The sequence below is a fragment of the Ziziphus jujuba genome, chromosome 10 (genome assembly GCF_031755915.1).
Source record: "Ziziphus jujuba cultivar Dongzao chromosome 10, ASM3175591v1".
Classification (NCBI taxonomy): Eukaryota; Viridiplantae; Streptophyta; class Magnoliopsida; order Rosales; family Rhamnaceae; genus Ziziphus; species Ziziphus jujuba.
Window position 1 is genome coordinate 25,435,639 of NC_083388.1, and position 574,562 is coordinate 26,010,200.

At 34.8% G+C, this 574,562-nt stretch overlaps 50 protein-coding genes, 5 long non-coding RNA genes and 8 pseudogenes across 97 annotated transcripts; 30 read left to right on the plus strand and 33 right to left on the minus strand.

Moving 5' to 3' along the window:
- Positions 1-1,389: 1,389 nt before the first annotated feature.
- On the plus strand, positions 1,390-4,081 carry LOC107412346 (subtilisin-like protease SBT3). The gene has a single exon (XM_048469293.2). It carries the CDS (start codon positions 1,695-1,697, stop codon positions 3,993-3,995), a length of 2,301 nt encoding a protein of 766 aa, XP_048325250.2. The 5' UTR covers positions 1,390-1,694; the 3' UTR covers positions 3,996-4,081.
- Positions 4,082-9,389: 5,308 nt separating this feature from the next.
- Positions 9,390-11,273, minus strand: LOC112489811 (uncharacterized). Its single transcript, XR_007239371.2, has 5 exons — positions 10,535-11,273; positions 10,271-10,400; positions 10,023-10,173; positions 9,672-9,833; positions 9,390-9,564 (listed from the first exon to the last, which is right to left on the minus strand). It is a non-coding gene; the product is annotated as an uncharacterized LOC112489811 (long non-coding RNA).
- A 6,378-nt stretch (positions 11,274-17,651) lies between these two features.
- Positions 17,652-25,383, plus strand: LOC107404849 (subtilisin-like protease SBT3; annotated as a pseudogene).
- Positions 25,384-30,449: 5,066 nt separating this feature from the next.
- On the plus strand, positions 30,450-31,818 carry LOC107416654 (uncharacterized). Its single transcript, XM_048468756.1, has 3 exons — positions 30,450-30,521; positions 31,034-31,181; positions 31,346-31,818. Exons 1-3 carry the CDS (start codon positions 30,450-30,452, stop codon positions 31,816-31,818), a joined length of 693 nt encoding a protein of 230 aa, XP_048324713.1.
- Positions 31,819-32,915: 1,097 nt separating this feature from the next.
- Positions 32,916-39,984, plus strand: LOC107404852 (subtilisin-like protease SBT3). The gene is made up of 3 exons (XM_048468757.2): positions 32,916-35,194; positions 37,585-38,687; positions 39,426-39,984. The coding sequence occupies exons 1-3, from the start codon at positions 32,916-32,918 to the stop codon at positions 39,878-39,880; spliced, it is 3,837 nt and encodes a 1,278-aa protein (XP_048324714.2). The 3' UTR covers positions 39,881-39,984.
- Positions 39,985-43,123: 3,139 nt separating this feature from the next.
- LOC107412349 (subtilisin-like protease SBT3) lies at positions 43,124-54,173 on the plus strand (annotated as a pseudogene).
- Positions 54,174-59,431: 5,258 nt separating this feature from the next.
- LOC107412375 (subtilisin-like protease SBT3) lies at positions 59,432-62,073 on the plus strand. Its single transcript, XM_016020144.4, has one exon. The coding sequence runs from the start codon at positions 59,505-59,507 to the stop codon at positions 61,740-61,742; it is 2,238 nt and encodes a 745-aa protein (XP_015875630.2). The 5' UTR covers positions 59,432-59,504; the 3' UTR covers positions 61,743-62,073.
- A 21,056-nt stretch (positions 62,074-83,129) lies between these two features.
- Positions 83,130-84,859, minus strand: LOC125420802 (uncharacterized). The gene is made up of 2 exons (XR_007239078.2): positions 84,265-84,859; positions 83,130-83,862 (listed from the first exon to the last, which is right to left on the minus strand). It is a non-coding gene; the product is annotated as an uncharacterized LOC125420802 (long non-coding RNA).
- A 1,970-nt stretch (positions 84,860-86,829) lies between these two features.
- Positions 86,830-93,137, plus strand: LOC107412367 (subtilisin-like protease SBT3). Its single transcript, XM_060812241.1, is given in 3 exon segments — positions 86,830-87,432; positions 87,435-88,109; positions 91,788-93,137. Coding segments are annotated over 3 exon segments (2,274 nt in total). The 5' UTR covers positions 86,830-86,913; the 3' UTR covers positions 92,868-93,137.
- Positions 93,138-93,961: 824 nt separating this feature from the next.
- LOC132799713 (subtilisin-like protease SBT3) lies at positions 93,962-101,787 on the plus strand (annotated as a pseudogene).
- A 2,758-nt stretch (positions 101,788-104,545) lies between these two features.
- On the plus strand, positions 104,546-106,935 carry LOC125421042 (subtilisin-like protease SBT3; annotated as a pseudogene).
- Positions 106,936-107,133: 198 nt separating this feature from the next.
- LOC107412368 (vacuolar protein sorting-associated protein 54, chloroplastic) lies at positions 107,134-115,842 on the minus strand. Of its 3 annotated transcripts, XR_001580939.4 has the most exons (19): positions 114,599-115,840; positions 113,948-114,010; positions 113,694-113,773; positions 113,405-113,522; positions 113,245-113,319; positions 112,949-113,105; positions 112,723-112,811; positions 112,054-112,301; positions 111,523-111,694; positions 111,353-111,436; positions 110,858-111,264; positions 110,419-110,572; positions 110,127-110,208; positions 109,740-109,819; positions 109,281-109,442; positions 109,113-109,180; positions 108,174-108,254; positions 107,783-108,044; positions 107,134-107,352 (listed from the first exon to the last, which is right to left on the minus strand). XR_001580939.4 is itself a non-coding variant. In XM_016020135.4 (18 exons), exons 1-18 carry the CDS (start codon positions 115,415-115,417, stop codon positions 107,909-107,911), a joined length of 3,075 nt encoding a protein of 1,024 aa, XP_015875621.2. In that variant the 5' UTR covers positions 115,418-115,840; the 3' UTR covers positions 107,398-107,908. The 3 variants fall into 3 exon arrangements, 1 of the variants encoding a protein (XP_015875621.2); XM_016020135.4 differs by lacking the exon at positions 107,134-107,352 and having other exon boundaries at positions 107,398-108,044; XR_007239372.2 differs by lacking the exons at positions 107,134-107,352; positions 107,783-108,044; positions 108,174-108,254 and having other exon boundaries at positions 109,740-109,812; positions 114,599-115,842.
- Positions 115,843-116,606: 764 nt separating this feature from the next.
- On the minus strand, positions 116,607-120,554 carry LOC107412359 (uncharacterized). 2 transcript variants are annotated; one of them, XM_016020121.4, is made up of 7 exons: positions 120,008-120,554; positions 119,141-119,254; positions 118,907-119,020; positions 118,653-118,811; positions 117,926-118,081; positions 117,703-117,819; positions 116,607-117,622 (listed from the first exon to the last, which is right to left on the minus strand). In XM_016020121.4, exons 1-7 carry the CDS (start codon positions 120,209-120,211, stop codon positions 117,524-117,526), a joined length of 963 nt encoding a protein of 320 aa, XP_015875607.2. In that variant the 5' UTR covers positions 120,212-120,554; the 3' UTR covers positions 116,607-117,523. The 2 variants fall into 2 exon arrangements, with proteins under 2 accessions (XP_015875607.2, XP_015875606.2); XM_016020120.4 differs by having other exon boundaries at positions 117,926-118,087; positions 120,008-120,548.
- Positions 120,555-121,681: 1,127 nt separating this feature from the next.
- On the plus strand, positions 121,682-122,903 carry LOC125421043 (protein LYK5-like; annotated as a pseudogene).
- Positions 122,904-123,337: 434 nt separating this feature from the next.
- Positions 123,338-124,660, plus strand: LOC107412354 (wall-associated receptor kinase-like 3; annotated as a pseudogene).
- Positions 124,661-125,388: 728 nt separating this feature from the next.
- Positions 125,389-127,628, plus strand: LOC107412355 (wall-associated receptor kinase-like 2; annotated as a pseudogene).
- Positions 127,629-134,124: 6,496 nt separating this feature from the next.
- On the plus strand, positions 134,125-136,550 carry LOC107412356 (wall-associated receptor kinase-like 1; annotated as a pseudogene).
- A 276-nt stretch (positions 136,551-136,826) lies between these two features.
- Positions 136,827-140,169, plus strand: LOC107412361 (wall-associated receptor kinase-like 22). Its single transcript, XM_016020123.4, has 2 exons — positions 136,827-138,249; positions 138,343-140,169. Exons 1-2 carry the CDS (start codon positions 137,397-137,399, stop codon positions 139,518-139,520), a joined length of 2,031 nt encoding a protein of 676 aa, XP_015875609.2. The 5' UTR covers positions 136,827-137,396; the 3' UTR covers positions 139,521-140,169.
- A 511-nt stretch (positions 140,170-140,680) lies between these two features.
- LOC107412371 (wall-associated receptor kinase-like 1) lies at positions 140,681-143,036 on the plus strand. The gene is made up of 2 exons (XM_016020140.4): positions 140,681-141,623; positions 141,732-143,036. The coding sequence occupies exons 1-2, from the start codon at positions 140,777-140,779 to the stop codon at positions 142,910-142,912; spliced, it is 2,028 nt and encodes a 675-aa protein (XP_015875626.3). The 5' UTR covers positions 140,681-140,776; the 3' UTR covers positions 142,913-143,036.
- Positions 143,037-143,220: 184 nt separating this feature from the next.
- LOC107412370 (uncharacterized) lies at positions 143,221-149,032 on the minus strand. Of its 4 annotated transcripts, none has more exons than XM_016020137.4 (7): positions 148,712-149,032; positions 147,166-147,481; positions 146,116-146,919; positions 145,822-145,874; positions 145,400-145,746; positions 144,979-145,292; positions 143,221-144,718 (listed from the first exon to the last, which is right to left on the minus strand). In XM_016020137.4, the coding sequence occupies exons 2-7, from the start codon at positions 147,349-147,351 to the stop codon at positions 143,423-143,425; spliced, it is 3,000 nt and encodes a 999-aa protein (XP_015875623.3). In that variant the 5' UTR covers positions 147,352-147,481; positions 148,712-149,032; the 3' UTR covers positions 143,221-143,422. The 4 variants fall into 4 exon arrangements, with proteins under 4 accessions (XP_015875623.3, XP_015875624.3, XP_015875622.3 ...); XM_016020138.4 differs by having other exon boundaries at positions 143,221-144,670; positions 144,979-145,295; XM_016020136.4 differs by having other exon boundaries at positions 144,979-145,295; positions 148,712-149,031.
- Positions 149,033-152,360: 3,328 nt separating this feature from the next.
- Positions 152,361-156,003, plus strand: LOC107412360 (uncharacterized). Its single transcript, XM_016020122.4, has 11 exons — positions 152,361-152,838; positions 153,153-153,240; positions 153,707-153,798; positions 153,936-154,054; positions 154,184-154,299; positions 154,372-154,499; positions 154,608-154,694; positions 154,793-154,853; positions 154,974-155,014; positions 155,100-155,220; positions 155,676-156,003. The coding sequence occupies exons 1-11, from the start codon at positions 152,483-152,485 to the stop codon at positions 155,733-155,735; spliced, it is 1,269 nt and encodes a 422-aa protein (XP_015875608.1). The 5' UTR covers positions 152,361-152,482; the 3' UTR covers positions 155,736-156,003.
- A 799-nt stretch (positions 156,004-156,802) lies between these two features.
- Positions 156,803-161,235, plus strand: LOC107412374 (ferrochelatase-2, chloroplastic). Of its 2 annotated transcripts, XM_016020143.4 has the most exons (10): positions 156,806-156,985; positions 157,076-157,394; positions 158,092-158,235; positions 158,535-158,636; positions 158,792-158,895; positions 158,982-159,108; positions 159,483-159,635; positions 159,944-160,044; positions 160,210-160,411; positions 160,664-161,235. In XM_016020143.4, exons 1-10 carry the CDS (start codon positions 156,918-156,920, stop codon positions 160,886-160,888), a joined length of 1,545 nt encoding a protein of 514 aa, XP_015875629.1. In that variant the 5' UTR covers positions 156,806-156,917; the 3' UTR covers positions 160,889-161,235. The 2 variants fall into 2 exon arrangements, with proteins under 2 accessions (XP_024926787.1, XP_015875629.1); XM_025071019.3 differs by lacking the exon at positions 159,483-159,635 and having other exon boundaries at positions 156,803-156,985.
- Positions 161,236-161,761: 526 nt separating this feature from the next.
- On the plus strand, positions 161,762-167,310 carry LOC107412372 (sterol 3-beta-glucosyltransferase UGT80A2-like). The gene is made up of 14 exons (XM_016020141.4): positions 161,762-162,161; positions 162,300-162,475; positions 162,943-163,185; positions 163,550-163,661; positions 164,275-164,445; positions 164,796-164,859; positions 165,129-165,186; positions 165,295-165,469; positions 165,766-165,896; positions 166,020-166,122; positions 166,221-166,297; positions 166,417-166,464; positions 166,557-166,706; positions 166,911-167,310. The coding sequence occupies exons 1-14, from the start codon at positions 162,059-162,061 to the stop codon at positions 167,088-167,090; spliced, it is 1,791 nt and encodes a 596-aa protein (XP_015875627.1). The 5' UTR covers positions 161,762-162,058; the 3' UTR covers positions 167,091-167,310.
- LOC107412373 (tRNA nucleotidyltransferase cca2) lies at positions 167,236-171,797 on the minus strand. 2 transcript variants are annotated; one of them, XM_016020142.4, is made up of 15 exons: positions 171,429-171,795; positions 171,215-171,345; positions 170,972-171,089; positions 170,808-170,863; positions 170,618-170,667; positions 170,451-170,549; positions 169,820-169,929; positions 169,528-169,655; positions 169,095-169,161; positions 168,873-168,956; positions 168,638-168,700; positions 168,343-168,487; positions 167,947-168,108; positions 167,705-167,802; positions 167,236-167,624 (listed from the first exon to the last, which is right to left on the minus strand). In XM_016020142.4, the coding sequence occupies exons 1-15, from the start codon at positions 171,744-171,746 to the stop codon at positions 167,520-167,522; spliced, it is 1,734 nt and encodes a 577-aa protein (XP_015875628.2). In that variant the 5' UTR covers positions 171,747-171,795; the 3' UTR covers positions 167,236-167,519. The 2 variants fall into 2 exon arrangements, with proteins under 2 accessions (XP_015875628.2, XP_048324968.2); XM_048469011.2 differs by lacking the exon at positions 167,236-167,624 and having other exon boundaries at positions 167,947-168,179; positions 171,429-171,797.
- Positions 171,798-174,705: 2,908 nt separating this feature from the next.
- On the minus strand, positions 174,706-179,701 carry LOC107412358 (protein LUTEIN DEFICIENT 5, chloroplastic). Its single transcript, XM_016020119.4, has 16 exons — positions 179,437-179,701; positions 179,166-179,328; positions 178,532-178,748; positions 178,360-178,431; positions 178,181-178,291; positions 177,365-177,556; positions 177,092-177,253; positions 176,733-176,828; positions 176,549-176,650; positions 176,421-176,453; positions 176,231-176,311; positions 176,059-176,141; positions 175,787-175,918; positions 175,593-175,653; positions 175,443-175,508; positions 174,706-175,336 (listed from the first exon to the last, which is right to left on the minus strand). Exons 1-16 carry the CDS (start codon positions 179,513-179,515, stop codon positions 175,178-175,180), a joined length of 1,809 nt encoding a protein of 602 aa, XP_015875605.2. The 5' UTR covers positions 179,516-179,701; the 3' UTR covers positions 174,706-175,177.
- A 935-nt stretch (positions 179,702-180,636) lies between these two features.
- Positions 180,637-183,718, minus strand: LOC112490671 (uncharacterized). Its single transcript, XM_025070896.3, has 11 exons — positions 183,572-183,718; positions 183,359-183,473; positions 183,078-183,277; positions 182,781-182,967; positions 182,522-182,628; positions 182,154-182,277; positions 181,996-182,067; positions 181,679-181,750; positions 181,430-181,551; positions 181,222-181,316; positions 180,637-181,132 (listed from the first exon to the last, which is right to left on the minus strand). Exons 1-11 carry the CDS (start codon positions 183,715-183,717, stop codon positions 181,116-181,118), a joined length of 1,257 nt encoding a protein of 418 aa, XP_024926664.3. The 5' UTR covers position 183,718; the 3' UTR covers positions 180,637-181,115.
- Positions 183,719-187,000: 3,282 nt separating this feature from the next.
- On the minus strand, positions 187,001-189,562 carry LOC107412364 (uncharacterized protein At4g13230). Its single transcript, XM_016020126.4, has 3 exons — positions 188,264-189,562; positions 187,987-188,112; positions 187,001-187,599 (listed from the first exon to the last, which is right to left on the minus strand). The coding sequence occupies exons 1-3, from the start codon at positions 188,384-188,386 to the stop codon at positions 187,393-187,395; spliced, it is 456 nt and encodes a 151-aa protein (XP_015875612.2). The 5' UTR covers positions 188,387-189,562; the 3' UTR covers positions 187,001-187,392.
- A 128-nt stretch (positions 189,563-189,690) lies between these two features.
- Positions 189,691-191,008, minus strand: LOC107412431 (probable UDP-arabinopyranose mutase 5). The gene has a single exon (XM_048468059.2). It carries the CDS (start codon positions 191,006-191,008, stop codon positions 189,959-189,961), a length of 1,050 nt encoding a protein of 349 aa, XP_048324016.2. The 3' UTR covers positions 189,691-189,958.
- Positions 190,998-193,116, minus strand: LOC107412376 (uncharacterized). The gene is made up of 3 exons (XM_016020145.4): positions 192,806-193,116; positions 191,223-191,352; positions 190,998-191,139 (listed from the first exon to the last, which is right to left on the minus strand). The coding sequence occupies exons 1-3, from the start codon at positions 192,917-192,919 to the stop codon at positions 191,120-191,122; spliced, it is 264 nt and encodes an 87-aa protein (XP_015875631.2). The 5' UTR covers positions 192,920-193,116; the 3' UTR covers positions 190,998-191,119.
- Positions 193,117-193,886: 770 nt separating this feature from the next.
- LOC107412426 (uncharacterized) lies at positions 193,887-198,247 on the minus strand. 3 transcript variants are annotated; one of them, XM_025070938.3, is made up of 5 exons: positions 198,066-198,247; positions 195,726-197,605; positions 195,491-195,582; positions 195,232-195,318; positions 194,181-194,320 (listed from the first exon to the last, which is right to left on the minus strand). In XM_025070938.3, exons 2-4 carry the CDS (start codon positions 197,602-197,604, stop codon positions 195,262-195,264), a joined length of 2,028 nt encoding a protein of 675 aa, XP_024926706.2. In that variant the 5' UTR covers position 197,605; positions 198,066-198,247; the 3' UTR covers positions 194,181-194,320; positions 195,232-195,261. The 3 variants fall into 3 exon arrangements, with proteins under 3 accessions (XP_048324015.1, XP_015875689.3, XP_024926706.2); XM_048468058.2 differs by lacking the exon at positions 195,232-195,318 and having other exon boundaries at positions 193,887-194,314; positions 198,066-198,245; XM_016020203.4 differs by lacking the exon at positions 195,232-195,318 and having other exon boundaries at positions 193,887-194,320; positions 198,066-198,243.
- Positions 198,248-198,611: 364 nt separating this feature from the next.
- On the plus strand, positions 198,612-204,520 carry LOC107412423 (protein PELOTA 1). Its single transcript, XM_016020201.4, has 16 exons — positions 198,612-198,769; positions 198,898-198,980; positions 199,437-199,515; positions 199,709-199,783; positions 199,945-200,001; positions 200,566-200,611; positions 200,961-201,036; positions 201,511-201,586; positions 201,720-201,752; positions 201,848-201,916; positions 202,084-202,190; positions 202,708-202,780; positions 202,989-203,027; positions 203,617-203,711; positions 204,121-204,227; positions 204,344-204,520. Exons 1-16 carry the CDS (start codon positions 198,719-198,721, stop codon positions 204,415-204,417), a joined length of 1,140 nt encoding a protein of 379 aa, XP_015875687.1. The 5' UTR covers positions 198,612-198,718; the 3' UTR covers positions 204,418-204,520.
- Positions 204,521-204,668: 148 nt separating this feature from the next.
- On the plus strand, positions 204,669-207,614 carry LOC107412418 (sugar transport protein 10). Its single transcript, XM_048468147.2, has 4 exons — positions 204,669-205,724; positions 205,874-206,199; positions 206,294-206,923; positions 207,097-207,614. The coding sequence occupies exons 1-4, from the start codon at positions 205,592-205,594 to the stop codon at positions 207,559-207,561; spliced, it is 1,554 nt and encodes a 517-aa protein (XP_048324104.1). The 5' UTR covers positions 204,669-205,591; the 3' UTR covers positions 207,562-207,614.
- A 557-nt stretch (positions 207,615-208,171) lies between these two features.
- Positions 208,172-213,979, plus strand: LOC107412419 (ALBINO3-like protein 2, chloroplastic). The gene is made up of 14 exons (XM_048468146.2): positions 208,172-208,637; positions 208,854-208,960; positions 209,090-209,217; positions 209,708-209,779; positions 210,097-210,198; positions 210,741-210,800; positions 211,066-211,131; positions 211,659-211,706; positions 212,076-212,252; positions 212,338-212,393; positions 212,493-212,610; positions 212,930-213,019; positions 213,247-213,356; positions 213,455-213,979. Exons 1-14 carry the CDS (start codon positions 208,252-208,254, stop codon positions 213,609-213,611), a joined length of 1,677 nt encoding a protein of 558 aa, XP_048324103.1. The 5' UTR covers positions 208,172-208,251; the 3' UTR covers positions 213,612-213,979.
- A 187-nt stretch (positions 213,980-214,166) lies between these two features.
- Positions 214,167-217,410, minus strand: LOC107412428 (receptor-like protein EIX1). Its single transcript, XM_016020205.4, has 2 exons — positions 214,545-217,410; positions 214,167-214,386 (listed from the first exon to the last, which is right to left on the minus strand). Exons 1-2 carry the CDS (start codon positions 217,372-217,374, stop codon positions 214,343-214,345), a joined length of 2,874 nt encoding a protein of 957 aa, XP_015875691.4. The 5' UTR covers positions 217,375-217,410; the 3' UTR covers positions 214,167-214,342.
- A 19,993-nt stretch (positions 217,411-237,403) lies between these two features.
- Positions 237,404-238,048, minus strand: LOC132799614 (uncharacterized). The gene is made up of 2 exons (XR_009634444.1): positions 237,910-238,048; positions 237,404-237,747 (listed from the first exon to the last, which is right to left on the minus strand). It is a non-coding gene; the product is annotated as an uncharacterized LOC132799614 (long non-coding RNA).
- LOC107412429 (uncharacterized) lies at positions 237,782-242,553 on the plus strand. The gene is made up of 9 exons (XM_016020208.4): positions 237,782-238,860; positions 239,130-239,221; positions 239,341-240,041; positions 240,471-240,541; positions 240,729-240,818; positions 240,957-241,154; positions 241,272-241,373; positions 241,657-241,789; positions 241,904-242,553. Exons 1-9 carry the CDS (start codon positions 238,492-238,494, stop codon positions 242,056-242,058), a joined length of 1,911 nt encoding a protein of 636 aa, XP_015875694.3. The 5' UTR covers positions 237,782-238,491; the 3' UTR covers positions 242,059-242,553.
- A 222-nt stretch (positions 242,554-242,775) lies between these two features.
- LOC107412430 (uncharacterized) lies at positions 242,776-246,228 on the minus strand. 3 transcript variants are annotated; one of them, XM_016020211.4, is made up of 7 exons: positions 246,027-246,228; positions 245,281-245,355; positions 245,097-245,197; positions 244,871-244,948; positions 244,640-244,711; positions 244,273-244,370; positions 242,776-243,885 (listed from the first exon to the last, which is right to left on the minus strand). In XM_016020211.4, exons 2-7 carry the CDS (start codon positions 245,284-245,286, stop codon positions 243,278-243,280), a joined length of 963 nt encoding a protein of 320 aa, XP_015875697.2. In that variant the 5' UTR covers positions 245,287-245,355; positions 246,027-246,228; the 3' UTR covers positions 242,776-243,277. The 3 variants fall into 3 exon arrangements, with proteins under 3 accessions (XP_015875697.2, XP_015875698.2, XP_015875696.2); XM_016020212.4 differs by having other exon boundaries at positions 245,281-245,358; XM_016020210.4 differs by lacking the exon at positions 245,281-245,355.
- Positions 246,229-253,042: 6,814 nt separating this feature from the next.
- On the minus strand, positions 253,043-255,657 carry LOC107412424 (uncharacterized). Its single transcript, XM_016020202.4, has 3 exons — positions 255,276-255,657; positions 254,388-254,657; positions 253,043-253,327 (listed from the first exon to the last, which is right to left on the minus strand). The coding sequence occupies exons 1-3, from the start codon at positions 255,496-255,498 to the stop codon at positions 253,272-253,274; spliced, it is 549 nt and encodes a 182-aa protein (XP_015875688.3). The 5' UTR covers positions 255,499-255,657; the 3' UTR covers positions 253,043-253,271.
- A 720-nt stretch (positions 255,658-256,377) lies between these two features.
- On the minus strand, positions 256,378-259,165 carry LOC107412421 (pentatricopeptide repeat-containing protein At4g19890). 2 transcript variants are annotated; one of them, XM_048469203.2, is made up of 2 exons: positions 258,817-258,957; positions 256,378-258,719 (listed from the first exon to the last, which is right to left on the minus strand). In XM_048469203.2, the coding sequence occupies exon 2, from the start codon at positions 258,675-258,677 to the stop codon at positions 256,893-256,895; it is 1,785 nt and encodes a 594-aa protein (XP_048325160.2). In that variant the 5' UTR covers positions 258,678-258,719; positions 258,817-258,957; the 3' UTR covers positions 256,378-256,892. The 2 variants fall into 2 exon arrangements, with proteins under 2 accessions (XP_048325160.2, XP_048325159.2); XM_048469202.2 differs by having other exon boundaries at positions 256,378-259,165.
- Positions 259,166-264,096: 4,931 nt separating this feature from the next.
- On the minus strand, positions 264,097-268,707 carry LOC107412427 (flavin mononucleotide hydrolase 1, chloroplatic). 7 transcript variants are annotated; one of them, XM_048468278.2, is made up of 10 exons: positions 268,346-268,707; positions 267,307-267,382; positions 267,087-267,182; positions 266,579-266,630; positions 266,002-266,116; positions 265,845-265,915; positions 265,397-265,484; positions 265,156-265,270; positions 264,474-264,517; positions 264,097-264,338 (listed from the first exon to the last, which is right to left on the minus strand). In XM_048468278.2, exons 1-10 carry the CDS (start codon positions 268,597-268,599, stop codon positions 264,317-264,319), a joined length of 933 nt encoding a protein of 310 aa, XP_048324235.2. In that variant the 5' UTR covers positions 268,600-268,707; the 3' UTR covers positions 264,097-264,316. The 7 variants fall into 7 exon arrangements, with proteins under 7 accessions (XP_048324235.2, XP_048324237.2, XP_048324242.2 ...); XM_048468280.2 differs by having other exon boundaries at positions 264,469-264,517; positions 268,346-268,701; XM_048468285.2 differs by having other exon boundaries at positions 267,307-267,410; positions 268,346-268,485.
- A 704-nt stretch (positions 268,708-269,411) lies between these two features.
- LOC107412432 (uncharacterized) lies at positions 269,412-278,487 on the minus strand. Its single transcript, XM_016020214.4, has 21 exons — positions 278,194-278,487; positions 277,141-277,239; positions 276,488-276,639; positions 275,924-275,996; positions 275,510-275,632; positions 275,219-275,327; positions 274,891-274,970; positions 274,597-274,678; positions 274,246-274,385; positions 274,040-274,150; positions 273,728-273,844; positions 273,512-273,601; positions 272,967-273,020; positions 272,685-272,759; positions 272,380-272,455; positions 272,077-272,176; positions 271,853-271,922; positions 271,082-271,155; positions 270,708-270,817; positions 270,033-270,290; positions 269,412-269,848 (listed from the first exon to the last, which is right to left on the minus strand). Exons 1-21 carry the CDS (start codon positions 278,317-278,319, stop codon positions 269,568-269,570), a joined length of 2,400 nt encoding a protein of 799 aa, XP_015875700.3. The 5' UTR covers positions 278,320-278,487; the 3' UTR covers positions 269,412-269,567.
- A 2,811-nt stretch (positions 278,488-281,298) lies between these two features.
- LOC107412422 (probable glycosyltransferase At5g20260) lies at positions 281,299-283,802 on the plus strand. The gene is made up of 4 exons (XM_016020200.4): positions 281,299-281,765; positions 281,856-282,007; positions 282,431-282,785; positions 282,958-283,802. The coding sequence occupies exons 1-4, from the start codon at positions 281,493-281,495 to the stop codon at positions 283,624-283,626; spliced, it is 1,449 nt and encodes a 482-aa protein (XP_015875686.3). The 5' UTR covers positions 281,299-281,492; the 3' UTR covers positions 283,627-283,802.
- Positions 283,803-283,918: 116 nt separating this feature from the next.
- On the minus strand, positions 283,919-296,816 carry LOC132799570 (uncharacterized). Of its 5 annotated transcripts, XR_009634359.1 has the most exons (3): positions 296,434-296,793; positions 291,001-291,037; positions 283,919-284,469 (listed from the first exon to the last, which is right to left on the minus strand). XR_009634359.1 is itself a non-coding variant. In XM_060811766.1 (2 exons), the coding sequence occupies exon 2, from the start codon at positions 289,477-289,479 to the stop codon at positions 288,097-288,099; it is 1,383 nt and encodes a 460-aa protein (XP_060667749.1). In that variant the 5' UTR covers positions 289,480-291,037; positions 296,434-296,816; the 3' UTR covers positions 286,937-288,096. The 5 variants fall into 5 exon arrangements, 1 of the variants encoding a protein (XP_060667749.1); XM_060811766.1 differs by lacking the exon at positions 283,919-284,469 and having other exon boundaries at positions 286,937-291,037; positions 296,434-296,816; XR_009634358.1 differs by lacking the exons at positions 283,919-284,469; positions 291,001-291,037 and adding an exon at positions 295,381-295,438 and having other exon boundaries at positions 296,434-296,816.
- On the plus strand, positions 294,417-309,878 carry LOC107412392 (probable glycosyltransferase At5g20260). 5 transcript variants are annotated; one of them, XM_048468129.2, is made up of 5 exons: positions 294,472-295,115; positions 295,173-295,200; positions 300,405-300,559; positions 300,985-301,339; positions 301,512-302,352. In XM_048468129.2, exons 1-5 carry the CDS (start codon positions 294,922-294,924, stop codon positions 302,178-302,180), a joined length of 1,401 nt encoding a protein of 466 aa, XP_048324086.1. In that variant the 5' UTR covers positions 294,472-294,921; the 3' UTR covers positions 302,181-302,352. The 5 variants fall into 5 exon arrangements, with proteins under 5 accessions (XP_048324085.2, XP_048324086.1, XP_015875649.2 ...); XM_048468128.2 differs by lacking the exons at positions 300,405-300,559; positions 300,985-301,339; positions 301,512-302,352 and adding exons at positions 306,953-307,110; positions 307,991-308,351; positions 308,763-309,878 and having other exon boundaries at positions 294,417-295,200; XM_016020163.4 differs by lacking the exons at positions 294,472-295,115; positions 295,173-295,200 and adding an exon at positions 299,806-300,340 and having other exon boundaries at positions 300,408-300,559.
- On the minus strand, positions 309,767-313,095 carry LOC107412395 (probable U3 small nucleolar RNA-associated protein 11). Of its 2 annotated transcripts, none has more exons than XM_016020165.4 (9): positions 312,940-313,095; positions 311,902-311,992; positions 311,728-311,818; positions 311,516-311,607; positions 311,333-311,426; positions 311,166-311,245; positions 310,879-310,962; positions 310,160-310,259; positions 309,767-310,069 (listed from the first exon to the last, which is right to left on the minus strand). In XM_016020165.4, the coding sequence occupies exons 2-9, from the start codon at positions 311,955-311,957 to the stop codon at positions 309,977-309,979; spliced, it is 690 nt and encodes a 229-aa protein (XP_015875651.1). In that variant the 5' UTR covers positions 311,958-311,992; positions 312,940-313,095; the 3' UTR covers positions 309,767-309,976. The 2 variants fall into 2 exon arrangements, with proteins under 2 accessions (XP_015875651.1, XP_048324092.1); XM_048468135.2 differs by having other exon boundaries at positions 311,902-312,059; positions 312,940-313,086.
- Positions 313,096-313,807: 712 nt separating this feature from the next.
- LOC107412398 (protein TRIGALACTOSYLDIACYLGLYCEROL 3, chloroplastic) lies at positions 313,808-317,389 on the plus strand. 4 transcript variants are annotated; one of them, XM_016020171.4, is made up of 10 exons: positions 313,808-313,997; positions 314,312-314,440; positions 314,813-314,908; positions 315,019-315,096; positions 315,197-315,258; positions 315,460-315,535; positions 316,140-316,247; positions 316,449-316,624; positions 316,703-316,787; positions 316,920-317,389. In XM_016020171.4, exons 1-10 carry the CDS (start codon positions 313,818-313,820, stop codon positions 316,956-316,958), a joined length of 1,029 nt encoding a protein of 342 aa, XP_015875657.1. In that variant the 5' UTR covers positions 313,808-313,817; the 3' UTR covers positions 316,959-317,389. The 4 variants fall into 4 exon arrangements, with proteins under 4 accessions (XP_015875657.1, XP_060667750.1, XP_060667751.1 ...); XM_060811767.1 differs by lacking the exon at positions 314,312-314,440; XM_060811768.1 differs by lacking the exon at positions 313,808-313,997 and having other exon boundaries at positions 314,797-314,908.
- A 193-nt stretch (positions 317,390-317,582) lies between these two features.
- LOC107412397 (receptor-like protein CLAVATA2) lies at positions 317,583-321,222 on the minus strand. 2 transcript variants are annotated; one of them, XM_025070939.3, is made up of 3 exons: positions 320,912-321,222; positions 318,403-320,642; positions 317,583-318,008 (listed from the first exon to the last, which is right to left on the minus strand). In XM_025070939.3, exon 2 carries the CDS (start codon positions 320,621-320,623, stop codon positions 318,428-318,430), a length of 2,196 nt encoding a protein of 731 aa, XP_024926707.1. In that variant the 5' UTR covers positions 320,624-320,642; positions 320,912-321,222; the 3' UTR covers positions 317,583-318,008; positions 318,403-318,427. The 2 variants fall into 2 exon arrangements, with proteins under 2 accessions (XP_024926707.1, XP_015875656.1); XM_016020170.4 differs by having other exon boundaries at positions 318,403-321,220.
- Positions 321,223-324,466: 3,244 nt separating this feature from the next.
- Positions 324,467-328,731, plus strand: LOC107412396 (CBS domain-containing protein CBSX6). Of its 2 annotated transcripts, XM_016020168.4 has the most exons (3): positions 324,468-325,270; positions 325,394-325,760; positions 327,611-328,731. In XM_016020168.4, exons 2-3 carry the CDS (start codon positions 325,417-325,419, stop codon positions 328,542-328,544), a joined length of 1,278 nt encoding a protein of 425 aa, XP_015875654.3. In that variant the 5' UTR covers positions 324,468-325,270; positions 325,394-325,416; the 3' UTR covers positions 328,545-328,731. The 2 variants fall into 2 exon arrangements, with proteins under 2 accessions (XP_015875653.3, XP_015875654.3); XM_016020167.4 differs by having other exon boundaries at positions 324,467-325,760.
- A 4,142-nt stretch (positions 328,732-332,873) lies between these two features.
- Positions 332,874-335,695, plus strand: LOC107412383 (auxin efflux carrier component 5). 2 transcript variants are annotated; one of them, XM_048469336.2, is made up of 5 exons: positions 332,874-333,702; positions 333,797-333,882; positions 334,184-334,347; positions 335,083-335,159; positions 335,431-335,695. In XM_048469336.2, exons 1-5 carry the CDS (start codon positions 333,017-333,019, stop codon positions 335,501-335,503), a joined length of 1,086 nt encoding a protein of 361 aa, XP_048325293.1. In that variant the 5' UTR covers positions 332,874-333,016; the 3' UTR covers positions 335,504-335,695. The 2 variants fall into 2 exon arrangements, with proteins under 2 accessions (XP_048325293.1, XP_015875637.2); XM_016020151.4 differs by having other exon boundaries at positions 332,877-333,702; positions 334,190-334,347.
- A 144-nt stretch (positions 335,696-335,839) lies between these two features.
- On the minus strand, positions 335,840-340,179 carry LOC107412380 (auxin efflux carrier component 5). The gene is given in 5 exon segments (XM_060812479.1): positions 335,840-337,477; positions 337,645-337,721; positions 338,841-338,998; positions 339,122-339,281; positions 339,284-340,179. Coding segments are annotated over 5 exon segments (1,188 nt in total). The 5' UTR covers positions 340,004-340,179; the 3' UTR covers positions 335,840-337,404.
- A 7,649-nt stretch (positions 340,180-347,828) lies between these two features.
- Positions 347,829-353,858, plus strand: LOC107412399 (uncharacterized). 8 transcript variants are annotated; one of them, XM_025070942.3, is made up of 15 exons: positions 347,829-348,561; positions 349,447-349,569; positions 349,674-349,733; positions 349,901-349,996; positions 350,440-350,523; positions 350,607-350,725; positions 350,823-350,924; positions 351,033-351,152; positions 351,712-351,780; positions 351,963-352,029; positions 352,109-352,162; positions 352,261-352,350; positions 353,139-353,195; positions 353,285-353,332; positions 353,481-353,858. In XM_025070942.3, the coding sequence occupies exons 1-15, from the start codon at positions 348,544-348,546 to the stop codon at positions 353,493-353,495; spliced, it is 1,122 nt and encodes a 373-aa protein (XP_024926710.1). In that variant the 5' UTR covers positions 347,829-348,543; the 3' UTR covers positions 353,496-353,858. The 8 variants fall into 8 exon arrangements, with proteins under 8 accessions (XP_024926710.1, XP_015875658.1, XP_015875660.1 ...); XM_016020172.4 differs by having other exon boundaries at positions 347,830-348,561; positions 353,476-353,858; XM_016020174.4 differs by having other exon boundaries at positions 347,830-348,561; positions 349,677-349,733; positions 353,476-353,858.
- Positions 353,859-358,062: 4,204 nt separating this feature from the next.
- LOC107412391 (uncharacterized) lies at positions 358,063-359,153 on the minus strand. The gene is made up of 2 exons (XM_016020161.4): positions 358,640-359,153; positions 358,063-358,480 (listed from the first exon to the last, which is right to left on the minus strand). Exons 1-2 carry the CDS (start codon positions 358,733-358,735, stop codon positions 358,208-358,210), a joined length of 369 nt encoding a protein of 122 aa, XP_015875647.1. The 5' UTR covers positions 358,736-359,153; the 3' UTR covers positions 358,063-358,207.
- Positions 359,154-361,450: 2,297 nt separating this feature from the next.
- On the minus strand, positions 361,451-366,772 carry LOC107412390 (zinc finger CCCH domain-containing protein ZFN-like). The gene is made up of 7 exons (XM_016020159.4): positions 366,303-366,772; positions 364,905-365,062; positions 364,411-364,473; positions 363,625-363,744; positions 363,008-363,298; positions 362,483-362,806; positions 361,451-362,041 (listed from the first exon to the last, which is right to left on the minus strand). The coding sequence occupies exons 1-7, from the start codon at positions 366,379-366,381 to the stop codon at positions 361,763-361,765; spliced, it is 1,314 nt and encodes a 437-aa protein (XP_015875645.2). The 5' UTR covers positions 366,382-366,772; the 3' UTR covers positions 361,451-361,762.
- Positions 366,773-369,792: 3,020 nt separating this feature from the next.
- On the plus strand, positions 369,793-372,962 carry LOC107412386 (GDT1-like protein 4). The gene is made up of 9 exons (XM_016020153.4): positions 369,793-370,198; positions 370,290-370,355; positions 370,689-370,829; positions 370,974-371,072; positions 371,282-371,354; positions 371,789-371,874; positions 372,003-372,086; positions 372,288-372,347; positions 372,518-372,962. The coding sequence occupies exons 1-9, from the start codon at positions 370,112-370,114 to the stop codon at positions 372,704-372,706; spliced, it is 885 nt and encodes a 294-aa protein (XP_015875639.2). The 5' UTR covers positions 369,793-370,111; the 3' UTR covers positions 372,707-372,962.
- Positions 372,775-376,191, minus strand: LOC132799640 (disease resistance protein RPP2B-like). Its single transcript, XM_060812005.1, has 2 exons — positions 375,104-376,191; positions 372,775-374,971 (listed from the first exon to the last, which is right to left on the minus strand). The coding sequence occupies exons 1-2, from the start codon at positions 375,548-375,550 to the stop codon at positions 374,567-374,569; spliced, it is 852 nt and encodes a 283-aa protein (XP_060667988.1). The 5' UTR covers positions 375,551-376,191; the 3' UTR covers positions 372,775-374,566.
- A 146-nt stretch (positions 376,192-376,337) lies between these two features.
- Positions 376,338-378,563, minus strand: LOC107412388 (disease resistance protein RPV1-like). Of its 2 annotated transcripts, XR_009634464.1 has the most exons (3): positions 377,827-378,563; positions 376,598-377,685; positions 376,338-376,507 (listed from the first exon to the last, which is right to left on the minus strand). XR_009634464.1 is itself a non-coding variant. In XM_016020155.4 (2 exons), exons 1-2 carry the CDS (start codon positions 378,285-378,287, stop codon positions 376,905-376,907), a joined length of 1,242 nt encoding a protein of 413 aa, XP_015875641.2. In that variant the 5' UTR covers positions 378,288-378,563; the 3' UTR covers positions 376,338-376,904. The 2 variants fall into 2 exon arrangements, 1 of the variants encoding a protein (XP_015875641.2); XM_016020155.4 differs by having other exon boundaries at positions 376,338-377,685.
- Positions 378,564-379,468: 905 nt separating this feature from the next.
- Positions 379,469-384,267, minus strand: LOC107412387 (disease resistance-like protein DSC1). Its single transcript, XM_016020154.4, has 5 exons — positions 383,550-384,267; positions 382,286-383,399; positions 381,880-382,185; positions 380,528-381,799; positions 379,469-380,409 (listed from the first exon to the last, which is right to left on the minus strand). The coding sequence occupies exons 1-5, from the start codon at positions 384,023-384,025 to the stop codon at positions 379,765-379,767; spliced, it is 3,813 nt and encodes a 1,270-aa protein (XP_015875640.3). The 5' UTR covers positions 384,026-384,267; the 3' UTR covers positions 379,469-379,764.
- A 2,628-nt stretch (positions 384,268-386,895) lies between these two features.
- Positions 386,896-390,986, minus strand: LOC112490673 (disease resistance-like protein DSC1). The gene is made up of 5 exons (XM_060811831.1): positions 390,415-390,986; positions 389,197-390,295; positions 388,782-389,093; positions 387,398-388,669; positions 386,896-387,318 (listed from the first exon to the last, which is right to left on the minus strand). Exons 1-5 carry the CDS (start codon positions 390,615-390,617, stop codon positions 386,899-386,901), a joined length of 3,306 nt encoding a protein of 1,101 aa, XP_060667814.1. The 5' UTR covers positions 390,618-390,986; the 3' UTR covers positions 386,896-386,898.
- A 105,782-nt stretch (positions 390,987-496,768) lies between these two features.
- Positions 496,769-497,724, minus strand: LOC132799714 (disease resistance-like protein CSA1). Its single transcript, XM_060812169.1, has 2 exons — positions 497,665-497,724; positions 496,769-497,293 (listed from the first exon to the last, which is right to left on the minus strand). Exons 1-2 carry the CDS (start codon positions 497,722-497,724, stop codon positions 496,769-496,771), a joined length of 585 nt encoding a protein of 194 aa, XP_060668152.1.
- Positions 497,725-498,022: 298 nt separating this feature from the next.
- LOC132799715 (disease resistance protein RUN1-like) lies at positions 498,023-499,620 on the minus strand. Its single transcript, XM_060812170.1, has 3 exons — positions 499,387-499,620; positions 498,895-499,095; positions 498,023-498,775 (listed from the first exon to the last, which is right to left on the minus strand). The coding sequence occupies exons 1-3, from the start codon at positions 499,618-499,620 to the stop codon at positions 498,023-498,025; spliced, it is 1,188 nt and encodes a 395-aa protein (XP_060668153.1).
- Positions 499,621-511,166: 11,546 nt separating this feature from the next.
- Positions 511,167-513,285, plus strand: LOC132799586 (uncharacterized). The gene is made up of 3 exons (XR_009634409.1): positions 511,167-511,606; positions 511,719-511,779; positions 512,874-513,285. It is a non-coding gene; the product is annotated as an uncharacterized LOC132799586 (long non-coding RNA).
- An 8,756-nt stretch (positions 513,286-522,041) lies between these two features.
- On the minus strand, positions 522,042-522,509 carry LOC125421080 (disease resistance protein RPV1-like). Its single transcript, XM_048468803.2, has one exon. The coding sequence runs from the start codon at positions 522,507-522,509 to the stop codon at positions 522,042-522,044; it is 468 nt and encodes a 155-aa protein (XP_048324760.2).
- Positions 522,510-542,289: 19,780 nt separating this feature from the next.
- On the minus strand, positions 542,290-545,292 carry LOC132799583 (uncharacterized). Its single transcript, XR_009634407.1, has 2 exons — positions 542,903-545,292; positions 542,290-542,761 (listed from the first exon to the last, which is right to left on the minus strand). It is a non-coding gene; the product is annotated as an uncharacterized LOC132799583 (long non-coding RNA).
- Positions 545,293-574,562: the final 29,270 nt, after the last annotated feature.

Genomic DNA, 574,562 nt, shown 5'->3' on the forward strand with positions numbered 1-574,562 from the left:
ACCACAGATTGAGAGTGAGCATAGGAGTTGTTGTTGTTTTATTTATTTATTTTTATTTTTTCCCTCGCTGCTGGTTTTTAAGATTTGATATTAGACCCAAATCCATACACAACACAAAACTTTGAAATTAACTAAAATATTTTGTAAAGAGCAGTTAGTCTATCCAAAAAACCAAAACAGAGGCATGAAGAAAAGGAGTTTTTTTTTTTTTTTTTTTTTTTTCGTTTGTAATTTTATAGAAAAATGCAGTGGGAATAGAAATTCCTCAGTGTTAAAAGAGCCTCCCTACCACGAAGTTTCATAATTCGGCCTTACAGGCGAGCCCAAATTGAACACGAGGTTGATGCCATAGTGGTTCCATACACAAACGGTAGAGAACTTTATACACCTCAAAGAGCACTAACCTTCACCATCATTGAGCCTGTCTCCTTCTGTTATTACCACTCACAAAAATAAAAAAATCAAAAAAACAAAAAAAGCAAAAAAGAGAAAAAAAAAAAAAAAATCGAGAACAAAAACAAAAACAAAATCAAGGAATATGTGTCTCTCTGGAAAACAATGATTTTGGTCAAAAATGATGGCTGAGACGCCCCAAATAATCGCTTGAGTCATGTTTCAAGTGGTTGTTATTTTACCTTGATTTCAGTTTCAGTGTAGAAATTGAAATTTCTCCCCTGAGTCACGTTTCCACTTGTTATTTCACGTTAGTTTACTTAAAGTATTCCCTTGGACTCATGGCTAGAAGACATGGAATTATTCAATTATTAGGTCCAATATTCAAGCTTTTGGCACATTGATCTTTCAAAATAGTCTAGTATGGTATAATCTCATGGATCCAATGCAAAATTGTCCTGAAAATCTCAACTTTGGAAATATTAATTAATCTACTATATTTTTTGGTCTCATGTCGGGAGCGTTACAATTACATTGACTAGGACTAAATAGGGAAAAAAAAAAAAAAAATACTCCCATAATGATGATGAGTTTGGTTGTTTTTCCAGCTAGCATAATCAGTTTGGTTGCAGAATCTTAGCAGAGTCACATTCCACACTGCCCAAATTAAATTAACTTTTACTTTATTTTATGATAAATAAAAATTTAATATCTGCATGGAGCACATTTTCATAAATTATAATCTTGGAGGATTTGCTTCATTACCTATCCATGTGTGACATTTTCTCTTCCGACTTGGATATAACTCCAAACAATTTTAAACCCAGCTAGCCTCCTATATAAATTCACTAAAAACCAAATGCAGTTTAACGGCATACAAATGAACTAAAACATTGTGCAAAGAGAAGTCAGTCTATCAAAACAATCAGAACAGAACCACAATATATAATAATGAGAAATTATTGCATTCCCTCTTACATTGAATTCTAGAAAGAAATTATAAGTTAAAGCATTAGCTTTTTAATCGCAGCAATTTACTTTTAACGGACCAGAGTTAACAACTTCGGTCACTTGGATGAAGCAGATTTGACTGTGTGTGAAAGCGTACAAAATAGACGAACGCAGAGCTTTTGAAATGGGCGAATTATACTAGCTTACACGTGGAGACTATGAACACCCCAAATAGACTTTTCGAATTAATAATTGCTAACCACATTTCTTAAGTTTCCCTTATATAACTACTATAGACTTGGAGTTTTTCATCACACCTTGCAAATTCAGTTTTGGTTTTAGAAGAAAAAATGGAGCTTAATCGTAGGCCAACTCTTCAATCCATATTCTTCATTACTGCAATATGCATTTTCTTGGGTCCGCTGGAAATAACAGTTTCAGCAGAAAGAGCAACTTATATTGTCCATATGGACAAGTCTTTCAAGCCCAGATCATCATCTACCCATAAACACTGGTACTCCTCCATTGTCAACAATCTCAACACCGACATTCACTCCTCATTCCATGAACAGAAATCATTCACCACTCCATCACTGCTTTACACCTATGACAATGCTATTCATGGCTTCAGTGCGAGTCTCTCTCCACAAGAATTGGAGAATTTAAAGAAATCCCCTGGCTTTGTCTCAGCTTACATTGACAAGACAGTCACCGTTGACACCACTCACACCACAGACTTCCTCTCCCTCAACCCCTCCACTGGTCTGTGGCCTGCTTCCAAATATGGTGAAGATGTCATCATTGGTGTCGTCGATTCAGGGGTCTGGCCAGAGAGTGACAGCTTCAAAGACCATGGCTTGAGTGCTAATATCCCAGCCAAGTGGAAGGGAAATTGCGAGGAAGGACAAGATTTCAACTCCTCATTGTGTAACGTCAAGCTCATAGGTGCTAGATACTTCAACAAAGGTGTGATTGCTGCCAATCCTAATATCACCGTCACTATGAACTCTGCCAGGGACACAGTGGGCCATGGTACTCACACATCATCCACAGCTGCTGGCAACTACGTTGAGGATGTTTCTTACTTTGGCTATGCAAGAGGGACGGCCAGAGGTGTGGCTCCACGCTCGAGAGTGGCCATGTACAAGGTCTTATGGGATGAAGGGCGCTATGCCTCTGATGTTCTGGCTGGCATCGACCAAGCTATTGCTGATGGGGTGGATGTCATTTCTATCTCAATGGGTTTCGATGGTGTACCTCTGTATAAGGATCCAATAGCAATAGCTTCTTTTGCTGCAATGGAGAAGGGTGTGGTGTTTTCTTCGTCAGCTGGAAATGCAGGTCCAGAGCTTGGGACCCTGCATAATGGAATCCCTTGGGTGTTGACTGTTGCAGCAGGGACAATAGACCGTTCGTTTGGGGGGACACTGACCTTTGGAAATGGACAAATCCTTGCAGGGTGGACGTTGTTCCCAGCAAATTCCATAGTGGAGAACATCCCATTAATATATAACAAAACCTTCTCGGCATGTAACTCATCAAAGTTGTTATTTGATTCTTCTCCTGAAGGGATCATCATCTGCGATGAAACATGGCCTGTGCGTGATCAAATGAGACACCTCACTGAAGCACAGTTGATCGGTGCCATATTCATCTCAAACTCTACTATAATATATGAATTAGGACAGGTTACATTCCCCGGCGTTATGATTAGCCCCAAAGATGGATACTCTGTGATCAAATATGCAGAAAGTAGTGAGAATCCCACAGTGAGCATCAAGTTCCAACAGACTTTTTTGGGAACAAAGCCTGCACCATTAGCCGCTGTATACACTTCAAGAGGTCCTTCAACAAGTTACCCAAACATCTTGAAGCCGGACATAATGGCACCTGGGAGTCGAGTTTTGGCTGCCTATATTCCAAATCGTCCATCTGGAGTAATTGGGTCAAATGTGTTTTTGCCTAGTAACTACAATATATTATCAGGGACATCAATGTCTTGTCCACATATTTCTGGTGTTGCAGCATTATTGAAAGGAGCACACCCAGAATGGAGTCCAGCTGCAATTAGATCTGCCATGATGACCACAGCCAACCCATTAGATAATACTCAGAACCCAATTCGTGACAATGGCAATCATTTGGAATTTGCTTCACCTTTAGCTATTGGTTCGGGTCAGGTGGATCCAAACAGAGCACTTGACCCAGGTCTCATATACGATTCAACCCCACAAGACTATGTCAATCTACTTTGTGCATTGAATTTCACCAAGAAACAAATCTTAGCCATCACTAGATCACAAGCCTATAACTTGTCCAATCCATCTTCTGATCTGAACTACCCATCCTTCATAGCCTTGTATGACAAGCGAACTACGTCAAGGATTGAGAAGTTTGAAAGAATTGTGACAAATGTGGGAGATGGTGTGGCAAAGTACAAGGTTTCAGTGACAGCTCCATATGGTTCTGAAGTTACTGTCTTTCCAGAGACATTGGTGTTTGGGAACAAGTATGAGAAGCAGAGCTACTCTCTTACCTTGAAGTATGGAAGGGATAAGAGAGGAAAAGTATCATTTGGTGAAATTGTTTGGATCGAAGAAAGTGGAAAGCATACAGTGAGGAGTCCAATTGTGGTATCACCTACAATTTGATTTCACTAGACTGGTGTATTTGCGATTTGCATTAAGTTTATCAGTAATAAAATTATTAAATATAATGCTTTTAATTTTAATTTTTATTTTTTGGTTTTTTTGGTGAATGATAGAATGCTTTTAAGTTTAATTTGTACATGTTCCTGGCATGACTTTTTATTTTCATTTTTGTTTTTGAAAAAATGGCTCTCATGCATTTTTTTTTTTCTATTTTTCTCTTGCTTTTAGGGTTTTTGTGTCAGGGGTGAATGATAAATATATTATAAGGTGTGGTGAGAGAGTGATACAGAGACTAGAGAGTAATAAAAAGTTCAATTTAGCAATTTACCCCTTTTTTTTTAACACTGTTTATCAAGTGGTTCTGAATTTTTACTTGCTTTGACAAGATGTGTCCCTTAAAATTGGGATGATAAAGAAAGAGCTTTATAGGTATGTCTGCCATGGGGCATGAAGTAACATAATTATAATATTAATTGTATTGAATTTGGGAATTTAATTTCAGAATACAAATTTCTTCAGCCCACTAAAAAGCAGCGAATCCCAAATTTTCCACTTTATGTCTTTTAAATTAAATAGTGGTTTTATTAGTTGTACAAGCGTCAGAAAACGTTAAAGATAAGGCAACATCTGGCCTTGATTAATCAGCCAGCTTGCATATGAAGAAATTTTAGAAAATTGTTTTTTTTCCAAATATCATCTACTATTCCTTGAAAAGAAAGGCACAAACCACATGCACCTAGTTTTTGAGGTATGTTTTTACTGAATTCGTTGACTTATCATAGACATTTCAAAAGTTTCATTTTTGGATTGTGAACACAGAACATATGGATATTTCATATGCTTTTCCATTGCACGGCTTTTGTTTAATTTACTTTGTCGGCCAATCTGGTTTTAATTTCCTTGAATACTTAATTTTGTCCTTTGCTATACCTTTTACATGTTTCCAAGACGATGATTTTGGCCAAAGATGATGGCTGATTTACCTCCCATCCGAGTGTATCACAGTCCAAACATAAAATATGGAAAGAGGTAAGGAAGTTAATCTCATTTGGAATTATTTTTTCGTTTTCCAAAAATGCCAAAGTTGGTCAGTCAATTGTTTTTTATTTTTATCCTTTGGTAAATGTCACTTGTTTTTTTATTGATATTTGGTATCTGATGAGAGAGAGAGAGATTGAAAAAAAAAGAGGATTTTATTAATAAAAAACTACAGACAACGTGCTGATAGTACTCTCACTTCATTACATTGAGAAAGATATGTCCCTTCTAATAATTGTGATTGATGGAGCAAAAAGAGCTTTTTATGTGAGTCGTGGAAAGAAAATGACTTTAACATATATAATATTAATTTTGTTGAATGCAAACGCTTTTCAGAAAGCAAATTTCTTCTTTAATCAATTAAACGCATATAATTACAAGGATCAGGAAATTTCGAAGATAGGGCAAACATCTTGACTGGAAAAAAGGTATGTTGGAAATTTATTTCTTTTTGAACTAATCAGCAATTTCATGTTTGAATAAAAAATGGCAAAGACAAGCTAGCCTTTTGATATTTTTGCTGTCAATTCAATGGCTAACTCTTTGCATATTACAAACATTATTGGTCTGGCAATTGATATGTTTTGCATGTTAGCTTAAATTGTCAACGATGTTTGGATCCATATACATATTAATTAACTTAAACATAAATATATAATTTTTTAAAAAAACAATTCTTTGGTGGAAAAAAAAAAAATTACAAATCTTAAACGTACAATCATATATACAACCTAGATCCATACTACCGATTGGCTGTTGTGCACCAACCAATATTGTTTTATTGCACCCTTCTTGGTAATGATGATGAAATTTTATTTTAGTAAATTTTTTTATACTTTATTGCACAGAAAATTAACAATTGTTATGTTGAAGTCAATAATTAACTACCATATAGCTAGGCACCAAGTCTTGCACCATGTGCTTGACAAGAATCAACATCCAAATTATTCATATGATCCAAGTTGTAATTACAACCAAATTTACCCAACAAGATTCCAAGACTAAATCATCATAATTTATATGTTACATTATATTGCAATCCTTATGCAATGTCTAAATTGTACAAGTACTTACAGTTTCTCTCATTCCATACAAACTTTATCAAGGTAGTTAAGTGGGCTGAAGAACGCAATGATCCTTACTAGTTTTCGACCTTCAGTGCGAGTTGCTTATTGCCGGATTGATTTGCCATTGATGGAATTGTTTGGGGTGTATAAAGCTTTCTTGAGTTGTATATAAATCGGAACCGGCCAAGATGTTAACTTCATTTTTCCAATTTGGGTTTGGTTTCAGGCCCAATTCTAAAGAGTTGGGACCCCCGAATTGGATCCGTCAGAGATCAATTAAATCGGATTGGATGGGCCGAGACTAACGACTAACTCTAACAACTAACATAAACTAAACAACCATTATAATCATCCATATCATATTAGTTTGTAGACCATTTTGGTGCATGTAACACTACCATTAGTTGTTTTGCAAATATTATTTATTGAAAAAATAAAATAAAACATAAAAACTCCTTTTGAAGTTTTTCAATATGTTTAAAAAATAATGATATTTTGTAAATATTAATGCTACTGGTATGGATTGGAAGAAGATTATTGGTCTTTTGCCTATTTCCTCTGCATTTTGGTCTGTGTTCTGACCCAATTATGTAATTTAATGTAAATAATATTTCTTAGTATTTTTTGTAAGCTAAGGTGCATTACATTTACATCCATCAATTTATAAAAATAAATTAACATCTTTAATGCCATTAAAATATGTTATTTCCTTTCTTCCAAAAGAAATCTAAATACCATTATTTTACATGTACTTATTTTTTAACCATTGTAATTTATTATATTGATATGATATAAAACAATAATGCAAATTTAAAATTTGTTTTAAACCATTAGTATAATATTTTCTTTTAAACCATAAAACAAAAATGAGTATTTGGAAGACAAAACAGACAAATTGATGTATGTTTCAATCTATTTTCTTTCAAACAAACAAACGGTCTTGCAAATCTAAGGGGTGGTGGCAAGGGATCATGTTGGAAGAGCAGTGCTGTTGGCCTTGGAAGATGCCCTTTCGATCATCTGCTGCGAAAGCGACACGAAAGCCGTCATCCAAAAGCTTAACAACCCGGACAAATGCTCTGTTCATTGGGCTACCACTGGCTTCATCAATGAGATTTTGGATCTTTGCCCTTTGTTTCAATCTATTTCTTCAGTATAATATTAATACTAATGACTACTTTCTCTTTCTTGACACTATGAATCATGATTGTGGTTTTTTCACTACAACCTGATCATTTAGACAGCATGCATAAACATGGTTAAAAAAAAATTGATATATGTTATTTATAAATCTAAAACAAATATATGGAAAGATAAACGTAGAAAAAGAGGAATGAGCTTAACACAGACAACAAACAATGAGCTTTACTGACTTTTTAAATAAGATTTACACAACTGAAACTTTGAAATTAGCTTTAAAATTACAAAAAAAATAAAATAAAAAAAATAAAAAAAATTCTCTCCTCTCCCTACTCTCTCTCTCTCCCCTCTATCTCTCCCCACCTTATTCCCTCTCCCTCATTTTTCTCATCTTTCTCTCTTTACTTCCTCCTGTCTTTTTCTCCTTTCTTTTCTCTATCTCCTCATTTTCCTTCCTCTTTACGCAATTGCCTCTTCTACATTCTCTACATTCCTCTCTCTCCAGCTTCTCTTTTTAATTTTCTTACTACACTCTCTCCACTTTTTCTTTAAGCATTCACTACTTTCATCTTAAGTTTACCTCATTTCACTTTCTATCTTATCTTCTTCTCTCTACAATTTCTTTATTACATTCTGTTCCAATTTTTCTCTTCAATAGTTTCCCTGCACGTCATAATAATTTCTCTCCGTTTGATACTATTGTAATAAGGGTAATTGATTTGTTCCACAAGCTATCAGTATCTAATTTTATAAAATCCCATTTATGTCCTAATGCCCTTTATTTATCAATCAATTATCAATTTGGTTACAAATTTTGCAATCACATTAACTTGCTTAGAAATTTGCAAATTTTTATGCCATGAATTAAATTCTAATTTAAAGGTAATTATTCTTTATTTTTACAATTTCTCTTTAGCACTAAATTTATGAGAAGTAAATATGATTTTATTTTTTTAAAAAATTATGTACAAAACAAAAGAGCTATTTTGTTAATTACTTTAATAATAATAATAATAATTTTTTTTCTATATAATAATAAAAATTAATTTTTTATTAAAATTAATTTTATTAAAATAACATGCAAATTAACTTTGTGTATATTGTTAATTTTACGTTGATTATTAGTTTCTTGTAGTTTTGTCTCTAAATTACATACATATATAATATACATATATATATATATAAAATATATATTTCATTCTCAATTTTGCATGTTTTAAAAGTAATTTTAATTGAAAAAAAGTCTTCTCTTTTTCGTTTTTTGTTTTTCTACTTAATTTTTAATTTTATATAGAAATAGAAAAATATAGTCATTTAATTGAATAAGAATAGAAACATTCTAGTGTTGTCCTATATAACTATTTATTGTTTCAATTTCTTTTGTTGAAAAGTAAATTTTCTAAAATTCATCTGTTTTTGTTTCTTTCCTTTTCTTCCGAATTTTAATTATATATAGTTTTTGTTTTCGTTTCTAAAAATCATCTGTTTTTGTTTCTTTCTTTTTCTCCCGAATTTTAATTACATATAGTAATTGAACAATATAGACATTTATGTAATAATAGACAGTTAGTTAAAAGTGTTCTTTTATTTTTTTTTTTCCGCATTTTGACTTTTTTAGACATAAATAGAATTTCATAGCCTATGGAACAAACCAAATACCCCAATTACAATAGCATCACTCCAAAAGCGAAGAGTGAAGAGAGAAACTAAAGGAAGTGCAAAGAAAAAATTAATGAGAGAAATAGAAAACAGAAAAGTAATAAAAGAAAGTGCAAAGAAAAAAAAAAAATACAGAAAGAAAGCAGAGCAGTAAACTACAGAGAAAAAGTAGAAAACGTTTGGGAAAGAAGTAGAGAAAAAAAAAAAAAGTATAGCTCAAATAAAAAAAGAGAGAGCAAAGAGATAAAATGAAGAAAATTGAAGAGAGAAAGTAGAGAGAGAAAAAATATAACAAGCAGACAGAGAAAGAGAAAAGAAAAACCACAGACAGAAATAAAGTAAAAAGAAATTGACAGAAAGAATGTAAAAGAGAGAAGAATTGGAGAGAAGAAAGAAAACAAGAGAGAGAGGGCGTACACCACACACCCTACAGTGGAGGGAAGAGCTCGGTCAATCACCAAATGGTCTCTTCCCCCGCAAAACCAAAAAAGTCTCAATTTTTTTTTATTAACAATTATTCCTTACAATGCCTTCTTTAATGGGGAATTTAAAAGATACAATATACTTCCAAGATATCAGAGGGTTGCTGTCTTTGTATGACTCCTCACTTGAGGCATCCAATCCCAAACTCAACAATTTCCTCATCAAAAGCTTGTTGTTTAGCCCTGAAAGTTTTCAGTAATACTAAATTAGCAGCATAAAAAAAAAAAAAAAAAAAAAAAAACAAAGGATGAAGAAAAATTACAGAAGGGAAAATGGAGTGTATAATAACCTTTTCAGGAAAATTCATAATCTTGTCGTACTAGGATCTAGGAAACAGAAAAGTTGAGTGAGCTCTCTTCATAATCTTGAATGGGTTTGCAGTAGATGGATCATCTGTATTTGCCAGTACTTGAAAGCAGCCAAACAGAAAGATGGCAATAGGTGGACCCATCTAAGAACAAGTAAGAATGAAATTCATCATTTTGTGTGAAAGTCTTAACAATCCAAGAATGGTGTCCAAAGAATATTACAATACCTCCTCCACATTCAGACAAATCAGAGTGTTTTAAAGAAGAATATAGTAATCTTTACAGCAACTAAAGTTAATGCATTTTATATTGAGTTTGCAGATATACATTACCTCCTTCATATTCAGCCAAATAAGTTTTGTTCGAGGAGGATTGAGGGATGTGATGTCCTACGTATTGCTACTTATGACTTCTGATTTTAGGTATTCCAAACTCTGCAATTGCTTCATTGTTTAGACCTGGAAAGTTTTCACTTTTCAACAACTGTAAAATTAACAGCATGAAATTAAAAGGATGATTTTTTTTTTTTCTGTTTTAAAAAATATATTTGTTTACAAATTGGGAAAATCGAGTGTATTACCTTTTTCAGAAGAATTCATAATCTTGTTATAGATAACAAAAAAGTTGATCACTAGGCAAAGCCAATTATTTATTTGCTGCTACTTTGAAGCAGCCTAACAGAAAGATGGCAATAATAGGAGGCACCCCATCTAACAAGTAAGAACGAAAAATTCATAATTCTGAGTTCAAAGTCTAAAAATCTTAAGAGTGGTACAAAATAGATTTGCGAACAGAAGCACCAACTGCGTTTTCTTGATCTTTTGGAAACAGATAAAAAATTTACCTGATCAGCTGCGATCCGAGTTGATGTTTTCCGGTGACATTGTGACTGTCCGAGGTCCTTCCATTGAAACTGAATGAAGAAGATCTCGCAGAAGCATAAACACGAACTTGGTTTCGGGAACCAAAAAAAAAAAAGAAATTCATTTGAAGACAATTGGACTGAATTCAAAAAAAAAAAACTACAAAGTAAAAAGGGGTACAACAATAGCTTATATAAAAGAATATGAATATATGACCGTTAGCAAGTGCGAACACAGCGGTACATCAAATACAACAACTAGCCGTTGGGAGATTGAAACATGACCGTTAGCGCATGTAAGACACATGGAAACTAGCCGTTAGCTGGGAATTGGATTAATGGGCCTTGGAGGATTGGATTGGTCCAGGTTAGGGCTTACTGGCCGAATCTCCTAAAACTCTCTCTCCGACTGCGATGGTTATTGTTGGTGGGTGGATGCGTAAATGGATTATGGCTCAGGTTCTCAATATTAGATTCCTAGATCCTTTTTGTTCATTAAAATAGAAGAAGAAGAAGAAGATTCATAAAGCAAGCAAATTCTAGAATCACCGCGCGCAAAGTCCATTGAATCGGTGTGCAAAACTTTGTTGAAAGAGATATAAGAAGAAGCTGAGATATAAAAGAGAAAGGAAAAACTAGGGTTCAGACTTCAGAGACACATAGAAAACAAAGAAAACCTAAGAAAGAGAGAGAGAGAGAGAGAGAGAGAGAGAGAGAGAGAGAGAGAGAGAGAGAGAGAGAGAGAGAGAGAGAGGATGGGAAAGGCATTTTAAAACTCGAATAAATGTATATATATATATATATATATATATTTGTTTTTTAGTAGTCGAATTTATTTAACCGTTGCCTAGTATTATTAGAGAGAGAGTTAAAAGGGTTTCTCCTAAATATTCGTGTATTTCCTTTGTGAGAAACATAGAGAGAGAGAAAGAGAGTATTAGAGAGAGAAAAAAAATCTTTCCTAAATACTTGTGTCTTTCCTTTATAGAGAGAGTGTGTTTTCTTCTATAATAAGAGAGAGGGTATTATCAATTGTGCTATCTTTATTTTAGAGAGGAATTGTTATATTCTTTTGCTATAATGAAGTCCTTCTACAATTACCAATTATTTTGTGTGTATTTTATTTGAATATTTTGCACACAACTTCTCATTTTTATCATTTCTACTTCAGCTGTAATTGTGAGTTTTATACCTCAATTTCCTACAGCGTCAGCAAGCTCTCCAGAAGAATCAACGATGATGTGGCATCGTAACTTGGCCACATGTCGGAATGAGGTTTGAAGATTCTTGCTGAACAAAAGCTTCTTCCAGGGCTCAAAAAGGTTTCATTACCATTTTGTGAGCATTGTGTTATTAGTAAGCAGCATAGATTAAAGTTTAGCAGTTCTAATGCTAGAAGCAAAGCTATCTTAGAGTTTATCCACTCCGATATTTGGTAAACACCTGTTCTGTCCCTAGGAGGTGCAAGATACTTTGTATCTTTTATTGATGATTACTGCAGGAGATGTTGGATGTATCCAATCAAAAGGAAAGCGGATGTATTTCCAATTTTCAAAATATTTAAAGCGTGGGTGGAACTTGAATCTGAGAAAAAGATCAAGTGTTTAAGGACGAACAATGGAGGAGAATATACCGGTGTAGAATTTGATAGCTTCTGTTAACAAAAAGGTATTAAGAGGCAGTTCACAGTGGAATACACTCCACAACAAAATGGAGTAGCAGAGCGGACGAACAAAACTTTGTTGGAACGGACAAGAGCAATGTTGAGAACTGCAGGGATGGCCAAGTCATTTTGGGCAGAAGCAGTCAAGACCGCCTGCTATGTGATCAATCGGTCACCATCAACCGCAATTGATCTAAAAATGCCAATGGAGATGTGGACTGGTAAGCCAACTATTTATTCTCACTTACATATATTTGGAAGTCCTGTTTATGTTATGTACAACGCCCAAGAAACATCAAAGCTGAATCCAAAATCTAGAAAATGTATTTTCTTAAGGTATGCTGATGGAGTTAAGGGGTACCGCCTGTGGAATCCCACTACCCACAAGGTAATAATTAGCAGAGATATGATATTTAAAGAAAATAAAATATAAGAAAATGAAAATGATAGCATGTCGAAAGAGAAACCAAAGACTACTATAGTTCAAGTCAGAGAAAGGGAAGAACAAAACGTTCTAGATTCTCCTGAAACGGCACCAGAGCACGAAGAACAAGAGCAAGCTAAATTTGCAACTCCATAAGTTTAACGCTCAACTAGGGAGAAAAGAGAACCAGCTTGGCACTCAGAATACATTATGGAGGGTAATGTTGCATATTGCCTTCTAACAGAGGAGGAAGAGCCATCAACATTCCAGGAGGCTACAAAAAGCCCAGAAGCTTTTATGTGGATGGAAACAATGCAAGAAGAAATTGAAGCTCTCCATAAAAACAAGACATGGGATCTTGTTCCACTACCACAGGGAAGAAAGGCTATCAGCAACAAATGGGTCTATAAGATCAAACAAGATAGCAATGACCAAGTGGAGCATTATTGTGCTAGATTGGTGGTGAAAGGATTTGCTCAGAAAGAAGGTATTGATTTCAATGGGATATTTTTTCCTGTTGTTTGACTTACAATAGTTTGTGTGGTCCTAGCGATGTGTGCTACATTTTACTTGTATTTAGAGCAGTTGGATGTCAAAACTGCATTTTTTCATGGAAAACTTGAAGAAGAGATTTATATGCTCCAACCAGAAGGTTTTGCAGAAAAAGGAAAAGAGAACTTGGTTTGAATAAATCTCTATATGGTCTCAAACAGGCGCCGAGATGTTGGTATAAGAGATTTGATTCCTTCATCATGAGCTTTGGATACAACAGACTTAGTTCAGATCCTTGTGCTTACCACAAGAGATTTGGTAATGGTGATTTTATTATTTTGCTGTTGAATGTTGATGATATGTTGGTAGCAGTCCCCGACAAAGATCGTATTAAAGATTTGAAGGCACAGTTGGCTAGGGAGTTTAAAATGAAGGACTTGGGAACGACAAACAAGATTCTAGGGATGCAAATTTACTGAGATAGAAATAATAGGAATATATGGCTTTCTCAGAAGAATTACGTTAAGAAAATTTTGCAGCGTTTCAACATGCAAAATTGTAAGTCAATTCTTACCCCTCTTCCTATTAATTTCAAGTTATCCTCAAGTATGAGTCCTAGCACCGAGAAAGAAAGGATGAAAATGTCTCAAGTACCGTATGCATCAGCAGTGGGTAGTTTAATGTTCGCCATAGTATGCACAAGACCAGACATTGCACAAGTAATGGGAGTGGTTAGTCGGTACATGGTGAATCCTAGTAGAGAGCATTGGAATACTGTAAAGAGGATCCTAAAATATGTGAAGGATACCTCAAATGCTGCATTATGTTATAGAGGATCAGACTTTACTATCAGAGGCTATGTGGATTCAAATTATATAGGTGATCTTGACAAAAGCAAGTCCACCACGGGCTATGTGTTTACTCTTGCTGGAGGAGCTGTAAGCTGGGTTTCAAAACTACAGTCTGTCGTGGCTACTTCTACAATGGAGGCAGAATATATTTCAGCTTCGCAAGCCAGCAAAGAGGCAATTTGGTTGCAAATGGTATTGGAGGAGCTTGAACACAAACAAGAGAAAATAACTCTGTTTTGTGATAGTCAAAGCACTTTGCATTTAGCAAAAGAATCCAGCATATCATTCAAAGATAAAACACATACGAGTTCCATTTCACTTTGTTCGTGAGAAGGTGGAGGAAGGAAGTGTGGATTTTCAAAAAATCCATACTAGAGCCAACCTGGCAGATTTTCTGACAAAGCCAATTAATATTGACAAGTTTGTGTTGTGCAGCACCTTCATTGGCCTAGCAGAAACATAAGCAAGCATGGGAATGAAATGGCAAAGTAGAAAGGATAGAAGGATTATAGCAAAAGTAGCTTTAAGTGGGAGATATGTGGCGGTAAAGCCACTTTTTGGCATAAGTAATGGTGACAAGTCAAAATTGGCAATGCATGGATTTATTGCATTCACATATAGGCGGCAACTTTCCTTCCTTTCACAAAGGCGGTAACAAAGAAATTTTTATCTTTTAAGCCAATTTATTTGACCAAGGAAGAAAGATGACAATAATTAATAAGCTGTCATGATGGAGTAAAAATTCAATTTTAATTTTACTAACTCCACCGCCTCTTTTAACCACCTCATACACCTTTATATATATGTGTTTTCCTTCCTTGAAAATGGTGATTCCATCTCATATAGAAGTGATTCCATTTTGGTGTGAGAAATACACATAGAAACAAAGAGAGAGAAAGAGAGTATTAGAGAGAAAATTAAGAAAGGATTTTTCCTAAATATTTTTGTCTTTCCTTTGTAAGAGAATGTGTGGATTTTCTCCTATTATAAGAAAGAGGATATTGTTATTTGTGCTTTCCTTATTTTAGAAGGAAATTATTTTTTATTCTTTTACTATAATAAAATTCTTCTACAATTGCCAATTATTTTGTGTGTATTTTATTTGAATATTTTGCACACAACTTCTCATTTTTATCATTTCTACTTCAGCTGCAATTGTGAGTTTTATACCTTAATTTCCTAACAGAAGATTCATAAAGCAAGCAAATTCTAGAATCACCGCCCGCAAAGTCCATCGGATCGGTGTGCAAAACTTTGTTGAGAGAGATATAAGAAGAAGCTGAGATATAAAAGAGAAAGGAAAAATTAGGGTTCAGACTTTAGAGACACAGAGAAAACCTAAGAGAGAGAGAGAGAGAGAGAGAGAGAGGATGGGAAAGACATTTTAAAACTCAAATAACAAATATATATATATATATATATATATTTTTTTTTTGAGTAGTCGAATTTATTTGACCGTTGCCTAGTATTATTATTTTTTAGCCTTTTTTTTTTAAATAAATATTTTTATTTAATACACTTAGGTGTCTAAGATTTAAAAAATCGAGACATCTTGGGTTAAAAAAAAAAAAAAAAAGCTCACTTCATTTCAGGGGATTTTTAGTGTTTATATTTATGTATAAAATAATTCTTTAATTCGATCTAGTTTGAACCATAAAATTTAAACATGGATTAAGATTCAATTGTCCACTAAGTAAATTTCATTCAAAGAAGGATCCACTTGTTTAATTGTTATTTTATTTCATCTTTCCAAAAAGAGATCAATATTCATACTTAACAAGCCAGTGTTGCAGCTAGTGAATTTTGCCACTGCCTAGACAGAGAAGTGAAACAATCCCAAAAACACTTTCAGAAAAAAAACATATAACTTTACTGAATTTGTTGGAATATATGAGTCTCTTTCTAGCTTTAGACACTTTAAGCTACTCTATTCTTCCTTTGCCTTTTCTCTAGCTTACCAGTTTTCATTTCAAATTGGCCTTTTTATATAGTTATTTGCAGAATGCAGTAAACTTTCATGCTTCAGAGAGAGAAAGTAAATGACAAATTATAAGTTGGACCATCCAATCTATGATCTTGCTTCCTATTGGGACTCTTCTACACCTTCAATGTTAAAATCCATTCAAAAATCACAAAAAGATGTCCACATTATTATCATAAATAGAGATGTCACTGCTGCTTTTAGATGGGTAGGTCATTGACTAACGCAAGTTTTGTATACATCTTTCTCATATACCAAACAGGCTCCACTCAGTTTCACCTCCAAGCCTCCTGGAACTTCAACTTCGAATGAAAACTCAACATGATTGAAAGTTTTCTGCCAAGTTGTACGAAAATAGAGGAGCCAAAAATGTTGGGACTCAACATTTAGAGTCAATATTTTCTAATTGTTCCTTAAACCAAAAGATAGGCGTTTGCGGAGCAAGTTTGTTCATCAACTTTTATATGACATCCAAGTTTATGTATCTAAGGACCAAAAAAGATGTTAGACAAAATTCTTTGGGCTAGATGTTCTTTAACCACAAAAAAATCCTGCAAACTTTGCTTCATGGAAATCTGGAGGTCGCAGTATAACTACACTAGACCTTGTACATTAGGTCTGACCCATCCTGGAATTTGATTTCCAGGATTAATGATATCAAATCTTGGTCGCTGATAAGACAGTCCCTGAAAGATAAAAACCATGCAGTTTCTCTAATTCCATACATACTTAGCTAGTTAGATTAGTGGGCTGAAGAACACAATGATTTGCCCTTTATGTAATTGTTCGAGGTGTATAAAGTTTTCGTCGGCGTATATAAGGACCGAACCTATATGTATAACAAACTTCATTTTTCGTATTGGGGTTTGCTTTTAGGCCCAATTCTAAATGTTGGGACCCCTATATCGGACCCTGCCGAGAACTAATTAAATTAGATTGGATGGGCCGAGTCTAACACCAAAAATACGTCATTTTCCAATTTTCCTTGTCAACAAAAAAAAAAAAAAAAGGGGGCAAAAAGAACAAAGCAAAACAACCATTATAATATCTTTTTGGGCGTAGACAAAATTTGGATTTGATCTTCCGTTTACAATAGATTTGTGTTTATATATAGATGCTTGCTGTCTGGCGGTTTATAGACCCGGTAAATTACATTGTACATGAAAATTTTAAGCAAATAAAAAAAAAAAAAAACATTGATACAACGTCTAGCTACAATCCAACAATAAAAAAATAAAGCCGAGGAATCCAATTATAATTAAGTATGTTTAATGCCTACTGGTGTAAATGGTCAAACAAATTAATCTAATCATGTATAGATCTCTTTTGAAGTACTCCAAGAAGGCGAGCTTAAAATTATATACAAAAATTACTACAACCGAAAAAGAATTAAAAGGAATCAAGTTTGAACAAAATTAATAAAAATAGATAATAATTAATTCACACTATTGACAAAATTAAAAATTAATTTTTAATTAAAAATTGTTGGCCAACGATGCATGACTTGCTCTCCATTCTCAAATGCATGCATGGTCTTGGTATATATAAGCACATATAACTGCTAGGATGTTTTCCATCAAAGCATTTCAGATTAAGTTAAACATGGAGCACAATCCTAGCCTTCCTCTTCCGTACATTTTCTTCGTTGTTGCATAGTTTCAGCAGAAAGGGAAACTTATATTGTTCATATGGACGAGTCTTTCAAGCCAGAATTCCACCCTACCCATCACCGTTGGTATTCCTCCATTGTTGACTCTCTCAACAATGACAATCCCTCCTCATTCACTACTCCATCATCACTTCTATACACGTATGACCATGCTTTTCAGGGCTTCAGTGCTAGTCTATCTCCACAAGAATTGGAGAATCTAAAGAAGTCCTCAGGATTCATCTCAGCTTACAGTGACAAGACTGTGATACTTGACACCACCTACAGCACTGCTTTTCTCTCCCTTAACCCTCCTCTGGTCTATGACCTGCTTCCAACTATGGAGAAGATATCATTATTGGTGTTATCGATTCTGGGGTATGGCCGGAGAGTGAGAGCTTCAAAGACCATGGAATGACTAAGAAAATTCCAGCTAAATGGAAAGGAATTTGTCAGGAAGGACAAGAGTTCAATTCCTCCATGTGTAACTACAAGCTCATAGGAGCTAGGTACTTCAAAAAGGGTGTGATTGCAGCGAACCCTAATATCAACATCTCTATGAACTCTACTAGGGACACTGATGGGCACGGAACCCACACAGCTTCCACAACTATTGGGAACTATGTTGAGGATGTTTCTTACTTTGGCTATGCTAAAGGGACCGCCAGAGGTGTTGTCCCTGGCTCAAGGTTGGCTGTTTACAAGGTAATTTGGGATGAAGGGCGATATGCTAGTGATGTTCTTGCAGCCATGGACCAAGCTATTGTGGATGGAGTGGATGTCATTTCAATCTACATGGGTTTCGATAGAGTGCCGCTGAATGAGGATCCTATAGCAATGGCTTCATTTGGTGCCATGGAAAAAAGTGTGTTTGTTTCTTCTGCCGCCGGAAATTCAGGTCCAGCGCTTGGGACTCTGCACAATGGCATCCCTTGGATGTTGACCGTTGCTGCTGGGACAATGGAGACATTGACCTTTGGAAATGGGCAAACAATTGTTGGGTGGACTTTATTCCCAGAAAATGCCATAGTAGAAGACTTTCCCTTGATATACAACAAAACCATCTCGTCCTGCAACTCATCGAAGTTGTTATCGAACTTCGTCAATGAAGGGATCATCATCTATGATGACACATTTCTTGTTCATGATCAAATCAAAAAAGTCACTACAACACAGTTGCTTGGTGCCATATTCATCTCAAACTCTACGGAAAGATTATTTGAATTGGGACAAATCACATGTCCTGGCGATGTGATAGGCCCCAAAGATGGATACTCAGTGATCAAATATGCAGAGAGTAGTAAAAATCCTACAGTGAGCATCAAGTTTAAACAGACCTTTCATGGGACAAAGCCTGCACCACTAGCAGCTGTTTACAGTTCAAGAGGTCCTTCATCACGTTTCCCGAACATCTTGAAGCCGGACATAATGGCACCTGGGACTCGAATTTTGGCTGTCTATATTCCAAACATAGATTCAGCTACAATTGGGTCCAATGTGTTTTTGTCTAGCAACTACAATATATTATCTGGGACATCAATGTCTTATCCACATGCTTCTGGTGTTGCAGCATTGTTGAAGAAGGCACACCCAGAATGTGTGAAGTCCAGCCGCACCACCACTGCACCGACAGTGTGAAGATTGCACAACCACCATCTTTGACAATAGCCATTGCTGCATTTAACACCGAAAATGGATTGCTCAACAATTGTGGGCTACTGTCAGAAGCTGTTGAAGATTGTGGCCATGCAACCGACTTTGTAAAGCCTATAAATAGGCTCCATCCCGTTGCATGCAAGCAAGCCAAGAGAGCAAGCTCAATATTATCCCAAGTGAGGAATATTGAGAGAAAACTCCGAGAGAGAGAGTGTTTAAGTTCCAGAGAGAGCTTGAGAGAAGAGTGAGAGAATTTGAGAGTGTAGAGAGAGATTCCACGTGAGAATCCAAGAGAGAAGTTTTTTTTTTGTATTTTTGTATTCTATTTCCAAGAGAGTAATAGAATTCTTTTTATTTTTCTTCTCATATTTCTTCTCTAAAGTGGTCGGAGAACCACAACAAGTGGTATCAGAGCTCCAGGTCGAGAGCTTGGGTTCAAAATTTGAAGAAACAGAGCCACTGTTCTTCAGGTTGGTGTTTCGAAAAGTTGCTCAAATAATTAATTTGACAATACCAGGTGAAAGTACCCGACGAGAAGAGAACAACGAAGTTCGCTGGAGAGAAACGCAGCGTTTCACGCGCCTGCACGCGCCGCCTGAAGTTTTCTGCAACAGTTCAAATGCCTCACGCGCCGCACGCGCCGTCTGGAGGTTGAAGACGACCATGTCAGCGCACCAGCCACGTCATCTGCCACGCGATCCGACACGTCGCCAGCCACGTCATCTGCCATGTCATCTGCCACGTGTGGACACGTCAACACAATCTGCCACGTCATCAGAAGTTTCTGAAATTACAGAAAAGCCCCTGAATTGTTTGAAATTACAGATTGACCCCTGTAGTTTCTGTATTTACAGGTTGACCCAGAAGTTTTGTAAAATTACATATTTGCCCCAAAATTTCTGGTAATTATATTTTGACCCCGGAAGAGTCAAGTCCACCATTTTCGGCCGTTCCGGACGCAACGGTTAACTCCGTTTTGCCAAATTCGGCTCCATTTTTGGTCAAGCCATAATGTCAATGGAAGAATCATCTTCGGGAGCTATGGTTAAGCTCACTGCCACAAATTATACACTTTGGAGACCTCGGATGGAAGATCTCCTCAATTGTAAGGATCTGTTTGATCCTATAGAAGCTAAAGGAGAAAACCCCGATCCCAGCAAAGAAGCAGAATGGAAGAAATTAAACAAGAAAACGATCGGTCAAATCAGGCAATGGATCGACCACAGTGTCTTCCATCATGTAGCGAAGGAAACGGATGCATATGCCCTCTGGACAAAATTGGAGGACATGTACCAGGCCAAGACTGCTCGGAACAAAGCCCTGTTGCTTAAGCGATTGGTAAATTTAAAATTACAGAGTGGAACTTCTGTAGCCGAACATACCAGTGAGTTCCAGAGCTTGGTAAATCAACTATCTGCTGTGGATTATCAACTAGGGGATGAGGATCAGGCCCTCCTACTTCTAAGCTCTCTTCCAGATAGTTGGGAGACATTGGTAGTCTCTCTCAGCAATTCGGCCCCGAATGGCAAACTTACTATGTCTATGGTTAAGGATGCCCTATTTAATGAAGAGGCCAGGAGAAAGGACATTGGCATGGATCAGTCACATGCCCTCGTCACAGAGAGAGGAAGACAGCAAAGAGGTGGTCGAGATAGGGGGAGAGGCAGGAGCAAGAGCAGAGGCAGATCTACAGACTGCAGAAAATCATCGTATAAGTGCTATCATTGTGGCCTGGAGGGTCATATGAAGAAGAACTGCAGAAAGTTGTTGAGAGAGCAGAGACTCCAAGGTAATCAGCCGAAGAAGGATGGAGAGACACTAGTCACTGTTACAGGAGAAGTGGCGCTCTGCTCCACCGAAGAAGAGACATGCCTTCATATATCAACCCAAGATGTTGAGTGGGTAGTCGATACTGCAGCATCCTACCATGTCACTCCACACAGAGATTTCTTCAAAACGTACAAAGCAGGAGACTTTGGTATGGTAAAGATGGAAAATTCCAGTTTCGCAAAGATTATGGGAACTGGTGATATTCAGATAAAAACGAATGTTGGTTGTACAATCACTTTGAAGGATGTCCATCATGTTCCATACCTTCGGCTTAATCTACTTTCGGGAGCAGCCTTAGACAAGCAAGGCTATGACAACTACTTCAGCAAAGGCACATGGAAAATGATGAAAGGTGCCATAGTTGTCTCCCGAGGACATATTTTTGGAATGCTGTACAAGACTCATGTGAAGATATGTGCAGATAGCCTCAATATTGCAGAAGGAGAGGCGTCTCAAAATCTGTGGCACCAGAGACTCGGTCACATGAGTGAAAAAGGATTGTCCACTTTGGCGAGGAAGAAGCTTATCACTGTTTGCAAGGATGCTGCACTAGATTCTTGTAGTCACTGCTTATTTGGTAAGCAACATAGAGTCTCCTTCAGTTCCTCTGCATTGAGAAGATCAGAGTTGCTTAGTCTGGTGCACTCTGATGTTTGTGGTCCCATGGAGGTGGAATCATTAGGTGGCAACAAGTATTTCCTGACCTTCATTGATGATGCTTCTCGGAAGGTGTGGGTATATTTCTTGAAGACAAAGGACCAGGTATTGGATTACTTCAAACTGTTTCATACCATGGTAGAGCGTGAAACAGGAAAGAAGCTGAAATGTCTCCGTTCAGATAATGGAGGCGAGTATACTTCCAAGGAGTTCGATGCCTACTGCAGAAGACACGGCATTCGACATGAGAAGACGGTCCCTCGCACCCCACAACATAATGGAATAGCCGAAAGAATGAACCGAACCATTATGGAAAAGGTCAGAAGTATGATAAGTATGGCTAAGCTGCCAAAGCCATTCTAGGGAGAAGCTGTTCGTGCCTCCTGCTATTTAATCAACAGATCACCGTCAGTACCGTTGAATTTTGAAATTCCGGAGAAAGTGTGGTCGGGTAAGATTCCCTCCTACTCTCATTTAAGAGTGTTTGGTTGTTTAGCTTATGTACATGTATCCAAGGAGCTCAGAAAGAAGCTCGATGCAAGATCTACTTCATGCATCTTTATAGGATATGGAGATGAAGAATTCGGATACAGGTTATGGGACCCGAAAATAAAGAAGGTTATTAGAAGCAGGGATGTAGTATTCCATGAAAACCAGAAAATGGAAGACATTGAAAAGCCCAGAATGTCTCCTAATTGTAGTTCTAGTGCCGAGAATTTTTGTCCTAATCCAGCACCAGCACAACTAGCCACAGAAGATAATGAGGTGCATGAAGATATACCAGAAGCAGACCAGGAGGAAGAAGGGGATATTGAGCAGGGGGAGACTCAATCCTCTCAAGCAGTTGCAGGGCCATCACAGCGGTCAGATGATGGTACACCTCCTGAAACCAGTGGTTTACAAGTTCGGAGATCTGAGCGAGGCCGAATTCCATCAAAGAGATTTCCAGAATCTGAGTATATTCTGCTTACTGAAGAGGGGGAGCCAGAGAGTTTCCAGGAAGCTGTTTCTCATCAAGAGAAGGAAAAGTGGCTGCAAGCAATGCAAGATGAGATGGAATCCTTGCAGAAAAATCATACTTATGAGTTGGTTGAGCTTCCAACAGGAAAGAAGACACTAAAGAATAAATGGGTATTCAAGCTCAAGAAAGATGGCAGCGGAAAGGTGGTGAAACACAAAGCCCGATTGGTGGTCAAAGGATTTCTTCAGAAGAAAGGAATTGACTTTGATGAGATTTTTTCACCAGTGGTAAAAATGACTTCAATTCGAGTCATTTTTGGTTTAGTAGCAAGTCTAAACCTAGAGCTTGAACAGATGGATGTGAAGACATTCTTCACGGTGATTTACATGAAGAAATCTACATGGAGCAGCCAGAAGGATTTGAGGTTTCAGGGAAAGAAAACCTCGTATGCAAGCTGAAGAAGAGCTTGTATGGCCTCAAGCAAGCACCAAGACAATGGTACAAGAAGTTTGACTTGTTTATGGTGAGTCAAGGCTATAAAAGGACTGCAGCAGACCATTGTGTTTATATTCAAAAATTTTCAGGTGGAAACTTCATTGCACTTTTGCTATATGTGGACGACATGTTGATCGTTGGACAAGATGCAATGAAGATTAGTCAGCTGAAGAAAGAATTGTCTAAGTCCTTTGATATGAAAGACTTAGGACCAGCTCAACAAATTTTGGGAATGCAAATAATCCGAGACAGGAAGAATAGAAGGTTATGGCTATCTCAAGAGAAGTATGTTGAACGGGTGATAAAGAGATTCAACATGGATAAAGCCAAACCGGTCAGCATTCCACTTGCAAATCATTTTAAGTTGAGTAAGAGATTGTGCCCCTCATCCAAAGAAGAGATAGAGGAGATGGCTTCAGTACCATATTCTTCAGCGGTAGGAAGTCTGATGTATGCAATGGTGTGTACCAGACCAGACATTGCTCACGCAGTAGGTGTTGTGAGCAGATTTCTTTCAAATCCTGGAAAGAAACACTGGGAAGCAGTCAAATGTATTCTCAGGTATCTTAAAGGTACATCGAAGCTGTGCTTGTGCTACGGGGGAGGTGATCCAATCTTATAAGGCTATACAGATGCAGATATGGCCGGAGACCCTGATAATAGAAAGTCTACATCAGGTTATCTCTACACTTTTGCGGGGGGAGCTGTGTCATGGCAGTCAAGATTGCAGAAGTGTGTTGGTTTATCCACTACTGAAGCAGAGTACATTGCCGCAGCGGAAGCGAGTAAGGAAATGTTGTGGTTAAAGCGTTTTCTCACAGAATTGGGCATCAGGCAAGAGGACTACAAGATACATTGTGATAACCAAAGTGCCATGGATTTGAGCAAAAACTCAATGTATCATTCCCATACAAAGCACATTGACATCCGCTATCATTGGATACGCGAAGTAATAGATCAACAGTTGCTGAAACTGATGAAGATCCACACAAAAGAGAATCCAGCAGATATGCTAACAAAAGTTGTTGTTCAAGAGAAGCTGAAGCTATGCAGAGACATAGCCGGAATGGATGGCAGATGACCATCAGTTTTAAATGCGGCTGGAGGGGGAGAATTGTGAAGTCCAGCCGCACCACCACTGCACCGACAGTGTGAAGACTGCACAACCACCATCTTTGACAATAGCCATTGCTGCATTTAACACCGAAAATGGATTGCTCAACAATTGTGGGCTACTGTCAAAAGCTGTTGAAGATTGTGGCCATGCAACCGACTTTGTAAGCCTATAAATAGGCTCCATCCCGTTGCATGCAAGCAAGCCAAGAGAGCAAGCTCAATATTATCCCAAGTGAGGAATATTGAGAGAAAACTCCGAGAGAGAGAGTGTTTAAGTTCCAGAGAGAGCTTGAGAGAAGAGTGAGAGAATTTGAGAGTGTAGGGAGAGATTCCACGTGAGAATCCAAGAGAGAAGTTTTTTTTGTATTTTTGTATTCTATTTCCAAGAGAGTAATAGAATTCTTTTTATTTTTCTTCTCATATTTCTTCTCTAAAGTGGTCAGAGAACCACAACAGAATGGATTCCAGCTGCAATTAGATCTGCAATGATACCGCAGCCAATCCATTAGACAATACTCGAAACCCAATTCTTGATAATGGCAATGATTTGGAATTCGCTTCGCCATTAGCTATTGGATCAGGGCAGATAGATCCAAACAGCGCACTTAACCCAGGTTTGATATATGATGCAACCCCACAAGATTATGTTAATCTCCTTTCCTCCATGAACTTTACCAGCGACCAAATCTTTGCTATTACTAGATCAAAAGCTTTTAACTTTTCCAACCCATCTTTCGATCTGAATTACCCATCGTTTATAGCATTTTATGATAACCAAACCGTTTCAAGGATTGAGAAGTTCGAAAGAACTGTTACAAATGTGGGAAATGGTATGGTGAAGTACAAGGCTATGGTGATAGCTCCAGCAAGTTCTGAGGTTACCGTGTCACCAGTGACATTGGTATTTGGGAAGAAGTATGAGAAGCAGAGCTATACTCTAACCATAAAGTATAGCATGGCTAAGAGAGGAAAAGTATCATTTGGAGAAATTGTTTGGGTTGAAGAAAATGGCAAGCACACTGTGAGGGGTTCGATTGCAGTTTCACCTGCTGTTTGAAATTTTCAATGATTTTATTCATGTGTATTATGTAATTAAGAGATAAAGTCTTGGCGTGATCGGGGAACCAGTTCACCTAGACTTGATTATTTATTAGAATAACAATGTTCCAAAATTGTCCAGCTTCCAGGCATAAATTTTCATTCTCATGATTTTGGTAGCAACAATGAGAAAAGGTGTAAGAAAAAAAGTTCGAATTCTACCTCTTTTTTTTTTTTTTTTTTTTTTGGCTTTGACAAGACATGTCCCTTGTAAATATTGCGCTGATGATTGAGCAAGAGCTTTAATGTGTTTCATGCAGCATGAAAATTACTATGTAGGAATGGCGCCTCTAGTTTTGTTGACTGTATGAGCTTTCATATAATGCAGATTTCTTCATTTTCCAAACAAAGAATGCAAATTTCTCTAATTAATTAATGATATGCTTTGTCTTAAGGGTCAGGAAATATGGAAGATAAAGCAAACACCTATCCTTGATAATCAGCCAGCATTGCCCCTAAGGGCCAATCTTTGGCTGAGAATTATATTTCTTGGAAAAATTCGTTTTTGCAATTATCGTTAACTATTATTCACCAAAGGAAAAAAAAAAAAAGTATCATCAAGTCAACTATTCTTTAAAAGGAATGGAAAAGAAGCTACTTTAACCTACATATCATCACTTTTAAAGGTATATATTATTGGTTTGGCAATTGGCAAAATGCTTTGTATGTGGGATTGTCCTTTACATATAGATATTCCATATCTATTTGTCTCATTGCGTTAAAGTACCTGTCGTATTGAAAAACATGTTTCTATAATAGGGTATTTGGTATAAGGAAAAGTATTGAAAGAAACTGATTTTTGGGAATCAGTTTGGGATTCAGTTTTCTGAAAATGAGTTTTGTTGGGATCTTTTTTATTGTGTTTGATTAATTATAAAGGAAAATAGAAATTACAAGTAAATAAATAAATTTATACATTAAAATTAAATGATAAAATTGTATTTAAAAAAATACGTAATATCAGTTTCTCAGAAAATTTTAGAATGACATCTATTTAGTAGGATCCACTTTCCCTGTTAGTTTTCCACATTACGAGATTTATTTTCCACTGGGATCCACAAATTCCTTTTCTTAAAAATTATTTCCTAGGAAATTTTAGATTCCTATTAATTTTACTACTACCTAAACACCCTATAAAAGTTTCAACTTTTTCTTTTTCTTTTTCTTTATGTAAAAATTGCCATTTTGGTGATGGAATGGTACCTTTTTCTCTACACGAAAAAAGGGGAAAAAATGATTTATTGTATAGATATTGAATTATTTTGAGAAGATAAGTACCTTTTAACCGTGCTGATAAGTCATAAATGTCTTGTAGCATGAAAATGACACAATATAATACTACATTCTGTTGACTCCATGAACTTTCAGAATTGAAATTTCTCCAATTCTGTAAATTTTAATTCATTAATGATATGATAATTCTTATAAGAACAGGGAAATATTGAAGACAAGGCAAAATCAGGATTCAGGACTAAATTAATTAATTACCCAGCATAGTGGTCTCCTAGCCAGCTCTTTCTGTAAAAGGTATGTATCTTGGAAAATTAATTTTGAATTATTTCATAAAATCTCTTCAAAATCTAGATTCTCTATTTTTTTTTTCTTGTATAAATCTTTTTTTTAAATATATTAAATGGCAAAGGAGATAGGTAGAAATTGTAGAGGGAGGGATTTGGCTAAATCATAGGATTAAAATTTTAGGGTTCATAGTATTTTAACCAAACAGACGTGGAAAGGTCAAGTAAATTCCTAAATATACCATAAAGAAATTGAAGAAGAAATCAAGCAACAGAAAAAAAATAATTATGAATTATGGTGGATCGTGTATATGAGTCAATGGCAGTCGGCCAGTGCAATTGTTTCAGGTTCCTACAGACCCAATTTCACAATTGGGCGTAAAAGCTAACCCAAATTGCAACATTGGGGTTGTTTACAAGAGTGTGCTACATCTATATACACAACAATACTTTTTTATACACTGAAACCTGCTATAGTAAGGTACCTGGGTTTAGGCACAAATTGCAGCATCAATTAGGACAGAGACAGTATAGAGCATAAGAGAGTGAGAGAGTGCAAAATGATGAAATTTTTGCACTCTACTTAGGTATTATCTTTGGTATAATTTGAGCTCTGTTTTAATTTGTCTTCTTTAAAAAGAAAATGAAAAAAACAAATTATGGGCCTATTTGGGCAGCTGTTTTTAGAACAGTTTTTTGTTCTTGAAAATAGAAAATTGTTTCTAAAACAACAATGTTGCTATTTAGCCATTTGTTTCTAAAAACAAATCTAGAAAACAAATAAAAAAAAAACAAACTTGGGAAAACATCAAAAAGATGTTTCCACCTGTTCTCTCACCTTCGCCGCTCGACCCGCTCCTTCACTGGTCTTGAAACTTTCACAGCTCTTCGACCCGCTCACACCAGCTAACCTTCATCGAACAGATCTCGAATAGCCATCCGTTCCTTCAACAAATTTCGAACAGATCTCTGCTCTTGAAGTTCACCAATCGAGGTTTTTCTTCTCTTCTCAAATCTCAAATTTTCATTCTCTGGTTTTGGGTATTTTTCTTCTGAGTATGTTCATTCTCTGGTTTTGGGTGTACCACTGAAAAATTTTAAATTTTTTTTTTTCTGTGTGTGAGAAAAATTAGAAGGTCTTTTTTTTGTTTTTTTTAGTGTTCTTAAGTTGGGTTTATTCGGAATTGATCTCCAAAATGAAGATTTTGGTTGGATTTTGTATTTCTGTTGATAAATTAAGTGCGTTTGTAGTTTTGTTGGATTTAGGTTTAATTGCTTATTATCGATTGTGAATTTTTCTTGGTTAACCTTTGAGTCTCATACCAATTGCACAATACTCTGCAACCTTTCTTTCTTCTTCTTCTTCTTCCTCTCGACGTCTTCGATGAAACTTCTTTGTCTTTTCCCTCAGTTGGGCTTGCCATTCCTAAAATAGAAAAAATAAATTTTTTTTTTTAAAAAAGAGCTCAAATTCAACCCAACTTTGCACATATACTAAATGGTATTCGAAACCAGTCAGAAAGTCACTTTACATCGAATACATGGTCAAAGATGAACTGGGTAATGGTGTGGGTGACATGCAAGTCAGCCTCAAAACCTTGCCTTCCATTTTCCTTTTTTTTTTCTTTTTTTTTTTTTTTTTGGTTTTTGCTTTGGGGTCTTTTCCTTCTTTATCAGATAACCCGTTACAGAAGGAGTGAGAGTGCGACTGAATAATTGTACTTGGGATAGACGGAGATAGATAAATAATCTTCAAACTAGATAGAATTTTTACGTACAGGATGTTTAGGTGCAATTTGTTTAGTTGTTTTGGTAGAGCTATCACCTTAAGCCAAGGTCAGTTTTATCTTTGGGTTAAGGGATCAAGGGGGAAGCAATAAATGTGAACCTATTGCAGACCACACAGAAATGGATAGGAAATAGGAGCTAGAGATATTAATGTAGATTAATATAGTTCCCTTTTTTTTGTGTTTTTTTTTATCAAACCCATTTTTGACAAATGGGCTCCGCTATGTTCTGTTTTTATTGAAGGATGAAGATTGGTATTTACACTATTTTTAATTTGGTCTTCCAGTTTCACGTTGATCATCTTTCTTGCCTTTTCATATAGCTCCTAATTGTTTTGTCTTTGTTTCGGCATGGAATTTGTCTTTCTCACTTTCTATGATGATTGCCTTTGCTGAAACTTTTAAATTCTTAGAAATGTTTATGATGATTGCTTCAATTCTGCTGTTTATTTTTTCTGTAGTATATTTTTATGATGTCCACTCTGGAAAATGATGGTGGTGATGATTCAATTCTATTGGGTGCTACCAATGAAAAGATTTATATAGATGTTATGGTAGATTTGATAAACAAAGGTGGTATGAAAGATGGTCAGTTCAGTTCAAAGGAATGGACTAATATGCTTGAAGCTCTGAATAATAAGTCTAAAAGACACTACAACATGAAGCAAATTAAGCAGAAATTCAATAGGCTTCGAAGTAAGCATCGTGAGTTTAGTGAGCTGTTGCAACAAATTGGATTTGGTTGGGATGCTGAAACTAATACTGTGAATGCTACAGAGGAAATGTGGCAAAAGTATATATGGATATATGTACTTTCATTTGAGGATATACAATATATTATTATTATTATTATTATTATACGTTGATGAATATATTATTTATTCTTTTAGGTGCATCCTAAAGCAACTCGATTTCGAAAGAAAGGATGTGAGCATTACAAGCTATTAGGAATTATATTTGACAAGTCAATTGCTACTGGAGTATTTCGTCATGCATCTACTAGTGATCCACCCAATACTGATGATGAGATGGAATTGGAGGCCGAGAGTGCACATGTTAGCACTAGTCGTGATGATCCTCTTTATACTCTCGATAAATTAACAAGCAATTTGAAAAAATGCACTGCATCATCAAGCTCAGAACGTAGAAGTAAAAAGGAAACTAGGTCACAACAATTGAGTGATGCAATCCAAGCATGGACTGAGACGGCAAAGGCAAAAATAGAAGTTGCTAAAGCAGAAAGATATAGAAGTTCCTTCAGCGTGGATGATAATAGTATTGTTCCATTGCTACATGTGTGAGCCTTCTTGAAGCAATAAATGGAGTTGACAATCCTACTTATTTTAAAGCCGTAGAATAGTTGATAGAGATAGATTGGAGAGAGATATTTATCCATATGTCTTTTTGCCTAGGAAGAAGGCTTGGTTAGATAGTCTTTAGCTAGATTATCATATATAATACTTATATCTTTAGTTGGATTTGATATATTAGGATTTAATTTTGTTGGTTTAATGTTTTTTGGATAATATGTTTGGATTTTTTTAGATTTTTGTATGTTTTATATGTTTGGATTTTTTAGACTTTATATGTTTAGATGATATGTTCAAATGAATGCTATAGTTGGATTTGTTTTCGAAGTTGAGATCTCTTAATTCTTTCGGCTTAATATATATTTATATTTTAATATTATATGCAAGAAGGACAATAGTTAAAACGCATCTATGGATGATATAGATAGAGCCTCTTCCTCTAGTTCAGAAGAAGATTTTCAAGATTTTATGACGTTTCTTAATGTATGTGAGTACACTGAACATTTTCTAGAAAAAATACCTTAGAGGACTTCAATGTTGAGTGGTCAAAATTTTATAACAGAATTGTTGAATGGGAATGAAAAAACATGTTATGAGTTGTTTCGAATGGACAAAAATACTTTTCTTTCTCTTTGTACTTGTTTGAAGCAACATGAATATTTGAAAGATACTAAAGAAGTTAGAATTGAAGAAGCACTTGCTATGCTTCTTATAATAATTGGTCACAATGTGGGAATGAGACTTATAGCGGATCGTTTTCAACATTCCTTTGAAACTATGGATAGACATTTCACTTTGACACTAAGAGCAATATGTAGACTTGGAAAAGAATTGATATGTCATACAAACTCTCCGTTGCCTTAGCATGTCATCAACAATCCAAAATATTTTCCATGGTTTGAGGTAAATACTTGTTTTTGTAAATATAATTTATGAATTTTGTTACTCTCAGTTATTTTTTAAAAACTAATATTAAAATATTTTGGTGTTTTCAGAAATGTATTGGTGCAATTGATGGCACACACATAAGCGCACATGTTCCTGCTGACAAGCAAGTTAGCTATAGAGTTAGAAAATCTATAGTGACTCAAAATGTTTTATGTGCATGCAATTTTGACATGATGTTTATTTTCGTTTATGCTGGTTGGGAGGGCACTGCAAATGATTGAAGAGTTTTTCTTGATGCAATTACAAGATTTGAGAATAAATTTCCATTACCTAAAGAAGGTAAAACATAAAAAAATTTATAGTATTATTTGATTTTTTTAGTTGTATAATACATGATTGCATTTTTACTATCTTTTTAGGTGAATATTATGTTGTTGATTCTGGATTTCCATGTACCGTGGGTTTTCTTCCTCCATTTCGAGGTGAAAGATATCATTTGCAAGAATACCATGGTAGAGGTCGCCAACCAAGAGGACCAAAAGAATTGTTTAATTATAGGCATTCTTCACTTAAAAATGTTATTGAACGTTGTTTTGGTGTATTGAAAGCGCGGTTTCGAATTTTAAAAATGATGCCACGTTATAAACAAAGTAGACAACCTTCGATAGTTATAGCTTGTTGTACACTACATAATTTCATTCGAAACTGGGCACAAAATGATGTTATGTTTAGACAATGGGAAGAAGAAGAACAAGAGATTGAAGATGAAGAGGCTGGTACAAGTGGATCAAATAATAGTATAGATTTGTCAGACGAAATAGCAACAACTATGGTAGTTTATCGAAATCAGCTTTCACAAGTAATGTGGCATGACTATGTTAGTAATATGTAAAAATTAGTAATTTAATGGATATTTATAGTTGGAGATTTTATATTAGACTTATCAAATTTAATTTCCTATTAGCAACAATTATTTTATTATATAATATCAATTACTTTAATAATTAATTAATAAAAAAATACTTGATTGCTAACGTGGCACACATGGAATGGAAAAAAATGAATATCAATGAATCAATAATAATAGAAGAAAAAAAATTCTACAGAAAAAAATGTTATCTTATATTTTAATATATATTTTATATTATATATATATATATATATATATGTATGTAATTCATTAATATATGAATGAATTAATATTATGTATATATATATATATAAAAATATTTTATAGCTATATATATTATACATAAAGTTCTTTGTATGAAAGAAGAAAAAAAGAAAAAAATCTTGTATGTACCCAAAAAAAAAAAAAAAAAAAAAACACCAAAAACTGTTTAAAAAAATTTTGAAAACTATTTAACGAAACATGTTTTCTGCTTTTTTGTGTTGAAAACTGGTTTCAAACATCAATGACCAAATGTTCTTTGTTTTCGTTAAATAAGAGAAAACGGTTTTCTATTTTCATTTCTAAAAACAATGTTTCAAAAACAGAAAACAGAAAACATGACCAGAAAAGGCCTATGTATTTATATATTTTCGTTTGCATGCACACAAGCAATTGGATTTTATGTGGATTGCATTAATATTCACTTTCTTTATTCGGAGTTTACAACTCTATTGAGTCATATGTACTGCTTTCTATCCGGCAGCTTGCGGACTATTTGTTGAACAAAGGCATGCATGAATTGAAAGCATCAAAAACAATGCGACCTCATAAAATACCAATCTAATTTATGTTTGTATAAAGCACCCTTGTGCTAATGATCTGTCAAACCAATCTTATAATATACTCCTAGCTAGTAGATATTATTGTCTTTCACATCATCACATTGTTGATAAACAGCAGACTTGGACAAAATTCCAAATTAGATTCCAAATATATCGATATTTTCAATTAAAATTGGTGCATCACTTATCTATAAGCTAGATAATAAATCGGGTCCAAACTAACTACCAAATTACGATTTGGTTTTAGAAGAAACAATGGTGCACGATCATAGGCTTCATCTTCTTTCCATTTTCTTCCTCATAGCATGCATTTTCTTAGGTCTCCTAGAAATTAGAGTTTCAGCGGAAAGGACTACTTATATTGTCCATATGAACAAGTCTTTCAAGCCCGATTTCCACCCTACCCACAACCATTGGTACTCCTCAACTGTTGACTCTCTCAACACTAAAAATCCCTCTTCATTTCATGCCAAAAGATCATCTACTCCATCATTACTTCTATACACTTATGACAATGCTTTTCATGGCTTCAGTGCAAGCCTATCTCCACAAGAACTGGAGAATCTAAAGAAGTCTCCAGGATTTGTCTCAGCTTTCAATGACAAGGTTGTCACCATTGACACCACCCACACCACTGACTTTCTCTCCCTTAACCCCTCCAGTGGTCTATGGCCTGCTTCAAACTATGGTGAAGATGTCATCATTGGTGTCATTGATACTGGGGTCTGGCCGGAGAGCGAGAGCTTCAAGGATGACGGTATGACTGCTAATATTCCAGCCAAGTGGAAGGGAATTTGTGAGGAAGGAGAACAGTTCAATTCGTCAATGTGTAACTTTAAGCTCATAGGAGCTAGATATTTCAACAAGGGTGTGATTGCAGCAAATCCTAATATTAACATCAGTATGAACTCTCCTAGGGACATTGAAGGGCATGGGACTCACACATCTTCCACGGCTGCTGGGAATTATGTAGAAGATGCATCTTATTTCGGCTATGCTAATGGGACAGCCAGAGGTGTGGCTCCACGCTCAAGGTTGGTGATTTACAAGGCTTTATGGGAGGAGGGATCATATGCCTCTGATGTTTTGGCGGGCATAGACCAGGCTATTGCAGATGGAGTGGATGTCATTTCAATCTCAATGGGTTTCGATAATGTGCAGCTGTATGAAGATCCCATAGCAATAGCTTCTTTTGCTGCCATGGAGAAGGGTGTGGTGCTTTCTGCTTCCGCAGGAAATGCAGGTCCACAACTTGGCAGTCTGCATAATGGCATCCCTTGGGTTTTGACTGTTGCAGCAGGCACAATAGATCGTTCATTTGGTGGGACTCTAACTTTTGGAAATGGACAAACACTTGTTGGGCAGACCTTGTTCCCAGCAAATGCCATTGTGGAAGACTTGCCTTTGATATACAATAAAAATTTCTCTTCATGTAACTCATCGAAATTGTTATTAGATTCTTCTCCCATTGGGGTTGTCGTCTGTGATGAAACTTGGCCACTACATGATCAAATTAGACAAGTCACAGAAGCACAGTTGCGAGGAGCCATATTCATCTCAAACTTTACTGCGGGAAGAGTGACATGTCCTGGCATTGTGATAAGCCCTGAAGATGCAAACTCTTTAATCAAATATGCAGAAAGCAATGAGAATCCTACCGTAAGCATCAAGTTCCAGCAAACCTTTGTTGGAACAAAGCCTGCACCAACAGCTGCTGGATACACTTCAAGAGGTCCTTCTCCAAGTTATCCAAACATTTTGAAGCCGGACATAATGGCACCTGGGACTCGAGTTTTGGCTGCCTTCGTTCCAACTAATGCAGCAGGATTAATTGGGTCTAATGTGTTTTTACCAAGCAACTACCATCTATTATCTGGGACATCAATGGCTTGCCCTCATGCTTCTGGTGTGGCAGCATTACTGAAAGGGGCACACCCGGAATGGAGTCCTGCCGCAATAAGATCTGCCATGATGACCACAGCCAATCCATTAGACAATACTCGAAACCCAATTCGTGAGAATGACAATGGTTTGGAATTTGCCTCACCTTTAGCTATTGGTTCAGGTCAGGTGGACCCGAATACAGCACTTGACCCAGGTTTGATATATGATGCAACCCCACAAGATTATGTTAACCTTCTTGTCTCCTTGAATTATACCAAGAACCAAATCTTAGCCATCACTAGATCAGAAGCATATAACTTTTCCAATCCATCTTTTGATCTAAATTACCCATCATTCATAGCTTTGTATGATAATGATGACAAACCAATAGTGGCAAAGTCCCGGACATTTGAAAGAGTTGTAACAAATGTGGGAGATGGTGCAGCAAAGTACGAGGCTTCAGTGAAAGAACCAGAGGGTTCTGTGGTGACTGTCTCACCAAAGATATTGGTGTTTGGAAATAAGTATGAGAAGCAAAGCTATACACTTACCATATACTATACCAACGGTAGGAAAGGAAGTGTATCATTTGGAGAAATTGTTTGGGTTGAAGAAAATGGAAACCACATTGTTAGGAGTCCTATTGTACTGTCACCTTCTATTTGAGTTCATTAGGCTGGCGTTTGAGACTTGGAAATGATAAGTTTATGAGCTATGATCTAATAAATTAGATTAGATATAAGAGAAATATGAGCATAAATGATTGTCGAACCAATCAGCTGCTTATGTTATGTAAAATGTTCTAAATTAAGCTGTCTCTATATACGGAGGCCAAATTTATTCTATTTCTTTTCATTTTTTTTAAATTTTTTTTAAATTTTTTATTTTTTTCCCACATGAAGTAAACTTCACTCTCTTCCTTTTAATGAATTAATCTCTTTTCCTCTTGCTTTTATGATATATATTTGGAAGAAAGAGGAGGAATGATGGAACCACAGCAACACTAAAATGTAAAGAAATCTGCATAACTCATCAGTTCACCATGGATTGCAGCCACAATTTATGCCAGCCTTACCATTTTACATGACTATAACCAAATTATAAAAGCGGCTTAAAGAATAATAGAATATATACATTGTAGAAAGAAAAAAAAAAAAAATTATATATCTATATATATATATAACTTGTTGCACCACAGAATGAGACTGAGCAATGTTTCTTCTTTTATATATATTTATATATATTTTCTCCTCATTGGTTATATAAACTCTTCAACCGTGACTCATTTTAATTACAGACCCAAATCCATACAAAAATAAACAGCTTCACATTTAGTAAAAGAAAAGCCATACATCGTATTCTCACTCCAGCAGCTACTATAAAATAAATAACAACATTAAAAAATTATGAATTATCCTTGTAACCTCACAGTATAATAAGAGTCTACTAATCTGCCGCAACAAAATTAATGTTACGTTTGCTTTATTTTTTCTTTATATAAAGAAAGAAAAATTACGTTTACTATACCTGCAGAGTAGGAAAACTTACATTTCCAATGCGATCTTCAGTAAGTGAAATTAGAAACTTCCGCAAACCTTAAAAGCCAACGTTTCAAATTGAATGCAGAAGCTTTTAGGTTAAAAGAAAAAATATGCATATAATCCAAAAAAAAAAAAAAAAAAAAAAAAAAAGGAAGAAGCAAAAGTATACTATTTTCCCGGAAAAAGGAAAATTGCAATGGCCTTTAACTGCTATAGCCCCTTAACCATTGTAGAATGCGGTAATCCCACGTTGGAAGAATAATACAGTGCTCTCATTCCATACGGCCACTTTAAGCCCAGAAAGTTTTCTTTTGTTTATTCGTGGAACCACTTCAAGTTGGGCTTGAGGTGTATAGGGTTTTCTTCAAGGGTAAATAGAACTACTTTTCTTGGGCTCCCCTGTTAAGCCCAAGACTGAAATTTTGGACTTGAACGAACCCAAACTGGATTCTTGGGACTTCCAAGTATAAATGAGAAGTAAAGAAGAATCCGTCTGCAAGTTCGCAATTTAAAAGACTATGTTTTTCCAAATTAGAATTTTAAAATCGAAAATTAATACATGATTAAATATTACCAATTAGCAATTACATAAAAATTATAATATTTTCTTGGAAAGGAAAATTGTGGAACTTACTCTCCTAATTGCAATAGATTAATGAGATCAATTTTTTATCATGAACTATTAGTACAATTTTTGACAAGTTGGGGAAACAAACTCTGATTAATAATGATTAATTGCTTATCAAAGTAATAATAAAAATAATAATAATAATGATAAATTAAACTTTGTATGGGCCAGATTTAACAAACTCTCATTGAATGCATGTGTCTTGGTAAACATATCAAATATAATCATTTAATCTACTGCAAATAGATCATTAATATATTGTAAAATACATCATGCACGAAAAGTGACAAAAAATAAAAATAAAAGAAAAGAGGAATTGGCTACCAAATCCCACAAAAAATAAAATAAAATTCAAGGGAAAAACTTGTATGATTTATGTCAGATTAAAAACTTGCATGATTTGTGTGATTAATACAAGTTGGTTAACTGATCTATATCAAATAATATAATTAGAGTACAGTTGCTTGTTTCTCTTTTTCTTTGATCGATGTCAAAGATTGAAAAAATTTAAACTAACTAGAAATTAATTCAATTCTATTTTTTTTTCTTTTTAATAAAAGTTCAGATTGTTGACATTATCTATCGATGTTAGTTAGAAGGAAAGATATTATCATTCGAACATATTGTTGACTAATTGGATAATACATGTTATTGATAATTCAAATTGAACTAGTATTCTCGCGTGGAGTGAAGGGGTGTCATCCATTCCCAAGACTTTTTCCTATTCAATTAATATTATAATTGATAACCAAATGCAAGACTTGGCTCTCCATTCTAATTAAATGCATATGCAAGGTCTTATATTATATAAAGACATAACTGCTGTAGGCTTTTCTATAAGCAAGCTTTCAAATTAAGTTTTTGTTTTTAGAAACAAAACAATGGAGCAGCTTAATCATAGCCTTCCTCTTCAATACTGCATTTTCATCCTTGTCGTATGCTTAGTTTCAGCAGAAAGGGAAACTTATATTGTTCATATGGACAAATCTTTCAAGCCTGAGTCACACCCTACTCACAACCATTGGTATTCCTCCATTGTTGACTCTCTCAACGCTAACAGTCGTTCCTTTTTCCATCCCAAAATACCATTCACTACTCCATCAATTCTATACACCTACGACAACGCTGTTCATGGGTTCAGTGCAAGTCTATCTCCGGAAGCATTAGAGAATCTAAAGGGATTCTCAGGATTTGTCGCAGCTTACAGGGACAGGGCCGTCAAGGTCCATACAACCCGCAGCACAGATTTTCTCTTCCTCAACCCTTCTACTGGTTTATGGCCTGCTTCCAACTATGGTGAAGATATCATTATTGGTGTCATCGACTCAGGGGTGTGGCCGGAGAGTGAGAGCTTCAAAGACCATGGAATGACCAAGAAAATTCCAGCTAAATGGAAAGGAATTTGCCAGGAAGGACAACAGTTCAATTCCTCCATGTGTAACTACAAGCTCATAGGAGCTAGGTACTTCAACAATGGTGTGACTGCAGCAAACCCAAATATCACTCTCTCTATGAACTCTGCTAGGGACACCTCCGGACATGGAACCCACACATCTTCTACAGCTGCTGGGAACTATGTCGACGATGTTTCTTACTTCGGCTATGCTAAAGGAACCGCCAAAGGTGTAGCGCCGCGCTCGAGGGTGGCCATTTACAAGGCCTTATGGGATGAAGGAGGTTTCGTCTCTGATATTCTGGCGGCCATAGACCAAGCTATTGTTGATGGGGTAGACATCATTTCACTTTCACTGAGCTCGGTTGATACTGTGCCACCGCTATATGAGGATCCCATAGCCATAGCTACTTTTGCTGCCATGGAGAAGGGTGTGGTGGTTTCTTCTTCGGCTGGAAACGAAGGTCCAGAGCTTGGGACTGTGAATAATGATATTCCATGGGTGTTGACTGTTGCAGCAGGGACGATGGACCGTTCGTTTGGTGGGACTGTAACCTTTGGAAACGGGCTAACACTTGTTGGTTGGACCTTGTTCCCAGCCAACGCAATTGTGGAGAACATGCCTTTGATATATAACACAACCTTCTCCTCATGCAACTCATCCAAGTTGTTGTTGGAATTTTCCCCTGAAGGGGTCATCATCTGTGATGAAACTTGGCCTGTTCGTGATCAAATCAGACAAGTCGCTGCAGCACAGTTGGTAGGAGCCGTATTCATTTCAAACTCTACTGAAATATTTGAATTGGGAAACTTTACATGTCCTGGAGTTGTGTTAGGCCCCAAAGACGGATACTCCGTGATCGAATATGCAGAAAGGAGTAAGGATCCTTCCGTGAGCATCAAATTCCAACAAACTTTTATCGGGACAAAACCTGCACCATTAGCTGCTATTTATAGCTCAAGAGGTCCTTCACTAAGATACCCAAACATCTTGAAGCCGGACTTGATGGCACCTGGGACTCGCGTTTTGGCTGCCTACGTACCAAATGTGGAATCAGGTGTAATTGGGTCAAATGTGTTTTTATCAAGCAACTATAATTTACAATCAGGGACATCAATGGCTTGTCCCCATGTTTCTGGTGTGGCAGCCTTGTTGAAAAGTGTACATTCAGAATGGAGTGCAGCTGCAATCAGATCTGCCCTCATGACGACAGCCAACCCATTAGACAATACGCAAAACCCAATTCGTGATAATGGCAATGATTTGGAATTCGCTTCACCTTTAGCTATTGGATCTGGTCACATAGATCCCAATAGAGCAGTTGACCCAGGTTTGATATATGATGCAACCCCACAAGACTATGTCAATCTCCTAGTCTCCATGAACTTTACCAGGAACCAAATCTTAGCCATCACTAGATCTGAAGCCTATGACTTCTCCAAACCATCATCTGATCTGAACTACCCATCGTTTATTGCTTTGTACGATAACCAAACAACATCAAGGCTAAAGAAGTTTGAACGAACTGTTACAAATGTGGGAGATGATGCGGCAAAGTTCACGGCTTCGGTGACTTCTCCACCACGTTCCCAAGTTTCTGTCTCACCAGAGACGCTGGTGTTCAAGAAGAAATATGAGAAGCAGAGCTATACTCTTACAATAAAATATGGAAGGGACGAGAGAAAAGAAGTATCATTTGGAGAAATTGTTTGGGTTGACGAAAACGGAAAGCACACTGTGAGGAGTCCGATTGTAGTTTCACCTGTCCTTTGATTTCACTGGATTGTCGTTGTATTTGAAGTTAATTTGCAAGAAGTTTATCAGTTATTAGTTAATTAAGATTAGAGAAGTCTAAATGAGAAAGTTGACAGCTAAAAATGGACGGTTGTATTGAATAAAATGTTCCTAAGTTGTCCATATTCTTAGCCTAGTATTTGTTTTTCTTCCTTTTTTTCCATTTTTTGGAAAGAAAAATGGTGTTCTCTTGCTTTCGATGGAATGGCCACTTTTTTGGCTTGCTTTTAGGATAACTGTTCGGTAAGATATAGATGAAAATTTTATTTATTTAATAAGTGTGAGAAGGGCATGAGAAGCAGAGCTATACACTTTAGCATTATATTACACAAACACGGTAGGAAAGGAAGTGTATCATTTGGAGAAATTATTTGGATTGAAGAAAACGGTAACCACAATTTTAGGAGTCCAATTGTATTATCATGCCTTCTATTTGAGTTCATTAGACTTGACTGTTGTTTTAGTCTTCGAACTGATCATGAGTTGATGAGTGTTATGATCTAATTAATTAGATTAGATAAAAAGAAATATGAGCATGCATACATTATATATAGTCGAACCAATCAGCTACTTATGCTATATAAATTTTCTAAAACTGTCTCTATGGAGGCCTAATTTATTCTCTTATTTTCCTTTTGTTTATTATTCTTATTATTATTTTTTCACCTAGAAAGAAAACTTCAATATCTTGCTTTTAATGAATTACTCTCTTTTCATCTTGCTTTTAGGATATATTTTGGAAGAAAGGAGGAACGCCGGAACCAAACATACAATAAGATATAAAAAAGGCTGCATTAACTTTACTATTTTACATTACTATATATAACCATAGAATTTGAACAAAACTCCAAGCAATTTTAAGACCACCAAATCAATTCACTTAAAAAACTAATGCTGTTACGGACTTCCATATGGACTAAAATATTTTGCAAGGAACAAAAGATAATAGCTTCTCAATTGGGTGGTAAAAGAAAAGGCATACTCACTCCAGTCGCCACTAGAAAACAAATAACCAGGCGTCAGGCCTTAAATATTTTATATGTTTTTTTTTTTTTAAATTTTTTTAGTAGTATATTTAAAATAGTTAAAGTTAATGCGCAGCCAACTAAAATAATAAATGAGCCTCTTTTATTATTTTAGGTTTTTTTTATTAATTAGCAATTAATATTTTTGAATGGTATTGTAATTTTTTAAAAAACAATTACAACCATAATTATCTTTTTTTTTTGTTTTTAATAGAGCTACAATTGTGGTATGGTTAATGTTTATTTCTTGAATATATGCAATACATAAACACATGCTACAACAACTTTTGTAATAGTTTAATTACTAATTTTGAATTTAAAAATACAAGAGTAAGTTTTAAATGAATTTTTGAAAGTGTTGGAATATTATTGCACTACAATTTTGAAGCCTTTTTATTTAATAAAAATTATTGTTTTTCATCATTTTATTTGTTATTTATTTTAAATATTTATTAAAAAATTAACCTAGCCCCCAAAATCCCAAGGCTGTCCTTGCAAATAACAAGATTAAAACATATGAACTATATCTTGGAAGCTCTCAATAAAGTATGGTGTACATAATGAAGTGTATACCACAATCTGCTGCAACAAAGCATAGTTCATACTTTCATATTATGTGTCCACCATATCAAGTAATGCGCAGCCAACTAAAATGCCAAAGCTTTGCCTTGCTGGTCATGAGGTGTTGTTGCTTTCATAACAGTTATATATGCAACTTCGAAGGCATCAAGAACTGAATTAACCAAATTTAAAGTACCAAATTCAGATTTTCTCTTCTGACTTGGACATCACTCCAAGCAATCCAACTCAGTCAATAAACTAATGCAATTATGGGCTTTTATATGGACTAAAAATATTTTGCAAAGAACACTGAGACAATCCAAAAGACCAAAACAGAGGCACAATAGGATAATCAGAAACTATTGCACTATTTCCTCAAAGAATGAATACTAGAAAGACACAAGCTTTGAGAAATTATAATCAATCGTTAGGCAAATATAAAGAGCAAACTAAAAATTGTTAAAAGCTTTGTGGTTTTATTTTCAAGTTAATAGTTCAGTAACCAATATGTTACATACTCATCAAAGAAATTCAGATCGGAGAAGATAAAAGTTGTTGTTGTGTCAAAAACCAATCTTTACACGGGGTTGGATGCCCGACTGACCTGCCTTTGATGAGTGTATATGAAAATAGAACGTCATTTCATTTTATAATTGGGCTCAGCTATTAGGCCCATATCTGAAATTTTGGAGTCGCTTGTAAACCCAAATCATAACCTCCGGACTTCAAAGAAAATCAGATTTGTGACTGACCGAGTCAAATAAATTGGAACACCACTTGAAATCAACCACAGCGTGTTTCGAATTTTTCCTCGCATATACGAGGAAACAAAATATTATTAGTTCTAGAAGGATAGGAAAAATAGGATTGTGCTCTACTGTTTGTGATATATTAATTAATGATTAACTTTTTTTGAAAACCAAAACAACTTAGATTAATAATAATCAAATACAATTTGTGCCGCCGAATTTAACAACTCTGATTGACACTCGCATATGTGCTCTGTGACTTGGTAAGGATATAGTTATTTATTTTATATGTAAATGACATCATGCATGTAAGTGTCTAGAAAAGAAGAAAGCCACCAAATCCCACAAAAAAAAGGAAAAAAATTATAAGGTGGGGAATGACTTGTAAATATAGTTTATGTCATTGTAGACGATCAATCAAATTATCTAATTATGTACAGTGTACTTGGTCATACCTGACCATTTCGTTTTTCTTTCATGTCAGAGATCGTGGGCTAGCTAATTAATTATATACAATAATAAATTAGTACTAGGTCATAATGAAACAAATTTAACTAAACAAAAAGATTAAGCGTACATATGGATTAATTCAGATTATATTGACAATATCAATTTAACTAGAAAAGAAATTGCCTCATGCATATTCATATCGTTGACAAATTTGGACATTACGGGTGTGGAAAATCAAAAGCTCGAAATGAACTAGTATTCACGGACGCGTGAAGGTGGAAGGGTTTACACAAATAGACTTTTTCATAGAATAACTAATAACCAAATAAATCCATATGCTTGTTCTCATTTGCATGGTCTTCTATATAAGCCACATAACAGCTTAGAGATTTTCTATAAGCACTCAGTTCAGTTTTTGGTTTTTAGAAAGAATAACAAACAATGGAGCATAATCGTAGCCTTCCTCTTCCATTCATTTTCTTCCTTGTTTCATGCTTTTTCTTGGGTCGGCTTGAAACTATAGTTTCAGCACAGAGGGAAACCTATATTGTTCACATGGACAAGTCTTTCAAACCAGAGTTCCACCCTACCCACCACCATTGGTACTCCTCCATTGTTGACGCTCTCAACAATGGCAATGATCCTTCCTCCTCCTCCTCATCATTACTTCTGTACACTTACGATACCGCTATTCACGGCTTCAGTGCAACTCTATCTCCACAAGAATTAGAGATTCTAAAGAAGTCCCCGGGATTCGTCTCAGCTTACAGTGACAAAATGGCCACGGCCCACACAACCCGCTCCATAGACTTCCTCTCCCTTAACCCCTCCACTGGTCTATGGCCTGCTTCAAACTACGGCGAAGATGTCATCATCGGTGTCATCGATTCCGGCGTCTTTCCGGAGAGTGAGAGCTTCAAAGACGATGGAATGACTGCAAAAATTCCAGCTAAATGGAAAGGAATTTGCCAGGAAGGGGAAGAGTTCAATTCATCCATGTGTAACAATAAGCTCATAGGAGCTAGATACTACAACAAGGCTGCCATTGCTCAAAATTTCACCATCACTATGAATTCTCCTCGGGACATTAACGGGCATGGGACTCACACAGCTTCCACAGCCGCTGGGAACTATGTGAAAGATGTTTCTTATTTCGGCTATGCTAAAGGGACTGCCAGAGGTGTTGCACCGCGCTCAAGGGTGGCCGTTTACAAGGCCTTGTGGGGTACTGGGAGAGGCAGAGGCTTTTCCGCTGATATTACAGCAGCCTTAGACCAAGCTATTGCTGATGGAGTGGATGTTATTTCAGTCTCGATCGGATTCGGTGATGCGCAACTATATGAGAATTCATTAGCAATAGCTTCTTTTGCTGCCATGGAGAAGGGTGTGGTGGTTTCTGTTTCTGCGGGAAATAATGGTCCAGATCTTGGGACTGTGACTAATGACATTCCATGGGCCTTGACTGTTGCTGCAGGGTCAGTAGACCGATCATTTGGTGGGACACTAACCTTTGGAAACGGACTGAATCTAGTCGGGTGGACCTTGTTTCCAGCAAATGCCATCGTTGAGAACTATCCTTTAATATATAACAAAACCTTCTCCGCATGCAACTCGTCCAAATTGTTATCGGATTCTGCCCCTGAAGGGATCATCATCTGTGATCAAACTTGGCCTGTTCTTGATCAAATCCGACATGTCACCACAGCACAGTTGTTTGGAGCAATATTCATCTCAAACTCTTCTGAAATATTATTTGAATTAGGACAAGTTACATGTCCCGGTGTTGTGCTAAGCCCACAGGATGCATATCCTGTGATCAAATATGCAGAAAGCAGTGAGAATCCTTCCGTCAGCATCAAGTTTCAACAGACCTTTATTGGGACAAAGCCTGCACCATTAGCCTCCATGTACAGTTCGAGAGGTCCTTCTCTAAATTCCCCACACATCTTGAAACCGGACATAATGGCGCCTGGGACTAGAATTTTGGCTGCCTATGTTCCAACTCAATCATCAGGAGTAATTGGATCAAATGTGTTTTTACCAAGCAACTACAACTTACAATCAGGGACATCAATGGCTTGTCCTCATGCTTCTGGTGTGGCAGCATTGCTAAAAGGTGTACATCCAGATTGGAGTCCGGCCGCAATCAGATCAGCCATGATGACCACCGCCAATCCATTAGACAATACTCAAAACCCAATTCGTGACAATGGAAATCGCTTGGAATTCGCTTCGCCTTTAGCTATTGGATCGGGCCACATTGATCCTAACAGAGCACTTGACCCAGGTTTGGTATACGATGCAACTCCACAAGACTATGTGAATCTGCTTTGCTCCATGAATTTTACCAGTAACCAAATCTTCACCATCACTAGATCGCAAGCCTATAATTGTTCCAACCCATCTTCTGATCTGAATTACCCATCTTTTATTGTTTATTATGATAACCAAACAATATCAAGCACTCAGAAGTTTGATAGGACTGTAACGAATGTGGGAGATGGTGCTGCAAATTACAAGGCTAAGGTGGCAGCTCCGGCGGGTTCTGAAGTTATTGTGTCACCAGACACATTGGTCTTTGGGAAGAAGAATGAGAAACAGAGGTACAGTCTCACAATAAAATATGGAAGCGATAAGCAAGGAAAAGAATCGTTTGGAGAAATTGTTTGGGTTGAAGAAAATGGGAACCGCACTGTGAGGAGCCCAATTGTTGTATCCCCTTTTATCTGATTTCGATAGAGATGAATTGTGTGTATCATTGAATTGATGAAAATTATTGTTACATTGTTTTGTTTAATTAATTAATTTTTTAATTATCCATATTCGATGCCTATATTTGTTTTTCTTTCTCCAAGATAAAATAAATAAATAAATAAATTCTCTCTCTTTACTTTTTGGAATGTGTAATTTTTTTTTCTTTTTTTGGTAATGATAGGATGTGTATTTGATAAAGTTAGTGAGATGTTTTGAATTCAAACAAAATCCTAAATCGGTTGAAAATACAAAAGATATATACCATATAATTCAAATAGGCCAATTCATCAACGACTAATAAGTTTCGGATTGAAATCTCACCTAACAGAATGGGGCCACTTGCACTCTCTATATAGTAGAAGGTGTTAAGAAAACTTAAATAAGATTTTAATTTTGAGTGTGGTTTTGATATTGCTAATTATTTTGACAAGATATATGTCCTTTATAATGATCGCGCAAGAGCTTGATTGGTGTCATGTGGCATGAAAATGACTTAATAACATTACATCTGTTGACTGTTTGAATTATCAGAATGCAAACTTGTCCAACTTTGTCTTATAAATTACTCAATGATATGATTTTTCTTACAAGGATCAGGAAGTATTGAAGATAAGGTAACCTATGGCCTTGATTATGATAAACGAACCAATCAGCTACTTATGCTAAAATAGGTAAACGAATCAATCAGCTACTTATGCTATATAAATTTCCTAAAGTTCTCTCCATGGTGGCCTTTATTATTATTATTATTATTATTATTATTATTGTTATTATATACATATTTTTTTCCTATCCTAAAAAGAAAGCTTCACTTTCTTGCTTTTAATGAATTTATAATCCCTTTTCTTCTTACTTTTATGACATATTTGGAAGAGAGAGAAGGGCAATGAGGGAATCATCTGCACTAAAAGATAAAGAAATTGAGCTGTATAACACCGTGTATTGCAGTCAATTTTTGCCAACTTAACTTACTATTTTACATAACTATTAACCATGTTATGAAAGCGGCCTAAAGAAGAAAAACATTTACAATTCATCAATAGAAATATCACTTGATTCACGCCAGAGATTGAGAATAAGCTGAGTTTTCTTCTTCTTCTTATTTTTCCCCCCATTGATTATATAAACACCTAAATTCTTCAAATTTTTCAACTGTAAAATAATTTTAAGATTAGATCCAAATCCTTAATAACAATAATAATAATAATAATATTAGCTTCTTAAATGCATACCCACTCCAGAAGCTACTAGAAAACAAATAACAAGATTAAAAACATATGAACTATATCTTGGAAGCTCACAAGCAATTATGGTTTAAAAAATTTATATTACAATCTGCCGCAACAATGCATAGTTCATATAATGTATTCAGCATATCAAGTAATGAGGAGCCAACTAAAATGCCAAAAGCTTTGCCGTGTTGGTCATGAGGTGGTGTTGCTTCCATAACAATTATACATGCAACTTCGGAGGCATCAATAACTGATTTAACCAAATTTAAGTTACCAAACTATATAGATTTTTCTCTTCTGATTTTCTACAAGCAATTTCAAGATCAATATTTATCAACTCGGTCAATAAACTAATGCAATCAAAGACTTTTCATATATATGAAGTATGGACTAGAATATTCTGCAAAGAACAGTCAATCTATGCAAAAGACCAAAACGGTGGCACAATAGAATAATAAGAAATTATTTCAATATCTCACACAATTATGAATACTAGAAAGATACAAGCTTTGAGAAACAAGCTTTGAGAAAATTAGAATCAATCATTTGGCGAATAGAAAAAGCAAACTAAATATTGTTAAAAGCATTTTTATTTTAATTTCAAGATAATAGTTCAGTAACCGATATGTTACATACCCATCAAAGAAATTCAGATCGGAGAAGATAAAAGTTGTTGTTGTGTCAAAAACCAATATTTAGGATTGATCTGGCCTTTGATCAAGTTATTGGTGGCTTCAGATGCATAAAGGTTTTCTATATTGTGCATATGGAAATGGAAATAGAACAACACCGATTTCATTTTCAAATTGGGCTCAACAGTTACGCCCAAGTCTGAAATTTAGGATTTGTTATAAACTCGAATTTTTTAACCTTGGGGACTCCAAAGTAGGGCGTTGTTTAGTACAGTTTTTTTGTTTTTGTTTTGACCTTTTATGAAAATGTTATTTTTTTATTGATTTTGATTATAAGTATTCTAAAAGGCTTGAATTATTTTCTTAATTTAGTTAAACACTTTCACAAGCAACAGTTTTTAAATTTTAAAATTGTTTTTAATTTATCAAAAGTTATGCTAAATAGGATTTAAATCAGATTTGATTAACCGAATCCAATAAATTAGAACAACACTTCAAATCGACCACTGTATATTTCCAATTTTTTCTTGCATATATGAAACAAAAGAATTATAATTTCTAAATGGATAGAAAAATTAGGATTGTATATTTATTAATGCTAACCTTTTTCTTTTTTAAACCTAAAAACTTAGATTAATAATAATTAAATAGATTTTTTGCGGACCCGCTCCATTTGAAACATGCATCTGTGACTTGGTAAGTACATTGTTAGTTTAATTTGTAAATGACATCATGCATGAAAACGACAGAAAATTCTAAACTACCAAATCCCAAAAAAATTAATAATAATAATAATAATAATAACTATAAACTGGGCCAGTGAATCTTGCATATTTATATCAGATTAATATAAACCCGGTGTAAACGATCTATCAAAATGGTCTAATTATATACAGTATACTTGCTATGTCACTATTAAAGGATCTTTATGATATTATTATGGCTGTATATTCTTCTGTTCGATCTATTTCCTTGTATTAATATTGTATTTAAATGTTTATAATTCTAGGTATGCAGATCAATCTTGACCTGTTGTTATCAGCGAACAACTTGTACGCCACTCATCAATGAGATATACAATATTTTGCAAAATCATCTATTTTTTTAACTATTTCCTTTCTATTTGATGTGAAGTATCGTAGACCGGCTAGCTAACTAATTATATATATATATATATATATATATATATATATATATATATATATATATATATAAATAAAAAAATTAATACTAAAAGGATATAATGAAACAATTTTATAACAAAGAAAGATATATTGTCAGGACCCGTCCAAGATTCCTCCCCGGAACCCTAGACAAGCCCTGATCCCAGGAAAATACCACCGAACCTTCCTACGGAAAATCCGGCAGCACCTCCCCTAAGGGTAGGACTAACCAAAAATTACCTGCACTGAAAACACACTTCTATAAACATCCCCTTATTCCTCCCACGTTACTACAAATTGATTCCACAAATTTCAGCACATAAAAAATAACGGCAACTCAGTGCATAAATAATAACTATACGTTCAATACAGTATACAGAGCATTATACAGATAAATATGGAATTTACACAATGACAGATAAGAAGTAATACAAGATGGAGAGGAAAAAGGGAAGAAATACTTCTTGAACTTTCGGCAACGAACTGAGACGTCGGGCTCGCCCCGGACGATCAACGTCTCCCAACCTGGACCTAGGGGAACGGAATTTAAAAACGTGAGATGCTAATTATCTCAGTGAGTGACCCTATCTACTGAACACCTTTAATATTAATAATATACCAAATAAAAAGGATTTAATTAATAAATACCGAACAATTAAATAAATAAACATTTGAAGTAATATTTTCTCTCAAAACCCTTACTATTCACTCCGTTGGAAATGTTCCCCTTTTAAAACATTTTCACAAAACCCGATAATCGTACTTCCCGAAAACCAAGGGATCAAATAATTTAATAAACAACAAATAAATAAATACCCCAAATATAAATAAAATGTAATAAATTATAATAAATAATTTTTGTACTCTTTGGGGTTTGAAATTTCTATCCGAAAAATTTGTACTTGACGCACCACACCATATACCAGTGATGCCCTCCGATATCCAGCGTCTCGAGCACCGACTGGCGGGGAGATTAAAGAGAGAAACTTGCAAACGGCACTTCGGCGTCCCAACAGTACCGCTGCTGAAACCGTCATCCTGGCCAAGGAGGGGGGCGGCTGTGTGCACTATATTAGACTTGCCTGCCCTCGGTCCAATGGCAACCCACGAGAGACATAATACTTGCGCGCTAACCACATATATACCAGAACACCAATACTGTGTGAATGCGTCTAAAATAATTATTAAATCAACCGTACCATTTTTCTAAAATTTACCGTGGGAAATATACCAATTTTCACATTTACCATCCCACATATTTTCATTCAACAAACCGGTACGAAAACATCAATAACAGTAAAACAATTTTTCTCGCAACACGCGGTTTAACAAATAATATACCACGGGCATAATTATGAAAATTAAACCACCAATTTAAACAAATATTTTCATAAAATATTCAAACCAATTATGCCCAAAAATAATATAAAATCCAGACACAACAAATTACTGAAAATACTTACTCATGTGTAATAAATACCATTAAATCACGATAAAATAATAATCGGGAAATTCTTAGTAACCCAAAATTCCGTTTAGTATCAATGGGTAAATATATATATATATATATAATAATATTTTGTTCCCAATTATATTTAAATTCCACCACATGAGCATAAATTACAGATATTAATTTAACACCACATAAATATAATTAATTGCCCAAAATAGTTTTCAAGGTGGGTCACTCACCTGGAGCACGCAATTAAACCACGATCCACCATGGGATCAATTCCACGACTCACCCATGCTCCTAGAACATAATTCACACACAGTTAAATAAATTAATATTTTATTTGGGTAAATAATACCCGGTACCCGGGGGGTTAAACACAAAGGTTATCCAAAATTGTCGAATAATATACCGAATTGAAGCTTGAGCGACAAGGATTACAAATCCGGTCTTACTTCTCGGAGATCGGACCGGTGGTGGCCGGAATCTCGCTGGAAAGCTTTCGGGATTCAACTCTTCGATTCTCTCAATTCATCGTGAATTGGTGGAAAAGGACCCCGGATTTGGATTCAGGGGGTCGGAATCAGTGGAGAGGGACCGGCGGTCCAACTGGGTACTCGCCGGAACAGTGACTTCCGGCGAGCCGCAGCGGTCACCGGCAACCGTCGCCGGCGGCGGCGCGTGCGGTGGCCGTTGGCTGAGATTTTTGGCGGTTTTGTAGAACAAGGGGAGAGGATTCCAACGGGACCGGCGGTGAGGCAAACGGGATCGGGATTTGAAGATTTTCGGCGCCTCGCCGGAAAACGCTCCGATCCCGGCACGTCGGAGGTCCGGTGGCCGGGAAATTTGGTGGGCTGGCCGGAAATGAGGAGGTGGTGAGGGGTGGCTAGCGCGTGTGGCCTGAAAATGGCCGGAAACTGGGCAAACGGCGGTGGCCGATGGTGGAGGGGAAAAATCACCGTCGAGCTTCGTCGTCTCGATCCGGGCGCGTCCGGCGACTGGGGGTAGTGAGATTCTGGGGTTTGGCCGAAAATGGGGAGGGGGTCCCGTCTGGCCGGCTCGTGTAGCCCTCCGATGGCCGGACGGTGGCCAACCGGTGGTGGCCGGTCGTTTCTCTCTCTTCCTCTCTCTCTCCTCTCTCTCTTTCTCTCTCTTCCCCTGCATTTTTGCCAAATAAAAGCCACCATGGGTGACACTGTTCATCCACGTGGACCAATCAGGTGACAACACGTGGTATTTCACTATTCATCGATTCAAAAATATTAAAATATTACGGTATCCGGCAAACTTCACGCGTCCATAACTTTTTAACCGTACGTCTAAATTAGGCGTGCCGCTAGTCTGTGAACTTGTATCGATGAGCACTTTACAACCATACCAAAGTCAAAGCAAAATTCTACAACCATAAAAAGTCAACTCCCGGCACCCTTGGACAGTTTGGACCTCAACTTGTTTTGCTCATAACTTTCAAACCGTAGCTCCGTTTTCAACGTGCTACTAGTCTACGAACTCGTGCCAACGTGTACTTCGTAACGGTACCTCAGTCAACCTAGAATTCCAACCGGAACAAAAAGTCAACTCTAACCCTTTAGGTCAACGGTCAAAGTCAACGGTCAACGGTCAACCTCCGTCAACGTGCACGAATTCCGATGTGATTTGGGACAGGGTGTCACATATTTGAAGGGTAGATACGTATTAATTAAGATTATGTTGTCAAGATCAACCTTACTAGAAAGAAACAATTGTCACATATTCATATTATGTTGACAAATTTGGACAATATGCTTTGGAAATTTGAAGTTCAAAATGAACTAGTATTCAAGCACGCGTGAGGGGTCAAAATTAATCCAAATACACATTTTCATATACTAAACCGAACAACCAAATCAATATATGCTTGCTCTCATTTGTACCGTCTTCTATATAAGCACATAATAGCTTGAGGTTTTCCACAAGCTTTCAAATTAAGTTTTTGTTTTAGAAAGAATAACAACAATGGAGCATAATAGTAACCTTCCTTTCGCAATCATTTTCCTCCTCGTTGCATGCTTTTCCATGGGCCTGCTTGAAATTATAGTTTCAGCATAAAGGGGAACCTATATTGTTCATATGGACAAGTCTTTCAAGCCTGATTTCCACCCTACCCACCACCATTGGTACTCCTCCATTGTTGATTCTCTCAACAATGACAGTCCCTCCTCCTCATCACTTCTATACACTTATGACAATGTTGTTCATGGCTTCAGTGCAGCTCTTTCTCCACAAGAGCTCGAGATTCTAAAGAAGTCCCCCGGCTTCGTCTCCGCTTACAGGGACAAAACTGCCATGGCCCACACCACCCGTTCCACAGACTTCCTCTCCTTCAACCCCTCCACTGGTCTATGGCCTGCTTCCAACTACGGCCCATATGTTATCATTGGTGTCATTGATTCTGGTGTCTGGCCTGAGAGCAAGAGCTTCAAAGACCATGAAATGACTGATAACATTCCAGCCAAGTGGAATGGAATTTGCGAAGAAGGACAGGAGTTCAACCATTCCATGTGTAACCACAAGCTCATAGGAGCTAGATACTTCAATAAGGGTGCGATTGCTAGTAATATCACTATCACTATGAACTCTCCTAGGGACACTGATGGGCATGGAACTCATTCATGTTCCACAGCTGGTGGGAACCATGTGGAAGATGTGTCTTATTTCGGCTACGCTAAAGGAACTGCCAGAGGTGTCGCCCCACACTTGAGGGTGGCAGTTTACAAGGTCCATTGGGGTATTGGGAGGCGTCAGAGCTATTCATCCGATGTTCTGGCGGCTGTAGACCAAGCTATTGCTGATGGGGTGGACATCATTTCAGTGTCGATAGGTTTTGGTAACGAGTCGTTGTATAAGGATCCCATAGCAATAGCTGCTTTCACTGCCATGGAGAAGGGTGTTTTGCTTTCTGCTTCTGTGGGAAATGATGGTCCGGCTATTAGGACTGTGAGTAATGTTATTCCTTGGGCCTTGACCGTTGCAGCAGGGTCCATTGACCGATCATTTGGTGGCACACTTACCTTTGGAAACGGACTAAATCTTGATGGGTGGACCTTGTGGAAAATTATCCCTTAATGTATAACAAAACCTTCTCGGCATGCAGTTTATCCAAGTTGTTATCGGATTCTGCCCCTCATGGGATCATCATCTGTGATCAAACTTGGCCTGTTCTTGATCAAATCAGACATGTCACGGCAGTACAGTTGTTTGGAGCAATGTTCATCTCAAGCTCTTCTCAAATATTTTTTGAATTAGGATAAGTTACATGTCCCGGTGTTGTGATAAGACCCCAAGATGCATACCCTGTGATGAAATATGCAGAAAGTAGTGGGAATCTTTCCGTCAGCATCAAGTTTCAGCAGACCTTTGTTGGGACAAAGCCTGCACCATTAGCCTCCATGTACAGTTCGAGAGGTCCTTCTCTAAATTCCCCACACATCTTGAAGCCGGACATAATGGCACCCGGGACTAGAACTTTGGCTGCCTATGTTCCAACTCAACTATCAGGAGTAATTGCATCCAATGTGCTTTTACCAAGCAACTACAATCTATTATATGGGACATCAATGACTTGTCCTCATGATTCTTATGTGGCAGCATTACTAAAAGGTGTACATCCAGATTGGAGTCCAGGCGCAATTATATCAGCCATGATGACTACAGCGAATCCATTAGACAATACTCGAATCCCAATTCGTGACAATGGAAATCGTTTGGAATTCGCTTCGCCTTTAGCTATTAGATCAAGTCACATTGATCCTAACAGAGCACTTGACCCAGGTTTGGCATACGATGCAACTCGACAAGACTATGTGAATCTGCTTTGCTCCATGAATTTTACCAGTAACCAAATCTTAACCATCACTAGATCACGTGCCTAAAATTTTTCCCACCCATCTTCTGATTTGAACTACCCATCTTTTATTGTTTATTATGATAACCAAACAATTTCAAACACTCAGAAGTTTGATAGAATAGTAATGAATGTGGGAGACGGTGCTGCACAGTACAAGGCTAAGGTGGCAGCTCCAGTGGGTTCTAAAGTAATTGTGTCACCAGACACATTAGTCTTTGGGAAGAAGAATGAGAAACAGAGGTATAGTCTTACAATAAAATATGGAAGCGATAAGCAAGGAAAAGAATCGTTTGTAGAAATTGTTTGGGTTGAAGAAAATGGAAACCGAACCGTGAGGAGTCCAATTGTTGTATCACCTTTTGTCTGAGTTCTTTAGACATGAGTGGTCTATCATTCAAAGTAAAATCACATTACATGCTTATATTGAATAAGTGATCTTTAGATAGTCCATATTGCAGAACTAATTTTTGCTTTTCTTTCTACAATAAAAAGGAAAAAATTGGACTCTTGCTTTTGACGGATTAAATGGTCTGTTTTTCACCCGCTTCTGGGATATATATTTGATAACATAAATGAATCATGTGACAAAAAGGGTGGGTCAAAGACAATAGCCGATGCCCCATAAATAATTTCCTCAGCATCATGTTTTAATTACTTCTCAATTTTATTTGTTATTTCACTTTAACGTCACTCAAATCATATTCCCTCAGTGAATTCATGATTAATAATATTCCTTCAGTGAATTCATGATTAGATAATATTACAGTATTTTCATGCACTAGGTCCAACATTCAAGTTTTAGCCACATTCAATTGTCCATTTGAAGTACATGTACCTTGCCTTCATACCATCTTACCTTGCCTTTATACCATCTTCCAGAAAAGAATATACAATATGTTGATGTCTCCAATTTATCATAACCTCTTGAATTGAATGCTAAATTATCCTTAAAAAAAAAAAAATTAATAATAATATTCCATGCGTATTGTTTACTTGTTCTATAACTTTTCTTCCATGTACAAAAAGAAATAAAACCCTTCTCTTCACTTGTTTACTTTTCTCATACTTTTGCCCTGTTGATTTCCTATGCTTACAAAAATCTCTGCTGTTATAAGACTCTGATTTTGGTCTATATATATGTATATAAAGCTGATGCCCCCCAAATGTCCCTCAGCTTCATGTTCAATTCCCTAATTTTATTTGTTATTTTAACTTAATGAATATGGTATGGTATTGTCTCCAATTCATCATAAATTTTTGAGTCCAATGCTAAAATCATCCTGGAATTATCAAATTTAAATTAGTATTAGTTCATCTGAATGTATTTTGATATTTTGTTGGAGCATTAAATCGTTTACCATCGATTACAAAGAAACAAGTGCTTAAAACTCTTTGACAGCTTGGTTTCAGAACCTTAACTGAGTCACTTTCCACACTGCCCAAATTAGCTTAATTTTCATATCTAAGCTCCAAATACAAATGTAATATTGGAGCCCATTCTTACAAACGTGGATTTCTTGCTTGATTAATTATCCATGTGTAAAATTTTCATAATTCATTCAGTCCATATTTGAAACAGATTTAAGTACTGGAGCGGTTTGGAAATTAATTCATTCAGTTCCTTTTTTTCTTTTTTCTTTCTTTTTTTTTTCCGGTTTTTTTTTTTTTTTTTTTTTTTTTTTTTTTTTTTTTTATGGCTTTGACAAGACATGTCCCTTGTAAATATTGCAATGATGGATGAGCAAGAGCTTTAATGTGTTTCATGCAGCATTTTCTACCAAACAAAAATGTGTTTTATGCAGCATTTTCTACCAAACAAAAATGTGTTTCATGCAGCATGAGAATGACTATATAGGACTGGCGCCTCTAGTTTTATTGACTGTATGAACTTTCATATAATGCAAATTTCTTCATTTTCCAAACAAAAAGAATGCAAATTTCTCACCTTTTGACTTTTTTTAATTAATTAATGATATGCTTTGTCTTAAGGATCAGGAAATATATAAGATAAGACAAACACCTGTCCTTGATAATCAGCCAGCATTGCCCCTAAGGGCCAATCTTTGGCTGAGAATTATATTTCTTGGAAAAATTTGCTTTGGCAAGTATAACTAACTATTATTCACCAAAAGAAAAAAAGAAAAAAACAGAAAAAGAAGTATCGTCAAGTCAACTATTCTTTAAAAAGAATGGAAAAGAAGCTACTTTAACCGACATATCATCATTTTTAAAGGATTACAATATTGATTTGACAATTGGCAAAATGCTTTGCATGTGGGATTATCCTTTACATATGGATATTTCATATCTATTTGTCTCATTGCGTTAAAGTTCCTGTCGTATTGAAAAACATGTTTCTATAATGGTTTCAACTTTTTCTTTTTCTTTACGTAAAAATTGCCATCTTGGTGATGGAATGGTACGTTTTTCTCTAAATGAAAAAAAAAAAAAAAAAAAAAGAACAAACAAACAAACAAATATTTATTGTGTAGATATTAAATTATTTTGAGAAGATCAGACATTTTTCTCTAGATGAAAAAAAAAAAAAAAAAACAAATATTTATTGTGTAGTTATTGAATTATTTTGAGAAGATAAGTCCCCTTTTAACTGGGCTGATGAGTATTATATGTCATGTGGCATGAAAATGACACAATATAATACTAAATTCCATTGACTTCATGAACCTTCAGAATTGAAATTTCTCCAGTTCTGTAAATTTTAATTCATTAATGATATGATAATTCTTATAAGGACAGGGACATATTGAAGACAAGGCAAAATCAGGATAAGGACTAAATTAACTAATTACCCAGCATAGTGGTCTCCTAGCCAGCTCTTTCTGTAAAAGGTATGTATCTTGAAAAATTAATTTTGAATTATTTTATAAAATCTCTTCAAAATCTAAATCCTCTATTTGTTTTTCTTGTATAAGTCTTTCTTTAAATATATTAAATGGCAAAGGAGGTAGGTAGAAATTGTAGAGGGAGAGACTTGGCTAAATCATCGGATTAAAATTTTAGGGTTCATAGTATTTTAACCAAACAGACATGTAAAAAGGTCAAGTAAATTCCTAAATATACCATAACGAAATTGAAGAAGAAATCAAGCAACAGAAAAAAAAAAAAAAAAAAAAAATTATGAACTATGGTGGACCGTGTATATGAGTCAACGGCCGGTCGGCCAGTACAGTTGTTTCAGATTCCTGTAGACCAAATTTCACAATCGGGCCTAAAACTGAACCCAAATTGCAACATGAGGTTATTGACAACGTGTTCTACATCTATGTACAGAACAATACTTTCTTTATACACTGAAACCCGATATATTATGTCCTTGATAATCAGCCAGCATTGCCCCTAAGGGCCAATCTTCGGCCGAGAATTATATTTCTTGTAAAAATGCGTTTTTGCAATTATCATTAACTATTCCTTAAATAGAACGGAAAAGAAGCTACTTTAACCTACATATCATCCTTTTTAAAGGATTACATTATAGGTTTGGCAATTGGCAAAATGCTTCGCGTGTGGGTGATGGAATTGCCATCTTTCTTTGTTTTTATTTATTTATGAAGAAATTGCCATGTAGGTGATGGAATGGTACGTTTTTCCGTAGACCAAAAAAGGGAAAAAACATAAAATAAAAATTATTGTGTAGATATTGAATTATTTTGAGAAGATAAGTCCCTTTTTAACTGTGCTATGAGTCTTATGTAGCATAAAAATGACACAATATAATACTAAATTCTGTTCACTCCATGAACCTTCAGAATTGAAATTTCTCCAATTCTGTAAACTTTAATCTCTTTCTGTAAAAGGTATGTATCTTGGCAAATTAATTTTGAATTATTTCATAAAATCTCTTCAAATTCTAGATTCTCTATTTGTTTTTTCTTGTATAAATCTTTCTTTAAATAGGTTAAATGGCAAAGGAGTTAGGTAGAAATTGTGTTAGGTAGAAATTGTAGCGGGAGGGACTTGGCTAAATCATCGGATTAAAGTTGGTAGAAATTGTAGAGGGAGGGACTTATCTAAATCATCGGATTGATTAATATTTCAGGATTCATAGTATTTTAACCAAAGAGACATATAAAAAGGTGACGTAAATTGAATTATGGCGGCCTGTCGGCCAGTACAATTGTTTGATTGTTTGAATTGTCAGAATGCAAACTTGTCCAACTTTTTCTTTTTGATTAATCAATGATATGATTTTTCTTGCAAGGATCAGAACGTACTGAAGATAAGATAACCTCTGGCCCTGATTAATCAGTCACGATAGGCCCCTCGGAAGAGCTTGTAAAATTGTTTAATTTTTTGCCAGTGTCGTCTGCTCTTTGAAAACAATGGCAGGCATATTCGTATTTTGTAATTTATTGAACTGAATTCAAACATTGTCAAGGCTTCATTTTTCGTTTTGGCAATTGGCATATGCTCTGCATGTCAAGTAAAATTAATTGTATACTTTTCTCTTACATTTTTCTTGTAGATTTCCTCCAGTAATAATAATAATAATAATAAATCTATGCCTGTTAGGATAACAGTGATTGATTGGTTGTTTATGAATATTATTTTTTGACTTTTCTCAATTACCTCTTAATTTTTTTGGTATTCTTTTGAATCAACAAGACAGATTCAATTGAAACCTCTGGCTATTCTATTTGTGTAATTGTTCTTTCTCATAACTTCCACATTTACATTACTGATTTTGTTTAAAGAAAATAACTGATGCCTCCAAATATAATCCCCATCATCTTGATTTAACTATTTGTTATTTTACCTTAATTTTACTCAAATCATGATATCCCGGTATGATTCAAAATTTTTGCCGCATATGATTGATCGTCCATTTCAAATTCATCTTCCAAAAAAGAATATAGTATGTTACCGCCGTCCATTCATCACAAACACTTTGAAGCCAAATGCCAAAATTATCCCAAAGTTGACGCCCAAAGTTGACGAGCAGTCAACAGTACTTATGTAAGTCATTTTCATGCCTTGGTAACGACATATTTTTTTTTTTTTTTTTTAGTTTTCTTTTTTACCATTATCACAATTATAAAAGGGACATATTTTCTCAATGCAATCAAATAACTGCATGTGCAATAATAAATATTTCTCAAATTAAAATTTCTCTCTTATCATTATTAAGCTTGTTTTAATTTATGTCTTTGTTTTGTCGGGGGGACAACTTGCATAATTTATGTCTCGCTGATAAAAAACAGTTTACATAATCTGATAATGCTAAAGCAAAATTAAATAAATAATAACCTTTAAAAAAACAAATAAATAATAATCTAATACTATAATACTTTTTTTTTTTTTTTTTTTTTGCCTTCCACTAATAATATAATACTTTGCCTATTCTTAAGTCCTTTGATACTACTCATCGTTGGTTATTACACGTCATTGACAGGGACCCATCGATCTTGATTATGTGATATAATGCAAGCCATTTGTAAAAATATACTGTTGATAAATTTGGAATACTTGGAAATTAAAAACTCAAAATGAACTAGTGCTCACGCGTCAATTCCAAATAAACTTTTCCAATAAGTAATCTAGTAACCAATTGCATGACTTGCTCTCCATTCTTTTTTATATATATATATATGCATGTATGGTGTTGTGTATAAGCACATAATAGCTGGGGGTTTTCCATAAGATCTTTCAAATTAAGTTTTGGTTCTAGAAAGAAACAACAATGGGGCTCAAACAAATTCTTATTTCTCTTCCACGCATTATCTTCTTTCTTGCATGCATTTTCTTGAGTTTTCTACAGACTACTTTAGTTTCAGCAGAAAGGGAAACTTATATTGTTCATATGGACAAGTCTTTCAAGCCAGAGTCCCACCCTACCCACCACCACTGGTACTCCTCCATTGTTGACTCTCTCAACAATGGCAATGATCCTTCCTCATCATCACTTCTATACACTTATGACAATGCTATTCATGGCTTCAGTGCAAGATTATCTCCTGAAGAAGTGGAGAATCTAAAGAAATCCCCAGGATTTGTCTCAGCTTACAGGGACAGGGCTGTCGAGGCCCACACAACCCACAGCACTGACTTTCTATCCCTCAACCCCACCACTGGTCTATGGCCTGCTTCCGACTACGGCGAAGATATCATCATTGGTGTCATCGACTCAGGAGTCTGGCCAGAGAGTAAGAGCTTCAAAGACCATGGAATGACAAATAAAATCCCGGCTAAATGGAAAGGAACTTGTGAGGAAGCTGGACAAGAATTCGATTCCTCCATGTGCAACTTCAAGCTAATAGGAGCTAGATACTTCAACAAGGGTGCTGCAGCAGATCCTAATATCACCATTTCAATGAACTCTGCTAGGGACACATACGGGCATGGAACCCACACAGCTTCCACGGCTGCTGGGAACTATGTTGAGGATGTTTCTTATTTTGGCTATGCTAAGGGGACTGCCAGAGGTGTTGCCCCGCGCTCGAGGGTGGCCATTTACAAGGTCTTATGGGATAAAGGTGCGGGAGCTAACAGTGATATTCTGGCAGGCATAGATCAAGCTCTTGCTGATGGAGTGGACGTCATTTCAATTTCAATCTCAATCAACTACAAGGGTATGCCACCACCACTGCATGAGGATCCCATAGCACAAGCTTCTTTCTCTGCCATGCAGAAGGGTGTGTTTTTTTCTTCTTCAGCGGGAAATGATGGTCCACATCTTGGCACTGTGAAAAATGATGTTCCTTGGGTCTTGACTGTTGCAGCAGGGGCAATGGACCGTTCTTATGGTGGGACACTCATCTTGGGAAATGGACAAACACTTGTTGGGTGGACCCATTTCCCAGCAAATGCCATCGTGGAAAATTTGACCTTGATATATAACAAAAACTTTTCATCATGCAGTTCCACCAAATTGTTATTGGATTTTTCCCCTCAGGGAATCATCATTTGTGATGAAACCTGGCCGGTTATTGATCAAATCCAACAAGTCACTGCAGCACAATTACCTGGAGCCATTTTCGTCTCAAACTCTAGTGTACAATTATTTGAGTTGGGAAAAATTTCATGTCCAGGCGTTGTGATAAGTCCCAAAGATGGATACCCTGTGATCGAATATGCACAAAGTAGTGAAAAACCTTTGGTGAGCATCAAGTTCCAGCAGACCTTTCTTGGGACACAACCTGCACCAGTAGCCTCTAACTACAGTTCCAGAGGTCCTTCACTAAAGATCCCAAACATCTTAAAGCCGGACTTAATGGCACCAGGGACTCGAATTTTGGCTGCCTATGTTCCAACTAGCCCAGCAGGTTTCATTGGGTCAAAGGTGGGTTTATCAAGCAACTACGATTTACAATCAGGGACATCAATGGCTTGTCCTCATGCCGCTGGTGTGGCAGCGATGTTGAAAAGTGTACACCCGGAATGGAGTCCAGCTGCAATCAGATCTGCCATGATGACCACAGCCAACCCATTAGACAATACTCAAAACCCAATTCGAGATAATGGCAATCGTTTGGAATTCGCTTCACCTTTAGCTATCGGATCAGGTCACATTGATCCTAACAGAGCACTCGACCCAGGTTTGGTATACGATGCTACTCCACAAGACTATGTGAATCTGCTTTGCTCCATGAATTTTACCAAAAATCACATCTTAGCCATCACTAGAACAGAAGCCTATAATTGCTCCAACCCATCTTCTGGTCTGAATTATCCATCGTTTATTGCTCTATATAATGGCCAAACAATATCAAGCACTCAGAAGTTTGATAGAATTGTAACGAATGTGGGAGATGGTGCTGCAACGTACAAGGCTTCTGTGATAGCTCCGGCAGGTTCTGAAGTTGTTGTGTCACCTGACTCATTGGTCTTTGGAAAGAAGTATGAGAAACAAAGATACAGTCTCACAATAAAATATGGAAGTAATAAGCAAGGAAAAGAATCATTTGGAGAAATTGTTTGAGAAACAAAGATACAGTCCAATTGTTGTATCACCTTTTGTCTGAGTTCTATAGTCATGAGTGGTGTATCTGTTGCAATAGTGCCTAAGTAGCTGCATATGGAGTTGCTGTCAGCTGACCAAGTCATTAGAATATTTGTTATGCTGTTAGCTTACCAAATCTTTAGGATATTTGTTATGATTTATGCTGTTATGCTGTTTTATTTGTTATGCTGGTTTCTTTGTGGCTAGAAATTAGGACGCTGTTAGTCATGCCTTATGTTTAGGAAATATTTTTGTTTGTCTGTTAAATGTTAGCTCTATATAAAGAGCAGTGCAGTGAATAAAAAATATATTCTGGTCTTCAATTTTATGGTGTCTTATAACAACAGTATCATTCAAAATAAGATTAGATTACATGGTTATATTGAACTAACGATCTTCAGATTGTCCATATTGCAAGCCTAATTTTTGCTTTTCTTTGTCCAATGAAAAGGAAAAAAATTGCTCTCTTGCTTTTGATGGAATAAATGGTCTGTTTTTCTCTTGCTTCTAGGATATATATTTGATAACATAAATGACTGTGACGAAAAGGGTGGGTGATTTCACCAAAAACGGAAAAAGGGGTGGGTGAAGCGTGGCATAAGTTATAGAGGGAAGTTTATTTTATTTGGTAAAGGGGAAAGGAAGTTTTATTTTGAGTGTGGTTTATTCACTTTTCGAAATCTGTCCCTTACAAATGTGATAAAAAGCTTAATTTATGAGCCATATAGTGGCATGAGAATGACTGAACTTTCAGAATCAAGACTTGTCCAACTTCATGTATTTGACAAATCAAATGGTAGATTTGTCTTACTAGGAACAGGAATTATTGAAGATAATGTAACATCTGGACCTTGATTAATCTGCTCTTTGAAAAGAACGGCAAAAGGAACTTGCATTAATATGATGTTTTTATTGAATTCGTACCAAACATTTTAAAGGTTACGTTATGGATTTGCCAATTGTCTTGTGCTTTGCATGCCAGTAAAATTGTATATTTGTTTACTTTTCTCATACCTTTTCGTTATAGATTTCCTCTGCTATAAAAATCTATGCCTATTTGGAAGAGACAGTGATTTTGGTCAAAGATAGTATTTGATGCCCCACAAATAATTTCCTCAGCATCATGTTTTAAGCCTTTTAAATAGTACCTAACAGGCAAACCTAACTGTCAAAAGAAAAAGGAAAAGAAAAAAAAAAACAAAAAAACAAAGAACAAAAAACAAAAAGCATACTCACTGACTTCTTATACTACGATGTAACTTAAATTTTGCTTACCCCTTTAGGTTATATATATGCATATATACAACAAACAAGCAAAGGGTCATCTTAAAAAAAAAAAAAAAAAAAAAAAATCTACTTTGCATTGCTTTTCATTCCCTCATTAACTCCTTGTGTATCTCCGCCTACATACTAGAGTAGTTTAATTTCCTCTTCCTTTTTTATATCAGTATCAATTCGTTCAATTTGTCTATCGCTTCTAAAATTTAATCATCATATATAAGTAGAGAAACAGATACACAATCTTTTAAGCCAAAGTTTAGCTACTAAATCAATGGGGTTTTACTTTTCCTCCACCATTCATGATACGAACCTAGGACACTCTGCGTCTAAATCCGTATTATATTAGTCAAGATCTAATTATGTTCAAGTTTTAATGGTCACCTCAACCTCTAACCAACCTGTGATTAGAAACTTTAGTATTTATGTGTTCAAAGAAAACAAAAAGAATTCAATCTCACAAATAATTTTTTGTATGAATAAGGTACTAAATATTATTGATAAAACAAGCCCTTAAATAGGCTAAAAAGTTACAAGATAAAACCCTAATTATCTAGGTAAAACCGGCCACCAAAGAATAGAAAACCTACCTTGGCCGAAATTCACCTCCTTTCCTAATCTAGTTTGGATTAATTAATTTCTTTATTTTGAATTAGGAATTAATTAATTTACAATGAAAATAATAAAATAATAACTTTCCTAAGTTGATTTGTCCAGCAAATAAATAAATAGAAACCAAATAAAAGACTGATTTCCTAAAACAAAAAGTCAAAATTAAATTAGGAAACTAGTTGACTAGTTTGACTACTAAGGTATTTTTGACCAATCTCCAGCTTGTTTGGGCTCCAAATCAGCTTGTTTGGGCTCCAAATCAGCTTTCATATGCCATGTAGGATGCCAAATATGATTAACAATAATTCTCACACCTTGCCCCTTGATTGAAATAAGTCAAACAAGAAGAAAAGTCAAAGCCAATGGCTAAATAGCACATTTTCGGCCAAATTGAGATGCTATCCGTACAAGTCCTTTTTAGATGCTTTTGATTCTGCCTTGGCTGGATTCCATGTCCTCTTAATGATATTCATTGAGTTCATAAAGTGTTGGAACCATTCCTTGCTGTCTGGAGTCCAAATTTGTAAGAAAAGAGTTACTCGGGTCCATATCGGCTTCCACCACTCGGATGCTTGGAACGCGCTTTGTATATTCAGGTATGGACAAGCTCTTTTGATAATTAACTACTCCCTTTATAAATGCTCCCAGGTTTTCCTTAAACATCTTGGCTTGAGCTCTAGTGATCGGCCCAGTCTTCATCCGTATTGGGTCGGCACCCCAGCGGGTTGTCTGTTGTGCAGCTTCGGATGGATTCGCATCAATTCATCTATGTTGTTCCATGCTATTTGCATTTATTTCATTGTTATCCATGCTAATTCAGAAAGACCAGTAGAGAGGTCCACATATTGTTCACACAGACAAGAAGTCCATTATGCCCAAAGCCTTCACAAATCATCACCATTGGTATTCCTCCATTTTTTATTCCCTAGGCTCTGCAAAATCATCTTCCTCATCACTGGATGAACAACAAAACTTTTCACCATATCTTGTATATTCCTATGATAATGCCCTTCATGGTTTTAGTGCATCTTTAACTTTAGACGAATTGGAGGAACTCAAAAATCTCCATGGTTCATCTCCTCTTATATATACCATGCTACCACCCTTGACACCACTCAGACGTACAAATTCCTATCTCTCAACCCTTCTTAAGGTCTATGGCCTGGTTCCAACTATGGTGAAGATATCACTGTCAGGGTTATAGATAATGGGGTTTGGCCTGAGAGTGAGAGCTTTCAAGACCACGGTATGACATCCCAAATTCCATCAAAGTGGAAAGGAAAATGTGATGTAGGACAGGATTTCAATTCCTCCTTGTGCAACTCCAAGCTCATAGGAGTCAGATATTTCAACCAGGGTTTGACAGCTTCATGACCCGATGTTAATATAAGCATGAAATCTGCTAGGGATACAATGTTGAAATATAAACTTGATTTTTTGGGTTATTATTTTGTGGGCCTTGGTTACTTAGGATCCAAGTTCTCTTAGAGTCCAAGTTTTCGAAACTTCTTTTAGGGTAATTTTATGGTGTTTTATGTAGGTAGGGTTAATTATTAGAATAAATATTGTTATGTTTTTTTTCTTGTGTGTGCTAAAAGCCAAAAACGGTTGAGAACCATTTAATAAACTAGTAGCAATTTTTTTTTTCTTTCTTCTGGTGTTTACATTCTGTTTTGCTGCTCTGTTTTTATTTTTTGCTTCTGGTTTTTGTTTTCATCCAACGAAGTGGTATCAGAGCTGGTATCTGTATGAACAGTGCATGCGTGAACAGTGTCTGCATGAACAGTCACGTAAACAGTGTCTGCATGAACAGTTACATTAACAGTAGCTGCATAAACAGTATCCGAGATTAAAAAAATGGCCAATAATGATATGGTTCCCTTACAAGTTCTAACACTCAATAAGAATAACTATGATAATTGGAGTATAAAGAGCAAAGCTTTGCTTGGCACTCAAGACGTGTGGGAGACAGTGGAGAAAGGCTACATCGAATTAGAGAATGAAGGTGGTCTAACTCAAAACCAAAGAAACAATTTGAGAGACTCAAGAAAGAGAGACAAGAAGGTTCTCTATCTAATCTATCAAGGATTAGATGATGATGCGTTTGAGAAGATCTCGGAAGCCAAGTCTGCTAAAGAAGCATGGGAGAAGCTTCAATTCTCCTACAAGGGAGCCGATCCAGTCAAGAAAGTTCAGCTTCAAACCTTAAGAGCCGAGTTTGAAACGCTGCATATGAAGTAAGGAGAAGTCATATCTGATTATTTTTCTAGAGTCTTGATGGTGACCAATCAATTAGAAAGGAATGGTAAAAAATTGAACGATGTTAAGATCATGAAGAAAATTCTTAAATCATTAGATTCAAAGTTTGATCATATTGTTTCCATTATCGAAGAAATAGAAGACTTGGAAGCTATGTCATTGGAGCAGCTCTTGGGTTTGTTGCAAGCTTATGAAGAAAAGAAAAAGAAGAAGGAAGGAATAGCGGAACTATTGTTCAAGACCCAAATTGATGCAACTAAAGAAGAAACCAGCAGTGGTCACAATGATCGAAGCCAACAAGGACGAGGCCGTGCACGAGGATGTGGCCGTGGGCAAGGACCTAGACGGGGCTGGAAGTTTGGTGATGATCACAACAGTAACTTTCAAAGAGGAAGAGGATCAACAAGAGGCCATGGGAAAGGTTTTTTAGCACCAAGGTATGATAATAAGTCCCATGTTAAATGTTACAAATGTGGAAAATTCGGTCATTATGCTTCCAAATGTAGAACCTTTGGCTACAATAAGATTGAAGAGAAGGTGAACTATGTTGAAGAAAGAAGTCAAGAAGATGGTACCTCGCTGTTGGCTTACAAAGATAAGGAAAAAAGTGACGACAATACATGGTATTTGGACACCGGTGCAAGCAATCACATGTGTGGAAGAAGAGGCATGTTTATGGAGCTTGATGAATCTGTGAAAGGCAATGTATCTTTTGGGGATGAGTTCAAGGTAGCGGTAAAAGGAAAAGGTAGCATCCTCATTCGGTTAAGGAGTGGAAAACACCAGTTCATATCAAATGTATATTGTGTGCCGAGTATGAAGAGAAACATCTTGAGTCTTGGACAACTTTTGGAGAAAGGTTATGATATTCATCTAAGAGACAACCATTTTTATATAAGGGAAAATGCAAGCAACTTAATTGCCAAGGTACCGATGTCAAGAAATAGGATGTTCATGTTCAACATTCAAAATGATGCTACCAAGTGTCTCAAGGCTTGCTACAAAGATGGGTCTTGGCTTTGGCATCTTAGATTCAGGCATTTAAATTTTGGAGGTTTAGAGTTGCTATCCAAAAGGGAAATGGTGAGAGGACTACCTAGTATTCGCAATCTAGATCAAGTATGCAAAAGGTGCTTACTTGGAAAACAATTTAAGAAAAGTTTTCCAAAGGAGACAAATTCAAGAGCTCGAAGGCCATTGGAGCTCATTCATGCGGATGTGTGTGGTCCTTTGAAGCCAAGCTCACTTGGTAAGAGTAAGTATTTTCTTCTTTTTATTGATGATTTTTCAAGAAAGACATGGCTGTATTTTTTTAAGGAAAAATCAGAGGTGTTTGAAAAATTTAAAAAGTTTAAAGCTCTTGTTGAGAAGGAAAGTGGTCTTTTGATCAAATCCATGAGATCTGACTGTGGAGGAGAGTTTACATCAAATGAATTCCAAAAATATTGTGAAGATCATGGAATTTGAAGGTTTCTAACAGTGCCAAGATCCCCCCAATAGAATGGTGTGGTAGAAAGGAAAAATAGAACAATCCTCGATATGGTGAGAAGCATGCTTAAAAGCAAGAGATTGCCGAAAAAGTTTTGGGCAGAGGCGGTTGCATGTGCTGTCTACCTATCTAACCGATCTCCAACAAGAAGTGTGCGGGGAAAAACACCTCAAAAAGCTTGGAGTGGAAGGAAGCCCACTATTTCACACCTAAGAGTGTTTGGAAGAATAGCTTATGCACATGTATCTTATGAGAAAAGAAGCAAATTGGATGATAAAAGTGAGACGTATGTCTTCATCAGCTGTGCATAAACTACAAAGGGTACAGGCTCTACAATCCTAAGAGTGGGAAAACAATAATCAGCCGGGATGTTATATTTAATGAAGAAGAAGAGTGGAATTGGGAATCACATGATGAAAGCTATAATTTTTTCCATATCTTGAAGAGGAAGAAGTGGAACAGCCAGGAATGGAGCTAATGAGAGAGGAGCCGATCACCCCACCAGCTTCACCAACCACAGGTCTTCATGAATGTGGAAGTTCAAGTGAAAGGGCCCCACGGTTTAGGAGTTTACAAGAAATATATGAGTAACCAAAAACCAAGATGATCTCACCTTGTTTTATTTTTTTGCTGATTGTGAACCCGTGAACTTCCAAGAGGCAATGGAAGACAAGAATTGGAAGAATGTCATGGATGAGGAGATAAAAGCAATCAAGAAGAACGAAACAGGGGAACCAACTTTACTTCCATAAAGATCCAAGGCTAATGGCGTGAAGTGGGTGTATAAAGCCAAGAAGAATGCCAAAGGAGAGATTGAAAGGTACAAGGCAATATTAGTAGCAAAAGGCTACAGTCAAAGAGCTGGAATAAACTATGATGAATTATTTGCTCCCGTTGCTTGACGAGAAATGGTAAGATTGATTATTTCTTTGGCAGCTCAACATGGTTGGAAGATACATCAAATGGATGTAAAATCTGCCTTTCTAAATGGGTTTCTTAAAGAAGAGGTTTATATTGAGCAATCATAAGGATATGAAATCAAGGGACAAGAAGAAGAAGTTTTAAGGTTGAAGAAAGCACTTTATGGGTTGAAGCAAGCACCAAGAGCTTGGAATGCTAGAATTGACAAGTATCTCCAAGAAAGGAATTTTATCAAGTGTCCATATGAGAATGCACTTTACATTAAAATTAAAAGAGATGATATATTGATTGTGGGCTTGTATGTAGACGACTTAATTTTCACGGGTAGCAATCCAAGTATGTTTGCCGAGTTTAAGGAGGAGATGACGAGAGAGTTTGAGATGACCGATATTGGGCTTATGTCTTACTATCTCGGCACTGAAGTAAAGCAAGGAGGTGAAGGCATTCTAATTACTCAAGAAGGGTATGCTAAGGAGGTACTTAAGAAGTTTAAGATGGATAATGTAAATCCGGTTGGCACACCAATGGAATGTGGAGTCAAGTTATCGAAGCATGAGGAAAGAGAAAAAGTGGATCCAACATTTTTTTTAGAGCTTGGTTGGAAGCTTAAGATATTTGACGTGTACAAGGCCGCACATTCTCTATGCAGTAGGAGTTATAAGTCATTACATGGAGAATCCAACAATAACTCATTTGAAGGTTGCAAAAAGAATTCTTAGATACCTAAAAGGTACAACAAGTTTTGGTTTGTATTATTCAACTTCCAATGATTATAAGCTTGCTGGATATAGTAATAGTGATTGGGGTGGAGACATAGATGATCGTAAAAGCACAAGTGGCTTTGTGTTTTATTTGGGAGATACGACTTTTACATGGATGTCAAAGAAGCAGCAAATTGTTACTCTTTCAACATGTGAAACGGAGTATGTAGCTGCCACCTCATGTGTTTGTCATGCAAAGGAAGTTGGGTTGTCCACAAGAAGAACCAACCAAGATATATGTGGATAATAAATCAACAATTGCCTTGTCCAAGAATCTTGTTTTTCATTATCAAAGTAAACACATTGATACACGTTATCTTTATATTAGAGAGTGCATTGTCAAAGGAGATACAGCTGGAGTAAGTGAAGTCTCAAGATCAAGCAATCGATATTTTTTCCAAGCCTCTCAAGCATGAAGTCTTTGTTACTTGGGGTCCAAGTTTTCTTAGAGTCCAAGTTTTAGAAACTTCTTTTAGGGTAATTTTATGATGTTTTATGTAGGTAAGGTTAATTATTAGTATAAATATTGTTATGTTTTTTTTCTTGTATGTGCTGAAAGCCAAAAACAGTTGAGAACCATTGAATAAACTAGTACCAATTTTTTTTTTCTTTCTTCTGGTGTTTGCATTCTGTTTTACTGCTCTATTTTTATTTTTTGCTTCTAGTTTTTGTTTTCATCCAACATACAATTGGCCATAGATGGTGCATATTATTTTGGTTATGCAAAAGGAATGGCCAGAGGTATAATACCACGCTTTAGATTGGTTGCATACAAGGTCGTCGGGGGAAAAGGTAGCCAAACCTCTGATGTTCTTGCTGGTATGGACCAAGCAATTGAAGATTGTGTGGTGTGATTTCTATCTCCATAGGCAACGATGGTGTACCTCTGTATGAAGACCCAGTAGCAATAGCTTCTTTTGCTGCAATGGAGAAAGGTGTTTTTGTTTTATCATCAGCAGAAAATGCAGGTCCAGATCCTCATACCTTGCATAATGGGATTCCATGGACCTTGACCGTTGCAGCAAGCACTATAAACCATTCATTTGGAAGAAGTTTGACATTCAGAGACAATTTCACCATCAGTGGCTGACAATGTTCCCTGCAAATGCCGTGGTTGAGAAAGCTCCACTTTATTACAACAAAAAAATAACGAGATTTGACTCAACTAAGAATCTATCAAGAGTGCATACAGCATCGCCTTGTGCGAGGATATAGGTTCTATAGCAACTCATATGAGAGAAATAACCTTATCGCAAACATTTGGAGCCATTATATCAGTAATGATAATGAAATCTCAGATATAATAGGTTAATTGTCCATGCATTTTGATCATCTTGAAAAAGGCATTGGCTGTGATCAATTGCGCAAGAAGTATTGAAATGCTTTTTGTCAGCATGAAATTATAGCAGACCATTATAGGGACTAAAACTGCACCACCTGTGGCTTTCTACAGTTCCAAAGGCCCTTTACGAAGCTTTCCTGGAATCTTCAAACCAGACATAATGGCACCAGGTTCTCAAGTTTTGGCTTCTTTGATTCCACGATAAGTGGCAGCCCAAATTGATTCCAATATTTACTTGTCCAGTGAAGGTTGTATGATAAGTGGGACATCCATACTCATAATCCAATTCGAGACCATGGTGAAAGGTTTCAAATTGCTTCTCCATTAGCCATGGGAGCTAGACAGATTGATCCAAATCGAGCTTTCGATCCCTGTTGGATTTATGATGCTACTCTGCAAGATTATGTTAATCTTTTCTGCTCCATGAATTTCACTACGAAGCAAATCTTGGCCAAAACTAGATCTAGACCAAAACAGTTTTTGAAAGTTTCAAAGGGTTGTAACCAACTTGGGAGAGGTAGGTTTTGGTATTTGAAAAGAAGTACAGCGTTGCCATAAGCATAAAGAGCTAAAGAAACAGCAAGGTGTCTTGGTGAAATCGTTTGGGTTGAAGAAAATGGAAATCACATTATGAGGAGTCCTATAGTAGTCTCACTTGTTTGGAACGGTCCACTTTAAGCTTGCTATTTTACAATTTCTGCTTTATTTTACAATTTATGTTGTTCATATTATGATTGCATCATTGTTATTATTATTTTTATTTTTATTTTCCCTTTTTTATTTTTATTTTACATCTTTATAGGGCTAGAAACCTTGACTACTCTCCTCAGATTGACAATTAAACAATGAGAACGTCCGGTTTCAATCACTAATGAAGTTTGGTTTCCACTGTCCATCCATAATTAATAACTTCTAAGAAATTATAAAAAAAAACATTAATCCACCATTACTTGGCTAATTTAACTAATAATTTCATGGGGCAGCATCTAAATATAGATTTGAAATTATAATGAGATTTTTTTTCTTTTTTTCTTTTTTTTCCCGTGCTAAGGTAAGTTACAATATGAGATACCAACCCTATACGATGCTCAGAAGGCTATATCAAATTTTTTATTTTATTTTATTTTATTTATACTGTATTTTATCTCCTCACTTTCAAAAGTTCAATTGATTCTTTCTGCATTATTTTCCATATCAAATTCAATCATTCCTTTGCATTTTTTTAAGAGTAATTCAAATTTTTATGCTTTTCAAAGGAAAAACAATTGTTTGATATAATAAATGAAAACAAATACAAAAGGTACAATATTTGATATGCAATTTTTTTGGGACCTTCTTTTTGCCTTAGCGGCCTTAATTTTCTACCGGCCCCGCTTCTAGTCACAATATTGAAAGTAAAACGGGACTTTATACATCTAATGCAAAATAAATGCAAAACCTAGGAAAAATAAAAATATTCAAGTCATTAGCAAGCAGTAAAAAATAGATAAAAATAAAACGTTCATTAACATTAACTGTGTAAAATAAATTATAGCATATGCATGGAAAAAAAGAACAGGTTTTTATTTTCTTTTTTCCCCTTAAAAACAAATTTAGTACATTTGAGATCCAATTAGGCTATTAAGGCTTAGTTGGATTATAAATGGGCTGAAGAAAATAGAAAAAGAAGACCTAGCAATTAGTTTCCATTATGATACTACATTGCAGGAACAGGTGTTATAATATTTAGCAAAAGAACAAACCTCTCATAAGTTAGGAAACCACACTTGTGGGGGTCTAGCCTTTTACCTCCTAAAGCCCAAGCCCATTAGGGTTTCAACCCTAGAAACCCTAGAGAGAGCATTATAAATAGATGCTCATTTTCATTCTTGTATCACATAACACACAGTATAAACAATACAGATTTTGAGAGATGCTGAGAGAAGTTTTTTTTGTGTATAAGTTTCATAGTAAATAATACATCTTTTTCTTCTCAATTTTCGTGTTTTTGTCTCTCTTTATTTTTCTATATTAGTTTTATGTGTTTTGGCGACAAGTGTAACAGCCCAGACCACCCGCATGAGATATTGTCCGCTTTGGGCTCAGCCCGCACGGTTTTGCTCTGCGATCCCGTTACACTATGGGTCCACAAAACGCGTCTTAAGGGAAAGGTATCCACACCACCTTATAAGGCGTGCTTCGTTCCCCTTTCCAACCGATATGGGATGTTACAATCCTCCCCCCTTGGGGCCCAGCGTCCTCACTGGCACACCGATCCGGGTACTGGCTCTGATACCACTGTAACAGCCCAGACCACCCGCATGAGATATTGTCCGCTTTGGGCCCAGCCCGCATGGTTTTGCTTTGTTATCCCGTTACACTGTGGGTCCACAAAATGCGTCTCAAGGGAAAGGTCTCCACACCATCTTATAAGGCGTGCTTCATTCCCCTTTCCAACCGATGTGAGATGTTACATAAGGATCACAACAAGTCGTATCAGAGCCAAGATCCAGGTATAGGGTTCATTGTCAAAGCACTCAAACAAAATATTTGACAATACCATAAGGTAGATCTCACCGAGACGAAGAGAACGAACCCAATCGGACCTCCATCCATCGTCGTACGCGCCCCCACGCGTGGGTAAAATTTTCTGTGTAGGTTTTCACACGCCGATCAACCAACGCGTGCCCTAGCCGAATCGAGCCAAGAGACGAGCTGTTGAGCCGAGTTTGGAGCGTAGCCATGCCATGTCATCCTGCCACGTCTTCCACCAGCTCTCTGCCACATGTCGCCATGTCATCTGGTCTGCCACATCATCATCCACACCAGCACCGGTCTAGTCTTTTTCAAAATTGCATAAATATCCCTATATTTTTTTGTATTTGCAGGTTTTCCCAGAAGTTTTGATATTTGTAGATTGGTCTAGAATTTTTGAAAATTGCATTTTGACCCCAAAATTTTGAAGATTCAGATTTTGGCTTAAGAAGAGTCAAACCCAACATTTTTGGCCATTCTAGACGCATTGGTGGACTCTGTTTTGCCAAATTCAACTTAAAGTTTTTACAGGATAAGATGTAAATGGAAGAATCATTTTCAAGAGCTATGATCAAGCTTACTGCCACCAACTATGCACTTTGGAGACCTCAGATGGAAGATCTTCTAAACTGTAAAAACTTGTTTGACCTCTTAGATGCTGAAAGAAAGAATCTCGATCCCACCAAAGAAGCAGAATGGAAGAAGATGAACAAGAAAACGATCGGTCAAATCCTACAATGGATCGACCACAATGTCTTCCATCATGTTGCACAGGAGATGGACATATACACCCTCTGGAAGAAATTGGAGGACATGTACCAAGCCAAGACTGCTCAGAATAAAGCCTTATTGATGAGGCGTTTGGTGAATTTGAAGTTGAAGAATGGAACTTCTGTAGCCGAGCATACCAGTATGTTTCAGAACTTGGTAAACCAATTGTCTGCGGTGGAGTTACAACTAGGGGATGAAGAATAGGCTCTTTTACTTCTTAGCTCTCTTCCAGATAGCTAGGAGACACTAGTTGTCTCTCTCAGCAATTCGGCCCTGAATGGAAAACTTACCATGGCTATGGTGACTGATGCCCTTTGTAACGAGGAGGCCAGGAGAAAAGACATTGGCAATGATCAAACACATGCCCTTGTCATAAGAAAACGAGGGAGACAACAAGAAGGTACTCATGACAGGGGGAGAGATAGGAGTCAAAGTAGAGGCAGTGGCAGATACATAGATGGAAAGAGGCCAACATACAAATGTTATTATTGTGGCCGAGAAGGACACTTAAAGAAGTACTGCAGGAAGATGTTACAAGAGCAGGGGCAGAAAAGCAATCAGTCGAAGAAGGATGGTGAAACGTTAGTCATTGTCAGAGGAGAAGTGACATATTGTTTCACACATGAAGAATCATGCCTTCACACTTCAAGCCAAGAAGTTGAGTGGGTAGTTAATATTGCAGCATCCTACCATGTTACTCCACACATAGAGTTTTTCAAGACATACAAAGCAGGAGACTTTGGCACAAAGAAGATGGGAAATAACAGTTTTGCTAAGATCGCTGAAACTGGTGATATTCATATAAAGACCAGTGTTGGACATATAATTACTTTGAAGGATGTCCGACATGTTCCAGACCTTTGGCTCAATCTGCTCTCAGGAATAGCTTTTGACAAGGAAGGTTTCAGCAACCATTTTTACAACAGCACATGGAAAATGACAAAAGTTGCTATGGTTGTCGCTCGAGGATATATTTGTGGAACACTTTATAAGACTCATATGAAGATTTGTGCAGATGGCCTCAATATTACGGAAGGAGAGGTATCTCAAAATCTGTGGCACCAGAGACTCGATCACATGAGTGAGAAATGATTATCTACCTTGATGAATAAGAAGCTTATTGCTATTTCCAAGGATGCTATGCTAGATCTTTGCAGTCATTGTTTGTATGGTAAGCAACACAGAGTCTCATTTAAGTCCTTTTCAATAGCAATATCAGAATTGCTTAGTCTGGTGCATTCTAATGTTTGTGGACCTTTGGAAGAGGAATCTATAGGTGGCAACAGATATTTCCTGATCTTTATAGATGATGCTTCTCGGAAGGTGTGGGTTTATTTTTTGAAGATGAAATATCAAGTTTTAGATCACTTCAAATAATTCCATGCCATGGTAGAGCGTGAGACAGGAAAGAAGCTGAAATGTCTCCGCTCAAACAATGGAGGTGAGTATACCTCCCGAGAGTTTGATGCCTACTGTAGAGGACATGGCATTCGGCATGAGAAGACTGTCCCTCACACCCCAAAACACAATGGTGTAGCCGAGAGAATGAATCAGACGATTATGGAAAACGTCAGATGTATGATCAATACGACAAAGTCATTCTGGGGAGAAGTTGTTCATGCCACCTGCTATTTAATTAACAGATCGCCATCAGTACCACTAAATTTTGAAATTCCGGAGAAAGTGTGTCTGGTAAGAATTCCTCATACTCTCATTTAAGAGTATTTGGATGTTTAGCCTTTGCACATGTATCCAAGGAGCTTAGACAAAAGCTTGATACAAGAACTACTCCATACATCTTTATTGGATATGGAGACCAAGAATTCGGATACAGATTATGGGATCCTAAGGTAAAAAAGGTTATCAGAAGCAGAGATGTAGTATTCCAAGAGAATTAGACTATAGAAGACATTGAGAAGTCAATGAAATCTTCTAATACCAGTGCTCATGATTTTGGTCCTGATCTAGTACCAGCACAACCCGCCACAGATGACAGCAAGGTGCATGGAGAATTACCAGAAGCAGAATAGGAGAAAGAAGATGATGTTGAGCAGGGAGATGCTTAAGTTACAGGACCATCATAGCAAACAAATGATGGTACACCTTTCTGAAGATTTGAACGAAGCCGAGTTCCATCAAAGAGATATCCATAATCTCAATATATTCTGCTTACTAAAGAGGGGGAGCCAGAGAGCTTTCAGGAAGCTAATTCCCATCAAGACAGAGAAAAATGGATGGATGCAATGCAAGATGAGATGGAATCTTTACAGAAGAACCATACCTATGAGTTGGTTGAGCTTCCAGAGGGAAACAAGGCACTGAAGAACAAATGGGTATTCAAGCTCAAGAAAGATGGCAACGGACAGGTGGTGAAGCATAAAGCCAGATTGATCATCAAAGGTTTCCTTCAAAAGAAAGGAATTGACTTTGATGAGATTTTCTCACCAGTGGTGAAGATGACTTCGATACAAGTTAATCTCAGTTTAATAGCCTGTCTAAACCTAGAGCTTGAGCAGATGGATGTGAAAACAACATTCCTTCATGGTGATCTACATGAAGAGATTTATGTGGAGCATCCAGAAGGTTTTGAGGTTTTAGGGAAGGAGAACCTCATTTGCAAGCTAAAGAAGAGCTTGTATGGCCTCAAGCAAGCACCTAGACAATGGTACAAGAAGTTTGACTCTTTTATGGTGAGTCAAGGATATAAGAAGAATGATGCAGACCAGTGTGTCTATATTCGGAGATTTTCAGATGGAAACTTCATTGCACTTTTGCTGTATGTCGACGACATATTGATTGTCGGACAAGATGCAATGAAAATTAGACAGCTGAAGAAGGAACTTTCCCAGTCATTTGATATGAAGGACTTGGTACCAGCTCAACAAATTTTAGGAATTCAAATAATCTGAGATAAGAAGAATCATAAGTTGTGGCTATCTCAAGAGAAGTATGTCAAAATAGTGATAAAGAGATTTGGCATGGAGAAGGCCAAACCAGTCAGCATTCCATTAGCCAACCATTTCAAGTTGAGCAAGAGATCGTGCCCTTTATCCAAAGTTGAGATAGAGGAAATGGCTTCAGAGCTTTATTCTTCAGCTGTGGGAAGTCTAATGTATACAATGGTGTGTACTAGACAGGACATTGCTCATACAGTTGGTATCGTGAGCAGATTCCTTTCAAATCTTGGAAAGGAACACTAGGAAGCAGTCAAGTGGATTCTCAGGTATTTTAAGGATACATCCAAAGTATGCTTATGTTACGGGGGAGGTGATCCAATTCTACAAGGCTACATAGATGCAGATATGGCTGGAGACCTTGATGGTAGGAAATCTACTTCAGGTTATATTTACATTTTTGCTGGAGGAGCTGTGTCATGGCAGGCAAGATTGCAAAAGTGTGTAGCTTTATCCATGACAGAAGCAGAGTACATTGCCGCAGTGGAAGCCAAGAAGGAGATGATGTGGTTAAATCATTTACTTCATGAACTGGGCACCAAGCAGAACGACTATAAGATACATTGTGACAGCCAGAGTGCTATGGATTTAAGCAAGAACTCAATGTCTCATTCTTGAATAAAGCATATTGATATCCGCTATCATTGGATACGCAATATAACTGAACATAAATTGTTCAGGTTGGTGAAGATTCACACAAAGGAGAATCCAGCTGATATGTTTACAAAGGCTGTTGTGCCAGAGAAGTTGAAGCTGTGTAGAGACATAGCTGGTTTAGATGGTGAGTGACCATTAAGTTTTTTTTTAAATGCGGCTAGAGGGAGAGAACTGTGGGGGTCCAGCCTTTTACCTCCTAAAGCCCAAGCCCATTAGGGTTTCAACCCTAGAAACCTTAGAGAGAGCATTATAAATAGATGCTCATTTTCATTCTTGTATCACATAACACAGTATAGACAATATAGGTTTTGATAGAGGCTGAGAGAAGTTTTTTTTGTGTATAAGTTTCATAGTAAATAATACATCTTTTTCTTCTCAATTTTTGTGCTTTTGTCTCTCTTTATTTTTCTCTATTAGTTTTATATGTTTTTGGTGATCAAAGGATCACAACAACAATACCGTGGAGAATTTGACTACACTAATGTATTCCATAGTTTCAATTCTTTTCGCTTATTATTATTTTTTTTCTGTAAATCATTTGTTACCTTTCATGGATATCACAAAATACAAATGAAAAAAAGTTTTAATTAAAAATTGTCCACAACTTTTTTACCTCAATTTTAATTGTACAAGGAAAATGCGTAGGCCAAAATCTTGTTGTGATGTCCCAAAGTTGTCCTCAAAACTGACTAGCCTTCTCCGAAGATGGAACAAACTACTGTCATACATAAAAACTTGTTTAACCAACTTCAGCCCCTAATCTTTGCACAAAGAACTCATCCAGCTGCCCTTAGTTTGGAGTATCAGAACTACTCAAATTATCCATAGGTAATGATCGAATGCATCCAAGAATCTATTTAGCATCCCACTGCAGCCTGAATAGAAATTTAAAAAATAATAATAATAATAATAATAAGTTTCATTTAAAGTTTTAGAATTCAATAGCGCAATTAGTTCTACAAGTTGACATTTGAAACTTCTAAAGGGAGTACCTCTCCTTTGCTTGTGGAGTATTTATCTCTAAGTGTAACCACAAGCTCATAGGACGTAGATATGTCAATAAGGGTGCGATTGCTCGTAGTATCACTATCACTATGAACTCTTCTAGGGACACTGATGAGCATGGAACTCATGCATCTTCCATAGCTGGTGGGAACTATGTGGAAGATGTGTCTTACTTCAACTATGCTACATGAACTACTAGAGGTGTTGCTTCACACTCGAAGGTGGCACTTTACAAGGTCTTATGGAGTACTGGGAGGAGTAGGAGCTATTCCTGTGACGTTGTGGCGGCCGTAGACCAAGCAATTGCTAATGGGGTGGACATCATTTCAATCTCCATAAGTTTTGGTAAGCAGCCGTTGTATGAGGATCCCATAGCAATAGCTGCTTTTTTTGCCATGGAGAAAGGTGTTTTGCTTTCTACTTTTGTGGGAAATGATGGTCCAACTATTGGGAATGTGAGTAATGCTATTCCTCGGGCCTTGACTACTGCAACAAGGTTGATAGACCGATCATTTGGTGACACACTTACCTTTGGAAATGGACTAAATCATGGACCTTGTTCCCAGCGAATGCCCTTGTGGAAAATTATCACCTAATATATAACAAAACCTTCTCAGCAAGCAACTTGTCCAAGTTGTCATCGGATTCTACCCCTCGAGGAATCATCATCTGTGATCAAACTTGGGCTGTTGTTGATCAAATTAGACATGTCACTGCAGCATAGTTGTTCGGAGTAATATTCATCTCAAACTCTTCTGAAATATTATTTGAATTAGGATAAGTTACATGTCTCGACATTGTAATAAGCCAGCAAGATGCATACCCTGTGATCAAATACGCTGAAAGTAGTGAGAATTATTCCGTGATGAGCATCAAGTTTCAACGGACCTTTCTTGGAACAAAGCCTGCACCAATAGCAGCTATGTACAGTTCTTGAGGTCCTTCTCTAAAGTCACCAAACATCTTGAATTCGGACGTATTAGCACCTAGGACTCAAATTTTGGCTGCCTATGTTCCAACTAAGCCATTAGGAGTAATTAGGTCAAACGTACGTTTATCAAGCAACTACAATTTACAATCAGGGACATCAATGGCTTGTCCTCATGCTTCTGGTGTGGCAGCATTCCTAAAAGGTGTACATCCAGATTGGAGTCCGACTGCAATTAGATCAGCCATAATGACCACAACCAATCCATTAGACAATACTTAAAACCCAATTCATGACAATGGAAATCGTTTGGAATTCGCTTCGCATTTAGCTATTGGATCAAGTCACATTGATCATAACAGAGCACTTGACCCATGTTTTGTTATATTTTTATTTAAAAATTATTATTTTAATATTACGACAAATTTTGATTTGGAAGAAAGACCATAAGTCTTTTTGGACTATATCTCTAGTTAAGTTTTAGTCAAATTGGTTTTCTTAATTTTGTCCTCTTATGAACGTTGATATGGTTAAATAGAATACTAACGTACATCTTAATGTATTTTACCATGTGTTTCTTGTTTTTAAGTTGAGAAAAATTAGCTATTATCCTCTCTCTCTCTATATATATATATATTGGTTTGATTGCAACAAGTAGGCAACATATAAATTTTTACTCGGTCAATACTAGTTTTCCTGTTAAAAAGATTTGAGATAATGTTGGTTAATAGGTCGCTAAATCAGCAACGTATATTCTTATACTTTATAACAACTATTTTTCTAACTCTATAAATAGAGTTGCATTATTTACTTGAAGATATGTACAAGCTTTTAACCTCTAACTAATACTTCTCTTTGTTAAATAATTTTCTTGGTATTTTAGACAGTAAGAATATATTTTATTAAATATTTATATTATTTTTAGTATATACTTTGAGTATTACAAAGATGTTTAAATAGTTCAGGGAAAGTTCTAGTGGTGCACCTTAGAATTTCAAGAGGATCATTGTATTTCTAGAAAGAATGCATTAATATTGCTAGTGCAAAAAGGGACGTATCTTCTCTAAGGACAACGTATTAATGCATGCCTTAATCCATTATTTATAAGCTATGCATTATTTAATTATGTTTATTTATTTGTTATTTATTTATGAATGATATTTATGTTAGCAAATATTTCTTCCTTTGTGCTATTTATCCAACATGTTTGGTATGAGATGCAACTCCACAAGACTATGTGAATCTGCTTTGCTCCTTGAATTTTACTAGTAACCAAATCTTCACGATCACTAGATCACAAGCCTATAATTGGTCCGGCCCATCTTCGGATTTGAACTACCCATCTTTTATTGTTTATTATGATAACCAAACAATATCAAGCACTCAGAAGTTTGATAGGACTGTAATGAACGTGGGAGATGGTGCTGCAAAGTACAAGGCTAAGGTGGTAGCTCCGGCGGGTTCTGAAGTTATTGTGTCACCAGCCACATTGGTCTTTGGGAAGGAGAATGAGAAACTAAGGTACAGTCGTACACTAAAATATGGAAGCGATAAGCAAGGAAAAGAATCGTTTGGAGAAATTGTTTGGTTTGAAGAAAATGGAAACCGCACCGTGAGAAGCCCAATTCTTGTATCCCCTTTGATCAGATTTTAGTAGAGATAAATTGTTTATCATTGAATTGATTAAGATCATTACTATATTTTTATGTTTAATTAATTTATTTTTTAATTATCCATATTCGAGGCCTATATTTGTTTTTCTTTCTCCAAGAGAAAATATATATATATATATATTGCCTCTCTTCGCTTTTAGGATATGTATTTGATAACAGGATGAATGGGGGGGAAGTGGGTAAAGCTAGTGAGAATGTTATGAATTCAAACGAAAATCCCAAATGGTAGAAAATACAAAAGGTATACACCATATAATCCAAATATACTACTCCATCGACTACCAATAAGTTTTGGATCGAAATCTCACCTTGACAGAATGGGGCCACTTGCACTCTCTATATGGAAGGTATTGAGAAAATTTAATAAGATTTTGATTTTGAGTGCGGTTTTCATGTTGTTAATTTTTTTTGACAAAATATATGTCCTTTATAATGATCGAGCAAGAGCTTAATTTGTGTCATGTGACATGAAAATGACTTAATATATAGCATTAAATCTGTTGACTGTTTGAATTATCAGAATGCAAACTTGTCCAACTTTGTCTTATAAATTATTCAATGATATGATTTTTCTTACAAGGATCAGGAAGTATTGAAGATAAGGTAACCTATGGCCTTGATTATGATAAACGAACCAATCAGCTACTTATGCTAAAATAGGTAAACGAATCAATCAGCTACTTATGCTATATAAATTTCTTAAAGTTCTCTCTATGGAGGCGTTTATTATTATTATTATTATTCTATCCTAAAAAGAAATCTCTTTTCCTCTTACTTTTATGACATATTTGGAAGAGAGAGAGGGGCAATGAGGGAATGATCTGCACTAAAATATAAAGAAATTAAGCTGTATAACAACATGTATTGCAGTCAATTTATGCCAGCTTACATGACTATAACCATGTTATGAAAGCCGCGTAAAGAATAAAACATGTACAATTCATCAATAGACGTATCACTTGATTCATGCCAGAGGTTGAGAAATAAGTTTAAGATAATTTTAAGATTAGATCCAAATCCTTAGAAAAATAATAATAATAACAATAATAATATTAGCTTCTTAAATGCATACCCACTTCAGAAGCTACTAGAAAACAAATAACGAGATTAAAAACATGTTAACTATCTTGGAAGCTCACAAATAATTATGGTTTAAAAAAATTGTACTACAATCTGCCGCAACAAAGCATAGTTCATATAATGTATTCACTATATCAACTAATGCGCAACCAACTAAAATGCCAAAGCTTTGCCGTGTTGGTCATGAGGTTTTGTTGCTTCCGTAACAAGTATACATGCAACTTCGGAGGCATCAATAACTGATCTAACCAAATTTAAGTTACCAATTAACTATATAGATATTTATCTTCCAACTTGAAAATATCTGCAAGCAATTTTAAGACCAATAATGAAAATAATCTGTAAACCAAATTATGGCAGGAGGCTAAAAAGTATTATATTTATAAACTACTAGCCTCTAGCCGACCAGGGATTAACACATTCAGCCCAACTAATAGGTTCCTTCTTGTATCTAGATAACCATGGCTCTGTTATGCACTAGTTTGGGATCCTACAATTATTTTAATGAAGACTCATGATCAATGAATTATGTTGCTCCAAGAGCATAAATTGAATAGTTCCTACCACGAAATCCAGATTCCATCCTGTAATAAAAAGGATATGAATTAAACTTAAAATTGAAACTTCATCTTTAATTGGCTAAAATTCAGGTCCCTTCAATAGTTTATGGCCTTTCTTTCTAATTTTCCATCAAATAGTAATTAAATAATCGAGCTATTACCAACAACTCATGATTGAGCAAGAAATTCTTCAATGGACATTCTATATAAGGTGTGTGTGTATATATATATATATATATATATGCAGGTTAGTCTACTGTGTAGTCTTCCTTTATTGCTTTCGTTCCCCATCCTCAGAAAAATAAAAAATAATAAAAAAAAAAAAGATTAGAAAAAGCAGAAAATTCTGCAATGGACGTGTTATATAGGGTAAAATATGCAGGTTAGTCCTCGGAAAAAAAAAATAAAAAAGCTGAAAATTCTGCAATGGACGTGTTATATAGGGTATAATATGCAGGTTAGTCTACTCTGTAGTATTCCTTTGTTTCTTTCTTTTCCCATCCTCCGAAGAAGAAGAAGGAAAAAAAAAAAAAAGTAGATAATAAAGGAGCTGATGAAAAGCTGATCAGAAAAGTTATTTTATTCAATGAATAGTAACTGGTATTTATACAGGCTGACAGTTAATAGAGACAGCTACACGATAGAGTGATAGGAACTATTTACAACAGAAAATGATAGGAACTGTTTACAACAGAACGATACGACAAGAGATAACACCAAAGTAACTAGTCTTTATCAGATAATTCCACAATGGACGTGTTATATGGGTTATAATATATGCAGGTTAGTCTACTCTGTAGTCTTCCATTGTTGCTTTCTTTCCCCATCCTCTGAGGACTAACGTCAAACTTTGATTAGTTTGACGTTTTTGGAGATTCTGATGGGCTTGTAATTCATGTTGACAGCCAAACACTTCATTCTGATGATCTGCCCTTAAAGTCCATCATGCGTAAGCGGTGTTCAGTTTGTAGCCACTGCGAAGTAGCTTTTTTTCGTTTATTATTATTATTATTATGTTGCAAGAGAATTACGACTAAAGATGTGGAAAATTATTATTATTACTATTATTTTAGAAATGTTTTATGAAAACATTACTTTTGATTGGTTTTGGCTAAAAATATTTTTGGAAACTTCAACGATTTTTTAAAATTTAATTAAACATTTTCAAAAACAGTAGGTTTGAGTTTTAAAAATAGCTTTTAACTTTAAACAGGGTTTAAATTAGATTTGATTGACCGAGTCAAATAAATTGGAACACCATTCCAAATCAAACGCTGCGTGTTTCCAATTTTTCCCTGCATATACGAAACAAGAAAATTATAATTTCTAGATGGATAGAAAAATTTGGATTGTACTCTCCTATTTGCCGTATATTTATTAATGCTAACATTTTTTTTTTTTTTTTTTTTACCGACAAAACTTAGATTAATAATAATTACTTACATTTTGTGCAGACCGGCTCTATTTGAAACATGCATCTGTGACTTGATAAGTACATTGTTTATTTAATTTGTAAATGATATCATGGATGAAAACGTAAAGAAAAGTCTAAAATACCAAATCCCAAAAAAATAATAATTATTATTATTATAAACTGGGACAGTGAACTTGGCATATTAATGTCAGATTAATACAAACAGGTGTAAAACGATGTATGAAATGGTATTTGGGAAGAAGAATGAGAAACAGAGTCTTACAATAAAATATGGAGGCCTTAAGCAAGGAAAAGAGTAGTTTGGAGAAATTGTTTGGGTTGAAGAAAATTGAAATCGCACTGTAAGGAGCCCAGTTGTTGTATCACCTTTTAGGATATGTATTTGATGACAGGAAATGAATGAGAGAGAGAGAGAGAGAGAGAGAGAGAGAGAAGGGGTTTGGATTTTGGGTGTGGTTTTCATTGTTAATTTTGACAGGATATATATCCATTATAATGATAGAGCAACGGTATGAATTGTGATCAGAATGCAAACTTGTCCAACTTTTTTCCTGTTGATTAATCAATGGTATGATTTTTCTTGCAAGGATCAGGACGTATTGTAAGGTAACCTCTGGCCCTGATTAATCAGTCACGATAGCCGCCTAGGACCAGCTTGGAAAATTGTTTAATTTTTGCCAGTGTCGTCTGCTCTTTGAAAACAATGGCAGGCATATTCGTATTTTGTAATTTATTGAATTTAATTCAAACGTTGTAAAGGCTTCATTTTTCGTTTTGGCAATTGGCATATGCTTTGCATATCAAGTAAAATTAATTGTATACTTTTCTCTTACATTTTCCTTGTAGATTTCCTCCAATAACAATAACACTAAATCTATGCCTGTCAGGATGACAGTGATTGATTGGTTGTTTATGAATATTATTTTTTGACTTTTCTCAATCACCTCTTCATTTTTTGGTATTCTTTTGAATCAACAAGACAGATTCAATTGAAACCTCTGGCTATTCGCTGTGTGTAATTGTTCTTTCTCATAACTTCCACATTTACATTACTGATTTTGTTTAAAGAAAATAACTGATGCCTCCAAATATAATCCCCATCATCATGATTTAACTATTTGTAGTTATTTTACCTTAATCTTACTCAAATCATGATATCCCCATATTATTCAAAAATTTTGCCGCATATATATGATCGTCCATTTCAAATTCATCTGCCAAAAAAGAATATAGTATGTTACTACCTTCCAAATGCTAAAATTATCCAAAGTTGACGCGCAGTCAACTATACTTATGTAAGTCATTTTCATGCCTCAGTGACGACATATTGTTTTTTCATTTTTTTATTTTTTATTTTTTTCTTTTTTGCCTATTATCACAATTATAAGAGGACATATTTTCTCAAAGCAATCAAATAACTGCATGTGCACTAATTAAAAAAAAAAAATTCTCAAATAAAAAATTCTCTCTTATCGTTATTAAACTTGTTTTAATTTATGTCTTCGTTTTATCGGGATGACAACTTGCATAATTTTTGTCTGGCTAATACAAAACGGTTTAAATAATTTGATAATATTAAAGCAAAAATAAATAAATAATAACCTTAAAAAAACAAATAAATAATAATCTAATAATATAATACCTTTTTGTAACATCCCACATCGGTTGGAAAGGGGAACGAAGCATGGCTTATAAGCGTGTGGATACCTTTCCCTTCAAGAAGCCTTCCTGTGAGGAAGCAAAACCGTGAGGGATAGGATTGGGCTCACCACCTAGCTGCCAAAGCGGACAATATCTTAGTTGGGCCTGGGAGGCCCGGGCCAGTGGGATTGGCAGATGTAGGGGTTGGAAAAGGATTCCCCCTAACCACTAAGAGGCCTTTTCCTGTGACCCACCGTTGTCTTAGGGTCAGGAAGAGCAAAATCGTGCGGGCTGGGCCAAAGCGGACAATATCTTGATGCGGGTGGTCTGGGCTGTTACAGTGGTATCAGAGCCGGACCCGGAACGGTGTGCCAGCGAGGACGCTGGGCCCTAAGGAGGGTGGATTGTAACATCCCACATCGGTTGGAAAGGGGAACGAAGCATGGCTTACCCTTCAAGAGGCCTTCCTGTGAGGAAGCAAAACCGTGAGAGGTAAGATTGGGCTCACCACCTAACTGCCAAAACGGACAATATCTTGATTGAGCCTAGGAGGCCCGGGCCAGTGGGACTGGCAGGTGTAGGGGTTGGAAGAGGATTCCCCCTAACCACTAAGAGGCCTTTTAGTGACCCACCGTTGTATTGGGGTCGGGAAGAGCAAAACCGTGCGGGCCGGGCCCAAAGGGGGCAATATCTTGATGCGAATGGTCTGGGCTGTTACATTTTCTTTTTCCTTTTCTTTTTTTTTTTTTTTTTTGGGCTTCCACTAATAATGTAATACTTCGCCTATACGTAACTATGTCCTTTGTAACTATGTCCTTTGATACTACACATTGTTGGTTATTATACATTATTGACAATGACCAATCGATCTTGATTATGTGATAAACTGAATCCCATTTGTAAGAATATATTGTGATTTGTGACAAATCTGGAATGCATATGGAAATTAAAAACGCAAATTGGACTAGTACTCACGTGTCAATTCCAAATAGACTTTTCTGGTTAGTAATCAATAACCAATTGTATGTTAGTATTGACTATGATTTTTAAAAAATTATCGGTTTTTTTAATATTTATACAATAAAAAGATGTGAACATTTGCACAATAGAAAAAACCCTTATATTCATATATATACATATATATATATATATATATATATATTTTTATAATATATATATATATATATATATATGTGCATGTATGGTGTTGTATATAAGCACATAACTGCTGGGGGTTTTCCATAAGTTTTGGTTTTTGAAAGAAACAACAATGGGGCTCAAACAAATGCTTATTTCTCTTCCATGCATTATCTTCTTTCTTGCATGCATTTTCTTGGGTTTTCTACAAACTACTTTAGGTTCAGCAGAAAGGGCAACTTATGTTGCTCATATGGACAAGTCTTTCAAGCTTGACTTCCACCCTACCCACCACCATTGGTACTCCTCCATTGTTGACTCTCTCAACAATGGCAATGATCCTTCCTCATCATCATCATCACTTCTATACACTTACGATACCGCTATTCATGGCTTCAGTGCAACTCTGTCTCTACAAGAATTAGAGATTCTAAAGAAGTCCCCAGGATTCGTCTCAGCTTACAATGACAAAATCGCCATGGCCCACACAACCCGCTCCATAGACTTCCTCTCCCTCAACCCCTCCACTGGTCTATGGCCTGCTTCAAACCACGACGAAGATGTCATCATTGGTGTCATTGATTCCGGCGTCTTTCTGTAGAGTGAGAGCTTCAAAGACGATGGAATGATTGCAAAAATTAAAGGAATTTGCTAGGAAGGGAAGAGTTCAATTCATCCATGTGTAACAATACGCTCATAGGAGCTAGATACTACAACAAGGCTGCCATTGCTCAAAATTTCACCATCAATATGAACTCTCCTCGGGACATTAGTGGGCATGGGACTCACACAGCTTCCACAGCTGCTGGGAACTATGTGGAAGATGTTTCTTATTTCGGCTATGCTAAAGGGACTGCAAGAGGTGTTGCACCACGCTCAAAGGTGGTCGTTTACAAGGTCTTATGGGGTACTGGGATAGGCAAAGGCTTTTCCGCTGATATTACAGCAGCCTTAGACCAACCTATTGCTGATGGAGTGGATGTTATCTCAGGCTTTATAGAATTCGGTGATGCACAATTGTATGAGAATTCATTAGCAATAGCTTCTTTTGCTGCCATGGAGAAGGGTGTGGTGGTTTCTGCTTCTGTAGGAAATGATGGCCCAGATCTTAGGACTCTGACCAATGACATTCCATGGGCCTTGACTGTTACTGCAGGGTCAGTAGACCAATCATTTGGTGGGACACTAACCTTTGGAAACGGACTGAATCTAGTGGGGTGGACCTTGTTTCCAGCAAATGCCATCGTTGAGAACTATCCTTTAATATATAACAAAACCTTCTCCGCATGCAACTCGTCCAAATTGTTATCGGATTCTGCCCCTCAAGGGATCATCATCAGGACCCATCCAAGATCCCTCACCAGAACCCTAGACAAATCCTGATCCCAAGAAAATCCTACCGGACCCTCCAATGGAAAACCCGACAGAACCTCCCCTAAGAGTTGGACTTACCACAATTTTTCTGCACTGAAAATACACTTCTATATACACCACCTTATTCCTCCTACCTTACTATAATTTGTTTCCACAAATTTATAGCACTCCAAAATAATAACAGGAAATCAATAAGCAATTAAACAAATATCTGTCCAATCCGTATACAGAGCATTATACAAATAAATATGAAATTAATACAATGACAGATGAAGCAATACAAGATGGAGAGGAAAAAGGGAGGATATGCTTCTTGGACTTTTGGCAATGAACTGAGACGTCGAGCTCACCCCGGACGATCAACGTCTCCCAATCTAGGCCTAGGGGAATGGAATTTAAAAATATGAGATACTAATCATCTTAGTGAGTAACCCAATCTATTACACAATTATAATATTAATAATATAACAAAAAAAGAAACTTAATTAATCAATACCAAACAATTAAATAAATAATTAAAATAAATATTTGAAATAATGTTTTCTCTCAAAAACCCTTACAGTTCACTCAATTGGAAAAGTTCCCCTTTTAAAACATTTTCACAAAACCCAACAATTGTACCCTAAAAATCAAGGAATAATTAATTAAATTAATTATAATTTAAATACATTAAATTAAAGATCTAGAATGTATAATAAGAAACAAGAATAATTTAATAACAATTATTAAATTGTACACAAAATGTCATAAATAAAATAAGCAAAATTACAATAAAATTTACATAAAAAAATAATCAAGAAATATCAAATTAAATGAAATGCAATAATTTAGAATGCACATAAATACAAATATTAATTTAGAACTCAATATATAGATTGAAAACATTTTAAAAATCCAATAATTAAATTTAGAATAAACATCACTAGATAAAATAAATAAAATCGTAAATAAACTTGTATTAAAGAAATTTGGCATAAAACAAAAATAAACTCAGTATATAAATTATAAAATTTATTGTTTTAATCAATGAAATAATCAAGGAAACATTTTAATAGATTTTAAATCTCAATTTAAAATAGATAAAAAAAATACAATAAAATTCATGTTAAAATCTCAAAATTTAAATAAATAATATCAACATGGTAAAATAAAATTGTAAAACACCAATTTAAAATAATTGATAAGAACATAAATAAACACATTTCAGAAAATATTAGTTTGAAATAAGCAATAAAACAAAATTAAATATATTTAATTTTAAATACGATTTTAAAGCATCTTGGTTTGAAATTCATATCGAGAAAATAACTTGATGCACCACACTATATACCAGTGATGCCCTATGATATCCAGCGTCCCGAGCACCATCTGGTGGGAGGTTAAAGAGAGAAACTTGCATACGGTCACTTCGACGTCTCGATAGCTCCGCTGCTTAAACCGTCAATCCGGCCATGGAGGGGGACGGCTTATGGCCAATATCAAACTTGTATGCCTTCGGTCCAATAGCAACTCACGGGAGATATTATAACTTGCACGCTCATCCACATATATAGTACAAAACACCAGTACTGTATGAGTGCGTCTAAAACAAATAATTATATTATTTTTAAAAATAACAATTTTTCCAAAACTCATTGTGGGAATCATATCATTTTTCAAATTCACCATCCCATATTTTTCTTTAATATCACCAACATAAATCCATCGATAATATATAATTTTTCTCATATCATAAAATCAACTAGATAATATTTCAAGTGCATAAATATATATTTTGAGAGCATCATACCCTAAACTAATATTTCTCTTGAAATCTTTAAAATCAAATCATGCCAAAAATATTATTAAAATCACATGAAATTCATATATTCTCAAAATAATGTAAACGCATTTGTTATACATTATAAAATCAACATCAAACTCAACAATAATTAATTAAAAATCTTAAACCATAATTCCTTTAAAATCCCAAATACATTTTTCGCAACAATACATATATTAAAACCATTATAAATCGGCATTGTAAAATTAAATGGAAATTCCTTCAAATATAAACATATATTAACATGAAAACCTTCTAATTACACAATATTCCAACAATAAAATTTAACAATTATTAATAAAATTCCATATCCATAAAATTCTTGAAATCAAGATATTTTTTATGCACAAATAATTATAATTCATTCAATTTTGGCATCAAGATTCCAAATATAAATTTACTAAATATTCAACACATAAAACATATTCTTCAAATAACCAATTAACACAAAATATATATATATTTTTAATAGTCCCCAAAATAGTTTTGAAGGTGGGTCACTCACCTCAAGCACGCAATCCAACCAAGATCCTCCATAGGATCAATTCTACGGCTCACAAGTGCTCCAAAAACAACAATATTACACAGGGTCAAATAAATTAATATTTTATTCGGATAAATAATACCCGGTACTCGGGGGGCTAACACAAACGATAACCAAAATTTATGAGTAATATACCGAATTGAAGCTTGTGAAACGAGGATTACAAATCTGGTCTTACTTCCCGGAGATTGGACCCGAGGTGGCCGGAATCTGGCTGGAAAGTTCTCAAATTTTAAACCCTCGATTCTCATAATCCGTTAAGAATTGAGGAAATCAGACACTAGATTTGGGTTCAGGGGGTCAAAATTAGTGGGAAAGGATGGGTGGGGTGATCGAAAACTCACCGGAATTGGGTTTTCCAGTGAGCCACCGTGGTCGCCGGAATCCGCCACCGCCGGTGTCGCGTCCGGTGGCCACTGGCCGTGAAACTTGGTGACGTGGTATATCTTGTGATGGGTAACTCAACGGGATCGGCAGTAAGGCAAACGGAGGTCTGGTTTGGGAGATATCGGCGAGAGAAGAAAATCGACAACTAGCCGAAAAATGCCCCAATCCGGGGCGTCGTCGGCGATCTGGCCGTAATTTTTGGCTGGCCGGTCGGATTTCAGGTGGGCTTCAAGCTAGGGTGACACATGTAGCTTAAAAGTGATTGGACGGCAGTCAACGGTGGTGGCCGGTGGTGGTGGCTTCTCTCCGTCTCTCTCTCTCTCTCTCTCTCCCCCCCTCCCCTCTTTCTCTCTCTTCCCCCCGGCTCACGTGTTTTGGCCAAAACAAAATTCACCCGTGGGTGATACTGTTCACTCACGAGATTGGCTGAAAATACGACACATGGCACACTATTCACATAAGTCAAAATATATTAAAATATTACGGTATTCGGAAAATTTTGCATATCCATAACTTTCAAACCACATGTCCAAATCGGACGTACCGCTAGTCTATGAACTCGTATCAAGGAGTACTTCACAACCATGCATGAGTCAAAGCTTAACTTTGCATGAACAAAAAGTCAACTCAGGCACCCCTTGGACAGTCTGGACCTCAACTTGTTTTGCTCATAACTTTCAATCTGTAGCTTTGTTTTCAACGTGCTACTAGTCTATGGACTTGTGACAATGTGTACTTCATAACGCGACCTCGGTCAATGTAAAATTCCATCGGAAACAAAAAGTCAATATTTGACTCCTTCTTGGTCAACAACGGTCAAACCCGGTCAACCTTGGTCAAATTTGAGAAATTTCTGGTGTACTTCGGGATGGGGTGTTACATCATCTGTGATCAAACTTGGCCTGTTCTTGATCAAATCCAACATGTCACCATGGCACAGTTGTTTGGAGCAATATTCATCTCAAACTCTTCTGAAATATTATTTGAATTGGGATAAATTACATGTCCCGGTGTTGTGATAAGCCCACAGGATGCATACCCTGTGATCAAATATGCAGAAAGTAGTGAGAATCCTTCCGTGAGCATCAAGTTTCAAAAGACCTTTGTTAGGACAAAGCCTGCACCATTAGCCGCCATGTACAGTTCGAGAGGTCCTTCTCTAAATTCCCAACACATCATGAAGCCGGACATAATGGCACCCGGGACTAGAATTTTGGCTGCCTATGTTCTAACTCAACAATCAGGAGTAATTAGATCCAATGTGTTTTTCCCAAGCAACTACAATTTATTATCTGGGACATCAATGGCTTGTCCTCATGCTTCTGGTGTGGCAGCATTACTAAAAGGCGTACATCCTGAGTGGAGTCCGGCTGCAATTAGATCAGCCATGATGACTACAGCCAATCCATTGGACAATACTCAAAACACAATTCGTGACAATGGAAATCGTTTGGAATTCGCTTCGCCTTTAGCTATTGGATCAAGTCACATTGATCCTAACAGAGCAGTTGACCCAGGTTTGGTATATGATGCAACTCCACAAGACTATGTGAATCTGCTTTGCTCCATGAATTTTACCAGTAACCAAATCTTAACCATCACTAGATCACGAGCCTATAATTGTTCCAACCCATCTTCTAATTTGAACTACCCACCTTTTATTGTTTATTATGATAACCAAACAATATCAAGGACTCAGAAGTTTGATAGAATTTTAACTAATGTGGGAGACAGTGTTTCACAATATAAGGCTAAGGTGGCAGCTCCAGTGGGTTCTGAAGTAATTGTTTCACCAGACACATTAGTCTTTGGGAAGAAGAATGAGAAACAAAGGTACTGTCTTATAATAAAATATGGAAGCGATGAGCAAGGAAAAGAATCGTTTGGAGAAATTGTTTGGGTTGAAGAAAACAGAAACCACACTGTGAGGAGGCCAATTGTTGTATCCCTGTTTATCTGAGTTCTTTAGACATGAGTTGTGTATCATTCAAAATAAGATCACATTACATGGTTATGTTGAATAAGTGATCTTTAGATAATCCATATTGCAGGCCTAATTTTTGCTTATCTTTCTACAATAAAATGGAAAAAATTTCCCTCTTACTTTTGATAATGATCTGTTTTTCTCTAGCTTCTAGGATTATGATAGAGCTAGCAATGGCTTAAATGACTTAAATGATAAGATATATATCATGTGGCATGAAAATGACTTAATAGCATTACATTTGTCCGATTGTGTGAAATATCATAATGTAGATTTGTCCAACTTTGTCTTGTTAATTAATCAATGGTATGATTTTTCTTCCAAGCATCAGGAGGTATTGAAAAGATAAGGTAACCTACGACCAGCTTGGAAAATTGTTTAATTTTTTGCTAGTGTCATCTGCTCTTTGAAAACAATGGCAAAGGAACTGTCATATTCATATTTTGTAATTTATTGAATTGAATTCAAACATTGTAAAGGTTTCACTTTTTTGTTTTGGCAATTGGCATATGCCTTGCATGTCAAGTAAAATTGTATACTTTTCTCTTACATTTTCCTTGTAGATTTCCTCTACGACTACTACTACTAATAATAATAATAATAAAACTTTGCCTGTTAGGATGACGATGATTGATCGGTTGTTTACGAATATTAATTTTTTGACTTTTCTCAATTACCTCTTAATTTTTTGGAATTCTTTTGAATCAACAAGACAGATTCATTGAAACCTCCGCTATTCTATTTGTGTACTTGTTCTTTCTCATAACTTCCACATTTACATTACTGATTTTGTTTAAAGAAAACAACCGATGGCTCCAAATATAATCCCCATCATTGTGATTTAACTATTTGTTATTTTACCTTAATGTTACACAAATCATGATATCCCCATATCATTAAAAAATTTTGCTGCATATAATTGATCGTCCATTTTAAATTCATCTTCCAAAAAAGAATATGAGTATATTACTGCCTTCCATTCATCATAAACACTTTCAATCCAAATGCTAAAGTTTTCCCAAAGTTGACGCGCAGTTAACTATACTTATGTAAGTCATTTTCATGTCTCAATGACGACATATTGTTTTTTTATTTTTGTTTTTGTGTTTTTGCCTATTACGACAATTATAAAAGTGACATATTTTCTCAAAGCAATCAAATAATTGTATGTGCACTAATTAAAAACCAAATATTTCTCAAATAAAAAATTCTTTCTTACCGTTATTAAACTTGTTTTAATTTATGTCTTGTTTTGTCGAGGAACAACTTGCATAACTTATGTCCAGCTAATACAAAACAGTTTAAACAATCTGATAATATTAAAGCAAAAATAAATAAATAATAACCTTAAAAAAAAAAGGCAAATAAATAATAATCTAATAATATAATAATATAATACCCCTTTTTTTTTCTTTTTTTTTCTTTTTTTTGGCTTCTGCTAGTTTCAGCAGAAAGGGAAACTTATATTGTTCATATGGACAAGTCTTTCAAAGCCTGATTTCTACCATTGGTACTCCTTCATTGTTGACTCTCTCAACAATGACAATCCCTCCTCCTCATCACTTCTATACACTTATGACAATGTTGTTCATGGCTTCAGTGCAACTCTTTCTCCACAAGAGCTTGAGATTCTAAAGAAGTCCCCCAACTTCATCTTCGCTTACAGGGAAAAAATTGCCACGGCCCACACCACCCATTCCACAGACTTCCTCTCCCTCAACCCATCCACTGGTCTATGGCCTCCTTCCAACTACGGTGAAGATGTCATCACTGGTGTCACCGATTCCGGTGTTTGGTAGGAGAGTGATAGCTTCAAAGATTGTGGAATTACTAATAAAATTCCAACTAAATGGAAAGGAATTTGCCAGGAAGGAGAATAGTTCAATTCCTCCATGTGTAACAATAAGCTTATGGGAGCTAGATACTACAACATGGTAGCCATTGCTAAAAATATCACCATCATTATGAACTGTCCTAGAGACATTGATGGGCATGGAACTCACACATCTTCCATAGCCAGTGGGAACTATGTAGAAGACGCATCTTATTTTGGCTATGCTAAAGGAACTACCAGAGGTTTCGCCTCACACTCGAGGGTGGCAGTTTACAAGGTCTTATGGGGTATTGAGGGGAGCATGACCTATTCATCCGATGTTCTGGCGATCGTAGACCAAGCTATTGCTGACGGGGTGGACATCATTTCAGTCTCCATAACTTTTGGAAACGAGTCGTTGTATGAGGATCCCATAGCCATAGTTGCTTTTGCTGCCATTGAAAAAGGGGTTCTACTTTCTGCTTCTGCGGGAAATGGTGGTCCGACTGTTGGGACTATGAGTAATGCTATTCTTTGGGCCTTGATCATCGCAAAAGGGTCCATTGATCGATCATTTGGTGGCACACTTACCTGTGGAAATGGACTAAATCTTGATAGGTGGACCTTGTTCCCAGCAAATGCCATTGTGGAAAACTATCCCTTAATATATAACAAAACCTTCTCAGCATGCAATTTGTCCGAGTTGTTATCGGATTCTGACCCTCAAGGGATCATCATCTGTGATCAAACTTGGCCTTTTGTGAGCAAATCAGACATGTCACTATGTAGGATTTTTAGAACAAAAAAACATAGCGAAAAAAAAAAGAGAAAGAAGCTTAAACTGGTGTGGTGAACACACTCGTTCATTCTTGGACAGAACATATAAACACAAGTTTTCAGAAACAGTAAACCACCTATTTTTCACCTACTACTGCAGTAATCATATTGTCAAAAGACAAGTCATACTTTGGCTACCTAATACAACAATGTTTTTACCAAAAATAGAAAGTACAATAACTAATCATCACAAAGCAACTTATGACAGTAACAAAAGTAGCATTACACTAACACTCCTCCTTGACACTTTTGTTGGAAACATTAAGATCATTTCTTAATGTTTCAAACATGTTTCTTGGCAAAACTTTTGTCAAAATATCAGCAAGCTGGACCTCAGAACTGCAATGAACCAGCTTCACTTTACCATTTCTTTCAGCTTCTTTCACAGCATGATATTTTACTGGAATATGCTTTGTTCTTATATGTTAACCTGGATTTTCAGCAATGGACATTATAGACTTGTTGTCACAATATATAATGGTAGCTTCTTCTTACCTCTCATTTAAATCAACAAGCAACTTCTTTAGCCATAAAGCTTGATTTGAAGCAGCTGCAGTAGTAATATATTCAGCTTCAGCTGAAGATTGAGCAACTGAACCTTGTTTTTGTGAGCTCCATGAAAAAGGAACTAAACCAAGAGGAAAAAAGTACCCTGAAGTACTTTTTGAATCCTCCATGTTGCCAGTCCAATCACTATCAACATAGCCCATCAACTTGCCTTCTTCTTGTTTTGAAAACCAAACACCATAGTCTATGGTGCCTCCAATGTACCTTAGCTGTAGAATAATGCATATGTGATGGAGCACGCATAAATCTAGAAAGAAAACTCATAGAAAACATAATGTTAGTTCTAGAAGCACATAAATACAGCAAACTTCCAATAAGGCTTCTATAGGTTGAAACTTTAATCTTGACAGCACCATCTTCGAGTTCAAGTTTTTGATTGTAAACCATTGGAGTGTCAACTGGATTACACTTCTCCAAGTCAGAATTTTTGAGTAGTTCCACAGCATACTTCTTTTGGGATAAGAAAATTCCATGACTAAATTGATATATCTCCATGCCAAGAAAGTAGTTCATCACTCCTAGATCTGACATTTCAAACACCTTTTGCATTTTAGATTTAAACTCCAACACACTTTGTTGATCTCCTCATGTAACAAACAAGTCATCAACATATAGAGAAACAATTAATTTTTCATCATTTGAACCTGACTTCACGTACAAAGTAGGCTTATTCTCACTCCTTTTAAATCCCTTTCCAATAAGGTATGAGTCGATTCTACTATACCAAGCTCTAGGAACCTGTTTCAAGCCATAAAGAACCTTATGTAGTTTATAAACTTTGTCTTCCTTTCCTTGAACAACAAAGCTTTGAGGTTGTTCAATATATACTTCTTCCTGCAGGTAACCATTTAGAAATGCAAATTTCACATCTAAATGGTAAACTTTTCAGCCTTTTTGAGTAGCAAGTGCTAATAGAAATCTGATTGTCTCATATCTTGCAACTGATGCAAACGTATCTCCATAATCAATACCAAGTTGCTGCACATAATCTTGCTTTATGCTTATTTATTGTACCATCTGCATTGAGCTTGGTCCTAAAGACCTAATTCACTCTAATGGCTTTTTTTCCTTGCGGTTTGTTCACCAATTCCCAAGTTTTGTTTTTGTTTATCATATTGATTTCAGTTTTCATGGCCTTTTTCCATGTCTCGAACTGATTTGTGTCATAGAAAGTAGTTGGATCACATAATGCTAGGTTGCATCTCTCATATATATCCGTCAAGGGTCTTGTACCTCGAACATCGGACATGGATCTTGTAGCTCAGACATCGAATATGAGCCTTGTATCTCAGATATCGAACATGGGCCTTGTATCTCGGACATCGGAAAGGAGTCTTGTATCTTAGACATCAGACATGGGTCATGTATCTCGAACATCGGACAGAAGTCTTGTATCTCGGATATCGGACATGAGTCTTATATCTCGAACATCAGACATGGGTCGTGTATCTTGGAAATCGAACAGGAAGCTTGCACCTTGGACATCGGACATGGATCATGTATCTTGGACATCGGATAGGAATCTTGTACCTCGGACATCGGACATGGATCGTGTATCTCGAACATCGGACATGAGAGGTCTTGTATCTCGGATATCAGATAGGTGTCTTGTATCTCGGATATATCAGTGAAGGGTCTTGTACCTCGGATGCTTCTCTCGGATGCATCAGTGAAAGGTTTTATACCTCAGATGCTTTTCTCATATACATTAGTCAAGGATCTTGTACCTCGGACTCCAACAGCATCTTCATCATTTGAATCGGTCTCCTCCTGAATCTCATCATGTTCTTAGATAAAATTATTTTCTGAGGCTTGAACTTCACTCTTTTTCCAATTCCAAACAGTAGCTTCATCAACTTTAATATTCCTACTAACAATTAGCTTGTTAGTCTTCAAATGATATACTCTATACCCTTTTGTGTTGCTACTGTAACCAACAAAAATTTCCATATCAGCTTTTTTATCCAACTTGTCTCTCTTAATTTCAGAAACATGTGTATAACAAATACTCCCAAATATCTTCAAATGCTCCACAGTAGGCTTGACTCCATACCACACCTCATATGGAGTTTTAAACTCCAATGCTGTAGTTGGTAATCCATTTAGGAAATACACTAAGGTATTCACTGCTCCAACCCAGAACTTCTTTGGTAATTGCTTCTCAAACAACAAGCATCTACACATCTCCATAATAGTCATGTTCTTCCTCTCACTAACCCCATTTTGCTGAGGAGTATAGGGAGAGGTCAACTGATGTTGAATTCCAGCTTCTTTGCATTGCAACTCAAACTTTTAAGCTGTATATTCAGTCCGATTATCTGATCGTATCACCTTGATGCTACGTTTTGTTTGATTTTCAACCATGGCTTTAAAGCTGGTGAATATATTAGCAACTTTAGATTTTTGTTTCAGAAAATACACCCAGCATATTCTGGAGAAATCGTCTATGAAAGTGAGAAAATATCTACTACCATTGATAGAATTCTCACTCATAGGTCCACATACATCACTATGAATTAACTGAAGCTTTTCAAAGGCTTTCCAAGCATCTTTCAAAGGGAATGACAGCCTTTGTTGTTTACCAAGCTGACACACTTCACACACTTCTAGATTTTTGCTAACAGCAGGCATATTCTACACCAATTTTTTTTCATGCATTAGATTCACGAAGTCATAGTTAAAATGACCAAGTCTTTTATGCCACAACTTAGATTCATCATTAGTTTTGGCATAAAAAACATTATTACCCTTCTTGTTCCACTCTACCACAAAGCTTTTATCTTTCATTCCAACATTTAGCATTTCACTTCCATGTTGATCATATATTATGCAAGACTTATCTTGAAAATTCAAAGAATATCCATTTTCAAGCATTTGTCCCACACTCAACAAGCTTTGATTAATTTCGTGTATATATAACACATTTGAAATGAGTTTCGTACTTGTTGTAGTTTTCACGGCCACATCTCCTTTGCTTTGAACTTGAATAAAAGCTCTATTTTCTATTTGGACTTTGGAAACAAAGTTTCTATCCAAGGTCTTGAAGAGATCAACATCATGAGTCATATGTTGAGTGCAGCCACTATCCACCAACCAAGCTTCTTTGCTGCCGGTTTCTACATAACATTTAGCAACAAACAGTCTTTCCTCATTTTGCCATGCTTCATCAGCAACTTGTACTTGGTGTGCTTGTTGCACTGGACCTCCTTTGTTTTTGCAAACTTTTTCAATATGTCCAAGTTGTTTGCAAGCTCTACATTGAACATTAGACCTAAACCAATAATATTTTTCAGGATGGTTATCCTTTTTGCAATGAGAGCACTTCATAAACTTCTTTCTTTCACCCTCTCTGCTTGTACCAGCATCATATTTTCCTTTAACATTACTTCCTCCACCTTGCTACTTCCTTTGATTATCGTTTGCTAGAGCCTTACTTTTTGTAGTGCTAGAAAAGCACTTTCTAAGGTTTCTTCTTGTCTTATAGATCTTCTTTGTTCAGTTGCTTTTAAAGCATTAACAAGCTCTGATAAAGAAATCTGATTCAGGTCTCTTGACTCCTCCAAGGATGAGATCTTTGCTTCAAACTTTTTTAGCAAGCTGACCAACACTTTCTCCACCACTCGTCTGTCACTCAACTCCTCTCCAAGAATTCTAATCTGGTTTACTACCTTCATGAGTCTATCAATGAAGTCTTTTACCAACTCAGAATCCTTCATTCTTAAAGTTTCAAACTCCCTCATTAAGTTCAATACCTGCATTTATCTTGTTCTTGCACTTCCCTGGTCTTCTTTCAGCTTGTAGCAGACCTCTTTAGCTGTAGTGCAAGTGATAATTCTAGTGAACGTCACTTCTGAAACATCAGCATGTAAGGCAGATAAAGCTTTAAACTTTTTAGCAACCTCCTTACTATGTTGCTTTATTTAAGTGATAGTGGGATTTGTTGTCAAAAGGAGATGATTTCTTTTGGTCTCTATTACTTCCCACAAGTCAAAAGCTTGAAGGTAAGCTTTCATTTTTATAGACCACATGGCATAATTTTCTCTAGAAAAGATAGGAGGTGATGGAGCAGAAAAATGACTTGAAGCCATTTAAAAAAGGAAGGAAAGGTAGAAGGAAGGTTTCTGTATTTATTTTTTGCTATTTCACTTACAGCTCCACTAAGATCATTAGAGCTCTAATACCATTTATAGGATTTTTAGAACAAAAAACATAGCAAAAACAAAAGAGAAAGAAGCTTAAACTAGTGTGGTGAACACACTCGTTCATTCTTGGACAGAACATATAAATACAAGTTTTCAGAAACAGTAAACCACCTAATTTTTACCTACTACTGCAGTAATCATATTGCCAAAAGACAAGCCATACTTTGGCTACCTAATACAACAGTGTTTTTACCAAAAACTGAAAATACAGTAACTAATCATCACAAAGCAACTTATGACAACAACAAAAGTGACATTACACTAACACACTGCAGCTCAGTTGTTCGGAGAAATATCCATGTCAAACTCTTCTAAAACATTATTTGAATTAGAACTAGTTACATATCCTAGTGTTGTAATAAACCCGTAAGATGCATACCCTGTGATCAAATACGCAGAAAGTAGTGAGAATCCTTCTGTGAGCATCAAGTTTTAGCAGACCATTCTTCGAACAAAGCCAGCACCATTAGCCGCTATTTACAGTTCTTGAGGTCCTTCTCTAAATTCACCAAGCATGTTGAAGCTGGATGTATTGGCACCTGGGACTCAAATTTTGGCTGCCTATGTTCCAATTCAACAATCAAGAGTAATAGGGTCAAATGTGTATTTATGAAGCGACTACAATCTATTATCTGGGACATCACTGGCTGTCCTCATGCTTTTAGTGTGGCAACATTACTAAAAGGTGTACATCCAGATTGGAGTCCGGCTGTAATTATATCAGCCATGATGACTACAGCCAATCCATTAGACAATACTCACAACCCAATTCGTGACAATGGAAATCATTTTGAATTCGCTTCGCCTTTAGCTATTGGATCGGGTCACATTTATTCTAACAGAGCACTAGACCCAGGTTTGGTATACAATGCAACTCCACAAGACTATGTGAATCTGCTTTGCTCCATGAATTTTACCAGTAACCAAATCTTAACCAGTACTAGATCACAAGCCTATAATTGTTCCCAACCATCTTTTGATTTGAACTACCCATCTTTTATTGTTTATTATGATAACCAAACAATTTCAAGGACTTAGAAGTTCGATAGAATTGTAACGAATGTGGGAGATAGTGCTTCACAGTATAAGGCTAGGGTGGCAACCCCAGCGGGTTCTGAAGTAATTGTTTCACCAGACACATTAGTCTTTGGGAAGAAGAATGAGAAACAGAGGTACATTCTTATAATAAAATATGGAACCGATGAGCAAGGAAAAGAATCGTTTGGAGAAATTGTTTGGGTTGAAGAAAACAGAAACCGCACTGTGAGGAGTCCAATTGTTGTGTCACCGGTTATCTGAGTTCTTTAGACATGAGTGGTGTATCATTCAAAATAAGATCACATTACATGGTTATATTGAATAAGTGATCTTTAGATAGTCCATATTGCAGGCCTAATTTTTGCTTATCTTTCTACAATAAAAAGGAAAAAATTGCCCTCTTGCTTTTGATAATGGTCTGTTTTTCTCCAGCTTCTAGGATTATATTTGATAAGATAAATGAATGTGACATAAAGGGTGAGTGAAGTGTGGGATAAGATATAGAGAAGTTTATTTTATTCGGTAAAAGGACAAAGAAGTTGGATTTTGAGTGTGGTTTATATACTTCTCATTGCTTTGACAAAATACGTCCCTTGTATATGTGATGATCAAGTAAAAAGCTTAATTTATGTGTCATGTAGTGGCATGAAAATGACTGAACCTTCAGAATTGAAACTTGTCCAACTTCATGTATTTATTAAATCAAATTGTAGATTTGTCTTACTAGGAACAGGAATTATTGAAGATAAGGTAATATCTGGGCGTTGATTAATCTGCTCTTTGAAAAGAATGGCAAAAGGAACTTGCATTAATATGATGTTTTTATCGAATTCATAACAAACATTTTAAAGGTTTCATTATGGGCTTGGCAATTGGTCTTACGCATTGCATGCTAGTAAAATTGTATATTTGTTTACTTTTCTCATACTTTTTCGTCGTAGATTTCCTCTGCTATAAAAATCTATGCCTGTTTGGTAGAGACAGTGGTTTCGGTCAAAGACAATAGTTGATGTCCCACAAATAATTTCCTCAGCATCATGTTTTAATTACTTCTCAATTCCATTTGTTATTTCACTTTAATGTCACTCAAATCATATTCCCACAGTGAATTCATGATTAATCATATTCCTTCAGTGAATTATGATTACATAATCTTACAGTATTTTCAAGCATTAGGTCCAACATTCAAGTTTTTGCCACATCTAATTGTCCATTTCAAGTTCATGTACCTTGCCTTTATACCGTCTTCCAAAAAAGAAATACAATATATTGTTGTCTCCAATTTATCATAACCTTTTGAATTGAACGCTAAATTATCCTTTAACCAAAAAAAAAAAAAAAAAAAAAAAAAAAAAAAAAAACCTATTCCGTGCGTACTGTTTACTCGCTCAATAACCTTTTATTCCATGTACAAAAAGAAATAAAGCCTTTCTCTTCACTTGTTTACCTTTCTCATACTTTTGCCCTGTAGATTTCCTCTGCTTACAAAAATCTTTGCTGTTAGTAGGACTTTGATTTTGGTCTATATACACACATATATATATGTATAAAACACGCTGATGCCCCCCAAATAGTCCCTCAGCTTCATGTTCAATTTCTTAATTTTATTTGTTATTTTACCTTAATAAATATAGTATGTTATTGTCTCCAATTCATCATAAGTTTTTTAGTCCAATGCTAAAATCATCCTGAAATTATCAAATTTAAATTAGTATTAGTTCATCTGAATGTATTTTGATATTTTTTTGGAGCATTAAATCGTTTACCATCGATTGGAAAGAAAAAAGGGCTTAAACTCTTTAACAGCTTGGTTTCAGAACCTTAACAGAGTCACTTTCCGCACTGCCCATATTAGCTTAATTTTCTTATCTAAGCTCCAAATTCAAATGTATTTTTATAAACGTGGAGTTCTTGCATAATTAATTATCCACAAATGTAAAATTTTCATAGTTCATTCAGTTCATATTTGAAACAGATTTAAGTACTGAAGTGGTTTGGAAATTAATTAAAGAAACCAACAGAGAAAGACTTGTAACTCTTACAGTCTTTGTGCAAAAGAAAATAATAATAGTGAAATAAGCAAATTGAAGACAATTAGTAGTTTGTGCCAAATTATAAATCAGTATTCTTATAGATGAAATCAAATGCCGGCCTGACAATTAATTATCATGTGAGATACATTTATAGATGTTTTTCTGAAGATAGTGATACATATAATTTGTCTCTTCATTTAAATAATGTAACGCCATTTATAGATGCTCAAAGGTCAATCTGACAGATCAAAATCAAAATGAAATGGGCAAGTAAACATTGCTTATATATATATATATATATATATATATAAGCAGCCCCAAGCGTTCCTTCTTGGTTTTGTAAAGTTTATTTCTAGTATAATAGGTCTATGGCATTGCCCATATTGTTTCACTGTTGCATTATATGCATAATACACCAAAATTCAATTTTTTATTATTATTATTTTTTTTTTTCATTGCGTCTGCTATTGAGGAATTGTTGTTCATTATTAGATTTAACCTTTTGGGTTTGCTCAAAGTCTCGTTTTGACCAACTCTAATTCCTTGGAGAAGTGGCTTCTTCGTTCAGACAGATGTTCTTATATATGGAGATAAATAAATAATTTGAACAATCTCTTCATCATAGAGGGAGCAAGTGATGGAGCTCAGTGATGCCTGGGAAAACTAATAAATATTGCATAAAATGCAAATAAATAATCCAGTTAATGATTTAAGCCTTTTAAATAGTACTTAACAGGCAAACCTAACTGTCAAACAAAAAAATTAAAAATTAAAAATTAAAAAATAAATAATAAATAAATAATAAATAAAAATAAAAAAGCAAACCGACTGACTTCTTAGAGTACTGCTACTACGATGTAACTTAAATTTTGCTTAACCCTTTAGGTTATATATACAGCAAACAAGCAAAGGGTCATCTTAAAAAAAAAAAAAAAAAAAAAAAAAAAAACAAACAAACAAACTACTTTCTCTGGCTTTTCATGCCCTCGTTAACTCCTTCCCTCATTAACTCCTTGTGTGTCTCCTATACTCGAGTAGGTTAATTTCCTCTTCCTTTCTTGTATCAGTACCAATAAGTTGTCCATCACTTTTAAATTTTAACCTTCATAGATAAGTACAGGAACAGATGGACAACCTTTAAGCCTAAGTTTAGATATTAGATCAATGGGGTTTTACTTTTCCTCCACCATTTCATCTTTGTTTTTCCATGCTATTTGCATTTGTTTCATTGTTGTCCATGCTAATTCAGCAAGACCAGTAGAGAGGTCCAATTATATTGTTCACGCAGACAAGTCCATTATGCCCAAAGCCTTCATAAATCATCACCATTGGTATTCCTCCCTTTTTTATTCCCTCACCACTGCAAGATCACCTTCCTTATCACTGGATGACCAACAAAATTTTTCACCATATCTTGTATATTCCTATGATAATGCCCTTCATGGTTTTAGTGCATCTTTATCTCTAGACGAATTGGAAGAACTCAAAAAATCTCCGTGGTTCATCTCCTCTGATATGGACAGTGCTGCCACCTTGACACCACTTACACCTAGAAATTCCTATCTCTCAACCCTTCTCAAGGTCTATGGCCTGCTTCCAACTATGATGAAGACGTCATTGTCGGGGTTAGATAGTGGGGTTTGGCCTGAGAGTGAGAGCTTTCAAGACCACGGTATAACATCCAAATTCCATCAAAGTGGAAAGGAAAATGTGATGTAGGACAGGATTTCAATTCCTCTTTGTGCAACTCCAAGCTCATAGGAGTCAAGACATTTCAACGAGGGTTTAATAGCTTCATTACCCGATGTTAATATAAGCATGAAATCTGCTAGGGATTCAATTGGACATGGAACTAATGTTGCCTCCACAGTTTCTGGAGACTATGTAAATGGTGCATCTTATTTTGGTTATGCAAAATGAATAGCCAGAGGTATAATACCACGCTCTAGATTGGCTGCATACAAGGACCTTGACCGTTGCAGCAAGCACTACGGCCCGTTCATTTGGAGGAATTTCGACATTTGGAGACAATTTCACCATCGTTGGCTGGACAATGTTCTGTGCAAATGCCATGGTTGAGAAAGCTCCGCTTTATGACAACAAAACAATATCGAGATGCAACTCAGCTAAGAATTTATCAAGAGTGCATGCAGCGTTGTCTTGTGCGAGGATATAGGTTCCATAGCAACTCAGATGAGAGAAACAACCTTATTTTGCAAACATCTGGAGCCATTATTATCAGTAATGATAATGAAATCTTAGATCTAGGAGGTTACTCGTCCATGCGTTTACATCAGCCAGAAAGAGGCATTGGCTGTGATCAATTACGCAAGAAGTACTGAAATGCCTTTTGTCAGCATGAAATTGCAGCAGACGATTACAGGGACTAGACCTGCACCACCTGTTGCTTTCTACAGTTCCAGAGGCCCTTCACCAAGCTTTCCAGGAATCTTGAAACCAGACATAATGGCACCAGGTCGTCAGGTTTTGGCTTTTCTTTGATTCCACGAGAAGTGGCAGCCCAAATTGGTTCCGATATTTACTTGTCCAGTGAATACTATATGATATCTGGGACGTCCATGGCTTCTCCTCATGCTTCTGATGGCTGCTCTGATGATGACCACGGCAACACCATTTGATAATGCTCATAATTCGAATCGGGATCATGGTGAAAGGTTTCAAATTGCTTCTCCATTAGCCATGAGATCTAGATAGATTGATCCAAATCGAGCACTCGATCCCGGTTTGATCTATGATGCTACTCCACAAGATTATGTTAATCTTTTGTTCTCCGTGAATTTCACTACAAAGCAAATCTCGGCCATAGCTAGATCAAAACATTATATGTGTCAAAGCCATTTTCTGATCTTAATTATCCATCTTTCATAGTATTTAATGGTGGGAGAACCAACACAGTTTTTGAAAGTTTCAAAGGGTTGTGACCAACTTGGGAGAGGGGGGACTGAGATACAATGTCTCAGTGACAGCACCAAGAAAATCCATTGCTGTAGTCTCACCTAAGGTTTTGGTATTTGAAAGGAAGTAGAAGCAGAAGTATAGTGTTGCCATAAAGCATAAAGAGGTGAAAAAACAGCAAGGCGTCATGGTGAAATCGTTTCGGTTGAAGAAAATGGAAGTCACACTCTGAGGAGTCCCATAGTAGTCTCACCTGTTTGGAACGGTCCACTTTAAGCTGGCTATTTTATAATTTCTGCTTTATTTTACAATTTCCGTTGTTGAAATTATGATCGCGTTATTATTAGTATTTTTTCTTTTTTTTTTTTTTTTTTTTTTTACAGCTTTATAGGGCTGGAAACCTCGACGAGTCTGCTCAGATCGGCAGTCGAACAATGAGAACGTCTGGCTTGAATCACTAACGAGGTTTGGTTTCCATTGTCCATCCACAATTAATAACTTCTAAGAAATTTTACGAAGATATTAATCCACCCTTGCTTGGCTAACCAGGCTAATAATTTCACGGGGTAGCATCTAAACACAGATTTGAAATTATAATGAGATTATTCTTTCTTTTTTTTTTTTTTTTTTTTTTTTTTTTGGCAAACGTAAATTACAACATGAGGCACCAACCCTACACGATGCTCACAAGGCTACATCAAATTTTTATTTTTATTTTATTTTATTTAATGTATACTGTATTTTGTCTTCTCGCTTTCAAAAGTTCAATCGATTCTTTCTGCGTTATTTTCCATATCAAATCAATCATTCTACTTTGCATTTTTTTAAGCGTAATGAAAAATAAAATCTTAAATTTTTTATGCTTTTCAGAGAAAAAAAAAATTTGTTTGATATAATAAATGAAAACAAATATAAAAGGTACAATATTTGATATGAAATTTTTTGAGGACCTCCTTTTTGCCTTAGCGGCCTTAATTTTCTGCCGGCCCCGCTTCTAGTCACACATTGAAAGTAATACAGGACTTTATACATCTAGTGCAAAATAAATGCAAAACCTGGGCAAAAGAAAAATATTCATGTCATTAGCAAGCAGTAAAAAATAAATAAAAAATAAAACTTTCATTAACATTGACCATGTAAAATAAATTACAGCATATGCATGGAAATAAAAGAACAGTTTTTTTTTTTTTCTCAAAAATAACTTTAGTACATTTGTGATGGCTGAAGAAAATGGAAAAAGAAGACCTAGCAATTAGTTTCCATACCTGTAGCATTTGATACTACAGTGCAGGGACAGGTGTTATAATATTCAGCCAAAACACAAACCTCTCATAAGTTGGGAAACCACAATACCGAGGAGAATCTGACTACACTAATATATTCCATAGTTTCAATTCTTTTCTCTTTTTTCTTTAAATCATTTGTTACCATTCATGGATACCACAAAATACAAACGAAAAAAAAAATTGTCCGCAGCTTTTTTACCTCAATTTTAATTGTACAAGGAAAATGCGTAGGCCAAAATCTGGTTGTGATATCCCAGTGTTGCCCTCAAAAATGACTAGTCTTCTCCGAAGAAGGAACAAATTACTGTCACACATAAAAACTTGTTTAACCAGCTTCAGCACCAAATCTCTGCACAAAGAACTCATCTAGTTGCCCCCAGTTTGGAGTATCAGAACTACTCAAATTATCCGTAGGTAATGATCGAATGCATCCAAGAATTTGTTTAACATCCCGCTGCAGCCTGGATAGAAATTTAAATAATAATAATAAATTTTATTTAAAATTTTAGAATTCAATGGCACGATTAGTTCTACAAGTTGACATTTGAAACTTTTACCCAAAAACAAAAAAAAAATTCTAAAGGGAGTACCTCTCCTTTGCTTGTGGAGTATTTATCTCTATCCGTGAGAATGCTTCTGAAATTTGTGAGTGGAAAATTATAACCACTTGCCTGAACATAGCAAACCATCGTTAAGTTGAAGAATTAGTGAATATTTCAAAAACAAATAATACTTTCTTTTAACCCATTACCAGTCCACTAAAGTGAACATGAACATAAACAAAAAACAATCACATTTACAAATTGCAAGAATATAGAGCATTTAAATCAGAAAATAATCACATTTACAACCACTAAACAAAAAAATATATACATATATTGCTCCTTCCCCCAGAAAATCCAATTCTTGGAAGCCTACATTCAACGCTAATTACAGGTACCAATTCCACCATTTCCTTATAAAGATTCATCATAACCATATAAACAACATAAGACATGGGTCAAGGGACCTGAACTAAGCAAGATTTGGATCCTTAAAACCCATCTTCTTGAGGTTGGTAAAAAGAAGTAAACTACATGTAATGCGGAAACGACTCTGTGAAGATATGATGTCAATTATAAGAAAATATGCAAGTCCATAATAATAAAAGGAAAATGTAAATATCCAAGAGGGGGCAGCCTAGTAGTGTAATCCACTTCTCTCCAAGAACAAGGTCCCTAGTTCAAGTCATTTCACAGCACAAAAAACAAAAGGAAAAAAACTGGTAACAAGGAACGCCAAATTAATTACTTTCACGAATAATCACCATTAAATTTTGGCAATTGTAAATAAATGAATAATTTCAAAGTGAAATCATCATTCATTCCTTCATCCCATTCTATGGAAAATCAAATCCTCATACAAATCAATTCAAACTTTTTTTTTTTTTTCCTTTTTTTTCGCTTCCAATTTAAACATACTGGAATGTGGGAAAAAGAAAGGACAAAAAAGAATCAGCAAGCGAACGTATGCCACAGAATGAGTCTTACCTAAAAATTGCTTTAACATCTACCTCATGCAAAGTTCGAGATAGAACACGTTGCAAGTAACCAACTTCCTATAAGCAAATTGAACGATCAATCAGGTATAACATATTTAAAGAGAAAGAGAAGTTAGATGCGCTAAACTAACTTTAGTGATCCAAAAATAACAGTTACCTTTGTAAGTGATCGAGCAAACTGACTGGGCTGTGGGTCAGAATCTTCTGGTCTATTCCAGCCCTCCACAATTTGTGACAAGCTACGTAGATGAACCAATAACCTCTCTCTCATTATCTGAACCAGTTTTGTATGTATTTCATCTCTATGAACCTTATAATCCTGTTTTAATATCAATATATAAATATCCTCAGAATATATTTTGAAACAGAGGCTTAGAGACCACAAACTGAAAATATATACAGCTCAATCAATACGACAAATTCTATCATGGAAGTACAAAATAGATACCCAAAAATTGAAACAAAAGTCTAAAGCCAAAATCCGAAAGATACATAAAGAACTACAAAATACAAATAGATAATATTAAAAAACCCATGGTTTTCATCCTACATATCATATCCCCAGTAATGAAGTGAACATTAAGACCTCAAAGTTGAACTAGAAAGAATCGGATACCTGAGCAACTCGATCAATCTCTGACAACAACATTGGCTTTCGTGTATCTGGCACTTTGAGGAAAAGAATTTGTCTGATTTCTTCAAGCAAAACCAAAAAAAAAAAAAAAAATGTCATAGCATGCATAACCGCTATGGCTAAATACCATTGCTGGTACATAATACACCATTATTTGAAGAGGGGAGGGGGGGGGTGGGGAACCACCAAACAATTTTCCTTTTCATTTGAAGGAAAAAAAAAATATATATATATATATATATATATATATCCATACACATTTATTCAGAGAAGCAAAGCAAAGAATAAACCACAAACAGCTACATTAACAATGGTAGGCAAAGACAAACTTTAGGATGTAAATCTCATTTTATTTTTGTTATTACCTACCTGGAATAATGGCGTAAATAAAACTAATGACTTGACTTGCCAGAGCTAAGTGCTTAGAAGTGATAGACTTCAAACCAGACACCTGCAATACCACATGAAATTAGTTCAAACTCTAGACCCTTTCTTCTGCTATATTTACTTGCCCTGCTTTCTTTAGTCTTAAATAGTTCAAAGCTTTCATATTTGATGCCATTAGTTGCAAATTCTACACCCTCTCAGAGCTTCTGTGTGTTAATTTACAATTTAAAATTTTGATATAGCACATATTGATGATTAGACAGAAAAGTAGTACCTGCATAGCGCCAGCACCAAGAACAAGCTGACATGTTCTTGTATTGAAAAATTTTAATATCTCTACAACACGATGAACAATTTCTGATGACAATGCTGGCAAAAAATTGTTCATATCCACATATTCTGATACCATCTTCACTAATATTAAGCCACTGGAGGGGGGAAAAGAAAAAAAGAAAAAAAAGGGCATCAAGGACAATATAAGATAATAATATCAACACTAATCAGTCAACAACACTACAGAAAACAGATTTGAAATATATATCTATATATATAGCAGAGGAAAGAGATCAGCATATCATAAGTTCATTTCCAATCCATATGAACGAGTATTAGACTGGAAAACATCCTAACATCAAGAACAGAAAAAAGAGGAATGAAAAACATTAAATAGGCCAGATGAAAAAAGAAAGAGAAAGTTAAACAAGATAACTAACCAGTTTACCATATGATAACCAACACCTTTGTACAAAAGGGTATGAGATGTAGATTTGCCCCGCTCCTTCGTGCTGTTATCATTTTGAGCCAGAGAATTTACAACATCAGATTTGTTTTTTTCAGGTCTTGATTTATCATTTCCAGTAACATCTGAAGGGATTTCACTTGAATCCACCCGCTTGATTTGCTTTTGAGCATCAGGTAATCCATTGTCCCCAACAAGTGAACTATCATCATTTGTGATTGCTTCATCATAGCTTGTTGCCGTATTCCCTTGAGCATCATCTGGGTTCTCAGATGTCGATGTCTCAGAACAAATTAGGGAAGTTACAATAGCCTGAAATTCATCAGGAACATCCACTTCAACCCATGTTTCTTGGTCAAGGACTGCCCTGATCTTTGCCATCTACAGGAACCAAGGAAAGAATTAGGTCACTGTCAAATACTAGTTCCAATAAAGATTGAAATGAAGTTAAGTGCATTTAAGGACTAACTCGAGATTCATGCTGAGAATCAACAAAAGCTTTGGCCTGTGACTGCAATGTTCCCCGTATGCTATATCCCAACCTTCCACCTATCTGTTTATGTTAACATAGAATTTTTATCATAAACGTAACCAATTCTTTTAAACCATAAGATTATTAAACACAATAAACGTAGATACCTTCTCTGTAGCAGTTATAAAGTCCTGGGTGATGCTGTATATACTTAAAAATTCCTGTAATCTCAACTTGGGGTGAAGTAGAGCACGCACCCCGAGTAACTTTGCCCATCTTCCATGAGCAGCATCACATGCAGCAAAAACAGCTTCCGTGTTTTCTCGCAAGACATCAGTCCTGTTTATCAGATTGTTTCAGAATGCTGTACAATTTTGCCAACACTCTAAATAAAAAGCTTATACACGAAAAGAATGAACCTTGAGATAAACATGAGCAACATAAAAACAATTTGAAATTAATATCTATTATACTATAGATGAACTAAGATCTTTTCTAATACCACTGTGTTATAAAATTTAATTTTATCAACTATGCTTCTTTACTAACACATTGGCAAGTGGAATTATATAAACAAATAAGAACAAATCCAGTTCCCAGGAAATAAGCATGAATAAAACTTCATAAGATGGAGAGTTCTACACGAACGACTACTAAAATGCAAGCAACAAATCAAAAGAGACAAAATAAGCTTTTACCTAAAATTTGTAGACATATTTGAAGGAGTTGCAGCATCATTTCCTCTTCCATGAAATGAAGGGACCTTGCGTATACTTCTCTGAGAGGAGTAAGGCGTAACTAAACCATCATTGTCTTGTGCTGTTTCTGAAGCTGCAGCACCAATGGCTATTGCAGCAGCAACAGAATCAGCAGCATAGTGACCATCCAGGTTGGTCATAATCCACTCAATAGCTTTTTTCACTTCAGCAGCCCGCATTAAATGTGCCTGCATTCACTAAAAGAAATCATACATCACACTCAAATAGTGTTAAAAAGGTAGAAAAATAACAAAAACGATTCATTCATATAAAGTTCACAATTCAGAGAAACATTTATCATGATTACTTATAAACTGAAGAATGCACCATCTAATTAAAATCAATTTTTATACACCATTTCCAGGTATTAATGGAACTCTCAAAAGCATTCTAGCACTTTCAGATGCAATGCGGTGATAAATTTAAATTCTACATCAGAAAACTAATGTCGACAGATCAAAAATCATCCATGACTGCTTATAAAACAGTTGAGGTTGGGTCTTTGAGATTGAAATCAAAACAATATATGTAAGACAACATAAAATTAAGCACCATCTTAACAAGTGAAAATTAAATTTTTAGGAGTATACAAGGAAAAGTATGCATTACCCGTACAATCATAAAAATAGCACTTAAAAGTTGAACAAAGCTTTCAGATGATAGGCTCCTCAACTTGCTTGCAAGTGATGCACCAGCACCTGATCCACCAAACATTATAAAATCGAATTAAACAAAAGGGTCTACAGATGCAAAATGGAGATTATCTTCTAGAAAGAACAGACAGAATTCTAACTCAGTATGACATCACAAATTGATCACATAATAAGTTTCTCACCATCTGCGTCTGCTGTTCGCTCTCCGGGGGTGAAATCAGATTCCAAAGGTCGGGAAACGAGAAGAGGAAGTAGCTCAGCAACAGCATTCTTGATAGCAGTTTTCATATCAGCAGTTAGTGTGTCACGATATAACCTCAGCACAACAGGGAGTTTAGCCTGAAAGGAAACAGCATATGATAAAAGTTTCAAATGCCACAACATAAACTTCCAATCTTGCCCCCTCTTTTCTTTACATAACTCACTTAACTTTCAGAGATGACAGAGCCCAAAGAAAAAAGCATGATTAATTACTTACTGTTCTGAGCAAACCAATAATGAAAGGAAGAAGACGATCTCGAAAATTAGAGGTTTCCTCCTCATCCAACTTCACCTGCCAATTTACCAATATGAAAAATCAGTTTGGTGAGATTGAGAGAAGATATTCTCAAAAGCAGGAAATAAAATATAGAACTCACTTCACTATCTTTTCCATTTGTGGGAATAGATGCTCTTGCTTTAGCCTTGGACAAAATTACAATATCTCTATCGCCCACATCATGTATCGAAGCACGCAAGAATTCTGCTGAAAGAATGCTACAAGAAAAAATTTAATAAGTTACTACCTACTAAAACTACAATAATTCATCTGGTTTCCATTTGAAGAAATGGCCATTATTTATTCAAATAGCAGAAAAGAAACAGAAACAAAACAAAATATTACAAAACCCAAAACAAATATAAATCTACCATAAGAGCTAAAGATACCTGTTTATGGATTCTATTGCAGCTGCCACATGATCCCGGAGGTGGCGAAAACAATGTAAACCAGAAAGCTCATCACCTTCCTAAAATTAAATTAAATTATCAACCATTAAAACCCTCTTATAAACAATTCTCAAACTTCAATAAATAAATAAACAAAAAACAACAACTGTAAATGCAACAGCAGTCCCAAGGCATGGTCTCTGTAAAAACATTTTAAGGGAAAGAAAAGTTCATAAAAAGGTGCTAGAAGATACCAGCAAATGTTGCAAATCATCCGTAATATCCAAAGCTCCAGCACAATCAGCAGATGCAACAAGCTGTAGGACAATAACATCATATTAACTTATAACGACAAAGTTTCTATCTTTAACAGCTGGACTCCTGGCATAAAGAAGTTTAAGCATATGAAATAAGGAAGAACTACAGACCAATATTCTTCAACCTTTTCATATAGCTTATAACATAACAGCAAAACATAACCTGGGAAGTAAAGGGAAAACTGGCTTTGAAAATTCGCACAAAATTTCAAAAGTGAACAAACAAAAAGACAACGAAATGTCATGATCATGGATCAGGGACTGCAATTTACTAATACTAGTATCTGTGGATATTTGGCAGGCTTCTAAAACATAAGCACCAAAAACTTCACAAAACTGATAGCCAAATTACAAACTCGCAGATTTTTTTTATCTTTCCAGAAGCAGAAGTTACTCCAACATACGAAGCATCCTGACTAATGGTTCTTATTCTAAACTAACCTTATATCCCAAAATACAAATGTCCAAAGCATATATAACCTTTTACGAACTGTGAATTTCACTTTCGCCATGAATTCAATTCAACCTCAGGAACAATTTATAAACAATTTTTAATACAGAAGCGAAAAAAATATTAATAATAAGTACCAATTTAAGAGCAGAAAGAGCTTGGTTGACGTATAATATGAGCCTGAGTTTCTGCTGAAGAGCCAAGAGATTGCTCCTGGTGGCATTAAGCTCGTGAATTTGCGATGCGGACTCCACCAAATCCACGTCCAGGAGCCTTATCGTCTCCTTCAACTCCCGTATCCGATTGCAACCTTCCACGATCTTCACATTCAAATCCTGAAGCTGACCTTGAGCCTCAAAGAAGGAATTCGAGCGCAGCGAGATCTCCTTCACCAAGTGCAACTCCACCACATCCAAGTAATGCGAAAGCTTCTCTTGCAAAACAAGATTCTCGGAGACATTGGAGAAGGAGCAGACGGAGCGGAACGTAGCTCCTTCTTCCAAAGCGAAATCTTCCTTGAAATACAAAGCAGGGACTTCTCTCAAGCAGGCGACGAGCGCTTCGCCTTGGCCACCGATGTTGTCCAAATCCAGACTCTCCTTGCTCGCATGGTTCCGAATATCCTCGAACCGGTGGTAGGAATCGGAGATCGAGGCGATGTAGGTCTGGAAATCGGATCGGGCTACGTCGGAGACGGCTTTGGAGGAGAGAGGTGTGAATTCGGGAGGGGCGACGGAGGTTGAGGAGGAAGACCACCAGCCGATCCAGGAAGCGGAATCGGAGGCATTTGGATTGTTGAGAATGGAGGAGAGGCTCTGACTACTGCTACTACTGGTGGTGGCGGCATTGGCATCAGAATTGGATCTGCTTGGAGGTTGAATTGAAGACCTTCCTGATTGGGAAGGCAACGATTCCATGCTCACCATCTTCTTCAAACCATGTTGATGCTGATTCATATATACAATTCTATATATATATATATATATATATATTGACTATAATCTATATAGTGAAAACAGAGAGAGAAGAAAGAACGAATTCTTCAGAGTCGACCAGGATAGCGTAAATCGCCGGTGGGATTCCGACAGAGTTTGGATAAACCCTTGGGAGAGAAAAACACAGAGAGAGAGAGAGAGAGAGAGAGAGTTGAGGGAATTCGAAGAATGAAAAAAATGTAAATGGTGGATCTGATGAATAATAAGGAATTAAATTTAAAAAAAAATTAGGAATATAGATAGGTGATGTATTCTGATACAGCAGCGGAGGGGGACTTGGATCTGAACTGAGACGAAACCTGCAGTTGTCACGACTCACGACTCAGGAGTCAGGACCAACGACGAGGCAACGAAATTTCATAATGGCTATGGCCGCTCTCATAATCCGAAAATCCTAATATCAAAACCGGGTCGATCCGTATCCATTCATGTTTTATTACCTTTCTTTTTAAGAAATATATAATAATTTAAAAATGCATAAGTACAATATTTTGTTCAAAAAATAAATTATCTTACATATAACACTTTTTTTTAATCGAATGGAGAACCTTTTTAAAGATAATTATTTAAGTGGACCTCTAGTTTTAGTATCATTAACTTTTGTTTATCAAGAATTGAAAGGAAAAAAAATTATATTATTTGATTAAATTTTGTATTATCAATTCACCTATCACTTTTTTATTAATTATTATTTGGTCACGCATCCAAATTCGATCTCATCACATCAATTTATATCAAAATGTATTAAGCTAATACTATGCAAAATTTCTGCAAATTACAACTCAATAGGAAGTATGTTTTCCTTCTCAAAAGGAAAAGAATTATGTTTCCAATAGATTGTTATAAAGAGTGGGTAATTATAATATTTAATGGATTTTATACATTAGAAAATACAAGTTTTTTTAAGTTATAATAAATTGCTTTCATTGAGTTTCATGCCAAAAGGTAGACTAGTGGGTTGCACTTGCACATGGAGTAGAGTGCGCCACAGGAGGCTAGTGGAATGGACTTTGGCTTCCAACATCAGAGCGGCCCACTAACTACTATTTGGTGACATGAGAAATGAAAATAACATGTAACATAAGTTTCGATCAAAGTGGTAAATATGAGTTTCAGATTTTCAGTTGGTTATTTATACAAAATTCTTAAATCCATAAAAGAGAACCACTTTATACCAAACAAACAGTAATTAGTTGAGCTGTTATATTAGACAACAACAACAACAACAGAAAAAAAAAAATAAGAACAATAAAATGTATATATATTTATATAGTCTCCAAGTTTTAATTTAGACTTGAAGGAATACCATGCGTTCCATACGAGGGGTGTTGACCCTCACCTTTCTGTTTAGATGCGGTTTCACTCGTATCTCAATGCAGTTTACAAGTACGCATGCATACAGAACTCGGTCCCTTCTTCACTGTCAAACCTAGTATTCCCATGCTTCAATATTCAATCGTTATGGATTGAAGCTTGCTTAAGTTGAATCCCGTTCCCGGAAATATTACTTGGATTTTTTTGAGATATAGAGGACTCCAAATGGGTCAAATGCAGTAGAGGGACAACACTGCAGTTCAGTTCTGCACCTTGAAATATCTCATCAAATATCAGAAGAATGCATAAAGAGTGAGGGGTCACTTATGGTGGAAAAGACATGTTCTACAAAGCAAGGAAAAAGTTTTAGATCTCACCCCGAACATCATTTATAAAGTCCCTAGAACCAAGAGACAAACATTAAAGAGGGAGGTCTAATTTGCTGTCAACTGTTATAATTATCTCCTTGTTCTGCCAACCTCAAAAGCAGCATTTACCTTTACATTCTGTCAAAAAAGACACTCCATTCATCCCTATATTTCGAGTTTTGAACAGTTTTCTTCATTGTTTTCCTGGATTCTAACCACTGACAAAGGTTACAACATACAAGGTGCAAAATTGTACTTTTTCTTATTCACCTTCTGGTTATCACCGAGATGGATTTTCATTTTTCCCACAAAAGGAAAAATAGTGTTAGTTGATTGTGATAAAAGCCTTGAGTACAGGTAAACACCAAATATGTGTGCACAACCTTCACAGTATCTGGGCATCCTCTTGTAAAACGACCTTCCTATCAACATGGCATAAAGCTCGAAATTTGCCACTAGTATATCGGCATGTCTTCATGCAAACCTTCAATCATTAACGTTCCTAAAGTAGGTAAAGTTTTTCTACATACAATGAATAGAGCAAAAAAATAAGTACTGACTTACCGAACCTAGATGGCCATATTGGCCACAATTGTAACAAGAAAGATTTACTGGAACCGCAGAAGTTGAATCAACACAACATAGATGACCAAAAGATTTGCATACATAACACTGTATTCCCTGTCAACAGAATTCCAAATGCATATAAAAGATAGAATGAAAAAGAAGAAAAAGGAAAAAGAAAACGAAACACAAAACTAAGCATTTTCATTATTAACATACAAACCTTAAGATCATCAGGAGAGTAGTCATTTGAACATGAAAACATATCATGCCCTGAATCTCCACATCTTAGACAAATTCTGTCACTTGGATTATCTTCTTGGTCCTTGTATGGGCAATCTCTAGCAAGATGTCCTCTTGATCTACAGGAAAAGCAATTCTGTTTCTGCGTGAAAGCAAGGATACATACTTGTAACTAAAATCAAATTGCTAACCTAATCCACTAATTCTCCTATAACCAGGATTCAACTGTGTTATCTACAGTAACACACATCATGCTGTTTTGCAATATTGTAAAAGGAAAATAGGCTCGGAAAGACAGACAGACTTGAGGCTACATGGATAATGCTATTTCTTATCAATTTTAGTTATCTTCACATAGACAAAAAAATCAGGGAAAATCTATAAGACGTTTTCAAGAAAATGGGAAATTTCTATTATAATCATCACCTCGCTAAATATTACCCATGTAAGGATTAAATATGCTTTCTGTAGAGGAATAATATTAGTATGTAATATACTTCCCTTCATGACAACATAATTTAACTTGTAGATTTTGGCATCTTTCTTAGTAAAGTTATTATGAGGTTTAAGAATTTATATTTAGGCACTACGTTAGGAAGATCCATTCAGGAATAATTCAGTGGAACAACCATCATACGATAGTGCATCTCACTCCAGGTCAAGAAGAATGTTTTTCAGAAATGAAATGAAACTAGTTTTACAATTACCAGCTTGCAACGCCTCCTTCTATGCCCCAAACTCCCACAAAGAGAACACGGCCTCCTCCGCTTCTGAGCTGTGCAATTTTTCCCTGTATGACCTCCCTCACCACAACGACGACAGGCAAAACTGCTATGTTCTGGCGGATCAAAATATCTTGGTCCACGCTGAAATAATGTATTAGAATTATAAGGTCAAATTGTGAACTAGTTACAATGCTACATTTTCAAATTCGTAATTAAGATATAGGCATTTAACTCACAAGCAGTTTTCGAAACACGGAATTGGAGTTTTTCACACCAGATTCTGTTTCCACGGACACCATTTTTGCATCTTGACCATTGTTCATCTGCTCTTCTTCTTTTTCTGTATTAACCTAAAATCAGACGACAAAAAAGATTGACTATGTTTTGTGGGGTGTCATCAAACAGCAACACAAATAACTGATTCAAAGTTTAAACAAAAACACAATGAAGATATAGGCATTCCAACTCACAAGGAGTTTTGGGAACACAGAATTGGAGTTTTTCAAACTGGATTCTGTTTCCATGGACACCATTTCTTCATCTTGACTGGTGTTAATCTGCTTTTCTTCTTTTTCTGTATTAACCTATAATCAGAAGGAATAAATAAATAAAGATACAATTTTTTTTTTTTTGGGTCACCCAACAGCAACACATATAACTGATTCAAAGTTTAAACAACAAAACAATTAAGATTTAGGCATTTCAACTCACAACGAGTTTTTAAAACACAGAATTGGAGTTTTTCAAACTAGATTCTGTTTCAATGAACACCATTTTTCCATCTTGAATGGTGTTCATCTGCTTTATTCCTTTTTTTGTATTAACATATAATCAGAAGGAAAAAAAAAAAAAAAAAGACGAATATATATATATATTTTTCGGGTCATCAAACAGCAACACAAAAAACTGAATCAAAGTTTAAAAAGAAATGATTCGACAATATTTTGGAACTTACAACTTATCGATTCGAAACAATTCTTACTGTATATTGCAATTTTGTCAGTAATTGTTTATTTTTTTTACTTTTTTCTTTATGTCTCTTTTTGTTATTTTCTTTTCTTTTTTTGTGGGGTCCTCTTTCATTTGATTGAACTGATGAATCTCAAAGCTGCAAAAAGTGGATGTGAAATCTAAAACCATGGTCATGCTCAGAAGAAAAACATACCTAAAAAAGCTGAAATTTAGTCATGCAGAGTGTACGAAGTTAACGAATTACCCAGCGACCCAAAGTGGAAAAACATAATAAACAGCTCCCAAAAAAAAAAAAGTAAAAAATAAAAAATAAAAAATAAAGTCCAAAAAAAGTAAAAAATGAAAAAGTGGAACCTAAGAGTTACTTGGTCATGAGCTTCGACGATCTTCTGCTCCAGCAGCTTATTGTTTGTCTTCCTCTTCTTCCTGAAAGCTTCAGCTTTGAACAAAGCTTGTAGATTTTCAAACCCACTCAGATCTGCAAGAAGCTTGTACTCTTCGTCCAAAGATCTAAAAAATATAAATTTTCCCTTATTTGCAGTATATTCTCCTCCATGTTCTTTATCCATTTGAGCATATTCTCCTTCTTCTTCGCTGCTCGTTATCAAAGACCACCAGCTTAGTTTATCAATATCTCCTCCTTCTGTTGGCTAGCTTATCCGCCATTTTTAATTTCTTTCAATCAAAAGCAAAATTGGGAAAAATTGGATCACTTTTATCCTTGCGTATAGGTATCCAAAATTTTTACCAATTGGACCTGTGACAATGTAATTACTAAGAATATATTCCACTTCCAATAGAAAATTTGTGAACACTCCAGATTACAATGGTTTATGGTCTCTAGATTTCTGAATCCAAATGGGCCTTGCACTATATTACCAAAGATAAAACGTTTAGTACTACAATCATCCTTTCTAATTAAATAAAAAAAAAAATAGTACGACTTTTAATGTGTAAATATGATAACACTCATAGCTAAAAAACTGAATTCCCTTTCTTTTTTGCCTTTTTTTTTTTTTTTTTTTTAAGCCCAACTGGTTTTCCGTTTGTAAAATATTTTCTATTAAATAAACATATAAAGATAGTGTGCATATGAAAATATAAAATAATAAATGAAAGTACGTATGGAAAAATTTTAACTTAGAAAATAAAGTTGGCCTTCTATATTTAACTCTGTTTGAAGATGGATAAGGTAATAAATAGCCTATTTGTAGATGCTGCTGATGGAATCAACCAATAAACCTTTTAATATTAAATGCAGCTGTGAGGATGGTGCTGAGAAAATAAATTTGACGATTTTATAGTTATTTTTAACAACATATGATAAAAAAAAATTTTAAAAAAAAATTAAAAAAATTGCCAGGTATATCAAATAATAGTTAATATATACTATATTTGTTAAAATAATTATCAATAATATAAAGTCACAAATCACTACTACATGTTATTAGCCAAATCTTAAATCATTGAACTTTCACCTTTTTATTTGCAAAAAATCACTGTTCACCTTTATTAATTAATTCTTATTTTTATTTTTGAATACTTTAGCAACAGAATTTTTTTAGTTTTCTGAAATGATTTATACTCAATAAAAAATAAAATAAAAAACATTAACTGGTATTACATAAATAAATAAAATTTGATTTGTCACAATAACCTAGTTTAAAATAATGAAGAAAAAAAAATGATGTTGGGAATATTTTATATATTTAGGTGTTCCTTTTGGGCCAATTTTTTCGATTTAATTTTCCATGGAAATGGCTTTTCATGATGGAAAATGGTCACATATCAAATGTCGTGCAGATATAAATAAAACCTCTGAAAAAATGTCTCATAATTTTTTCACCTTAATGGATTCAATTCCTTGGCATCTTTATTGTCAAGATTTGCAATGTTATAACCCTATAACATGTACAAAGAGGAGAAAATATTAGTATTAGCTTGATGGTAATCTATCTCTTTTTTAATGAATAAAGATTATCAACTTGAATGTCTAGCTTACAATGCCCCCAAAAAAAAAAAAAAAAAATGGTTAATCCATGATGCTTATGGTTTTCATTGGTTTGTTCGAAGTTAATAGCATTTGGTCAGTCAATAAAATTACTTTGATGACCAGCTTTACCAACCCAACATACCATCGAAAAGTCATGGGAAAATGAATTCATCAACTTAAAAATATGAAAAATATTGTTCATCCCGTTCTGTGAAATTTCACCTTCTTAAATGGACATTATCTTTAAATTAAGAAACGTTTCATTGTGTTTAGCAACCTATTAAGAATTGTTCTATTCGACTGTAATCGTATTTTTTTAGTCTTTTATCTTCTCTGAAATAATTGGTAGTCTTTTTTAATTGGACCTCACCAGCAGATTGACTCCAAAAGTCCTGTGAGAGTATTAAAACCCAAGCAAAGATAAAGGCAAACTAACCTTCAAAAAATGGAGTCACCTCAGTTATCCATCCTCTCTGCATCATTGTTTCCATCTTGTTTCATAAACCATCAAACTGCCAACAAGCATACAAAATAACATGCAAGTCAACTGCTCCAAAACCACTTCCATGTCAAAGGGTACCTCTGCAATGGCCCTCAAAAGTCATGCAGATCCTTTGTTACCTTCATATCCAACCCACCTTATGACACACCTCTTATCGTTGTCTATCTTCTTGGTGCTGAAGCCTCAAGCATTATCTCCATTAACAAAAACATCGCCAATGTTGATCATAAAATTCCATGCAACAAGTTGATCATAGTTCCAGTTTCTTGTTCATGTTCTGGTAACATCTATCAGCAGGTTACCCCTTATACTGTTAATAGTAATGATTCTCAGGACAACATTCTAATAGGAAATGAGACTTACCAATGTCTGACCACTTGCCTGGCCTTGATGGGCATTAACTATTTTGGCAATGAAAAGCTTAAATCCGCTGAGATGTGCATGTCCTAGTAGTAACCAAACTGCAGATGTTGTGAAGTCCCTTTTGGTTTATATGGTGACTTGGGGCGATATGGTTTTGTCAATTGCAGAGGCGCTTGAAGCAAGTACAAGGAGTATCCTAGAAGCGAATATACTGTAAGAGAACAGCCCCTTTACTCCTATTTTGGTTCCACTGAAAAACCAACTCAGTGAAAATTGCACTGAAGATTCAGAGAATTCTTTCTGCAAATGCCCTCAGGGTTACCATAGAGAAGAGAAGTCAAGGGGCTCAAACGCATTAGTCATGATGGTAAAAGATCTCCAGTCAAGTTGGTTACTCTACTAGGCATCTCTAATCTTCTCCACTCTCTATTTCCCTCTTTGTTTTCTTCCTGAAAAAGGTAATCATCTTATGAAGTTGAAGAAAGACGAACAAAAAAAATGTTCACTTCTCTTTTGTATAACTCCTGCTCTTACATGCATTTTAATGGAAAAGGGTTGTGGTTCTGCTGCTTCTGGACCATTTGACCACTTAGATCTTTGTCTCTTAAGATGTTTGAGATTTCTTGCAACTTCATTTCATTGTTGAAAGGCAGCCAACAGCATGTATAAGTTCTTAATATCCATATGCTGAATACAAACATAACAGCAGCTTTCGCTGCTTACTGCGTATTGTTTTTGGAAAACCAAGATGACATAAATAACATACTTAGTCATGAATTTGATTGATGAAAAATATCAAAGGACTTCAATTGCCAACTTCAAAGAATTTGATAATACATGTTTTTTTGGGGGGTTTATATTGGAATGGGATTGCTATACCTATGTCTTCTTGAATACAAGCTATATATAATTTTGAGGAAAAGAAGAGACAAATTATGCAAGGAAAAGAATTTCAAGCAAAATGGAGGCTTCTTGTTACAGCAAAAACTCTCATCTTTTTGGTAGTAGTATAAAACCAAAGATTTTCTCTGCAGAGAAGCTAGCAAAAGCAGCAGACAATTTCAATCAGAGTAGATTTGTTGGTCAAGGAGGCTATGCAACAGTTTACAAAGAGATGTTACCTGATGGAAGCATAGTTGCAATTAAGACGTCCAAAGCAATAGACCAAAGCTGGATTGAGCAATTTAACAATGATGTTGTCATTTTATCCCAAATCAACCACAGAAACACAGTGCAATTATTTGTGTGTTGCTTGGAAACTGAAGTTCCATTACTATTATATGAGTTCATCCCAAACATTACTACCATATGCATAAGATAAAACTTAAATCATCACTTTCCTTGGAAAATCCCATTATAATCGCCTCCGAGGTTGCAGGAGCAGTAGTATGCATGCATTCTGCAGCATCCATCCCATCTTTCATAGAGACATCAAATCCTCCAACATGAGACATCAAATTCTGCAACATACTTTTGGATGATAAATACGGCGCAAAAGTGTCAGATTTTGGAAGTTCAAGATCAATCCCACAAGACAAAACTCACTTGATCTTAAGAGTACAGGGGAATTTTGGCTCTATAGGTCCTGAATACTTCCAATCAAATTAATTCTCTGAGAAAAGTGATGAATATAGGTATGGGGTTATGCTGGTTAAGAGCTCTTAACCAGGAAATAGCCACTTTCATCTGCCAGACTTACAGGGAAAAACCCGGTTACCCATTTCTGCATGTTGACAAAAAGAGAATCAACTTGTTGAGATTTTAGATCCTTGAGTTGCGGAATAAGTAGAGGAAAGAGATATTTATACTGTTGTAAAGCTTGCAGTTGGATGCTTGAGATTGAATGGGAAAAAAAAGACCTACCATGAAAGAGGTATTTATGGAGTTGGAAGGATTGAGAAAGACTCTAACAAGCTTGTAGGACTATCAAGAACTTCAGATGTTCCTAAGGGACGAAATGCCATTAACAAGATGTGCAAGTGAAAATTTACAAGAATCTATGGTGGATGGTATTGTCTTCGCCATAGAAAAGGAGTCTTTATCAATATAGAAATCAACTTGATAGCAATAGCATCATGTACCTAAAATCGCACCAGAATGCTTTTTATATGGCTTTTGAAACTTTTACTTTTATGTATGCATTATTTCAAGCACATTTGAAGTTCAGTACTGTTTATGACACATTATTTACGTGACCAAATTTCTTTTTCTTGAAAAGATTAATACCAAAAATTAAAATAAATAAATAAATAATAAAAAAAAAAAACCTAAGAATACAACAATAAAATAAACAAAATCAATTTGGGCTTTGTCAAAGTCAGTTTTTATATTAGTCCTTGGTAAAGATGAAAGATGGTATAGAATTCTGACAAACGAGGTTGGGTAAAAGATGGTAGAAGAATCCTACGTAGTACCGAGTCATCAAAGAACCAAGTCTTCTTCTCGTAAGAAGCTAAAACTGATTCTCCGAAAACTGATGGGTTGAGCTTCCAAAAGTCTTGAACTGCGGCCAAGTTAACTTTTGGGTCCTGTCTGAAGATCATGTATTGCAGTTGTCCGTTAGTCAACAATGGATGGTAATAAAAAAACTTGGGCAGAAAAACAGGTATTATTCATTTTACTTTTAACCAATCTCACGTTGCCACGTTTCTCTTGCAACGCAACATGTATTAAGTTTCCACAAAATATTTAATTCCTCTTGACCCACAGACATAGACCAAATCATCAGGCTGGCAAGCATAGAATTTTCAAACTTTCCTTTTCTTTACTCATGATGATGACCCATGAGGAGTTGGAAAACGATTGAAAAAAAGGAAAAAAAGGGTGCCTTCTAATATATCATGTACTTGTAGCCGAAATGATAATATAAGACGTATATGTTTTGAGAATTGAGTTCCCAGAAGCATGGAGCTGTTTTCATCCTTCATAGTACTGCAATATGTGTTCTTGCATCAATCCCTATTTCATCAATCATCTTTCTGCCAACAGACATACCTTAGTAACAAAACTTACTTTGACGGCAATGATAACGCTGCTTCCACAAAAGGGTGCCTCTGTGGTATTGGCCATCTCAAGTCCTGCATGTCCTTTGTAACCTACAGATCCACAAATGCCTTATAACACCGCGGACACCATTGGCACTCTGCTCGGCTCTGATGCATCTGAAATTGCTTTCCTCAACTACATCTCCTCGACTTCCGACAAGATTCCAACGGACCAGTTGATTCTAGTGCCGGTTTCTTGTACGTGCTCAGGCAATATCTTCCAATACTTGACTCCTTACGTGTTTGCAGCTGGCGAGAATTATGTAAGAATAGCTCATGAAATTTTCCAAAGCCTGACGACGTGTCAAGCAGTGGCAGGTGAGAACAACTATAGCCCTGACTTAATTCCGACTGAAACGGAGTTCATTTTTCCAGTAAGATGTGCCTGTCCGAGTGAAAAACAATCAGCCAGTGGAGTAACTTCCCTTTTAACATATACCATATACAATGACACCGATGTCACATCTATTGGAGAGATGTTTGGTGCAGACAGACAGAGCATACTGGAGGCAAATATGTCGTCCCAAAATAGCCCTATCTATAACTTTACTCCTATTTTGGTTCCACTTAAAAAAGAGAGATGCTCTACCGATCCTGACCTTTTCTTCTGTAAGTGTTCCAATGGCCATCTGGCTGATGGGAAATGCAGTTCTAATGACAAAGGATTGCCAGCCAAATTGGTTGTAAATTGGTTGTTTTATTGGGTACTATACATATATCCCTCTTTCAAATTTATTTCCCAGAACTTAGATATTCCAAATCCAAACCATACGCGTGTTGGCGTTGTTTTGCAGGTGTTGCCATTGGAATTGGACCATTGTGTCTGTTCATTTCGGGTTACGTTTTGTATAAATGGGTAAACAAAAGGAGGATTAATAAACGCAAGGAGGAATTATTCAAGCAAAATGGTGGCTTCTTGCTGCAAGAAAAATTAGCATCTAAAGGAAGCAAAGAGAGAGCAAAATTGTTTACTGCTGAAGAGCTGCAAAGAGCAACAGACAACTACAACCAGAATCGGTTTATTGGTCAGGGAGGGTTTGGCTCAGTTTATAAAGGAATGCTACCTGATGGTACCATAGTTGCTGTTAAAAAGTCAAAAGCTATAGATAGAAATCAGATTGAGCTATTCATCAATGAAATTGTCATTCTGTCCCAGATTAATCATCGAAACATTGTCAAATTACTCGGTTTTTGTTTGGAGACTGAAGCTCCCTTGGTGGTATATGAATTCATTTCAAATGGAACTCTTTCTGACCATATCCGCAAGCAAGACCCTGAATCATCACTTTCATGGGAAAATAGATTAAGAATTGCTTGTGATGTTGCTGGAGCTTTAGCATACATGCATTCTGCAGCTTCAATTCCCATCTTTCACAGAGACATCAAATCTTCCAACATACTACTAGATAAGTAAAATGCTAAAGTGTCTGACTTTGGGACTTCAAGATCAGTCCCAGATGACAAAACTCACTTGACAACAGCAGTACAGGGAACTTTAGGTTACATGGATCCAGAATACTTCCAGTCAAGCCAATTCATAGACAAAAGTGATGTCTATAGCTTTGGAGTTACACTTGCTCGTAACTGGTCAAAACCCATATTCTTATGCAAAACATGAAGGGAACAACCTGGTTGCGACTATCATTTCATTGACAAAGGAGAATCAACTTTCTCAGATTTTAGATCCTCATGTGACCACGGATGCAGAGGAGGAGAATATTCAGGCTGTTGCGGAGCTGGCAACGAGATGTTTGAGGTTGAATGGGAAGAAGAGGCCTACAATGAAACAGGTAACAATGGAGCTAGAAGGACTGTGTAAGAGCCAAGGTTGTCTGCATATAAACGATTCTCAGTTACTAGGGGATAATGAATTGCATATGCCTCCTACTTTTGATTCCATTGAAGAACCTGTATACCAAAGCACTGATTTCTCCTCGGAGATGGAATCTGGGTCGGTTCAAATTAGCTTCATACAGGATGCTTCATTATGCTGACATTTATTTCTTTTTGGTATGTTATGCTATAGAAATAACTATATGTTACGTTATGCTTCTTTCTTAATTAACATAAATGTACATTATAAAGAACAGAGGAGAATGTAGTGTGAAACCTGTATTTTATTGATGTATTTAACTGCTGTATAAATACATGAGAATAGGTACAAAAGATAAACACAACAGATAAACATAAATGCAAAGCCATACATAAGTTGTTACAGATAAGAGCAAGGGATAAAACTGTTATGAGTCATTACTCTACTTTTCCTATAAAATCTTTACCTTTTCACATCACATAATGCTTGAATCCATGCGTGATGAGAGGCTTGTGTTAATGTTCTTATCGGAACATCTCCAAAGAGCTCTTTAAAATAAGTAGAATTTTCTGAAGGATAAAGAGCACCTTTTTACATAAAAAGTAGAATTTTAAAAGGTTTTCAAACAATGTTATTTATATAATGCTCTTTATTTTTATTTTCTTTTATTTACATTTATTGGTGTGTTTGTTTCTCTTATTCTTTACTTGACTTTCTTCTCAATTATTAATAACTAAAAGATAGAAAAAATAAAAATTAGTAATTAAGATATGAAAGTGGCTTAAAAATTTATTCCAACATTATATTAAATTACGTAATATTTAATATAGAAAATGAATTTGGTTCTTTAACATTTTGAGAGCCAATCCCACTCTTTATTTTAAAAAGTTGAAATAAAAATAGATTGGAGCATGTTTTAAAAGCTTAATTTTTTAAAATGAAGAACATAAAAGGGATAAAGAATCTCTTGGAGATGCTCAACAACTGTAACAACATTAAGAAGTCAATATTTTACTTGTAAGACATGAACAGCTGATCTAAAGTGCCTCTAACCCACCTCTCACAAAATGAGCCAAAGCGGTCAGTTATGGAACTCTAATATTATACATAGATATGACTTTAGTAGTTCATTTCCAACTTTGACCTAATTGACTCTGAAAACATGGTAATAAGAACAATTCATTTATCTGCATTCACAACCATGATTCGCAAATTGGTTATTAGAAGGTGTTATGTCAGGACCCGTCCAAAATTCCTCACCGGAACCCTAGACAAGCCCTGATCCCAGGGAAACCCTATCGGACCCTCCTATGGAAAATCCGGCAGAACCTCCCCTAAGGGATGGACTTACCACAAATTCCTGCACTGAAAACACACTTCTATAACGTCCCCTTATTCCTCCCACAATACTACAAGTTGATTCCATAAATTTCAGCACTTCAAAAATAAATAACAGTAATCCAGTGCATAATAAATACATAAGTGTCCCATACAGTATACAGAGCTTCATGATGTACTACAAAGTATAGAATACAACAAGAGTGAAAGAAATATTACAACTGCAATAAAAGAAGAACAGGGTACTTCACGAACTAAAACAGCGATGAAGATCAAGTCCGCTCCGGATGAACACCGACAACCTGGTACCTAGAGGAACGGAATTTGAAAATATGAGATGCTAATCATCTCAGTGAGTGACCCTATCTACTATACAATATAATACCACGGTAATAAAGTAGATAAATAATAATTAATTGGAAATAATAATTTCTCTCAAAACCCTTACAATTCTCTCGGTTGGAAAAGTTCCCCTTTTAAAACATTTTCACAAAACCCTTTGTTCGTATTCCCCGAAAATCAAGACATCAGATAAACACCAGAAACAGTAATAATTATATTTTTAATTCCAATACAGTTTCAAAATATTTATTTTAAAATCCCAATTCTGAAATCACTTGATGCACCCACTATATACCATTGGCGCCAACAGTACCCATCGTCCCAAGGTACCACCAGACAGGAGGTTATAGAAAGAAACCGGCATATGGTCGCGTGGCGTCCCACTGCGCCGCTGCTAACTGGTGTCTCGGCCATGGAGGGGTGGCCTACCCTCATCCGATGGCAACCACAGGACAACCTCATAAAATCACCTGCGCGCTACTCACACCCACCTGCGCGCTAATCACATCCGTGTGCACACTAACCATATCACATATAAACAAAACACCAGTACGTGCACGGTGCATCTAAAAATCATAAAATCCACATATTTAATTTATATATCAAAATCTCAAATTTCCCATAAACATAACGGGTTTATTCCATCCAATTGAACACGGAAATTCTCCACAATTTCTTTATAATCAACGTCATAAATTCCATGAAAATTCAACTCCACCAACTCCCAAATCCACCAATTTAAATATTCCAATTTTTCCAATAGCATAAATAATTCTTGAAGTATAATAATTAAATCACATAATATTCCATGGGCATGCTTACAAAAATTGAAGTCACCAACATAAATAAATATTTTCCTTGAAATATTTGAAAATCAAATCATGCCCGATTTAATATTAAAACCACAAGAATTTCAAAATTCTCAAGACCATAAAATAATTTTCACATGGCATAAATTTATATAATGCATATTTTCTTTAATCCAATAAATTCACCAATAATTCCACAATAAATCAAATAAATATTTGGCACATAGAATTTAAATTCCAAATATTCAAATCACACATAATATTCACCAATTAAATTTCCAAAATTAATTTGAAGGTGGGTCACTCACCTTAAGCACGTATCTCAATCAAGATCCTCCGTAGGATCGACTCCGCTACTCGTACGTGCACCTAAAACATCCACAGTACACCAAACCACAAATATTAACATTTTAATCGGGTAACTCCCAAATGGGTATCCGGGGAGCGAACACCAAACGATATCTAAAATTTACGAGTTATATACCGAATCGAAGCTCGAGTGATGAGGATCACGGATTTGGTCTTAATTTCCGGTGATCGGACCCGAGGCGGCGCGTGCGGTGGCCGTTGGCTGAGATTTTTTGCAGATTCGTAGATAGAGGGGAGAGGAATCTAACGGGACCAGCGGTGAGGCAAACGGAGGCCGAACGGCGGAGAAATCGGGGTTTGAAGAATTTCGGCCCCTCGCCGGAAAAAGCTCCGATCCCGGCCCGTCGGAGGTTCGGTGGCCGTGAAATTTGGTGGGTAGGCCGGACTTGAGGAGGTGGTGAGGGGTGGCTGGCGCGTGTGGCCTGAAAATGGCCGGAAATGGGTCAATCAGCGGTGGCCGGCGGTGGAGGGAAAAATCGCCGCCGATCTTCGCCGCCTCGATCCGGGCGAGTCCGGCGGCCGACGGCCGTGAAAATTGGTGGTTAGGGTCACGGGGAACTGGGCTTCACCGGTGGCCGGCGCGTGTATCCCTCCGGTGGTCAGACGGTGGCCAACCGGTGGTGGCCGGTCGTTTCTCTCTCTCCTTCTCTCTCTCCTCTCTCTCTTTCTCTCTCTTCCCCGAGATTTTTGTCAAATAAAAGCCACAGTGGTGACACTGTTTATCCACGTGGACCAATCAGGTGACGACACGTGGCATTTCACTGTTCATCGACTCAAAAACATTAAATTATTATGGTATCCGACAAACTTCACGCGTCCATAACTTTTTAACCTGATGTCCGTTTTAAGCGTGCCGCTAGTCTGTGAACTCGTATTGACGAGTACTTTACAACCATACATGAGTCAAAGCTCATTTTCCCATAAATAAAAAGTCAATTTCGGCACCCCTTGGACAGTTTAGACCTCAACTTGTTTTGCCCATAACTTTCAAACCGTAGCTCCGTTTTCAACGTGCTACTAGTCTACAAACTCGTGCCAACATGTACTTCGTAACGGTACCTCAGTCAACCTAGAATTCCATCCGGATCAAAAAGTCAACTTTTGACCCCTTTGGTCAACGGTCAAAGTCAACAGTCAACAGTCACCTCGGTCAACGTGCAAAAATTCCGACATGGTTCGAGACGGAGTGTTACAATTAAGTTAGCAGGTGTTTGATTGATGCGGTCATTTGAACCAAATTGACACTGCTGACGGCTACAGTGAATTTTCAAAGTGTTGGTCATGAGAGGACATTTCCTCAAGGTTGCATGTGCATTGCAGTCATCTTTTGTAATTCAACAATGGATGCTCATATACTATTTCCTCGCGGCTCCCTTTTACTTTGATATGGACCCAACGAAAACTTTACCCACAAATAAAATGAAAGAAAAAGATCAAAATAACAACCAATTCCCACTATGAATTGTCATTGATAATAAGTATATGTTTTATGATGGAACTCAAAATCATGAATATGTTTTCATCCTTTACATATATATTGCATGTGTTATTGTATCTATCCCTATTTCATCATTCATCATTCAGAATACATAAGCAATGAGACTTTCTTTAACTGCGATGATAATGCAGCAACCTCAAAAGGATGCCTCTGTGGTATTGGCCATATCAACTCCTGCATGTCCTTCGCCTCTTTCAGGCCCCGAACAACATATCACATCGCCATCACCATTGGCCATCTACTTGGCTCTGAAGCGTCTGAAATTGCTTCCCTCAACCATATCTCTTCCTTGGCTGACAAGATTCCTACAGACAAGTTGATATTGGTATCTGTTTCTTGTACATACTCAGGAAATATCTTCCAGCACTTTACTCCTTCCACTGTTAAAAGTTCAGAAACTTAATTTGGGACAGCTAATGAAAATTACCAAGGCCTGACCACATGTCAAGTACTGATAGATCAGAACTACTATGATCCTGAGGATATTCCGGTGGGATCAGTGTTGATGGTTCCCGTGAGATGTGCCTGTTGTTAGAATACCAGCAAACCACTCTCCCCTGGTTCACGTGCTGCTGAAGTGCTAAGGCTCAGTTAACCACCATTCAGAGTTCACGTGCCGCTGAAGATTATCCTAGTGTTGTTTTTTGTCATGTCTAACCTTAGCTATATATATCTTTATCTCTGCATATGTCATTATCTTTCTTTACAGCTGTTATTATTAGTTTTATCCTATTCTTTTGAACCTGGTAGGAACTTGTATAAATATCTGTACATCAATAAACATCTTGTGACCTGTTTACTAAATCAGTACTCGTTCTTTCATGGTATCAGAGCCTCTGCCAAACGTCATGGCAATTACTCCTTTCTCTTCTTCAGAAATCCCTCAATTGAGTACTGTTACCTTACCAAACTACACTCTTCCTTTTAAACTTGAGAAGGACAATTATCTACTTTGGAAATCTCAAATTTTACCAGCTATCATTGGAAGCAATATGGAAGGTTTTGTGACAGGAACCATTCGAACTCCTCAAGAGTTCATAACCGAAACACCAAAAGAACAAGGAGGGAGTTCAAAATTAATTCCCAATCCTGATTACCAACTCTGGCGAAGACTAGACCAAGCTTTGCTTGGGTGGATCCGTTCATCTATATTCAGGGAAGTTCTTATTCAGTTTACCAAATCTGATACTTGTTTACAGCTGTGGAATTCAATAAGCAAGTTATACGGAAGTCACTCCCGAGCAAGAATAATGCAACTGAAACAACAACTTCAATCCACCAAAAAGGAGAGGCTCTCAATGACCGATTACTACACAACGATGAAGGAGATTGCAGACAACCTGTCCATGGCTGGTTGTGAAGTAAGCACGTGAACCAGGGGAGAGTAGTTTGCTGGTATTCTAACACCTGTCCTACTGAAAAACAAACAGCAACTGGCGTGTCTTCTCTTCTAACATATACCATATATAAGGATGATGTGGTTACATCTATTGCAGAGAAGTTTGGGGTAGACCAGCGGAGCATATTGGAGGCAAACATGTTGTCTCAAAACAGCAGTATCTATCTCTTTACCCCTATTTTGGTTCCACTGAAAAGAGAGAGCTGCTCCATATATCCTGAGCTGTTCTTCTGCAAATGTCCCATTGGTTATCTTCCTGATGGGAATTGCAGTGCTAATGATAAAAGTTTCCAGTCAAATTCATTAGTTACTATATCTATACCTCACTTTCAATCTTGAAATGCTGCCAAGTTAACTTTTGGGTCCTTACTCACTCATAGATCATGCTAGGAAATATAGTCGACGGTAAACATTAAACCTTGGATTAACCCCAACCAGAAATTACCATAAATACAATCTTTACGACGTACAATTCACAGATTATGAAGTTTCTGTGAACTTTACATGTAATTTTGACCAAAGAAAATTCCATGATCTTTCCATGTACTTTCGACCAAAGAGTTTCTCCGCAGGCGGCGGCTCCTTAACAGTGAATTTTCAAAGAATGAAATGAGAAGATCTTTTCTGAAGATCATGTGTTGCAGTTGTCTGTTAGTCAGCAATGGATGCTAATAAAAAAACTTGAGCAGTGCTTCTCATCACAACTGGATGTGGCAAGCAGGAAAAAAACAGTTATTATTGTACTTTTAACCAATCTCACGTTGCCACGTCTCTCATGAACAAAGTATGTACTTCCTCTTGACCCACCTACATAGACCAAATCACCGGGCTGGCAAGCATAGAATTTTCAAACTTTCCTCTTCTTTACTCATGATCATGACCCATGAGGCGTTGGAAAACAACTGAAAAAAGATAAAAACAAAAAACGGTGCCTTCTAATATATCAGTACTTTGTAGGCAAAGAATAATATAATAGATATATGTTTTGAGAAGTGAGATGGAACTGAGAAGCATGGAGCTATTTTCATCCTTCGTAGTACTGTAGTATGTGTTCTTGCATCTATCCCTATTTCATTACTCATCATTCTGCCAACAAACATACCTTAGTAACGAAACTTACTTCGACTGCAATGATAACGCTGCTTCCACAAAAGGGTACTTCTGTGGTATGGGCCATCTCAATTCCTGCATGTCCTTTGTATCCTACAGATCCCGAGCACCTTATAACACTGCCGACTCCATTGGCACTCTGCTTGGCTCTGATGCATCTGAAATTTCTTCCCTCAACCACATCTCTTCGACTTCCGAAAAGATTCCAGCCGACCAGTTGATTCTAGTACCGGTTTCTTGTACATGCTCAGGCAATATCTTCCAGCACTTCACTCCTTACAAATTTCTACCTGGGCAGAATTATTCGGGAGTGGCTCATATAGATTTCCAAAGCCTGACCACATGTCAAGCAGTGGCAGGTCAGAATAACTATAACCCCGACCAAATTCCGACTGAAACGGAGTTCATTGTTCCGGTAAGATGTGCCTGTCCAAGTGAAAAACAAGCAGCCAGTGGGGTAACTTCCCTCTTGACATATACCATATACAATGACACCGGAGTTACATCTATTGGAGAGAGGTTTGGGGTAGACAGACAGAGCATACTGTACGCAAATATGTTGTCTCAAAACAGCCCTATCTATAACTTTACTCCAATTTTGGTTCCACTTAAAAAAGAGAGATGCTTCTATGGATCCTGACCTTTTCTTCTGCAAGTGTTCCAATGGCCATCTGGCAGATGGGAAATGCAGTTCTAATGACAAAGGGTTTCCAGCCAAATTGGTTGTTTTATTGGGTACTATATATATATATATATATATATATATATATCTTTCAAATTTATTTCTCAGAACTTAGATATTCCAAATCCAAACCATATGAGTGTTAGCGTTGTTTTGCAGGTGTTGCCATTGGAATTGGACTATTGTGTCTGTTCATTTCGAGTTACGTTTTGTATAAATGGGTAAACAAAAGGAGAATTAATAAACGCAAGGAGGAATTATTCAAGCAAAATGGTGGCTTCTTGCTACAAGAAAAATTAGCATCTAATGGAAGCAATGAGAAAGCAAAATTGTTTACTGCTGAAGAGCTGCAAAGAGCAACAGACAACTACAACCAGAGTCGGTTTCTTGGTCAGGGAGGGTTTGGCTCAGTTTATAAAGGAATGCTACCTGATGGTACCATAGTTGCTGTTAAAAAGTCAAAAGCTATAGAGAAAAATCAGATTGAGCAATTCATCAATGAAACTGTCATTCTGTCGCAGATTAATCATCGAAACATTGTCAGCTTACTCGGTTTTTGTTTGGAGACTGAAGCTCCCTTGCTGATATATGAATTCATTTCAAATGGAACTCTCTCTGACCATATCCGCAAGCAAGACCCTGAATCATCACTTTCATGGGAAAACAGATTAAGAATTGCTTGTGATGTTGCTGGAGCTTTAGCATACATGCATTCTGCAGCTTCAATTCCCATCTTTCACCGAGATATCAAATCTTCCAACATACTACTAGATGATAAGTACAATGCTAAAGTGTCTGACTTTGGGACTTCAAGATCAGTCCCAGATGAAAAAACTCACTTGACAACAGCAGTACAGGGAACTTTAGGTTACATGGATCCAGAATACTTCCAGTCAAGCCAATTCACAGACAAAAGCGATGTCTATAGCTTTGGAGTTACACTTGCAGAAATCCTAACTGGACAAAACCCATATTCTTATGCAAAACATGAAGGGAACAACCTGGTTGCCACTTTCATTTCATTGACAAAGGAGAATCAACTTTCTCAGATTTTAGATCCTCATGTGACCACAGATGCAGAGGAGGAGGATATTCAGGCTGTTGCGGAGCTTGAGGTTGAATGGGAAGAAGAGGCCTACAATGAAACAGGTAACAATGGAGCTAGAAGGACTGTGTAAGAGCCAAAGATGTCTGCATATAAACGATTCTCAGGTGTCAGGGGATAATGAATTGCATATGCTTCCTACTTTTGATTCCATTGAAGAACCTATAGACCAAAGCACTGATTTCTCCTCGGAAATGGAATCTGGGTCGGTTCAAATTAGCTTCATACAGGATGCTCCACGTTCCTAACATTTATTTCTTTCTGGTATGTTATGCTATACAAATAACTATATGTTATGTTATGCTTCTTTCTAAATTAAAAATAAATGTACTCTACTTTTCCTATAAAATCTTTACCTTTTCTCATCACATAATGCTTGAATCCATGCGTGAAGAGAGGCTTGTGTTAATGTTCTTATCGTAGCATCTCCAAAGGAGCTCTTTAAAATAAAGAGCACTTTCTGAATGATAAAGAACACCTTTTCACATAAAGAGTAGGATTTTAAAGTCTTCAAACAATCCAATTTATATAATGCTCTTTATTTTTATCATTTAATGTCATGTTTGTTTCCCTCATTCTTTACTTGAATTTCCTCTAAATTATTGATAATTAAAAGATAGAAAAAAAAAATAAACATTAGTAATTAAAACATGAAAGTGATTTGGGAATTTATTCCAACATTAAATTAAATTATATAATATTTAATATAGAAAATGGATTTGGCTCTTTACATTTGGAGAGCCAAACCCTCTCTTTATTTTAAAAAAGTTAAAATGAAAAGTAGATTGGAGCATGTTTTAAGAGCTTAGTTCTTTAAAATGAGAAACATAAAAGAAATAAAAAGTCTCTTAAAGATGCTCTAACAACTTAACATTAAGAACATCAATATTTTGCTTGCAAAAGTGCCTCTAACCCACCTCTCACAAAATGAGCCAAAGCGGTCAGCTATGAAACTCTGATATCATACATAAATATGACTTTAGTAGTTTCATTCCCAACTTTGACCTAATTGACTCTGAAAACATGGTAATAAAAACAATTCATTTATCTGCATTCACAACCATGATTTGCAAATTGGTTATGAGAAAGTGTTAATTTACCATGTGTTTGAGTGATGCCGGCATTTGAACTAATTTGACCACATACTGCTGACGGCTACAGTGAATTTTCAAAGTGTTGGTCATGAGAGGACTTTTCCTCAAGTTTACATGTGAATTGCAGTTATCCTTTGTAAGTCAACAATGGATGCTCATATGCTATTTCCTCACGGCTTGCTTTGACTTTGATGCAGACCCAACAAAAACTTTACCCACAAATAAAATGAAAGAAAAAGTTCAAAATAAGAACCAATTCCCACTACGAATTGTCATTGATAATATGTTTTAAGATGGGACTCAAAATCATGAATCTGTTTTCATCCTTTAAATATATACTGCATGTTTTATTGTATCTATCCCTATTTCATCATTCATCATTCTGCCAACAAGAATACATAAGCAACGAGACTTTCTTCAACTGCGATGATAATGCTGCAACCTCAAAAGGGTACCTCTGTGGTATTGGCCATATCAACTCCTGCATGTCCTTCGTCTCTTTCAGGTCCCGAACACCTTATGACACCGCCATCACCATTGGCCATCTATTTGGCTCTGAAGCATCTGAAATTGCTTCCCTCAACCATATGTCTTCCTTGACTGACAAGATTCCTATGGAAAAGTTGATCTTGGTACCCGTTTCTTGTACATGCTCAGGAAATATCTTCCAGCACTTTACTCCTTTCACTGTTAAAAGTTCAGAAACTTATTTTGGGACAGCTAACAAAACTTACCAAGGCCTGACCACATGCCAAGCACTGATAGATCAGAACTACTACGATCCTGATGATATTCCGGTTGGATCAGAGTTGATGGTTCCAGTGAGATGTGCCTGTCCTACTGAAAAACAAACAGCAAATGGAGTGTCTTCCCTTCTAACATATACAATATACAAGGATGATGTCAAGGGGGTTACATCTATTGGAGAGAAGTTTGGGGTAAACCAGCAGAGCATATTGGAGGCAAATATGTTGTCTCAAAACAGCACTATCTACCTCTTTACCCCTATTTTGGTTCCACTGAAAGGAGAGAGCTGTTCCATATATCCTGAGTTGTTCTTCTGCAAATGTCCCAATAGTTATCTTCCGGATGGGAATTGCAGAGCTAATGATAAAAGTTTTCCAGTCAAATTGGTTGCTTCATTAGGTACTATATCTATATCTCTCTTTCAAATTTATTTCTCAGAATATAAATAATTCCAAATTCATGTCAGTAAATTTTCAAGTCTTGTGTTTGCAGGTGTTGGCATTGGGATTGTGTTTCTGTGTCTGTTCCTTTTGGGTTACAAATTTTATAAGTGGTTAAACACAAGGCAAATCAAAATACGCAAGAAGGCATTGTTCAAGCAAAATGGTGGATTCCTGCTGCAAGAAAAATTGGCATATGACGGAAGCAGTCAGAAAGCAAAAATTTTCACTGCAGAAGAGCTGCAAAGAGCAACGGATAGCTATAATCAGAGTCGGTTTATTGGCCAGGGAGGTTATGGCAGAGTTTATAAGGGAATGTTACCCGATGGTAGCATTGTTGCTGTTAAAATGTCAAAAGCAATAGATAGAAATCAGATTGACCAATTCATCAATGAAATTGTCATTCTGTCGCAGATTAATCATCGAAACATTGTGAAGTTACTGGGTTTTTGTTTAGAGACTGAAGCTCCATTGCTAGTATATGAATTCATTTCTAATGGAACACTTTCAGAACATATTTGCAAGAAAGACCCTGAATCATCTCTTTCATGGGAAAATAGATTAAGAATTGCTTGTGATGTTGCCCGTGCTTTAGCATACATGCATTCTGCAGCTTCAATTCCCATCTTTCACCGAGACATCAAATCTTCCAACATACTACTAGATGATAAGTACAATGCAAAAGTGTCCGACTTTGGGACTTCAAGATCAGTCCCAGATGACAAAACTCACTTGACAACAGCAGTACAGGGAACTTTGGGATATATGGATCCAGAATACTTACAATCAAGCCAGTTCACAGATAAAAGTGATGTCTATAGCTTTGGAGTTACACTTATTGAACTCCTAACCGGGAAAACCCCATATTCTTATGCTAAAGATGAAGGGAATAACCTGGTTGCATCATTCATTTCATTGACAAAGGAGAACCAACATTTTCAGCTTTTAGATCCTCAGGTGGCTAGAGATGCTACGAAGGAGGATATTCAGGCTATTGCAGAGCTGGCAGTGAGATGTTTGAAATTGAATGGCAGGAAGAGGCCTACAATGAAACAAGTATCAGTGGAATTAGAAGTACTTTGCAAGAGCCAGAGGTGTTTGCAAATCGAACATGAGCCAGAGTTACTGAAGGATAAGGCATTGAATATGCATGCTACTTTTGATGCCATAGACGAATCTATGGAGCAAAGCATCAGTTTCTCCTTGGTAATGGAATCTGGTTCTGTTTAAAAGAAGCTTTATACGGGAAGCTTCTCTTTCCTAGTGTTTATTTCTTACAAGTATGCCATGTCATAGAAAAAAATTACGTGCTATTTTGTTCTTCTTTATAAAGAAAAAAATGTAATCTTATTTTTTTGAAATCACTGCCTATGCAGACCCTTAATGGATGCCTATACTCATTAGTCATTTGCAATAACATAAGAAGCATAAAATACTAAAAAAAGTGGGAGTAAATCACACAATGCTTGAATCAACATATGAAGAGAGGCTTGTGTTAAATACCTTAAGTTCTTATTAGCATAGAGAGTGTACTAGAGACAAATATGTTGGCAAAGAACAGCATTATCTAACTCTTCTATCCTATTTTGGTTCCATATAGGAACAAATATTCAAATGGAAATTGTACTGCAAATCCAGAAAAAATTTTCTTTAAACGCTCCCATGATTACCATGGAGAATAATACCTAAAGGGTCTTCTTTTTTATTTATTTACCTATTTTTTACTTTTTTATTTTGGGTAAATAATACCTAAAGGATCTCAAATGCACATAAATTAAACTCTGTCAATTTTTATAATCTCTGTCAATTTCAGATATCAATTAAGGGTTCCTTTGATCAATTATTGTAGTACAGCAAGTTAGACGGCGGAAACAAGCTCAAGAGGTGCAGTACAAGAAGATAAAGAAAAAGTAAAAAAGGTCAATTTTCCTAGAATTTTGTTGGACATGGAAAATTGTGAAAATATTTTCAAGGTTCGGGAAAAGTTATCAATATTTTTTTTTTCTTTTCATAAAATGTGTTTAGTATATAATTTAAAAATACAATTCACATTCTAAAATATGTCTCATATATATACATATGATATGTTAGATCAATAGTTTTTTATAGATTTAATTTATTTAGGCATATGACACTGTTTTAATTTGACGTTAGAACTAGGATTTATCACCAACTGTCAAGCTTAATATGTTGGTTCTTCTTTGTGAGAATATGTTTGTTTAATATGATTTAGCAGATTAAACACGAAAAGATTCCGTGATTTGAGCAAATTTGACCAAAATAGTACAACCGACCCAAATTCAAGACCAAGAAAAAGTTAATAGTGCAAGTTATTCTGTGCAAGAAAAACTTACCCCATGGTGACAACGAAAAGTTGAAGATAAGATCATAAGCATAAGGGTTAAGAAAAAAAAAAAAAAAAAGTCTAATCTCTTTGTTTTTTAAATACAGCCAAAGCTCATGTGAAAAATCTGGTTAGAAATTTAATGGAGCTCAAAACCATGGAAGACCTGTTTTCATCTTTCACCCTTCATGTCTTCTTGTATCTATCTCTATTTCATCAATCATCATATTCTCAACAAGCATATATTAATAACCAGACTTTGTTCAACTGCTCTGATAACGCTTCAACCTCGAAAGGGTACCTCTGCGACATAGGCCATGTGAAGTCCTGCATGTCCTTTGTCTTCTTCAGATCCCGAACACCTTATGACACCGCTCTTACCATTGGCCAGCTTCTTGGCTCTGAAGCCTCTGAAATTGCTTCTCTCAATAACATCTCTTCATCAGCTGACAAGATTCCTGCCAATAAATCGATACTAGTGCCGGTTTCTTGTACATGCTCTGGCAATATCTACCAGCACTACGCTCCTTACACGGTTAAGAAATCAGATACATATTATAGAACGGCTACAGAAACTTACCAAGGCTTGACTACATGCCAAGCAATGATAAGTCAGAACTACTATGACCCTGAGGAAATTCCAGTGGGAGCGGAGTTGACAGTTCCGGTGAGATGTGCCTGTCCAACTGAAAATCAGACAAACAGTGGAGTGGCTTCCCTATTGACATATACGCCAGACCAGGATGATGTAGGGGTGACATCCATTGGAAAGAGATTTGGGGTAGATGGACAGAGCATATTGGAGGCAAATATGTTGTCTCCAAACAGCAGTATCTTTGCCTCTACCCCAATTTTGGTTCCATTAAAAAGAGAGAGCTGCTCCGTATATCCCGAGTTGTTCTTCTGCAAATGTACCAAAGGCTATCTTGCAGATGGGAACTGCAGATCTAGTAATAAAAGCTTTCCAACCAAGTTGGTTATGGTGTTAGGTACTCTCTCTCTCTCTCTCTCTCTCTCAAGTTTCAAGCTTATTTCATTTAGAGCAAATTCAAGGATACAAATTTTACCAGATTATTCAACGAGTTTTGTGTTTGCAGGTGTTGGAATTGGGATTGTGTTCTTGTGTCTGTTCCTTTCGGGTTACAAGTTGTATAAATGGATTAAGGAAAGGAGAATAAGAATCCGCAAGGAGGAGTTCTTCAAGCAAAACGGCGGTTTCTTGCTGCAAGAAAAATTAGCATCTATTGGAAACAATGAGAGGGCAAAACTATTTACAGCAGAAGAGCTGCAAAGAGCTACAGACAATTATAACCAGAGTCGGTTTATTGGTCAGGGAGGCTGTGGCACAGTCTATAAAGGAATGTTAACTGATGGTACTATAGTTGCTGTTAAAAGGTCAAGAGCAATAGATCGGAAACAGATTGAGCAGTTCATCAACGAAGTTGTCATTCTGTCGCAGATTAATCATCGAAACATTGTGAAGTTACTAGGTTTTTGTTTAGAGACTGAAGCTCCATTGCTAGTATATGAATTCATTTCAAATGGAACTCTCTCTCATCATATACGCAAGCAAGAGCCTGAGTCATCACTTTCCTGGGAAAACAGATTGAGAATTGCTTGTGATGTTGCTGGAGCTTTAACATACATGCATTCTGCAGCTTCAATTCCCATCTTTCATCGAGACATCAAATCTTCTAACATTCTACTAGATGATAAATATAATGCAAAAGTGTCCGACTTTGGGACTTCAAGATTAGTCCCAGATGATAAGACTCACTTGACAACAGCAGTACAGGGAACTTTTGGATACATGGATCCAGAGTACTTCCAGTCAAGCCAATTCACAGATAAAAGTGATGTCTATAGCTTTGGAGTTACACTTACAGAAATCCTAACTGGAGAAACTCCATATTCTTATGCTAAAGATAAAGGGAATAATCTGGTTGCAACTTTCATTTCATTCACAAAGGAGAACCAACTTTTTCAGATTTTAGATCCTCAGGTGGCCAGAGATGCCGGAAAGGAGGATCTTCAGGTTATAGCCGAGCTGGTAATGAATTGTTTGAGGTTGAATGGGAAGAAGAGGCCTACAATGAAACAAGTATCAGTTGAGTTAGAAGGACTGTATAAGACCCAAAGTAGCCTTCAAATTGAGCAGGAGCCAGAGTTATTAAGGGATAAGAAGGTGCCGGATATGTATGCTACTTTTCATACAAGTGAAGAACCAATAGAGCAAAGCATTTCCTCTTCCTTGGAGATGGAATCTGTGTCGTTTTAGAGAAGCATTGTTCAGGAAGTTTCTCCATTTTTGTCATTTATTTTTTTCAACCATGTATTATTTTAGAGGTAACTGCATGTTCTTTTGTTCTTTATGAAAAATAAATCCAACTTGATTATGTATATGAGCAGACCCTTAATGGGTTTCTTTGCTCATCACCCATATGCAATCATAGAAAAAGCATAGAATACTCTTGACTTATCAGTGAATACTCAGTTTAAGAACATGAGCATTGACATGAAAGACACAAACCTCTGATTCACCCTACTCCAACCCATCCCTAACAACATGAGCCAAACAAACAGCAGTGGAAACTCTGATCTCATACACATTCAATGGTTTTAGTAGTTCATTCCGAACTTCAACCAAATTGACTCATAAATCATAGTATCAAGTACAAATCATTCTCCGTATTCACAAATTGTTGACTACAAAATTTTACATGATATAAATATAACACCTCTCTACAAGTCTGACAATCTAGAAGAGTTCTACCTAAGAAAGCTGCTTCTAAGGCCTACCACTATGATCATCAGATATAGTCTCTTCCGAAGATGCATCACTGTTTATAACGATCACATCATCTAGCTTACCAGCTGTTGAAGAAGCCTTTTGCAGTTCAGCTTTTCCATGTCTCATTCTCAATGAGTTGTTGTAACGATAAGCTCTACCAGATGGATGTGTATCCTCTGCACTCAAACCACCAAATGCATGGTGCATTTCATTTCTTGGTCCATGGTGTAAATCAAAAGGGTCTAAATAGGGATAGCCAGGATATAATGTTTGTGAATGAGGGATGGAGGAAACCGCTGATTGCAGATTTGGCCCAGCTTGCCATGCAGAAGTAAACACTGCTTCTCTGAGCCAATGAGGCAAATTGCCCTTTGCTGCCATTACGGTTGCAGGACCATCAGTTGCTAAAGGATTATTTTGAGGTGCAATCTTGCTACTTAAATAGTTAAATGGCTCCCTTTCATATTTTCCAACTTGATTATCAATAGAAGGATTTCTACATGGATAACCAATGGGCCCCTGAAGATATTCAGCTCCACTGTTCCAGCCATAAGAAGATTTTTTACGCGACCTCCGTGAGATCTTACCTCCTCTATGAGCATATACATCTCCAAGTGAAAGTTGAGTTTCATCCATCATGTTCTCCCTCCAACTTCCCGACTTCAGACCCAAGGAGCTCCTGTCAAGGTCCAAAGACATACCTTGTGCTTTTGAATAATACTGCAGGGCAAATGTTCCCTTCAAAAGTCTAGATTGTTCCTCTTCCCAACGCTCAGCCAGGTCTCTTGGCACCCTCCAAGATGAAAAGTGCAATTTTGGGTCCCTCAGCATAGCATCCCAGTTGTCCCTTCCATGTCTTCTGACACCAATCCATAAAAAATCTAACTCTTCTTCTGTCCATGCATTAATGTAAGGCTTGAACCTGTCTTGAAAGCTTTCTCTTTCATTCAGAACTCTTCCTCGGTTTAAAATGCTGTCAAGCATCAGCTTTTGTCTTGTAAATGATGACAATTGGCTTGACGAAGCTTGAGGCACTGCATCATGGAAACATTCTCTAGTTTGGCAGAAAGAGTTCAAGGGAAATCTAGTGGGGCAATCATTGGAGGCAAATCTTGTCAGTTTAGGCTTTGTTGGCAAGGACAGGTCTAAATGCGGTGGAGACCCTTGTTTGAGCTTGTCATTTTCATTGCCCAACTGATGAGTTTTTCTTTCTTCCAAAACTGTAAAAGCAGTCACCTCTGGTTGCTTCATTACAAATTGTAAACTGTCATTTGTCATTTCATCTGAGAATAGCTGGGAACAATTCCAAAATAATTAAAAAAAAAAAAAAAGATCATTACACAAATGACAGCTGCATTATCTTCACAATAGTAAAATAACAGAATTCCACACAAAAAAAAGAATTACAAAAACCAAAATGGTACAAGCAGGTATTGCAAAGGGAGGACCAAAAAGAAGGGGAAATAAAAAAAATAAAAAAAATAAAAAAATAAAAATGTAGCATAAAGGGACATCAAACAAGATAAGAGTTTTTAGGATATGATACCGCATACCTGCAGGCACTTCTTTTCCGACATGAAGTCCATGGAAAGAGAAGCTTTTTCTTTATCATTACCATTGACGCTAGCTTCTTCCACAAATGCACTTGCATCTCTTTCTAACTGTGACGGGTGGGTTGAAATAGACTTCCCTTTACGCTCATTTCTAACATCCAATATTTCTGGATGAGACAGTTCATGGGAACAAGTGGAATGACTTCTGCTAATAGGTTCCATTGAGTCCCAAGGAGTTTCTGACCCAGCTTGAACAGAAAGGTTTTGGGAATTTAAATCCAAGTCAACTTTACAGGCCTGAGTACCCCTTGAATCTACTACAAGAATTCCATTTAACAAGTTAGATAGATATTATGGTAAAACAAATTGTGAACCGTCGAAGCCACTGCTTTAAGCACATGTCAAATTATAGAACTCATACCAGTAGAAGCAACCGACAGATCGACAAATGGAACTGATCCTTCTATTGTAGCCTTGACGCCATCACTTGAGATAGCCTGAGATTCCTGTCCAACACAAGCATGGTGAGATTCCTGTCCAACACATGCATGGCTTTTTTCTGGTTGTTCACCAGCAATTGCATATTCAGCAGAGGAGCCTTTTATAGCAGTAGCACTATTTAAAGAGATTTCTAAAGAATCCATAGGTAGATCTTCCTGGACATCAGCCACTACAGAAGCACTCGGGTCAAGGACTTGTTCAGCTACATGTAAGACATCATCAGAAACAGTATTCCCATCACACGGTTGTTCTCCCTCAATAATCACACTGTTTAAGATGAATTTCAAGGTAATTACAAATCATAATATTAAGCTTTTAGTTGTTAAATTTATGTTAACATACATTTTAGGCTCCCGAACAGGTCCAGCATCAGCAATAGATTCACCATCTGTTTTCTGTCTCAACATCAACAAAACTGGTGATTAGCAATTATTCAGAGAAATTGAATATCATCTTTAGAGTGCACATAAATAAAAGCCTATAATACAACCTTTTACATTTCCACTTTTCCACTATTAGCCGGCAATATAGCCTAAGAAGTGATTTTAAATGATCTCTATATAACACATAATGGCAATATTTCTTTATAAATATACAACAAACCAAGAAGCCTTTTACTAGGTAAAGAAAACATACTTCATTTTTAACTTGATGAAACATCAGGCTTGTATCTTGAACCTTCTCTACTGGATTTAAATCTGTTGCATGATCTACAGAGCAGCTTTTATGCATTGCTGCACATGACGATGTCTTACCACATGGAGAAATACTCTGTTGGGTATCTAATGAATTATTTCCGAGCAGCAATTTTCTTTGTGAATCAGCCACATCCATAACCTTTCTTTTTCTACATCGTCGACTGAAAGTAATTAAAGGACATTTCAACTTGATTTCCTCAGCAGAATCACTATGTAAACTTGTGACCAAAGGAAATGTCAACTTTGTTTCTCTAACTGAATCACTACATAAAATTTTGAACTTATCTTCAACCAGTAATTCAGTTTTCTCTAAGCTTGATGTTTTTGACCTAGATGAGATATCATCGCATTCTAATATGCTTCTTTGTTCAAAAGATGATGATTTTAGCCCGACATTATCCGTGGTCATATTAGTAGCAATTCCCGCTGAGGAAGAAACCAATTTACCTATGGAACAATCATCATTGCCTGAAGAGTCAACATTAGCATTTGGAATAATCAATATTGACTTGTTCTCCAACAAATTATCTGTAGAAGACAGTCCATCTTTTTCCCTTTCTGATATATCCCCAAGAGAACTGCTCATTAGAAATTTATGAGAATTAATTGTCATTTGTCTAATATCAGATCCTTCTTTGTGTAGCTTTGCCTTAAGTCTGCTTGATTTTCGTATTGACTGAGATGCCGAAGGATCTTGTTGCTTGATACGTCTGCAACATAACCTTCTCCCTCGAGAAATATGCTTTGCAAAAGAGGAAGTAGTAGGAGAGGACAGCATATACCACATGATTAGACATTTATAAAAAGTGATGTGACACATATGGGAAAAAAGAAAAGAAATTTTGCATTTCATTTTTAAAGTAGGTGTTATTTAATTAGTTAATTGCCTTTCTGTCAACAATAGTTATAACAGCAAAAAGAGGTGGGTTTTCTTTTTCTTTTTCTCTAAATAAGACTGATCTAAACACTTAAGCCAGAGAGATCTTACTGTAGAATTCTCTTTCTGATTGTCTGCCATGTGCATATCAATCAATTCTTCGCGTAAGTGTGGATTGGTTAAAGAAGCCTCATTTGAATCCATAGAGAGTGATTTATAGCACCCATCACCTTGGGAAATACCATTTCCTGCCAGCCGCTTTCGCTTGTATGTTATAAAAACCTTGTTGCCAAACATTTAAGCTCTGGAGAAGCAATCCAAACTAGGATTTTTCAACTTTTTAGAAATTAGAATTGAAAAAATCAAATGATTTCACTCTTCTTGAATGAAAAATCAAACAAAGCATCATATTATCTGCCGATATAACCTGCAGAGACATAAAATATTTCCATTAATCAAATAATTGGCATAATCATCTTAATACAGGAAAAATAAAAGATCAATACCAAAATTATCAGGGAAGAAAAAAAAAAAAAAAAAAAAAAAAGTAGAAACATTCATTTATCACATTCAGAAGCATCAGAAAAGCAACATGTAAGCATGTCTGTAGGTCATGACTAGTTACTAGGATCACCTTCTTCCTACATCCTCTTAAAAGTCATGAGTAATAATATACCAGTAATTACATACTTCAAAAGAAACCTGCTCCGCATAAAATTTCCATATAATCTATTGATGAAGACAGAGATAGAGAAGAGGCACTTGAAAATTCCTACATTTTTTCCAAGTCCATTGATTTGGAACATGACAAACCTAGCTAAACATATAAAAAGCATGTACACCCATTCCCAAACGACACAATCTTCCTTAATTGTTCAACTTCAAGCTCATACAATTTAAAGAAACGACATCTATTAGTGGCATTTGTATGTAGTTTTATGTAAAGCATGCTTGCATTATGACTCCTATGATAAGCAAAAGCAGCAACTCATAAACGCCATGCACATTACTCAGCCTCCATTGACGAGTTTTAACTTTTTAGATGATCGTTTCAAATTCAGCTGTCAGTGACTGACATGATTTGGCTTAAACACATTGGAAGCAGAAAGATCATAATTTGATACTCTATCTCTTCTTGCTTTATGCAAACATCTTAACACTTTTCCACTCTTCCTCGCCTCCTACTTATTTGCCAAACTTTGGGGGAAAAAAAAAAAAAAGGGCTGCCCATTCCTCTCCAGTTTTGGGTACATAATCTCACATTATAGTTATCAGTATAAACACCCAAATGCTCCATTTGGTTGCAAAGAATCAAGCTTTTTTTCCCTTTCCTATTTCATCTATAAAAGACCCATAAGCATCTCTTATTTGGGTTTCGTTTTTGCTTATTTCTTTTCTTATTTTTTCTACCACTACCTTCAAATTCAATCTTCATTTCCTCAGCAACCCAGTAATTGCATAATCACAAACAACAACAAAAACAGAGAAACAATACAAACAAAACTCACATATATACAGTACAAGAACTACTTTCTTTTTTCACAAATATACAAGAACTACTTTCTTTTTCTTTTTTTTAAATAAAAAAAAATAAAAACATGACTGAAGACTTAGTGAAAGCTCGAATGGAAAATAGTGATAAAAACAAACAGCATACCAAAGAAAATGGAGAACGATCAAACCCGTAGATAGACGATGGAGCAGGAGATTCTCCTCCGGCGGAACACTTCCCTCTTGAGAAAGCCAAGATACTGAGAAAAAAGAGAGAGCGAAAATGCGAGTGTTCCTTTTATTTAATTCATATTTAATTAAATAATAAATTTTAAAATTAATATTTTCAGATAGCATTTAATCAAGAGCGAGCGACCGAGCGTTTTTAGCAATTAACGATTTCTTCATATAAACACTAAACAATCAATCCATTTCCGATTTCTATTATTCCAAACATCGCTTCCACATTCCAACTTCTTTATTATTTTAATTTAATTTAATTTATTTATTATGCATTGTAAATTCCATTATTGTTTTTCTTTTTTATATATTGGGGGGCCCACCTCTGCTACCCTCCCATCTCTGTCTTGTCTACCATCTGCCACGCACGTGAGTTGATCTTACACGTGTGAAATATTCGTGGGAACATCTAGCGCTAGATTTTCAATTTCGCATCGTGGTCCCACTTTCGACTTTTCGACTATTCTACTCTCTTCCTGCCACGACCTGAAAAGAATAAAACAATTTATTCTACTCGCGTCTGCGCGCGTATGTTTTTAGCATATAAATATGCAGGACGTTAGAATGTATGCGGGTCCCAAGAATCTGATAAAATAGCAGAACCGATTCGACTACACGCGCCAACTTGGTTGACTGTTTCTGTGGGAGCTTCCGCAGACATATAAAACAACGGTGTCATGCTTTTAATGTATTCGCTCGTCAGACACCTTCTATGATTGCTGCCACGTCATCTAACCGTTGGGTCCCATATTTAAGTCAACTCCATTGTGCGCGAGATTCAAATTTTGGATAACAAGGTTGTAATTACCAATTATGTAATAAGCGATGTAGGCAAACTGGTAAGCCACAAGAAATATCATGCGTAATAGTTATATCATTTATTTTTATTTTTTTTGGGCTTGAAATAATAGTTATATCAATGTGGTTTGTGTTACTTTTAATTATTATGTGTAACTTTTCAGCCAAAAAAAAAAAATTATTATGTGTAACTTGATTGAACAATTTACAGTTATATGCATTTATATAATTCAATAATTTATAACCATATGCAATATCATATAGTAATAAAATAAGATATGTCAATTCTATGTGTGTTATAGTATATTTAATGATTTGTGGTATCATATTATTTATATAATGGTTGTATTTTAAAATTTTCATATATTATCAATACTTGAGAAATTATCATTTTCCAATGCAATTTTTAAGATATAAATGATAATGGACATTTAATACTAAAAAAGCTTGGACTTCTTCATTTGTTTTTCATCTAAAAATGAATGGGGGCTTGCAAAGTGTGTGAAAAGAGATGCGATGGCTACAAATTGAGTTTACGTTTTTCTAAATCATACACATTTATGTTTATACAAATTTTTAGAAATTTTTTTTTTCCAATGTATTATTAAATGTTTTTGTATTATATATTATTACATAGTTTTTTGGGTTGATCATTTTTATCTATTTTTCTAATTTGGCTTCATTCCCACCCTTTTTTTTTTTTTTTTTAATTACAAACAAAAGAAACAAATTGCCTGCACCACCATAAACGGGAAGAAGATCATCTCATACTATCCAAAGTGACTAAATGATTAACTCCTTTAGAATCTATTACAAACAAATGAAATTCGGGAAGAAGACCTTCCCATAGGATCCAAAGTGACTAAATGATCAACCCTTTAAAAGCTATTACAAACAAATGAAACCCAAAATCCAAACTATGATTAAGATTAGTTAAACCATCCACAACAAAATTACATTCTTGATGATCATAATGGATAGTAAAACCTCAATTCTTAGTAAGCAAATATTTGCAATTGAGGACAAGCCCATAGCAAGGATGAGAAAGTTGAATGCCCTTCATAATCCAGAAGAGCATGGCAGAGGAATCCAATTCCAAGCAACTTTACTTAACTTCAAATCTATACCAGTTTCAAACCATAATAAGCTTCCCAAAGCTCAGTAAAAGTACAACTAGATTTTCCAAGATTAACAAAATAGTTAGAAAGCCAACTGCCATTAATGTATCAAAGAACCTCACCAACATCAACCTTACCATCATAGTCTCGAAAACTACAATTAGTATTAAGTGTCATCCTATCAGCAGCAAGACACTCTCACCTAAGCCAACAACGAGACTTAACATTAACCACTGTGAGACTCTCAATAGCCTGCTTCATACAACACATAATTCTGAACCACATCCCTCGAATTCCTAAGCCAGCAAAAATAATCATTTTAAAATGGACTTGCATCACAATTTCCAAATAAACCAACAACAAGTAGCAAAAATAGCGGTCCAAAAGATGTTCAAAAAACTAAACTTCACTGCAATCTTCTTTTTATGCTTCAAATTAACCTTTAACCAATCATCCCAATAATAAAGAAAAAAAAAAACTAGGATCTCTATCAAGCACTTTAAGAAAAAAAAAAAACCTAGTTCCACAAGCTTCGTGGCAATCTCATAAAGCATGAAGTAAGTATTCACTCTAATTTCCACAAATAGAACAACTAGAAGAACTACTTATCCCTTTATCAAATCTCCTTTGATTAGTGAGCAATCTACCTTTAACCCTAAACCAGCAAAAGTATTTCACTCGAGGAATGGTTTTCAGCCTCCAAATGCCACTTCAACTCCGAAACTCGCTAGCTTAACACTTTGTTTTAGATTGGAGGGTGGAAAGGGAAAAAAAAAAAAAAGGATAATTTAATGGGGAAAGGAAAGGAAAGGAAAAGAAATATTTATAATAATTGTTTATTTGGATGATTATTAATGGAAAAAGAAAAGAAAAGTACAAATAATGGATAAATTTAGAGTAATTAAATTTTTTTATCAAAATTATGATATCTATGATTTGATAATTTTTAAATAATTTATTTATTTATATATATAAAACAATATCAATTTAATAATATTAAAAAACTTTTATATAATTGATTACTAAAATTTTGATAAAAAAAATTAATATTTATAGCTAAAAAATAATTGATGTAATTTACCCTTTTACAAAAATGCCTTAACTATAAAATATTTTAATCAATTAATTTTTAATTAATAAAATTAATTAATTGATTTGATTTGATTTGATTAATTTCATCTGTTCTAATTTTTTTTCCAAATTCTTTTGAATCGATCCAAATCAAATTGATTACCGATTTTGATTTTTTGAAATTAATCCAAATTAATTACTATAAAATAACTGATGAAATAAGTTGGACTAGATAGGTGGGTTTTATGGTTAGTCAGTTGCTTTTATACACTCTCAATAAGGAGTTTAGCCCCAAAAAAAAAAATAAAAATAAAAATTCAGCTTGAGTAACCTAGTAATACCATCATTCTAAGTCAGTTTTTCTCCATTACATGGACGGAGACAGTAGTATGGATCAGTCAGAAGCAATGTGGCTTGAGGCCCATTATAAAATACTTGGTCCAATCATCTATGGGCCAACTAGTAATGACGTGGAAGAAATCCACAAGACCCGACCCATTTTGCGTACTTGGCAAAATCTGGTTGGTCTTTATGACGACGATTTGAGAAAAGTCGTATTCAACGGCCATCGTCTCAGTTTGCCGGATACAAAACGCTGAGGTTTATGTCTGAGATACGAGTGTGAGAGAGAAATTTGAGGTTTTAGAGAGAGAGACAGAAAAAAGTTGTCGCGAGAGAGAGAGAGAGAGAGAGAGAGAGTAGAGTCCGCCATGGCAGCTCGCAAGAGAGCTTCAGCAAACACTTCAAGTGAACCACAGCCGAAAGAGAACGCACGGCCCAAATCACAAGAACAAGCTTCGACTGATTCACCAATCGCACCACCGAAATTGGGTGTAATCCTCAAGCTCACACTCTTCTTCTCACTCCCTTATTTCTATTTGCTGTTCCGCCATTACGAGATCGAGCAAGAGATTAGGAGATCGATTCTGATTAATGCCGGACTTAGTCTTGCTGGGTTCTTCATCACTGTCAAGATGATCCCTGTGGCTTCCAGATACGTTCTGAGGCGCAACCTCTTTGGCTATGATATCAATAAGAAGGGAACTCCTCAAGGCACCATTAAAGTGTGAGTCTTTAACTTGGTTTTTGATCAATCTAATTTGGTTTCATTTTCCATACCTGTGAACATGATATTTTTTTAACATTTTTTCAATGGATTTGTGGAAGTTTACGCTTCTTTATAATTTAATTCAAATGTTCTTTTTCATGCTCATGTAAGTATTTTGCTTTGTGTTTTTTGGTTTTTTTGGAAAATGGATTGCGTAATAGCTGTTAACCTTTCCCCCCCTTCATTTTAAGTCAAACGTGTGCTGATCCTAAACTTTTGTACCTGATTTATTTATCTTACTTAGTGTGACCACTTGAATTGCGTTTTTTCAGGCCAGAGTCATTGGGTATTGTGGTTGGAATTGTCTTCTTGGTTGTGGCAATCTTATTTCAGTATTTCAATTTTACTGCAGATTCTAATGTAAGTAATATCTTTCATTCCTCACAGTTTACTGTGTCAAAAAGTAGCCAAAATGGATAATTTGCTAAGTTGAAAATTGTTCATTGTGCTTGTTTATTATTATTCATATTTAATTTCCCATGAAAGTCAACTGAGAAAGAAACATATACATATTAATTGAGAAAGAAACACATACATACTTCTGAGAGAAGAAAAATATGACAACAAAAAAGGTTTGAGGAGAAACATTTCGAAAACCAATCATAGAAACTCCTTTGTAAGGATATAACTATAACACCATATGTATAACAATAACTTGTTAAAGATGATGATAGGGAAACTTTCCTCTTCTTTTCCCAATAGATAAGATGGACCTATTCTTTTGGTTCCTTGGTTCCATGATTTCCAGTTTTATGTTTTTTGTAGTTGTGACTATAATCCTTAATGGTGGAAGACTAAAGTGTTCAATATTTTTTGAATCATGCAGTGGCTTGTTGAGTACAATGCAGCACTAGCATCCATTTGTTTCATGTTATTGCTTGGCTTTGTTGATGATGTCCTCGATGTACCTTGGAGAGTGTGAGTATCCATTTATCATTCTAGTATCTCATATTTCATTTTAGATGGTTAATTTTTTACACGGGTTTATCCATATGCATGGATTTCCAAATTAATATTTGATAGAATTCTTCTCTTCTTGTAATTGTAAAGAGCAGGAAACTACTATTGCCATCATTTGCGGCTCTTCCTCTGCTGATGGCCTATGCTGGACATACGACTATCATTATACCAAAGCCTCTTGTTCCATATGTTGGTCTAGATATTCTGGATTTAGGTATAATGCTTATCATAGAGAATTGGAGATGAATATAGGAAAGGAACAATCTTTTATTATAAACTTTTTGAAATGGTTGGATTTGATTTCTTTCCATTGCTACTTACAAAACAACTTTTGTTGTCAAAGGATGGATATACAAACTATACATGGGGCTTTTGGCAGTCTTTTGCACAAACTCAATCAATATTCACGCTGGTTTAAATGGTCTTGAAGTTGGACAGACAATTGTCATCTCATCTGCTGTAAGCATAACGACCTAGAAAAGAGATGCAATATCATACTGCTTTAGTGTGTCACATATTGCTAATTTGCAGATTTTGATACACAATATCATGCAAATTGGAGCATCTTCAGATTCTGAACACAAGCAAGCACATGCATTCTCCATTTATCTAGTTCAGCCCCTACTAGCCACCTCCTTGGCTTTATTCTCCTACAACTGGTGAGATGCTGTATCAATTTATCATCTATTGAATTGCTTATGCCTGTGCCCTTTTCTTCATGCAGGTAGAGATATACATAATATTTTATGCTCTCATGATTATTTTAGGTATCCTTCTTCAGTTTTTGTGGGAGATACATACACATACTTTGCTGGGATGACCATGGCTGTAATCGGCATTTTAGGCCATTTTAGGTATGTACCCTGATCTTTCATATTTCTCTGTCTTTCTGAACTTTAAGTTTTTCCTTGCTTGATCATGAATTTTTTCTTCTTTTACAATTTTGTTACAGTGAAACACTCCTGATTTTCTTTGCACCTCAAGTTTTGAACTTCCTCTTATCACTCCCTCAGGTTTGAATTAATCTCCTCTCTGTCTCTCTTTCCCTCTCATTTTTCTGTCTCCTTTGAAGATATAACTATTGGAAAATGGTTGTCATGTGAGGCATCTAATTTGCTGTTATATTTTGTCAGCTTGCTGGAATTGTCCCATGTCCACGACATCGTCTGCCTCGGTAGCCCTGTGCTTTTTTCAGTAAAGGTTTTCTTTAGTTTTGGTGTATAATTTATTAACACAACTTGCATGTCTTTGACATTCAGGTTTGATCCTCAAACTGGGCTGCTGACTGGGACAAATGATGGAACACTTGTTAACTTTTTCCTGAGACAATTGGGCAGGCTGTCGGAGAAGTCGCTTTGCATCTATCTTCTTGTTTTCCAGGTAATTATTATGTTAATTTCATTTGTGTAAAGTACATGCTAGGAGCAGTTCAAGACCAGTTGGGTCATGTGTCTGGCCCATAAAAGAATCAGTATAGCTGATCCGTAATAGTTGGTGCAAGTCTTTAACTTAGATTTGTTAGCTGAGGCAATTTTTTTGGGACTCTTTGGAGCCATACCTTATGGTTGACCAGCCTAGTAGTTAGATGATATTGCTAATTATTTGACATGGCACTTCTTGTTCTCAAATGAATTGAAAGAATTCAAGAACCATTCTGGTGGTATTGATCTCTTAGTGGGTGTCATGCTGTTGGGTATTTTTTATTTTTCAGTGGTTTCAATTAATTATTTAGGCTGTCACTTCTGTCATGCCAAACGATGATGGAGATACTTTGTGTCCTTTCAATTTCACAATTTTTAAATATGTTTCTCATTTTGTTAATCTGTTTTCAACAGGCTATTGCATGCTTCTTTTGTTTTGTGTTGAGATACTTCCTTGCTGGTTGGTACAAATGAGGCAACAAGAAGCGTTTTTTTCTTTTGTTGACAATCAAACAAAACCATTCTTAGGGAACATTTTTGTTTACTGGCCGAGTGTTGTAATGTATGACTGCCTGCTGTATAAAGTGCAGTTTAGTGCCTGGCTGGGATAACCCTACATATATCATGTGAACAGCAAATGACTTCTTGACATTCTTGGGGACAAATACTCTCTTATATTTTTGTGGGTTTTTTGTTTTTGTCTTTTTTAGAAAAAGGAATGTGAGACAAATTTTGCACTGTAGGGATTGCATTGGTGCTTCTTTTTTTTTTTTTTTTTTTTTTTTTTTGTGTTGGCTGTGAAGGATGCCAGGGATTAATTCTCAAACTTTGACTGAATTGTTCTTACTTTTATCATGTACTTCTCACCCGTTTTATATTTAATTGATTATTTTTTTGGTGAATTGAATTTATTTCTTTGGTTAAATGGTAAATTTAATCGATTGATGATGATGATGATGTGGGTTGTGTCACATATGAACCGGAGGATGAAGGTCTTTTTGGGTTTGGGCTCTATTCCCACCAATCTTCTAAGGAAAATTAAATTGAGAAACAAAGACGAAGGAATTTTATGTCTTTTTTTTTTTTTTTTGTGTGAAAGATTTATGTCGAATTGTACTACCAGTTTCTCACTTTGTATGCTATATATTTCCCTGATAAAGATAATCATTATTTTTATAGGTAACAAAATGGGGAAAAAAAAAAAAAAAAGAAAGAAAAGAAATAATTAAAGAATAGTAAAAATAAATATCATTTTTTTTTATTCGTAAAAATCCACGTACCTCCCTTTTTTTTAATTTTTATTTTTTTGGCTATATTTTATTATTATTATTATTATTATTATTATTTTTGTGTGAAAACTAATACTTGGAAACGGATAAACATATTTAAAAAAAAAAAAAAAGGACACATTTCCAACATGGTGGACGAGATATGAAAATTGTCCTAGAACTTAGACCGTTAGATCTGGGTAGCTCAAAGAAGAGATTCATTCAAATTAAGCCACGTGTCACGCAGTTCGCTAATACCCATTGCCAAACACTCAATGACCTATCTCTCTCTTTCTCTCTCCACTGTACTGGTCCTCCTTTACCTTCACACACTCCCCGCATTGTTGGGTTCATTTCTTCGTTGTATGACCTACTGTGACTCTCAGCTATGGCCGAATCCATAGCAATGCTTCCTTCAAGCATCTCTTCCAATGCTCCTTTGGACCATCACCTTCGGTATCTCTCTTACTCTTCTTCTTCCTCAATTTCTCTGCTTCTTTTACCAAAAATGTCACCTTTTTTTTTTTCCCACCTGTTTTCTCGCAGGTTGTTGCCTCGGTCACTGTGTAATACTCAGAAACTCTATCGCTGCCCCGAGGCTTGTATGAGTGATAGTCTATCGAGGAATTCCTTGGTTGCTAAATACACTTCGACTCAATCATCGTTGTTGTTTGCTAATAAACAATCTCAATCGCGTCAAAAGTGCTTGACTCCGTTAAAAGCTGTAGCGACTTCGGAGACTCCGGCTAATTCCGCTTCGCCGCTCATCGGAAATGACAAGATTGGGGTTTTATTGCTCAATCTTGGAGGTCCTGAGACTCTGGACGATGTTCAGCCTTTTCTCTTTAATCTCTTTGCTGATCCGGTAAAAATTTGCTTATTAATCACCAAAATATTTTAATATACCTGCAAAGAAGACAAAGAAAAAAATAAATAAATAAAAAAAGAAAAACTTTCTTTCTGCTTAGGTTTGTGGAAATTTTATTTCATGTTTGTTGGTCATTGGTACACGCACGCACGCACGCATGTCTGAAAGTATCAATTTTTATATTGGATTGATAGGCTCATTTAGCAGTTAAGCCGATGATGACGTGGACATTTTCATAATTCACGCTCAGGACAACCTTTTCAAGCTTTTTATGTAACCTCTTCCTATGATCTTTCCCTTTAGAAAAAAAAAAAAAAAAAAAAAAAATAAGATTTTGCTAGTGAATTGCAAAGTTACATATGTAGGAAAAACCAAGGAAGTCCCTAAGTTAGCTTATATAAACCACCTTATCTTTTAAGTTCATCTGAGTGGGTTGTTAGTAAAAAAGAGGTCATGGCTTTAATACTTATTGTTTATTTTGTAATTCCCTTTTTTCCCTGACAAAAAGTTTTGAAAAACATCATGCATAAACTATAAAATAATTCAAGTTGAGATGATTATGTTATTTATTTTATGTGTATATATGAGGAGTTGCATTGTACATTCTAAGTGCTTAGACATTGAGTTTTTTTTTTTTTGGGTCATAGTCTGGACATTGGTGTTGCCCCTTGAATAGTTTTATATAATTGGACAGGATATTATTCGACTTCCAAGGTTGTTCCGTTTTCTTCAAAAGCCCTTGGCACAATTCATATCTGTTTTCAGGGCATCCAAGAGCAAAGAAGGCTACGCCGCAATTGGTGGTGGTTCTCCTCTTCGAAAAATAACTGATGCGCAGGCATGAACTCTTCTATTAATATCAACTTTGATTTTGTTACCATTATTATATAGTATATACCATAGTTATACCATAGTCATTTCAGTTCATTGGAATGCCACTTTTTGGGGAAAAACCATTTTTCTATCTTGCGGCAATGCTGTCGTTGAGTGGTTACTTCCATCATTAGTTATCTATATTTTATTGCCTTGTGATTGATTGCTTCTAGTTGCTATAAAGAATTTCCCCACCAAAAAATGTTTTCATTTTGTATATTTTCTAGTGATGGTTCTTACATGGGCTACCCATTTATGATTCAGGCTGAAGAATTGAGGAAGTCTCTCTGGTCAAAGAATGTCCCAGCCAAGGTGTATGTGGGAATGCGATATTGGCATCCATTTACTGAGGAAGCTATACAGCAGGTATCTGCTTGGATTTAATCTAATTGCTAGTGTGTTAACAGCATATGGCCACTTGCTTCTGCTGTTATACTTTGATGAAATTCACAGTAAACATACAAGTTTATGCTTTTCGTGGTTGTTGTTTATTGTTATTGATTCTGAAAACAATTTTATAGATAAAAAGAGATGGAATTACAAAGCTTGTTGTCCTTCCACTTTATCCACAATTTTCAATATCAACTAGTGGTTCAAGCCTTCGACTCTTGGAGAGTATATTTAGGTGATGTCTAAGCACAATTGCCACTGTTGTAAAGAAATCTAATCTGAAATCAATATATGTGACCAAGTAATTCATTGATTCATTAGGGAGGATGAATACTTAGTCAACATGCAGCATACAGTCATACCTTCCTGGTACCAGCGTGAAGGGTATATAAAGGCCATGGCAAATTTGATTGAGATGGAGCTAAAAATTTTTGACTCTCCCGATAAGGTATAACATCTTAAGTGCTTACTTCTCAGGTATCACATCTTATTGTGCTTTCTTTATTCTCTTATTTTTCTTCTAAATTTATTGATTAAATTTGTTTGTATCATCTAATCAAGACCATAGGTTCATTTTAATTTAACATAAAAGGACTGCATTCAGTTGAAATGCAACATAAATTCTGTGTCAGAAAAGTACAACTTTGCCACATCTTCTGATGGTGGATTTCAAGCTACAGTTTCCCTTGACCAATCTACAAGAAAATGTTCTAAAACTTATCCTCAAGTTTTTGACACTTTTAAGGAATCCAAATCCTTGAAGATGGGATCCTACAAGAATTTTACACCTGTTTTAATTGTTACTCGGTTGTCCTGCCCTAGGTGGTGATATTCTTTAGTGCACATGGGGTACCACTTGCGTATGTGGAAGAGGCTGGTGATCCTTACAAGGCAGAGATGGAGGAATGTGTAGATCTTATAATTGAAGAATTAGAGAAGAGAAAGATAACTAATGCATATACACTTGCTTATCAGGTTTTTGTTTTTTTTTTTTGCTTTTTAGTTCTGTTGAAATTTTTATTTGCATCAAGATATAGGCACTGTTAAAAAGTTAGCACTGTCTATTGTAGATAAATAATTACTATTATTTGACTTTTTGTCGTTCTATAAGAATAGTCAGAAAATGATGGTTTGGTTCTCTGTAATGATGAAGAGATGCATTCTTCTCTGTAATGATCATTTGAAGGAATCTGCACATACTTTTGTGATCTTTTCCTTGTCGATTGTTTCACCTGGATGCTATTATCACTAAGTTGGTTGATAGTTTACGATTGTTCTTACAGAGTAGGGTTGGACCTGTGGAATGGTTGAAACCCTATACAGATGAGACAATAATCGATCTTGGGAAAAAAGGTGTAAAAAGTCTGCTGGCTGTGCCTATTAGGTAATTGTTATCAACAGCATGCTGTTTCTTGCATGCACATGTGGAATGTTATTTCATCTCTCTCGTGTTATATATGCTGAGACATGGACAGCTGCATTTCCAACTCAGATTTTGAGACAAATAAGTTTAGCTGTGTTCTTAAAAGTTTTTATGTTTGATTTGCAGCTTTGTGAGCGAGCACATTGAAACTTTAGAAGAGATTGATGTTGAGTACAAAGAATTGGCTCTAAAATGTGGCATAGAAAACTGGGGGCGTGTTCCTGCATTAGGATGTGAACCCGCCTTCATTTCAGATTTGGCAGATGCTGTGATCGAGAGTCTCCCATACGTTGGAGCTATGGCAGTCTCAAATATCGAAGCTCGACAGGTATCTATCGCTATTGGACTAACTAGAATTTAGCAAATGTTATATGAATCTAATGCCATGATATGTAGCAAATATGGTTGATGCTTACTTTGAACTTCTGCATTCTTTCCCTGGCAGATGTTTTTGTATACTAAAAACCACCATAGCACACTCCTAGAATTTCTATTATATGTATGCTTTCGATACAAAGCTTATGTTTTGCATTGATACAGTCAATATACTCTAATATCGGTGGGTTGGCTATATGTGCAGTCTTTAGTACCGCTTGGAAGTGTGGAAGAGTTACTGGCAGCATATGATTCACAACGCAGGGAGCTTCCCCCACCGGTGACGGTGTGGGAATGGGGATGGACAAAAAGCGCAGAAACATGGAATGGGAGAGCAGCAATGCTGGCAGTGCTTGTCCTACTGGTTCTAGAAGTCACCACAGGAGAAGGGTTTCTTCATCAATGGGGCATTTTACCTTTGTTCCGTTGAGCAATTAAATCTCCATCCTCTTCCTCTCCACCAAAATTAATGGATCCCTATCCTATAAATTTTTGATTTCTTAGATTTAAAAAAAAAAAAAAAAAAAAAACTCCTTTTTTCGTGTTCTTAACTTGATCCATACGTTTACTAGTTTTGGATACGAAGGTACTAATACTCAGTGCGTTACATAATGATATCAAAATTTAGCTAGTGTAGATGCTGTGCTTCTGTGTGCGGCAACGAACAGTAAAAAAAAAAAGAAAAAAAGAAATGTTTGTATCATACTTGGTGTTGTAACACAAAATTCCATGGATAATGTATATTATAAAAACTTTTAAAATGTTTTTTTGAGCTTCTTTTTGCTTTTAATTTCGTTCTTTCCCTTCTTCTGCTTTAGTGCACAGTATGTCTGTTCGTTGCTCTATCATTAATTAATTATTCAAAGAATTATAAATATCGTTGTCCGGGAGCGAGCAAACAAAACAAAATAAAAAATAAAAAATAAAAAATAAAAAATAAAAAATAAAAAATAAAAAATAAAAAATAAAAAATAAAGTAATAATTAAAAAAAAAAAAAAAAACACGTTAAATTTTGTATAATGTGGTAGAAATAAATAATAATATTTGAGGTTGAAGGTGGGCTAGCGACCCAACGAATCGCGAGCCGGGCAAAAAGGTGGTGTACATGCTCGTCGTGCGTAATGTCACGTGACGTCCCGACCGCTACATCTACTTGCAAGTTTTATTGCAAGATTCATGAGAGAATCCTAATTGGACGTGTCCTAATGACCCCGCAAACACATACTCCAAAGCGACCCACGTGCCATTTGCACCATTGTATCTATATATATATATATATATATATATTTACTTCTCGTGTATCAATGTGCGTTTGCTTTAAATTGTCCAATGTCCATCATTTCGCTTTGGTTTGGTTTTCGAGTTTTGGGTTTCGGTTGGAGTAGGAGATACCTTTCTTTCCCATTCCTGATTTCTTCTTCTTCTTCTTCTTCTTCTGTATCCAAATCCAATTCTAAACCTATAACTATGTTTTTAATAATATAGGTATAGCCACAGCTTTATATTCGAAGGATTCCTATTGGCTCTCTCTCTCTCTCTTTTTTTTTTTTTTTTTTCCCTCCAAATCAAACTCTTCTGGAAAGTTCCATTGAGAATCCGATGGCTGACGATGGCCGGAGCCATTCCCGGAGTTCCAGCGACGTTTCTGTGTCTTTGGAAGACGAAGTTGTCTCTAGAGATGTCAATGCCAGCGCTTCTTCTGGTGGTTAAATCAATTAATTAAATTCTCTTTCAATTAATTCTCATTCTTTTTTCTAATATATCTTTTTTAATTTACATTATATTAAAGAGGATAAATTAATTTTTATTTTTATTTTTTGGTTGGATATTATGTATTCAGGAATAAGTAGTGAGAGGAATTTGAGCGGAGGTAGCTTAGATGAAGACACATCAACGGCTGGAAAATCTGGTTCGAGTTCGAGTAAGCACAGTAAGGCAGGGAGACTTGTACACAATCACGCATTGTCTATGTTAGCAACCAGACTTTTTGATGATAAATTCCCTTTCAGAAAGAAGGTTGTTCATTCCATAAAAACTCTACTTTCATTTCATTTCATTTATTTATTTTTGTTGCTTTTATATTATTGCACTGGTTGAATTTCAAGTGTTCCTAACTCCAAAAAAAGAAAAAAAAAAAAAAAAAGGATTTTTCAACAGAGAGAGAGGGAGCTAATTGATCAACTAACTAGAATAATAGGCCAGGATGATGGTGGTTAAGCTCAAGTTTGGAAGATGACACCATAAATCTTTAAGAGTGTTTTTATAGTGTTTGCTATTGTTAAAAATTGAAATTGTTTGCTTTGATAAGTCGGCTCTAATCGTAATTTATTTATCACTTGTTTGAAATCATTTTACAATGCAGTCCATGTAAATCATTTTACAATGCAGTCCAAGCCTTTAAAAGTTGATTTTTGTGTGTAATTTTTTTTTTTTTGGCTTTTAAGGATTGGATTTACGAAATTTTATTAACAAAATTTGTGCAGCTTAAGTTGTTAAAGCGAGTTGCTACTGTTAAAGATGATGGGACAGTAGAGGTTGATGTTACTGGGGTTGACACCTCAGATAGAGTAGTAGTACATGATGATGCTGACACAATGGATACTGTGGTACATGATGCTGACACAGCAGATATTGTTGAAGATATTCCTCCGCTGCAAATTGTTATACTTATCGTTGGCACACGAGGAGATGTACAGCCATTTATTGCTATTGGAAAACGTTTGCAGGTCGTATTGCTTGAATATTTGTTTTGCTGATTGTTGGCTTATTATTGTTTGCAATCTTCTGTTGGCCATCTGTAGTGTTACTGCTGATTAAATAGTATATCCTTTTCTAGGCATGACTCTCTTATCCATTAGGACATCTGTTTTTTGAGTAGCGTTGCTAATTGAGTATGTTTATTTTTTTAGTTAATGTCATTTTGGAGTATGTTTATTTTTTTAGTTAATGTCATTTTGGAGTATGTTTATTTTTTCAGTTAATGTCATTTTGATCTGCATGTAATATATTGAGCAGCTCTCATGGTTGTGTAAACTGAAAACTTTAGACTTTACGGCATACAAGTTGATGGACATGAAACTTTTCTTGCAGGAAGATGGCCATAGAGTTAGGCTAGCAACTCATGCAAATTTCAAAGATTTTGTCAGAACTGCTGGATTGGAGTTCTTCCCCTTAGGTGGAGATCCGAAAGTTCTTGCTGGTTGTAAGTGTTTATACTGTTCGAAAGCTTGCTTTTGATGTCCTGCTTATTTTGATGAGAATCCAATACAGACTTGTATGATGGATGTTAAAATTGTACGAATAACTTAATCTGATAACTGGTAAAACTTTATCAAGTAATTTAACCCTCATCTTTAATGTGTTTTAAATTCAAACAGAGCAATATTTATGGTAATTCAACGGACTCTGTTTACTTGAATAATTTTGAAAATCTCAGAGTTAAAAGAGACAGGTGCCTGAGACTCGTTCTCTTGCATGTTTTCTAGTACATACACACATATAGTAGCTTTACAGACAACATTAGTGAAAAAGGAAACTTGGCATCCACTGTAAGTCTGTCAGATCACATGCCAATAAAAAGCAGTTACTTGCAGGGATGAGTAATATTAGCATTGTCTAGAAAAGTCCCTTCAGCTAGTTCTTCTACTTGCACCTATATTTTGTCAAAATTTGCCATTATATAGTCTTTCTTTATATTTTTTCTTTCTAGCTAGGAGGATTTTGTTTTTCGATAGAGCCAATTTAGAACATAAAATCTGTCAATTAAAAGTATAAGCTTATAATTTTCTTTATACGAATTGATATATCTGCTACAGATATGGTGAAGAATAAAGGCTTCTTGCCATCTGGACCTTCAGATATACCTGTTCAGCGGAATCAAATTAAGGAAATTTTAGATTCCTTGCTTCCTGCATGCGAAAATGACGATCCTGATACTAAAACTCCATTTAAAGCAGATGCAATAATCGCCAATCCCCCAGCATATGGTTAGATTTTGTCATTTTGTGCTTCTTCTTTATTTTTTTAATTTTCAACTATTAATAGATTTCTTCAAGAGCCAAAATTATAATTGATATTGAACAAGGGATACAAACACAAAACTCAAGCATGTTCAGTATATATAGATTTGAAAATATCTAAACAATATGATTGACTTCTGTTAGAAATTGCATTATCAGAGCAAATTCAAAGTTGAGGTGTGGAAGTATACAAGAATGACTCCTTTTGTTTCTAATTTATTCTTTTAACCATTCAACTTGATCTCAAGGACTTGGATACTTTTCATATAGTTTGAAGTCATTTAATATAATGTTACAGTGTGCAACTTCTTGTTCAGGACATACTCATGTTGCCGAAAAGCTTAAAGTCCCGCTTCATATATTTTTCACAATGCCATGGACGTAAGTCTTATTTGCACTGATGAACTTGATAATTAAACGTATAGTAAAATGGTTGGTTCATCTCTGGTTAGGAGGGTTTCAATATTTCCATCTTTGTTCTGTGATATGTTTCTTAGAACACATTATCGTGTGGCTAATATGGTGATCCTAGATATTTTTCTTTTCTTATATATACAGTATTTCTCATGTCAGTTTACGCTCTATTTTCAATTTTGTTGAAGATTGTTTGAAATGCATTGTAGTAGCTCTTTTTTCATTTTTTATTTCAGGCCCACCAGTGAATTTCCCCACCCTCTGTCCCGTGTTAGCAAACAAATTGGATATAGAGTGAGTCTCACAAGATACCTTTTCTCAGATCTTCTTGAATCTAATATTTGTTGGAACATTTTCTTTGTTGTTTATGTTTTATAACTTATAATTGGCTTTCATATGCAGCTATCATATCAAATTGTAGATGTGCTAATTTGGCTAGGAATACGAGACATGATAAATGATTTTAGAAAGAAAAAGCTAAAGCTGAGACCTATGACTTATTTAGGTGGATCCTACAGCTCTCCTGATGTGCCTTATGGTTATATATGGAGCCCTCACCTTGTTCCTAAACCTAAAGGTTGTCTGCCATTTTTTTTTTTTTTTTTTTTTTTTAACTCTTCAGTTTACTCGAAAATATCACTTGGAGTGAATAAATAAGAGACATAGTTACTGATTCTGCTCTAATTTCTGCTTTGAACTTCCCTTATTGGTATTTAGTACAGTTTACCGTTTCTCTTTAGTATACAGGGCAGTATCTGATTCCTTTCTGATATCTCTAGCAAAATAGAAAAAGTAGTATTTGGCAAGCTTACAACTGCTTTCTCTTGGAGGATATTGTACTAATATAATCTGGTTTCATAACTTGTTCTGCAGATTGGGGACCAAAGATTGATGTAGTTGGGTTTTGTTTTCTTGATTTGGCTTCAAATTATGAACCCCCTGATACACTGGTGAAGTGGCTTAACGAGGGTGACAAGCCTATATATATTGGATTTGGTAGCCTTGTGAGTTACACTTCCCATCTATCTCTAATTATAACTACCAAATGAATATTTATGTATGCACAGCAGTCAAAGAAAGTTGGCTAAGAAATTAGCTGAAATTACTTGTGTTCGAGTTTGTAACAGCCTGTTCAAGAGCCAGAGAAAATGACCAAGATTATTGTTCAAGCTCTGGAAAGAACCGGACAAAGAGGCATCATCAACAAAGGTTGGGGTGGCCTTGGAGAATGTAAGTTCTTTGCTTTGTTCCTTTGATAAACCATTTTTTATACTGTTATATTATAGAAACACATAATTAAATATGCATGTATGTATTTCCTTTCTCAGTGGAGGAGCAAAAGGATTTTGTGTACTTTCTGGACAATTGCCCTCATGATTGGCTATTCCAACGATGTTCTGCAGTGGTAATGTTTTTCCTATGCTGTTTAATCGATTTTGATTTAGCTGACATAACAAACTAAGCATTTTCTTTTTGTCAAAATTCTCTTGTTGCTTCAAATACAAATCATGCAATATCTATCAGGTACATCATGGTGGTGCTGGAACTACTGCTGCTGGTCTGAAAGCTGCGGTAACTATTTTTGCTTCCCTTGAGTATTTGTTCTTATTATGTGATTTACTTCAACACGTTTATTGTGGGTGTTTTTATGTCTTCTGTTTTAGTGTCCAACAACAATTGTACCATTCTTTGGAGACCAACCATTCTGGGGAGAGAGGGTGCATGCCAGAGGAGTCGGTCCAGCACCCATCCCGGTCGAAACATTCTCGTTTGAAAAGTTGGTTGATGCCATTCATTTCATGCTAGAAGATACGGTATTGACTGTTCCATTTTCTGACCAAAATACAAACTAAAAAAAATGGCACCAAGACATTTTAAATAGGTTTCAAAGTACAAAAGCAGCATCAAAACATTCTTAATGGTGTTTAGAATGCCTTCGATTATGGCATTGCTTTGGATTCCCAGCCTAAAACAAAGTTAATGAATCTTTTTTATGCCACTTTCTGGAATATATGCAGGTGAAACAACGTGCTCTTGAACTGGCCAAGGCCATGGAAAAGGAGGACGGGGTTACAGGAGCTGTGAAAGCCTTTTACAAACATTTTCCACGCAATAGAGACGGCAATCAAGAAATTGAGCCAAATCCCCCGAGAACAAGATCATACAAAGCGCTTCGACAATGTTTTGGTTGCTCATGATTTTTTTTTTTTTTTTAATTTTTGTACAAGGTTTTTTGGCATTTTTGTCCTATTTGGCCACGTGCAGAATTAGGTTCGTCACATTTGAAAACTACTTGACTTTCATTAGACTCATTAATCCACATTGAAAAAACTGAACCACGGCTACGCGAAGATGTAATATTGTTGCTCTTTTGTCAAATATTTAAGTTCCAATTTCAACTCAAAAATCTATGATCCATTGTCTTTCTTTTCTGTAAAATTTTTCGCTCAACATAATTTACAGCTAAGCTGGAAAATGATAAAAGATATAACTAATAGAATTGACTGTCACTCTATAATGGGAATTAGCAGCTTGAATTCCTAATAGCTGTAACTAGAAAGGCTCTTTTCTAAGCAGAAAGAAAGAATAAATCTCTGTAAAAGTAGATATTGCTGATGGCATAACAATCACTCCATCTTCACACGTTTAGAATGAGTTTCTTTCATCCATTCGAGGCATTCCTCGGAAGTCCCGGAGGGATTAGCCAGTTGCCAAGCAAGCAGTTTTTGTTGCTGTTAAGTAAAGATAAATATATATTAGCATTTTAAATACTATAAAAAGATACATTTTGGTGCTAGAATATACAGCTTACCCATTCTCTAACAACCGGTCCTCCAGATCTAAGCTGCAAAACCTTAATAATTTCCGACCCGTTAACCAGAGGTTTTACTTCCCATATTTTCTCAAGACCTACATAAACCAAAATGAAATAAGAAATGAACATCTTATAAAGGGTCTTTCTGCCAATAACAGCAGATTATAAACAAAAGAAACATAAAGGCTCTTATGATCTTACAACAAGAATTACATTAAGAATAGCATAAGTGTTCAAACCTAGTTCAGTTATAGCACTCTCAACTGCTTTAAAAGTATCTCTTAGCTCGTCAAGGTGAAAGTTCTTGTTTTTAAGATCTTCAGTGCATTCAATTTTATACAACAAAGTAGACACCAGCAAGGCAACTCGCCAAAAATCTTTGATTTCTCGTAGCAGGAAACCTGGACGGTCAACAAAAAAACGCTAGCCATATGCCAAATATGCAACTCAAAAGAAGATATCAGATAAATGCCTGATAAAGAAAACTGATCACAATATAACCATTATGAAGGTGCTTATGCAGAATTCCTTAATTAATGATCGATCAAAATATACCGGATTTCAAAATGACATTGCTGAATCCTTAATATGCAGATAATTTCTAAGTTATATCACATTAAGCAAGAACTTCATACCTGTCAATACTCGCAACTGTGAGGTTACAGGGACATCAGCAAATTCTTTTCCCCACTCAACTTCGCTTAGTTGGATGTTCTCATTTGATGCAAGAAAGGGAATCAAAGATAAGAATTTTTCCATGGCATTGTGAACATTTATAACCTGTGGCAATGAAAAGTTGGTGAGTAAATCTAATATTATATTTGTAAATATACTGGGTCAATAAGTCTCACAGTAACTTATAAACTACTAAGAGTTTGATGCTGGAAAATGTAAAAATGAGGAAAAAAAGAGATTTAAAGAGTAACTAACTGTTTCAGCATCGCTGGCTTTTCGCTTAAGAGACTCCCGTAAAATGTAGTTAACAACAGGAATCTGCAATGTGAAAACAAATTTGTAAATTTTCCAAATAATTTCCAAAATACCCAAGTGGTAGAGGATATTATTGCAGAGATTTCAATAAATTATCTAGCTCAAAAATGTTATTAACAAAGCATGTGTACGCTTCCACATGTAACATGGAGACTCAAAAGGAATGAAACCATACCTTTTTTGCTTTATTATCCTTATATATTGTTTTTCTGAGTGGAAGGAACATTGCGGCATACAAACAGAGCCTTCTATATTCATCCTAAAATACATGTTACTGAAACTTAAGTTAAAACATAGCAAATAAACAAATTAAAGAACAGAATTTGAACTACAAGGGCCATCAATTGCAAAACAAAGACAGAAGAAAAATATGGTGCTTAGTAGACTTGTAACTCACACTGAACGTGGAGCAACCAATTAACTGAATAAGGTTCCATGTAGCATCCAAGTAACCAATGCAAAGCCTGTATAACTGTATGAGGTAAATATGCATAAAATAACAAAAAAAGTATATGCTAGAAATTTTTGCTCAGCCTGAGAAACAAAAGAAAAGAGAGAGAAATACTTTTTCTAAAATCACAGCTATGAAGCTAAGTTCATTGCCTTACCATGTAGGTATAAGTCCTAGCATCCCAATATACCAAACCCATCATTTTATTCTGAACAGATTTTCCAAAATTGTTAATTTCCATAGTGTATCTGAATGTTCTAGAATTTTTACAACACCATTAAACATTTTTTACTTTTAAGAATTTGTTTACTTCTTAGTATATTAGCTATACATTTAGTTCTATATGTCAACATACATGGTAGCATAAAACTAAACATACCTGTCGCATCCTTCTGATACTGCAGGCTCAAACTTTGGAGGAAGACTGAAGACAACCCAAAATAACTTCAAATCACAAATATAGGCCATTGCTTTGACCGGTTGCTTTCCAGAAATCATGAGATCAATCTGTATTCAGAATGTGGAAAGAGGGGAAATAAGAAATAAATAGATATATTGCGCTTTAAAACCAGTAGAATATCCATCTTAACAGTTAACATGCAAGAATTGTAAATTTAAGCATTATAGATTAAGGGGAACTATGAACGGAGGTATGCTATAAATTAACATACTTCAGTTCCAATACGCTCTCGGCTAATTTTAGCTGCCAGTGCACCCTTTACATCATCACCGGCAGCAGCTTCCTTTAGTTCTTCATCTAAAATGAATTCAAATCGTGCACCTAAAAATGACCACATTGAAGAAAACAAGGCATGAAACCCAGTTTCAATACAGAAGGATTAGCGAATAGGATTGAACTACATCAAATATCTACTAGATAAAAGAAGATTTTTTAAACTAATGACAAAACGAGTCAGCTATATGAGACACCCGCACGAGAAACAGTGTTAGGAAACATCTCTTTCAATTTCTCACCATAGTTTCAATTTAATGTCACTTGTATCGGGCAAAAAAGTCTTTAGAATGTCTCGCGTAGGTAAGCCAAGACAAACCAGTTAAGTGATATAGAGGTGAAGTAGTGGAGCAAGGCAAAGGGAAATTCCTCAAAAACTAGTGACAGAGAGACATACAGAGAGAGGGAGAGGGCTAAAAGTAAAATAGAAGGGCAAGAGAGATCATATGCGAATAAAGTAAGCTTTGTTGAATTAATTATACATCTATTTAATTAACTTGACGATGTTACTAAGTATAAAAATATATAAAATACAGAGTCAGCTGAAGGTAAAAGAAATTGCCAATTACCAAAACGAATAGCTCGGAGAACTCGTAGTGGATCATCCATAAAAGTAGCCTTAGGTGGTAAAGGTGTCACAATTCTTCCAGATTTCAGATCTTCTAGGCCTGCAATCACAAAACAGAAGAATCAATAAAAGCCCATGTGAAAAATAAAATAATAAAAAAACACCGACCTCTTTTAGTGTAATCTTCAACCGAGCTGGTGTTAATATTGTAAAACAAACTGCCAAATGAAACAAAAAATCCATTATAAAGAATACATGTCATAATGAGAGTATCATACCAAAACAAATTAAACATCGCACATTAACAGCAACTTCTCGAATTCCCACGAATATCATGTTCATGCCAGGGAATACATACCTGTTAATGGTTAGATCCCTTCTATATGCATCTTCTTCCGCTGTGCCAAATTTTTGCTGTTAGATAGAAAAAGTAAACTTCATTAACACATAATCAAAATGATCAAAGAATTGGACCATTTATATAAAAACAAATTCATAAATAAAATTGCACTTCTCCAATACCGTTTTAGGAATGCGACTATCATCACTATACTCTTCACACCTTAAGTTTACAAAATCAATCCACATATCACATATCCTCATCCTTGCTGTTTCTAAATGTTTTGACTGCTCTGGATTGCTGCAAAATCAAACTCACAATGATTTAAGGCTCACAATAATTCCATTTGCATCCAAATTATATATTATTTTATATTATTTTTCCCCCAAAAAAAAAAAAAAAGAAGAATAAGAAGAAGCAGAAACCTTGGAATAACAGCAATTCCTTGTGGCTCTTCCCCAACAGATAACAAATAATCCCTGACCTTGGCAACAAATTCAGAGCCCATCATGTCTTCCAGAGCAATATCAATGTCGTAGCAGTCTTTCCCTAGAAGCTGGAAAAACATAAATCCCTAGCATATATCACAACCAAACAGGAAAGCAAAAGCAAGAAGCAGAGAATCACTGAATTACTGACCTTGTCACGCACCCAGCCGCCAGCGACTCGGAGCTGGTTTTGGAGGCCGAAATGGCGAAGAGTTCCAAGAAGCCTATCGAAGATCTTCTTCTCGACGTTGGTGAGTTCGATTTCGTCCCTGACGTGTACGGTCGTCGGCGGAGGCGAAGAAGCGGCCATTGAAATACCTCGGGTGAGGGTCTTGGTGAGGGTGGTTTGAAATGGAGTATTTAGAGGAATGGAATAGGAGTTTCGAAACGTCGGCAAAATGTTGGGTTTCTTGGTCGGTCGGAAGTTGGGAAGCTGAAGAAGAAGAAGAGGCTTCACTGCTACGCGCATCGGTATCTCTGCAATTGTAAAGGGTCAATTTTCCCATAGCATTCTTGTTGACTAACAACCTATTAGGATTTTTTTTTTTTTAAAATTTATTTATTTAATTATTATTATTATTATTATTATTATTATTATTATTATTATTATTATTATTATTATTATCATCCAAATTTAGTAAAAATGTGTTTGAATTTCCAGAAATTACTTTTTATAAATTTCCAAGTTTTTTAAATTTTATGTAAACTGATTTTTTATAAAAAAAGAAAAAAAGAAAAAAAGACAGGGTTACAATTTTATTTTTTTTAACTTTTTTTTTATAATTATCAATAAATATGCTTTATAAAATTAAAAAAGTAGACATTGATATGGCATTTATAATTGATGCCACTTATTTTACCATAGAAGAATAAGTTAGATACGGTGAATTGTCATCCTCTCTTTCCCTTTTTTATTTTTTATTTTTATTTTTTATTACATATAATGTTATTGGTTTCTTTTTGTTAATTAATTAAACCTATAAGTGTAGAATAAATTTTATAAAAAGTGTATAATATATAAATAACATAAAATATTTGTAATTTATTTTAAAAAAAAGGTTTCTAAATGACGAAAATATCATATTATTATATTGCTAGAGATCAATAAATTTTGTCAAGCCTTTGTACATGCATGGTATTTCATAGTTTGGTCACTTATAACCAAGTATCATGCCTTCTTTTTTCTAAATGCATTTATTATTATAATTGCTTATGTAAATTTCAATTTTTCTTATTTAACGAATGTAAAATATTTTGAAAATCAATATAAGAAGAAAAACAATAACAAGGAAACTCAAAAAAAGTTTTCCTATAGCATGTATATTACTATAACAAGAAAGCAATAGATGGCTGAATAATATCATATTAAAAAAAATAAATTATATAACTAATAACTTTTTTTTTAATGGAATCAAAATACAATAATGTTAGAAAATTAACAAAATATCAAAAAGCAAAGAAATTACTAATTCCTATTTATTTTTATTATTAAAAAAAAAAAAAAAAAAAAAAGAGAGAGAGAGAGAGAGTAAAAAGAGGCATTGGAGAAAGCTCTCTTAAAGCTTAAGAGTCAAGTCTAGTTCCTGCTCTTCTTCTTCTTCTTGTCGTAGTTCCTTTACATGGTTGCGAAACTCACTCCCATTAATGGCACCGGGCACTGGAATAATAATGTTTGGCTGTACAACTTCCATTGGATTTGGATTATTCCTCATTACAAAACTTGGCTGCCACTACCAATATTGCATTTGACTCTTCGGCCACGAGTACGGTGGTGGCGGTATGATCAAGACTTGCTGCTGCTTATGAATCATGAAATCTCGACCAACACCAAGAACAGGTTTTACAAAGCCACTTCCACCACGACGACGACGACGACGACGAGAACTACTGCAAGGGATCATAGAAGAAGAGTTCCGGTGGTGGATGACCGAGTACGCTGACGGTGACCATCTAATCTGGCCGGTGTGAGCCTTTTGGTGTCCGGCCAAAGCTTTTCTGCTGCCAAATCTTTTTCCACATATGGAGCATAAATAACACACTTCTTGTTGAGACGACGACTCCTGCTGCGTCGTCGTTTTACTGTCCTTGGTCATGATCGAGGTTGGTGCATTTTTATTAGTCCTCAATGGTTCTGGTGACCCAATACTATTGGCTGCTGTAAATTCCATTGCAAATTGCAAGAAAGATAAATAGATAGAGAATGAGGAACAAATTATATAGTATGGTGTGTATATATATATATATATATATAGATATGTACACAATGGTATACTCAAGTCGGAATACTTTATAGCTTGCGCCTGCTCTATGCTTCATAATTAAACCTAGCTAAGAACCCAAAAGCAAAGAATCTTAAGTATGATATATATATATATATATATATTGTATGGAATCGAGGATCTTACCATATCTATATGTGTACATGTATGCTTCTCAAGTTTCCTTTACTATTAACATTTCTATTTTTCACTTCAACATGCTCTATGTTTACTTCTGTTTCCAACTTTGTTTCATTGCATGGAAATATATGTAAGAGCTGTCACTGAAGTTTCCATACTACATTACCTATATATATATATATATATATATATAGGAGTTTTCCTTTCCTTGATCGAATATTTTGCATGTATCGTAAATTATCGATACATAAATTATCATATACCATATATATATATATATAGATTCAACTCATATGTGTATACATATTTGGTAACCTATTTTGAGACCGAATCATGATATGCTTGGAAACAGGATCGTGGAGTGAAGTCTCCTATACACTTGCCATTTTCCTTGTCTATATGTATGTATGTATGTACGTATGTATGAAGGTACAAATATGTATGATTTAATTGTAGCCTACTGCAACGACATATTTGGAAGTGATTGTGTAATTGCTCATCACCATGCATTAGCTGTGCACCTGATATATATATATATATATATATAACGCCAGTCCATGCATTAAATATCGTATATATTTATTTCCTTCTGTCCATGCAGATTCAAATACGATGAAAAGAGACATGCATATTAATCGGGTGCCGACTTCATTATTTAGAGCAACCGATTAATACATTAATTGTTTTAATGATAGATATTTCATTTGTTACCAATATAAATTCATATTTTTCTTTTTGATCATATCACAATAATTTCTACCTGACATGGAAGGGTGTTTACCCATGAGTGGATATAAAGGGCTTAAAAAAAAAAAAAAAAATTTGATTGTTTTCAGGTTTTGGATGTGGGTCAGTCATCGAAATAACCAGCAGTAAACTGAGAGTTTTTAATTTTCTTTTCTATAATAGCTTTTGATAGATTAATTTAACATTGGTTGTTTTCTGACATTCAAATGAAATTTATCTATTGCAAAATAAATAAATTATCATTTGGATTTTAACTTGTAGGTTGCATTGCTATATACAAGATCAGCAAATTTATATATTAAAATTAAGTCTCTCTTCCTGGAAAGGAATATCAAATTGTGGCCACAAACAGAAATGAAGAGCTGAGAACATGAAAAATCAAGTTTTGCTAAAGCAGTTTTCGTTCTAATTGAATGAAATTTTTTCCTTCTAATGGATTTGGATTTTACATCCCTGCTATGATGAGCATTGAGCAACAGACTACAACATTTTAACCTACAACATTTTGACCTATGCCTTTCAGCATATTTTTATGCTCTCTTTTTTTCCCCTTACTTTCTTTCTCTTTTTTTTTCTTTCTTAATATATATTCCTTGGGCGAATTACATTTGCCTCGCTATGACTTGTAATCTATCTCGATCTACAAGCACATCAATTTTCAAAATACAATAAAAACTACCACATTCTATATACTATTATCTTCAAATATTTTGGCCAAGGTGACTCAGGAATGTGTAGGAGAGACTTCACCTTTCTAAGCAACTAAAGGGTCCTTTTCGGAAACACCATCAGACTTATCTACTTCCAGTGCTGGTGTATCCAATACGGGTACTATAGGAGGTTTCATTCTTCTTGTTACAGTCATCTTCAATCCATCGGTTGTGTGAATTGTTGCCCCTGTTGTCATGTTGACCTGCACACAGAAAGAAATTTTTAAGAACAAACTGGCAATGCAAATAATAATAATAATAATAATAAAAAGATAATAAGTTTCACCAGAATAAAGTTGAGTTGCTTACTTCTGGAGCTCCAAGTGCCATTTGGAAGTTAAATCTCCGAACAAGCATTGCAAGTGCTACTACAGTCTGCAAATCAACAGGTTGCAACTTTCAACGATTTTCATCCCAGAAATACAATCATGGATTTTGACTTTTTAGTAATAAAGTCACCTCATATGTAGCAAACATGTCACCGACGCACTTCCTTGGTCCTCCACCAAATGGCAAGTAACTGAAAATTTTATTATCATTGTCAAGGATTTGTAACACAGATAGCATATGCTAAAAACTTCAAATGAATATTCAGCCCGGTGTGAGGATAAATGTCGGTATCAAGGACACATGGATAAAAGCATGATGTCTACCTGAAATTTTGGTTTACTTCATTTGGATTGGGTCCATCCAAGGGCCACCTTTCTGGTTCAAACTTATCTGCATTCTCCCAATGTTTAGGACTACGATGCAGATTCCACAGAGAAATAAATATGTCCTCACCCCTGTAAATAGCAATTGATATGTATAAAAGAGGACTAAAAGGTGGAAACTAGAAGGAAAAAAAGGTTCATGCGTTATTACATCTGAAATGTACAAAGTAACTAAATACACAATCATCTTCAATCAGATTACTAGAATATACCTTTTTATAGGATAACCTCCAAGCACATCATTTTCAAGAGATCGTCGTATCAATACTGGTGGTTGTGGGTAAAGCCTTAAGGACTACAATGATAGGGAGAAAAGTCTTTAAATGCATGATTGCAACATTAAGTCATTTTCCAATAAGAAGTTACAGATAGTTGTACACTTACTTCGTTGATTACTCGAGTTGCATACTTGAGTTTCTTTACATCCTCAATAGTTGGAAATCTATCTCCTAGTATAGAATCAACCTAAGCAAAACAAAGTGATTGAATAAATAAGATAACTATTTTAGATTGCACAAGTCAAAAAACAAATCAATTTTTGATATGGATTTGGATGCACGAAAATTTTAGATACCTCCTCTTGGAGCTTTGCCACAACCCTAGGCTCCTGCAGCCATTCAAAAAGAAATGAAGGAGACTAGATTAGAACTTGTTTATTATACATTTATAGCCGCCATACGAAGGCTCATAACTATAAATCACCTTGGACAAAAGATAAAAGGTCCATGTTAAAACTGCAGCTGATGTTTCATGCCCAGCTATAAGCAATGTCATCAAATCATCGCGGAGTTGCTTGCTAGAAACCTACAAGCACATGTACGAATAGATTCAATGATCTGTGCTAGAGCACCTAATAAGAATATCTTAATAGTTTCTAGTAACATACATCATCTCCCGACGCCAAGAGAAAATGAAGAATGCTAGGATCCTGTTCATTCATATATTCCTCATGAAACTGGAGCTCTTCTTCGTCAACCATCCTCTGTAGACACAAAAATAAAAAGAACGAAGCCAAAGTTGCCAGTATTTATAAGCCATGTACCAATTAAGACCGGATTTTCAGTTCAATGCATGAACAGATAGAGAATGAACATGTCATTGAAAGTATGCAACACTATAAGACATCAACTGATTTTCAAAGTTCAGAAAAAGAATCCACCCAAAAAAGTATTCCACAAAAAGATAAAGACTTTTCATTAACAATACATTGCATGATTGCTTCAACAGTTGAGTTGATGATTTTACCTTGCATATTGCAATCAGATCATCAAGTGTGTCGTTAACGAATTTGAGAGCTGCTGAAACCTTTTTCTGTTTCGGTGAAATGTCTTTCCAAATTGGGATCTCCCAGAATGGAATTGGTGCTACACTACGATCTTCTGCTTCTCTCAAGACAGTATAAACAGCCTGCTCTAACCAAAATTAAAATAAATAAATGTGTATTATAAATCATACTGAAACAAAACAGGAAAAAACTTGAAGAATGGAAGCAATGGTCAAAGAGACTAAAAAACACACCTCAATTATCCCAGTATCATTTGTTAAGGAGTCAAAATCATAATTGAAAACTGCCTTGCCAATGATATCTAATGTCAAACGCGAAAAAAGTGACTCCATCTCAACATCTTCCCCATCAAATGCCGCAGCATTTAGCTTCTGGCAAAGCCTCTCTGTGGCTTGTCCAAAGAGATTAATCATAGCTGCTACATACTAGAGGAAGAATCAAGAAAAAGAAATATGAGAAAACTTGGTGAAATTTTAGAGACAAATATTATTTACAGATATTTAAACATAGACATAATATTTACAGATATTATTTACAACATGCTTTGAATTTCACCAAGTTGAGCTCCAAACTATCATGAGATCAAATAACTGGAAAATCATTTACAAAGTTCATATTTGGCAGATGCCTCACAAGTAGAGGCATAAAGATATGCTTTTTTTGCTTTGTACACCATATAATAAAATTATTAGAAACCTTTTCCAGTTGTCCAAGTCATCAAGAGAAAAGTGTTCCTTTTTCTTCATGTCTCTCTTTGATAATATTGACCGTGGTACATTTCCCTCTTAAAATCTATCATTTTTCTTTGTTAAAAAACTATGCTACAGTGCTTCCAACTCTCAAAAATTCCTTAAATAAATCATAATATGTTTATTAACATACTTAACTTTACTGTAGAGTTTAATTTAAACATGCTTTTTTTTTTTTTTTTTTTTTGGGGCCATTTGACTGTGGAAAGAGCCTCAGCTTGAGTTTATCATACTTTTTTCTACAGAATGCTGGAACGACCAACTTGGGAAGAAGAAGACAGGAGTTAACAACTGATTCACCTTCATATGCAATGCTGGAACAATTGCACGTCGCCGGACACGCCATATTTCACCATCAGCTGGGATAAGTCCCTTCCCCATGACAAAATCTAGAATTTCTGCCAGGATACCCTGCACATGAATTCTTGATGAGAGAGCGGAGAGACAGAAAGCAGAAGAAGAAATTATCCATTTGTTACCTTTGAATATGCCTTTGAATTTTCTCTCAGTATGTGTTTCGTAATGGAAGGATCAGAAACTATTAAAAATGACTGAAGAAAACCAAAAAAAGAAAGCAAGTTATTGACAGATAACAGAAAGTGAGTTTTACCCTCTTAACTATCTAATGTGTTTAGATGAGAAAACACCAACCTTGGGTCCAAAGGTCAACCTGAAAATTCCACCATATGTGAGAAAAAGTTCATACAAGGGGATAAAAAAGGCCTCGCTCTGGACAGCACGAATTGACCCTTTTGCTGTTGGAATCTTAGGATAGTCTTCATCACTCTCAACCCAACTAAATAATAGTTCCAGCAACTCCCTAGGGACACCCAATTTCGCCAAACTGTTCCTCATTTGAGATGGAAAACTTTTTCCAGCACCAAAAAGATACAAATCAATAAGTGAGTAAAGAGCAGCATTTAAAATTAAAACACAATATCTATATGTAACAGATTTTTTTTTCAATGTCAGTGAGCCAGGGAATGAGCATGTATTTAAGCCGTTGCAGAATAAGTCCAAGAAAGTAGATTTTTGACATTAATATTTGAAAGGGAACAAACAGGTTACTTTTTCAATGGGTTTGAAGCAAACCCTTAATTTTTAAACCCAATATAAGAAAAAGAAGAAAATTTGAGCTATCCCAGATATTTCTTTCCTCAAACTACTAAGGAAAATCAAAACCCGTTTGAATTTTCCCAATGTTAAAGCAACCCAAAAATATATATATATATATATATATATTTTTTTTTTTTTGTTCTTCACGACGGTAAATAAGCAAACAAACCCAGATTGCTTGACTGTGAATTCTCCTGAAGCAATTCGAGCTGACAGCTCGGCACGTTTTTTCTCTTCCATTAATTTCTCAACGCCCTTCACTCCATTGTCCACAGAGTCGGGCTCTCTCCCATTAGAAGATAAGCATGTAATTCTACAGAATCCACACATTCCTTCAAAACCATGCACACATCCAAACAAAACAATTTGTTAAGACAAAAAACCAAACAAAAAGAAAACAAATTTTCCCACCAAAGAAAATCCAGGCATGATGATTATACCCCTTGGTCTGAGTCTGCTGGTATGGAACTTCGCTTGGAATGAGGAAGAAGACTGAAGCAAAGGGAAATTGACTGCCATGGATGGAATGCACAGAAAATTGGGTTGGGATGCTAGATGATAATAGAGGGAGATGTGGAAGCCTTCTGGGCACTGGAAGTGCAAGCAAGCAAAAAAAAAAAAAAAAAAAAAATTGCTTTGTCGTCCACCGCTATAAAACAGAATTTGGAATCTTTTTCAAGTGCTTCGTAGCTAACAGACTGATACCGGTTAACTTTTCAAACAAAAATAAATAAATAAAAAGACAATAAAACCAAAAAAACAAATTAATACCCGTCAACTAAAACAACGACTCGATTGGTTTAACACTCGGTTGGCATTCTGTAAAATAAAACACACACGTTATCATTACCTATTTTTGCACGTAGTTTTGGGGGGTGTTTTCATTTCTTAGCCCAAAACCCAGTTAGGAGCTAAAGACAAGCCCAAACTGTTGCTGCCCGATTCAACTAGACAAAGAAACAAACAAAAAGTGTCACATGCTCTCTATGTCTCGAGGTAAACCATCTCTCTCCACCTCCCTTCCCATTTATAATACACTGAAGTGACTATTACCCAAAAATACATTGAAGTAACATCTTATAAATTGATTTGGAAACCAAAATTTGAAATCTTTAGCGTCTAAATGAACATCACTAATTTTCAATAATGAGTTTTAGGGGTAAGTTTCTGGTACGCCGAGGGAATTGCATTTTCGACCTCTAATATATGCGTGGCTTGGGGGCCCACACATTCCGGGAGCTGCACTCCGTCTCTATTACGTATGCGAAACGCACACGTGCAGGCCATATACGTGTATTAGAGATATGAGTACAATATTCAAGAGTAGGGTACATTTTTTCATGGTTTCATGAAGGAAGTTACAAGCTAAAATGCATGCCTTGGCACATATATAAATATAATATAAGCGTTGTTTTTTGCCACAAGTAAGATTATTGTTAATATAATAATTATTAATTAATAGTATTTATTTATATATTTATATGATAATTTTTAATTGATAATATTGATAATATATGAATTTTAATGGTAATAGTGATATATGGTTACAAATATTATTTTTCATATATTATATACAATAATGGGCTTTCAATATTAATTAATTCATCCAACTTGCATCAGCATTACAATATCCCCAAATAATTACATATACTTTAACATTTGAAAGCAGATTAAACCGGTGATAATAAACAAGAAGCTTCAAGCAAATATATATGGTGTCAGATTTAATCTAGGCATATAACCAGATTAACCAAAAGCGGTTGTGTCTAGATTTTATTTCATTCAAGAAAATCCAAAGCACACTCTGCAACGCCAGATAGTTAGTATAACCTACCTGCAAAAGTTCAAACTGACTCTTCTATTAGGAATTATTGACTTCAACTTCCTGTGAAATCTCACATCCCCCACCAGAAATGACACAAACCAAACAGGCTATAAGGATTTGGTTTTTTTTGTTTTTCTTTTTGTTTTTTTGTTTTTTTGTTTTTTTTTTTTTTGGTGGGGCAGATTATGGTTATACTAGATATATGATAATTAGACAGCATCTCATCAGTATAGTTTGTCATAGTTACAGAAACTTCTAACTTTTAATAAAAAAGGACTCTGGTAAATCCTCTGCTCATAGGTCTTCATTTCCTGCAGCCACCATGAAGATCAAGTAACATATAAAGGCTTCATTTGTAATGAAAATTAATGTGCAAGAACAAAGATAAATTGATAATTACCGGTGTCACGCCTTGCTACAAACATGCGCAAATGAGGGTCCACCGGTAAACCCATTGCTTCATACATTGGATCATAAACTGTGTTCCTCATAGGCCTGTTACTAGTACAAAAATTTTCCTTGTCAAAGTTTTCATGAAAATGGTGAAATTTTGTTGTATTGGAATCAGATAAACATAATATATCATCACAATGAAAAATGAAGTTTACCTTGAGATTTGGGTATTAGATGTGCTAAAGTTAAGGCCTTGAGAACCCTGACCTTGAGAAATCCAACTAGCCAACTGAAGATTAGGTGATGGTGGAATGTTATCTTGCCATGGAATTTTCATCTATAATTAAACATTTTTAATTTAACTATGTATTAATGGTATAATATAAGAAGAAGCTTATAAGAAGACCTTCTTGACAGGCTAGGGGATACAAATAGCTATTAAGTATGTTAACTAAAATCAGTACCTTTGCAGGTCTTGTTGATGAGTCTCCAAATTCGTATTGAATGGAATTCCCAAAATTTCCCTGCATTCCTTGCTGAAAATGGTGAAGAGGAGAAGTTTAATTAGTTTTTTTTTTTGGTAGCAGGAAAATCAGTGGAAAAGGAACACCAGTTTAGATCTCACAAACATCCACTCTATGAGATTATGCTTAATTAGTTGCCATAATCGTCAAATAATGTTGAGAAGCTCCAAATGGAAGGTATTACTGGTATGACTAAATTCAAAAGCTTAACTAGAGGCATTCATTTGCTTCATGATTATGACTTATTTAGAGCATACTTTATTGTAATTGGATGACAGGCCTTCAAAAAGAAGAGGAAGCGAGGATCCAACATTGTAGCCGCTCATTCCCTGTAAAAAGAACAAGGAGGGATTCAGTAGGTGAAAACACTTAATAAACAAAAGCAGAGCACCAATGATGAAATATGCATGTATACTTGCTGAATTGGCAGGTTTGGGACTGGAATTTGACTTGCTGTAGTGCCTGCACTTGGATAAAAGTTACTTGTTCCGGTGTTAGATTGATTCAGCAATCCTTGGAACTGAATTTCTTGTGATGATCTGTTATTAAGTTAGAACTTGCGCTGATGAGTAGTGAAAACATACTAATGTTTTCATGTAAAGCATAGTCTTAAACATGGTAAACATGTTTTAGACCAAGTTGTAGTTTTACTCTACTTTTACACAAAAAAGTGCTAGGAAGCTCATAATTTGAAAAATTCATGTCATCAAGATAGTAACAGTTGGGAGCAGATTAAAATCGATTAGAAAACCGATACAGAGAAGTTGAGAAACTTGAAATTACCCGATTGCAGTTGAAGACTCAAGCATAGAAATTGGATTCTGGGGTTGCCAATTAGTCCATTGTGTCTTCATGAAGGAGGATACACCATTTGCACTTTCAGGTGGTGCCTATGGAACATATATATATATATATATATATATATGTAAAGCATAAATAAAAAAACAGCAAGCTTTACCATCATTTTAAATTTCAACATATCTAACGCATGTTATAGAAATGTAACTGGAAAAACAAAGAGAGAGTGTCCTAATTGATATACTTGAGAAGGTGGTTGCTGGACATGGGGCAGCTGGAGCCTAGAGGATGACTCCAAACGAAACTCTGGAGGCAAGTTCGATGTAGGAAGATGGTAAGTATTAATGCTCCCAAAAACATTTGCAAAATTTCGAATTGGTTGATCGATAGGGTACATATAGCCATGATTCACCATTCCCATTGTTTGAGACCTATAATCAATTTTTAATGCCAAGTTTCGAAATTCCCATAAAACACATCAGTTTAATTATTTCCACTATAATTTCCGAATAAAAGTATAAAAAAATAATGATTTACGTACGGAACCAAGTGATCAGCATGAATGGTAGTTCGAGAAGCTGAAAGGTTACTGATCATCTGATGGTCTCGAAGCATCAAACTCATTTCTTGTTCAGTTTGAATATCGCCATTTTGTGAAGGAACATTTGAATGGTTTCGAAGGATCAAACCCATGTCTTGCTCAGGATTCAGTAATTGAATTTCTGGCTGAGATGACTCCACCTAAAAAAATTGTTTTATATACACGACTTTTATGTATATATAAATCGTAACTAGGAAGAAAAAAGGTCTAGAAAACCCTACTGCAGATGGAGGGAAGAGTACATGTGATGCAGCACCATTGGATTGTTGCAGCTGTGGAATACCAACATGTTGAATGGTTGCAGGTACAGCAGACGATTCAAATATTGCTAGAGGTCTATAGATAATTTGAACAAACATTTTAGGCCCAATACAATGAGCATGAAGACAAATTGGAAAAGTATTATAAGCAAATACAGAATATATATATCTTACCCAGCAGCTTGAAGCAATGATGATGCAGTTTGAGTAATTAGATCCTGATGATTAGAATTGGGTTGATTTTGTTGATCAGGTAATTCATTACTTCCAATATCTGAGGAAGAAGAGGATGATGATGACTCTCCATGTCCCTCTTCCATATGCTCCTGCCAATCAAATTTCAACTCATATTATATATAACTCTTAAGGCTGCATTCCATATGATTAATCAGAATATGTGTTCATGTACATTTTGATTTGCTCCGTTTCTAGGACCAAAAGCTCATTTTCTTCAAGTTCATAGATACATTTTGGTCATACCATATTTTGCAAAATATTGATGACCATAACAATATTAACAATAATGATAACAACAATGATAATGACAATGAAAATGGTTTACATCATTATTTCTATGGAAAAAAATGAATAATGTTGGTAATTTTGCTAAAATTTTTGTTTGCATAGGCAAACCAAGTAAATTATGACTTGGGAATTGTTATAAACTTATAAGGAATATCATGTCTTAGTTGATTGATCAAATTAGAGAAAGGATATTATAGATAACTAAAATAGATTTAGCAATTAATTACCTCTCCATTGCCCACATGTTTAAAGGTCTCCCCCGCTGTTGCCATTGCAAATACTAGGATTAATTGACTCCCAAGTTCCTGAAAGTATGCAAAATGGAGAAGTAAAATAATTACAACACCTAAGAGTATTAAAAACCCAAAATCAAACAAATTTCTAACCAAAAAAATAATATAGAAAGAGTAACTAATCAAATGGGTCTTTGCTTTAAACCAGCAAAGGAGGTATGAAAAGTTAAATTAATGAACTTTAGATGGTTAGTCTTTTTAGAGACAGTCTAGTGACAAAGTCATTATTTATCAGAATAAAAATTACAAGTTCGAATTTTCCATTTCAAAAATTTAGGAAAAAAGAAAGAGGAAAAAAAAAAAAAAAGAATCTGACTATAGTAATCTGCAAACTTCCTATGTATAATGATGGTGTTTGCAATTAGAAGCTTAGTTATAATAATAATTGGTTTTTATTTGCTCTGATGGAAAAAAATTGGCCACTAAAATCTGATACTTTTACAACTAACATCCTGAATGTGGTTAATTTCATGAATTTTGCCTTTATTTTTTTTACGTCTTACATTGTTTTAGTTGAACATTTATTTATATATATTGTTTGAGAAATTCGAAGAAAATGCCCTTAGAAAACATCCATAGATAAAATATATGGATTTTTTTTTTTTGTGACTATAAAGCATGGATACGTACATTGACATATATTTTTTAATTTTTTAAATTTGTGCATATTTCTTTTTCAAAAGATATATATTCACTAATTTGTACATATACTATCAAAAATCTCTCAAGCTCTGCGAAAGTAAAACACCTATGTACACAAACCAATAAGATCAAAAAGAAAATTGTGTATTCAGGTGTCATTTTCAAGAAGAATTGATCATCGGTCCTTTCAAAAGAAGAAGAAAAAGAATTATTTGATCAGTCTACACGACTTAAATGATAGCAATATTATAGATTATATTATGATCTAGCCAAGCAAGGAACCAAAATTCATGACCTGCAATATCAAAATAGGGCTTCAAGTTTGCAAAATATAGAGCACAAGAATAAAAAATTTAAGTTTATTCATGATATAACAAAAAATATTGAGCATCACGAAGATTACATGTAAATGAACTAAGGCATAACTCTGTCTACCATGGCCATCTCTAATGAAGCTAGCTCTTTTTTTGAAAAAAAAAAAATGTTTAAATGAAGTAAAAGAAATCATATAACTTACTTACAGGGAATTCAAATCAAGATAAAACTCTCTTTCAAATCCTACAAGTTAAAATTTTTGAAAGAGAAATTAGAGAAAGCAAAACAACCAAATATGACTACATAAATACACAAGAATATACAAGTGAGAAAAAAAGGCTTAACGAGTCAAACGAAGAAAAAGTTTCATCTACCAAAAAAAAAAAAAAAAAAAAAAAGCTTAAATAGGCAGAGAGAAAGAATCATCTAGAAAAATGATTCTTTCTATGAGGGAGAAAAAGAACCAGAAAAAGTGGGTAAAAAGATGACTAGAGGGTGAGATTGATATCTCCAAGGCCATCTCTATAAGTTTTGAGTAAATTTATAATTGAAGACTAACCTTGTCCTTAAGAACCTCTCTCTTCTCTAGAGCCAACCATGGCTTATAATGGAATAGTATAGATTCTAAGTAGATTGAATAAAAGAAAGTAAAGCCAATTCAGCAAAAATAATTTTTAAAAAAATGAGGGAAAAAAAAAGAGAGAGTAATTAAATGCCTGTTGCAATTAATACTGAGAAAATTTCGAACTTGCAATTGCTTGTTTAATTTGATTCTCTCTGAGTACTCAAAACAGCTTTTGACACATGGAAGTTTTATATAATTTAAAATGGCTATGTTTTACATATTTAAACTGTATTGTAACAAATGTCTATTAAAATTCATGTGGCTTCATGCATGTCTCTCATCAATACCCATAAAAAAGTAGACCAATTTTATTTTTTTAAAATTAATTATATGCTAATTAATTATTTGGAATTCTTAGATTCATATTTGTTCAATATATTCATCAATGGAGCCAAATATGGTAAAAGCTTGAAACTGTTCTGTACCTGCCTTAAAGAGATTCAAGGATATAAGATGGGTAATTGGATTTTCACTTCCAAGATGATTTGTTCAGGATAGAAGATTGCTAATTGGATTTTCACTCCAAATATGATTTGTTCCATTCATACTTTTGGAAACATTTTTTTAAGATATTAAATGGGAAAGATAGAAAAAAGCATGATAAGTATTGTCACATGGTCTAAACAAAGGAAAATTGTAAAGGCTTGAAAGCTCCATCCATAGCATTGGCAATTAATTAATATCAATGTTTAAATCATTACCATACAAAATATCAATGTGTAAAAAAAAATCACATATGATTTCATAATACCAATTTATTCACCAACTTTTTGCATACTAACTAATGTGAAACAATTTACCCCAAAAAAAAAAAAATACTAATGTGAAACAAATTAATTAGTTTTGTATAATTTTGTATTATACTCATTGGTCGGTTATATTTTGCTTTTCAACAATGTTAATATTTTCCTTTGTCACGCCCTTTTTAGCCACATAAATTTCGTCTTCGAAATGGTGAATTTAGTCATACTATTTTGTTGCCAAAAATTAGTAGTCCTGACAAAATCTAACATCTTATAAAACAAACATCGATGCCTTTAGTTATTGCAACGTTTTTTTAATAATATTTTTGACCGGCTTGAAATTTAACAAAATCCCAACCATTATTTATCCTTCATGTAATTTCAAATACTTACAGACCAGTAATTAATTACTAGAAAAAAAGTTTAATACAACTATTTTATGATGAATAATAACCATATAAAAAAAATCACCGTTGTCATCAAGCATGAATCATAAACTGATAAACAGAGATATTACAGCTCAGATCTCATTAAACCCAGTTCAGTAATGCGCAGTAGTTTTACAGATGAGAAAGGATTTATTAGCACGCTGAGAAGTAAGAAGTAGCATTTCCTTCTACATCTGACATGAAAAAAATAAAGGCAAAAAACTACATACACCCCACTATATATATATATATATATATATATCTTGAATTGAAAATTCAAAAATAAAAAATAAAAAATAAAAAAAATGATTAAATCAAACTGAAATGTAGCCCCCATTAATCAATGGAGATATAAAAGGGAAGAAAAAACAAACAAATAAAATCTCCAGAGATGAGCTTTAATATTCTAAAGGGCATGAATTAATTAATTCATGGTCTTTTTCACTTGCTCGGCTTTTTCTTGGACACAATTTTTAGACTCTTCAGCCTTGCCTATCACGGTATCTTTGGCCTTCTGGGCTGTGTCTTTAGCAGTTCCCCAAGCGTCTTGCGCTGTCTGCTTTGCTTTCTCCGCCACATCTTGGGCTGTTTCACTCACCTTTCCTGCCATCTCTTTAGCCTTTTGGGTAACCTGCAATAATGCCAATCCATATATACATATATATAAATAGAAAACTTACATACAGTCTTGCTATGTTAAACGTAAAGGCCCACATTATGGTCACATTATGTGATGATGTATATGGGACCTGATCACACATAACATAATGTGGGTGTAAATGTCCATTATAGAAAAATTAAATGTAGAGGGTAATTCTAAAGTGCTGTTCATTCGCATACGGAGCCGATGCTTAAGAAAAAGCATCGGTTTTGCTTTGTGCATGTAACTGCAAAATCGATTTTTTTTTTTTTTTTGAAGTATAGATTTTGAGGTGGATCCGCATGTGGACGGTCTGTACCGTAGCTTCACTCATATATATATATATAATTTGAAATGTATAGATGTAATTAATCTTACATTGTCAGCAGCAGAGGCAGCAGTATCTTTGATATTTTGACCAGTCTCCTTGGCTTGCTTTACCCCTTCTTGTACTGCTTCTTTGGCTTTTGCTGCTGAAGCTTCTTGATGTGAGCGTGCCTGTGTCTGTGCATGGTAATTCACAATACATTAATCAACATATATATGTATATATGTATATATAAATATATATACACACACGTATAATTTATAGATTATGTCTTTATGGTTATGATTAGTATAGAATTTCAGAAACTTCTAATTGAGAAAGACTTACTTGCATGCGTCTATGGGCAACAGGCAAAAAGACACTGCTGGGTTTGTACATACATCTCCTTGCAATTGTTCCTCCAACATGAGCAAATTTTGGGAGGCTGGTAACCAGGCTAAAGCTTGCCATGATTTTTCCAAGTTAATTTGCTTTCTTTTCGATCTCTATTTAAGGATTTGGTGTTATCAAACTAATCAAGAATTTTGTCTTAATAAGCTGGGTATGTAAGGAGAAACTCTCTATATATAACCAACTTTGCGTTGTGCAGTGGAGATCAGAGCATTTTCCGCATTTGATTGGTTGGAAAATTTAACCCTTTAACAGTCAAACAGGACTCAGTATTTCAGGACAGTTACTATTTGGCAATTATTCTGTATAACTTGTTTTCAGTATATTTGGTTTTTGCTTTAAATTTAATGTGATAAAGTTCAATTATTTCAATTCAAGGTTTTTATTTTATTTTATTTTATAATTGTTGATATGTCGTTACTAGTTAATTAGTACCGATATACTTATCCAACTGGTTATTTATCACTACTGAGAGTAAAAGACCATTTATTTATTTATTTATTGCTTTGTGAAATCGACAAGTTATGAACTTATGAAATGCACAATTGCACATGTTAATGCGTTATTATCTTTTTGTATGCTTGCTTGTCTTCACTTCAAAAAGCTCTTAAAGCATAGTAACTATTTAACTGTCAAATCCAAGAGTTTGAATCCCCACCCCAGTATAAAAATAGAAAATAAAAATGCTAAAGTTCTGCCGGCTGATTTTTGTTTTGACATCATGTATGTATGTAGCTGGTTGATTGTTGCCAATATATCAAAGTTTTTTTGGAAAGATCACATTACTCTTGGGATACATATCAATATCAAATGACTTGAGCTTTTCACAATTCCAAGACGTTGCAAACTGACGTGACTTTGCAGTAATTGCCAAGATGCTCTTGTTCTACTGCTTTGGTTGTATTATTTTCTTTAGAAAGGCACTTTGATTGGGCTTTTTATGAAAACAGAGAAACGTGCAACCCAAGAAACGGCATGGCTTTTTCTGGCCCAAGATATATATTCAGACGTCGTTTGAGAGGGCATTTGAATTTGCTTCTCCTTTAAGAAGAGATTCAAAGAGAAACTATATCTCATTAGCTTTGCTTGTACGCATTTCTGTATTAACTCTAAGAAAACACTTATTTTTAAAAGGCATGCCAAACGGGGCATAAACAAGGGGTAACCGTACGGAACAGTATACAAGCTTCTAAGTCAACATGCATGGATGTATGAAAGCTTATCTTTTAAAATAATAAAATAATTCTAAATTCTGATCAGCAGATGTCAACTTCTTTAAACAACTCTTTTACCAATGCAGCAGTGGTTCAGTATTTTCTTGTACTAATCCAAATATAAAATGATAAACAGAGGGGGAAAAAAAGTAACAAGAAACACTCCAATATTATAAATCCATGACTACATTTTGACCATTGAATTGCAATGTAACAAGGAACACTCCAATACTATAAAAATTGTCATAGCAACAAATAAATATGGCGTCATTATTTCGACCCCACATATCATACTATTTTAGTCAGCTACAAATCAGTAAAAAAGGGGCAAATCAAACACCAACAACACAGGTAAACGTGAATTATAAGTAAACTGTAGGAGGAAAAAAAGCAGCACCAGATTTAACAATTAATTCCTCTAACTGGATCCCACTTCCTTCCAAAGCTTCACCCACTCCACCATTGCTTCAGCAGCACGAGTAAATACAGGATCCGATTGACCTAGCTGCTCCTTCACCTGTTTTGCAACCTCCAGTACACAATCCTCTGTTTTAACTATTTCTCGATTCAACCTTACTGACTGAAAGAAAGGAACCACTTCCTCCATCAGCTTCACCCCTTCCCACTCTTTTTTCAAGCTATCGATGGCATTGCCCCTTTCTGTTCTCCATACATAGGGAAGTCCACTTTTCACACCAAGCCCAAGATGATCACATATAACCTTTGCACACATTCCACTCCAAATATCTTCCACTGTTTCCCACCTAAACTTCCCCTCCTTTGCCAATCTAAAAGCCGGGAACAAAGTTGGGCCCACCAACTCACGGTCGAAAGCAATGTTGATTCCACTCAAAGGCATCAAGGCTCTAGCTGGGACAGTCAGCACAGCATCTACGTATCGTGAATTCCTCTGCCCTCCCTTGAGAGCTTGTGTGGGTGCATCATAGTCTGCCAAATTCAGCCACAATCCACATGACAGTGCACATGTGACCCCAGTACGTAGGCTGAATGGGTAACCACGAACAAAATCTGCTCCCTTTCGGAAAGGATCATACAGTGTGTTAAAAAAGAAGGGAGTAGCTGGAGTTGCCAGATTGGATATATGCTGGGCCACAACATCTACTAAAGAACCATCTTTGTCCTTGGCTGGCATGCAGTCATCATCAATAGAGACAATGTATTTCTTCTGGGACACAAGAAAGCCAAAATACCTGCATGAGTAACCAGTGAAGACAGTGGAACTGGAGGAACCCACTATTCGGTCTATATCAGATTTTTTATAAATATCAATGTTAAAGCCTTCTGATAAATGGAGTTCCTCTTTCAGATCAGGGTCCTGGACTATGATCAAGTGAAATCGAGAGAATATTGGTCTCCATTCGTTCAGGAACGATGTCAGGTCAGAACGGAGTGCTGCGATCACAATATCAACCTCATCATCCTTGACATTGATATGTGAGTGAGACATCTTGAAAATGTTTCAGAATATAAAGTGAGAAAGAAAGAACGTGACCCTCCTTAAGGCAGCTAGTATGTCTTCACAAAGTTAGGAAGTTCACTCACACAAACACTACTAAATTCAGAACTTTTCTGAGCATCCTGCCAAAGGAAATTTGAAGTAAGCAAACTAGTACAAAGCATAAGGGAAGGACAGGACACTGGAATTTACAAAAAAGACTTACTTGTAGGAAGTACAGGGATGAGATTCTGCCGGATATTAAGAGCCTGAATTAGTGCAAGGACTTCATCTTTGCCAGTTGCCAAGAACAACTTGAGAACTTTCTCGTTAAGCTTTCCAGCTTTCAAAGTTCTCTGGATAGCATAAAAGTAAGTGCTATTAAAGGGTGTTGTTTATCATTCAAAACATATTAAAATTGAAGGCTAAGGGGCATGCAAAATACTATAGAAATGCAAAATAGTCAAGATAAATAACAAGCAGAAATTAAAGAATCCACATGGCAGAACAAATGCCAAAGTTTTTAGTTCACTATTTCAATCTTCTTTTGATGTCTTGTGGTTTCTTCTCTTTCAAGTCCAGAACCAAAAAAAAAATAATAATAAAATTAATAAATAAAATAAAATATCAAATATTTAGTGTTCATAAAGACAGCCACTGAATTTAAATGCATTCAGAAGATGGAGTCTAAAAGAAAAACCAAAGTCTTGCAAATTTAGGTGAGTGGAAATTCCAAATCTCCAAAAGCAGCATCTTCCACATGACTACCACTACCGACAATTTTTATGCGCAAACATGATCCACTGTTGATTGTCCATCCCTTGTCACGTATGTTCAATGAAGGGACTGCAGGGGGTTACTTCTTTTGACATCTCATTAGTTATTCGAAAGACATCAATGGAGTTGTTGAGTCAAGAAAATCAAGTTCTGTGAGGAACAAGTCCAATGTAGTTTAAAAGACTATTGGTCTAGTATGCTAGTATGGTGCATTGGTTGAAAAGTAGTACTATGAGATCAAGGTAAAAAACTTTTAATTGTTCTAAATGTGGATAAAGCCATTTTCTCAACTGATTAAGGAGCATTAAGGAACCCCAGGATTCTTCTTAAACATAAAGCATACAACCCATGCTACGAGATACTAGAAATGAGTTAAAACAATCGTTATTATGATTAATTCTGCCTTAGATGAACCTATGATCTGATCGTAAGACATATATACTACAAGGTAATAATTCTTTAATCTTCCCAAAAAGAAAAAAAAAAAAAAAGGGAAAAAAAAGAAGGAAAAACCTCGCCAACGAGTAATATAGGCAAATCTGAAATCGAAATGGTTAGTAGAGAACCCAATTCCATATACTCCCAAATTTTTTTTGATGTATCGATCTAAAACATAGGCTAAAACGAATCAATACCAGCATAAAAAAAAGTGTATGATTTCTACATAGTCAGCCATACTACAATTAATATAATGGGCACCTTTAACTAGAATCAAAAACGAGGAAAACAAAGAAAATAACAGTAATAAAGAAAACCCATCATACAAAAAGATTATAAAAGAAAAAAGGAATTTTAGTAAGACATAAATCAAAATCAAAATCCGCCGATTAACATCATGATTCCAAAAAGTCAACGTAACCCATTTAGTAACTGAATCACGCTTGCCCATTTCACATAACCAATTTTTTAACTCAAAGTAAGGTGCATAATATTCTCAGGTAAAAGTGAAACATCAAAAAAAAAAAAAAAAAAAAAGATCAAAACTTTTTCTTACAAGAAACGATGAAAGGAAGAGAGATAGAAAGGAGTTACCAGGAAAAGGTCGAGAAGGATGTGATCAGGGAGTGGAGAGAGATCAGAGATGTTAGAGATATTAAAGAGTGCCGAGTCAATTGTGAGAGAGAGCAAAGATGGCGGGGTTCTCATTCAATCACTCATTTCAAGACAAATAATTATATAAAGTAATTATCAAAAAATCATTTCGCTTCCCTCTCTCTCTCTCTCTCTTTGTGGATCACTTTCTCTCTCTAAAAAAATAAACCATATAAAGAAAGAGAAGAATGGGTCAAACGCTTCGATCTGAGGAAGGAGAACAGAAACCCTTTGCGACGCTTTTTTTTTTTTTTAAGTAAACAGTGTTTTTCTTTTTGTTATCTCCGTCCGATCAACAATGGCCGACATCTCTGGCTTCTCACTGTGTTTGCACGTGCTCGGTTCACCTCACGTGCGGTATAATGGAATGGACTTCCAGTTTCCAATCAAGCCCATAATAGTGTTTGTGAAATTGGGAGTATAAGCCCAAACGGACCCAACTCGATTTATTATTATTAAGGTTTTTCCCACATGTTAAATTAAAAAATTTTATGCATGAATTTGAATAATGACCTTGGCAATTTTTTTGAAACTTAATTTTCTTTTAAATAATAAAATTAGGAAAAAAAAATTGATTTTAGAATGTGTATATACTTTCCATTATTATTCTTATGCTGATGTATTCTTTTCTCTTGATGAAATAATAAAATTATAATGTTTCAAGCTCCATTTTTTGTTTTTTTAAATGTATATGTACATAATTTTCATAATGTTTTTTCCACACTAAATACGTTGTTATATTATAAGAGAAAATCACGTTAAACTTTGTGTTAACTCTCAAAAGATAAAAAGTTTAACACATTTGACGGGCATTAATATATTATTTTTTCTATTATTATTATTTTTATAAATAATTATGTGTGTGTGTGGTTACTACTACCACAATCATATTCTAGAAAACAAATCAAACAATTCCAAAAGATTTTGTCCCCTCCACTTACCAGTTCTATAGTATATTATCAGCGTTACTATAGCGAGCATGCAAGACAAACTAACAAATAATATTTGTACACAAATCAGATTTCAGAAAATGAAACAGATTATAACATGCATTCTCATTCATTTCAATTAACACCACAAAATGTATTGTAGCTAAATTTACCATGCAAAGCAAGCAATTCCCAAAATGAAACTAAAGAAACGTTGTTTTTAACACGTGTACAGAATGCACCCAGAAACAGACACTTGGGAAGTCTAAAAATACAAGCCATCTAAACAATTACAGATTGTAGTCTATTTAAGTCCAATTATGGACATGAGAAACCGAAGTTTGCTGTTAACTTCAATGAGATCATAAGGGTCTTTGAATGATGCTGGGGGTTCCACACCAGTGAAGACATAGAGAGCCTTAAGTTCCTCCATGCATGTTTTCTGGGGTGTCACTTTGTATCCTATTATACTTCTCATCGCCTCAATCTGTTCCCATATCTTTTCCTCATTGTACACTTCCTGCGGCTGCAATAGTTAGTCCTTTAACCATCAGCAAATAGAAGTTTCTGTTACGAAATTGGGAGAAAAAAAAAACAAATAGCAACGGAAACAAAGAAAGCGAAGAACAAACACACAATTAACGTGGAAACCCTTGACGGGAAAAACCACGGGCAGGGAGAAACAAATCCAATATCGAAAGATTGGTACAAAAGGTGAGCCTGACTGCGCAATACCTTCTAAACCCTAATTTCAACCGAAAACCAAAAATATATAGTACATAAGAAACCCTAAAATTGAACAGGTCCATCGGAGGTCCGAGACCTCCGCTTCCACCACTGAGCCCCAAATTTTTCTCCAAAATTTAGTTTTACCAAATGGGTCGCACCGCGAGCTTTTCGGGTCGGGTCAACAAGAATTCGGGTCACAAACTCTAACAGTTTCAAATATGAAAATTATAAGTTTGAAAGAAGTAGTTAAAAGTTCCAAAATTCTAGGCCAACAGATCAGTGTCTTATTTGCTGAATAGAGAAATAGATTTAACAATGAAAGTTACAAGATAGTTCAAAAGGTTATGGTTTGTAGAGGAGGAGAGCGAGTTTAGTTTAGCACGGTTTGTGTTCAAGATGGGGATTCTTGTAGAGAGATGAAAGTCTTAGACTTAATTTGAAAGCTAGAGAACATTGTAGATAATCTAATAATCACTCACTCTATCTTTACTCTAAGAGAAAAGTCTGCAATATAAAATCTACTTCTCAGATAAGCATTTTCATGGTTATGGATGAATTCAAATCTAGATATAAGATTTCCAAATTAAGACTTAGAAATGCATTAAATATCATGTGATGGAGTAAGAATTAACTTCAGTTACCAAAAATATGGTTTTATTGAAGAAGCAGAAGAAAGGAAGCACATCATCAGAGTGGCACTTCCAGTACCTCTCACTATTTTTTGTCCTTGAACGCACTTCATTTTTTGGCCAAGTTCTTCTTCCACTTCTTCTTCTTCTCCTTTTTTCTTAAATACTTAATATGAGATGAAATAGCAGTCAATTACAATAAGCAAAAGCGAGATGCTAAGGATCTTATGATGCATAAACCTAAAAAGGCATGGACTTTCAAATTTGTTTTTCATCCCAATGGATCATCCATCCAATTACGGTAAGTTCTATACTAGGATCAAACATAAATTTCTGACCTCATTCGAAGGCATGGGGACTTCTTTTGCAGAGGAAATTCCAGCATCTTTAGAATCATCTTTCCTAAGTGAAGCAGCATGATCCATAGAATCTGCAGTTTTATCACACAAGTAAGTTGAACATTTTGCAAAACCATCAGTCCAAACTAGAACAATAGTACTTCAAAGTGCAGAGAAATCCCATGTCAAAAAAGAACACCATGTGGCAAACCAATTGTAAGTTAAGAGCTTTTACCCTTAGAAGTCTCATTAACTGCATATGAGTATTTTCCTTTAGCTACGTTTTGGTCATCAAACCCACTTTTATTCCCAATCTCCCCTGCATCTGCATTCGTTAGAGCAACAATTTTCTTCTTCGATGAATTTGCATCATCAACATTATCCTCGGGTTTTCCTTCTTGTAATGTTGATGAGCTGTTAACAACAGGTATTTGCTCCTCTCCCATGCCAACATCCCCTGTTACATCATTTAAATCGTTCTTGTATTCCATATCTTGCATCTCTTGACCTTCTTTCGCTACTTCCTTGATATTTCTTTGTGCTCTTTCTTCTTCTATAATCCCAGTACATTTTCCCAATCCAACATCACTATCAACAATTTCATCTTCGGCTGGTATCTCCATTGCTTCAGTTTTTGTAGTAATCATTTGATTTCCATTCCCTTCAACTCCTTGTGTTTTTTCAACATCATGTTTTTCCTTCTCTACAGGATCATCAACTTTTCCCTCATCCCTGATTCTTTCGAGCAACCCTGTCATCTCTTTTTCTATTTCCTCCTCTTCACTATCATTTGGTCTTGCTTGATCCCCCTTTTCTTCAATTACTATAGTATTTACTTCACTATGAACAATTTTATCTTCAACTGGTATCTCTATATCTTCAACTTTTGCAGTAATCCTTCGATCTCCATTGTCTTCAACTCCTTGTGGTTTTTGAACATCAAGTTTTTCCTTCTCTGCAGGATCATCAGCATTTCCCTCATCCCTGATTCTTTCAAGTAGCCCTGTCGTCTCTTTCTCTATTTCCTCTTCTTCAATATCATTTGCTCTTGCTTGATCCACATTTTCTTCCATTACTACAGTAGTTACTTCAATTGTTGCACCTTCCTTTTCTTCATCACCCTCATCCAAATCCAGAACAACTCCATGCACCTTGATTGGCTCTTCATTCTCTCTTTCATGTGGCAAGGTTTCTTCCTTGTACTCCTCTCTGTCACCTTCAATTTGGACCCCATTAGTTACCTCCAAATGGTCATCCACCAAATCTAGATATTCACCATCATCTTCCTGATACCCATTTTCCTCAACATTAATAACATGTACATCAACCTTTTCTTCTCGATCTTGGGCATTATTCCTTCTAACACCCTCTTGTGCATAACCCTTCTCCTCTTTGCCTTTCCCTTCTTCATTTTTTTCTTTATCTACTAATTTAACATGATCGACATCCCCAGTTTCTTCTATTTCATTCCTTTTCACATCTTTTTCCCCAATATCGCCCCTGTCCATTGCTTTCCCATCTTCATTTTCATCGTTGTTCTTCTCTACTGTTTTAACAAGATCTTCAAAACGTTCAATATTTTCCTCCTCATTCATTTCAACACTCTCTTCCTCATGATAGTCCTCCTCCCCCTCCTTCCTTGCATCCCATTCTTCAATTTCATTATTTTCCTTCTCTGACAATTCAACTCTTGTCTCAATTCCTCCTCTTCTATCATCCTTCTCCTCTTCTTCTTCCTTCTGCATGTCTATGCTTTCCTCTAAGCATGCATCTCCTCCTTCTTCCAAATAGATTTCTTCTTCATTGTCGTTACTCGCAGTTCCGTATTCCAACAGACGAGGTGCAGGCCTCGGGAGCAACTTGCTCATTAGCTTCTGAGCGCAGGCATAGCTAGCCAAGAAAACCCCAGAAGGAACTGAAACAGCAAACCCAATTGCGGAAACAATCACCAGCGGTGGAAGAACCAATGGTGCAGAGGAGAACAAAACTCCAGTCACCAATATTTTCTTACCAAGTCCCAAACCCTTGTTCAAGATCCAACTCACCCTGCCTCCTCTGTTATAACTTTTGGATTCATATTCCTGAATTTCCCACTCGTCATTCGGGTCTTCCATCCTAGAATTTTTTTTTAAAAAAAAAAAAAAAAAAAAAAGGAAAAATGTGAGAAATTTATCATATGTTTTCTTCTATTTCTCTGTTTGCTTGCATAGAAAGTAATTAATGAAAAAGCTAGGAGCAAGACTGAAGATTTAAAAAACCCACCATATTAATTTCAAAAGAAATTAAACCATGCCTAGCTCAAAATGTAATCACGAGCACAAGTAATTATAAAAAATAAAAATAAAAAATTATAAGAGACCCATAATCAATTAAAAAACAGAAACTTTTAAGGTTTTTCACAGTAGTTAGAATGCCCAAACTTCTGATTGTAACTCGGAGAAAACGAAAAGAGAACCAATTGAACTAAAGTTTCCCAAAAGCTTCTTATCATAAATGGGTCATCATCAAAATCTCTGAAAACAAAAATGTTCCAAACTTTTCTTGTAAAATAATAAACAGACCATAAACCATTTACCTGATTTTCCAGCTCGATCAGCGTACTGCTACTTGGGTGGATGAAAATCGACTCCCATGGTGAAATCTTGAAGCGGCAATGAAACTTACTTGTATCCAACGGAAGTTCGAAATCCAAAGGGTTTTGTTTGAAACCAGAAGCAGAAAGTTAAAACCCATGAAAGTGGTTTTGAGGAGGCAGCCAAAAGAGAAATTAAAGAAGACAAATGGCGAAAAGGAAAAGAATCAATACTGACACGCGTTTGAAAGTGGGCATTGACAGTTGCAGGCTACCATCATCTCTCTGTATCTTCTGCATGCACCATGCAGACTGATATCAATTTTGATTGGTTCCGCATTTCGACGTGGCCTCACCCAAGAACACCACCTGTATTCTGCCACGCAAGCTCGTTTTTTAATGTATACACCATTTCAATTAGGCTGGGCTTGGATGAGGCTCACTTTGGGAAAATCTACCAAGCCCATTTAGATTTGGGCTAGAAGACCCAATAACCTTTTTACCCGGCCCAAGTTCTCGGATTCGGATACGCTCGTTTCCGTGGCAAAAACTCTCTCTCTCTCTCTCTCTCTCTCACATCCACACTCAGTCTTTTTCTTTGTTTTCTTTCCGCCTTTCAAGGAATCAAAATTGATTGTACTGAATTTTGTGAAATAATGAGGATCGTTCGCAAGGATTTTGTCCCAGATGGACCAGGCAGCGTAAAGGTACTTTGTTTCAATGAAGGTTTTAATCTCTTCTAAAATTTTTGGAGAATTAATTTTTACCCAGAAAATTTAAGTTTAATTTTGTAATGGAACTTTGGGTTGACCTGGAAATTAGTGGCTTGCTGCAGATGATACCGGTTGATTCGGATGATTTATGGTATGCTTATAATTTGATAGCTCCTGGAGACAGCGTTATGGCTGTCACTGTCAGGTAATTATTATTATTATTTTATATTTGGATTTGTAATCATGAATTTCTTTTGTTTGAACAATAATTATATGCACACAAAAGCAGTTCATTTAAAAATAATCTTTCTGAAACTAATTATTATTGAAGATATTATTAGTGCTTGGCTTTTTTCTTTTTTTCTTTTTTTAAATTTTTTGTATTAATTTTTATTTCAAGATGAATTTTGGGACGTTATTGATAAAGAAAACAAGTGAGTTGGAAACTTGGAAAAAATTTATTTGATCAATGTATCTATTCCCTCATGGTAGAGTGGTCATGTTATCTTTTACTGATTCATGAACAGACTTTCATGGTTATGAAAGAATTTTTAGAATTTGGTGTTGTGGTGAAATTATAAGTCGTGCTTAAAAAAAGTATAGTTTGAGGTGGATATATTTTTGAGCATTTTGAATGATAATCTATCTACCTTCTATATAGGAAAGTTCTTAGAGAAGCGGCTTCTGGTGGACGAGATGCAGAGCGAGTGAAGCTTAAGTTGGAAATTAAAGTTGAAGAGGTATGAAAATATCTATCCCTACATCAATGGGGGATAAAATATGCTATTTTGGTGGTTCTGTTTTTGGTGACAATTTATACTGCTAATTTATTTTGCTCTAAAATTATGAAATCTGAGTATACATAGAATGTAGAAAGCCTTTTCTAGGCATGTGGACAGAATATTCTACTCTTAACTTCTATATTATGTTTAGGTTGCAGATTATGACAAAGTTGGTTCTATCTTGCGTATACGTGGGAAGAATATCTTGGAGAATGAATATGTAAAGGTGCAGTGCTGTTAAACTGAACTCAACAGGAGTATTTGTTATTTTCTTCTTCGTCTTTGCTGACTCTACTCTCACAATGATGTATTTTCACTATTAATTATTGTAGACTATATCAGTTTTACATACCTTTTTTTTTTTTTTTTTTTTTGGTCTGATTCCAGATAGGGGCATTCCATACTTTAGAACTTGAGCTGCATCGGCCTTTTGTGTTAAGAAAGGTATGCTTCACTTGTTAATTCTTTCATACCTATAAGTTTGGATTATACTTGCTCTGTCTAATTCCTGCAAATAGCACAGGGGATCCACCATGTTGCTTTTCTCATATTGTTATAAATTATATTGTTTTTATCAGCTGGAAATGTTGTTCTGACATGCAGTTTTTAAATGAAGTGTTTGATTAATTTTTCATCTCGGGTAGTCTTCCTTTTTTGCTAGTTAGTATATTATTCATTAATATTATTTGATTAACCATCCATCTCAAGAATTTGATGCACAGATTCTAAATGGTTTATATGTTGGAAGTAATACTCATACAAGACATTACTGGTGCTGAACTATAGAATGAACCTATTTTTGTTCTTTTTTTTTGTATTTTTCCTTCCCCCTACCTTTTTTTTTTTTTTTTTTTTTTCTCCTGTTGTCAATCACATTAAATAGCCGGTGTTTTAGTTATTTTGCCATTTTGGTCTAATTTAATTCCATTTGATTCTTGTACATGGTTCTTGAGATTAACCTCTTTTATTTTTACTGACTTATGGCATGTTATGTATCATATTTTTTAGGATATTTGGGACTCATTTGCACTAAATGTACTTCAACAGGCCTCTGGTATGCTCTACTTAATCTTTATTTCTTTTGTGATGTACTGATGGCATACAAATTTCTTTTATGATTTTTGTTGATTTTAGAAGTCAGAATTAGAGTGGTTCATTTTAGGAATGATTTTCTTGTATTCTTACCAATTTTAGGATAGCCTGTGTTTTAAGTGTTGGGAGTCTCATCCAGTAATCTAGATATGCTATGATATGGGTATCGTGACCTATTATAGATTTTCTCATAGGAAGTTCCTTATATTGGTAGCTTACTGAAATACTGTTAACTATCAAGAATTGAAATCATTAGGCCTGAAGTGTTAAGTCTACTTTCTGACTAATGGTCTTCTCTCAATATTTTTCAGACCCTGCTGCAAGTGCTGATCTAGCTGTGGTTTTAATGCAAGAAGGATTAGCACATATCCTGCTTGTTGGGAAAAGGTACTTGTAGCCTTATTTGGGGATGATTCATCTTCAAATTTCCTCATACTTGTAATAATATGATACCTTCCATGAAGCTTTGGGCTTTTACAATCAATGTCCGAACTGTTTTTTCTTTTTTTTCTTTTTTTTTAATTTCCTTTTTCTCTTTCTTATTTCTGTTTTTTTCTAATTTTTGTTGTCTTGAGTGGTAGTCAGTTGCAAATCTCTTTCATGTTCCTGAAAATGTTGCTATGATATTTTATAAAAAGCTTCAGCTATTGTGAAAATTGTGAAAACTTTTTGAAGGGCTTATCTTTGGGGTTTTCCTTTCTATGAGAATGGAAGTTCTTTAGATAAAGACAAGCCTAGTTGCTGGCTGCTGTAATGCTGAACTGGAGTCTCTAGGATGTGATCACATACACCAATAAATATTGACTTGCTAAGGTGTCATTATGAGTTCAACTGACTATTATTGCTGTTACCAATTGACAGTATGACAACTACCCGTTCAAGAATAGAAACTTCAATTCCTCGCAAGCATGGACCTGCTATTGCTGGTTATGAGTCGGTACTTCTTCTTCTTCTTCTTCTTTTCTTTTGTAACTTATTTTCCTTGGCTTCAAAGTAATGTTGAACTGCCCCGACTTATTGTATACTTAGAAGTTATTTAGGCTTCACTGACACCTTCCTATCTATTACAGGCTTTGAACAAGTTCTTTGAGAATGTGTTACAGGTGAGCTCCATTTGAATTGTGCTACTCGAGCACCTAATTTCTGTATTTGTTATGTCAGGTCCTGAAAATCTGACTTATGTGGCCATGTCTTTTAGGCTTTCCTGAAGCATGTGGATTTCAATGTTGTTCGATGTGCTGTTATTGCTAGCCCAGGTTTCACAAAGGTTGGCATTAAGTCATAAAACTTTATTTCAGTTCTATAGTAAAATTTCTAGTTGTTATTTTTCTATTTAATAAACCTTAAAATAGAAACATATGGAATTTCTTTAAAAGTTTTTAGTATAGAAAAATTATATGACATGACAGCATTGCTGCATTTTATGTGTTTCAGGATCAGTTTCATCGTCATTTGTTGTTGGAGGCAGAAAGAAGACAGCTGAGAGCTATTATTGAGAACAAGTCGCGCATAATTCTTGTGCATACAACCTCAGGTTACAAGTAAGGTCATACTTATGCATGTTGTTTCTCGCAACTATTGGACATGAGGTTACAAGTATGGTCGTGCTTATGCATGTTGTTTCTCACAACTGTTGGACATGCCATCTGTCCTTCTCCACATGCTGATTGCATAATTTAGTTGATGGAATCCTATAATTTAGAAGATATAATTACTTTCTTTTAACATTATGTACTGTATTATGGACTTCTAGGACATTCATTTTGTTTTGACTCTGGCAGTTTTCTGTCCAACATCTATGTGCATTTAAATGATCCATTTACGAAATGCAATTTGTTTGTTGTGGTTTGCCACTATCTGTCACTTTGGCTTGCAGTTTCACTATGTTTGCATTTTATAAAGTGAGTTTCTTATTTTCCTAAAATCTTGATTTTTAACTATTTAATTAAGTTTCATGTTGCCCTGATTGAACTGGTAGACCTCATAAACAACCAAAATTTTGATTGTGTCAATATGTCTTGTTTTATATTATTGTTTGACATCAATTCCACTAAACAGGCATAGTTTGAGAGAGGTCCTAGATGCCCCAAATGTGATGAATATGATCAAAGATACTAAAGCAGCGCAAGAGGTACTATACCCAATTTGGTTTTCATTTTCTGGTTGTATCCTTTTTTTTTAATATAAAAAAAAAAAAAAATTCTAAATGATGGTGATAATCTTCTTAGGCATTCTTCTTGTTGTGCTTGTTTTTTATGTATTCAAATGCTTGTTACAGTATACTTTGTATTATGTAAGTTTATTCACCCCTTGATGGCACTTTACCTTCTTTTCCACAGGTTCGAGCTCTGGATGATTTCTTCAGCATGCTTTCAAATGTTAGGTTCCTTCTTCTTCTTTTTTTTTTTTTTGTTTGGGTGGGTTGGGGTGGGTATTGCTCAGTATTTTATCAAGAAATGCTTTAAATTGAGAAGTCAATTCACCTATGGACGATGACTGCAAGTCAATTTTGTTAAGTAGGTTAACAATGCCAGACATAGAGGGTTAAGTTTTCCTCAAGGTCATACTCATCCATCATACTTGAAAATCTCAAGTTCATACATATATCAGCACGACTTTAAGTCATTCAATATCTTAAACCATAAATAGTATTTGGCCCTATGGCAGTTCTATAAGATTACTTCTTTGTAGGTGGTCTAAATCCACCACCAATATTCCATGTCTACTCTTCTGCATCATCCGAGCTGCTTTTACTTCAAGGGCTGCATATTCTTCATTTCCTTGATATTATATTGTTATTTCTCATTTTCTCTTTGTTTTATGCGTTACTCGATTAATTAGATTTTTAGTAATGAACTATCTGCAAAGATATATGTGTGTTGCTCGATTAATTAGATTTTCAGTAATGAACTATCTGCAAAGATATATATTGTAGATTGTAAATAAATTACTCTTGGTAATTAGCAGGATCCAGCTCGTGCATGCTATGGGCCAAAGCATGTCGAGGTTGCCCATGAACGAATGGCTGTCCAAACACTTCTTATCACGGATGATTTGTTCAGGTTAGAAGTAATGGATAGTTCTAAGTTTGGGTGTCTGTGCAGGCTAAAGTGTGATATTAATTGTATTAATTGCTTACTAACAAATTCTCTGTTACGTGGTTACTTAGTCTGTGTTTGCTGTACCTTAGCTTCTTCATAATTTTCATCTTTAGTTGAATTTTCCTCATAATTTATTAATCCATCATTGATGGCAAAGGCCAGAAATAGATTTTGATTCTAAACGATGAGGGAAACTTTTTCATGCATGCCTATAATTTTAATTTTAGTTCACACAAGCAATTATTCGAGATGAAGCTTCTAGATTACTGTGCTTTTATTTTCTTACCATTAACTGGTCTTGAATCCTTATACAACAGTTAAAAGAGATAATGAAATTTTTTTTTTAAAAATAAGAGTTTCTGGTGGACAGGAATGCTGATATAGCTTCCAGGCAAAAATATGTCAATTTGGTGAACTCGGTTAAAGATTCAGGTGGTACTGTTCATATATTTTCATCAATGCATGTCTCAGGAGAACGTGAGTATTATTTTATCTTTACCCTATATTTTAATGCCTCTTAACTGCTTTGCTTGACAATTTCTCAAGATTTCATTTTCATTCTGAATCAACCTTATGATCATATGATTGAACAGAACTAGCGCAAATAACTGGCATTGCAGCGATTCTTCGTTTTCCTCTGCCAGACCTGGAAGATATAGAGATGTGATGAAAACATACGTTTGACAAAGCATCCCTCTTACCATTTGGCGATATAATGTATACATTGATAGGTTCAGAGCAGACATAAAACAAGAAAAACTTTTGTCCCCGTCCGGAAAAAAATATATATATATATATATATTTTTTTTTTTCCAGTTGTATTAATTTGTGAATGATGAATATTATATTGTATGTGGGTTCTGAGGACCCCGTTGGCTAATGACCTTCAAGATGTAACATTATTCTATTGCATACAATGGATCCCTTTTCTTACTGTATATTCCAAATAAAAGAGGTTGAAACCAAAATATCAAGTTTTAAGCGAAAAAGGATGTGTTTGTGTGTAGATGAGTGAATGAACAGAAGAAAATCACTAAATGTTAGCTATCTATATAAATTTGCTACTGCCTCACACAGATGATCCGAAGAGAATCTGTAGACATCCTGGGATTATTCTCAATTGAAATCCAAACAAAGAAAGGTAATTATATTTTACATTTCAATTGGATTTTGTGTAGCAAGGTTCTGATTGTAGATGGAGGCTTAGATCTTCTAGTGGATTTTATATAAAATGAATAGTTCATTTCTCAAAGGCTTGAATAGGCCTTAGGAGTATGTTCTGTGGGCGAGAAAAGCGTTGTTGATTGGACAAAAATTTACCACCCTAACTCTTTGGACGTCCAAGTACAACTTTGAACATGGTCCTAGTGATGTCAAACTTAATACATGTCCACACACTAATTCAACTTGTTTCCACCCCTTTTTCAAGCTCAACTTCTTGGATAAAATAGTACTACTCTCTAACTTAATACAAAAGTTTGTGGTCAAAACGTTAAACACGCAAACATCTGCCATTTTTGTCAGCTAGTCCTAAATAGCCATTAATTCGAAACCTTAGCACGGCCAAATAAGTAGTAGTTTCATATTCGGTATAAATTGGGATGCAGAAACAACTCGGAAGCTAACACAGGAATATCTTGGCATTGTGGATTTCTTCTTAACTAGGTGGTTGTTTGGCCGGCCAGTAAAGTGGAAAAAAGTATTGAACTTGTAAGAAATAAAACAGAGCAAAAGTTATTATATAGAAATGTTTTCCTCATCTTGATTTCCATAGATTAGAAAGGGAGTTCCTTTCATTTTATCAAATATTTGTCGGGAGCTAAGCAGATTTTGAAAGAAGAATGGCAGGAGGAGGAGTTGTTATTGTAGGTGGAGGGAGGAAGTATGATGGTGGAATAACTTTCTTTGTGGTGATCACTTGCATAGTTGCTGCCATGGGAGGTCTCATCTTCGGTTATGATCTGGGAATCTCAGGTTGGAAATGCAATTATGAGACCAAACAAAATCGGTTTTCAAGTTTTTTTTTTTTTTTTTTTTTTTTTTTTCCCCAGCTTCTCAAGTTTTATGAAAACATAGAATGCAATATATTCATATACATTTTTATGTATATATATTGTTTGCAGGAGGGGTTACTTCAATGGAAGATTTCCTAAAGAAGTTTTTCCCATCAGTTTACAACAAAATGAAAGACGAAACAAATGATGCTAACCAGTACTGCAAATTCGACAGCCAGCTGCTTACATTGTTCACTTCTTCCCTCTATGTTGCAGCACTGGCAGCTTCATTCTGTGCTTCTGTCGTGACAAGGTCATTTGGTCGAAAAACATCGATGTTGATTGGGGGTTTGGTGTTTCTTATTGGCTCTATACTAAATGGTGCTGCTTTAGACATTGAAATGCTCATAATTGGTCGCTTATTACTTGGAGTAGGAGTTGGTTTTGCTAATCAGGTACATATATATATATATATATATATCACTTTCATGGATATGTCATTTTTATATGTTTCACTTATTGAAGTTGAAATCTAACGTGAATTTGCAGTCAGTTCCACTTTATCTATCAGAAATGGCACCACCAAAGGTCAGGGGAGCTCTCAACATAGCTTTTCAAATGGCCATTACGCTTGGAATTCTAATAGCGAATTTCGTGAACGTTGGCACAGCAAAAATAAAGAGTGGATGGGGATGGAGACTCTCCTTGGCTCTAGCTGCTGTCCCTGCAGTGATGATGACAATTGGATCAATCTTTCTACCTGACACTCCAAATTCAATCCTTGAAAGAGGCAATATTGAGGAAGCAAGGAAAATGTTGAAAAAGATTCGTGGAACCGAGAATGTGGACGAAGAATTCCATGACTTGATCGAAGCTTGTGTGGCCGCAAAGAAAGTTGAACATCCATGGAAGAACATAATGCAGCCAAAATATAGACCTCAGCTTGTGATATGCATACTTGTTCCTTTCTTCCAACAGTTCACTGGTATCAATGTGATAATGTTCTATGCACCAGTACTGTTTAAGACTTTAGGTTTTGGAAGCAATGCCTCTCTTATGTCTTCTGCTATCACCGGTACTGTCAATGTCTTTTCCACAGTAGTTTCCATTGTGTGTGTTGACAGGTTTGGAAGGAGGTTTTTGTTCCTTGAAGGCGGCTTACAAATGTTTATTTGTCAGGTAAACATTGTAACTTCATATGCAAGGAAAAAAAAATAAAAAATAAAAAAGTAAAGTTTTGCATAATGATTAAAATTTTAGACCATGTTGAATGTTGTTAAAGTTTTGCATAATGATTAAAATTTTAGACTATGTTGAATGTTGTGACTATATATGTAAGATATATTTTGTAGGTATTGGTAGCAGTCATGATAGGAATGAATTTTGGGACCAGCGGAGAAGGATCTTTATCGACAAGTCAAGCGGATATACTATTGTTCTTGATCTGTGCATATGTAGCAGCGTTTGCATGGTCTTGGGGACCATTGGGTTGGCTGATACCAAGTGAAATATGTCCTCTAGAGATCAGATCAGCAGCACAAGCTATCAACGTCTCTGTAAACATGTTATTTACCTTCATAGTTGCTCAGGTTTTCCTTTCCATGCTTTGCCACCTGAAGTTTGGACTTTTTTTCTTTTTTGCTGGTTTTGTAGTTCTTATGACAGTTTTTATTTTCCTATTCATGCCGGAGACCAAAAATATACCCATTGAAGAGATGAATAAAATATGGAAAGCACATTGGTTTTGGGGAAAGTATATTCCTGATGAGGTTGGCACCAGTAACAATGATGTTGAGAAAATAAGTAGAGTTGTATAAGAGCTCAAAATGTATATCGGTTATTTTATTATTATTATTATTATTATTTTGAATAGTAGAATTTATATTGAAGTTTTAAAGTAATTTAGTTAATTGTGGTCATAGATACATTTCTCTTTTTGACATGCTCTAGTATTTGGAATGCCATGGCTTAGCCCCTTTTTTTTTTTTTTTTTTTTTTTTTTGGGGGTTTATTTTTATTTCTTTTTCTACTTAGTTTTAGTACACATTAATTCCTGTTTCTTATAATGAAAAAAGCAAAACAAAAAATGAATTTTGTAATGTTCTTAATTCAAATTTCTTTTTAGCAAAGCCAAGTTTGATTTATCATATTCACAAAGGGATTGTGAAAATGGTTTTTAGTAATTCAAGTGGCATGAGGATATTTGATAAAATAGTAAAAAACTTATACTTTTGACAACATGAAAACGATACATTTAGCAACATATATCTAACAATATAAATGGTAAATAAAAAAATAATAATAGGTAAATACCAAAAAGGTGCACAAACTTATGTGTGTTATTAAAACAAATCTAAAAATGTGTAATATTCATTTTAAAATTTACAATTATTAAAAAAATAATAATAATAATAAACGAGCTTTTAGAAAAATAAAATAAACAAATAAAAGAAACAGCGGAGCCGCTTTCTTGATACGAAGCTCTTTCTTCTCCGTATTGGCCGTTAATGGCGACGTTGAAGCTGTTGTCCCACCTGCGACGTTCTCAGCCGACTTCATACCTCTACACTCTCTCCCACTTCCATATTTCTGATACCATCTCTAACCCTCTCTCGCCTCCTTCACTCGTTCGCACACCTCACCTCCCATCTACCAGCCCCGGCAGCTTGCTCCCGGCGGCTCTCGGTTTTCTCCACCGGCGATCTCTTTCCACTCGCTCCGAAGATTCCTCCGACCTCCCACAACTCAGCGGCTTCGGCACTGATTCGCTCACTGACTTGACCGAGTTAGCAACCGAGTCGGAACTCGTCAGTAGCGGCGATGACTCGATCCTTCCTGTTGGGACTGTGATTTCAATGCTTGATGGATTCCACGACCTTACTGGTTGGCCCTGGTGAGTGTTAATTTCCAATTTCCCAATTTTTATTTATTTATTTATTTTATCTTAGAAGAAAGGGATTAAAAATTTGATCTTTAGTATTAAATTTCTATGCCCTGGTGATTTTTTTGTGTTTGTTTTGTAAATGGGTTTTGATAAAAATTTTCCAATTTCATATTTTGTTTACTTTTTTATTGTTGCTTTTAAGTAATTCTTTGTGAAAATTTTTAGGTGGATTGTCATTGCCTCTTCTACTTTGGCTCTCAGAGTTACTATGCTTCCTCTACTTATCTTGCAACTTAGAAAGTTGAAAAGGATTGGAGAGCTATTTCCTAAATGTCAGTCTATTACTTCCACTTCAGTTTTTGTTTTTGTCAATGAAGGAAATCGTTTCCTTTTCAATATGTTTATCTCTGTATTAGCCTAGAATGAATTTTTTATTTGAATTTTATATGCATTTCTCATAGTGCCTCCTCCATTGCCGCCACCTCTCTCAGGAAGGAGTTATATTGATCAAATTTCACTCTTTCGTAAGGAAAGGAAAGCAATTGGATGTCCCTCATTTCTATGGTTCCTCGCATACATCTCTGTCCAGGTAATTCTCTATATATTCAGCAGGTTTAGGATTGATGATGTAGGGCAATAGCTTTTTGAAAGTGAAAATGACAGTTGTATCCCAATAAACCAAAATACTAGACATATACTTGAGAACCAAGGTTGGGCGGTTAGTAACTGACTGGAGATTTTGTATATATCAATGTTGCATACTATTAATATGAAGTTTTTAGAAAGGAGACAGCCCTGAGCTTTTTAACTTTTGAAAGTTCAATCCTCTTATTTCGTTTTGTTAAAAAAGTCCTCTTTTGAGAACTGCCTGCTATTTTTCAAAGAACTAGCCTGTTGTTTTATGACACAAGATAAGATTTAGCTGTAAATGCTTTTCAGTTACAAAAATGCACTAAGACTATACTTTCTTGAATAAATATACTACAAAAATATTGTATTTCTGCAGAAACGTCAAAGTCTATCTGATGTGAAGTGAATTTCTATTAATATTTTTTCTTCTGTCATCAATAAATCTGCAGGTCCCAGGCTTTCTCCTGTGGATGATTAGCATCCGAAGAATGTCGCTGGATCATCATCCTGGGTTTGAATTTGTAAGACATCAACATACTTATGATAATATATATACATGATTGAATTTTAAACATGGCGACTTTATTGACGAAACCATTATGAAAATTTTAATGCTAGTTTTGACTTCTTGTCAATTCATTGTTGAAGATAAAAAAGTTTTTCTTATGGAGCTGCTTTTTCTGGAAACTTCTTTATAACTTTCACTATTTTACATAATGGTGTTATCAAACTTAGTTGACCATGTAACATGTTCTTAGTTTTTGATAGCCATTCATCAATTCATTTTTCAAGTGATGAAAGCAGATCAAACATTAAAGTTCTGCTGCATTTATTTCAGGGTGGTGCTTTATGGTTCCAGAATTTAACTGAATATCCTCATGGAGTTTTAGGCCCCATATTTCCTTTACTGATTGCTGGTTTACATTATGCAAATGTTCAGGTACCTTACTATGTACTTCATCTCGTTGATAAATTTAGTTTAAATTATATATGTGTGCACTTGACCGTTCTTTTTGGCCCTAGGGGTGTCTACAGTTAAATCCGTAAGAAATCCTTACTTTACAGAGAGGATGCTGTATGCCATTCCCCATATGTGTCTTTGATCATATTGTAATACAATTTTGTGCAGAACCCATAGGCCAACTAATAAACAAAATTGCAAAGACCAAGTATAAATGAAAATAGTCCAATTCTTCAAGCTCAAAAAACTTGGATTTCTCTACTCAATTAGATAAGAACTTTTAGAGTGTTTGGGTAAGGGTAGAACCTGCTTGTTAAGTTAGGCATATAGCATAAGCATCTTTCTTTTCAGTTGCCTTAAGGGCACTTTGGCTTTTTCTTTTTGTTGCCTGACAATTTCTTCTGAGATTAAATTTATTATAACACATTCTATGCTAGTAGACCAGAGCATGTTTTAAAGAGCCACAACAGTTCTAGTTAATTAATTATTGTAGCTGATTATTGTTTGATCAACTTATTCAGAATTCTTTTCGGAAATCTTCAGTTGGAAAAGGAAATGATCTGTTTGACTTATTGTTAAAGGTAAGTAATACTATGTTGTTTATGAGTTTCAATAAGAATGCCATCTTGTCACTTTGTTATTATAATTTTTTTTTATCCCTTAATATTTGTCAAGATTCATCTTATTGTGGTTGAATATTTATATTTTTGTGGTAGGTATGGTGCTTGAATGTACACGATGTAGAATGTGTATTCTCACTAATTAGTTGAGTTGGAACAAAAATTTTTAACTTGTCAAAAGTAATTTATGTCATGTGAATGATTGGAGATGTCACTCTTGTTGCAGTACTACAAGTTCTATTTGGATTGCTTGACGCTGCCTATATTCTTTATTGGTTACTGTGTTCCCCAGGTAATTTAATATTTTATTTTATGACATTTGTGAATTTTAGTGTTTGTTATATTGGAATATATATCTAAATCTTTGAAAACAGTTTTCATCACAATTTTAAAATTTTTTTATAAATCTACTCTGCAGGTTACTAAAAACCATGCCCATCCTGGTGTAAAAAAATAAATAATACTTCTCTCACTGCATCTTCAAGTTCCTAGTAGTTTTGATGGTATCATAGTAGTTTGATTCCTTGTTTACTTTCTAATTTTTTCATAGGTTACATTTTCAAAACCTTGGATTAATTTGTCATATAATTCAATTTATATTTGCTTCAAAAAACTGATAGACCTAGCTCCTTAGTTAGGACCCATTTATTGTGTAAACTTAGATGCCACTACCAAAATGTTATAATTCATTAGGAAATTAAAAAGAGAAAAATATATATTTCCTAACTCTTATTGCATTATTTGACAGTAAAGTTTCCACTTTTCTACTTCCATGCCTGGCAAAAAGTTACAACCTTACATATCTATATTATTTTGCAGGGAAGTCTAGTCTATTGGGTTACCAATAGTTCACTAACTCTTATTCAGGTAATCATTGCACTATTTTCCTTTTTTTTCATATTTCTCAAGATTTTGAATGAACTTGGCACTCTGGGTTCAAGATTTCCATGTTCATTTGGGATTAGCTCCTCAAACTTGATTTTCAAATCAAGACACCTGCTTTTATATTAGAAGTGAAATATCTTTCTTGGTAGTTTACCTATGGATCATTCTCTGCACACTGTCTATTATGGTTTACTGAGATATACAACAAAAGCGAACATTGTCAAAAACTTTATCTCTTTAACAAAACCTTTTGCGCATGGAGTTCTACAGAGGCCATCATGTAAAAGTCCCAAATATGACATTATAATACCAATTTTCTGATATCATGCAATGCATAATCAACTTTTGCAGCAATTGACACTCAAACATCCTGCTGTACGTGCAAAATTGGGATTACCTGACAAAGTTGATCGTAGAGAAGCTTCAGATTCTGAGAAGATGAGCACTTCTGTATTGACACCAACTAGTACACCCAAAAAACTGAAACAAGTATCTGTCCAAGACCTGTCCCCTAAAGAACTGCTAGCGGTGAGTGAGTATGACTACAAAACTTTCTTTGTTAATGTCAGGCGTCCCTAGAGGTTTTCTTATATGTTTATGGTGTTGTTGACAGCTTTCAGTCCAACTCTTGTCAAAAGGACATAGCGAAAGAGCAATTCCTTTGCTGAGGTAATTGCTGCTTTTAGCATAAAATAGTTTTCTGTAGATATCAATTAGCAGTTTTGACCATATCTGCTACACTGAATTAGTAGTTCTTTTCTCTATAAGGTTGGCACTTGACAAGGACCCTGACTATGTGAGAGCTTTGACTGTCATGGGTCAGACTCTATTGCAGAAAGGGCTACAAGCAGAGGCTAGTGAGTACCTAGAGCGTGCTATTTCCAAGGTCTGAGTTTATACTTCCCTTTCCATCATTTTCGCATGTTACACTTACCTCCACTCCATACGGGTTGATTTAACCTTCTTTGTGACAATTGATTTGCTTGCAACCATAAGAGTTCAAGGTAGCACTACATGTCTTTCCGACTGCATCAGATAAATGAGCATACCTTATTTTCTTTAATTTGACTCATGCTTATGGATAACTATTAGGATATCTCTTATATTTCACATTTTGCTTCTATAGTTTTTCTTTTAATAACTGTTTCCATGCTTGTTTCCTTTGTTTATTCACTTCTCTTAGCTGCTTTGTTGCTTCTCTTCAGCTCCTTCATGCTGCCCATCCTACAGAATTGGAGGACATTGATCTTTTAATTCTTGCATCTCAATGGGCAGGTGTTGCCTACACTCGGCAGGTGCATCATCTTTTTTTATGGCTTCTTTAGAATAGAAGACATTTGATACACTTTAACTTAAATTTCATCTGTATGCAAAGAAAGTATAGAATCTACAGGAAGAAGTATACTCGGGTGCTTAGAATTCTTCTTGGTGCTCTAGTTCCAGAATTGGGACAAGGCCATGCAGCGTCGTGTGCACCTCTGAAAGCCATGTTTCTCATTTTCTTTCTCGTTGTGTAAGGCAGGGAAAAATTGCAGAAGGACTAGTACACCTTGAAAGAATTGCAAAAATTCAAGAGCCCGAGGAACCATTGAGCAAAGCCCATTATTTTGATGGGTTGTTATTGCTTTCCAGGTAGTAAAAGGAGTTACCCAACTTTTCCTCTCTGACTAGATCATGCTGTTTTCTTCCTGTGCTGTTGGCCATTAATAATTTGTAACTTCTGTTTTCAGTGTTTTATACAACGAAGGTCGCCGAGCTGAAGCTGCAAAGTATCTTCGGTTGGCTGCTGCTTATAATCCTGCGTTCAATGAGTACTTGGAGCAATGTGAAAATGATGATGGCACTCTTGTCAGTGATCTTGTAAGCAGTAGGCGAGGAGATTATTGAGTCGGCTCCAAAGAATAGAAAATCCAACTTTCCTGGTTTCCTAATTATTGATTGGTAAACCAGGAATAAAATCATTGATGTACCATATTAAATTAATAACTTTTTTACTATTGATTGTGAAATTAGATTTGTAATCCCGTAGAGAAAATAAGATATTTATTTCAGTTGCATGTCAAGGGCCTCAGCATTGGGGGAATAAGGCGAGGATTTACTGACTAGGCGCCCACAGAATCAAAATTTCAATTTAATTTCTTTGTTTTCTCAATTTCACTGTTTGGAAGATTAGTCATTCTTCTGTATGCCATATCATAATTTACTGATATGTGTTGGTATAAAAAATTAACTTAAAACTGCTTATTCGTCATTTATTTTTAATTGTTACTTCTTTTTTTTTTTCTTCCCTAATGGGTCGATAAGGATGATAAAGCTATTCAAGGGTATAAATCTCATGGAGTATGCAAAAGCTTCCCAAGTGAGCGTCTCGCCAAGGGCCTTCTTTGAAACATATCTTTGGAACTCTATGTAGCGAAACTTACAGACTTACAGATAGACATGAATAGGAACACATTCACATAAAATTCTTACTAGTATGAAGTTCAATACAGTAACAAATAGATTGAAAAATGCAATACAACAACAAAAAGATTAAAAAATAAAAAACCAACAACAACAGCAACAACAGATTGTCCGCTAGGTATACTAAACTTAACATGGCTAGCTCTTGATCGCTCTTAGGAAGGCAGTCGTCCTTGTCTTGGAAGTGCAGACTGGTTGCCTACAGGAATGATAATAACAAATGTAAATTTATCGTGTTTGATCAAAACCATATTGCGAGTGAAAAAATAATAATAATAATAATAATAATAAATAAATAAATAAAAAATGTTTGATCAAAACCAAATTGGATGTGTAAGAGAGACAGCATAATATTACCATTATTTGTTAAAGTTTTGAAGAGTTCACACAATTTTGCTTTGTTGATTGCTACTTTGACGTAAATCCAATCATTTACGTTACTGAGGAAGTTAAAGTAGGATCGTCTCCATGAGGTGTTTAACAGTAAAGTGACAAAAACTGCTGACAATCCCACAGAATAGCCAAGCGCCATGCTTAAATAAAAACAATCCATATCCACCACCTCATTGCCATCGCTAGCAGTTGTGGACGGAGGTGGATTACTTGGTGAACAAGAATTCTCAAGTGGATATCCACATAGTCCAGGATTTCCCTGGTACACTTCGCCATCAAAAGTGTCGAGCTGAGGGCCTGTTGGAATTTCACCCCACAAGCTGTTATTTGACAAGTTCATCGGATAAAGTCGAGGTATCTTGGAAACACTCTTTGGAATTGAACCATTTAACTGGTTGTTCGATAAGTCCAGAGTTTGCAAAGATTCCAAGTTACCAATATCCAGAGGGATTTGACCAATCAACCTGTTCCATGACAAGTTCAAAGATACCAAACCTACTAGTTTAGAAATTTCTCTTGGAATTTCCCCATTTAACTTGTTGTCTGACAAGTCAATGTTCTTCACTTTTCCCAGAAGACTGCTATTGTATTCGTAAACATTACCTTTCCAATTCATTGATGCTTCAGGGTCAAAAATGGTCGCGTAAGTTGTCAAAGAACCAACACCGCTTGTGTAAGATATGCTAATTGTTTCATTGGTATTACCTTTTTCAGACAGGGCATTAAGATTGTTGATGCAGTTTGGTATCGCTCCAGATATGTTGTTCGCGGACAGATCAAAGATTTGAAGACGTGACAAATTGCATAGTTGTAAAGGTATACCTCCATTGAAGTGATTCGATCGAAGGCTAAGGACAATCAAATCTTCAAAGCTAGTCCCTATCCATTCTGGAATTGGTCCTGACAATTCATTTTCTCCAACATCCAGAACTTGTAGCTTTCTACAATTCTTCAACGTATGAGGAACTTGTCCAGTAAAGTTGTTGTTCCGCAACTGCAAGGCTTGGATATTTATCATGGTGCCTATCCATGCAGGAAATAATGTGCCAGAAAAATTATTGTTGGCCAAATCAAGAATGACAAGAGATCCAAGAGGGATTGGGTTATCGCACTTCGGTAGCTCCCCTGACAATCGATTGTTTGAGAGATCAACAAAGCTTAGACTGGTGGCTCCACATAACAATGAAATGGACCCTGAGAATTTATTGTTGGAGAGATCCAAAGATGTGAAACCTGATAGAAATGATGGAATTGAACCTTCCAAATGATTCCAACTCAAATTCAATTCCGGATTACTTGCAAACTTTAACGATGGATAATCTTCAAGACTTCCATTGATTTGGTTGTGTGCAAGATTCACGCGGCATGATTTGGAAGATAGACCTTTCCAAAACCAACTAGGAAGGGTACCCGAAATTGAAGCATTTGAAATGTCAAGCTCAGAATAATTGGTTTGAGTTTGAATCCAATCTGGGAAGTGGGACCCCCATTTGCAAGAACTCAAACTTATGGCGTCCAACTGAAAAGGAGGACTCCAATCAGAAGAGAAGTTTAAAACCAACGAGTTGGAAGACAAATCCAAGGACGTCAGTTTGGAAAGTTGTGAGAAATGAGCTTCTGAAATCACACCCGCAAACATATTCCTACCCAGATACAAACTCTCCAGCTCGGGCAAATTCCCAATACTCTCAGGTAATGTTCCATTTAATTTATTGAATCTGAGATCCAAATCTTTTAGACGCGGTGCCGATGAGTCTTGATCATCATGACCACATCTAGACAACATTTCAAGGAACCCAAGCTGCCCACTTAATTTATTTCCTATCAGATATAACATCTTCAAGCTACATAAACTCCCAAACGATTTTGGAATCTCACCTTCAAGTCGATTATAGCTAAGATCAAGACGTTCAAGAAATTTCATACTGCCAATAGCTTCAGGAATCAAACCATATAACTGGTTGTAGGAGATGTTGAGATAAAGAAGGCTATCAGTGCTAGTATTATGGCTAAACAACCATTGGAATACCGAAGCATTAAAACGGTTTCCATGAACATCGAGGTCCTTAAGGATGGATAAGTACTTAAAAGAATTGCTAGGGGAAAGAGAAGGTGAGAGAGTTGGAGAAGGAAGATCACAGCCACCTAACTTCAAAGTTGATAGCTTGTTAAGACTATTAGTTGTTTCCAACCAATCATCGAATTTGCTTAGATTGATCATACTTAGATCAAGATATTCCAAAGATGAAAGATTAGAAACCCATTTGAGGTTTTCAATTTTTGCAAACGAATTGCCACTCAGATCTAGATACTCTAACTTGACAAGGTTTCCAAGCTGAAATGGAACTGTGTCACTGATATTAGTCCTAGACAGATTGAGGTGTCTTAAATTTGTTAGAGATGCTAGGAACTCCGGAATATGGCTTAAATAGTTAAGACTGAGGTCCAAATGTTCCAAATACTGCAGCTCAATGAGAGAATCATTAATCGTACCTGCTTCATAAGAAGGAACAACAAATGGCAGCGGTTTTTTATGAAGATCCAGAGCAATCACGTGGCCTGTTTGATTGTCACACTGAACCTCTTTCCACTTGCAGCAATCTTCGTCTCTTTTAGGTATGGTGAGTGATGAAAAATGAATGCTTTGTTGGATTTGAAGTATTGCCTGTTTCTCCCTCTCTATGCACCTATTGATGTTGTTGTTGGCATCCTTAACATTTGAATCCAATCCAAATGCCAATTTCATGTGCAGTAAACTAAGCACAAAAAATAATGCATGAACTTTAAAAGACATTTTAGGAAAGCGTGGGAAATTAATTAAGCAGACAGGCACAAGAATGCATGAGATATGTATATAACATATAGTTTTATATATATATATATATATATATATATAACTAGCCCCTGCTTGACTTTCTTGGCTTCATAGCTCCAAAGTAAAAAGTTAAAAAAAATAAAATAAAATTTCTAGTAGATTTGGAATTAGACTTGGTCAAATTGACCTAATAAGTGTTATTCTAATCAAATCTTACTTTTCAACTTTTCCCTTTTTATACGTTGAAATGACCCATTCTTACCCCTTAGCCAAACTCTTCATCTGTTCTTTTCCTTTGAATTCTCATTGCCGCCTTATATATATATATATATATTATTTATTTATTTTATAATAGCCTTTATGAGGATTGGGATGCTGGTGACCTACGTGGTCTTTTCAGATAATTTTCCTTGCATGCCAACAGCACATACAATGTACATGCCGGTATCAACAACAAGAAAAAACAGCCAAATGGAAACAGCACATAGCCACAGTAAGGTATAGGAATCTCGTGTTAGAACTGCTTCCCTTTTTTTTTTTTTTTTTTTTTTTTAATCTTTTGTCGTTTTGGCATGGAGCAAAAACTGTATGATATCGGGATTTGATGGCCTAAAAAAAATTAATAAATAATAATAACAATAACAATAATGATAAATGTAATACATGATCAAAATCAAATTCTTTTTAAGTGTATGATAGAAAGCATTATATATTGGGGAATTTGATCCAATATTTCTGTTTGCATTATATATTGGGGAATTTGATCCAATACTTCTGTTTTTACTAGTACTTAACGTTTTTTTTTCCAAGGAGCTGATACAATTTTGCTTTGTTGACTAGCGTAAAGGCCATTGTTTATGTTGTTAACCAGTGAAGTGACAAAAAACTGCTGGTAGTCCCACATTAATTGTGGCCAAGCCAAGCGCATGAAGTGATTTGATAGGAGGCTAAGGACATTCAAATATTAAAATTCAGGACTACTTGAAAACTTTAATGTCAGAATCTAAAGTCTTCCATGGGTTTGGTTGTGAGCAAGATTCAAGCTGCATGATTTGGAAGATAGGCTTTGAAATGCCAAGCTCGGAATAGTTACTTTGAGTTTGAATCCAATCCGGAAAGTGGGGAAGTACCTCACTTGCAAGAACTCAAACTTATGGTGTCCAATTGAAAAAGGAGAACGCCAATTGGAAGAGAAGTTTTTAAAACCAATGGGTTGGAAGACAAATTTGTTGGATTTATGCTCCATAAGCAATCTAAACTGTTGATCAAGAGCCTTAATTAATAGTGACCGTTGAATCCCCAAACTAGCTGATAAAGTGATATAGTCCATTAATAGAGACAAGTGTGGCCCATTTGTTGGGCCCAAAGTAATTAGAAAACCCTGAGAGGCTAGAGTTTGGAGTCTATATATAGACTACTTTCTAAAGAGCCTCCAGAGGGAATTTTTTTCACGTACTAAAATAATACCTTGGAACGTTCTTGTTTCCAGTGATTAGGTGTGTGGCCCACACACAGATCCATTGCGACTAGAATAGCTTGGAAGATTCAGTGCAAAAGGTTAGTAAAATCTATATGGGTAATAACATAATTTATCACATGCTTTATTCAATCTCGATCAGGTTTTCGCTGTGTATATGATACCAGCAATTGGTATCAGAGCTGTGATTGAATCGGTGTATGATAAATCGAATTCATTTTTTTTTTCAATTTTATTTTTCATGTATATGTGATGTATATTAGATATATGACACTTACGATTCTATTATTCATGTTATTTATAATTTTTTTTTTTTTGTATAATGAATGAATGATTTGGTTTTGGCCTTAATCCATGATAGATTTTTACTTGTATTTTTTTTTTTGATGTAACAAGGAGGCTAATCATAAGATTAGGGTTTCCTCCTTGATTGATTTACTTATTTATTTTTCTTGCAATTTTTATTTGAATTTTTATATGTAAATTGGGATTTGTTGGAAAAATATGTGAAAGTACTCGACAAACTATATACATGTTGCTGTTCGTCATTTTTCATGCTGATTGGAGCTGCTCCTTGACAAACCAACACCATAAGACAATGCAAGACACGGAGGAGGATCAATGGGAGGAGGATGGCTGCGGGAAAATGTCTCACACGCCTACACGCGCCACTCAAAGTGTCTGAGAGTGGTTTCATGTGCCCAAATTCATCTGTCATGTGGGGGCGCGTGAATATTAGAATTTGATGCTTTTTGGTGGGATGGTTCCTCTAGTGGCTATGTATCTCCTTGTAAAATTTCGTAAGGATAAGATTTTTGTGTGGTGGCTGGCAGCAGTTTTGGTGTTTGGGTTCAATTAGGGACATGTTAGGGTTTTGTATTTTTGGGCCAAAAACACTAAAAACCAATTCTAACTTAGCCTGCATCCCATAGGCATTGCAAGATCTAAAGAAAAGAAGAGGAATGGGCCAGATATTGAGTTGGGCTTCTTGGCCCTATTGGACTTGTAATTTTCTTTTCTAGGAAATCATGGATTAGGGTCCATTAATTATTCTGTGTTTATAATTGTTTAAATTGTATGGATATAATATGTGATATATGCTTAACATGCCATTTAGAATAGATGGTGCCGTATAATTGCATCATTTGATATATACATGTGCATAATAATATTTGTTTTATCTAGATAATATTATTATGGAAAATCCTAATTAATTAATGTAAAATATTGAATAGGTGAAGGTTAAAAATTAATTCAATTAATTTGAAACCTGCGGAAGGTTAAAAATTAATTCAATTAATTTGAAACCTGCGGGCTCTATTAAAGGTCCAATAATAAAATGGTTATGTGATGCCCCAACGGATAAGCATGATCAAAATTTATTGGATTTGATCTAAAATAATTTCAAAATTTTAATAAGGTTGTACGGCCCAACGTCGACAATGCTTAGATATTAAAGATAATTTTGAAATTAAAATTAATGGTTATTACATTCACTTTTAGTGACATCAATAATCCTCTCAACGAGACTTTGTTAGTGTTATTAAAAGCCTAAAGATTATTGAAATAATGGTTGGTTTCTAAAATTAATTTTGAATGATATGTGTTTGTGTTATATGAGAAGACTCTATTTAAGAAGGTAGGTTTTTAAGGAGTCTTTGACCTACCTCACCTTTTCTAGGAGCTGACTTGGTAGGACACTATACATATCGGGTTCAAAAAGTTTTAATTTTTTAAATCCATTTTGAGTGGTATGTGTTGGTGTTATCTAAGAAGGTTCTGCCTTAGGAGGTAGATTTTTAAGAAGTCTAAGACCCACCTCACCTTTCCTAGGAGCTAACCTAGTAGGACATTAAAACATACCATGTTCAAAGTTTAATTTATTAGAAATGTCTTGCCCAACATAAGTATTTGTAATGGAAATTAAATTATTGTTGCAATAAACATTAATAATAAGTAGTTTAAGGGATCTACATATTTGTATGTTTGTTGTATTGATTACGTGTTAATATGTGTGCATTTTAATTTTTAGAAAATGACATCCTTTAATCCTCTAGCTACAATTTTAAATCAAAAACCATTAGATGGAAGAAACTACGACCTATGGAAAACCAATCTCTACATTGTCCTTGATTTTGAGAGAATAAAATTCATTTCAACACCTCCGAAACCCCAGGATCTCGCTACTAATGCTTTAAAGGAAATTAAAAAGCAATTTGCAGATTGGCAACAAGCGAATGCAACAGTTCTCTGTTATATTCTTGCCAGTGTTGCAGAACATTTGTAGAAGCAACTTGATAGTCTGAAGTGTGTATCAGAAATGATTCAGACTCTAAATGAGATGTTTGCTAAAAGTAGCAGTACTGCCAGACAAGCAGCTATAGGGGCACTAATGAACACTCATATCACTGGAGGAAGTGTGCGGGACCATTGTCTAAAGATGATGGCACATATCAGTACTGCAGGAGTGATGGGGGCTAAGCTGGAACAAGAGATGAAGATAGACATGATCTTGGAATCTCTACCAGATAGCTTTAGTAAGTTCAAAATGAACTATAATATGAACAAACTAAAGCTTACTTCTGTTGAACTGATGCACGAGCTTGAGAATGCTGAAAGATCTCTCAGGAAGCAAGGAAGTGTCTATCATGCTGAAAGTTCCTCAAAACCTAAAAGGAAACCTAAGGGTGGAAAGAAGAATAAGAAGCAAAAGGGAACATGTCCAGCTACCAAACCAGCTGCAATGAAGAAGCTGAAAGGCAAATGCTTCAAGTGCAGACAAAAAGGTCACTGGAAGAAAGATTGCCCTAAATCAGAAATGGGTAGTCTAAATGTTGTTGAGGCTTGTTTAGTGAAGAATTACAATGATAAATGGATCATTGATTCAAGAGCCACTAACCATATTTGTTACTTTTTGCAGTGGTTCAAACAAAGCAGTCCACTCAGTAAAGGACAAAGAAGCTTGAAGTTGGAAAATGGGGAATATATCTTCATAATGGCAGTAGGACTAGTGGAGTTATGTTTTGATAATAAAATTTTAAGTTTATCAGACTGTTTATTTGTTCTAGATTTTAAGAGGAATATGGTTTCTGTTAGTTGTTTAGTTAAACATGATTTAATAGTACAGTTTAATTCCTTAGTTTCAATAAAGAGTAATAATACTTTTATTTGTTCTGGATTATTGATGAATGGTCTATATTTTTTAATTTCTTTGTCTTATAGTATAAATGCCATTGAAAATAATGATGATGAGCAACTTTCCTTATCTATGAAAAAGAAGGTTTTAAATGAAACATATCTATGGCATTTGCGATTGAGTCATATTAATTCTAGCAGAATTCATGGTTTGGTTAAAAGTGAAATTTTAAATTTCTTAATCTTTGAACCTAACCAGTATGTGAATCATATTTAGAAGGTAAAATTACAAAGAAGCATTTCGAGGCCAAAGAAAATCGTGCCACCATACAATTAGAATTGGTACAGACTGATGTATGTGGACCAATGAGCGTTCAAGCCAGAGACGGGTATGAGTATTTCATTACATTTACTAATGACTACTCAAGATATGGTTATGTTTACTAGTACGCCATAAGTTTGAAGCTTTTGATAAATTTCAAGAATATAAAACTGAGGCAGAAAAGCAATTGGGTGTTCATATCAAGCAGCTTCGATTGACCGAGGTGGTGAATACTTGTCTGGAGAGTTTAAGTCTTATTTGGCTAAAGAGGGGATAGTTTCTCAATTATCATATCCGTGAACAGCCTAACAAAATGGAGTCTCTGAAAGGAGAAATAGAACCCTTTTAGATATGGTGAGATTAATACTTAGTTATTCATCATTACCTGAATCGTTCTGGGGATATGCCTTAGAAACAGCTGCATACATACTAAAGTTGGTTCCATCTAAATCTGTTTCAAAGACACCCACAGAATTATGGAAAGGGCACAAACCCAGTTTAAACCATATTTGGATTTGAGGTGCCCCGGCACATGTCTTCTCATAGAAATCTCAAAAATTGGAATCTCGTATAGAAATATGTATGTTTATTGACTACCCCAAGGAAACACAAGGTGGAATATTTTATAATCCAAAGGAAAAGAAGGTGATAGTGAGTACTCATGCCACTTTCTTAGAAGATGATTATATGAACAATTTTAAACCTAAGAGTAAAGTGGTTTTTGAAGAGCTTGGCTCAGTTCAAGATCCACCAGAAACTCCTACTTTTCCACCCCTGTTTCCTATTGATATTCAAAAAGGGGAAAATGTACAAAATGTACCTGAATGTGAACAAACACAAGAAACAGCTCAGGACCAAATTCAAGAAACTCAAGAATAAGAATATGTAATCCACTTGAACCACAAAACTTGGATTCTCTTGTACATGTACAACAACCAGTGCAGCAAACTCGTAGTGGGAGAGTGATACATAAACCTGCAAGGTATGCCTTGTTAGGAGAGACTTATTAAGTTGTTCTGGATAATCCTGATGACGACTCTAACACATACAAAGAGGCATTGGAGGATGTTGATGTGCAAGAGTGGAAAAAGGCCATGGACCATGAGATGGAATCTATGAATTCTAACTCAGTCTGGTCTCTTGTAGAAGCACCTAAAGGGGTCAAACCAATTGGGTGTAAGTGGATCTACAAGACAAAGAGAGGACCAGATGGGAAGGTTGAAACCTTCAAAGCTAGATTGGTGGCAAAAGGTTATACCCAGAAAGAGGGCATAGATTATGATGAAACATTTTCGCCAGTAGCCATGCTTAAATCTGTCTAGATTCTCTTAACTGTAGCAGTAGCTCTCAATTATGAGATTTGATAAATGGATGTCAAAACAGCTTTTCTAAATGGGGAGCTGGAAGAGGACATCTATATGTAACAACCGGAATGGTTCATAACAAAAGATCAAGAACACATGGTTTGAAAGTTGCATAGGCCAATTTATGGACTTAAGCTAGCATCCATGTCAGGACCCGTCCAGAATTCCTCCCCGGAACCCTAGACAAGCCCTGATCCCAGGGAAATGCCACCGAACCTTCCAATGGAAAATCCGGCAGCACCTCCCCTAAGGGTAGGACTTACCAAAAATTTCCTGTATTGAAAACACACTTCTATAATCATCCCCTTATTCCTCCCACAATACTATAAATTGATTCCGCAATTTTTACAGCACTTCACAGGAATAACAGCAATCCAGTGCATAAATAAAACATAAGTGTCCAGAATAGTATACAGAGCTTCATGAAGTGCTATTCAATAGAAATACAACAAAGATGAAAGAAATATTACGACTGAATTGAACGAGTACAAAGGTACTTCTCGAACTACGATAGCGGCGGAGAATTGGTTCGCCCCGGAAGAACGTCTACCACCCCTTACACCTAAGGGAACGGAATTTAAAAACGTGAGATGCTAATTATCTCAGTGAGCGACCCTAACTACTGAACACTTTTAATATTAATAATCTAACAAATAAGGGAATTTAATTAATACCGGCAATTAAATAGGTAAATAAATAATAGCAGTTGAAAATAATAATTTTCCTCAAAACTCTCACTAATCACTCCGTTGGAAATGTTCCCTTTTTAAAACATTTTCACAAAATCCGATATTCGTATTTCCCGAAAACCAAGAGATCAAACCATTTAATAAACAATAAATAAATAAATACTCCAATGTAATTAAAATGTAAATACATATAATAAATAATTTTTTTGAACACTTTGGGGTTTGAAATTTTGTCTGAAAATTTACACTTGACGCACCACACCATATACCCGTGATGTCCTCTGATACCCAGCGTCCCGAGCACCGACTGGCGGGGAGATTAAAGAGAAAAACTTGCAAACGGCACTTCGGCGTCCCGATAGTACCGCTGCTGAAACCGTCATCCCGGCCAAGGAGGGGGGCGGCTGTGGCCAATATCAAACTTGCCTGCTCACGGTCCAATGGCAACTCACGGGAGACATAATACTTGCGCGCTAACCATATACATACACCAGAACACCAATACTGTATGAATGCGTCTAAAATAATTATTAAATCAATTATAACCGTACCGTTCTTTCCAAAATTACTATGGAAAATATACCAATTTTCACATTTACCATCCCACATATTTTCATTTAACAACCCGGTACAAAAACATCGGTAACGAATAAACAAATAATTTTTCTCGTAACACGAGGTTCAACAAATAAAATACCGTGGGCATAATTATAAAAATTAAACCACCAATTTAAACAAATATTTTCATAAAATATTTAAATCAATTATGCCCAAAAATAATATTAAAACCACATATAATGTATTACTAAAAATACCTTGCTCATGCATAATAATTAAAATTAAATCACAATAAAATAATAATTAAATTGCATCACATAAGCATAATTCAAATATCAATTAAACACCAATTAAATATAATTAATTGCCCCAAAATATTTTTAAAGGTGGGTCACTCACCTTAAGCGCGTATATCAGCTAAGATCCTCCGCAGAATCAACTCCACTACTCGTATGCGCTCCTAAAACATCCACAGTACACCAACCAAATATATTAATATTTTAATCGGATAACTCCCAAATGGGTACCCGGGGAGTGAACACAAACGACAACTACAAATTACGAGTGATATATCGAATCAAAGCTTGAGTGATGAGGATCACGGATTCGGTCTTACTTCCCGGAGATCAGACCCGAGGTGGCCGGAATCTCACCGGAAAGCTTTCGGGATTCGACTCCTTAATTCTTCCAAACTGTCGCGAATTGGAGGAAAAGGACGCCGGATTTGGATTCAGGAGGTCGGAATCAGTGGACAGGGACCGGCGGTGCAACTAGGTACTCGCCAGAACAGTGACTTCCGGCGAGCCACCTCGGTCACCAGCAACCGTCGCCGGCGGCGGTGCGTGCGTTGGCCGTTGGCTGAGATTTTTGGGGGTTTTGTAGATCGAGGGGAGAGGATTCCAATGGGATCGGCGGTGAGACAAATGGAGGCCGAACGGCGGAAAGATCGGGGTTTGAAGATTTTCGGCGCCTCGCCGGAAAATGCTCCGATCCCGGCGCGTCGGAGGTCCCGTGGCTGTGAAATTTGGTGGGTAGGCCGGAATTGCCATGGGTGAGGGACTGGTCAAGTGCGTGTGGCTTAAAAGTGGCCGAAAACGGGTCAACGGCGGTGGAGGGGAAAAATCACCGTCGAGCTTCGCCGGCTCGGTCTGGGCGCGTCCAGCGACCGACGGTCGTGAGGTTTCGGGGTTCGGCTGGAAATGGGAAGGCGCTCCCGTTTGGCCGGCGTGTGTAGCAAGGATCGGCCGAAAAATTGGACGATTTCCGGCGGCCGATTGTTTCTCTCTCTCTCTCCTCTCTCTCTTTCTCTCTCCTCCCCGGTGTTTTTGCCAAGTAAAAGCTACCGTGGGTGACACTGTTCACCCACGTGGACCAATCAGGTGACGACATGTGGCATTACTGTGCACTTAAGCTAGATATAATAAAATATTATGGTATCCGGCAAACTTCAAACATCCATAACTTTTTAACCAGATGTCCAATTTATGCGTGCCGCTAGTCTATAAACTCGTATCGACGAGTACTTTACAACCATATAAAAGTCAAAACAAAATTACACAACAATAAAAAGTCAACTCGGGCACCTTTTGTATAGTTTGCACCTTGACTTGTTTTGCCCATAACTTTCAAACCGTAGCTCCGTTTTCGACGTGCTACTAGTCTATGAACTCAGGGCATCATGCACTTTGCCACGATACCATAGTCAACTAGAAATTTCAACTTGAACAAAAAGTCAATTTTTTACCTCTTCGGTCAACGGTCAACGGTCAATCTCGGTCAACGTGCACGAATTCCGATGTGATTTGGGACGAGGTGTTACAATCCAGATCATGGAACATCAAGTTTGATCGAGTTATCAAATCATATGGTGTTGAGAAAAGCGTTGATGAACCATGTGTGTATAAAAGGATTCAAGGTATAGTAGTAGTTTTTCTGGTTTTTTACGTAGATGATATTCTGTTAATTAGAAACAGTGTAAAAGTATTGTCAGACATAAAAGGTTACCTGAAAGAGCAGTTTGATATGAAGGATTTGGGTGAAGCTAACTATATTCTAGGAATCAAACTTTTACGAGACCGGAAGAATAAGGTGTTAGCTCTATCCTAAACTTCCTACATTGACAAAATAGTGACAAGGTGCAGTAGTCAGCCGGTACCAATCAGATCCTGGAGTAGAACACTGGACTGCAGTGAAGGATATACTCAAGTATTTAAAGAGAACGAGGGATTATATGTTGGTGTATTCCAATGGGAGTCTTGAAACACTTGGTTATACGGACTCTGATTTTTAAGGGGATATGGATTCTAGTAAATTAACATTAGGATATGTGTTTACCCTAAATGGGGAGCCACTTGTTGGAGGAGTGTTAAACAAACTTGTGTTGCTAACTCCACAACTAAAGGTGAATATGTGGCTGCATCTGAAGCTGCAAAGGAAGCGGAATGGCTCAAGAAATTTCTTTTGGATCTTTATGTGATACCAAGTATAGATCGGCCAATTACTCTTTATTGTGATAATAGTGGGGCCGTAGCACAGTCCAAAAAACACAGGTCTCACAAAAAAGCATAAACACATATTAAGAAAGTACCACTTGATCCGTGATTTCATTAATAGAGGAGATACATTATTAAAATAGCATCTGAGGATAACTTAACAGATCCTTTTACTAAGACTCTTCTTGAACGAGTGTTTGAGAAGCATGTAAATTATATGGGTCTTAAAAGGTCCCAGGCTTACTTTAGAGTAAGTGGGAGTTGGTTACATTTATGCTCTAGGAACAAGACTAATTATAATATCATTTTCTAATTTAATAGTATGAATTTTTTAAATTCTTATGCACACTTTGTTTTACGTATAAGGTTCAGATTAATTATGTAGTATATGATCATATGGATACGTTTATAGAAGACATGATCATAGGTTCTCATAATTAAAGAATTGTATCACAGTTGTTAAATAAAGCTGGGCACTTTATTTAGACTGCAATATTTTATGAAATAATCTGTCTTGATTATTATAAAATATTGGAATGGATTATGGTCATTTTAAGAGGATTGGAAGAGATTTAATTAAGGATAAATTTCTGTTAAAGGAATTAAATCTCAGGAAATATTGGATATGTTATTTTTTTCTTAATCCTGAGTATATTATAAATAAGTGATTAAGTTACTATAATTCTTTGAGTTATCAATAAGTGAGGTATATTTTGAACGGCCAATATCTTGATGATTTGGGAATTATGGTTCTTTGATTACTAAGTATTTATGAAATATACAAAATGGAATTTGTATGAAATATCCTCTTGACATGTTTCGGTACTCAGATATTGAAAGTCATTGGCTAGTGCATTGGATATGTTAGAGAAACTGATAAGTTAAGAGAATAAATAATTAATTGATGCACAGAATTATTATCAATTAATTATTGGTATTTTACGAAGGAAAAATACATTTCATATATACATTATTAATTTTCGAGTTCACATCTGGGCTTTTAGTGGAGTAGCACCAGATAAGATCACGGTCCTAGACTTGCTCCTAAGTAAGTGGGAGATTATTGGATTTATGCTCCAAAAGCAATCTAAACCGTTAATTAAGAACCTTAATTAATAGTGGTCGTTGGATCCCCAAGCTAGCTGATAAAGTGACAGAACCCATTAATAGAGATAAGTGTGGCCCATCTGTTGGGCCCAAGGTAATTAGGAAACCATGAGAGGCTAAGGTTTGTAGTCTATATATAGGCTACTTTCTAAAAAGCCTCCAGAGGGAATTTTTTTCACGTACTAAAACAATACCTTGAACCTTCTTGTTTCTAGTGATTTGGTGTAACACCCCATCCCAAATCATACTGGAATTTTGCATGTTGATCGGGTTTTATTGACATTGACCAAAAGGGTCCAACTTTGACTTTTGATTCGAATAAAATTCCTAGTTGGCCGAGGCATCGTTGCGAAGTACACATTGACATGAGTCCGTAAACTAGTAGCACGTCAAAAACAGATCTACGGTTTGAAAGTTATGAGTAAAACAAGTTGAGATTCGAACTATCAGAAGGTGCCAGAGTTGACTTCTTATTCCTATATAATTGAGCTTTGACTCATGTATGATTGTGAAGTACTCGTCGATACGAGTTCGTAGACTAGTGGCACGCCTAATTTGGACATGTGGTTTGAAAGTTACAGATCCGAAAAATTTCTCCGAGATAGTGGTTACTATTTATTGATTTGTGTGCATGTAAACCGTGTGTGCCGTGTCGTGCTCTCAGCCAATCCCGTGAGTGAATACTATCACCCATGGGTGGTATTTTAATTGGCCAAAATGGGTGGTGGGGCATGGGAGGGAGAAGAGTGAAAGAGGAGAGAGAGTGAGGTGAGAGAAACAACCACCGGCCACCACCATCCTACCGCCGTCCGACCACCAAAATAGTACACGTGCCAGACCACCTTCAAGCCCACGTAAAAACTGGCCAACCCCCAAAATTTCATGGCCAACCGCCGATGTGTCCTGATCGGGGTGATTTCCAGCGGTGGTGCCGCTACCTTCCACCATAGATTCCTCCCAAACCAGACCTATGTTTGCCTCACCGTCTGTCTTGTTGGATTACCCATCACCAAATCTACCTTCCCACCAATTCTCACGTCCAATGGCCGCCGACGGTGGCAGAATCCGATGACTACGATGGCTCGCCAGAAAACCCATCTCCTGTGAGTTTCCGACGACACCTCCCACTCTTCCCCACTAATTCCAACCCCCTGAACCCAAATCCGGTGTCCACTTTCCTCAATTCTTAATGGATTGTGAGAATAGAGGGCCTAAAATCTGACAGCTTTCCGGTGAGATTCCTCCCACCACGGGTCCAATCTCAGGAAAGTAATATTAGATCCGTAATCCTCGTTTCACAAGCTTCGATTCGGTATATCATTCATAAATTTTGGTTGTCGTTTGTGTTCGCTCCCCGTGTACCCATTTGGGAGTTATCCGATTAAAATATTAATATAATTAGTTTTGTGTATTGTGGATATTTTAAGTGCATGTGTGGGTAGTGGAGTTGATTCTACAGAGGATCTCGATTGATACACGTGCTTGAGATGAGTGACCCGCCTTCAAAATTATTTTGGGATGTTAAAATATATATATTTTGTGTTAATTGGTTATTTGAAAAATATGTTTTATGTGTTGAATATTTAGTAAATTTATATTTGGAATTTTGATGCCAAAATTGAATGAATTATAATTATTTGTGCATCAAGAAATATTTTGATTTGAAGAATTTTATGGATATAGGATTTTGTTAATAATTGTTAAATTTTATTGTTGGAATATGGTGTAATTAGAAATGTTTTCATGTGAATTTTAATATACTTTTAATATTTGAAGGATTTTCCATTTAATTTTACAATGCCAATTTATGATTGTTTTAATATATGTGTTGTGGCCAAAAATATATTTGAGATTTTAAAGGAATTATAGTTTAAGATTTTCAATAAATTATTGTTGAGTTTGATGTTGATTTTATGATGCATGATAAATGCGTTTACATGATTTTAAGGATATATGAATTTCATGTGGTTTTAATATTATTTTTGGCATGATTTGATTTTAAAGATTTCAAGAAAAATATTGGTTTAAGTTATGGTGCTCTCAAAATATATATTTATGCACTTGAAATATTATCTAGTTGATTTTATGATATGGGAAAAATTATATATTATCGATGGATTTATGCTGGTGATATTTAAGAAAAATGTGGGATTGTGAATTTAAAAAATGGTATAATTCCCATGGTGAATTTTTGGAAAACTTGGTATTTTAATAATAAATTTAGTAATTGATTTTAGACGCACTCATACAGTACTGGTGTTCTGTACTGTATATATGGATAAGCGCACAGGTTGTAATGTCTCCCGTGAGTTGACATTGGACCGAGGGCAGACAAGTTTGATATTGGCTATAACCGCCCCCCTCCATGGCCGGGATGATGGTTTAAGCAGCAGCGCTGTCGGGACGCCGAAGCGACCATATGCAAGTTTCTCTCTTTAACCTCCCGCCAGACGGTACTCGGGACGCTGGGTGTCGTAGGGCATCACTGGTATGTAGTGTGGTGCGTCAAGTATTATTTTTCAGATATAAATTTCAAATCCTAAAATTTTAAAGTCATATTTAAAGTAAATTTATTTAATTTGTTTTATCACCTATTTCCAATTAGTATTTTCTAAAATGTATTTATTCATATTTTATGTCAATTATTTTAAATCAATATTTTTAAAATGCATCTTGCCATATTTTTATTATATAAATTGATTGAATATTTCAAAATAAATTTTATAATATTTTTACCACTTATTTTACATGGTTTGTTTTTAATTATTTAAATTTTGTTATTGACTCTGTTTATATTGAATTATTAAATCAAATTTTATGAATTGTATATTGAATTTTACTTTTATGTTACATTTCTCTAATGCAAGTATTTTAAATTTATTTTATTGTATTTTATTCGTATTTGGATTATTTAATTATTTATTTAATTAATTATTCTTTAATTTTGGGGCATAAAATATTGGATTTTGTGAAAATGTTTTAAAAGGGGAACCTTTCCAATGGAGTGAATGATAAGGGTTTTGAGGGAAAATATTATTTTCAATTAATTATTATCTATTTATTTATTTATTCTTAATTAATCAAGTGTACTATGATTATTATTACTATTATAATTGTATAATAGATAGGCTCACTCACTGAGATTATTAGCATCTCATATTTTTAAATATATTCCCCTAGGTGCAAGGATTGGTAGACGTTCGTCTGGAGCGAGCTTGACCTTCGTTGTTATCGTGTTTCGAGGAGTTCTCTTTCTTTTCATTTATTTCTATTTGTAATATTTCTTTCCATCCTTTGTTGTATAACTTTCATATTTAATCGTATCGTAGTAAAACTCTGTATACTGTCTTGGATGTTTATTATTAATTATGCACTGATTTTCTGTTATGCATTTGAAGTGCTACAAATTTATGGAATTAAATTATAGTAAGGTGGGAGGAATAAGGTGATGTATATAGAAGTGTGTTTTCAGTGTAGGAAATTTGTGGTAAGTCCAATCCTTAAGGGAGGTTCTGCTGGATTTTCCATTAGAGGGTCTGGTAGGATTTTCCTAGGATCAGGGCTTGTCTAGGGTTTCGGTGAAAGATCTTAGACGGGTTCTGAAATTGAGTGTGCCCACACATAGATCCGTCGCGACTAGAATAGCTTGGAAGATTCAGCGCAAAATGTTAGGAAAATCTATATGGGTAATGACATAATTTATCGTATGCTATATTCAATCTCGATCAGGTTTCTACTGTGTATATGATACCAACAAAATCCATGTACTTCAATTTGGATAGTGTTGAGGAATGAGACTATGAAATCACACGCTCTGCAACAGATTCTGAACCACACACAAACACTCCAATCGGGAAAATTCCTAATACTTTCAGGTAAATGTTCCATTCAATTTACTGGAACTAAAATATAGAACTTCTAAAGCTGGAAAATGTGTAGAACTTATTGCCAATGAGTCTTCATCATCATGACTAAATCTAGACAATGTTTCAAGGAACTCAAGTTTTCCATAAACTCCCCAACAATTTTGGAATCCTACCTTCGAGTTGGTTATAGCTAGGATGAAGTTTTTCATGAAAGTTCATATTGCCAAAAAAGCTTCAGGAATCAAACCCTTTAACAGGTTAACATGAAGGCCGTGGTCCTTAAGCATGGATAAGGATATATCTCTTAGACGCAGAATTTATAACGAGATGATCGATGGACTTACAATAAAGCTAAAGAACCCAACAGAAAAGGTCATGATGCAAATCCGTCCGATCTCACACAACCGACAACTCATTGGAGTACTGATCCGATATGGATGAAGAATGGACCAATCACTAGGGCTTAAGCTAAGAGGTTTAAGGACAACCTTGCTGCCTTTATCCAGGAAGTAATTCATTCTCAAAAGGGCTTGTCCATACCTGAAGATAAAAGACCTATTTTAAGCATCCAAGTGGTGGAGGCTGATACATCGGACACCCATACATCGGACATTTTATATCGGACACCTATACATCGGACATTTTATATCGAACACCCATACATAGGACATCTGACCTCGAACTTCGAACATCAGACATAACTTAGTTCGGACACCAGGCAGACATAAGTTAGCTCGGACAGACATAAGTTAGCTCGGACATCAGACATAAGTCAGCTTAATTGTCAAACTAGTCAACTTGTTTTTCTAATTTGCGTTTAACTTTTTTTGGGTTTTTATTTATTTATTTGCTGGACAAATAAGTTTAGGAAAGTTATTATTTTATTATTTTTATTGTAAATTAATTAATTCCTACCTCAAAATAAGGAAATTAATTAATCCAAATTAAATTAGGAAAGGACGTGAAAAAAGACGTGAAATTAGTCAATTTCCTAATTGGATTCTATGTTGGCCGAAATTTCCTAATCCTTTTAGGGTTTTATTTTGTTCATTCAAAGCCTATTTAAAGGCTTATTTTCAATAAGAAATCAAACTTGAATTTTATACAGAAAATTATTTGTGAGATTAAATTCTCTTTGTTCTTTTGAACACCTAAAACACCATTGGTGAATGAGTATTTTAGTTTTGACTTATCAATAGGACTTCCATCACCTATTGTGGCGTCTTCATTATATACCAAGGTTTTTAATCACAGGTTGGTTAGGGGTCAAAGTGACCATTAGAACTTGAACATAATTAAATCTGGGCTAATATAATACGAGTTTAGGAGCAGGTCGTCCTAAGTTTGTATAAGGTCATCTTCCAACTAGTTTCGCTTACAGTACAATGATTTGTGGGCTTATCACCAATAATCAAACATCAAAGGTGGTGGAAAGGTGTTTCTCGGCAGATGCATCAACTGCAGCCTTGTCTATTGATTTGATATTGTAAGGGTGAATTAGATAGATCCCTCTTTGGAGTCGCTGACATGATAGCTTTTGTGGATGAGGAAAATATACAGCCATTGTCTGAATCTTGTTATAAAAGCCCAACATGTGAAAATATTTTTAGTTGCCATGCATGAACTATGTATGCGCTTGAAGTGGTTCTGGTGGTGTTCTTTGGAGAGTGCAAGCTTTCTGTTCTGTTAAAGGCACTTGGATCTTGAGAACTCAAATCAAGAGGTTAAATGGTGCCAAGGACAAACAATCATTGACTCTACTTCGATTGATCATATTTAAATAAAGATATTCCAAAGATGAAAGATTAGAAACCCATTTGAGGTTTCCAATTTTTGCAAAAGAATTGCCACCGAGATCTCTAGATACTCTAACTGCTTAAGGTTTCCAAGCTGACATGGTAACTATGCCACTAAAATGAGTCCCTTAGAGACTGAAGTATCTTAAAATTCTTAGAAATGCTAGGAATTCTGGAATTTGGCTTAAATGATTAAGATCCAAATGTTCCAAATAATGCAGCTGTGTAATGGAGGAAATATTAATCGTACACTGAGGCACCAGTGTCGGTGTTAGATGAAGAGCAATTACATGGCCTGTTTGATTGTTGCACTGAACTCATCCCATTTTACAGCAATCTTGTTCAATTTGAATTAAGAATGTGATTTGAAGTATTACTTGTTTCTTCCTCTCTATGCATCTAATGTTGCTGTTGTTGGTAGCGTTAACACTGAAATCTAATATTCCAAATGCCAATTTCATGTGATGTAAAATAAGCACAAAAAATAATGCATTAAATTTAAGATATATCTTTTAGGAAAAATTATTCATCATCATAATGGTAAGCATTCGAGCTTGTGAAGTTAAGCAAACACCAGAATATGCATGAGCGATTATATACAAATGGAATAGATATATAGCCCTGCTACTGCTTTTCTTCGCTTAGATCACATATATGTTAATATTAGTTTGGGAAGTCTTGGTAAAAGTTAGAATAATAACTTAGGATGGACTGAAATTTGAAAATAGCCAAACTTTTTTTATCTTTGGTGCACTTTTTCCACTTCTTTTCATCTGCAAAACCCAAACAGTTAAGTACCCTTCTCCAACCGTACCATATAGCTAAAGAGGAACAAAAAGTATGTGTTGGAATGTGTGCTAAAAACTAAGAGGCATAAGCTTAAACCGAAATACACCATGTTTCCTATGCACCATGTGGCTCAATCCCCTTCCTTCCCTTAGATTAGATCCAAGGGTGAGTTGGTGTTGCTATGATGGCTAATTAAAAACCTTACTTTTTTAACCTTTTTCCCCATCGAGAGATTCAATATTGACCCTCTTTGACATTACGCATGCATATAATCATGGAATTAATTTCTCGTCTATTAAATACTATTGGACCGTACACTAGTTTTACCTGTATACGTGGGATCTTCCCACAGACACATTGTCATATTACGTGTAAAACAGTTCCAACCCATGGAAATGTCACCACTTTCGACTTGGGTATATTGATACCCTCTTGTCTTTCTAAACTAGAGACGAAGGAATCAAAGTCAAAATCAAAATCAAAATCAAAATCATTTTCCTATTTGAAAAGTCACATATATAGAAGGCCACCATTCGTAGTTTAACCAAAGAAGATCGATGATAAGGTGGTGGTAAGAGATTGGAAGATATTAATTATGGACACTTCGGGGAAATGACTCCCTAGGAATGCAAGTCATTAATTAATGTTTGTCTCTTCTTATGAAGAAGACAATTTTCCAAGCAAACAATGTGGAAATAGAATTACATAAAATATATATTATTAGATTTTTCTTGGTGTCCTTAATTGCATTAATGCTAATTGCTAATTGTGCTGGAAATGTTTTGGCAAAAGCAGGCCCTCCCTTATTAGACCACTTCCTTAAAGCCATCACTATGCATGCATCGGTTTTTGTAAAGACGTCTTTTGTTAGACCTCACGCTGTACACAGCTGTAGTTTGAAATTTAATTTGTTTAACAAAAACAAAATTATTTAACTTATACTCTTAATTAAGGTTTATGTTGAATAAAAAAATAAAAATAAAAAATAGAGCTTTTGCTTATCAGGCCAACAATGTGCTGGCCCTATAGCCAAGTGGAGTCTGCTGTATATCTTTGGTGTAACAACTTCATTTAAATACGAAGAGAGCTGGGAGAGGTAGAATTGAACTCTGGACAAGAAAACAATGTATAGTTTTGCAACTGAATTGATTTTTCAGACTACACAATATCAATGTGTACATATATATACATATATTGGTTTAATATAGTAAAGGATTTATAAACAGAGAATATGAAAAACATTCATTCACAAGTATCTAATCATGTATATTTAATGATTGTAAATGGTAGTTTCTCACAATCTTTATCTATAAATCCTTCATTATATCAAAATTATATATATATATATATATATATATATATATATATATATATATATATATATTTTATTTAAAATGTGAAATTGAAATTCGGATTATTATTTGAAATATATTACTTCACTTTTATTATTAAATTGTCATCACAGCACAGGGACAAAATATATTTATATATATATATATATATATATAATTGTAGAATGTGTTATTTTGTCATTTTCATTTTTCATAATGCTTAATAGGTATTTATGTAAAGCTATATGATCATAATTATTACACGTGGAGAAATAAAAGTTGGGTTGACCAATGGGATGCAATGTACGTATATTATACGTACTTGTGGAAGAACGTTATGATTTTTTTTATAAAAAATTATAAGCATATATAGACTATAAAAGGAGGTGTTTGAATAGTACAAATGATGAACAATGTTACTTGTCACTGACGACAATAAATTTACAGCTTATGTATATGTAATAAACTTATTTCATGAAAATCGCCATACATAGAAGATGACAGAGTTGAATCAGACATTTTGATCATTACAATCCAAGTAAAATCAAAAGCTGACTAATTAATGAACTAACTTTTTTTTTTTAATTATAAAATTATTACTTTGTTGAAATTAGGGTATGAAAATATATTTTCTGGGTTTTTTTACCACGGGCAAAGCTACAATTACTAACTAATGAGGCACTAATCCAAACAATTTTTTTCAAAAGATCTCTTTATATGCTTTTCAACCTTCTAAAAGGCATAAAACTTGGAGGACAAGGAAATAGCTGGCTCGCCAATTTTAACATTACCTCCTGGTTCTCTTGGCCAAACGAAGATCTGGCTCACCAATCTTGAATTGCTTTTTTATTTTTTATTTTTTTTAATTTTTGATGAGCGCTCTCTAACGTTGAAGTTGTTCAACAGAAAAGTAAACGTGTTCATAAGAAATAAAAGACCACAGATTCTCTTTTTCTTTTTTTAAATTTTCAACGTCATGTAAATTGATGATGTGCTATAATATAGGCCTTTGGATTGTTATGAAAGAGACAATTCACATTTAAAAAGAAAAAAGATTAACAAGATTTGAACATGTAAGAAGATGATCTGCAACTTAAAAAAGTATTATCAAAGTTAATTAATATTAAATCAGGATAAGGAAAAAAATTAAAAGAAAGAAAACAAAGCAAGAAAAAAGAGAGTTTTGGTCGTTGGACTCCACTTGGGGCTAAAGTATGGACTGCTTTGTTGGCAGTGCCACAACCACCACGTGGCCTCCTTGGAAATCGTTGATGATGGAGGGAAATTACACTGCTCCGGAAATCACAATGAAGTGGTGGTCTCCACCAACCTGATCTTCACACGTGTTGGTGAAGAGTAAAACCCAACTAGTTTCTAATACATTAAACAGTCCTGATTAATTCACACAGGTTGCTTCCAATGGTCCCTGCAGTAATATGATCCACATTGCAAAATTAATGATCATCTCCAAGTTCTGGAACGAACTGCGCCATTCCCTGAATCCCCCACCTTAGAAAAGAAATAAAATAACAAACTAAAAAGTATTGAAAATAAAAAAATAATTAAAAAAGAAATTAGAATCTCTCACTTGTTTCTCTCTTGTATTCTTTTCTTCACCATTGCCTCTCTGCCTCTCTCTCTCTCAAACGCAAGGATCAACCATAAAACAAGGACACGTCATTATTTCTGTCAAACGTTGAGAGTTTGCACACAACCCAACGAACCAATCCAGCAATATTGTCTGTCTCCCCCATTTCTCTGTCTCTGTCCCTGTCTCAAAATCAGCTAAGCTTCAGAAAAAAAGAGCTTCTGAGCTCCAAGATCTGTACCTTTCTTCCGTTAGAACGGCTGTTTTCTTGCTCTCAAAGTCTTAAAAGACTTTCCTACCCTTTTGCCCCAACTTGAGAACCCAGAATAAGAGACTTGTTGAAGAACCTCTCTTTGTAATAAAAATTGCTCCTTCGTTTGAAAAGCCTCTATCCTACAAGATTTTGACCCAGATCAATTTCAACCAAGATTTTGACAAAGTCGAAGTCGTTGAACGATTTCTGTCAACATTGTACAAAACCCACCTAGATTTCAAAAGCCAAAATTGATTTGAATCTCAATCCAAGATTCTTATAAGAAAAAGCTGTTATCTTGGCAAAGATTGAAGAAGAAGAACAAGAAGATGTCATGCCCATCAAACAGCATCGTTTACAATGGCAGCCAGTGCGCCTGCCCAGTGGGACATCTGCTGAACAGGACAACCAACGGCTGCATATTGTTTGCTACCAACTCTACCATTGCCACAGACTCCGGCGTTGCCTACAATACAGTGAGCTTCCCAGCGACTATCTTCGAATTTGACTCCATCAAGAAATTCACGCAGTCCCAGGCGGTTTTCTTGGAGGCGACGGTCGTCATGCTCCTCTCTTGGCTTGGTTTCTGCTTTTTCCTCAGGTTCATGAAGCTTGGCAATGATGGCAAAAGCATTTGGTTTAGGCTCAGATGGTGGATTAGCAGATTGGATATTAGCTTTGCCACTCGGCATTGGCTGGTCAGTTCTTCAGATTTTTGTTCCTTTTCCTTTACTTTTTGATATGTTGTAGTGGAATGGTTTTTATTACTATCTTTGAGCCAGTTTAAGAGCGTCTTACTTACCATAGAAACCCCATTACTCTGTATCTGGTTTAATGGGATTGGTCATTAGTTGGCTGCTTTGTGATCCATATGATCTTAATAGAGAAAACGTTACTAAATTTGATTGTGTTATGCATCTTGATATAAATTATGTTAACGCTTTAATTAGCTCCGTTTGTTGTATAGGATGACCAGAAGTTCGTTAAGAAACGGAAAACAGAACTTGGTGGAGCTTTGTCAATAGCAAGTTGGATACTTTTCGTTGGATTATTTGCTGCGTGAGCATTTTCTATCAATCTTTTCAGACATTGGAAATTCTTGATCCAATCCATCTATATTTGATCTTTTTGTTTAGTTTGTGACTCTATATTAAATTGGATTTTCAGTTCTGTCTCAGGTTGCTTTACCAAATCATATCGAAGAGAAGCATCGAGGTGCATAATGTGAGAGCAACGAATGCCCCTGACCTTGCCTCCTTTGTCAATGACATGGAATTCAATATAACCACAATTTCTAGTATGAGCTGTTCGAACCTGCGTGATATTGGTAATTTAATTACTGGAAATCCTGGCTTTATTGACCACAGAACTATTCCTTTGTCAAAATTTGGGAGCTACTCGTGTCAAAATACAAGTATAGGACCAACTATATCACTTCGGTGCAGCAAATGTCTGCCCATTCGAGACGATTTGTATCTTTCCTGGCAATTTGTTGATCTTCCCAATTATCCTGCAGCTGCTGTTGGATTTCAGTTTAATGTTACCACAATGAATCATGACAATAGGAAACATTTGAGTTTTGTTAGTGGAACACTACTAAATGGAAGCAATTTTGATGGAAGGCCTGTTACATTTAGAGGAGGGGATACAAATATATTGAAATTCAGTTTGTTTCCCCAAATTTACAATAACTTAAATGATCTAAGGCTCATTCAACCTTTCTTTCACGAGTTTATCCCGGGTTCGCTTTTTTATGACACAAGTCTGCTCCAACGATCCCTTGAAAGCCCCAGGGAGGGATTACTGAACACCACATTATATGTCCACTTTCTCTCTTCTTATGTTGTGGAGATAGAGAATCAGAGCATTATGGGTCCAGGTAAGATGCTCTTACTTCTGATCTTTGCATAGTACTCAGAGTATCACACTCTTGTCCATTGATCCCCTTAACCAGGGTCTAGCTTACTAAGTGAAAATAAGGTGAATTTGATTCCTTGTACATTGGCATTTGATACTGTTTCCATGAAATGCTTGCTCTGAATTTCATGGCTAAATTCCATTGGTCTTGGTTGCAAAGGAAAGAATTACCATAATTGGGAACCCTGGTAAAGCTCACTGGGAGGCCACCAAGTGACTCTTTCATTATTTAAGAGGCACAAGTGGTTATTCAATATATGGCAAAAGTTTGAAACTCATGCATGCTTTGCTTATCAACTCAGGAAATACTTTTAGTCATGGAGGTATCATAGAACCTGTAGTTATACCCAGTGCCAATGGTCTAATATTGTCTTTTTTCTATATGCTGCAGTAAGTTTCCTTGCGGATCTTGGTGGCCTATATTGCATCAGTATTGGCATTTTTCTATACCTACTTGTTCAAGTAAGATAGTTCTTTTTCTCCTCACTTTTTGTTGTAATGATCTAGTTATAAAATTCATCAAAAGGATAACCTATTTTCTAATATTTGAGACTTGCCCAATCTACTGCATTGTTGTTTTATCCCCCAGTGATGGTTTTATATTGACTCTTATGACCCAGATGTTTCTGATGTCCTTTTTATTTTGTAGTGTGAGTACAGAATAAAAAAATTGCGGAATGAAGATAGCACTATGCGGAGGATTAGAAGCCGTAGAAAAGCCCTGGAACACTGGGATAAAGTAATTTCTTTCTTATATGTCAATGCCGGCTTCCTTTTCTCTTTTTTTATTTTTTTATTTTTTTATTTTATTATTATTCTATGCATTGTTTCTGTTTGGTCATTGATAAAATTAAACTGACTGATGCTTTTTAACTAGCTGAGGAAATATGTGATGTATACTTGGGGCTGCAGCAAATTAGAAGAGAACTACAATTACACTAGAAATGGATCAAGTTGCAGTGGTCTCAGGATACAATCATTCCGAAAAGGATCAATGCACAAGCAGAGGCAGCAAAGCAGAAAGGATTCGGTTAACTTTAATAGGAAAGCCACGTCACAAAGCATTAGCAAGAAGGTAATATTGTATGTGTTTGTGTGTACAATCTCCGAACATCTTCTGGAATTCTTCTTGTTTTCTTTTATTTTTTTGTCCTTCTTCTGCTTCATGTAGTAGGAATGTTTTATTGCGCAGACTGCTGCTTCAGATACTTTACATATTGAGGTAGCCAAGTCTTCTATACCAGGAACTGCTCCAAGCCTTGAAGGAAGGTTTTCAGATTCTGGAAATCAACTTGTGAGTTGCTCTTTTTTTGTTTCCTAGCCAGTTATCATAGAACTTATTTAGTTTCAATTTTCAAGTACAGCACTCTTCATACTTTGTTGCCTTTGTTCTGCTTAGCATGGGTCTAGTCACCTTTAGTTGACTAGATTACCAGTAAGTTAAATCAATTACTTTGAAAATTATTTACCCAAAAAAAAAAAAAAAATTACTTTGAAAATTGCTACTTTGGTAATTAGTCATTAACTCATAAATCATAATGTGTTAAATAATGCAATGCCATGATCATTGTCCGCAGCCTTTGAAAAATGAAAAGCTTGGCTCTACAATTGATGGAAAACAACGATGTGATGGATCACGCAAAGGAGGTTCCTCCCACCCTAAAGCATTTTCTATAACTGATGACATAATTCCTCTGCCACCATCATTAGGTAAAACCTTCTTTTCAGTGTTTTGGCCTTGTAACCCGTTGTGAACTGGGTGGTTTCGGTTTCTATATAAGTTTCCACACTGAAACGATCGAGTGATTTGCTTTTCAATTCCAGAGCTGAAGGATGATTCTGAGATGGATATGTATGATATTCAGAAGAATCTTAAGAGTCTGTATGAGTATAACGTCATGCTAAGGGAAAAGTTTATTGCCGCTCAATCTTTGCTTAATGATTTAGCATCAAAGTCGTCGTCTCCGGCAGCAAAATGACAAAGCAAGAATCCCCACCTAAAATCAGATTACAGAATGACAAATGTTTTCCCTGAGAATGAAGGGTGTTCCCAAAAGTTCCATGGAATTTCCTTGGACATTTCTCCTTGGGAAATCAAATGACATGACAAAGAGTACATTTTTCCATGTTCAGTCAGCCTGCTTCAATGAAGGATGTCATGCTTGCATGGGAAAGTTATTGATTTTCCAGGGATCATACTTTTAATCTGTCATGTTTCAAGAGAAAATATCCTTGATATGGTTTTCACAAATAGCGTTGCTTCTGTTTGTTAGGATGCAGGATCCAGCTTTGTGATTCTGATCTTGGAGGTCTTGTGGTTCAAAAACGAGAGAACCTGTATCATAATCATTTGCTTCAATTTGTACTAGTTCATCACTTCATACCCTACAATGTGCGAGAAATGTGAAACGAAAAAGAATTGTGGAATTGTGAATAAATGTGTATAAGCCACCAGTGGTGAGCTTTTCCATGTACTTGGTGGATTATTTAACTACTTATGTTTCTACACTTTTTGAATATGCAAAATGACCACGCATCTTTGTCCAGACGATTTCACTGTAATGTTTGTAAAAGGCAATTACTCTCACTTTTTTCTTTTCTTCTACAAGTAATGCCTAAGAAACTAACCAAGGCTTAGAGTATACGTGCTTGTACAGGCAATTAACAGGAAGATGGAGAAGGGCACTGCCCAGCTATTCTATTCAAACATATGTATATATAATTAATATAATTATGTAAACTTTTTAGATACAACTTAAAGAAAAGGTCTTTTAACATAGCACAAACCAAGCAACACAATTAACTATCAAACCCCCACACTTTGCTTGGCTGTCTGTGAAACTGCATGCATGTCTGAATTTAGCATTGCTTCATCTCAAACCACTTCTGCACACCACACCATATCACTTGAAGTCTCAACCATTAAATCGAATTTCATTATCATGAAATAGCCTTTTCCTTGAGGAGTTTATATAAACTTCCCTATGAAACCACAGAACCAGCAGCAGCCAATATGCTATACCTTGGCTTCAATCTTTTGCCAACACATCTCCTGAGATAAATGATCAGCTCTTATCAGTACATGCACATTATCCATCCTTAGGATGGAACTGAAAACATGGAGAACACCAGTGGAGTGTGGACAAGCGCAATAGAAAGGTGACAAGGAACCAATATGCTGGTGTGAATTTCTGACACTTATTCCATGTTGGTATGGTTTATCTCACTGCATTTTGAAAGAAAACTCTCTTTGCCTGACTGCATACCCAAGGCATGAGCAAACATTCTTTTTGCAGCTCCCAAATGTTGCCTTTTATGGTGGTCCTCATTTACATTATTCCTATCCCTTCCACTCCGAGAGATGCTGACACTACTAGATACCTTCTCAGCTTGTTTTTGAGGTGCCTTCCATTCACTTTGTGATGATGCACAAGTACTCTGTTCATTTTTTTTAACTTCATCATAAGACTTTGTATTTGTGCCTGACAAGGAAAAGGATTCTTGAAAAGTTTTCTGGGTCAGATTGAGATCAATTTTATCCTTATCTTGAGCTTTCATTTCATCTGTTTCCTCTCCAGAACCACTAAAATCTTTAAGAGCTGTATCCTGATTGATTGAACTGATTCTTTGCCCTAGTGCATGAGCAATCATCCTGCGAGCAACCACTGGAACACTTCGTGGCTTCTGCTTGACAGGTTCTTTTTCTTCTCCCAAATCCATCGAAAAAATTCGCTGACGAGCAGCCAAATAAGCTGCTTCTCTCTCCTCGAGTGAATGCTGAACTGATGGTGATTTTGTCTTTAGCACTGAAACAAAAATATTCAAGCATTTTAATCACAACATTTCAACTTTTTTGAAACAACTGTGAGTTATAAAGCAACATAATAAGACATAGATGTCATTCTTCCAACTTCTATGTGTAATTATTCATTGCAGCTGAGCCATTTCATAATTCATTAATAAACAATACATTTTTGCAATAGTAAAGTTTGTGATTAGAACATGTTTTAGCATCTTCAAAAGTTCTCTCTCCCATATATAAGTGCGCAATCAACATAGAGAAAATTAATAACAGCAATTATCAAGTGTATTTGCAACTGTGCATGATACAGTGGTTTAAAGAAATTTGAACTCAGAATAAAAAAGCATCAGTAACATGTATCATGTGTTGAAAAGAACATAAATTTTGTTACCTGGGGAGGTTTCTGTTCTCTTTAATAATTGATGTGTCATTGCTGAAGATTGAGGGTCATCATACTGCCACAGGATATCACTAACAAGGATGGAGGGTCTGCAATCCAAACAGAGAACTATCAAAGAAGGAACCTTTTCTTCTTTCTTCTTCCTCTCTTTCTTTTAGTTATTTATTTATTTATTTATTTTCTTTTTTTCCAAAAGAGGACAAAGAATAAACTTGATGAGCAATGCTAGCACAGAATAGTAATCTTAGGTTTCATATTTGCATTCTTCTTGTAAAAAAAATTACTAGGATATAAATTGGGATTCATAAAACAACAAAAAGAAAAGGCATAGGTTATGGTTTGTGGAGTCTACACATACATTGATGTCTCAGGGCATCGCTCCAAAATTAAGTGCCGATCATCTCCTTCACCAACTGATTCATGGGAAAATCTTGCAAAAATCAAGGAAACATTAATATCAACATAAATCCAGACTGTCCAGTAGTGTGCAAAATAGCTTTCCACCCTCCACTATAAAAAATTTATTTGTCCAACATAGATGTCATAGAAACAATACAAATCTTAAACTACATAAGTTTAAAAAAAATACCCAAATATATCTGCAAGACGATGCAAAAGGAGACGGTTATATGAATTCATAGGTTCTAATTCTAGAACCCCATCAGAGCTGCAAGGAAAAAATATATATTCTTATTTTTCAAAACACAAGAAACGACTCGAAAAAACACGGTAAGAAAGTTAACCATCAAAGATGCTAATAAAAGCTTAATCAAGGAAGCCATTTCTTCAAGCTGCAAGTTGGCTTATGTTATTACCTGGTATCAGTCTGAAGGAAGTTAATCAAGACTTCTTCCACTGAAAGAACAAGATGCTTGCAGGGAAGATTGTCCTTCACAAGAGAAGCCAATTCTTCAACCTGCTAGTTGGCAATATATACAACTGAATTAAAACATTTCAACAAAGATTCAAGAATAAAATTACAAAAGTCATCCGCTTTACTCGCATTGTTGTTGTGAATGGGAGTGGAAAGATTTGATTTCTATCTGTGGGTTTCTTCTATCCTGCTAATCGGCTCTACTAACAATATAATTCACAAAATGAGCAAAGCAAAAGACAAACTGATATTCTTCTTTCACATCACAACAAAAGCTATTCAACTTAAAACTCAACGCAGAAACAAACATTTTAGCTAAATATCGGACAGAAATCACACTAACAAATTTGAAGTAAACTCTGTGACAACCACTAAAGTTAATAAGAAATATAATTCATAAAATCAGCAAAAGCAAAAGACAAACTGATATTCTTCATTCACATCACAACAAAAGCTATTCAACTTAAAACTCAACCCAGAAACAAAGATTTTAGCTAAATAACGGACAGAAATCACACTAACAAATTTGAAGTAAACTTAATTCTCCAGTAAGAAATATAAATAAGAAATTAATTGTCGAACATAAACATACAAATTTAAAAAAAAAAAAAAAAATACAAACTTTATGGTTACAGACCTTCAAATTCCGCATCTGAGCTCCAATAAATAACAAAATTAACATTAAAAAACCAACATAATTGGAAAAAATAAGCCCTACCCAGAACACCCAATTCACATATCCAAAAAGAAAAGATAACAACACAATAAGAACTATTCAAACTAATGGCGCCAAACAGTGAACGGAAAAAGAGGAAGTAAACAGAGTTGAGAGAACAGAAGGTAAGCAGAGACAAGGAAAGAAAGAAAATACCATAGCGAATTGGGTCATACTCATGTTTGGAAGAGAGCGAACCAAAAATCAAAACAATTTTTTCAGAAAGAGAGATAGAGAGGAGAGAGTAGGTAGAACAAGAAGAAACGGTTCCTCTTCCGTCGTTGTTTCTTTCCCAATCTCTGTTGTCGTACTTGTTTCTCCTAAGGGTGAATTGCATTCCATCACCCGCTTTTCAATTATCTAACACCACCCACCAATCATATATATTCCATCATATATATAACTTTTTAATCTTCAGCCCGAAATCGTAAAATAATAAGATATATAAAAAATAATAAATAAATGTAAAAACTGAAAGAATAAACCATTTTCAATTATTTTTTATTTGCCCTATGTCATTAGATAGTTTTCTTTTTTTATAATAATTTTGAAAATATTAGGTACAGTTTGAATGACTTGGAGCCATCATATGTTTTAGATTTTTTCCTTTTAATAATTTTGAAAATATTAGGTAAAACTTGAATGATTTGGAGTTATCATATGTTTTAGATTTTTTTTTTTTTATAATAATTCTGAAAATTTTAGGTAAAACTTGAATGATTTGGAGCAATCATATGTTTTACAGATTTCTATATATAATTTTCATAAATGATAATGAAGAGCCAAAAAAAAAAACAAAACAAAACAAAAATTTGAAATAATTTTTTAATTTTCTAAAAGGCTTTAAATTTCTAGATTTTTTATATTTGACAAAAAAATTTAAAAAAAGTTCTGAGAGTTTTTTTTTTTTTTTCAAAAAATGTTGATACATTTGTATTATTATCTATTATTATATAATTTTTGGATACATACTTATATCTTGGCTTTCAATAAGATTTTGTTATATGGAGGGACACTGTCCTACCAATATTCCATCTACTTGTGAAGAAGAGTTTATAATTTAGTTTGTATCGCACGGTTGTTTTGTCTTGTCAAGATTACATAACCGTTAGCAAATGTATAAAATTTAGTTCTTAATAGCATTGAATCTCATAGTTTCATAGTTATTTATGTATAAAATTTAGGGGGTGTCAATTTAAAACTTGGAGGGTTTTAAAGTATTTAAAAATTTATGTGTGTTTGATTCCAAAAAATGAAATGGACAATTAATGGAAAAAAAAAAAAAAGCAGATCATAAGATTCAAACACAAAGACTTATGATATTGGATAAAACCAACTTAATCAATTTGATAATTTCTTAGGTAGTGGTCTAAAAAAAATCAAACAACAAGAATGCAAAGACATTGATTAAAAATAAAAGTAAAAAAATCGATTAGCAATCAAAAAATTAAAGAAAAAAAAATCTAAGCAGATGAAAATAAACCAAAAAAGGGAAAATCAAATGAGAAGAATGCAAAGACATTGATTAAAAAAAAAAATCGATTAAATTAAAAAAAAAAAAGCAATCAAAAAATTAAAGAAAAAAATCTAAGCAGATGAAAATAAACCAAAAAAGGGAAAGAATGCAAAACACACAAGTGAAGTGGAAGACAACAACCAAAACCCTTTTATACCCCCCTAATTATCGTTGGGAGGCTGTAGTTATAGAAGCAAGTCTTGCGATCAACCCTATTGAATGTCATAATTTCTAAAACTATACTAGGTTCTAAGGTTATACCACACCACATGCAACGGTCAAATTTTTAAAACTCTTCGAGTTAATATATATATATATATATATATATATATATATATATAGAGCGTTAGGCATTATATATATATATATATAAATAGTGATATGTGTCTTCTCTGCTTTCTCATCTTCACAGTTTTTGGTACTCATACTTCCAAAACTAAAATTTTTTCTGTTTAGGGTTCAAAGAGGGCTAAATAAAATTTAACTCTAAAAACCAACCATTCTCCATTGCATGGGAATAAAAAAATAAAATAAAAAATAAACAAAAAACATTTTAGAAGAAAGAAAAGAGTGTGACCTAATAGCTTGGATTAAAAAAAAATGGAAGAAAGAAAATTAAAAGCCCTTTCAAACAATGAGACGGACAATTAATGGACAAACAAAAAAAAAAGAAAGCAGCTCAGAAGAATGCAAACGCAAAGACTTGATGATCAAAAAAACTTTGGATAAAATCAATTTAATCAATCGGATAATTTCTTAGGCAGTGGTCGAGAAGAACGCAAAGATGTTATTTAAAAATAAAAAATAAAAAATCGGATGATATCAATTAGACCATGAAAATTAAATAAAAAAAGCGATCAGAAAATTAAACCAAAAAAAAAAAAATCAAAGCAGATGAAAAATAAAACAAAAAAGGCAAAGAACGCAAAACGCACAAGTAGAGTGAAAGACAACAACCGAAACCCTTTTATACCCCTAATTATCGTTGGAAGACTATAGTCATAGAAGCAAGTCTTGCAACCAACCCTATTGAATGAAAATCATAATTTCTAAAACTATACTAGGTTCTAGGGTTATAACACACCACATACAATGGTCAAGTTTTTAAAACTCTTCGAGTTACGCCTCCTTTTATAATCTGCGGTGCCTCTACCATTTTTTTTTAATTTTCTTAAAATAATTTAATTTTTAATTACTATATAATAATAATAATAATGACTTATTTAAGTATATATATAATAACTTATTTAGCTAATTATCTATAAAATTAAACTTTTAAAATATAATATTTTTAAATTTCTTTATATATCTCTATATACTATAAAAATGACAATTTTAACTATTTATCTTATATGAATATTTATAAATAAAATTACAATTTATAATATGATTATAAACTATATATATAGTTTACATATACCTAATATTTTTTAAATATTGAACTATTCGTTACTAAATAACTAAATAAAATATAATAAACTAATTAAAATTTTTATTTTTGTAAATTTTATTTAACTATGCTTTTCATGTATATTACCATTCCACCAATTGTTTGAAAAAACTGTAATTTTGCCACCAGGTTAGGGACCATAACCAAATGTTTACTGATGCCAAATGTGGTATATAGTAGTGCCAATTCTCATAGCTTAAACAAAAAATTATGAAGAACCATATATTCATTCTCTAACGCTATGAGAAGTTGCCCATTATCATTTGGGTTACATCTATGTACCAAGAAACCTTCCAAGTTAATATAAAAAATATATAAAATTATAAATAATTTTAATTATATATAAAATACTTTTAAAACAAATTACAGTTAGCTGGTGAATGGCTAGATTTATAAACCTTATAAATTGCAGTTATACATGCTGAAGCCTCAAGATACAAAAGCTAAAAGCCTAGCTAGTACAGCCATGGATGCTAATAAGATGATGATGATTCTAATGGTTATGATGATGGTATCAATTGTTCTTATAACAATATAATAGAAGCCCACTTGAACATTAATCCTATATCTCCTTCTTCTTCACCTCTAAATCTATCTTCTATTTTTCATCCTTGATGGGCTTCCTATACTTGTTAAAATCCCTTCCAAATTCAGATCCATAAAGAAAAGAAAATATCAACGTATAGATAGACCATGCAAAAACTGCCGAATGTTTGTATCCCAAGGGATTATTTGGTGAAGATTTATACAAGAAATGTGTTTGTTGCGTGCGTGCAATATTATTGCAAAGCTTGTGGTATTTCCTCTAATGATGTTGGTGAAACTCCATGAAATGTCACATATACGATTATATATAACATTTTCTAACTCATAATTTCTCCTTATTTATGCCCTTACTCTAATATATATATATATATATATATATATATATATATATATATCCCCATATTGTTATTTCTAAAGAAGATAAATATTGTTATATGCCATTGAAAAAATAAATAAAAATACATATTATATACATTTTGATGATAACTTTATACATGAATAAAATTATATATATTGTTACTGACTTTACAATTTATGCATGAATTTTGTCCCACACGAACAGCCCAACGATAAGAGTTATTGCTTTCCATGAGTATATGAATTACACTCTAAAATTTAAGTGAAAATAATATTTGGTTTTTGGTTTTTTTCCTACTGTTATTATTATTATTATTTTTTTTAAAACATATTTCTACTTTTCTTGAGCTAAAGACACAAACTAATTTCTAAAACATACGGTTTAGTTGCAGTGGGAAGGAAATACCTCAATATATTTCACAATATTACAAAATTAATCTAAATAAGAAAAAATAATATGCATTATTGTTTTCCTACACATTCTATTAGAACTAGATATTATATTCATATAAACAAACTTGATGCATAATTCTGATTAACAATATAAATTAACAATATTATAAGTGAATCTACTTTTTTAGTTGCGAATCAATTACTCGGCAATACTAGCTATCTTCTTCCATTTAATTGTTGTAGCAAAAGGTTAATTAGCTTCCATCCATACGTGTTTATAACAAGAACAGTTGTAAAAATCGCTTATATATATATATATATTTGGAAATAATAATATTAATAATATATATGTAAAAATCGCTTATAAATCATCCCACGCCTAAACCAAAAGTCAGTACACTAAATTACCCTACCAATATTATGATTACATATGATAATATATTAGTGCGACAATAATATCTATAATTAGACATTACACAAACCAAGAAGAAACAACATTCACAAAAATTTAACCAAAAGATATTACTTTGGAGATCCATTAGACTCCACAAGCAATCACAGTCATACAATATATATATATATATATATATATTCCAAAATGTATCTATATTTTTTATAAGAACAAATTAAAATCTAGTTATTATAATAATAGTACAAAATCTAAAGAAAATTTATAATTGCATGTTGATCATATTGTGTTTTATAAGCCATATGCCCGGTTAGAGATATAGAAATAGAATATCGAATTGATCATATTAAGATGATGATCATGATGAAAGCAATCATGATGATGGTAATAGGCTTGATACTTTTTTGTTCCATTAATAATTATAGGTTTCAAGCAGCAGATCATGGTCATGGCAAATCTCTCCTTCTTCTCTAATAATTCTTTTTTCTTACTTTACTCCCATTAATGATGTTAAAATCGTTACTAGCATTCAAAAAGTTTCAAGAACACTCAGAATTATGTACTATCCCGGTGTGAAGTTTTCTGCTATGGAGTCAGACAAAATCCTAAGGTATTCAGACAAAATCCTAAGGTATTCCAACTCTGGTTTTTACCTTAACTTCTCTTTTTGTCATCATCTTCTCCTTGCCTGCAAATCAAAACTAACAATATATATATATCATCTGAAAGTAAAAATTTGAACAGATAAAACCGTCTATATTATCAAGGTTGATACCGATTAAGCCGTTTTCTTTTTTCTTCTTTCTGGACCATATAAATTGTTTTTCTTTTCTCTTCTTTCTTTTTTGTTTAAGATATATAATGGTTACAAACTATTTAGGCACCGTAGATATTATTTTGTGTGCAAGTTCTATGATTTAATATAATATAATTTATGCTAGACAAGAAAGTTTTATCGTAAAAAAAATGTCTAAAAAGATAAATATAATTAGACATAAACCAATCTAATATTAATACATTACATTAATTAGTATATCCATTTCGTTAATGATGCAAATATATATACACGATAAACTTGGCTTCCTATTGTATTCAATACTTGTTTTACTTTATATTAATAAGAATTAGTTTTCCTTAGCCGACAGCCTTATACATGCATAAAAGCTGAAGGGAAGGGTGTCTGGCAGTGTGTTATTATGCGTATGTTTGCGAATTGCTTCTGTGAAAGCCAGTTGTATAACAGATCATATTAAGAAAGCGACCAGTGAGTTTTTACTGTATGAAATAGTTTTCTCAATAAGTGAGTTGTCCTGTGAATGCTTGCTTGAAAAAGCCAATAAACTTTTAAAATGTCAAAACTAAAATGTTAATTGTGTGTCCGTAAATAGAAATTGGCGGTGATGGAAGGAAACCGTAGACATCCTCGCCCATATTCTTTCTAAAGTATAAATCTTGATTAGTATTATAATGTTGGCTTATTATTAAATTATTGAGTTGTATCCAAAAAAAAAAAAAGGTCAATTATTGAGTAGATATTGCACAAGAGCAAAATATTTTAAACACCTCTTATAATTTTATTCTCAACTTGCTGGATGGGTTATTCAAAAGTGGCTAGGATCAAGACTCTCTAGAGGATAGTGTCTACCTCTTAAGTAAAAGTATCACAAAAAACCTATGTTAATAAATGTAAAACATTCAAAAGAAGCAACATGTCGAGGAAAAAAATAAATAAATAAATAAATAAAAAACCAACCAAACCAACATAGTATGGTTCTTTTCTTAGAAATCCTATGTGTACTTTGTGCTTCTGCACACACACAATGGTAAAAAGACCTATATATCCACATTGATTTGTTCAAATATTAGATTTCTTGAAAGCTTCTTTAACTTCACAGTGGTATGGAATGGAACTCTGTCAATCAGTTGGAATCATGCACAACTTCATGGTGCAGTCAAATGTATCTTAAATGGTTGCAGCTTCATTTGGCTTTTAACTTGTGGAATTGACTGCAACTCATAAACCAGTTGAAATTCACGACTGTGTCACCAATGGAAAAACTATGCTGCTTAATTTTTTACCCTTCTTCCTCTCCCTCTCTGATTCAACATCTCTCTATTATTATTTGATCCAAACAGATGATGACTATGAAGCAAGTCCATCTGAAGTATGCCTTGTATTTGATCTACACGCTAATAGCAAAATAATCATGCGGCGCATTACTATTGTTTCCTCTGTTTTATGATACCACCAGTTATTACATTTGAGCCAATGGAACCGTGACTAAGTGTATTGGGCTCAAAAAACTAAAAATTACATTAAAAATAATTTTAATGACCAAAATACATAGATTATAAAAAATTAAAAAATTAAAAAGAAATTAAGTTTGATGCAAAAAAAGCCCCCATAAAAAAGAACAGTTTAAAGACCGAAATCAAACTATAAGCATAGTTTAGGGGCTAACAAGCAACAATAACAATTAATAAACATGGGAATCCAAAGATGGGGCGAAAAACCATACTTTGATATCATGTTATCGTTGTCCTGAAATCTCAAGATAAATAAAAAGGAATAAAAGAAAAAAAGGGGCACAATTACTTATGTTCAACATTGCAAACACTTGAAAAATATGAGATACGAATTTTTCCATCATTGATTAAAATTAACATAACCATGGAAAAAAGATGCACCGTTTACAAGCATTCTCTAATCATCATGCACGGAATAAAGCTTCAGGAGCACATTGCCTTCTCCAATAGTTCTTGTAGTTCTCCACTTTTGTATGCCTCTGCAAATGAAACAAGCTCATTAGAGATTCCATAACTAGTTTTTAGTTTTTTTGGGTCTTGAGCATAACCAATTTTTATGAAGGTTTTTGATATACATAGCAGACTGAAAAAACAACACCAGAAATAACATAATACACAACAATCAAATAGAAGAGGGTTTGGGAAACATATTAAGCATAAAGCTAAATTTTCATACCAATATAACAAAAAACCTCTATACCATTCTCCATATAACACATGCTCTGCCATTGACTGAATCTAGTTTTACATAAGCTTTTTCTTCTGGGTCTGACTAGTTTTACACAAGCTAAAGATCATGAAACCTTTTATGGAAAAGTAGGTTTCAGGTTTCATAGAAAAAGTAACATATATGACAGCTTCATAGCCACCATCAAGAGCTATTCCCTGGAACATGCTGAGATTCAAGAGCTGAACAAGAAGAAGAATAGTTACATATAATATATGCACACAGCATAGGTTCCATAAACCTTTTTCCGTTTCAACTTCTTTTTTTTTTTTTTTTTGGTTGTGGAAATATAGAACCAAAAATACAACACTTTGCATTAATGTACTTCTTTTCTTGAAGCAAGTTAAGTAAATTTCCTACCCAAACAACCTCTTAACTTGTTTCAAGTTAATAAAATTTGGTCCAACTGAATTGTCCAACATGTAGAATGTTCTTCTTTTTAAAAGGATATCTATAAATGTAACGTAAAATTCAGCCAAAAATCTTCAATTGTATATCATTGAGTTAAATATCAATACATATGTAAATAGCACCTCTAAGAATTTCCTTCATATGTCATCTTTATTTCTCATGGTTGCAAACTTAGTTTTGCTGATTCCATAAAGTTAACATGTAGCATTTTAAAAAGTCTCAAGGAAGATGATGTAAAGTAAACAACCAATAGAGGCTTTGGACAATCAGCACAAATTCTCGACGACTTCAATTTCTATGTGCTCACCCATAACAACAGAAGATGATAGTATGTGGTATAAGCGATAGAAAATATCAAGCCCATAAACTATCAAGCCCATAATATATTTAAATGAACTTACCAATGGTGATGTCACAGCCACCAAAAAACTCTCCTTCAATGTAAAGTTGAGGAAACGTTGGCCAACTTGAATACTCCTTCAATCCTTGACGCAGTAATTCATTTTCTAGTATGTTTATTGTTTCAAAAGGTACATTCAAAGACTTCAATATCTGCACTACGGTGTTTGAAAATCCACATTGTGGAAAGTCCTTTGTTCCCTTCATAAAAAGAACTACTTTTTTTGAAGTAACAACTTTGTCAAGTGTAGTCTTAAGCTCTGGGGTTAACGCTGTATGCACATCATACACATGCACAGAGTGAGCACCATTTTATGTAATATTAATAAACAAACCAATATTAAGGGGGGGGGGGAAAAAATCCACGTGAAACAAATAACTAGGGAAACTACTGCAACACAATTTGTAACATTCAAAAATTGACAAGACCTCTCCAAGTTATCCAAGAACTTGTGTAAATTTTTTCAAGAACATAATTCAAGAATCTATATCATTTGCTGTGACAATTTAATTATTTATTTTTTATTTTTTTAAGAAACATTTACTACACTTACTGATAAGACCCAACAAACCTTCAATTCAGAAATACCAGTTTGAAGCGAATATTTCAATTAATCAATCTCCAGCAAAGAACCCCCCCAAATCTTCTTGTATCCACTCACTATTACTCGAAATAAACAAAACCCACAAACAAAATCAAAAGAATGACGATGAAATGTGCCTAATTTCTTCTGCTCGTCTCAACCAAATCATACCCACCAGACTAAAACTCCTTTCCAATCCAACTATCTAACCCTCCCCCCCTCATTCAATACATGCTCAACATGCTTTAACATGATGGCAAAAAAGAAGAAAAGTGAAAAATTGAGAGAAAAAGGAAAGTAATTTACCAGAGAAGCAACGAAAGGAGGCAGTTCTCATAGAAGAATGCTTGGTCCTGAAGATGAAGGCATTGGGAGAAGTTAAAAAGAGTGGGGAATAGAGAGGCCTAGTGGGGCAGGGGAGGTGAAGTGCAGTGGTGGGCTTGGGTCGGTTGGCCACTGCTCCAGAAACATAGGAGGAGGAAGAAGTTGGTGGTATTCTTATCAACTCCAAGGAACCAACACCCACCATCTTCTTTCTTCTTCTTCCTTCTTCTTCTTTTGGTTTTGCTCTCTGGCTTTGTTTTTCTCTGTGTTTCTTTGTTCTTTGATTGGTCTTTGTTCTACTTTTGTTTGTCGTTGTAACTTAGAAAGAGAGCATTTTTTCTGGTCCTTATATTCCTCTTTCGAGATTCGGCACAGCTCCGAAGAAGTCTATATTTACCGGTTACCCCCAAAGTCCAATTGGCACCGTACAGCCAGAGGAAACAATTTTTTTTTTTTTTTCCCAAAAAGAAATTTACACAAAAACTTCTATTACTAATTGATGGACGGTGATAAAATAATGCACAGAATAATAGGATTTTTTTTAACGCAACAATTGTCTTGAAATTTATTGTCCAAACAAAATAACTATTTTTATATGTTCAAAAAAAAAAAAAAAAAAGAAAAAGAAACAAAACCAAAACAAAAACAAAATGACTATTCATAGAAACTAAAAAGACTTTATATTAAACTAAAGTAAAAATAACAAACAAAGAACAAAGAATAAAAAGTTAGAACGACGAAGAATAATTCAACTCGCTTAAATTGTTTAAACACTTACAATCTCCTTCTTCTTCTTTTTTCTTTTTTTCTTTTTTTTAAGGTATATAAATTGCCATTTTTATTTATGTATTTGAAGGATAACTATTATACAACATAAGGAAGAGAAATTAATCAAGGAAGTTACACTTGTTGGTTTTACTTTGTTTCAATCCTAATGCCATATTAATTGTTCAATTTATTTTCATAATGTCACTTATGATTAGATCATGGAGCTCACTGAATCAATAAAAAGCTAAAAGACGGTTGGCTCAATTCATTGGTAAAGTATCTATTTTACCAATGCTTGATGAGACATTTTGCAAGATATGGAATGAATATGCATGAATCATGGCCAAGTGAGGCATGAAACATTATAATAACTTAAAAGAACCAAAAACTGATATAATGTTTAACAAAATATGTTCAGCTTAGACGATTAATTGCAACAATTGATCAATAAATAATGAGTCAAACATTAACATTCCAGCAACCACTCTGATTTTTGGGGATTATCATAGTTGGTCATTATAAAGTCTCAGTAGTACATGGCAATGGAGCTCCTCAAGCATAACCATAAAAACATTGCCATAGCATGCTGAAAAGTCACCAAGCATTTCAGTTATAAAGAATGGATTAAACAGAGTTATGGCGATGGAGCTTCTCAAGCATAGTATAAGAAACATTGGCATGGCATGCTGAAAAGTCAGCAAGCATTTCAGTTATAAAGAAGGGATTTAACCGAGCTAAATCCTCCAAAAAACTGCAACTTGAACATGATTTGGAAAATTTTTAGCTCCTGAAAAGCAAATGAATTCAGCAAATATTTGATACAATGGGATGCTAGCCAATTCCTTTAGAGACTCTTTGAGTCAAGTCTGAAACAAGAGCATACTTATTGCTCTCATAACATGCAGTCGTAAAAGCAGCCAACGTTATGTGGTCCACGTTACGGTCCTTGTCCACCAATTTATTGAAAAACAATGCTGCCATACCTACTTTCTTCTCATTGCAAAGCTTTCTGACCAAGGTATTAACAGTTCGGATCCATTGCTTTCTTTCTAGCCTTTCCAAGATAGCCATTGCAGTAAAGGAATTGTCATTCTTGCAATATTCATAAGCTAATGTCAACCTGGTAACTTCACAAGGTGACATTCCCTTATCTATCATGATGTTATATAACCTGCAAGCTTCATCTAACTTATTCTCTTTGCAAAGACCACTTATTAGAGCACAATAAGTAATACCATCTGGTACACAACCATGGTCACCCATCCGCTGGAAAAACTTTGTGGCCAAGGTTATGTTTCCATCCCGGCAATACCCACATATCATGGATGTATAAGTTTCCTTTGTGGGAACTAAACAATTTTTTATAGCGTCTTCAAACAATTTTTCACTTTCCTTCATTTTCTTTTGCCGACAGAAAGAGGCAATCAATGTGGTATAAGAATACATATCAGGTTGCAAACCAACCTTGACCATCTTATTAAAAAACACCAGGGCTTCCTTAGTATCACCCTTCTTGCAGTGCTCAGATATTAGAATTGTATAAGTAACTCTATCAGCTTGTAATCCATGGTGAAATCCCTTCTTTATCAGTTTATAAGCCTCTGAAAGCCTCCCTTTCTTGCAGAGGCCATCCATCACTGCATTGTATGTATAGATATTTGGGGCAAAACCCTCAGTAGCCATAATATCCATCAACTCATATGCTCTTTCAAAGTTCCCAGCTTTAGAATGCCCATCAATGAGGGTAGTGTATGTATTGGTGTTGGGAACCAGTCCCTGTTCTTTCATCTTGTTCAACAACATCTCTGCACGGTTCATCTTGTCCTCTTTGCAGTAGCCACTAATCATGGCAGTATATGTATGTACATTTGGCTTGTAATTGTCACTGCGGACAAGCTTAAGGAACAGTCTAAATGCCTTTTCAGTCCACCCCTTCTTGCAGAGCCCATCAATTAATGTGGTATGGGTATACACATTAGGTTTCCAACCTTTCCTTACCATTTCCTCCAGCATATCAAATGCTTGTTTAACGCTGCCCCTCTTGCACAAACCATGAATCAAAGTTGTAAAATTAATCAAATTAGGCTTGAAGCCCATCTTAATAATTCTTTCGAAAAACCAAACTGCTCGGTTTGTAAAACCATTTTCGCAAAATGTACTAATAATCAGAGTAAATGTCGCATTATCTACCACAAAGCCTCTCTCAAGCATTTCACTTAACCACCTATCTGCCTCCAAAATTCTACCAATCTTACAATAACCAACAACCATAGACTTATAACTGCAAGAATCGGGAGATACCCCTCTCTGCCGCATTTCCTCAAACATGTTCTCAGCATATTCGGCTAAAGACATTCGACTAGCAATGCCGACCACAGAATTCAAAGTGCGAGTGCTAAGCATAAGACCCTGGTTTTGCAACTCAATAACCATATCAGCAGCCTCCTTAAACCTCCCGATCTCCGCAAAATTCTCCACCATACACTGAATTACTTCATGGGCTCTCACCAAATTCTCATTAGCAATCAACGACATTACGCAAACTATGTAGAGCCGCATGAAATGACGAAACTTGTCGAAGCCAATTGCCCAGTAAAAGAAGCTCAATGCCACCATAGAACCAGCCTCATCGGCTAGTGAAGCAATAATAGTCGTAGCCTGTTCATGGGTCAAAGATTCGATTTTTACATTAAGATTTAGCTTAGGAGGTGATTGTCTCAAATGGGTATGCTGGTAATAAGATTCGCAGACTAACCCACAGATTGTTCTGACAACAGACTGAGGTGATGAAGGAGAAGACGAAGACGAAGAGGAGGAGCTGGTGAAGGGATGATCAGAGTAAGCGTAGAAAGAGAGTGTTCTGAGAGAGGAAAGAGAGTTGAGGATTGAAATTTTTGATATTTTCGGTTGAAGGCCATGTGATCTTAGAAACTGAGGAGTAGAACGAGATACCATTCAAAATGAAATCGAACTTCTAACGTCCTTCAAGGCTGATCTAATGGCGGTTGGGGCTTTTTCTTTCGAAGAAAATAAGATTAGGCAATTGGAGTTTTTTTTTTTTTTTATTTAATGACATGTTTGTTATTTTATCAATGTTATGGAAATAAGAGGGGAAAAAAAACAAGACATTTTAGTTTTGATTAAAGAATTATAAAGTATATATACTTATATGACCTAAAAAAAAATATATATATATATATATATGATTTTATTTTATTTATTCTTTTGTCTTCTCATCATAACATTTAACAATGTGAAAAGGGATTTCAACACCCACCCCCCCAACAAAGAAAAAAACAAAAAAAAAAAAAAAAAAAGAGAGTGAATTAAGCTCCACTTTGTGAGAAACTTTGTATTATTGTAAATTTAACTCAACCTGCAATTCATGTTCATTTGCACATTTTACTTGTTCTTCACTCTTCTTAGACAACAGAGGCAAAGACATCAAAAAGCTTTTTCCACTATGAAAACTTTCACTATAGTTTTGAGTTTTCAATATGATCATGCATAATTAGTAATCCACGTGTTCTTTGGGGAGCTTGAAAGAGGAGAAAAAGAAATAAGAAACTGAGCCAACGACATCACCACTAACACCATGGGAATGCACAAAATGAAATGGAGAAGAGGCTATTGGGTTTTGTTGCTAAGAGGAGAAGCAACAAACAAATGATAATAGCAGCAAAAAGGAGAGAGAAGTTCACAAGTGATGAGAATAGAAAAAGCAAAACATAAATGAGAAATGGAATTCTTGCTCCAAAAAGATGTTGGGCATTAGGCAGGGCAGTAGAGCATGTCAATCTTGAATCTTCCCTTTGCAATGTCGTTCGCCTAGAAAAAAAAATAAAAAAATATATACGATAGAACCAAAAATCTCAATTTGGAAACCATTTGTTCACTAAAGCAAATTCAATTTAGTAAGCAAAAATGTTCATATGACAAGCCGAAATGAGCATCGCATAAACATCTTCATGTTTCTTTGGACACATGCATTTTATAGTTGTATAAATTTCTCTTCTAGTAAATGAAATCATCTCAATCGTAGGACAGTGTTCTTCTTTTTTTTTTTTTTTTTGGGTTTTTCCTTTATCTTCTTATAGCTTTGATATGCCTAGTCTCAAAGACTTTGGCTGAGGATTCTACCAGGGATCTTGTAAAAGTGTTGACTTAATAATGGTTACATCAAAATGCTTCTTTCCCCTAATTACCAGTTTTGTCAGAGGCGGTGAAATTTAATACCTTATTATATAATTTATTACCACTAATTGAATTCCTGATAACTTTATTTAGTGATATGTTGCTCTTTAATTCTATTTTGTTTAATGAAAAAGACGTAGACAAGGCTTCTTAGAGCAAATGGTGGTGAATCATATTCTCTACTGCTGTTTTTGTGGTTTAGAACTTAACAATGGTAAGCTGATTAATTTGATATGTTTGGTAATCCCAACTAAATTTGATGTGAAACATTCGAAAACCGTGCATTATTTATCAATACTTTATTATAGTTATCCCCAAAAAAATGTTTACTTTATTGCATTTTTTTAATTGGAATATCCATATTAATATTCAGTGGTGAATATCAACCATACGAGTTGAGTTAAATAAATCTCAATATAACTGTTGAAAAAAAATCCAACATCGGAGCATTTTTAATTATGCGAGCTGCCATTTTCTAGATTGAAGGAAATAGATAAATAATAATAATTACAAAAATAAAATAAAATAAGATGATTATATTTAATTGTATTGCAGAGAGAACTAATAATTAAGAATATTCTAATATTTTAATGATTAAAGGATTTTAATCAATTAAGAAAAATAAATTAGAACACTAATAATAATAAAAATTAAGCCAATAAAATAAACGATCTAGGATCAGTATAAAATTAAATGGTGAAAATTAAATAATAAGTGGCCAAAAGACCTGTTTTATGTTAAAAATTAGAATTAAAAACGAAAAAATTATTCTAGTATAAAGAGATATAGTAGAAGTTAAGGTATCCTCAATAAATAAATGATGCTTCAATATATAGTAAGAAAAATCATACATAAATCTCTTTTTTTTCGATAGAATATTTGAAAATCTTTTATTTCTAAAACCCAATTGATTTTTTTTTTTCTAATTCATATGGGATATTTTTCCTTTTGCTTCCTTATTATCTTACGCCGAAAATATTAGTACAAACAATAACATCGAAATGATAACTTTTATGAAATTAAAACTTTTTTATTACAATAATTCGAATCTAATTACAATTACTTTCAAAAGAAATTACAATATAATAAATGAATAGAATTAATATATCTTTCATTATGTATTTTGCTGCTCTTGTATTCAAACTCTTTTTCCGTGGATCTAGCAATACCTGAAAAAGAAAACGAAAAGCAACACAGCAAATAAAGCAGGGCATCAATGTTATCCTATTATGCGCTTTCTACTTAAAAAAATGTATTTGTTACTTGATGTAACACTTTCTCTAATGTTATCCCTTCCATATGCCAAGCATAACAAATAAAATATGATAGTATTAGACTTACATATCATTTTTCTCTTAGCCAAGGGTTGTGTATTTAGTTAGAAAAAAAATAAAAATGAAATCTATTTATAAGACCAAGCAGAATAATTAAAATATTGAAAATAAGCGTAAACACCCCAAAACTAGTATTTGATAAATAATGAATAAAATATTGAGTTCATCGATGTTTGTATTTTGAATAATATTAGAGTTATCAAATAAATCTATTAAGATACATACAAATATTAAGATATATACAAATATTATGAGTCAATATTTTATTAATCAAAATTATAGTTATGAATAAATAAATCCTTAAAAGGATAAGTGTAACCAAAGATAATTCATTATATTAACATATCTCATTTAATATATTTTTTGATAAATTTATTTAATATTTTTTCATTTTTTGAGGAAAATATTTATTTAGTACTCGTATATTTGCTTTGGATCTCAAATTTTGTCCGTTCATTTACTCTTGTTTAGTTTCAATACTGTGAAAATGACAATTCTTTTCTCTAATGCATCATTGTAATAAACATTAAAAATAAAAACATTTCTCTTCATATTATCTGCCAATTTATTTATCTAGTATTATATCTTTTAGTATATAACCACGCATTTTTTTTATTAGATTAATGGCCGAATTAGGTAAAAGAAAGGAAAACAAGATGAAATAGCATTTTATTAATTGTTATGATTATTTTTGTATAATCTATATGTATAGATATTGATTCAAATGACATACATGATGATTCATTACTAATAATGAAGTAACAATGATTTTATTGATGTTATGGTAAAAAATATATATACATTGATTTACTAAAAATAGTTAAAATATTGTACTAAATTAGTTTGATTAGTTTTGTTGTTTTAGATCATTTATTAATTTAAAAATATAATTATTTATACTTCCTTAGAAAAATATAGTTATTCTTATATTAATAATATGCCTAGAATTTTTCTGTTTAAAAGTTTATTATTATTATTATTATTATTATTAACAGTTAAGTTTAAGTACAAAACTCCATTTTGAAATTCTTTTAATCTTGAAAATCATTCCATGAGTTATGTGAGGGAAAAAAAAAGAAAGAATAAAGCGTATATTGATTGAATGAGATTTACACTGGTGGAGAAATCCTGTTTACAAATCTTTCCATGACATAAATAAGTACAACAAAATGAAGATAAATAACAAAGATAAAATAAGTAATAATATACAAAAGGTAATTTTCTTATCTCAAGCAATAATAAGCATTCATCTATGGTATTATCATGATATTGATAATATCATAACATTTTTTTTTTTTTTTTGCTTGATGATAATATCATAACATTATTCAAACATTTCTTATTTATCTGATAAAATGAGTGATAATGGACAAATTGTAATTATCTTATCTTAAAGGATAATAAGCATCCATATATGATATTATCAATATCATAACATTTTTCAAACATTTCTTATTTATTTATTTTTTCTTAGTTATATATAAATAAATTGGTCAAATGACATTAAGAGAATTACTTCTATTTTAACATCCATTATAGTGATGCATCGGAGAAAAGTTGTCTTTCACATGTATTTTTAGAAACGAAACACCTCTAAAACATCAAAATTAAATAATGTCAAATATATATATATATATATATATATATGCCACCAAACAAAGCATAGTATGAGACCAACCAAATATGCACAAAAATTAAATGAATATAATTATTGAATAGTTATAAAATACCAAACCTGTTTTACCAATCAAAGAAAACTTACAAATGGTGTGGTCTATTTTAATTAATCCATTGATTTCACCAATACGGTTCAAATCTTTTTCATAGAGAGACAACGTTAAATTTTGTGAGTCCCATTCTATCTTATTTATGGTTGAACTAGGTGTAAATACATGTAGCACATTCTCTTTAGAGCGCCGACTGGAAAACACAAAGAAAATAACAGAAATGGAAAAAGAAAGGTTATATAAAATAAAATGAATATGATTTTTATTGAACCCAACCATGAGAAACTTAAAAAAATAAAAAACAAAAAAAATAAAAAAATACTTATTGATAAATATATATATATATATTTTTTTTAGAAACACTAAAAGTTCTCCAAATTTAAAGACAAATTAAGAAATTAAAAGTTTTCAAAATTGAATTTCTAATTTTTCAGAATTATATTTATAAGAAACCATTATATCATATTGAAAATTTTCATTTTTTGCTTAGAGACAATAAAAATTTCTAAAATTATAATAAGCATGAAGTAATAAATTAAAAGCATACATGATAATCAATATATATACATACATATATATATATATATATATATATATATATATATATATATATATTACTAGGCTTACCAAAATGTTTATCAAATTTATTTACCATGTGCTAGATGATGTAACAATATTTAATTAGTTTATTTTTTTTAATTTATTTGTTCATTTATGTGTTCACTTTTCCATATTTAGATTATATGCATATGCAAACCAACAACATTTTAACAAATATCATTTGGTAAATAAATGCAGTAAACATTTTGATACCTGTAGTGTAGTATGCATCACTGCCAAATATTTAAATAAACATCATATATTATTAAACCTTCAAGCTCCCTAAAAATTTAAACCTCGCTTGCAAATTTACAAAGTTTTTCCTATAATCGTTCAAGAGGACTTTAACATAGCTTCTAAGAAAATTTAAAAGGTAATAGGAGAACCTTTCGCAGGATTTTCAATCCAAACAAATACTCCACCTACAAGTGCCAAACACTCCTTTAGTCCTTTAAGAGGACTTTAACAAATATTAAATAGGCAAAATAGGCAAACTAAAGCTTGAAGGTAATTATAATATTTGATGAAAAGTAATCTAAATTAATGCTTAACCTTACCACCCCACTGCATCATAACTTGTGTAGCAAATTTCCTTTCCTTCCTGCCATAAAAGATATAAGAGATGATAAGCATAGAAAACATTTGAAAACTCATTTGTGAGAAAAATGGCTATCATTGCCAAAAAATACTTATCTGTGTGTATGCAGGATCATTAACTGTTTTCAAATCAAAACTTCCCACTTGACAAAGTATACATGAAATGAAAAGCATCATAAGAAAAGATAACTCCAGCTAAAACAAAAAGTTCAATAGCAATCAGTCCATATATCAAATTGGTAATGCTGCATAAATGCAATACTCAATTCATAGCAAATGGCATATCTCATCAATCCACAGTTATCATGCTTAAACAAATGGATGAGAAAATTAAATCACTTAGAAAATCTAGGCACAAAAATTTTACATACAATTGGAATTTAATGTATTTCACTTGGACAAAGAACAATACAAGTACTCTTTTTGGATCTTTGAGCAGAAAATGATTTCTGCCCCTCCTTATCTACAAATATATCCCAAATTATCCTGAATATGGAAAATCAGAACAGAAATGTAAATGTTATTAATTTACAATTTCTATTTCTTAAAAAAGAAAATAAACAAATATAGTGCTCACTCAAAGAATTCAAATTTAATGAGCTAAAGTAGGAATCAAGAAAATTGATCTTCTACAAGGTTTACTTCATCTGTTGAAATCTGAATCCCCATCAGAGAAAGATCTTCAAGCAGTGTTTTCGCATCCTTGAAATGCAGGCCAATGATACCAAGTGCTATTGCAGCATTCACATTTGTTTTGCTGGTGAAAAATCAATAATATTTTATGTTGGTAAAAAAAAACTTTGTTTGTGTGTTTTTGCATTTCACATATATTAGAAAATATATATATATATATATCAGTGCTTGGAAAATAAAACGATATGACCTGTCATCAATGAAAATGCAGTTCGATGGATCAACTTTAAGATGTTGCAAAGCATCCAAATAAAAACCATGATCTGGCTTCCTCTTTCCTGAAACAAATAAAAAAGATCCTCAATATAACATTGCTACTATTTTTGAACAAGGAACCATAAATGAAATAAAATTGAATCACACCTTATGGTTATCCCTGGAAATTTTGAATTAAGAAAGAACAGAATTTTGTTTTTTCCTTTCATAATTACAACCAATTACCATAATTGAATACTAGAAAAGCGAATAGTTCAAGCACTCAAAAGCCCCATTGTAAATGCATATGAGCAAGTTTCACTATGAGGTCACAAGAAGTTCTAAAGCCTCTCTCTTTATGGGCATCAACAATACATATGATCAATGTCACTTCTACAAGAGAGAGAGAGAGAGAGAGCCAGGATGTACAAGCTTTTACTTACCATTTTTACACGAACAGAATGTCCAAGACAAATATCTTGAGATTTTTAACTTATCCTCAATCATTTGATACCTACAAAATAAAGTTTCCTCAAAATGAAGACGCTTTCCCTTTTTCTTGGGCATAAGAAATTATCATGACTTTGATTTTTATCAAACCAGTTGGGATAGTTCGTGAAAGCATGCATCTCGTAGTTATTTTGTCTAAGTCCATAAAGCAATTCTTCAACACCTTCAAGGTAGGAATATCCACTTCTCATACAATTTTTCAGTCCTGCTCAAAGGACAAATGAAGTTGGTAAATCCATAGCATTAAGACAAAAAACACATGAACGAAGCAACATAACAGCTGTTCTAGGAGAACACATTTCTAAATCAGGAATGGTAAAGACAAATTCTAGTTATCCCTAGCACCATAAATTGCATAAGCAAAACAGGATAGAAAATGGCTACAAAATTCCAATATTAGTACCATTGTCTTAGTTACAATTAGAATCATGATGCTCGTATTAGGAAAAATATATATCTATATATATATATATATATTTGGATAATTAAAGGTTTGTCACATGTCAGAAGTTATACGTAGCAGAAAGAGCAAAAGCAATGTTTTAATCATCATTCCTCAAACCTTATGCAATTTGCCTGACAGTTGACCAAAATCGCTGAGAAGATGCAATTAACAAAAACATAGAAAACTTTGGAAACAGAAAAAGTTACAGAAATTCCTATCAACCTTCCAAATCAAATGGCCTTCCATCTTTAAAAAATTTTCTGCCAAGCTCTACCTGAAGAAAATAATATAGAACTGTAAAGAAATTGGACAAGGTATAGAAAGAAAAACAATGGCAGAACAAGAAACTTAAGTGACAAGTTATTATAAGATACATAGAAAAGTATAGAAATAATAAGCCCCTCAACTAGTTTTAAACGGCTCAATCAATCCCAATATCACTTAAAAGAGTACAATACAGCCAAAGGAGGGTCAGAATAGTATTTGGAGGTATGTTAAGAACCAACTAACGGTTGTCTATATGAAGAATAAATAATAATGGAAGTATCATGGTGCAATTACGACAATGATCTGGTGCAAGAAAGATTTACAAGCTAAAAATCATTACAAAATTGCTCAGGATGAGGTTCTCCTTCAAAGATTCTTAAAAAATGTCGACATAAGTTATATGATGGACTCATAAATCTAAATTTTGGATATACTATCTGAAGATTTAAAAGCTCTATATTACTGAAAACAATCCTGGTAAGTCAATGCTATTATTGCTTCGAAGCTTCATGGAGACACCGAAAGCCAAGGTGCAAAATGAAATGGAGTGTTCCACATTCTGTTGGATTTTAGAAGTTCAAAAATCAAATGCTTGGTAGTGGTAAAAATACTAAACCAATTTACACATGAAGATAGAATCCTTAGATAGTTGAAACTAAAAGCACAGGAGATACATCTCACACCTCATTAATCCACCCCTTTTCAAACTCAATCCAAGCATTTGGGTCCTTGCATTCGATTAGTTCCTCCATAGACATTCTGCTCATAAATTCTCAATAAGATTATCCTAAGTAACATAAAAAAGAGAAATTCTATAAAGTTGTAAAAATAAAGCCAAAACTATATACCATCTAAAACACTAAGGATATATTTATAATATTTTGGCATGTTTCAACAATACCATGTGAAAGTATTCTTCAAACATAATATGCAAGAACAGTAGAACTAAATAAATTACCAAAACCCTATGTAGCAAAACCATCCTTCTCAGAAGTAATCATGAGTGAAATTTGCATGTAAAAGAAAGATTACCATAAATTGAAAACAAGAACAGTACTTTAAAATACAAAAGGCCATTTTCATTTCACTTGAGATGGAGGGTGATGAGAAAGTATTACACTATAATACAGAAATGAGAAAGTATAATGAATTTGAGCCTATAATTTCTTGCCACGTATCAAGAAAGCAGTTAACCAACAATAAATTGGATTAGATTCTGTAGGTTTTTCTTCTCCTAAACCGCAACATGAAACGAGCTTAGACAATCCAAGTAGGCAACTACCCATACTTCAATGCATTTAGTTCAATTCAGATCCTTTTATGCAGATTCAGTTAGTTCCACCCCAAAAAAAATGACAACTTGAAAGAGAGAGGAAAAAAAAAAAAAAAAAAAATGATCCTTTCACTGGGAACCATTATGTGCGAAAGATAAAATTCCTACAGATTCTAAAAGTAGAAGTTTAGGTTTCTCACCACTTAAAACCCACATGTTAGACTAGACTTAACCCATCATTGAAATCCTAAATAAAAAGGGGGAAAAATGCAACTTTAAGGTCTGAAACAGAGGAAACTATCATTCAAGATAACATCTGTTTTTCTATTAATAATATTATTATTATTATTATTTTATTATCCTTTATTTCGTTTTCTGAGCAACCAAACAGATAGAATCCCAATTTAGGAAACAAAACAGAGAAAAATAAAAAATAAAAACTTTGGTACCCGAAGAAGGCGGGGACGTCTTCGTAAAAAGGGTCACGAACAACGGTGCTCATGATGTCAAAAAGAAGTACAGGAAGCTTTCTATTGTCAATCTGGGTTGAAGCTTGAGTGGTACCTGCAGAAGTACTAGTAGACAAACAGGATATGGAGCCGCTGGACTTGTTGGAACGGGGATTCATAGCCATTCTCGCTGCAGATTGCATTGAGGATCTCAGAGGATAACAGACACAGGTCAATCTCAGCAATACAGCCATTATCCAACCTCCACGAGCTCATAACATTTTTAACTTAAAAAACGTTTTTAGAATTCTTTCTAAAGTATTATTCATTTGACGACAGTATGGAATTTCCATATATATATATATATATATACATATATATATATATATATATATTGTTTAGTCAATAGAATGGGGATGAAATTAAACTGTAACCTGAATTCAGACTGATATTTCATTTTGGCATTTGGAAGAAACAATTTGAGTTGAAACTTGCATAAAGTTGGATAGTTAATCACATTTGTATATAATTTTTAATTTGTTATTGCAATTTCTCTGAATTTATCAATAGTTAATAAATTGATCAATAATAGATCAAAGTCTGTCGTGGTACTAGTTTTATTGTCGTTTCTAGTTTCAAACTTGAAAAAATAATAATAATAAAAGTACAAATTTCATGTCTTTGGGGTTTGAATTTTACTGCATAAAAGGATAAACTTTAATTTCTCACATACTTTGATGACAAGAATAAGTCAATTGAATATATTTATTTCTCCTAATCAAACAATAAAAATAATTTATGATTCCCATTCTCTTCTTTAATAGTTTCCAAAATCCAAACCTAGAAGTAGAGTAATTTTTTCACACCAGATCAAGTAGGGATACAAAAAATGGCCAGAAAAAATTCACTCATTTACTGCAAAATGCACATATTACATCCAAAAATGTTTGCATGGCCAAAAGTATATCCAGTTGCTCAGCTGTTTCTATACCGCATTACACCAGATAAGTCAAAACTTACACCAAAAACTTTAATTTCATTTAAAAAAAAAAAAAAAAAAAAAAGGGAGAAGAAGAAAGAAAATCAAATAATATGTTGAAGATTGTCAAATACATTTCTATGGTGACAGCCACCAAAAAAATTTAAAAAAAAAAAAAAAAAAAATCTAAAACTGATATCTTAAACTGCTGTCTTGTTTGTTTTTTAGGTTTACATGTAATTTTCACATCCCAGATGACGTCCGGTTTATCCTCTGTGCCCCAAGCTTTGGAGCAGCAGGTTTAGCTCCTCGACCTCGACCAGCCGATAATGGCTTTGCCTTTGTAGTGGGTGCAGGAGCAGCAATGGCAGCCCATGGGTCATCATCATCAACAACTGTAGTACTTGACTTTAAGTTCAATGATTTTGATGATGTCTTTGGAGCAGGAGCAGCTATGGAGCCCCACAAATCTTCATCTTCATCTTTGATAGCCTTTGCTGTACTTTTCGGTCTCACACTTGTAGCTAGCATTGACAAAATAGTGAATGTTTATTACCAATTAACTTCTTGGTGCACAAGAAGAATATGAAATAAAAACCATTAAATGCTTTCAACTGGGATTTAAAATAGTATGAAAACCATTCCAGCAACTACAAGTACAATGGATAGTTATAAAAAAAACTAAAACCTTAATGGATAATATTTTACCTTGTTTTGGCTGTGAAACAGGAAGTGAGACTGGCCGCTTTTGAGCTGCTTGAATGTTTGCAAGTGCCGCTGATGGCTTTGGCTCTTCAAGGGGTTCAATATCATCCCATCCATCTTTGTCACTTTCATTCCCATCATGGATTCCATTTTCGATTTCTCCCCACCCATCTGTTGATGTAGGGGACTCAGGAGCAGGTTGATCAGCTAACTCTGTCCTAGAACTTACATGAGCAGGTGCTGTAGTCGGGGTATCTAGAACTGGGATTGTCACCAAAAATCAGTATTAGATAATAATATTGACATTTTAATTGGATTGAGATCATAAGGGAATAGAAACTACCTATTTTTATCCAATATAAAACCAAATGTTAGGAGTTGAAACTAATTTTAACCATCCAGTCTCTGAACTCATAATTGGTGGTTTTGGATTAGACATAATTCTTTATTGGTAGAGAGTTGAAATTTAATTCTTTGACCCAACCATTGCTAGCTATACTAATATATAGAAGGTAGCACACACCTATAACACCTAATGTCCCATGTATAATCATGAAATTCCTTGAACATCTACCAAGACAGATTCACTAATTCCAGATTCACTAATTCCAGATATTCCATAAAGCATCAAAGCACTATGGGGTAGTCATGTAATACATATAGCATTATCATTTATACCTGAGCTTGCATTTGAAGTTGTAGAAGATAGAGGCGCGCTAGTGTTCACAGGAGCAAGTGGAGCTTGCTCAGAAGGTTTACCCTTCAGAGTAAGGGAGCTCATAGCCCACCTGCACAGTAATTATAATTCCGATTCAGTACTTCCAGGAAATATTTTAAGGGAAGACATACTTTCTAACACAATCACCATTTTAAACCACTGCTCTTAATAAAAGCTAAGATGACAGGACTTGTAACCAAGAATGTCTATCAAGCATTAACATAGAAAAACAATTATTTATTGGTAATTATTTTAACCTATAAAGCTTTAAGTCTCATATTGATATGATAAAAGTAGTTTACAAAGAAGATTTTGGGAAATTTGGATAACTTACCCTAATAGACTAGCATTTCCTGGTATTGATGAGATTCCAATACTTGTAGCCCCTGTGGCATCCCCTGAATTTGTCTAAAGGACCAAAAGAAATAACATCAATAAACATGAGTATTGAAACAAGGAGCAGTAAGCAATCACCAGACATTACCAAACACACAAAAAAAAAAAAAAAAAAAAGGTAACCAACCACTAAAGAGAGAACTCTTCTATGAACCATTTGCTTATCCATCTTTTACTTGTGGATATTACTCTTTGCCAAGAAAATGGTTTTACTTCAGATATTCAAGAAAGCATTCTAAAAACTGCCAAGTACTATGGTCCTTTGGAGTCTTAAATAGAATATGTCTAACATATGGCCAAAAATCAATGCTTAAAGTAAATAAATATAGAAAAATGCATAATATATGAAACACACTTGAGTGAAGCTAGGTGGAATTACTCCATTATCATGAAACACACAATGAAATCAGTGGTATGTGAGCATTAAAGTTATATATACATGACACCGTTTCTGCAGCAAAAGACTACAGCAAAATTTGATGAAGAGCAGTTCTTCAAGAAGTTTCTACTATGATCTACCAACATGCACAAGCATGGAGATAGGTATTAGGGCATAGTGGGAGCTGATGGGTAGATCTGGGTATCATTAAATGTATCTGGTTCTTTTCACATACCTAAGCAAAATACTTCTCATAAATCATATCTGCATGCATATACTAGGAACAGAAAATAAATTTGAACCAAAAGCATAAATAGTTTAAGATTGAACCTTCTCATGGTACTGTTTTGCTATTTGTAGAAACTGATCAACTGCTTCAAATGCCTTTGATCGAACATCACTGCTTTGAAGTGCGGAAAAGGTAAAACTCAGACAAAGAACATATTCTCAAGGTACATGTTAATAAAATGGATTTACTGTTCAAAAAGAGAAATTCCTGATTCATATATATGAAAAAATGCACTAAGAAATAAATCATATAAAGAATATATGACCTGTCAGGATCAATTGTAAGTACAACAACATTTGGGAGAATCCGAGTTGCAATCTCAGTGACATCATAATAAGAACTGGTAGCACATAAAGCCATAATGCCTGCCAGAATAAAATTTTAGATTGGTCCACATGCTTAAAAGACTTGAAAACAACGTTTGAAAAGTTAATCTATGCCCGAAACTAAAGTAAAAACATTTTGAAAAACAGAATCACTTCTAAAACCACAGATTTTTACGTTGAAAAAAAAAAAAAAAAAAGGGGAGCATCAGACATTAGACATAAAGAATCAGAAGTTTTGATACCTGCGCTTCTGGCTGGTGAAAAAGTGTCACGTAATGCACGGACAGTAAATGCATTAATCAAAACCCTTTTCCTAGTCTGCATTTCAGATATGAACACATCAGTAGACAATGAGTGAAACTCTTGTTATAAATGACCATACTTCTTTGTTTACCATAGTGGCTTGGAACAATTGGTCACTCAGTGGTCATTTGTTCCAAGCCACTATGGTAAACAAAGAAGTAAAAAGTTAGGATATATATTAAAAATTCCAAGAGAATCCTAGATGCCCATGCAAAAGTAGTAGTGGGAACTCGTCAATACTGACCCCTTCATTCAAGTGGCTAGCAATATTCCCAAGTAAAATGGTAGTGTTCGTTCTAATTGCTGGTTCTTCATCAACCTGCAAACTTAAAGAAATTGAACTTGTATATAAACAAAGAAGCAAAAAATGATCATATTCCTATATTCAATACAATAGCAAGCCCCCTCCTAAAAAATTAAAGAAAAAGGTCCCAACTCCCAACTACATCCAGAAACATATGTAGTAAAATTAATTTAATTAAGTCAAAAGTATATGCATAAGGGCTCATAAGTAACTTAGCCATACCTGTAACTTGGAAAGATGTTTCAACAATGACCCTGAAATGGTACGTTGGGAAAGCTGCAAAATTTTAAAAAGAAAATACATTACAGAGGACCAAACAACCACAAATGACTGCTTTGTAACTTTAAAGCAGAAATAATCTTTAAACCAAAAAACAAAAAAAAAAAAAAAAAAAAAAAAAAAAAAAAAACGTGAAGAAATATACTACACAAGATATAGAGTCAAGATGAAAATATAAAATGGGTAAGCAGGTTTCACAAGTGAATAGTTCAACAATATAATATAGTTTACACAAGTTTCTAATCACAATGGACTTTTAGGAAAGACTTGGCTTTTTGGAACACACATGTGTCTCTTTAGAAATAATATGTATGCGCTTAGCAAGGAAATCAATGACTACCTCATTAACAATGTACCAGAATTGATGTCATTATAAATCTCATACATCTCACTGCATGGAATGTCGCTTTCATGATTACATCATTAAAATAAAGTTCAAAACATACATCATAATGCAGAAATTCTATAACCAAAGTGCAGGCAAATACCTTGGGAGCTAGAATAAGCATGGATTTGAGTGTCAGTTCCCGGAGAAAAGCAGATGTATCAGAAAATCCAGTAGCAACATGGGGATACACCTAGTTACAAGCATTGGAATTTTAGAATTTACATAAACAACAAGATCATGTATTACTATCATAACTCGCATCCAAAAGCAAAGAGAATTTGCTCAATCATTAAAGCCATCTATAATTAACTCATACTTGCTCATCAACAATTTGTGCAGACAATGATTCTCCATATTGATCAATATGTTGCAACAGACCAACTCTTATAGCCCGATCGTTGGAGGCAAAGAGTTTCACAATTGTAGGCAACACCTAGAAATACAAGCAATAAATTTACCTTAGTATAACCCTAAAAATAATGGAAATAAATATGAAGAGTAAAAAAAAACCAAAAAAAAAAAAAAAAAAAAAAAACAGTTGAGTACTTCTATGTAAAATTTGTGACAGTAAATGGCCAAATATTTAAATCATAATATACAAGGCCATGGAGGTTGGAAAGGTTGAGACCTTCGTACTAAATTCTTCTGTTGAAAGCCAAGACCCCATTTTTAACAATGCAGTCAAAGCAGGAGAAGCAGCTGAACCAAATTCAAGGGCGGAAGCTAATAATGGAAGTAACTGTAAAAATCAAGAGACAAAAGCAAAATGTGAGATCAAAACATCAACTATACACTTGAAGTTAAAATTTCAGATAAAAGGCCCCAAAGCCAGACCTTTTTCAGCACAATTGGGCGAGGTAGTTGCTCTGCTAAATTTGGAAGCTTGCGGAAAAAGGTATCCTTCTCCACACTATCTTTCAAATTTAAAATTTCCATGAAATGTATCGTATCCACCAACTTATTTTGGAAATATTCTGCCAATCCAAGTGTTGCAACCCACATTATGAATGCAAGAACTAGAGTGGAAGCGAAAATATAATCCAGAACACATAACTATAACAGACATAGGATAAAACCATCCAATAGCTAGCACCTTAGGAGCCACAAAAATATATAGTTTTGGATAGAACACACATATTAGACAATACTAACCTCATTTTAACCAAGTTAAAAAGAATAGCTTACCACTATTTTCTATAAGCTTTGATGTATTCAACCTACGAGAAGGCATGGAACTCAAAAGCCGCTGATAATCTGGAAGTAGAGACTGTGAGACAAGAAAATAGACATGGAAATGAAATTGAATCTTTCAAGAGATTGAAAGACAAATCAACTGATACAGACATACACATATTAATAACCGCAATTAGTCTCCATTATGTTGGGGTAAAAGGGTGGAGGGTGGGTATCCTAGATCACTAAACGAATTAATTTGCAGAAGCAAACACATCAATGATCCATCCATGATATTAGGCTAACCTTTGGAATGGAACCAGTATTCCTCAGCTCCTCTGTTTTGCTTAACTTCATACCAGAGAAAAGTTCGTAGATAAGACAGCCTATCAAGTCGATTACAAAGTTAAATTTCTTACAGAAGCAATAAATTAAGAATAAGTGATATTTCACCAGCTGAAGAAGCTCTAAAATTTCAAGAAGATAAATTGCAATAAACAACAGTTTTATCCAGCAAAGCATGTGGGAGTCATGATTGCGCTGGAAGCTCTAAAGTGCAGCATTAAGCATCATCTACTGTAATAACTTCGATTCAACAATCACATTCACACAAATCTAGCAATAACAGACTTACCCAATCCCCAAGAATCGATGGACCATGGAGGAGATTTTCTGATTGCAGCCCAGTCTGATTTTACCAACTCCATCGGTTTGTATTGTGATCCAACAAGCCATGCATATTGCTGAATGGAAAATACAAAATTATGAAAAAGAAAAACCCCAAATCCGAAATCTTTTTTTCTCTTCTACAGAAAATTTGAACATTGATTTCCGTTTCAGTCATTGCTGTTCATGAAACACAACCACAGATATCATACAAAAGCTAAACTATTGCACCACAGGCCCACAGAAAATCAGTTATTACCAGAAGTGGCCCAGCAGAAGCTTCATTGTTCCCATCAAACTCAGATAGAACATCAAAAGCATGCAGCTTCCAGTCCAAAGTTTGAGTTACAACAACACTGGCTAAGCAAACATTACCATGAATCTGTAATAGCTAAAGTTAGCAAAAGGGTAAGACTGAAAAAATGTGCGTATGTGTGTGTGGGTTATTTGCGTGTGTGTGTGTGTGTGTGTGTGTGTGTGTGTGTGTGTGTGTGTGTGTGTGAGAGAGAGAGAGAGAGAGAGAGAGAGAGGGGGGGAGAGAGAGTGACCAAGAGGAAAAGGTGAAGATGAAGTAGACACAGGGCTTAAATAAAATGTTTAACTAGAAAAGATGTTTGTGCTTTATTAAAGCTAGGTTCATGATGCAGGTAAAATATTATGAAAGAAAACTTACGAGTTTACAATCATTATTTAAGAAGCTCACAGCTTTAGCTATCTGGTTTAATCCCCACGCATAATATTCATCCCTGCCATCAAATTAAAAAGAAGATAAGAATGACTAAATACTAAATCCTACCAACTCATCAACAGAATAAGTTTCAAAGAAATTAACTAACTTATGTATGCACAATCATGCAAAGAAACTGAAAGATATTACGTGTTACTGTTTACATTTAGATGGAAATTTCAATTTTCAAATAAAGAGAAGCACTGAAACAAAAGTTAACACCACATTGATAGAAAATATTCACTAAATGAGCCGCCCAAAGAAACCAAGTTGGCCAGGAAGAGTTTCCAATAACCTACTAAACAGGTGGCTAGTATTGATTTAGATTTCCCATTTTTAAAAGAAAAAGTCAAAGAGTAGTTTTAAATTCTCCAAGATTCTTCATATGCTATCACCATTAATGCAAGTACCTCAAACATTTTTTAGCGCAAGAAGAATTACACATATCATGCAATCAAATTAATCCAATCAAACAACCAACATCAACCAGGAAGACCAGATTGTTTATACCTTTGTGTACCTTCCAAATTTAGTTCCTTGATCTTTTCTGATAGTGGAACAACAGGCTCCGTGACAATATAGATAGTAACCTTTGTCGTATTACCATCAAAAGTTTCAGTCTCCGTACTATGAAGGAATGATAAAATATTTGGATGTCTGACCTGAAAAGACCAAACGCGACTTTTTTATACCAGTAGGTATTGCAGAAAAATTCCTTTACAAAAGGCAAGTAACAGAAGGATAAGGTAGCAAGACAGGGAAACAAAACATGTATTAAAACTTTAGAAATATAGGCATACTATCAAACAAAATCTAGGGACTCTGAACAAACGACCATGCTGAGTTAATGCTTGATAAAACTAAAAATTTAAACATGTTAGTACAAAAATATTACACTTAAATTTATCAGATTATTGGATTTCAAATTTCAGGAATGTGAGAATTTTTCATATCAATTCCCTCTTTGATTTTGACAGGTATATGTGAAAAGAAAATCCATAATGCATCATTCTGCTAATATCTAAACTCAAACAATTAGCAATCAAAATATAGAAAACTGCAAAGAGAAGAATATTTAAACCAATCCAAGAAACCAAAGAGAATAAGAGCCTTCTCAGGAAAAATACTAACCAGATCAAAGAGTAAAACAGATGAGAACTTACAGTTCTGAGGCGCTTTACACCATTACGACCAGCAGCTAAATGTCCATCTTGGGCATTACTTCCAGAAAGAGAAAATATAGATACAGCGGATCCATCGTCCTAAAATACCAATTAAAAGTATATCAACATATGATGTATTTATACATGATCAAATATTCTCATATTAGAGAAACTGAAGACTGAAAAGACTGAAGTTCGTAACTGACGTATACGAAATAGCCAATACTAAGATCTTAGGAAGATCTGAGTATATAGACACATCCAAGATTTTAATAGAACTGGTTATGGAATATCTTCACTACTGAAATTAATGAAATGCATAGCAGCTATCATCCACTCAAGTTTGAGTTACATTAAGGCTTTTGGTACTTCCTTGAAATTGACTGTAGTGCTATGCACATTCACAGAAAGAAGAAGGCTCCATGGATAGTAATATTTCCCAAAAAACAATTTAAGCCTTAGCCACTGATGTTGGTAAGTTCTACATGAAACCTATTGGGTGGAAGCTCCGAGAAACTATTGAATTAGGTTATATAACACCTTTAGAAAACTGATGTACACATTTCTTACAACACACAAGCATTTAAAACCACAGAACAGACAAAATTCAACAAATGCTTCATCATGGCAGACCCATTATGGAATAAAATTAGTATCTTACCCATAAGAATAATGATGCAGTTGTCAAATCATTCACTAAAAATCAAAGCTTGCGCCAATTCTAAGATCCAACTACTCTCAGCTATACCATCCTACAAAATTTCCCATCAACGAATTCTAAATTGAACTCTACCCCAAATTCAAATCTAACAGGTACCCAATTACATAAAAAAAGGAATAATATGACAACTATCACCGGTATAGGTAACTTTTTAACACGAATCCTCTTAAGAATTCCAATGATGAATCAAAATATTTCATTTGAGACACCTCTGGACCAGTGATCCAATCAAAATCAGATCCATGGATCAAGCTGGAAGGTTAAACACATTGGAAAAATCAAAATTGGAAGAAAGTGATAAGGATTAAGGGCCGGTGGGGGTTTATTATTACCTTGGAGGTACCACGGCAATGAGTCCAAGAGCCCCAAGCAGAGGAGTAAGGCTCACCGATGTTGTAAGGCAGATCTTTGGGACCGGTCCCCGATCCGCCCACCACTCCTTTCAAGAATTTGAACATCTTTTGCTTCTTTTTCTTCTTCTTCTCTTCGTCGTCGTCGTCTTCCTCTTCCTGCTGTTACACAGCGAAGACGGACACCCTGAGAGAGAGAGAGATTGGACGGAATAAAGAAAGAAATGCCGATGTATGAGGAGGATTATTTGTGTGCATCGCGGCCTATGCTTTTTCTTGTAGTCTTTCGGGTTTGAAACTGTTCAGATTTGATAGCAAATAACTTATGTCGCATAGCATGTGATTGGTTTAAAATTTCGATCGAGTTTTTACTCCCGAAATAGAAAATAAGTAATGCCACATATATATATATATATATAAAATAAGATATTTATTAAATAACACATATTAAAATATTAATTAATATATTTATAAAATTTAAAAATAAATTTAAAAATAAATTAATTAAATAAAAAATAAATTGATTAAATATTGTCTTACATTTATTATATCATTTATAAAATAAATTTAATAAATATTTTAATAATTTTAGAATTATTATGGAAAATAATAATAAACTACTCAAAATTTATAATTAAATTTTTTTTAATAAGCCATTTTTTTATCATTTTAATGGTATGTAATTATACAAAGTAATCAAAAATTAAATTATTTTTAACCATTAAAAATAAAAATTATTTTTCAAAAATTAAAAGAGACATCAGTAGTAACTGGAAATCAAAAGGCAGCATATTTTTTATTTTATAAAAGGAGGACACAATCGATCTCCTTTTAAAAAAAAAAAATGACCATTGTAACTTTAGAAAATAAACTTTTTCACATTCCACTTATACGATTATTATTAAATTTAGGGAATTTCAATCCAACTGATATGAACCCTTTCATATTTTTAAAGGTTCGAGTTTAGATGTAATGGATTGAATTTATAATGGGTCAACCCATTAATAACTTGACAAATAATAGATTTTTAATAGGTTAATCAATTTCAACCTGCTGAAAAAAAGTTTTAAATAATTTGGTAAATTATGATTAATATTTTGATGTGTAAAAGAAAATAAGTATGTGTATATGTTTTATTTTAATTTTTTAAATATGTATTAATATTAAGCATGTTGTTTTAGGGTTTTTTTTTTTTTTTGGGTACTTTTGGTTTATAAAGAATATAACTTTTAAGTACTAAGTATGTTTTTTTGAAATGTATTGTTTCTTTATTTGTTATTTGTTATTTATATGTGCCTTTTTTTATTAGACAACCGTTAATAATTAAGTATATACATTGGATTTATTATAGTTATTATTATTTATTTAATTTTGTATAATCAATTTAATTTTTAATTTTGTAAATATAATTATTACTTTTTGTAGTATGAACTGTTAATTAAGTATAATTTTGTATTGATTATATTTGTTTAAATATTTTTGGTTACAATTTTTAATTTTCTTATAAAAATTAATTTTGTAATGAAATTTATGAAATAGATAATAGATTATATAGTTATTTAACAAATGTATTTAGATTTGTATACTTCAAAATAAAAATATAACTTATTAGATTTAAATAAAAAAATTTTGATACAAATATGATATCACATGACACATACATGATAATACGATATCACATGATACATAGATGATATAATGCTATAGGTTGTCAGATTTAACAATTATAATCCTAGAAAAGAATTTTGCATTTCGTTCAATTGTTTTTTTTTTTTTTTTTTTTTTTGGGTTACTTGACAATAATGACTTCATTTAAAGTCTTCCACTTCACGCTCTCGTTTTTTTCATTCAGGGTGATGCATTCCTTGTAAGGAAAAAGAGGTAAATCTTAATATTATTTTTTCTTTTTCAATTGTTTCTGACTTTCTCCAAATTAACCTTTTTGAAGAATAAATAAACCCCAGAAACCCACCTAATTCATGGTTAGCTTTTTTTTTTTTTCTTTTTTTCTTTTTTTTTTCCCTGATTGTTTCTGACTTTTTTCAAACCTTTTTGAAGAAAAAAAAAATATTGAAAAATGATGCAGCGACCAAAGTTATTGGTAGATTTCCTTCAACAGCATGTCAATAGGCTCAAGAACGAGGAAGAAGAGTAGAAGCTCACGATTCACAAGGCCGTGAACAAGCATACGAATGATGATGCTGTCAACTACTTCGCCAATGCCATACATAATCGCTTTCAGCAAACATACTGATATTTCAATTGCGCCTTGATGCCGCTGCCTAGGCTAACATCACCCCTAACAAATCTATAGGCTTGGACTTCATTCACAACTCTCCGTAATTTTTCGACCTAAAAGAGATGAATAACACTATAAATAAGTTAAAGATGGTCATCAACAACCTCATGCAGCAAGTTGAAGTTGCCTGACAAATACAGTTTGTTAACAATTACATTATGAAAATGGAAAAAAAAATATTAATTGATATTACTGTAACACATATATGAGAGGAATGTCATATTAATTTTAACTTATTACCATGACATTACCATAAAACTCACTTTTACATGCAGATTATGATATTTTTAACTCATTTTGTATTTTCATATGTGTTTCAATAATATTTTCAAAATTTAATAAACGTTATTAAAATTTTATAAAAATTGTAATAAAAATTTTGGAATTATCAACATATATTATAGAAATTTTAACCAAATTACAAAGAAGTTGACACGGAAATATATGAATTGAAATTTACATAAAACATCAAAAAAAATTGTATGAAAATTATAATATCCTATTGATTTATTAAAAAAATAGAAATTTTAGAAAAATATTACAAATTATCAATATTTTATAAAATAACAAAAAGTTCAACTTTAGAACTTAACTGAAAAATAAAATAAAACAGTTAAACACTTTTTTTTAAAGAAAAAATTGGGATGAAGACATAATTTTTTTTAAAATGAATACCGTGTGATTGAATTTAATATTAATTTTAGTACTTCCACAAAACATTGAACATAAAATAAAATAAAATAAAATAAGTGGCAATAAAATAATACAAAAAAGATAGCTATAAATCAGAGGACATGTTGTCTGAAGGTCCCAATCAAATAGTAAAATTTTACATTATAATGTTAAAAAAAATAATAATAATTGTCCAAACAGAAAAGTGCTCATAAAATCACTATACATTTTCTTCCTAAACAGAACAGAGCAGAGAGCTTCTTTTCTTCTTCTGGAGGGTTCAGATTATTCTTTATTACTATATTCTCTAATGGCAACTCTCTCAGAGTCTCTCCGTTCACCCTATTTACTCTTTACGACTTTTTTCCTTCTTTCCCTTCTTCTCCTCTTCTTCTCTCCGTTATTCCAACAAAACCCTTTCGCTCTCAATTACTTCTCTTCCTCCACCACCACCACCACCGCTACTACAATTACTCTTCCATCTACACTCCCACAAACAAACCTCGTATCTCCGGCACCGGCTCCGGCTCCGGCGCCGACCCAGTATCACCAACCGTACCTTCAGCCTAAACCCACCAACAGAGTATGCACCATTTTCCATTACATGTACTATTCATTATTTCTTATGTTATTTGCTTTTCTGGGTTTTTCATTATTTATTTATTTTGAGCAGAATAAGAGCAATACAGAGAGAATTGAAGAAGATTTAGCGAGAGCCAGAGCAGCTATACGCAAAGCCATCGTTACAAAGAACTTTACATCCGATAGAAATGAGATTTACATCCCTAGAGGAAGCGTGTACAGAAATCCATATGCTTTTCATCAGTTAAATAATCTTCTTTTCTTTACCGCTTTTAATGGCAAATCATATCAATTTTGTTGCTAAATATAGATAAAATTGATGATGCTCACTAGAGTCCCACCGTCGGCGGTTGTTATTTTATTTATTTATTTATTTAGTTTGGTTGAAAATGGTTTTTTCTATATGGAGCTTACTTCCTTTTTGGACTACTTAATTACGTCTTCTGGGAATCTTTTCATTCTCTCTAAGGTTTTTGTATTTTTTCAATTTTGTATTTTTCGTATTTATTTTTCTGAATGGTCCACATGCTTGCTAAAGAAAAATTTGTCCTGTGTCCTTATATTGTGGATGGCCATGGCGCTGATTTATACTCTGCTTATCCAAAATTATTATATTTTTGTCCTTTATTTATTTATTTATATATTTTTGGGCCATTTAATTAATAGGAGTCATATAGAGATGGTCAAGAGATTCAAGATATGGGCTTACAGGGAAGGAGATCTACCAATGGCTCATAACGGCCCAACAACATACATATACTCCATTGAAGGCCAATTCATTTTCGAGATGGAAACTCGGCCAAGCCCATTTATGGCCCAACATCCGGATGAGGCCCATGCATTTTTCATACCTTTGAGTGTCTCCAAAATCACAGATTACCAATTCAGACCTCACCATGAAACATTTTTTCATCGCTTGGTTCGAATTTTCAAAGACTATATCTTTGTTATTGCTGATAAATACCCTTATTGGAATAGAAGCAGTGGAGCTGACCATTTCATGGTTTCTTGTCATGATTGGGTAAAGCTCTTATATAGTTTGTTACCACATCATTTTATTTGCTTCTTTTATTTCTCAATGTTAAGAGATTCGAATTTGGAATCATTGGTTGAGAAAAAATATGGATTCCATTATTTGCTGCTTCTATGAATCTTGTTTGATGACCAGTCAATTTTGATGATCAACTTTTCAGGCATCAATAATTGAACGTAACAACCACAAGCTCTATGAGAACTTCATGAAAGTGCTATGCAATGCTAACACCTCTGAAGGATTCAAGCCCACAAGAGATGTCTCAATACCAGAATACAACTTGAAGGCATTCAATCTTGGTCCGCCCCGTCTCGGTCAGCCACCAGATAAGCGGCCGATTCTTGCTTTCTTCGCAGGTGCAGCACACGGTGACATAAGGGACATTTTGTTCAAGTATTGGAAGGACAAAGATGGGGAAGTCCAAGTGTATGAAAATCTTGACAAGAAGAAGAACTACCATGGACTAATGGGACAAACTAAGTATTGCTTGTGCCCAAGTGGGTCAGAAGTTGCAAGTCCTAGAGTGGTGGAGGCAATGTATGCAGGGTGTGTTCCAGTGCTTATTTCTGACTACTATGCGGTACCCTTTGATGATGTGCTTGATTGGAACAAGTTTTCTGTACAAATCCCACCAAAGAGAATACCTGAAATAAAGACAATCTTGAAGGGAATTCCATATAAGAAGTATTTGAAGTTGCAGAAGAGGGTTATGCAAGTTTCAAGGCATTTTGAATTGAACAGACCCGCTAAACCATTTGATGTGTTTCACATGGTTCTTCACTCTGTCTGGCTTAGAAGACTCAATTTTAGGTTGCCAGTGGCCATTTAAACTTTAATTAATCTTTTGCATCATTTCACTGTTATTTAACATTGCTTTTGTATACCATGCAGAGCCATTTTATAATTCATTCTGGGCTAGTAGTTTTCTATTACTTTTCCTGATGTGTAATATTCAATTTGTTGTTATTATTATTATTTTTTAAAGAAGTTTTCTTTAAGAGGACACATGAAACATGGTACTTTTTTTACTGCATTTTTCCTTTAATGATTAATACCATATACACATTAATTAATCGTCAATGTTATTAATTAAATATATCACCTTCAAGTATCCTAAAGAGACTACTCTGGTCTCCGGGGGTACCCTTTTGCTGTCCAAGAGTGCAATCCATATGGATGATACTTGATCATTAATTAGCTGCATATAACATTATAACTACTTATACAATTCAGCCATTCAATTGATTGTGTTTTCAAAACAATTATGTGTTTTCTTGCAGCAGTAGCAGCACCATTTCCTTCTCATCACCATTCCTGTTCTCTTATTGTATTTCTTTATTCTCACTACTAAAGCAGAATTCAAAAAGAGGTCTATCTACATTATCCATATGAACAGATCTCAAATGCCCTTGGCTTTTTCTGGCCATCACAACTGGTACTCCATCATTAATGGCCTCAGGCATGAGCATTCAGTTTCCTCAACAAATCATGAGCTTCCATCTTCATCATTGCTCATATACAATTACAACAATGTGATTCATGGGTTTAGTGCATTTCTATCCTTGCATGAATTAGATGTTAGATTTTATGGATCTAAATATACATAATAAATTCCATTAATCATAAATCACAAACCTCCAAACGCAGCCATTGATAAATTAAATCTTTAATCCTGCAAAATAAAAAACAATATAAAATAGTGCCTATGGACACACTATTCTCAAACCACTCTCAGATCTCTGAAAACTCTAATATCAAAATACCGTATGACATTGTTTGTTTGCTTGCCCTAGACCTTTATAGTCTCTGCAAGTCACACTTACCCATTAATTTTAACACACATAAAATACTAATAATTTCATAATATAATAATACTAGAAAAAATATGGGTAAGTCATTGGGTTTTTAAAGAGAGTTGGTCCTCCAGTCTAATGGGCCAACTGGAATCTTATAGAGAGTGTGTGACCAAGGGCCCTACTACAAAATAATAAAATAAGCCAGTCCCATTAATGACATAAATAGGCCCTGTAAGTGAGTAATTGATTATGCCAAGTCTATAAATATTAATTTATTCAACATTCTCCCACTTGTACTGTATAATCATCATCATATAAAATCCAAACTCACTTACTATAGAATTTCCCGAACCATAATGCCATTTCATCTAAATATATAGTATACCGACAGAGCACAACAATATACTAAACTAGGCAGTAGAGATTCTCTCAGTAAATCTCCCAAAACATTATACCATTTCAACTGAGTACTTTGCATGCCATAAACTCAGTCTAGGTAGTAAAGATTTACCTAGCCATGTGCAATCCCCCAACACACAAAACCATTTTATTCAAGCACATTGCGTATCGACAGGATACAACAATATACCCAAACTAGATAGTAGGAATTCACCATGACACCTATGGATCAACATACACATATACATATACTAATAGTCTCAACAGGCCTGTAAATATAAGGAGCAATAATATGTGTAATAAATCATCTCATAAATAAATAATGATCCACATAGGAATGTATTAAAATATTCAAAGAAATAAATAATACTCAACATGGATATTACTACAGAAAACATAACAAATTTCCACTGACCCACAGCAGTCTCAACTGCCTAACAATCCCATACGGGACACATGCTCCTCAAATATGCCTACTGGTAAAGCCTTGGTCAGTGGATCTGCCACTATGCTATAAGTCGGCGTGTGAACAACAGTAATGAGGCCCTCTTCAACTTTCTCCTTTACCACAAAATCTTTCACATCAATGTACTTCGCACCAGGAGTACCTTTTAAATTATTGGAGAAAGACACCACTGCAGTATTATCACAATACATCATAATAGGCCTCTCAATGGAGTCAACTACTCCTAAATCACGGATAAAATTCCGTAGCCAAACTGCATGACGGGTAGCCTCATAACACGCCACATATTCTGCCTCCATAGTCGAGAATGCTGTCACTAACTGCTTGGCACTCCACCAAGACACAGCACCTCCTGCCATGATAAATATATAACCAGTGGTAGATTTCTTATCATCCACACAACCTTTATAGTCTGCATCACTATAACCCACTACTTCAAGAAAGTTGGTGCGACGATATGTCAACATATGATCTTTAGTACCCTGAAGATACCTAAAGACCTTTTTAACTGCTTGGTAATGAATAGGACCGGGATTGCTCATAAATCTACCAAGCACACCCACAGCAAAAGCTATATCAGGCCGTGTACAAACTTGAGCATACATCAAACTACCCACTGTTGAAGAATAGCGAACATTCTTCATTGCCATCCTTTCTCTATCATTCTTGGGACATTGATCTTTAGAAAACTTTTCACCTTTCGTAACCGGTACACTTCTAGGAGAACAATTATGCATATCAAATCTCTTAAGGATTCTATCAATATAAGCTCTCTAAGACAATTGCAACACATAATTAGTCCTATCTCGAACAATCTTGGTGCCCAAAACAAAAGAAGTCTCACCAAGATCTTTCATATCAAAATGGTTGCACAACATTTGCTTTGTTTCAGCTAATAGGTCAGTGTCATTAGCAGCCAAAAATATGTCATCAACATACAACACCAGAAATATAAAATTGCTCCCACTGACCTTCATATATATGCATCTATCAACAACATTCTCTTTAAAGCCATTTTTGGTGACAACCTCATCAAACTTAAGATACCATTGTCTTGAAGCTTGCTTAAGACCATAAATAGATTTCTTAAGCTTACAAACCAAATTATCATTCCCTGTTTGTTGGAAACCAACTGGTTGAACCATATATACATCCTCATATAAATCACCATTCAGAAAAGCAGTCTTGACATCCATCTGATGCAACTCCAGGTCATAATGCGCCACAATCACCATAATGATTCTAAAAACATCCTTTGTGGATACAGGAGAGAAAGTCTCTGTATAATCAAATCCTTCCTTCTGGCTAAACCCTTTAGCTACAAGTCTAGCCTTATACCTCTCCACTTGACAATTGGAGTCCTTTTTAGTCTTAAGGACCCATTTGCACCCAATAGGCTTGCTACTCTCTGGTAACTCAACCAAATCCCAAACTCCATTTGATGCCATGGATTTCATTTCATCTTCCATTGCATCCAATCAAAAATTTGAGTTTGAACTGCTTATCACCTCTTCATAAGTGACTGGATCTGAATCATCACTTATGTCAAACTCATGCTCCTACAAGTAAACCTCATAGTCATCAGGAATAGCTGATCTCCTAGTCCTTTGTGACCTCCTCAAAGGTACATCAACATCTACAATAGCTGGAATATCCTCCTATTCAACAATGAGTTCATTCTGACCAACTACTAGTTCATCAACTACTGGATCAATAATATCTCTATCAAGAACAACTATACTGGGAATGAAAACACTTTCTTCTCTAAATTAAGGCACCCTTGTTCCATTATTATCATCAAATCCAAAATCATCTTCAAAATAAATGGCCCTGTCTGATTCCAGAATCTTGGTGGTGTGAGAAGGACAAAAGAATCTTGAACCCTTAGATCCTATACAATAGCCAACAAAATATCCACTAATGGTTTTAGGATCCAACTTCTTAATTTAGGGATTATAAATCCTTACTTCAGCTTTGCAACCCCATATTCGAAAATGGTGCAAATTAGGCTTTCTTCATGACCGCAACTCAAAAGGTGTCTTAGGAATGAACTTACTTGGAACTTGATTCAAAATATAAGCCGCCGTCCTTAAAGCCTCTCCCCACAAATAATCTGGCAACCTAGAATTTGCCAACATAGACCGCACCATATCTAACAAAGTTTTATTCCTTCTCTCAGCTATGCCATTTTGCTGAGGTGTACCAGGCATCGTATATTGCGCATCAATGCCACACTCACTCAAATAAATAGCAAAAGGCCCTGGGTTCCTTCCAGTCTCATCATATCTACCATAAAACTCACCACCTCTATCAGACCTTACAGCTTTTATTTTCTTATTCTTTTGAAGCTTCATCTTTACCTTAAACTCTTTAAAAGCAACTAAAGAATCTGACTTTTCACGATCAAGCTCAACATGTCCATAACAAGAGTAATCATCAATGAAGGTAATAAAATATCTATAACCACCCAAAGCAGTTGGTGTAAAAGGTCCACATATGTCAGTGTGGATTAACTCCAAAACATCTCCACACCTAGCTAACTTATCATTTCTTACTTTGGCAGTTAACTTCTCGTTCACACATTCAACACAAGTCAACAGATTAGAGAAATCAAGATTAGGAAGTATCCCATTCTTCACTAACCTTTCCATTCTGTGCCTAGAAATATGTCCCAACCGTTTATGCCATAACACTGAGGAATTGTCATTAACTCTTGGGCGTTTGGAAGCAACAATAGGAGCAACAATAGAATTAACAAGAAATTAAGACCATTATTAAATAAATCAAGCTTATATAGATTGCCACATAAAGTTCCAAAACCAACAACTTTACCATCCTTAAATAATTCAACTTTGTTATTTCCAAACAAAAACCTATAACCTTGACTATCCAAAACAGAAATAGACAACAAGTTTCTTCTTATTGAATGTACATAAGAAACTTCTTGCAACTCCAAAGCATATCCAGTGGCAAGCTTCAACTTGATTGTTCCCACAATGTTCACTTTCACTCTTGAGTTATCTCCCATATAAACATGCTGCTCAAGATTGGTTAGGCCCCTTCGGCTTATCATTCCCTGCAATGAATTAGTAACATGAATTGTTACTCTAGTATCTAACCACCAAGAATTCATAGGCACATCAATAATATTGGTCTCAATCGTTAAAATATTATCTTTCTTCTCTTGCTTTCCCTTTAAGGTCCAACAGTCTATCTTCTTGTGTCCAACTTTATTGCAGTATCCACACCTTCCATTGAAGTACTCTTTCCTTTTTCTAATCTGAAAAACACCATCCCTTGGCCATTTAGGCTTTATACTAGAAAACTTCTTCCTATTGGGGTTAAAACCCTGCCCAGGCTTGAAACCTTGTCCTGGCTTGAATCCTTGTCCCTTCTTTTGGAAAAACTTCTTGGATTTATCTACCTGATGTGAAACCATAGCAACAAACCTAGACTTACTTAATTTAATATCATCATCTTCCTTGACAATGATAGCAGTCAATTCCTCCGAGCTACAACCTTCTTTCTTAGTATTCAAACTCGACCTTATATTATCAAACTGTGATAGAAGACTCCTCATTATAGAATAGGTCGAGAACTCCTCTCCAATGTCCATCTTAAGGTCCTTCAGCTTATTATAATAGGAGGAAAGTAGCATAATATGGTCCCTTACTCTTTTAATACCATCATACTTGGTATTATTCAATAGGTCCAAATAATGATACTTCTCATTCATATCAAACTTGATAAACTTCTTTCCTATCTCCTCAAGAAGTCCCTTTGTAGTATTCACTTTAGAAATACTAGCATATATGGCCTCATCCATGTAATTCTCCATCATCATCATACAGCATTTATTAGAGTGCTTCCAATCCTCATAAAGTTTCTTAGCTACTACAGTACTCTCATCAGTCGGTATCTCTGGTGGATCTGTCTCCAAAGCCAAATCTAATTTCATGAAGGTCAAATTCATAACTAAGGTTTTCTTCCATTTCTGATAATTTGTACCATCCAATTTCATGGGCAGAAGGTTTGGGGTGCTACTAGCTGTAAAAATAGTAAACAACAAGACATTCCAAAATTTAAGACAATTCAATTACTATTTTCCCGCCCCTCAACACAAAAGCACAAACATAAATATCGCTTAGGGTGTTTGTAGCACTAAAGATACCCTTATGCGAGCCAGAGACAGTCAACCAAATAACCACAATCAAAATCATCAAATTGAATCATCGACAGGGCAACTCAGAACCTGCAATACATGGCATTTAATTAACTTCCACTGCCATTCCAGGCGTCATACAAAGCAACTAAAACTACTGACAGGGTAGACTAGTCACCTGTATAGACTCTGGTTAATAAGTGGGAGAAAAACAACATATTGGTAATTTCATGATATAGGTAAATAAAAGATAATCCATCCATTATGCCAACACACATTACATTGGTACACATAATGCAGACAAAATAAGTCTCACGACAGGTGAGTACCTAAAATCCCACACTACTATACCAACTAGGCACAAAGCCTCTTTGGGTAAGCTCACACAATCCAATTTTCCAATCACAAATATTTAATTTAATTTAATAAAATTGGAATGTAATAATTAAACAAATAAATAAACAATAAATAAATAAATTGAAAAATTGAATCATTAAATTAATTAATAAATAAACAACAAATAAATCAATAATAAAATATAAAATATAAAAAAAAATAAAAGAGAATAAAAATAAATAACTTTTTTTTTTGGCCTGCTAACGTCAGCAAACGACACGACATGCTGACATCAACACAAGCTCCAAATGGCATGCCGTTTCTCTCTTCTTCTTTGTGACCCGATTCTAGTCCAAACGGGTCATGTGACCCGCTAATTCGACTCATCTGGAAATTTCTTTTCCGGCAATCTTTTTCTACAATTTTGGTGCCGTTTGATTCCTCTTTTCTTGGGCAATGTTTTCCACAAATCAATTTCAATGTTTTAGCAACCAAAATCAATGCCCAAGAAAACTTATTCGTTCGGCCAAAACGGGGTTTCTCAATTTTTTTTTTATTCAAAAAAAAACAAAAAAGGTTTCCAGTCCAATTAAAGATGTTAAATAATACAATTCATAACAACAACCTATTTTTTCACCGTGCCCAGATCTTAATTCGAACTAAAACAAAAAAAAAAAAATTCACATAATTTGCACAAACTCAATATAAACCCGATATTGCGCAAGAGAAAAGAAATTAATCAATAAAATTCAAAATTAAAATTTGGATCTCCAGACAATCAATAGCCGCCAACACAAATGAATATCACATATTGGATTTCAGGAAACAAGCATGTAATAATAGAATCACAAGGACGAGAGAATAATTATAAAATAAATATCATGTCATCAATATACACGATGAAAGTTCAATGGCCGCATATCAATATAACAACAAATTTCAAAATAATTTATTATGCATATTAACCATGTGCTCTGATACCAATTGTTAGATTTTATGGATCTAAATATACATAATAAATTCCATTAATCATAAATCACTAACCTCCAAATGCAGCCATTGATAAATTAAATCTTTAATCCTGCAAAATAGAAAACAATTTAAAGTAGTGTCTATGGACACACTACTCTCAAACCACTCTCAGATCTCTGAAAACCCTAATATCAAAATACCGTATGACATTCTTTGTTTGCTTGCCCTAGATCTTTTATAGTCTCTGCAAGTCATATTTACCCATTAATTTTAACACACATAAAATACTAATAATTTAATAATATAATAATACTAGAAAAAATATGGGTAAATCATTGGGCCTTTAAAGAGAGTTGGTCCTCCAGTCTAATGGGCCAACTGGAATCTTATAGAGAGTATGTGACCAAGGGCCCTACTACAAAATAATAAAATAAGCCAATCCTATTAATGGCATAAATAGAGCCGTGAGTAATTGATTATGTCAAGTCCACAAATATTAATTTATTCAACATTAAAGACTTCAAAAAAGTCAAAGAGAATTTCTCTTAGCTAATAGTGGTTCAAGTCCACATTTGATACCACTTACATACCAGAATTCCTAAAGCTTAATTATTCCACTATTGAATTATGCACAATCTCAAAGTATGGTAAAGATATTATTATTGCAATTATTTATAGTGGTACATGGCCAGAGAATAGAGGTTTCAAAGATTGGGTTTGAGTGCTAATATCCCAACTAAGTGGAATGAATCATGTGAGGAAGCTAGAGAAGATTTTAATCCTTGTGCAATTCCAATGTTCTTGGAGCTAGATACTTAAATGAAGGTTTGAAGAAAGCAAGATCTGGTAAAATGCAGTAAGGATTCAGCGAGAGATACTTTAGGACATGGAACCTTGGTTTCCTCTATAGCTGTTGGAAACTATGTGAAACAGGCTTCTTATTTTGGCTATGCTACAGAAACTTCTAAAGGTACAGCTCCAAGCGCTCGATTTGCTGTATACAAAGTTGCATTGAACAAAGGAATGGACTCTTCAATTATGCTTGCTTGTATAGATTAGGCTATTTCTGATGGTGTCGATTTGATTTCTGTGTCCTTGCATGATAAGTTAGGGAAGTGCCATTGTATAAAGATTCTATAGCGATTGCCTCGTTAGTTGCAATGGGGGAGGGACTACCGGTAGTATGTTCTGCAGGATTCAATGGTCCAACCACTGGGAGTGTAAAAAATGAATTCCCATGGGTCTTGACAGTTGCAGAAGGCACGATGAAATAATCTTCAATTTGCTTCAACTCTAGCAATGGGATCAGGCTTCATCAATCCAAATCAAGCACTTGACCCAGGTTTGGTTTATGATGCAACAGCACAAGATTATATAGATTTGTTATGCTCCAAAAATTTTACTAATGATCAATTTTATTCTATAACCAGGTCAGGTAACTATGACTGTTCAAACCCATCTTTCGTTCTCAATTACCCATTGTTTATTGTCTTTTACAATGCAATATCATCGTTGGTAGTCAAAAAATTTCAGAGAACCGTTACGAATGTTGAAGAAGGCAGCGTGACATAAGGTTTTGGTGACAGCAGAAGCACCATTTGGTTCAGAAGTTGTGGTGACACCAAAAAGAACTAGTGCTTAGAACAAGATATGCGAAGAAATCTTATACTGTCATGATAAAAATATAAAAGTAACAAGAAAGATGAAATTGCATTTGGTGGATAAAATGAAAAGCATAAGGCGAGAAGTCCAAGTGTCCTGTTCCCTGAGTTTGATAATTGAGTTTATGGAGTATTATATATGGGAAGTAAGCAAAAAAAAAAGAAAAAAAAAAAAAAAGGGAAATAGAAGGAGAAGAAGAAATAAATTACTAAAGCAGAGAAAACAGAGGACCTAGAATATAATCGCCAATGAGAATGCGTACTTTTTTTTTTTTAGGGGTAGAAGAAAAAAATACATTCTTGTTTGTAAGATACATGGTATAAAGTACTAAATTTAGAACATGATGGAATTCTAATGTTGATTATAATGAAGAAACATATTCGCAAAATTTAGATTGCTACATTACCTGATGGAATTATACCAAACAATATATATATATATATATATATATATATATATATATATATATATATATATATAAGGGTAATAAAATAGTGTAGCAAAATCGAAAACCATTGATGCATAAATACCAAAACTGAACACAATCTTGAAGGAAACTCAGTAGAGCTAGCAAAACCGACAAGTAGCCATATTGATGCATTTCATATATACACTTAAAAAGAAACAATGATTTTAGTGTTTTTCTATCTCTAGATAAATGGTAAAGGTTTTGCAATCCTTAAAAATATTTTAAAGCCTTTAATTCACTCAGATTTTGGAAAGAAGTTAATATTAGAGAAGTTAATATCTAACAATAAGGCAAATAGAGTTATAATAAACACCATTGGTTTTGCATACTGACTTATTATATCCTCAATTCTCATCACGCTTAAAGGCAAGTTGCAATAAACCGAAAGACATTGTTCCCTAGCAAATGTATACTTGTGTATATTGCAGGGTATTTGACTTGAACATATTTATATATCTATATGCATGCATGCATGTATGTATGTATGTACGTCTTCCAAGTTATTAATTAATAACAAGTGGCTCTTCTTTCTTTGTATGGTTTTTATTTCGTTGTTAACCCTGATCCTATTTATAAGTCTATGTAGGTTACAATATGCTTCTCGGGCTCATGCAACGATTCAAAATAATTTAGCCTTTTCAAGTAAAACGGTGCAAGTACATTAGAAGAAAAGGAATTATGTTTCCGGAGTCTCTAATTTTGGTTGTGGAAAAGTAATTGCAAGAGCTATTTCTCCAATGGTTAGATTGGTTGTTTACATGGTTATTTGGCATGGCAAGATCATTACTTTTGATGATGTTCTTGCCTGTATAGATCAAGCACTTGTTCACATTGTGAACTTTATAGAATTGTTACTTTTGAAGAAAGTACATCCTCAATCTCAATAAAAATGATAAGCTTTATAGGATTGTGCACAAAATTTTTTCATTGATTTCTATTGTTATATTGAATATTAAAAGAGAAAGTATATATATTATATTGGTTAAATTTGGTAATCAAAGACTAATTTCTATATCTTCATATTTTGTTTGACGAAATATGACACTAGGAAAAAGGAACAAAAGAAATTGAAGCAGGACAACTCAGAATTAAACTATGCAACTGAATGGTTAACATGTGAATTTGGTATAGGTTAGTTTAGAAAGAGTAGGACATAAAAATATATGGTTGACATTCAAGTGCAGAGGATCTACTTAGCAAAGTATGTTTTGTCCTGTATATATTCTTTGTTTTGAATTTTATCATATTAATGAAGCTAATATAGATGTACAGTACAATTCGTTAATTAAACATTAATCCAGGAAGAGGTTTTTCCCCCTTTTTTTTTTTTTAATTTAGGTTTTTTGTTTGTTTTTGCTCCAAGTCACCGATGAAATGGTCATGATATTTGCTATCTGTCTCATTTATGTAATACTCACCCAAAAAAAAAAAAATTCTCACTTATGTAATGGTAAAGCACTAGCATTAAAAAATTGCAGGCATTTATTGACATCTAAAATGGATTTTCCCAACTCACGAATTTCTCTGTTGATTATGTTGAATTTAGAGTTGGATTTCCTTTCGCACATGTAGTAGTAGTACATATGAATTTGGTGAGGAAATTTCACATGCCTTCCATGAATTCTGAAACTTCACCATACCGCATCACAAATAAATATTATCATAATCTAAGCCCAGTTTTGATTCCCGAAAACATTAAAAAGTTGGGCTTGACGTGGCAGCAAAAGAGCGGAGTCAAATTGGTAGAAATGGAGTACTGTATCATGTTTTGGATTTCATAAATAATGGTCAACCCCCATTCCTAAACCGCACCAAGAAAAAAAAAAACATAAAGAAAAAGCATACTATAGCACTAATGAACCATGGAAACTATGGAATTCCGTTCACCATATTTACTCTTAACATTCCTCGTCCTCTCTCTCACTGCCCTCTATTTCTCTCCCTTAAACCAAATCCATTTTTCTATCAAATTATCTTCCTCTTCCTCTTCCTCTTCCTCCTCCACAACTTCATCATCTACTCCCCACCAAACACAGAACCCAGAACCAGAACCAGAATCATTACCGACGGTGGCGGAGTCTCTCCTCCGGCAAAGCCCTCCATCCACCATAACCACTCAAATTGTCCCAGACCATGTTAAAGTAAGCAAATTTACTATACCCTTATGGAGTTTTTGGATTATATAAAAATTCTCTCCTTTTTTTTTTTTTTTTTTCTGCAAAGAGAATAATATTTAAACCAATCCAAGAAACCAAAGAGAATAAGAACTTTCTCAGGAAAAATACTAACCAGATCAAAGAGTAAAACAGATGAGAACTTACAGTTCTGAGGCGCTTTACACCATTACGACCAGCAGCTAAATGTCCATCTTGGGCATTACTTCCAGAAAGAGAAAATATAGATACAGCGGATCCATCATCCCAAAATACCAATTAAAAGTATATCAACATATGATGTATTTATACGTGATCAAATTTTCTCAGATTAGAGAAACTGAAGACTGAAAAGACTGAAGTTCGTAATTGACGTATAGGAAATAGCCAATACTAAGATCTTAGGAAGATCTGAGTATATAGACACATCCAAGATTTTAATAGAACTGGTTATGGAACATCTTCACTACTGAAATTAATGAAATGCATAGCAGCTATCATCCACTCAAGTTTCAGTTACATTAAGGCTTTTGGTACTTCCTTGAAATTGACTGTAGTGCTATGCACGTTCACAGAAAGAAGAAGGCTCCATGGATAGTAATATTTCCCAAAAAACAATTTAAGCCTTAGCCACTGATGTTGGTAAGTTCTACATGAAACCTCTTGGGTGGAAGCTCCGAGAAACTATTGAATTAGGTTATATAACACCTTTAGAAAACAGATGCACACATTTCTTACAACACACAAGCATCTAAAACAACAGAACAGACAAAATTCAACAAATGCTTGATCATGGCAGACCCATTTTGGAATAACATTAGTATCTTACCCAGAAGAATAATGATGCAGTTATCAAATCATTCACTCAAAATCAAAGCTTGCGCCAATTCTAAGATCCAACTACTCTCAGCTATACCATCCTACAAAATTTCCCATCAACGAATTCTAAATTGAACTCCACCCCAAATTCAAATCTAACAGGTACCCAATTACATAAAAAAAGGAATAATATGACAACTATCACCGGTATAGGTAACTTTTTAACACGAATCCTCTTAACAATTCCAATGATGAATCAAAATATTTCATTTGAGACACCTCTGGACCAGTGATCCAATCAAAATCAGATCCATGGATCAAGCTGGAAGGTTAAACACATTGGAAAAATCAAAATTGGACGAAAGTGATAAGGATTAAGGGCTGGCGGGTGTTTATTATTACCTTGGAGGTACCACGGCAATGAGTCCAAGAGCCCCAAGCAGAGGAGTAAGGCTCACCGATGTTGTAAGGCAGATCTTTGGGACCGGTCCCCGATCCGCCCACCACTCCTTTCAAGAATTTGAACATCTTTTGTTCTTTTTCTTCTTCTTCTCTTCGTCGTCGTCGTCTTCCTCTTCCTGCTGTTACACAGCGAAGACGGACACCCTGAGAGAAAGAGAGAGATTGGACGGAATAAAGAAAGAAATGCCGATGTATGAGGAGGATTATTTGTGTGCATCGCGGCCTATGCTTTTTCTTGTAGTCTTTCGGGTTTGAAACTGTTCAGATTTGATAGCAATTAACTTATGTCACATAGCATGTGATTGGTTTAAAATTTCGATCGAGTTTTTACTCCCGAAATAGAAGATAAGTAATGCCACATATATATATATATATATATATATAAAAGATATTTATTAAATTTATTTATTAAATAACACATATTAAAATATTAATTAATATATTTATAAAATTTAAAAATAAATTAAATAAAAAATAAATTTATTAAATATTGTCTTACATTTATTATATCATTTATAAAATAAATTTAATAAATATTTTAATAATTTTAGAATTATTATGGAAAATAATAATAAACTACTCAAAATTTATAATTGATTTTTTTTAATAAGCCATTTTTTTATCATTTTAATGGTATGTAATTATACAAAGTAATTAAAAATTAAATTATTTTTAACAATTAAAAATAAAAATTATTTTTCAAAAATTAAAAGAGACATCAGTAGTAATTGGAAATAAAAAGTCAGTATATTTTTTCTTTTATAAAAGGAGGGCGCAATCAATCTTTTTAAAAAAGAAAAAAAAAATGGCCATTGTAACTTTAGAAAATAAACTTTTTCACATTTCACTTACACGATCATTATTAAACTTGGGAAATTTCAATCCAATTGATATTAATCCTTTCATATTTTTAAAGGTTCGAGTTTAGATGTAATGGATTGAATTTATAATGGGTCAACCCATTAATAATTTGATAAATAATAGATTTTTAATAGGTTAATCCATTTCAACCTGCTGAAAAAAAGTTTTAAATAATTTGGTAAATTATGATTAATATTTTGATGTGTAAAAGAAAATAAGTATGTGTATATGTTTTATTTTAGTAAAAGAAAATAAGTATGTGTATATGTTTTATTTTAATTTTTTAAATATGTATTAATATTAAGCATGTTGTTTTAGTTTTTTTTTTTTTTTTTTTTGGATACTTTTGGTTTATAAAGTATATAACTTTTAAGTACTAAGTATGTTTTTTTGAAATGCATTGTTTCTTTATTTGTTATTTGTATGTGCTTTTTTTTTTTTTTTTATAAAACAACTGTTAATAATTAAGTATATACATTGGATTTATTATAGTTATTATTATTTATTTAATTTTGTATAATCAATTTAATTTTTAATTTTGTAAATATAATTATTACTTTTTGTAGTATGAACTGTTAGTTAAGTATAATTTTGTATTGATTATATTTGTTTAAATATTTTTTGTTATAATTTTTTATTTTCTTATAAAAATTAATTTTGTAATGAAATTTATCGTTTAATGAAATAGATAATGAAAAGTTTTGATATTTTTGGGGATAAAGTCCAATTGCAAGTCTGACCCAGAAAGTACTTGATCATGATTTGTAAGTCTACTTGGATATTGAACATTTATATGTAAGAACTGAATTCTTTACAATAGATGGTTGTTGAAACTCCGAAAAATAAAATTTGGTAAATTTTTTCTTACTTTTACATAGAATCATTCATGTAGATGTGGATACCATATCAATTTTTTTATTTTTTATATGGATCTATTTGGTGCGTTTGATTTGTGCTCGAGCGGATGATGAAAAATTATCATGTCCGATTTATTTAACAAATGTATTTAGATTTGTATACTTTAAAATGAAAATATAACTAATTAGATTTAAGTGAAAAATTTTTAATACGAATACAATATCACATGATACATACACGATATAACGCTGTGCATTGTTAGATTTAACAATTATAATCCTAGAAAAGAATTTTACATTTCGTTCAATTGTATTTTTTTTTTAATTTTTTTTTTTTTTGGGTTACTTGACAATAATGACTCCATTTAAAGTCTTCCACTTCACGCTCTCGTCTTTTTCATTTAGGGTGATGCATTCCTTGTAAGGAAAAAGAGGTAAATCTTAATATTATTTTTTCTGTTTCAATTGTTTCTGACTTTCTCTAAATTAACCTTTTTGAGAATAAATAAACCCCAGAAACCCACCTAATTCATGGTTAGCTTTTTTTTCTTTTTCTTTTTCTTTTTTTTTTTTCCTGATTGTTTCTGACTTTTTTCAAACCTTGTTGAAGAAAAAAAAATATTGAAAAATGACGCAGCGACCAAAGTTATGGTAGATTTCCTTCAACAGCATGTCAATAGGCTCAAGAACGAGGAAGAAGAGTAGAAGCTCACGATTCACAAGGCCGTGAACAAGCATAAGAATGATGATGCTGTCAACTACTTCGCCAATGCCATACATAATCGCTTTAAAGCAAACATACTGATATTTCAATTGCGCCTTGATGCCGCTGCCTAGGCTAACATCACCCCTAACAAATCTATAGGCTTGGACTTCATTCACAACTCTCCGTAATTTTTCGACCTAAAAGAGATGAATAACACTATAAATAAGTTAAAGATGGTCATCAACAACCTCATGCAGCAAGTTGAAGTTGCCTGACAAATACAGTTTGTTAACAATTTAATTATGAAAAATGGAAAAAAAATATTAATGGATATTACTGTAACACATATATGAGAGGAGTGTCATATTAATTTTAACTTATTACCATGACATTACCATAAAACTCACTTTTACATGCAGATTATGATATTTTTAACTCATTTTGTATTTTCATATGTGTTTCAATAATATTTTCAAAATTTAATAAACGTTATTAAAATTTTATAAAAATTGTAATAAAAATTTTGGAATTATCAACATATATTATAAAAATTTTAACCAAATTATAAAAGAGTTGACACGGAAATATATGAATTAAAATTTACATAAAACATCAAAAAAAAATTGTATGAAAATTATAATATCCTATTGATTTATTAAAAAAATAGAAATTTTAAAAAACAATCACAAATTATCAATATTTTAAAAAATAACAAAAATTTCAACTTTAGAACTTAACTGAAAAATAAAATAAAACAGTTAAACACTTTTTTTTAAAGAAAAAATTGGGATGAAGACATAATTTTTTTTAAAATGAATACCGTGTGATTGAATTTAATTTAATTTTAGTACTTCCACAAAACATTGAACATAAAATAAAATAAAATAAAATAAATGGCAATAAAATAATACAAAAAAGATAGCTATAAATCAGAGGACATGGTGTTTGAAGGTCCCAATCAAATAGTAAAATTTTACATTATAATGTTAAAAAAAAAAAATAATAATTGTCCAAACAGAAAAGTGCTCATAAAATCACTATACATTTTCTTCCTAAACCGAACAGAGCAGAGAGCTTCTTTGCTTCTTCTGGAGGGTTCAGATTATTCTTTATTACTATATTCTCTAATGGCAACTCTCTCAGAGTCTCTCCGTTCACCCTATTTACTCTTTACGACTTTTTTCCTTCTGTCCCTTCTTCTCCTCTTCTTCTCTCCGTTATTCCAACAAAACCCTTTCGCTCTCAATTACTTCTCTTCCTCCACCACCACCACCACCTCTACTACAATTACTCTTCCATCTACACTCCCACAAACAAACCTCGTCTCTCCGGCACCGGCTCCGGCTCCAGCACTGACCCAGTATCACCAACCGTACCTTCAGCCTAAACCCACCAACAAAGTATGCACCATTTTCCATTACAGGTACTTTTCATTATTTCTTATGTTATTTGCTTTTCTGGGTTTTTCATTATTTATTTATTTTGAGCAGACTAAGAGCAATACAGAGAGAATTGAAGAAGATTTAGCGAGAGCCAGAGCAGCTATACGCAAAGCCATCGTTACAAAGAACTTTACATCCGATAGAAATGAGATTTACATCCCTAGAGGAAGCGTGTACAGAAATCCATATGCTTTTCATCAGTTAAGTAATCTTCTTTTCTTTACCGCTTTTAATGGCCAATCATATCAATTTTGTTGCTAAATATAGATAAAATTGATGATGCTCACTAGAGTCCCACCGTCGGCGGTTGTTATTTTATTTATTTATTTATTTAGTTTGGTTGAAAATGGTTTTTTCTATATGGAGCTTACTTCCTTTTTGGACTACTTAATTACGTCTTCTGGGAATCTTTTCATTCTCTCTAAGGTTTTTGTAGTTTTTCAATTTTGTATTTTTCGTATTTATTTTTCTGAATGGTCCACATGCTTGCTAAAGAAAAATTTGTCCTGTGTCTTTATATTGTGGATGGCCATGGCGCTGATTTATACTCTATGCTTATCCAAAATTATTATATTTTTGGCCTTTATTTATTTATTTATATACTTTTGGGGCATTTAATTAATAGGAGTCATATAGAGATGGTCAAGAGATTCAAGATATGGGCGTACAAGGAAGGAGATCTACCAATGGCTCATAACGGCCCAACAACATACATATACTCCATTGAAGGCCAATTCATTTTCGAGATGGAAACTCGGCCAAGCCCATTTATGGCCCAACATCCGGATGAGGCCCATGCATTTTTCATACCTTTGAGTGTCTCCAAAATCACAGATTACCAATTCAGACCTCACCATGAAACATTTTTTCATCGCTTGGTTCGAATTTTCAAAGACTATATCTTTGTTATTGCTGATAAATACCCTTATTGGAATAGAAGCAGTGGAGCTGACCATTTCATGGTTTCTTGTCATGATTGGGTAAAGCTCTTATATAGTTTGTTACCACATCATTTTATTTGCTTCTTTTATTTCTCAATGTTAAGAGATTCGAATTTGGAATCATTGGTTGAGAAAAAATATGGATTCCATTATTTGCTACTTCTATGAATCTTGTTTGATGACCAGTCAATTTTAATGATCAACTTTTCAGGCATCAAGAATTGAACGTAAAAACCACAAGCTCTATGAGAACTTCATGAAAGTGCTATGCAATGCTAACACCTCTGAAGGATTCAAGCCCACAAGAGATGTCTCAATACCAGAATACAACTTGAAGGCATTCAATCTTGGTCCACCCCGTCTCGGTCAGCCACCGGATAAGCGGCCGATTCTTGCTTTCTTTGCAGGTGCAGCGCACGGTGACATAAGGGACATTTTGTTCAAGTATTGGAAGGACAAAGATGGGGAAGTCCAAGTGTATGAAAATCTTGACAAGAAGAAGAACTACCATGGACTAATGGGACAAACTAAGTTTTGCTTGTGCCCAAGTGGGTCAGAAGTTGCAAGTCCTAGAGTGGTGGAGGCAATGTATGCAGGGTGTGTTCCAGTGCTTATTTCTGACTACTATGCGGTACCCTTTGATGATGTGCTTGATTGGAACAAGTTTTCTGTACAAATCCCACCAAAGAGAATACCTGAAATAAAGACAATCTTGAAGGGAATTCCACATAAGAAGTACTTGAAGTTGCAGAAGAGGGTTATGCAAGTTTCAAGGCATTTTGAATTGAACAGACCCGCTAAACCATTTGATGTGTTTCACATGGTTCTTCACTCTGTCTGGCTTAGAAGACTCAATTTTAGGTTACCAGTGGCCATTTAAACTTTAATTAATCTTTTGCATCATTTTACTGTTATTTAACATTGCTTTTGTATACTAGAGCCATTTTATAATTCACTCTGGACTAGTAGTTTTCTATTACTTTTCCCGATGTGTAATATTCAATTTGTTGTTATTATTATTATTTTTTAAAGAAGTTTTCTTTAAGAGGACAGATGAAACATGGTACTTTTTTTGCTGCATTTTTCCTTTAATGATTAATACCATATACTCATTAATTAATCATCAATGTTATTAATTTAATATATCACCTTCAAGTATCCTAAAGAGACTACTCTGGTCTCCGGGGGGTACCCTTTTGCTGTCCAAGAGTGCAATCCATATGGATGATACTTGATCATTAATTAGCTGCATATAACATTATAACTACTTATACAATTCAGCCATTCAATTGATTGTGTTTTCAAAACAATTATGTGTTTTCTTGCAGCAGTTGCAGCACCATTTCCTTCTCATCACCGTTCCTGTTCTCTTATTGTATTTCTTTATTCTCACTACTAAAGCAGAATTCACAAAGAGGTCTATCTACATTATCCATATGGACAAATCTCAAATGCCCTTGGCTTTTTCTGGCCATCACAACTGGTACTCCATCATTAATGGCCTCAGGCATGAGCATTCAATTTCCTCAACAAATCATGAGCTTCCATCTTCATCATTGCTCATATACAATTACAACAATGTGATTCATGGGTTTAGTGCATTTCTATCCTTGCATGAATTAGAGACTTCAAAAAAGTCAAAGAGAATTTCTCTTAGCTTATAGTGGTTCAAGTCCACATTTGATACCACTTACATACCAGAATTCCTAAAGCTTAATTATTCCACTATTGAATTATGGACAATCTAAAGTATGGTAAAGATGTTATTATTGCAATTATTTATAGTGGTACATGGCCAGAGAATAGAGGTTTCAAAGATATGGGTTTGAGTGCTAATATCCCAACTAAGTGGAATGAATCATGTGAGGAAGCTAGAGAAGATTTTAACCCTTGTGCAATTCCAATGTTCTTGGAGCTGGATACTTAAATGAAGGTTTGAAGAAAGCAAGATCTGGTAAAATGCAGTAAGGATTCAGCGAGAGATACATTAGGACATGGAACCTTGGTTTCCTCTATAGCTGTTGGAAACTATGTGAAACAGGCTTCTTATTTTGGCTATGCTACAGAAACTTCTAAAGGTACAGCTCCAAGCGCTCGATTTGCTGTATACAAAGTTGCATTGAACAAAGGAATGGACTCTTCAAATATGCTTGCTTGTATAGATCAGGCTATTTCTGATGGTGTCGATTTGATTTCTGTGTCCTTGCATGATAAGTTAGGGAATTGCCATTGTATAAAGATTCTATAGCGTTTGCCTTGTTAGCTGCTATGGGGGAGGGACTACCGGTAGTATGTTCTGCAGGATTCATTGGTCCAACCACTGGGAGTGTAAAAAATGAATTCCCATGGGTCTTGACTGTTGCAGAAGGCACAATGAAATAATCTTCAATTTGCTTCTACTCTAGCAATGGGATCAGGCTTCATCAATCCAAATCAAGCACTTGACCCAGGTTTGGTTTATGATGCAACAAATTTTACTAATGATCAATTTTATTCTATTACCAGGTCAAGTAACTATGACTGTTCAGACCCATCTTTTGTTCTCAATTACCCATTGTTTATTGTCTTTTACAATGCAATATCATCGTTGGTAGTCAAAAAAATTCAGAGAACCGTTACGAATGTTGAAGAAGGCAGCGTGACATAAGGTTTTGGTGACAGCAGAAGCACCATTTGGTTCAGAAGTTGTGGTGACACCAAAAAGAACTAGTGCTTAGAACAAGATATGCGAAGAAATCTTATACTGTCATGATAAAAATATAAAAGTAACAAGAAAGATGAAATTGCATTTGGTGGATAAAATGAAAAGCATAAGGCGAGAAGTCCAAGTGTCTTGTTCCCTGAGTTTGATAACTGAGTTTATGGAGTATTATATATGGGAAGTAAGCAAAAAAAACGAAAAAAAAAAGGGAAATAGAAGGAGAAGAAGAAATAAATTACTAAAGCAGAGAAAACAGAGGACCTAGAATATAATTGCCAATGAGAATGCGTACTTTTTTTTTTTTGGGGTAGAAGAAAAAAATACATTCTTGTTTGTAAGATACATGGTATAAAGTACTAAATTTAGAACATGATGGAATTCTAATGTTGATTATAATGAAGAAACATATTCGCAAAATTTAGATTGCTACATTACCTGATGGAATTATACCAAACAATATCTATATATATATATATATATATATAAGGGTAATAAAATAGTGTAGCAAAATCGAAAACCGTTGATGCATAAATACCAAAACTGAACACAATCTTGAAGGAAACTCAGTAGAGCTAGCAAAACCGACAAGTAGCCATATTGATGCATTTCATATATACACTTAAAAAGAAACAATGATTTTAGTGTTTTTCTATCTCTAGATAAATGGTTAAGGTTTTGCAATCCTTAAAAATATTTTAAAGCCTTTAATTCACTCAGATTTTGAAAAGAAGTTAATATTAGAGAAACTATTCACTAAACTCCTTCTAAATCCTATAACCTATTTGGTTGGCCAAGTACTAATTCACAACAAATTATAGACATATAAACAGAATATTAACTCAATAAGGAAACATATATTGTCATGATGTTTAAGAGAAATTCTATAAGTGTGTACGTGCTATGTATTGAGAACTAATGCCCTCTCCCTTAATGAGAATCTAACAATAAGGCAAAGAGAGTTATAATAAACACCATTGGTTTTGCATACTGACTTATTATATCCTCAATTCTCATCACGCTTAAAGGCAAGTTGCAATAAACCGAAAGACATTGTTCCTTAGCAAATGTATACTTATGTATATTTCAGGGTATTTGACTTGAACATATTTATATATCTATATGCATGCATGCATGTATGCATGTATGTACGTCTTCCAAGTTATTAATTAATAACAAGTGGCTCTTCTTTCTTTGTATGGTTTTTATTTCGTTGTTAACCCTGATCCTATTTATAAGTCTATGTAGGTTACAATATTGTTCTCGGGCTCATGCAACGATTCAAAATAATTTAGCCTTTTCAAGTAAAACGGTGCAAGTACATTAGAAGAAAAGGAATTATGTTTCCGGAGTCTCTAATTTTGGTTGTGGAAAAGTAATTGCAAAAGCTATTTCTCCAATGGTTAGATTGGTTGTTTACATGGTTATTTGGCATGGCAAGATCATTACTTTTGATGATGTTCTTGCCTGTATAGATCAAGCACTTGTTCACATTGTGAACTTTATAGAATTGTTACTTTCGAAGAAAGTACATCCTCAATCTCAATAAAAATGATAAGCTTTATAGGATTGTGCACAAAATTTTTTCATTGATTTCTATTGTTATATTGAATATTAAAAGAGAAAGTATATATATTATATTGGTTAAATTTGGTAATCAAAGACTAATTTCTATATCTTCATATTTTTTGACGAAATATGACACTAGGAAAAAGGAACAAAAGAAATTGAAGCAGGACAACTCAGAATTAAACTATGCAACTGAATGGTTAACATGTGAATTTGGTATAGGTTAGTTTAGAAAGAGTAGGACATAAAAATATATGGTTGACATTCAAGTGCAGAGGATCTACTTAGCAAAGTATGTTTTGTCCTGTATATATTCTTTGTTTTGAATTTTATCATATTGATGAAGCTAATATAGATGTACAGTACAATTCATTAATTAAACATTAATCTAGGAAGAGGTTTTTCGCCTTTTTTTTTTTTTTTTTAATTTAGGTTTTTTGTTTGTTTTTGCTCCAAGTCACCGATGAAATGGTCATGATATTTGCCATCTATCTCATTTATGTAATACTCACCCCAAAAAAAAAAAAAAAAAAATTCTCACTTATGTAATGGTAAAGCACTAGCATTAAAAAATTGCTGGCATTTATTGACATCTAAAATGGATTTTCCCAACTCACGAATTTCTCTGTTTATTATGTTGAATTTAGAGTTGGATTTCCTTTCGCACATGTAGTAGCAGTGCATATGAATTTGGTGAGGAAATTTCACATGCCTTCCATGAATTCTGAAACTTCACCATACCGCATCACAAATAAATATTATCATAATCTAACCCCAGTTTTGATTCTCGAAAACATTAAAAAGTTGGGCTTGACGTGGCAGCAAAAGAGCGGAGTCAAATTGGTTGAAATGGAGTACTGTATCATGTTTTGGATTTCATAAATAATGGTCACCCCCATTCCTAAACCGCACCAAGAAAAAAACAAAAACATAAAGAAAAAGCATACTATAGCACTAATGAACCATGGAAACTATGGAATTCCGTTCACCATATTTACTCTTAACATTCCTCGTCCTCTCTCTCACTGCCCTCTATTTCTCTCCCTTAAACCAAATCCATTTTTCTATCAAATTATCTTCCTCTTCCTCTTCCTCTTCCTCTTCCTCCTCCACAACTTCATCATCTACTCCCCACCAAACACAGAACCCAGAACCAGAACCAGAATCATTACCGACGGTGGGGGAGTCTCTCCTCCGGCAAAGCCCTCCATCCACCATAACCACTCAAATTGTCCCAGACCATGTTAAAGTAAGCAAATTTACTATACCCTTATGGAGTTTTTGGATTATATAAAAATTCTCTCCTTTTTTTTTTTTTTTTTTTTGTATACTTAGTTTTTTTCATTTTAATTTATAATTATAGTTTATTGGTTTTTAATGAGCAGAAGAATGAGAGTAGTGGTATAGGGAAGGTTGAAGAAGGTTTGGCAGAAGCAAGAGCTGCTATACACAAAGCAATTCGCACAAAGAATTATACATCAGATAGCCATGAGATTTACATTCCAAGAGGAACTATCTACAGAAACGCCTACGCTTTTCATCAGTTGAGTTCTTTCCCCTTTCTTTTTTTTTTTTTGGGAACAAATATTTATAAAAATAAAAATAATAATGTTTTATGAAAACGTGTACTTGTTAGGAAGATATTCTTTGGATTTGTTTTTTGAAAATGCTGCCAAAGTATTAAGGACCTTTCCTATACCATTTTGTACAAATCATTTTTTTAATTATTCAGTGTACTATTAAATGCTTTCGTTTGGCCAAAGCAACCTTTTTCTCAATTATTAGCTTCTTTTTTCGTCCTGGAATCTTCTGATATTATATATATATATATATATATATATATATATGTATATTATACATGTTTATTTTAATTAAAGAGGTCTACATCCTTTGATTGCTTTCATTGGCCCATTTGGTCCCGCTGGTTTTTTGGTGGTGATGATGAATGATACACTTTTTGGCCATCTAGACAAACTAAAAATTTCTCTACCAAATTATTACCATTTTATTAAATATGTTCAATTTACATGACCATTTCAAACTGTTTCCTTTCTTTATCACCAATTTTCAAAATTGTGTATAACATACAAATAAAGAATTAGAAAATGATATAATTTTAAACGCCACATCACCATTTATAGTAATATTTTCCATTTCTTTTCCCTTTTGTTTTCCTTATACTTTGAGCCACTTTGCTGTCCTAGTACTTTAGCCCAATCCCAAGTTATCCGTCGTGACTCTGAAATTGATGTCCACATTAAAAGAATTTCCTCTCATATTTAATTCAATATTAAAAAAAAAAAATTAAATATTATTTTCTGCGTATAATGCAAGTTTGATGTAAGACTTTTCATTTATTTATTTAATTTTTTTGTTTTTGTTTTTGTGTGTATATTTTTAACGTTTTGTGTGTAAAACAATAGGAGTCATATAGAGATGGTAAAGAGATTCAAAATATGGGCTTACAAAGAAGGAGAACATCCATTGTTTCATAGTGGGCCAATGACTTATATTTACTCCATAGAGGGCCAATTCATTGATGAATTGGACTCTAGTGGAAAAAGCCCGTTTTTGGCCCAAACTCAAGACGAGGCCCATGCGTTTTTCGTACCGGTCAGCGTGAAGAGAGTCGCCGATTACCTCTACGATCGGTCTGATTCTTATTCCTTTCATGGCCGATTGGTCCGCATAGTCACCGACTATATTAATGTGGTTGCCCAAAAATACCCCCATTGGAATAGGAGCAGAGGAGCCGACCATTTTATGGTCTCTTGTCATGATTGGGTATGATTGTCAATTCACTCTTCAATTTTCCAAACGTTCCATTTTTTATTTCCGACCAAATATGTGCATGCACAATACATTCGTTTCTTAAGGGATACTTAAAGAGTAAAAATCTTCATTCTCGGATCTGGGTTTGAAACATGAGCATGCAATCTTTTCAATTAATCAAATAAAATAAACACTTCCCCATATATATATATATATATATATATATTGGATAAATAAAATAATACATGCATGCACGTGCACTTTTTTTATAATATAATTTTTGAACGATTAGTGGTTTAAATTTAGGAAATGGGCCATTGGGCTAGCACTACTGAGCTACTGATTAGATTCTAGATACACCCAAAACAAAACTCTATACAATCATTTCATTGAACTTGCATTTCTCGCTTTGAATTTTTGCAGGCACCAGAAATCATAAACGATGACATGAAGTTCTACAAGAACTTCATAAGAGTTTTATGCAATGCCAACACTTCCGAAGGATTTGAACCTAATAGAGACGTCTCATTGCCGGAGTATAACTTAGCAGCTAACCATCTTGGACCTCCTCGTCTTGGCCAACCTCTTAAAAACCGTTCAATCCTTGCCTTCTTTGCCGGTGGAGCTCATGGAGACATTAGGAAGTTTCTGTTTGAGCATTGGAGGGACAAAGATGATGAAATTCAAGTTCATGAGTACCTTCCGAAGGGACAAAACTACCACCAAATAATGGGACGGACAAAGTTTTGTCTTTGTCCAAGTGGGTCTGAAGTAGCTAGTCCTAGAGTTGTGGAGGCAATGAGTGCTGGTTGTGTTCCTGTTCTTATTTCTGAGTACTATTCGTTACCCTTTGGTGATGTTCTTGATTGGACAAAGTTTACTATACAAATCCCACCAAAGAGAATACCAGAGCTCAAGACAATCTTGAAAGCAGTGTCACAGAGGAGGTTTTTGACATTGCAGAAGAGGGTTTTGCAAGTTCGAAGGCATTTTGAACTGAACCGACCTGCTAAACCATTTGATGTATTTCATATGATTCTTCATTCTTTGTGGCTTAGACGGCTTAACATTAGGATACCAGATTGATTTTTTAACAATCAGATAGCATTTCCTTTTCCCCATTTATAACCATTGTTTTACTATAATTTCTTAGTTCAATAGGTTACTTTTACTGCTTGAGCCTAATAATGTTAGTTTTCGAGTATTTTTCTAGGGTCTTATGCAGTCGCTTCGTGAATATAAAATAAGCTGAAAATGGTTTCTTTTGTTTTTCATACCTTTATATTTAACACAGTCAAAGCACAAAAATAACTTTATATAAGAATCAAGGAGTGATTGATAGGTAGATAAGCATACTGTTAGCTACAGATTTTGAAGATTCTTTCAATTTTAGTGTCAATGTGTATACCATACACAATTATCCAGCATAAATAAATTGAAAAAGCTATAATATAAATTAAGAAAGATGTGTCTTGGAACTTGGTTACAATAATTATGTTATACTCTAAAACCCAACACAAAAAAAAAAAAAAGGATAAATCTACAGTTGGAAATGAGAGCCAACCCTGAAATATTGTAGTACAAAAATTCTGAAAGACAGAGAAAGAAGCTCAAAGTAGATCAAGATGATGCCCTTCTCAACGCTTTCGCTCTGGACGCCATTTGTATACAGGTTTGGACGTGGGACAGACAATCTCATCCTCACGTAGCTTTCGCTTTCGTCCCTTTTTCTATTCATTTAACAAGATGTAATATTATTATCATATTCAATGCACAAACAGATAGCCGCATTGAAACCAGGAAAGGTTTAGATTCAATACCTGTAATTCCTTCTGCATTGTCATATCCATATAGATTTTCTCCAAGTCACTGACTCTGCTCCTCCTTGCTTCTAGTTCTCTGTAGGAAGAATCTGTTTTCCTGTCAACAGGAGGTAAGAGAATGAGACTTAAAAGTGATAATTTGCCTCCAATTCAGGACAGGAAAGGATGAAAAAGTAAAGATGGGTATGCAGAATAAAGGTAAATACCATGATATAAACAACTAAGTAAAGATTGGTATGCAGAATAAAGGTAGATGCCATGGCATAAACAACTATACAAATCCTAAAGATTTTCTTATATGACTAGTAGGCTCTCAAGAATAAAGGTAAATACCATGATATAAAGGTAAGTACCATGATATGCAGAATAAAGGTAGATGCCATGGCATAAACAGCTATACAAATCTTAAAGATTTTCTTATATGACTAGTAGGCTCTCAAGAATTCAGGCCAATTAGATGCAAGAAATAAATCATTCCACATATAAAATTCATGTTTAGCAACAACATAAACAAGTAATATATTAATAGCTAGACCAAATTTCAAAGTAATTCCATCCAACATGGAAAAACCACAGGTTTTCCATAAAAAAGGGACAGTGCCCTCTTTTTATAAACAGTAAACATTGACTTTGTGATAAACATCCAAGGCTCAGCTTCATGTTTCCATTTTTAAGTCAACAACATAATCCATCATGGAAAATATAATGGTAAATACCTTCTGATATGTTCAGGAATGCCATCAGATGCAGTCAACATTCGACCCTTTGAAGAACAAGATTGTATTTCTTTAGCCTCCTTCCTACAAGAAATGAGCAAAGGAGTTTTTAAAAAATCCATATGATTCTAAAGAGAAGAGAACTAATAATGATTCCACCTCTAATTTCAAAGTCAAAATCAGAAAAAGTTAGAAAACAAATGTAATCTATTATTATTATTTTTTTTCAGCTTTGCACAAAATAAATAAGTTCTATAAGGACTTTAATCAGAGAAGAGAACTCAAACCAGTCTTCAGCAAAATAGACATGTCTATTGGATGGGTGATTATCAAGAGAATGCAGCATGGCAGTCAACTTTTGAATTTTCTGCATCAAACAACTGATTGATCAACACCAACAGAAAGAATTCATAAACTTAATACAAGCATAACCTCTTGATAATGCGTTCATTACATTTTTCTCACTCTGTAATTTCTGGAGGATATATCCTATATCTTGGGTCTTCATAAGCATGAGCTCTTCTGGAGTGTATTTATTTGCCTGACTCCTAATGCAAAAGCTTGCAAGTCATTTAACTAACAATTAAAATGGTAAATGCTATGCTAAAGAAGCTTTAAACTAAGAGTTTTAATTTACTCTAATTTATGGACTCCACCAACAGTTTGAGTCTTGATCATCTTGAAGTAAAACTCATCTGGATTTCTAAAAGCCGCTTTCTCTTTGAGCCTCTGTAATTAAGCATAAAGTGTAAATTAGCCATGTCTGGGACTTAAATAAAAGCTGAAGCAAAAACAAGAGAAAAAATTGCAAATACCAAGAGACTGGTAACAAAGGCTTCACAAGCTTACCTGTATAGTCTCCTCCTTTTTGTGGAATGCTTTTGCACGCTCAACATAGTCCTTGTGCTTTTCAAGAAGCCCAAATTTTTTCCTTTCTTGCCTGGGAAAAAAAAAGTCATAAATTCATCATAGGATGCAGTAAAACACACAGAAAACCATATGAGGGGAACCAAGGGCACTTACGGTTGAGCTCGTTCCTTATGAGCTCGTCTGCTAACAGCATTCCTTAGGGATGACATGTTGAAAGAATAAAAGAGCAATCACCACAACCCCACTGTCAATGTAAGAAAAAAACACTGAAGTTCAGACAGCGTGCAAACTTTCACCATCATATGTAGAAACTGCAAACATCAACAACTATTCTCTAAAAACAACAAATTTCCAACTCATTAATTTACGAGCAAGTGAAATCCACAGCAAAAAGTACTAATAGCCAAAAGTTAATATCAAAGTTTCCAGTTGCCGTTAATTCTTGTCCATCTTTCCGATTAAAACTACCTTCCTCAGTTCCCTTTTCTGCCAGTGTTATACTTTTAACACAACTGATATCCAAAACCCATATACCCTAAGCACAACACAGGATAAAAGTTTATTTCAGCCTAACAAGCAGGATAAAAGCTATAAATTTTGATCCTTTTTATTCAAATCAGTTTAAGAACATAAAGGATAATGACATGAGGTTGTAGAATCAGGTGTCAGGTCCCCCAAGCTGCCTCTAAATTTAGCTTTGAAACAATCCATACTCATGTCTGCTACATTTACTTACACCATTAATGTTAGATATCGTCTTCGGGTTTCTTTTTACAAGGACTTGTTTATAGTTCTAAACCATCAGGTTAGTTTAATACTTGTGAGGAAATACAGGTTTTACACGGCTGTTTACACAGGGAAACGAATGAACTAGACTACACTAGGCTAGTTGATCATTGCGCTTTTAGCACAACATGCTAGCAAAAACCAAATAAAAACCACAGTACACAGACTTTCTTAACCTCCAATATTATACCACAGAAACCGCACAAATTCCCAACTTTTTATTTCTTATTTTATTTTTTTCCTTTTTTTCCGACCTAACAATCAAAAAGATACTGGTAATTTCTCAACCTCACCCATTATCAGTCTACCCAGCACCCAAAAAAAGAAAAAAAAAAAAAAAAAAAAAAAGAGAACAAGAATAAAAAAAAAAAAAGGAAATCTTGAAGAAGGGAAATAGAAAAATACCCTAAACGAGAATGACAGAGCAGGTCCGGTACGACTGCTTTGCTGCGTTGTTAGCGAATCGGCTGGGAGGTATAGAAGCCAGGGCTCGGAGTTCTATTCTATGTGCACTTTCTTTTTGGGCTTCTTCGGGTTTTGACAATCGGGTTATTGTGTTTGGTCAAGTATGACCTGCCAACGATTTAAAAAAGATAAATATATATCAAACAAATTTTTTTTTTCTTCCATTTTTTTAATTTTAAAAAAGTTAATTATTAATTAAGAACCCACAAAGAGGGAGAGTAATAGAAGAAGAAAAAATCCAGAAAAATAAAAAATAGACTGAGAGAATAAAATCGTAAAAGCCCCATACGGCATTGACCGATTGGTTCCAAGCTTACTGACTGTAGCGTGTATTTTTATTCCCATCCGGCCATACATACCTAACTTGCGAGTCCATATCGCTTTTGCTTTTCTCTCCGACAAGGCAACCATCAATGGAATCCGAATCCGCTCCAACTTAAAAGGAAGACAACCCCTGCTGCCCATAGAGACGCCATATATGACCATAACATTGTATCACAAGCCAACAACCTTGAATTTCTCTCACTCCCTTCAACCCAAAATCCCCATTTCGATTTTGCCTTCAATACTGACGGATTCATTTGGTTTCTGGGGGGTTTTTGGCCTTGGAAGCCTTCTGGGTCTGCTTCGGAATCACAAAATTCCAATACCCAGAACCTGAGTTGCCTGGATTCTGCTTCAAGTTCAAAGCTTTCTGTACCAACAACCTAAACATTGCTTCAGAAAAGGGTATTTGGTCGGCAAGTCCTTTTGGGTTTTGCTTCCTAATTTAGGAATTTGGGTAACCCAAGAAGCCGAATTATTTTCAACGGAAAAAAATGGTTTCTTTGTCGTGCTCGGTGTCATCTCCACTGATCATATGTAGTAGCTCATCTCGGTCGGCCACATTGGTGAGAACAATTAATCGCTGCAGTTATAAGCAGAAGAAAATCATTTGTGCTTGTATGGCGCCTCCGCAGAACCTGAGGAGTGAGGGATCCTTTCCTTCCAAATTCAATGTAAATGCTTTTCCATTCTTCCTTTCTCAACACCTGTTATAATGGTACACGGCAATTCAACTGTTCTTCGCTAGCTTAATTGAGAAATAATACCTGCAAATTCTACGCTTTTTATAGATTTGGATATTGAAATTATTTTTCAGAATTCCCAATATTCTCTTGGAGTAAACTCAATGCTGTCTTGTTCTGGACATCCTTTATGCTTTATCTGTCCATTATGTGATTACTGGTATTAGTTAGAGATACCTGTTATTTCACTGAATTTGATTTGGACAAGTTGTTGTTTTTGGTGGCTGACAATATTATATCACTAGGATCCGTGTAAGCCAGAGTATTTGAGCACAGTTCGTGACCCGGAAGATGATTCTGATATTCTAATCGAGTGTAGAGACGTGTATAAGTCATTTGGTGAGAAGCATATACTGAGAGGTGTCAGCTTCAAGGTGAATCTAATTTCTCCCCATTTCTTTTCATATTTTTCCTCTTCGATAAACCTCATCTATTTATGGATGTGAAATAAGTTTCCTAGTCCCTACCTTATCATTATGCCCGTCACTTTATTGGCATGGACTTTTAAGTTAGCAATATCAAACACACAGGAGAGATTTTTACTTTGACTTTGTTGAGGCTTGTACAATAAGTACATTGAGAATATGATAAACACATATTAGCAATTTGTGGGTTTTGTGTTTGGATATCTGCTCTTTTGTTTTCTTGTTTTTTTTGTTTTTTTAAGACTTTTATCGACTTTATTTTTTTCTCCTCATAAATCAATGTTTTTACTCCATTTATATCCTAGTGATGTTCTTCTATAGATTAGACATGGCGAAGCCGTTGGAATTATTGGGCCTTCTGGCACTGGGAAATCTACAGTATTGAAGATTATGGCAGGGCTTCTTGCTCCAGACAAGGTTAGTAAAATAAATAAATGGTGGTTTATTGCAATGTCCTTTTCTTAAATTATTTAGATTGAAATTTACCGAGCTTCAGTGGATTATGGATTATATTGTCATTAATGCAGGGAGATGTTTATATTCGCGGTAGAAAGAGAGCTGGTTTGATCAGTGATGAGGAGATTTCTGGCCTTCGAATTGGATTGGTAGATTTTGTTTTTAATTTTTATATGGTTATTTTCTCTGTGTTCTCTATGTTTATCAAGTCTAGAATGTATATAACTTAATTTACTTCTATTTTAACAGGTGTTTCAGAGTGCGGCACTTTTTGATTCTCTTACTGTTCGTGAAAATGTTGGTTTCCTTCTGTAAGACAGTCTAAATTACCTTTTACATCTTTTTTTATTGTTCTCTGCCATTTCTTTTGCAGAACTTAGCATAGATAAAATGTGAATGTTTGTTCAAAAATATTTCCTAAAGAAATAGGTAGAATTACTTTTTCTTCATTTCTTCCTTTTCTTTTCTTTTTTTTTTTTTTTTTTTTTTTTTTTTTTTTGGTTTTAATACAGATATGAAAACTCAAGCTTGTCTGAGGATCAAATTTCAAAGCTTGTGACAGAAAGCCTGGCTGCAGTTGGGTTAAAGGTATGCGATAAATGTCAATATTGGTCTGAGTTGAAACCACCTCGCCCATCTTTGTCACTTGGTTGGTGGAGAATGACCAGGTTCCTAATTTAAAAGCTTGACTTGTATGTTGTTCCCCCTCCTTCAGTCTCAGTGTCTTCTGTGATTATTGCAAATTTGCAATCTGGATTACAATAGTTTGAGTCCAATAGAGTTCACACTGTGTAAGGTTTCCTCTCATACATCTATAACCCTGAGGTAACACCGTAACAGACTTAATGAATAGAAGGATATGTGTAATCTCCTCTTCATGATCTTTGGGTGCTAATTATATTTGATGCAGTTCAGAGAATAATATTTGATTTGCCTTAATTGAGCCTGTTGAGGGGAAATAATTATATTTGATGCAGTTCAGAGAATAATATTTGATTTGCCTTAATTGAGCCTGTTGAGGGGAAATCTATCTTGCCTAAGCTTAAAAAAATTGCTTAATCAACCAACTCTTACAGCCAGAACCTGCATTGTGTGTTTTACACCATAGCCTTCCCCTAGTCTATCCATGCATGCATATACATTTAGCTTCTTGAGTTTTAGGTTTTTTCTCATTGATGTCTATTATAATTAGGATGTTGAGGATAGGTTCCCTTCTGAGTTGTCTGGTGGAATGAAAAAACGAGTTGCGTTAGCTCGGTCCATAATTTGTGACACTACAAAGAGAGCATTAGAGCCAGAGGTAACTTTTTCTTCCTTTGTTGTCTTTCATCAAGCTTGCAATCCAGTTTATGTTTCTTTTTTTCTTTTTCTTGTAGTTGAAAATAATTTCTCATTTCCTTCCTTTCTATCAGTTAATTGTATACCAACTATTTAAATGTGGACGTAAATATTTCTACAAGTTGGTCCTGTCTCCTAACAAGTCTTTCAAATCCTCAAGCAGGTGCTCTTGTACGATGAACCTACAGCTGGACTTGACCCTATAGCATCTACTGTCGTTGAAGATCTCATCCGATCTGTTCATGTGAAAGGTGAGGATGCAGTTGGAAAGCCTGGGTTGATAGCATCATACGTGGTTGTTACCCACCAACATAGTACCATTAGAAGAGCTGTAGACAGGTTATGCTCCATCCAGTTTTTGATTTCATATGTGATGATGTTATAGTTTGTCTGAATATACTTCTTCACTACGTATAGGCTAATATTTCTGTACGAGGGGAAAATTGTTTGGCAAGGGATGACCAATGAATTCACAACATCAACAAATCCAATTGTCCAACAGGTATTGACCAAAGTCCTTGGCAAGTATGTCAGAATCGTTCTAAAATATCATCATTTTTTTCTTTTCTTTTTTCTTTTTTTCTTTTTTTAATGAATGATGGTTACAGTCAATTTTCTTTTGGTGTGTTTTCAGTTTGCTTCTGGGAGCTTGGATGGCCCAATTAGATATTAGCTCCATAGTGGTGTATGATAAGAGTGATTGTTATTTGTTCCTGGTCCCATTGGAGTTTCCAGAAAAGAATGCTTGGAAATTGGTCATATGGGGCTTGTAGATTTAGAGGCTTTGCCCTCCTTTATCCACTCACAAGGAAGAAATTAGAGCTGACCAACAAAATTATTGGTCGTTAATAGATATCCATACATCTTTTAGGCGCAGCCTTGATTTAGAAGAGCCTGATTCTACATTATACTTTGTGGTGGCTTTGGCGGCAGCGGCTTATACCCCTGGCGGCTGGAGTTTTTGATATTTAATTTTTTGGATCTAAAACTGTCATTAATCTTAAGTGTAGTGGCAGAGATACGGAATTTGGTGCCTGTGCACTCCGAGAAACCAAAGGAAGATGAATTCTGAACTACATAAAAAAGTTGATATTCTTGATCGAATTTTAAGATGTTTTTGGTGCCTTGAAAGGTTTTACTTTTACCATATTATACTCATCATGTGCAATTAATTTTTTTTTAAAATTAATATAAAATAAAAATTGGGGTTTTTGTTAATTGAGAGATAAAGCCAAAAAAACAAGCGGTAGCTTAAGAGTGCAAAATGTAGTTAGCTCTGCTCTTAAGTAGATCAAAATTTGTTATAACATAAATAATCTCATCACTGGTATAACTTGAAAGGGTAATATTACAATGCATTCAGTAAGCGTTTGCATGCTTTTACAAGCTTAGAGAACCCCCCGAAAAAACAAAATAATAATGTTTCCCATATTTGGGAGAGCTGAGCCTTCATGGTGGCCTTGCTTTATTAATTTTGGATTGGTTAAGTCTCATCAACTGACAACTAAGAAATTGTTTCCTGGTTAATTTTTCTGTGTTTGTTTGGCTTGTTTTTTATCAACGATTGCGTACCATCTGCGTAAACCAATTTTGTCATTTTAGAAATGCCGCAACATTTTGTACCTTTCCAAAACTCATCCAACATTCCATGAAAGCCTATCCTCTTCATCTTTCCTCCCAAGAACGGCATTGACTTTGATCCCATCATTGCCATTAATTTTACCTGTGGAAACCAGGAAGAAAGAGCTTTAATGAATCAATTACTCAGTATGTATGACATGACATAGTCTCCTCTTTTTCCTTAGTTTGTCTTTTCAATGAAAGAGACTCATGCCGTTGGTTTAAGGGCAACAATGTTTGCTCTTCTAAGCGTCTAGGCTTTTGACTTGTGTCACCATAACATTGTTCCTACTTCCTAAGCTCAGAACCAAGCAATGAAAACCACCAAAAAATAAATAAATAAATAAGTTGGTCGATTGCCCAACGCTTCTTTGTAACTCATGGCAATGCTATTAGTCGTTTTTGTTTTGCATTAGTGATTATTTGTTCAATGACTAGGGATCAATTTTTTTGGTCTAGGAAAAAAATGGTTCACTGCTATAGTAATGGGAACTTACAATTTTCACCTCCACGGGCACTTCCTTAAACTTTTGTCTGGAGGATGTAGTTTCTTGATCGAGCAGAGCAAAAGAGAGCCACAACCCCAAAGTAGAAAGTAATGGAAGTGCTTAAACAGTATAGCCAAACAGAAATAGGCCCTTCAACATTTTCTTCTTCAAATGCCTTCCCTGGCTCCACTGGGAGGCTTTCTGAGTCGCACCCTTCACCAGATGACTCCACACACAAGTTTGGGTTTCCAGCAAATGCCCCAGGAAACCTCCCATATCCTTGCTTCTCTGGGACAAAACCAGAGAAACCATTAAATGACAGATTCAGTATGGTTAAATCTTGAAGCCTGGAAATGTTTCCTGGGACTTGACCAGAAAAAGAATTATGTGACAAGTCCAAGACCCTCAAACTCCGCATCTTCTCCAAGCTCAGAACTTGACCATGCAGAACATTGTATGATAAATTCAAGTATTCCAGACCCTGCAGTCCAAAAAACCCCCCTGGAATCTCCCCATCTAGTGAATTATAAGAGAGATCAATCCCAACCATTGAAGATAGAATGTAACTGAAGCGTAATTCGCTGCTACCAGCTACAATAATAGAAATTTGGGTATCCAAATTTTGCATTGGAACAATTGGCTCCTTTAGCATTTTACCAGTGCCACCACCATTGTTGAAATTCCTGCTTACATTAAAATTACCATCCGGTATAAAACCAGAAAATTTGTTGCCAGAGAAATCCATCAATTGCATTTCTTCAAATGTGAACAGCCAACTGGGTAGATTACCATTGAACTTATTCCGAGCCAGGGACAGATACCTGAGGTTTGACCATTTGGTGATTGCATCATTTAAAGTTCCAGAGAGATTGTTGGAGCTCAAATCTACAATCTCCAGTGATTTACAGCCTGCCAAAGTTAGTGGGATCTCACCAGAAATCATGTTGTTGCTAATGTCCAGTATCTTCAAGCTATCCAATGCATCAAGCTCCGGTTGAATTTCGCCAGAAAGGTTGTTGTTGTTGACTATTAACGCCAGTAGCTGAAAACAACCAACTATGTTCAATGGAATTGAACCTGACAACAAGTTGTGTGAGAGATCAATCACTTGGAGATAAGTTAAATTTCCAATTCTAGCTGGAATTTCCCCAACAAGAAGATTATGCGAAAGGAACAATGCCTGCAAACTTTTCAGTTCTGTAATCTTCAGTGGTATTTCACCAGAGAAACGATTGTGAGAGAGGTCCAGTAAAAGAAGCCCAGATTTCTCAGTAGTCACTGCAATCTTGCTAGGAAGAGGACCTGACAAATCATTGTTACTAAAATCCAAGACTAAAAGCTTCTCTGTAAACACAAGTCTAGGAGGTATCTTATAGGTCAAATGATTGAAAGAAAGGTTCAGATGAGTCAGAGCTTGAAGTGAAGCAATACATGTTGGTATTCCTCCCACAATCGAATTGTTAGCTACATTCAAAACAGTAAGGGATTGAGCAGAAGCAGAGAAACAAGGCAAAGTACCCGAAAACTGATTGGACTCGAGATTGAGATAAACCAAAGCTTGGTGAAAATCACTAAGACCACCTGATAAATAGTTGTTCCCAAGATCCAAATGCTTCAGAGATTCCAAGTACAACAACCTTTCAGGAATTTCTCCTCTAAAAGAATTAAATCCCATATCAAGTTTCTCCAACTTTGTTGAGAAATTACCAACCCACCAAGGAACAAGGCCTCCCAAATCCCTGTTCCCATTCAAAACGAGTTCTCTTAACTGCCTCAGCCTCATGAGCGAGTCAGGCACAACCCCATGAAATCTATTGTGGCTAAGATTCAAGGTTTTGAGGCTCTGCAGGTTTCCGAAACAGCCGGGGATCGGGGTTGTAAAGTTGTTTTCCGACAAAACCAACTCTTCAAGAAATGGAAATTTGCACAAACTAGGATGAATTTGGCCCGACAAGTTCATGTTGGTCAAGTTAATCGAAATCACACGACCAGTCTGGTTCTCACAGAAGGTTCCAGTCCAGTTGGAACAGTTAGAACCAACCCAGCTTGACAAACTCCGGCTAGGATCTTGGACCCTTGACTTAAACAGAAAAAGCGAAGTTTTGTCTTCTGGGTCCAGATCAACACACTGAGAGAAGTTCGAGCAAAGCAGCATAACAAACACCAGGGGCAAAGCATGCAACATTAGAGGTCTACATGCGCAAAAAACAGAAACCCATCTCTTTCCCATGAGCGAAAAGATGGAAAATCTGAGAGAGTAAAGTGTATGAGAAAGCGAAAGAAGGGGATGGAATGGAAAGCAGTGAAGTGGCAGGAAGTGTAAATCAGAGCTTCAAAACGGGGCCAAAAAAGCTAAAAAAACCCATCTTGTTGAGAAGAAGCAAGAATTATGGACAGGTGTAAGTCACAGACTCACATCGAGAAAGAAAAAAAATAAAAATAAAAATTTGAAGGAAACAAAAACATAAATGGAGGATGAGGAAAAAAAAAAACAAGAAAAAAAAGATTTGAAACTTACAGATGAGAAAGAAATAATGTAGGAATTTTGTTGGGAATTTAAGGCTGCCTAGGAAGTAGGAGGAACAGACATTCTCTTTCTTTCATCTTTGCTATCTTTGTTGAGATTAAGACTTAGAAGGAATATATTTATGTCTAAAGCCATTAAAGCTTGGTTTGCCCAGCTTGGGAATCAAAATCTTTTCTTTCTCTCTCTCTTTCTCTTTCTCTTTCTCTTTTTTTTAAGTTGGAGCATATATGTGTGGGGGACTCATTGGCTTACATTTTGCATTCTGAATGGTCTGGTGGTGTGACTGCCTCCCTATGCACCCCCCAACTGCTCCACTTTCCAGCCGCGTGCGGTCACGCTCCACCGTTGATGGAACTTATTATCATGGCCCATCAAACTTGGTTCCAGTTCAAATGCTTTTGGGCTTCTTTGTTCAATGGAAGTTTTTGATCCAAAAATCTCAACCACCGACTCGACTGCTATTTTATTTAGGCCTACGTTTTATAGTGCAATATTTTATATACAATCTATCTTACACAAATTTTTACATAGATATACATTTTTTTTTCAAGTAAAAAAAAAAAAAAAAAAAGGTGTTAAAACTAAACAATGTTCAAAGTTTCTTATTTATTTACTTATTCGCTTTGAATGTCAAAATTAAGACAATAAATATAAATTAATCTTTTAAAACCGGCATGTTAAACATGCATGATATTCTTTAACTTTCTCTCTCTTTTTTTTTAAAAAAAAAAAAACTGAAAAAATAATAATTAGTATGAGGCCTAACATTAGCGACCAAGTTAGGCCGTGTCATTGTCCAAAAAAAAAAAAAAAAAAACAAAAAGTCAGGCCGCGTCACCAATATTCAATAGCTATGATGGTAATGTGATATTTTTCTTCTTCTTCTTTTTATATGTAATTATTGGTAACCTCGACAGTTTATGATTTGGCAAAGGAAGTAATATATATCAAACCTTATCCTTTTAACAAAATTTCGGTATAATATAAGATCCTTTTTCGTTCAAAGCATATATATATTAGAAGCAACAAACTTCATTATTTTTTAGTTTTAATAAACTGATTTTGCATGAATTATTTCAATTATGAGTAAGACTTTCTAAAATTAATGTATAAACTTAATTATTCTTGTTACCAGCCCATATTTTCAATAATCCTAATTGGTAATGGCCAATGGTATTAACCTTTAAATCATGGATTCAATGAGACATAGAGTTATATATCCCCTAATATATATAAATATATGTATGTGTATAATCTCATTATCCTACAAGATGAAGTTTAGAATATTTTTACTATTTTAATGTTTCACATAGTATTTGAAGATGCTATATATTTTGCAACATGTTTAAAGATATTGAGATATCTACGATATTTTAAACTGTATTCTTCGCAAAAAAAATTTCATATATATATATATATATATGTATTATATCAGACAATCACATAGTTTACAAACTCATCAATTATAATAAATTATATAATCTATTAAATATAACCAATAAATTACACGTAAATGAGACATAATGCTCACCATAATTTGTAGAAAATATGTATATAATCAGAGTTAATCACAGATATTAGCCCAAACTTAAAAAATCAGCAATCACAGTTTAGATTTACCGTTCTACAAGTACAAGCATGAATGGATGGGACTTTCTGTGGAGAGCTTTATTGGAGGAGACTATATCTCCGTTAACGATGTAGTAGGCCTTTGTCAATTTTAGAAATTCAAATTTGGCATGGATGCTGGACTGTGCTTTGCTCTAATCTGGATTCTTCCTCGACGAATTAAAAAACAATGTTGTCAGAAAACTTAATAAAGGAAAAATAATGTCCCACTTTTTTAATTAAAAAAAAAAAAAAAGAATTTTCAACGCATCAATAATTTGATTTTAAAAGGGTGTAGCTTCGATCTTCATTTTCTCTTGTTAAACTAAATGCATTTCCTTTTTTTTTTTTTTAATAATTTTTTTGGGGTAATAACTAAATGCCCTTCCAATAAGGCAGAGAGAAATAATATTATTATATATATATTGGGTTGTGGAAGAGACTGGAGCACCAATCAGCAGAAGTGGATAAAAAAAATTAAGATTATTTATTCACATATGGGAGAGACATGATTTTATAATATCATACATTATTTTTCTTGTCAGTGAGGAAGAACATTTTCCTTCATGTTGAAGTTTAAATTTTAAGATTTTTAATCTTTTTTGGCTGTCAAAATGAAATAAACCAGAAGTTTTAGTGTACATGTCCTCTTTTCAATCAATTTTATGTTCACAAATTCGAGGACCATGTTATCTTTTTTGTAAATAATTCGTGAACCATGTTATCACTCAAAATACTTGTATAATTGTGCATACAATTATTGAGTGATCAAAGGTGAAAGATCATATGCTTTTTTCCAAAAAAATAAAATCATATGCTTAAAATAATCAAACAAAGTGGAACAAAACGTAAACATATTATAATTAAATAATAATAATATAATAAAAATCTCAACTTGATAAGATGGTTAAAGATTCTATGTTTTGAAGCTGGTCTACTTTTCTCACTTTGATGTATTATAAAACATTACTACTCTACCATAAGACTAGAGATTCATTTTTCTTGAACCATTTTTTACATTTTGATCTTCTTTTTCTTAGAATTGTATTTCTTAAAAAAGAAAAAGAGAAAAAGAAAGGTTCATGAGAAATAAGCTTATAGATAACTTTACTTTATCTTCAACCATATAAATTTTATAGCTAAGTTTACTTTTCCTTCAACCATATTGGCAATTTTAAAGTGAAACCATCACTAGTAATTATCCTTATTTATTTATTTATTAATTTTTTTACTTTTCAGAGAGACCACCAAAAAAAAAAAAAAAAAGTGAATCCACCTTATTGGGGATTACTTTTATTTCTACTTTGTCCGGTGAAAGCAACTGATATACTTCCTTGGATATTGACTTCTACATTAAAGTTAAACAATTATTCTGAAAAAAATAATAATTAAAAAAATAAAAGAAAAAAAAATGAAGTAAATCAAGTTATGTCCATGTTTCTAATTATTTTGAAGTTTCTTTTGGTATCATATAATTATGGAGTAATTTATTATTGCTGGGGTCCATACAAATATGTTTAAAACCTTTAAAAGAAAGACTATGAAAGTTCCCCTGAATTTGTAATCAAATTCATTTTTAATAGCACAAATTTGGAATGATTAGAGCAAAGTTAGCTGTTCCTTTAGAAAGAAAAATAATAAAATTAAATTCAAAGGAGAATTTTTAGACTTTTTTAACATTTACCTATCCGACAGAACAATGAGCAGCCCAAAAGAAAAAGACAGTAATTTATCAAAAAAGAAAAAAAGAAAAAGATAGTATTGATGATTCATATTCTCTACTCGTCCTATTCTTCATGTTTAAAAATGAAAACCTTCTATGATTAATCAAAACCCAATAAAAAAAAAAATATATATATATATATATATATATACAAAAATACAAAATAAATTGAAAAATTTAAAAGAAAAATCAAATAAAAAATCACCAAAAGCCAAAATGCTTAGCGGGTGGAGATATCAAAGAACAGAGGCAGAGGCAGAGGCAGAGCCAAGTCTTGGACAACATTAATTTGCCTTCTTTCATCGAAATCCGATACAGACAAATCCCACGAGCCGACACACACAAATAATTTTTCCGACCAAAAAGGGAAAACTCGAAAATAGTTCACCAAAGTTTTAGATCTTTTTTTTTTTTTTTTTGTTTTTTCCACTTTCATTCATAGTTTCTATATAGATATACAAACGCACCCAAACCCCCGTAGACTCTCTGAGAATTGGACTGTGATTTTGTGTGTTTGAGAGAGAGAGAGAGAGAGAGAGAGAGAGTTATCTTTGATGGGCCTTAGCCTTGGTGTTGTGGCACATCCATGGAAAATTCTCTCACTTCTTTCATTTTTCTGAGCCTTTACAGACTACCCATTACAGGGGTTCACCTCCTCCTCATCTTCCTCCATTCCCTTTTATAACTCTCAATCATCTGCCGGTTTTCCCGGTTATAGCCTCCTCCATTTTCTCTCTCTGTTTTTTCTGTTTTTTTTTTTTTCATCTCCAAGAAAAAATTGTGCATCTTGGGATTTTCCAGAGAAATCTTGAAATAATTCAGTCTCTGTGATTATTTTTTTCTTGTTTATCCGTTAGGTTTATTCAAAATTTTTTTTTCATCTTAAAAATCAAATCTTTTCCCAGAAAAAAAAAAAAAGTTTTCCTGTTTCTTCGGGATTTGTTTGTGGCTAGTGTGAACCTTGAATATTTTCCCCCAAAAAACGATAACCCCAGTTCCTCAACTGAGTTGGAATAGAGGTAGTTTTACAATTTTCATTCTTTCAAAAAAAAAAAAAAAAAAGTCTCTCCATCATGCAAAAATCAACCACACATACAATGAAGATTTCATTTTCGTGTTTATTTGCTCATGTTTCTCGGCAGTTAAAAAAGTGGAAAATTTTTCGATGGCCTCGGTGTTTCTGTACCATGTTGTCGGCGATCTGACGGTGGGTAAGCCGGAGATGGTGGAATTCTGCGAGACAGAGACGGTGGATGCGGCAATCCGAGCAATAGGTGAGTCCACGGAAGGTGGAATACCTGTTTGGAAGAGGAGATCAGTTGCGGGATTGGTGGAGACCAATGAAATGAGGCAGCAGAGGTTTGTGGGTATTCTCAATTCCCTTGACATTGTTGCTTTCTTGGCTAAAAATGATTGCTTGGAGGCTCAAGAAAAGGCCTTGAAGACCCCTGTTTCCGAAGTTGTTGTTCCTAATAATTCCTTGTTGAGACAGGTTGATCCTGGTACAAGGTTTGGCTCTTCATCTTATTATTGATTTCTATGGTTTTATATATAGTCTTTCTTGATTATGATTTGAATTCTACTGATCTTATAATAATAAGGTAGCTTTTTTATTATTTCTCTTGAATCTTTACTATCTTACTAATGATTTGATGTCATGGTTTCTTTTGATGGTGTTGTGAATTTTGGTTGACCGGTACGCTATCAATGAACGTCTTTTTTAATCAATATAAAGGTCTCAACTTTACATGTCTTTTTTGTAGTGTCAGAAGAATCATGCTTTTTTTCATATGGAAGTTGTAAATGTATTTTGTAGAATCTTAATCTACTTTTAGATTCATGAGTTCCTTTTCCTGTGTTATGAATTCTTATCTTTATCATACTTAGATCTCTGCCACATCGTGTAACTATATTCTGTCTTTAAATATTTTAATCTTTTGGTACTATTTATATTTCCTACAATTTATTGTTACTCAGAGCAATTCTGTTTCATTTTAATAGTTACTGCCTTTTCATAACTCACATGTTAGATAGAATCTTCAAATTTTCAATTTGGTGTTTGCAGTGTGTCAATTGAAGAAGTGCTGGTAACTTTGTGATTACGAAGTGATCTTTGTGGTTATACATGTGTGTGCGATAACATTTGTAGAATTGCAGTGTGGTGGTAGTTTTGGGGCAAAGACTGGTGGATATTAGACTAGTAAGGATGGAAGTTTTCCCATTGTTCCATGAAGCCTCCTGTAAAGAAATCTCTGAAAGTTACCTTCGGTAAAATGGAGTCAACTATAACTTAAACTGTCTTTGACTAATAGACAATTAAAATAGCAGTGAAGCACGCTCTTAGGCTGTTTCAGCTAAGTGGGTGGAAATTTAATCAAGTTAAATAAGTTGTCTTGCAATAGGATGTTTTTCTTTTGTTTTCCTTTCAAAGCTACTAGTGCTATTGATTATAAGTAGGAAGGATCTAATATTTCTACATTCTTGCCAATGACTGTTTTATTTCAATCTTTTGTAAGGATTTGGTTATTATTTTGGCATTATGTTTATCAAGTTATGAACCTACTAGATATTGAAGATAATCTGTCGAAGTGGTTAAAGTTTGGACATTGGAGGCTCACTTGTTTATCTTTATGTGGAAGAAGATACTTAAGTGTGAATTAACACTGTTACTGACATAGCCATGATCTGATCTGATCTGATTTACTTGGTCCTACAGAGAACAAATAAAATCTTTTTTGTTAGATGCCAATATTCAGAAAAAGAGGTGGATAAAGAATCTATTAACTTAAGGGATATTCATCTGAAACACTAAAACGTTAAGTAAATGGAGATTTAAAAAAAAAAAAAAAATAATTTCAAGAAAATTGATCCTGAGGATTAATTGCACGGATTTGGTTCTGCCTAAAGTTTGGAAGTAAGATGTAACTAAGACCACAATGATTGAGTGGTTATAGTTTCAAATTGAAAAATATGCATGCATAATACATCTTAAGTTTGAATTTACATACTTAGAAGTGACCAACTATGATTATGGTTGTAGAATACTATGTGGCGTGTTAAAAATCTAGTGGTCTTCATGCTTGATTCCATGTGTTTGAAATGTGATGCATTTTAAGAGAGGGAGAGACCACATAGCTGGGATCATTTCTGTAAACTTGTGTTTCTTGATAAGTGTAAAGATGCACCAAAATATGCTTTTCTATGCTCTGAGATCTTGAGATCTATGGAAACCTTTACCCTTGAGTGGCACACTGAAAGAAAAAAACAAAAAGTGGATTTATAACCCTAATGCTTATGTTTGATTTCTAATTACAGATACATGACTAATGCTCTTTTCTTATTTGCTTGAATGGTGCTAGATTGATCGATGCCTTGGAGATGATGAAGCAAGGTGTGAAGCGTCTTCTTGTCATTAAAAGTGGGGGATGGAAAGGCATGAGCAAGCGATTCTCTATTCTCTATAATGGTAAATGGCTCAAGAACATTGATATGCCTAGCGGGAGCAATAATAACCTTTCTATCAATACCAATTGGCCTTCCTCATCTTCAACCACAAGTCCCCGTGACAGGTTTTGCTGTCTTTCAAGAGAAGATGTTATTCGTTTCATAATTGGTTGCCTTGGTGCCCTGGCACCCCTGCCTCTCTCTTCCATTTCCTCCCTTGGAGCCATTAACCCAAACTACTACTCAATAGATGCCTCCTCCCCAGCCATTGAAGCCACTCGGAAGCTTCCTGGAGACCCAAGTGCAGTAGCTGTAGTGGAACAGACAATGGGCGACCAGTATAAGATCATTGGAGAGATCTCTGCCTCCAAACTGTGGAAATGTGATCATTTAGCTGCAGCATGGGCTTTAGCCAACCTTTCAGCTGGACAGTTTGTGATGGGAGTCGAGGACAATGTCGCTTCAAGGTCACTGCCAGATTTCTCTGTGAATCCAACTGAGGGCAACAACAATCTAGCCAATGCGGGTGGCATCACAAGACAAAGGAAATTCAGCAGCAGGAGTATTGGGTTCAATCCTTCGAGCCCGAGCTTTGGTGTCAGCAGGAGCATGTACAGGGGGAGGAGTGCACCCTTGACCTGTAAGGTAACGAGCTCATTGGCTGCGGTCATGGCTCAGATGCTGTCCCACAGGGCAACCCATGTGTGGGTGGTCGAGGATGAAAGTGACGATGTTCTAGTTGGGGTTGTGGGTTATGCTGATATTCTGGTTGCTGTGACCAAACAACCGGCTAATTTTATTCCTGCAAATCGATCCGTTGAGGGTTTGGCTCATGAAATCCAGAATTGATTTGTTTCCTTCATTGCTTTTCTACTTCTAAATACCCTACTTCTGAGCAATTTCCCAGTGAAAAGTCAAGTTAGAATGTATTAGTGAACTTGGGCTTGTCGGTTTTGCAAACTTTTGAATGTGTTTGTTTATGTTGTAAGTACTACTAATAATGCGAATGAAATCAATCATTTCGTAGTTTGTCGTAGCGGAGGGGGTGAAAAGGCTAAGGATGCTTTACGTAATCTGTTCATGTTAGAATTTGGATGAGGCCCGTGTGGCCCAAAATAACGGTTCCACACACTTATACCCACGTACGTATACACAATAACATGCCCACATTCATCACCTAAATGGTTGAAAAGGAGATCTCTGCTATTTCTTTTTGTTTCTGTGTTATCGTTACCTTGGGACTTAGGATTCTTGGTTGCACGAACTTGTTCTGCCATTTCTGACCACGCTTTAAAGTGGGGCCGAAATAATGAAAATATCACCAGCAATAAACATCTGTAAGCTTGTGTTCAAACTTTCTGAGAAGTACACTCTCGTTTGCCCTTCATTAACTTTTATGTCGAATTTAAAATGCGCAGGAAAAAAAAAAGGAAGGGAAGAAAAAAGTAACATGAAAAAAATAAAAAAAGAAAAAGAAAAACTAGTTACACAAGATCAGACTAACGAGAAAACAAGAACAAACATTTTTCTTCCTTCTGGGCATAGATCAACCTACTTAAAACTAAGCATAGCGTTATGTTTAGCAATTAGTGATGGAGTTTGAGGTTAAACAATTCAATCAAGGCTCAAACTTGAACTGGGTGAAACAAAGAGGGATAAAATGTATAAATTTACAAGTTACAAACCAAATTGAACTTACTGGAAGCTGGGTATGACTATGACAGGGACAGAGATTCACATAAAAAAGGCAGGTAGATTTTTTTGCTTGCAATTAAGAGTGGTCCAAATAGATCTATAGCTGAGCCAGTAACAAGTTGAAGTAGATAAGTTGCAAATGGAATTATATATACATTATTGAGCTTCCATTTAAAGATTGCAGCATCAGATCAACACCATTTGAAGAAGATTTAGGTGCTCCATTTTCAAAGAGATGAGATGCCAAAATTCCTATCAACAAGTTTGTAAAATATTCCTTATTTCAGTCCTCAGCCAAATTGTTCTGATTTCTTCAACTACACCCACTCACTTTGTCCTCTTATATAGTTTTTGTTTTTTCTCATTTTAATTTGTTACATCAAATATATATGTATAATTAAAACAGGGGTACAACATGGTCTTCAATGTCTTCCTAAATGCAGAGCAACTTCACATGTAATGAACAAGAACTAAAGAAACACACTACATTGCATGTATGCATGTGGTATTAAAGTTTAATAATAAAGACCATTGTTTGTGGATATTCTGGTCATTGCATTAAAACCAAAAGACATTTCGCATCTGAATCACAGAGATGACACGTGTCATTTTCGCAGCCTCACATTTTTAGAATTTATTCTTTGAACTTGGATTGTTATGTAAAATGTCAAATGAAAAAAAAAAAAAAATGGAAGGAATAAAAGAATTCAAAAACGCATGCGCACAAAGAAAGGAAAATGAGACAAAGCGTCTTGTCCATGGTAAAATTAAAATTCAAAATTTTATAACCTATGAAGCAGAAAGTTAATGGGCATGCGAAAGGACGAAGTGTCAAAGTGGGTTCCTACTCAGGATGTTATTTGAATGGCTCTCTTCCAAATTGCATTGCCATATAATATCATATCATTTTTCTAATTTTTGTTTTTTTGTTTTTTTTGTTTTTTTGGGGGTAGATGGGAGGGATATTATATCATATCAAGAGGAGTCTTTAATTTTTCCCATATACACACAGCATTTAAGGTCAAACGTCTCAGCCTTGGTTTAAACTGTATGTATACGTATTATTACATTTATACAATAAAATTTCAATAAAGATATTTTTAATTTTTTAAATTGAAAATATATGAACTTAATTTTTTCAAAATTTTATATGCAATATGATATATTATCATTTATCAAATTCAAAAAATCTAAATAATTGGATTCATCTACATGTAAGTTAAAAGTTAAAATTATTTTAATTGGATCCTCGTTATTCATTTATATTTTATATATATATGGGCAAATGTTTATGTGGGTTTTGTATGATACAAGAACTAGGCATCCGAATGGGATTCCTCTCTCTCTCTCTATACATAAACTCTTACTGTTTTGGCATTCACCAAAAAAAAAAAAAAAAAAAAAAATCTTACTGTTTTGGCAGCATTTGTTTAGCGGACTAACAGGGGAGTGGACCAAGTTTTTATTTTATTATTTTTTGTGGTAAATGGGGTGTGGACCAAATTATTAGGTCATTTTGATCTTCTAATTAAAAAAATTGTCTTTGAGACAAGCTAGCTAGGCAGTACTCAAACTTGACGGCAGAGAGTATTTAATGCTGGAAGGTAAACAACAACTTTTAGACAAGGAGCAGGAATTCTATTGCCATATAGCCCCTCGATTTTCAAACCCTTTAGTTCCCTTTGTTTTTCTACAGGTGTTTTGACCTAGTTCAAGCATTGAATTTTCTAGGAGAAAGCAAAGTCCCACATCCAACTTTATGGGTGACTAAGAAGTCACTATGTGGAAATTATATTATGCTATTGACTTTTTTGTTGACATTTGAATACAAAAAAAAAAAAAAACAAATTGTATACTTATTTTTAAGAAGAAGTTTTAATTTAGAACTAGACTAGTTTTATTTCTTCCATTAATTAGAAGAAGAGAAAATAATCCCACATCTTCTAGAGAGAAGGCTGGAATTCCTTTACACGCATCTTAATTTGGGTTCCCAGCAACGTTAATGTGTAAGCAAGAGAGATTCACACCCATGTATACATTCTTAATGTTTTTCAACATTAATTTGACTAAAGAATACTTTTGGGAAACATAAATTTATCAAAAATACTAGAAGACACAAAACCGTTTTGCTTGTTTTTGCTGACCAAACAACTGTTTCTGGACCGCCACACTTGTATATAAAAATGAGTTCTGGCCGCACCTGTGTGATTTGCATGTTAATGAGCACTAGTTGTAGGTACTCATCAAAATATAATAAAATAATTAATTTAATAATATATATATATATATATATATATATATATATTTGAGTGGCTCTATTTCACCAAAAAAAAAAAAAAAAAAAAGAGTGGCTCTAAGTGCTCGAGTACGGATCCATTTAGTAATTTAAGTAGCACATAGTTTAGATATATTTTGAATATGGTAAATAAACAATACACTTTTAATGAAAAACCATCCTATATATATTTTTCAATCAATAAAGGAAAAAACCCATCAACTCATCCAACTAGCTAGCTCCACCATTAAGTAAAATCTTCGCCATAACGAACATATTTCACATCCCATCAATTGGAACCAAAGAAAAGAAGAATATAATGAGTGGAGTTTGAGTTCATCAAAATATATAAAGCTATAGCATACATAATTTTCATTAGCAGGATATCTACATTTGCTTCAAGAAATATATATATATATATATATATATATGTAAATATATATATTTATATTTATATGTAGAACTTGGATACGATCCACATATATATTATCTGGAAATGGAACTTATTCTATATGCTTAGGAGACATGGGTATAAAAATTAATTTCCAAGAACTAACAGCGCTTCAAAGATTTTTATTCCTTTGAAAATGAATGGATTGAAGCGGCATATAAAGTAAGAAGCAATTTCTGTATATAACGTGGTACGTTTAGTTATCTACATTATTAATCTTATTCATTAGCAGCAAAGAAACTTTTTCGGAGGGTATTGCTTCTTTGTCTATATTTCATTGTACATGTCACATCTAATTTTTTTAAGCACGCACTTAAAGGTAAATCAATGGTGAGAAACAATAAAACCAAAAAGTTGAACAAAAACCATAAAATTAGAACACTATAATTTGGCAAAGTTGGGTGGAATTATTGCTGGACCTCATTCCTTATTCTATAAAAGATTGCTGACCATAACGCAAACCCACTGGTGAAAGTAACACTGCAATTTCATGCACTTATACAACAATAAAAATAAAAAAAATAAAAAAGAAAAGAAAACCTTGTGTCATTCTTCAAGAATCCACGGCATAGAATCGTGTACACCCATCAACCCATCTCCACAATAATAATAACAAAAGGAGAAAAAATGCTTTTATACCTATATGAAAATACTCCTCCTCAAGAAAATATAAGAAATAATAAGAGAGAAAGGAACAAAGTTGGCTTTTGTCTCTGCATGCATAATATTATATATATACCTTATAGTCTATATGTTTGATGCACAAGTTACATTCTTCTAAACAGTGCTTCAAACCCCCTCCACCCCCAAAAAAAAAAAAAAAAAAAAAAAAAAACCTAAGTTATAACTAGGCCGTTTCTTTGAAGGGGTTTCGATATATAGACTTAGAAATCAGTGAAGATGATAGGTTGGGATGATGTTTACAAGGTGGTTGTTGCTATGGTTCCACTCTATGTTGCACTCATATTAGGCTATGGCTCTGTCAAGTGGTGGAAAATATTCACACCCGAACAGTGTGGTGCAATAAACCGCTTCGTATGCTTCTTCACCCTCCCTCTCTTCACATTCGAGTTCACAGCCAACGTCGATCCTTTCAAATGGAACTTGTTGTTCATTGCCGCGGACGCCATTTCTAAGCTCATAATCGTGGCGGTTCTTGCCTTCTGGGCTAGATGTAGTAGCAAAGGAAGCTATCGCTGGTCCATAACAAGCTTCTCTTTGTGTACTTTAACCAACTCATTAGTAGTAGGAGTTCCACTGATGAAAGCCATGTATGGCCAGATGGCTGTTGATCTCGTCGTCCAATCCTCAGTCATTCAGGCTATCATATGGCTCACCATTCTTTTGTTCGTATTGGAATTTCGACGAACAGGATTGGACATTTCTTCAACCACAAGTAACGGAGACTCTGGAGTTCAATCACTTGATCAGCCAGGGAAGGATTTGGAGGGAGATATAGAAGTCATGGCGAGTAGTAGTAGCCCGTCTTTCTGGTCTTTAATGAAAGTTGTTTGGTACAAACTTGCTATGAATCCGAACTCATATGCAGTTTTTATAGGCATTGCCTGGGCTTTTGTCGCAAATAGGTATGTATGTATGTGTATGTTTATGAGTATTAGTTAATATACAAATTCTATTGGTCTAATTTTCCTCATCCATTGATCAAAATGCTTACTGCAGCTGGCATTTTCAGATGCCAAGCATCATGGAAGGATCTATTTTGATCATGTCAAAAGCTGGTACAGGCACTGCCATGTTTAGTATGGGTGAGTTAAAAATATATATATATATATACTCAAAATTCTTTTTATTCATTAGTGTTTTTCTTGGTTCTTGATCAATATTCTTTAGTTATGTAGTGCTAAGAATAGAAGGGTGTAAGATGTTATCTTTTTCGAATATTACCTATCAACCACGTGTCTGTGTTGTTAGTTTGTGTATTTCTCTCTATATATTAAAACTAGATTGTTTTAAAATTAAACTATACATTTCAACAAAACAAAAACTTAATGAATATTAAAAAAATCGTAAAGAAAAACATATAAATGTATGGGCGTTGTTTATAAGATGCAGGGATATTCATGGCGCTTCAAGAGAACGTAGTCGCTTGTGGAACAAGTCTAACAATATTTGGGATGGTTTTGAGGTTTATAGCAGGACCAACAGCCATGGCTATTGGCTCTATTGCTGTGGGTTTGCGGGGTGATGTTCTACGCGTTGCTATAATTCAGGTACTCTAATCTAATCCCTAAATTATGCCTGCGTCTAATTAATAAATTGTGCTTCATGCATGTTCTATAGAATTTGATACAAATAAATTTGTAGTATTGTGACTGACGTTAGAATGAATATATGCTTCTAATTGTGATTCGCTGAAAAAGAAAAGTTGAATTGCTTGGTGATAGCCACTTGCTATTCAAAAGAAAATTAATTTGAACATTCTAGAACTAAATAATAATAATAATAATAATAATAATCATAATACCAAATTAATTTTGTGCTGATTCAGTCATTCTGTTTGTTAGTGAGTTGATGTAATTAGGCTTGGTTTTGTGATATAAATATATATAACCAAGCAATGAAAGTGCATGACAATGTTATTTGTGGATGGGATCTAACTCGAAGAACCACAAAGAGACGTCACATATATATATATATATATATGTATGTATATAACCGCCATGCCCATTTTTGAGTACATATAGCATTGGAAATATTATAATTTTTCCCTCTTTTTGGACCAACTCATCCTCTTTTATTTCTTTTTGTTATTATAAGAAATTTTGCAGCCAAAGCTGCACAATAGGAATTTTATTTTAACTATGTATTTACAACAATACTTGTTCTAAGGAACAAACTTAGTCAATTACTAATTTAAGCAGTCCCATAGTCTCTTCATTGCTAATAGAGAACGCTGGATGTCCCCTGTTTTGTCTCTGCTCATAATTTGGTTATTTGTTTTGCAGGCAGCATTACCACAATCCATTACATCCTTCATCTTTGCTAAAGAATATGGACTACACGCAGAAGTTCTTAGCACTGCGTAAGCTGCTTTTTCTTCATAATTACACTTTTCTTTTTTATTAAAACATCGAAGAGAGATTTCAACCAGGTTGAGATTTGAACTCAGCATTAGGTCAAACTTACGAATAACACTCATAATTAAACCTCAAAAAAAAAAAAAAAGGTGTTTTGCATATGAACATTTTCATTATTCCTAAAAGTTATTATTTTTTTATAATCGAAATGCATCATATGTATTAATTGGTAAGTATTAAAATTGACTCTAATTGATTTATTTGAATTGATGGCAGGGTTATATTTGGCATGATTGTGTCCCTTCCTGTGTTGATTGCTTATTATGCTATTTTAGAGTTTGTACATTGATCCTGCTGCACATGCAACTCTACTTTGCGATAGAGGGTCACAGAGGAGATTTGTGGGGTCCTCTTTCTTGTTCTCATAATTTTCATTTCGGTCTCTTTTTAATTATTTATTTTTATTATTCCCTATTCTCTTAATTATTGAACCACTGGAAGTAAATTGAAGTCTAATTTTTGGAAAACCATATTAATAATCTTTAGCATGGTCATCCTCTCATCTCAAGGAAGCTTGGAGTTCATAGATATCTCATTTTTGCTTTCATTCTAGTTATTACCATCAAGGTGAACATCAATTAAAATGAGGAATAAAAAAAAAAAAAAAGTGGGAATTCATGGCACCATGGCAAAATATTTTTATATTGTAGGACTAGAACATTTATAATTAGTGCTATGTTTTGGGAAAATTGGGACAGATTAAGAAAAACAAGCATGTCCATTTGCTTAAACAAAACTTGGTGACGTTAATTCCAAACCAACTTTTAATCAGACAGTCCAAGGAGCAGTCAATGAGCTAGAATTCCAAGCAACCTTCTATTGTTTTTTAACAAATTTTTAACTTATTGTGTTTTAGATTTTACATGAGAAGGAAATGGTCTTTTGAAACTATTTTAAGAATATTTGAGAATAAAAATTAATGTAAATCCCCTGTCTTGGTGGGATACACGATAAGGCATGTGATATTAATAAAAAACATACAAAATTCAGAATCCATATATATGACTTTAACCAAAAGTAGCCAAAATTTAAATTAAAGCCAATGAGTTATCCTTTATGTTATAGCAAATGATTAAAAGCTGTAACCAACAAAATAACCTCAAAACTTAAACCAAAAGATGCATGAATCATTCCAAAATAAACTACCCCAATAATCATTGAGAGCCATCCTTTTATAATCACAAACTTATCAAAATAAATAAAATTTTATATTGGATTAAAATTTTCCCTAGAAGCAACCAAACTTGAAGATAAATATAATATATTCTTTAAAACTAGGCTTATATTATTGCGGTTTATGTCTTGCGAGAGAGAGAGAACTAACTAAGTCATGTTTATTACCGATCATTCGGGACTATGGCAACGATGGTTAACCAAAAGTTTATTCCTAATATTAGCTATTTTACTTCGTTATTGTTATACGAAATTATGTTTCATTAAAAGTAGCTCTTGCTATTTGTCCCCAAAAAAAAAAAAAAAATCACTCTTTCTTCAAATTAATTGGAGACTTTATATAATGACCAAGAACAGATACATAATAAGCATGCGATTGCCACTAGTATTTTAGTGTCCAAAAGTCAATATGACTTAAAACAAAAAAATTTAATAACTAATTAGTTTATGTAGATGTGCAAGCCAAATATAACAAGTATTGAAATACATGTCCCAGCAGCTTAGTGGTAAAGCCATATTATTTATTTGATACAAGTTTAAATTCCCTCACCTCAATATTAACAAATATAAATAAATAATAAAAACGCATGACCCTAACCAAAAGGTTACCAACTTTCCAAATCAGCAAGATTTTCTATCTGGTTAAATTATTATGGGATAAAAAATAAAAAAAAAATTAAATATGGGATAATAAAGTATTATTATTAGATCTTGATAACGGAATATAATTAACCTTATAAATTTTAGTTATGTAGATATTCATCTTCGTTATTAAAGAGCTTGGAAAAGAACTTAGAAATTATGTATGAAAAGGCTGCAATGATGATGGTGAGAATACTTATAGAATGGGAGATATGAAGTCCAAACCTCTCTGAGATTCAATTAGGATAATGGCCATATTAAAGATTACATATAAGCTTAGACTAATTTTATATAGTTTGTATACATAGATAGTTTAATTGAGAACAAAAAACAGGACCCACAATCTCTCCCTCTCTGAAAGTCTAATATATGGGGTCAATGTATGGACTCCGAGACAGCATAATAAGCGATCAATACCGGAAGAGACGCCAACATGCCAAATATCACCCTGCCATTGATTAAAACATTATCAATCAGGCTCAAATTCCAAATACTTAATTTTTATTTTTATTTTTTGTTTGTTTGTTGGGGGAAGGAGTAAAACTAAAATTGGTGATGTATATGGAGAACATATAATTAAATATTAATTATGATTTATGAGTAGAAGCAGCTTACGCAGTGCTAAGGACATCTGCATGCAATCCATATTCTTTAGCAAAGATGAAGGATGTAATGGATTGTGGTAATGCTGCCTGCAAACATTTATAACAAGCAAATTCCATTCCAGGTATTCATTAGTAATTGGAGGTTAAACTATTTATTAAATCACTAATTAAAATTTTGTTTCCTGAGAGAAAGTTTATGAAAACAGTAGTGCGTAAATTAATTCAAAATTTTATTTTTTTTTTAAATAAAGAGTACATAACAAAAGCTAAGAAGGGGCTAGAGAACAACAACAACAACACTTTGACAATGGAAGACTTGGAGAAGACGATGACGTTTTGCTCAAAGCAAATGTATTTATATTTACCGTAATATGGTATTAGAGACATTTTACTAATTAATTAATCACAGCTCTTATTTATTAAGGGGTAAAAAAAAAAAAAAACACTATTATTTAATCCACGAAACAACAGCTAATCGCTGACAAACCCAACGACTTTAACGGCCGCCAAACGTATAAATCCGGAAGGTACTACTATCGCTAGATTCCCGTAGACAAGTGATCAACTGTATATTCTAATAAATACAACCTTAACTGAATTACTAACTGTAGACGATAATTGTCAAAAAATAGTAATTATTATAATAAATATATGATGCAAAAATCCTACAATTTTATAGATGGAAAAGTGATTTGACTTTCCTAAAATTGTAAAAATTAAAGCTTTCTTCAACAAGTTGCCAACATCTACATCTACACGTTGCGTACAATATTCAACCTTCTTCTCCCTTGCATGCATCACATTAATTAAGACCATCTATTAATTAATCTAATGGCCAAAGTATGTGATGACCAAAAAGCATAAATAAATTTAGGAGATCATTTTCATAAATAGGTCATTTTTTTTTCTGGTAATTAAATTTAAGTGCTCATATAATATAATTGATAAATATATATATATAGTTTTGATCTTTTGAAAATTATATTTCAAATTATAATTAGATATATGATAATGTGTCAAGTTCTCAGAGTTGGAATTTGGATTTTTTTTTCTTTTTTTGGTTTTAAATAATTAATTTATTTAATGTTACCTTTTTTTTTTTTTTTTTGAAATAAGGTTACTATGTTTTCCATTATTAAAATTTAGAAGCTAATGTTCAGTAGATCAATCCTTTATGTACAAAAAAAAAAAAAAAAAAAATTGTACCTGAATGATAGCAATACGTAAAACATCACCGCGCAAGCCCACAACAACAGAGCCAATAGCCATAGCTGCTGGTCCTGCTATAAACCTCAAAATCATCCCAAACACTGTCAAACTTGTTCCACAAGCAATTATCTTCTCTTGAAGCGCCATGAATATTCCTGCATATAATTCTAATTAATAGTCACTACTAGTTAATTTTAAAAGGACACTAATAATCAATCAAAATTTTTTTAATAATCTATGCAATATTAATAAATATATGGTTGTTTTATTATACTCACCCATGCTAAACATGGCAGTTCCTGTCCCAGCATTTGACATTATCAAAATTGATCCTTCCACAATGCTTGGCATTTCAAAATGCCACCTATTTGCATTAATTCCATGAATTAGAAACAGCAATATCTCAATTCTTTTTTTACAATAATCAAATATAAATCTTGATTAGTTTACCTGTTTGAGATAATAGCCCATGCAATGCCTATATAAACTGCATATGAGTTTGGATTTGCAGCAAGTTTTTGCCCCACGACCTTAAAAAAAGACCAAATAGATGGGCTACTGGTACTACTGTCGTTCATCTCCGCCATCACCTCCATGTTTTGCTCTAAATCATCATTTTGTGCAGGTAGTTGATCAACTGGCTGAACTCTAGGGTCTTTACTACTAGTGTTCGAATAAATATCTAAACCTGTTCGTCGAAATTCCAAAACGAACAAAAGCAAAGTGAGCCATATGATAGCCTGAAAGACAGAGGATTGAACGATTAGATCAACTCCCATTTGGCCATACATGGCTTTGCCTAAAGGCACACCTACAACCAAAGAACTTGTTAGAGTGCACAAAGAGAAGCTTGTTATCGACCAGCCATAGCTTCCTTTGCTACTGAACTTAGCCCAGATGGCAATCACCACTACGATTATGACCTTGGAAATGACATCCGCACCAATGAATAGATAATTCCATTGGAAAGGATCGACAGAGGCTGTGAACTGGAATGTGAAGAGTGGGAGGGTGAAGTAACAAACAAGGCGATTTATTGCATCTCCTTGTTCGGGTGTGAATATTTTCCACCATTTCATAGAACCGTACCCTAACATGAGTGCAACATATAGTGGTGCCATGGCCACCACAACATTGTAAATATCTCCCCAACCTATCATTTTCTTTGCTAATTGTATATCAAAATCCTTTCAAGAAAGTGCCTACTTTCTTTGGGATTTCAAGCACTATTTGGAAGCTTTTAGTCTGGTTGTCTAGCAATACATGAACTAGGGGGTGTATTTATATGCATGCAGAGAGAGCCAATTTTTTACTTTCTCCTTTTTATTTATTTATTTTTTTTAAGAGAAACATGTGCGACTCTCACTTCTTTTTTTTTTTTTTTTTTTTTTTTTTTTTTGTGTGTGTGTGTGTGTGTGTCTCTCTCTCTCTCTCTCTCTCTACACTGGTAGATAAAATCTTAATTTTTAAACAATATATATTCATTAAGTGCTTTTTTATTCCTCTATTTTTACATATTCAATTTTTGGTATTGGAGGGAATTGTACATAAGCAAATTGACATAATTACTTAACTTTAATTTCTTTCTTTCCTCCGATCTATCCATTTTTAGATGAATTAACTTTGGTAGGGTTAGAAGGATTCCATGACCCTTGTCTTCTTATAAACATGAATTCATTCTCCATCCTCTCTCATTTCTCTCCCATATATTTCTTCCACCTACCTTAACATTAAACATAATAGTAATAATAGTAAACAGAGAGAATCTATGAGAGGATTCTTGGTATAATAATTAAACAAAGATACAAGATTGGTTTTTATATTAGGAAATAATCTAACATCTTAACCAACTGATGGCTAATAGAATGCCACGTAAGCTAACAACAATGACTGAAGTCAAACTATGCTGTAACTCTTAAATCCACGTCAGTATATAACTGTCTCTTTAAAGAATGCTGACTATGAAGCAAATCTATTGGTCCTCCATTACCACATTTTTCATGCAGTACCTCCAAAATTAAATATATGATTCTAAGAATCCAATGGCATAAAATCTTACATGCCCACCAGCCCATCTCTGCAATATTAATAATAAGATCAAAACGATCAGAAAAATGCTTTGCACAAGCACTGCTGTCTCTATCACTACCATATTCATAAATTTTCTTCTAGAACCCATTATATAATAAAAAGTTTTTTACTCACTTTTTGATAATAACTTCATATACCTTAAAACCTTGTCTTTAGTGATCTACTCTGCTAGCAACAATCACTAACTGGGATAAGAATATTTTGTAACAAAGACAAATTTTGAAGTTTTTATGGTAATTTCGAAATCAAATCCATTAAATATATGGAAAGTAATTGGAATATTGAAGACCATTACCCTTATTATTACCACCATAACTTATTTTTTATGATTTTCACTTTATTTTCTTTCTTAGTTTTAGCATGGATTTCACTTTTTAGTTTTTACATTGAAGTAGTCGAATTAATATCTAATAACATCATTTATTAATGGATCTGTATATAAGGCCATAATCATGCATGTTACTGATTAAATTTTTAAAACAAATTGATAACTGATATTTATACATCTTCATGAATCATGTCTCAATTCATTCTTACAAAAATTAAACAGTTTTTATCACCTTTGATTAATATGGATATTTTTTATTATATTAAATTAAGATAGCCTTTTAAGGAGTATTCTGTCTTGCAAATGAATTTAATTTATATCCAAGCTATGTGTGTGGCTAATAAAATTTATCTTTGTAGTTGTTATTTGACACTTTGGTTTAAATTAAGCCTCAATTTTTTTTTTTTTGGGGGTTCAATTCGTGTAAGTTTTTTTATTATATTATTATTATCAAAATTTTGTGCATTTCTTGGTATGAATCATGCATCCCTCTTATTTTATTTAGTTATTTTCAATAATTTTTTCATTTAATGTCTTTTAATTTAATAGAAAGGATAAGCTACATTTCTTTTTTCTTTTTTTTCTTTTTCTGGGGGAATATATTTTCTTAGTACGCATTCTTTAATTGAATCTTTTGACCTTGAATTTTTATATCTTATTCTACAAACACACATTGTATTGATTGGCCGCAAACTGATATTGATTTTTTTTATATTAAATGCATGATTAAAATTAAAATGAGTTTATTAAAAATTGAGGAATATATTTAGTTTAATGCACGAATTAATTATTATTAAATGCAACATTGAAATATTAGTAATGTTTGTTGCCTCATTTTCATTTTCTTTTTCTTTTTCTTTTTATTTTATTTTATTTTTATTTTTATTTTTTTACGTAGCATGTTGCTACATGGCTTATCAGCGCTGGCATGTCACATAAAAATCAATTAAACTATAAGTAACACCATGCTGATATTTTAAGGAGTATAATTCCTTTAATTAAATTAATTAGAAAAACAGGGGAAAACAGAGGAAAAACAGGGGTTAGTAAATTTAATGGCATGGTTCTTGATAGTTGATACACAACAAAAGCAAAATCTTCTTCCTCCATTGTTTCTCTGAAGCCTCTTCTTCTTTGCATGCTAAAAATAAAGGTTCTTAAGACAGACCATGTGTTATACAATGTCTCAAATACCGATGCCATCGAAATGAATGAAAATACACTTTTAGATTTTAAATTCGGCTAGGTCTAAGTGCAACTCCCTTCTAGCTTAGTTTTGAATACAGTATTATCTTTGATCAACTTTGCTCAATTTTTATGCTTTTATATATTTATTTATTATTATTATTATTATTTTTTTTGGACTAATACTTAATATCATGTTTGAATTAAGTTTCTAATTCATGAGCCAAAAAAATAAATAAATAAATAAATTTATTTCATAGAAAATTGTGAAATTTATAGTGTAAAAGTTTTATTCTGTTCATCTTTTCTCTTCTCTGGGATAACATTTTTCATTTTTTTCTTTTTTTTTCCGTTTTGGTAAAATTATTTGGGATAAATTTTTAGTTTCATAAGTTAGTTCCTTTTCTTGGGCTAATAGATTTTGTAGCTATGGGCTTTATGGGCTGAAGAGACAGGCAAAATAATTATATAACTAAACCAAACCCAACCCACAATGGGGAAAAAACAAAAAAAAAAAAAAAAAAAAAAAAAAAGAAAAAGAAAAAAGAAGCCATATATCATCATAATACATTAATAACGAAAGAAATTTTTTTTTTTTTTAAAGGATAGTTAAAGAAATTTGTTACCATATCATAATTCATAAGTATTACGAGATCTGACAACAAAAAAAGAAGAAGTTATAATTCAGCTGCTAATGATTGAAATTTGGACTTCACCAGGAAAAATGAGAAAATCCATCCATATTTCTATGAAAAATAAAATATACGCATTTTCTTCTATTTTTATCGTTTGTTATATAATTGAACAATGAAACTTTAAAGTTTTTTGTTTTTGTTTTTTTTTTTTTTTTTGGCTCCGTTATGAACTTTAATTAAAATCTAAACATAGTCTAAAAGAAAATGGAAATGAACGTACATATCTTGTTCATATAGTAATTAGATCTAATCCAAATATAAAATTAATTAATTTGGTCTGAACAACAACTGTCGAACAATATTTTTGCTCTTTAATTAAAATCTACAATGTCCATTTTAAGTCATAATTCTTCATAGACCAGACCTACGATCCTCAAATAGCTGCCTCAAATAAAATTAATGGATAACTATTTTTTTGGACTTTTCCTTTTACTTTTCCTTTTGCTTTGCTTTTTCTTCTTCAAAGTTTTGTTAGTTTAGAATTTTCTTTTGGGTCTCTTTCGTTCTGCATTTCATTCCCATGGATAGGCTGTTTTATTTATTTCGATCGATAATAAGGACCTGAAAAAAAAAAATATATATATATATATATATATATTCTTAACCAGAAAATATATATAAAATTTTTTATAATCAAACAAATTAAAATAAAAAAATATTATTTGTTATTATTATTAAACAATATTATAAACATTTATATGTTAAATGATAATTTAAATAAATATTATAATTTAAATAGTTATTATAAAAAAAAATTTACTTTTGAAATTTAAATATAAAAATCAATAAAATAAAATAAAATATCCATAAATATAATTTGTCATATAAGCTGATCATCGATAAATAGGAAAACTCATCGTACATATACATTAACAAGAAGTAGCTTGATTTAAAAGTTGACGTGGCAGAAATAATAAGAAAAACAAAATGATTGAAACAGGAGACAGAATTTTTTTGTTTGATGAAAAATACAAGAGACAAAATTAATTAATATATATTTCATTATAAATGCTATTTCAATCGGTAAAAATTATATATACATAATAAACTAAAAATCAATTAATTCTGTTAAATTTTTGTGGGTACAAATTGACCGTATGTATGTATATGCATCATTGCATAGAGATGCATATCTGAAATTGTGAAACACTCAAAATGTGTACAAAATTGTGAAATTGTATGCATGTACAGGAAGGTGCGGTGTAAGTTGGCGTGTGAATTGGCATCATCTCCAGTGTTATTCAGGAAATGTGTTTTTGGATGTTTCCACCACAAATGCCACAATCACTATTAATTTATACATCTAGTCATTTTTTTTTTTTTATTCAGAATAAATTTGTTTGAGATCGTTTAGAGCATCATTACCTAACTTGTTCCATGATGTTGATGCAATCGTATTACATAATATTGTTTTGAAGGATCCCAACAGATTTCTCTTAAATAAAAGTGTGTATATATATGTATATGCATATATATAAAGGTACGCAATAAGAATGCCATGCTCAAATTCTTCTTCTTCTTCTTTTTTTGTTTTTTTGTTTCTTAGCTTCATTAAGGTTACAATACTATATACCATATATTGATTATTGTTAATTATTATATGTATCTGTGGCAGATGAGGATCAAATTATAGAAAGCTAGATGTATGCATAGTGACCAGCTACACCGTCTACTGCATGCAGTAAATATTTAGAGCATTACATTCAACTTAATTGTTGCTGCAAAATAATTGAAGAAGAAATGGAATGTAATATGAAAAATAGCTTCTGTCTTTTTTTTCTTTTTTTTTTTTTTGGTATTATAACAATTATTATATAAATACGATTTAGGAAAAAGATGATACTTGATTTTATCATTTAAAACTGTGTTGTACTCCTTAAGAATCATACATTTTCTTGGTAATATCCTCAAGAATCATACATGTACACATACAATGATGCTTTTGTTATATTGCTAGCCACCATCAATATATGGCCCCGTGATTGGAACCCCTAGCTACAATTCCTTTCCCACCATAATTGTCAACAACTGTTTGATAGTTATTCATAAAAATTGGTCCATCATATGTGCCTTTCTCTGTGATTTTTTCTTGGTGCTTTTTATTTTCTTTATCTCAATTCATTCATTGCCCTCCACAAAATATGATTTATATGACATAATTATAATAATTTACTTCTATATATATGTATATGGTGATTTTGTGCGATAAGAGTTTGCGTCCATAAAAGAATTATCACATACATATTTTGTGGCCTACAATTGTTTTTTGTTTTTTGGGGTAATAAGTGGTCTATAAGTTGTACGACCACAAAGCTCAGGCTTCAAATATTCCTTCAAAGTCATTACCCAAAGACCACAGACATATCCTCTTTAATTACTTTTTTATTTTTTATTTTTATTTTACCCAAAACTGAATTACAATGTTTATTCCTCTTTTGCTTTTTTCCGCTTTTGCTTTTCAAAAAATCTAAAGTCAGACATAACAATGACATTGCATTGTGGCTAATGCAGCTGCATAACATATGAGCAAAACAATTAAAATTTTTTTAATTATTAATTACTAAATAAGTTATTTTAGAGTTTACTTTTTGGACAAATCTATGATTCTTTTCTTTCTTTCTTTCTTTTTTCTTAAGAACCTAAATATATGAGAGTTGCTTGCACGTTTCTGCATGAGAAATCTGCTATTATGTGGGTCCTACAAAAGTATAATGTGAGATCAATCTTCATCCAAAGGGATATATTTTTTTTTTTTTTGGGTGAATCTATCTATCTTCATCCAAAGGTTGATATTAAGCAGGCAACTAATTTGTTAATTAATCACATGTAGCTCCAATGAATATTATATCCAAAGCAAAATTTTAAGATAACTTGGGTAATTGGAATTACTTGGAAGTCAATTATCAAAACGATTTAAGTAATGGAACCTTTTAGTACCATGGAAGCAATAATTTGAAGACGTGAGGAATCGTGGAAAATTAAGATATTACTTGATTTTGAGTGGTCAAAATAAAAATAATAATAATGTGTATAGCTGCAAAAGTATCATAATTCTTCACCATGTGAAGCAAAAGCAAAAAGAAAAGAAAAGAAAAGAAAAGTGTTTCTCGAAATGTTGACTAGGAATTCAAATTTGACAATTTCACTCTTTTTCAAAATTTTTTTTTTTTTCATGTGATATATCATTAATTTTTATTTATTATTATTATTATTTTTAAATGAATTGCCAATCGTGCATTCAGTGAATAGACATTAACCTTTTATTCTAAAGAACGAAAAACGAATAGAGACAATCATATGAAAACAAGCTAGTTTGGTTTTGCTTCAGTTGTTTGCTAAATCTCTTTAACATGCTTAATAGACGTGTGTTCTTTAATTTTTTTTCTTAATTATAAACAAACAAATTATGAAGAAAACCAAATGAAAATGAGACTTTGATACTTATTTCCTCCCGAAATTTAGTAATTTTATTTTTTATTTTTTTTCAATCAAACTTCAAGCGTAAGCCTTTTTCTTCTCTTTTTCATTAATAATTCTGCCTGGACACCAAGAAAATCCGGTTGTCATGAAAAAGGGAGTCAATATCATAATGTCGGTGCGCCGAACAAATTTGACAAATAATGAAGCAGTACTGTCAATATATATATATATATATATACATGCAAATATAAATATCTTAATTTTTATTTTATCAGAGAGTATTTTTTTCAATTTTATTTCCCTTTAAATTGAATGTTTAAAATTATAAATAAACTAGCAATGCTATAGTGACATTAGACCTTTTTTTTTTGGAAACAGAAAAAAGAAAAAAATATGTTCATCATGTTACTTTTGATACGACACATGAATGTAGAAGTAATTTACGACGATTTCAAAATAATAATAATAATAATAAGAAGAAAAAAGTAATTTACTTTATTTTATAAATAAAATTTCATGAAAATTAATAATCTTTACAATAATTGAGATAGATACAGTCATATCAAACATGTACAAGTACAATATGACAAATTATAATAAAATAACAAACTTTATGGATAATAATTAGTATATAAGATACTGCAAAACAAACTTGTTTATACAAGATTGCATGTCCCACATACTTGATTTCATTCTCTGATTAATCTTTTCCCCCAGTTCTATAGAATCTTATGAATAATGTATATACCCTGATTAATTTCGTCCTTAATTTATAATCTTTGTTTTTATATTATTGAATAATTTATACATTGTGGTTAGTTTGAAAACCTACCACATTTTGAAAACCTATCGCATTTCATTTCATTTCTTTTTCTTCTTTTTTTTTTAAATTTAAAGAACAAAGGTAAAAAAAGAAAGAAAGTTCCTCATTATTACAAATATAAACCTTCAACAATACTATAATTAAAAAGTTGGATCCAACCTCCCAGAATTTTTTCCTTATTTTATATGTGATGGTGTCAGTATCATAGGTTAGGTGTGCTGTTGATGTCCCATAGAAAACCAATATTTAATTTAAATGTGTTCTTTGTATAAACAGTCCAATGTGAGGGAAAGAGATGGCTCTGTCTTCTTCTTGATCATTTCAAATTATAAACACTCCAATGCAAGAAATGTATTGTATGACTCTAATGAGCCAAATTATAAATATAAAATAAAAGCAATTGTTTTTGTTGAAACTGAAAAAGTAAAGAGAAAAAAATAATGCAGAATCTCAGAAATCAAGTGGCCCAGTTGCAAAAACCAAAAAGAAAAAGAAAAAGAAAAAAAAAAAAAAAACCAAGAAAATATGCGAAACCCATAATGCTGACAGAGTGATTCCTTTCAACCGTGGCATAATTACAAATAAAATTCTTTGTTTAACGTTTTTCTCAATTTTTTTTTTTATCTTTATTTTTGTTTTTTTTAGTTAAAATATGTTTTTATTTTTATTTATTTTTTCTTTTAAGTTAAGAATTAATAAGAATAAGAAGATCGTGCAAAGCCATTTTCTTCTATCGTTTTCTTGACATGGCCCGTGTTATTCGGGTTGCCTCTTAAACAACCCGATTGCCATGTCTTTCAAAACTTTCTCTCTCTAAAGTTAATGACTTTCTCTCTCCCCAAATGATTTTTTTAAATTTAAATTTTTTTTTTTTTTATGTTATTCTCTTTTTCTATAATCCTGTTATAAGAAAAAAATCTGTAAGTATAGTTTTCAGGTTTTGATTCATCAATCCTACATGTCCCAATGATATAGTTGAAAGTCTTTTTTTTTTTAATTAAAAAAAAAAACAGTTTCTGGGTTTGTGAGTTCTGATCAACAACATCTTCTTCGGCCCCCAAAAAAAAAAAAAAAAAAAAAAAAAAAACGGAAAACGGAGTGGTTCTGCTGCTTCTTACATTATTTCTTTCGGTGGGTTCTCTGGAGTTTCAATACAATATGAAGTTTTCTGAATGTGTATGAATCCCTTTTCCTTTATTTCCATTTTTGTACTGTTCAAAATCTCTGCTTTACTCTTTCTTTTCTTTTCTTTTTTTTTTTAATATATACTTTTTTTAGCTAAGTAGTTGCAATTTCTCATGGAGTAGTATTAGGAGTTCTGATTATAAGCATATAAATAGATAAATTGGTGTCTTTCATTTTCCATAGTTAAATTATAATGATGGCTCTGTCAATTCCTATTAAGGAATTTTTATGCCTTGAAGTTTGCCTCTTGATATCAGAAATGGTATTATAATATAAGGGAGAAAGTTCTCCATACAGTTAGAGATATACAACTTCCAATTCAAATCTTGCCTACTATATGGTCTCAAAGAAAGTTAAGTTTTGGCTCATAGAGTTGAGAAATTGGTTTGGTCAAAGGTCTAGTCTATCCTGGTTGATGGTTGCAAGTTCCTTATGAGGTTCTTTTATTTTTGGCTGTAGAAACACTATTTTAGGTGCTTGCTTTACTACTTTCAGTGAGTAAAGAGAAGTCTTCTGACATAAACCTGGCTGAAGCCTTTGTGGACAATTGTTGAATGGTGGATTGCATTGCAATCCGACCGAGTAGGCCTAAATTGCTTAGAAAATTACAGACATCTGAGAGTCCCAAATCCCACCCTGTGTTGAATGATAGCATCTTGCTTGCTATACATAGTATAACAGATGCATCTTCTTCTTTCTATATATTTCTTATGTTATTTTCCAGTTTTTTGTTATTTTCTTGGTTATTAGTCAGCTGTAACAGCTCCGTTTGAATGAACTTTATTTTAGTTTTTATTTACCTTTTTGCGGCAAACATTGTCGATGTAGTCAAAGTATTTTGGCTCATATCGTTTTTGAATTGCCTCTTCTTGTCAGGTATATTTACTTGCGGATTCAAAAAGTAGGAGATCATGCTTTTGTACCATTCTTCCTGCAGCTCTTTTGCTTTGCCTTGTTTTCTTCATAGGGAATGCGTTCATAGCACCTGACTACAAACAAGTATGTTATGTGTTTTCAAGTCTATTATCTAATCTTTACTCTTTGGATTCCACTAAAGTGCTTTGTGAATATTTCAAATGGTTCTTTCTGGCCCTGCGGTCTAGAAGTTATCAGTATGGGGACTCACTGGTAGTTTGCAGAATTTTAAGTCCAACAAATGCGAGGTTTGTTTGTCTCTCATACCGTTTTATATGTTATTCTTTTCCTCTTTTTTTTGTTCATTTATTTATTTAGTTTGTTTACTTAACAAAATAATTCATCACATTAGTTTTCACTTGCATGCTTATTAACTTTTGGTCTTTGTTACTTATGTTTTCTTTACCCACTTTAGAATCGATGCAGGCCTTATGGAAGTGAGGCATTACCTGAAGGTATTATGTCCCAGACTTCTAACTTGGAATTGCGGCCATTGTGGGGTTTTCCAGAGGTATGGTTTATGGGGTGATGGATGCAGTTCAATTTGTGATTATTGACAAGTCAAGTTATTATTTTTGCTATAATTATTACTAATTTTGAAATATGAGGATATACTGTTCACCATTTATGAACCTTTTAATGAAAAAAATGTTTGGTTTCTATTAAATATATAAATTCTCATGACAAGTGCCTGTAATTTTAAGTTACAATCTATTCTAGCTTTTCTGAAAGTGAATAAACTTTAGTTCTGAGTTCTTCTTGTAGATTTGCTTATCAATTCTCAGTGTACAACATTTTAAAAGTCACTCCATTCCTTCTGTTTATTTCTTTCTTCCCTTTCTACCTTTTATGCTGATTAAATAAACTGAAACTTGGAACCTAGGTGGATAGTTTTCTGGCCTAATATATCTTCCTAGTTCTATATAATATTCATTTGCACTCTGTTTATACCAGAAAGATGCAAACTCTTCACTTGGTTTATTTGCGGTGGCTGTTGGGATAAAGCAAAAAGATTTGATCAATAAAATGGTCAGAAAGGTAAAAGGAAATTTATAGGCTCTAGTTACTTTTATTCTTCTTCATATCCACATAGGTAATCACATTTTATCCACTTTTTGCAGTTTCTATCTAGTCAGTTTGTAGTAATGCTTTTCCATTATGATGGTAATGTTGATAAGTGGAAGGGTTTTGAATGGAATGATCATGTTATTCATGTATCTGCAATCAATCAGACTAAATGGTAAGAAGTCTCAACCTTCTAGTTATAATATCATTCATAACTAAAGTTGCACGATTCTAAAAATGTTCTGTTGAACTTTGGTTTTCATGATGCTTAGGTGGTTTGCCAAGCGATTCTTACACCCTGATATAGTTGCTGAATATAGTCATATTTTTCTCTGGGACGAAGACCTTGGAGTCGAAAATTTCAATCCCAAAAGGTATGTTGGCCACCAAAAAAAGGGCAAAAATAAAAAGCTCCATTCATTTGTAGTGACTTGTTTACTTTAACGTGTTAAATTTAGTACTTCCTGTTCTGACACTTGCAGGTATTTGTCTATTATTAAAAGTGAAGGGCTTGATATATCCCAGCCAGCACTTGATCGTTACAAATCAGTAGAGCTGCATCATCAAATTACTATACGTGTGAGGAGATCAATAGTTCACAGGTCTCTTTTTAACTTTATTTTCTTGCTAACAATGGTATTCTGTCTTAGGGAAATAATATCATAAGTTTGCAAACTCTGCATGTGCTAGTCTGTTTATATCAATAGTGGCGAAGCAGCACCTTTAACTAGTTATTGTTTGCTCAATTTTATCTGGAACATATGGTACAAAAATGAGACTATTTTCACATTCTACTTGTTATAAGCACTTCACCTCATTTGACTTTGTTCAAAAGTTGAAACTTGACCTTGCAAAATGGTTCTAGGTGTCCAATTTATAATATGTATTTGTATTAATATGTCTCTGTAACTCCAAGAATAATTTGGAGAAAATTCGAGGAAAGATTCAAACTGCTGCAAGGTTTCTTTCTTCATTCATTTTTTGGGACAATGTACTCTTTTCTTACTGTCTTAAAACCGGTTAATGTTGGTTCCACTAAGATTAAAATATTACAAATTTTTGCTTAGATATTGTTGGTTGTGATCGATATGAAGTATGCCCTTTGGTAATTGGTTACTCTCATTTGCCAGTCGTAATGCTTTTGATAAATTTCATCTGCAGAAGGACTTACAAGCCTGGTTTAAATGGAAAAGGTTGTGACGCCAGCAGTACTGCTCCTCCATGCACTGGGTATGAATCTGTTGCAGTTAAACTACCCTGTTTCATATTGCTTAAAGAATTAGTTTTGTATTGCTTGATGAAAACGATAACCTATTCTATCTGGATTGGATAAAGAAGATTCCACTTCTTACGTCATTACAAGTTTTAACTGTTGGTATAAGTTAATCTGATCAATGAAACCTATGCTGCAGATGGATAGAAATGATGGCCCCTGTTTTTTCAAGAGCTGCCTGGCGCTGTGTATGGTATATGATCCAGGTTTGTTCATGTCACTTTATTAATAGTCTCGCGTAATCCATCTTATGAATCTTAAATCTAATTATTGTTTTATTTTCAGAATGACTTGATCCATGCATGGGGCCTAGATATGCAACTTGGTTATTGTGCACAGGCAAGCTTCTTGTGATATATGTTACATCATTAGTTATTACATCCTTACTTTTATAAAGATGTTTGGCTGAGTCCTGTTGCTGACATTCTTTTTTTTAGGGTGATCGGACCAAAAATGTTGGTGTTGTGGATGCCGAGTACATAATCCATTATGGTCGCCCTACACTGGGAGGCATGGATGGAAATGAGGTCAGAAATAAATGTCCTTTACTTTTTATCAAAACAATCTGTCTTTAAGCTGTTGTTATGCTAAAGGTCTCTGTCTCTGATAGTCTTGTTAGATCACATGATCATATTTATTCACTGGATCCCTAAGGTTTAGTCTCCATTACATGCAAAAAGAATATAAATGTATGCATATCTGCCACTATATAATGCTGTTAACAGTAAAACTGACTCTGCTACTGATAAATTCATGTCAGTTGGTGCCTAGTTTTAGAATTCTTTCCTAGAAAGAAGATTTTTATCCCTGTATAAGTGCTGTCCAGGCAGTAGTATAATAAAAACCTATGATTTCCAATATGTGGTTTGACATCAAAATGCTAACAACAAAAGTTTCAATTCAGACCAAATCTTGGGTAAAGGGCCAGGCTTTTGAAAGTAAAAATATTATAAGCATAGAGACTTCAGTATTGATTATGAACGTCCAATGCTTTTTGTGTTGTTTTATTGTGAGTATTTAACATATTGTTCACATGCATAGTCCAACCATTCTAATTCAATGGACCACATTGTTGATACGAGTTAAGAAATACAAGTCTCATATTAAAATTTAACATGTCGTTCTGATGAATCATTGTCAACCCTTCTAATTCAAAGGACAAGGACCACAAAGTGGATGTGAGTTGTGAAACATGAGTTACAAATTAAACCACAGCTTAGTGCTATTAAAAATTAGTGCACAATTCCAGAATTCTTTCTCTATAAGAAAATATTTATAGTCCAATGTTAGTGCCAACAAATGTTCTTCAATGCAGACAAATTCATCGGTTAAGAACCAGACGTCTAAAAGTAAAACTGCTTCGAGCACAAAGGTATTGTTATCTTATTTCTAAGCCATACTCCTTTGTATTTTTGGTGCTGTTTAATCGTAACTGAAAATGAGTGTTTTAACTTGTTTTAGCAGGCATCATCCCATCGTCATCATCATCCATTGGACCACAGATATGATGTAAGTTCTGAAACATTAGTTACCATATTAAACCGACATTCTTCTTCTTCTTCTTCTTTCTTTCTTCTTGTTTAAAGCCAACTGTTAATGGCAATTCATTCCTTGAAAGTTATGCACAAGGACATAATCTTGTTATTCTGCAGGTCAGAAGGCAATCGTATAGGGAATTAGATATCTTCAAGAAACGATGGAATAAGGCTGTTGAAGAGGACAAGTGTTGGGTTGATATATACCAATAGCAAGCAGAGAGCATACAATTTTGTATGCTGGTACTGTAAAAATTTTCATGTAAAATATGTACCATTCTTATACAAATTGCACATCATAAAGAATACGCTACAGTACAGTACACGGCCAGCTCAGTTGTCTGGTGTTCTTGAATGTTGGGCATCGAGATGGATAGCATAGAGTTTTAGGATCATATAATCCTTTTAGTTTTCTTTATTTTTTATTTTTACCTTATTCATGGATACAAATCGTGTAATTCATTCATTTGCTTTCTCAATGAATGTAAATGTTATAAGTATGAGCCAGAACTACTACATTTTGTTGATCTTTATACTGGGAAGTTAATCTTATAGTTTACATGCTTATTTGACAAAAGAGAGAAGTTACTTTATTGTACTTCATAGGGTGATATATTTTCTCGAGAAATTGAATCTAAGTAGCTAGATTCCTTCAATATCAAACTCTGCCTGAGAGTAATGTTAAATTGGAAAGAACGTTGATTTATATTTGACAATTTATTCAAACCAATCATGTTAATATGGAATTAAAGAACAGAAAAAAGGATGTTTGGTTTAAGATAAAATTAGGAAAAAGAAAATGGGTCAATGTAGTTCCTAAAATAAGATAGAATCTTTATATCCTTGATCTCAGTCAAGATCAAACCAAAGTTTTCACAATTTTTTTTTTTTTTTTTTTTATAATAAATATATGTGTGTGGGTATCCATTTGGGGTAGACTGCAAGGGCATCGGCCCGATGATAAACTTGGAACAATTTAGAACTTGATTTGGGCTTTTAAACGCAGCATCTGACAAATTTTTTGTTATTTCCTTCCACAGTTCCAGATATAGTAAACCAAATACGCAAAAGTCAATCTATGTTGTTTATGTCAATGGGTTCACTTGTTTTCCTTAAGTAAAACGGCATTGATTTGCTTCCAAAAGCCAACCATAAATCACATGGTAGAATTTAGGCAACCCCACAAGGCTCTCATGCAATGTTTTAACACCAAAACCTCAGGCATACTCTTTGTTCATTGAAAGAAGAAAAAAAAAAAAAAAAACTAGAGAAGTTGGAAGACTTGAATTCCATTCACCTAACTCTCTATCCTCCGCTGTCCTACTCTGTTAACACCCCTCTAAGTCTTCTCATCTTATAACCCATTTTCACTAAGCTTTTTATTTTCCCTTTAATTAATTCCACTATAAAGAATATCACTTTCTCAGATTTGAAGAAAAATAAAAAGCAAATTCACAAGTTTTACAAATTCTAAGAAACTCAGAAAGAAAAGTTTATTCAATAGATTATTTTTCAACATTACAGGCTTACCGACTGAAAGGTAAGATTGAATATTTTCCTTTTTGTTTGTCAACTAAAAAAAAAAAAAAAAAAACAAAGATAGATTCATGGGACCTGACAAGATTATGTTTGGACTTGGCTATAAAATTGAAAAGAAAAATAGTTAAAAACAATGATTGAGCTTCACAGCTGATTCACCTATTTCGAGGCATTACACAAGGGGACAAGTTTGAGTTTTGACAAACCTATACAAGGTTAAAACTTCAATTACCTTTACAACTGGTTCACACTTCACATCAAGGTCAATATGTACATGAGAATTTTGAAAGCAGCCACTGAAGACCGACCTCTTTCAATCTCAGTTTGATTTATAATAATTGGCTTGAAGTAACTGTAGAAGGAAAGAAACCATTATCACACCATGATTAATTATAACATGCTTATCAAAAATATAAAAATCTACTAAATTTAGACTTAAAAAATCATTAAATTTATTCATACTTTTTGTGTGTGTGCGTGTGAAATTGGGTGTAGAAAACTTAGAATTGAGCTCTTAAATGTTAAATCTACTTGAATAGTGATGCTTCACGAATAACTTTATGGTCTTGCAGCTGCCCTGTAGAATGTACATCTTACATTAATTTTAGGCATATGAGTTTCTGATAAATCCCTTTTCAATAAATTTCATTCAATGTCTGCGTATCTTTAAAGCTCTTTTTATAATGTATAAAAAGGTGTTTTTAATTTATCAACTGTTCACGTTGCTTTTATAATTATTATTTTTGGTTTTAACTGTGTTAATAACATGAAATAGGGAATTTAAAAAAAAAAAAAACCTCTAATGCTTATTATTTTCAATTTAGGCTTTGAAAAATATGAATTCAAAAGTGTGATTATTGAAGAACCAAGTATAACTTAAATTTTTCATGTTGCTTATTCGTATTCAATCAAACCCAATTTATAAAGCTTCAGTAGAAATATGGATATGCTGATTATTGCAATTGAGCATGCCATATAATCAGTGTGGTATAATCAATTAGTAATATTATATAAATATTGTAATGTATATACCTTTTTTTTGGATCATTGTAATTCATATACTTAAATAACTTTCTTATCTATCTAATTTAATTCTATTTTGTTCTCATTGGAATTTAATTATATATTTATTCATCGTTGATTATTAAGCTTGCTTCAGCCATTATAAATATAAAATAATATTTATTTATTTTTGCACTTTTCTCGTTTGACTCTTACATGTGCTCTACAGATTAATTCAAAAATAATTGATATAACCATATATGCCACCAAGAACTAACCAGGAAATTCCTTATCCAACTAATATCCCATCAATCCCATAATATCAACTGAAGGACCCCAACCATTATCCACAAAAAAAAAAAATAATAATAATAATAATAAAATAAAATAAAAAGAAAAGAAAAGAAAAAACTAGCGGAACCATAAATTTATAAATTATTCCAAATTGGCATGATCTGAGTGGTATATGGATATATATATTTTTAAGTTTATTTTTTCTAATATTAGGAATAATGGATTCTAACTCAAATCCTTGTCCAAGTAAATCTCCATGGATAACACAATAAATTTTTGCCAAGGCATGATAAAAATGCCCACAATTCTGATTGTTATTTGTCCTTGGAGTAGCACATGGGTTGTTTGCAAATTGTCATCACAAAATGAGGTCAATGAGATTCCCAAAACACTCTTCTCAGGACACCAAATTCATATGTGGCTCCAACCCCTACTGCCATGTCTATATCCCTCTCCCCCCCCATTAGCCCCACAAATTGAAACTAACCATAGAAAAATTCAAATCTCACAAAAAATAAGCACAGACGTGTGGTTTCAGTGAGGATTTCACCAACCAGTCTACTGTTTGAGGTAAGGATTATAATACAAATATATTCAGAAATCAATAGTATAAAGATTAAAAAGAAAAATAACAAATCATGACCTTATTTGTCATACATCTTTGACTGCAGGCAAACAGATCAGAAATGAGTCATATCATCCTAATCCTCAAGTGTCAAACCGGAAAAACAAAAACACTAAAGCATTCATTATTAATGGTCACTTTAAGAACTATTAGACCCCTTTTACAAGTTAGAAATGTAGCAAGATAATGTGTATGAGGCATAATTGACCTACCCAACAACCACCCACCTTAATATTTTTGAGTTGGCTACACCTACATGCATTAATACCATGACATCAATCTTATCCACCAACAATTAAAACCTATCTGTTTAAGGCTCTTGCACCAACAATTAGCAATGCCATCTATTTTAGGCAATACAAAAAGCTAACAACCCAGCGCCTTCTTTGTCTACACCAAGGAGGCTGATCAGTTTTGTCAAATCCTGGTACCTATCAGATCAAAAAATGACCATTTGGAGGGTTGGCAAATCATATAACCCTTATGATCTTCAAAAATGCTATCTATCTCATTGAATGCCAATGATTTAGTTGTATGTGATTGTGCGTTTCGTATCAAAAGTCAAACAACAATTAAAAATTAAAACCAAACAAATGATCCACATAAACTATCTATGCTATCGGTAATTATCAGGACCAATAACTTCTTTTTTCTGCCCTCCTTTGTTTTTACTATTGTTTTTATTTCTGGCAGAGAGCAGGGAATACAGGAAGGAAACAAGCAGTTCACTTTCCGCTAAACATCAAAAACAAGTGTGGAAACTAGAGAGTAGTGAAAGCAGGAATATATTGGTGGAAACAATAAGCCACCTTGGTCGTTTAAAATAATAAAATTCTTCATCTTTTGCGAATTGGCTATCACCCACTAAGAGAATAAGGAAAAAAAAAAAAAATGAAAATGTAAGAAAACTTGACTAAAATAATAGACAACTTAAATCTTTAATCTTTGTCATGAGTGTCTCACTCACACATACCGACTGATAAGTTACATTAATATATTCTTTGAAAAAGTTAATAAATGATCATAACCTCCAATAGCTCCATTAACAAGGATGATGCTTCCTCAATTACCCATAAGTATGCCAATCCTGGCATGGTGCTATCTTCAGGCATTGCTATTTCCTGCAAAAACTTCATTTTTTGGACAAATCCCAGAATCCCACTAGAGACAGCCAAAAACTGACCTGGAGATAGCACCTCCCCCTAATAATAAAAATATGATTTTTTTTTTAAAAAAAAAAAGAAAAAAAGAAGAAGCTATAAACAAATAAATCAAGAACAGATATTCTTCCCCACTCACACTCCCAACAATAGAATCGAGATGACCCCAAAATTAAACAATATAATCATAAATTATGGAGAGCAAGAGAAAGAGAGAAAATAAAGAGAGTTAGATATGGCATCCAAAGCAATTACAGGTCTTGGGAGTGAAAGAACAGAAACCAAAAGGCCTGTTTGGAATGTTGCAATTGATGGCATAACAACAAGGAGATGGCAAGCAGAGACCCTTAGCTCCTCCACAGCAAGTACACAGAGCACATATCCGGAAGCTCCCCAACCTCCTTCTACTCTCATTCAACACCATCTTCTCCACCTTCCCTGCCTCTACAAGTGGCACGAGAGGCACATCAACGCCCTTCACAGCCGCAAAAGACCCATTTACCTCCACATCAATAAACAAAAACATTCAATCCACAGAATACCCACAAAAAATCATGACCAAGTTTGACAAGAAAAAGTAAAGGGATCTGTGAAAAAGAAAAGATGGGTTTTTTTTTTTTTGGGGGTAAGAGAAGAGAAAAAAGAGGAAAAAAATACTCACTTGGGCCAAACTTGCTTCACTGCTAGTGCTAGTGATCACAGTAGTAGTCAAGGAGAGCAGCAAAATGAGAGAAAAGATGACCCCATATGCAGGCATGATGGTTTTTCTTGAGATAGTTGGTACTTTGGGTTAGTTTGTATGCGTGTTTGTGTGTTTGGCAAAAGTTTTATGGAAATTCGGAAGGAGTGAGAATGTGGGTCTTGATCTTTTCTAGAGCGATCTTGATTGGTGTATCATAAATTGTTTTTCATTTTTTTTTTCATTTTTTGTTTTGTATTTTCAGCTGGTATTAGATTGCGGGTCTCTTAAATGGGTCTTGGCGATTATAAGGAAAAGAAGTAGAAGAAAGAAGGAAATTGGTTTTGGGGTTTAGGAGAAGTTTTGGAGAGAGAGGGCTTGTTGCATTTTCTTCTTTGCTTTTTTCCCCTTCCATATTTGTGAATCTCATAAATTCACACTAGTGTGTTCAAACCAAGCCTGCAAAATCTAAGACCTTGCCACGTGGCATTGGAGGTTAATTTATTTATCATATGTGGCATTTATTATTCAGTAAGTAATTTTATATTATATCCTATTTCCTACAACCTTTTTCTCTATTCGCAAGTGCTGTTAAGCCTGTAAAGTACAGATTTGGACCAAAAATTTAAGCGCTTTCTCTCTCTAATGCCAGAATTTAAGTGAATGTCGCAACTTGATATTCACATATTTCATCCAATGTCCGAATTATCCCTTTGCTTAAAAAATAAATTATAAGAAAAAGTTCTTATTTCCAGATCTATGTATGAGTGTTAATATGTTATACTCTGATTTTGTAGAGTCCAGATTGTATGATAGAAGCAAAAGCTGAAAATATAACTTTTGCCTTTTAAATAAAAACAAAAACTAAACTATTGCTTCTTTTAAATCATGGGTCCTAACTTGTATATGTCTTTTTCTTTGTAATCCAAGTTTTTTGACCCACCTGATGGAAATACCAATCCAATTGGGCTAAATTCCAGAGTGGGCCTGGCCCAGGCAATAAATGCGACCTTACAGTAGTTGGTCTGGCCCATGATTTTCTCTAATCCCATAATTTGGGCACTTACTGATTTGGTGGTATATTTAATTGCACATTATGAATTGAAGGGTACAATACAAGCTACTTTATTGTCTTCAAATTATTATACCACGCTGAAACCTGCTATCAATTTAATGGTGGATATCCAACAATGACTTTATTATTATTATTATTGTTTTTTTATGAATGGTTATCCAACAATGTTGATAGCTCTTGGTCACTGTGATAATTCATGCTATTATAAGTGGGAATTTCTTTCAATTTTTCTGATATTTCAGCTGCAAGTCCAAATTCTTAATCTGTGTAATTTTTCACTTAAAAAAAATAATAATAATGTTTTCCCTCCCCACGCACACCCCACGGCGGCCGCCCCCCACCCTCTTTTCTCTTTTGCTTGATAAAATCCTTTAGAAGGCTTAAATTCTAATCTGAATTTGACTTCAGAAAAATTAATAACATTACCACCCAAACTGTGGTTTACCAGGAGACCCGTTGAAAAGATTACTTACTGTTCCTAAAAGAGAGTGGATTTTTGTTGTGAAACTTCCAATTTACACACATATATGCCATGCAACTCCCAAAAAAAAAAAAAAGAAAAAAAGCAACATAATGATTATCGAAATGTACCCACAAATTTTGAAATTTATCTAAATATGACATTCTCTTTGAAGCTTCAGGAGAATCATTACCTCCACTTGCTACCATGGCTGTCCTAGCCAAGGGAGCTACAAAACAACAGCCAACATCAAACTTAATTTAATGCGTAACGTGCAAACCTAACCCCAAAATAATTACCTCAGCAATAGAAAAGAAGAAGCTTCCCATGTAAAGCCATTGATCGTCTGTGATAACAAGAACATCTTTGGAATGATTCCCATCCAGGCTAATTCTTTTTAGTGCATAAAATGGCAGTTGAGGGAACAACAACAATTGCCTTGCTAGTTAGTTGGGGTTTCTTACTCTTCTCTAAATATTATCGATGCATAGTAGTTGAAAGTCGAAACTTTCTCAAGCTGAGCTTGGCCTATGCTTTCATAGTTGGCTTTGTCCTGACTAGCTTTCTTTTCTCTTTGTTTTTTCTGATATTGATCCAGGCTCAAGGAACTGTTATCTAACTTTGATGGTATTAACTAAAAAAATGTAAGGGCCTGTAAAATGACTCAAAAGGCAAAAAACTAAAGAGGCAGTAACATAATAGTTGAAAGTTTACAGTTAAACTTCGAAATGACATAGCTGTTGCTAAAGTAAAACCAGAAAGTGAACCAGACTTGCCAATGATAATGGTATACCTAAAATTCAAATGATTTCTAAAATGGGACTAGAGGATATTTCTAGGTCTTATTTGATCTTGCAAAATTATTTATTTGAAAACTCACAAATTGAAGCCAACTAAGTAAATTTGTACAAGAAAGATTACCTTTATAGTTTGGAAACTTCAAAAAACTGCACTGGATGAGAACATGAGCATCTCAAATTCCCTTCTCTGCTGCCTCAGTCACGTATTCCTCAAACCAACACTGGCCCATATTGACTTCTGCAAGACAAAATTTTGCAGCACATTATGTAGGGAATAATTACTAAGAATTCTTTAATAACAGGAACCAACACTATAATTTACAGGCATCAGAGGTTGAACAGGAAGCTAGTGATGATTATGAACTCTATAGAGGAAGAGGGTTAACATGAAGAGGGCATCTCAAACCTGGGCAACTAGAATGGAGATTCACTGTAAAGCGAGACTGAGGCCATCAAAATTAGCAAAACAAATGCTTTTTACATATAACACTGGTGAAAATAAATCAGGAAACAAGAAAATGAGGCTTTGGAACAGATGAAATGTTCACATTGGGTTTGACCAAATGTGACAATATTTGCAGATTTTATACAATGCAGCATTATGAAAATCAGAAAGTTGAGTCTGTCAACTGAAATGTATTTTCAGAAGAACAGAATCAACTTTACATGAATTCTGTACATCTCCAGTAATTGGAAATGAATTTACACATAACTCTTGTTTATCTCCCAAAAGATTGTAAAAAGTAAATGGCTCATTTCTTGAAGCACGTTCAGCCCTCTGTCTCAGTATTCTCGTCACCAGAAGACATCTGTCTGGGCTCCGATAGTGAAAGTCTCCGCGGCTTTGATCCTGCTTCAACAAGTCCTTCCGATGATAAATTTAATGCAGCAGTCCCTGATGATGAGCCCAACAAACGCCGCACTGGGGTATCAGTCGAAGAAGTTGTAGAGAGATTGTACGTGAAAATACCCATAGGATGGTCAAACTTGCAACTTGGACCAAACTTGCAGATGCCATAACGATAATAGAAGATGCACAAAGGTTCTCCCTGTTGAAAATTAACCGCAATGTCTGTTATGCACCAAATCATCCAGAGCTGTACTATAAATACGTTTTTAACACTACAGTGCACATAAACATTTCTGAAAAAAGATTTTTGGGAATTTAATACAATTACTTCAGCCACATGCTAGCCCTTGCTAGGGACCACTGTATTTATAAGAAAAATTTTCCTACGCCTTGCATTTTGGAGTATGTCAAACAATCATGTCAAAGCGGGGCCCGTAGCTCACATATGATATTGTGAGATAGAGGAGGGAGATAGTGGAAGGTTTTCAGAATCAATTCAGAAACCGAAGAGCAACTCCAGTGCAAGACTTTATGAAAGAACCATAAAATATTGAACAAAAGAAACTCCAAAAGTATGACAATACCAGCAGAAAGTCCATATTTACAGTGTAAGACAAATGCCACTGAAAAAATAACTCACCGGTCGTAGAGGAAGGCCTATTGGACTCAAGACACAGTCTGGAACAGGAATTAGCCTCTCTCTAGGATGATGGAATCTACAAACTGCTCCAAACTTACAATCTCCGGTCTTCATGTAAAACTGGCACTCAGGCTGGCCAGGTCTCTCAGGGAAAACATTTTCCCTCTGTAATGCATAGAACCCTACAGGTACAGAGCTAGAACGGTATTGAGAAAATGTCCCTTGGGATGCTGCATTTTGTTCACTCTGGCGCGGAGTTCCATAGATTGGACTATTTCCAGCTATTTGCTGATTTTCTGAAGACGATACTGACCCCAGCTGACCCTGAAAAAATGATTATCCAATAAGATTGATACTTTTCAGTGGTTAAGAAGTTTTGTAAAGCAGATATAGTGCCATGCTACCAAACACTGAGCAATATGAATGACATCCCTCCATGAAGAGAAGTCAAGTTATTTTGAAATATCCCTGCTTTCTCTCAACAAATAGGAAGTATTTTGCAATAAAGGGTGCACTAAAGCTTACACCATATGCATTCCAGCCAGGGACTGACACGACTCCCTGAGGTAAGATTAGAGGTGGATAACTCGATGGACCTTGCCAGCGTGGACTTGGAATAAAAGAAGCTCTAGACCAGTTTGTAATTCCTCCTGGATATGATTGTTGCCCAGGAGCGGTAGGAGAAGGGACAGTAGTATATACGGGGGAGCCACGCATTGAAACCATCATATTATTTGGTTGTGGATGGTGGAATTTACAAGTGCTTCCAAACTTGCATTGTCCAGTTCTTAAATAATAGGCACATTCAGTTTCATTCTGCATTAAATAAAGGGGAAACCAAAAAAAATAAAAATCAATTTTATTTCATCAAACCTAAGAAGCATAATGATACAACCAGAATGGCTATTCTATATGTTACAGCAAAATATTGAGTGATGTCATCATAACATGTATCCATAATTATTCTCTTTTCTTTCTATCCCTAACCTGTATATATACTGTACAGCAACTAATCAACGTTTTAAACATTCAATACGGCAAGAAACAATAATCAAACATAAGAGGCTATAATGTGCCAGAAACCTATTAACCAGGTAAATCAATTCATATATAAACAAGTCAGAGAAATATAAAATTCGAACCGGACGAAGTGGATAGCCTGAAGTATTTAAGGAAACTCTTCCAGCAATCCCCGCTTTGTCTCTAGGATGATGAAACTTGCATGTTGCTCCAAACTTGCAAGTTCCTGTCTTCAGGTAGTACTGGAGGGTAGTTCAACAAGATCATTAGCATGGTCAATAGAAATTTAAAGAAAATAAGAGGAAACAGAGACTCATACATGAAATAAGGTACATTAAAAGAAATTGTACAGCTTCTATTGGAATTTTTTTATCAAGGAAGTTCGAAAGAGTTAACATGACAAAATAAGACATTAGAACATTAAGCATGATTTTTCAACTACCAACCTAGCTATTGAGAATATAGTATGGTGATATAAATTCTCATTCATCTTGACATCAGATGCTCATGCTATAAACTTTCATTTTATAATAGACAGTTTCATAAATAATATATAGTAACACTGTATTAAAGAATGAAGCACATGTGATAGAAGTACAAAGCACAACATAGCTATTGTAGACACTAGACAATAAGCTGATGCTGTGCATATTGGTAAACTGTTCCATGGCAGATAAATTTTAATTCCAAAGTTCTAAATAAACTGTCTAACTCTAAATAATACTGGTCGTATCCTATCAAAATCATAGTAATAATGTTGGACATATCTGTAGTCTGCACCATCTAACAGAGGGACTATCTACTCTATATTATGGGTTGCCAAGTGTTCTATTCTGATTCTCCATGTTTATTAGATATTCAACAAGTGACTCTGCTATTTATGCCAGGAATTAAGAAAAAACACGTGCCTGACATTCAGGTTGTCCCATTCTTTCCGGGAACTCCCCTTTCATCCTTGCAGTAGCAATAGCCTAAAGGAAAACAAAATGATCAGTTTAGCCATTGAATTACCCAAAATACCAAAAGGATGTCAAGGTGAATATATTCAAAACAACAGAGCCAAACTTTCACTGCAATAGGCATTAATGGCACTCTACATGAGATACATTATAGTGCCAAAAAGCATAAGCAGTATGCAGAGGAGAGTCCGTGTGTTTATATTAGCAATAAATGTTAATGAGTTTTTTAACTGCTGAACCAGATAAGTCAGAAGGCTAATTTCTTTCCCCCCGCAATTCAGAAGAGACAAGCATATGTTCAATATAACAAAAGAAAAACAAATGTAGAAATGATACAAGTACGCGTAAAATATTTATAAACTTTTTTGATATGCCAATATCATCGCACATATGTAATTAAATCTGAGTTCACAAGGATATTTCCAAACATGCTGCAGTTATACCAGCTTCCTGTTAGGTGGGTGATTAAAGCGACATGTCGCACCAAATCTACAAAGGCCTGTTCTGATGTAATAAGAACAATCTGGCTCTCCAGGTCGTTCAGGATAGGGCCCAGAATCCATTGTTTCACTTGATCTCAAATTCATTTGCCACATTGCATCTGAAATAATGCAAGAATGAGTAAGTCTAGGACATAAATCATAATAAGAACCTAACATGACTAACTGTGTAGTACTTTCCAAAGACATAATTTACATAAATTGTCATATTGGCTCAAATATAATCTACCATTTCAAGCTTAACTATCAACCCCTCTTCTTCCCACTCCGTAACAACCCTAATATTTGGGAATGCATATAAATTTTTAACTTTTACCACACAGTAATCTACAGGAAAACATAAATAAATAAATAAATAAAAATGAAGTAGACGTAGAATCACTCAAAAGTGAATGCCTTGAATGCAGAACTATGTCACTACTGTATAAGCTTCGGTTATTGTTTTGTGAAAAAAATAGTTGAAGAAAAAAAAAAGTTTAATTTTTCACATTTTGTGAAGCACGCCTTCATTTTACCTTAAGTAGAAACGCTCCTTCTTTTTATTAATTTTAAAAAGAAAAAGTATTAAAGTAAAGTTTTTTTTTTAATTTTTTTTTTCCTACTATCGCAAACAATATGAAAACTATGACTTTTGAAAATTTCAAAAATTTTCGGGCTTTCTCTTTCCGATGGCAACAATCAGATCATGGTCCACCAAATCCGAGAAAGAAAAAAACAGATATAAGTAACATCAAATTAAAACAAATTTTTCTCGCGATCAAGCTTTCCTAGCTCTGTCACAAAATCCTTGTATTAAAGGATAAAAATAAAAAAAAACTCTCGCTGAAATTGAAATTTGTACATTTCCGCATTGAACAATTCCAAATCCTTTCATGTAGTAGCTGAGAGCCAAAAAAAATAAAATATATATATATATATATACAGATATATTATTAAGAAGATTGTTCCAAAACCTATCCAGATTCCAGAACGAGATAAAAACTGAAGCACAACAATGTTTTAGTTTCAAAACGACAAAACTTCGACAAATTCTCAGCAATCTGCGAGTTCTGAAGAACAGAAAATCAACGAATACTGAAATTCGAATCACATGGAAACGAAACTGGCAGTATATGGAAGATTTTGAACACTGATCAAACCCAAATTCATCAAAGGAAGGGACAAAGTGGACTATTCACAAAAGTGATGGTTTGAGAATTGGCAACAACGGAAAACAATGTCAAAAAGTAAAAAAGCATATATATAAAATCAGAGAAAACAATGCGAACCAAAAAAAAAAAAAAAAAAAAAAAATGAAGCTAACAAATATTTTAAGAAAGAGAGAAAAAGAGAGAGTGAGACCTTGGCTCAAGGAAGGTGACAGCGAGGGAGCCTCAGTCACGGCCGCTAGGGACATCGGAATTCCAGCATCGAATTCCATGTATTCCCGGTCACCATGCCGTCACTCCAGAAATCCTCTCGCCGGAATTCCCATTCATCCCTCCTCCCCTCCCCCACCGTCGTCACTCTACCAGAATCCCCCACACCGGCAACGATCAAAATCAATAATATTAAAACTGAGAGAATTCACAGAGATGAGAAGGAAGAAGAAATGGAGAGGAGGAATTGTTGTTGTTTTTTTTTTTTTTTTGGTTTTAGAGAGAGAAAGTGAATGTGTTTTTCTTTTTCTTTTTTGTTTAGAGAGAGAAAGTGCGTTTTTGTGTGTGTTTTGTTTAGAGAGAGAAAGCAAGAGAGAGAAAATAGCGGTGTGTTCTCCTCTCCACAAACGAGAAGAGGGAATAAAAACCAACCAAACGAACCATCTCCTCTTCTCTCCCCGTACCCCCCCACCCCACCCCTTCCTGACCCAAAACCCACACAAACACACACACACACACACACACACACACTCTCTCTCTCTCTCTCTCTCTCCCAGTCATCTTTGGCAAATTGGCTCTGCTTTTTCACCCCGCGTTTTGGGACTAAACCAAACGACACAGTTTTTTCTCACTCTCTCGTCTACGTCTTTTTCTCTACTCGCTCTCTCCTGCTGCCGTTGTTTACCTTTATGCGTTTCTTATTCGTACTTTAGCATTTTTGTTTGACGTCAATCCGATTTCATTTCTTTATTCGACACGTGGTAGATCCACATCGCGAGTGGGTTTCTTTACCCTTCTCTGCTCTTGGGCTTTATTTCAAACCCCGGGTAACAGAAACTCGGACCGCTTCTTATAACTGCTTTTACTATTTCCACGTTTTTCTTTTTTTATTTTATTTTTTTTAATATTCTCCAGTCGGTAACTACTGTTTCTTTTCCTTCTGTTTTTTTTTTTTTTTTTGACATATTAAAGTTGACTTTTTTGTTAGAATGAAAAATTCAAAATTACAATTTCACATTCAGATTTGGTTTTCTTATAGGCTTACGCTATTTACGAAATCAATTTACTCATATTCATTCTCGTTGCATCCATCAGATATCGATGACTTTGCTTTGATAGAGATTAGTTTGCAACCTATGATTGATACATTCTAACTAGCTCTTTAAAATTAATGCAACAATAAAAATAATTTCTTTTAGTATAAAAAAATAATCGTAAAAACTAATAAAAGAAAGATGGGGTTTTCTAGAAAAAGTTTTCCTTCCATCATAAATGTAATCTATTATAGTTAAACGTTTTTTCTTTGAAAAGAAATTACAAAAGGTTTTACCCTGGTTAATTGTTAGAAGAGAAAACGCGTCTGTATAAATGCCAATCACTATAAAAAGAATTATAAATATGAAGAAATGAAATGGCAATTCTATTTTTGGTTTTGAGTTTTGACTTCTAATATTATATCTACACATAAATGTGCAACAGTGTGTTAGTTGTGATTATTTTGTTCTATACAAATAAATTGTGACTGTCTATCTATAGTTACCTTTATTATAAAGGGTTACAATCAAACAAAATATAGTAAGACTATTATTTACACAATATAAGGGAACAAAAAAAAAAATAATTTCTAACAAATTTACAAAATATAAAATTAAAAAAAGAAAAAAGAAAAAAGAAGAAAGTATATGAATCTCGTGGAGTGGAAATAGTAAAATACGAAGTGGGAAGTGGTTAAAGGAAAAAGGAAATAAGGAATTTGGTGGGAACACGAGGATACCGTTGGGAAGGAAACGTAAGAAGCGGGTGGTTGCTTTGATAATGTAAAAGTGGCGGAATACCGCACGCACTGTCTCGAGGAGTGGGTGGGTTTTGGTGTATAATCGGGTCGGGTAATCGGGTTTATGGGTTTGGCTCAGATTGTCTTTCTTTTTCACAATTCTACTTTTATTTTTTGTGGGCATTGTTTAAGGGATCAAAAGATAATCGCATTACAGCCCTACGTTTGGAAGCCTCCAATGATTTCTGGTATTTTTTTTTAGAATCTCCTGAAGCTTTGGTGGGAATTGTTTGTTGAATTTACCGGATTGACCCTCCTTGACCATTGCATTTTCTGATACTACCTAATACAAACTAGATCCTCGTACAACCTCGAAAAAATTGAAAGAAGAAAAATCAACATCTTTGTAATTAAATTGAAGAGAATGGGTATTGATGTTATAGATGGGAAAAGGAGTGTACAGGACCGCTCAAAAGTTTTTGTAATTAAAGTGATGATGAGCCAAACAGGTACTAGTCAAAATGAGATTTCATGTTTTAAAGGTTGATCAATTTTTTGAGTGACATATCATAAATCATGAAGGTGGGACAAGAATTTGAATTCTTATTATCATTGCCTTATGATTTAATTTTTTTTCTTCTAATACATTGCTTTTATATTTAGAGGTCCATCATGTCCTGTTATTAATTCATTAACAATTGCTTGATTTTTTTTTTTTTTTTGAATATAACAAATGCTTGATTTGACAAGTATATGTAGAAAAGTTAAAGTGCTTTTATTTTATGGTTACGAATTTATTTTTTTTATTTTTTGGTTATGAAATTGATGTTGTAATGGTAGTTTTACCGTTTACGTATCCACTAACTTATACTATTGGTGGAAATACAAATAGTAATAGTATAAAGCAATATAAACGAAATAAAGATGTAGCAACTCAAATAATAATAAAATAAAGCATTATAAACAAGATAGAGATATAGCCACAGAAAAAGAAAATAAAAATAGTGAGGAAACGATAATCATCCATACATTGTTTATGCACCCACCCATTCGGACATAGATAAAAATGAGGTTTTACTATTACTAATACAAATAATGTGCTTTAGGTGGAGGAATAGAAAACTTTCAATATAGGCCTCCATGGATATATATATATATATATATATTTTGGATAAAATAGGGCTATATGGATTTTTTTTATAAAATTTTATTTTACAAATTATTCAAAATTTATTTTTAATTTTTGTGAATCGAATTTATATTTTTATAAAAATGGAGAAAAGCACTCAATCTTTAGAACTATAAGCCTACATGGATTTGAATAGTATATATATCTACATAAAATTCCATATTTCCATAACATTTATTATTATTGTTATTATTATTATTTCATATAACAAAATGCATTTTCTTTTTAAAAATTAATCTATGTTAAAATTTTTATATCTTCTATTATGATATTTAATATTGTCATAATATGTTCATTATTATTACTTACAAAAATAAAGAAATAAGTTTACCCAAAAAAAAAACCTCAGTTATACTTGAAATTTGTTAAACTTGTCTGAAGTAATAAAAATAGAACAATAAATTTTGATTAAAATAAAAAATTGCCTTTGCTTTTACGAATTAAAATAATAAAATATATTAAAAAAAAAAAAAACCCACTAATGTTTCAATTTGGTCAAAGCTGGAAACAGCGAGTAAAAGAAATCAACTTGTTTCTTCGCTGTGTATAATATGCGAACACTTTGCAGAGTAAAGTTTTTGGAGATCTTCGCTCTGACGCAAGATCTCTCTTTGCCTGAGATCTCAGCGATTTTGCTCGCATTCCGTACAATCGCAGTAACGGGTCTCTTCTAGATCTATATCTCTATTAGATCCACTTTTTAGATCAAATTTCCCCCCAAAAAGGAAAAAAAGTTTTCACTTTTTCTCCACCATCTGTTACCACGCTTCTGTGATTTTCTTCCTCGGCAAACGCTCAAAAAGTTTTTGCAGATTGAAGGGGTTTTATAATGGATTTGCGTTTCATTTTCCCCAGAAGAAGCGCTTTATCTGTCTTCCTTCTCATTCTTCTGCTCGTTTTCACCGTCTCCGGTCAGGTGGCTCTCCCTTTCCCCTATGTTATTGTCTATAAGTAGAAAAAGAACAAGGTTTAGCATTTATACTCATATTGATAAAGATGAATTGCAGGATTCTTTGGTGGAAAATGAGGAAGAATTAACCAATGGATCCAAAGATCTGAGCCGTCGCAGCAAGGTAAAGTTTCGTTTTTTTCACTCCCTCTCAACAATATGTTTGGTTGCTGAGAAGATTTATGAGGAAAATAGAGAGAAAATTTGTTATTTTTTATGTGTTTCCTTTCACCTAATTCGTTTTTGTGCTGTAGAAAGTCATTATTTTTTTTTGGTTTACCAAAAAAGAAGAGGATTTTGATATAGCTATTTTGATATTTGAAGCCCGTCTCAACTGAACGAAAATAAAAAAGAAAAATTAGTTTAATTTTCTTCCGTGGGTACAGCCCAGTTACTGCTTTGAGATGATTTTTTTAATGGTTTTGATGTAGTTGTGTGTGTTAATGTCTATGTATAGATCAATTTGAGAGACCTTGAGAGGGATGCTATTGGAGACAAGAGTGATGTCGATGTTGTTGCTTTTGGTCTGAACGTGGACTCTGGTCTTGGAGTTTTTGATGCGTTTGTAGCAAGCTTTTCCATGATTATGGTTAGCGAGGTATGTGAATGTACAATTTTCAATATCATGAATGACTAAGGACTACAAGTAGTTGCTTATTTAAATTGTTTGAAAATTACAAGATATTGTATTCTTCAGTTTGTATTATATTTATTTTTATTTCCTTGACAATGATGCTGCTAGATTGGAGATGAGACATTTATAATAGCAGCTCTTATGGCAATGCGACACCCTAAGTCAATTGTTTTATCCGGTGCACTTAGTGCCTTGGTTGTAATGACAGTAAGCAATTCATACTCTCTCTCATCTGGCCACTGTTAACAAGCATCACATTCTGTTTTCTTTTATGTTTATTCTCTCTTATCGTGCTTCTAATGATGCAATGCATCCGCATACTGTCATTATGGAATGGTTTCAGCAATTATGGAGCACTTGGTGCTCTTTCTCTTATTCTTGAAGTAATTAAGATTAAAGTTGTACGCGTCAATTAGGTACTTTCCACTGGGCTGGGTAGGATTGTGCCAAATTTGATATCCAGGAAGCATACAAATAATGCAGCTACAGGTACAATGCCCATTCTTTCTGATATGCAGTCCTGAGCAATTTTATTCTTGTCTGTCTAATTACATGGTTTTCCAAATCATGCTTATCTGGTCTGGACATGATATTTTGTTATGTGATTTTGAGTTGGGTTATTAATTTTCATGCTTTAAATTGCCCAAATTTTTGTTATTGAGCCTTTTTTCCTACGGATTACGTTGTTGTTCATGTAAGTCAATTTAGAGTATGTATATTGACTGCTTCCTGGTTAGTGATTACCAAAATTTGAGTCATATGTGGTTTTATGTTCCTTTTTAAGACTTAGATTTTACATTGCACTATATTGGTTGTGCTTTACATCCTGCACACAAATGTCGATATTATGATTAATATTATGATTGTTCTGGCCCTTTTAAAGTTAAGATGAACCTCCACACTGCACTTTCTTTGATTTACAGTCCTCTATGCATTTTTTGGATTGCGGTTGCTTTACATTGCTTGGAGATCAGATTCAAAAGCATCCCAGAAAAAAGAAATGGAAGAAGTATGTATTCTGCACTAATCTATCAAATCACTTTTTGAATGACGGTGTCTTTAGTCTGCACATACAAGCACTTAAGCTTCTTCTATTTTTTCGGGTCTAATTCGGTTTGTCACTGAACTTCGTACTAGGTTGAGGAGAAACTCGAGGGTGGTCAAGGAAAGACAAGCTTTAGGCGCTTCTTTTCCAGATTTTGTACACCAATATTTTTGGAGGTATGCTTTTTGCATTGATTATTTGTGCATTCTTTCTCCTTAATTTATTTTAGTTTGCTGCTTATGGACCATAACACATTTATTGTAATTTCTTGCTGGGGAGATGTGTCATTTAGAATTGGTTTGTGCAGTGAGACGTCTATTCATTTTTCTTGTGCATTCTTATGTTGACTGACATTGTTGTATTATGCTCTTTTGCAGTCATTTGTTTTGACATTTCTAGCCGAATGGGGTGATCGTAGCCAAATAGCAACAATTGCTGTAAGAGACCATGTTTTTCCTCTTTTAATGTATAAATTTTCGTTAATATTTGGCCAAGAGAAATTCTCGTTGCTGAAACTGTAACTGAATTTCTCCTTTCAGTCATTTGGTGGAGACATATTTGGGCTTCAATTAACTTTGTTTTAATACCAATAACTTTGATTCTGCAGCTGGCAACACACAAAAATGCAATTGGAGTTGCTGTAGGGGCAACGCTGGGACACACCATTTGTACATCCGTGGCTGTAGTTGGGGGGAGCATGCTGGCGTCCAAAATCTCCCAAGGCACAGTAGCTACAATTGGAGGCCTACTTTTTCTTGGATTTTCCTTGTCTTCCTATTTCTATCCTCCCATGTAAGCGTGATGTTGTAGGCTAACCTGATTCTTTTGGAGCATCAATGCTCTTCACTTCAGTATTTCCTTTCGTTTTTGTTTTTTTGTGTTTTTTTTTTTTTTTTTTTTTTTTTTTTTTTGGGTCTTTTTGTTACTCATTCCCTGCAAGTCTGTGATAGGATAGGTTCACTACGAACTGGTTAATGCCATATTTTTTGCTTATTCATTTGTAAAATGTTAGCATTTATAGAAATATATTAATGGCTTTCCTCCAAATTTTACTTGCACTTGTTAACCTTTTATTTATTATTATTTTTACAATAATGTTTATTTACATCATTTATTGATAAATATAGTCATAACAAGCACTGCAATTTTCCCAGCAGTTAAACATGAAAACAAAAGAATTTATCCAAAAAAAAAAAAGAAGGAAAAGAATGAAAAGAGACCGATGAAAATTGGTTTTGATTTTACCAAAATAGCCAAGTAAAACCAAAATGATTAGAAATGGTTTACTTGACATGAAAATTGTCCTGCTTCTGGTTCTAAAAATCAAAGGGACTGAAAAGATGGCCTCGAAAATGATTTGCTTTCAGTTATCTTAGAACGCCGTTCATCTCCTTGCTTTCCAGAGATGCGAGTTCCATCACCGCTTGGCCCACTCATCCCGGCATCTCTTAGTTTTGGAGTTGGCTTCTACTTCTGAACCATATTTTTTCAGCATCTTGAGCATATAACAGGTTTACCCCACATTTTTTCACGTTCACGTTGCTCAAGCAAACAGGGTCTCTCTGTTCTACTCTATCTTGCACATGAGAAATGAAAGCATTTTCAAAGGAAAGAAGGACATGCCTCAGATGGTGGCAGCAAGTTTTGGATCTATGGAGGGGGAGATGGTTTGGATAGCGATCAATGTAGATGCAGTGGCAAACGAGGAAACATCCGCAATGGCAGAGCCTTAAGGCTCTGCTATGGGTGTCTAAGGTGGCAGAAAATCAAGAATGGTCTAATGTGTTGTGGTGGTCAGATGCCCAAAATGTGATTAGGCGAGTATGCACTTTTGAGGAACCGTGTGTGTGGGATTCCTGGTGGTTGGTAAAATCAAGTTGTCGTCTAGTGAGACAAGAAGACAAACACAATTTCTACTTGGTAGAATCTTGACTGTTTTTGGTAAATACGTTGTATTCTGGAGTTACTTTTGCATTTACATTTACTTATCAAACACGATATCTGCACACATATGTTATGAAATGAGATTGAAAGAAATGAAAAGCTCCCAAAAAGAAAGTAGTTGTCCTGCAGATCCCTCAAGAAATATAAGAAGACTGATTATGAAAAGTAGAAGGTCAAACAGAAAAAAAACTTTGCCAAGTCCTACTACAACCCAGTTTCTATTTGTCAAATTGTTTCTTTTACACTTCACACCCAATAACCACAACAAAAACATTTATAGAAAAGATCTTGTTAACTATAAACCACAAATTAACATTCACAGCACATACAACAAATTAACAGCTGCCAAATACCAAAACACACTGTTTTATCCACATATTATAACATACATTAATTACATAGCTTTAACTTCTTGCCAATAGCACACCATCTACTAACACATCCTATGAAAAAGATTTTCTTTCAAATTCTCTTAGGATGTGGTTCATCTCCTTCCTTTTCAGAGATGAGAGTTCCATCACCATTCCCTTCAAACTCATCTCAACATCTCTTAGTTTTTGAGCTGTCTTCTACTTCAGAATCAGATTTCTCATAAGCTTCAGCATATAACAGGCATACCCCACATTTTTTCACCTTCACATTGCTAAAGTTGACAGGTTCGGATCTAAGAGCTTCATGAATATCATCCACAGGGTTGAAGTTAAATGATGCCTCAGACAAATTTTTTTCCTTCTTTTTCTTTTACAGCATTAATATACAAACGCAAGTCATACCACATCAACACATGGTCCGAGTTGATTACTCTGGTTCTACTCTTCCCCCGACCCCAACCATACAAACAACAGTTTGATTCATAGCTTTCGCCTGAGTCTGATTTGAACTGGGATTCACAGCGAAAATGCAAATCCCATTCTCCGGTGCAGTTGTTGAATGAAACAACCATACATACTGCAAAACCAAGGAAGTTTATACATACTGCAAAACCAAGGAAGTTTATGTCACACCAATTTGGAGGAAGCTTGATATGTATTGATGACCCCTCATTCTGGTAGTTGAACCATTTTGGAATTTCATTTCCCTGCCAGAGAATAGTAACTGAAGGCGTTCGACGAGATTCCTGAATCATTGACGTGTAAGTCATCAAATGATATGTTTAAGTCTGAAAAAGGACCATCTGCTCTGTTATAGAACAGAGGAATTCACACATTCATTTCTAACTATTAAGACAGTGATAAAGTGAGGAACATACATAATTGTCATCTTTAAGCAATAATGAAGCAGTTGCGCTGCGCACGATTCTGAGCCTTGCATCAGTCACTACGTTGCTCCATCCATTTTGATCCAAATTCAGGCAGTTAGAAAGTGCAAATTCCTCATAGCGATTACGAATTTGATATTTGTCCAATCTGTCTGTGAATGCAGTCCTTGAAACACTTTCCAGTGATGCGCATCCATGTGCATCAAAGTTATAAATAAGAAATGGAAGCTCTGGTAAAGACTGAAGTCTCTTGCAATTGGATAAGTTTAGATCGTACATCCCGGAAACTTGTTTGAGGCTAGCAGGTATGGTTTCAATCATGGTTCCACTTAGATTTAAGCTTTCTAATGAAGATAAGCTAATGAGGTGATTTGGGATTTCAAACAAATTACAATCGCTGAGATCAAGTACAACCAAAGAGCACAAACCGGCCAACATGGGAGGCAGCTTTTCAAGTTTTATGCAGCTGGAAAGGACTAAAGACGATTCAGGTTATAGAGGCTATCAGGGACAAACTCAAGGTTTTCACACATATAAAGCAGTAATATTTTAAGGCCAACTAGATTTTCAATGGATGAGGGAAGCTCTTTGAGGGCTGTTTGATTTAAATTAAGAAACCTTAAACGTTCCATAGGTTCCAAGATTTCAGGGAAGTTCTTGAGATTTGAGCAACCAGAGAGAGAAATATTCCGGAGAGATGTCAACTTAAAAATGCTAGTTGGGAGACTCTTAAGCTTTTTGCAATTATCCAAATGAAAAGTATCAAGAGCAGACAGGCACTCAACTGATGAAGGAACTACTTCTATGGCTGTCCCACCCAAACGTAAATCCGTTATATATCTTGGAAGCTCTGGAAACTTATCAAGAGAAAAGCAGCCCCGTAAATTAAGGAATTGAAGGGAGTTCATCTTACAAGGTCTACTAGGAAGGATTTTGAGGCTTTTACAGAAATTCAGCCCCGTAAAAATGGAGAAAATTACGCTTTCCACCATGCATGTTGTAATGGGAATATATTAAAAATGACGAGCAAGTGTGTTTTATTTATTTTATTTTATTATTATTTTTTTAATAATTAAAAAAAAAAAAAAAAAAAAACTAGAAGGTCAAACAAGATTGTGTGGGGAAAATTTTATTGGCAAAGATTTGGAAGGATATCCATCCCAATAGAGATATCCAAGAGCATCAGTAACAGACCGAAGGTTTTGAGGAAGGCAAACATAATACCTAACAGTCAGATGTAATTCAGAATCATAAAATTTGAGCAATCAGATGTAATTCAGAATCATAAAATTTGAGCAATCTTAGGTTGTACATCTTTGAGAAGGCTCCATGACTCAAGTCTAACGTTCTAAATTTAGACTTGCCTAGAAATATGCCTTCAGCTGCTGCAGTTCTCTGGTAATCAAGACAAAAGTACGTAAATAAGAATCAACTCATAAAAACATGTTTATTCAAAAACCAGTTTGTGTGTTCTGTGCCTCTTACTGTTTTATATTTCAAAACATGATAAGCATCGTCTGCAATCCATAACCTACTTCGTTTCCTGGCTCTTTAGCAGATTGTTCTTGAACAATTGTCCAGCCCATTTCTTGTATTAAGTCATTCATCTGCAGACTGTTGTCCCTTATCATTATGAGTGACATATCATTAAGAACTCTTAATCCCACTTCCACATAGAAACCACATGCTTCTATTATTCTTTTTGCATAATATTTCTCCTCCAATAGGTATAAACATGCTTTATCAAAAAATATATCTAATGTGTCATCTTCTAGTCCATCGTAAGTTATTCTCAAGACATCTGAATTGCCTTATGAGGAAACTTTTTCAGTTTTTGCAATGCACTTTCCCATTCTTCTTCCGTCTTCTGATAAAGGAACGAACCCAAAACTTTAAGAGCTAATGGAATGCCCTTAGCATAGTTTATCACTCTTCTCGACAATGTTGTATACTCTATTGGTGGAGAGACATTTTTGAAAGCATTCAAACAAAAGAGATGGAGAGCTTCATCAAAGTTCAATTCCTCAACCTTGTACATTCCTTGTGCTCCAACATTTCTAAGCACTTGCACATCCCTAGTGGTAATAATGATTCTACTTCCAAGGCCAAACCGATCATTCGCTATTGCTAGAAATTCTAGTTGGCTTATATCATTCACATCATCAAGAACAGCGAGAACTCTTTTCCGACGAAGCCTCTCTCTATCAAAATATCCTATAGATGGGGCGCCATAATTCATATTTTCTTCATCCAATAATCCCCAAAGAAGTTTATTGCGTAAATGATCTAATCCATGTTTCTCTGATTCTTCCCTAACATTTGCAAGAAAGAAGTAACCTTCAAATTGAGAAGAGAGTTTGTTAAACACAACATCAGCGAGTGTAGTCTTGCCTATACCACCTATGCCCCAAATACCTATAATCCGAACATCTTGTGAACCAATGCATAATAGTGATTCAATTTGCTCAATCTGTCTGTCAATTCCAACCAAACCTTTTAAGTCACTAGAAGTTTCACGGTTCAATTTGTTCAAAACATCTTTCACTACAGCCTCAACCAATTCAGATTCAATCCTATAAATATGGAGCACATGAACATGATATGAGTAAGTAAGAATAATAATAAAATTCAATTTTCGGAATCCATATATATATATATATATATTGCCACTACAAATACATGCTTTAGAAAGTTAATCAAAATTAATATAGTACCTGATAGTGGCCGAATCAAAGCCAGATAGATTGGCAGCTTGAGCCAAAGCATCTTTCCACTTTTGAAGCTTCTCCGAATTCCCCATGAAACGAACTTTGTGTTCATCAAAAGCAGTAGCATAACTCTGCTTCTGTTGCCGTACACTTGATGGATCAATTTTGTAGAAAATGGGTATCACAAATTGTGCAATTCTTCTCTTGCAATCCATTATATGCACCAATTCATCCAAACACCATGGTGAAGCAGCATAGTTTTCAGAGAAAATGATTATGGAGAGCTTTGAGTCCTCGATTGCTTTGAGAAGGACAGGTGAGATTTCATCTCCTTTCTCAATTCTGCAGTCTATGTAGGTCTCCAATTTTCTCCTTACCAAAGCACTATGAAGATGGCTGGTGATACTATCACGAGTATCAACACCTCTGAAACTCAGAAATACATCATACTTAGAAGAAGAAGCCATGGCTGTTGTACATACACGGCTCAAAAACTCAAATTAAAAAAATGGAAAGCTTTTATCTATATGATGGTGTATAATGAGAAAGTCTTTGGCGATGAGAAGGAGATGAGAAAAGGGTTACAGAGGCTAATTACTTCTGTAGTAAGAAAAAGGCTGGGTACCTACAACCTCCATCTCCATGAACCACACAACAGTGTACAGGGATGAAAATTCTGCCATTGTCAAAGGTCATCCCAGCAACGCAAATAATTCAACGCGTTGTAGTAGTTGCAGTGAAAAAAGGATCTAGCGGCCCCCACCACAATTAATGTCTTTTTAATCTTTTTCTGGAAAATATCTATATAATATTCTATACCAAAATTAGTGTACACTGCGTGTATTTGTGTGCTTTTTATTTTTGGTTTGTTTACTCATTTTCGAAGCAGGGCTTTTTTTCAAAGAAATTGTTTTTTGATTATCATTTACGAAAAGAAAATAAAAATGCAGGTCCAATGGGGGGCTAGATCAACTTAACAAATTAGTGTCATTATAGCCATTATATATATATATATATATACACACCATGGACTAATAAAATATTTATTATAAAAAAATAAAAATAAAAAGGACCAATAAAATAGTGTTAAGTTATGCTTTTAGAGTATGAAAAGGAGGAAAAAGTCCGTTACACACTTTCCACGAGGCATCTTTGAAGTTTCAAGCACGTAAGGAATCAAAAAAAAAAAAAAAAAAAGGAAAAGCAGAAAGAAAAAGGAAAGGGTGTTGTTATTAATATACAGCCGTAATTACAGCTTAAGGTCTTACAATTATCAGAATCTGGGATTTTTTAGCAGCTATGCTTTTGAACTTTAATTTGCAAATTATACCCTGTATTTAACATTAATTACCTACATGCTCTGAACTTAAAGAACTGTTGAACCAATGCCCCTCCGATATAATAAACACAGAGTATATGATTTGAAGTGTATACGTTGTTAAGAAATATGCTACACTTAGCTAACAGTACATAACAACTGGATACAACAATAATGCTATAAAAATATATCAACATTATTACTTTATCACAACTGCACATGGTTAATTATCTCCATTACCCCTCAATAAAATAAAGAAGACAGGCTATGGAAATTAGCTGTCCTGCAGATCCCTCGAGAAAAACAAGGAGACAGGTTATGGAAAACGGGAAGGTCAAATAGAAAAAACTTGCCAAGTCCTCCTAGAACCCAGTTTCTGTTTGTTAAATTGTTCTTTTAAACTCTCACATCTGTAGCTTTTTACATAACAACCACAACAAAGACAATTACTAAACTTATCTTACTAACTACAAACCACATATTAACATTCATGGTACATAAAACAAACAAGCAGCTGCCAAATACCAAAACACACTTTTTTATTTACACATTACAACAGGCATTAACTTCATGCCAATAGCACCACCAATACCATGCACTAATACATCCTATGGAAAAGATTTTCTTTACAGGATTCTCTTAGGATGTGGTTCATCTCTTTCCTTTTCATAGATGAGAGTTCGATCACCATTTCCTTCAAAGTCATCTCGACGTCTCTTATTTTTCGAGTTGTCTTCTACTTCTAGACCAGATTCCTCGGAATCTTCAGCATATAACAGGCATACTCCACATTTTTTCACCTTCACATTGCTAAGGCGGACAGGTTCCAATCTAAGAGCTTCATTGTATGTAAGAGCTTCATTAGCAACATCCGCAGGATAGAAGTTAAATGATGCATCCGTCCAATTTTCTCCTCTTTCTCTTACAGCATTAAGATACAAACGCAAGTCATACCACATCAACAAATGGTCCGAGTTGATTTCTCTGGTTCTACTCTTCCCCCAACCCCACCCATACAACCGACAGTTTGATTCATGGCTTTCACCTGAATCTGCTTTGAACTGGGATTCGCAGCTAAAATCCAAACCCCAGTCTCCAGTGTAGTTGTCGAATGAAACAACCATACATACTGCAAAACCAAGGAACATTGTGTTACACCAGTTTGGAGGAAGTTTGACATGAACTGAAGACCCCTCATTTTGATAGGTGAACCACTTTGGGATTTCATTTCCCTGGCAGAAAATAGTAACTGAAGGTGTTCGACGAGATTCCTGTATCATGGATAAGTAGATGTTAAGTCTGAAAAAAGTAGCATCTGCTCTGTTAGAGAACAGAGGAAGTCACATTCATTTTCCAAGTATTAAGAAAGAGACAGAGTGAGGAACATACATAATTGTCATCTTTAAGCAATAGTGAAGCAGTTGCGCTACGCATGATTCTGAGCCTTGCATCAGTCACTATGTTGCTCCATGCATTCTGATTCAGATTCGGGCAGTTACATAGCATGTATCCCTCGTAGCGGTTACGAATTTGATATTTGTCCAATTTTTCTGTGAATGCAGTCCTTGAAACACTCTTCAGCGATGTGCATCCATGTGCATCAAAAGAATCAATAAGAAATGGAAGCTCTGGTAAAGAACGAAGTCTTTTGCAATTGGTTAAGTTAAGCTCGTAGATCCCAGAAACTTGTTTGATGCTTGCAGGTATGGTTTCAATCATGGTGCCACTTAGATTTAGGTTTTCTAATGAAGATAAGCTAATGAGGTGATCTGGAATTTCAAACAAATTACAATCACTGAGATCAAGTACTGTCAAAGAGCGTAAACCATCTGACATGGGGGGCAACTTTTTGAGTTTTATGCTGCCGCAAAGGATCAAAGTTTCAAGCTGATTCAGATTATAAAGGCTATCTGGGACAAACTCAATGTTTTCACACATATAAAGCTGTAATATTTTAAGGTGAACTAGACTTTCAATGGATGAGGGTAGCTCTCTGAGAGCTGTGTGACTTAGATTAAGAAACCTTAAGCATTGCATGGGTTCCAAGATTTCCGGGAAGTTCTTGAGATTTGAGCAACCAGAGAGAGAAAGACGCTGGAGAGATTTCAATTTACAAATGCTGGTTGGAAGACTCCGAAGCATTTTGCAGTCTTCCATTTCAAGTATAACAAGACCAGAGAGAAACTCAACTGATGAGGGTAGTACTTCAATGGCTGTTCCACTCAAACGTAGGTGTTTTATGTACCTTGGAAGTTCTGGAAACTTATCAAGAGAGAAGCATCCCTGTAGACTAAGGAACTGAAGAGAATTTAGCTTACAAGGGCCGCTTGGAAGATGTTTGAGACTTTTACAGAAGTTAAGGTCCAAAAGAATAAGTTTTTCCATTGACCAAATTGACGAGGGAATTTCTTCTATGTCAGTCCCATGTAAATATAAGAATTCCATATTCTTAGTTATGTCCGGAAGATGCTTAAGTTTTGAGCAGCCTCCCAGATTCAGAGAAGTAAGCTTGTCAAGACATTTGAAATATGGAGGAATTTGGACCAAACTTTTACAAGATTCAAGGTCTATACTCTCAAGATTTGGACTGTTAGATAGATCTGGAATTTCAATCAGATTCTTGGAGTTGCGAAGATTCAGCCTTCTTAAGTTCTCTAGATTCTGTGACAAATTAAAGAGAATTAGAAAGTTGCTTGTACTGTAATTAATTAATACAAGAAAATATATTTTTGCATATTTACCTGGACTTTAGGCCAAAGGCGCTCAACTTGGCTACGAGGAATTTCGAGTTCAACAAGATTGTGGGGAGAAAATTTTGGTGGCAAAGATTTGGAAGGATATCCATCCCAATGGAGATATCTAAGAGCATCAGGAAGAGACTGAAGGTTTTGAGGAAGACAAACATTACACTTCCCAGTCAAGTGTAAGTCAGAATAATAAAATTTGAGCAATCTTAGGTTGTACATCTTGGAGAAGGCTCCACGACTCAAGTCTAACTTTCTGACTTTAGACTTGTCTAGAAATATTCCTTCAATTGCTGCAGTTCCCTGACAATCAAGATACACAAGTGTAAATCGGAATCAGCTCAAAATTTTGACATTAAAGACATGTTTATTCAAAAACCACATTGTGAGTTCTGTCTCTTACCGCTTTATTTTTCAAAACATGATAAACATCGTCTGCAATCCACAACCTACTACGTTTTCCTGGCTCTTTAGCAGATTGTTCTACAACAATTTTCCAACCCATTTCTTGTATTAAGTCATGCATCCGTAGCCTGTTGTCCTTTATCGTTACAAGTGACATATCGATAAGAATTCTTAATCCCACTGCCACAAAGAAACCACATGCATCTAGTATTCTTTTTGTGTAATCTTTCTCCTGCCCTTGGTAGAAACATGCTATATCAAGAAATATATCTTTCGTGTCATCATCTAGTCCATCATAACTTATTCTCAAGACATTTTGAACTGTTTTGTGAGGAAATTTTTTCAGTTTTTGCAATGCACTTTCCCATTCTTCTTTCGTCTTCTGATGAAGGAATGAACCCAAAACTTTAAGAGCTAATGGAACGCCATTAGCATAGTAAATCACTCTTCTAGACAATGTTGTATACTCTTCTGGTGGAGACACATTTTTGAAAGCATTCAGATAAAAGAGATGGAGAGCTTCATCAAAGTTCAATTCCTTAACCTTGTATATTTCTCGTACTCCGACATTATTAAGCACTTGCACATCTCGAGTTGTAATAATGATTCTACTTCCAAGGCCAAACCGATCATTCGCTATTGCTAGAAATTCTAGTTGGCTTATATCATTCACATCATCAAGAACAATGAGAACTCTTTTCCGACGAAGCCTCTGTCTATCAAAATATCCTATAGATGGGGCGCCATAATTCATATTTTCTTCATCTAATAATCTTGATAGAAGTCTATTTCGTAAATGATCTAGTCCATGTTTCTCCGATTCTTCCCTAACGTTTGCAAGGAAGAAGCGACCTTCAAATTGAGAGGAGAGTTTGTTAAACACAACATCAGCAAGTGTAGTCTTGCCTATACCACCCATGCCCCAAAGACCTATAATCCGAACATCTTGTGAACCGATGCATAATAGTGATTCAATTTGCTCAATCTGTCTCTCAGTTCCAACCAAACCCCTCAAATCACTTGACACCAAACCCTTTAAGTCACCTGAAGTTTCACGGTTCAGTTTGTTCAAAACATCTTTCACTACAGCCTCAACCAATTCAGATTCATTCCTATAAATATGGAGCATACAAACAGGATCTGAGTAAGTAAGAAATATAATAACTTTCAAGTTTCAATATATATACATATATATATATATATATATATATATAGCCACTTTGTAAAACGTTTTAGAAGGTTAATTAGAATTAATATAATACCTAATAGTGGCGGAATCAAAGCCAGATAGATTAGCAGCTTGAGCCAAAGCATCTCTCCACTTTTGAAGCTTCTCCAAATTCCCCATGAAACGAACTTCGTGTTCAGCAAAAGCAGTGGCATAACTGTGCTTCTGTTTCCGTACATTTGATGGATCGGTTTTGTAAAAAATGGGTATCACAAACTGTCCACTTCTTCTCCAGCAATCCATTATATGCACCAGTTCCTCCAAACACCATGATGAAGTTGCATAGTTTTCAGAGAAAATGATTATGGCGAGCCTCGAGTCCTTGATTGCTTGGAGAAGTGCAGATGAGATTTCATCTCCTTTCTCCATTCTGTAGTCTATGTAAGTCTCGATTTTCCTCCTAACCAAAGCACCATGAAGATGGCTGGTGATATTATCACGGGTATCAACACCTCTGAAACTCATAAATACATCATACTTGTTGTTCTGAGTCAGAACAGAAGAAGCCATGGATGTTGTTATACACAGCAAAATCCACAGCCCCGAAATACTCTAAATTAAAAATGGAAAGCCTTTATATAATACTTGACTAAATATTCACAATGAGAAACTTTAGGCTATGAGAAGGAGATGAGAAAGGGTAACAGAGAGGCTGACAATGTTAGCTGAAAGTATTCTAAAGAAGATGAATTAAGCACCTCCATTGACCACAAGAAGAAGGGAATGACTTTTGCCACTGTGATGACTTTTGTGAAAGGGCATGACACTGACACACAAAATAATTCCACGCGTTGTAATAATCTAGCAGTGAGTAAAGCGGAGGTGGTAGCAGCCCCCACCACAATTAGAGCACTCTCACCTTTTTCCATGACAAGATTTATACCATTTGCATGTATTTTATAAAAATGTATTTTATTTTATTTTATTTTTTTTATTAGGATATAATGCTTGTAATTGATTATCATATTTAAGCATACAGGATTAATTTAATAAGCTAGGATGTTCATGTTGTTTGGTTTAATAAATATATATATATATATATAATTACCAAAGGGAAAAAAAAAAAAAAAAGAAGAAGACGCGAATATGTATATATGTAAACCATGGACTAATTAATAAATTGTGAAGTTATTAGCGCAAGAAAAGAGAAAAAAAAGTCGGTCATCCACTTTCCACGATGCACCTTCGATTTCAAGCATTCAAAGAATCCCGGAAAAAAAAGCGAATCCCAAGAATAAAGCAGAAAGGCTTAAAAAAGAAAAAAAAAAGAAAAGAGATAATATTTATTCAGAATTATAGGTCAAGGTGTTTACATTTTATTTATTTATTTAGCATAATCATGGCATTTACAATTCTAAGACTGTTTTATAACAATTTTTTTTTAAAATTTTTTTTTTCTGGTGAAAGGTTTAATAAATTTGTTTTTGTTTTTTGTTTTTGCAAATAGGAATGTTTTAATTAATTATTAGATTGGGAAAGGTTTAATTTTTCATTCTTTGATTTTTTATTTTTTTTTCCTTTTTTTGCTAAAACATACGTCGAATTACTAGATCAGGTTTGCAGAGGTTAAAGTTAGATTTAAGGACATATTTAAGCAATCAATATAATATGATTAATTTAAAGCATCAATATCCACAAGTTGATTAGTTTTAATTAGAAGCATTAATTAAAAGAAGTGTAACATTAATGACACTGATTGGAGTTGATAATAAATGATATATTATTATTATTTTTTTATTAATAGGTATTTCGTTAATGAATTAAGAATATTTTAGAGGATAGGACAAAGTTTTTCTCTTCTAGCGAAATGCGGGCAAATTCTCTCCAATAAGAGCCTTTACGTGTATCCACAAAACTCTTGGCTAATTTTTAATTTTTTTTTTATTTGTAAATATATTCAATTCTGGGGATAATTTCGTATGTTTATCAACACATAGAAACTCTTGGGCTTAATAGAAGGCTAAATCATAAAACTTTGTCCATCTTTTAAATCCTTGTTTCCTTCTTCTTCTTCTTCGTTTATTTTTATTTTATTTATTTTTTAAAAAAAGTGGCTAATTATTTGCGGCCATACAATACCCTTTTTAATTTTAATTTTTTTTTCTTCCTTTGAGTGATACATAGAAAATCACTTCCATGCCTATTTTTCTTTTTTTCTTTTTTATTTTTTTTATTTTTTAGTGTCAGCTAATTCATAAATATGTTGTATAAAATTACTAAAAAGAAAAAAATTGCCAAGTGAGTTTGGCTCCAATAAAATCGTTTTCACTTGATCACAGTCATGCAAGCGGGATCCGCTGCTTTTTTATTTTTTCGCTTAGAACTTTCTTTAATAAATTCATTGTTCCATTTACGTATACAAGAAAACGGAGGATTTTTTTAACCCAAAAAATAAAAAAATAAAAAATAAAGAAAGAAAACAGAGAATTTTAGTACCAGTAACTTTTGTCTAAACTGAAGAAACAAACGAAATGTAGTGCAAGCAGTCACTGGAAATTGCTTTCTCTTTTTACTCTCTTTGGATGTGGTTCGTCATCACAGTCTCCTTCTTCTTCTTCTTCTTCGGAGCTAACAAATAAATTTGTTGCTGCTGTTGTTGTTGTTTTCCTTCTTCTAATTCTGAGTTCACACTCATTTTCTTCTTCTTCTTCTTCTTCGGAGCTAACAAATAAATTTGCCGTCGTTGTTGTTCTTCTTCTTCTTTTAAATCTGAGTGCCCAATCATCATCTTCTTCTTTTACTCTCTTTGGATGTGGTTCGTCCTCACCGTCTTCTTCTTCTTCTTCTTCGGAGCTAACAAATAAATTTGGTGCTGTTGCTGTTGTTGTTGTTGTTGTTCTTCTTCTTCTAATTCTGAGTTCACACTCTTCTTCTTCTTCTTCTTCGGAGCTAACAAATAAATTTGTTCTTCTTCTTCTTCTTCTTCTAATTCTGCGTTCACACTCATCGTCTTCATTATCTTCTTCTTCCTCAGTATAACTACCAATTATGCTTCCATTTAATTCAAATCCATCCTTTTCATCTTCTCCTTCTTCTTCAGTAGAGCAGAAAATCAAACTTTGATGGAATTCAGACTCATCCTCATCATCTTCTTCTTCTGAATCAAAGTTATCAATTACAGTTCTACTCAAGAATTCAAATACATCATCATCATCATCAAATGCGTCTCTATTAAAGAATTCAAATATATTAATATCTTCTTCTTCTTCTTCATCATCATCATCATCATCATCATCTTCATCATCTTCTTCCTCTTCTTCTTCTTCTTCTTGTTCTTCTAAAATGGCCTTCTCTCCATCTTCTACATATAGCAGGCGTATCACACAGTTTTTCACAGTGCAACAGCAAACATGTTCATCTCTATAATAAACATGAGGATATAATTAAAACTCAACTTCTGTGATGTCTTCATTGTTTAAAGAAGTGGTGTACCAAATTGATTTAACTCCATCATACAGATCATAGTCATACCACTGGAACACATGATCTGAAATGACTTTTCTGGTATCACCCCAAACCTTGAGAAAACAATCAAATCTATGGCTTTCACCACAGCTGGTTTTGAAATGAATTCCACACTTTAAATAGCTATTTGCCATGTTTTCATCCTTATCCTTATCATCATCACCATCAAAATTAGCCACAATGCAAATTGCAAAGCCCAAGAAGTTGTTGTCATTAAACCAATGCAGAGGAAGCTTGATATTCACTGAAGGTCCTGCTGTTTGATACATGAACCACTTTGGGATTTCGGACCCCGGATAACAAACACATACTGAAGGTTCTTCAAACACATGGCTTGCCTACACCAAAAAAAGTTCATTAATTAAGAAGGAAGATAAATCTCACCATGATTAATTTGTTCAAACTACATATTCATACATTTTTATTGAAGTACTCTTTTGCTAAAGCAGCTTTACGCCAAATTCTTAGCTCTGCATCAGCCATTATATTTCTCTTTGCTGTCTGATCTAAGTTCAGGCAATTGAAAAATTTAAGCCCCTCCTCTTTCCTTGCATTCCATAGGTGATCCTCCCAATATCGTATGAGTTCGGTTCTTGAACTTGCCACAGTTTCTAGTGATGTGCAATCATCTGCATATAAAACTTGTAGCACAAAGGGAAGCTTTGGTAAAGATTTAAGCCTCTTGCAATTGCTCAACACAAGGACATTCAGAAAAAAAACTTCTTCAATGCTTTTAGGTACTCTCTCAATATTGGTTCCACTCAGATCCAAAGTTGTTAGTGACAGTAACGAATAACTTCTGAAATCATCCCTGTCACTCAGATATAGTTGTAGTGGCAATGAAAATGGCCAATAACAATACAAAGGAGGCAATCTTTCAAGCTTTGAACAGCCGGCAAATGAAAGATATCCAAGTTTGGATAAGTGGGAGATTCCAGCCGGGACAAACTCTATGTTTTCGCAATAAGAAAGACTTAAATATTCAAGTTCAATTAGACAATCAATTGACGAGTGTAACCTTTTAATTGCCGTTCCATCTAAGCAAAGATCCTCTAAACTTTCCATTGGCTCCAAGATTTTGGGGAAGCTTTCTAGTTGTGAACAACCCCCGAGAGAAATAGTTTTAAGAGACTTCAACTTGCAAATGCTAGTTGGGAGGCTCTTGAGCCTTTTGCAATCTCTAAGATACAAGTAAACGAGACTGGAGAGACACTGAATTGATGAAGGGATTACTTCAATTGCTGTATTACTCAAATTTAATTTACTTATATTCCTTGGAAGCTCATGAAACTCTGTAAAAGATGTGCAATTACGTAGAGAAAGAGAATTCAAAGAGTTCAGCATAGAAGCATCGCTTGGAATATCCTTTATGTATTTATAGCCATCAAGATGGAAGGTATGGAGTTTGTGAAGAGACCAAATTGATGAAGGCAGTTCTTGTATTTCAATCTCACTTAGATCTAACCTCTCCATACTCTGTGGTATCTCTGGAAGATTTTTAAGATTACTGCAAGATCTCAGATTCAATGAAGTAAGCTTGTCAAAATCTTGAAAATACGAAGGTACTTCATTCAAACATATACATCCCTTGAGTTTTACTCCTTCAAGATTTGGAGCCAGAGAAAGATTTGGGATTTGAGTTAGTTGGGTGGACCAACTAAGGTCGATATGTTTTAGGTTCTCAAGTTCCTGTAACAAAGAAAAATATTTTTTTTTTTTAAAATAAAGAAAAAAATAAAAGTAAAGCCATGAATAGCTTAGCCTAAGCAACTTTTTATAAGCACTAATTATTCAAGCATACCTGAATTCCATCCCAAAGTTGCTCAGCCTGGCTATGAGGCATGTTGAGTTCAACAAGATTGTATGGACTAAACCTTGGTGGCAAAGATTTCAAAGGGTATGCCTCCCAATGAAAATATCTCAGAGCATCAGGAATAGACAAAAGGCCTTTTGGAAGGGTAACTTTACACTTCTCAGGATAAGTCAAGTCATAATTATTATATACTTTTAGCAATCTTAGATTGTACAGTTTTTTGAAGGATGAACTTCTCAACTGTAGCTGATCTCTACCTTTAGACATGTCTAGAAACATGCCTTCAATTGCTTTAGTTCCCTGACATATCAAGAATAAAAGATAAATGAATCCAATATATGTAAATTTCTCAAAATATAGTAAAGACATCTAAAATGTGTTTAAACAACTATGCTGTACTTACCAATCCGTTTTTTAATACGTGGTATATGTCTTTAGCAATCCATAGTCTACCATGTTTCTCGGGTTCTTTAATGGATTTATGTCTAACAATTTCACGACCCATCTCTTGTAGCAAATTGTGCATTTTTACTGTTTTATTTACTATTGTTATTAGAGACTTATCAACAAGAACCTGGAATCCTATTTCCGCAGAGAAACCACAACCATCTTGTATATTTCGTACATGATCCTTATCTTGATCTTCGAAGAAACATGCAATATCAAGAAAGATCTCTTTCTGATTTTCATTAAGTCCATCATAACTCATTTTCAACACATTATGAATTTCTTTGTTTGGAACTGTTTTCAGTTCATCCAATGCACTTTGCCACTGTTCTTTTGTTCTGCAACATAGGAAGGAACCCAAAACTTTAAGAGCTAATGGATTACCATTAGTATACCTTACCATCTCTTTTGACAGATCTATAAAATCTCTACTTGTTGGTGAGTCATTCCTAAAAGCACATTGGCAAAAGAGCTTAAAAGCTTCATCCCAATATAATTCCTCAACCTCATATATCTCATCAGCTCCAATGCTTCTAAGCACTTGCACATCTCTGGTTGTAACTATGATTCTACTTCCATGGCCAAAAAGATCATGTGCTCTGGACAAAAGTTCTATTTGGTTGTCCTTCATATCATCAAGAACAACAAGAACTTTTTTTCGACGAAGCCTCTCTTGAACAAAAGTTGACCTTATGGATGGTAAGCCTTTCTTGGAATTTTCATCCTCTAGCAATACAGAAAGAAGTTTTTCTTGGAAATAATCAGGTTTGACATATTTCTTTGCTTTTTCCTCAACATTACTGAGAAAGTAACAACTCTCAAACTGAGAAGACAACCGATTAAATACAACATCAGAAAGTGTTGTCTTTCCAATGCCACCCATGCCCCAAATACCTACAATTCGAACATTTTCCGAGCCATTAATGCATAGTAGTGACTCGACTTTCTTGATACGTTCTTCAATTCCAATTAGACCCTTTAAATCACTTGAAGATGCATAATTCAATTTCTTCAAAACATCCTTGATAATTGCTTCAACTAATTCAGACTCAGGCCTAACATACATGGAGGAAAAATAATAGTTTTTAATAAGAAAGAAAACAGAACAAAAAAAAGGAAAAAAAAGAAAAAGAAAAAAAGGTTTTTGCTTGGAATACAAGTTAGAAAACATCACCTAATTTTCTTGGAATCAAAACCGGACAGATTAGCTGCTTCAGTCAAAGCAGCTCTCCACAGGCTCATCTTATCTTCATCAAAACGTTCTCCTAGTTTAGATAATCCAGCTGCAATACTTCCTTTCTGTTTCCGAACATGTGATGGTTTTATGCGATAAAATACAGGAACAACAATCTGTCCAATTCTTTTCTTGCAATCCATTATGTGCAACAGTTCATCTAAGCACCATGAGGAAGAAGAATAGTTTTTCGAGAAAACGATCAGAGAGAGTTTTGATTCCTGTATTGCTTTGAGAAAGACTGGAGAAATTTCATCTCCCCTCTCGAGTCTTTAATCGATGTAGGTCTCAATTTTCTTCCGATCTAAAGCAGCATGAAGATGGCTGATAAATCTTTCTCTTGTGTCTTCACCTCTAAAACTAAGAACCACATCATATTTGGAATCCATTCTCAAATGATCCTTCGAGTCCACAAACTCAGAACATCCAAATTAACTCCAGCTAGCTACCCAATTCCTTATAAAGACAACAAAATATGTTATGGCAGCTAGCTTCATTAATCAAAGCATATATTTCCATATCCATTATTCAGTACAAGGACTGATTAAAATATATATATATATATATATATATATGAATATTTGCATATTGTAAAGCGATATATGCTAGGTAGCTAGCCACGTTGTTGCATTAACGAACGTGACACATTTGGACATACATACTTACATGTTACTACTTGTGTCTCGTAATCAACGACGAGCATAGCAATTTGCCTTTTTTAGAAAGAAATAAAAAAATAAAAATAAAAATTTTATAATTTAAACGTCAATTAAGATTTAATAACATCATATTGATTCAATTGAGGGTATATATTTCTTTGTTTTGGAATGAGTATATATATATATATATATGTTATCCAAATGATTTTGCTAGTATAAATTATATTAATTCATATTATCGAGATGGTTCATGGTTTTATCCCCTTTTTATGTTATGAAATATTTTGTGAAAAGAAAAAAAAAGATAAAAAGTACATAAATTTCTTTGGTATTCTTTCATAATAATTTTTAATGCATTCAAATATAGTTTTCCCTTTAATTCTATTGTGTGATATTGTAATTTTTTTTTTCTTCCAAAAAAAAAAATAATAATAAAAATGGTTGATTGTTGACATACAATATTTGAGCGCTTTTATTATTTTTATAATTATTAAGTTTATTTGAATCTTGGACCACACATGTGGAGGAGTATGGTACGGATATTGTCTATCCCCGCTGGGACATGCGATCCTTGAGAGTTGAAGCAAACTGACAACGAGATGGGCCGAAGAAATAAGAAAAATGTGGGCCGGGCTAATTATTGTCTTGGCTCCATAGTGCTAATTATTGTTTGCTTATTATTATTATCATATTATTATTATCATCATCAGCACTTTAAGGAATTAGTAATCATTGCAGGTTTTTAGCCAAAAAAAAATAAAAAAAAATAATAATAATAAAATAAAATAATATAATAATAATAATAATAATCATAAAAAAAAAAAAATAATAATAATCATTGCAGGTTTTTGTTGAAGAATCAGTACTATCCAACATAGCAGAGCAGTTCAAACCCAATCCACACCACCTACAGAACAAACATCAAATCGATCATAACTACGAGACAGATGTATAGAACCTTCGACCAAAGTTAATCTGATTTTAAACGAAAGCGACTTTGATCAATGGCTAATATCCATAACAATTGACCAAATGATAAATCACTTTTATCAAAAGGTACACTATCTGATCAAGCACCATTTTCAACTTCACAATACAATCTTCTTTTTTTATTTATCAAATCTTATGAACGTTGGGTATAGAATCATTACCAAAAAAGTAGTAGGCTATATATGGCAACCTGCTACAACAACTGCAAGGGACAATAATTACTGAAGCTATTAATTACACAGGCAGAAAAACTATACTCTCAAAACCTAAGATAATGAGTAGCACATCTAAGTCTTTAATAGGAATATGCCTTCAACTCGTGCCGTTACCCGATAATTAAAGGGTTAAAATAAGTAATGTACAATATTGGATATCAAAATTAATGAATTACCAATATTTGAATTTCTTTAAGTAACTCGAGTAGCTAGCTGACTTACATATTTACTTTCAACACATAATAGATGTCCTCAGTATTCTGCATTCTACTACAAACCTCAGGCTCTTTTATAGACTGTTTCCGAACAAATTTCCTACTTTGAAGAAATATGCCATATCAAGAAATATATATCCTTTTCATTATCATCTAATCCCATCTTAGCTTATTTTCAACACTTCATGAATGTCCATTTTGGCCATGTGCATAATCTAGTAATACTCTTCATGACAATGCAAATTAAATAAAGATTATGTCCATAGTACTTATAAACCTGAGGTGCTTACTGCTGCCACGCTTTAATATAAGGAACTCAAAAGATATGCAGCCAAATAGATTGACAAATTTCAAGGACTTCAGTTTAATTGCTAAGTGCTGTTTGTGAGACTCTCAAGGTCTTCACCGTTCTAAAAATTCAAAGACTCATGAATGGCTATATCTTCCAACATAGTCCTAGTGCACACAAAATTTGTTGACTATCAAATGTGTTGCCAAATCCTGTTGTGTACCTGTCTTAGTCTCAGCCTTTGACAAATGAGTTGCTGAAATAATACAACCAAATAGTAATCAAACATCAAATCCAGGGGAAAACAGAGCTGAAAACCAAAACTAGCATAGAAAACAAAACTTCATCGACTTCTAAAAATTCTGGAATTGCTGCGATCACAAAGTAGGTTCTAACTTCCATGACTCCGCCACCATGCAACTTGTGGAGTAAGGAGGTCAACTAGTCACAGGAAAAGATAATCCTCAAATCACTCAAAGTTTCAACAGCAATCTATAGTTGTTTGTTGGAGAACACTTTCCCTCCATCAAAAAGTGCATTCAATGGAGCTGCAAGTTCATTCATGAATCAGATTGTAACCTTCCTGGTTAACAATGGCTTACCTCTTCTGACCAATATGTACCCTTATTTAAGCACAATCTATCAACCTTGAATATGCCCTGTTTACTGTAGCAGGGACGGTGGTACTAACCTTGACTACCAGATTCTGTTTGATCCATTGGTTGATTCTATGTGTACAGCTCTAGAGAAAGCAGGTAATTCAAATTTGCAGGTTATTATATCGGAGAGTGGTAGGCCATCAGAAGGTGGTGCTGAAGCAAGTGTTGGGAATGCATAGACTTATTATAAGAATGTGCTCAACCATGTGAAGAATATAAATCCAAAGAGAAGTGGAGCTATTGAAGCATATCTGTTTGCCATGTTTGATGAGAGAATGGCAAGGATGGTGAAGAGGTGGAAAGGCAAGTGCAGATAAACGGCCCAGATACCAACTTCGTTTCAATTAATTGACAAGTCTTTTATATCATAAAATTTGGTTTGAATAAGAGTGCCTAGTATTGCTGCAACTAGATATGTGATTTTATATGAATTACGTTAACTTGTACTCTAAGAAACCTTTATGTTAGTTTTTGGTTTGCAAATATTTGACGCCGTGAGCAACAAAAAGAGATACTTGCTATAAATAAAAATAAGAAATTCAATGTTTACCTTTATTCCATCACAAAATACAAATTACATTATCAAAAAAACAAAAAAACTCTATGCTTTCTCTCCCTATTTATCTATCCTTCTCTCTCCACTTTTCACTTTCTCTTTATGTTATTTTTTCTCTCAAAATTTCTCTATACTGCCTTTGTCGTCTCATCTATTTTATCGTCTCTCCGCTTTCTCTAATTTCTCTTTTTAACTTTCTCCATACAATTTCCAACTTTGTTTCGAAAACAAATTTATGGTAATAAGCATCTTCTTTGTTGAAGAAATAATATATATATATATATATATATATATATATATATATATATATATATATATATATATTTATGCAATTATATAATAGGAAAAGCTTTCTGAGTTGCAAGATTGCAAGATGTGATGTTATTCACCAAAATAAAAAAACAATTCATTCATCAAAGAACAACTTCCCCCCTCCTTTCTCTGTTATCTATGTTAGCTTTCTCTCCCCATTTCCTAGCTTTCTAATTCCCCTCCTTTCTTCTCTCTTTCTTTACCTTCACTCGTTTTCCATAACCCTTCTCTACGTTTCTCCTTCTTGCACAAAACTTCTCCCCTTCTTTTTCTCTCATTGTAAAAGTTCTCTCTTCACTTTCTCTCTCTCTAATTCCTTTTTAGCTCTTCTCTCCATGAACCTTCCTACACTTTTTCACTACCTTCTTTCTACACTTCCACTACACTCTTTTCCACCCTCCCTACTTTCTCCCCACTTTCTTAGTTTATCAAAGGACTTTTTCTCTACTTCTCTACCAACTTCCTTCTCTACACTCTCTCTCTCCATTCTCCCTAATTTCTCTAGCATATCTCCCTAGCTTATTTCTATGGTTACTGTCTCACGGTAAATTCATTTGTTTCACAAGCTAGAAATGCCAAATTTTATAAAATTCCATTTATGTCCTCTACTACATTATTACATTTAGTTTATAAGTAGTTTTGTCTTAGCATTTTGTTACATCTGTATTATTTGCTTAGATAAAATTTTGGATTCTTAGTTTCGTAATTAAATATTTACTTATTCAAAATTTTTTACATTTTTCTCTAATAAAATAAATTCTTATTAAATTTGATAATTCTAATTTTAGTTTTAAAAGATTTTTATGTTATACACATTTAGTTTTCTATATTTTTTAATTTTTTGTTGTAGATAAATTTTATATTCATTTTTCCTCTATGAGATAATTTTTTACATATAATTTATTAAGATTTTTTTAATAACTACATTTAAGTAAAATTTTTTTGGTTATAGTTTGATAAAAACTACATTTAAGTAAAATTTTTTTGGTTTATTGAAAGTATTACATGTAACAAAAGAATATAAGAAGTAGTTGCCATTTAATTAAAAATATCTTCATCTTCTTAAATTTTCTTTTAGGTTGCTACACATTTTTATTTCTTATTAATTACTAGTTTAGTAATCTTAAATTTGTATATAAAGTGCTTTGTCATTTTGTATATATTCTAATAAAATAGTTTTTTTTTGTGACTTTTAAAAAAAATTCTTTCTGGTAATTTTCACAAAAATATAATTGATTTTTATAAATGTATAGCTTGAAAAGTTATCTTCATTTTTTTATATTATATTCGTGATGTTCCTTTAGTTTTTCAAATATCTTTTGTTTTAGTGCGAATTTCGTATGTTTAAAACTCAACTGATTTTCCTTTTATCAAAAAAAAAAAAAAAAAAATCAACTGTTTTTCCGCCCTTTTTTTCTTATCTTTTGTATTTATTTTAATAAAATTACTAGGTTCTAATAGTATTTGTTTTGTTTATAATTTTGTTTAATTTGTTTATTGTTAACCTATCAAGGACATAAATGGAATTTAATAAAATTAGGCAGTTTAACATGTGAAACAAACAATTTACCCATAGACAATAATAAGAAAGAAACTAAAGAGTGAAGAGAAATTAAAGAGAAGTATAGAGAATATAAAGAGAAAGTGGAGGAGGTAAGTAAAAAGAGAAAATCTAAAGATAAACTGAGAAAATAAAGGATGAAATTAGAGAGAAAAAGAAAGAAATTGTAGAGAAAAAGTGAAGAAAAAAAAGTAGAGTTGAGAAAGTAAGGACAGAAAGTAAAGAGACAAAACAAAAAGAAAGTAGAGAGATAAAACAACGAGAGAGAGATTAGAAAGATAAAGGAGATAGAGAAATGAAATAGAGAAAACAGAGAAAGAAAATAGAGAGAGAAAAAAAAAAAAAAAGAAGTTAAGCAGAAAGAAACAATAGATAGGAATTGTGAAGATGAGAAAGTAAGAGAAAAGATTAATTAGGGGATATTGAGAGGAAAAGAAATGAGAGAAAGAAAGCACCTACTCCACGCACACACACACACACAATGACGCACACACACACAGAGACACAATGACACACACACACACACACACACACACACACACCACAGAGGAGGAAGAGCCCTGAAGCAATCCCCCTGTGGTCTCTTCTCCCAAACAAAAATCATATACATTTTTATATTCACTTCATCACAGTCAAATAATTTACATCAATTCATATAGCAAACCACAAAACCCTCCTCTCTCCTTGTACAAGTAACTGAAGGAGCTTTTTCTATTAACGCTCATAATCTAAGCAAAGGACCGAGTCTGCACTGCACAATCAGAGATATGAGAGTTCATGGTTAATTTCCATACTCATCTCCTGGACTTCTTATTTTATAATTTCCATCTAATATCTATTGAAAATGCATATGATCTTTCAAAATGGTTAAAAAGCTAATAACATTTGTTGAATTTACTTGTACTGATTTTTGTTATACTTAGTTTTGCTTCTATTGTTAATCTTATTTATCAGGCACCATTCTTTTCCACCTATGTTGCTCGGATTCTAGTGCGGGAGTCAGATACGGACACACATCTAAGAGTTGGATTCGTGAACTTTTAAAATTTAAGATACGGGGATACGGATAATAAATATCCAAAATTTAAATACGGATGCGTGGTATGTTTGAAATAATATTCTTGTTTAGTAATATGGAAATCTTAATCCCTTTAAATGTTATATCTTTTCAAAGTTAATACACAAATAATAAAAAATAAAAATAAAAACTAATAATAAAAAAAAAATTAAGAGCACCAATTTTTTATCTTGTTTTTATTTAATATAAAATTAATAAAATAATAGTAAAAATAGGGTTATCAATAGCTTAGGTTTGCGTTTTCTTAATACTTTTAAAATCACATTGGAAAGCGTATAGTAGACAGATTAGACTCTGCATGTCTTTTCACTGCCCAATGCTTTTCTTCAAACCTTTCTTCTCTCTCTTCTCTTTCTAGTTCCACCATGGAAGTTTAGCAGGCAGGAAACTCTGTTCTTTCCCTTTATGCCATGGATGCTCGGATCCTTTCTTTTATATCTCTTTTCCGTCTCTATCTTTTTTTCTTCTCTTTATCAATGCTTTTCTCTTTTTTTTTTTTTTTTTTTTTTTTTCTTTTCCATGGATAGATTCTTTATTTTCTTCATGGAAGCTCTGTAGATGTTGGTTGTGCGAAACAGCCGCATCTATTTTTCCCATGGCATATCCGGAACGGATTCCCCACCCGTATCCGTGTCATGTCGTGCCGACACGGGTGCTTCGGTGATTTTGACGAGTCCGAGCATCACAGCTTTCCACACACACACACACACAGCTTTCCACACACACACACACACACACACACACAAAATAAAGCACTCGATAGTTAAGACCAACATATTGGGCGTTCATTAAAGGAAATTAAGCTACCAGAGAAAAGAGTAAGAGTGTACTATATTGAATATATACAATAGACTAGAACTTCATAGTTGAAATGAACACATTTTTGCTTAGAAGTAACACTTATAACAAAACAATTAGAGACTTAAGATCGTGTACGAGACATAGCATTGAAAGAGAAGATAAAGAAGACAAGGTGGAACCAGGGGAAGAACCCCATCCTTTTGGTGGGTAAATTGAAAATGAAAGAGTAGAAACTAGAAAGGAAGTAGGAATTGTGCCTCATTTATATATATATATATATATATATATATATTAACTTGAAAATAGAAACTATACTACTGGTAAAACACCTTATACGATCCCTTAGGATAATGCCTTTCCTTCAGACAAGCCACACACGCACACCCCAAGATTGTTTACCATAGTTTAAAGATGATGTCAAAAAATTGTGAAGAATATTCTTAACACGCTCAGAAGCTACCTTGGAAATTAATGGTGAAAATTACATTTGTAAAAATCCCTTCAAACCCTACGGTAATCCATGTGCAGCAATTAAGCCATACAATAGAAAAATAACCAGAACAAAAGCAGAACAAGAATAGAACATTGTTAACCCAGTTCCAGATATTTTTTTCACAATTCTCCTTGCTTCTTGATAAAAAATAATTCAAAAACAGAAAAACAAAAATAAAAGGAAGAGGAAAAAAATAATAAGAAAGCCATACCAACAATATTAGTCCACCTCCAGCAGATGCAAACTTCAACTCCATCAATCACATTTATCCTCTTCCACCAACGAGAACTGTTAACAATAAAAGGAAAAAAGAAAAAATAAATGTAAAAAGTTTCAGATGAACACTTTAGAAAGATATTCAAATTTCAAAACAAGATTTTTCATAATAAAACTTCCCTTTTTTACATTCCGATCGATTTGATTTCCCCCATTTGAAAAAAAAAAAAAAAAAAAAAATCTTGCAAATCTCAATTTGATTTCATCCATTAAAAAATCAAAAACCTAAAAACCCCGATTTGACTTCATCCATAAATAAACCATAAGAACTCGAATTCGATTTCTCCGGTAGAAAAACCATAAAAAACCCCCAGTTTGATTTCTTCCCTAAAAAAGAAAAAAAGAAAAAAAGAAAAAAAAAGCCCTAAGAACCCCAATTTGATTTTGTCCATAAAAGAACCTTACAAACCAATCTCACTAGGGTTCTTCGGCATCTTAACAGATCTGGTGATTCTAGAAAAATCATTGAAAAGGAGACTATAATTTTGATTTGAGAGAGGTTGAAGACGAAGAGAAGCAGAGGAAAGGAAGATTTGCAGAGACAGAGAAAGGGGGGGAGAGAGAGTATTTACTGTAGCTTCAGTGCTTCACAATCGCAACGGCTACTTTTCGAAAAAAGAACGACGTCGTCTTACGACACACAGAGCACCCAAGGAAGAACGGCTAATTTTGAATGGCTATCTTTCAAAAACTACTTTTTTTTTTTTTAAATGTTTTACCTATGAAAATAAATTTTCTTTCAGTTTAGATAGATATCTTATTTTCTATAAATTTAAGATAAATTTATTTTCTTTTACATTTTTACTTTTTTCAATTTATTAATTCTTATACATACATAACTACTATAGCCCTTACGATTTTTTTAAATTTTGATTAATAGTTTATTCGTAGTTTTAGGTATAATAAAAAAAAAGTAAATTTTAATAATAATTAATAACAATAAGAGAAATGTTTAAAAAATAATAAAGGAATAAAAAAAGGAGCAATGTCTTAATTTAGAATTTTAGGCCCAGTAAATTGTTTGTTGTTTATTTCTTTGTGTTGCGTGCTTTTTTTTCTTTTTAATGTTTTCATTTTTTAAATTAAATATATCTTCTTGTTTAATCCCAAGATTGTATGTTAACTAATTTCTTCTTTGTAATCATATTTGAATAAAATTTGTATATTTCATATATGGAATGTATATATGTTTTTAAGTCATTTTTCTAATTGGTCAAAAACAAAGCAAAAGTCAATTAATCAAATCTCTTCGAAGCAATGTACGCAAGCAACTAACCTGACCCTCATATAATTGGAGATTTTCTACTGAGTGAGTTCTTTTATTTTTTTTATTTTTTCACTTCGTAAGAAAGTAAACACAAAACAATAGGTTCAACTTTTCTTAATCCACTAATAATCGATCAATATAAGTGTAACAGCCCAGACCACCTGTGTTCGATATTGTCTTCTTTGGACCTAGTATCAGGACCCGTCTAAAATTCCTTACCGGAACCCTAGACAAGCTCTGATCACAGGAAAACTCTATTGGATCCTCCAACGGAAAATTCGGCAGAACCTCCCCTAAGGGTTGGACTTACCAAAATTTTCCTGCACTGAAAATACACTTCTATATACACCACCTTATTTCTCCCACATTACTACAGTTTAATTCCACATATTTACAGCACTTCAAATAAATAATAGAAATCAGTACATAATTAATACATAAATGTCCAAGACAGTATACAGAGCTTCATAAGATAGTATTAAGTATAGAAATTATACAACAAGGATGAAAGAAATATTACAATTGAAATAAATGAAGACAAAGATAACTTCTTCAATTACGACAGCGACGGAGATTAAGTTCACTCCGGAAGAATGTCTACCACTCCTTGCACCTAGGGGAACGAAATTTAAAATTATGAGATGCTAATCATCTTAGTGAGTGACCTTATCTACTCTACAATTTTAATATTAATAATATAACAATAAAAAGAATTTAATTAATCAATACCAAACAAATAAATAAATAAATAAATAATAATTCATTGAAAATAATATTCTCTCTCAAAATCCTCACTATTCCCTCTGTTGGAAAGGTTTCTCTTTTAAAACAATTTCACAAAACCTGTTATTTGTATGCCCCAAAAATCAAGGAATCATTAATTTAATAAATAATAATTAAATAATCCATATATAAATAAAATGTAATAAAATATAATAAATACATTTAGAACACTTGTATTAAAGAAATATGACATAAAGGAAAAACTTTCAATATAACTAATTCATAAAATTTGATTTAATCAAGCAAAATAAAGAATGCCAAAAAATGTAATTTAAATAATTAATTAGATGGTAACGCAAATAAAATACATTTAATTTAAATACGATTTTAAAACCTTTAGGGTTTGAAATTTCTATCTACAAATTTATACTTGACGCACCACACCATATACCAGTGATGCCCTCCGATACCTAGCGTCCCGAGCACCGTCCGGCGGGAGATTAAAGAGAGAAACTTGCATACGGTCGCTTCGGCGTCCCGACAGCGCCGCTGCTTAAACCGTCATCCCGGCCATGGAGGGGGGCGAATTATGTGCACTATATAAAACTTGCCTACCCTCGGTCCAGTGGCAACTCACGGGAGACATTATAACTTGTGCGCTCATCCACATATATAGAGCAGAACACCAGTACTGTATGAGTGTCTAAAATAAATAACTAAATTTTATTATAAAAAGATACGCAATCTTTTCCAAAATTCACCGTGGGAATTATACAATTTTTCGAACTTAACCTCCCACATTTTTCTTTAACATTTCCAGTATAAATCCACCTATAACAATATACAAATAATTTTTTCCCCAATCATAAAATAAATCAAATAATGTTCCATCGGCAAAATTATATAAATTGAAACCACCAAACTTAAACCAATATTTTCCTTGAAATATTTAAAATCAAATCATGCCCAAAAATAATATTAAAATCCAAATATAATTAATTAAATGAAACCACCTTGCTCATGCGTGATAAATACAATTAAATCACAATAATATTAATCGAGAATTTCTTGATAACCCAAACTTTCATTTAGCATCAATGAGTATATATATATATATATATAAAATAATATTTTTTTCACAATTAATTTTAAATTCCACCACATGAGCATAATTCTAGATATCAAATTAACATAAAAAATAAATATAGTTAATCATCCCAAAATAGTTTTAAAGGTGGGTCACTCACCTTAAGCACGTGTATCAATCAAGATCCTCCGCAGGATCAACTCCACTACTCACACGTACACCTAAAATATCCACAATACACAAAACCAATTATTTTAATATTTTAATCAGGTAACTCCCAAATGGGTACCAGGGGAGCGAATGCAAACGACAACCAAAATTAACGAGTAATATACCAAATCGAAGCTTGGGTGACGAGGATTACGAATCCGGCCTTACTTCCTGGAGATCGGACTCGAGGTGGCCGGAATCTCCTCGGAAAATTTTTGGGATTCAACTCCTCGATTCTCTCAATCCGTTGAGATTTGAGGAAAGGGGACACCGGATTTGGGTTCAGAGGATCGGAATTAGTGGGAAAGGAGGGGAGGTGCAGCCAGAAACTAGCCGGAAAGTCAATTTTCCCGGCAACCCGCCGTGGTCACGGGAACCCATCACCCCCGGCGGCACATCCGATGGCCACTGGCCGTGATTTTTGGTGGGAAGGTAGATCTGGTGGTGGGTAACTCAATGGGACTGGCGGTGAGACAAACGGTGGCTGGAATAGGGAGAAATTGGAGTTTGAAGGAATCGGCGCCACCACCGGAAAAAGCCTCTATCCGGGCGCGTCGGCGGTCGGTTGGCAGTGGTTTTTGGTTGGCGGGCCGGTTTTCAGGTGGTCTTCAAGGTGGCGTGGCACGTGTGAGGAAAGGGTGGTTGAAAAACGGCTAAGTGGCGGTGGCCGGTCGGTTCTCTCTCTAGCTCTCTCTCTCTCTCTCTCTCTCCTCCCTTCTTTCTCTCTCCTTCCGCCGGCTCGTGCGTTTTTACCTGAATAAAAGCCACCCATGGGTGATACTGTTCACTCATGGGATTGGCTAAAATTGCGACACGTGGCCCATACTATTCACTCAAGCCAGATATATTAAAATATGACGGTATTCGGAAAACTTCGCATGTCCATAACTTTTTAACTAGATGTCCAATTTAAGCGTGCCGCTGGTCTATGAACTCGTATCAATGAGTATTTTACAACCATACAAAAGTCAAAACAAAATTCTACAACCATAAAAAGTCAACTTCCGGCACCTTTTGGACAGTTTGAATCTCGACTTGTTTTGCCCATAATTTTCAAACTGTAGCTCCATTTTCGGTGTGCTACTAGTCTACGAACTCGGGGCATCATGTACTTCACTACGGTACCACGGTCAACTAGAAATTTCAACCGGAACAAAAAGTCAACTTTTGACCCATTCGGTCAACGGTCAACTTCGGTCAACGTGCAAGAATCCCGATGTAGTTTGGGACGGGGTGTTATGCCTAGGGAATCCTCTTATAACCCAGGCCTTAAGGTTTTGTCAAAATGCATCGTAATGGTTAGGAGGAATCCTCTTACAACCCCTACTTACCAGTCCCACTGGCACGGGCTTCCTAGGCTCAATCAAGATATTATCCGCTTTGGGCCTAGCCCGCACGGTTTTACTTTCCCTTATGGGAACACGTCTTAGTGGTTAGGGGGAATCCTCTTCCAACCCCTACTTGCTAGTCCCACTGGCTCGGGCCTCCCAGGCCTAACCGAGATATTATCCGCTTTGGAAGCTAGGTGGTGAGCCCAATCCTACCCCTCACGGTTTTACTTTTCCTCATGGGAATGCATCTTCAAGGGAAAGGTATCCATACGCTTATAAGCCATGCTTCGTTTTCCTTTCCAACCGATATGAGACTTCACAATAAGACCAATCTGAATCTTATATTGTGATAATCAACTGGTTTTTAAAACATATAATATAAGATCCTAAAATAATATATATCCTTAGACAGACTTTTGGACCTCATTCACGTTAGGCCAAGACCGACCATTACGAGATCGTTCAAGACTTTTCTACAAGACATCTTTTAAGACTCAGCAGAGCAACTAACATTAGAATAAGTAAATTGCACATGGAACCTAACCTTCATATCTCTAATTGTTATAATAATACTATTTGTAAGGCCAAATCAATCAAAAATCATTCACAACTCGGAGAAATTAGTCCAGTTTTAATTAAATATTTTTTTTCCTAGATAGAATTTAATTAAAAACATTGTAGCCCAATTATCCCACGCCCCCATTCCAGCGACTATGAATGATTCAATCAAAACAGAAAAAAGGCTTGAGTAGTACTGCTATGAACACCAAAAAATAAAAAATATTTACCAAATTCAGTGCAATTTGTTAAAAACAATTGCTGTTTGTTTTTTGACTTTGAGCACAAGACACGTTGATAAAATTGGTTTGAGAAACATGCTCGGCTTGGATGAGTCTACTTGTGGAACAACTGTGGATGATGGTAAAATAATAATTTGCAGTGAATCAACTCGTGGATATATTGGGAATCAAGGGGTGTGGATTTATCCATCGTGATTTTTAATTAAAAAACTATTTTGTTTTTTAAAGTGTACTTTTTTTTTTGGTTGATATTTTCTGTAGTGTTGATTTAAATTTTATCTGATGTTATAGACACCTACCTTGCACAAATAGTATAACATGCAATGCAATAAAAATGCTTTTATTTTTACAATTTGTCATCTATGTCAGTTTGGTTCTATGTTCCTTCTTGGTATTATCCATTTCTATTTTTGGTCCGTTTCTTGATACGAACCTAGGACGACCTGCTCCTAAACCCGTATTATATTAGCCCGGATCTCAATTAAGTTCAAGTTCTAATGGAATGGACCTCAACCCCTAACCAACCTGTGGTTAGAAACCTTGGTATAATGTAGACGCCACAATAGGGGATGGAAAACCTATTGATAAGTCAAGCTAAAACAACCAATTCTCTAATGGTGTTTTAGGTGTTCTCAAAGAACAAAGAGATAATTAATCTCACAAGTATTTTCTTAATCAAATCAAAGTTGTATTCATATTGAAAAATAAGCCTTTAAATAGGCTTTGAAAGAAAAAAAGTAAACCCTAAAAACCCTAGGTAAAACAGGCCACACAATAAAGAGTTCTATGGTGGCCGAAATTCTCACTCCTTTCCTAATCTAATTTGGATTAATTAATTCCTTTATTTTGAATTAGGAATTAATTAATTTACAATGAAAATAATAAAATAATAACTTTCCTAAACTTATTTTTCCAGAAAATAAATAAATAAAAACTAAAAAGTAATGGTAATTTCCTAAAACAAAAAGTAGAATCAAATTAGGAAACTATAATACTAGCTTTTTGACTAAGTTGACTTTGACCAATCTTTGACCAAATTGAGCTCCAAATCAGCTTCTAGATGCTTTATAGGATGCCAAATAAACTGAATATGAAGGCCCACACGTTGCCCATGCTTGGAAAAATAAGAAAAGGCTAATACAGTAAAATACAGTAAAGCCAGCAAGCAATACAGCAAATTCGGCCAAATTGTTGAAGCTGTCCGTACAAGCCCTTTTTGATTGCATTTGAGGCTGCTTTAAATTGATTCCATGACCTCTTAGGCATATGTATTGAACCCATAAAGCATTGGAACCATTTCATGCTTCTCGGACTCCAAAAATGTACCAAAACCGTCACCCGGGTCCGTATCGGCTTCCACCACTTGGATGCTTAGAATAGGCTTTGTATTTTCAAGTATGGACAAGCTCTATTGAGATTGATTACCCCCTATATAAATACTCCCAGGTTGTCCTTAAATCTCTTAATTTGAGCTCTTGTGATTGGCCTAGTCTTCATCCGTGTCGAGTCAGCACCCCAGCAGGTTATCGGTGGAGCGGGCTCAGGCGGAATCACATCATTCCCCTCCTCTTGAAAAGGATTTGTCCTGAAATCAAGATCATCACCTGCAGCAAAAGGAGTTAAATCAGCAACATTAAAGGCAGCACTCATGTTATACTCACCCGGTAAATTAGGCTTGTAGGCATTCTTGTTATTCGGCTCCAAAACTTGAAAAGGTCCATCCATAGGCGGCATAAGCTTTGAATTTCTTTGATTAGGAAACCTTTCCTTTCGTAAGTGCAACCAAACCAATTCTCCTGGGTCAAACACTATTACAACAAAATCTAGAAATACATCCTCATTATGGTAAAAATTACACTTTTTAAAGTTAGCAATCAATATTTCCCAAATTTTCAAATTGCCACTAAGTAAAGCTCTCAACAATGCAGATAAAGTTCGATGAAATAAAGATATCTTTAAATAAGTATCTTTAAAATTCATGGTCAGCAATGATTTCTTATTCATAATTACTTTATTAACATCACCAAAGCTAAGATAAAAATTTATATTTTTCCTTTCTTGTCTTCCTTTTCCTTTCTCACTCACGGCCATCTCACCTTCCTCACTCTCGGCTTTTGCACCAAATTTCTCACTCTTGGTTTTATTAAAATTTTTCCACACAACCTGAGCATTAGAAGACTTACCTTGGACAACAAGCTCACCTTTTCCCTCTTGATTGGATGGTAGTCCACTTGGAATTTCATTTGGGAAGACATCTCCAAATTCCTTCAAAAGAGAAATCATTGAACTTGGCAATTCAAGTTCTTCAAAGTTAGTTTGATCATTAAAATAATTTTCTTTATAAATGATGACCAGCAAAGGTTTCTTACACTCAATAACCTTATTAATATCCCCTAAACTCAAATAAAAGTTGCTACTTAACCTTTCTTTTCTTTCTTTTTCTTTTTTCCCCTTGGATTGGCGCAAACCTTCAGATTTCTCTTCCTTCTCCAAGCTCTCGGGTTTGCCACTTTCTTTCCCCTCTCTTTCGGCTTTTGCTTGATCTTTCCACTCAATATGAGTCTTAGAAACCTTACCTTGATCAGCAACCTCATTCTTACCTTCTTGAAAGGATGGTGAAGCCGTTGGTGCCATACTTGCTTTTTCCTTGAGCTTTTCGGCTTCTCTCCTTTGTTGCATTTGTAATTGGTCTTTGTAAACCTCTTTAGGAGATAATGGTTCCAGCTTGACCTTCTTCCCTTTGAACCTGAAAATAATACTATTTTCTCGACCAAAATGAGTAGCATCTTTATCAAATTGCCATGGCCTACCTAATAGTATATGTCCAGCAATCATGGGTACAATATCACATAAGACTACATCCTCATATCTACCTATACTAAATTTTACTTTGGCTTGTTTGTTTACTTTCATCTCACCACTATCATTAAGCCATTGTAATCTATATGGTTTAGGATGTTTTATTGCTTTTAAGCCCAATTTATCAACTACAAGGTTACTTATTACATTAGTACAACTTCTACTATCAATAATCATACTACAAATCTTACCTTGAATTTCACATCGGGTGTGGAAGATGTTCTCTCTTTGAATTTCATCCTCATCTTTGTATGCAGCAAGTACTCTCCTAGAAAGCAAGTTTAATTCAACATTGGATGCTTGCAAGGTTTCGGGTTCATCCTCCAAGTCCTCCTCCTCTTGCTTGGCTTCATCCTCACTTTCTTCACTTTTCGATTCTAGCTCGTCATTGCCCTTTAACACCATGATTCTTCTATTCGGGCATTGGCTATCAATGTGTCCTCCTCCCTGGCACTTAAAACACACAACATCATGAGTTCTAGAAGGTTTAGGATCTAATTTTACCTCATTCTTTGGTGCTTGGACAGATTTGGTTCTCGTCTCCTTCCTTGGCCAATTTGAACTTTCTTCTTTGACTTTCGGCTTTAGCTTGCTTTCATAGATGGGATTGTTCCTCCAGCCACTTGAATTGGACCTTCCACTGTTGGAAACACCTCCAAACAATGATCTTACACCCCTCCTCTTGAATTGATGCTCTAATTTAATAGCCACATGCAACATCTCCTCCAATTCCATATATTGTTGCAATTCTAGTTGATTGGCTATTTCACGATTCAAACCACCAAGAAACCTTGCCATGGTTGCTTCCCTATCTTCATTCAAGTTCAATCTCATCATAAGCATCTCCATCTCCTTGTAATAATCCTCCACGGATCCATGTCCTTGAGATAAAGATTGAAGTCTTTGATGCAGCAACCTATGATAGTGTGATGGTACGAATCGCTTCCGCATGGCTCCTTTCATTTGTCGCCATGTAGTAATCAAGTCATCACCAACTCTCCTTCGGGTGTTTTGCTCATTGGTCCACCATTGGAGTGCATAATGGCCAAACTCCATTGCTGCCAATTTCACCTTCTTAGCCTCCGAATAATTATGGCAGTCAAATATCATCTCCATTTTTTCTTCCCACTCCAAATATGCTTCGGGGTCACTTTTTCCCATGAATGGTGGGATGTTGATCTTGATATTGCTAAGATTGTCATCTGTTTCTTCCCTCCTATATCTTCCATGGCCAGCTCTATCTTGGACAGCAAAATTTTTGTTCATACCTTCCTCAAAGTCTCCACCGAATGGCTCCTCATTAATTACCTCTCTCGGCCTCTCGCGACCTCCTCGTCCTCCATGGAATTCTTGCCTATTTCTTGTATTCGGCCTTCCTTGTGAGGCTTCTAGTCTTCCCACTCTTTGATTCACATGCTCAACTTGAGCACTAACCCGCTGTATTGATTCCAAGACAGCTCTCATATCCACTTGGTCTCCACTCCCGGTAGCTCGGTCATCGCCATGGAATGCTACGGACTTTTCCTCATTGATCCTCAAGGGTGGATCCCCTCTTCTTATTCTAGAATCTGCCATGTTAGTAAAATACTGCAAAAATAAAAGAAATCCTCACAATATTCACTCCCTCACGTGTTTCACTCAAACAAGGTCTCGACACTCGTGTTTGCACACTAGTTTCGGCTTTTACCCTCTTTTAAGCTCTCACACTCTTGCCTTTTTCCACTCAACGAATTATCTCAAAGTTCTAATTAAAACACCCACAAAACAGCAATTAGATCACTAGTATGTTTTAATTAAACGTATCAACAAAGCAGTAGCAAAAAGTAGGCAATACCGAAAGAATCCAACAAATCTTAATTTTTCGGCTTTCTAGACAAGAAAACACAAAATAATGGGAAAACGTTGGAATTTTTGAAAACTGCACCAGATGGTAGTAGATTATGAGTTCAAGAATAAAATTCCAGAAAAAGAAATTCAAATACGAACAAGAATCAAAGAGAACAAAAATATAGAAAAGTTGTTGGCTGTTGTTCTTTGTAATTCGAGTTTTTGTATCAAATCCTTTAATTGATTTTAATCCAAATAATTTAAGCACCCAAAATCCAAATATCCAGCAGCGAAAATAATTCTCCAGCAACTCAAATATTGAATAAATAATAAAAAACCAGCAGCTCCAACAAATTTTCAGCAAACAAATCAAACTCCAACAAACCGAAATGTATTTTTTTTTCTTCTTTTTTTTTGTTTTTTTTTTTTATTCGGCTTTACCTTCTTTTTTTTTTTTTTTTCACTCACAGAACATAAACAACTGCAGTAGCAAAAATAATTACCAAAATTGCAATTCCAACTCCAAAACAAACACCAAACCCGTGACCTCCAAATAAACAAAATGTGCAGTTTTTTTTTTTTTAAATGTTGCAGCAAACTTCTTTTTTTTTTTTTTTTCTTTTCTTGTTTTTTTTTTTTTGAATATATGAATGCAAATATTTAAGACTAAAACAGCAAAGAAAAATCAACAAAAACCAAATTAACAAGAACAATGATAAAAGACAACCAACAAACTAGGAAACAAAAATATGATAAAACTAGGAAATCCTAATTCAACTAGGAATGAATTTTTTTTTTTTTTTAAGATGCTGAACGTGTAGAGGATGGATGCAACCTTAACCTAATGCTAAAATTGCAGAATAACACAAAAAAACAAAGAAAGCAAATAAAGATAGATCAAACCTGAACAAAACTTAGCTCTGATACCAAATGATACGAACCTAGGACGACCTGCTCCTAAACCCGTATTATATTAGCCCGGATCTCAATTAAGTTCAAGTTCTAATGGAATGGACCTCAACCCCTAACCAACCTGTGGTTAGAAACCTTGGTATAATGTAGACGCCACAATAGGGGATGGAAAACCTATTGATAAGTCAAGCTAAAACAACCAATTCTCTAATGGTGTTTTAGGTGTTCTCAAAGAACAAAGAGATAATTAATCTTACAAGTATTTTCTTAATCAAATCAAAGTTGTATTCATATTGAAAAATAAGCCTTTAAATAGGCTTTGAAAGAAACAAAGTAAACCCTAAAAACCCTAGGTAAAACAGGCCACACAATAAAGAGTTCTATGGTGGCCGAAATTCTCACTCCTTTCCTAATCTAATTTGGATTAATTAATTCCTTTATTTTGAATTAGGAATTAATTAATTTACAATGAAAATAATAAAATAATAACTTTCCTAAACTTATTTTTCCAGAAAATAAATAAATAAAAACTAAAAAGTAATGGTAATTTCCTAAAACAAAAAGTAGAATCAAATTAGGAAACTATAATACTAGCTTTTTGACTAAGTTGACTTTGACCAATCTTTGACCAAATTGAGCTCCAAATCAGCTTCTAGATGCTTTGTAGGATGCCAAATAAACTGAATATGAAGGCCCACACGTTGCCCATGCTTGGAAAAATAAGAAAATGCTAATACAGTAAAATACAGTAAAGCCAGCAAGCAATACAGCAAATTCGGCCAAATTGTTGAAGCTGTCCGTACAAGCCCTTTTTGATTGCATTTGAGGCTGCTTTAACTTGATTCCATGACCTATTAGGCATATGTATTGAACCCATAAAGCATTGGAACCATTTCATGCTTCTCGGACTCCAAAAATGTACCAAAACCGTCACCCGGGTCCGTATCGGCTTCCACCACTTGGATGCTTAGAATAGGCTTTGTATCTTCAAGTATGGACAATATCTATTGAGATTGATTACCCCCTATATAAATACTCCCAGGTTGTCCTTAAATCTCTTAATTTGAGCTCTTGTGATTGGCCTAGTCTTCATCCGTGTCGAGTCAGCACCCCAGCAGGTTATCGGTGGAGCGGGCTCGGGCGGAATCACATCATTTCTAATATGCTTATTGATGAATACTATCAAGAGCGCCTAATAGTTATACTCTCTATAGAATAGCAGAAATAGTTAGGCCTTTATGAAATCCAAAATAACTTGTAGCAAAAAGAATTATCAAATCTTAGGAAAGTAGTTTTCCAAAATCCAAATCATCAATCAATGGAGTATTATTAAGGATACCAAATTAATATACCAAACATCTTGTGTTAATACTTTATTGGCTAACATACTATTATAATTTAGTTATGGATAAATGAAGCTTAAAGAAGTAAATGTAAACCAATCAAGTATTGACATTTGGCAAACATTTTGGTACATTAATTTGGTATCCTTAATATTATGCTATCATTTTATCATAAGAGGTCTCTTTGGTTACATTAGCAGACACAAGATCTTATATTTTCCAAAATCCAAATCATCAATGTGTCATAAGGGAACTCTTTGGTTATATTACCAGACACAAAATCTTATATTTTCCGAAATCCAAATCATCAATGTATCATAAGAGAACTCTTTGGTTATATTAGCAGACACAAGATAGTACATTTTCTTACAATTAAGTTTAACCAAGAGTCCAAAATCCAAATCATCAATTTAAAATGATAAAGTTTTTGAGGATAAGAGCTCTATAGCCCAAGCCAAGGCAAGACGGGAGTATTTAGTTGAAGAGTACAACTTAGTTTCTTTGAAAAGGGAGTCAATCTCTTACAACTTAGTTTCTTTGAAAAGGGAGTCAATCTCTTCTCTCCACAAAACTAAGAAATGGACCCCACCACAAAGAGATAGAATCTATATAAATATTGACGCAGCCTGCAGTCCAGACAAAACAGCGATCGCTTTGATCGCATGACATGAAAAAGGGAAGGTTTTGCTTCTAGCAGCTAAGCCTTTGGACCCTATGAAAGCAGACATCGTTGAACATAAAACCATAGAATGGGCTTTGAACCTAGTAGAGGAATTCAGATGGAAGGACATGGATTGGCTTTGTAATGCACAAGGCATGGTAAACCAACTCAAAGACAAACCCAACCATATCAATGGGAAACGTGGGAATTGGTGTCTAAGATAAAAGAGAAGCTGGAGGCTGGGAATTAGAAGGTTAAGTGGACACCAAGAAATGCAAACAAGTGTGCTGACTTAGCAGCCAAGACAGCCTTGAAGGATAACAAATTTCTTTTTTGCTCTAATGCTACTCTATGTAATTGTCCTGCAAACATTTTAGCCCAAATGCTTTCAGAGGAAAATGAGGCATGTTTCCTGGGGTAATGGTGTTTTCTATCATTTCTCCTTTCCCTTTTGTGCTGAATGCAGTTTCAATTACCCAAAAAAAAAAAAAGATAAAAAAAATCATCAATTTAAAAGGTTCCATAACATGCCTTCAATTTATGAAATTTATTTTACAAAAGTCAAAATTTCAAATTGAGTAATAGAAATTTAAAAATTGAGAAAATTGGTTAATTTTCTAGTTAATTATTGATCAATTTTTTTTCTCATCTTGTAAATTGAGAAAAATAGAAAAATAGTCTTGTTTTCTTAATTTTAAAACTTTCTATTACTCTATTTAGAAATTAATTTGGGAATTGGACTAATACGAAACAAATTATAAATTAAGAAAGCCCCATATGTAATTTTGCGAAAGTATAGATACTAAAGTTCAATTAACTCTCTCTTTCTCTCTCTCTCTCTCTCTCTATATATATATATATATATATATATGTATATAGATATAGAAGAAGAAAACAAGTAATTAGAAGCCACTAGCCATACGTCTCCATGGCAGCCACAGCAGCAGTAGTAGGGAAGCGATGGTGTGATATGCCTCGTGAACTTTTATCAAAACTAGCGGATCGCCTAGAGCTGATCGATCTGTTGGGATTTCGTACAGTATGCAGAGGTTTCCGTGCTGCTTGTTCTAGTGCAATAGCCAAGTTGGTTTCATTGGAATTACCATGGTTGCTTACTTATGGAACAATAAGCAGTGAATGCTCATTGTTAGTTTTTAACAATAACCATGGATGGCACAAAATCTTCACTATGAATATACCAGAACTAGAAGAACAAGAAGGAATTAAAACAATTGTCCACGGATCAGGCTTTGGATGGCTATTTGTATCCAAATTCAATTCCTTCCAAACCCCTCCATCATGGCGACGTCGTTTGTTCTTCTTGCATCCTTTCTCTGGGATTGGATTGATTTATTACTGCCGTTGAATGTGCGGCAAATGGAAGACTATGTGGCTGCTTTTTCATCTCCTCCTTCATCCCATGACTGCGTCGTGGCCATTTGCAGCTGACTGTTTTTAGCCGTAGTCCTTCCTATTCCAACCGTTGGGAACGAAAGTTTTTAGGTAATTATGCTCGGAGGCTGATTGGTACCATCAGAGGAGCAGCTTATTACGGTGGGAAATTCTATTTTTTCGACGGTGAAAGAAAGGTGATGCTGTTTCATACTGAAACAAATTTAGTACAATTTGTTGATATCCCTTTTCCCAATCCCCTGGTCTCTCCATTATTCGGATTGCAGGACCAAGGAGTTTTCTTTACTTACAGCACAAGGCACGTCGATAAAATTGGTTTGAGAAAGATGCTTGGCTTGGATGAGTCCTTTAACATATCTACTTGTGGAACCACACTGGACAATGGGACAATAGTAATTTGCAGTGAATTAACTCCTCAATATGTTAGGATTCAAGGGGTATGGATACGTCCATCATGATTTTGGATTCAAAACCTCTTTTGTTAATTAATTTTATTCTTCATATATATATATATATATTTATTTTTTATTTTTCCAAGTGTTCATTTAACTTTTCAGTAATGTTATTGACACCAACTTTGCACAAAGTTTCTAGTATGCTTATTGATGATGAGTGTTGTTAGGAGCACTTAACAGCTATACTCCTACTAGCAATATTATAAATCAAATAAGTATCCTGATTCAGTTGTTGGAAAAATTAATTAAATTTAGTCAATTTTAGAAATTGAATTGAAACATTAAATGTGCTTATTTACAAGTTATAGGTTGTATTGTTTCACATAGATTGCCACATTTTTAAAAGGTAAATAAGAAGACAAAGGGTTTTATAATCTTTGTTTAAACAAATTGAACAAGAAAACAAAGGATTAGAAAACAGAGAATTTTAGTGCTAGTTATTTTTTTACTAAACTCAAGAAACAAGAAAACAGAGGATTTTTAGTACTAGTAAATTTTGGACATACAAAAAATGGCATGCTTTGTATCTTTGCAGGTGCATCCCACAGTTTTTCACAGTGCAACAGCAGACTCGTTCTTCATAATATACATTAGGATATAAGTAAAACTCAACTTCTGTGATGTAGTCATTGTTTAAAGTAGTGGACCAAATTGATTTAACTTCATCATACAGATCATAATCACAACACTAGAGCACATGATCTGAATTGGCTTTTCTCATATCACCCCAAACCTTGAGAAAGCAATCAAATCTAGGGCTTTCTCTGGTTTTGAAATGGGTTTCGCAATTTAAATAGCTTTTTTCTATGTAATCATCTTTTAACCAGTCATCATCACTGCCATCAAGATTAGCAATAATGCAAATAGCAAAGCCCAAGAAGCTGTTATCAAACCTATGCAGAGGAAGATTGATATTCACTGAATGTCCTGTTGTTTGATACATGAACCACTTTTGAATTTCAGACCCAGATAGCAAACATAAACTGAAGGTTCTTCTAACACATAATTTGCCTACACTTAAAAAATTACTAATTAAGAGGAAGATAAATATAATTATGACCTTCTTGTTCAAAATATAACAGAGCACATGTTCTTACATTTTTATCAAAGTACTCTTTTGCTAAAGCAGCTTTACACCAAATTCTACCTTCTGCATTAGCCATTATATTTTTCTTTGCTATCCGATCTAAGTTTAGCAATTGAAAATTTTAAGACCCTCCTCAAATTTGAAGTCAATGGTCCTCCCAATCTCGTATGTGTCAAGTTATGTGCAACCATCTGCATATAAAGCTTGTAGCACATAGGGAAGCTTTAGTAAAGTTTAAGCCTCTTGCAGTTGCTCAAGACATGGACATTCAGAAATAGAACTTCTTCAATGGTTTTAGATACTTTCTCAATATTGCTTCCACTTGGATCCAAAGTTGTAAATGACTATAACAATCCACTGAATGCTTCATCCTAGTCGCTCAAATGTAGTTGTAGTGGCAATAAAGATGGTCAACAACAATATAAGGGAGATAATCTTTCAAGCTCTGAACAGCCCCAAAAAAGAAAGATATCCATGATTTAATAAATGGCATATACTAATTGGGACAAGTTCTAAATGTTTGCAAGAAGAAAGATTTGAATCTTCAAGTCCAATACATTTTCAAATGACAGGTCTAACCTTTTAATCACTGCTTCATCTAAATACAGGTAAACGAAAGTAGAGAGACAATCATGAATTAATGAAGGGACTACTTCTATTGCTGTATTACATAAATTTAATTCACTGATATTCCTTATAAGCTCATGAAACTTTGCAAGAGATGTGCAATTACGTAGAGAAAGAGAGTGCAGGGAGTTGAGCATAGAAGCTCTGCTGGGAATGTCCTTTATGTATTTATAGCCATCAAGATGGAAGGTATGGAGTTTTGGAAGAGACCCAATTGATGAAGGCAGTTCTTGCATTTCAGTGCCACTTAAATCTTACATTTCCATACTATGTGGTATCTCTGGAAGATTTTTAAGTGTTCTACAGGATCTCGGATTCAATGAGTAAGCTTGTTGTAATCTAGAAAATACGGAGGAACTTCATTCAAACCTATACATCCGTCGAGTTCTACTCCTTCAAGATTTAAAGCCAAAGAAATATTTGGGATTTGAGTTAGTTGGGCATACCAAGTTCGATCTGTTTTAAGTTCCCAAGTTCCTGCAAGTAAAAAGAAAAAGGAAAATTAAAAAGCCATGAAAAACTTAGCCTAAACAACATTTTATTAGCAATAATTATTGAAGCATTACGTGAATTCAACTGCAATGTTGCTCAACCTGGCTGCGAGGCATGTTAAAGTTCAACAAGATTGTCTGGAGTAAATCTTGGTGGCTGAGATTTCAAATGGTATTCCTCCCAATGAAAATATCTTAGAGCATCAGGAAAAGACAGGAGACCTTTTGGAAGGGAAACTTTGAACCTCTGAGGATAGGTTAACTCATAATTGATATAAACTCTAAGCAATCTTAGATTGCACAGTTTTGAAACGTAAGGCACTTAGTTAAAAAATTTGAAACTTAGGGCACTCAATTAAAAAAATTTGAAACTTAAAGCACTCAATTCCAATTGAGGGCAAACCAGATGCCCGAAAGTATCACTTTTTTTTTCCTTTTTTTTTTTTTTGGGGTAAATTATACCAGTGTGCAATGCTTTTAAATTTTTTTGATTTCATGAAGGCCCAACTATATTTCTCCTTCAAAAATATTATTCCAAGGTGCTTTTTAAAAGTATTCATCAAGCATATTAGAAATTGATCAAAAATAGAAAAATATTATGCCAGAAACTCCTTAGAACCAAACTAATGGATGACAAACAGTATTTTTTTAAAAAAATATTTTTTTCCGATAATATTAAATAGTCATATGTAACACCCTGTCCTAAAGTACAACGGAAATTTTCCAACTTTGACCAAGGTTGACCGTTGACCATTGATTTTGACCGTTGACTGTTGACCAAAAGGGTCAAAAGTTGACTTTTTGACTCGGGATGGAATTCTAGGATGATTGAGGTACCGTTATGAAGTACACGTTGGCACGAGTTCGTAGACTAGTAGCACGTAAAAAACGGAGCTACGGTTTGAAAGTTATGGCCAAAACAAATCGAGATTCAAATTGTCCAAAAGGTACCGGGAGTTGACTTTTTATGGTTGTAGAATTTTGCTTTGACTTTTGTATGGTTGTAAAGTGCTCGTCGATACGAGTGCATAGACTAGCGGCACGCTTAAATTGGAAATCTGGTTAAAAAGTTATGGACGTGTGAAGTTTTCCGACTACTGTAATATTTTAATGTTTTTGGATAAGTGAACAGTGACACCACATGTCGACATCTGGGAGGTCCACGTGGGTGAATAGTATCACCCATGGTGGCTTTTATTTTGGCAAAACGGCGGGGGAGGAGAGAGAAAGAGAGAGAGGAGAGAGAAAGGGAGAGAGAAAGACCACCAGCTGCCGGAGTTGCCAACTTTTCCGGCCAATTCTTGCCACACTCGCTGGCCAGATGGGAGCGCCTCTCCATTCCCGGCCAAACCCCAAAATTTCACGGCCAACCGACCAGCGACGCGCCCGGATCGGGGCTTTTTCCGGTGGCGGTGCCGATTCTTTCAACCGCCGAGATCTCCACATTCCGGCCTCCATTCTTGTCACCGCCGGTACCGTTGAGATCCTCTCCCTCCGATCTATAAAACCCCAAAAAATCTCAGCTATCGGCCACCGGACCGTGACGGCTCGCTGGAGAAATCCCTATTCCGGTGAGTACCTAGTCCCAGCTTCGGTCCCTCTTCACTAATTCCGACCTCCTGAATCCAAATCTGGTGTCTTTTTCCTCCAATTTGTGACGGTTTAGGAGAATCGAGGCTCTAAAGGCTGAGAGCTTTCCGGTGAGATTCCGGCCACCACCGGTCCGATCTCCGGGAAGTAAGACCGGATTCGTAATCCTCGTCACTCAAGCTTCGATTCGGTATATTACTCGTCAATTTTGGTTAACGTTTGTGTTTAACCCTCCGGGTACCAGGTATTATTTATCCGAATAAAATATTAATTTATTTGACTGTGTGTGAATTGTTATTCTAGGAGCACATGTGCATCGTGGAATTGATCCCATGGAGGATCTTAGGTTAATTGCGTACTCCAGGTGAGTGACCCACCTTTAAAAATATTTTGGGGTGATTAATTATGTTTATTTCGTGTTAATTTGATAACTAGAATTTGCTCATGTGGTGGAATTTAAATATAATTGTGGAAAAAAATATTATTTTATATATATATATATACCCATTGATGCTAAACAGAATTTTGGGTTACTAAGAAATTCCCAATTTTTATTATTGTGATTTAATTGTATTTATTACACATGAGCAAGGTATTTTCATTAATTAATTGTGTTTGGATTTTTATATTATTTTTTGGGCATAATTGGTTTAAATATTTTAAGGAAAATATTTGTTTAAATTGTTGGTTTTAAATTTTATAATTATGCCCGTGGAGTATTATTTGATGGACTTTGTGATATGAGAAAAATTATTGGTATATTGTTATCGATGGTTTCGTACCGGAAATGTTAAAGGAAAATGTGGGATGGTGAATTTGAAAACTGGTATATTTTCCACAGTAATTTTTGGAAAATCGGTACGGTAATAATTAATTTAATAATTGGTTTTAGACGCAGTCATACAGTATTGGTGTTCTGGCTGTATATGTGGTTAGCGTGCAAGTTATTATGTCTCCCGTGAGTTGCCATTGGACCGAGGGCAGACAAGTTTTATATAGTGCACACAGCCGGCCCCCTCCGTGGCCGGGATGACGGTTTTAGCAGCGGCGTTGTCGGGACGCCGAAGCACCGTATGCAAGTTTCTCTCTTTAACCTCCCTGCCAGTCGGTGCTCGGGACGCTGGGTATTGGAGGGCATCACTGATATATGGTGTGGTGCGTCAAGTATAAATTTTCAGATAGAAATTTCAAACCCTAAAGTATTCTAGAATTATTTATTATATTTTATTACATTTTATTTATATTTGGGTTATTTAATTATTATTTATTAAATTAATTGATTCCTCGGTTTTCAAAAAATACGAATAACGGGTTTTGCGAAAATGTTTTAAAAGGGAAACATTTTCAACGGAGTGAATAGTGAGGGTTTTGAGAGAAAGTATTACTTCAAATTAATTATTATTATTTATTTACTTGTTCTTAATTAATCAAACGTACTGTGATTATCATTACTATTATATTTGTGCAGTAGATAGGGTCACTCACTGAGATGATTAGCATCTCATATTTTTAAATTTCGTTTTCCTAAGTTCAGGTTGGGAGACGTTGATCGTCCGGGGCGAACTCGACGTTTCAGTTCATTGCCGAAAGTCCAATAAGGATTTCCTTCTTTTTTCCTCTCCATCCTGTATTACTTCTTTATCTGTCATCGAATTAATTTCATATTTATTTGTACAATGCTTTGTATACTGTATTGGACGCATTTTATTAAATACTGCATTAATTCCTTGTTGTTCTTTTGGGGTGTTGCAAATTTGTGGAATCATATTGTAGTAACGTGGGAGGAATAAGGGGATGTATATAGAAGTATGTTTTCAGTGTAGGAAATTTATGATAAGTCCAACTCTTAGGGAGGTAAGTCCAACCCTTAGGGGAGATTCTGCCGGATTTTCCATTGGAGAGTCCGGTAGGGTTTCCCTGGGATTAGGACTTGTCTAGAGTTCCGGTGAGGAATTTTGTACGGGTCCTGACACATACATATACCTATTTGTTCAGCAAATCTTTTCTTTTCCTTTTTTTTTTCTTTTTTTTGGGTAAACATTCAAAAACCTTTTTTTTTTAATAGAATTGATATGACACTTTTATTGGATTTTATTGAATTTCACTAATATATTTTTTTTGTTATTGCTATTTGCAATAAGCTATGCATATTCAGTTTCAAAAATGTCATACCAATCAAAAATTAATAAATTGGTAAACATATTAAGTTTGGTATCTATAACATTATTCAAAAGTTAAACCTAATGCTTGGAAAAATATAATCAAAAAACACTATATCATAAAAGAGAGTTTTAACTAAATACAAAATCATTCATCATGGACGAATCCATACCCCTTTAATCCTAGAATACCCACAAGTTAATTCACTGCAAATTATTGTTGTCCCATTATCCACTGCCGTTCCACATGTAGAAATCAGAGCAGAGTCATCCAAGCCCAGCATCTTTCTCAAACCACTCCTATCAACATGTCTTTTGCTGAAGGTAAAAAAAACAGCTTTGGGGCTCGGAGGACCAAATGAAAGGGGAATAGAATCAAAGGCACTAGCAAATTTGACTGCATGCGTTTTAGTATTAAACAGTATCACGGTTTTCTTGCCATCAAAGAAATAGAAATTTCCACCGTACTAAGCTCCTCCTGTGATGGTTGTAATCCCTGTAAGATCCCTAGTCACTGTAGAAATTATTTCCCAATTGTTAGGATCGGAATCATAACAGCCGAAAACTTTCAACTGCACACAATAAATCACGCCGCGGCCATGGCTGCTGTGTTCAGGATGATCATCCAATCGGGCGAGGCCTGCGATGGCAAGGACGCAATTGTGGGATGTAGGAGGAGATGAAAAAACAGCGACATGGTTTTCGATTTCAAACACATTCCACGACACCAATAATTGAATCTTCTTGCGAGACAAAGGATGCAAGAAGTACAGCATCCCTTGCCATCGGTTCCCTTGCCATCGGTTGGAGGGGAAGACTGGTGGGAAGAATTTGGATACAAGTAGCCATCCAAAGCTTGATCCATGGACAGTTACTCTACTTCTTTGTACTTCTTCTAGTTCTGGTATTTTCAGTGTGAAGATTTTGTGCGATCCATTGCTTTTATTACAAATTAACAATGAGCATCCACTGGTTTTTCCATAAGAAAGAAACCATGGTAATTCTGATGAAATTTCACCAATAGAAGCAGCATGAAAATCTCTACAAACACTACCAAATCGAAACAGATCCTTTAGGTCTAGACGATCCGCTACTTGTGATAAAATTTCATGAGGCATGTCACTCCATTGCTTCCTTTCACTAGCCGTGGATGCGTGTATGACGACTTCTAACTTTCTCCTTCGGCTCCTATCTTTGTTTTCTTCTTTATATATAAATCTTTAGGTTTTTTTTTTTTTTTTTTTTTGGGTGAAACATGAATAAAAAACCCCAGTGATAAAAAAGCCTTTTCCTCAAGCAGGCCCAATATATACCCAAAAAAAAAAAAAAGGTTTGTTTAAAGTTAAGCCACTTTGGTTTCCAATATGGGATTGTCAATTGGATTTGACGTACTACATAAATTTTCAAAAATATCATTCTTAATTATAAAATAAAATATTTAAATATTTGGTAGATATCAACGAGTAATATTAGAATAATTTTTAATATACATTAATCAAATAATATAGTTATTAATTGGAATAATTCTATAAGAATCCTGTAGCGATCTACAACATATTTATCAAAAGTATATGTATCATTATTTGATTGGTCTATATTTGATAAAACTTATTTGTTTAAAAGTTTACTTACCCATTTTTATATTAACAAATTAAATAGTGATATGTATACTTTTGGTAGTTATATTTGTAAATTACATGGTGCATTTGACACAATTTTAATATCATTGAAAATGTACCTTCAAGTTTCATGTTCAACCACGCCTGTTTGAAATCACCTTGAGAATATACCTAATTAAGAATGCTCTTCTTTTGCAATAGCAATGATCCATTTGACCCTACAGGTAGAATTATTTATAGGGATCCTAATTACAGTTTCTATACTCCCACTGCATTTTGCATATATTTTTGAAAATACCCACCATAGGATTCATCTTCTTTTTTATTATTTTTTACAACCCTTCTTCGTTGTTTTTTGCAACTCCAACAAGGAAACAAGGACCATCATGGAAACCAATGCCGGTAGATTTCATATGAAAATCATTAGAAGCCAGTGGCGGTAGTCTGATTTACTGTCCGCGGTTCTACATGTTCTTCTGTTGAACTTTTTTCATGTAAAGTTTTTTGGAAGGAAATTAAATATATGTGTATATACATGTGGATCTACATATGTAAATAAAAATTTACAAAGTTTAATAAAATAAATTGAGAACTTGAATGTCTTTAGCTTTAATCTGCTAGTTGAAAAATGGTTCAAGGCCTATGTGGTACCACAGTGTCCTTAAAACTATTTCCGTCCCACTGGTATAGGTGTTTTTCGACGGTAGTCTCCTAGGATACAATGGATTGCAAAGCTTCTGGACGCAGCACCAATGAAGCTTTCCTCGAACTTTCAGTGTACTTGATCTTTACCACACTCACTAACCAAAATATGTAGAAAACTAATTTTTTTCTCTCTGTTTTTAAAAACAAACATAAAAAAGGAATACAAGTCACTATTCTCTATTTTTCCTTTTCCAAAAACCCACATAGGAAAGTCAAAGGCCACATTCAAAACCATTCAAATGCATTAAGGCCCAATTATTCCCCACTAACGCCACTCACTTAAATCTTTCAAAATTAAAAAACCGTTTCAAAAGTTACAATCCTCCACATGAATGATTTGACTACTATGCAAGACTCTGGTGGTAAAGCTCTGCAATTGGAATCTGCATAGGATAGGTAGATGTTATTCTTTAAACCTTCCCTTATAAGACTACATATTCTTTATTGACTAATAATAGATGCGATATCTTGAACGATTTCGTCGCTTGTGTAAATGACAATATAGTTCACATAGATTCCTTCCTGGTGCATTTTAGTTTTCACTGTTGTGTTCATTTTAACCTTGAATACCTGCCTGATTCTGTGAGAGTTTCTAAAGAATTGCGCCCTTAACAATTCTCCTTTGAAGCGGCCACTCTTCTCTCTCACATAGGTGATTTCTTTTTCCAATGTAATCAGCATCACTATGCAAAGATTACTATACACACATTTATAGGAATCATTAAAAGCATACTTTATGCTTAACCTCTTTCTATCACTGTTTCATTATAGGAATGGGCAGATGATTAACCCCCACAGTGAACCATACCAGTGTAACAGCCTAATCCACCCGCATGAGATATTATCTGCTTTAGGCCCAGCTCGTATGGTTTTAAAAGCCCTCTCAAGGGAAAGGTATCCACACCCTCTTATTAGGCATGCTTCATTCCCTTTTCTAACCGATGTGGGATCTCGCAATGCACCCCCCTTGGGGCCCAACGTCTTCTCTGGCACACCGATTCGGTTCTGGCTCTTATACCAACTGTAATAGCCTACTCCACCCACATGAGATATTGTCTGCTTTGGACCCAGCCCGCACGGTTTTAAAAGGCCTCTCAAGGGAAAGGTATCCACACCATCTTATAAGGCATGCTTCGTTCCCCTTTCCAACCAATATGGGATCTCATACCAGTCTTTACGATTGCCTTGTCCTATTGAACCTAGATCTTGGGATCTCTAGTCAACTAGGTTGGGTTTCCATCGTATCGACTTTATTCATGGGCTTTAATCCCATTCCCCTCGATGATTTCTCAACTAAATCTCTATTTAACCCTTTGATTAGTGGATCTGCAATGTTATATTTTGACTTTATATAGTCTATCGAGATAACTCTAGTTGAGATTAGTTGTTTAATAGAATCATGTCTATGACAAATATATCTAGACTTTCCATTATACATCACATTCTGTGCCCTGCCAATTGCAGATTGACTATCGCAATGTATACTTCTTGCTGGCACATGTTTAGGCCACCTCGGAATGTCCTCCAAAAATTGGCTTAGCCATTCAGCCTCTTCACCATATTTATCTAATGCGATGAACTCAGATTCCATCGTGGATCGAGCTATTACTGTTTCTTTTGAGGACTTCCATGTCACAGCTGCACCCGCTAATGTAAATTCACAGCCACTAGTGGATTTTGAATCCTTAATATCTGATATCCAGTTTGCATCACTGTATCCTTCTAATACAGCTGGACATCTAGTATAGTGCAGTCCGTATTCACTAGTATATCATAAATATCTTAATACTCTTACGATTCCTTTCCAATGATCATCATTCGGATTACTCGTGTATCTACTTAATCTACTTGTAGTATAGACTAAGTCGGATGTTGTACAATTCATTGAGTACATCAGACTTCCAATCACCCTTGCATATTACACTTGAGATACACTTTCTCCTTTTTGGATAAGTGTAAACTCACATCTATGGATGTTCTGGCTATATTAGTATCATCTTTACTAAACTTAGCCAATATTTTATCCACATAATGCGTTTGAGTAAGAATTATTCCATTTGAAATCCTTGTGATTTTTATTCCTAAAATCACATCAGAAAGCCCCATATCTTTCATATCAAATTTGGATTTCAACATTGCTTTCGTAGTTCAAACCATCTTGTCGTCACTACCTACTATGAGTATGTCATCTACATACAGACAAAGTACTATGAGTATGTCATCTACATACAGATAAAGAATGACATATCTATTCTCTGTATCTTTTACGTAGATACATTAGTCACACTCATTTATTTTAAATCCATCACTTAGCATGGCATTATCTACTTAGTCTACTTATAGCATAGACTAAGTTTGGTGTTGTACAATTCATTAAGTACATCAGACTTCCAATCACCCTTGCATATTACACTTGAGATACACTTTCTCCTTTTTGGATAAGTGTAAACTCACATATATGAATGTTCTGGCTATATTAGTATCATCTTTACTAAACTTAGCCAATATTTTATCCACATAATGCGTTTGAGTAAGAATTATTCCATTTGAAATCCTTGTGATTTTTATTCCTAAAATCACATCAGCAAGCCACATATCTTTCATATCAAATTTGGATTTCAACATTGCTTTCGTAGTTCAAACTATCTTGTCGTCACTACCTACTATGAGTATGTCATCTACATACAGACAAAGAATGACATATCTATTCTCTGTATCTTTTACGTAGATACATTTGTCACACTCATTTATTTTAAATCCATCACTTAGCATGGCATTATCAAATTTTTGATGCCATTGCTTTAGAGCTTGTTTAAGTCCATACAAAGATTTCACCAATCTACAGACTTTCTTTTCTTGTCTTGGAGCGGAAAAACCCTCTGGTTGCTCCATGTAGATCTCTTCATCTAGATTTCCATTAAGAAAGGTTGTTTTCACATCCATTTGATGTACTTCTAGATCTCGCAATGCAGCAATTGCTAGTACCATCTTTATGGAATTTATTCTCGTTACTGGAGAATAAGTGTCAAAATAATCAAGGCCTTCTTGTTGCTTTTATCCTTTAATTACAAGCCTTGCCTTGTATTTGTCTATAGTTCCATCTGCTTTTTCATCTTCCTTTTAAAAATCTATTTGTAGCCTAAAGGTTTACAACCTGGAGGAAGATCTACTAACTCCCAAGTGTGATTCTGTAAAATAGAATCTATCTCACTTTTCACAACTTCTTTCCATAAATTCCCTTCAAGAGAATTTATAGCCTCTTGGAAGCTTTGAGCTTCACTATCTAGTATATACATAAGAAAATCTATATCGTAGGATTTTTCCGTTCTTACTCTCTTGCTAAGTCTAAGCTCAACCTCAGTCTCAACATCAGTTTCCTGTTCTTGATCACTATCATGATTATCTTCATCAATAAGATCATAAGTTTGTTTAGATGAACTTGGTCCTTCTTCCACTTTATAAGGAAAAATATGTTTGAAAAATGATGCATTTCTTGATTCCATTACCATATTCTTGTGTATATTAGAAATTTCTGACTTATACACGAGAAACCGATATGCACTACTATTTTGTGCATATCCTATGAAGATGCAATCAATAGTTTTAGGACCTATCTTCACTCTCTTTGGAGTTGGTACCACAGCTTTGGTTAGACACCCCTACACTCATAAGTAATTATAGGAATGTTATCTTCTTATACATAATTCATAGGATGTCTTTACTTGATCCTTTCAGGGCACCTTATTTAAAAGGTCGTTCGCCGACAAAATGGCTTCCCCCCAGAAGTTCTAGGGTACTCTAGAACTTATCAGCATTGCATTCATCATTTCTTTTAAAGTTATATTTTTCCGTTCAGCCACATCATTTGATTGTGGCGAGTGTGGTGGAGTAACTTCATGTATTATGCCATGTTGGATTCACATACTCTCTACCACGATTATTTCTGATTACTTTAATTTTTTAGGTGAGTTGATTTTCAACTTCCGTTTTATAGAGAATAAATTTCTCTATAGCCTCATCCTTGCTCTTAAGCAAGTACACATAGCAATATTTCGTGCTATCATCAATAAAGGTGATAAAATACTTATTACTACCTCTAGTTGGTGCAAACTTTAAATCACATACATCACTATGTATTAAATCCAAAGGTTTATTATTTCTTTCAATTATTTGATATGATAATCTCATTAATTTTAACTTTACACAAGTTTTACACTTATGTTTGGTATCAATATCAAACGTGGGAATATAATTCAAGTTAATTAACCTCTGCAAAGAATTGTAATTAACATGACCTAGTTTACCAGGCCACAAAATGGAAGACTCAAGCAAGTAAACGGAAGAAGTATTAGCTTTATTAATATTCTTTGGCATTACAGTCATTACATTCAATTTGAATATACCATTGACTACATAGCCATTTCCCACAAACATCCCATACTTGGACAAGATAACCTTGTCTGACTCAAACACTAAGCAAAAACCATGTTTGCTCAGCAACGATCCAGATACCGAATTCTTACGAATATTTGGAACATACACTATATTATTTTGTCAGGACCCGTCCAAAATTCCTCATCGGAACCCTAGACAAGCCCTGATCCCAGGGAAACCCTACCGGACCCTCCAATGGAAAATCCGGCAGAACCTCCCCTAAGGGTTGGACTTACCATAAATTTCCTGCACTGAAAACATAATTCTATATTCATCCCTTATTCCTCCCACAATACTACAATATAATTCCACAAATTTACAGCACTTCAAATGAATAACAGTAAATCAGTGCATAAATAACAACTAAATGTCCAATACAGTATACAGAGCATTATAAAAATAAATGTGGAATTAATACAATGTCAGATAAAGAAGTAATACAAGATGGAGAGGAAAAAGGAAAGAAATGCTTCTTGGACTTTCGGCAATGAACTGAGACATCGGGCTCGCCCCGGATGATCAACTTCTCCTAATCCTTGACCTAGGGGAATGGAATTTAAAAAATATAAGATGCTAATCATCTCAGTGAATGACCCTATCTACTGTACAATTATAACAGTAACGATAATCACAGTACATTTGATTAATTAAGAATAAATAAATAAATAAATAATTAATTAATTAAAAATAATATTTTCTCTCAAAACTCTCACCATTCACTCGATTGGAAAAGTTCCCCTTTTAAAACATTTTCGCAAAACCCGCTATTCGTATGCCCAAAATCAAGGAATCATTAATTTAATAAATAATAATTAAATAACCCAAATATAAATAAAATGTAATAAAACCCAATAAATAATTTTATAACATTTTAGGGTTTGAAATTTCTATCCAAAAATTTATACTTGATGTACCACACCATATACCATTGATGCCCTCCGATACCCAGCGTCCCGAGTGTAACAGCCCAGACCACCCGCATGAGATATTGTTTGCTTTGGGCCCAGCCCGCACGATTTTGCTCTGCGATCCAGTTACACTGTGGGTCCACAAAACGCGTCTCAAGGGAAAGGTATCCACACCACTTTATAAGGCGTGCTTCATTCCCCTTTCCAACTGATGTGGGATGTTACAATCCACCCCCCTTAGGACCCAGCGTCCTCGCTGGCACACCGATCCGGGTACTGGTTCTGATATCACTGTAACAGCCCAGACCACCCGCATGAGATATTGTCCGCTTTGGGCCCAGCCCGCATGGTTTTGCTCTGCGACCCCGTTACATTGTGGGTCCACAAAACGCGTATCAAGGGAAAGGTATCCACACCACCTTATAAGGCGTGCTTCATTCCCTTTTTCAACCGATGTGGGATGTTACACCGAGCACCGACTGGCGGGGAGGTTAAAGAGAGAAACTTGCCCGCTGCTGAAACCGTCCTTATACGGTGCTTCGGCGTCCCGACAGCGCCGCTGCTAAAACCGTCATCTCGGCCATGGAGGGGGGCGGCTATGGCCAATATCAAACTTGCCTGCCCTCGGTCCAATGGCAACTCTCGGAAGACATAATAACTTGTGCGCTAATCCACATATACAGCCAGAACACCAATACCGTATGAGTGCGTCTAAAACCAATTATTAAATTTATTATTAAGGTAACAATTTTCCAAAATTCACCGTGGGAATTATACCATTTTTCAAATTCACCATCCCACATTTTCCTTTAACATTTTCGGTACAAAACCACTGATAACAATATACAAATAATTTTTTTCGTAACACGAGGTCCAACAAATAATGTTCCACGGGCATAATTATCAAATTTGAAACCACCAATTTAAACAAATATTTTCCTTAAAATATTTAAACTAATCATGCCCAAAAAATAATATAAAAAATCCAGATACAATTAATTAATGAAAATACCTTGCTCATGCGTAATAATACAATTAAATCATAATAATGATAAAAAAATCCATTAATAAACCAAATTTTCATTTAGCAGCAATAAACATATACGTACTTAGAAAATAATATTTTTTTGCACAATTATAATTAAATTTCCACCACATGAGCATAATTCTAAATACCAAATTAACACCAAATAAACATAATTAATCACCCCAAAATAGTTTTAAAGGTGGGTCACTTACCTGGAGCATGCAATTAAACCAAGATCCTCCATGGGATCAATTCCACGATGCATCCATGCTTCTAAAACAACAATATTACACAACTCAAATAAATTAATATTTTATTTGGGTAAATAATACCCGGTACCCGGGGGTTAAACACAAACATTAACCAAAATTGACGAGTAATATACCGAACCAAAGCTTGAGTGACGAGGATCACGAATCCGGTCTTACTTCCCGGAGATCAGACCCGAGGTGGTCGGAATCTCGCCGGAAAGCTTTCGGCCTTGAGAGCCTCAATTCTCCTAAACCATCGCAAATTGGAGGAAAAAGACACCGGATTTGGATTCAGGGGGTCGGAATTAGTGGAGAGCGACCGGCGGTGCAACTGGGTACTCGCCGGAATTGGAATTTTCGGCGAGCCGTCGCGGTCACCGGCAACCGTGGTGGTCGGCGGCTCGTCCGGTGGCCGATGGCTGAGATTTTTGGAGGTTTTGTAGATCGAGGGGAGAGGGTTCCAACGGGACTGGCGGTGAGGCAAACGGAGGCCAGACGGCGAAGAGATCAGGGTTTGAAGGTGGCGGCCCCGCCGCTGGGAAAAGCCCCGATCCGGGCGCGTCGCCGGTCGGTTGGCTGTGAAATTTGGTGGGCTGGCCGGAAATGAGGAGGTGGTGAGTGGTGGCTGGCGCGTGTGGCCTGGAAATGGCCAGAAATGGGTCAAACAGTGGTGGCCGGTGGTGGAGGGGAAAAATGGCCGTCGCCGGAAAACGCTCCGATCTGGGCGCATCGCCGGTCGGTTGGCCCTGAAATTTGGGTGGCCGGTCGGAATTGAGGAGGTGGAGGTAGTGGGGTGGCGCGTGTGAGGAAAGGGTGGCCAAAAAATGGCTAAATGGCGGTGGCCGGTCGTTTCTCTCTCTAGCTCTCTCTCTCCTCTCTCTCTTTCTCTCTCCTCCCTCTCCGTTTTGCCAAAATAAAAGCCACCGTGGGTGACACTGTTCACCCATGTGGACCTCTCAGATGTCGACATGTGGCATCACTGTTCACTTAAGCCAGATATATTAAAATATCACGGTATTCGGAAAACTTCACATGTCCATAGCTTTTTAACCAGATGTCCAATTTAAGCGTGCCGCTAGTCTATGAACTTGTATCGACGAGCACTTTACAACCATACAAGAGTCAAAGCAAAATTCTACAACCATAAAAAGTCAACTTCCGGCACCTTTTGGACAGTTTGAATCTCTACTTGTTTTGCCCATAACTTTCAAACCGTAGCTCCGTTTTAGACGTGCTACTAGTCTACGAACTTGTGCCAACGTGTACTTTGTAACGGTATCTTAGTCGTCCTAGAATTCCATCCGAGTCAAAAAGTCAACTTTTGACCCCTTGGTCAACGATCAAGGTCAACAGTCAACGGTAAACCTCGGTCAAAGTTGGAAAATTTCCGTTGTACTTTGGGACAGGGTGTTACAATTTAGAGTCAAATCCTTCCCAGAGGTCATCTTCAAGACAATCTTCCCTCCTCTTGGATTTCTGAATATGTAGAGTTCCCCATGAACAACTTCTCCCCTTTTGCCTTTGGTTCGAAGGAGGTGAACATGCTTCGATCTGTACACATGTGGTGGGTTGCACTTGTATCTATCCACCACTCTCTTGGGTTAGAACCCACTAGGTTCACCTCAGAGACAACAGCGCTTAGGTCAATCTCATCAACCTCTCTTGTGATGTGCTCCATCATCATTGTCTCTAGGTTCCTCTTTCTCTTCGGTAGTCTACAATCTACCGCTCTGTGAAACATCTTGTCACAATTGAAACATTTCATTTGGAATTTGGCCTTCTTGGAGATGCCTCCTTTTGGTCCCATCGAACTTCTCTAGTTTTTCTGCATGACCTGCAGGTAGAGGCACTTGAAAAACAGGAGTCTGAAAAGGCACTTGTGCAGCAGGCACATCTCCACTTGCCAATTCTAAAAAATCACAAAAAATAAAAATCAATTAGTTATTATTTTCTATCTTAACAAACTAATTTAAACCAATTTTTCAAAGAAAAATACACAAAAATGTGATTTTTACGGTTTCTGTATACACCACAAAAATTACTGTATACACCCACAAATTACTGTTTACGTCACTGTTCACTGCCACGTGTTACCCTCTCCCACGACCACGTGTCACCTGCCACAGATTGACACGTGGATGATCCTTAGCATGACACGCAACTCTCTTGGACATGACGTGTCATCTATAACAGGTCAACATGTGGCCTTAGCAAGGTCCGACATGTGGAGATGCGGATGATCGACACGTGGCTTCACCACTGTGCGACACGTGGCCTTGCCATGATGATGCCATGTGTCGTCGTTTTGTCTTAACATGTGGCACTCTCTTTCATCATCACTAGGCATGTCCAATCGGGCTGAATTTCCTTGGGCCTTTTTCTGGACTGGGCTTGGTCTTGGGCTGAACAGTAATCTGTTTTAACCACGGACTAGGCTTTGGAATTGGGCGAGGTCTATCAAAATTTAAAATTCAAGCCCACTGACCCAGAAACCTATCCAAACCCATTTTGCCGACCCGTTAACCCATTTTTGACCCGTCTTCAACCTCCAGTTGGGTTTTCTTGACCCGTTTCACTGGTGAACGGGTTTTTTCGATCCAGTTTCAATTTTTCTCCCATTTTTACTGTTCCAACGGCGGAAAAATATCAAAAAATTTAGAAATTCATGGGTAATTCAATTTTTGGAAAAATTTTGTTTTTTTAAACAAAAAATAAAGAAGTGCCTAAGAATCCTAAAACCCACGGAAAAAATAATTTTTTTTTTCAAATCCGGTATAACACTCAATTCCTTTCAAACCCGGTACAAAATTGTAGATCAATCATCGTAAAACCATGGGCAACATAAATTGATTTATACAAAAAATTTAATTCTACAAACTTGTACCCAGGTTGAAACCAAAAAATAAAAATATACATATATATATATATATATTTTTTTTTTTTCCATAGCACATTCACATATTAAACACGAATCAACAAACCCACATATATATCAACATATATTTTTTGGAAATAGTCCTAAGATTGTAAGAAACATATTATGGGATATAATATATGTGTATATACATGTGGATCTACATATGTAAATAAAAATTTATAAAGTTTAATAAAATAAAATTGAAAACCTGAACGTCCTTAGCTTTAATCTGCTGGTTGAAAAATGGTCTGAGGCCTGTGTGGTAACGTAGTGTCTTTAAGACTATTTCCGTCCCATCGGTACAGGTATTTTTCGACAGCAGTCTCCTAGGATACAACGGATTACAAAGGTTCTGGACACAGCACCACCGAAGCTTTCCTCGAACTTTCAGTGTACCTGATCTTTACCACACTCACTAACCAAAATATGCAGAAAACTAATTTTTTCTCTCTATTGTAAAAAACAAACATAAAAAAGGGGTACAAGTCACTATTCTCTATTTTTCCTTTTCCAAAAACCCACGTAGGAAAGTCAAAGGCCACATTCAAAACCATTCAAATACATTAAGGCCCAATTATTCCCCACTAACACCACTCACTCAAATCATTCAAAATTAAAAAACCGTTTCAAACGTTACAAGAATCACTTGGCCTTTTAAAATATTTTTGGTTTAAAATTTTTTTAAATTTGGTAAAAATTAATTAAAATTTTATTTTTATATTTTTTTGTATCCAATTTAATCACCGATTCAGTTTCTTTGTTGATATCGTTTCCAATTTAACTACATGCTTAATTTATCCCTAATATTGAAAAATTGTTTTTTCATAAGGCAACATCTTCTTTGAAAAAAAATTACCCAGGTATGTGGAAACTTCATTTTTCCGAATTGGTTGGATTATTTCAGTAATTAATCAATTAAAAAAAGTAATTAAGCATCCATGTGCTACACATAATTTTTAGGTTTTAACAGTTGTTTTTCTGCCTGCGTAATTCAATAGGCTTAGCAATGTTTTTTGCAGTCGCTTTACCAACTTGCCATAGAGCCTACTATTTGATCGAAACCTGCCACATGCACCAAGAATAATCAACTCTAATATTTTTTAAATTTTATATAACTAATGGAAAGAAAATATATTTTGCTAACAAAGAATATATATAATATTCTTTTCAAAAAAAATATATATATATATAAAATTGCATGTATATATATATATATATGCATAAATATTAGCTTTTATATATATAAGAGTATAAGCACTTACAATTTTTGTATGTATAATCTTTCACTTTTATTGAACTTCGATTAATCATTCTGGAAATATGTTAAGAATATTTCTATGGAGTAATAAAAATGATAGAGTACCCAACAAGGAATAATAAAGATTAAGATTAATTTGGAAAATAATCCAGTATCAGGCAATTTTAATTCAAAAAACGTTTAAAAGTATTAGAGACATGAAAATTCCATACCATATTCGAAATCTGTGCTAGCAATGGAAAACTCGTTCATATTGCATTGGCTTTTTATACATCTAAAAAAAACATCCCCTGAATGACTTAGGCCTGTCTCTATGGATTAATTTGGTATGCATGATATCATTGGATTAGGATTAGAATTAGGATAGGCAATGGGATTGGATGGGATAAAAATTAATTTAGTTTTGTGCTTGGTATCATTTGAACAAGACTAATATATATATATATATATATATTTATATATAATTATTATTAAATTGAATATAACTTATCATATTAAACAAAATAATTTAAATTCTAAAAGTTCAACGTAAAAAACACAAAGTCCTCTATCAATTGTTTTTAAAAGTTTATATAATTGACATATAAAATCATTAAAATCAATTAGCAAAATTGCATATATTAATCTAGACATCCATAAAGAATCCAAACAATGTAAAAACAAAGATAAAAAAAAAAGAAGTATATTAGAAATAAAAAAAAAGGAAAGAAATTGAAAGATAAGAATAAAAAAAATAAATTTCAACTAGAACTGATGCAATAAAAAAATAAAGAAAGATTAACAAAAAAGAAAAGAACAAAGATTTTTTTTACAAAAAAGATAGACAAAAAAAAAATAAATAAATAAATAAAGAAACAAAGGAAGAGGAGAAAACGAAATAGGAAAAGAAAAGAAAAGAAAAGAAACTGTTGGAAAAAATTTAAAAAAAAAACTGAAAACAAAATTAGGAGACAAAGATTAAAAGAAAGAATGAAATAAAAAAAATTACAAAAAGTCAAATCTAGGTGGGATAAAATTATTCCACCTCTTTATAAAGATTAGTTATCCTACTCTAGAAGGATAGTTTAGTAGGTCTAGGATTCTTTAATCCTCTCAGTTACTTACATCAAACATGGAATTGGGATAATTTTATCCTTGTTTCAATCGCAGTCCTGCCACCAAACAGCCCGACACACAATACAATTTCTACCACACTTCGCAGTGCAAATCTAAACTTTAAAGTGTTTAATTCTATTGTTATTTACGGGGACGTTAGCATCAAATAAAAATAAAAGGAGGAGAATCATGAAGAGAAGATATTGAAAAGGAAGAAAAAGAGAAATAATAATTAGGAACATTATTATTTGCTTGCAATAATAACGTAATTGGAGTTAGAACATTTTGTTTTTTTTTGTCATCATCACCATCACTATTTTTATCACCTTATCCCCATCCATGACTTAGCTACCTGCTACTTTCAGATTTTTTAAGCTGTTATATGTTATGTTGAAGTTTTAATAAACCCATGTCTTATAGAGTTATATATGTTAGAATTTATGCATAGCTGGGTTCACGAATATTTGAAGAAACAAGTGCAACCAGGCTTCTGTTAAGAGGAATTAATTAGTTAAAGTGTTATACAGGTGGTAACCAAAATCTAAATTCTAGCTAGGCATTTGCAATTCTTGTTAAGTATATAAAATGAGGATATATATGACTCTTGTAAGAGTAAAACATTTTTCAGGCGGTTGATTTTCTCCTACACTCAATCTCTGTTTCTGTTCTTCATCTTCTTTTTCTTTTTTCCCTCACATATTCAATTTTAAAGCTTTAGCATGCTTCAACTTGTTTTTAAGAATTTAAACATTAGTATATATATATATATATATATATATATATATATATATATTTATTTATTTATATGTATTAGTTTAATATATATTTTCTTATTAATTATTATGATTTCTTTCAAAGAATCAAAACATTGGTATAAAAATAATACTGCAATTTACTTTAATAAGCTATTGGTTGAATATACAAGGACTCTTTGCTAAACTAAATTGCAAGAAAATATACGATCATGTGCTAATGCAATTAATTGCTTAGTTCTGTTTTGATAAATTGATGATTTGCAAAACTGCTTTCCTAAGATTTGATAAATAAAAAACAAGTTCGTATTGTGAAGTTGAAAATGATGTTTGACCAGATAAGAGTACATTCTGGTACTTGTTATTTTGCCATTTATTGGAAATTTTTAGACAATTATTAAGCTTCCATATTGTAGCTATTGATAATAAGTCACTTTTGGTTAGAATCAGATTACCTTGAATTGGTTGAAGGTTCAATATGTGTCTTGTAGTTGTTATATATTTGATGTTGTTCTTACTCTGTAGTTATGGTTCCACTTTACGATGTGTTTGGTTATTTCTTAACTTATGTTGGATAATGATGCATCAACTTACAATGACTACTGATTCTTCTTAAATTCTACCTTTTTTTAATTTTTATTTTACTTGGTTCCGACATTCTCATATGTCTTAAAGTGCCGTTTATCATGATAAAAATAAAATTAAAAAAGGTCTTGTTTAGAAAATAATAATAATAGTAATAAAGTAAACAAAATTGGTACTATGGAGCGGAATACAAATCTACAAACTTAGCACAAAGGAACCGAAAACAAATATAAGTGCTACAGCCAAGACCATCCCCAGCCCGGCCCGTTTTTCATTTGTTGCTTTGGCTCAACTCTTTGTCAGTTTGTCTCAGCCTCAAAGATTGTATATAAATAATCGAGCATTATTTTGTTTTCTGGAAAGGGAAAACAAAAAAAAATTATATGTTGACAATATCTCTCAATGCCATTAAAGGAAAATCTTTTTTCTTTTTTTACAACTTGAGGGAGGAGGGATTTTATCTAGGTGAATGTTTGAACTTGGATTTGAAAAACTTATTTGGACCATTAGAAATTGTTATACAGAATAAATATAATAGAAATTGATGTGCTTTGACATCTCCTTTCTTTTTCTTTTTCCTTTTATATACTAGCAAAATCAATATATTCTCAAATGAATTCAATATAATTAAGAGGACTTAATTGACGATTGAATTATTAAATACTTATTTTGATTTCATAAAATAAAGCAAATGGCTATTCTGGTCGTTTATCGCGAGACACAAGTAGAAGTTTGTTATAAGTCTAAATTTGTCACATTCATTAATGTAACAATGAAGCTACCTAACTTATATAACCTTGTATTGAATAATAAATATGAAAATATATACTTATGAATCTACCATTAGATAGTTTTATGGCCTCAATATGTGTTGCTCCTTTTACCCAAAAAAAAAAAAAAAAATGTGTTGATCCTTATAAGGAATCAGGCTTTTTATCATTGAGCTTTCCTATTTCATATTTACCTTAAAAAATAGAAAATAATAGTAATAATTTAAAAAAAAAAAATCTAAAGATTTATATATAAAGAAGAAAACAAAGTTAGGAGCCGAAAAATAAAGTTAGAAGCCGTCATACACGTATCTATGACTGGTGAAAGGAAGCGATGGAGTGATATTCCTCATGAAATTTTATCACAAGTAGCAGATCGTCTAGACCTAAAGGATCTGTTTAGATTTGGTAGTGTTTGCAGAGATTTTCATGCTGCTTCTATTGGTGAAATTTCATCAGAATTACCATGGTTTCTTTCTTATGAAAAAACCAGTGGATGCTCATTGTTAATTTGTGTTAGAGTTAGCGACCCGAATTCTTGTTGACCCGACCCGAAAAGCTCGCGGTGCGACCCATTTGGTGAAACTAATTTTGGAGAAAAATTTAGGGCTTTGTGGTGGAAGCGGAGGTCTCGAGCCGCGGTACGGACCTGTTCAATTTTAAGGTGTCTTCCGTACAATATATAATTTGATGCTTTTGGGGTTTTTCGGCTGTAATTGGGGTTTTAGGATATCGCGCAATTTTGCTCACCTTTGTACCAATTTTTCGATATTGGATTTGCTTCTCCCTACCCGTGGTTTTTCCCGTCAAGGGTTTCCACATAAATTGTGTGTTTGTTCTTCGCTTTCTTTGTTTCCATTGCTATTTGTTTTTCTCCCAATTCCATAACAATTTGTAATAAAATCAATGGATCGCACAAAATCTTCAGGCTGAAAATACCAGAACTAGAAGAAGTACAAAGAAGTAGAATAACTGTCCATGGATCAAGCTTTGGATGGCTATTTGTATCCAAATTCTTACCACCCCTCCAACTGATGGCTAGGGATATTGTACTTCTTGCATCCTTTGTCCCGCAAGAGGATTCATTTATTGGTGCCTTGGAATGTGTTGTAAGTCGAAAACCAGGTCGCTGCTTTTTCGTCTCCTCCTCCAACCAACGATTGCGTCCTTGCCATCGTAGGACTTGTCCAATTGGATGATCATCCTGAACACAACAGCAATGGCCGCGGCGTGGTTCATTGTGTGCAGTTGAATGTTTTCGGTCGTTGTAGTTCCAATCCTATCAATTGGGAAAAAACTTTTACAGAGACTTATGATCGTACGGTGATTACAACCATTAAAGGAGGAGCTTATCACGGTGGAAATTTCTATTTCTTTGACGGCAACAAAACTGTGATGCTGTTTAATACTAAAACGCATTCAGTCAAATTGGTTAATCGTTTTGGTTTTATTCCACTTCCATTTCTTCCTCCGAGCCCCAAAGCTGCTTTTTTTACCTTCAGCAAAAGCCATGTTGATAGGAGTGGTTTGAGAAAGATGCTGGGCTTGGATGACTCTGCTCCGATTTCTACATGTGGAACGGCAGTGGATAATGGGACAACTGTAATTTGCAGTGAATTAACTCGCGGGTATTCTAGGATTAAAGGGGTATGGATTCGTCCTTGATTATTGATTTTGTATTTAATTAAAACTCTCTCTTGCGATATAGTGTTTTTTATTATTATTATTATTTTTTATGATATTTTCCCCAAGTGTTAGATTTAACTTTTGAACAATTTCACAGATACCAAACTTAATTTATTTAGTAATTCATTAATTTTTTATGATAATTTTCCAAGTGTTTTACCAATTTATTAATTTTTTATGATATTTTTCCAACTGTTTCGTTTAATTTTTGGGTAATATTGTTATAGATACTAAATTCGTTTATAAAATTTATTTTTGGATTGACATGTGTCAGGACCCATCCAGAATTCCTTCCCCGGAACCCTAGACAAGCCCTGATCCCAGGGAAATACCACCGAATCTTCCAACGGAAAATCCGGCAGCACCTCCCCTAAGGGATGGACTTACCACAAAATTCCCTGCACTGAAAACACACTTAAAAAAATATCCCCTTATTCCTCCCACAAACTACAAATTGATTCCACAAATTTACAGCACTTCAAAGAACAGCAGCAACCCAGTGCATAAATAAAGAACAACTACACGTCCAATACAGTATGCAGAGCATTAAACAGATAAATGTGGAATTTATAAAATGACAGATAAAGAAGCAATACAAGATAGAGAGGAAAAAGGGAAGAAATACTTCTTGAACCTTCGGCAACGAACTGAGACGTTGGGCTCGCCCCGGACAATCAACGTCTCCAACCTGGACCTAGGGGAACGGAATTTAAGAGTGTGAGATGCTAATCATCTCAGTGAGTGACCCTATCTACTATACACCTTTAATATTAATAATATAAAAATAAAGATATTTAATTAATAGTACCGAACAATTAAATAAATAAATAAATAAACAATTGAAGTAATGCTTTCTCTCAAAACCCTCACTATTCACTCCGTTGGAAATGTTCCCCTTTTAAAACATTTTCACAAAACCCTTGTTCGTAATTCCCGAAAACCAATGAACCAAATAATTTAATAAACAACAACAAATACATAAATACCCCAAATATAAATAAAATGTAATAAATTATAATAAATAATTTTTGAACACCTTTGGGGTTTAAAAATTATTTGCAATTTACACTGACGCACCACACCATATACCGGTGATGCCCTCCGATATCCAGCGTCCCGAGCACCGACTGGCGGGGGGTTAAAGAGAGAAACCTGCAACCAGTACTTCGGCATCCCGACAGTACCGCTGCTGAAACCATCACCCGGCCAAGGAGGGGGGCTGCTGTGGCCAATAACAAACTTGCCTACCCACGGTCCAATGGCAACTCACGGGTGAAGTAATAACCGCGCGCTAAACCACATAATAACCGCGCGCTACCACGTGTCCATACACCATACACCAGAACACCAATACTGTATGAGTGCGTCTAAAAATAAACATTTATAACCAACTGTACCGTTTTCCAAAATTACCGTGGGAAATACATTAAATTCTCACACTTACCATCCCACATATTTTTATTTAATCAAACCGGTACGAAACAGCGATAACAACAAACTACAACTTTCTCGAAGTACGAGATGCAACCATAAAAATACCGCGGGCATAATTTATAAAATTTAAACAAATATTTTCGTAAAATATTTAACCCAATTATGTCCGAAAAATTAATACTGAAAACCACGTACCAATACTACCGAAATACACTTTGCTCATGCATAATAAATTAAACCACAATAAAACCATAACCAAATTGTACCACATGAACATAATTTAAATATCAATTTAAATACCAATTAAACATAATTAATTGCCCAAAAATGATATAAAATCCAGACGCAATTAATTACTGAAAATACTTGCTCATGTGTAACAAATACCATTTAATCACAATAAAATAATAATCGGAAATTTCTTAATGACCCCAAAATTTCATTTAGCACCAATGGGTAAATATATATATATAAAATAATATTTTTCCCGATTATATTTAAAATACGCCACATGAGCACCAATTACAGATATCAATTTAATACCACATAAATACAATTAATTACCCCAAAAATATTTTTAAAGGTGGGTCACTCACCTGGAGCACGCAATTAAACTATGATCCACCATGGGATCAATTCCACGACTCACCGGTGCTCCTAGAACAAAATTCACAGACAGTCAAATAAATTAATATTTTAATCGGATAAATAATATCCGGTACCCGGGGGGTCAAACACAAACGTTAACCAAAATAGGTGAATAATATACCGAATCGAAGCTTGAGCGACGAGGATTACAAATCCGGTCTCCATCGACCCTAATTCCGCCGGAGGTGGCCGGAATTTAGTCGAGAAGCTTCGACCGGTTTTAAACTTGAGGGCTCTTTCAAACGGTGGGGATTTTGGACAATCTAACCCTGGAAATGGACTCAGAGGGGTCAAAAATGGTGGGATAGAGGTATGGGTCGGGCTGGGTTGGTCGGAAACGGCGAGAATCACCGGAAAAATTTCACCTCGCCGCCGCGACTTCGCCGGCCCGATCTGGGCGCGTCCGGCGGCGGATGGCCTGGAGATTTGGTGGCTGAGGTCGCGAGGTGGTGGGCTACACCGGTGGCCGGCGCTTGTAGCATTCCGGCGACTGAAATCCGGCCAACCGGTTGGTCAAAGAGAGAGTCAAAGGAGAGAGACAGAGAGAAAAAAATTCCTGCGTGTTTTTGTCTCTCGGCTCGGGGAAGAAGAAGGAAAGGAAGGGAAAAGAAAAAAAAGAAAAAAAGAAAGAAAAAGGTGTTTTCCCATGTGGGGAAAAGAAAAGAAAAAGAAAAAGAAAAAGAAAAGAAAAAGAAATAAAATAAAAATAATTAAATAATTAAATAAAAAAAAATATTATTATGTAAAATAATAATAAAAATAATTTGATATTTCACATGGTTGACATGTGGCTTCTCAACATGGTGACACATGGTCACCTTCATTAAGTCACACGTGGCACATCGTTATACGTTCAAAAATAATAATAAAATAATACAGTATTTGAAAAACTCTACAGGTCCATAACTTTCAAACCACATGTCCAAATCGGACGTGCTGCTAGTCTACGTACTCGTATCGATGAGCACTTCACAACCATGCATGAGTCAACGCTCAACCTTGCATGAATAAAAAGTCAACTCCGGCACCCCTTGGACAGTTTGGACCTCAACTTGTTTTGCTCATAACTTTCAAACCGTACCTCCGTTTTCAACGTGCTACCAGTCTACGAACTCGTGCCAATGTGTAATTCGTAACGGTACCTCAGTCAACCTAGAATTCCAACCGGGTCAAAAAGTCAACTTTTGACCCCTTGGTCAACGGTCAACGGTCAAAGTCAACAGTTAACAGTCAACCTCGGTCAACGTGCGAAAATTGCGACATGGTTCGGGATGGGGTGTTACACATGACAAAACCTGAATATCAGAATATGCTGCATAGGCTGTTGCAGATGCAAATAATAATAATAATAATAGTAACAACAATAATAATAATTAATAAATAAATAAATAAAATTAAATAAACACACTTAAACCCTTAAATTAGATTAACCAAATTCAATACATCCAATTCAAGTTTTTGTATACAAATTTGTATTTTAAAAGAGTTGGTGAACAAAGACTTGGTAATGCTAGTCATCATCTCGATCCAAAATCTCACAATACAATCTAATTGCTGATCTCAATGTGGATATATATGGAAAAGGATTTCAAGTACATGATTTGTAACATCCCGTCCCAAACCACATAAGAATTCTTACACATTGACCGAGGTTGACCGTTGACCGAGTGGGTCAAAAGTTGACTTTTTGTTCCGGTTGAATTTTCTAGTTGACCGTGGTACCGTGGAGAAGTACATGATGCCCCGAGTTCGTAGACTAGTAGCACGTCAAAAACGGAGCTACGGTTTGAAAGTTATGGGCAAAACAAGTCGAGGTGCAAACTGTCCAAAAGGTGCCGAAGTTGACTTTTTATGGTTGTAGAATTTTGTTTTGACTTTTGTATGGTCGTAAAGTACTCGTCGATACGAGTTCATAGATTAGCAGCACGCTTAAATTGGACATCCGGTTAAAAGGTTATGGACGTGTGAAGTTTTTCGAATATCGTAATATTTTATTATATCTGTCTTAAGTGCATAGTGATGCCACGTGTCGGCATCTGAGTGGTCCAGGTGGGTGAACAGTGTCACCCACTGTGGATTTTTTTTGACAAAACGACGGGGGAGGAGAGAGAAAGAGAGAGAGAGAGAGAGAGAGAGGGAGAGAGAAAAATTGCCGGCCACCGGAGTTGTCAATTTTCCGACCGATTCTTGCCACACGCACAGGCCAGCCAGGAGCGCCTCCCCATTCCCGGCCAAACCCCAAAATTTCACAGCCAACCGACCGGCGATGCGGCCGGATCGGGGATTTTTCCGGCGGTGGCGCCGATTCCTTCAATTGCCGAGATCTCCACATTCCGGCCTCCATTCTTGTCACCGTTGGTACCGTTGAGACCTTTTCCCTTCAAGCTACAAAACCTCCAAAAATCTCAGCCACCAGCCACCGCACGCGCCGCCGACGGCGACGGTTGCCGGTGACCTCGACAGCTCGCCGGAGAAACCCCTGTTCCGGCGAGTACCCAGTCCCGTCTCCAGTCCCTCCCCACTAATTCCGACCCCCTGAATCCAAATCCGGTGTCCCTTTGCTCCAATTCGCGACGGTTTGAGAGAATCGAAGAGTTGAATCCCGAAAGCTTTTCGGCGAGATTCCGGCCACCTCAGGTCCGACCTCCGGGAAGTGAGACTGGATTTGTAATCCTCGTCACTCAACCTTCGATTCGGTATATTACTTGTCAATTTTGGTTGTCGTTTGTGTTCGCTCCCCGGGTACCCATTTGGGAGTTATCCGAATAAAATATTAATTTATTGGACTGTGTGTGAATTGTTGTTTTAGGTGCACGTGTGGGTAGTGGAGTTGATTTTGATTGATATAAGCGCTTAAGGTGAGTGACCCACCTTTAAATTATTTTGGGGTGATTAATTATATTTACTTTGTATTAGTTTGATATCCAGAATTATGCTCATGTGGTGGAAATTGAATTTAATTGTGGGAAAAATATTATTTTATATGTATACATCTATTTATTGCTGCTAGATGAAAAGTTGGGTTAGAAATGAATTTCTTATTTTTATTGTGATTTAATTGTATTTATGACGCATGAGCAAGGTGGTTTCAATTAATTAATTATATTTGGATTTTTATATTATTTTTGGGCATGATTTGATTTTCAAATATTTCAAGGAAAATATTTGTTCAAGTTGGTGGCTTCAATTTTTATAATTATGCCCATGGAACATTATATGATTTAATTTATTATATTTCAAAAATATTTACGCCATTGAAAAAATTTGAATATTTAAATTGGTGGATTTGAGAGCTGGTGGATTTGAAAATCATGGTCTTTATGCGATGAATTTATGACGATAATTATAAAGGAATTGTGGAAAATTTACGGGTTTAATTGGATGGAATAAACCCGGTATATTATGCAAAATTTGAGATTTTGAGATGTATTGATTTATGATTTTTAGATGCACCATACACGTACTAGTGTTCTGATATATGGATGTGATTAGTGCGCACATGGATGTGATTAGCGCGCAGGTGGGTGTGAGTAGCGCACAGGTGATTTATGGGGTTGTCCTGTGTTTGGCATCGGATGAGGGTAGGCCGCCCCTCCATGGCCGGGATGCCTGTTTGCAGCGGCGCGGTGGGACACCACGCAACCGTATGCTGGTTTCTCTCTATAACCTCCTGTCTGGTGGTACCTCGGGACGTTGGGTATTGTTGGCGCCACTGGTATATAATGGGTGCATCAAGTGATTTTCAGAATTGGGATTTTAAAATAAATATTTTGAAATTGTATTGGAATTAAGAATATAATTAATGCTGTTTTTATTATTTATTTGAATGGGGATTTTAAATTGATTTAATTTTTTTCCCTTTACTTAATTATTCAATAAATTAATTTCTTTTATTTATAAATTTTGAATGCTTGATTTATTATATTTTATTTGATATTTAGTTGAATAAATTGATGTCTTGGTTTTCGGGGAATACGAATAAAGGGTTTTGTGAAAATGTTTTAAAAGGGGAACTTTTCCAACCGAGAGAATCGTAAGGGTTTTGAGAGAAAATATTATTTCCAATTAATTATTATTTATCTACTTAATTATCGTGGTATTATAATTGTACAGTAGATAGGTCACTCACTAAGATGATTAGCATCTCATATTTTTAAATTTCGTTCCTCTAGGTACCAGGTTTTGTCGGTATTCATCCGGAGCGGACTTGATCTTCATCGCTGTCTTAGTTCGAGAAGTACCTTTGTCTTCATTTATTGCAATTGTAATATTTCTTTCATCCTTGTTGTATTCCATGCTTAATAGTACTTCATGAAGCTCTGTATACTGTCTCGGACATTTATGTATTAATTATGCACTGGATTACTGTTATTCATTTGGAGTGCTGTAAATTTGTGGAATCAACTTGTAGTATTGTGGGAGGAATAAGGGGATGAATATAGAAGTGTGTTTTCAGTGCAGGAAATTTGTGGTAAGTCCAACCCTTAGGGGAGGTTCTGCCGGATTTTCCATTGGAGGGTCCGGTAGGGTTTCCCTGGGATCAGGGCTTGTCTAGAGTTCCGGTGAGGAATTTTGGATGGGTCCTGACATGATTGCTGTTCAATTTGACTTTACCTTCAAAGTCTGTGTTGTAGTGTAGAGCCAATAGTTACTCTACACCACACATGTTACATGTTTTTTTTTTTAAATTAATTGGGGAATCCTTTTCTCTGTTCGATTATTGTGTCCCGCATGAATAATATATTAGTTGCATATTGAAATTGAAAACCCCTTTTTATTTCAAGACTTGAAAAAATAAAATTATTCCAAACACACAATTTCCATTAATTCACATATAGTACTTAAAATAATATTTTATAAATACAATGTTGTTGGTGTTGTTGTTATTTGATTGAAAAATTAATATAAAACTAATGGACAAGTGAACACCAAAGTGAAATTAATAAAAAACTTGTTGAGCTCTGCAAAATCTGATTTTGTACTACAAAATCTGATTTTGTATATATAAAAGGTATTTTGCTTTAACTTGTGGATCAAATATTTTAATATCCATATAATGTAATTGTTTTTGAAGGTGCGAATATATATATATAGTAATTGTTTTTGAAAGTATATGTATATAGACACATATATATACATTATTAACACTATTACACATTAACCTTACATGTGGGCCAAACCTACTATGATCAAATGCTGTATAAATAAATTGAAACTAGCCAGTTTTAACAGTCAACAAGAGTAAAAGCATTTGTTTTTTTTTGGCTTTTTTTTGTTTGCTCTCAGATTTTGTTCAACAACTCCATCGAAATGTCTTGCTGGTGTGAGAAGCGAATAACCTTGTCTGTCACTTTCTCTTGTTTTCCTAGGAAAGTGACAGAAGTACTTCTCTTATTCTTTTATCTTCTTTGTTTTCTTTTATTTTCTTGTTTTTAAAAATAGAAACAATTAAACCGTGTAATGGTAGATACAATTTGGCAGCTCAGAGACAGTTCATGTTACAGAAACGTTATTCCCTGCTATTCACATACAAGTATATATATTTATTAAATATAATTTAATATATATATATATATATATTTTTTGGTTTCCCTTTGGTAATTTTTGGTAATGGAATTACTATTAGTTTGGTTCTATTCCAAAAGCAACAGCATTAAGATTCATTGATGCCCACACAGAGATCCATATACAGGTATAATTCTGATTGGTTCTTTATTATTATTATTATTATTTTTTGTGGTAAACTTTTTACTGCAAGAGGAATTTTATGTTGAACAAGATATTGTGACGAAATACTTATCGATATGAGTTTATAGACTAGTAGTATGTCAAAATCGAAATCAAACCTAGAAATTTATGGTTATAATAAAGTGCAGTTTAGACTAATCAGCAAGTAAGAGATTAACTTTTTGATTTTGAAGATTTTTATTTTGACTTTTATATCATATGATAATGCTTGTCGATATGAATTATAGACCAATGATATGCTTAATTTGAAAAAAATATGGTTTTGTAAAGTTTATAATTATTTTACTGATAATAATTTTTCAACATAGTTTTTATACATAGTGAAAAAAAGGTGTTTAAAAAGAATATATATATATATAGGTGTTTAAAAGGAGGTGTTTAATAGGTACCACATGTCACCATTTGACATGTATCACGTGTCACATTTGGACTTGGCCACATGTCCTTTTCTTTTTCTTTTTCCTTTTTTTTTTTTTTGTTTCCTTATTTCTTTTCCTTGCACGGCAGTAGGGGAAAATCATCATGATTGATCGCCACCACCAACCAATGACCCATCAAGCCAGCAACCTTATTGTGCTTTCCGTTTGCCAATCCGATTAAGCACGCTCCAAAAAAAGGCCATGGAAGCGGGCGGTAACCTCTTGATTCTGGTCGTTTCTATCCTTTCCCCCTAATTCGGACCTTCTGAAGCTGATGGTGACTTCCATTTAGCCCAATTCGAGTTTATTTGCAGCGTATGAGAAGGGTGATTTTGGCAGCTATTTTTTATGGAGATTCTGGCCACCATTGACGATGTGAACTCATTGGAGGTTACTTTTGTATTCCTTATCTTTTTAGCTTTGTATTAACACCTTATTTGTGTATTATATTAGCTTTCTATTAGTACTTTATTAATACATTATTTGTGAATTATAATGGCGTATTTGAAAAATTATGATTTTTTAAGTAAATTTTTTGTATCTAGTGTGAAAACAATGTGAAATCAAAAATATATATGTTTAGATGTATATGTGTGTCTATGTTTGTAGATATATATATTTGGCATGTATATGTATGTATATATATATAAAGAGTGGGGATAGCATCAGGTCAGTCCTGATGGCAATATACGTGGTCCAAAAATGTGAAAAAAAATTGGCCTTTAGATTAAAATCGGATGGCTCAGATCACCCATAATCTATACAACGTCAGTTTGGACACCCACAAAATCCACCCACATTCTTTCCATGGTGGATTCATGGATCGCACACACTCTTCATCTCCACCACCACCACCACCCCACTACCACACACAACAACAACAACAACACCAACAATGACAACAACACTACCCTCCTCATGGTTGGCCACGACATTGAGTGGTGTCCCAATTTCAACCCCTAGATTGACAACGCCATACCCACCCTTCAGCTCTGCATCATTGATCACTGCATCATCTTCTAGATCCTTCACTCCCCTTCGATTCCAAACTCACTCATTGATTTTCTTGGGAATCAAAGCTGTGCGTTTGTGGGTGTTAGGATTCAAAACAATGTGGAGAAGCTTCTGCTGGATTATGGAACACTTCCTATATATATGTATAGAACACTTCCCAAATTCTCATTCTCTAATTCAAGAATCTCATTGCCACCACCACCCATTATCATCATTGTCAACTATAAAACCAGTAATACTAAAAAGGTGGAAGAGGAGGAGAAGAGGAAGGGAAGGCATGCGAGGGAGCATTTTTGAGAGGGAAATTAAAGGTGTGATCTGAGACATCCATTTTTAATCTAAAGGTCAGTCTTTTTTCCATGTTTTTGGTCCGTGTATATTGTTATCAGGACCGACCTGATGCTAGCACCACTCTATATATAAAAGTGTAAATATACATATATAGGCAGGCTTCAGTCAGGACGTCCTGATCAAATTCTATCGGACAAAAAACATGGTCCTTTTGTGAGGAGATTTTTCGACCATTCCATTAAATGGATGGTTCAGATTAAATTTGGCCAATCTCAATTTCCCTTACAACTACCGTGCACAAGCTTCCTTCCTTTCCTTGGGATAAAACAAAGCATTCAACAGCAAATATAGCATGAGAACCAGTGACAAAGAACATAAATTCTTGCAAATGGACTTGAAATTACTATACCATTTTAAAACTCCAGCCAATAACAAAATAAAAGAAGATTACAGATTGTTAGTTTGAAATATTAAGAGCTAACTAGATACATCATAACAATGTTGAACTGTTGCTTTTCTCTTCTCTTAAAGCTGAGCCAGAAACAAGAAAATAATGTTAAAATCTAATACTATAAACCAATAAAGATAATGGGTATTTTATATTAACCCTCTTTTAAACAAACACAAAATCATCAGCTGCAAAAATATTTCCTCTTTCTCCTCCGATGAGTGATTCTTCGCCGTGAATAGTGGCTTTGGACGATGGGTTTCGGATGGATGGGTTTCTGAGACGAAAGGTGGCTCTTTCTCCTCCGAACGGTGGTTCCTTCTCTTTCTCTCTGTGGATAGATGGTGTCAGGATCCATTCAAGATCCCTCACCCGAACCTTAGATAAGCCCTGATTCCAGGGAAACCCTATCGGACCCTCCAATGAAAAATCCGATAGAATCTCCCCTAAGGGTTGGAGTTACCACAATTCCCTGCATTAAAAACACACTTCTATATATACCGCCTTATTCCTCCACCTTACTACAATTTAATTCCACAATAATTAGCACTTCCATAAATTAAACAGGGAACTAATGCAGTATTTAATAAAATAGATCCAATATAGTATACAGAGCATCATAAGGTACAATTAAGTATGAAAGTTATACAACAAAGGATGGAAAGAAATATTACAATAGAAATAAATGAAAAGAAAGAAAACTCCTCGAAATACGACAGCAACCAAGGTCAAGCTCGCTCCGGATGAACATCTACCAATCTTTGTACCTAGGGGAGCGGATTTAAAAATATGAAATGCTAATCATCTCAGTGAGTGACCCTATCTATTATACAATTATAATAGTAATAATAATCATAGTACACTTGATTAATTAAGAATAAATAACTAAATAGATAATAATTAATTGAAAATAATATTTTCTCTCAAAACCCTCACCATTCACTCCATTGGAAAGGTTCTCCTTTTAAAACATTTTCACAAACCCTAATAATTGTATACTCCAAAAAATCAAGGAATAATGAATTGAATAAATTGATAATAAAATACATTAAATTAAAGATCTAGAATGTATAATAAGAAATAAGAATAATTTTAATAACAATTATTAAATTGTAACACATTGTCATAAACAGAATAAAACAAATCAGAATGAGATTCACATCAGAAATAAGCCAAGGAACATTAAATAAATAAAATGCAATAATTAAAATGTGCATAAAATACAAATGATAATTTAGACTCAAAATTTACATTGGATACACACAAAAAAAAATATTTTAAATCATTAAATCAATTTAAATGGTAAAATCATAGTAAAATGCATTTTTAAAAATATCATTTAAATACGTGTTGAAAGCCATCATTAAATACATTTTAAATACGATTTTAAAATATTTTGTTCGAAAATCATATCGAGAATATCCTGACGCACCATACTATATACTAGTGATGCCCTACGATAGCCAGCGTCCTGAGCATCGCCTGACGGGAGGTTAAAGAGAAAAACTTGCATATGGTCACTTCAGCGTCCCGACAGTGCTGCTGCTTAAACCATCATCCCAGCCATGGTGGGGGGCGGCTTATGGCCAATATCAAACTTACTTGCCCTCGGTTCGATTGCAACTCATGGGAGACATTACAACTTGTGCGCTAATCATATCCACATATACAGTACAGAACACCAGTACTGTATGAGTGCGTCTAAAATCAATTAATAAATTTATTAAAATACCAAGTTTTTCCAAAATTCACTGTGGGAATTATACCATTTTTCAAATTCACAATCCCGCATTTTTCTTTAATCCTCATCATAAATCCATCATTTTAAAATCCATCAATTTCAAATCCATCCATTTAAACATAACAATTTTCAATACCATGAAAACCTGATCCATAAATAATCAAACGTATAGATACAGATTTTGAACTCAATACTTTAATACAATTATTTTTCTCAAAATCTTAAAATTAATTTATATCAAAATCACATAAATTTCATATTTGCTAAAATCCACATAAGTACATTTATTATACGCAATAAATTCCATAATATAAATTTGACAATAATCGATAATAATTTAAATCCATAACTTCTTTAAACCAAATATATGAATTCCATGCAATATATGCTTAAATCAATAAACTTTTGGCATCATGAATTCAAAAATAAATTTAATAACAATTTAAAACATAATTTATTTAAAAACCCAAAATATAATTTTTGATGCAATACATGCACTAAGTCAACATAAATTATCATCATAAGCTGATATAACAATTTCTTAAATATTAAACATATATAGCACATTTTTCATAAATTCAATTAGCACCATATATATATATATAAATATATATTTTTTTTCAATCCCAAAATATAGTTCGGCGACATTACATATATTAATTAATCATAATTTGACATTAGAAATTTTAAATATCAATTCCTCTCAATATCAAACACATTTATTTTTCATAATTTCAAATAACACAACATATATATTTTTAATAGTCCCCAAACTAGTTTTGAAGGCGGATCACTCACCTCGAGCATGCAATTCAACAAAGATCCTCCACAGGATCAATCCTACAATTCACTCGTTCTTAACATGAGGATTAAGGATTGACCTTTATTTTCCGGAGATCGGACCCGAGGTGGCCAGAATCTCATCGGGAAGGTTTCGGGTTTTGGATCCCCGAATCTCACAAACTGCTGCGAGTTGGAGGAAACTGACCTCAGATCTGGGTTCAGGGGGTTAGAATTAGTGGATGACGATGGGTGGTGTGATTGGAAACTCGCCGGAATCAAGTTTTCCGATGAGCCGTCATGGTCATTGGAAACCATCAGCCCCAGCAGTGCGTCCGATGGCCATTGGCCGTGATTTTTGCAGGATTGGTAGATCGAAGAACAGGTGAACGGATGGGACTGGTAGTGAGGCAAATGGAGGTCGGAATGGAGAGAAATCTGGATTTGAAGAATTCGACGCTGCCGCTGGAAAAACCTCAGACCCGAGCGCATCGGCGGTCGGTTGGCCGTGATTTTGGGCTAGCCGGCAGATTTTTAGATGGGCATCAAGGTGGGGTGGCGCGTGTAGGTGGGAATTGACTAGACAGTGGTCAACGGTGGTGGCTAGTGGTCTCTCCTCTCTCTCTCTCTCTCTCCTCCCCTCTTTCTCTCTCTTCCCCCCCGACCCACATGTGTTTTGGCCAAAATAAAAGCCACCCGTGGGTGACACTGGTCACTCATGGGATTGGCTGAAAATACGACACGTGGCATACACTTGCCCGAAGGCTTCCGTATAATACCAATAATAATAATAAACATAACAATAAATCATAATAATACCAATAAAAGTAATAAGAATAATAATAATAATAAGTATTATTCTTATAATAATCATAATAACAACATTAGTAACAATAATAATCACAAAATACCAATAATAAAATGGTGGCAACCATGATAATTAATGGCAATGATAATTATAATAAATAATGAAATTGCTACTAAAATAATCATAATAAATAATAATAACAATTACCGTATCCATAATAATAATATTAGAAAACCACATTCTAAAAAAATAAGATAATATAAGGTAAAATAATATTTTAAAACTAAAATCATATTATAAAATATACACACGCATCAGAGATACGAACGATGTTCTCTAATATGCTGCGTGATCCATGATTGCAGCTATCGCCGGTACTTTGCTACCAACACAGTCCAAGATGGTTGCCTAGATTGGCCGTCCAATCCCTTGGACTCGTAGGCAACATAGTTATGAGGCTAGCTCGATATGGACCACATCGGATCGTCGTCCCCGTACGGTGTGGTATATACAACATAATATATTATAATATAACACACACACATACATATATATATATATATACATATATATATATATATATATATATATAAGATACTTGATGCACATACTATATACCAGTGGTGCCCTATGGTACCCAACGTCCCAAGCACTGTCCGGCGGGAGATTAAAGAGAGAAACTTGTATACGATCGCTTCAGCATCCCGATAGCGCCATTGCTTAAATTGTCATCCCGGCCATGGAGTGGGGCGGCTTATGTGCACTATATAAATTTGTGTGTCCTCAGGTCCATAGCAACTCATGGAAGACATTACAACCTGCGCGCTAATCACATCCACAATTATAGAACACCAGTACGTGTATGGTGCATCTAAAAACTATAAATTTTGTAATATTATAAAATATTAAGATTTGATAAAATATAATTGGATTCGTATGCCTTTATCAAATACATAAATAATAACAATTAATAAATAGTTAAATGTACAAATATATTCTTTATCACAATAATTTAATATAATTATTTCTCTCGAACCTTCAATTCAATTTGTACGGAAAATATTATCAGTGAAGCCACATAAAAAGTTATATATAGCTAAATACATAAGATTAAATATTATTTAATAAATCATATATATTCAAATATTAAAATCTCATAAACACAGCTGGATTAAATACTTTCTCGCAAATTTATATAATCCACATTTTCTTTACACCATCATCATAACCCCTTCACTTAAAATTTATCAATGCATGTCTATTAGTAAATCAATAAATAATAAACAAATGCATAAATACAATTTATGAGCTCAATAATTAATAGAAATGTTTTCATAAATCTTCTTAAAATTTACTTGCACACAACCTCATTTAAATCGCATGATAAAATACAATAAATTAAAGATCTAAAATTTATAATGGAAATAATAAAAGATAATTTTAATAACAATTTTATTTAGGCATTAAACACATAAATTCCCATAACACAATATTTATATATATTTATATACACATAGATATGTATACACAAGCATATATATATATATATATATGCACATATAAATATCTTCAATGTATATATATATATATATTCATTCATACTTGTTCATATACACATATGCATTCTTTCAGCAACTAAATAAATATATACACATGCTCATAGACCCAAAAAATATATGTGCATATAGAAATATATATATATATATATATATCAAACTAGCACATACCATGGAATGCACCAACACTTATACATCCGCATATGTATACATGAATGAAACACATATATATTTACAAACATATGTATACATAAACATATATACACAAAACCCGATTAGCCTTAACTCAAAAGTTGGGGTTTTTCAACATCTTGAGGATTAATTTAATTTAATCATTTCTTTGGCCTTTAACAATCATTAGGAACTTAGCTGTAATGACAATTGACTGAAGACTTATCTAATTTCTATCCAATTTCAACATAAACATAACTTAGCTTCATCAATGGAAACTTCCTAAATACTCAACTATAATTCACATTCTAACTAAAAATTTGAAGCTTATGGTGAGAGCACCTAGAATATAACTTCAATTGGTTCAACCGACGCCGGAGGTGGCCGGAATCCCGCCAGGACTTTGTTGCCAAAATGGGCTTTGTCATATCTCCTAAACGAGCAAGTTTTGAGCCAATCCAATGTTGGAAATGGACTTAGGGGGTCTGAATTTGTGGGAAAGGACCACCCATTTGACCTCATGCTCATCGGAAGACGGCGATCGGAAAATGCATCCCTCATCGGTTTTCATGGCTTCCCGGCGAGTCTAGACCATTTCGTGGCATCATAAACATGGCTATGGTTTCTTGGGGAGATGGGTTTCAAGTTGGTATAAATATTTTTTGGTGGGTGTCCAAAATTGAGAGGAAATTGGCGATGGAAAATGGTTGCCGTGAATGAGCGGGGAAGGGAAGAGAGGGAGAGCTCTAGAGAATTCCAGAAAGAAGAAGAAGAAAAGGAAGAAGGAACGGGTCCCCCCCCCCCCACGGCGCGTTTTCCCATGTGGGGAAAAGGAAAGAAAAAGAAAAAGAAAAAGGAAAGGGAATAAATAAAATAAAATAATATTAAAATAACAATATAATATAAAATAATAAAATAATGTAATATTTAATTATGACTGACATGTGGCATTTTCTCATCGTGACACATGGCACCATATACTAAGTTACATGTGGCATACACTGTTTACACGTTAAAAAATAATATTAAAATAATATGATATTTGAAAAACTTTACAGGTCCATAACTTTAAAACCACATGTCCGAATCGGACGTGCCGCCAGTCTACGAACTTGTATTGACGAGTACTTCACAATCATGTATGAGTCAAAGCTCAATTTTACAAAAATAAAAAGTCAACTCGGGCACCCTCGGACAGTTCGGACATCAAGTTGTTTTGCTCATAACTTTCAAACCATAGCTCCGTTTTCGTCGTGCTACTAGTCTACGAACTCGTATCAATGTATACTTCATAATGGTATCTTGGTCAACCTAGAATTCTTGTCAAATTAAAAAGTCAAAGTTTGACCCTTCTCAATCAACAACAATCAAACTCGGTCAACCTTGGTCAGCATGAGAAAATTCAAGCATACTTCGGGACGGGGTGTTACAACCTTCCCTCCTTACAAAAATTTCATCCTCGAAATTTCCTACGTCGCTGAAATGTATAAGAATATTGGTCACGGATCTACGCCTCGGACTCCCACGACGCTTCGACACGAGTTGTAACACCCTGTCCCAAAGTCAGTCGGAATTTTTGCACGTTGATCGAGGTTGACCGTTGACGAAAAGGGTCAAAATTTTGACTTTTTGTTCTGGATGGAATTTTGCATTGATCGAGACACCATTGCAAAGTATGTATCATCCTGAGTTCATAGACTAATAGCACATCAAAATCGGAGCTACCGTTTAAAAGTTATGCGCAAGGCAAGTTGCGGTCCAAACTGTCCAAGGGTGCCAAGTTTGACTTTTTATTTATGTAGAATTTTGATTTGACTCTTGTATGGTTGTAAAGTAGTCATCGATACGAGTCTATAGACTAGTGGCATTTGGACACCAGGTTAAAAAGTTATAGACTCACAAAGTTTGTCAGATACAATATTATTTTATACTATTTTTAATTAAATGGTGTTATTGTGAAAAATGTGCGTCACGTGTCAAGCCCTCAGCCTGTCTCGTGAGTGCACAGTGTGATACGAACCTAGGACGACCTACTCTTAAACCCGTATTATATTAGCCCGGATCTTAATTAAGTTCAAGTTCTAATGGAATTGACCTCAACCCCTAACCAACCTGTGGTTAGAAACCTTGGTATAATGTAGACACCACAATAGGGGATGGAAAACCTATTGATAAGTCAAGCTAAAACAACCAATTCTCTAATGGTGTTTTAGGTGTTCTCAAAGAACAAAGAGATAATTAATCTCACAAGTATTTTCTCAATCAAATCAAAGTTGTATTCTTATTGAAAAATAAGCCTTTAAATAGGCTTTGAAAGAAACAAAATAAACCTTAAAAACCCTAGGAAAAACCGGCCACACACATAAAGAAACATAGTTGGCCGCAACTATACTTCCTTTCCTAATCTAAGTTTGATTAATTAATTCCTTTATATTAAATTAGGAATTAATTAATTTACAATAAAATAAAAACCTTCTTAAAGTTATTTGTCCAGAAAATAAATAAATAAAAACCCAAAAAGAAATAAAGTCAATCGCAAATTCGGTAACAAGTTGACTTTGACATCTAGGCAGAATTATGTCTTCAACCGAGCTAACTTATGTCTGCCTGATGTCCGAGCTAACTTATGGCCTATCCGAGCTAACTGATGTCTGTCCGAACTAACTTGTGTCTGGCCGAGCTAACTGATGTCTATCCGAGCTAAGTTGTGTCTGGCCGAGCTAACTGGTGTCTGTCCGAGCTAAGTTACATCCGATGTCCGAAGTCTGAGATCAAATGTCCGAGGCAAGGCTCCGATGTCTGAGGCAAGGGTGTCGGATATAAAATGTCCGATGTATGGGTATCCGATGTATCAGCCTCCACCACTTGGATACTTAAAACAGGTCTTTTATCTTCAGGTATGGACATGCCCTTTTGAGAATGAATTACTTTCTGGATAAATACAGCAAGGTTGTCCTTAAACCTCTTAGCTTGAGCTCTAGTGATCGGTCCAGACTTCATCCGTATCGGATCAGTACCCCAGCGAGTTGTTGGTGGTGTGAGCTTGGGCGGGTTCGCATCATTCCCCTCCTCTTGGAAAGGATTTGTCCTCAAATCAAAGTCATCACCTGCAGCAAAAGGAGATAAATCAGCAACATTAAAGGTGGCACTAACACTATACTCACCCGGTAAATCAAGTTTGTAGGCATTGTCGTTTATCCTTTCCAAAACTTGAAAAGGTCCATCGCCCCTCGGCATGAGTTTGGATTTCCTTTGTTCAGGAAACCTTTCTTTCCTTAAATGCAGCCACACCCAATCTCCAGGTTCAAACACCATTGATTTTCGGCCTTGATTAGCCACCTTTGCATACTGCTCAGTCCTCCTCTCAATGTTTGCTCGTGTGTTCTCGTGAATCTGCTTTACAAATTCAGCCTTTTTTTTTTCCATCTAGATTAGCACGCTCACTTAAAGGTAAAGGTGTTAAATCTAATGGAGTCAAAGGATTAAAACCATAAACAATTTCAAATGGAGTAAATTTAGTTGCTGAATGTAAAGACCTATTATATGCAAATTCAACATGAGGCAAACATTCTTCCCAAGTTCTTAAATTTCTACTAATTAATGCTCTTAACAATGCAAACAAAGTTTTATTTACTACTTCGGTTTGTCCATCAATTTGTGGATGACAAGTAGTTGAAAATAAAAGCTTAGTACCTAATTTAGCCCACAAAGTTTTCCAAAAATAGCTTAAGAACTTAGCATCCCTATCCGAAACAATAGTTCTTGGCATTCCATGAAATCTCACAATTTCCTTGAAAAATAAATTAGCAAAAACATCATCAGTTTTGTTACATGCAATAAAATGTGCCATCTTAGAAAACCTATCCACTACAACAAATATTGAATCCTTACCTGTCCTTGACCTAGGCAACCCAGGAATAAAATCCATAGACAAATCTACCCAAGGATAGGTAGGAATTGGCAAAAGGCATATACAATCCATGCGGCTTCAATGTTGATTTTGTTTTTCGGCACTTCAAACATCTTTCACAAATTCTCTCAACATCTCTCCTCATGTTAGGCCAATAAAAATGTTCTTGCAGCAAGGATAAAGTTTTTAAAACACTAAAATGATCCATTAAACCACCCCCATGTCCTTCCCGAACCAATAATTCCTTAATACTACAATTAGGCACACAAAGTTTGTTTTCCTTAAACAAATATCCCTCAAATATGTAAAATTTATTAAATCCATGTTTCAAACAGGTTCTAAAAATTTCTCCAAAGTCACTATCATGCTTATAAAGTTCTTTCAGTTGTTCAAATCCAAGCAATCTAGCATCTAAGGTAGAAAAGAGTACATACCTTCAGGATAATGCATCGGCAACCACATTTTCTTTACCTTTTTTGTAGCGGATCACATAGGGAAAGGTTTCAATAAATTCAATCCACTTGGCATGCCTTTGGTTGAGCTTTCCTTGACCCTTGATATGCTTCAAAGACTCATGATCTGTATGAATCGCAAACTCCTTTGGCATGAGATAATGCTGCCACGTCTCCAAAGCCCTCACCAAGGCATACATCTCCTTGTCATAAGTCGGGTAGTTTAGGGCAGTTCCATTTAATTTTTCACTAAAATAGGCTATGGGTCTTCCTTCTTGCATTAAAATAGCTCCAATACCTACACTCGAAGCATCACACTCAATTTCAAAACTCTTAGAAAAATTTGGCAAAACTAACAAAGGTGCATTACACAATTTTTCTTTCAACAAATTAAAAGATTTTTCTTGTACTTCCCCCCATTTAAAGCCAACATTCTTCTTGACAACTTCATTCAATGGTGCTGCTATGGTACTAAAATCCTTGACAAATCTTCTATAAAAGCTTACCAAACCATGAAAGCTCCTCACTTGGGTGATAGAAGTAGGAACTGGCCACTCTTAAAATGCCTTCACCTTAGCTTGGTCAACTTTGATTCCTGCAGCACTTACTACAAATCCTAGAAACCCAAGCTCTTCTTTGCAAAATTCACATTTTTTAATGTTAGCAAACAATCTTTCCTTTCTAAGAACTTGCAAAACTTGCCTAAGTTGATCCACATGGTCATCCAAATTTCGGCTATATATTAGAATGTCATCAAAATAAACAACCACAAATTTACCAATAAATGGACGCATTACATGATTCATAAGCCTCATAAAAGTACTAGGTGCATTGGATAATCCAAAAGGCATAACTAACCATTCATACAGCCCATATTTGGTTTTGAATGCGGTTTTCCATTCATCACCTTCTTTCATCCTAATTTGATGATAACCACTCCTAAGATCAATTTTTGTAAACATGCAAGCACCATGCAACTCATCAAGCATATCATCTAATCTAGGAATGGGATGCCTATATTTGATGGTAATGTTATTTATAGCCCTACAATCAACACACATTCTCCAAGAACCATCCTTTTTAGGTACCAACAAAACAGGAACAGCACATGGACTTAAACTCTCACGTATGTATCCTTTATCAAGCAAATCACTTACCTGTTTTTGCAGCTCCTTCGTTTCTTCGGGATTGCTCCTATAAGCTGGTTTATTTGGTATGGAAGCCCCTGGAACAAAGTCAATTTGATGTTCTATCCTTCGAATAGGTGGTAGTCCACTTGGAATCTCATTTGGGAAGACATCTCCAAATTCCTTCAAAAGAGAAATCATTGAACATGGCAATTCAAGTTCTTCAAAGTTAGTTCGATCATTAAAATAATTTTCTTTATAAATCATGAACAGCAAAGATTTCTTACACTCAATAGCCTTATTAATATCCCCTAAACTCAAATAAAAATTGCTACTTAACCTTTCTTTTCTTTCTTTTTCTTTTTTTCCCTTGGATTGGCGCACACCTTCGGATTTCTCTTCCTTCTCCAAGCTCTCGGGTTTGCCACTTTCTTTCCCTTGTCTTTCGGTTTTTCCTTGACCTTTCCACTCAATATGAGTCTTAGAAACCTTACCTTGATCAGCAACCTCATTCTTACCTTCTTGAAAGGATGGTGAAGCCGTTGGTGCCATACTTGCTTTTTCCTTAAGCTTTTCGGCTTCTCTCCTTTGTTGCATTTGTAATTGGTCTTTGTAAACCTCTTTAGGAGATAATGGTTCCAGCTTGACCTTCTTCCCTTTAAACCTGAAAACAATACTATTTTCTCGACCAAAGTGAGTAGCATCTTTATCAAATTGCCATGGTCTACCTAATAGTATATGTCCAGCAATCATGGGAACAATATCACACAAGACTACATCCTCATATCTACCTATACTAAATTTTACTTTGGCTTGTTTATTTATCCTCATCTCACCACTATCATTTAACCATTGTAACCTATAGGGTTCTAATTGTTTTCAAGCCTAATTTATCAACTACAAGATTACTTATCACATTAGTACAACTCCCACTATCTATAATCATGCTACAAATTTTACCTTGTATTTCGCAGCGAGTGTGGAAGATGTTGTCTCTTTGTATCTGCTCTTCATCTTTGTAGATAGCAAGTACTCTCCTTGAAACCAAGCTCAACTCAGCATTAGATGTATCAACAGGTTCGGCTTCATCTTCATTGCAATCCTCCTCTTGCTCAGTTTCAGCCCCACTAGCCTCACTCTCGGATTCCACCTCTCCATTACCCTTAATTACCATTATTCTTCTATTCGGGCATTGGCTGGCTATATGTCCTCTTCCTTGGCACTTGAAACAAATAATTTCTCTTGACTTTTGAGGTTTAGATTCAGATTTTACCTCACCTTTAATGGCTTGGACAGATTCGGCTTTAAATTCTCTTCTTGGCCGGTTAGTAGCTTCTTCACCAAGCTTCGGCTTCAGCTTGCTTTCATAAGTGGAATTGTTTTTCCAGCCACTTGAACTTGTCCTTCCACTGCTAGAAACTCCTCCAAACCGTGTGCTAACACCCCTCCTCTTGAATTGTTTCTCAAGCTTAATTGCTACATGCAACATCTCCTCCAATTCCAAGTATTGTTGTAACTTAAGTTGGTTGGCAATGTCACGGTTTAACCCTCCAAGAAATCTTGCCATTGTTGCCTCCCTTTCCTCATTCATATTCAGCCTCATCATTAACATCTCCATCTCTTTGTAATAATCCTCCACTGACCTACTTCCTTGAGACAAAGATTGAAGCCTTTGATGCAGCAACCTATTGTAGTGGGATGGCACAAACCGCTTTCTCATGGCTCCTTTCATTTGTCGCCATGTTGTAATCAAGTCATCACCAACTCTCCTTCGGGTGCTTTGCTCATTTGTCCACCATTGGAGTGCATAGTGGCCAAACTCCATTGCTGCCAACTTCACCTTCTTACCTTCCGAATAGTTGTGGCAGTAAAAAATCATCTCCATTTTTTCTTCCCACTCCAAATAAGCTTCGAGATCACTTTTACCCATAAAAGGTGGAATGTTAACCTTGATATTTCCCAAATCATCATCTGTATCTACCCTCCTATATCTTCCATGGCCAGCTCTATCTTGGAATGCAAAAGTTTCATCCATACCTTCTTCAAAGTCTCCACCGAATGGCTCCTCATCAAATTCCTCTCTCGGTCTCTCGCGACCTCCTCGTCCTCGGCCTCGCCCTCCATGGAATTCTTGCCTATTTCTTGTATTCGGTATTCCTTGTGAGGCTTCTAGCCTTCCCATTCTTTGATTCATATGCTCAACTTGAGCACTGACCCGTTGTATTGACTCCAAAACAGCTCTCATGTCCACTTGATCTCTACTCCCGGTAGCTCGGGCATCGCCATGGAATGCTACGGACTCCTCCTCATTGATCCTCAAGGGTGGCTCTCCTCTCCTCATTCTTGATTCTGTCATGTTAGTATAATAATGCAATAGAAATAAAATAGGACCTTACAATTTCACTCCCTTACGTGTTTCACTCAAATGAAGACTCAACACTCATGTTTGCACACTTGTTTCGGCTTTTTACCCTCTTTTAAGCTCAACACTCTTGCCTTTTTTCACTCAATGAATTATCTCAAAGTTCTAATTAAAACACCCACAAAACAGCAATTAGATCGCTGGTATGCTTTAATTAAACTTATCAACAAACAGCAAGCAAAAGGTAGGCAATACCCAAAAAATCCAACAAATCCTAATTTTTCGGCTTCTAGACAAGAAAACACATAAAATAATGGGAAAACGTTGGAATTTTTGAAAACTGCACCAGATGGTAGTAGATTATGAGTTCAAGAATAAAATTCCAGAAAAAGAAATTCAAATACGAACAAGAATCAAGTTGAACAAAAATATAGAATAGTTGTTGGTTGTTGTTTTTTGTAATTCAAGTTTTGTATCAAATCCTTTAACTGATTTTAATCCAAATAATTTAAGCACCCAAAATCCAAATATCCAGCAGCAAAAAAATAATTTCCCAGCAACTCAAATAAATAATCAAAAAAAAAAAAAAAAACCCAGCAGCTCCAACAAATTTCTAGCAAACAAATCAAACTCCAACAAACTGAAATATATATATATATATATATTTTATATATATTCGGCTTTACCTCTTCTTTTTTTTTTTTTTTTACTCACAGAACACAAACAACTACAGTAGCAAGAATAATTACCAAAATTGCAATTCCAACTCCAAAACAAACACCAAACCCATGACCTCCAAATAATCACAAATGTGCAGTTTTTTTTTTTTTTTAAATGTTGCCGCAAATTCTTTTTTTTTTTTTTTTTGAATATATGAATGCAAATATTTAAGACTAAAACAGCAAAGAAAAATCAACAAAAACCAAAATTAACAAGACAATGATGAATAACAACCAACAAACTAAGAAGCAAAAATACGATAAAACTAGGAAACTAATTCAACTAGGAATGAATTTTTTTTTTTTTTTAAAGATGCAGAACGTGTATGGGATGGACGCAACCTTAACCTAATGCTAAAATTGTAGAATAACACAAAAACAAATAAAGCAAATAAAGATAGATCAAACCTGAACAAAATTTAGCTCTGATACCAAATGATACGAACCTAGGACGACCTGCTCCTAAACCCGTACTATACTAGCCCGGATCTTAATTAAGTTCAAGTTCTAATGGAATTGACCTCAACCCCTAACCAACCTGTGGTTAGAAACCTTGGTATAATGTAGACGCCACAATAGGGGATGGAAAACCTATTGATAAGTCAAGCTAAAACAACCAATTCTCTAATGGTGTTTTAGGTGTTCTCAAAGAACAAAGAGATAATTAATCTCACAAGTATTTTCTCAATCAAATCAAAGTTGTATTCTTATTGAAAAATAAGCCTTTAAATAGGCTTTGAAAGAAACAAAATAAACCCTAAAAACCCTAGGAAAAACCGGCCACACACATAAAGAAACCTAGTTGGCCGCAACTATACTTCCTTTCCTAATCTAAGTTTGATTAATTAATTCCTTTATATTAAATTAGGAATTAATTAATTTACAATAAAATAAAAACCTTCCTAAAGTTATTTGTCCAGAAAATAAATAAATAAAAACCCAAAAAGAAATAAAGTCAATCGTAAATTAGGTAACGAGTTGACTTTGATATCTAGGCAGAATTATGTCTTCAACCGAGCTAACTTATGTCTGCCTGATGTCCGAGCTAACTTATGGCCTATCCGAGCTAACTGATGTCTGTCCGGACTAACTTGTGTCTGGCCGAGCTAACTGATGTCTGTCCGAACTAAGTTGTGTCTGGCAGAGCTAACTGGTGTCTGTCCGAGCTAAGTTACATCCGATGTCCGAAGTCCGAGATCAGATGTCCGAGGCAAGGGTGTCCGATATAAAATGTCCAATGTATGGGTATCCGATGTATCAGCCTGCACCACTTGGATACTTAAAACAGGTCTTTTATCTTCAGGTATGGACAAGCCCTTTTGAGAATGAATTACTTTCTGGATAAAGACAGCAAGGTTGTCCTTAAACCTCTTATCTTAAGCCCTAGTGATCGGTCCAGACTTCATCCATATCGGATCAATACCCCAGCGAGTTGTCGGTGGTGTGAGCTCGGGTGGGTTCGCATCACAGTAGCACCCATGGGATGGCCTCTTATTGGCTCAAACCCGTGTGTGAGCCGTGTGACCGGAGAAAGAGAGAGAGAGAGAGAAAGAGAGAGGGGAGGAGAGAGAGAGAAGCCACCACCCACGGCCACCCTCCGTTCACCGTCCTCTGCCCCTTTCACCCATACACGCGCCTGACCACCACCTAGCTCCTTCCATTTCCAGCCAGCCCGCCAAATCTCGCAGCCACCCGACCACTAACACGCCTAGATCGGGGCAATTTTTGGCAGCGGCGTCGAAAACGTCCCATTAAGATTTATCCTGGATCCGGCCTCTATTTGCCTCACTGCCTATCCGATCTATTCGCCCATCCTTTGATCTACATCTCCTCCAAAAATCACGACCAGTGGCCACCGGACGCGCAGGCGGCAGTGATGGGTTCCGATGACCATGGCTGCTCATCGGGAAATTGATTTTCTGGTGAGTTCCCAGTTACACCCCCATCCTTTCCCACTAGTTTCGACCCCCTGAACCCAGATCTGAGGTCGGTTTTCTCCAACTCATGGCGGCTTGTGAGATCCGAGGATCCAAAACCTGACACCTTTCTGACGAGATTCTGACCACCTCTGGTCCGATCTCTGGAAAGTGAGACCAGATTCGTAATCCTAGTTTCAGAAGCTTCGATTCGGTATATCACTCGTAAATTTTGGTTGTCGTTTGTATTCACTCACCGGGTACCCATTTGGGAGTTACCTGATTAAAATATTAAAATAATTACTTTTGTGTATTATGGATATTTTAGGTGCACGTGTGGGTAGTGGAGTTGATCCTGCAGAGGATCTCGATTGATACACATGCTTGAGGTGAGTGACCCACCTTTAAAACTATTTTGGGGTGATTAATTATATTTATTTTGTATTAATTTAATATTTAGAAAATATGCTCATGTGGTGGAATTTATTTATAACTGTGGTAAATTATATTATCAATTTCAGTGATTTCTTATATATATATATATAATTGATGCTAAATGAAAGTTTGGTTTATTAAGAAATTCTTGATTATTATTATTGTGATTTAATTGAATTTATTACACATGAGCAAGGTGTTTTCATTTAATTAATTGTATTTGGATTTTAATATTATTTTTAGGCATGATTCGATTTTAAATATTTCAAGAAAAATATTGGTTTAAGTTTGGTGCTTTCAAATTATATAATTATGCCCTTGAAATATTATTTGATTGATTTTATGACTTGGGAAAAGTTATTTGTATATTATTATTGATGGATTAATGCTAGAGATATTAAAGAAAAAAAGTGGGATTGTGAATTTGAAAAATGGTATGATTCCTACGGTGAATTTTGAAAAAATTGTTATTTTTTTTAAATAATATGGTTATTTGTTTTAGACGCACTCATACAGTATTGGTGTTCTGTACTGTGTATATGGATGAGCGCGCAAGTTATAATGTCTCTTGTGGTTGCCATCGGACCGAGGGCAGGCAAGTTTGATATTAGCCATAAGCCGCCCCCCTCCATGGCTGGGTTGACTGTTTAAGCAGCGGCGCTGTCGGGACGCCGAAGTGACTGTATGCAAGTTTCTCTCTTTAACCTCCCGCCGAACGATGTTCGAGACGCTGGGTATCGTAGGGCATCACTGGCATATAGTGTGGTGCGTTAAGTATTATTTTTTAGATATAAATTTCAAATCCTAAAGTTTTAAAGTTGTATTTGAATTAAATGTATTTAATTTGTTTTATCACCTATTTCCAATTAGTATTTTCTAAAATGTATTTATTCATATTTTATGTCACTTATTTTAAATTAATGTTTTTAAAATGCATCTTGGCATAAAAATATTATATAGATTGGTTGAATATTTCAAAATGAATATTATAATATTTTTACCACTTATTTTACACGATTGTTTGTAATTATTTAAATTATATTTGTTGGCACTGTTTATTTTGATTTATTAAATCACATTTTATGAATTATATATTGAATTTCACTTTTATGTTATATTTCTTTAATGCAAGTATTTTAAATTATTTTATTGTATTTTATTCGTATTTGGATTATTTAATTATTTCTTGATTTTTGGGGCATAAAAGCTTGGGTTTTGCGAAAATGTTTTAAAAAAGGGGAACCTTTCCAACGGAGTGAACGGTGAGGGTTTTGAAGGAAAATATTATTTTCAATTAATTATTATCTATTTATTTATTTATTTTTAAGTAATCAAGTGTATTATGATTATCGTTACTATTATAATTGTATAATAGATAGGGTCACTTACTGAGATGATTAGAATCTCATATTTTTGAATCCGTTCCCCTAGGTACAAAGATTGGTAGACGTTCATCCAGAGCAAGCTTAACCTTCGTTGCTGTCGTATTTTGAGGAGTTCTCTTTCTTTTCATTTATTTCTATTGTAATATTTATTTCCATCCTTTGTTGTATAACTTTCATACTTAATTGTATCCTATGATGCTCTGTATACTGTATTGGATATATTTTATTAAATACTACAATAGTTCCCCGTTTAATTTATGGAAGTGCTGATTATTGTGGAATTAAATTGTAGTAAGTGGAGGAATAAGGCGGTATATATAGAAGTGTGTTTTCAATGCAAGAAATTGTGGTAAGTCCAACCCTTAGGGGAGGTTCTACCAGATTTTCCATTGGAGGGTCCGGTAGGGTTTCCCTGGGATCAGGGCTTGTCTAGGGTTTTGGTGAGGGATCTTGGATGGATCTTGACACGAGTTCGTAGACTAGTAGCACGTAAAAAACGGAGCTACGGTTTGAAGTTATGAGCAAAACATGTTGATGTCCGAACTGTCCGAGGCTGCCAGAGTTGACTTTTTATTTTTGTGAAATTGAGTTTTGACTCATACATGGTTGTGAAGTACTCGTCGATACGAGTTTGTAAACTAATGGTATGCCCGATTCGGACATGTGGTTTTAAAGTTATGGACCTGCAAAGTTTTTCAAATACTGTACTATTTTAATATTATTTCTAAACGTGTGAATAGTATATGCCACGTGTAACTTAGTTATATGCCACGTGTAACTTAGTTAATAGTGCCGTGTGTCACAATGAGAAAATGCCACCTATCAACCACAAGTAAATGTTATATTATATTATTTTTGTTATTATTTTATATATTATATTATTATGATAAAATTTTATTATTTTAATATTATTTATTTATTTATTTTTTATTCTCTTTTTTTTTTTTTCTTTATTTTTCTTTCTTTCCCCACGTGGGAAAACACCACGGGGGCCCCTCCTTCTTTCTTCTTCTTCTTCTTCTTCTTCTTCTTCCTCCTTCTTCCTCTCCTTCCTTCCCCTTCGCTGAACCTCTTTATCACTATCTATTTAAATTTTTCCAGCCACCATTAAGAGACACGCGCCCGCACCAATGAATCCTAGTCGCCGGTGAGCTCAGCCACCAAATTTGGCAGCCAATTGGCCAGTGACACGCCCAGATCTGGCCTCCGTCATCGGCGATGGTAAATTTGGTTTTTCCAGCGATCCGATCATCACCCGGCCAAATTGATACTCCTTTCTAATATTTTCAGACCCTCTGAGCTCAATTTTGAAGTTCATTCATCTAAATTCCTTGTTGTTTGAGAGATATGAGATGTTGAACTTTGACCGAAACTTTCTGTCCATTTTTCGATCACAGCCGGTCAATTTGAGCCCAACAGAAGTTGGTAACGTATTTCTCCCCTCTTTAGCTTTCTATTGGTATCTCATTTGCAAATTATGGTAGAGTATTTTGAAAGATGCTTTTTTTGAATAAAATGTTATTATTTTAATAGGGTAGTCTGAAAAATGTCTATTTAATATTTAAATAATTATTATTTATATTGTAGATGTCAAATTGTGCTGAATTGAATAAATGTGGTTTGAATGATATTTAGTATGAATTGATTTGTAGGTTGAGGAATTAATTATATTAAATTACTGGGATAATATATATATATATATATGTGTGTGTGTGTATGTGTGTGTTTAATTATTTAATTATTTATGAAATTGAATTGTTGTGGAAGAGATTAATTTTATGAGATTCTGGTTTAATATTTACTAAATCTATTGTTGATTTAAATGTTGAGATTTTAATATGTAAATAATGCATTATGTGATTTAAATTCCGTATGAATTTTTATGCATCTTTTATTATTAATTTGGTGTAAATCAATTTTATGGATTTGAAGGAAATATTTAATTAAAAGATATTTAAAATGTATTTATGTGTTTAATAATTATGTATGCTAGGACTTGTTATTCTGGTAATAGGAATTGAAATATTTAATCTGATGTATTTGATGATGGATTACAAGAGAGCATAAAATTTTATGAAACTGGTAAGGGTGTACGATTTGATTATATTTTATCAAATTCTATATTTTATAATATTATAAAATATTTTTATCGATTTTCGATGCACCATACACGTACCGATGTTCTGTAGTTGTGGATATGATTAGTGCGTAGGTGGATGTGGATGTGATTAGCGCGCAGGTTGTAATGTCTTCCATGAGTTGCCATCGGACCAAGGGTAGGCAAGTTTGATATTGGCCATAGCTGCCCCCTTCCATGGCCGGGATGACGGTTTAAGCAGCGGTGCGATGGGACGCCACGTGACCGTATGCCAGTTTTTCTCTTTAACCTCCCTGTCAGACGGTGCTTTAGGATGCTGGGCACCATAGGACACCACTAGTATATAGTATGTGCATCAAGTATCTTTGGTGTATATATATATATATATATTATATTTGTATGGATCACACCATACGGGGACAGCGATCCGATGTGGTCCATGAAGAGCTAGCCTCGTAACTATGTTGCTTACGAGTTTAAGGGATTGGACGGCGAATCTAGGCAACCATTCCGGATTGTATTTGTAGCAGGGTGCCTGCGACAATTGGAAGCATGGATTGCACAGCATGTTGGAGGGTATCATTTGTACCCCGATACAAGAACATATTTCATAGTATATTTTGAATTTAAAATATTATTTGACCTCGTACTATTCTATCTATTCATAACTTGATTTTCTAACATTATACTTAATTGCTTTTATTGTCATTACTATAACTAATATTATTCTCGTTATTAATAGTACAATTATTATTTATCAAAATTGTGTTTACAATTATTTTCATTATTACTAATATCATCATCATCATCATCATCATGATTATTATTATTATTGTCATTATTTATTTTTATTTTATTATTATTATCATGATTTGCATACTGTAGCGTTGAACAAGTATCACAACTAACAGGTGAGAAATATGGCCATCGGGCAAGTATGATAGTCCTTGGGCAAGTGATAGCCATCGGGCGAGTATGACAGCACTTGGACAGGTGTGGTTATATGATAGCCTTTGAGCATGTGGGATGATTGTTGATAGCCTCGGACGAGTTATATTAATATCATTATTAGCATCAAATGGTTGGTGTTATTATTATTGTTGATATAACGGTTAATTTATCTTTCTTTCTATATTACACATTGGTATATTTTTAAAACGATGTGAAATGTATTTGAGATTTGCAGCACTAAGTGGGTGGTGTGGGCGGTCATGAACCTATGATGGTATATTTTGGTTGCTTACTTAGTAAATAATTTCCGTTGTATATATATATTTTATATCTAATTTGTTATCGAAGTGCTACCATTTGTGGAATTTATTTGTAGTAAGGTGGGAGGGATAAAGTGGTAGTATATAGGAGTGCATTTTCGTATAGGTAAATTTTGGGCATGTTTTACCCTTAGGCAAGATGCTGCCGGATTTTCCATAGACAATTCGGTAAGGTCCCCTGGGATCAGGATTTGTCAAAGATTCCGAGAAGGGATTTTGGACGGGTCTTGACAAACATAGTGGGCTCCGATACTGCCTTAAGTATAGAGCCATGCTCCAAGTGCACCTGCTAACTTCCGCCACAGTTGTGAAGTAAATGTGCTAATCTCAATTAGACATAATGGTGATCGACACTTCGTGTAGACTAATAATATGCTTTACAAGCAGCTCGGGGAACTTGTCCCAATGAGAACCACTCGCGCATAGATAAGAAGTACTCTGACTTGGTTGATGATTATCTAAATGTCGCTGTACCTTCTTATTGTGGGCAGTAGTTTGAACACTAAATCCATGTTGAGATCTTCCCACTTTAACATAGGAATAGGCAAGGGGTTGAAGCTGTCTTGAACGTTCTGCTTCCTATTTTCGCTTGTTGGCAACTTAAGTACGTTGATTCGAATTCTGCAACTTCCTTTATCGTGCCAAACCACCAATAGTGCTTAGTATGTCAACACCAGTTCAAGATCCCTCACCAGAACCCTAGACAAGCCCTGATCCCAAGGAAATCCTACCGGACCTTCCAATAGAAAATCCGACAGAACCTCCCCTAAGGGTTGGACTTACCACAAATTCCCTGCACTGAAAACACACTTCTATATATACCGCCTTATTCCTCCACCTTACTACAATTTAATTCCAAAATAATCAGTACTTCCATAAATTAAACAGGGAACTAATGCAGTATTTAATAAAATAGATCCAATATAGTATACAGAGCATCATAAGGTACAATTAAGTATGAAAGTTATACAACATAGGATGGAAAGAAATATTACAAATAGAAATAAATGAAAAGAAAAAAACTCCTCGAAACACGACGGCAACGAAAGGTCAAGCTCGCTCCGGACGAACGTCTACCAATCCTTGTACCTACGGGAACGAATTTAAAAATATGAGATGCTAATCATCTCAGTGAGTGACCTTATCTACTATACTATTATAATAGTAATAATAATCATAGTATACTTGATTAATTAAGAATAAATAAGTAAATAAATAATAATTAATTGAAAATAATATTTTCTTTCAAAACACTCACCATCCACTCCGTTGGAAAAGTTTCTCTTTTAAAACATTTTCGCAAAACCCAATCTTTTATGCCCCAAAAATCAAGAAATAATTAATTAAATAATCCAAATACAAATAAAATACAATAAAACAAATTTAAAATACTTGCATTAGAGAAATGTAACATAAAAGTGAAATTCAATATATAATTCATAAAATTTGATTTAATAATTCAATATAAACAGAGTCAATTACAGAAGTTAAATAATTACAAACAAACCATGTAAAATAAGTGGTAAAAATATTATAAAATTTATTTTGAAATATTCAACCAATCTATATAATAAAAATATGGCAAGATGCATTTTAAAAACATTGATTTAAAATAATTGACATAAAATATGAATAAACACATTTTAAAAAATACTAATTGGAAATAGGTGGCAAAACAAATTAAATACGTTTAATTTAGATACAAATTTAAAACTTTGAGATTTGAAATTTATATACGAAAAATACTTGACGCACTATACTATATACCAATGATGTCCTACGATACCCAGCATCCCGAGTACCATCCGGCGGGAGGTTAAAGAGAGAAACTTGCATACGGTCGGCGTCCCGACAACACTGTTGCTTAAACCGTCATCCAGGCAATGGAGGGGGGCGGCTATGGCCAATATCAAACTTGCCTACCCTCGGTCCAATGGCAACTCATGGGAGACATTACAATTTGCGTGCTCATCCACATATACAGTACAGAACACCAGTACTGTATGAGTGTGTCTAAAATCAATTACTAAATTTATTAAAATACCAAATTTTTCCAAAATTCACCGTGGGAATTATACCATTTTTTAAATTTACAATCCCACATTTTTCTTTAATCCTCATCATAAATCCATCATTTTAAAATCCATCAATTTCAAATCCATCCATTTAAATATAGCAATTTTCAACACCATGAAAACATGATCCATAAATGATCAAATGTATAAATACGGATTTTGAACTCAATACTTTAATGCAATTATTTTTCTCAAAATCTTAAAATCAATTTATATCAAAATCACATAAATTTCATATTTGCTTAAATCCATATAAGTACATTTATTATACGCAATAAATTCCATAATATAAATTTAACAATAATCAATCATAATTTAAATCCATAACTTCTTTAAAACCAAATATATGAATTCCATGCAATATATGCTTAAATCAATAAACTTTTGACATCATAAATTCAGAAATAAATTTAATAACAATTTAAATCACAATTTATTTAAAAACCCAAAATATAATTTTTTGATGCAATACATGCACTAAGTCAACATAAATCATCATCATAAGCTCAAATAACAATCTCTTAAACATTAAACATATATAGCACATTTTTCATAAATTCAATTAGCACCATATATATATATATATATATTCGCAATCCCAAAATATAGTTCAGTGACATTAAATATATTAATTAATCATAATTTGACATTATAAATTTTAAATATCTATTCCTCTCAATATCAAACACATTTATGTTTCATAATTTCAAATAACACAAAATATATATTTTTAATAGTCTCCATAATAGTTTTGAAGGTGGGTCACTCACCTCGAGCATGCAATTAAACCAAGATTCTCTACAGGATAAACTCTACAATTCACACATGTTCCTAAAACATTGACAATACAGAAACCAATTAAATTAATATTTTAATCGGATAAATTATAGATGGTTACCGGGAGAATTTAACACAAACATTAACCAAAATTTGTAAGTAATATATCGAAATGAAGCTTATGAAACGAGAATCACGGATTGAGGCTTACCTCCTGGAGATCGAACCCGTGGTGGCCGGAATCTCGTGGGAAAGCTCTCGGAATTCAAGTCCTCGATTTTCTCAACCGGTCCCGAATTGGAGGAAACCGACCTAAAATTTTAGTTTAGGGAGGTCAAATTAGTGGGGAAGGATAGGTGGGGTGATCGGAAACTTACCGGAATTGGGTTTTTTGGTGAGCCGCCGTGGTCATCGGAATCTGCCACCTCCGGTGGCGCATCCGGCAAACATTGGCTGTGAAACTTGGTGAAATGGTAGATCTGGTGATGGGTAACTAAACGAGACCGGCTGTGAGGCAAACAAAGGTTTGGTTTGGGAGATATCAGCTAGAGAAGGAAATCGACCACTCATCAGAAAAGGCCCCGATCCGGGCGCGTCGCCAGCAATCTGGCCATGATTTTTGGCTGGCTGGCCGGTTTTCAGGCGGGCTTCAAGCTGGAGTGGCGCGTGTGGCTTATTAATGACCGGACAATGGTCAACGATGGTGGCCGGTGGTGGTGGTTTTTCTGCCTCTCTCTCTCTCCTCCCCTCTTTCTCTCTCTTCTCCCCCGGCCCACATGTGTTTTGGCCAAAATAAAAGCCACCCCTGGGTGACACTGTTCACTCATGGGATTGGTTGAAAACACAACACGTGGCATACACTGTTCACTTAAGTCAAAATATATTAAAATATTACGGTATTCGGAAAACTTTGCAGGTCCATAACTTTCAAACCTCATGTCCAAATCAGGCGTGCCACTAGCCTATGAACTCGTATCGACGAGTACTTCACAATCATGCATAAGTCAAAGCTCAATTTTACAAAAATAAAAAGTCAACTTGGGCACCCTTGAAAAATTTGGACCTCAACTTGTTTTACTCATGATTTTCAATCTGTAGCTTTGTTTTCGACGTGCTACTAGTCTACAGACTCGAGTCGATATGTACTCTGCAACGGTGCCTCAGCCAACTCCAAGTTCCATCCAGAATAAAAAAGTCAAAATTTTAATCCCTTCGACCAATGGTCAACCTTGGTCAACGTGCAAAAATTCCGATGTACTTTAGGACGGGATGTTACATAGTAGCGTTTGATACATCTTCATACTTTTGAGGTGTATCATATACATCGAATTGCGTGCTTCCTTTAGGATCTCTTTATTTGAACTCATTGATATCCAATTCTTAAATTTTCGATTGATGATACTTAGTAGTCGATATATTGATCATGGGTGGTCATCTTGCTAATTCGTTAGTAGTTGATATATGACCTTAGGTAATCATCCTTCTTCTCCATAATAGAACAGGTGCCTTTCACAATGATAGGTCGGTCTTCAAAGTTAATTCGGTGGCGAAGTCAATCTCTTTTTCCCATATTAGCTAAGTAACTTGTCGAAAAACACATTTGAAGTCTCTCACTACGAGTACGTCCTTTCACCATCTATTTTGTCAGGACCCCTCTAAAATTCCTCACCTGAACCCTAGACAAGCCCTGATCCCAGGGAAACACCACCAAACCTTCCAACGGAAAATCCGGCAGCATTTCCCCTAAGGGTAGGACTTACCACAAAATTATCCTGCACGAAAAACATTTCTAGATACATCCTTTTATTCCTCTCCATTTTGTGTTGCTTCATCTGTCATTGTATTAATTTTATATTTATTTGTATAACACTCTGTATATGGATTGGACAGATATTTGTTTAATTGCTTACTGATTCCCTGTTATTATTTTGGACTGCTATAAATTTGTGGAAACAAATTGTAGTAAGGTGGGAGGAACAAGGTGTTGTTTATTGGAGGGTGTTTTATGTGCAGGGAATTTTGTGGTAAGTCCTACCCTTAGGGGAGATGCTGCCAGATTTTCCGTTGGAAGGTTCGGTGGTGTTTCCTTGGGATCTGGGTTTGTCTAGGGTTCCGGTGAGGGATCTTGGACGGGTCCTGACAGTTGGTATCAGAGCTTTATGTTCTTGTATTCCTAAGGGACTGAGCATTATTGTTCGTCCCATCCGCATCTATTCCCTTGTTTTAGTCATCTTAAAGCGTTCTTTCCCTTTATCTCGAAGAAAATTCATTGTCCAAGTTGAAATAACTCTAATCTTCGAGGGTGTCAATTAGAATCACCTATCCTAATGGGGAATTCCTATGGCCTAGTCAATGGTCGAGGATTGCCTTTTCTTTATCGAAGGTCAAGTAATGGAGGCCTTTACCATGGTTAATTTCTATGCTCATCTCCAAGGAGCTATCGGAGAATGGTTGTTAAGGGTGAGCATTGGAACTGCTCATAGTGGGAAGCAATTCGAAAGTATTTTCCCAACAAGTTACCTAGATTATGACCGTAAAAAGGATATCAAATCACCATTAAATTGGCTTTGGACATTGATCTATTTTCCTTACCGCCATACCGTGCGACTCCATCAAAGCTAAAGGACTGAAAGGCTCAGCTGCAAGATTTGGTGAATAAAGGTTTCACTAGATCAAGCTTATCATCGTGAATGGCATCTGTTTCGTTCATGGAGAAGAATGATGGTTGCCTAAGGGTGTGTATCGGCTACCAACGACTTAACAAGGTCACCACACATAATTGACACTTGTTGTCGAGTATGGATGTGTGTCGATCAACCTCAAGGTGTCAAGATATTTTTCCGACCGATTATAAAAAATTAAATGCTTTTCAAAGTGATATTTGAAATTAAAGGTATTTTATTCATGTTTTTATTATTTATTTAAATCGATGTTTTAGCATGAATTTCATTTACATTGATTTTATTATTTATTTAAAATTGTGATTTAGAATGTATTTTGACATGTTTTTATAATTTACCTTGATTATGAGAGTTTACATAAAATGTGTTTTTATCATTTATTCAATTAATGTTTTAAAGTGCATTTTACTATGACTTTATTGTTTAAATTGATTGGATGATTTAAAATAAATTTTATTATATTGTTACTCTTATTTTAAATACATGTTTCAAATGGATTTAAATATTTCTTTTATTAATTAATCGATTCATTTTTCTTATTTTAAAATGATTATTAAAATGCATTTATTCATGCTTTTATTTTTGTTTCAATGTGGAATTTTAACAACTAAGTTAAGGATTTTAAACTGATTAAAATAATTCTCTTATTATTTATTATTTCATTGATTTAATTAGTAAATTTTATAAATTATATTTTGATTGTTGAGAAAATTCGAAAATTTAATTTAGGTTGATAAATTGTATATATTTTATGTTGATGGTATATTTGAAAAATATATTTTATTATTTATTTATGTTAAGGTTTTTTCTAAGAACGATTTAAGGGTTAAGTATCGCCAATTGAGAGTCCAAAGTAGGATATCATTGAGTTCAAAAAGGAGATCCTAAAGGAAACACGTGATTTGATGTATGATATACACTCCAAAGGTGTGAAAATGTATCAAACGCTCACTAAGTATTATTGGTGGATTGGCACGATAAAGGAAGTTGCCGAATTGGAATCAAGGTACATAAGTTGTCGACAAGTGGAAGCGGGAAGTAGAATGTTCAAGCATAGTTATTTTTGTTTCATAGAAACTAAGAAGATTTTGATATTTCATTTTCTTGGAGATCAAAGGTTTTATATTGCCAGTGATTTATAGAGCTAAGGTTATTAATATCCTTGGTGATAGCTTAACCTCATAAGGAATATGATTTTTGGGGTATAGTTAGAATATATAAGAAAGCGTTGAATCTTTTCCTATGGTTGAGGATATAGTAATCAGTTCATAGTATCGGTTGTCATATTAGAATTAAGTTTAAATTTTTTATTGCTTAAGGTATGGATTCTTAGAGTCTGTTGAAATTGGAAGAATTTAGAGTGTCTTAAAAATGATATTTGGGATGTTGAAAGGATTCAGACTTGACCTTATATATTCCTTCTCCTTGGTGATGATAATCTCAAGGATTATACGAGCCTTCATAAGCGATTTAAGATCTTCCAATAGAATGAATATGAGAATTTTTCTGTTTTATGACCTTTGATGAAATTAATTGAAGGAAATATGGTTGTCGAGGTTAAAGTAATTGGATAATCGACGAGGAGTAAGGATCTTATAATTGTAAGTTTTAGGAGTGTAATTAGATGCAACAAGAATAATCTCAATCTTAAATTGGTGACATTGGTATTTGGTTTGGGAAAATTAAGGTTAAGTTCTAATCGTTCCTTTTAAATTGATGGATGGAGTTACCCAAGGATTATGATTGCATTATCGACCACCATCTGGACAAGAAAACTGTGGTGGCTGATGCACTAAGTAGGAAGTTTGTAGGTTCATTAACTTATATGCAGATAGTACAACTTCCATTGATGGTTGAGTTGCGAGAGTTGGGTGCCAGTGTTGATTCGTATTTAATCTATGTTTTACCTCGAGGTTCTGGAAGGGATTAATGAAAGGAAACTTCTAGGTTCCAAGATTGTACGAGTGGAGAGCAAAAATTCATACTTTGGAAAATATGCTAAGACCTTGCATTATGCAATGTCGAAAGAAGCTGGGATGAGTAATTGTTGTTGATAGGAGTCGTTATAATATTATCTACAAAGCAAGCATCGAAATATCTTCGTATGAGGCTTTATATGGAAGGCAGTGTCGAACCCCACTATATTGGAGTGAAGTAGGTGAAGAGAGGCACCATACGAAAACAAACGTGAATTGGATGTGAGCACCTACGGATGACTATGAATAAGGAAACGGCCATCCGAGAGAGAGAGAGAGAGCTAGAGAGAGAAACCTAACCGGCCACAGCCGATTTGCCATTTTCTGGCCACCCTTTCCATACACGCACCACCCTACCTTGAAGTGCACCTGAAAATCGGCCGACCAGCCAGCCAAAAATCACAGCCAGATCACCGGCGACACGGCCGGATCGGGGCATTTTTCGGCAAGTGGTCGATTTCCTTTTCTCGCCGATATCTCCCAAACCAGACCTCCATTTGCCTCACCGCCGGTCCCGTTGAGTTATCCATTACCAGATCTACCAGTTCACCAAGTTTCACGGCCAGTGGCCACCTGATGCGCCGCCAGCGGTGGTAGATTCCGATGACCACGGTGGCTCACCGGAAAACCCAATTTCGGTGAGTTTCCGATTACCCCACCCATCCTTTCCCACTAATTCCAACCCATTGAACCCAAATTCAGTGTCCACTTTCCTTAATTCTTAACGAATTATGAGAATCGAGGGTCTAAAATCCAAGAGATTTCCGGCGAGATTCCGGCCACCTCAGGTCCGATCTCCAGGAAGTAAGACCAGATTCGTAATCCTCATTTCACAAGCTTCGATTCGGTATATTACTCATAAATTTTGGTTAACGTTTGTGTTAAACCCCCGGGTACCGGGTATTATTTATCCGAATAAAATATTAATTTATTTGAGTTATGTAATATTGTTGTTCTAGGAGCACGTGTGCATCGTGGAATTGATCCCATGGAGGATCTTGGGTTAATTGCATGCTCGAGGTGAGTGATCCACCTTCAAAAATTAATTTCGGGTGTCAATTAATTATATTTCGTTATATTTTAATATTTGGATGTTTATATTATATTAATTATGTGATAAACTGCAAATTAAATTTTGATGCTAATATTTGGACAATTTGAAATGTGTATATGTGTGTGCATCGAAGCATATTTCGATTTTGATAAATTATGGAAATTCATTTTATGAAAATTCGATATTTAAAGAAATTATGACTTTAACGTTATTGATTTGTTGTTGAAATTATTATGAGTTTATTTCAAGCAACAAAAAATGTATTTATATGGATTTATGAATTTTGGAAACTTTATGGGATTTTAATGAAATTATGCCTATCTTGAATTTTAAGGATTAAAGGATATTATTTTAAAAAATTATGCTTATGCATTTGAATATTGTGGATTGGAAAATTGATGCATTTGAAAGTTGATGGATTTGAAATTGATGGAAATTGTGCGATGGATTTATGACGATGATTTATAAAGGAATTGTGGAAAAATTACGAATTTAATTAGATGGAATAAACCCGGTGGTATTAATGAGATTTTGAGATTTGAAAATAAATATATTGATTTTATGATTTTTAGATGCACCATACACGTACTGGTGTTCTTTATACATGGATATGATTAGCGAGCAGGTGGATGTGATGAGTGCGCATGTGGGTGTGAGTAGCGCACATGTGATTATGGGATTGTCCTATGGTTGCCATTGGATGAGGGTAGGCCACCCCTCCATGGCCGGGACGTCTGTTTGCGGCGGCGCAGTGGGACACCATGCGACTGTATGCCGGTTTCTCTCTTTAACCTCCTGTCTGGGATGCTGGGTACCGTTGGCGCCACTGGTATATAGTGGGTGCATCAAATGGTTTTCGGAACATGATTTTCAAAATAAATATTTTGAAATTGTATTTAAATTAAGAATATTTTTAATGTTGTTTTTATTATTTATTTCAAATGGAGGTTTTAATTTGATTTAATTTTTCCTTTGCTTAATTATTCAATAAATTGATTTATTTTAATTACTTAATTATTCTATGAATTGTTTTAATGTGAGTCTTATTAATGTTTCAGTATTAATTGTTGTGACATGCATTAATTATTTAGTAATCATTACAAGTTATTTTCATTTCTATTTGTTTCATTATAAATTTTGGATCCTTGAAATTTCGTGTTTTATTGGAAAATTATTGACTAATTGTTTTCCTTGGTTTTCGGGGCATACAAATAGCAGGTTTTGTAAAATGTTTTAAAAAGAATAACTTTTCCAACGGAGTAAATGGTGACAGTTTTGAGGGAAAATATTATTTTCAATTAATTATCATTTATTTATTCATTGATTATTCTTAACTAACCAAGTATACTATGATTGTTATTATTACCATAATTGTGTATATAGATAGGGTCACTCACTGAGATGATTAGCATCTCATGTTTTTAAATTCCGTTCCCCTAGGCCCAGGTTGGGAGACGTTGATCGTCCGGGACGAGCTCAACGTCTCAGTTCATTGCCGAAAGTTCAGGAAGCATTTCTTCCCTTTTTCCTTTCCATATTGTATTGCTTCATCTGTCATTGTGTTAATTTTATATTTATTTGTATAACACTCTGTATACGGATTGGATAGATATTTGTTTAATTGCTTACTGATTCCCTGTTATTATTTTGGAGTACTATAAATTTGTGGAAACAAATTGTAGTAAGGTGGGAGGAATAAGGTGGTGTGTATTGGAGTGTGTTTTATGTGCAAGGAATTTTATGGTAAGTCCTACCATTAGGGGAGATGCTGCCGAATCTTCCGTTGGAAGGTTTGGTGGTGTTTCCCTGGGATCAGGGCTTGTCTAAGGTTCGGTGAGGGATCTTGGATGGGTCCTGATGTAACACACCGTCCCAAAGTACACCGAAAATTTTCTAATGTTGACCGAGGTTGACCGTTGACCGTTGATTTTGACCATTGACAGTTGATCGAAGGAGTCAAAAGTTGACTTTTTGACTCAGATGGAATTCTAGGTTGACTGAGGTACTATTACGAAGTACACGTTGGCATGAGTTCGTAGATTAGTAGCACGTCGAAAACAGAGCTACGGTTTGAAAGTTATGAGCAAAACAAATCGAGGTCCAAACTGTACAAGGGGTGGTGGAGTTGACTTTTTATTCCTGCAAAGTTGAGCTTTGACTCATGCATGGTTGTGAAGTACTCGTCGATACGAGTCCGTAGACTAGCGGCACATCTGATTTGGACATGTGGTTTGAAAGTTATGGACATGCAAAGTTTTCTGAATACTGTAATATTTTAATATTTTTGAATCGGTGAACAGTGAAACACCACGTGTCGCGATCTCAGCTGTTCTTGTGAGTGCACAGTGGCACCCATGTGGTTTTTCTTAGGTGAGGTGGGAGAGAAGAGAGGGGGGGGGGGGAGAGGAGAGAGAAGGAGGAGAGAGAAAGAGAGGGGGAGAAAAATCGGCCACCACCGGTTGGCCATCGTTCGGCCAGCAGAGGGCCACACGTGCTATCCCACTACCTCAACCTCCTCAATTCCGACCGGCCACCCAAATCTCACGGCCAACAAGCCGATAACGTGCCAAGATCGGAGCGTTTTCCGGCGACAGCCATTTTTCCCATTTCTGGCCATTTTCAGGCCACACATTACAGCAACCCCTCACCACCTCCTCGTTTCCGGTCAGCCCACCAAATTTCACGGCTACCGGACCTCCGACATGCCGGGATCGGAGTATTTTCCGACGAGGGGCCGAAAATCTTCAAACCCAGATCTCTTCGCCGTCCGGCCTCCGTTCGCCTCATCGCCGGTCCCGTTGGAACCCTCTCCCCTCGATCTACAAAACTCCCAAAAATCTCGGCCACCAGCCACCGGCGGTGACGGTTTCCGGTGGGATTCGACGGCTCGCAGGAAAATCCAGTTCCGGTGAGTACCCAGTTGCACCGCCGGTCCCTCCCCACTAATTTCGACCCCCTGAATCCAAATCCGGTGTCCTTTTCCTCCAATTCGCGATGGTTTGGGAGAATCGAGGCTCTAAAGGCCGAGAACTTTCCAGCGAGATTCCGGCCACCACCGGTCCGATCTCCGGGAAGTAAGACCAGATTCGTAATCCTTGTCACTCAAGCTTCGATTCGGTATATTACTCGTCAATTTTGGTTAACGTTTGTGTTAGTCCCCCAGGGTATCGGGTATTATTTATCCGAATAAAATATTATTTTATTTGACTGTGTGTAAATTGTTATTTTAGGAGCACGTGTGGATTGACAAATCGATCCTATGGTGGATCGTGGTTTAATTGTGTGTTCCAGGTGAGTGACCCACCTTCAAATTAATTTCGGGAATTAAATTTGTGAATATTTTGTGTGAATTGAATATTTGAAATTTATATTCTATGTGTCAAATATTTAGTGGATTTATATGTGGAAATTTTGATGCCCATATTTGAATAAATTAAATCATATTTTGATTTTTGACAAATTATGGAAAATTGGATTTTATGGAAATTTGATATTTAAAGGCATTGTGATTTTGATATTAATTGATTTATTGTGGAATTTATTTGTGAATTTATTTTGATTAAAGAAAAAATGCATTTATATAAATTCATGCATTGTGGAAATTATTTTATGGTATTGAGGATTTGTGGAATTAAATTATATATGAAATTCATGTGGTTTTAATATTATTTTTGGGCATGATTTGATTTTAAATATTTCAAGGAAATATTGGTTTAAGTTTGGTAGTTTCAACTTGTATAATTATACCTTGGAACATTACTTGATTGATTTTATGATTTGGGAAGAAAATTATTTGTTTATTGTTATCGGCGGATTTATGCTGGAAATGTTAAAGAAAAATGTGGGAGATTGAGTTCGAAAAATGGTATAATTCCCATGGTAAATTTTGGAAAAATTACGCATCTTTTTATAATAAAATTTGGTTATTTATTTTAGACGCACTCATACAGTATTGGTGTTCTGTACTGTATATGTGGATGAGCGCGCAAGTTATAATGTCTCCCGTGAGTTGCCATCGGACCGAGGGCAGGCAAGTTTGATATTAGCCATAAGCTGCCCCCCTCCATGGCCGGGATGACGATTTAAGCAGCGGCGCTGTCGGGACGTCGAAGCGACCGTATGCAAGTTTCTCTCTTTAACCTCCCGCCAGACGGTGATTGGGATGCTGGGCATCGGAGGGCATCACTGGTATATAATGTGGTGCGTCAAGTATAAATTTTCAGATAGAAATTTCAATCCCTAAAGGTTTTAAAATCGTATTTAAATTAAGTGCATTTAATTTATTTTATCATCTATTTATAATTATTTAAATTATATTTCTGATACTGTTTATCTTAATTTATTTAATCAAATTATATGAATTATATATTGAAGTCTTCTTTTATGTTGTATTTCTTTCATGCAAGTATTCTAAATTTATTTTATTATATTTCATTACATTTTATTGGTATTTGGATTGTTTATTTAATTATTAAATTAATTATTATTGGATTTGTGGGGCATAAAATACTGGGTTTTGCGAAAATGTTTTAAAAAGGGGGAACCTTTCCAACGGAGTGAATAGTGAGGGTTTTGAGAGGAAATATTATTTTCACTTAATTATTATTTATTTACTTATTTATTCTTAATTAATCAATTGTGCTATAATTTTCGTTACTATTATAAGTATACAGTAGATAGGGTCACTCACTGGGATGATTAGCATCTCATATTTCTAAATTCTATTCCCCTAGCTACAAGGTTTGGGAAATGTTGATTGTCCGGGGCAAGCCCGATGTCTCAGTTCATTACCGAAAGTCCAAGAAGCATTTCTTTCCTTTTTCCTCTTCATCTTGTATTGCTTCATCTGTCATTATATTAATTCCACATTTATTTGTATAATGCTCTGTATAATGTATTGGACATTTAGTTATTAATTATGCACTGATTTACTGTTATTCATTTGGAGTGTTGTAAATTTGTGGAATTAAATTGTAGTAACGTGGGAGGAATAAGGGGATGTATATAGAAGTGTGTTTCAGTGCAGGAAATTTGTGGTAAGTCCAACCCTTAGGGGAGGTTCTGCCGGATTTTCCATTGGAGGGTCCGGTAGGGTTTTCCTGGAATCAGAGCTTGTCTAGGGTTCCGATTAGGAATTTTGGACGGGTCCTGACACCTGACATACTCGATCATTACATCCCCTCACCGACCATAAGCATATGGTGATGACTAACCATTTGAGGTGTGCCGCCACATCATATCCTAAAACTCTTAAGGATAACGGAACCTAGAACTCTGATACCTACTGTTAGGACCGGTCCAAAATCCCTTCTCGGAACCCTGGATAAATCTTGATCTCAGGGAGATCCTACCAGACCATCCTATGCAAAATCTGGCAGCATCTCCCCTAAGGTAGAACATGCCCAAACTTTACCTGCACGAAAACGCACTTCTATATGGTACCACCTTATCTCTCCCACCTTACTACAATAATTTCCACAATGGTGGCACCTCGATAACAATTCATACAACACATATGTATATGCAATAGGAACAATTTTACTAAATAAACAACCCAAATGTACCTTTAAACATTCACGGCCGCCCACACCACCCACTTAGTAGCATACTACATATTAATACCGTTTTACAAAGTTCCAATTCATAAGGTAAGCAGGAGAAAATAGGACAATATTAATAATGGTAATATTAATAACAATAATACCATAACTTGCCCGTAGGCTTCCACCCTTGCTCGTCAGCTTTCCCACTTGCTCGAAGGCTTATACACTTGCCCGAAGGCTTTCGTATAATACCAATAATAATAATAATAATAATAACAATAAAGATAACAATAAATCATAATAATACCAATAAAAGTAATAAGAATAATAATAATAATAAGTAATATTATTATAATAATCATAATAACAACATTAATAACAATAATAATCACAAAATACCAATAATAAAATGGTGGCAACCATGATAATTAATGGCAATGATAATTATAATAAATAATGAAATTGCTACTAAAATAATCATAATAAATAATAATAGCAATTACCGTATCCATTACGTGATCCATGATTCCAGCTATCTCCGGTATTTTGCTACCAATACAATCTATGATGGTTGCCTTGATTGGCCGTCCAATCCCCTGGACTCGTAGGCAACATAGTTATGAGACTAGTTCTACATGGGCCACATTGGATCGTCGTCCCCGTACGGTATGGTATATATAACATAATATATTATAATATAATACACACACACACACACACACACACACACACACACACACACACACACATATATATATATATATAAAAGATACTTGATGCACATACTATATATCAGTGGTGCCCTATAGTACGTAGCATCCCAAGCACCGTCCGGTGGGAAATTAAAGAGAGAAACTTGCATACGATCACTTCGGCATCCTGACAGTACCGCTGCTTAAACCGTCATCCAGGCCATGGAGGCAAGCGGCTTATGTGCACTATATAAACTTGTCTGCCATCAGGTCCATAGCAACTCACGGTAGACATTACAACCTGTGTGCTCATCACATCCACAACTACAGAACATCAGTACATGTATGGTGCATCTAAAAACTATAAATTTTGTAATATTATAAAATATTAAGATTTGATAAAATATAATTGGATTCATATGCCTTTATCAAATACATAAATAATAACAATTAATAAATAGTTAAATCTACAAATATATTCTTGATCACAATAATTTAATATAATTATTTCTCTCGAACCTTCAATTCAATTTATACGGAAAATATTATCAGTGAAGCCACATAAAAAGTTATATATAGCTAAATACATAAGATTAAACATTATTTAATAAATCATATATATTCAAATATTAAAATCTCATAAACATAGCTGGATTAAATACTTCCTTGCAAATTTATATAATCCACATTTTCTTTACACCATCATCATAACCCCGTCACTTAAAATTTATCAATGCATGTCTATTAGTAAATCAATAAATAATAAACAAATGCATAAATACAGTTTTTGAGCTCAATAGTTAATAGAAATGTTTTCATAAATCTTCTTGAAATTTACTTGCACACAACCTCATTTAAATCGCATAATAAAATACAATAAATGAAATAATAAAAGATAATTTTAATAACAATTTTATTTAGGCATTAAACACATAAATTCCCATAACACAATATTTATATATATTTATATACACATACATATGTATACACAAGCATATATATATATATATGCACATATAAATATCTTCAATGTATATATATATATATATATTCATTGATACTTGTTCATATACACACACATTCTTTCAGCAACTAAATAAATATATACACATGCTCATATACCCACAAAATATATGTGCATATAGAAATATATATATATATATATATATATCAGACTAGCACATACCATGGAATGCACCAACATTTATACATCCGCATATGTATACATGAATGAAACACATATATATTTATAAACACCCGTATACATAAACATATATACACAAAACCCGATTAGCCTTAACTCAAAAGTTGGGGTTTTTCAACATCTTGAGGATTAATTTAATTTAATCATTTCTTTGGCCCCTAACAATCATTAGGAACTTAGCTGTAAAGACAATTGACTGAAGACTTGTCTAATTTCTGTCCAATTTCAACATAAACATAATTTACCTTCATCAATGGTAACTTCCTAAATACTCAACTATAATTCACATTCTAACTACCAATTTGAAGCTTAAAGTTAGGCCCGTGACATTATGGTGAGAGCACCAAGAATATACCTTCAACTGGTTCAACCAACACCGGAGGTGGCCGGAATCCCGCTAGGACCTTGTTGCAAAAATGGGTTTTGTCATATCCCCTACACGAGCGAGTTTTGAGCCAATCCAAGCTTGGAAATGGACTTAAGGGGTCTGAATTTGTGGGAAAGGACCACCCATCCGACCTCAAGCTCATCGGAAGATGGCGATCAAAAAATGCATGCCTCATCGGTTTTCATGGCTTCTCGGCGAGTCTAGACCATTTCGTGGTGTCATAAACATGGCTATGGTTTCCTAGGGAGGTGGGTTTCAAGTTAGTATGAACATTTTTTGGTGGGTGTCCAAAATTGAGAGGAAATTGATGATGGAAAATGGTTGCCATGAATAAGCGGGAAGGGGAAGAGAGGGAGAGCTCCAAAGAATTCCAGAAAGAAGAAGAAGAAGAAAAGGAAGGAACGAGGGTCCCCCCCCCCTCCCCCGGCGCGCTGTTTTCCCAAGCGGGGAAAAGAAAAGAAAAAGAAAAGGGAATAAATAAAATAAAATAATATTAAAATAATAATATAATATTAAATAATAAAATAATGTAATATTTAATTATGGCTGACATGTGGCATTTTTTCATCGTGACACACAGCACCATATACTAAGTTACATGTGGCATATACTGTTTACACATTAAAAAATAATATTAAAATAATACGATATTTGAAAAACTTTGCAGGTCTATAACTTTAAAACCACATGTCCGAATCGGACGTGCCGCCAGTCTATGAACTTGTATCGGCGAGTACTTCACAGCCATATATGAGTCAAAGCTCTATTTCACAAAAATAAAAAGTCAACTCGGACACCCTCGGACAGTTCGGACATCAAGGTGTTTTGCTCATAAATTTCAAACCATATCTCCGTTTTCGACGTCCTACTAGTCGATGGACTCATGTCGATGCGTACTTCATAATGGTGTCGTGGTCAACTTAGAATTCTTGCCGAATTAAAAAGTCAAAATTTGACCCTTCTCAGTCAACAACAGTAAAACCCGGTCAACCTTGGTCAACATGATAAAATTACAGAGTATTTTGGGACGGGATGTTACAGAAAACTGAATAATTAAGCTTTTTTATTATTTAAATGTCTAAAATTATTTGCTACCTCAATGCTAATTTTAAATTTATTCTAATTTTTGTGTACAGCGAAAAGAGACCAGAAAATATTTAGGGGCGTATCAGGTTTTGAAGACTTCAACTTGTTTCTATTTGCAACCAAATTTTAAGAACGGTCAAAATTTGGTAAGCTTTTATTTTTATTTTATTTCTTTATTTATTTATTTTTTTCTATATATTTTAAATTTGATCTTATCTTTTCAGCACATTCAGTGACTTGATCCCGTAGAAAGAGATGGTGAGTAGTTCCCCTTATTTATTTTATAGAATATTTAATATTTTTTAAAATAAAATAATAAATAATTAGCGTCAGAAGTTCCATTTATCTACATATTTTATATATAGTGGGTCCCATGCTATATAATAATAAATAATTAAATTTGGATATTACATACCCATTAACTAGAACTGATCTTAATTGGTTATGAATAACGGATACTCTCAATTTTTTTAAGATTTGTTTGCCTTTTGTATTTATATTTATATTTATTTTTTGCATTTTTGAAATCAAAGTCGTATGAATAATAGTAATGCAGACTATCTGTAGGTTTCCTTATTTATTTATACAAATATTGAACGTCTGTCTCTCTCTCTATATATATATATATATTGGAAAATACGCTTGGTTTTTTATGTTAATTTCGATTGATTTACAATAGCCAGGGCAATCTATAAGAGCTTTACGTTCGCATACACGCTCTCCCTCTCTGTAAGAAATTAGAGACAGTGAGCTAGCAGATGATATACAGATATAATAGAGAGAGACACACACACATACGACATATAATCATACAGCTTTAGGGGCAGGGCATGCCTTCTTTGACGTGCAGCCTGCAGGGCTATTAAGCTCCCAAGGAATTACACGACAGAGAAAGAGAGAAAGGGAGGGGTTTTAAAAAGCTTTACTAGTGTAACACGTAAAATTAATAAGCTTTCTTTTTTTTTTTTTTTTATTACTATTATTATTTAAATGTTTCAAATTGTTTACTACCGTTGTGTTGATTTATTTTCACTTATTCTTGTACAGGGCGTGTCAGCTGAAGAGATATTTGTGGTTAAAGAAATTGGAAAGGTCGTGCAAGAATTGATTATGATGTCCATTTGCAAGTGCAAGATGGAAGATCTTCCCAAAGAGTTGGTTATTTCAATCCTGTTACGTCTACCGACAAAAGATCTTCTCCGATGGAAAAGCGTCTGCAAGTCATTATACTTCATTATTACAAGTCACCCATTCATTGATGTACACCGGAAGAAGATAAGGAATTCTTATATTCTTGTCAAATACGAGCATCTCATCAGTAACAACCATGTCATCTCTTTACTTTCTGAAGAAACCTTAGATGTGGTTGACACCCAACCAATATTATCTAATACTCCATTAATGGATTCAATGAGTTCCATAGATCATGTCGTCGAGGTGGTGGGCTGTTGCAATGGTGTGGTATGTCTCAGACGAATATATGAGTATGTCCTGTGGAACCCTGCAACAAGAGATGCAAAAGTTATTCCAAATGGATTATACAAAAGCAATCCGGATAAGAAAATGTTTCGACGTCTTCAAATGGGATTCGGTTTCGATTCCAAAAACAATGATTACAAACTTGTCTCAATCCAAAGATTGTTTGGAGACAATCACCGCCCTGTTCACCCATGCCAACAAGAGGTTGAAGTTTATAGCTTAAAAACAGCTTGTTGGAAATTGCTACCAGGTATCATCCCAACTTGTGATATTTTGTCAGCATATTCAGTAGAGGGATACAACGGTGGTGAAGTGTTTTCCTGGTTGGTACGCAATAGAGAGTATGGAGAACATGTTATGTCATTCGACATGAGCAATGAGGTATTCATAACAACACCTTTGCCTCCTCCTTGTATAATTGAAAGTAGCAGTCGTGGTAATTGTTGGAACAGCCTTATATCTCATAATACATCCCTTGCGCTTGATCATTGTGTTAGAGATAGAAATAAGGATACAGAGACTAGTAACATATGGGTGTTGGGTGAATATGGTGTCAAGGAGTCATGGACTAATCTATTTACCGTTGGACCTTTTCAATCCAAAACATCGAGTATAAGAGGATTTAGGAACAACAATGAGGTTCTTCTCCAAGTAGACGGAGGTGGATGTCGTCCTGATATGACTTTGGTTGAACCTTCCATCCAAAAAATTAAAAATTTGAATATTCATGGGTCATCACCGCAGGTCTTTAACTACCAAGAAAGTCTAGCTCAAATTAACGCAAGTTCTCCTATCAACTTTTTTTTTTTTTTTTTTTTGGTTTTTTTTGTTGGTCTAATTGTTTGTTAATTTAGCTATTTAGATATGTTTTTACTTGGTCTGGTTGTCACGGTAAGGATAGAGTTGATATTAATTAAGTTTTCGTGAGTGTATCTGCTATCTGATTATATATCAATAAAGCTTCTAAGCTTTCGCTGTATTTTTTATATTTATATTTATTGGTTGGTATCATATGTGTATATATATATATATATACAGTGTAAATAACAAAAGTGTCATCAGCTAATCACGGCAACCAACTAGTTGTATTAATAAGAATCAGTAAAATTCTTATTCACCAAAAAAAAAAAAAAAAAAAGAATCAGTAAAATTCTCATAAAATTTATTATTTATCCGTCGATAATATAGTAATAATAAATTGATTTATTTTTTTTAGTTCTCTTATATATTTAAAGCATTTTTTTTTATATTTAAATTATATGAATATACTAACCAATAATATTTTAATACAATACTATTTGATAAATAAATTTGATGAATATTTTGATATATATAACATTACTCTAATAAAAATATACATTAAGTATTGTAAGAATGAACTATATTGTATAAATTAACTATACGTGCTGCTCAAGGATTTTATTTTATTTTATTTTTTTACATATTCACAAGACTTTTCAATAAAAAAAAAATAAAGATTAAACATTTTATTTCTTTTTAGATACAAGAAATGGAGTCCGATCCTACAACCTTTCATGCAATGCACATGACAGAAAGCCAAACATGCCTAGACTTCAAATATATCATTAATATGATAGTGTGCAGTTATTTTCCCTCAAACAAAAACCATAATCAGCAAATAGGAAAATCTAATAGACCTTCTAGCTAGTTAATTATGATGCTTCAATAATCTATGATATTTTAACAATTTTTATGGTGGCCTAGCATCTTCGGCTTAAAAGAAAAAGCCTAGCACCTTCTTTCTTCTTCTCTATATCAATTTCAAATTTCAAGAGTTTTTTCTTCTATTTTGAAAATTTTACACCATAGCATTTTCGGCTATGAAGAAAATTTTTTTGACTGTTCAAGTTTTTATGTAAAAATCCATACAAAATTTCTCACCGGAACCCTAGACAAACCTTGATCCCAAGAAAACCCTACCGAACATTTCAAGGAAAATCAGGCAGCATCTCCCCTAAGAGTTGGACTCACTACAAAATTTCCTGTACGAAAAACGCACTTCTAAAGATGTCGCCTTATTCCTCCCACCTTACTACAATTCATTCCACAAATTTACATCACTTCATAAATAATGAATAGGGAATCCGTGCAATACACTATTTAATAATGTCCAATATAGTATACAGATTATTTGAGTTACAACACGAAAATAAAAGTTGTGACAATAGAGAAAAGAAAGAAATATTACAGGATAGGAAATAGGAATATGAAGAAAGACAGAACTCCTCGAATTATCTGCAACAGAAAGATGTTGAGCTCGCCTCAAATATCAACGTCTACTAACCTGAGCCTAGGGGAGCGATTTTAAAAATGTGAGATGCTAATCATCTCAATGAGTGATCCGATCTACTATACCATAATATTAATAATGCTAGAATAATGATAATAGTAATTATTTGAAGATGATCTTGCTCTTAAAATTCTCACAACTCACTCAGTTGGAAATATTCCCCTTTTAAAGCATTTCATAAAACTCAACATTTATACACCCCGAAAAGTAAGGACATGATAAATGACTAAATGCAAATAGCAACAAATATTTGAAATTTACCTTGAGAATATACTAATAACAATTAATTGAATTTATAGTAAATTACCACAAGATAAATAAGATCACATCTAAATAAATGAATAAATAAATAACAAATTTCATATTAGATGAATTCAGCCCAATCAAATTAACTAAGCAAGATTTAACACAATATACACTCTTTATTTCAATTACCATTTTTAAAAAACATTTAACTTTGATAATCAGGTGGGAGAAAAATAACTTGATGCACCATACTATATACCAGTAATGCCCTACGATACCCAGCGTTTCAAGGCATCGTCTGGTGGGGAGATTATAGAGAGAAAACCGGCATCCAGGCTGCCCTAGCGTCCCAGCAGCGTCGATGCTAAAAACTCAATTCCGACCATAGAAGAGGGCGGCTATGGCCAATATCAACCTTGTCTGCCCTCAGTCCAATGGCAACCACGGGAGAGTATAAACCTGCGTGCTCATCACACTCCACCAGCCCGCTAATCACATCCACAATTATAGAACACCGACACTGTATGGGTGCGTCTAAAAAAAACCATATATATATATACCAATTCCCAATTTTTATAAAACAAAGGATAAGACCCACAACTTCAATTCATCAAATAATCCATCATCTCAATATCCAATGGTATATATATCCAATATTTTTCAATACCATAAAATAAATTTCCCACCATTGTTTCAATGCGTGATAACATTTAAATAAATATTTTCTTCACATCCTTCAAATTTAATACAATAAAACCACATTGAAATCCGCATAGAAATCCACATGTGCATAAACTCATATAATACATTTGAAATAATCATGAATAACCCGCAATTGACATCAACAATAACTCTGAGTATAATTTCTTTGAAAACCCAGAATATAAATTTTGATGCACAAGTTCACACAAATCATCGTCAAAATTTAATTAATAATTTCCTTAAATATTAAGCATAAATAACACATTTTCAGGAATAAATTAACACCGTATATATATATATATATATATTTTCACAACCCCAAAATATAATTTGGTAGCACCTCACACATAAATATTATCACAATGAGCAAACTAATTTATGTAACCATTTTTTTTATCAAACATAAATATCCAACACATACCACACATTTTTAAATTAATCAATTAATACAAAATATACATAATTTGATGCCTGAAAATAAATTGAAGGTGAATCACTCATCTCGAGCATGCACTTCAACCAAGATCCACCACGGGATCATTTCTACAACTCACATGGGTTCCTAAAACATCAATATCAGACAAGATCAAATAAATTAATATTTTATTTAGATAAACAATACACGGTATCTGGGGGAGCTAACATAAACGATATCCAAAATTTGCGAGTAATATACAAAAATGAAGCTTACAACGCAAGGATTAGGAATCGAGTCTCACCTCCCGGAGATCGAATCCATGGTGGCTGGAATTTCGTCGGAAAGCTTTCGGAATTCAAGTCCTCGATTCTCTTAAACCATCGAAATTGAAGGAAACTGACCTCGGATTTAGGTTTAGGGTGGTCGAAATAGTGGGGAAAGGTAGGTGGGATCACCAGGAACTCACCGGAATGGTGTTTTTCCAATGAGCCACCATGCCCTATCGTAAAAGCTCACTGCCCGTAGCACCTCCGGTGGCCAATGGCCATGAAATTTGGTGGGGAGGTAGATTTGATAATGGGTAAGCTAATGGGACCGGCAGTGATGGAAATTGGTGGCTGGTTTGGAGAAAGCACCGGAAAATGTGATCAACACCATCGATAAAAAAGCTTCGATCCTGGCACGTGGATGGTTGGATAGCCGTGATTTTTGGGTGGCTAGCCGGTTTTCAAGTTGGCTTCACGGTGGTCTGGAGCGTGTAGCAAGGGGTGGACGGAAAGTGTCAAAACGATGGTGGCCGACGGTGGGTTTCTCTCCTCCCTCTCTCTCCTCTTTCTCTCTCTTCCCTCCCCCCTGGCCCACACTTGTTTTGGCCAAATAAAAGCCACCCGTGGGTGTTACTATTCACTCACGGGATTGGTTGAGAAACGACACGTGGCATACTGTTCATTCAATTCAAAATATATTAAAATAATATAGTATTCGAAAAATTTTACAGGTTCATAACTGTAACACCCCGTCCCAAAGTACGTCGGAATTTTTGCACGTTGATTGAGGTGAACCGTTGATTGAGAGGGTCAAACTTTTGACTTTTTGTTTCGGATGGAATTTTGCATTGACCAAGGCACCATTGCAAAGTACATGTCATCCCGAGTTCGTAGACTAGTAGCACGTCGGAATCGGAGCTACCATTTGAAAGTTATGAGTAAAACAAGTTGAGATCCAAATTGTCCAAGGGGTGCCGGAGTTGACGTTTTGTTCGTACAAAGTTGAGCTTTGACTCATGCATGGTTGTAAAGTACTCATCAATACAAGTTCATAGACTAGCGATACGCATGATTTGGATATGTGGTTTGAAAGTTACAGACTTGTGAAGTTTTTCCGAGACAATGTTTACTATTCATGGATCTGTATGTGTGTGAACAGTGATGCCACATGTTACAAAAAGTGGACCCACCCGTGAGTGGACAGTGGCACCCATTGGCATTTTGACTATTTGAGAAGGGGAGGGAGGAGAGAGAAGGAGAAGGAGGAGAGAGAAAGAGAGAGAAAAAGGGGAAGGATCGGCTGTAACACCCCGTCCCGAAAGACGTCCGAAATTTTCACATTGACCAAGGGTTGACCAAGTTTGACCGTTGACCAAGTGGATCAAAATGTTGACTTTTTGCTTTAAAGGGGACGTTGCATCAACCAAGGTACCATTGCTGATTTCACATCAATGTGAGTCCGTAGACTAGTAGCACGTCGAAAACGGAGCTACGGTTTGAAAGTTATGACCAAAACAAATTGAGGTCCAAACTGTCCAAGGGGTGGCGGAGTTGACTTTTTGTTCATGCAAAGTTGAGTTTTGACTCATGCATGGTTGTGAAGTGCTCATCGATACGAGTTTATAGACTAGCGACACGTCCGATTTGGACATGTGGTTTGAAAATTATGGACCTGTAGAGTTTTTCAAATACAGTATTATTTTAATATTATTTTTAAATATGTGAACAGTGTGCCACGTGTTACTTAATAAAGGGTGCCATGTGTCACAACGGTGAGATGCCACATGTCAACCATGATTAAATACCATATTATTTTATTATTATTTTATACAATAATATTATTTTAATATTATCTAATTATTTTATTTTCTTTTTCTTTTTCTTTCTTTTTCTTTTCTTTTTTTCTTTTTTTTCTTTTTTTTTTCCCTTCCCCCCACGTGGGGAAAAAGCTCCCAGCCCCCCCCGAACCTTCGTCTTCTTCTTCTTCTTCTTCCTTCGAACAGTCCCTCTCTCTCGGTCTGCGTTTTTTTTTTCGGCCATCAGACGGCCACACGTGCCAGGCGACGGGATGGGCCACGACTAGGCAAGCCCGACCATTGAATCTCCGACCGGTTGGCCGACTGACGCACTGGGATCGATGCCCAACATCGACGACCGGTGTCTTCCCTGTTGACCAGTTTTCCGGCAGCTACCGGCGGCTTGACTAGTCATTTCCCATGAATTTGGGCCCCCTTAGTCCGTTCTCAAGCTCGGATTGGCTTAAATCTTGCTCATTCGTGAGGAATGACAGAACCCATTTCGGTAGCAACTTCTTGGCAGGATTCCGGCGAGCTCCGGTGGCGGTTAGACCAATTGAAGGTATATTCTTGATGCTGTCATTGTATGCTTCGAATTGGTAGCTAGAATGCAAATTATAATTGAGTAATTAGGGAGTTGCCATTGATGGAGCTAGGTTGTGTTTATGTTTAAATTGGATAGAGGTTGGGCAAGTCCTCAGCCAATTTCCATTACATTTGGGTTCTTAATGGTTTTTAGAGGCTAAAGGAATGGTTAATTTGAATTAATTGACAAGATATTGAAAAATCCCAAATTTGCAGTTTAGGCCATACGGGTTCATCCTGTTTTCTACCAAATTAGGATGGACAATGTTGATATTATCAAGCAGAAGGTGTAAAAGGATTGTTATAGATTTTGTGAGTTGTTATGTTGATTGGAATTATTATTATACGAAAATTATAGTTAGCATGTGTATAGATTGATATATATATATATATACACACATGTACGGTGAACATATGATGCATATATGTATGTATACACATGTACTGTGAACATATGATGCATATATGTATGTATATATGTATATATGTATTTATATATATTGTTAATGGGCATATACATATATATATATATATATATATATATGGAGATGTGTGATGTTATATGAAAATACATAATTATATATATGTGGATATATATGTGTGTGTGTGTGTGTGTGTGTGTGAATATATATATATATATAGATATATATATATCTATGCACTTGTGTGCATAAAGACATTTATACATATGTATTTTATATCATTCAAAATTTTGAAGTATATCATATATGTTTTAAATTTTAAGAGATATTGTTGTTTGATTTTAATGTGTTATTTTTATGTGATTTAAATATATTCGTTATATAGAATTTATTATATCATATGTGTTTAATATTTAAGAAACTGCTATTTAAATTTTTGATGCTAAGTTATGTTGATTTAGTATATATGTTGCCTCATGTTTATATTTTGGGTTGTTAAAGGTTTTACCGTGTATATATATTTAAATGTGTGAAAATATAAATATATATATATATATATATATGCGAATATATATGTAGATATCTATGGATGACTTATAATAAACTGTATTGTGATATCTTTTGATGTATTTCTGTATATTTACTTGTATGTGAAATTGTATGTGGCCTTGATGATAAATTTTGGTATAAATTGAATTGAAGGATTGAGAAGAAAAAGATAATTATATTAAATTATTATGATCAAGAATATCCGTATATTTGATTATTTATTATTTATTATTATTGTTTATGTATTTGAATAAAGCATATGAATTGGATTATATTTTATCTAAATTTAATATTTTATAATATTACGAAATTTATGGTTTTTTTTTTTTTTTAAGAAGCACCCATACACGTACCGATGTTCTATACTGTATATGTGATTATGATAAGCGCACAAATTGTAATGTCCCCCGTGAGTTGCCATCGGACCGAGGGCAGGCAAGTTTGATATTGGCCATAAGCCGCCCTCCTCCATGGTTGGGATGACGGTTTAAGTAGTGGCGCTGTCGGGACGCCGAAGCAACGTTATGCAAGTTTCTTTCTTTAACCTCCTGTCAGTCCGTGCTCGGGACGGTGTGTAACAGGCCAGTACCACCCGCATCAAGATATTGTCCTCTTTGGTCCAGGGTTCACTCCCTCTCTCCCCCCTGGCCTTAAGGTTTTGTGAAAATGCGTCTTAATGGTTAGAGGTCCCACCTCTTTAACCTGCCAGTCCCGCTGGTCCAGGCCTCCCAGGCCCAACTAAGATATTGTTCGCTTTGGAAGCTAGGTGGTGAGCCCAATCCTACTCATCACGGATATCTAACCATTAAGACTCGTTTTGACAAAACCTTGAGGCCAGGGGGGAGAGAGGGAGTGTACCCTAGGCCAAAGAGGACAATATCTTGATGCGGGTGGTACTAGGCTGTTACACACTGTCCCGAGCACTGACTGACAGGAGGTTAAAGAGAGAAACTTACATAATGTCGCTTCGGCGTCCCGACAGCGCCATTACTTAAACCATCATCCTGGCCATGAAGGGGGGCGGCTTATGGCCAATATCAAACTTGCATGCCCTCAGTCCGATGGCAACTCACTGGGGACATTACAATTTGTGCGATTATTATAATCACATATACAATATAGAACACTGGTACGTGTATGGGTGCATCTTAAAAAAAAAACCATAAATTTCGTAATATTATAAAATATTAAATTTAAATAAAATATAATCCAATTCATGTCGAGTTCAAATTAACGCAACTCCACCTATCAACTTATTTTAATTTAGCTATTTCTGTTTTTGTTTATTGGTCTAATTGTTTTTAGTTTATCTATCTATATATGTTTTTTAGTCGATCTGATTGTCACGGATATGATAGAGTTGATATTAATTAAGTTTTCATGGATGTATCTACTATCTCGGACTCAAATAATTGTTTCAGACTATATATCAATAGAGCTTTTATAGTTCTTTATATATTTTACATGTATTATTCAATTCTTTGGATTGGTATTATTGATATTTATATATAAACAATTTTGTAAAGTGTGCGAAGCGTGCAAAAGTCGCGTGAATGACAAAATTCTCATTTCTCGGAAGTTTTCCAAATTTTGGCAACCACCAAGATTAAGCCATCTATGACTTTTCAACGTACAAGTGTCGGTTGGAAGATTTTAAAGTGTTCTGCGTTTGAAACACCCAATTCTTAAGGGTACCACTTCAATCATTGTCTTAAATTTTAACCATCTTATATTCAGTGGAAAGTTGCAAATTAAGGAGGGATGAACTGAACTACAAACTCAAACTCAAGCTAGGAGTTAATCCTACACAGAGACTGCATAAGGTTTTGAGTAAGAGTAATCTTTTAACGCCAATACAATGGGAAAGTATGAGAACATGTATCTCATATTTTCGAGTAAGAGTAATCTTTTAACGCCAATACAATGGGAAAGTATGAGAACATGTATCTCATATTTTCCAAAGTCACATTTTGAAATTGAACAAAAATGAAATTCATAATAGATAACGAACCAAATAATAATGCATAAAAACAGATGACATATGAAATTGCCAAATTTTTTTTTATGTTCCTCTGTTCTGTATTGTCCTTTTCCTCTGGCTTAGCATAAAAAGTTGAATAATTTGCTTCCAGCCCAAATAATATTAAATGTGAAATCGACAAGTTTGCTTTTTCTGTCATCGCGTGATTTTTTTTATGGCTTTAGCATAAGAAGTAGAATAATTTGTATTTAATGCAAGCTAAACACAAATTTAATTAATTTCTATTAACGTGCAAAATAAAATAAGAAATTAACTAAGCATAAATGGATACTAGAATGATGAAAGGAGTCGCCTTACATTAATCTGGAAGAGATGCATCAAATTCTCTTAGGATTTGGTTGATTATCTTCTTCTTCCTCATCAGAGCTTATAACAATCACACCTCCACCGGCTTCAAACTCATCCCGGCTTCTCTTAGTTATATTATGTTCTACTTGTGGTTCCATGACATCTTGACTAAGGATACCAAGTCTCTCTGCATCTTGGGCATATAATAAGCTGATCCCACACTTTGTGACGTATGAACAACCGCAAATTGAGTGGAAACTAAATGTGGCATTGCAAGTAGAGGACAAAAAGTTTGCTTGTTTTTTAATAAAATCCTCAAAGATGCTGTGGTCATACAACAGGAACATGTGATCAGAATTTGCAACTCCCCTAGTCTTGCTAGCCATCATCCTATTCCTGCTCATCAGCCAACTGAACTTATGGCTTATACCGTTGTTCCTTTTCAATGAGCATTCACATGATATCCACGAATCCCTATAAACATCGCAATTCTTGAATGCAACAACAGTACAGAGAGCAATACCCAACAAGTTGCAATGCCAATTTAGAGGAAGCTGGATATTCAGTCCATCTGATCAGCACCAATACCCGTCTGGAATTTGATCTCCCTCTGTTTTGTATGTAAACCAATCTGGAATTTCATCTCTCTCTTTTTGGTATGTAAACCAATCTGGAATTTCATCTCTCTCTTTTTGGTATGTAAACCAATCTGGAATTTCATTTGCTGGACAAGAAATTCTTAATGACGGTGATGCAAAGAATTGAAATTCCTGTATCATGGATGGAAATGGATTAGAAAGCATTTAAACAATCATTCATCATGGACGAAAAACTTACATTCTATCTAAACAATATATATATATATATATATATATAGAGAGAGAGAGAGAGAGAGAGAGAGAGAGAAAGAAAGAAACAAACTTACACTCTTAGCTTTTAATGTAAAAGCTGCCATACGCAAAATTCTGATATGTATATCAGCCATTATTCCCCTACGTGCTTCCTGATCCAACTTTATGCAATTGAAAATTTTAAAATCCAGGTTATGCTGGCATACGTCCGAGTTTGCTGAAGAAGCTGATAAAGTGGGGAATTTTTCGAGTTTTGAGCAGCCACACAAGGAAAAGTTTTCAATATTGTTTAATTCATTGATGCTGTCTTCTAGAGCTTCAAGGTTGCGGCACTTGTCCGGTACCCTTTTTTATTGATCATAAAAACAAAAGAAAAATTCATCTTCTTTTTTCAAGGAAAGTCAAGCGTCTAGTTCACTTACTGTGTTTTTTTTAACACGTGATGGATATTCTCATTTTCCATAATCTACTACGATCTCCAGGTCGTTTAATAGACTCTTCTCGGACAATTTCTCTACCCATTTCTTGCAGCAAATCATGCATCCGCAGCTTATTCTGGATGATGATTATGAGAGACTTATCAAACAAATTTTGTATTCCTGTGTTTGCAAAGAGGCCACAACCATCAAGTATTCTTTTTACAAAATCTACATCATATCCTTTGGAGAAACAAGCAATATCAAGAAATATATCTTGCTCCTTATCATCTAACTCACCATAACTTATTTTCACCACATTTTGAATGTCCTTATTTGGAACTGTTTCCAGTTTATCCAGTGCACTTTCCCATTCTTCTTTGCTCTTGGAATAAAGGACAGAGCCCAAAACTTTAATAGCCAATGGATTGCCACATGCATAATCTACCACCCGTTGTGAGAGTACCAAGTGCTCTGTTCCCACGGTGTTTCCGTTAAAAGCATTTGAATATAAAAGATCAAAAGCTTCAGAATCATTTAACCCCTCAACTCTGTAAATCTCATCAGCTACTTGCCTCAGCACTTGTACATTTCTAGCTGTTACAATGATTCCACTTCCATAGCCAAACTGATCGTGATCCCCAACTAAAAATTCTATCTGACTTGAATTATTGGCATCATCAACAACAATGAAGACTTTCATTTGGCGCAATCTGTATTTAATAGACGCGTATTCCACAAATGAGGAGCCCCTATTTATTTTTTCTTCCTGTAACAGTTCAGAAAAAAGCTCGTCTCTTAAATGATTTATTCCATGTTTTTCTGATTCTTCTCTAAATTTCCAAGAAAGTATCAACTTTCAAATTGATAAGACAATTGGTTAAGTACAGCACCAGCTAGGGTGGTCTTGCCTATACCACCCATGCCCCAAATACCGACAACTCGAACATCTGGGGAATCCATACGTAATAAAGACTTGACTTTCTTAATATGCTCTTCAATTCCAAACAAACCCTTTACTTCACTTATTGACAACTTGTAATTCAACTTCTTCAAAATGTCTTTAACAATTCCCTCAATCAACTTGGACTTGTAAGTACTTAAAATACTTAAGAGAACATGTTAGGCATATATATAACATATATCTATATGGCAGGGGAAAAATATGAATAATAAAGGTAGACTAATCGGAATAATGTTCTTGTAGAAAGAACAAAGGTTATAAGGGATGAATAGAAAAAACTAAGTTTTAGAGAGTTATACATACTTGGTGACCAGTGAATCCCGCCCAGATAGATTGGCTGCTTCTGTCAGAACAGCCCTTCATTGATGCGCTTTGTCCATCCTGTTCTGGAAACGTTCTTTAAGTTTAGTAGATACAGCTGCATAACTGCCCTTCTGTTTCCGTGCATGGGATGGATCTACGCCATAGAAAGCAGATATCACAATCTGTCCTTTTTCCCTGCATTCAAGTATTTGAACAAGCTCATCCAAGCACCAAGTGGAAGAAGCATAGTTTTCGGAGAAAATGATTACTGAAAGCATTGCTTCGTTGATTACTTTCTCAAGTGCTGGTGAAGCATAAGAAGAAGAAGATGAAGAAATGTAAGCCATATTCAGATGCTGCAAATCTACAAGCTACATCTATGACAAAATGCCAAACTAGTTTAACATAGCCAAACTAGTTTAATTTAAAAAATGAAAATAAAAAATTAAAAAATAAATGGGAAAAGCACCATCCAGCAAAACTTGCTTAGGTACTTCCCATCCTTGTTCGTTTAGGAAAGAAATATAGTTGAAAATACTGTATAAGGACATGGTGATTTTTTATATTTCTCCTTAGATGATATGAAAAGTTAAAATTTAAAGGGTGATTAAAAAGAATTTAATAACATTTTAAAACAGTAAAAAGAGAATAAAATTCATGGGACTTGGAGCACAAATTAAAAGTAGAGTAGGTTTGAATGTCTATCCACTAGAACATTCTCAAAGGATTTTTTAATGTAAAATAGTATATTTTCTATAATAAAGAGTATCTTTTAAAATAATTAGTCAAATTTGAAAAATACTCTCCAATAAATTCTTTATTTTTTTCTATAAATATTTATTGTTTTACTTGTAGTCCCATTTTTTTATATGAGTTATTTACTTCTTAAATATTATAATAATGGAATAGAAAAATATGTTACATTTAATTAAATTCATATAATATTGAAATAAAAAGTGATTTTGCTCTCTACATTTGGAGAACCAAACTAACTCTTTATATTAAAAAGTCAAAATAAAAAGTTCATTAATTTTTTTTTTTTAAATATTATCTTTTATTTAAAGAGACTTACACATTTAAAGAATCCTTTAAAGATGTTCTAAGTGATAATAAATTAAACGAAGACGCTAATCTTATCTCTTTTGCTTTTGATAGGCCAGTGGATGCTTTTTCTTTCTTTTTTTTTTTTTTGGTACACATATTTATATATGCCCTGCGGAAAGTGATAGGATCAATTTTCTTTTTCTATTTGTTCATATATCTCCCCTAATTTCCTAAAAACCCCCGGTTTACCAATCCGAATACATCCCTTCTTGATTGAAGTAACTAGAAAGCCATTAATTGGTTCACATTCCTAATTAATATTATTAGAACATTCTAAGATTTTTTAAATGTATAATTCTTTTTATTTTATAGTAAAGAGTCAATTTAAAAAAGAAAAACTTTAAGAGTTTTTTTATTTTGACTTTTAAATATAAAAAAAAATTGTCTGATTTTCCATATGTAAAAAGCCAAAATAATTTTTTATTTTAATATTATATTAATTTAGTTTAATATACCACATATTCTTTACCAATTTATAATATTTAAGGCATAATTCATCTATAAAAAAAGAAGAAGTTATAAATAAATAATAAATGCTTATACAAAAATAAAAATAAAGAAAATAAATAAGAAGTGTTATTGGAAAATCTTTCCAAATTTTTACTCTTTATATAAAAGATATATTTTTTTATCTTCAATAAACATGCTTTTTATTTTAAATAGTGCTCGTAGAGCTTACTTAGGACAATCCAGACCGTGCATATTTGTCAGATATATGGTCAAAAGTGCCATCAGATAATACCAACTATTAATTGTATCAATCCGAATGTACATTGAACGTTGTCATTAATTGTACGTTTTGTTCCGGTTTTTTTTTTTTTTTTTTCTCTACGTATTCAGAAGAGAGAGATTCATTAAACCATTTTTAAATCAAAAAAATAGATTAAACCTTTCTTTTTTCTTTTTAAATACAAGAAATGGAGTTAGATAGATACTACGTCCTTTTCGCAATGCACATGCGCAAACACAGGAAAAGCAGCACCCTCAAAATTTGCAGGTTAAAAATAGTTACTTTGAACTTTTTTGCTTTTTGGTAAATAATAAATGCTTTAAGTTGCTTCGATACTTCATGGTACATTGCATGAAGGGTACTGAATGTCAATAGATTCTGCCCAGTATCGAATGATATTGAATACAAATCACAATAAGCGTTCCTTTTAATACCACTGTTCTTGCAATTCAGAAGTATACTTTGGAATTCTACCTAACAAAAAACATAAAACTAAATTTAAAAAAAATAATAATAATAGAGTACATTGTAGAAATTAATACATAAAGAGAGAGAAATATAGCTGAAATTACCATATTAATTCAATTAGAAAATAGTATACAGAAGTTGATGAGTTGAACTGTTTAAGCAGGATAGAAATTATGGAACTCGCTATCGATTTTTTTTTTTTTTAAAATTTTTTATGGTAAAGTAAAATGCTCGGAGGACTTGAGTGCTTTTGAAATTCAAATCCTATAAAGGAATTAATCTGACCTCGGTAAACTACAAATTAGTGGAGTATGTGTGAATTCCCTTCTATTCACACAGACAAACACAAAATAATAATAATAATAATTCCCCTGTGAATGCCTGTCGGCCATGTGGAAATAAACTATAAGAGCATTTACAACAGAAAATATAGATACAGATTTAAAAAAAAAAAATAAAATTAATGGCTCTATCAACAGATTTTGTCAAACTAATATGATAAAAAATAATAATAATAATAATAAAATAAAATGAGCACTGTCAAATTATCTATTTTAAAGATGCTTTTCATCTCTCTCCTTAGAGCCGGTGCATGCCAAGTTTTTTTTATTTTTTATTTTTCAAAAGAAAGAATAAAAAAACAAAATGCTTCTTTTCTTTCGTTCGTATATAGTAAACATGTACTTCCCAAAAAAACAAATATATATATATATATATATAAATCACTGACAGCTAGCAGTTTTTTACACTCAAAACCAATAATTATCCTGTGCCCCAGTTTAGAACAGAAAATTCTTACCTTTGGCTTGCATTTAACTCTATGTTTCGAAAATGAAACAAGAAGGAAACAAAGTGCAGATAGAATATTAAGAATAATTTGGTACGTACATTAACCACTAGATCAATCAACAAAACTATGTTGAGGAGATTACCTGGAGCTGACCCCATCGTTTCTCAACTTCATCAACATTAATTCTTCGGATTAAAACTTAGGTGGCAAAAATTTCGCAGGGTATGGATACCAATGGAGATGTTTAAGCATATCAGGAAAGGGACTTGAGGAAGATGTACTTTACACTTCTTGACATAGTCAGTCATCAAATCATAGTACCAGCCCGCAATCATCATTACTTTTACGAACAGTAAACCCTGTTCAATCTATTTACAAAACAGGCCATATCATTGAGATCCATCAAAAGAATCCATTATATCAGCTGATGTCTATGATATTTCCTTCATTCTTTTTTCAGCTTCGCATGAAAATCAAAAAGAGCAGCCATAGGATTAACATCATGATTATGATTTCTTCTCTAATTCTCTTAGTATGTGCTTCCTCTTCTTACTTCCCCTGGTTTTGAACTCCTGGAGTTCAAGTTTTGGCTGATGCACAACATCTTCATCCATCACAATATCATCTCCAACTTGGGCATAAAGCAGCCGGATCCCAAACTTCTTCAAATCCAAATAGTCAACATTCTCTGTAGGATATAACTTAAATTCAACCTCAGTTACCTGATTATAAAAAGAAGTGGACCAATTTCCTTCAATTTTTTCTTTTACAACATCAAGATCCAAGCCACAGTCATACCACAAAAATATGTGATCTGAATTGTCCAATTTGAGTTCATCCCTAAAATCTCTCCAATTCTGTTTATTCAAAGTGCATGTCCAATTACGGCTTTCACCATAGTTGGCTTTGAAGTTAGACTCAAATAGAAATTCAAACCTCTGTCCATAATAGTCCTCCTCCACTCCAACACCTACAACAGCACACAGAGCAAAACACAAAAAGTTGACATTATACCAACCTGTAGGAAGCTTTATATTAATTGAAGGTCCCATACTTCCATAGGTGAACCACTCCGGAATTTGATTTCCTGGATAACAGATACTAATTGACCCATCTGCATAATTATTATAGTTAAATAACTGCACCAAAAATCATTATTTGTTAGATAGAAGAGAAACCTAATCATTTGCTTTAACAAGCGAGAAAACAACAGAAAGGAACATACATACCCTGCCACGAATTGATGTTGATATAGTTACCATACAAAGAATTCTAAACCGTGCATCGGCCATTATGCTGGCTCTTGCATTCTGATCCAATCTTGGGCAACTACAGTATCTAAAGTCCACCTCACGAAGATAATATTCATATAAACCTTGTATGGGTTCAGTCCTTGAAATTGACAGAGTCTCCAGTGATGCGCAATCATCTGCTAGTAGAAGTTCTAAAAATGGTGGAAGCTCTGGCAAAGATTTTAAATTCTTGCATTTCCTCAAGTCAAGGTGAGATAGTGTAGAAAGATACTTCATGCTTGTAGGTAAGCTCTCAATTTTGCTTCTATTTAGATTCAAAATTCGTAACGAGGATAAGCTGCTAAGGCCAACAAGAACTTGTAATCTATTGAAGCGACTTAAATTGAATTCTCCCAAATAGCATGTTCCAGAAAAGGGAGGAAACTTATCAAAACTTGAACAGCCAGAAAGGCCAGAAAGGCTAAGTTTAAGACCTTGTATATTGTAGATGTTGTTTGGAAGAACCTCAAGGCATTCGCACCCATCCAACATTAATATCCCAAGTCTAGATAGATTTTCAATGGAGGATGGTATGTCTTCAATAGCTGTTCCATCTAGAAAAATATAAAATAACTGCTCCATAGGCTCCAAAATTTCTGGGAAGTTTTTGAATTTTGAGCAACGAGAGAGGCATAGATGCTCAAGAGATTTCAACTTACAAAAAGTGGTTGGGAGACACTCAAGCCTTTCGCAAAATGTCATGTCCAGTGTAAGAAGATGAGAGAGAGAAGATGAGAGAGACACCCAATTGATGAGGGAACCATTTCTATTGCTGTCCCAGCCAAAGTTAACCATGTTATATTTCTTGGACGGTCTTGGAACTTTAGAAGAGATGCGCAATAACATAACGAAAAACTTGTCAGGGACTTCAACTTACAAGCGCTGCTTGGGAGATCAGTAAGAGATTTGCGGTTCTCAACATCAATGTCTCAAGTTGGTTGAGAAACCACATTGATGAGGGAAATTTTTTTACTGCAGTTTTACAGAAATCAATGTACTTTATACTTCCTGGTAACTCTGGAAGAGTTTTGAGATTTCGACAACTTCTCATGCACAGGAAAACCAGTTTGTCAAGATCTTGAAAACAAGAAGGAACTCAGACCAAACTTTTACAGTGTCCTAGATCTATACTCTCAAGAGTTGGAGCCCGAGAGAGATCTGGGATTTGAGTCAGGTGCTTGGAGTAACTAAGATCAGTCTTTTTCAAGCTATCAAGATTTTGTTACAAAATATAAAAGACAAAATATCTTAGCATGTAGTTTAACTGCATTATCCCTAAGACAATAAATTAAAATTAAAGCTTACTACGAGTCCGCTCCAAAGTTTTTTAGCCTGACTGTTGTGCATACGAAGTTCAACAAGATTCATTGCAATAAAACTTGATGGCAATGCTTTCAAGGGATATCCATCTCAATGCAGATATCTTAGTGCACCAGGAAGAAACTGAAGTCCTTGAGGAAAGTGTATTTTGCATTTGTCCATCGAGAAGGAACTATAAATTTTGAGTAATCTTAAATTCTTCATCTTTAAGAAGGTAGTAGGACTCGAGTATACATCTTTGTCAAGCTTAGACACATTTAGGGATATGCCTTCAACTGTTATAGTTCCGTGACAATGAAGAAAGAAATATAAAAAGTTGATAGTACATAATATTTGCTAGGACCTGTTCAAAATTCTTCACCGGAACCCTAGACAAGCCCTGATCCCAGGGAAACCCCACCGGATTCTCCAATGGAAAATCCGGCAGAACCTCCCCTAAGGATTGGACTTACCACAATTTTCCTGCACTGAAAACACACTTCTAGAAACATCCCCTTATTCCTCCCGCATTACTACAATATAATTCCACAAATTTACAGCACTCCAAAATAATAATAGGGAATTAATGCAGTATTTAATAAAATATGTCCAATACAGTGTACAGAGCATTATACAAATAAATATGAAATTAATACAATGACAGATAAAGAAGTAATACAAGATGAAGAGGAAAAAGGGAAGAAATGCTTCTTGGACTTTCGGCAATGAACTGAGACGTCGGGCTCGCTCCGGACGATCAACGTCTCCCAATCCTTGTACCTAGGGGAACAGAATTTAAAAATATGAGATGCTAATCATCTCAGTGAGTGACCCTATCTACTATACAATTATAAAGCAACGATAATTATAGTACATTTGATTAATTAAGAATAAATAAATAAATAAATAATAATTAATTGAAAATAATATTTTCTCTCAAAACCCTCATGATTCACTCGGTTGGAAAAGTTTCCCTTTTAAAACATTTTCGCAAAACCCAATCTTTTATGCCCCGAAAATCAAGGAATAATTAATCAAATAGCTTTCAAATAAAATACAAGAATTTAAGGATCCAAATTTATAAGGGAAATATAGAATAAGACATCATTGGATACAATAATTAAAATCATAATTAAACTTGTATTAAAGAAATTTGGCACAAGAACAAAAATAGACCCAATATATAAATTATAAAATTTATTAATTAAATCAATTAAATAATCAAAGAAACATTTTAAATTAATTTAAACATCGATATAAAACAAATGATAAAAATATAATTGAATTTATTTTAAAATACTAATCGATTTAAATGATAAAATCAAGGCAAATAACTTTTAAACATTAATGAGAATAGGTAATATAATCACGATATCAATTTCATAAAATTTGTGTAAAGCTTTAAATTTAAATAAATAATAAAAACAACATTAAATACATTCTAATTTAAATACTGCTTTAAAACTTTAGGAATTGAAATTTATATCAGAAAAATAATTACTTGACGCACCACACTATATACCAGTGATGTCCCACGATACCCAGCGTCCCGAGCACCGTGTAACGGGAGGTTAAAGAGAGAAACTTGCAAACGGTCGCTTCGGCGTCCTGACAGCGTCGCTGCTTAAACCGTCATTCCGGCCATGGAGGGGGATGGCTTATGGCCAATATTAAACTTGCCTACTGTAACACCCCGTACCAAAAAAAATATATATATACACATGATTAAACAAGTTTGACCAAATTGACTAAGTTTCACCAAGTGAATAATATATGGGTTCAAGTTGACTTTTTCAATAGCCAATATTTTTGGTTTGACTGAGGTACCATTGTATAGATCTCGTCAATACGAGTTCACAGATTGGTAGCACGCCAAATTCTGAGTTACGGATAAAAAGTTATGGTTCTGAGAAGTTTTAAGCATAAGTTTTAAATTAGTGTCCAAGCCAATCCCCAGTTTTTGTCTGTAAGTGACCCAAGGCTTTATATAAGCCTAGGTAAGCGTGTCAAATGGGAAACAAAGCCCAAAATAACCATTTCTTCCCCAAAACCCGAGAAATTCTCTCCTCAGACCTGTGGTCCAAACTGGGTCGTTTCGACCCGTTTACCGTCGAACCGGGTCACCGCTGTTTTGCCCATTTCCAGCAAACCACCACTTATACGTGCCGACCACCTAGGAAGGTCACCTAAAGGCGAGCTCATCCGTGAAATTTCATGACAAGAAGCTGCCGGACGCGCCCAGATCGGGTCAGCGAAGCCTGCGACGGCCGGCGAGGTGGGTCGGAGGATTTTCTCATTTCTTGGCCGTTTTAGGCCAACCCATGCACCCTTTTCACTATTTTCGACCCCTCTGAACTCATTTCTGTGGTTATTTTGTCCAGATTCCTCATCGTTTGAAAGATCCAACAATGGGAAGTTTGGCAGACGCTTCAACAGTGTTTTCAGGCCACCGGAGGAAACTTTGGACCAAGGTGAGCATACTGATGCGTTCCTTGTCTCTTGGGCTTTCCATCAATATAAAGTTTGTAAATTTTGGAGGTCGTTTGATAATTTTTCCATTTTTAGATCAATTAGTTAATTTTTGGATAAGTTGGAGACTGTGTTTGGACAAAATTAGTCAAATTAGTTAAAATTGGAGATGAATTAGTGAAATTGGATATTATTAGGACCCATTAGGTGGTTTGATTTCAAAATATTAGGCTTCGAGTAAAAATCCCCAATTTTGGGTAGCAGGTCCTAAGGACACGCGGTATAATTGGACTGCCCGGTGTCCAATTTATGCAATTTTGTAGTATTGTAAATCATTTTGAGACATTTGGGTTATACAAGTGTTTCTGGTTTAGTTATTTGGAGCCTGAGGAATATTTTATTATATTATGGGCATTCGAGTTGATCCTGGAAGCAATCCTGTAGAGGAGCAGGCATGAGCATCTACAGTACTGTGAGTGGTTATATCATTTTTAAATGATTTGGGTATATAGTATAGTATATATGTGGTTTAAATATTTTACGTGTATATCATTTGATTGGAATGTTGTTTTATGCATATATAAATATTTGCTTTCACATATATGTGTTATCATTTTATATGACTTTCGATAATAGTTTATGAAATTTTCAATTTTAATGGGTCCAAAAACAGACTTGTGGTATTTAAATATCTTGGTAATTAAATTGAGATTTTAAATCATTTTGGAAACTATTTGGTTTGAGAAACCAGATTGAAAATGATATAATTTTAAGCACGATCAAATATTTTATAATTTTATGTGCTTAAAATTGGTTTATGGTGAATATATTTCACTGTGGTATTTCTAGTTTTCGTACGAAATGATGTTTTAAGATTTTGAAGTATTTAATTAAGCGGTGGAAGTTTAAATGTTAAATCATGATTTATGATACAGTATCGTTTGGAAAAGTATATATATAATCTTACAAGATTGTTTCATGTATACTGTATTGGTTATTTTTAAATTGATGTACCGTGTAATGCCAATGCCTTGGATCAGTATTATATTATATTATATTACCGCGCACTGGGTTTACCACGGTGCCGTGAGGTTGGTTTCATCCAACAGTTATCTATTATTACCACGGACTGTGAGGTCGGGGTTTATCCGACGGTTTATTGCCATGGTGCCACGAGGTTGGTATCATCCAACGGTTTATTATTGCCACGGACCGTGAGGTTGGGTACGTCCCGACGGTTATTTATTATTTCCACGACACCGTTCATATATTGAGGGTCATGAGGTGGGTGTATCCCACGGTTTGTATATTGGTACATCGTATGGTACATTGTATATGTTTGTATAAATTGTTGATTTACAAATATTGGGGTGATTTCTACATTTTCATATTTATTTGGTGGAACTGTATTTATTATAGAGTATGTTCAAATGTTTATATCTTGATTTGAGACATTTCATAATATTACAATGATCGTTCATTCATACTTTTGAGCATCGGTTTTTATGATATTAATTGGGGTACAAGTTTGGGTTTTGTGAAATGATTTTTAAACGGGAAACTTTTGAACGAATGGAATGAGAGGGCTTGAGAGGAGGATTTTTCATAAATAAATCATTATTTTTCTATTATACTATGCCACTCACTGAGATATCTTTATCTCACATTTTATTGTTTTAAATTCATTCCCCTAGGCCCAGGCAGCTAGTAGCAGTCTACCTCGCACATAGCTTATCGCTCGTTTCCTTCCTCTACAGCAGCCGTATTTATCCTTTCTTTACCTATTGTTATCTTCTGGACTTATTTATTACTTATTTGTACTCATAGACTTTTTGACACTGTTAGAATGCTCTGATTTTAAATATAGGACTCAGTAGAAAGCATAGTACTCATGTGTGTAGTTATGGCCTGTAGTACAGTAGGCCGGTTGTAGACTTATTTATATATATATATATATATATATTGAGGTATTAATGTTAATGCTGGTGTTTTATTATCTACGTTTTTAAGGTGAGGTTCCATTGGATATTTTCTAGGGATTGTCCAGTGGGACTTCACTAGGCGGGATCACCCGGGAGGTCCTGGGCGGGTCCTGTCAGCTTGGTATAAGAGCTTTAGGTTCTAACTTCCTTGGGGTTGTACATTGCTGTACAATTCATCCTGTATTTTACCTTCCGTACCTACCTTTATTTGGTTGTTAAGTATATTTTGGCTTATTCTATCATATAGAACTTTTCCTTGATGTCGCGAGGAGGTAGACGTGGTTGCCAGCATGCTACAACTGGAGGTACGGGTGCGTCCACTTATGAGGAGCATCTTGTCGAGCGCCTGGCTTGATCACTCGAGAGGAGTGGGTTTATTAGGTATTCTATTAAGTAGGCTTGTAGGCTTGGAGCAGTCGGTTGTGATGGCTCCATAGATCCTATGCAATGTCCGGATGAGGACAAGGTCACATTAGTTAGCTTTATGCTAGAAGGAAACTCGAGGAAGTGGTGGACGTATGAAAGGACTAGGAGACATCACCTTTGAACATAGTTTAAGACTACATTTCACATTGAGCTTTGTTCTCCAACCTTTATTAAGATTAAGAGGTTAAAGTTGAGACACCACTCAGGGTTCAAAACAATGGATAGTGAACAACGATAGCAGTTTTTTTCTTTTAGAGATCTGCAGTCCGAGGTAGCATATATGGCAGGTTTCATGATGGGTAGTGCCAATGGGATGCACCATGCTTTCATTACAAGTAGTCGGAACACTTAAAAATGATTAACCCTATCGAGAATATGGTCATGCTAGAGCTTTACGACCAGGTGTACAATTTCAACGGATTGATCGGTACAAAGTATATGATACATAAACAGGGTAGACTTCAAGAGATTCTACCAACACTGGACAACGGTCTTAGTCCACAGCCAAAGGCAGAGGTCAGAAGGGATGACAACTTACCAGAGGTAAGGTATATGCTATGACCAATTAGGAGGATCACTCTGATGTTGTGACAGATACATTATCTATGCTTGGTAGTGACGGACATATTTTATTGGCTCAAGGTGTAACACCCCGTCCCGAACCATGTCGGAAATTTTTGCACGTTGATCGAGGTTGACCGTTGACCGTTGACCAAAGGGTCAAAAGTTGACTTTTTGACTCGGTTGGAATTTTAGGTTGACTGAGGTACCGTTACGGAGTACACGTTGGCACGAGTTCGTAGACTGGTAGCACGTTGAAAACGGAGCTACGGTTTGAAAGTTTTGAGCAAAACAAGTTGAGGTCCAAACTGTTCAAGGGGTGCCTGAGTTGACTTTTTATTCATGCAAGGTTGAGCATTGACTCATGCATGGTTGTGAAGTGCTCGTCGATACGAGTCCGTAGACTAGCGACACGTCCGATTTGGACATGTGGTTTGAAAGTTATGGACCTGTAAAGTTTTTCAAATACTGTATTATTTTAATATTATTTTTACACGCATAACGAGGTGCCACGTGTGACTCAATGAAGTTGGCCATGTGTCACCATGGTGAAATGCCACATGTCAACCATGTGAAAAAAAAAAAATTAAATTATTTTATTATTTTTGAATAATAATATTATTATTAATATTATTTAATTATTTCTTTTTCTTTTCCTTTTTCTTTTTCTTTTTCTTTTTCTTTTTCTTTTTCTTTCCCCACGTGGGAAAACACCATCCTTTCTTTTTCTTTTTCTTTTTCTTTTTTTTCTTTTTTCCTTCTTCTTCCCCGAAATACACACACACGCAGCTTTTCTTTCTTCTCTCCCGACCGTCCCTCTCTCTCCTGTGTTTCAAATTTCGGCCACCCATAGCCCTCACGCGCCAGCCACCAAGGAAGCCCGCCACCTCGCGAGCTTGGCCGCCAAGTTTCACGGCCAGCCACCGCCGGACGCGCGCCGATCGGGCCGGAGAAGCCGCCGGCCGGCCAAGTTTCTCTCTCCTCTTTTCTTGTGTTTTCCGGCCAGCCCACTCCCAATTGAGCCTCCTATCCCCCTATTTTGGGTCCCCTGAATCCAAAAATGGCCTCCAATCTCGAAAATTCGAAGCGGTTTGCGAGATATGGAGAAGTGAACACCGGCCGAACCTTTCCGGCCAAATTCCGGCCACCTCCGATGGAATTGGGGTCGATGGAGACCGGATTGGTGATCCTCGTCCCACAAGCTTCGATTCGGTATATCATTCGACCATTTTGGTTAAAGTTTGTGTTTTGACCCCCGGGTACCGGGTATTATTTACCCGATTAAAATATTAATTTATTTGACTGTCTGTGAATTTTGTTCTAGGAGCACCGATGAGTCGTAGAATTGATCCCGTGGTGGATCATGGGTTAATTACGTGCTCCAGGTGAGTGACCCACCTTCAAAAATTATTTTGGGCAATTAATTAAATTTAATTGGTATTTAATTTAGTATTTAATTATGCTCATGTGGTGTGGTTTAATTATGATTTTAATGCGGTTTAATTTAAATTATTTGTTATGCATGAGCAAGGTATGTTTCGGTATTAATTTCACGTGGTTTCAAATGTGATTTCTCGGGCATAATTAGGTTAAATATTTTATGAAAATATTTGGTTAAATTTTATAAATTATGCCCGCGGTATTTTTATGGTTGCATTTCGTATTTCGAGAAATTGTGGTTTGTTGGTTATCAATTGATTCGTACCGGGTTATTAAATAAAAATATGTGGGATGGTGTTTGTGAAAAATTTGGTATACTTCCCACGGTGGTTTTTGGAAAAACGGTACGGTTGGTTACTTATGTTTATTTTTAGACGCACTCATACAGTATTGGTGTTCTGGTGTATGGTGTATGGACACGTGGTTTAGCACGCGGTTATTATATGGTTTAGCGTGCGGTTATTACTTCACCCGTGAGTTGCCATTGGACCGTGGGCAGGCAAGGTTATTGTTGCGCACAGCCGCCCCCCTCCTTGGCCGGGTGATGGTTTTTAGCAGTCGGTACTGTCGGGACGCCGAAGTGACCACTGCAGGTTTCTCTCTTTAACCTCCCGCCAGTCGGTGCTCGGGACGCTGGGTATCGGAGGGCATCACCGGTATATGGTGTGGTGCGTCAGGTGTAATTGTCGGTGTAAATTGCAATTAAAGTTTAAAACCCCAAAGGTGTTCAAAAAATTATTTATTATAATTTATTGCAGTTATTTATATTTGGGGTATTTATGTATTTATTTGTTTATTTGTTGTTTATTAATTTGTTTGGTTCCTTGGTTTTTGGGAAGTACGTACAAGGGTTTTGTGAAAATGTTTTAAAAGGGGAACTTTTCCAACTGAGAGAATTGTAAGGGTTTTGAGAGAAATTATTATTTTCCCATTTAATTATTATCTATCTACTGTATTACCGTGGTATTATATTGTATAGTAGATAGGGTCACTCACTGAGATGATTAGCATCTCACACTCTTAAATTCCGTTCCCTTAGGTCCAGGTTGGAGACGTTGATTGTCCGGGGCGAGCCCGACGTCTCAGTTCGTTGCCGAAGGTTCAAGAAGTTTTTCTTCCCTTTTTCCTCTCTATCTTGTATTGTTTCTTTATCTGTCATTTTTATAGATTCCACATTTGTTGTATAATGCTCTGTATACTGTATTGTTGTTCTTATGCACTGGGTTGCTACTGTTGTTTTATTTTGAAGTGCTGCAATTTGTGGAACCAACTTGTAGTTTGTGGGAGGAATAAGGAGATGTTTTTAGAAGTGTGTTTTCAGTGCAGGTAGTTTGTGGTAATTAAATCCCTTAGGGGAGGCTCTGCCGGATTTTCCGTTGGAGGGTTCGGTAGGGTTTCCCTGGGATCAGGGCTGTCTAGGGTTCCGGGGAAGGAATTCTGGACGGGTCCTGACACAAGGACCACACACTCTTTTGTTTTTCATGAATATGTTACACTAGTCGAGATGACTCAAGTTCGTTAGGGGTGTTACCTGAAAGGTTCCACATCCATAGGAGGATTCTTTTAACCTCGTCAGGTGTTTAAGAGTAGTTATCTTCGTTGCATGGAAATTAAGGTTCTTAATATTAGAATCTAGTATAGGTAAAGTTTGTTTATGCATTTTTGTGATCTTGTGTAGGACAATTTGCTGAGAATTAAGTGGTGAATTTCATAAGTTGGTTTTGTAGAATCTGCTTTTGAATGATGATTTTAGATTTTGGTTTTGATATTTTGTTTTCTTGAAGATTGAGGGTTTTATATCGATGATGTTTTATGGATTTAAGGTGGTTGATATTCTTGATGATAACTTAATCTCCTAAGGAATATGAATTTTGGGGCATAACTAGAATATAAGCAAGTAATGAATGTTTTCTTATGACTTGAGAATCTAGTAACTAGTTTATAGTATTTGGTTGTGATATTAGAATTAAGATTTAAATTTCCTTATTGCTCGAGGTATGTATTCTTGGATTTTGTTTGAAATTGGAAGAATTTGAGGTATCTTCAAGAATGATATTTGAGATGATGAGAGGACTCGGACTTGATCTTTTGGCTTCATATTTCTTGGTGTTGACAATCTTGAGGATTTCTTTAGGCTTTATAAGCAATCTAAAGCTCTCCATTGGAATAAATATAACAAACTTTGTTTTATGACTTTGATGAATTTGGTTAAAAGAAAGATGTTTGTCGAGGTTAAGGAAATTGGATAATCAATGAGGAACATGGATCTTATAATTGTAAGTACTAAGAGTGTAATCGGAGGCAAAGAGAATAATTTACATTTTAACTTTGTGACACTAGTATTTGGTTTGAGGAAATTAGATTTAAGCTCTAAACCTTCTTTTTGAATTGATGGATGGAGTTTTTTTTTAGAAAGTTATGAGTTGTTACTTATGCTTCTAAACAGTGGAGGAAGCACGAGCTGAATTATCCGACTCATGAGTTTGAGCTTGCTGCAATGATTTTTTTTATATTGCAAGCTTGGAGGCACTACTTGTATAGAGTTGCTTGTCGGACCCTTACTAACCATAGGAGCACTAAGTATTTGTTTACTCAAAAGGAGTTGAACTTAAGGCAAAGGAGATGGATAGATTGCTCAAAGATTATAATTGCGCTATTTCTTTTATGTTTGAGTTGCACAGTTGGGTGTTAATTTGTGCATGCATACTTCATGAGGACTTTTTACTAGCTTTTGACTACGACCAATACTTATGGATTGTGTTGTTGAGATCCAATTTGAAGTCCCTTACTTAATGAGTATAAGAAGGAAAGCTAAACAAGGGGGAAGTCAGATTTCACTATCAGAGGCAATAGAGCATTGGTGATTGGTTCTAGGCTTTGTGTTCCCGCAAACAAAGAGCTGAAAAGGCAAGTACTGGATGAAGCGCATAATTCTGCGTATGCCATGCACCCCGGTAGCATCAAAATGTACCACACCTTGAAAAAGCATTATTGGTGGGTAGGGATGAAAAGAGAAGTTGCTGATTATGTATCCAAGTGTTTCATTTGCCAATAAGTGAAAGTAGAGAGATAAAAGCCTTTTGGACTTTTATAGCCCTTACCCATCCTAGAATGGAAATGGGAGCGCATCACGATGGATTCTGTATTCAAGCTTTTCCCCCACAGTTCAGAGGCATGACGGTATTAGGGTGATCGTGGATCGACTCACTAAGTCTGCACATTTCCTACCCTTTTGTGAGAAGTTTTCTCCTCAAAAGTTAACGGAACTCTTTATGAATCATATAGGGAGCTTGCATGGAGTGCCAATATTGATTATATCTGACAGAGATCCACGGTTCACTTTGAGATTTTGGCGAAGCTTAATGAATGAACTTGGTGTCAAGTTGAATTTGAGTACCGCTTTTCACCCTCAGACCGACAGACGATCTGAGAGGACTATTCAGACCTTAGAGGACATGTTGAGGTCATGTGTGCTACAGTTCAAGGGGAATTGGAATGAGTATCTACCTTTAGCAAAGTTCACCTATAACAATAGCTATCACTCGAACATTGAAGATGTCACCTTATGAGGCGTTGTATGAGAGACAATGTCGGACTCCATTATGTTGGAATGAGACGGGTGAAAAGAAACTTCTAGACCCTGAGATTGTTCAGGCGATAATGGATAAGGTCAATAAGATACGGGCCAAGTTGAAAGTAGCACAAGACAGGCAAAAGAGCTATGCGGATGCACATAGGAAGGATCTCAAGTTTAAGGTTAGCGATCGAGTATTCTTAAGGCTCTCTCCTTGGAAAGGTGTAGTACGTTTTGGACAATGAGGGAAGTTAAGTCCTCGCTACATTGGACCGTATGAGATAGTAGAGAGGATAGGTCCAGTGGCTTACAGGGTTGACTTGTCGGAGGAGCTTTCTCGAGTCCATGATGTTTTTCACATTCCATGCTCCGCAAGTATATCTCAGACCCATCACATGTGTTGGAGACATGGGAGATTGAATTTAGGGATGACTTGTCTTATGAGGAGTAGCCAGTGCAGATTTTAGGAAAGGAAGAGAAAAGGCTTCGCAACAAGACTGTAGCTTTGGTGAAGGTTCTTTGGAGAAACCAAATTATCGAGGAGGCGATTTGGGAGCGAGAGGATCAAATGCGAAGTCAGTGTCCTTACCTCTTCCAAAACTAAAGTACGAATTTCATGGACGAAATTCCTTTAAGGGGGGTAGGTTGTAACACCCCGTACCAAAAAAATATATATATATATACATGATTAAACAAGTTTGACCAAATTGACTAAGTTTCACCAAGTGAATAATATATGGGTTCAAGTTCACTTTTTCAATAGCCAATATTTTTTGTTTGACTGAGGTACCATTGTATAGATCTCGTCGATACGAGTTCACAGACTGGCGGCACGCCAAATTCTGAGTTACGGATAAAAAGTTATGGTTCTGAGAAGTTTTAAGCATAAGTTTTAAATCAGTGTCCAAGCCAGTCCCCAGTTTTTGTCTGTTAGTGACCCAAGGCTTTATATAATCCTAGGTAAGCATGTCAAATAGGAAAACAAAGCCCAAAATAACCATTTCTTCCCCAAAACCCGAGAAATTCTCTCCTCAGACCCGTGGGTCCGAACTGGGTCGTTTCGACCCGTTTACTGTCAAACCGGGTCACTGCCGTTTTGCCCATTTCCAGCCAACCACCACTTACACACGCCCATCACCTAGGAAGGTCACCTGAAGGCGAGCTTAGCTGTGAAATTTCACGGCAAGAAGCTGCTGGACGAGCCCAGATCGGGCCGGCGAAGCCTGCGGCGGCTGGCGAGATGGGTTGCCGGATTTTCGCATTTCTTGGCCGTTTTAGGCCAACCCATACACCCATTCCACTATTTTTGACCCCTGTGAACTCATTTCCGTGGTTATTTTGTCCAAATTCCTCATCGTTTGAAAGATCTGACAACCGGAAGTTTGGCCGACGCTTCAACAGTGTCTTCTGGCCACCAGAGGAAACTTTGGGCCAAGGTGAGCAACTGATGAGTTCCTTGTATCTTGGGCTTTCCGTCAGTATAAAGTTTGTGAATTTTGGAGGTCGTTTGACAATTTTTCCATTTTTGGATCAATTAGTTAATTTTCGGATAAGTTGGAGACTGTATTTGGACAAAATTAGTCAAATTAGTTAAAATTGGAATTGAATTAGTGAAATTGGATATTATTAGGACCCATTAGGTGGTTTGATTTCAAAATATTAGGCTTCGAGTAAAAATCCCCAATTTTGGGTACCGGATCCTAAGGACACGTGGTATAATTGGACTGTCCGGTGTCCAATTTATACAATTTTGTAGTACTGTAAATCATTTTGAGACATTTGAGTTATACAAGTGTTTCTGGTTTAGTTGTTTGGAGCCTGAGGAATATTTTATTATATTACAGGCATTCGAGTTGAGCCTAGAAGTAATCCTGTAGAGGAGCAGGCATGAGCATCTACAGTACTGTGAGTGGTTATATCAGTTTTAAATGATTTGGGTATATAGTATAGTATATATGTGGTTTAAATATTTTATGTATATATCATTTGATTGGAATGTTGTTTTATGCATATATAAATATTTGCTTTTACATATATGTGTTATCATTTTATATGACTTTCGATAATATTTTAAGAAATTTTCAATTTTAATGGGTCCAAAAATGGACTTGTGGTATTTAAATATCTTGGTAATTAAATTGAGATTTTAAATCATTTTGGAAACTATTTGGTTTGAGAAACTAGATTGAAAATCATATAATTTTAAGCACGATAAAATATTTTATAATTTTATGTGCTTAATATTGGTTTATGGTGAATATATTTCACTGTGGTATTTCTGGTTTTCGTATGAAATGATGTTTTGAGATTTTGAAGTATTTAATTAAGCGGTGGAAGTTTAAATGTTAAATCATGATTTATGATACAGTATCGTTTGGAAAAGTATATATATAATCTTACAAGATTGTTTCATGTATACTGTATTGGTTATTTTTAAATTGATGTACCATGTAATGCCAATGCCTTGGATCAGTATTATATTATATTATATTACCGCGCGCTGGGTTTACCACGGTGCCGTGAGGTTGGTTTCATCCAACGATCATCTATTATTACCACGGACTGTGAGATCCGGTTTATCTGACGGTTTATTATTATTGCCACGGTGCCGTGAGGTTGGTATCATCCAACGGTTTATTATTGCCATAGACCGTGAGGTTGGGTATGTCCCGACGGTTATTTATTATTTCCACGACACCGTTCATATATTGAGGGTCGTGAGGTGGGTGTATCCCACGGTTTGTATATTGGTACATCGTATGGTACATTATATATGTTTGTATAAATTGTTGATTTACAAATATTGGGGTAATTTCTGCATTTTCATATTTATTTGGTGGAACTGTATTTATTATAGTGTATGCTCAAATGTTTATATATTGATTTGAGACATTTCATAATATTACAATAATCGTTCATTCATACTTTATTTACACTCTTAGAATGCTCTGATTTTAAATATGGGACTCAGTAGAAACCATAATACTCATGTGTGTAGTTATAGCCTGTAGTACAGTAGGCCGGTGGTGGACTTATTTATATATGTATATATATATTGAGGTATTAATGTTAATGCTGGTGTTTGATTATCTACGTTTTTAAGGTGAGGTTCCATTGGATATTTTCTAGGGATTGTCCAGTGGGACTTCACTAGGCGGGATCACCCTGGAAGGTTCCCGGTGCGGGTCCTGTCACCTACCCTCAGTCTGATGGCAACTCACGGGAGACATTATAACTTGCGTGCTCATCCACATATACAGTACAGAACACCAGTACTATATGAGTGCGTCTAAAACAAATAACCAATTTTATTATTAAAATACCAAAATTTTCCAAAATTCACCGTGGGAATTATACAATTTTTCAAACTCACATTCCCACATTTTTCCTTAATATTTCCAGCATAAATCCACCGATAGTAATATATAATTAATTTTTCCCCAAATCATAAAATCAATCAAATAATATTCCAAGGACATAATTATATGATTTGAAACCACCAAACTTAAACCAATATTTTTCTTGAAATCTTTAAAATCAAATCATACCAAAAATAATATTAAAACCACATAAATTTCATATATAAGTTAATTCCACAATTCCTCAATACCATAAAATAATTTCCACAATGCATAATCTATATAAATGCATGTTTTATTAATCAAAATAAACTCACAAATAAATTCCACAATCAATCAACTAATATTAAAATTACAATTCCTTTAAATATCAAATTTCCATAAAATCTAAATTTCCATAATTTGTCAAAAATCATATATGATTTAATGCACATATACATTTCAATTTATTCAAATTGTACCATCAAAATTTCAAATATAATTTTGCTAAATATTTAACACATAAATATTAAATCCAAACATTTAATTACCGCAAAATAAATATAATTTAACACTCGAAAATAATTTTGAAGGTGGGTTACTCACCTCGAGCACGCAATTAATCCAAGATCCTCCATGGGATCTATTCCACGATGTACACGTGCTCCTAGAACAACAATATTGCACAACTCAAATAAATTAATATTTTACTTGGATAAATAATACTGGGTACCCGGGAGGTTTATCACAAACGTTAACCAAAATTTACGAGTAATATACTGAAACAAAGCTTATGGAACGAGGATCCTGGATTGAGGCTTACCTCCCAGAGATCGGACCCGTGGTGCCGGAATCTTGCCGGAAAGCTCACAAATTTCAAGTCCTTGATTCTCTCAATCCATCACGAATTGGAGGAAAACAACCTTGGATTTGGGTTCAGAGGGTCGGAATTAGTGGGAAAGGAGGGGCTATAGCCGGAAACTCGCCGGAAAGTCAATTTCCCGGTGAGCCGCCGTGGTCATCGGAACCCGTCATCGCCGCTGACTAGTCCGGTGGCCACTGGCCATGATTTTTGGTGAGAAAGTAGATCTGGTGATGGGTAACTCAACGGGACTGGCGGTGAGGCAAACGGTAGCCGAAATAGGGAGAAATCTAGGTTTGAAGAATCTGCACCGCTGGCGGAAAAAGCTTCGATCCGGGCGCGTCGGAGGTCGGTTGGCCGTGATTTTTGGCTGGCCAGCCGGTTTTCAGGTGGGCTTCAAGCTAGGGTGGGGCGTGTACTATTCTGGTGGCCGGAAGTGGGTGAATGGTGGTGACCGGTTGGTTTCTCTCTCTAGTTCTCTCTCTCTCTCTCTATCCTACCTTCTTTCTCTCTCCTCCCCCCGGCGCCCGTGTTTTGCCAAAATAAAAACCACCCGTGAGTGACACTATTCACTCACGGGATTGGCTGAAATTGCGACATGTGGCACACACTGTTCACTTAAGCCAAATATATTAAAATATTACGGTATTTGGAAAACTTTGCATATCCATAACTTTTTAACCAGATGTCCAATTTAAGCGTGCCACTAGTCTATAAACTCGTATCGACGAGTACTTCACAACTATGCATGAGTCAAAGCTCAACTTTGCATGAACAAAAAGTCAACTCCGGCACCCCTTGGACAGTTTGGACCTTGACTTGTTTTGCTCATAACTTTCAAACCGTAGCTCCCTTTTCGACGTGCTACTAGTCCATGAACTCGTGATAACATGTACTTCGTAACAATACCTCGGTCAACGTGAAATTCCATCAGGAGCAAAAAGTCAACATTTGATCCCTTATCGGTAAATGACAGTCAAACTCGGTCAACCTTGGTCAAATTTGAGAAATTTCCGATGTACTTTGGGACGGGGTGTTACAATATTTGGTAAAAACTATATATATATATATATACATGGTTGGAGAGCTTTTATAAAACATTAATGCAAATTCTAAAATAGGTCAATGCATTTGGCTCTTACTTTATTGTTTTCTAATAAGTGACAGACACCATCATTCCACAACCTACTGCGATTTCCAGGCTCTTTTATGGATTGTTGATGGATGATCTCCTTACCCATCTCTTGTAACAAGTCATGCATCCATAGTTTATTATCCATGGTGGTTATAAGAAATTTATCAATTAGAACTCTTATTCCAATATCCGCAAAGAAACCACAAGCATTTAATATGCTTTGCACATCATCTCTATCATCCCCATTGAAGAAACATGCAATATCAAGAAATATCTCCTTCTCTTTATCATCTAGTCCCTCGTAGCTAAGTCTCAATACATTTTGAATTTCCATGTTGGGAACTACTATCAGTTTAAATAATGCGCTTTCCCATTCTTCTTCGCTCTTGGAACAAAGGAACGAACCCAAAACTTTAAGAGCTAATGGGATACCATTTGCATAAGCTACTGCTTGATCTGACATATCAGCATAATCAGTTGCCAGAGAGTTGTTTCTTAGAGCATTTAAATGGAAGAGCTCGAGAGCTTCGTCACAATCTAACTTCTCAACCTCATAAATTTCAACCTCATCAATACCTTGAGCATTCTTGCCAAGAACTTGTTTATCTCTAGTTGTTATGATGATTCTACTTCTAGGGCCAAACCAAACATGCTCTCCAGCTAAATATTCTAATTGTTTTGACTTATTTACATCATCAAGAACAACTAGGACACTTTTACGAGGGAGTTGTTTCTCAACAAAATTTTACCCCACCAAATGGAGTGCCCATATCTAGATACGCTTCCTTTAATAATCCAGAAAGAAGTTTCTTTGCTAAATGATTTAATCCATGTCTTTCTGATTCTTCCCTTATGTTTGCAAGAAAGTAACCACCTTCAAATTGAGAATAGAGGTGGTTATACACAGCAGTGGCAAGGGCGGTCTTACCAATACCACCCATGCCCCAAACACATACCATGCGAACATTTGGTGAGCCAATACATAATAATGATATGATTTTCTCAATCCTTTTTTGAATTCCAACCAGACCTTTCAAATCATTCAATGATATATGATTCAATTTCCACAAAATGTCTTCCACAATTTTGTCAATTAACTTGGATTCAGACCTAGAATATAGAGGTAGGTAAAACAGTAGTAAGAAGAACAACTCCTGTGTGACTTATTGTAATGATAAACCAAAAATAAAGCAAAAATTAAAGTTTCAAGCTATTCTTTCATAATCCAATCAACCAAGCCAGTTAAGCAATCGAATAAATAAATATATGCATATAATGTATTAGAGTTACCTAATAACCTATGAATCCCGACCAGAAAGATTAGCTGCTTCGGTTAAAGCAGCCCTCCACCTCTGAATCTTGTCTCTGAAATGTTTCTCAAGTTCATTAAGTCCAGTTGCATTATTCCCTTTTTGCTTCTGTACGTGTGATGGGTCCATTTTGTAGAAAACTGGTATAATAATCTGCCCATTGCTTCTTTTGCATTCAAGCATCTGAACAAGCTTATCCAAGCACCATGTGGAAGAAGCGTAGTTTTGCGAGAAAATGACTACTGAAATCATTGATTCCTGGATCGCTTTGCAAAATGCAGGGGAAATTTCCTCTCCTCTGTCAAGTCTATGATCCATGTAGGTTTGTATTTGGTTTCGAAGTAAAGCAGCATGAAGATGGCTGACAAAATTGGAGCGGGTGTCACAACCTCTGAGACTAAGAAACACATCATGTTTGACATGAGAGACCATAGCAGAAGAAGAAAAAGAAGCCATTTTGATCAGAGCCTTCAAATCCCAATCCCACAATCAAAGTCAAAATGTATAAAAGATGGGCTTCTTAGTTTCTTATGTGTTCAGAATATAAAAGACAGGGGGACTACTAAGAAACATGAACCAAAAGTCAAGTTCCAGGAAGGGCACCTTTTAAAGTCAAAACTTATAAAGTAAATTTTGTAAGGTCAATTCTCCCAGGTTGTCCATCCCTTAAAAAATAATAATAATAAGAGAGAGAGAGAGAGAGTATATAGAAGGACTCAAAAGATAAATATAATTCTTATTGAGAAGTTAGCCCCTAGTCAACCCTTCAAATGGCTAGTGCTTGCACGTGAGCTAAAAGATAAGCCATATCAGAAAATTAAATTGAAAGCAGATAACATAATAGAAGTCATTTAGTCAGGATTGGCCATAAGGTTATTTGGAAGTAGTTGTAAGCAATGAAAAAAGTGTGAAGATTAAATTACTAACCTTTCTAAAGATCAACCTTAACTTCTCCCAACATTTTACCTAAATCTTTTAAAAAAATGTTATGGCATTTTGTGTTCTGCAATGATATATAATACCTGCACTGAACGCTAACAAATACTGATTAAGAACACCAAATGGAGCCAGCAGCTAATCCTATACATGATAGAGCACAGCTTCAAGGGTTCTCTGCAAAGAGGTAACTTCCATCAATGATCTTCATATATAGAGCATAAATTTAGTCCAAAAATCACTCTTTTCAAGAAATTTGACATCTAATTTATAGAACTAAAAACAAAAAGCCAAAATCAAAAGAAACTTATAGGAAATTTTTCACGGTGCTAGTATATAAAACTTAACTATAAAACAAAAAAGCTAACAACTTTACCACACAAATCCGAATATGGTTATTTGGGTTCCTCAAATTTAGAGTATTTTCAACTTTCCAATTAAAATTTTTCACAATAGTCGGCATAAGTATACTTCCTACAGATTCTACACCATATCCATTGAAGAAACATGCAATATCAAGAAATACATCCTTTTATCATCCTTTTTCAGTTTATCCAAAGCACTTTGCCATTCTTCTGCACTTTGCCAAAACTTTTTAAGAGCTAACTGCACACCGTGTATAACCTATCACCCTTTCTGACTGTGTAAGGTAACCATCTGATATGGAAGAGTTTTCCTTAAAAGCATTCAGACAGAAAAGATTATAAGCTTCATAAGAACTTAACCTCTTAACCTTATAAATTTCACCAGCTACTTTCGGTGCACTTACACATCTATAGTTGTTATAACGATTCTACTTACACAGCCAAATTGATCGAGATCACCAACTAAAAATTCTAACTGACTTAAACTATTCAAATCATCAAGAAAGATAAAATCTTTTTTTTGGCGCAATCTATGTTCAGCAAATGGGGAGCCCACATTTATTTTCTCTTCCCCTAACAGTTCAGAAATAAATTTATCCCTCAAATGATGTACTCCATGTTTTTCTGATTCTTCCCTAACAATTGCAAGAAAGTAATAGCTTTCAAATTGATAAGAGAACCTATTAAATACAACACCTGCAATTTTATCAACATGTTCTTCAATTCCAACCAAGCCCTTTACATTAGTTATTCTCAAGAATGTATAATTCAGTTTCTTCAAAATGTCTTCAACAATTGCCTCAACTAACTAGGACTATAGGTCTAGAATAAAAGAACCTTATACTTCAGATACTTAGAGAACATGTCAGATTAAACATGTAAGAGAGTAATATATAGTTCCGTACTGCACATCACATATGGCAGGAAATAGGAAAAAACTAACAGACCACAAGCTTCTAGCTAGTTAGTTATCATGCTTTTATTGCAAGAACTAGTCAAAGGTTAGATAAATAGAAAATATAAGTTGGATTTATACATACCCAGTTACCAGTGAATTCCACTCAGATAGATTGGGTGCTTCTGTCAAAGCAGCTCTCCATTAATGCACCTTATCCTTCCTGTTCTCGAAACATTCTTTGAGCTTAGTAAATGCAGTTGCTTAATTTCCCTTCTGTTTCTGTACATGTGAGGGATATACTCTATAAAAAATGAGAATCACAATCTATCCAAGTTTTTACTTGCATTCGAGTATGTGAGCAAGTTCTTCCAAGCACCAAGTGGAAGAAGCATAATTTTTTGAAAAAATGATTACTAAAAGCTTTAATTCCTTGATTGCTTTCCGAAGAGCCATGAAATTTCTGTTGGATATTATATGAAAAAGTGTTTAAAATGAAGGCTTAAATTAGAGGAGATTGAAAAAATACTTGTTTGGTAAAAGAAAAAGAGGGTGGCCGAGACTAATTAAAATTGAAGGAAGAGAAGAGCTAAAAAATACAGAAGGAATGCACGTTATAATCTCTTTATTTCTCCAAAATTAATACAAAACAAGAGTACAACCCTATATATAAGCTAAAAGAGGCGGTTCCAAAGTAACTACCACCATATGCATGCTTTGCTGTTTTCTTTTCTATACAAGTAAAAATACAACTCATGAGGACACATGTCAATCTATCAATTATCTAATCAATACATATAAAGCTAGCTTACATGTGGCAACTTGCTATGGCTTTAGTAAACAATTTTAACTCCCTTTCATTAATTGCTATAATCAATTGCAACATTAATTGCAACATAAGTGTAATTTCTTAAATCTTCACCACTCAACCGACTTTGCCAAATTACAAATTATTATTATTAGTATTATTTTTTTTTTAACATCCTCTCTTAATTTGTAATTTTGGCAAAGCTCTTAAAGTCTTCTAGCTTTTCTGTTGTTGTTGGTTTTGTAAAATTATCTGTGAGTTGCTCAGATGTCTTGATAAATTCAAGTTTAATTTCATCTTCTTCAACCAAATATCTGATAAAGTGATGTCGAATTTCTATGTGCTTTGACCAACTGTGAAACACCGGATTTTTTGTCATTGCTATTTCTGACATATTATCGCATTTGATGATTGTTGAAGCAATTTGTTTATGTTGCATAGCTGATAAAAGTCTTCTAAGCCAAACTGCTTCACTTGCTGCATCTGTACCGGATACATATTCTGCTTCTGCCGAAGATAATGCAATGGTCCTTTGCTTCTTTGATGACCAAGAAATTGGTTTTGTACCAAAGCAAAATGAATATCCTGAGGTGCTTTTGTGGTCATCTACAGAGCCTGCCCAATCACTATCTGTATATCCGATGAGCTTGTTATCTGCTTCTTTGGCATACTTAATTCCAAGCTTTCTGGTACCCCGTAGATAACGAAGGATTCTCTTTGTTGTAGTGTGGTGATTTTTTGTCAAGACCCATCCAAAATTCCTCACCGGAACCCTAGACAAGTTCTGATCCCAGGGAAACCCTATCGGACCCTCCAATGGAAAATCCGGCAGAACCTCCCCTAAGGGTTGGACTTACCACAATTTTCTTGCATTGAAAACACACTTCTAGAAACATCCCCTTATTCCTCCCACATTACTACAATATAATTCCACAAATTTGCAACACTCTAAATAATAACAGGGAATTAATGCAGTATTTAATAAAATGTGTCCAACACAGTATACAGAGCATTATACAAATAAAGATGGAATTGATACAATGACAGATACAAAAGTAATACAAGATGAAGAGGAAAAAGGGAAGAAATGCTTCTTGGACTTTCGGCAATAAACTGAGATGTCGAGTTCGCCCCGGACAATCAACGTCTCCCAACCTGGACCTAGGGGAATGGAATTTAAAAAAATATGAGATGCTAATCATCACAGTGAGTGACCCTATCTACTGTACAATCAACAGTAATAATTATAGTACATTTGGTTAATTAAGAATAAATAAATAAATAAATAATTAATTAATTGAAAATAATATTTTCTCTCAATACCCTCACGATTCACTCGGTTGGAAAAGTTCCCCTTTTAGAAACATTTTACAAACCCACTATTTGTATGCCCCGAAAACCAAGGAAAACAATTAGTCAACTAAATATCAGATAACGTATAATAAATCGAGGATCCAAAATTTATAATGAAAATAAAATAGAAATAGAAATAAAATAATTTTGTAACAATTACTAAATGATTGATAATGTCATACACAAATAACATAAAAATATTAATGAAACTTACATTAAGACAAGTCAGGAAATAATTGAAATAATTAGAATGAATTAATTAATTGAACAATTCAATAAAGGAATAATTAAACCCAATTAAAATCCTCCATTTAAAATAAATGGTAACAACATAGTAAGATCTCTTTAAAATCATCAAATCAATGTAAATAGTAAAATCAAGATAAAATGCATTGTTAAACCATTAATATAAAAAGGTAATTAAAAACATAATAAAATTCCATAACATTTGTATTAAAATCTCCAATTCAAAGAAATAATAAAAACAACATTAAATACATTTTAATTTAAATATTGCTTTAAAACTTTAGGAATTTAAATTTATATCAGAAAAATAATTACTTGACGCACCACACTATATACCAGTGATGTCCCACGATACCCAGCATCCCGAGCACCGTGTAACAGGAGGTTAAAGAGAGAAACTTGCATACGGTCGCTTCGGCGTCCCGACAGCGCCGTTGCGTAAACCGTCATCCCGGCCATGGAGGGGGGCGGCTTATGGCCACTATGAAACTTGCCTACCCTCGGTCCAATGGCAACTCACGGGAGACATTATCACTTGCGCGCTCATCCACATACACAGTACAGAACACTAGTGTTATATGAGTGCGTCTAAAACAAATAACCATATTATTTTTTAAAAAATAACAATTGTTCCAAAATTCACCTTGGGAATTATACCATTTTTTCAAATTCACCATCCCACATTTTTTTTCTTTAGCAACACCAGCATAAAATCCATTAATAATAATATACAAATAATTCTCCCCAAATCATAAAATCAATCAAATAATATTCCAAGAGCATAATTATATGATTTGAAACCACCAAACTTAAACCAATACTTTTCTTGAAATATTTAAAATCAAATCATGCCCAAAAATAATATTAAAACCCAAATACAATTAATTAAATGAAAACACCTTGCTCATGCATAATAAATACAATTAAATCACAATTTCTTTTAATTCCCAAATATATTTTTGACACCCAAACATATATTAAAACAACATACATTGGCAATATAATTTAGATGGAAATTCTCTTAATATCAAATACATAAACATATTTACCAAATATTTAATTATGAAATATTTCGATAATGAAATTTGATAATAATTAGCAAAATCTCAAATTCCTTAAAACCAAAATATTTTATAATGCACAAATATTTAATTCCATTCAATTTTGGCATCAAAATTCCAAATATAAATTTACTAAATATTCAACACATCAAACATATTTTTCAAATAACCAATTAACACAAAATATATATATTTTAACATCCCAAAATAATTTTGAAGGTGGGTCACTCACTTCGAGCACGCAATTAATCCAAGATCCTCTATGGGATCAATTCCACGACGTACATATGCTCCTAAAACAACAATATTACACAACTCAAATAAATTAATATTTTATTCGGGTAAATAATACCCAGTACCCGGGGGGTCTAACAAAAACGTTAACCAAAATTTACGAGTAATATACCGAAACGAAGCTTATGGAACGAGGATCGCGGATTGAGGCTTACCTCCCGAAGATCGGACCCATGGTGGTCGGAATCTCACCGGAAAGTTCACGGATTTCAAGTCCTCGATTCTCTCAATCTGTTGAGAATTGAGGAAAGGGGACACCAGATTTGGGTTCAGAGGGTCGGAATTAGTGGGAAAGGAGGGGCAGTACAGCCAGAAACTCGCCAAAAAGTCAATTTCCCTGCGAGCCGCCGTGGTCACTAGAACCCGTCACCGCCGGCGGCGCGTCCGATGGCCACTGGCTGTGATTTTTGGTGGGAAGGTAGATGTGGTGATGGGTAACTCAATGGGACCAGCGGTGAGGCAAACGGTGGCCGAAATAGGGAGAAATCTGGGTTTGAAGGAATCGACGCCGACGCCGAAAAAAGCCTCGATCCGGGCGCGTCGGTGGTCGGTTGGCCGTAGTTTTTGGTAGGCCGATCGATTTTCAGGTGAGCTTCAAGGTGAGGTGGTGCATGTACTATTTCAGTGGCCAAAAATGGGTGAACGGCGGTGGCCGGTTGGTTTCTCTCTCTAGCTCTTTCTCTCTCTCTTTCCTCCTCTTTTTCTCTCTCCTTCCCCCCCGCCGGCTCATGCGTTTTAGCCTGAATAAAAGCCGCCCGTGGTGACACTGTTCACTCATGGGATTGGTTGAAAATACGACATGTGGCACATACTGTTCACTCAAGTGAAAATATATTAAAATAATATTGTATTTGAAAAATTCTACAGGTCCATAACTTTCAAACCACATGTCCAAATCGGACGTACCGCTACTCTATGAACTCGTGTCGATGAGTACTTCACAACCATACATGAGTCAAAGCTTAACTTTGCATGAATAAAAAGTCAACTCCGGCACTCCTTGGACAGTTTGGATCTCAACTTAGTTTGCTCATAACTTTCAAACCGTAGCTCCGTTTTCGACGTGCTACTAGTCTATGAACTCATGACAATGTGTATTTCGTAACGATGCCTCAGTCAACCTGAAATTCCATCAGGAGCAAAAAGTCAACATTTGACCCCTTCTCGGTCAACGACGATCAAACATGGTCAACCTTTGTCAGATTTGAGAAATTTCTGGTGTACTTCGGGACGGGGTGTTACAATCTTCCCCCCTTACAAAAATTTCATCCTCGAAGTTTTATACGTCATAGAAACGCATAAGAATATTGGTTGCAGATTTGTGCCTCGAGCTTCCCCGGTGCTTTCTCGACTAGATTAATTCACCACGAGATTTTTGACTTGAGAAAATAGTCTTATTGACCCATACGCATTCTTCATGATTTAAAATCTACACTAGTCGCTCCTTACATGACAGGTCTTCGATGTCCTTTCGTAGCAACAATACGTGAATTACGCTGCATACCCATGTCTGCTTTCCCAAAAATACTAACTTGCATACCACAAAACCAATTCTTCCAATAACCCCATAGAAACTAAGGTAATGAGAACTTAACTTTCTTTGTCAGCCAAAGCATACGACTCTCTTCTGCGGAGATAATTTCAAAAAACTCAATCTCAGACTTCGAATTCAAGATCTTTTCCATGCACGTCGTCTTAACTCATTTGTCGATCTTGAGCGGCTTTCAAACTCTCTCGGATGGCTTTCACCTTACTCATAGTCATTCGTAGGTGTTCGCATCCAATTTAGATTGGTCGTCGTATGGTGCTTCTCCTCACCTACTTCACTCGAATATAGTGGGGTTCGACACTGCCTTCCATATAGAATCTCATACGAAGACACCTCGATGCTTGCTTGGTAGCTAATATTACAATGGACCTTATCAATGACAATTGCTTATTCCCACTCCTTTCGACATTACATAATGCATGGTCTTAGCATAACTTCCAAAGTATAAATTCTGTTTTTCGCTTGTCCAATGACCTGTGGTGGAAGGCGATGCCGTAGTTAAGTCTCGCTCCAAGTGTATTTGTTAACCTTCGTCATAGTCTTGAAGTGAAGCTCTAATCTCAATTAGACGTTATGGTGATTGATACTTTGTGTAGTCTCATGATACGCTTTACGAACAGCTTGGCTGACTTGTCTCAGTGAGAACCACTCTCGTACCAGTAAAAGGTGCGCTAATATTTCTACTTCCTGCTTCCACTTGTCAGCAACTTACGTACCTTAATTGTCATTTGGCAACTTCCTTTATCGTGCCAATCCACCAATAATACTTAGTGAACATTCGATATATTTTCACATCTTTGGAATGTATCGCATACATCGAATCACGTGCTTCCTTTAGGATCTCCCTTTTGAACTCAACAAACTCCTACTCTTGGATTCTCAATTGGCGATACTTAAACCTTAAGTCGGTCCTGGAAAAACCTTAACATAAAACAAATAATAAATATATTTTTCAAATATACCACCAACATAAAATATATACAATTTATCAACCCAAATTAAATTTTCAAATTTCCTCAACAATCAAAATATAATTTATAAAATTTACTAATTAAATCAATGAAATAATAAATAATAAGAAAATTATCTTAATTAGTTTAAAATACCTTAACTTGCATAGGCAATTGTCAAAATTCCAATGGAACAAAAATAAAAACATGAATAAATGCATTTTAATAATCATTTTAAAATAAGTAAAATGAATCGATTAAATAATAAAAGAAATATTTAAAACATGCATTTAAAATAAGAGTAACAATATAATAAAATTCATTGTAAATCATCCAATCAATTTAAAGAATAAGGTCATAGTAGAATGCACATTTAAAACATTAATCGAATAAATGATAAAAACACATTTTATGTAAACTCTCATAATCAAGGTAAATTATAAAAACATGTCAAAATATATTTTAAGTCACAATTTTAAATAAATAATAAAACCAATGTAATTGAAATTCATGCTAAAACATCGATTTAAATAAATAATAAAAACATGAATAAAATATTTTTAATTTCAAATATTACTTTGAAAAGCATTTAATTTTTTATAATCGATCGGAAAAATATCTTGACACCTTGAGGTTGATCGACACACATTCATACTCGACAACAAGTATTGATTATGGGTGGTGACCTTGTTAAGTCGTTGGTAGCTGATACACACCCTTAGGCAACCATCCTTCTTCTCCATGAATGAAACAGATGCCATTCATGATGATAAGCTTGATCTAGTGAAACCTTTATTCACCAATCTTGCAGTTAAGCTTTTAAGTCCTTTAACTTTGATGGAGCCACATGGTATGGCGGTACTGAAATAGATTGATATCCAAAGCCAATTCAATGGTGATTTGATATCTTTTTTACGGTCGTAATCCAGGTAACTTGTTGGGAAAACGCTTTCAAATTGCTTCCCACTATGAGCAGTCCCAACGCTCACCATCTACTCGGGCATCAACCACATGGATCAAGTACCCTTGACAACCATTCTCCGATAGCGCCTTGGAGACGAGGACAAAAATTAACCACGGTAAAGACCTCCTAACTCCTCCATGAAGCACCACTTCAGGTAAACTGAATTACTTTTAACTCTACTCCTTTATGGTATCGGTCCATAAATATAAGGTTCATAACTACTCAATCCATATCTAGGACCACTTCGGATCCCAAAAGATTCATAGAATTGGATCTGCCCCCATTACTTGACCTTCGATAAAGAAAAGGAAATCCTCGACCATTGACTAGGCCATAGGAATTCCCCGTTAGAATAGGTGATTCTAATTGAAACCCTCAAATATTAGAGTTATTTAAACTCGGGCAATGAATTTGGTTCAAGATAAAGGGAAAGAACACTTTAAGATGATTAAAACAAGGGAATAGACGCGGATGGGACGCAGAACAATGCACAATCCGTTAGGAATACTAGAACCTAGAGCTCTGATACCAACTGTCAGGACCCGTCGAAAATTCCTCACCGGAACCTTAGACAAACCCTGATCCCAGAGAAACCGTACTGGACCCTATAATGGAAAATCCGGCAGAACCTCCCCTAAGGGTTGGACTTACCATAATTTTCCTGCACTGAAAACACACTTCTAGAAACATCCCCTTATTCCTCCCACATTACTACAATATAATTCCACAAATTTGCAGCACTCCAAATAATAACAGGGAATTAATGCAGTATTTAATAAAATATGTCCAACACAGTATATAGAGCATTATACAAATAAAGATGGAATTAATACAATGACAGATAAAGAAGTAATACAAGATGAAGAGGAAAAAGAGAAGAAATGCTTCTTGGATTTTCGGCAATGAACTGAGACGTCGAGTTCGCCCCGGACGATCAACATCTCCCAACCTGGACCTAGGGGAATGGAATTTAAAAAAATATGAGATGCTAATCATCTCGGTGAGTGACCCTATCTACTATACAATTACAACAGTAATAATTATAGTACATTTGGTTAATTAAGAATAAATAAATAAATAAATAATATTTTCTCTCAAAACCCTCACGATTCACTCGGTTGGAAAAGTTCCCCTTTTAGAAACATTTTACAAGCCCACTATTTGTATGCCCCGAAAACCAAGGAAAACAATTAGTCAACTAAATATCAGATAAAGTATAATAAATCGAGGATCCAAATTTATAATGAAAATAAAATAGAAATAGAAATAAAATAATTTTGTAACAATTACTAAATGATTGATAATGTCATACAAAAATAACATAAAAATATTAATGAAACTTACATTAAGACAATTCAGGAAATAATTGAAATAATTAGAATGAATTACTTACTTGAACGATTAAATAAAGAAATAATTAAACCCAAATAAAATCCTCCATTTAAAATAAATGGTATAAACATAGTAAGATCTCTTTAAAATCATCAAATCAATGTAAATAGTAAAATCAAGATAAAATGCATTGTTAAAATATTAATATAAATAGGTAATTAAAAACATATTAAAATTCCATCAAATTTGTATTCAAATCTCCAATTAAAATAAATAATAAAAACTACATTAAATACATTCTAATTTAAATACTGCTTTAAAACTTTAGGAATTGAAATTTATATGAGAAAAATAATTACTTGACGCACCACACTATATACTAGTGATGTCCCACGATACCCAGAGTCCTGAGCACCGTGTAATGGGAGGTTAAAGAGAAAAACTTACATACGGTCGCTTCGGCGTCCCGACAGCGCCTTTGCTTAAACCGTCATCCCGGCCATGGAGGGAGGCAGCTTATGACCAATATCAAACTTGCCTACCCTCGGTCCAATGGTAACTCACGGGAGACATTATAACTTGCGCGCTCATCCACATACACAGTACAGAACACCAGTACTATATGAGTGCATCTAAAACAAATAACCATATTATTTTTTAAAAAATAACAATTGTTCCAAAATTCACCATGGGAATTATACCATTTTTTCAAATTCACCATCCCACATTTTTTTTCTTTAGCAACACCAGCATAAAATCCATTAATAATAATATACAAATAATTCTCCCCAAATCATAAAATCAATCAAATAATATTCCAAGAGCATAATTATATGATTTGAAACCACCAAACTTAAACCAATACTTTTCTTGAAATATTTAAAATCAAATCATGCCCAAAAATAATATTAAAACCCAAATACAATTAATTAAATGAAAACACCTTGCTCATGCATAATAAATACAATTAAATCACAATTTCTTTTAATTCCCAAATATATTTTTGACACCCACACATATATTAAAACAACATACATTGGCAATATAATTTAGATGGAAATTCTCTTAATATCAAATACATAAACATATTTACCAAATATTCAATTATGAAATATTTCGACAATGAAATATGATAATAATTACCAAAATCTCAAATTCCTTAAAACCAAAATATTTTATAATGCACAAATATTTAATTCCATTCAATTTTGGCATCAAAATTCCAAATATAAATTTACTAAATATTCAACACATCAAACATATTTTTCAAATAACCAATTAACAAAAAATATATATATTTTAACACCACAAAATAATTTTGAAGGTGGGTCACTCACTTTGAGCACGCAATTAATCCAAGATCCTCCATGGGATCAATTCCACGATGTACACATGCTCCTAGAAGAACAATATTACACAACTCAAATAAATTAATATTTTATTCGGGTAAATAATACACGGTACTCGGGGGGTCTAACAAAAACGTTAACCAAAATTTACGAGTAATACACTGAAACGAAGCTTATGGAACAAGGATCGCGGATTGAGGCTTACCTCCCAGAGATCGGACTCGTGGTGGCCGGAATCTCGTCGAAAAGCTCACGGATTTCAAGTCCTCGATTCTCTCAATCTGTTGAGAATTGAGGAAAGGGGACACCTGATTTGGGTTCAGAGGGTCAGAATTAGTGGGAAAGGAGGGGCGGTGCAGCTAGAAACTCGCTGAAAAGTCAATTTCCCGGCGAGCCGTCGTGGTCACCGGAACTCGTCACCGCCGGCAGCGCGTCCGGTGGCCACTGACCGTGATTTTTGGTGGGAAGGTAGATGCGGTGATGGGTAACTCAATGGGACCGACGGTGAGGCAAACGGTAGCCGAAATAGGGAGAAATCTGGGTTTGAAGGAATCGATGCCACCGCAGAATAAAGCCTCGATCCGGGCGCATCGGCGGTCGGTTAGCCGTGGTTTTTGGCTGGTTGGCCGGTTTTTAGGTGGGCTTCAAGGTGGGGTGGCGCATGTACTATTCCGGTGGCCAGAAATGAGTGACCAGTGGTGGCAGGTTGGTTTCTCTCTCTAGCTCTCTCTCTCCTCCTCTCTTTCTCTCTCCTTCCCCCCGCCGGCTCACCCGTTTTAGCCTGAATAAAAGCCACCCGTAGGTGACACTGTTCACTCACGGGATTGGCTGAAAATGCGACACATGGCATATACTGTTCACTCAAGTGAAAATATATTAAAATAATACTATATTTGAAAAATTCTACAGGTCGATAACTTTCAAACCACATGTCCAAATCGGACGTACCACTAGTCTATGAACTCGTGTCGACGAGTACTTCACAACCATGTTTGAGTCAAAACTCAACTTTACATGAATAAAAAGTCAACTCTGGCACTCCTTGGACAGTTTGGACCTCAACTTGTTTTGCTCATAACTTTCAAACTGTAGCTCCATTTTCGACGTGCTACTAGTCTATGAACTCGTGATAACGTGTACTTCGTAACGGTACCTCGGTCAAATTCCATTAGGAGCAAAAAATCAGCATTTGACCCCTTCTCGGTCACCGACGATCAAACCCGGTCAACCTTGGTCAGATTTGAGAAATTTCCAGTGTACTTCGGGATGGGGTGTTACATTTTTACTTGGCTCGTGCATGAATCTAGAAACATAACTAACAACAAAGACAATATCTGGCCTGGTATTTGTTAGATAAATGAGTCATCCAACTAAGCTTCTGTAATTTGTTGCATCAGTTTTTTCTGGACCATCATCCTTACGCAGCTTCTCATTTAACGCCATTGGTGTAGACACAGGTTTACAGTTGTCCATGTGAAGCTGTTTGAAAAGATCATTTAAATATTTTTCTTGAGAAATAAATATTTCTCCTTTTGCTTGTTGAACTTGGATGCTAAGAAAATATTTCATTAGGCCAAAATCTGTCATCTCATATTCTTTCATCATTGCTCTTTTGAATTCTTCTACCATTTTTGGATTAGTACCAATATAAATCAAATCATCAATATATAAGCAAACAATGAGAATATCTTGCATACCTTCTTTTTTGACATATAAAGAGGGCTCACTTGGATTCCGTTGAAATTCATTTTGTCTGAAGTATGAATCAATTTTGCTATTCCAAGCTCGTGGTGCTTGCTTTAATCCATATAATGCCTTCTTTAATTGTAAGACTTTGTTTTCTTTTCCTTTGATGGTGTAACCCAAAGGTTGTTCCACGTATACTTCCTCCTTGAGTTCTCCATTAAGGAAGGCAGATTTGACATCTAGTTGATAAACGGGTACCTCCATTTGAGCAGCTAATGCAAGAATTGTTCTACCAGTTTTCATTTGAGCAATTGGTGCAAATGTCTCGTTGAAGTCGATTCCTGGTTGTTGCGAATAGCCTTTAGCGACTAGCCGAGCTTTGTGCTTTTGAATTGTTCCATCTTCTTTGTACTTGGTTTTGTAGACCCATTTGAGTCCAATAACATCTTTGCCTTTAGGTAGATCCACAAGTTCCCACGTATCATTCTTTTCAATTGTTGCAATTTCTTCATCCATTGCTTTAATCCAAATATCTTCTTTTACTGCTTCTTCAAAATTTTGAGGTTCGCATGCAAAAAATGCAATATTAGTAGATTCATAGATATCTACGAGTGAGCGTACCTTTCTTGGTGGTGCTTCATCATCTGAAGATATATCCATTCTTTGGACTGGGCTTGGAGATTCTTGCCAACTTGTGCTTGGACTAGGGTCTTGAATTGGTTGAGAATCTGACTTATCCTGAATAGGAATTTCTTCAAATATTTTTGCTCCTGTTTTAGGAGTGCTTCCCAATTCCATGCTACTAATTCGTCAAAGATAACATCTCTAGAAATTTTCAATTTAGTTGTTCTTGGATTGTATAGCTGGTAACCTTTTGACTCACTGCTATATCCAAGGAATATATATTTCTCTCCTTTTTCATCAAAATTTTTTTTGTATTGTGAGGGGACATGTGCGTAAGCTACGCATCCAAATACTTTTAAAAGTTGTACTTGGGGCTTTTGTTTGTGCCATGCTTCACATGGAGTCTTGTTCAGTACAGCTTTTGTTGGAGATCTATTCAAAATGTAGATGGCAGTGTTGACAGCTTCTGCCCAGTAATCATTTGGAAGGACTTTCTCCTTCAGCATACTTCTGGCCATTTCTACAATTGTTCTATTTTTTCGCTCAGCTACACCATTTTGCTATGGGTATGTCGAACTGTGAGCTGTCTTTGAACTCCATTTTTCTTGCAGTACTCTATAAATGGTTTAAACATGAATTCTCCACCACGATCTGTTCGAAGTGTCTTCAACGGCTTTCCAACTTGCTTTTCTACAAGCGCCTTGAATTCTTGGAATACTAAAAAAGCTTCTGACTTTTCTTTTAGAAAATATACCCACATCATTCGGGTATAATCATCAACAAATAGAAGGAAGTACCTTCTTCCATTTAGAGATGGAGTTCGAGTTGGTCCAAAAATATCAGAATGTACCAATTCTAATGGTGCCTTTGCTCTCCAGGTATTTTTGGGAAATGGCAATCTATGCATTCTTCCATATATGCATCCTTCACAGACTTTTATGTGGGCAATAGGAGGTAGGCCTAAAACCATATTTTTGTCTTTTAATAATTTTAGGCCATTATAATTTAAATGCCCATATCTTAATTGCCATAAGTATGACTCGTCCAATTTTTGACTTTGAAAAGCTAATTTTTCATCACGTGGCATAATAAGAGGAAAACCATTATTTTGATTCATTTTTATTTTTGCCACCATGATGTTTTTATTTTTATCGATAATTGTGCTTTCTTCTCCATCAAAAATTACAGAATAATTTTTTCGAAGTAACTGGTCAACACTTAAGAGATTTGATGTTAAGCCAGGAACATAAAGTACATCATGGATGAATTTAGAGTTACCTCCTTTAAAGTTTACTGCTATTACTCCTTTTCCTTTAACTTCATGTAACTTGCCATCTCCAAGCTTTACTTCAGATAAAAAGTTTTTATCCATCCTCACAAAGAGTTGTGGATCACCTGTCATATGACTACTGCGTCCACTATCCAAAAACCATGTATATTTTGATTCTTGTTTAATAAACATACATGAATAAAATACTTGACTATCTTCAACCTTTTCAGAATAATTAACTTCATTCCTTTCTTGCATGCCTTTATACCAACAATCTCTTTGTGAATGATTAGAAATTTTGCACTTTGTGCATTTAAAATGACAATCTTTTGACTGATGCCCAGGTTTTTTGCAAATAATTCAATAAGGTTTAGAATTACCCGGGAAATTTCTTTGCTCATAATTGTTTCTCCTCTGCCTCGGCCTTGATTACCATGTCCTCTTCTGAAGGAACCTCCTCTTCTTGTTGAGTTGCTTGTTGAGGTTGCCGAATTCCTTTCTGTGATGTTGCAATTTGATTTGAATGCTTGCTCCATGGGTTGGTTAGAAAACCTGCTCATTCTTTTTTCATGTGCTTCGAGAGAGCCAAATAGTTGATCCAAAGAGTATGTTTTTAAATCTTTGGATTCTTCTATAGCGGCAACAATATGCTCGCTTTTGCTGGCAAACATCTTAATATTTTTTCTACAATTTTTTGATCAACAATAGTATCTCCATAACTTCTAATTTGGTTAATAATTCCAGAAACTCTAGAAGAAAAGTCTTGGATATTTTCATTTTCTTTCATTGCTAAATTATCGAATTCTCTCCAAAGAGTTTGAAGTTTAATGGAGATTACCTTTTCATGGCCTCCAAATTGTTGTTTTATAATTTCCCATGCAGCTCTAGATTTTGTTGCATTTGATATTCTAGGGAAGATGCTTTTACTTACCCCTTGTTGAATGAAAAGTAATGCTCGTGCATCTCTTTGGATGTTTTCCTTGTACTCCTTCTTTGCTGCTTCCGTCCACGACTGCAGTTGCTCGAGGCTTGCAGGCTCATCATAGCCTTCTTCAATTATATCCCACAAATCTTGTGAGATAAAAAGTGTTTTCATTTGGATGCACCAAAAATCATAATTCTCACTAGTAAAGATGGGAATTAATTTTGGGCATAACTAAAGGTTGATTTGTTATTGGCTGCCATGGGTATTTTATAAAGGGGGCAAGAACGAGGCTCTGATACCAAATTTGTTGGATATTATATGAAAAAGTGTTTAAAATGACGCCTTAAATTAAAGGAGATTGAAAAAAAATACTTGTTTGGTAAAAGAAAAAGAGGTTTGCCGAGACTAATTAAAATTGAAGGAAGAGAAGAGCTAAAAAATACAGAAGGAATGCACGTTATAATTTCTTTATTTCTCCAAAATTAATACAAAACAAAAGTACAACCCTATATATAAGCTAAAAGAGGCGGTTCCAAAGTAACTACCGCCATATGCATGTTTTGCTGTTTTCTTTTCTATACAAGTAAAAATACAACTCATGAGGACACATGTTAATCTATCAATTATCTAATCAATACATATAAAGCTAGCTTACATGTGGCAACTTGCTATGGCTTTAGTAAACAATTTTGACTCCCTTTCATTAATTGCTATCATCAATTGTAACATTAATTGCAACATAAGTGTGATTTCTTGCATCTTCACAACTCAACTGACTTTGCCAAATTACAAATTATTATTATTATTATTATTTTAATTTTTTTTAACAATTTCATCACCTCTTGCGAGTCTATCATCTATGAAAGTATGGATATTCTTCAGACTTAAAGCATCATATAGGTGGCTAGTATAGTTATCATGGGAGTCCACTACCCTAAAACTAACAAAAACACCATTCTTCTCTTGAGGATGGATCATAGTAGCATAAGAAGAAGAAGAAGAGGAAGCCATATTCATCCTCTCAAAAACTATATGTTATTAAGACATGTCAACTATGATAATGTACATTGAGAATGAGAGAGAATGAGAGACACTCCTTTCTTAGAACCTTGCAGTTCAAGTTAAAGTAAAAAGTGCACTGCCTTGCTTAGCTACTCCAATGTTCCTTCAAAGGTAGAGGTAGAGTACCCTTTTAGCGTGCTTACCACAGAAAGAAATATATAAAATTGAAAGTATACATTCATTTGAGGAATTTTATAAAATAAAAGAATGTTAAAGGAACACGATTCTGTGGATAGAATGTTCTTAAAATCCAAATCCCAGTAAACAAAAAAATAATCTCTCGCTAAACAATTGATATTGTCAATGTGGGCCATATAGCAATACAGATGCTTTCATTGCTTTATTTTTAGGCCCGTGCCTCATTCATTCTCTAAAGTGAAGCTTTTCTGTCTTTTGTTTTATAAATATATGAAAGTTCTGATCACTCTCTTTTTCTATGTAAATATATGTGCCTCTTACTTAGCTGAAAGTTCTGGGATCATTTTCTTTTTCATTTATTTATCAGTGATAGTTTCCCATGGCAATCTAATTGCATTCTTTTATTAGTTCTGTGTGACTCCATTGGATAAGCCAGACCATATGTACTGTCTAATATACACTTTAGTGACTACTCCAGACCTCACAAACAAAGGACTATTTCATATAGCTTATCTGGAGTTATATCTTTTAGTTTCTTGACTATGCTATTGGCCATTTTAAAGTTCATCAAGACTCTTTGGATTAGAATTTGATGGAAAATATTTTAAAGGGTATTGTCAGTTATTACTAATTGTTATAAAGGAATAAGCGTTCAACCAGTGCAATTCTCTGAATGGCTACAAGCAAAATACAGATGAGATGTAGAAAAAAGAGTGAAGGAATGGTGTTTTTATTTTAAAATACATGCAATCTTTTTATTAATAGCACACCTCCTCAATCTATTTATAGCAAGGCATTCAATCTTATTGTAAACACTGAGATCCATCCAGAGAATCCATTACCTGCTGTTGTCTACGACTTTTCCTTACATAAGTTTTCAACTTCGCATGAAAATCAAAAAGAGCAGCCACAGGACTAACATCCTAATTATAATTTCTTCTTTAATTCTCTTAGGATGTGTTTCCTCTTCTTCTTCTTCCTTGTCAAAGCTAACCGTTTCAGTACTTTCTCTAGGTTCGAACTCCTGCTGGTGTCCATCTTTTGGTTGGGAAGCATCTACATTCATCACAATATTCTCTATAACTTGGGCATAAAGAGAGCAGATGCCACACTTCATCACACCCAAATAGTCAATAGGTTCATCGAAGCATGTAGGATAGAACTCAAATTCAGCCTCAGTGACATGATTGTAGAAAGAAGTAGACCAATTTCCTTTAATTTTTTCTTTTACTACATCAAGCTAAAAGCTACAATTATACCTTCCGAGCTTAGTTCTATCAGTGGTATCAGAGCTTGGTCCATTCATAAACTGGACGTAGTTATATTTATTCACCATGGCCGAAAACACCTTCCGCACAATTCCAGTTCCAGTCTTTAGTGGTGAAAACTATGATTTTTGGTCTATAAAAATGACCAGTTATTTTAGATCCCAAAAACTATGGGATATTGTCAGTGAGGGCTACTCTATTCCTGTTGCTAGTACCATTCTTGATGACACTCAAAAGAAGGAGCTTGATGAGAATCAATAAAAAGATTCCCAAGCTTTGTTCATTCTGCAACAAGCCGTGGCGGATGAAATCTTTCCAAGGATTATGGGAGCTACAACAGCAAAGGAGGCATGGGATATGCTACAGGAGGAGTTTCAAGGCAGTGTTAAGGTACGTGCCATAAAACTACAGACTCTGAAAAGAGATTTTGAAAATTTAAAAATGAAAGATAATGAGACCGCTAAAGATTACTACTCAAGAATAAAAGAAGTAGTTAATCAAATGAGATCCTATGGAGAGAATATTTCTCTGAAAAGAAAGTAGTAGAAAAAATTTTAATTAGTTGCACAGAAAAATATGATGCAATTACTACTGCTATAGAAGAATCAAAGGATATTGAAAATTTAACAGCAACAGAATTAATGGGCTCTCTAGAAGCATATGAGAAAAGACTGAGTAGGCAGAATGAAAATTCTTTGGAAAATGCCTTTCAGTCTAAAATAAAAATGCGGTCTCAAAATACCAAAGATGGATGGAAAAAACCACAAGAAAATTCTAGAAATAATCAAAACAAAAATAGCAAATATCCTTTTTGTGATATTTGCAAAAGAAAAAGTCATTTGGAAATAGATTGTGGTTTAAAGGAAAACCACAGTGCAAAGTCTGTAGAAAATTTGGGCATGTTGAGAAAGATTGTTGCTTTAAAAACACACATCAAGTTAATTTTATTGAAAAGAAGGACATAGAAAATCATCTATTCTATGTCTCACAAGGTGAAGATAAAAAAGACACCTGGTATTTAGATAGTGGTTGCAGTAACCACATGACAAAAGATGAAAGTATTTTCTGTAGCCTAAATAAAATACACACAAAAGTCAAAATTGGAAATGGGGAATTTATAGAGGCTACAGGAAAAGGAACCATTGCTTTGGAAACCAAAAAGGATAAACGATGCATTACTGATGTACTATTAGTCCCTTCAATAAATCAAAATCTCCTCAGCGTCGGACAAATGATAGAGAAAGGATACTCTTTGCGCTTTGAAGGAGATTCATGTACAATATATGACAAGACAAATAAGACTATGGAGATTGTAAAAATCAAGATGAAAGGAAACAGATCTTTTCCAGTAGATTGGAAATATGCTAGTGAAGCTGCTATGAAGGCATAAGTAGACATCTCATGGATCTGGCACAAGAGATTTGGTCACTTTCATTTCAACGGCCTCAAGATTCTTCGACAAAAGAACATGATGGGTGACTTACCAATTATTGAAGATATCAATGGTACGTGTGAAGCATGTTTACAAGGCAAGCAGCATCGGCAACCTTTCCCGGCAGGCACAGCATGGAGAGCAAAGAAGCTGCTGAAGCTAATTCATACCGATGTTTGTGGTCCAATGCATACTCCATCACTAATTCAAAAAATTCAAAAATTTAGTCGAAAAGCAAAGTGGCTACCAAATCAAAATAATTCGAAGTGATTGAGGAAAGGAATACATCTCCAAGAAGTTCAACAATTTCTGTGACGATGAAGGTATGGAGCACCAACTTACAGTCGGATACGCTCCAGAGCAAAATGGTGAATCTGAAAGGAAAAATAGAACAGCCATGGAGATGGCTAGAACAATGCTGAAAGATAAAGGTCTCCCGAATCGTTTTTGGGCAGAAGCTATCTCTACTGCAGTCTATCTGCTAAACAGATGCCCAACCAAAGTAGTTCAAAACAAGAAACCAATTGAAGCTTGGAGTGGGAGAAAACCATTAGTAAAGCATCTCAAAGTTTTCGGGTGCATATGTTATGCCCACATAGCAAAGGAAAAGAGAAGCAAATTAGATGACAAGACAAAAAAAGGTATGTTTCTTGGCTATAGCATGCAATCAAAAGGCTATCGAATCTATTGCTTAGAAACAAACAATTTAATCATCAGTCGAGATGTTGATTTTGATGAAGATGCATCCTACAACTGGGAAACCAAAGAAGTTGAAAGGAAGACAATTTATGTACCAGCAATAGAACAACAAAGCGAGGAGGAGCCAGACCAAACTCAAGAACCTCAGAAGACAAATCAAGAATCTCCAACTCATCAAATGCAGCAACAAATCGAGCCGGAGGATTTATCACCAAAATCAACTCCTTGAAGAACTCGATTATTAACAGAGATTTATGAATCATGCAACTTGGCCATAGTAGAGCCTGGGAGTTTTGAAAAAGCTTCAAAACGTGAAGTCTGGGTCAAAGCAATGGAAGAAGAGATAAGAATGATCGAAAAGAATAAAACATGGGAGTTGTTGGATCATCCTTCGAACAAAGATGTCATTAGAGTTAAGTGGATATATAAGACAAAGCTTAACTCTGATGGATCGATACAAAAACATAAGGCTCAACTAGTAGTAAAAGGATATTCGCAGCAATTTGGAATTGACTAAAATGAAACATTTGCTCCTGTTGCTCATCTCGACATTATAAGGGAGCTCCTAGCATTAGCTGCTTAAAAGAGGTGGAAAATATATCAATTAGATGTGAAGTCTGCATTCTTTAATAGTTATTTGGAAGAAGAAATTTACATTGAGCAGCCACATGGGTTCATGGTACAAGGACAAGAAAATAAAGCGCTAAGATTAAAGAAGGCCTTATACGGACTAAAACAAGCTTCTCAAGCCTGGTACAGCCGAATTGACCCCTATTTCATCAAGCAAAGATTCAGAAGGAGCTATAGTGAGCCTACACTATACATCAAGACACAAGGTACAGACAACACTCTTATTGTTTCTTTATATGTTGATGGTCTTATATATGCAAGAAACAATGAGAAAATAATTGAGGAATTTAAAAAAGAGATGATGAAGACATTTGAAATGACTGACTTGGGCTTGATGCACTACTTTCTCGAAATTGAGACATACCAATGTGATGAATGAATATTTATTTCTCAAAAGAAATATACTTAAGGTATTATTAAAAAAATTCAAGATGAGTGGTTGCAAAACTGTAGCAACACCACTTGACAATTGTCAGACAATGAAGAAAGAAGATGGATCACCACCAGCTAATAGCTCGACATTTCGAAGTCTCATTGGAAGTCTCCTATATTTAACAACTACTAGACCAGACATCATGTATGCAACAAGTTTGCTATCAAGGTTCATGCAGAATCCAACACAAGTGCATTATGGAGTTGCAAAAAGAATACTCAGATATCTACAAGGAAATAAAGATTATGGTATATGGTATAGACCCATTTCTAATTCACAATTGCTTGGATTCATAAATAGTGACTGGTCAGGATTAGCAGATGACATGAGAAGCACTTCAGGCTATGTGTTCACTCTTGGCTCTGGCATTTTCTCTTGGGCATCAAAGAAGCAAGCAACAGTTGTAAAATCATCTGCAGAGGCAGAATATATTGCAACTGCATATGCCATAAGTCAAGCATTATGGCTCAAATATATATGTGAAGATTTTGGAGAACTACAAAATGAAACAAGTCAGCAATAGCAATGGTGAAGAACCCAATGTTCCATAACAGGACAAAACACATAAAAAGAAAATATCACTTCATCCATGAAGCTGAGGCGAATAAAGAAATTGCAATCAAATACTGCAAGATTGAAGAGCAATTAGCGAACATCTTCACCAAGGCACTACCTCGAAGCAAATTCAAATTACTAAGAAGCAAGATTGGAGTAACAGAAATGTGCATCAAGGAGGAGTGTTGCAATTAATGCTGAACATTTATAAAGAGAATTCTAGAAATACTTAGGTGGCAAGTAAGAGTTTAAGTTTGACTTGACTTCCTCATGTGTGTAAGTGTTCATGTTGAACTTGGCTTCCTAGGATATTTATGTGTGTAAGAGTTTAAGTTTGATTTGACTTCCTCATGTGTATAAGTGTTCAAGTTAAACTTTGCTTTCTAGAACCTAGAACATTCATGAATTGTTTAGTTGGCTAAGGAACCCACCTTGTAGTTGTATAAATAGGAAGCTATTGCTCCCACAACATATGTAACAATTACATTAAAAAAAAAAGTTTCTATATTTTTCCTTTCTCCTTTCCTTTCTCCGCTAAGAATATCCCACAATATCTTTCAATAAATTCTATCAAAAAGCTGCACCAAAAATCATTATTTGTTAGATGGCAGAGACACCTAATCATTTGGTTTAACAAGTAAGAAAACAAGAGATAAGAACATATATACCTTGCCAAGAATCGATGATGATATAGTTGCCATATGCAAAATTCTAAGCTGTGCATCAACCATTATGTTGGTTTTTGAGTTCTGATCCAACTTTGGACAATTACAGTATTTAAGTTCCATGATATGAAGACAGTATTGATGCAAACCATGTTACAAGTTCAGTTCTTAAAATTGATACAGTCTCCAATAATGTGCAATCATGTACTTCTAGAAGTTGTACTAATGGTGGAAGCTCTGGCAAAGATTTTAGGTTCTCACATTTGCTCATCTTAAGGTGAGACAGCTGAGAAAGATTCTTGATGCTTGTAGGCAAGCTCTCAATTTCACTTACACTAAGATTTAAAATTTGTAATGAGGATAAGCAGCCAAGGCCATCAGGAACTTGTAATCTATTGCAGCCACTAAAATCTAGTTCATCCAAAGAACATGCTCCAACAAGGGGAGGAAACTTATTAAATTTTGAACAGCCAGAAAGTCCAAGTTGAAGATCTTTGTATATTGTAGATGTTGTTTGGAACAACCTCAAGGCTTAGACGCGTATCCAATCCTAAGTCTAATTAGATTTTCAATGGAGGAGGTTATGTCTTCAATAACTGTTCTACTTAAATCAAGATACCATAACTGCTCCATAGGCTCCAAAATTTCTGGGAAGTTTTTGAATTTTGAGCAACAAGAGAGGTATAGACGCTCAAGAGATTTCAACTTACAAAGAGTGGTTGGGAAACCCTCAAGCCTTTCGCAACATGTCATGTCCAACATAAGAAGATGAGAGAAACACCCAATTGACGAGGGAACCATTTCTATTGCTTTCCCACTCAAATCTAACCATGTTATATTTCTTGGAATGTCTTGGAACTTTTGAGAAGATGCGCAACAACCTAGAGAAAGCCTTTTCAGGGACTTTAGTTTACAAGTGTTGGTTGGGAGATAATTAAGATATTTGCAGTAGTCAAGCATCAATGTCTCAAGTTGGTTGAGAGACCAAATTGATGAGGGAAATTTTTTTTGCTGTTGTTTTATAGAAATCAATGTACTTCATATTCCCTAGTACCTATGGGAGAGTTTTAAGATTTCGACAACTTCTCATGAGCAGGAAAACCAGTTTGTCAAGATTTTGAAAACAATAGGGAACTCGGACCAAACTTTTACAGTGATCTAGATCTATACTCTCAAGATTTGGAGCCCGAGAGAGATCTGGGATTTGAGTAAGATGCTTGGAGTAACTAAGATCAATCATTTTCAAGTTATCAACATTCTGTTACAAAATGAAATGACAAAACATCTTAGCATTTACTTTACCTACATTGTACCAAAAACCAAAATAAAATAAAATTAAAGCATACTAGGACTCCGCTCCAAAGTTTTTTAGCCCAACTTTTGTGCATACAAAGTTCAATAAGATTCATTGCAATAAAATTTGATGGAAAAGCTTTCAATGGATATCCATCCCAATGGAGATATCTTAGTGCATCAGGAAGAAATTGAAGTCCTTGAGGAAAGTGTATTTTGTGTTTGTCCATCAAAAAGGAACTATAAACTTTAAGCAATCTTAAATTTTTCATCTTTAAGAAGGCAACAGGACTCGAGTATACATATTTGTCAAGCTTAGACATGTCTAGGGATATGGCTTCAACTGTTGCAGTTCCCTGACAACGAAGAACGAAATATAAAAAATTCATGATATACAATATTTAGTAAAAACCATATATGTATTACATAGTCGTAGAATTTTTATAAAAAGTAGTTGTATCATTTTTATAAAAAGTTCATCCAATTTAAAAAAAAAAAAAAGTCAATGCATTTGGCTCTTATTGTATTATTTTCCAATAAGTGATAGACATCATCATTCCACAACCTACTGCGATTTCCAGGCTCTTTTTTGGATTGTTGATGGATAATCTCCTTACCCATCTCTTGCAATAGGTCATGCATCCATAGTTTATTATCCATGATATTTATAAGAGATTTATCAATGAGAACTCTTATTCCAATATCTGTAAAGAAACCGTAAGCATTTAATATGCTTTGCACATCATCTCTATCATCCCCTTTAAAGAAACAAGCAATATCAAGAAATATCTCCTTCTCTCTATCATCCAGTCCCTCATAGCTAAGTTTCAAAACATTCTGAATTTCCATGTTAGGAACTACTTTCAGTTTACGTAATTCGCTTGCCTATTCTTCTTTGCTCTTGGAACAAAGGAAAGAACCCAAAACTTTAAGATCCAATGGATACCATTTGCATAAGCTACCACCTGATTTGACATCTCTATATAATTAGTTGGCAGAGAGTCATTTCCCTGGGTCTTAAAATAAAAGAGCTCAAGAGCTTCATCACGATCTAACTTCTCAACATCATAAATTGCTTGAGCTCTATTGCTAAGCAATTGTTTATCTCTAGTTGTTACAATGATTCTGCTTCTGGGACCAAATCGATCATGGTCTCCAGCTAAATAATCTAATTGGCTTGAATTATTCACATCATCAAGAACAACTAGGACCTTTTTACGGCAGAGTTGATTCTTAACAAAATTTGAAACCACAAATGGAGTGCCCATATCAAGATAGGCTTCCTCTAATAATCCAGAAAGAAGTTTATTCCCTGAATGATTAATCCATGTCTTTCAGATTCTTCCCTTATATTTTCAGGAAAATAACCACCTGGGTGCTTTCCCGATTGATGCTTTTTGGGGAAAACCATTTCAATTCCTATCAATGTGACAAAATCTCTAGTTCAGTACAAAATCCCTTGAATTGGAGGTGGGAATTTAAAGTATCCAATTTCTTTTCTTTATGTGCAGCATTGCTATATCAAGTTGCCCCTGTAAAACATTAAATAATTGGCTCAAATCTTTACATGATCTTGTCAAATTCATCAGAATCCGAATTAGATAGCTTTTCTAGTGTTAACATGACAAGGTTGATTGTTCCTCTATTTGTCAGCTTTATCCATTTTCGTTCGTTGATTTGTTGTGAATAATAACGTAACGACAAGGAAATTAATTCCTCCTCAAAACATTTATCAATTTTTCTTGCAATAAAGATGGGCATCTGACACTGACAGAGATGATCGATAGCCCATATGTTTTCTATAGTGCTATGTTTAGTGAACCAAAAAAAAAAAAAAAGAGAACAGGCGATGCATAAAAAAGATTGTGTGTCGTTTGTTACCTATATTTAAAAAAAAAAATAGCTTAGTTATGTTGCTCTAATATTTTTCCTGGTTATTTGTAGTTGATATAAAATTAAATTGATTAAAAGAACAAAAAAAAAAAAGAAAGAAACAAGCAACGTATAATGAAGCCTGTGCATCACATGTTACCAATATCCTAAATATTGGTAACAAAAAAAAAAATCCAGCTCAGTTATGTTGCTTAAATATCTTCACTAGTTATTTGAATTTGAAATAAAATTAGATTGATTAAAAAAACAAAAAAAAAAAGAAAACAAGCGACGTGTAGTGATATCTGTGCGTGGCTTGTTACCAATATTTAAAAAAAAAAAAGACAGCTCTGTTATGTTGCTTAAATATTTTCACTATTTATTTGAAGTTGAAAAAAAATCAGATTGATTAAAAAAAACATATATATGAGAACAGGCGACGTGTAATGAAGGGTCTGAGTCGCTTGTTCATTTTATCTTTTTGAAAAAAAAAAAAATCAGCTCAGGTATATTGCGTACATATTTTCACTGGTTATTTGAAGTTGAAAGAAATTAGATTGATTTTAAAAATAAAAAAATAAAAGGCAATAGGCAACGTGTAACGAAGCATTTGTGTCGCCTGTTCATATGATAAAAAAAAAAAATAAAAGAAAAAATATCAACTTAGTTATGTTGCTTAAATATTTTCACTGGTTATTTGAAGTTGTAAGAAAATCAAATTGATTAAAAAAATAATAATAAGGTACAGGTGACTCGGAATGAAACTAATGCGTCACCTGTTCCTTTAGAATGGGTCGCCTTAAATTATCTGGTGACCCATATATCATTTAATGCATCGCTTGTTACTTCAAAATAAAACAAAAATAAAATAATCTATTATAAATTTTAAATTCAAATAAATTATCACTGATACCCAAAAACCTGAAAGTTCATCTCGTTGAACATACTTAAGTCGAGCCATTGGACTATAAGTCCTTGTTGCATTAGATCAATTTGTAATTGGTATACCCTATCTCAAATTAGGTCGTGAGAGATGTGTTTTTGTGTTTCGTGTATACACATATATGTGAATAATTGAAAAGAACATTGATAAAACTATTTTATGTTTTTAAATCAATGGAATTGATGTTCATTAGAATGCTACGTAAAAGTATTTGTAGATGAAATTTCAAAAAACTAATTAAAGCTTAAAAATAAGTTTTAAATACTATGGTATAAAGCGACTCTTTTAAATGCAACTGCATCGCCTGTTCTTAAAATTTTAGAAACATAACAGGAGCATTTATGAGAGTTGCATATTTTAAAAGCAGATTCAAATTTTAAACTCAAATAAAGTACAAAATCCTATTTAAAGGGTGAAAAAACATAAATAAAAGAACAGGTGACTTTATTTGAAGACAATGCATCATCGTTTCCTCTAGTTTGTTAAAAAAAAAAAATCAATTTAAGAGACTTGCAAGTTTAAGCAGAAAATAAACCGTACTTCAAAAAAAAAAATTAAAGAATTAAACAAAAAAATAGGCGTCTCTAAAAATTGTTATTGCATCGCCTGGTCCATTGTCACATCTAACCTTTAGCGACACAGTTTAGTTAAATGGGTCGCCTGTTTTGCCATTTTCTGAAAATTTTTGGCGCGTATTAAAATTTTAGCAGGCCTTTGAATACCATTTCTTTTCACAAAAATAGATGTTGGTACACTACCTAATAGATGTTAGAATTGGAAGCAATCTCAGAGAGACTTGAAGAGTGAGATATTTCGGGTTTAAGTTTCCATTTGCCTGCATTACTGTCTGGAAGCTAGATTTCTCTGTGTTGCCCTCTTGGTTAGCTTGGCTTCTTCTTTCTTCGTCTCCATGGTTTTGGTGAGTTTCTTTTTTCTTTATGATTGGCTGTGATATATGGTGGGTTGGGTTATTTTTTATTTATTTATTTTTCATTATAACCGGAGGTTAGGTTCCCTGGGTTTTCTTAATCTTGCTTTTGTCTAGGTTCGCTGGGTTTTCTTAATCTTGCTTTTGTCGATAATTTGTTTGTAATATTGTTTGACATTGTTCTGCTTAGATTGGTAGGGAAATGGATAAATCTTGGATAACAAAAGATAGAACCTCAAGCGATTTTGCTAAGGGGGTGAATGAATTTTTGAAATTTAGCATGGAGAATGATGCGAATCCGCCCAAACCCGTACAACCAACAACCCGTTGGCGTGCCGATCCGTTATGGATGAAGCTGGGACCAATCACTAGAGCACAAGCCAAGAAGTTGAAGGATAACCTTTCTGTGCTTATTCAAAGGATAAATCATAATCAAGAATGGATGATCCTGACCAAAGAACCAAGACCTGTTTTGCTGATACAAGCGCTAGAGACTAGTACGGACCCGGGTGACGGTTTTGGTACATTTTTGGAGTCTGGGAAGCGTGAAATGGTTCCAATGCTTTATGGGTTCAATACATATGCCTAAGAGGTCATGGAATCAAGTTAAATCAGCCTCAAATGCAATTAAAAAGGGCTTGTACGGACAGCTTCAACAATTTGGCCGAATTTGCTGTATTGCTTGCTGGCTTTACTGTTTTTTATTGTATTAGCCTTTTCTTATTTTTCCAAGCATGGGCAACGTGTGGGCCTTCATATTCAGCTTATTTGGAATCCTAAAAAGCATTTAGAAGCTGATTTGGAGCTCAAAGAGGTCAAAGATTGATCAAAGTCAACTTGATCAAAAAGGCTAGCATTTTTAGTTTCCTAATTTGTTTTTACTTTTTGTTTTAGGAAACTACCATTACTTTTTGGCTTTTATTTATTTATTTTCTGGAAAAATAACTTTATGAAGGTTTTTATTTTATTCTTTCCATTGTAAATTAATTAATTATTAATTTAATATAAAGGAATTAATTAATCAAACTTAGATTAGGAAAGGAAGTATAGTTTCGGCCAACTAGGTTTCTTTATGTGTGGTGGCCGATTTTCTTTATGTTCTAGGGTTTCTAAGTTGTCTTTTCAAATCCTATTTAAGGGCTTATTTTTCAATAAGAATACAACTTTGATTTGATTGAGAAAATGCTTGTGAAATTAATTATCTCTTTGTTCTTTGAGAACACTTAAAACACCATTAGAGAATTTATCAGAACCCGTCCAAAATTCCTCATCGGAATCCTAGACAAGTCCTGATCCTAGAGAAACTCTACCGGACTCTCCAATGGAAAATCCAGCAGAACCTCCCTTAAGGGTTGGACTTACCATAAATTCCCTGCACTGAAAACACACTTCTATACACATCTCCTTATTGCTCCCACGTTACTACAATTTGATTCCACAATTTTACAGCACTTCAAATGAATAACAAGAATCAGTGCATAATTAATAACTAAATGTCCAATACAGTATACAGAGCATTATACAAATAAATGTGGAATTAATACAATGTTAGATAAAGAAGTAATACAAGATGAAGAGGAAAAAAGGGAAGAAATGCTTCTTGGACTTTCGGCAATGAACTGAGACGTTGGGCTCGCCCCAGACGATCAACGTCTCCCAACCTGGACCTAGGGGAATGGAATTTAAAAATATGAGATGCTAATCATCTCAGTGAGTGACCCTATCTACTGAACACTTTTAATATTAGGATCTCCTTTTTGAACTCAACGATATCCTACTTTGGATTCTCAATTGGCGATACTTAAACCTTAAGTCACTCTTGGAAAAATATAACATAAAACAAATAATAAAATATATTTTTCAAATATACCACCAACATGAAATATACACACTTTATCAACCCAAATTAAATTTCCAAACTTCTTCAAAAATCGAAATATAATTTATGAAATTCACTAATTAAATCAATGAAATAATAAATAATACGAAAATTATTTTAATTAGTTTAAAATACCTTAACTTGCATAGGCAATTGTTAAAACTCCACATTGGAACAATAATAAAAACATGAATAAATGTATAAAATCATATTTTAAAATCCATAGCATAAAATGAAATATGCATGCTCGTAGTGGAGGTATGTACGATACCTTTTAACATGCTACGTGATCCATGATTCCAGCTGTCGCCGGCACTCTGCTACCAATACAAACCAGGGTGGTTGCCTATATTGGCCGTCCGATCCCCTAGACTCGTAGGCAGCATGATTATGGGGCTAGCTCTACATGGACCACATTGGTTCGTCGCCTCCGTATGGTGCGGTATATGCAATATAATATCAAACAATATATCATACAAATACATGTATGAACATAAACAAAAATACTTGAATAAAATACCTTTAATTTCAAATATCACTTTGAAAAGTATTTAATTTTTAATAATCGATCGGAAAAATATCTTGACACCTTGAGATTGATCAACACACATCCATACTCGACAACAAGTATCGATTATGGGTGGTCACCTTGTTAAATCGTTGATAGCCGATACACACCCTTAGGCAATCATCTTTCTTCCCCATGAACGAAACGGATGTTATTCATGATGATAAGCTTGATCTAGTGAAACCTTTACTCACCAAATCTTACACTGAAGCCTTTAAGTCCTTTAACTTTGATGGAGTCGCACGGCATGGCGGTACTGAAATAGATCGATGTCCAAAGCCAAATCAATAATGATTCGATATCCTTTTTACGGTCATAATCCAGGTAACTTGTTGGGAAAACGCTTTCGAATTGCTTCCCATTATGAGCAGTTCCAACGCTCACCATCTACTCGGACATCAACCACATGGGTCAAATACCTTTGACAACCATTCTCCGATAGCTCCTTGGAGACGAGGACAAAAATTAACCACAGCAAAGGCTTCCTAACTCCTCCATGAAGCACCACTTCAGGTAAGCTGAATCACTTTAACTTTACTCCTTTATGCTAGCGGTCCATAAACATAAGATGCATAACTACTCAATCCATATCTAGGGTCGCTTCAGATCCCAAAAAGATTCAAGGATTGGATCTGCCCCGATTACTTGACCTTCAAAAAGAAAAGGCAATCCTCGACCATCTACTAGGCCATAGGAATTCCCCGTTAGGATAGATGATTCTAATTGACACCTTCGAAGATTAGAGTTATTCAAACTCGGGCAACGAATTTGCTTGAAGACAAAGGGAAAGAACACTTTAAGATGGGTAAAACAAGAGATTAGACGCGGATGGGATGTACAACAATGCACAGTCCCGTAGGAATACTAGAACCTAGAGCTCTAATACCAACTGTCAACACCCGTCCAAAATTCCTCACCGGAATCCTAGACAAGCCCTGATCCCAGGGAAACCCTACTGGACTCTCCAGTGGAAAATCCGGCAGAACCTCCCCTAAGGGTTGGACTTATCACAAATTCCCTGCACTGAAAACACATTTCTATACACATCCCCTTATTGCTCCCACGTTACTACAATTTGATTCCACAATTTTACAGCACTTCAAATGAATAACAAGAATCAGTGCATAATTAATAACTAAATGTCCAATACAGTATACAGAGCATTATACAAATAAATGTGGAATTAATACAATGTCAGATAAAGAATCAATACAAGATGAAGAGGAAAAAAGGGAAGAAACGCTTCTTGGACTTTCGGCAATGAACTGAGACGTCGGGCTCGCCCTGGACGATCAACGTCTCCCAACCTGGACCTAAGGGAACAGAATTTAAAAATATGAGATGCTAATCATCTTAGTGAGTGACCCTATCTACTGAACACTTTTAATATTAATAATATAACAAATAAAGGAATTTAATTAATCAATACCATACAATTAAATAAATAAATAAATAATAAACATTTGAAAGTAATAATTTCTCTCAAAATCCTCACTATTCACTCCGTTGGAAATGTTCCCCTTTTAAAACATTTTCGCAAAACCCGACTGTTCGTATGCCCAAAAATCAAGGAATCGTTAATTTAATAAATAATAATTAAATAACCCAAATATAAATAAAATGTAATAGAATATAATAAATAATTTTTGAACACTTTAGGGTTTGAAATTTTTATCTGAAAATTTATACTTGACGCACCACACCATATACCAGTGATGCCCTCCGATACCGAGCGTCCCGAGCACCGACTGGCGGGGAGGTTAAAGAGAGAAACTTGCATACGGCGCTTCGGCGTCCCGACAGCGCCGCTACTGAAACCGTCATCCCGGCCACGGAGGGGGGCGGCTGATGCGCAATATATAAGACTTGCCTACCCTCGGTCCAATAGCAACTCATGGGAGACATAATAACTTGCGCGCTAATCCACATATACAGCCAGAACACCAATATTGTATGAGTACGTCTAAAACCAATTATTAAATTTTTTTTTTATTACCGTACCGATTTTCCAAAAATCACCATGGGAATTATACCAGTTTTCAAATTCACCATCCCACATTTTCCTTTAACATTTCCGGTACAAAACCATTGATAACAATATACCCATAATTTTTCTCGTAGCACAAAGTCCATCAAATAATATTCCACGGGCATAATTATAAAATTTGAAACCACCAATTTAAACAAATATTTTCCTTAATATATTTAAACCAATTATGCCCAAAAAATAATATAAAAATCCAGATATAATTAATTAACGAAAATACCTTACTCATGCGTGATAAATACAATTAAATCACAATAATAATAATAATCGGGAATTTCTTAATAACCCAAAATTCCGTTTAGCATCAATGGGTATATATTTATAAAATAATACTTTTATTCCACAATTATATTTAAATTCCACCACATGAGCATAATTCTAGATATCAAATTAGCACCAAATAAATATAATTAATTACCCCAAAATAGTTTTAAAGGTGGGTCATTCACCTGGAGCATGCAATTAACCTAAGATCCTCCATGGGATCAATTCCACGACGCACACGTGCTCCTAGAACAACAATTCACACACAGTCAAATAAATTAATATTTTATTCGGGTAAATAATACCCGGTACCTGGGGAGTTAAACACAAACGTTAACCAAAATTGACGAGTAATATACCGAATCGAAGCTTGAGTGACGAGGATTACGAATCCGGTCTTACTTCCAGGAGATCGGACCCGAGGTGGCCGGAATCTCACCGGAAAGCTTTCGGGATTCAACTCTTCGATTCTCTCAAACCATCGTGAATTGGAGGAAAGGGACACCGGATTTGAATTCAAGGGGTTGGAATTAGTGGGGAAGGACCGGCGGTGCAGCTGGGTACTCGCCGAAATTGGATTCTTCGGCGAGCGGTCGTGGTCATCGGTAACCGTCGCCTCCGCCGGTGCGTCCGGTGGCCGATGGCTGAGATTTTTGGGGTTTTTGTAGATCGAGGGGAGAGGGTTCCAACGGGACCAGCGGTGAGGTAAACGGAGGCTGGACGGCGAAAAGATCTAGGTTTGAAGATTTTCGGCCCCTCGCCGGAAAATACTCCGATCCCGACGCATCGAAGGTCCGGTGGCCGTGAAATTTTAGGGGTTGGCCAGGAATGGAAAGGTGCTCCTGCCTGGCTGGCGCGTGTGGCAAGATTTGGCCAGAAAAGTTGACAACTCTAGTGGCCGGTGGTCTTTCTCTCTCCTTCTCTCTCTCTTCTCTCTCTTTCTCTCTCCTCCCCCGCCGTTTTGCCAAAATAAAAGCCACCGTGGGTGACACTGTTCACCCACGTGGACCTCCCAGATGTTGACACATGGTGTCACTGTTCATTGATTCAAAAATATTAAAATATTACGGTGTTCGAAAAACTTCACATGTCCGTAACTTTTAAACCAGATGTCCAATTTAAGTGTGCCGCTAGTCTATGAACTCGTATCGACGAGCACTTTACAACCATACAAAAGTCAAAGCAAAATTCTACAACCATAAAAAGTCAACTCTCGACACCTTTTGGACAGTTTGCACCTCGACTTGTTTTGCCCATAACTTTCAAGCCATAGCTCCGTTTTCGACGTGCTACTAGTTTACGAACTCGTGCCAATGTGTACTTCGTAATGATACATCAGTCAACCTAGAATTCTATCCAAGTCAAAAAGTCAACTTTTGACCCCTTGGGTCAACGATCAATGGTCAAAGTCAACGGTCCATGGTCAACCTCAGTCAAAGTTGGAAAATTTCCGTTGTACTTTGGGATGGGGTGTTACAGAATTGGTTGTTTTAGCTTGACTTATCAATAGGTTTTCCATCCCCTATTATGGCGTTTACATTATACCAAGGTTCCTAACCACAGGTTGGTTAGGGGTTGAGGTCAATTCCATTAGAACTTGAACTTAATTAAGATCCGGGTTAATATAATACAGGTCTAGGAGCAGGTCGTCCTAGGTTCGTATCATTTGGTATCAGAGCTAAATTTTGTTCAGGTTTGATCTATCTTTATTTGCTTTATTTATTTTTGTGTTAAGCTGTAATTTTAGCATTAGGTTAAGGTTGCTTCTATCATCATACACGTTCTGCATCTTGATTAAAAAAAAAAAAAAAAAAAAGACCATTCCTTGTTGAATTAGGATTTCCTAGTTTTATCGTCTTTTTGTTTCCTAATTTGTTGGTTGTTTTTCATCATTGTTCTTGTTAATTTTGTTTTTTTTTTTCTTTACTATTTTAGTCTTAAATATTTGCATTCATATATTCAAAAACTAAAAAATAAAAATTGAAGAGTGGGGTTTGCGGAATAAAAATAAAAATAAAAAAAAATCACACAATTTGAATTTTAGATTGGGAGGTCACGGGTTTGTTGTTTGTTTTGGAGTTGGAATTGCAATTTTGGTAATTATTCTTGCTACTGCAGTTGTTTATGTTTTGTGAGTGAAAAAAAAGAAAAGAAAAGAAAAGAAGAAAGCCGAATATTAAAAAATATATATATATATATATATCGGTTTGTTGAAAATTAGTGTTGAAGTTTGTTGCTGGAAATTTCTTGTAACTGCTGCTGTGTTGATTATTTATTCCATATTTGGAGTTTCTGGAGAGTTATTTTTGCTGCTAGATAATTGAGTTTGAGTGCTAAATTATTTGGATTAAAATTAGTTAAAGGGATTGATACAAAACTTGAATTACAAGAACAACAACCAACACTTTTCTATATTTTTGTTCTCTTTGATTCTTGTTCGTATTTGAATTTCTTTTTCTAGAATTTTATTCTTGAACTCATAATCTATTACCATCTGGTCCAGTTCTTCAAAATTCCAAAGTTTTCTCATTAATTTGCTTTATTTTGTCTAGAAAAAATCGAAAATAGGTATTTTCATTCCGTTCGGTATTTGTTTATTTTTGCTTATTGTTTTGTTGATAAAACATACTAGTGATCTAATTGCTGTTTTGTGGGTGTTTTAATTAGAACTTTGAGATAATTCATTAAGTGGAAAAATGCAAGAGTGTGTGAGCTTAAAAGAGGGTAAAAGTCAAAACTAGTGTGCAAACATGAGTGTCGAGACCTTGATTGAGTGAAACATGTGAGGGAGTGAATATTATGAGGATTTATTTTATTTTTACAGTATTTTACTAACATGGAAGATTCTAGAATAAGAAGAGGAGACACATCACTGAGAATTAATGAAGAGGAGTCCGTAGGATTTCATGGTGATCCACGAGCTACCAGGAGTGGTGAGCAAACGGATTTGAAAGCTGTTTTGGAACAATTACAGCAGGTGAGTGCTCAAGTTAAGCATATGAATCAAAGAATGGGAAGGCTAGAAGCCTCACAAGGAATTCCAAACACAAGAAATAGGCAAGAATTCCATGGAGGATGAGGATGAGGCTGAGTACGAGGAGGTCGCGAGAGACCGAGAGAGGAATTTGATGAGGAGCCATTCGGTGGAGACTTTGAGGAAGGTATGGATGAAGGTTTTGCTGTCCAAGATAGAGCTGGCCGTGGAAGATATAGGAGGGAAGATACAGGTGATGATTTGGGAAATATCAAGGTTAACATCCCACCTTTTATGGGTAAAAGTGATCCCGAAGCTTATTTGGAGAGGGAAGAAAAAATGGAGATGATTTTTGACTGCCACAACTATTCGGAAGGTAAGAAGGTGAAGTTGGAAGCAATGGAGTTTGGACATTACGTACTCCAATGGTGGACCAATGAGCAAAATACCCGAAGGAGAGTTGGTGATGTGATTCCGCCCGAGCCCGCTCCACCGATAACCCGCTGTGGTGCTGACTCGACACGGATGAAGACTAGGCCAATCACAAGAGCTCAAATTAAGAGATTTAAGGACAACCTGGGAGTATTTATACAGGGGGTAATCAATCTCAACAGAGCTTGTCCATACTTGAAGATACAAAGCCTATTCTAAGCATCCAAGTGGTGGAAGCCGATATGGACCCGGATGACGGTTTTGGTACATTTTTAGAGTCCGGGAAGCATGAAATGGTTCCAATGCTTTATGGGTTCAATACATATGCCTAAGAGGTCATGAAATCAAGTTAAATCAGCCTCAAATGCAATCAAAAAGGTCTTGTACGGACAGCATCAACAATTTGGCCGAATTTACTGTATTGCTTGCTGGCTTTATTGTATTTTACTGTATTAGCCTTTTCTTATTTTTCCAAGCATGGGAAACGTGTGGGACTTCATATTCAGCTTATTTGGCATCCTCCAAAGCATCTAGAAGCTGATTTGAAGCTCAAAGAGGTCAAAGATTGATCAAAGTCAACTTGATCAAAAAGGCTAGCATTTTTAGTTTCCTAATTTGTTTTTACTTTTTGTTTTAGGAAACTGCCATTACTTTTTGGCTTTTATTTATTTATTTTCTGGAAAAATAACTTTAGGAAGGTTTTTATTTTATTCTTTCCATTGTAAATTAATTAATTCCTAATTTAATATAAAGGAATTAATTAATCAAACTTAGATTAGGAAAGGAAGTATAGTTTCAGCCAACTAGGTTTCTTTATGTGTGGTGGCTGGTTTTCTTTATGTTCTAGGGTTTTATTTCGTGGCTTTGTGGCCTATTTAAAGGTCTAGTTATCAATAAGAAAAAACTTTGATTTGATTAAGAAAATACTTGTGAGATTAATCATCTCTTTGTTCTTTGAGAACACCTAAAACACCATTAGAGAATTGGTTGTTTTAGCTTGACTTATCAATAGCTTTTCCATCCCCTATTGTGGCGTCTACATTATACCAAGGTTTCTAACCACAGGTTGGTTAGGGGTTGAGGTCCATTCCATTAGAACTTGAACTTAATTAAAGATCCGGGCTATTATAATACGGGTTTAGGAGCAGGTCGTCCTAGGTTCGTATAATTTGGTATCAGAGCTAAATTTTGTTCAGGTTTGATCTATCTTTATTTGCTTTATTTGTTTTTGTGTTATTCTGCAATTTTAGCATTAGGTTAAGGTTGCATCCATCCTATACACGTTCAGCATCTTAAAAAAAAAAAAAAAATTCATTCCTAGTTGATTTAGGATTTCCTAGTTTTATTGTATTTTTGTTTCCTAGTTTGTTGGTTGTCTTTTATCATTGTTCTTGTTAATTTGGTTTTTGTTGATTTTTCTTTGCTGTTTTAGTCTTAAATATTTGCATTCATATATTCAAAAAAAAAAAAAAAATTTGCGGCAACATTTAAAAAAAAAAAAAAAAAACTGCACATTTTGTTTATTTGGAGGTCACGGGTTTGGTGTTTGTTTTGGATTTGGAATTGCAATTTTGGTACTTACTCTTGCTACTGCAGTGTTTATGTTCTGTGAGTGAAAAAAAAAAAAAAAAAAAAAAGAAAGAAGAGGTAAAGCTGAATTTAAAAAAAAAAAGAAAAAAAGAAAAAAAAATATTTCGGTTTGTTGGAGTTTGATTTGGTTGCTGGAAATTTGTTGGAGCTGCTGGGTTTTTTTTTTTATTATTTATTTGAGTTTCTGGGGAATTATTTTTGCTGCTGCATATTTGGATTTTGGGTGCTTAAATTATTTGGATTAAAATTAGTTAAAGGAATTGATACAAAACTCGAATTACAAAGAACAACAACCAACAACTTTTCTATATTTTTGTTCTCTTTGATTCTTGTTCGTATTTGAATTTCTTTTCCTGGAATTTTATTCTTGAACTCATAATCTACTACCATCTGGTGCAGTTTTCAAAAATTCCAACGGTTTCCCATTATTTTATGTGTTTTCTTGTCTAGAAAGCCAAAAAATTAGGATTTGTTGGATTCTTTCAGTATTGCCTACTTTTTTCTACTGTTTTGTTGATAAGTTTAATTAAAAGATACTAGTGATCTAATTGCTGTTTTGTGGGTGTTTTAATTAGAACTTTGAGATAATTCATTGAGTGGAAAAAGGCAAGAGTGTGTGAGCTTAAAAGAGGGTAAAAGCCGAAACTAGTGAGCAAACACGAGTGTCGAGACCTTGTTTGAGTGAAACACGTGAGGGAGTGAATATTGTGAGGATTCATTTTATTTTTGCAGTATTTTACTAACATGGCAGATTCTAGAATAAGAAGGGGAGATCCACCTTTGAGGATCAATGAGCAAGAGTCCGTAGCATTCCATGGCGATGCCCGAGCTACCGGGAGTGGAGACCAAGGGGACATGAGAGCTGTTTTGGAATCAATACAGTGGGTTAGTGCTCAAGTTGAGCATGTGAATCAAAGAGTGGGAAGACTAGAAGCCTCACAAGGAATGCCGAACACAAGAAATAGGCAAGAATTCCATGGAGGAAGAGGCCGAGGACGAGGAGGTCGCGAGAGACCAAGAGAGGAATTTGATGAGGAGCCATTCGGTGGAGACTTTGAGGAAGGTATGGACGAAACTTTTGCTGTCCAAGATAGAGCTGGCCGTGGAAGATATAGGAGGGAAGAAACAGATGACAATCTTAGCAATATCATGATCAACATCCCACCATTCATGGGAAAAAGTGACCCCGAAGCATATTTGGAGTGGGAAGAAAAGATGGAGATGATATTTGACTGCCATAATTATTCGGAAGCTAAGAAGGTGAAATTGGCAGCAATGGAGTTTGGCCATTATGCACTCCAATGGTGGACCAATGAGCAAAACACCCGAAGGAGAGTTGGTGATGACTTGATTACTACATGGCGACAACTGAAAGGAGCCATGAGGAAGCGATTCGTACCATCACACTATCATAGGTTGCTGCATCAAAGACTTCAATCTTTATCTCAAGGACATGGATCCGTTGATACGAACCTAGGACGACCTGCTCCTAAACCCGTATTATATTAGCCCGGATCTTAATTAAGTTCAAGTTCTAATGGAATGGACCTCAACCCCTAACCAACCTGTGGTTAGAAACCTTGGTATAATGTAGACGCCACAATAGGAGATGGAAAACCTATTGATAAGTCAAGCTAAAACAACCAATTCTCTAATGGTGTTTTAGGTGTTCTCAAAGAACAAAGAGATAATTAATCTCACAAGTATTTTCTTATTCAAATCAAAGTTTTAAAGTTGTATTCATATTGAAAAATAAGCCTTTAAATAGGCTACAAATCCACGAAATAAAACCCTAAAAATAAAGAAAAACCAGCCACCACACATAAAGAAACCTAGTTGGCTGAAACTATACTTCCTTTCCTAATCTAAGTTTGATTAATTAATTCCTTTATATTAAATGAGGAATTAATTAATTTACAATGGAAAGAATAAAATAAAAACCTTCCTAAAGTTATTTTTACAGAAAATAAATAAATAAAAGCCAAAAAGTAATGGTAGTTTCCTAAAACAAAAAGTAAAAACAAATTAGGAAACTAAAAATGCTAGCTTTTTGATCAAGTTGACTTTGATCAATCTTTGACCTCTTTGAGCTTCAAATCAGCTTCTAGATGCTTTTTAGGATGCCAAATAATCTGAATATGAAGTCCCACACGTTGCCCATGCTTGGAAAAATAAGAAAAGGCTAATACAGTAAAATACAGTAAAGCCAGCAAGCAATACAGCAAATTCGGCCAAATTGTTAAAGCTGTCCGTACAAGCCCTTTTTGATTGCATTTGAGGCTGATTTAACTTGATTCCATGACCTCTTAGGCATATTTATTGAACCCATAAAGCATTGGAACCATTTCATGCTTCCCGGACTCCAAAAATGTACCAAAACCGTCACCCGGGTCCGTATCGGCTTCCACCACTTGGATGCTTCGAATAGGCTTTGTATCCTCAAGTATGGACAAGCTCTGTTGAGATTGATTATCCTCTGTATAAATACTCCCAGGTTGCCCTTAAATCTCTTAATTTGAGCTCTTGTGATTGGCCTAGTCTTCATCCGTGTTGAGTCAGCACCCCAGCGGGTTTTCGGTGGAGTGGGCTCGGGCGAAATCACATCATCCGTGGAGGATTATTACAAGGAGATGGAGATGCTTATGATGAGATTGAACTTGAATGAAGATAGGGAAGCAACCATGGCAAGGTTTCTTGGTGGTTTGAATCGTGAAATAGCCAATCAACTAGAATTGCAACAATATGTGGAATTGGAGGAGATGTTGCATGTGGCTATTAAATTAGAGCATCAATTCAAGAGGAGGGGTGTAAGATCATGGTTTGGAGGTGTTTCCAACAGTGGAAGGTCCAATTCAAGTGGCTGGAGGAACAATCTCAGCTATGAAAGCAAACCAAAGCCGAAAGTCAAAGAAGAAAGTTCAAACTGGCCAAGGAAGGAGACTAGAACCGAATCTGTCCAAGCACCAAAAAATGAGGTAAAATTAGATCCTAAACCTTCTAGAACTCATGATGTTGTGTGTTTTAAGTGCTAGGGAGGAGGACACATTGATAGCCAATGCCCGAATAGAAGAATCATGGTGTTAAAGGGCAATGACGAGCTAGAATCGGAAAGTGAAGAAAGTGAGGATAAAGCCAAGCAAGAGGAAGAGGACTTGGAGGATGAACCCAAAACCTTGCAAGCATCCAATGCTGAATTAAACTTGCTTTCTAGGAGAGTACTTGCTGCATACAAAGATGAGGATGAAATTCAAAGAGAGAACATCTTCCACACCCGATGTGAAATTCAAGGTAAGATTTGTAGTATGATTATTGATAGTGTAAGTTGTACAAATGTAATTAGTAACATTGTAGTTGATAAATTAGGCTTAATAACTATTAAACATCCAGAACCTTATAGAATACAATGGCTTAATGATGGTGGTGAAACAAAAGTGAATAAACAAGCCAAAGTAAAATTTAATATAGGTAGATATGAGGATGTAGTTTTATGTGATATTGTACCCATGATTGCTGGACATATACTATTAGGTAGGCCATGGCAATTTGATAAAGATGCTACTCATTTTGGTCGAGAAAATAGTATTGTTTTCAGGTTTAAAGGGAAGAAGGTCAAGCTGGAACCATTATCTCCTAAAGAGGTTTACAAAGACCAATTACAAATGCAACAAAGGAAAGAAGCTGAAAAGCTTAAGGAAAAAGCAAGTATGGCACCAACGGCTTCACCATCCTTTCAAGAAGGTAAGAATGAGGTTGTTGATCAAGGTAAGGTTTTTAAGACTCATATTGACTGGAAAGATCAAGGAAAAATAAAAAAAGAGGGGAAAGAGAGTGGCAAACCCGAGAGCTTGGAGAAGGAAGGGAAATCCGAAGGTTTGCGCCAATCCAAGGGGGAAAAAGAAAAAGAAAGAGAAGAAAGGTCAAGTAGCAACTTTTATTTGAGTTTAGGGGATATTAATAAGGTTATTGAGTGTAAGAAACCTTTGCTGGTCATGATTTATAAAGAAAATTATTTTAATGATCAAACTAACTTTGAAGAACTTGAATTGCCAAGTTCAATGATTTTTCTTTTGAAGGAATTTGGAGATGTCTTCCCAAATGAAATTCCAAGTGGACTACCATCCAATCAAGAGGGAAAAGGTGAGCTTGCTATCCAAGGTAAGTCTTCTAATACTCAGGTTGTGTGGAAAGATTTTAATAAAACCAAGAGTGAAAAATTTGGTGCAAAAGCCGATAGTGAGGAAGGTGAGATGGCATTGAGTGATAAAGGAAAAGGAAGACAAGAAAGGAAGAATATAAATTTTTATCTTAGCTTTGGTGATGTTAATAAAGTAATTATGAATAAGAAATCATTGCTGACCATGAATTTTAAAGATACTTATTTAAAGATGTCTTTATTGCATAGAACTTTATCTGCATTGTTGAGAGCTTTACTTAGTGGCAATTTGAAAATTTGGGAAATATTGTTTGCTAACTTTAAAAAGTGTAATTTTTACCATAATGAGCATGTATTTCTAGATTTTGTTGTAATAGTGTTTGACCCAGGAGAATTGGTTTGGTTGCACTTACAAAAGGAAAGGTTTCCTAATCAAAGAAAGTCAAAGCTCATGCCGCCTATGGATGGACCTTTTCAAGTTTTGAAGCCGAATAACAAGAATGTCTACAAGTTTGATTTACCGGGTGAGTATAACATGAGTGCTGCATTTAATGTTGCTGATTTAACTCCTTTTGCTGCAGGTGATGATCTTGATTTGAGGACAAATCCTTTTCAAGAGGAGGGGAATGATGTGATTCCGCCCGAGCCCGCTCCACCGATAACCCGCTGTGGTGCTGACTCAACACGGATGAAGACTAGACCAATCACAAGAGCTCAAATTAAGAGATTTAAGGACAACCTGGGAGTATTTATACAGGGGGTAATCAATCTCAACAGAGCTTGTCCATACTTGAAGATACAAAGCCTATTCTAAGCATCCAAGTGGTGGAAGCCGATATGGACCCGGATGACGGTTTTGGTACATTTTTAGAGTCCGGGAAGCATGAAATGGTTCCAATGCTTTATGGGTTCAATACATATGCCTAAGAGGTCATGGAATCAAGTTAAATCAGCCTCAAATGCAATCAAAAAGGTCTTGTACGGACAGCATCAACAATTTGGCCGAATTTACTGTATTGCTTGCTGGCTTTATTGTATTTTACTATATTAGCCTTTTCTTATTTTTCCAAGCATGGGCAACGTGTGCGACTTCATATTCAGCTTATTTGGCATCCTCCAAAGCATCTAGAAGCTGATTTGAAGCTCAAAGAGGTCAAAGATTGATCAAAGTCAACTTGATCAAAAAGGCTAGCATTTTTAGTTTCCTAATTTGTTTTTACTTTTTGTTTTAGGAAACTGCCATTACTTTTTGGCTTTTATTTATTTATTTTCTGGAAAAATAACTTTAGGAAGGTTTTTATTTTATTCTTTCCATTGTAAATTAATTAATTCCTAATTTAATATAAAAGAATTAATTAATCAAACTTAGATTAGGAAAGAAAGTATAGTTTCAGCCAACTAGGTTTCTTTATGTGTGGTGGCTGGTTTTCTTTATGTTCTAGGGTTTTATTTCGTGGCTTTGTAGCCTATTTAAAGGTCTAGTTATCAATAAGAAAAAACTTTGATTTGATTAAGAAAATACTTGTGAGATTAATTATCTCTTTGTTCTTTGAGAACACCTAAAACACCATTAGAGAATTGGTTGTTTTTGCTTGACTTATCAATGGGTTTTCCATCCCCTATTGTGGCGTCTACATTATACGAAGGTTTCTAACCACAGGTTAGTTAGGGGTTGGGTCCATTCCATTAGAACTTGAACTTAATTAAAGATCCGGGCTAATATAATACGGGTTTAGGAGCAGGTCGTCCTAGGTTCGTATCAGTTGGTGATGATTTAATCTCGACATGGCATCAAATGAAAGGAGCCATGAGGAAATGGTTTGTGCCGTCCCATTACCATAGATTGCTGCATCAAAGGCTTCAATCTTTATCTCAAGGAACTAGGTCCGTGGAGGATTATTACAAAGGAGATGGAGATGCTCATGATGAGGCTGAATATGAATGAGGATAGGGAGGCAACAATGGCAAGATTCCTTGGAGGGTTAAACCGTGACATTGCCAACCAGCTTGAGTTACAACAATACTTGGAATTGGAGGATGTTGCATGTAGCAATTAAGCTTGAGAACCAATTCAAGAGGAGGGGTGTTAGCACAAGGTTTGGAGGAGTTTCTAGCAGTGGAAGGATAAGTTCAAGTGGCTGGAAAAACAATTCCACTTATGAAAGCAAGCTGAAGTCGAAACTTGGTGAAGAAGCTACCAACCGGCCGAGAAGAGAATTTAAAACCGAATCTGCCCAAGCCATTAAAGGTGAGATAAAATCTGAACCTAAACCTCAAAAGTCAAGAGAAATTATTTGTTTCAAGTGCCAAGGAAGAGGACATATAGCCAACCAATGCCCGAACAGAAGGATAATGGTAATTAAGGGTAATGGAGAGGTGGAATCCGAGAGTGAGGCTAGTGAGGCTTAAATCGAACAAGAAGATGAAGGACTTGATGATGAGGCTGAACCATTAAACACATCAGATGTTGAGCTAAATTTGGTCTCAAGGAGGGTACTTGCTGTTTACAAGGATGAAGAACAAATTCAACGAGAGAACATCTTCCACGCTCGTTATGAAATACAAGGTAAAATTTATAGCATGATTGTAGATAGTGGGAGTTATACTAATGTAATAAGTAACCTTGTAGCTGATAAATTGGGCTTAAAAACAATAAAACATCCTGAACTATATAGATTACAATGGCTTTATGATAGTGGTGAGATGAAAATAAACAAACAAGCCAAAGTAAAATTTAATATAGGTAGATATGAGAATGTAGTTTTATGTGATATTGTACCCATGATTGCTGGACATATACTGTAGTTTTATGTGATATTGTACCCATGATTACTGGACATATACTATTAGGTAGACCATGGCAATTTGATAAAGATGCTACTCATTTTGGTCGAGAAAATAGTATTGTTTTCAGGTTTAAAGGGAAGAAGGTCAAGCTGGAACCATTATCTCCTAAAGAGGTTTACAAAGACCAATTACAAATGCAACAAAGGAGAGAAGCCAAAAAGTTCAAGGAAAAAGCAAGTATGGCACCAACAGCTTCACCATCCTTTCAAGGAGGTAAGATTGAGGTTGCTGATAAAGGTAAGGTTTCTAAGACTCATATTGAGTCGAAAGATCAAAGAAAAACTGAAAGAGAGGGGAACAAAAGTGGCAAACCCGAGAGCTTGGAGAAGGAAGGGAAATCCAAAGGTTTGCGCCAATCCAAGGGGGAAAAAGAAAAAGAAAGAAAAGAAAGGTTAAGTAGCAACTTTTATTTGAGTTTAGGGGATATTAATAAGGTTATTGAATGTAAGAAACCTTTGCTGGTCATGATTTATAAAGAAAATTATTTTAATGATCAAACTAACTTTGAAGAACTTGAATTGCCAAGTTCAATGATTTCACTTTTGAAGGAATTTGGAGATGTCTTCCCAAATGAAATTCCAAGTGGACTACCACCTATTCGAGGGATAGAACATCAAATTGACTTTGTTCTAGGGGCTGCCATACCAAATAGACCTGCTTATAGGAGCAATCCTGAAGAAACAAAGAAGCTGCAAAAACAGGTAAGTGATTTACTTAACAAAGGTTATATTCGTGAGAGTTTAAATCCATGTGCTGTACCTGTTTTGTTGGATGATTGTAGGGCTATAAATAACATCACCATTAAATGTAGACATCCCATTCCTAGGTTAGATGATATGCTTGATGAGTTGCATGGTGCTTGCATGTTTACTAAAATTGATCTTAGGATTGGTTATCATCAAATTAGAATGAAAGAAGGTGACCGCATTGAAAACTAAATATGGGCTGTATGAATGGTTAGTTATGCCTTTTGGATTATCTAATGCACCTAGTACTTTCATAAGGCTTATAAATCATGTAATGCGTCCATTTATTGGTAAATTTGTGGTTGTTTATTTTGATGATATTTTGGTGTATGGCCGAAACTTGGATGAGCATGTGGATCAACTTAGGCAAGTTTTGCAAGTTCTTAGAAAGGAAAGATTGTTTACTAACTTTAAAAAGTGTAATTTTTCCTATAATGAGCATGGATTTCTAGATTTTGTTGTAATAGTGTTTGACCCAGGAGAATTGGTTTGGTCGCACTTATGAAAGGAAAGGTTTCCTAAACAAAGGAAATCAAAACTCATGCCGAGTGGCGATGGACCTTTCCAAGTTTTAGAGAGGATAAACAACAATGCCTACAATCTTGATTTACCGGGTGAGTATACTGTTAGTGCTACATTTAATATTGGTGATTTATCTCCTTTTGCTGCAGGTGATGACTTCGATTTGAGGATAAATCCTTTTCAAGAGGAGGGGAATGATGCGAATTCGTCCGAACTCGTACAACCGACAACCCGCTGGGGTGCAACGGATGAAGGTGGGACCAATCACTAGAGCACAAGCCAAGAAGTTCAAGGATAACCTTGCTGTGCTTATTCAAAGGATAAATCATAATCAAGAAGGGATGATCCTGACCAAAGAACCAAGACCTGTTTTGCTGATACAAGCGCTAGAGACTGGTACGGACCCGGGTGACAGTTTTGGTACATTTTTTGAGTCCGGGAAGCATGAACTGGTTCCAATGATTTATGGGTTCAATACATATGCCTAAGAGGTCATGGAATCAAGTTAAAGCAGCCTCAAATGCAATCAAAAAGGGCTTGTATGGACAACTTCAACAATTTGGCCCAATTTGCTATATTGCTTGCTAGCTTTACTGTATTTTACTGTATTAGTCTTTTCTTATTTTTCCAAGCATGGGCAACGTGTGGGCCTTCATATTCAGCTCATTTGGCATCCTAAAAAGCATCTAGAAGCTGATTTGGAGCTCAAAGAGGTCAAAGATTGATCAAAGTCAACTTGATCAAAAAGGCTAGCATTTTTAGTTTCCTAATTTGTTTTTACTTTTTGTTTTAGGAAACTACCATTACTTTTTGGCTTTTATTTATTTATTTTCTGGACAAATAACTTTAGGAAGGTTTTTATTTTATTCTTTCCATTGTAAATTAATTAATTCCTAATTTAATATAAAGGAATTAATTAATCAAACTTAGATTAGGAAAGGAAGTATAGTTTCGGCCAACTAGGTTTCTTTATGTGTGGTGGCCGGTTTTCTTTATGTTCTAGGGTTTTTAAGTTGTCTATTCAAAGCCTATTTAAGGGCTTATTTTTCAATAAGAATACAACTTTGATTTGATTGAGAAAATACTTGTGAGATTAATTATCTCTTTGTTCTTTGAGAACACCTAAAATACCATTAGAGAATTGGTTGTTTTTGCTTGACTTATCAATAGGTTTTCCATCCCCTATTGTGGCATCTACATTATACCAAGGTTTCTAACCATAGGTTGGTTAGGGGTTGAGGTCAATTCCATTAGAACTTGAACTTAATTAAGATCCGGGCTAATATAATACGGGTTTAGGAGCAGGTCATCCTAGGTTCGTATCAGAGAATGCCAATGATTGTAATGCCATACGGTGTCCTTGAATGCAATGTGGGAATATAAAAATCCATACTATTAGGAATATTAAAGGCCATATATATTGGAATGGGTTTGATGTCAACTATCAGCGATGGATTTGACATGGTGAGTCATGTGCTGACAATATGTTGATGAGATAGGGTTTACATGTGTTAACTTTAATAAAATTGGATATAAATCTGACCCATTCATCATGGCTTCACAAGCTCAACAAATATTTTATGTTGAAGATCAACTTGATTCGAGATGGTCTGTTGTTTTAACTCCACCACGATATTCTACTTTTGTTGAAGAAGAATTGGTTGAAGAAGATGTTCTTGGCAATACTACGATGGCTCACAATCCATTTGCCATACAATTGCCAAGTGTTGATGAAAATGATAATGAGGATGAATGTGAGAGTAGCTATGTTCATAATGACTATGAGGGAATATGGATAAACAATATCTTCTAAATAAATTGGTACGTATATTTATTAACTTATGTTTTAAGTAATATTTATGACATTTATTATTATTCATTAAATTTTATTTTTGATCCGCTTCATTATGTATTTTCCACTTTTAATTAGGAGAAATGTGTCTCGCCAAATCTTAAAAAGGTAATATTCTACTAAATTACAAATTTAATAATGATTAGTATTTTATTTATTTTGCATAAGTGTTAATAATTTTTTAAAATTTTCCATATGCAGTATGAGGGTGTAATATCGTCAACAAGAGAACGTCAACTTCCATCTCAATGAGTATGCATTCATGGAAGTTTAATTAATATTAAATTTGTTATGGAAAAATACAACAGTTTACAAATTATGTAAAAATATGTCAATGAGATAATATTTAATTTATTTGATAATTAATTTGTTATGAAAAAATATTTATTTTAAATTTTTGTATTCTAATTATTTTGGATGGAGCTAGTTTTAATTTTTTTTGTATTTTAATTATTTTAATTATTTTTATATTTTTACTATTTTAATAATTTTTCACAAAAATTTTTTTTTTAAAAAAAAAAAAGGGTGACGCATTAATACATAACAAAGTCGCCTAACATATTTGGTGACCTTCAATTTGCTATTTTTAGCAACTCATATATTTAGCAATGTGTTAAAAAAAGTCTCTAATACACTTTTAGCGACAGTGTGGTGAAGCATCGCTAAATAATGCGTCGCTATAAGTGGATTGTTAGCATGCATCGCTAAAAGTCAATATGCGTCACTAAAAACTCAACGATAGACGACTCTCCTAGTGCGTCTCTAAAAATCTATCGGAGTTGTTAAAAACTCAAAGATAGGTGACTGTTATGATGCGTCCCTCAAAATCAATATGCATTGCTAAAAACTCAAAAATAGGCGACTCTTATGGTACGTCGCTAAAAATCTATCTGAGTCGTTAAAAACTCAAAAATATGTTACTCGTATGATGAGTTGCTAAAAATCAATCTGAGTTGCTAAAAACTCAAAGATAGGTGACTCTTATGATGCATCGTTTAATGTTTTATAGCTTTAGCAACATGACGTTAGACGATTCCGTACGATACGTCATTATTTATTTTATACGACGCATTTATTGCATTATTTATCAATGCGATTCTAGTAGTGATATATATTGTGAGTGTACGGATATATATATATATATATATATATATACATGTACACATATATATTTGTTGAATAATTTTGTATATACATAATTATTTACCACTGTTCTTGGCTAGGTGGTGAAGAAAGAAGTTATCTTTTTGTGCATACACTTCAAACAATTTATGAACTTTGTGCTGTTTTTATTTTTATGTATTAAATATTCTCGAATTTTCCTAGATTATCTTTTTCTTTTTCATTTTCATTTTTTTATGAAAAAATTTGTAACATTTATAAAATTTATTAGTATTATTATTATTTTTTAATATCGTGATGCTTGCCAGACCACAAGCGCGCTTCGTGGCAAGTCAAATCCAGGTCATCGTTTATTTTATAAGATTCAAAATGTTTGACCCTTTTTTATTTATTTATTATTATTTTTTTTTTGTCTATCGGAAGCAAGGATCGGTGAACATTGACAGTGTGATATACCAGTCCACTAGAGGAAGTAAAATGAAATGGAATTGTCTGAGCACCAGAAGCTTCTCCATCCCTATTGCCCTTTTTGAATGATTACCCATTTTTGTTTTGATTTCATTTCCATGGCTTTCACTTCTGCTATGCCGTTACTACTCACTCTCAACAGTAAGTGGTTTATCCTTCAATGCCCCAAGTTGTAAAAAAAATGGTAACTTTATCAAAGTTTTTAAACGTGGGGAATAATTATCTTCTGATTGCTGAACTGGTATGTGAAGTCTGAGAATTACCTGAACAGTGCCAACAAGGTGTCTGATGAACTACCCCACAGGGGATGTCCCTTATTTTTTGGGTTTGTCTCGAAATGGGTAGTATCTCAGAATTGTTATGGAACTCATTGGGGAGATGCAAATTGATGAAGCTTATGCGGAACCAATATACATTATCTGCTGTTTTTAGGTGCTGTTCTAGTGAGGGAGAGTCTCCCTCTCCCTTTCCCTCTAAGAGTAACCAAATCGCTCCGTTTATCTTGGCGTCGTTCAATGGGTTACTCCACCATTTCGATCGAGAAGTGGACGCCGGAGGCTCAGCAACCCAACGCATTCCTCCGGGAATCATCTTCATCGTCTTCCATACGGGCACCCTTCAAGAAGATGATACATGACGCCCAGGAGGCCGCCGACTGTGGGGGATGTGTGGTCGAGACCCGGTGGTGGTGGAGGGATTAGCAGGGTCATTCGAGACGGCGAGAGCTCTCAAATTGCAAATGCTTGTAGGGAGACTCTCAAGCCTTGCAACCTTTCAAACGACAACTTGAAAAAACAGAGTATAGTTCAATGGATGAGAGCACTGCTTTTATTCTCGTCCCGCTTAAATCTAAGCTACTTATACATGTTGGAAGACTTGGAAACATGACCATAAATGTGCTGCTAGAAAAATTAATTGCTTGAGATTACAAGTGCTGCTTGGAAGATTCACAAGGTCTTTACAGTTGCCAAGATTCAAAAGGACTCAAGTTTTTCCATTGACCCAATTGATAGGGCATTCTCTTTATTGCACACCCCTCCAGATACGTTAGTTTGATATTTCTTGATAGCTCTGGAAGTTGAAGTGAACTTGTACAGCATCAAGATTTAAAGTCTCAAGGTTAAAAGTGCTTAGAGTACTAACTAAGATCTATCTGCCTAGCTCAACTTCCAAAGATCCTGCAATATATTATTTAAGATAGAAATAAAAGGTTTTGATATGTTTCCTAGCATATGATAATTTACAATGTTCGTCATGACTCATGTTCTACAAAACTACAGCATACCTGAACGCCATCACGAAGTTGCTTTAGTTTGGCTGTTACACATTTTTAAGTATAACAGTATTGTGTGTGGTAAAATTTGATGGCAAACATAATTCTGAAGGGATTCTATCCCAGAGAAAATATGCAACTACGTATCCAACCTGTAGAGTGAGGAGATCCACTAGCACTTGCAAATGGTAATCCTTTTATATTGAGCAACAAATTAAATTAGTGCCAATTGATATTTTGTTAAAAATAGCATAAGAAGAAAATAAAAATTAAAGAAAGAAATAAGAAAATAAATAAGAAGGTTAGACCAAATTAGAAGAGACCTATACCTAAACCTACTTGACATGAGGCTGAGCTGATCACTTTGTAGTGTGTATAAACACAACTACAAGCCGTCAGATTTGTTTTAATCTACCCTTAAAAAGTAGGTTTTAGATATTAGCTGTGGCCCTGATAATGCCAATGATCATGGACCATCTTCCCGAAGAGTTAGTGACTAAAATCTTGTTAGATTTGCCGACAGAAGATCTGGTATGCAATTAATTAGTGTTTTTTTTTTATTATTATTATTTTTTTAAAGAAAAAAAAAAGAAAAGAAAAAACTGTTACATTCTGATTCTCTCACTCAATTAATTAACTAATTAAAGGCTCTCCTACAGGATCGTCCTCTTTTCTAACCTGTGAGTCTATGTGGCATTAAATTAATTGGTTATTAAAGATGAGTAAACATTCTTAATTGACCTTGGATATGCTTTGCATCAGTAGCACGTGTTTTTCAAGTGAGGCAAGTGGAGGATGTAATTTGAACCCGCATCCGAATGCGTGTGAATAGAGGGAACCCATATGTGAATCTGACCTTGGATATGCTTTCCATATGGTGCATATACATATATATATATATATATTTGCTTCTAAGTGTGGCGCACGGTTAAACTCACATGAGAATCAGATTTATAGATATCGTTTAGTTACCTTGAGTCTAAAACTATCTATATTATTATTACTTTCCGATTTCATATTATTATAATTATTGTTATTTTTTTCAACTCCAGTTAATGTCGAAGATGGAGGATCTTCCGAAAGAGTTGGTGATTCCAACCCTGTTACATCTGCCGGCAGAAGATCTTGTCCGATGCAAAAGCGTTTGCAAGGCATTATACTCCATTATTACGAGTCGCCCATTTATTGATGTAGGCCGGAAGATAAGGAATTCTTATATTCTTGTCAAATACGAGGAGGATCCTATT

Excerpts from the sequence above, each read along its gene's own strand:
- LOC107412346 (XM_048469293.2), top strand. The coding sequence starts at position 1,695 with ATGGAGCTTAATCGTAGGCCAACTCTTCAATCCATATTCTTCATTACT.
- LOC107416654 (XM_048468756.1), top strand. The coding sequence starts at position 30,450 with ATGGATGATATAGATAGAGCCTCTTCCTCTAGTTCAGAAGAAGATTTT. Across the intron at positions 30,522-31,033 it reads ATTTTATGACGTTTCTTAAT|AAATGTATTGGTGCAATTGA; the intron begins GTATGTGAGTAC and ends TGGTGTTTTCAG. Across the intron at positions 31,182-31,345 it reads GTTTATTTTCGTTTATGCTG|GTGAATATTATGTTGTTGAT; the intron begins GTTGGGAGGGCA and ends CTATCTTTTTAG.
- LOC107404852 (XM_048468757.2), top strand. The coding sequence starts at position 32,916 with ATGGTGCACGATCATAGGCTTCATCTTCTTTCCATTTTCTTCCTCATA. Across the intron at positions 35,195-37,584 it reads GTTAGGAGTCCTATTGTACT|AAACAAAACAATGGAGCAGC; the intron begins GTCACCTTCTAT and ends TTTTGTTTTTAG. Across the intron at positions 38,688-39,425 it reads AAACGGGCTAACACTTGTTG|CAGTTGACCCAGGTTTGATA; the intron begins GTTGGACCTTGT and ends ATCCCAATAGAG.
- LOC107412375 (XM_016020144.4), top strand. The coding sequence starts at position 59,505 with ATGGGGCTCAAACAAATTCTTATTTCTCTTCCACGCATTATCTTCTTT.
- LOC107412368 (XM_016020135.4), bottom strand. The coding sequence starts at position 115,417 with ATGAATCAGCATCAACATGGTTTGAAGAAGATGGTGAGCATGGAATCG. Across the intron at positions 114,011-114,598 it reads CTCTTTCTGCTCTTAAATTG|CTTGTTGCATCTGCTGATTG; the intron begins GTACTTATTATT and ends ATTGTCCTACAG. Across the intron at positions 113,523-113,693 it reads GCAATAGAATCCATAAACAG|CATTCTTTCAGCAGAATTCT; the intron begins GTATCTTTAGCT and ends TTTTTCTTGTAG.
- LOC107412359 (XM_016020120.4), bottom strand. The coding sequence starts at position 120,211 with ATGGATAAAGAACATGGAGGAGAATATACTGCAAATAAGGGAAAATTT. Across the intron at positions 119,255-120,007 it reads TCGTCGAAGCTCATGACCAA|GTTAATACAGAAAAAGAAGA; the intron begins GTAACTCTTAGG and ends TTCTGATTATAG. Across the intron at positions 119,021-119,140 it reads CTGTGTTCCCAAAACTCCTT|GTTAATACAGAAAAAGAAGA; the intron begins GTGAGTTGGAAT and ends GTCTGATTTTAG.
- LOC107412361 (XM_016020123.4), top strand. The coding sequence starts at position 137,397 with ATGGGACTCAAAATCATGAATCTGTTTTCATCCTTTAAATATATACTG. Across the intron at positions 138,250-138,342 it reads CAAATTGGTTGCTTCATTAG|GTGTTGGCATTGGGATTGTG; the intron begins GTACTATATCTA and ends TTGTGTTTGCAG.
- LOC107412371 (XM_016020140.4), top strand. The coding sequence starts at position 140,777 with ATGGAGCTCAAAACCATGGAAGACCTGTTTTCATCTTTCACCCTTCAT. Across the intron at positions 141,624-141,731 it reads CAAGTTGGTTATGGTGTTAG|GTGTTGGAATTGGGATTGTG; the intron begins GTACTCTCTCTC and ends TTGTGTTTGCAG.
- LOC107412370 (XM_016020136.4), bottom strand. The coding sequence starts at position 147,351 with ATGTTTGGCAACAAGGTTTTTATAACATACAAGCGAAAGCGGCTGGCA. Across the intron at positions 145,747-145,821 it reads CCTGTTCGGGAGCCTAAAAT|TGTGATTATTGAGGGAGAAC; the intron begins GTATGTTAACAT and ends CATCTTAAACAG. Across the intron at positions 145,296-145,399 it reads TCTGTCGGTTGCTTCTACTG|TAGATTCAAGGGGTACTCAG; the intron begins GTATGAGTTCTA and ends GAATTCTTGTAG.
- LOC107412360 (XM_016020122.4), top strand. The coding sequence starts at position 152,483 with ATGGCAGCTCGCAAGAGAGCTTCAGCAAACACTTCAAGTGAACCACAG. Across the intron at positions 154,695-154,792 it reads GGCATTTTAGGCCATTTTAG|TGAAACACTCCTGATTTTCT; the intron begins GTATGTACCCTG and ends ATTTTGTTACAG. Across the intron at positions 155,015-155,099 it reads CCACGACATCGTCTGCCTCG|GTTTGATCCTCAAACTGGGC; the intron begins GTAGCCCTGTGC and ends TTTGACATTCAG.
- LOC107412374 (XM_016020143.4), top strand. The coding sequence starts at position 156,918 with ATGGCCGAATCCATAGCAATGCTTCCTTCAAGCATCTCTTCCAATGCT. Across the intron at positions 158,637-158,791 it reads CTGAGGAAGCTATACAGCAG|ATAAAAAGAGATGGAATTAC; the intron begins GTATCTGCTTGG and ends ACAATTTTATAG. Across the intron at positions 158,896-158,981 it reads CTCTTGGAGAGTATATTTAG|GGAGGATGAATACTTAGTCA; the intron begins GTGATGTCTAAG and ends TTGATTCATTAG.
- LOC107412372 (XM_016020141.4), top strand. The coding sequence starts at position 162,059 with ATGGCTGACGATGGCCGGAGCCATTCCCGGAGTTCCAGCGACGTTTCT. Across the intron at positions 164,446-164,795 it reads CGCCAATCCCCCAGCATATG|GACATACTCATGTTGCCGAA; the intron begins GTTAGATTTTGT and ends CTTCTTGTTCAG. Across the intron at positions 166,298-166,416 it reads TCCAACGATGTTCTGCAGTG|GTACATCATGGTGGTGCTGG; the intron begins GTAATGTTTTTC and ends AATATCTATCAG.
- LOC107412373 (XM_016020142.4), bottom strand. The coding sequence starts at position 171,746 with ATGCGCGTAGCAGTGAAGCCTCTTCTTCTTCTTCAGCTTCCCAACTTC. Across the intron at positions 167,803-167,946 it reads GAGTGCTATAACTGAACTAG|GTCTTGAGAAAATATGGGAA; the intron begins GTTTGAACACTT and ends TGGTTTATGTAG. Across the intron at positions 167,625-167,704 it reads GACCGGTTGTTAGAGAATGG|CAACAAAAACTGCTTGCTTG; the intron begins GTAAGCTGTATA and ends TTTACTTAACAG.
- LOC107412358 (XM_016020119.4), bottom strand. The coding sequence starts at position 179,515 with ATGGCAGTCAATTTCCCTTTGCTTCAGTCTTCTTCCTCATTCCAAGCG. Across the intron at positions 179,329-179,436 it reads CAGCAGACTCAGACCAAGGG|GAATGTGTGGATTCTGTAGA; the intron begins GTATAATCATCA and ends ATGGTTTTGAAG. Across the intron at positions 176,142-176,230 it reads CAACTCGAGTAATCAACGAA|TCCTTAAGGCTTTACCCACA; the intron begins GTAAGTGTACAA and ends CTATCATTGTAG.
- LOC112490671 (XM_025070896.3), bottom strand. The coding sequence starts at position 183,717 with ATGGAAGAGGGACATGGAGAGTCATCATCATCCTCTTCTTCCTCAGAT. Across the intron at positions 182,968-183,077 it reads CATGCTGATCACTTGGTTCC|GTCTCAAACAATGGGAATGG; the intron begins GTACGTAAATCA and ends AATTGATTATAG. Across the intron at positions 181,317-181,429 it reads TCTAATACCCAAATCTCAAG|GCCTATGAGGAACACAGTTT; the intron begins GTAAACTTCATT and ends TACTAGTAACAG.
- LOC107412364 (XM_016020126.4), bottom strand. The coding sequence starts at position 188,386 with ATGGCAAGCTTTAGCCTGGTTACCAGCCTCCCAAAATTTGCTCATGTT. Across the intron at positions 188,113-188,263 it reads TTGCCCATAGACGCATGCAA|ACACAGGCACGCTCACATCA; the intron begins GTAAGTCTTTCT and ends TACCATGCACAG. Across the intron at positions 187,600-187,986 it reads CTGCCTCTGCTGCTGACAAT|GTTACCCAAAAGGCTAAAGA; the intron begins GTAAGATTAATT and ends GCATTATTGCAG.
- LOC107412431 (XM_048468059.2), bottom strand. The coding sequence starts at position 191,008 with ATGTCTCACTCACATATCAATGTCAAGGATGATGAGGTTGATATTGTG.
- LOC107412376 (XM_016020145.4), bottom strand. The coding sequence starts at position 192,919 with ATGAGAACCCCGCCATCTTTGCTCTCTCTCACAATTGACTCGGCACTC. Across the intron at positions 191,353-192,805 it reads TCCTTCTCGACCTTTTCCTG|AGAACTTTGAAAGCTGGAAA; the intron begins GTAACTCCTTTC and ends TATGCTATCCAG. Across the intron at positions 191,140-191,222 it reads CATCCCTGTACTTCCTACAA|GATGCTCAGAAAAGTTCTGA; the intron begins GTAAGTCTTTTT and ends TTCCTTTGGCAG.
- LOC107412426 (XM_016020203.4), bottom strand. The coding sequence starts at position 197,604 with ATGGAAGACCCGAATGACGAGTGGGAAATTCAGGAATATGAATCCAAA. Across the intron at positions 195,583-195,725 it reads AGTTAATGAGACTTCTAAGG|ATTCTATGGATCATGCTGCT; the intron begins GTAAAAGCTCTT and ends ATAAAACTGCAG. Across the intron at positions 194,321-195,490 it reads TCCCCATGCCTTCGAATGAG|CCGCAGGAAGTGTACAATGA; the intron begins GTCAGAAATTTA and ends TAACTATTGCAG.
- LOC107412423 (XM_016020201.4), top strand. The coding sequence starts at position 198,719 with ATGAGGATCGTTCGCAAGGATTTTGTCCCAGATGGACCAGGCAGCGTA. Across the intron at positions 199,516-199,708 it reads TGGAAATTAAAGTTGAAGAG|GTTGCAGATTATGACAAAGT; the intron begins GTATGAAAATAT and ends TATTATGTTTAG. Across the intron at positions 203,712-204,120 it reads ATCACGGATGATTTGTTCAG|GAATGCTGATATAGCTTCCA; the intron begins GTTAGAAGTAAT and ends TCTGGTGGACAG.
- LOC107412418 (XM_048468147.2), top strand. The coding sequence starts at position 205,592 with ATGGCAGGAGGAGGAGTTGTTATTGTAGGTGGAGGGAGGAAGTATGAT. Across the intron at positions 205,725-205,873 it reads TTATGATCTGGGAATCTCAG|GAGGGGTTACTTCAATGGAA; the intron begins GTTGGAAATGCA and ends TATTGTTTGCAG. Across the intron at positions 206,924-207,096 it reads TACAAATGTTTATTTGTCAG|GTATTGGTAGCAGTCATGAT; the intron begins GTAAACATTGTA and ends TATATTTTGTAG.
- LOC107412419 (XM_048468146.2), top strand. The coding sequence starts at position 208,252 with ATGGCGACGTTGAAGCTGTTGTCCCACCTGCGACGTTCTCAGCCGACT. Across the intron at positions 211,132-211,658 it reads TTGGTTACTGTGTTCCCCAG|GGAAGTCTAGTCTATTGGGT; the intron begins GTAATTTAATAT and ends ATTATTTTGCAG. Across the intron at positions 213,020-213,246 it reads GTGTTGCCTACACTCGGCAG|GGAAAAATTGCAGAAGGACT; the intron begins GTGCATCATCTT and ends TGTGTAAGGCAG.
- LOC107412428 (XM_016020205.4), bottom strand. The coding sequence starts at position 217,374 with ATGTCTTTTAAAGTTCATGCATTATTTTTTGTGCTTAGTTTACTGCAC. Across the intron at positions 214,387-214,544 it reads CAAAACTTTAACAAATAATG|GCAACCAGTCTGCACTTCCA; the intron begins GTAATATTATGC and ends TCATTCCTGTAG.
- LOC107412429 (XM_016020208.4), top strand. The coding sequence starts at position 238,492 with ATGTCATGCCCATCAAACAGCATCGTTTACAATGGCAGCCAGTGCGCC. Across the intron at positions 238,861-239,129 it reads TTGCCACTCGGCATTGGCTG|GATGACCAGAAGTTCGTTAA; the intron begins GTCAGTTCTTCA and ends TTTGTTGTATAG. Across the intron at positions 240,542-240,728 it reads TTCTATACCTACTTGTTCAA|TGTGAGTACAGAATAAAAAA; the intron begins GTAAGATAGTTC and ends TTTATTTTGTAG.
- LOC107412430 (XM_016020210.4), bottom strand. The coding sequence starts at position 246,050 with ATGAGTATGACCCAATTCGCTATG. Across the intron at positions 244,949-245,096 it reads TTCCTTCAGACTGATACCAG|CTCTGATGGGGTTCTAGAAT; the intron begins GTAATAACATAA and ends TTTTCCTTGCAG. Across the intron at positions 244,371-244,639 it reads CGATGCCCTGAGACATCAAT|ACCCTCCATCCTTGTTAGTG; the intron begins GTATGTGTAGAC and ends TTTGGATTGCAG.
- LOC107412424 (XM_016020202.4), bottom strand. The coding sequence starts at position 255,498 with ATGGTGGGTGTTGGTTCCTTGGAGTTGATAAGAATACCACCAACTTCT. Across the intron at positions 254,658-255,275 it reads CTCCTTTCGTTGCTTCTCTG|CGTTAACCCCAGAGCTTAAG; the intron begins GTAAATTACTTT and ends ATGTGCATACAG. Across the intron at positions 253,328-254,387 it reads TGGCTGTGACATCACCATTG|AGGCATACAAAAGTGGAGAA; the intron begins GTAAGTTCATTT and ends TTTCATTTGCAG.
- LOC107412421 (XM_048469202.2), bottom strand. The coding sequence starts at position 259,016 with ATGGTATCTCGTTCTACTCCTCAGTTTCTAAGATCACATGGCCTTCAA.
- LOC107412427 (XM_048468278.2), bottom strand. The coding sequence starts at position 268,599 with ATGGCTGTATTGCTGAGATTGACCTGTGTCTGTTATCCTCTGAGATCC. Across the intron at positions 265,485-265,844 it reads ATTCTGTTCGTGTAAAAATG|GAAAGAGGAAGCCAGATCAT; the intron begins GTAAGTAAAAGC and ends TATTTGTTTCAG. Across the intron at positions 264,518-265,155 it reads TTCAGATTTCAACAGATGAA|GAAGGAAAGGAAATTTGCTA; the intron begins GTAAACCTTGTA and ends CTTTTATGGCAG.
- LOC107412432 (XM_016020214.4), bottom strand. The coding sequence starts at position 278,319 with ATGTTCAAATTCTTGAAAGGAGTGGTGGGCGGATCGGGGACCGGTCCC. Across the intron at positions 274,386-274,596 it reads AAAGCTTATAGAAAATAGTG|AATATTTCCAAAATAAGTTG; the intron begins GTAAGCTATTCT and ends TTGGATTGGCAG. Across the intron at positions 269,849-270,032 it reads TGTTTCACAGCCAAAACAAG|CTACAAGTGTGAGACCGAAA; the intron begins GTAAAATATTAT and ends TGTCAATGCTAG.
- LOC107412422 (XM_016020200.4), top strand. The coding sequence starts at position 281,493 with ATGGCAACTCTCTCAGAGTCTCTCCGTTCACCCTATTTACTCTTTACG. Across the intron at positions 281,766-281,855 it reads AGCCTAAACCCACCAACAGA|AATAAGAGCAATACAGAGAG; the intron begins GTATGCACCATT and ends TATTTTGAGCAG. Across the intron at positions 282,008-282,430 it reads AATCCATATGCTTTTCATCA|GAGTCATATAGAGATGGTCA; the intron begins GTTAAATAATCT and ends TTTAATTAATAG.
- LOC132799570 (XM_060811766.1), bottom strand. The coding sequence starts at position 289,479 with ATGAAATTGGATGGTACAAATTATCAGAAATGGAAGAAAACCTTAGTT.
- LOC107412392 (XM_048468127.2), top strand. The coding sequence starts at position 299,856 with ATGGTGTTTGAAGGTCCCAATCAAATAGTAAAATTTTACATTATAATG. Across the intron at positions 300,318-300,407 it reads AGCCTAAACCCACCAACAAA|ACTAAGAGCAATACAGAGAG; the intron begins GTATGCACCATT and ends TATTTTGAGCAG. Across the intron at positions 300,560-300,984 it reads AATCCATATGCTTTTCATCA|GAGTCATATAGAGATGGTCA; the intron begins GTTAAGTAATCT and ends TTTAATTAATAG.
- LOC107412395 (XM_016020165.4), bottom strand. The coding sequence starts at position 311,957 with ATGTCATCCCTAAGGAATGCTGTTAGCAGACGAGCTCATAAGGAACGA. Across the intron at positions 311,819-311,901 it reads CATAAGGAACGAGCTCAACC|GCAAGAAAGGAAAAAATTTG; the intron begins GTAAGTGCCCTT and ends TTTTTTTCCCAG. Across the intron at positions 311,246-311,332 it reads AATTACAGAGTGAGAAAAAT|AAAATTCAAAAGTTGACTGC; the intron begins GTAATGAACGCA and ends TGTTTGATGCAG.
- LOC107412398 (XM_016020171.4), top strand. The coding sequence starts at position 313,818 with ATGGTTTCTTTGTCGTGCTCGGTGTCATCTCCACTGATCATATGTAGT. Across the intron at positions 313,998-314,311 it reads CCTTTCCTTCCAAATTCAAT|GATCCGTGTAAGCCAGAGTA; the intron begins GTAAATGCTTTT and ends TTATATCACTAG. Across the intron at positions 315,536-316,139 it reads TGGCTGCAGTTGGGTTAAAG|GATGTTGAGGATAGGTTCCC; the intron begins GTATGCGATAAA and ends TATTATAATTAG.
- LOC107412397 (XM_025070939.3), bottom strand. The coding sequence starts at position 320,623 with ATGGGAAAGAGATGGGTTTCTGTTTTTTGCGCATGTAGACCTCTAATG.
- LOC107412396 (XM_016020167.4), top strand. The coding sequence starts at position 325,417 with ATGGCCTCGGTGTTTCTGTACCATGTTGTCGGCGATCTGACGGTGGGT. Across the intron at positions 325,761-327,610 it reads CAGGTTGATCCTGGTACAAG|ATTGATCGATGCCTTGGAGA; the intron begins GTTTGGCTCTTC and ends GAATGGTGCTAG.
- LOC107412383 (XM_048469336.2), top strand. The coding sequence starts at position 333,017 with ATGATAGGTTGGGATGATGTTTACAAGGTGGTTGTTGCTATGGTTCCA. Across the intron at positions 333,703-333,796 it reads TGGGCTTTTGTCGCAAATAG|CTGGCATTTTCAGATGCCAA; the intron begins GTATGTATGTAT and ends TGCTTACTGCAG. Across the intron at positions 333,883-334,183 it reads CACTGCCATGTTTAGTATGG|ATGCAGGGATATTCATGGCG; the intron begins GTGAGTTAAAAA and ends GTTGTTTATAAG.
- LOC107412399 (XM_016020172.4), top strand. Across the intron at positions 350,524-350,606 it reads TCAATAAAATGGTCAGAAAG|TTTCTATCTAGTCAGTTTGT; the intron begins GTAAAAGGAAAT and ends CACTTTTTGCAG. Across the intron at positions 353,333-353,475 it reads CATTGGACCACAGATATGAT|GTCAGAAGGCAATCGTATAG; the intron begins GTAAGTTCTGAA and ends GTTATTCTGCAG.
- LOC107412391 (XM_016020161.4), bottom strand. The coding sequence starts at position 358,735 with ATGCCTGCATATGGGGTCATCTTTTCTCTCATTTTGCTGCTCTCCTTG. Across the intron at positions 358,481-358,639 it reads GTGAAGCAAGTTTGGCCCAA|GTAAATGGGTCTTTTGCGGC; the intron begins GTGAGTATTTTT and ends ATTGATGTGGAG.
- LOC107412390 (XM_016020159.4), bottom strand. The coding sequence starts at position 366,381 with ATGGAATTCGATGCTGGAATTCCGATGTCCCTAGCGGCCGTGACTGAG. Across the intron at positions 363,745-364,410 it reads TGGGACAACCTGAATGTCAG|TACTACCTGAAGACAGGAAC; the intron begins GCACGTGTTTTT and ends ACTACCCTCCAG. Across the intron at positions 363,299-363,624 it reads CAGGCTATCCACTTCGTCCG|AATGAAACTGAATGTGCCTA; the intron begins GTTCGAATTTTA and ends TATTTAATGCAG.
- LOC107412386 (XM_016020153.4), top strand. The coding sequence starts at position 370,112 with ATGGATTTGCGTTTCATTTTCCCCAGAAGAAGCGCTTTATCTGTCTTC. Across the intron at positions 370,199-370,289 it reads TTTTCACCGTCTCCGGTCAG|GATTCTTTGGTGGAAAATGA; the intron begins GTGGCTCTCCCT and ends GATGAATTGCAG. Across the intron at positions 372,348-372,517 it reads GCCAAATAGCAACAATTGCT|CTGGCAACACACAAAAATGC; the intron begins GTAAGAGACCAT and ends TTGATTCTGCAG.
- LOC132799640 (XM_060812005.1), bottom strand. The coding sequence starts at position 375,550 with ATGTTGGCCGGTTTGTGCTCTTTGGTTGTACTTGATCTCAGCGATTGT. Across the intron at positions 374,972-375,103 it reads TGCTTAAAGATGACAATTAT|GAATCTCGTCGAACGCCTTC; the intron begins GTATGTTCCTCA and ends TCAATGATTCAG.
- LOC107412388 (XM_016020155.4), bottom strand. The coding sequence starts at position 378,287 with ATGGCTTCTTCTTCTAAGTATGATGTATTTCTGAGTTTCAGAGGTGTT. Across the intron at positions 377,686-377,826 it reads TTTGATTCGGCCACTATCAG|GATTGAATCTGAATTGGTTG; the intron begins GTACTATATTAA and ends CCATATTTATAG.
- LOC107412387 (XM_016020154.4), bottom strand. The coding sequence starts at position 384,025 with ATGGCTTCTTCTGTTCTGACTCAGAACAACAAGTATGATGTATTTATG. Across the intron at positions 383,400-383,549 it reads TTTGATTCCGCCACTATTAG|GAATGAATCTGAATTGGTTG; the intron begins GTATTATATTAA and ends CCATATTTATAG. Across the intron at positions 381,800-381,879 it reads GCCTTTGGCCTAAAGTCCAG|AATCTAGAGAACTTAAGAAG; the intron begins GTAAATATGCAA and ends AATTTGTCACAG.
- LOC112490673 (XM_060811831.1), bottom strand. The coding sequence starts at position 390,617 with ATGGATTGCAAGAAAAGAATTGGACAGATTGTTGTTCCTGTATTTTAT. Across the intron at positions 390,296-390,414 it reads TTTGATTCCAAGAAAATTAG|GCCTGAGTCTGAATTAGTTG; the intron begins GTGATGTTTTCT and ends CATGTATGTTAG. Across the intron at positions 387,319-387,397 it reads AAGAGTACTTCAATAAAAAT|GCAAGCCATGTGTTTGAAGA; the intron begins GTATGAATATGT and ends TTTTTGGTGTAG.
- LOC132799714 (XM_060812169.1), bottom strand. The coding sequence starts at position 497,724 with ATGGCTGATATACATATCAGAATTTTGCGTATGGCAGCTTTTACATTA. Across the intron at positions 497,294-497,664 it reads TTACATTAAAAGCTAAGAGT|CTTCCTCTAAATTGGCATTG; the intron begins GTAAGTTTGTTT and ends CTGAATATCCAG.
- LOC132799715 (XM_060812170.1), bottom strand. The coding sequence starts at position 499,620 with ATGGCTTACATTTCTTCATCTTCTTCTTCTTATGCTTCACCAGCACTT. Across the intron at positions 499,096-499,386 it reads AGAAGGGCAGTTATGCAGCT|TCCAAGTTGATTGAGGGAAT; the intron begins GTATCTACTAAA and ends AGTACTTACAAG. Across the intron at positions 498,776-498,894 it reads AGACCACCCTAGCTGGTGCT|GAAGAAAAAATAAATAGGGG; the intron begins GTACTTAACCAA and ends GAACTGTTACAG.
- LOC125421080 (XM_048468803.2), bottom strand. The coding sequence starts at position 522,509 with ATGGCTTCTTTTTCTTCTTCTGCTATGGTCTCTCATGTCAAACATGAT.